This window comes from Taudactylus pleione, unplaced genomic scaffold (assembly GCF_031769625.1).
Source record: "Taudactylus pleione unplaced genomic scaffold, aTauple2 ptg000005l, whole genome shotgun sequence".
In the NCBI taxonomy this organism is placed as follows: Eukaryota; Metazoa; Chordata; class Amphibia; order Anura; family Myobatrachidae; genus Taudactylus; species Taudactylus pleione.
In genome coordinates, this window is record NW_028284408.1 from 16,974,978 (window position 1) to 17,551,693 (window position 576,716).

The 576,716-nt window shown below is 43.9% G+C and overlaps 2 protein-coding genes, 1 non-coding gene and 1 pseudogene across 3 annotated transcripts; 2 read left to right on the forward strand and 2 right to left on the reverse strand.

Annotated features, from left to right (window-relative positions):
• Positions 1 to 14,742: 14,742 nt before the first annotated feature.
• Positions 14,743 to 259,536, reverse strand: ERICH6B (glutamate rich 6B). Its single transcript, XM_088477424.1, has 17 exons — positions 259,452 to 259,536; positions 236,961 to 237,283; positions 233,171 to 233,219; positions 230,835 to 230,941; positions 211,765 to 211,833; positions 205,907 to 205,983; positions 191,388 to 191,507; positions 149,194 to 149,351; positions 147,173 to 147,271; positions 141,231 to 141,295; positions 133,634 to 133,786; positions 124,223 to 124,228; positions 85,657 to 85,664; positions 70,267 to 70,337; positions 48,678 to 48,833; positions 18,365 to 18,593; positions 14,743 to 15,859 (listed from the first exon to the last, which is right to left on the reverse strand). The coding sequence occupies exons 2-17, from the start codon at positions 237,226 to 237,228 to the stop codon at positions 15,440 to 15,442; spliced, it is 2,055 nt and encodes a 684-aa protein (XP_088333550.1). The 5' UTR covers positions 237,229 to 237,283; positions 259,452 to 259,536; the 3' UTR covers positions 14,743 to 15,439.
• On the forward strand, positions 91,737 to 91,856 carry LOC148543238 (5S ribosomal RNA; annotated as a pseudogene).
• LOC148543239 (U6 spliceosomal RNA) lies at positions 183,039 to 183,146 on the reverse strand. The gene has a single exon (XR_015869952.1). It is a non-coding gene; the product is annotated as a U6 spliceosomal RNA (small nuclear RNA).
• An 86,260-nt stretch (positions 259,537 to 345,796) lies between the features above and the next one.
• LOC148543240 (zinc finger MYM-type protein 1-like) lies at positions 345,797 to 347,587 on the forward strand. The gene has a single exon (XM_088475749.1). It carries the CDS (start codon positions 345,797 to 345,799, stop codon positions 347,585 to 347,587), a length of 1,791 nt encoding a protein of 596 aa, XP_088331875.1.
• The last annotated feature ends 229,129 nt before the right edge of the window (positions 347,588 to 576,716 follow it).

The window sequence follows — 576,716 nt, forward strand, 5'->3', positions numbered from 1 at the left end:
AATAAACTTAGAGGTTCAGAATTTCTTAAAAATGACAGGTCCATGCAAGTGATGCTGGCTGTGTTCCATAAAATTTCTGGGCATTTTTGGCATTTAGCAAGCGCCTGTAGAACATTGCAGCAGCTGCAAGAAAAGTTCCATTTGCCATGGCACCAACTGAAGCAAGAGGTTATAAGCAGGTAAAATTGATACCCTTTATATGATTCAGCGACTGGATGAACAGCAACAAGCCATCAAGATGTACACATCAAGCCATGAGATAGGGAGACAGGGGACATGTTGCCTTACTGCAGCACACTGGGGAATACTCTTGGATTTCTGCAAGCTTTGAAATGGTAACCTATGAAGTGAGTTCAGACACCAAAGTCAGGTCATTCCATTAATTAAACAACTGGAAAAGCAGCTAGAGAAGCTGTAAAAGGAGATTAAACTAAGTAATTCCGCTAAGTATGCTGGACTTGCAGATGAAATTCTTTATTTGCTTCCTCAGGACCAAAGGGTTTGCAACATCTTGTAATTGGATCACTACATTTTGGCAACCATGCTTGATCCTGGGTTTAATGTCTTTCTTACCAACAGATACAGATCTTAAGAGATGCAGTAAGGTCCTTGCAAACAAGTTATCAGCTCAAGTGGCACATGACATGTATCCTGCTCTGCTACTGCCAGGAAAACTGACCTTTTCCAGGGAACCACTGATGACGATGAGTCAAAACAGAATGAAACATTATGACATCTGGTCAAGCTTAAATGGAATGCCCACATATATTGACACCTCTACCATGACTCAATATGATACAGTAAGCATTCACAGAATGATGAAGCATTACTTAATAATGATAATGTACAAATTAACATTTCACACAGTCCGTTTGTATACTGGGAGTAAAAATGACAATGTGGAACCCCTTAAGATGCCCACCCTCCACTGTGTACTTAGAAAGAGTGTTTAGCACAGCTGGGAACCTTGTGAGTGGTCGGTGTAGGAGGTAACTTCCAAAAAATGTGGAAACATTTAATGAACTGCAAAATGAACTACAAAATGTATGAAGAATACCCTTTACAACCAATTACAAACAAATACTGTCATGGTGGATTCCATTAAAGATGAGCTAATATTGTGTGATGAATAATACTGCATGACAGGGGTTCCCAAACTCGGGCCTGGGCACAGGTGATTTAATAACAGTAGTAACTCAGTCAATATAATTTAATCAACTGTGCTCAATCAATGATATCCTTAAAACCTGGACTGTTATGCTTGGTAGACACTAAATGATGTGTACTCAGCCCAATGCCGTTTGCGGCGGGTGTCGGCATCGGCAAGTGCATACACACTTGCCAATGCCGGCAGCTCCGCCCCGCTGACAATATCACCCTTCGGACCTACATGCAGGTCTGACGGGGGATGTTGCTGACGATGCGTGGGAGAGGGAACCACTGCTGTATGAACGAAAACAGGTCCAAATTACATGATTTTAACTGTTGTTATAATTTTAAAATAAAACTGTTGAGGGTGGTTTTGACCAAAATCAAAACAGGACGGTGCTTATCACAAATACATAGAGAAAGTGCACATATTGTAGTTGCCTGAAATGTTGCTGTTTATTTCCTGATGCTTTAATAAACACCTTGGTGTTTAATCACATTGCTGAGTGCTGTTTTCACTACCTACTATATACATTGAAGTGCCAAAAGTCATGAGATAGCAGTATGTAAAGATAATGGCAGGTGGTGTCACCTGTGACATCTACATCGTACTATGGCATCTTGGAAATGACCATCGCTCGTGACCAGCGGTGTCTGGCCAGAATTGTCCGTGGTAACAGACAAGCAACACTCGTTCAAATCACATCTACATTTAATGGAGGAAGTACCAGACGCATATCCAGCAGGTCAGCACATCATTCTTTAGCTCCCATGGGATATGGGGAGCAGAAGACCCACCAGTGTCCTTGTTAACACTATGACACTGGACACAGCGCCTCACCTGGGCTTGTGACATTGCTATTTGGACCCTGGATGATTTGTAACATGTGGCATGGTCTGATGAGTCACAGTTCCAGTTGTTTCATACTGATGTTTAGGTATATAGCTGGTACGTGTCAAAACAACAGCCACATGAATACCAGGACCCAAGGTTTCCCAGCAGAACATTGCCCTGAGCATCACACTGCCTTCGCTGGCTTGCCTTCTTCCCATAGTGCATACGGGTGCTATATTCCCCAGGAAAACCATGTACACACACAGCCGTCCACATAATGTAAAACAAAACGTGAGTCATCAGACCAGGACACCTTCTTCCATTGTTCCATGGTCTAGTTCTGATGCTCACGTGCCCATTGTAGGCACTTTCGGCAGTGGACAGTAGTCAGCATGTACACTCTGATCTGTCTGTGGCTATGCAGCCCCGTAGGCAGCAAGTTGCTATGTACAGTGTGTTGCAACACCTATCTATCATAGCCAGCAGTAACTCTTTCAGCAATTTGTGCTACAGTAGCTCTTCTGTGGGAAAGGGCCAAACGGGCTAGCCTTCACTCCCCACATGCATCAATGAGCCTTGGGCACCCATGACCCTGTCGGCTGTTAACTGGTTGTCTTTCCTTGGACCACATTTGGTAAGTACTAACCACTGCATACCGGTAACACCCAACTGCCATTTTTGAGAAGCTCTGACCTAGCTGTCTAGTTATCACAGTGTGGCCCTTGTCAAAGTTGCTCTTATCCTTACACTTGCCCATTTTTCCTCTTTCCAAAGTATCTACTTCAATAACTGAGTGTTCACTTGCTGCCTAATATACCGCACCCCTTGCCAGGTGCCATTGTGATGAGATAATAAATGTAATATATATTGGAAATTATTGGTTCAGCTTTGGGTCGGATCTTTCTGCAAAGTTCAGATCTTAGAATGAGGCAAAGCATCATCTTTCACTTAAATCTAAGGGCCTGATTCATTAAAGATCGCAAATGCAACAGCTCGCAGTTGGCCAATCGTTGCGTACTGCGCATGCATCACAATGCGCATACGCAAAGGCACCACTGCATTCGCGGAGACAACACAGAGCCAACGCAGAGTGATTGGTAGGCAGTGAGCATTTGTGGGTGGTGACGAGGGGATGGTCGGAGAAACGCAGGCTTGTCTCTCTGTTTGAAATGAACGCTGTTGCATGGGCATGCATAAATTAGCCATCGCGATTACATACACAGCTTGCGTACTCACTGCGTGCAACGAGGTTAACAATTTCTAAGTAAGGTCAGGGCTGCTGTAACTCTGCGTGAGGGGCCGATGGTGCTTGATGTTACCGATGTTTATGGAGGTTTGCAAGGTATTACGGATGTGAGATAGCGGTAGTGGGAGGCAGTGGGTGTCTCTATGCTGGCAGTGCAACGGCATTGCGATTGCATTCATTAGCATATTTTCAAGGCAGACCTGTGTGCGATTACAGGGCTGCAATCGCAATAGCGATCCTTAATGAATCAGGCCTTAAGAACAGAGGGCCTGATTCAGACCCGGTCGCTAGCTAGCGGGTCGATGGTGGCCCAGAGCATGTGCGATACCAGGATAGCAACGGGCAAGCTGTCGCTCCGGGTCTCGTACCAAAGGGGGCGTACTGTCGATGTTGAGTGACAGCACGCCCCCTTTGGTGGGCAGTGCAGGGAGGTGTCTGCCCAGACGGAGACGTTCCCATGTGAACGCCTCCATTTGGGGGCGGCCCCACTGACATCACTCGTGATGTCAGTGGGAGAGATTTCGGCTCTGTTAGAGACGAAATCTCTCTTGCGCTTGCGGCAACGAGACCCTACCACAAGGGTCTTGTCGCAAGCCCGTCACGACCATCTTCCTGGCCACTCGCTATAGCTGTGGGTGGTCACCCACAGCTATGCGAGCGGCCAGGAGGCTGTTCTAAAAAAAAAAAAAAAAGACCGGCCCTGATTCAGAGCGAGCGCTCTGTCAGAGCGACCGGCTCTGAATCAGGGCCAGAGTATTTTATCATTAATAAATATTACAATTCAGAAATTAGAGACTGGCACATGTTGTCCACCACCTACAAACCCGTGTTCAACTACTTTGAAACTATTTGCTTGACAAAATGACAGCTACTATTATTATATAACAAAATAATTTATTTTGCCATCAATTTCTCTCTGTTATAAACTGACGTTTTACAAAGGCATTAATTTACCATTTATATAATGAACATAATTTTGTTACCATTCCGTGTATAAAAGGTGCTTGCAATTATTAAGATCACATGTTATGTTCAGTGCACCAACAAGTTATCACACATACACTAATTACATTTTAAAGACTGACATATACTGTTATTTAATGACAATACCTCTCACATACCGTATGGCCAGATCCAGTAGTGTGACCTGATGACTGGCCTGCTTAGTCACACGTGTGGTAGTATTTGAAGTATTGTTGTGTTGCAGGGGGCTGGGAAAATATCATTTTGAGTTAAATTGCAGTGTACAAGGAAAGGTTGGAAAGTATTTGTGTACTATGGGCCTTATTTGCAGATGTACCCATCCCCGATGGTTTGTGTGCATCTCCTATAGTGTGAGATCTGCGCACATGCAAATATCATTCTGCAAGATCGCACGCAGTGCCCCATGATTGACATGTTCTGGCCGTTTCAGAACGGGCACCGGGCGGCGACAAACAGCATTCTTGAAACGAGAGCCCTCGTTTTCAATGTCTGTATCTTCCAACTTAGCTTCCATGGCCCCCGGCTTTGTGAAAACACTGGCCATGCTGAGGGTTACTCAGATTTCTGATAGTCACGCAGGGTGATCCGATGCTGCGTCATTGCGATGCTGGCAGTTGGCGTCGTTTTACATTAGACGCCTCCTGCGGTATTAGCATGTCATTGCACAGGTGTTGCGTACAAAGCCGCTTTGGCTGAGCAATAGCGTCCATCTCTGATTCAGGCGCCACATGCAAAACAATACAGTATTTCCCTGCATGCACACAGAAATACATTTACATCCCTAACATCAGAACATGGTTTGTCCAGGTGCAAATTTGCACTCTTTTATAGGGGTGGGCAATAAGCGGGCCTCCAGCTGTTGTAGAACTATACATCCCAGCATGTCCTGCTACAGTTTTGCTATTTGGCCATGCTAAAACTGCTGCAAGGTATGCTGGTATTTGTAGTTCAACAACAGCTGGAAGGCTGCTTATTGCCCACCCTGAGCACTGGCCATGGGCAATATCAGACATAAAGCACGAGACAGTCACTAGTAGTTACTGCAGTATATTCACTTCTCATACCACAAATAGAAGAAAGCAGCTACAGGTACTGAGTACTGTGGGCCTGATTCAGCTTAGGACAGAATTGCAAAGCTGCTTTGTAATTCCATCCTTGCAACTAGGGTAATGCAGCAGGCGGCATCACACCTCCTGTATGCATTACTTATCTGAGCTGCATTGTACAACACAGCATCGGATAATCTGCAAGAACCCATGGGGTCACACAAGCTGGCTGCCGTAGATGAGAGGAAGAGGCTAGGAAATCTCCGTCAGCCAACAGAGATCCTGGCCTCTTCCCTCCCAACCAACGGCGATGACACACCTCCGTTTCGTGGAACGCAGGCCGTCGCCGCCCGCTCCCTGCCCCCTTTGGTAGCAATCACTGCCAGTCTGCGTGCTAACACGCTGGACCAGTACTGCACATGGGCAATACGGGTACTGCACCTGCGCAGATTCCCGCCCATCAGGAATCAGGCCCTGTGTTTTCTGAAAGTGTACACTGAGTGCCTGTATGTACCAGCCTGCAGTATGTTATACTTACTGAATGTAATATCACTGGGCACTATTTCCATACCAGGCTAAAAGGAAGTACATTGTACATACTGAGATATAAATATTTTAAGTATATTTGAAATTCGGTTTCCACTCTTCATTTATTTTCTGCGTTTTTCTGTCCTTTGATGCTTTTTTCTTCTTATTCTGGACACTCAGTGAGTCACATTTGAAGTTCCTACTGAGGTGAGGTTGATGCTTCTTCTTCACCACAGTGGACATATTGTCTTGTATTGCTTCCATTTTAGGCACTTTATAACAGTCTGTTAGTTTGCTGACAAGTGCATTAGTGTAGGTTAATGATTTTTGTAGCTGGCAAATATATTCTTGTATTGTCTCTATCGTGCTGTGAGAACTAGTTGAAATCCTCAGCAAATTCTTCATGCTACTTAATAGACTGTAGGTTTGATATCTTTTTGAACGCAGGTAACATTCGGTCTCATCAATCCATGACTTTAGTTGGAAGATAGTTTTTGGATCTTTTAACTACAAACATAAGTAAAAATCTCAATATCAACACAATAATTGTAATAATATTTTCAGTGTATGATTAAAGGTAAGAAGACCAGTTCCAACAGTTGAATGTAAACTAGCAGTTAAGTGAGTGTTTCCCAAACTTTTTCTTCAAGGCACCCTGATAGTCCAGGTTATAAGGATATCCATGCTTTAGCACACGTGACTTAATCAGTACCTCAGCCATTTTGATTTATCCATCATGTTGGAAGAAGTGTGCACCTGCGCTGCCTCCTCCCAGTACCCTGACAAGGTAGGAAGACTCGACGGTCACTAGGACCTACCACAGTCAGTTAGACTACCATTATACCGTTAGTGCAGTGGTTCCCAAACTTTTTTGAATCATGGCGCACTAGTGTATCAGCAGTATTTTCACGGCTCCCCTAAACGTTTTTTGTTGAGAAATTCAGAAAAAAAGTAGTGAAGTAGTAAAGTGAAGTAAATTGTGCTGACCTGTCATCCCTAGGTACAGTTATGTGGAGGGTGACAGGTTTACGCTTCTGTTTGTCCACATATGTACATTACATTGACCATAAAATATTTGATTTGGTGCTGGGTCACCAACCGGAGGCACCGTGCAAGTGTTCCGAGGCACCCCAGGGTACCACGGTGCACAGTTTGGGAACCACTGCGTTAGTGTATAGGGCATCAGTGCTGCCATCTGCGGGTGTAAATACCATAATCATTCACAACGCCTAGCTGCACCCTAGAGTCCAGGCTGCCGTTACATATATATTCTGCATACCACTGTTACACTGGTGATATCCCTGTGTCTTATGCTACTTGTTGTTCTACTTGATTCAATAAATATAAGAACTGGTTAAGCTGTACCACGTGTGGACTAACCACCATTAGCACCAACACCTGCGTTACACACAGTATTTACCATCACATGTATCTTGGCCAAAGTGCATTATACCCTGGTTTAACTTTCTATCTATCAATTTCATATTGACAGCTACATTAACCCTAACAGGTTGTATCACCTAGTACGCGATCACCGCTTACTCTGCTAATACATCTGTGCTCAAGCATGAATATCCTCCAAATCTCCACTGTTAGGGTGATTTGAGAACCTAGTTTGGGAAACACTGAGTTAAGTTACAGATTTTTATATTTGCTAGATGCACACAGAGTGCCCCTTGGCACTGTCTGTAATGTGGGGTATGTATTCCAGAGGAAGTCAACTCCATGCTGTATGTGTTTAATTATTTTGCAGAATTGAATAGTGATATGTTATAACATAGGCTCCACTTATTAATTATAACTTTATATACACAACTGAACGTTCCCATTTGTTAGGAATTCAGGGCAGCCTAGTCAGCCTGTCTGTTTGGTTATATGTCTTTGGAGCCGCTAGCCTATCAATAAACTATTACAGAATGCATCAATTGTCGGCATATCACTGACCACTTTCCATGTTTGGGGAGAGTGCCCTCCATATGCCCACATTGATAAGGGCTATGGAGAGGGCAAGGACAAGAATGGCAAAAGTAAAAGTCATTTTAAGGATTAGTCAAAAGCACTTTCTGTGCTTTACCTACAGTATGCAGTAGAGATGCCATAGGGGAAATTCTATCATCGGGAGGATGCAGAAAAGGGAGATGAGTTGTAAAATGTATGTAAATGATCTCCCTGCTTACACCACTTTAACTTCCAATAAAATAGAACATGGAGTTATTTTATTTCTATAATAAAGTGTCACCACTTTTTGCTTCCTCCAGTTCTATAAAATCCCCTCATACAGCTATGATATAGCAAAGAGCCATTGTCAGTGACATTTCTCTTATCAGTAAAATTAGCCTTAATGCCTTAATCATGAGCATAGCTATAGTGGGTGCAGGGGGTGCCATTGCTATGGGGGTCAAAGGCTTAGGGGCCCCGGTTCACCTTTAAACAAGTTATATAGTTGTCTACCAATACAAACTAGGGTACTACAATGAGGCATAATATGTATTGGGGGCACTGTGTGGAATAATGTAGCCTGGGTCAATGTGTGGCATAAGGTGAACTGGCATCACTGTGTGGAATAACGTAACCTGGGTCAATGTGTGACATAAGGTGAACTGGCATCACTGTGTGGAATAATGTAACCTGGGTCAATGTGTGGCATAAGGTGAACTGGCGCCACTGTATGGCATAATGTAACCTGGGGCACTTTGTGGCATAATGTAACCTGGAGCAATGTGTGGCATGTGAACTAGGGCACTACTAAGGGGCACAACATGAACTAGGGTACTACTATGGGGCATAAATTGAACTAGAGCACTACTAAGGGGTATAACATTAACTAGGGCATTACTATGGTCTTAAAATGAACAACAGCTGCAGAGATAAGTGTCTCTCTAAAAGCATTGATGCAGGGGCCCTTTCAAAATGTTGCTATGGGGCTCACAAGTTCTGGCTACCCCCCGGCTTTAAAAATGTTTTACCAGGACATACCAAACCCATACCTTATGAAATTGTAAAATGACTTACCATGAGTTTAGACCCAACGTTGAATGTAACTCTCGCCTTCTCTTTTGTGAATGACAGATAGATTTGATCTTGGGTTAACATTTTAACTTCAGCATAGGGATTTATCTTCAAAGTGATTGACCGAAAGGGGGGAGCATGCACGTGCTGGCTAACATCCCACCAACTCCAATGTTTCTTACACGTCCCATTCTCGTCAAAGTAAGAGCCACCGCCAGGATCCAGCACGGTCCTTATGCACAAATATTACATGTCAACAAAAGCTAGTAATGAAAATCAGAATCTTGGTAACAATAGTTTATGTTTTTGCAGTTCTAAGACTCACATTTGCACCAAACAGTCCTTCTCGGAGCGCCAGGTACCGCGCTACTTGTGTTAGCCTCTTTTTTGCATCTTTTTTCACTAGAATGTGCATCTTAATCGTAATCCAATGTGACAAAACCACTTAATGAGACTGCACTGATTATTTTCATTTTGCGGCACCTGTACCTCTGTGTGCGAATGAGACTGACTATAGCAAATGCCACGATACAGTGGCCATGGTTTTTTTCACGCCAAGTTACTTTTTGTCATTTGCAACTTTGTACTTGTTTAAAACTAATTGATGTGTGGTTAAAGTGGCAGCCCGTAATCTGGTACAGAGTAGTGGTATTTTGCTGCATCTGCGGTGCAAATAAGATGCTCATTTAAAGAAAAAATCTCTATGCTACACCGCTTGGTGCGGCTCACTTGCGCTGGGAGTCTTGCGCCACATGGCATATAGAGGCAAAGTGTGTGAGGACTCTATACTAGACAAGATAAGATTCTAAGGTTATGTATGCTATGCTATTCCATTTAAGCTGCATTCTGTTTAATTGTCGTTGGGCCCTATTGCACATTTATGCACATAGCAGCTGTGTCTTAGGATGCAGCTTCTGTGTGCATATATGCTAATGCTGCAGAAGGCATCTGAAGGCATCTGACGGAAAGACGCCTCCAGGCAGCATCAGATTTGATGCCTGTGTCCAAAGATGGAGGATAAACATTGCGATCAGAATGACCACCTACTACTCTCTTGCGAGACCAGTAAATATGTATTTTGTCAGACACTGGCCACTGCACTGCTAGAAAACGGGGTTGACACACCCCTATTTTCTGGGAATGCAGGTAGCGGCGTCCCGCCCCCAAATAGCCACAGCATGTCAATCATACTGTGGCTTAGGGGGGGCTGATCATTAACCATCAGAGTTGTAACCAAGATTTGTACAGAATCCAGCTCACACAGAGATTTAAAAAGGGATCATTGATCACTATGAGGATTGTAAGACCTGTTTGTATGACTACTTGGGGCAACACAGGATGAATGCTAGATGGAGCTTTAACATAGCTTGTAGTTTTTTTTTTTTTAATACTCATAAGGGCTCTTTATAAATGTATAAATGTATTTTAGTTATGGAGGTATTGAAGAAGTTTTGTCGCATTGCATAGTGACTAAGATGCATTTTTGGGTGAAAAAGATGCTCGGCGCAAGCTGAATCACATGGGCCCTGGCGCGCCGAGATGGCTGTTTGGCACAACTGCAGCTATAGTACATGAGGACACATCTGTAATGTTACAGAACATGTAGTAAGTATAAGGAATGACAATCATGAAGTTGAGATAAACATTTCTATTTCTCCTCTTGGATTTATAATATTGAACTGTGAGCATGCTTATTTTTGAATTAGCATTAATGAACATTACAATGTTTATCTTTATAATCGTATATATTATTTTGAGATTTAGTGCATTTACAATAGTATATAATAGTATATTTATTGTACTTACAATAGTATATAATACTATATTTCAGGATTATTAAACATGCAGCCCTCCAGCTGCTATGGGTGTACACATCCCGGCATGCCCTGCCACAGTCACTGTGGCCCGTGGGTGGAGGACAGAACCCGCAGGCTGTTTCAGCGGGGTGCCGCGCTGGAGGGCAGGGTGCTTTCTGCCCTTCAAAAATAGGGCAGGGTGCGGCGCCCCGCGGGAATGCTATATATATATATGTGTGTGTATATATATATATATATATATATATACACCCACACACACACACACATATATATATATACACACACACACATATATATATACTATATATATATATATATATATATATATATATACACACATATATACATATATATATATATATACACATATGTATAAATAAATATATATGTGTAAGATGACTGGAGCTGCCTATATGTATCATTAAAAACACGGTCAATCTTAATAAAATGTACACTCTCTGTCATGATGTCAGTTTTACTTAGTGTGGCCAAACACATAGCGATATTTTACCCTATCTGGCTGATTCTGACACATTGGAACGACAGATCATGTAAAATATGGCCAAATCCTGAGTAAATCGTGAGTCCCCACTCACGAGTCCCCGCTGGTCGCACATCGCATCGTCAGATCTGCCATGCAGTAGGGCAGATCTGATAATCTAGGACACGATGCACTGTGAAAGTCTGGATGCAGAGATCATTTGAAGATTGGACACCAAATCGTGTGCAAATCGTGTGCAGATCGTGTGCAGAGCTGCCAGGGAGAGTTTCAAGGGAGATCGTACAAATCGGCTGATCGTGTGCACATCGCCATGTGTGTGGCCAGCTTTACACTATCCTGTCTGAAATGTGAGTTGCAGCAATTGCAAACATTAATTAGCTGTGAGATTTAAAGCATCATTTTTTTTTTAAAGCAATAACTAACAAACTGATTTTGGAACCAAACAACATAAATCTTTTTTGGAATCCTTCCCGGAACATTAATATTTTCTTTTCTGTGACCTCAAGGTACATGTTTACAGCGATCTTCCACTTCTGAACGATCACATTAATTCCTAGTAGCAATGGGTTAAATACTGAGCATGCAAAAGTATTTCTAATATGCCATGGCCAAACAGTCACAGAGGTCTCCTTTATAATGGAGGAATAAGACAGGCATCCATGTCATTATCAATGCAAGGGAGGCTTCCTTATCTAGACAGGGTCAAGCTGAGATAAATATGTTTTGCAGTTTCCATTCTTGGCAGTGTTTATGCACTGATTCCTATTAGGAAATCTATTAGCAGTGCATGTATAGATAGGAATAAACCACAAAGCTGCCATATATATATTTAAATAAATGTGTTTCCAATTTAACAATTTAATTGGCTTCACTTGAAAGATTCAATTACCTTGAAATCGCCCATCCTTTTGAAAAACCTGAGAAAAATGTTATTCTTATCACACATTTAGTCCTCTCATTTAGAGGTTTACTTACTTAATTGTTTTACAAGCCTGATAAAACAAGAGTAAAAAGAGATACTTATTAAACTGGTGTGAACGAATCAAATGTAGCATCACAGTTGCCCTACCCTAGGCTCAGTTAAACCACAGGATTACTAATGATCAATACAGCAGGTATTGTGGAGAAATGATTACCATAAACCATTCAATGAAGCATGGAAATGGGATAAACAATAAATATTCTTCAGATTCTGGAAATGTGACTTTTTTGATGATGCAATCTCTTAAATTGGGAAACGGTTCCATATAGCAGTGATATTTGTTCTAGTCATCATTCATTGCAAACCCTTATTTATCTGGAATATCCCGAGTCGGCGCCGGTTAAATTCCGGGTCTGATCCGGATAGGAACTCTGTTTCAACTGCGGGTCAGACCTGGAATTTTGGTGGTAAAGGGGTATTAGTTAAGGAAAAACGTAGGAAATATGGGCAGATTATAGCGAATGCACACACACTGCTCGATGGAATACGCAAAGGCACCACTGCATTCGCGGAGACAACACAGAGCCAACGCAGAGTGATTGGTAGGCAGTGAGCATTTGTGGGTGGTGACGAGGGGATGGTCGGAGAAACGCAGGCTTGTCTCTCTGTTTGAAATGAACGCTGTTGCATGGGCATGCATAAATTAGCCATCGCGATTACATACACAGCTTGCGTACTCACTGCGTGCAACGAGGTTAACAATTTCTAAGTAAGGTCAGGGCTGCTGTAACTCTGCGTGAGGGGCCGATGGTGCTTGATGTTACCGATGTTTATGGAGGTTTGCAAGGTATTACGGATGTGAGATAGCGGTAGTGGGAGGCAGTGGGTGTCTCTATGCTGGCAGTGCAACGGCATTGCGATTGCATTCATTAGCATATTTTCAAGGCAGACCTGTGTGCGATTACAGGGCTGCAATCGCAATAGCGATCCTTAATGAATCAGGCCTTAAGAACAGAGGGCCTGATTCAGACCCGGTCGCTAGCTAGCGGGTCGATGGTGGCCCAGAGCATGTGCGATACCAGGATAGCAACGGGCAAGCTGTCGCTCCGGGTCTCGTACCAAAGGGGGCGTACTGTCGATGTTGAGTGACAGCACGCCCCCTTTGGTGGGCAGTGCAGGGAGGTGTCTGCCCAGACGGAGACGTTCCCATGTGAACGCCTCCATTTGGGGGCGGCCCCACTGACATCACTCGTGATGTCAGTGGGAGAGATTTCGGCTCTGTTAGAGACGAAATCTCTCTTGCGCTTGCGGCAACGAGACCCTACCACAAGGGTCTTGTCGCAAGCCCGTCACGACCATCTTCCTGGCCACTCGCTATAGCTGTGGGTGGTCACCCACAGCTATGCGAGCGGCCAGGAGGCTGTTCTAAAAAAAAAAAAAAAAAGACCGGCCCTGATTCAGAGCGAGCGCTCTGTCAGAGCGACCGGCTCTGAATCAGGGCCAGAGTATTTTATCATTAATAAATATTACAATTCAGAAATTAGAGACTGGCACATGTTGTCCACCACCTACAAACCCGTGTTCAACTACTTTGAAACTATTTGCTTGACAAAATGACAGCTACTATTATTATATAACAAAATAATTTATTTTGCCATCAATTTCTCTCTGTTATAAACTGACGTTTTACAAAGGCATTAATTTACCATTTATATAATGAACATAATTTTGTTACCATTCCGTGTATAAGTAAAAGGTGCTTGCAATTATTAAGATCACATGTTATGTTCAGTGCACCAACAAGTTATCACACATACACTAATTACATTTTAAAGACTGACATATACTGTTATTTAATGACAATACCTCTCACATACCGTATGGCCAGATCCAGTAGTGTGACCTGATGACTGGCCTGCTTAGTCACACGTGTGGTAGTATTTGAAGTATTGTTGTGTTGCAGGGGGCTGGGAAAATATCATTTTGAGTTAAATTGCAGTGTACAAGGAAAGGTTGGAAAGTATTTGTGTACTATGGGCCTTATTTGCAGATGTACCCATCCCCGATGGTTTGTGTGCATCTCCTATAGTGTGAGATCTGCGCACATGCAAATATCATTCTGCAAGATCGCACGCAGTGCCCCATGATTGACATGTTCTGGCCGTTTCAGAACGGGCACCGGGCGGCGACAAACAGCATTCTTGAAACGAGAGCCCTCGTTTTCAATGTCTGTATCTTCCAACTTAGCTTCCATGGCCCCCGGCTTTGTGAAAACACTGGCCATGCTGAGGGTTACTCAGATTTCTGATAGTCACGCAGGGTGATCCGATGCTGCGTCATTGCGATGCTGGCAGTTGGCGTCGTTTTACATTAGACGCCTCCTGCGGTATTAGCATGTCATTGCACAGGTGTTGCGTACAAAGCCGCTTTGGCTGAGCAATAGCGTCCATCTCTGATTCAGGCGCCACATGCAAAACAATACAGTATTTCCCTGCATGCACACAGAAATACATTTACATCCCTAACATCAGAACATGGTTTGTCCAGGTGCAAATTTGCACTCTTTTATAGGGGTGGGCAATAAGCGGGCCTCCAGCTGTTGTAGAACTATACATCCCAGCATGTCCTGCTACAGTTTTGCTATTTGGCCATGCTAAAACTGCTGCAAGGTATGCTGGTATTTGTAGTTCAACAACAGCTGGAAGGCTGCTTATTGCCCACCCTGAGCACTGGCCATGGGCAATATCAGACATAAAGCACGAGACAGTCACTAGTAGTTACTGCAGTATATTCACTTCTCATACCACAAATAGAAGAAAGCAGCTACAGGTACTGAGTACTGTGGGCCTGATTCAGCTTAGGACAGAATTGCAAAGCTGCTTTGTAATTCCATCCTTGCAACTAGGGTAATGCAGCAGGCGGCATCACACCTCCTGTATGCATTACTTATCTGAGCTGCATTGTACAACACAGCATCGGATAATCTGCAAGAACCCATGGGGTCACACAAGCTGGCTGCCGTAGATGAGAGGAAGAGGCTAGGAAATCTCCGTCAGCCAACAGAGATCCTGGCCTCTTCCCTCCCAACCAACGGCGATGACACACCTCCGTTTCGTGGAACGCAGGCCGTCGCCGCCCGCTCCCTGCCCCCTTTGGTAGCAATCACTGCCAGTCTGCGTGCTAACACGCTGGACCAGTTCTGCACATGGGCAATACGGGTACGGCACCTGCGCAGATTCCCGCCCATCAGGAATCAGGCCCTGTGTTTTCTGAAAGTGTACACTGAGTGCCTGTATGTACCAGCCTGCAGTATGTTATACTTACTGAATGTAATATCACTGGGCACTATTTCCATACCAGGCTAAAAGGAAGTACATTGTACATACTGAGATATACATATTTTAAGTATATTTGAAATTCGGTTTCCACTCTTCATTTATTTTCTGCGTTTTTCTGTCCTTTGATGCTTTTTTCTTCTTATTCTGGACACTCAGTGAGTCACATTTGAAGTTCCTACTGAGGTGAGGTTGATGCTTCTTCTTCACCACAGTGGACATATTGTCTTGTATTGCTTCCATTTTAGGCACTTTATAACAGTCTGTTAGTTTGCTGACAAGTGCATTAGTGTAGGTTAATGATTTTTGTAGCTGGCAAATATATTCTTGTATTGTCTCTATCGTGCTGTGAGAACTAGTTGAAATCCTCAGCAAATTCTTCATGCTACTTAATAGACTGTAGGTTTGATATCTTTTTGAACGCAGGTAACATTCGGTCTCATCAATCCATGACTTTAGTTGGAAGATAGTTTTTGGATCTTTTAACTACAAACATAAGTAAAAATCTCAATATCAACACAATAATTGTAATAATATTTTCAGTGTATGATTAAAGGTAAGAAGACCAGTTCCAACAGTTGAATGTAAACTAGCAGTTAAGTGAGTGTTTCCCAAACTTTTTCTTCAAGGCACCCTGATAGTCCAGGTTATAAGGATATCCATGCTTTAGCACACGTGACTTAATCAGTACCTCAGCCATTTTGATTTATCCATCATGTTGGAAGAAGTGTGCACCTGCGCTGCCTCCTCCCAGTACCCTGACAAGGTAGGAAGACTCGACGGTCACTAGGACCTACCACAGTCAGTTAGACTACCATTATACCGTTAGTGCAGTGGTTCCCAAACTTTTTTGAATCATGGCGCACTAGTGTATCAGCAGTATTTTCACGGCTCCCCTAAACGTTTTTTGTTGAGAAATTCAGAAAAAAAGTAGTGAAGTAGTAAAGTGAAGTAAATTGTGCTGACCTGTCATCCCTAGGTACAGTTATGTGGAGGGTGACAGGTTTACGCTTCTGTTTGTCCACATATGTACATTACATTGACCATAAAATATTTGATTTGGTGCTGGGTCACCAACCGGAGGCACCGTGCAAGTGTTCCGAGGCACCCCAGGGTACCACGGTGCACAGTTTGGGAACCACTGCGTTAGTGTATAGGGCATCAGTGCTGCCATCTGCGGGTGTAAATACCATAATCATTCACAACGCCTAGCTGCACCCTAGAGTCCAGGCTGCCGTTACATATATATTCTGCATACCACTGTTACACTGGTGATATCCCTGTGTCTTATGCTACTTGTTGTTCTACTTGATTCAATAAATATAAGAACTGGTTAAGCTGTACCACGTGTGGACTAACCACCATTAGCACCAACACCTGCGTTACACACAGTATTTACCATCACATGTATCTTGGCCAAAGTGCATTATACCCTGGTTTAACTTTCTATCTATCAATTTCATATTGACAGCTACATTAACCCTAACAGGTTGTATCACCTAGTACGCGATCACCGCTTACTCTGCTAATACATCTGTGCTCAAGCATGAATATCCTCCAAATCTCCACTGTTAGGGTGATTTGAGAACCTAGTTTGGGAAACACTGAGTTAAGTTACAGATTTTTATATTTGCTAGATGCACACAGAGTGCCCCTTGGCACTGTCTGTAATGTGGGGTATGTATTCCAGAGGAAGTCAACTCCATGCTGTATGTGTTTAATTATTTTGCAGAATTGAATAGTGATATGTTATAACATAGGCTCCACTTATTAATTATAACTTTATATACACAACTGAACGTTCCCATTTGTTAGGAATTCAGGGCAGCCTAGTCAGCCTGTCTGTTTGGTTATATGTCTTTGGAGCCGCTAGCCTATCAATAAACTATTACAGAATGCATCAATTGTCGGCATATCACTGACCACTTTCCATGTTTGGGGAGAGTGCCCTCCATATGCCCACATTGATAAGGGCTATGGAGAGGGCAAGGACAAGAATGGCAAAAGTAAAAGTCATTTTAAGGATTAGTCAAAAGCACTTTCTGTGCTTTACCTACAGTATGCAGTAGAGATGCCATAGGGGAAATTCTATCATCGGGAGGATGCAGAAAAGGGAGATGAGTTGTAAAATGTATGTAAATGATCTCCCTGCTTACACCACTTTAACTTCCAATAAAATAGAACATGGAGTTATTTTATTTCTATAATAAAGTGTCACCACTTTTTGCTTCCTCCAGTTCTATAAAATCCCCTCATACAGCTATGATATAGCAAAGAGCCATTGTCAGTGACATTTCTCTTATCAGTAAAATTAGCCTTAATGCCTTAATCATGAGCATAGCTATAGTGGGTGCAGGGGGTGCCATTGCTATGGGGGTCAAAGGCTTAGGGGCCCCGGTTCACCTTTAAACAAGTTATATAGTTGTCTACCAATACAAACTAGGGTACTACAATGAGGCATAATATGTATTGGGGGCACTGTGTGGAATAATGTAGCCTGGGTCAATGTGTGGCATAAGGTGAACTGGCATCACTGTGTGGAATAACGTAACCTGGGTCAATGTGTGACATAAGGTGAACTGGCATCACTGTGTGGAATAATGTAACCTGGGTCAATGTGTGGCATAAGGTGAACTGGCGCCACTGTATGGCATAATGTAACCTGGGGCACTTTGTGGCATAATGTAACCTGGAGCAATGTGTGGCATGTGAACTAGGGCACTACTAAGGGGCACAACATGAACTAGGGTACTACTATGGGGCATAAATTGAACTAGAGCACTACTAAGGGGTATAACATTAACTAGGGCATTACTATGGTCTTAAAATGAACAACAGCTGCAGAGATAAGTGTCTCTCTAAAAGCATTGATGCAGGGGCCCTTTCAAAATGTTGCTATGGGGCTCACAAGTTCTGGCTACCCCCCGGCTTTAAAAATGTTTTACCAGGACATACCAAACCCATACCTTATGAAATTGTAAAATGACTTACCATGAGTTTAGACCCAACGTTGAATGTAACTCTCGCCTTCTCTTTTGTGAATGACAGATAGATTTGATCTTGGGTTAACATTTTAACTTCAGCATAGGGATTTATCTTCAAAGTGATTGACCGAAAGGGGGGAGCATGCACGTGCTGGCTAACATCCCACCAACTCCAATGTTTCTTACACGTCCCATTCTCGTCAAAGTAAGAGCCACCGCCAGGATCCAGCACGGTCCTTATGCACAAATATTACATGTCAACAAAAGCTAGTAATGAAAATCAGAATCTTGGTAACAATAGTTTATGTTTTTGCAGTTCTAAGACTCACATTTGCACCAAACAGTCCTTCTCGGAGCGCCAGGTACCGCGCTACTTGTGTTAGCCTCTTTTTTGCATCTTTTTTCACTAGAATGTGCATCTTAATCGTAATCCAATGTGACAAAACCACTTAATGAGACTGCACTGATTATTTTCATTTTGCGGCACCTGTACCTCTGTGTGCGAATGAGACTGACTATAGCAAATGCCACGATACAGTGGCCATGGTTTTTTTCACGCCAAGTTACTTTTTGTCATTTGCAACTTTGTACTTGTTTAAAACTAATTGATGTGTGGTTAAAGTGGCAGCCCGTAATCTGGTACAGAGTAGTGGTATTTTGCTGCATCTGCGGTGCAAATAAGATGCTCATTTAAAGAAAAAATCTCTATGCTACACCGCTTGGTGCGGCTCACTTGCGCTGGGAGTCTTGCGCCACATGGCATATAGAGGCAAAGTGTGTGAGGACTCTATACTAGACAAGATAAGATTCTAAGGTTATGTATGCTATGCTGTTCCATTTAAGCTGCATTCTGTTTAATTGTCGTTGGGCCCTATTGCACATTTATGCACATAGCAGCTGTGTCTTAGGATGCAGCTTCTGTGTGCATATATGCTAATGCTGCAGAAGGCATCTGAAGGCATCTGACGGAAAGACGCCTCCAGGCAGCATCAGATTTGATGCCTGTGTCCAAAGATGGAGGATAAACATTGCGATCAGAATGACCACCTACTACTCTCTTGCGAGACCAGTAAATATGTATTTTGTCAGACACTGGCCACAGCATGTCAATCATACTGTGGCTTAGGGGGGGCTGATCATTAACCATCAGAGTTGTAACCAAGATTTGTACAGAATCCAGCTCACACAGAGATTTAAAAAGGGATCATTGATCACTATGAGGATTGTAAGACCTGTTTGTATGACTACTTGGGGCAACACAGGATGAATGCTAGATGGAGCTTTAACATAGCTTGTAGTTTTTTTTTTTTTAATACTCATAAGGGCTCTTTATAAATGTATAAATGTATTTTAGTTATGGAGGTATTGAAGAAGTTTTGTCGCATTGCATAGTGACTAAGATGCATTTTTGGGTGAAAAAGATGCTCGGCGCAAGCTGAATCACATGGGCCCTGGCGCGCCGAGATGGCTGTTTGGCACAACTGCAGCTATAGTACATGAGGACACATCTGTAATGTTACAGAACATGTAGTAAGTATAAGGAATGACAATCATGAAGTTGAGATAAACATTTCTATTTCTCCTCTTGGATTTATAATATTGAACTGTGAGCATGCTTATTTTTGAATTAGCATTAATGAACATTACAATGTTTATCTTTATAATCGTATATATTATTTTGAGATTTAGTGCATTTACAATAGTATATAATAGTATATTTATTGTACTTACAATAGTATATAATACTATATTTCAGGATTATTAAACATGCAGCCCTCCAGCTGCTATGGGTGTACACATCCCGGCATGCCCTGCCACAGTCACTTTGGCCCGTGGGTGGAGGACAGAACCCGCAGGCTGTTTCAGCGGGGTGCCGCGCTGGAGGGCAGGGTGCTTTCTGCCCTTCAAAAATAGGGCAGGGTGCGGCGCCCCGCGGGAATGCTATATATATATATGTGTGTGTATATATATATATATATATATATATACACCCACACACACACACACATATATATGTATACACACACACACATATATATATACTATATATATATATATATATATATATATACACACACATATATACATATATATATATATATACACATATGTATAAATAAATATATATGTGTAAGATGACTGGAGCTGCCTATATGTATCATTAAAAACACGGTCAATCTTAATAAAATGTACACTCTCTGTCATGATGTCAGTTTTACTTAGTGTGGCCAAACACATAGCGATATTTTACCCTATCTGGCTGATTCTGACACATTGGAACGACAGATCATGTAAAATATGGCCAAATCCTGAGTAAATCGTGAGTCCCCACTCACGAGTCCCCGCTGGTCGCACATCGCATCGTCAGATCTGCCATGCAGTAGGGCAGATCTGATAATCTAGGACACGATGCACTGTGAAAGTCTGGATGCAGAGATCATTTGAAGATTGGACACCAAATCGTGTGCAAATCGTGTGCAGATCGTGTGCAGAGCTGCCAGGGAGAGTTTCAAGGGAGATCGTACAAATCGGCTGATCGTGTGCACATCGCCATGTGTGTGGCCAGCTTTACACTATCCTGTCTGAAATGTGAGTTGCAGCAATTGCAAACATTAATTAGCTGTGAGATTTAAAGCATCATTTTTTTTTTAAAGCAATAACTAACAAACTGATTTTGGAACCAAACAACATAAATCTTTTTTGGAATCCTTCCCGGAACATTAATATTTTCTTTTCTGTGACCTCAAGGTACATGTTTACAGCGATCTTCCACTTCTGAACGATCACATTAATTCCTAGTAGCAATGGGTTAAATACTGAGCATGCAAAAGTATTTCTAATATGCCATGGCCAAACAGTCACAGAGGTCTCCTTTATAATGGAGGAATAAGACAGGCATCCATGTCATTATCAATGCAAGGGAGGCTTCCTTATCTAGACAGGGTCAAGCTGAGATAAATATGTTTTGCAGTTTCCATTCTTGGCAGTGTTTATGCACTGATTCCTATTAGGAAATCTATTAGCAGTGCATGTATAGATAGGAATAAACCACAAAGCTGCCATATATATATTTAAATAAATGTGTTTCCAATTTAACAATTTAATTGGCTTCACTTGAAAGATTCAATTACCTTGAAATCGCCCATCCTTTTGAAAAACCTGAGAAAAATGTTATTCTTATCACACATTCAGTCCTCTCATTTAGAGGTTTACTTACTTAATTGTTTTACAAGCCTGATAAAACAAGAGTAAAAAGAGATACTTATTAAACTGGTGTGAACGAATCAAATGTAGCATCACAGTTGCCCTACCCTAGGCTCAGTTAAACCACAGGATTACTAATGATCAATACAGCAGGTATTGTGGAGAAATGATTACCATAAACCATTCAATGAAGCATGGAAATGGGATAAACAATAAATATTCTTCAGATTCTGGAAATGTGACTTTTTTGATGATGCAATCTCTTAAATTGGGAAACGGTTCCATATAGCAGTGATATTTGTTCTAGTCATCATTCATTGCAAACCCTTATTTATCTGGAATATCCCGAGTCGGCGCCGGTTAAATTCCGGGTCTGATCCGGATAGGAACTCTGTTTCAACTGCGGGTCAGACCTGGAATTTTGGTGGTAAAGGGGTATTAGTTAAGGAAAAACGTAGGAAATATGGGCAGATTATAGCGAATGCACACACACTGCTCGATGGAAGATTAAGGCTGAAATTTTCTGTCTTGGCCTACTGATCGGATAATCAAATGAATGCGTTTGTGGACTTTTTTAGCCACTTTATCGGCGGAACGCCAAAATGCTCATGCCTACACACTATACAATAAATCAGGCCGATCACCCGATTGTCAAATCGTCCCAATAATTGTATAGTGTGTGTACCTAGCTTTAAAGGTTGCAGAAATGGTGCATGGTTTGACAAGTGGTGCAGTGGTGAGTAACAGGAGGAAGGAACGGAACTGGTTATAGCAGATGAAGAGACAAGCATGAGTAATGCTTGGCAGTATAATAAAAGCTGAAAATGCAGAAGTGAGGAGAGTGGACTTGTGTATGGAGTGCCATGATAAGGATAGGATCTTGCATTTTATCCTGAGGGAGCCAGTGCATGCCTCAGCAGGAAAGGGCAAAGCTAATTAACAGAGAGGCAAGATTCAATATATGACATTATAAGTGGGCAAATCAATATATTGGTTGTACCATGGGCTAAGTAAAAATTGCTTTATGAGTGATTTGGCATATGATAACTGAAGGTAAAGTATAAGCTAAATACAGTATAACACCTAGCAAGCAAGCCTGGATGTACTGATAAACTTGTTCACATTTCAGGGGTGAGAGGTCATTTTAAAAAGGAAAATAGGCCAGATTATGTATTAGAAATGTTCAGTTTTAGGCACCACTGGGGAGTCAAAGGTGAAATGTATTTTTTATATTTTTTTTTAAGAACGGATAATTGTAATAACACAATTAGTTTGCTAGATAATAGATATATCTTTTGTAACTTGCATGGACTTTGATGTCTCGTCTAACTATACATTTTCCCCTTATATCATGTTATTAGCAGTTATTGAAAAGGAATAAAACAAGTCAGCAGTCTATTTTATATATAAAACAGCACTAGCCACTGCTGGGTGGATTCAGACAGCTGTTAAGAAAGTAATACCTGGCATAGATTGTATTTATTTTATAAACAATAATTACATGAAATATTAATGTAAAACACTTTGATGTACGCTTTTCCTTAGCTGAAATTAAAAGTCAAAGGCTTGAAGCTGCACTTATGTGCTGGGTAAGTGAAATCTGGCAGAAGGACGCTACATGTAAGCCAACTGCATGGAATGTACTTATCTCATTTCCTGGAAGCTTGGTTCTCACGCAAGAGTATAACCATGTCTACAAGTATGGGATATGACACAACACTGTGAAGTGATTTTCTATGCACTAGTGAAGGTCAACCCTTCTGCAGACCTTGGTTCCTTATCTTAAATGAATCCGTAAGAAAAGGAGTTATAGACATTGATTTTAGAGCGTGTGTATTTCTGATAATGCTGCCTGGATCACAGGACTTTTTTTATGTCGTTTATTTTTATGTTACTCTTTTTATTTAAAATAGAGCTTCTTGTTGTAACTGTTGCAACTGTTGCAACAGATATATATATATATATATATATATATATATATACACAAACACAGCCGGTCATCCGATTGTGGGACGTGGTTCCGTCATTGAAATGTTGCTAAAATCACATAAAAAGCATTCAATGGTAAAGCCATGGAGATGGTTCATGCATGTGCAGTTATCTGGCGCAATACCCCCCATCACGGCTGGCTGGAGTAGGCAGAGTCATACTGTCTGTCACTGGAAGAGACAAAGTAGGACAGGGCAACACCGCCACTCCTCCATTGACTGCAGTGCTGAGACTGAGTGTGGATGGACATGCCAGTAGTGTGAGTGGAGTCATTTCTACTAGGTAACCATCAGAACACAATGAAATCATTAGAATTTGATATCGGCAAACATCTGAACGTTACCATATAATGGTAAAAACACTACATGAGCACTACTACTCACACAGTAGTAGTGCCCATAATACTCAGTATGCCACAGAGTATAGATCCTTATTAACTTTAAAGTGCAGAGCGGTAAGGGGGGTCCTACTGTGTGGTATAATGTGATTAAGGAGCTTTATGTCACACAGTAGAGAATCCCTCCCCCTTACCTTTCTGCCACTAAAGAGCGGACTGGGCTTAATGCCCCGTCACTCACCAAGGGCTCAGGCTATTGTCTGCCTACCATAGGGCATATAAAGCGACCTGGGCCTAATGCTTCTGATTGGCTGCCAGCTCTTGAGCCGAGAATGTCTTGAGACCGGCTCCAAATTTAAACTGCTGCCAGCTTTCCCACTGCCACCCGACTGCAATACCCAGACCCCGAAGAAGGTCTTTGGATGCCAGGACACGGGTTGCAAATCCGGTACTTTCCTGGGAAAACTGGGACGTATAGCAACCCTACAACATCAGCACAGCGAACAGTGATAAACTATTTGCAGACAAGTATGTTCAATTAATGATGATTGATCTCTTTAGTAAGTCATGTCTGGGGATATGAAACTAAATCCACCAGTCTGTGATGATACACAGTCACTGTGTTAGGACAGGAATAGTACCGTACTGCTGTTAGCACAGCATGGATCTTGGGAGAGGCCTCTCCTAGTTCGTCCGGCAAAGGGATCTTCAATGCCTAATGTGTATCTGTGTCTGTGTCCTCACTCGTGGAGACGCAGACAGTAGTGTAGCGTGGATGTCCACGAACTGCCGTAGCACAAGTGATGTGCTTGTTAGAAGGTTAGCAATCCCATCCTGTGGTAGTGCCAGAATCGGCTGAAATTCAGTGGGGATGCAGTAATGGTCCCGGATGCATCAACGTGTGGGGGTGAAAGAAGCTAACGCGGTTCTCAGCCTGTAATCACCAGCTGTTTCCTCAGAGGTATACCCCCTCTCTCTAGACCAGGACTTTAAATAGGAGATGGTAATTAGGTAATTGAAAGCAACTGCTTTCAATTACCTAATTACCATCTCCTATTTAAAGTCCTGGTCTAGAGAGAGGGGGTATACCTCTGAGGAAACAGCCGGTGGTTACAGGCTGAGAAACGCGTTAGTTCTATCACCCCCGCACGTTGGTGCATCCAGGACCATTACTACATCCCCACTGAATTTCAGCCGATTCTGGCACTACCACATGACGGGATTGCTTACCTTCTAACAAGCGCATCACTTGTGCTATGACAATTCATGGACATCCACGCTACACTACAGTCTGTGTCTCCACGAGTGAGGACACAGACACACGTTAGGCATTGAAGATCCCTTTGCATCTTAGTGAGTCAGTAGAACACACAGTTGTGTGTATGGCTTTGATGGGTCTCAAATGTTTCCGATGTTTTCGCAAGCCTGCGTACTGATCAAGCATAAAGTAAAGGGAGGTGAGCATCTTTTTGTGTGTCTTTTTACCTTCAAATGCGTCTTATTTGATGCAAATGATGATGCAAATAGATAGCACAAGCGTCTGCTGATTAAAATGATATGCAGCATGCCTATGTTCTCTGAGCGAGTGCGGGTGTATCTGCATATGAAATGCTACGTTATAATGTCAGTGGCTGTAACAACTGTAACGTAGCGTTTTGCATGCTGCTACAAGAAATGTTCAATTTGCCATGCAACCAACTGAAGCAAGAGGGAGCAACCAGGTGGAATTCCAGTCTTTATATGCTTAAGCAACTGGAATAACAGCAACCATCCAAATGTACATATCTATATCCTAATTCAGACTCCAGTCTAGAGTTCCACCCTGTGTGTTTGGGTTTGCCATGGATGTCCGAGCTTCTCAGCTATAGTCCATATCTGCTCCATGAGCATACCATTCATCAAGTCTCGTGACATTTTCAAACTGATCTTAAGGGTTGCAAAGAGCTCCTTGCAAACAAGCTGTCAGCTCAAATGGCACATGACACGACATCCCCTGCTTCAGATTCTCTCGCTAATGCTACTGCCAGGAAAAAAACAACCTTTTCCAAGAGACTCACTGATGATGATGATGATGAGTTATCTCAGCGTACCAGAGTGCACCATTATGGCATCTGGTCTGGCTTAAAAGAAATATCCACATATATTGACACCTCTACCATGACTCGATCTGATACAGTAAGCATCAATAGAATGGTGGAAGATTACTTTAATGATAATATACAGAGTAGCATCTCACAGAATCCCTTTGAATACTTAGAGGATAAAAAAGGCAATTTGGAGCCCCTTGTACAAACTAGCATTAGTGTACTTAAGCTGCCTATCCTCCAACTCTCGGAAGGAGAGTTTAGCACAGCCGGGAACCTTGTGAGCGATTGGCATAGAAGGCTTCTTCCAAAAAATGTGGAAAAACTGATGAATGAACCACAAATTCTACGAGGAGGAATACAGAGACTGTAACGGCGGATTCTAGGGGGAATGAGCTAGTAGTGTGATTATGATATTAACAACAGTGATGCAGGTGATGAAGAGGATGATGACATCTTAAACCTTGAGGATGATAAACACTGTTAGCCTTAAGACCATTGGTAACTTGGTTTAACCAATCCACCAAAATGTTTTCTTTTGTACCATTATAATCTCTTGAATTAAACTCTTGAGAACATCTGTGCTGATACTATTTAAATATATAATCTTTATTATCTATTGCTTGCTTATGTTGTGCCCAATATACCAACAGTGAGACACTCGTCTGTTCCACTGTAACTATTTATATGACCACAGGTGGTTAATAATTTTGTCTGCAACCAACTAAATGGCCTAAAGTATTTACAACCTATTGAAATTTATGCCTACCTACAATATTACAGATGGATATTATAAGGCAGCTTTAACCGGGTCTATATAGCAGCTATATAATTTTTAGATAGATAATTACACCTGTGTACCCATTATATGGAAGTCACTAACTCAGCATATCATTACTGTATTAGAAATTGTTTACGGACTAATAAGAGCAAGTTTACATAGATATACTAGTAATTTATTTAGAAATCTCAAGAGATATCCTTATGGGCTTAATAAACCATAAAGCATTATGATATAAGAATCTTTTGAAAAAATAAATAAATAAAATGACCATATCATTGATATCTGATCTAAGAATCTCATATTTGCAACATACAGTATATATAAAGGAACAATCTTAGAATGCACAGACTTTTATTACATATTTCTCATTCTGTATACGCTTCCTTTATCTTTCAATTTTATTATTTTATTATTTAGCTGGATTTTAATATAATTTGTCATAATGACACTTATAATTATCAATAAAAGATATGTTTTATTTGTGCACCACAACAAGACAATACCTTTCTTCTCACCTTTGTAAAGCTGGATAACCTAATTATCAGTAGGAGTCCCCCATTCATTATACAAATATAGTCTCCAGTGCTGTTGAGCCACAAATTTGCAACTTATAAACCTAGCACTGCCCGCTGCCATCATTAACATGCATTTATCACCAAAAGAGAAGCAGCTGCAATAAATAATCCTTTAAATAGGTATATCTTTCATTGTCTTCCATAAAACGTAAGGGGCTCTTAATGCGTTCTCTGTATTTGGGCTACACATGTTCCACCCTTTGCCTACCTTACTCTGCCTGTAAGCATGGAGAAGCAAAATGGACAGTATGTATGCAGACTTAGATGTAAGCACTTTTATTGGAAAAGTAGATTTGCACTTACTAATTGGACAAAAGTACAACTCTACACGAGCCCTTATGTATCTTTTCTTCTCATTATGGCTTAGAATGCACAAAGTGATTTAGTTTTATTGGCGCCTGTATCGGGGCTACCCCCATCAAGGCCACGTTATAACCATAACAAGCCTAAAAATTTAGGTATTTTGGTTCCACCAATCAGAATAGGCTGTTTAGAAAAGGGTGCCGCCAGCAAGCAAATCATGGCTTCCCGTGAGTCCAGGAACAAATGCTTGCAGCGAGCAAATCTGGGTACAGCATATCAGAGCTCCACCCCTCACATTGGCTTATATTGGCCAGTACGAGGTGGCTCAGAGCAGTTCGGTGATGGAGATGATGAAAATGGACCCAGTCCAGGACATTAGACCCGAGACGCTGGAGGACACTAGGTGCTATAATAGCCTTATTAGCCCTACTGATTAGCAAGCATTAGGCCCAAAGTGCTGGAGGGCATTAGCCCCTATAGTAACTTATTACACACTGATAGGTGGGCATTAGGCCCGTGGCACTGGAGGACATTAGGCCCTATAGTAGCCTTATTAGCCCCACTGATTATGTAGGCATTAGGCCAGAAGCTCTGGAAGCCACTAGACCAGTAATGATCTTTCACCTACTAGGGTGTAGATCCTCTTTTTCTTTTGCAATGTTCCCCGTATCAGTGTTATTTCGCTTACCTTTGTTTTCTTTCCAACAGATTTGTGCGCAGAGCTGCCAAAACAGAACCCTATCTGTGATGCAAGGGCCAGAATCCCCTGGCACGAGTGCTTGGTTACCCCAGGTGAGGTCACAAGCCCTATGTAAACATCTACACAGACAGCAGTAAAATAAAGTCAGACAAAAACTCTGTCACATGGCTGCCAATAAAACTGCTGTGGTTCCTTAGAAGACTTCATTACTTGCAGGGCAACAATGCAGTAGTAACAATGGATGACGCAGTTCTGGACCTTTTGTTTCTGTCCCAGCCATTTATATTACAAGCCATCAACAAGATTTGGAGTTATCAGTTGTTGTAATGCTATAATTTTTAAATTTTAAAGCAAATAAAAAGAGACAAAAAAGACACTAAAATACAGCTTGATTCAATATGAAAACACATTGTTACAATAATCAAACCATGACAGAGGCAAAAATACTGGAACTGTACCCACCTGTTAATACTGTAATGCTGTATTAACACCTGTCTGCTGTACCGTTACATAAAAGGTGTGATAGCATCTATGCAGTGTAGACACAGAAAATGTAGTGTGTAAAGAAAATAATCATTCCACACAAATAAATAACTTAAATTCTTAAAGATTCACAAAGCAGGAGTCCAAATAGCACTGTCAGCTATCAGCTCTTGATGGGTAAACTATATAATAACCTAATATATTAAGTTTAAAGACCTGTAAATATGGGTACTGATGAGTCACTAAAAAGGCCTCTGCAGTGTTGTGTTGAAGGTGTTTTAAGCACATGGCAAATATTTCTTTGGTGAATGATTCTGGTGTATATGCATAAGCACGGGACAGCTTATGAATAAGCAGCAATGCTGCTTTATCAGTGTCTCTTTCATACTCACACCTATCTATATGAAGCCTTAATATGCAGAAAATTGCTGCTAGAGATGAGTTCTTGATTTTAACCAAGAGATGAAATATCCCACATAGAATTTTATGTAAATAGTCTATACATATGCACATACATGAATATAAATAAATATCAATTTCAAACTAAGTAAGTTAAACAAAAACTGTTCTCTGTGCTGGTATGAAATGCTTTTGCCAGGATACTTATACTTTAATCAGTAAAATATATTCGCAGAGAAAACCAAAACGTTATTTTTTCTTTATAGAAAACCTTTTAAATTCATCTCACCAAGAGATTAAAACAGCAGGATCTCTTCCAGAAACATCTTAAAACCTAAGACACAAAGTAATTCATTGAGACACTACAGTATTAAGTGGCTATTGAATATCAAGTTTGGAAAGGAGTAGAATAAAGGGAATAATAATAATTAATAATAATAATAATAATAATAATAACAATAATAATAATTTAAAAACAAACAAAAAAAGATTAAAGGGCCTATTTATCAAGAATAAAACCAATGCAGGTACAGCTGTCTATTGATTCTTTATGTATATTTTACAGGTCAATTAAAATTTTTCTGTTTAAACAAAAAAATAAAATTTGCCCCTAGGACTGGTACACAGTGAGGTTCATAGAGCCATAGCGAAGAATGGTTTCAGGACAAGCAATATACATTATTCTTTACCATGTGTATAACACCAGCTTATAGCTATATACTGTAAGAGAGAAACACACTGAGATGTAGAAATGTTGCAAAATGAAAACTATTTTTTTTTTAATTATTAGACTAAAAGACTGGTGGCTAAGAAACCATGGCAACAGCTTAAACTCACACAGGTTAAATTAACCTTTCCTCAAATAGGGGGTCTTTATCACATGCCCAAGAGTGCAATGGCCTTAGGGGGTACAACAACATTCTCCCTTTAAACTTTACCAAATAATCATGAATGATCCATACTCATCAATCAAACAGCACACATTCAATTTAACCCTTAAGAGCCAAACCTTACTCCATGTAAATTCTAAATCAACCTTGGTGTTTAATTGCCATCAGACTTATGCTGCCTTCTGTCTCCATTTTGTTTTGCAATTTTCTGATTTGTAATCAGTAAACCTTGTGCTTGGTCAGAGCCGGCCCTAGCCAATTCGGTGCCCTAGGCAAAATTTTGTCTGATGCCCCCTAGCATGTATTAAAAAAAATAAATATATATATATATATATATATACGTAATAAAAGGCCGGCACCCCACCTTGCAGTTCCACCAGCCCCATTCCCCCAGACCTAGTGTGTGTCTCAGCCCCATTCCGTTAGATCCAGTGTGTCTCTCGGCACCATTCCCCCAGGGTGTGTCAGCATCATTCTCCCCTCCAGCATGTTTCCCAGCCCCAGTGTGTCAGCCTCTTTCCCCCCAGCCCCAGTGCGTGTCTCAGCCTCCCCCCCAGCCCCAGTGCGTGTCTCAGCCTCCCCCCCAGCCCAGTGCGTGTCTCAGCCTCCCCCCCAGCCCCAATGCGTGTCTCAGCCTCCCCCCCAGCCCCAGTGCGTGTCTCAGCCTTCCCTCTCCAGCCCCAGTGTGTCTCAGCCTTCTCCCCCCAGCCCCAGTGCATGTCTCAGCCTTCCCCCCCAGCCCCAGTGCGTGTCTCAGCCTTGCCTTCCCCCTCCAGCCCCAGTGTGTCTCAGCCTTCTCCCCCCAGCCCGTGTGTGTCTCAGCCTCCCCCCCAGCCCCAGTGTGTGTCTCAGCCCTCCCCCCCAGCCCCAGTGTGTGTTTAGCCTTCCCCCCCAGTCCCAGTGCATGTCTCAGCCTCCCCGCCCCAGAGCCGCCACTTACCTTGGCTGCTTCTTCTCTGCGGCTCCTCTCGATCCTCTCCTTCCAGCAGCCCGGCCCCTTGTTATGACGGCATGATTCGACTCCAACCATTTAAATAATGGAGACCGGGTCGGAATGAGCTTCTGTGCAGAAGCTCATTCTGACCGGTCAAAGTCACCTGACCGGCTGACAGGTGCGCTGCCAGGTCAGAGCGGAGCTCTGATCGCGGCAGCGGCGTGTGGGAGGCAGCGGCAGAGCCTTGAATGCCCCTAGGCATTCAAGTCACCCCTAGGCATTAGCTTATTATGCCTATGCCTAGGGCCGGCTCTGTGCTTGGGGTCAATTCTTTGAATAAATAGATAAAAAAATTATTTAAGAAAAATCTAACAGTGGTTTATGATTAATTGATTTCCTTTGTCTGAAAAAGAATCTTTTAGCGATCATACTTCACACATTAAACATAATTAATGTGTTGAGGGGATTATCTGAAAAGAACTACCTGCCATCTCCTTTACTTTTTATCTTCAGGCAGATATTTGTTTTGTATTATTATGTAACAGCTCATTTTAGACCACCTTTAATCCCTGCATCAAGTGTCAATCAACTTTATTTTTAAACACAGTGACGCACTGCAGATTTTCTAGGAAACTGTGAAATATATTGGAACTTTTCTAATTGTATTCATTATTTAGAGTGTTCCTACATAAGCTCATCCAAAGGATAAATTGGCTCCAAAAGTCAAAACTAATTGAATTCTAGATTATTTCATTAAAATGTAATTTGTAAGACACAGAGGCAAAGCACACAATTAGGTTATGTTGTATTGAAAATTGATTAAATCTGTTTGTTTTTTTTTCATTTGAATATGGATATCGGTAGATTAACTTTTTGTTACAAATTGATGGCATGGTGTGTTCATTATCTTGCTCATCAGAAATAAGAGTTTCAAAAAACAAATTTAATGTTATCCTTCACTTTTAGTTAAGAGTTGAAATCTATAAAAAACATTTTTGCTAATTATACACATTCTCCTAAAAGAACTAAGGATATTTAATAAATTCTTCTGTGGCACCTGTATGTAGACTCTTTAAATAAATGCTGCTGCGGAAGACCGGGGTGGGCATTTTTTAATTTGGTAAAACCACTCTTTTTTGTCATGATTTCAGGTGATTTTCAAGTAATCTGATTTATTAAAGCAAATCTACTGGGAGCTCGCCGTTTTCAAACTTGCCTGGCAGAAATTGCCATCCCGATATATTTCTTTACAGATCTAAAAACTGCCAGATAGATTAACTTGCGTTTCACAAACTGCAGGTAAAACAGCTGAAAAAAAGTCCCCAAAAAGACGTGGCAGTGATAAGTGAGATAGATGAATCTGTAGATGCCTTGCCTGCCATGCTACAGTATGCCCTGGACCTCTAAGGGGGTTCTGAACATTCATATGGACCCCCATACATTTATCAGGCCCTGGCCAATGCTAAATAGCATTGGCCCCTTCCTGGCAGGGTCGTAGCTAGGGGTGTGCCAGCAGTGCAGCTGCATAGAGCGCAAAGCTCTCATTGCCGCTCACCCACGGCTCCTGTATCTCTGCAGCAGTGCCGCCTGGAACATCCTTAGGATGCTTCAGACGGTCATACAGCTGCTCCTCTTCGTGTGACAGCATATGGAGGGGGCGTGGCCTGCGCCGCGTGCAGCAAACCTTAGTTACGGCTCTGCTACTTGGTACACTTGATGGTCAGTACTGGGGTTAAAAATAAAGAAATGCTTCCCAGTATAGTTTATTTAAATTTAAAGAGAATAACTGTGCCCCCTTAGTAAGAATAACACATATCTGTGTCCCCTTAGTAAGAATTGTTTGTGGCCCCTTACAATTATTGGAAAGTGCTCTAGAACTGTATCCATCTCCTGTTAGTGAAGCCACTAAGCATCCTTTACCAAGATGGCCACCGAAGATGCTACTGCGCATGCATAACTTCATCTTGTCACTGTGTCCAAGCATTGCAAAACTACATGACTGTGCAGTACGTAGCTCCTGAATCCATTGTTTGTACCTGTAACTGCACGACGATGGTCCTCTGCCCATTGTCGTTATACTCCACTACTGCTACCTGTTACTGTGAGTAACACTGTACTGCTAGATACTTCAATAAACATATGACTCTGATTAAGGATATCTGTGTGGCCTAAGCGTCATGATACACATTCCACTGGTGCCTTTACTAACCTTTCTGGTTCTACACCAAATAGGACACATATATCAACAGGTTAAGGACCCAGGCATCCCAGAAACCCCAGACACCTCACTATATCAGAAGCACCACATGTGAAGTTAAACAGTGAATCCTGTAGTTACTGCAGAACACAGTACAGATACAGTGGGCAAAATAAGTATTGAATACATCAACATTTTTCTCATTACATATATTTGTAATGGGGCAATTGTATGAAATCTATCAGTAATTATAAATCAATCCTGCCCCTTGTCAGTGCAAATTAATATAAACTGGTTCAGTCCCAACTGATGGCCTATAATAAGGTGTCTCATTACCAAGGTGTCACACAAGAAACATCTCATGATGGGTACAAGCAAAGAGCTCTCTCAAGACCTTCGCAACCTTTTTGTTGCAAAACATACTGATGGCATTGGTTACAGAAGGATTTCTAAACTTCTGAATGTTCCAGTGAGCACTGTTGGGGCAATAATACAGATCTGGAAAGAACATAATTTCACCATAAACTGGCCACGACCAGGTGCTCCTCGCAAGATTTCTGAAAGAGGAGTGAAAAGAATTATCAGAAGAATTGTTCAAGAGCCAAGGACCACTTGTGCAGAGCTTCAGAAAGACCTGGAATTAACAGGTACAATTGTTTCAAAGAAAACAATAAGTAATGCACTCAACCGCCATGGCCTGTATGCACACTCACCATGCAAGACTGCATTGCTAAAGAATAAGCATGTTGAAGCTTGTTTAAAGTTTGCTGCACAACATTTGGATAAGCCTGTGAAATACTGGTAGAATATAGTCTGGTCAGATGAGACCAAAATTGAACTCTTTGGATGCCAAAATACACACCATGTTTGAAGGAGAATGGTACTGCACATCACCCCAAAAACACCATACAAACAGTGAAGTTTGGAGGTGGGAACATCATGGCGTGGGGCTGTTTATCAGCATACAGTACTGGCATACTTCATATCATTGAAGAAAGGATGAATAGAAAAATGTACCGAGACATTCTTGATAAAAATCTGCTGCCATCTACCAGGATGCTGAAAATGAAACGAGAGTGGACATTTCAGCAAGACAATGATCCCAAACACACAGCCAAGGACACTCTCAATTGGTTTCAGAGAAAGAAAATAAAGCTGTTAGAATGGCCCAGCCAATCACTTGACTTGAATCCAATTGAAAATCTATGGAAAGAACTAAAGATCAGAGTTCATAGAAGAGGCCCACGGAACCTTCAAGATTATTACACATAACTTAAATTATGGACATCTATGGTTTAATTTCTTTGCATGTGTGGATTGCATGGGTTATTGCTGACATTACAATAGCCCCATTACAAATATATTTACTGAGAAAAATGTTGATGTGTTCAATACTTATTTTACCCACTGTATGTCCTCTTGCATCTTTGCTGTTTACGCAGCAAATCGCGCCATGGCATGCGCATGCGAGCGGATATGCGCACTGCATTCGCACCTGTGACCCCATAGGATTGCATGGAGTGATCACAGTGCACGCCATGGCATACCGTAGTGTATGCAGCTGCAAGTAACCGCATGGCATGATGCATGCGCACATTTGTAGCGGGATTGGCAAGGATGTAAGAGGACACATCTGTATGTAGACAGCAGCTGCATCCAACATGAGTTTCATTAGACTCAGAGGGTCAGAAAACTACACCACATGGAAGTTTGCAATAGAGATGCAACTTAAGCATAAAAGGCTATTAACCCCTTATAGGAGTCTTAGTCAATGACGAGATTGTTATGGTGATGCTACAGAACTTAACATCTGAATTTGATTTCTTAGTAGTAGCTTTGGAATCCAACATGGCTAAGCTATCAACAGAGATTGTTAGGACCAACCTGTTACAGTTCCAAGAACATATACAATTTGAATTAAATGCTGAGAATACTGCATTACGTAATAAGAGTATTAAGCCCATAAAGTTTAAGTATAAGTGCTTCATTTGTAATAAAGTTGGACACAAAGTTTCTGAATGCAAACTGAAAGATGTGAATGCTATACGGAAAAATAAGTGTAACAATATAAACAAGTCAGCTTTAATTGTCACAGTGACAGAAGAGATTGCTGATATATGGACAAGACACTTCAGTTGCAAGTAAGAATAGTACACATGGTCGACGGCAGTGAAATCGCGAAAGTGAATACCAATACTTTATGACATTATCAATAACTAAACAAGAGTGACATGTTTATTTAATCAGAGCAAAGAATGAAGTAATGAGCAAGATTGCAGATTACAAAAGATCAGTAGAAATTCAAACTGGTCACAAGATGTGATCTGATAATGGTGGAGAATATGAGACCAAAGATGTTACAACCTTCCGACAGAAGCATGGCATTGAACATTAATTGACTTTTGCATGCACACCAGAACAGAATGGTGTAAGTGAATGTGCCAAATGTGACAATTGTGGAAAAAGTATAATCTATGCTAAATTCATTCCAGCCAGAATTAATGCTTTTGGGCAGAAATAGTATATAAGGTAGTTTATCTAAAGAATCATGCACCAACACTTTCTGTGAAAGGTAAAACATCTGGCTGTGTGTACGGGCAAACATTATGCTGGCCGTAGGTGCCAGTGCCAAAGACTTTACAACTAGGTGGGCAAATTTATATACATCACTTGTGATGTCTGGCTAGGCATATCGAGTAGCCGATTGGTAAGTGTGTATGCTTACCAAATTGGTCACTCGGTAAGCAGGACGTTTAATTACCAACTGCATTTAATAATCGTAAGGCGTTTATAGTGATTTGATAATTCACTTATTTTTTTCTAAAGCAGCTCAACTGAATACTGATATCTCTCTACCGTGCTATATTCTGCTTAGTATACATTAAGGGACACCTATTGGACAATCTTATAAATGTTATAAATCCCTTGTATAGTGTAGTGTAAGTACATTTCTAAACACATGGATTTGTAGAAGTGATGCTACTATGGACATGAGCTAATAAACTGCAAGGTAGAACAAGGATTGTCTGAAGGTGGTGTACTAATAATATGAGAAAATTTATGTTATTATTTATTTCTCAAACTTTTTAGTGCACCACCCTACAGATGGGATGTATTTATGAGAATGGCGGTCACATAGCCGCCGGTATCAATCCCGACACTACAATCCCGGCAGGAGATTTATCATAGGCATTGAAATACCGACGTCTATGTTAATCCCGGCGCCAGAACCCCGACAGGATGCCGGACCAGATGTCCTGCGATGGAGGTATGTAGCGAAGTAGCCGTGGATGGGGGGGTTAGGGACCCCCCAGTGGGATTTCGGGTTAGGCACCCCCCAGGGAGGGTTAGGGTTAGGCTAGGGAAAGGGGGGGTTAGGTTTAGGCACTAGGGCGGAGGTTAGAGTTAAGGATCCCCCTGGGAGGGTTAGGTTTAGGCACTAACAGGGGGAGGTTAGGGTTAGGCACCCCTAAAGGAGGGTTAGGGGGGGAGAGGGGAGGGTTAGATTACTTACCTCCGCTGTAGGGATTTCCTCCGCGTCGGGCTAGGGCGGTCGGGATTTGAACCAGTGGCTACACAGCCGCCGGCATTTCAATCCCATTCCCCTCCACACTATCCTTGTTTTTACTTGCAAGTTGCTATATTCTGTTTACACATCTAGGGTGCTGGTGTAATGCCCCAAGTACAAGTCAAAAGTGTCTCAATGTATCACACTATAATTTACACTATAAAGATAAATATATGGTAAACAGCTACACTCATTACAAATTCAAAGTTGTATTATATATGAATATTAAAACAGCGTTCCTAACTGCACTACCTGCTTTTTTTAGTTTTTGTTTTTTTTAATAGGTCCCACTAGTGTGATAATCAAAAAGTTGCAAATCTCTCATATATTCACAATAATACAAAGTATATTGCATCAAGCAGTAATTAATCATTTATGTTAACCATGCATAATTAATGAAAACCCCAGTGCATCTTTTTAAGTTGTTTACAGTTGCACTCAATTAAGTTTGTATTTTAGAAAGTGCTTACACTTGCAATTAATAGTAAATGGCTGAAAAGTAGCCAAAATATTTTAGTTCACATAAGTCCTATGAAATCAGCATTTGATTTATAGAGTTGTTTATATTGCATTGTACTTCACAGAGATGTACACAAATGTTCAATGCATTAATTACAATAAAAATAATGTTACCACTTCCTGGGTTGAGTTATGGAGGCTCACATGCTGATTATTGCAGCACTGAATACTGGGATTTGTGTGGCCACCACAAATAGCATGATATACCGTATATACTCGAGTATAAGCCGACCCGAATATAAGCCGAGGTACCTACTTTTACCCCAAAAAACTGGGAAAACTTATTTACTCGAGTATAAGCCTAGTGTGGGAATGGCAGGAGCTGGTAGTGCCCCCAGTAGTAATTCCCCCTGGTTGTGCCCCCAGTAGTAATCCCTCCTGGTAGTGCCCCCAGTGGTAATCCCCCCTTTCAGTGCCTCCAGTAGTAATCCCCCCTTTTAGTGCCCCCTGTAGTAATCCCCCCTGTAGTAATTCCCCCCTGGTAGTGCCCCCTGTAGTAATCCCCCCCTGGTAGTTCCCCCAGTGGTAATACCCCTTTTAGTGCCCCCTGCAGTAATCGCCCCCTGGTAGTGCCCCCTGTAATCCCCACCCCCCAGTAGAGAGAGACGTGACAAGAATAAAAAAAAAAAATCACTTACCTGTAACTCCCGCTCCTGGTCCCGCCGCTGTCCGCTCCTCCGGCCGCTTTGCATGGGAGAGATGTCGTCATGAGGACGTGTCTCCCATCACCCACTGCGGGAGCCGGAAGAAGGCTCCTGCAGTGGGAGCAGCAGCAGCCGCTGAGAGTCTGAGACTCTCAGCGGCTGCTGATTACACCAAACACGCAGCTGCCGGCTCCGGCGGCTGTGTGTTTGGCAGTGTGTAGCGCTGACCGAACTCCGTCCGGTCAGCGCTACACTTGACTCGAGTATAAGCCGAGGGGGTACTTTTTCAGCACATTTTTTGTGCTGAAAAACTCGGCTTATACTCAAGTATATACGGTAGGACCATCTCTAGCTGCAACAGCAACACTTTACTCACTTTACTCACTTTTTCTCATGGACTACTAGAATTGTGATTTATTTGGAACATGATTCTCAACTCATTGTAAAAATTGAGGGCCTGTTTCAGAATTTTACGCAAATCAGCTGCAGATGCAGCCACATTGCGTGCTCAGAATTAAATGTGGATCTTTGCTTGTATTGGAAGTAGTCCGCATTTATACATCTGTTAGTAGACTTCCTCACAATTAGAGCATATTCACACTGGCTCTATCGTTGCTGCTGGACGGCTGTCTGAAATCAGAAGGAGCTCAGCGTGCGCTCACCTCTGAATAGATCGCAACACCACCTATATACCTATGACACTACTTCACCCAAGAACACTAAGCTGAAGTGTGAACCCCCACTTGCCGTGCAGTTACAAGTTAGATGTGGGTGAGATGCATACAACTCAGAAACGCCTGTATTTTTATAAAAGTTTAATTTGCTCAACTACCCGTCCGCAAAACAGACTTACATGCAACTCTGAATCAGCCCCAGAGTGTATAGCTATGGTGAAATGCGATCGGTGGGCCCCATGGCAACATTTTTGGGGGCCCTGGTGATCTGCACTAGAGACCTTCTCTCATTTCTGACAATGTTTGACATCTAGTGCATGCACCGGAACCATTTTGGACTTTCAGCTCTGGAGAATAGCTGGGGCCTATGTAGTAGATAAACTGATATCCCTAGGCCTCTATGAGAAATTAAATGAGAAGTATTATAGAGGCAAATACAAGGGTTTCATGCATAGTATACAATATGAGTTTTGCTTAATTATAACCTACAAACTCAATAACACAAAAATAATATTTCACATCTGCATTTCTTTTGTCTAACTTTTATGTTATTGTTTTTGTTTCTTCCCTGCTTTACCAACTTTATAGCTACTAAGGAAATGTTGTTCATTTGCCTCTTTTCTTCCTTCCATCTGAATAACAAGCTCACTATACCATTCATTACCCTGGACAATATTGTTGATCTCACTGGTTCTCCCCAGGACACTGAAACCCTGTGAATGAATAAAATGCTATACAGCACGGATGTCCACTCATTGAGGTTGGACGTGAACCAGCAAGCTACAGTACAAGTGCAGTCTAGCGGCATCTTTGAAGAGTGCAAATACAAGAATGCCTGGTTGGGGAATATGTGTGATAACATTATGATGATGAAAAGAGTGTGAGCCTACCTCATGGGAGGGTTGTTTGGGGTTAGTTATACACTGATGGGATATAAGGTGTGAAGTTATACTTGCCAGTTACTACTGTATGTGTAAGTACATCATTACTATGTTTCTTAAATGGAGCCAGTTGACTAGAATATGTTCCTGTTCTGCATAACAGGATGTATCACCTTGTTAGTTACTCTACTCTGTGGGCTCCAATAGAAAGTGAGAGATAGCTGAAGCAATGGTGAGATCACAAATGCAAGTAAGGATTAAATGTGGGAGGTTCACTTAATTTAGGCAGCCAAACACTTTTGTTATAGGATGGCTAATCCATTGTTTCAAGAAGAGTCCCATTTAGACTTAATGGCACCAATTCAGCAGGGGGAATGAGGACATATCTGCACATTGTAACCACCCATAAAACAACCTCTTTATACTTACTGCCCAATAATATAACTTAGGGTGTCACACTTACTTGTGAAAAAATTACAGGAGTGGATGTAGACCTGCCCAGGGTGTTTTATATTGGAAGGGACATCATCATGAAGTTTTGGCTTTTATCAAGTCCTAGTAGCACACCCTGATCTTAACTCCATCACTGTGATCTAAGGGCCTGATTCAGAGCCGGACGCTATTTGCGCTCGCTCGTCCAGAAAAAGGGGCTGGCTATTTAAATTAACCGTTCGCTCTTTGCGGTCTGTTCACGCCTCTATGTCTGAACGAGCGAACGAAACAAGCGAACGTAATTTTGAAAAAACGCCCCCTGGCTGCTCGCATCATACGTCATGTCCGCTATTTATTAGATCAATCGAGTACATCGGATGGCGTATGAACTGCTCGCTATTCTTGTGGTTGGTTTTTCCTACCACAATCATGCGAGCAGTTCTAACTATAAAACAACCAAGTGACGTGGGCAATGACGCTGCTTTGTTAATTATGCACACCCTTAAAATGCTCGTTTTGACCTTTTGGCACGCCTGCGTTCGGATCTCCACTCCCCGTTTTCAAACACCTTCCCCTGTTACCACCCACAAACGCCTCATTCTGTCACTCAAAATAGCAGGCATTCGCTATTTAGCGAGCACACGATTTTCGTCCGCACTGACTGGTTCGCGCATGCGTATTAAAATCCGTACGCATGCGCAGTTGTGCGAACATCGGTCGGAACGAACGAGCGGCCGCTTACGTGCGGCTCTGAATCAGGCCCTAAGTGTCTGGAATCGGAGTTATCCACTACACTGCTACATCTTTTGCTGCATTGGGAGAAACCTGCAAATTAGTGAGCCCAGTGTGCCTGCATAATGGGGGTGAATGGTAGCTGTTCCTTACCACGTTGTTAGATGGTACTTTGGCAAAGTGGCTGGTACAAGTACAGTATTCACAAGAATCCTTCCGACAGTGTTAAAGTCGATAACTGAACTGCTAGGTTGAGGATATTCTATGTGCATTGGTACAGTAGCATATCTAGCTATTATATATTTTACTTGTACATAGTTTTGTTACTGTGTTACACTATTCTTTTTTGTGTTGTGTAATAAAGGCATAGTTGTACCTTATTGCCCTTACCTATGTGATCTATTGACCTATAAAAGGTGCCGAGTACTCCTGCTCACGATAATCATCTGCCTTTGCCAAGGTGGGTCAGGCCAAATGGTGGACATGAACGATTATAAACCTGATATCCTGACAGCAGATACTCCAGAAAAAATCATGGTGGCAACAGTAATAAGGTCACTATTACAGTGCAATCTACTTCAGAAAAATTCCCTTCATTATTTTCTTCTGTTAATTTACATATCTCTTTAGCCTCAACCTTTATATCTCTAACCAATAATTAGAATGTACAGCCATCTGAAATGTTATGTGTTAATTTAGTGTCATTTTAGATTCTTATTACATTTATTAAATGGCACCTACCAATGTGCTTTTCTGCAATGGTGCTGATGAAAGGTGCAAATTGAGTCCTATTAATGTAATATAGGGATGAGACCTGATCTCTAACACCTCTGGTTCAATTCCTACTGCACTGAGATAAAGGCTGTGCACCTACACCTACATGCAGCCCCTTCACACCTTCATGTCAAAAAATAATTATTTCCCTTAGCTTTGGCTATGTAGTGGAATGGTATGCACACACATGCATGTGCCGTAAGATCACCTAAAATCCACTCTACTCTTCCTATCAGCGAAATCAAACTTTTATCGGGAATCTGCGAATGCGCAGGACCCATTCTGCGAGTGTGCAGAATGGGTCCTACTAACATGCACGCTAGCCCTTGAATGCCTCTGCCTGATGGACTGGCAGAAGCGTTTAAGGGGCGGTGCAGGGGCGGGGTCTGCCGGAGTTCCCGGAAATGGGCCGTGTCCGCCCCATTTCCTTGGAGTGTCCAGCCCAGAGAAAGCGTGGACGTACGCAGTCTGCTGGGCTCGCAAGCCAGCCAGCCTGAGTAAGCTGAGGCTTACTCAGCTGGCCGGCACCTTGCGCAGTCCACCATCGCGACCATCGACCACCGATGGTCCCGATGATGATCCCAGCACTGCGACCTACGTTGCAGTGCTGGGATCGCAAATGTAGCAGGGGGTGTCATACACCTCCTGCTGCATTTGTACGATTGCAAGGATCGCATTGCAAAGCTGACTGCGTGCACTACACACTACAGTATATGCCTGTGTCCAGCTTTGCAATTGCGATCCTTGCTGAACCAGGCCCTATGTACTTAGGGCCTGATTCTGAATGGGACGCATCTGCAGCTGCCTTTCCATATGGCCCTGGCAGCCTGCTTTTTATCTTATGCTAATGCAAGAACCCACCCGTGTATGCCAAATATCTACAGTATGCGTCTGCATGTGCAAGTCCATCCAGACCACTGTTGTTACATCTGCAGTCGCACCATCATCATTAGCATTGCAGCTACTCCATGCTGTGTGCAAAAGTTCGGAAATAGGTGTCCCATCTGCATCGCATGCTATGATGAACAAGCACAGAATGCAGCTTACATGCTTTCGACACTCGCATGACACTCTCAGGAGATGGATCAGTCCTTATGTCCGCATGGTTGCAGCCCGGTTACCCCCAGAAACACCCATTTCACTGAAAGACAGCTCCATAGAAGAATGGAGCAATCAGTTTGCACTTGAAAACTGCGTCTATGTGTGTATGCCTGGTCCGGCACATGCGTAGTTGACAATTTCTTTTTAAGGCACATGTGCAGTATGCAGGTATCCACAAGATGTGTCCACATTTCCACTTGGTCCGAATCAGGCCCTTAATGTCTTTGTTGTCCTCTTACTGATAATCACAATAAATGGCCTGGACGCTGTACTACATAACAGAGTGACAAGAACCAGTGACTTCTCTTCGCCATCACTAAAGCCACAATTCTCTCTGAATTCTTGTATTGTGTCACAAAATAAACCCACACTGGAAACACAAATTAGGGATACATGAGAGCAGGGCAGAACATCAACTGTGGGCTCCAACTAATCGCTACTTCACCACAATATACATCCTTCTCTAAGCCCTTACTACCAAACCCCAGCACTTCCAAAAACCTTTCAGTGATCCCAGAACCATCATCCCAACATCTTATTAGCACCTCACCTCTATTTCCATGCCTCCTTTTGTTGACACATGATGCAACCTTAAGTAATCACTAACTCCAACCTCTCCCTTCCAAACAAACTCTCACCTGATGCTCTTCTCTGCAGCACCCCATCGCCTGACTCTTTCCTCTAATCACACATACCTGCACATAAATGTTCTATTCATACATAAAAAGTAAAATAAAGATAGAGCCCCTAAAATTTGGCATCAAGGGCACATATGTCTCACCTGCCCCACCTTGGTTATCGTATATATAAAATTTATTGGTCTGTTTATTTGTCTGTCCGGTTATGCATTTGGATACCTCTGCACGAATTGGGATGAAACCAATGTGAGGTGGTCCAGCTGGATCCTGGCCAAGTTGTAGAGGGCTTAGGATCCCCTTTTGACCTCCCATTGCTGGGCAGAACTTTGACCAGGGGGGTCTGTTCTGAGCCTTCCACTGGATGGATTTGGATGAAAACTTCAAAGAGAGGTAACATTGGATCCCCAAAGACATACTAGTGGTTAGGGTCCCAGTCGGACCTCCTGATGGTGTACGCTGGACAGAACTTTGATCCGGGGAGCCTGTTCGGGGCCTTCCACCGGATTGATTTGGATGAAAACTTCACAGAGGGGTGGCAATTGGTCTGAGATACCTAATGGATTGGTTGGGGTCCCGGTCGGACCTCAAGGAGGAGTGTGTCAGGCAGAACTTTGACCCAGGGAGCCTGTTCTGGGCCTTCCACTGGATGTATTTGGATGACATCACATAGTTTGGATGAAAACTTCACAGAGTGGTAGCAATGGTTACCAGAAGACATACTAGTTGAGGACCCGGTCGGACATCCCGTTGGTGTACACTGGGCAGAACTTTGACCTGGGGAGCCTGTTCTGAGCCTTCCACTGGATGGATTTGGATGATAATAGCTTCACATAAGGGGTGGCAATTGGTCTAGGATGCCTAATAGAATGGTTGGGGTCATGGTCAGACCTCACGGCGGAGTGTGCCGGGCAGAACTTTGACCCAGGGAGCGTGTTCCGGGCCTTCCACTGGATGGATTTGGATAACATCTCATAATAAAACTTAATAACTTGAAGATTTAAACCCAGGCAACGCTGGGTACTTCAGGTAGTGCCACTATAAACTATATTATTACATACATTCATGTGCGTGTGTGGGGAGGTAGTCTCTGTTAAAAGTCACGGCCACATTTACTTTCCAAAAGTGACCTGGGAGACATGCTTAAATAAGATAAGATAAAAGAACAAACACATACTAGAATGCTTGTTACTGTTTTACCATGACTTGATTGCTTAGCAACAATTTTGTCACATTAACCATCAATTTGGACATAGTTACATAGTTACTGAGGTTAAAAAAAAGACACAAGTAGTCAATTTCAACCTTTCATAATTTCTGTATTGATCCATAGGAAGGCTAAACAAAAACACTTGTGTTACTGTTACCAATTTAGCCTGAGAGTGAACGGAATGTCTGGAACCATAGCTCATTCACTTATCTCTAGATAGAACGATTTAGGAAGTAACAAGAAAGTAATACAAAGTACACTGGTCTCAAAATCACTTTATGTGGAAGAAATTCAACTGAAAAGCACAATGGTGCATGTTGTCTAAAACCTCTGTTCAACAATACATCAAAATAATTTTGTTGGTTTTCTAACAAGGCCTCTTTTGTTCTTTGCCAGCATAGTGCCAGCATAGTACTTACAGTTTGAAATCTCTAATTTGTATTCTCTTTCCATTGTGAATGAACACTCAGGAATAGTATACGTCAGGTTAAATTTATTTTGTTAGCACCATGTGGAATTCGATTAAGTGCAATTGGCACTTTGTGCCTGTGGGACAATCTCAAGACATCGAGAAGAACTGCAGTTTCAGTTCAGAAATGACTTTCTATTCCAAGCTAGTGAGTCATATTTTCTTTATCTCATTTCACTTATTTGTTGTTATTCAGAAAACAATTCATATGCATTTGAAATTCACAGATCATAAGAAGAAATAGGTTATATTTATGGCAATGCCTACATTGGTAGTACACCCTAGAGAGAATTAACCAGGCTTTGCAAAAATCCAATTTTCACATTCTAAATAAGTAGCAGAGAAACATCCCAAAAATTCACATTGCAACCTTCTAATCTCTTAGACTATTATGAATCAGCGAGATTATTGCTGTCTATTAATGTGTCTCATCAGGTCACTGGGTTTAGGATCCAGAAATATTTAGTTGCAAATATTGTCTATTTTTAATGTATGCAAGTAAGTCGCTATATATTTAAAGTACTAGTAATAAGTACAGCGTTATATACTTTTAATTCAATGTAAAAAGGATTTAACCTTGTAGTGCACTATTTAATTAGAAAGTTTTAGTTTTAGTTTACTATTCATTTATGACTATTTCATATATGTTAGTCAGTGCTGACCCATGTTATGATCTGACCAGCCATCAGTTCCTGGCGTCTATGGACATATGTGTCATCTAAATATAATATAATAAGTACTAAAATGTGTCAAGTGACCATGGAATATAACTTACGCTCCATACACAGTGAAGCGGAAAATACAGCAATACCTCCCAGTCTTAGTAAATATTAGGAAGTATCACCTGCAGGAAGTGAGAGAAGCGAAGCTGCCCAAGGCAACCGGTCAGCTCCTGACTGTCATTTATCTAGAAGATATCAAACAATAGTTAGCGCTCACAGTATTTATCACAAAGGAGAGTATTCTAAAAATACCACTAGTTGCTGGCTCAGGGAGGTGTCCTATCCTCCTTAACATAGACATATAGGCCCCCATTTAGTAACGAGTTTTATCACCAAAACGAGTGATAAATTTCACTGTGTATGATACATGGTGCTCCAGCCAATCAGCTCCCAACTGTCATTTTTGTAACAGTTGACAGTTGGGAGCTGATTGGCTGGAGAACCATTATCATACACAGTGAAATTTATCACTCGTTTTGGTGATAAAACTCGTTAGTACATGGCGCCATAGTAACATAAAAGGGCAGAGCAAGCTCTCTGTGGTATTAGGATGTATTCTACCGTTTGTGTCTTGTTTATGCAAATCAGAGTAAATGTGCAACTTAATACAATAAATCAGGTGGGCAATAACTATAGGCAGAGTATTCCTCCATAGTACGGACCAATATTGTTCTCATTGGACATTACATGAAGACAGAATATTGGTCCGTACTACGGAGGAATACTCTGCCTACAGTTATTGCCCACCTGATTTACTGTATTAAGTTGCACATTTACTCTGATTTGCACAAACAATATGAATTAAGACATCTACAGTGATCTTTACTACATCTTTTTCACAAACAAGACACAAACGGTAGAATAAGCTAATACCACAGAGCGCTTGCTCTGCCCTTTTATGTCACTATATGTCATTTATCTAGCATAGCCTATGAAATGACAGCTATAAGTTCACTGGTTGCTTTGGGCAACTTCTCCACTTTCTCTCTCTTCAAGGCTTAATATGTTTCCACCTTATACACAATAGGCAAGTACTTAAAAACAAAGCTGGTGTCAATGAGAACTACTGTAAAGCATTTTGCCTATAATAGTATAGATATATAGCCTCTCCTTCAGGCTATTAGAAAGTAGCACAAAACTTATGCAAGGCACAGTAAAAACTTAGGACCTCATTCAGAGGCACTCTCAAAAAGTGAGCGCTCGCTCTGAATGAGGGCGACAGCTTTTTTTTTAAACTGGCCTCCTGGCCGCTCGCTAAGCTCTGGGTGATCACCCACAGCTTTTGCGAGCAGCCATGTGATGGTCGCGATTATCGCGACCATCGGGTTTGCGACAAGACCCTTGTGGTAGGGTCTCGTCTGCCGCAAGCCCCAGTGAGCTTCCTGGTCAAATAGAGTAGGAAGCTCACTACTGACATCACGAGTGATGTCAGTAGGGCCGCCCACAAACGTCAGTCTGTTTGACTAACCACCCCCCGCCCCACCTAAAAAAAGGGGAGAGCTGTCAATCAACATCAACAGCCACCCCGTTTGCAGCGAACCCCGGAGCGAGTGAATTTCTCACTCGCTTCGGGGCTCGCGCACGCAGCGTGTGCACAGTGCCCCACCATCGACCCGCTTGCGAGCGGGTCTGAATGAGGGGCTTAACGTCTTCTTTCCAATAACTTCTTGCACTATACATATTACAGCAATGGGAGAATACATTTTGGTACTGAAGTGCCTTGCCAACTATAGTTCTTTACAATAAGTTCTATTATCTGTGTGAAAGTCTGCATTCATTTTTGGATGCAGCAAAGACGATGGAGAAACAATCTTAGTATAACACTTTCCTCACACCATACCAGGTTACTTTGGTTAAACTGTAGCTCACCACTGTATCAGATTGCTCAGGGTCCAGGAGGGGCGGCAACTGGAATCTATTGGGTCCTGCTACATCTGGTGATTACTTATTATGCAGCCCACTCTCACCTACAAAATAGGAGGTAGGTGCTGTCAGTGTACTCTCAGTCAGTGTCACTGTCAGTGTACTGCTGTTCTTCTCGTCACTGGTGGCCACTTCACCTCGACAAGATATCATGACATCATGTGGATGGGGATGTGGTTGGCACAGGATGTTGTATAGCCCTGTTATGGCACTGACCATCCCCACTGGGGAGGAGAGAAGGGGGGCTCTGGAAATCTGCTACTGTCAAAGAGTCATAGTGTGAGCCCATGATTCCACCCGTTGTGGGCTCCTAATTCCCTAGGGGCCCACGTGTGGTGCACCTATTGCAACACCAGTAGTTCCACCCCTGCATCACATTACACATGCATCTTGTAGAACAGTGGTAGGCAACCATTGGCATTAGTGCCACAAGATGCCAGTCAAAGGATGCTATGAATGGCATCCGCATCCCAGGTCATCTCTTTCACAGAGGAGATCTTTTTAGAGCACTAAAACCTCTCCAAATCAAAGAACACAAGCGTGGCCTACATACCCAGAGAAGCCTGGGCCACTGTTGAGAGAATCCCAACACTGTTATTCCTGCTCACAGCCAAAATAACAGTACAAACTTCTGAAGTATGTCTACATCTCCAGACTACATATTATCAACTTATTTTGAGCAAACTAGCTTCAAGCAAGGACAATAACATTTGCAGTACCCATCTACATGTTGTAATGGTATTGGCACTCTGGAAACTGTTCTGGCTTGTAATGTTGAAGGTCTGGCACCCAAATAGAAAGTACCTACTCTTAGTGTAGGAGGTCACATACAGTCAATATTTTAAATTAAAGATAACTGAAAATGTAACAAAGATCTACTGCAGTAAATTGATGAGATTACTGAAAACTTGGAGCAAAAACTAATTACTCTTCATCTTCAGGACAATATGACACAGCCAAAGGAATGAAATCATCATGTGACATTTCAGTGCCTTTACCATGATGTGTCCTGATTACTGATACATGACAGTCATTTTAGAGGTAACACAAAGAATAATAACACAGCTATTCACCAGTCATTCCTGCTTGATATAGGACTATCATCTTTTCTCCAGTTCTGTGCTTTCAATTGTATTTTAATATACCATTCAACTTACCAAAGCATCCCGTTCCGATGGTAGCAGGCTGCATGACCATTACTCATGAAAACGGCTTGTATCTGTGGATTGTGCTCAGCATCCTCCAAGATGATAAAGGTACATTGGGTGGGTTTTGAGCAGGCAATCAAGATACCAATATTTCCTGATGGATATCTGATTTGTAGTCAAGGAAGTAAGAAGTCCTAGGCTAAATGTACCAATTACTATTAAATATAAAAATTTAGATCTGCCACAGCAACATACTGTACCAACAAGCAGCCTGATCCCATCCTTATATATATGAGGCAAGATTGAAATATAAGATTTTACTCATAATAATATATGGCATAATAAAGGTCTGTCATTCATAACAACTGTATTATATTCATTTTCTTAAAAAAGACACTAGCATGACATGTTTTTATTTCATTTAGTAAAGATAGTTCAGTGTCTGGAATCAAATTCACATAATTAAAATAATGACCAATTGTGTGTCTTTTTTAAATCTGAGATCACTAATGAAGCATTTTACAATGCTTCCCTATGCTTCTAAGTGTGTTTATTTATTACCAGTTATTTATATAGTGCACACATATTCCGCAGCGCTTTACAGAGAATATTTGGCCATTCACATCAGTCCCTGCCCCGGTGGAGCTTACAATCTATATTCCCTATACAAGGAAGGTGCAAAGAACAATACTGTTATATGGATGCACACTCTTAATCAGATCACACTTAAAATATAACTATATAGTGTAATATATATATATATATGTATATAGCAAGTTAAAAATGTAATATCTAACACTGAAATCAATGTACATTGGAGAACACTGGTAATAAAGTGGAGAAAAACCCCAGGCAAATATAAACACTATTATACTATTATCAGATAATTATGGATTTTCAATTCAACAATAATTAGTGTTTGCAAGTAAAAAGTAACAAACAATAAACTTATCAAAACATACATGTGTATGAACACACAGTGACAAATTAGTGACAATGTGGCAAAAATATATGAAAAACAAGTGTCATATAATAAAAACTCAGGGCCTGATTCAGACCTGCTCGTGAGCGCTGAGCGCTCGCAAGTGGGTCGATGGTGCCCTAGTGCGCATGCGCACGACGGAGGGAGCTCCGTCGTGCGCATGCGCGAGACCCAGATAGCGACAGCCAAGCTGTCGCTCCGGGACTCGCACCAAAGGGGGCGTGCTGTCGATGTTGAGTGACAGCATGCCCCCTTTGGTGGGCGTGCCGGGGGCGTGGCTGCCATACTAAGGCGTTCCCATGGGAGAACCGTTGTAATTCCTACACCGTTCACCTGATTTGGATGTAATTACCCTCAAATTAAATCTGAAAGTCTGCAGTTAAAGCACATCCTGTTTGTTTCATTTCAAAGCCATTGTGGTGGTGAATAGAGGCCAAAATATGAAAATTCTGTCAATGTCCCAATATTTATGCACCTCACCTGTATATATATATATATATATATATATATATCATCCAAAAACACCTCCTGAACCCTCTCAGTGCCGCCTTGCATTTTTGGATGTTATGTTGGGGGGCGCTGACCCCCGAGGAAGGCACCAGAGCCAGCTATGTGCTAGACCTGAGTAGGTAATATGAGTGCTAGGGCATGGTGATGATACACATTTATATATATATATATATATATATGCCCCTAGCAAAACGTGCATCGACCTTTCACTAAGGGGCTCCTTTGCGCTCACAAGGAATCCCTTACTACAGTACACGGAACTCATCAGGGCTTCCCCGTTGACATCACGCCTGGTCCGTCAGGGTGAGATCTTGGGGTTTCCTCTTACAGCAGATGCTGTTCCTTTTTAACTTCACTGTGCTTGTGTGACCTTGTCCAATGCTCTGGGAAACAAGGGAAACTAGATCATGGCACACTTAATTGCACAGGCACTGATTTTCCTTTGATTTACTTAAGATGAACCAACTTTAGTGACTGTACCTGATTAAAAATTCTTCATATATTGCAGCTATTGTAGTACATATGAAATATTTATATTGCTTTTATAGTAGATCATTTCAAGATATAAGAGGCTTGTGGTGCTGTTTTTTTATTTTATGTATACATCTATTTATTAATAGTTATATTTCAATTACTATCTGATTAAGAGTGTGCCCCCATATAAGAGTATTGTTCTTTGCTCCTTCCTTGCATACCTATTGCTGCTCTGGAGGTCATTTGAAGCTAATAATTGAATTAATTGGGCAATATATTCCCAATAGTATAGATTTCTATGAATTTGCATTTTTTTTATCTCAATTCATTGCTCCTATACAGCTTTTGGATTGTGTGAGGAAACCGGGGAGAATATACAAACTCAATACAGTTAGGGTCGTGGTGGGAATCGAACCCACGACCTGCTATGAGGCAGTAATGCTAACCATTACACCATCCGTGCTGCCTTTCAAGGTATACGGTTATTGCAAACATCATTCAAAAAAGCAATCTGCTAATAGATGCTCTGGAAAATGCTCAAGGTGGCAAGTATACTAATATCCAACTTTGACCCCCCCATATTATTCTCTTTAATGTTTATATGTTTACCCTAACATACTGCTCGGTTCAGTGTCATATAACTGCAACACAATGGAGATTAAAGCATATATAATAGTGGAGCACTTAGAAAAATCAGGTAGCCGTGACGTTGGCCTGAAAGCTTACGTGATCAAAATATTAACTAATTCCTCATGCTAGTGGTAACGAGCGCCGGCAACAATTGTTTTTATGTTTTGTATTTACATATTTGTTTTTACATGTGGCATTATTGCAATGCAGCAGGTACTATGCATAATCTAAGCTTTATGTTTTAGCTTCAGTTATGTCTTATAGTGATTATTACAGTAAGGGTACAGTACATCGAGATTCTCTACATGTTTCACTTTTATGTATTTAACAGTGTTATGTAGGTTGTGTCTCACCTAGAAAGCCCTTTCCTATTTTCCAATAGGGGGGTAAAATTGCCTCACATTGCCTAACATTACTAATATTTAAACCTATTCTCAGGGACGTCGAAGGTGGAAGAAAAGTCAATTTGGGGAAGAAAAAGCTGTGAACCCTCCTGCATTGCAGTAAGACTCCAAGGTTAATGATATAATGGATGATGAGGTGGGTATCATTATACCACAGTACTTAGAGTAGCAGCTAAAACAGAAAATCCTGGAAACCAGGGATAAACGAAGACTGAGCAGGAAACTGTTTTACTCACTCTTATGTATCTTGCTGCCAGCATTTTAGAAAACTATTATTTAGTATTCCCAACAGTATGTCTGCACCTGGACATAGCTACCTTGCTATTACCTAGATATTGAAAACAAAGCTACAGTACCTATTATTTTGCATCATTCCAGTAAACCATTGGAACTAAGCAAGAAGCTAAAGAGATAACGACTGCAGTTTCACTACAGTATATAAGGACATTGAATCACAAAGTTTTAGGGTAATAAAAGAGATAACAAGTATGCTATCCTTAAATCTATAGCAATATATGCAAAAACACACAAGATACGTTCACAACACCGACAAGCATTCAACTCATCACTCTCTCCAGAATCTATTTTCTGAAGAGCAAAATGGGGCAAAATCACTATTTTTTTCTTGTTTTTTACTAAATAAGACTTAGGCCCGTATTCAATTAGGGAGCGAAAAGTCCATGCTGGACTTTTCGCTCCACATCGGAGCATTTCTGGGGATAAAGTATCGGGCGCATGCCCACTTTATCCCCGTATTCAATTTAAAATGAGCGAAAACGGGACCCTGCGAATTTGGATCTACGAAAAAAAAACGTGAATTTTCGGGAAATGTGCCTGGGACCCCTCTAAAGATGTCCAGACATGGGGGATCACTATGGGTACCCCCCTTTTTTGCCTGCAGAAGAAAGTTGGGTTTTTAAATAGCCGCGGCAAGTGTTTGTTTCCCGATATTGAAGAAGTGATGCAAAAGAGCACTTAGGTCTTTTTTTTCGCTTTTTTAAGTGGTCCCATCAAATTTGGGGTACATGAAAATGGGTATTAGTATATTTTTAAGTCCCTAAAGTATTTTTTTTTAAATTCTGCAAAAATGCACCTGCCGCTAATAACCTATTCTAGAAAACACCTGCTGCATACTTACCGAATAGCCCTGAACCTATTTCCCTATTTTTACACACTGTCCCTATTTTTTTTAAAAACTTTTTTGACACAGTTTATTTTGAAATGACATTCCCAGGGATGCAGGCTAGTTTTTTTTAAGCCTGCACCCCTAAACCCCAATTCTGCACTTTTTTTCGCCATGTAAAACATGGTGAAAAGTTATCCCCATTTTTTTTCAAAGACTTTTCGAACCTGCGAAAAGTCTTTGAAATTGAATACGGTGATAATTAAAATAGGCGAAAATGCCGTCATCGGCGATAAAAAATCCGACTTTTCGCAGCCTAATTGAATACCCCCCTTAGGGGTAAATATACAATATGGGGCTTTTCTAAGCTGTCATGTCTATGGTGGTTTAATTCCCTTGATATAAAGGTGCAATAATATTAAATACAAAACATGTCTGGTTTTGTATATAATATTACTGCCCCTTTAAATCCAGTGGGTGAAATGATGAAGATGCGGTTCCCTTGAAAAGCGCTGCTTATTAAATTTACCCTTTAATAATTTATCTACTAAAAAAGAACATTTGCCTCTGCCCTGCTATTACCTACTAAATCAATGGAACATTTAGATACTGTGATGGGATGGGCTTACTATGTTATTCCACTTCACTTCACTTCAATTTCTTTTTTGGCAGCAACTAGTCCTCACCAGTGCTAAGTACCTGGATCTTCAGACACTTCTTCAGTAATGTGCGGATGCATATTGACATGAAACAGAACCTATGGGGTCTATTTACTAAGCTGTGTTAAGAGTTAAAGTGAACGGAGATAAGGTACCAGCCAATCAGCTCCTAACTGCCATGTCACAGGCTGTGTTTGAAAAATGGCAGATAGGAGCTAATTGGCTGGCACCTTATCACCATTCACTTTATCTCCTAACACAGCTTAGTAATTATAGTTGTTGATGAGTTAACTGAGAGTGGATACTATAAGCCAGAAACATTATCAGCCACCAATATTACAGAAGCCATTGGCGAATGGGATTTTCGTACAATTATAAGTTGTATGGTGTGGTGTGGTTGGAGTGAGGTGGAAACAGTTAAAGATGAACTAATCATTATAGAAATTTTAAGCCGATTAGATGCTGGCAACCACGCCTCTCCTTTATCCATCATATTAGTAAATGATAACCATATACCCCCTGCCTGCTTAGTGCACTACTAACCTTGAAGTATAAGCCACAGAATACATATGCTAGTGCCACAATCATTATGTCAACATACGTCGGAGCCTCGTTGCCGGTACTAGTACACCAACAATGTTAAAATACTTTTGAAAGCATTTTTATAGTGCCACTAATACAGCTTTAAACATGCTGTAAAAACAGCATGCTCACAGTGATACTATCCATACAGTTAAAATTGTTTTTGCAGCATTTTAACATTGTCTGCATACTGGTGCCGGCATTGTAGCCCAGCATATACAGTGTTGACATAATAATTGTCGATATGAGAACTGCATAGGCCATTGAGTAAAGCTGGCCACACATCTAAAGATTATCTGTCCAACCAGCCAACTAGTTGATTGGTTGGAATGAAAATCTGGTAAGGAATACAATCAGCAATTTGCTCCCAAACACTGGAAAATGGACCAAAACTGTTGTTAAAACAAATAGTTTAGATCAAACATTTAACAAACTTGTTTGAATGACCATTTTCATCTGTTTTCTGGCATTTAGGAGCAAATTGCTGATAATTAGTTACTCCCATACGTTACCAGATTTTCATTCCAACCAATCAACAAGTTGGCTGGTTGGATGTAAGTTGGTCTAGTGTGTGGCCAGCTTTACACTTATTTCAGTTAAGAACAGGAAACTAGAGTGGCCACAGGTTCACCAACATTGGACATATTATGGTTGGAAAAATGTTGTCTGGCCTGATGTGTTTAAAATTCTGCTGAAACATGCAAATAGTAGGGTCAGAATATGGCATAAACAATATTAATCCATGTCCATCCTGCCTTGTATCAGTGGTATAGATTGGTGATGGTGGTGTAATAGTGTGTGAAATAGGCAGTAGCGTCCCTCCCCGTGGTGTCACGCGGTGCAGGGAGGGCTGCTATTCTGACGAAAAGGGGCGTGGTATCACAGCCAGGGGGCATGGCCTATCTGTAAACCCCTGTGGTCTGACTCCCATCACCGTGCTGCTTATCACTGTATGGCAGGGGGGGTTGCCGGAGGTGTGGGCCGGCTCCCTCACCGTGTCAGGAGCCGAGTGCTGCACTTAATTACACTTAATTACACAGTGCAGCATCTGGCTCCTGTCACTGAGGGGGAAGTCTGCACCTTGGTGTCACCCCCTCGGCGGGTGACACCCGGGTGCGACCCACACCCCCCTTGTGACGCCACTGGAAATAGGCCCCTACAGATTGAGTATTAAGTGCTACCACCTGCCTGAGTATTGTTGCTGGCCATGTACATCTGTTTATAGCCATAGTCTACTCATCAATGAATACTTATAACATGCCATATTGCAGAGCACACATAGAGGCTGATTCAGAGTTTGGGAAAGAGAAAAAAAAAAAGTAGTAACTTTGCACCTTGGTAAAGTCTTGTTGTACTGTAGATGGGGCAGATAACGTGTGAAATTGATAAAATGTGTTTTAGATTTAGGTGGGGACAATTATTTGTGGACTACATGCAAAAGCAAAGTATTTACCCTGCATACAAAAAATGTAAATGTATTTGTGACCTTGCAGTGAACGTGGTTTGTCCAGATGAAAAGTTACTCCTTCCTTATGCTTTGTTCCCAACAGCCCCATAATCTAAAGAGTGTTTCATGAATATGACAATGAGTTCAGCGTACTCCAAAGGTCTCCACAGTTACCAGATTTCAATTTAACTGAGCACCGTTAGGAATGGATGTGTTGAAACTGCACATTTGCAGCATTAATGGCAAGCCGACAAACGTTCCTCAACTATGTGATGTTATCATGTCCACATGGACCAGAGGAGCTGATTCAGACCCGCTCACTAGGATGCAATCGCTCGTAGCTGGCCGATAGTTGCAATCTGCGCATGCATATGCATCGCAATGCGCGTGCGTGAACCAGTGCGAACGCTCGGGAAGCAATCGCTCACTGCGCATAGACAGCCCAGCAGAGTGAGTGACAGGAGAAGCCGTTTGTAGGTGGCAGTCCACTAGAAATGGGGGAGTGGAGGTGCGAACGCAGGCGTGCCTGAGTGTTTCAACGCTGTTTCAAAGGCGTGCATAATTAACAGACAGCGTCATAGCCCACCTCACTTGGTTGTATTTCACACTGAATTGATCGCAGTGCTTGCGGTAGTGTATAGTCAACCTCAAGCGCTGCGATCGCATCCGATGGTGCTCGATGTACCAATGTTTTCATGCACTTCCAGGAGATGAACTGCGCAAGTGGGCGTCTTATGAATGGCTAGTTGGCATCTGCATACACAAAGTGATCGCACGCCAAGACATAGTGGGCGTGCTAATGCCTTGCCGTGCGATCACCTGCATTGCTGGGAGTGTGCTGAATTTGCATACGCTGGGTGCGAGCGAATGCATCTAGCAAGCGGGTCTGAATGAGCTCCCGAGTCTAAGGAATGCTTCAATCACCTTGTTGAATCCATGCCACAAAGAATTCTGGTTATTCTTGGGAAAAAGGGGTCCTACTCAGTACTAGATGGTCTACCCAATAACATGGCCAATGAGCATTTATAAAAAATGCAATTAGAAAAAACTGTAATCAAATTCAACCTAGTTTCATGACCCATATTCAATGCAGAATATAGTTTTATCAATTGCTTAGCTACAATTAACCCCAGTCATAAAACTGAAGGCAATTACGCAGTGAGAAATAGTTTTCCGATCATATAACCAAGCTCTAGCTTGTGGCTTCCACAGTGCCACACCTTACTGCAAACAAACCCTACCTCCCTCCATCCCTGGCTATTCCTAATCCCCGAAGACCTACTGTAACTCTAACCATAAACTTATCTCCACCATGCTACCTAAACCCATGGATGGTGCTTTTGTTATAGGGCCTGCTTTCTATTCACCCAGCTCACATTGGCATCAGTGCTGAAGCACTGTAGATACATTGCTGGGAGAAAGTGACCTGAGAACATGTCAACTGGTGGCTCCTGTCTGTGTCTCTCTACAGATGCTGTAGTAATTACATCAGCACCAGTGAGGAGATGAATGGAGGAGCCACCAGCTAAAGATACACCATAGACTAAAGGCTCATACACACTTAATGATATGCTCCATGAGCGATATTGTTAAGTGTTATCCTTTGAACTCCAGGGCTCAATGTCGGGATCAACATTGAGCATACACACTGAACGATATCGTTAACGATATCGTTCAGTGATGTCACCCTGCCACATCCCCGAACTTGCAGAATCTGACGATATCGTAAGATTGTTCTGCAAGTTCAGGTGATGGCAGACATATCGTGCATACACACTGGATGATGTTGAACGTTATGAACAATAACGATATTGTTATTGTCCATATCGTTCACTTTATCGTCTAGTGTGTATGACCCTTAAGTTAAAAGTGCGGAATGGAGTGTTTGGAGATAACACGTGGAGTGGGGGGATGGAATTGCTCTTGGGTTGTACTGCTAACTCATTTCTGATTAACTGTTCCAGCTAAGAGAAACCCCATCTGACAACCAGTATACAAAGCAGGGGACAACCCTCTAGATTTTGATTGCTTAGCATGATGTAACAATGAAAATAATATATTTAATGAAGAGCTCATTTATTCCATAAATACAGCCTAATACCCAATATACAGTAGTAACATTGTTATATGTGATATCAGAGGATGTCACCTTTATCATATATGTAATAACATGATATATGGACAGAATTAGGTGAGAGGATCCTTTGGTGACTGTAATATGCAGTCCTCGCCTTATTGCCTTCTTGTGTGACTGCTGTTATGGGCTAATGAGAACCAGGAATAGCTGCCCAACCATACAATGTGTTACAGTCAGATCAGAATTGTTCTCTCTCAGAACGATAATTTGAACATCTACTGACGTCTATAGGCGTAATAGGACTTACCTGGAAATAGATAAACACACAGGCTAGTTGCAAACAGTGCAATCATGTCACTCGGCATAGCTCTTTACTGGCTGGATCTCAGCGATTTAACCTTCCGCTTGTTGCCTAATGACTTAACAGTGGGAGTTCAGTCGGCACAAACATATTTAGTTGAACAAAAAAGTAATTTACAAACCACAAAATATACAGGCATTCACAATTTAAAATGTACATTTTAGTAAATGTTCTTCATTTGCAACCTTACACATAAGCAGAAGCATGTTCAAATACTTACTAGCTTTTAGAACAATAGAGCATTCTGGAGCATTCTGGATTGAAATTTGCTTGTTGGAAACACTAGAAAGTCCAGCATACCACCACTTTAGAATGACTTCCTTCATTATTATTAACTCTTCTCCTAAATTACTGGTAGGTTTAGCCTCATTGGGCCTCATTCTGAGTCGGATACAGACACCGCTGCGTCTTTTGACGCAGTCCCATCTGTGTCTTCATGTTAATGCCCCTACGATACCCTTCCCTGGTGTACATCCCTGCTTCTGAGTGCACAAGAGATGAGCAGTTTCTCAGTCTTCATATGGCCTCTTCTGTGAGCAGTTCAGCATCTTTGTATACACGTGCTTTCAGCGACACTCCCATAAACCGCAACATCTCCACGCGTCTCTTTAGCCACCCCCGGTACCTCCCACTCACCATGCAGGAACGCCAGTTACATGTCTGATACCATCACCAGAATCTGTACTGCAACTCTGTACAAAGAAAACCGCGAAGCATGCACAGTGCAAAAAACATCGCTCCAGTGTGTCTGACATTGCCGCAGCCTATGACTCATTATGTATCAAATTAATCATAAGAATTGGAAGACATTGGACTATTTTTATTGCATTATTGTATCTTTGTGTGTCTGACTTTTTTATTGCAGAGATCAAAATACATCTAGCACAAAGTACCTCTAGAAGGTGGAAAAAGTGTCTAATTGAATATTTAGGTTGATGCCTTATTTCCATCACATCTAGAAATTTGTTTTGCATTCCCCTCTTAAACAGCTTCTGCCCTAAATGAAGTGTTCTCCGTCCCTTCCCGCAATCTCATCCTGCTAAAAATTTTTTCTCCACTGCGGATTCATAACTAGCTGCAGTCATACACGCAGTCTGCACTCAGCGATAAATGCCCCAAATAGCCCTTGTCCCATCATATGATAAAATCTGTCCCCATTAATGAACAATAGCAATTGCCTACTGCAGATCCTTTTCTGTAAAAAAAGGTTGTTCTCCTGCACCACCTGCCAGTTCTCCGCTGCTATTTGTAACTACTGCAATATATTTTTTATCAATCTCATAATTGTATGCCATAATAACTCAAGGATTTTTTATTGTCCCTCCAGTTATGGTGCTTGTAAGGAAAGGACACAGTTTGACCCTAGCTACTTAATAATTGAGCGATGTGATATACATTGTTTCATCTCCAATTGTCTCATTTGCTTGCTGCCGATACATATGTTGGAACTTTAACTACAACAGAATGCAAGCGAGGTACGAGTATTTTCAACTGTGAAAAAAAATGTGGTTTTGCCTACAGCAGCCAAAGGTTTGTTTTCAATTTCTAATCTGCAGTAGAAAATGTCAGAAATGAATTGATTTAGAAGGGTAACACTTCCCTTTCTATACAGTTACCCATGGAACAGATGTCATAAATGCCCAAACAACTATGTAAATTGTATACGTAAAACAATGTCAAATATATCATATTAAAACATGATCCATGCTGCCTTTGATTTCGGGTTGAAACTTAAATATTTTACAGTTGTTACCTCCACGACATACCACAGCGGTATCACCTAGTGCTGAAAGAACGGATACGAGATTCGGACCAGACTCTGCAAGATACTTTACGCAGACACCCGTGACCAACAATGTCACTGAGGACTGGCACAGGGGAAATAGCTGGACTGGAACAGGAGTACAAAAAGATGCGAAAAGGACACTTACAAGGAATTTGCAGAGGCAGAGATATTATTGTAGAGGAAAGTGACACAAAGGATGTGTTAGTAGCCAAACTGCTGCAATGGGAGCAAGAGCATCCAACGGGTCAATCTGAGGAGGATATGAAGGAGATGTCGGATACAGAGAACGGGCCAGGGAATGCGTCTGGGAGCAGTGCAAACTCAGACCCAAGCTGAACAGATGGAGGCTATGTTTAAAGTCCTAGGACCCAACCCTAAGGACCACAAAAGGGCCTGCATAATGGAGGCAGTACTGCATGTGCCAATGCAGCTGCTGGAGAAGACACCAGAACTGATGGAGACTGTAAACAGGACACCCCATTTGAGATATCGTGATGTGCCAACCTTTAATGAAAGTACCACAGACATTGACACACATCTGCAAGTTTTTGAAAACATTATGGTGGTCCATGGTATCTCAGAAGAAGACTGGCCATGTTATTTGGGGCCTAGCCTAACTTGGTGGGCCCTTGAAGCATATCAGACACTGAGCCCGACAGCATGCCAGCAATATGCAGATGTGCGGTGCGTATTATTGGCATGATATGCAGTTACACCAGAGACCTATAGACTAAAGTTTCAGGCACTTAGCAAAAAGGGAGATAGCTCCCATAAGGAATTTAATAGCCAGTTACGGATAACATGCACCCGATGGCTGGAAGGTAAAGGGATATCCTCCATGGAAGAGATGCAGGATTTATTTATATTGGACTAACTGCTTTCAAAATTGGCTCCAGAAATAAAGGAATGGGTGACAGATAGAAAACCCATAACCCCTGAGCAAGCTGCGGATCTGGCCGATGAGTATGTAGTTAATCGGCCATGATGGAGACCTGCTGTGCCAAAAGAACTACCCTCACCATGACCCGAAAGAGAAACATTTTTTGGACAAAGGCAAAATAGGATGCAGAGATGGGAGAATCAAGCCCAGCCGACACAACCGCAACAGCTGTGTGAAGCAATCCGATCCCATCCGTCCAAATTACAGCAGCCGAGAAAATGTTATCGCTGTGGCCACTTGGGTCACATTCAGCGGCACTGTTCTAGCAGTTGCGGCTCATCTCCTGGTCCACGGCCTGGGGCCCCTAAGGTGGCTTGTTGTGAGGAGTTTGCAAACATGGCTGAGGTAGACTACTATCCTGATGCACTAGAGGTCGAAGGAGTAGTGTATCAATTTGAGACAATTGTGAGTGTGGGGAGGATTGGTCCAGTTAATATGCATACACATCTCCAGGCTGTGTGGGTGGGAATCAAAAGTGCAAAGGATTGAGGGACTCAGGTGCATCCATTACCTTGGTTCATCCCTACTTGGTCTCGAGGTCTTGTCTACCCCCTAAGCGAAGAATTTGCATTTCTACAATTGTTGGTGACTTGAAGGACATACCTATGGCTGGAATTTGGTTGGAATGGGGACATGGTAGGGGCCAGGTGGAAGTGGGACTTATGAATGGACTCCCAGCAGAAGTTGTTTTGGGAAGCGATATATGCCATGGATTAACAAGCCACTTTGCCAATACCGTGAACCACAGTCAAGGTAGAGCTAGCCAGTTAGGTGCTAAACAGGTCTCCAGACCTGCACCGGAAGTATTGGATGTGTCATCCCCACCATAGCCACTGAATCATCACCGGTAAATATGCCTGACTCAAACCTGACATTGACACAAGGGGACTTGGGGGAAGTGGACAGAGTAGAATTTAGACATGCCCAACAGACAGACCCATCATTAGCAGGCTTACGCAGCCGAGCTGACCAAGCCCTTAATGAAGGGCAACATGCTCAGGTAGTGTGGGAGAATGATTTGTTGTAGCGGGTAGCCAAAGCACCAGCAGTAGGTAAGGCTCACAAGCAGTTAGTGGTGCCTCGAGAGTACAGATCCCAGTTAATAGCGCTTGCTTGTGACATCCCAGTAGCTGGGCATTTAGGGATTAAGAAAACCAGAGCGCGTTTATTGCGCAGCTTTTACTGGCCAGGCTTGTCACAGGATGTGCTTAAATATCACAACTCATGTGAAGTATGTCAGAGACTTGGTGGAGCTTCTAGTAAAGCTCCGTTAATGTCTATGTCCATTATCGGAGAGCCTTTTAGGAGAGTAGCCATGGACATTATAGGTCCCCTTTCAAAGCCTAGCAAATCTGATAAGCGATTTATTTTAACAGTAGTTTATTATGCAATCTGGTAACCCGAAGCAGTGGCTCTAACATCCCACTGCTGCCACCAAATGTGAGGACCGCACGTCCTAGAGAGTTCTTTTAAATCACCTAGGCAGATAGTTGTTATCAAAAAGTGGTTTATTCTATAGATGGCAATACAGACATGTGGATATATAAACACCAGACAGATGCGCTTCTGTGCAGATACAGCATACACAAGTGATGGAAGTGCAGTTCCTAATCACCAATCCATGAACACACCAATGCAGTTGGAAACATAGATAATATAGCCTTAAATATTCCCACCGTGTTGGAGCTAGTGTTGGGCAGATTAAGGGCAGTAGCTAGATTGTTATAGGTGGGAAAAATTATGTCTTAACTCTGTGTGTGTCCTTCCCTCATGGTGGCTGGTGCAGAGTGTCCTCCCTCCTTGGCAGTTGGTGACAGTTGGCTCCCTGTGGAGGAGGTGCCCAGGAGTCCAATCCAGGCACCAGCACGCAATGACTTTGCTTTAACCCATATCTGAATAAAACACGCCACCTGGCAACATTTAAGAATAACTTGTATAACTTGTAGAACAACATAAATATGCACTGCATAAAATAACATGCACAAATAGAAACAATAAATAATTATAAACTGGAAGGAATCAAAACAATGACAGTTCAGGTTACACAGAAATGGGCGCTGGACCACAAGTGCCTTCATACATTAATCGCACCTCGTGGTTTCACACCTATATGTTATGTTTGTATACAAGGAAATACTATTATTATTATTATTATCAGTTATTTATATAGCGCACACATATTCCGCAGCGCTTTACAGAGAATATTTGTCAATTCACATCAGTCCCTGCCCCAGTGGAGCTTACAATCTATGGGCCTGATTCAGAGCCGGATGCTATTTGCGCTCGCTCGTTCAGAAAAAGGGGCCGGCTATTTAAATTGAGCGCTCGCACTTTGCGGTCTGTTGACGCCTCTATGTCTGAGCGAGCGAACGAAACATGCGCTCGCTATTTTGTAAAGACGCCCCCTGGCCGCTCGCATCCTACGTCATCTCCGCTATTTATTTGATTAATAGAGTACATCGAAAGGCGTCTGAACTGCTCGCAGTGCTTGTGGTTGTTTTTTCCTACCGCAATCATGCGAACAGTTCAGGCTAAGAAACAACGAAGTGACGTGGTCGATGGCGCTGCTTTGTTAATTATGCACACCCTTAAAACGCCCGTTTTGACCGTTTGGCACGCCTGCGTTCGGATCACCACTCCCCGTTTTCAAGCACCTTCCCCTGTTACCACCCACAAATGCCTCATCCTGTCACTCAAATTAGCAGGCACTCGCTATTTTGCGAGCGCTCAATTTCCGACCGCAATGACTGGTTGGCGCATGCGCATTACGACCCATACGCATGCGCAGTTGTGCGAACATCGCTCGGAGCGAACGAGCGGCCGCTTACGGGCGGCTCTGAATCAGGCCCTATGTTCCCTATCACATGCGCACACACATACACACTAGGGTTAAAATACTACACATGTTGAACAATTCTGCTGTTTCCATTAGTGTCCCACTATGTGCCAACGTCTGTGGAAGTATGTGTGGGTTTGTACTTAATAAGAAGTCATGTTACTTTATCACATGCAAACAGTCAGGGCAATATGGAGGTGTACTGTACTAAGCACAATATGGAGATACGTTTCCACATTGGTGCATATGCACATGGTTTACCCCAGACATACTGTACCTCACATATACTCACTCACTATCAACTCCCTGTCACCTGTAAAAAAGGATTGCTGAAATTTCAGCCAGGCCCAGCAACAGGGGGTTACAAGGGGGACACCTGTACCAGGTTCCGAGGTTTCGAGTCTCAGATGGGCCCAAAACACTTAGGGGGCGCCAACCGCCTTTATTTTGCAGATAAATTAAATATAAGATTGTGCCGGCCCGCGGCTCAGTAATAAGAAAAAAATTAAAACTCAAAAGTAAACTCTCGTTTACCCTTGTGAATATAAAGTGTGTATGTGCGGGAGTAAGTAATGATGCCACGGTGCCAGTGTCATTACGTGCGGCACTAGTGCTTCTTCGTCCTGCCACTGCGGCCATCTAGAAGCAGCTGAGAGAGCAAGTACCGCTGCAACATCGGTGGGCCGCAAATGATTTGCAGCTAGCGCACTAGGCAGCACGGCAGCGGTATGTGCACACTTGTGCAGGCCAGATTCAGTGCCCATCAGAGTTACTTTGGGAGTGGCTAGTTTATTCCATTACCAGCCACACGCATCACCTTAGAAAAGTTATTAAATGAAAATCCGGCCATTATCCATACCACATACAGACATAGTGGTCATGGAGAAAATAATGATCTATAATTTGTTTGTAAAATAATCAGTTGATTTATTATTACCTGCAGTGCTAACCTTGGAGAACTGGATGCATGGATGTCGACACAACTGCAAGCTATACAGGAAGTAAGCCTATGTACACCTATCCTTTGCCCCTACTATAGAGTAGGTATAATATAAGTGTGCACTGATGATGATGACCACTAGTAAACTAAGCGTACGCATTGTGCATGTATATACCATAAGATGCATAGAACATATCTTCTGTGCCCGTAGTTCGTAAGCAACATACACCCAATTTTTGACCGGTTGCCTCGGGCCATTAAATTCTAAGATTGTTTCACATAACATAGCACATATTTCGGAGCTGGTAAAGAACATACAATCGCTCTGTGCATGCTCAGAAATCAGGTTGTGCTTTATAAGCCCATCTAGATGGGCATGGATCTGACACTTATGCCTAATTATGCCTGGAGAGGAAGAATTATGGAGGAAACGTAGTACAGTAATGGTGTGTTTGTGTAACTGCAGACAGATACAGACTGGTACAGATACGCAAATATGCCTGCCTAAGCCATATTATTGGTGGGTGCTTGAGGACAGGTAGCTATATATAATGGTGAAGATGGCAATAACCAGCACTAGAAAACAGCTTGTGATTGGCTGAATGTGAATGCACCAATGATGCTGGTAGCTTTTTTCCTTGTTGCTCTTGCACATATTATGTTTTTATATGCGTAGGGGTTTTTGATGTGTGCCTAATGTAACCCTGGCACATATGCTACCCATGCCCAAATGCAGGCATCTTGTAATAGTTACAACTATGCATATGCCTGCTATTGCAGCTGTTTTGGGGGACACTTTTTGTCACTGAAATTAGGGGTATAATTTTTGCTAAATCATTGTCATCCCCTATGTATTCTTTTTTCCTTCTTTCACTTGGGATATAACTTCTTAGAGCGACTTCACTAGGTATTACCCATGGGCATTGTACTGGGGCATAATGTACGTTGTATAGGAGGTAAACATGTATGGGCTGATTTACAGTGGAAAAATACATGCAAATAAAGTATATTTACATATGTTGAGTCAGACGCATTTCTAGAAAACAGTTGTAGCAGCAAAACTTTGCACTGCAAAGTCTGACTCTGTGCTAGTACGCCAGCGTGAACTGGTGATCACACATGCACACAAAGCCCAGGTGTCCGGCAAAGGAGTCGAACAGGGGTAATTCGGATCCCTCTTAGCAACCCGTGCAGGAACAAAAACCATCTGAAGATGGCAAAGATTCCCACGGTCAAGCTCTTGATATTTTGTATTATCGGAGCTTGATGAATTTAGGTCCCCATGCTATTGTATGGGGATAGCGGACCAGATCGGAATTGAAAAGAAAGCAGGAGATATCAGTGATATCTCCTCATTACCTTTATAATAAATGGCACTGATACTTAATTTTCACCTGCTTTTGTAGAAATTAAATGATGATGTGCATGCGCAGTTGCAGAGTGAGAAAAGTTTGTGCATGCGCAGTTGCAGAGTGAGAAAAGATTGTGCATGACCTGTTGCAGAGTGAGATAAGATTGTGCATGCGCAGTTGCAGAGTGAGATAAGATTGTGCATGCGCAGTTGCAGAGTGAGAAAAGATTGTGCATCCGAGTGAGAAGATTGTGAATGCGCTGTTGCAGAGTGAGATAAGAATGTGCATACGAGTGAGAAGATTGTGCATGCGCTGTTGCAGAGTGAGATAAGAATGTGCATGCACTGTTGCAGAGTGAGATAAGATTGTGCATGCGCTGTTGCAGAGTGAGATAAGATGGTGCATGCGCAGTTGCAGAGTGAGAAAAGATTGTGCATGCGCAGTTGCAGTGAGATAGAATTGTGCATGCACAGTTGCAGCATGAGATAAGATTGTGTATGTGCAGTTGCAGAGTGAGAAAAGATTGTGCATGCACAGTTGCAGAGTGAGAAAAGGTCATTCGTGTTCAGTTGAAAAAAAAAGGTTACGCACATGCAGTTACACTGGTGAAGCTGGGGGACAGGCCACCACCATAGCTATTTCAGAAAAGATCCTATTGATACGCCATGTCTCCAGGATCAATCCAAAAATCACAGTGTATCGGGCATGAATACATCGATCTTTCTCAAAGGTTGATCTTTGATGATCATTCCAAGCCAGAAGTGACTAGATAGTGCTGCTGATCGTCATCATCATTGTTGTGTATTGTTGTACCTGCCTTCCAGCACCCACCTAAAAATCATATTTGCATGTGTGTACACCTCTAATTGAGTAACATTCATACTCTACTTAGCCTAGGCTTGCCCTAACCATATCTCCTCCATTGCACCCGATAAGGCATAACGAGATGAAAGTCATCAGTATGCAAAAGCCTACATACAGATTCATGCCTACACATTTTTTTCCATCCAACTCCAGATGAATCCTGAGATGTGGTGGTCCCCAAACTTTTTTTTAATCACAGCGTCCTAGATAGAGTATCATCATTTTTCTTCCTGCACCCCAGGCCAAAAGTTATTGAAAAATTCAGAAAAAAATAATAAATTAAGTGAATTGTGCTAATCTGTCATCCTTAGGTTCAGTTATGTGGTGGTGGACAGGGAAGTGCTTCTGTTTGTCCACATATTTTAGAATTGTCAGCCATCATTGCTGGTTTTGTCTATCACATTCAGGGCCGCCATCACTGGAGTCCCGGGCCCGGACACTGGCAGAACGGGAGGGGGCCCACGCCAGCTCCTACCCCCAATGTGCAGCCCGCACTACCCTTGCCTCCTTCCCATGGGCTAATTCCCCTCATCCCCTCTTCACCCTTGAATGCAATGGGGTGGAGCCAATGCGACAAGCCCTGTCCCCATACACCCACTAATCACGTCATTGCAGAGGGGGCGGGGGCTGATTATACGAGGTGCCCGTCCTCATTAGCAGCCTCCTGTTGCATTTAAATGTAAGTCATAATTATGTATGTATGTGTCTGTATGTGTTAGTGTGTATGTATGTTAGTGTGTATATATGTGCATGTATGTATTAGTGTGTATATATGTGTATGTATGTGTTAGTGTGTATATATATATATATGTATGTATGTGTTAGTGTGTATATATGTGCATGTATGTGTTAGTGTGCATATATGTGTATGTATGTGTTTGTGTTAGTGTGTATATATGCGCATGTATGTGTTAGTGTGTATGTATGTGTTCGTGTGTATATGTGTTAGTGTGTGTATACTGTATATGTGTTGTTAATGTGTATATATGTGTGTTATATATAATATATACATGTTTGCTATATACTATATATTACATAAACAGTCAGGTGCATAAATATTGGGACATTGACAGAATTTTCATATTTTGGCCTCTATTCACCACCACAATGGCTTTGAAATTAAACAAACAAGATGTGCTTTTAACTGCAGACTTTCAGATTTAATTTCAGGTTAATTACATCCAAATCAGGTGAACAGTGTAGGAATTACAACGGTTTCTATATGTGCCTCCCACTTTTTAAGGGGCCAAAAGTAATGGGACTATCAACTCAAAAGCTATTTCATGAACAGGTGTGGGCTATTCCCTCGTTATTTAATTATCAATTAAGCAGGTAAAAGGTCTGGAGTTAATTCAAGGTGTGACATTTGTATTTGGAATCAGTTGCTGTCGACTCTCAATATCAGATCCAAAGAGCTGTGAAGCAAGCCATCATTAGGCTGAAAAATCAAAACAAACCCATCAGAGAGATAGCAAAAACATTAGGTGTGGCCAAATCAACTGTTTGGAACATTCTTAAAAAGACAGAACGCACCGGAGAGCTCAGCAACACCAAAAGACCCGGAAGACCACGGAAAACAACTGTGGTGGATGACAGAAGAATTATTTCCCTGGTGAAGAAAAGCCCCTTCACAACAGTTGGCCAAGTCAAGAACACTCTCCAGGAGGTAGGTGTATATGTGTCAAAGTCAACAATCAAGAGAAGACTTCACAAGAGTGAATATAGTGGGTTCACCACAAGATGTAAACCATTGGTGAGCCACAAAAACAGGAAGACCAGATTAGAGTATGCCAAACAACATCTAAAAAAGCCATTAGAGTTCTGGAACAACATCCTATGGACAGATGAGACAAAGATCAACTTGTACCAGAGTGATGGGAAGAAAAGAGTATGGAGAAGGAAAGGAACTGCTCATGATCCAAAACATACCACCTCATCAGTGAAGCATGGTGGTGGTAGTGTCATGGCGTGGGCATGTATGGCTGCCAATGGAACTGGTTCCCTTGTATTTATTGATGATGTGACTGCTGACAAAAGCAGCAGAATGAATTCTGAATGGTTTCGGGCAATATTATATGCTCATATTCAGTCAAAGGCTTCAGAACTCATTGGACGGCGCTTCACAGTGCAGATGGACAATGACCCGAAGCATACTGCAAAAGCAACCAAAGAGTTTTTTAAGGCTAAAAAGTGGAATGTTATGCAATGGCCAAGTCAATCCCCTGACCTGAATCCGATTGAGCATGCATTTCACTTGATGAAGACAAAACTGAAGGGAAAATGCCCCAAGAACAAGCAGGAACTGAAGGTATTTGCAGTAGAGGCCTGGCAGGCCTGGCAGGGATGAAACCCAGCGTCTGGTGATGTCTATGCATTCCAGACTTCAGGCTGTAATTGCCTGCAAAGGATTTGCAACAAAGTATTAAAGAGTGAAAGTTAGATTTAGGATTGTTTAGTTTGTCCCATTACTTTTGGCCCCTTAAAAAGTGGGAGGTACATATAGAAACCGTTGTAATTCCTACACTGTTTGCCTGATTTGGATGTAATTACCCTCAAATATAAATCTGAAAGTCTGCAGTTAAAGCACATCTTGTTTGTTTCATTTCAAAGCCATTGTGGTGGTGAATAGAGGCCAAAATATGAAAATTCTGTCAATGTCCCAATATTTATGCACCTGACTGTATATATGTGTGTTTATCCTGCATTTGCCCCTGCCCTTGTTCAATAATATTTTTTTTTCCCTTTGGAATCGGTGCACGTGACTTCATGCCACGCCGCTGGAAGGAGGAGGTCAGAGGAGCCGCAGCGCGTGAGGAGCAGCACCAGCCAGACCAGGAGGAGAAGATGCCAGAAGGAAGGAGCATTCTTCAAGGCGATAAGGTAAGTCATGACTCATGAGACTTATGGGGCGTACACATGGTACGATCAGTCAGCGATAACGATATAGCTGACTGATCTCCCTGCACCTTCCCGGTGTGCTGGATGATCGATATCGATCATCTAGCACACCACCAACCCACCGACGGGCCAGCTACCCACGATTAACGATCACGGATCCCTATGTAACCTGGTCGATATTGCCCAGGTTCGCTTGCATGCATGGTCGATGGACGTTATTGTTATTGTCCATACTTGCCCGCACATCGCTGGTCGTTTGGGGTTTGGAGGGCACATAAAAATTAACGATATGAATGATAACGATATGAACGATATAGTTATCCTTCATATCGTTAATTTTTATCGTACCGTGTGTACGCACCATAAGCGAGGGAAGGGGGGGGGCCCAGGGGCCCTGCCTATTTGTCAGTCCCGGGCCGACACAATTTCTAATGGCAGCCCTGATAACATTGATCATAAATAATTTGATATGGTCCTGGACCACCAACCCGTGCTACCTAGTTCGGGAACCACTGCTGTAATGTTACTTACTGTTATCATTTCTTGTTGTATGCTTATTTTACTGTATTATAGACTTTCTTTGTCTCTTGTTGTACATAAGAGGTCTGGTACCAGTGAGCACCCAGTATTTTGATACCCATGACCATAGGCTAAGTGCTCTTACATAAAAACATGAGTCTGATCTGTAAACATAAAGTACAGTACATCACATGGATTTTATTATGCTGGATACAGAACCTGCCCTGTCCCATCTGGAAAGACAATTAGGAAATTCTGTCCTGAGCTGTAACATTCATTGATAGTCTCATTGGGCATCTGTGGAAAGTGGAAACAAATAACAGAGTGTTAAACTGCACAGATCAGACATATCTAACATTTGGTTATATAAAGATTTATCAATGAATTGCATTTTCCAGTAAATTATTTACTGACACTTACATTGTAAAACTATAATACTCCTGACTGACAGGCATTAAGCATCTAATAAACTAGCTTCTGAGCACTATGTATCTGCTAAAGAGATTAAATAAATCGGGAGTATACTGCTACCGATCTGCATACATGTGAAAATATGTATATTCACCTATATGCAGATTTGTCCTCATCTTGTTGTGTGCTGGACCCTATATGTATGCTTGGATTCATACTAATCTTCATCATCAGGACACACTTGCACCTACCCTATACTAGGTACAAAAGATGTATTTGTGTGTATTTATGCTTACACCCAACTCTGCATCACCTGGTTACAACCCAGCTACTCTCTTCAGTCGTTAATTGTATATGTTATTTAAAGGAGTATAACTCTGCATCGCCTCTACTTGTCTGCGCTGTGTTCCGCAGCATGTGCAATGTGAAAATACAGAAGATATAATCTGCAAATGGGCTTATGTTCATCTCATGTTTTATTGCCTGGAAAAATATAGTTTAAAAAAATACTCATGTGATATCACTCATACATTTTCTATTATAAATGATCTGGCTGTTTCAAACATAATTCTCATTTTGTACATGTACTGTTTATGTATCAGTGCAGCCAAAACATTCCAAAGGAAAGGTCACAGATACTATCCAGTTAGATGTATTGCTTTAAAACCCAATGTCATAGGCAATCAGGGCAGCCATTTCTTAAATAATTTTCACTCATGAGTCACAGCTATGAAAACATATTTTATAGAGGAACTACGTTGCTGTATATAGTAATAACTGCTTTAGCTGGCGCTTTCATTTGATCAGAAAAGCAATGCATATATTAGGGTGGCCCAAAAAATAAAACATTCAAATTTTTTTTCTCCACAAGGTTATTTTTATTCCTTAGTACATCAATGGGTAGTACACCAAAACATTTTCAAAACAAATAATATTTAGGGGTCGCCCTATATTGAACTTATCTAGACTTAGATCTGCGTCCTCTGATAGTTGAATACGTCGAGGAAAATCAGGTAGCTGTGGACGTTTCAGATTTTATTATCGTTTTTTCTTTGGTTTTCGTAGACACTCAATTGTCAAAAAATGCTAAAGCTACCAAGTGTTCAGAATGAAACCAGAGGTGTCTGGTAAAAGCAATGTGAGCTTTCTTACCAATTGTTACATCAGGGGAGATTTTTAGGAGACTTAAGAGCTCGCTGTCATTATATAGTGTTCTAATTCCCAATGAAGCTTCATTCCAATACTTTACATACTTATAAACAAAGCCAAATTCACCATGTTCTTTGCCTCTCTAGGTGTTAACTGAAACTAATTTAGAAAGAGACATACTTTCAGAGCGTAAATACCTTTACCCATCCATCGAGCGTGGTGAGTAGGACCAGGAGCTTAAAATGTTTCTCTACTATTTCCACCACCAAGAAACATAAATGCAAAAGCTCTCAATAATCGTCTCTCGGTTGCTGTTTTTCCAGTGTATTTGGTAAATATTCTAACATTTCCTGTCATAATCTGTTTAATACAGGATCTTGGAAGAGGGCAATATCCACTGCACTATAAACGTTTTTATCAATACATCTCCATTCTTTCTGAAAGCGGTTGAAAAATCCAACTTCTGGGCCTCCAGTAGAGCCAAATATACATGACAAGACATTTGAAAGCATAATCTCCATTTGTGTCACATTCCAGAAAGTAAACATCTGGGCGATCACTAAACTACAACGTTCAAAGCTAAAATTTGGTACACAAGTTACTACATTATAATGGACAATGTAATTGTCAACGTTAAAGATGACCACCCTAATGCATATGTATGTTCTGCAGAGCAGCATGAATGAACACGTACCCTGAGAGTTGGAAGTTTTTCTATATTCCAGGAAGAAGTCCCTGTTGCCCCATTGCATTGCATAGTAATGCACACTCTCTTTCATGTGATAACTAGAGTGCTGATTTCCATAGTTATAATCACAGAACGGCAGGAGTTACATGGAAGGAGAGGAAACAAACATACTGACTGGTAACGATATACAAAGTATATAATGAAAAATGTTATACTGTACAATGAAGAGGTTACTTGCAGAACTAGGGGGAGTTGTATCACACATTCTAAAGCTGGGTACACATGGTACGGCGCGTACCCAGTTATGTGATCCATGATCCGATGGCAACATATCGGGTGATCCACACACACTGAGCGATCCAGTGCCCAACCGCCTGATATGCTGCCCCCCTCCCCTACCCCGCATAGCCAGCACTGGATCATACATCGCTTCTCCAGATCTCTTTTGCATGCAGAAAGATCTGGAGGGGCGACGGACGAGCCGACGGGAGCACGCAGCGGACGATATCATGCCCACACACGGAACGATATAGCTGCAATATCGCTCCTATCCGTCAGATCGGCCACTATATCTCTCAGTATGTGGGGGTCTTAAGAGTGGAGAAGCTGTTCATAGCAGCCAATCAGATTGTAGCCAGCATTTATCAAGTATATTCTATACAATTATAGATAGAAACTGATTGGTTGCTATTGCCAACTTCTACACCTATTTCCCTTAGTGCAGTGGGTACCGCCACTCTGGTAGGGTGACAGCAGATAATAATAGAAGAGTGTACTGTAACAAATATGCATAGCGTATCGTGCTTGGTGTCGTAGTACTCCAGATATGGAGGTAAAAACAGGTACACTTGTATTGGCCAATATGCTGATGTATAGGTTGTGTAATGCAGGTGTTGATGCTGGTCTCAGTTAGTCCACATGTGGTACAGCTTAACCAGTTCTTAGATTTATAGTAATCTGGCAGAAGAGCAAGTAACATAATACACAGGTGTATCAGTGGTAGGCAATCTGTGTAGATATAGCAGCCTGGAGCCTTAGAGTAATGCTGGGTGTTGCAGTGTGCCGGGCGTGAGCTGTGCACCAGCAGATGACAGCCCCAAAGTCCCTCTGTGTATGGTGGTGGTACAGGGTACTTGTGGTTGTTATTGGCTGTAGTGGCATGTATTCTGGTGGGAGCCTCTGAAGTTTGTCCTGTCCTCGTGGACGCTGGGAAGTAAAGACACACAGAGATACTGCGCATGCACAGTATTGAATGTCAGAGGTCGCGTTCCTCTTGACTGAGCTGCGCCAGGTCCTACTTAGCGCTGGCTCAGTTCCTCCCACAGGATGGTAGGGTGAGGCAGCGCGGGAATGTACGCCTTCCAGCAGGGTCACCTTCCTGAAGACCCCCAGATCTCAGAATAGAAGAACGGGACCACTTTTCAGCATGTGTTGAATTTCACGCATGCTTAGATGAGCAGACGGTACGTGGGATAGCTGGGCTCTGCCAACAGTTTCCCTGGGCATCCCAGCAATGCGGTATTCTGCCCTTGGAAGAGGTCATACTGGAGAAATGGAAGTACATTAAATATGCAAAATAGAATGATCTGCAACCATTTGCTAATCATTTTCCTGCTGCTTTTTATATAGGAATAAAAACGGAAACATATCAGTACTAAGAGGTAACTGTTTTGCATACGACATTATTGAAACAAAGTAAAAATACAATATATAAAAAATAAACAATAGTTGTTGCTAAATTCCAAGATCTAATGTAGCCGATAGTGAGGGGAGAATGTAGGAGATCAGACTACTGTTTTTACAAAGGTAATTGCAAGATCCCTGTTAAAATCTTCCCTCACAAGTAGATACTGTAGTTTAGAAACCGCTGAAATATATTTTATTTTCCACCATAGTCCAGTGGAAAAGTAGATAGAGTGAAATGATCAAAACAATATTTTTTTTGTTCATTTAACTTTGTAAAAATTTCTCTTAAGAGAATTGTGACTGCTCCAAAAATATATAATTAATCCATTTTAATTGTATGCATTGGTAAAGATAAATGGTCATTGAACAAAGGGAACAGTGCTGAAAAAATGTACGTTGCTAAATTTCATCAGTGATATTTGATATATCTAGGAGTTTGGTCTGACACTCGTTACTGACCTTTGAATAAAAACACTTTCTCTGAAACTATCACAGTGCTTGTGTGACAAACAACATCTATAAGTATATAAATGCTGAGCTATACATGAATGCACAAACACAAGTACACCAGCCTAAAATGTCACCTAAAAATCTCTGTTCTCCCAGCTGCTGTTTTGAGCTGCAAAATGAAAAACAGGTAATTGTGTTTTGTTTTTTCTTTGCTTTATGACATTTTTAAAATCAATTACTTTGAACTACAAGTAGATTCCTTGTGATACTACTTAGATAATGGACCCAATGCAAATAATTGACAATTTGCTGTAATACATGGAAATTAATATTTTATATATGTGAGCTGTGTTTTTAGAAAATGTATCTAAAGCTGGGTACACACGTAAAGATTTTCTGTCCAACCATCCAACTAGTTGATTGGTTGGAATGAAAATCTGGTAACGTATGGGAGTAAATGATGATAAGCAATTAGCTTTTAAATGCCAGAAGACAGATGAAAATGGTCGTCAGACAAGATTGTTAAATGTTTGATCTAAACAATTTGTTCAAACAACAGTTTTTGTCCATTTTCTGGCAATTGGGAGCAAATTGCTGATTGTCATTTGCTTTCATACCAAACCAGATTTTCATTCCAACCAATCAATTAGTTGGATGGTTGGACAAAAAATCTTTACATGTGTATGCAGCATTAGGGACAGAGTGGAATATGTCAATAGTAAGTAGATGACACACCCTTCTGAGGAAAACCCTGATTGGGAAGAAACACGTCTGGGATATCAGCGTTTTTTGGTCACCAACGTGAGACATTTATTATCCAGCACTGCCTCCATGAATCTCTATCCATCTGGTTTTTCAATAACTGCACTAAGCCTCTAACATATGAGAGAGAAAGAGTCATTCTTGTCCCACGGAGACATTTCATCTCACCAGTATACCGCTGCAGGATACTACAGGCACTACCCTGGCTTACGTGTTCGGGCCAATGCATTGTAAGGTGTCAATGCGGGACGGAGCGTGGAGAGCGGTCTCTGCACTAAGACTAGCGGAGCCTGGAGTTTGCTGCATACCGCCATAGGACATCACAGGTAATACCCAGGCTGACTCATTTAAGCCGCACATTATAGGGAGTCACGATCCAGGACTTAGTGTGAACGAGAGGTCCCTGCCGAACGGCCGATGGAACCTGGATGTTGCTGGTGAGTGACTAGAAAATATAATTATATGGGACATCAGAACCAAAGGATTAAAAACAGCTTATCTGTATATAACAGTGAGGCATTGTTTTCATACAAGCAATTTATTGTGGGGGACTACAACTAATCTCTAAACAGGATTCAGCTCAAGGATCATTACAGACTATATAAGTTTGTTCAAAATGTTTGAAAGCGAGTTTTGTTTATGGAATTTTGTGTATTTTGATTGATACTCATCAGAGCCGTAACTAGACTTTTTGGTGCCCTGTGCCAGAAAGAGCATTGGCGCCCCCCTCATTTTTCAAAGGGACATAATGCACCCAAAAAAGGACCATGGCTTCATGGGGAAGGGCCAGGGAAGAGATAGGGGAGGCCAGGAGATGCTGGGGATGAAATAAGAAGAAGCTACAAGCAAGAATGATAATAAACAGAAATTTGATAGGCCCAAACAGTGCCCCCTGACCAGTGGTGCCCTGTGCGATGGCACCGGCCGCACTACCTTAGCTACGGCCCTTAGCTAATATATATTACAGGAAGCACTATCTAAATGATCCTCCAACATATGGGATGATAAATATCAGTGTCCTAAATAATCAGCACTTAATTGTCAGCTGATACAAAGTATTGTGGTGATTCAAACAAACCAATGATTGTTGCTATAGTGTTCATCATTGCATTACTGATTGACATTGAATGGCTACTTTTTTATGCAATTTTTGTATTTTACAGTACATTGTACATTTTCATGTGTGTTTCATTGGCCAATGATGTCTATTGTATACTGAATTTTTTACTATTATTATTTTCTAGCAATTAAAAAGATTCAAATTTGTCATTTGACATAGCTGATCTATTCAATCATTTATCTCATTTTTATTCAATATCCAGTAAGGTTTCAGGTGTCCCACAGCGCTGTTATTTTCCTTCTTTTATCTAGGAGTTTGGTCTGACACTTGTTACTGATCTTTGAATAAAAACACTAAGTGCTTGTGTGACAAACTCAGCATCTACATGGCATTGTATGTGAAGGCACATACAGCATATACAGGGCCGAAACTAGGATATCTGTCACCCAGTGCAAGGCAGCAATTTTGCTCCCCCTCCCTTCCCGTACCTGGATTTTGTCCTTTCTCCTCGATAAGGCAGTGCACTTCTCAGACATCCCTGGTATAGTGACTTACATTATTCCACACATCATAATGCCCATTACACATTATGCCACACACTGCAATGCCTATTACCAAAGTGCCACTTACATATTTGCCCGACACCATTTTATGCCCCACAGTAATGCTTCTAATTACTTTAAAATTACCTGCTCGTTGCCAGGGGGTTTATGCTCGTTGCCAGGGGTTACATGCTCGTTGCCATGGGGTTTCATGCTCGTTGCCATGGGGTTTCATGCCTGTTGCCAGGGGTTACATGCTTGTTGCCAGGGGGTTTCATGCTTATTGTCAGGGTATTTATGCTTGTTACCAGGGGTTACATGCTCGTTGCCAGGAGTTTCATGCTCGTTGCCAGGAGTTACATGCTCGTTGCCATGGGGTTTATGCTCGTTGCCATGGGGTTTATGCTCGTTGCCATGGGGTTTCATGCTCGTTGCCAGGGGGTTTCATGCTTGTTGTCAGGGGATTTCATGCTTTTTACCAGGGGTTCCATGCTCGTTGCCAGGGGTTTCATGCTCGTTGCCATGGGGTTTATGCTCGTTTCCAGGGGGGTTTGAAGGGAGAAGATGCAGCTCTCGGCATCCTCTCCCTGCAGCGCCAGCGTTCCCGGCACTTCCGGGAACGCTGTGCGCATTGCGCTCTGCTAACAGACACTAGAGGTCCAGTAGGACCTCTAGCATCTGTCTCTTCTTTGGCGGCGGCCATTTGTGGATGGCCGTTTTCAGCAGAGTCCATGCGGACGGCTAGTCCGCATGGAATCTGCTGAAAACGGCCATCCAAAAATGGCCACCGCCAAGGAGGAGACAGACACTAGAGGTCCAGTAAGGACCTCTAGCATTTGTCTCCTCTTTGGCGGCGGCCATTTGCAGATGGCCGAGTCAGATTTTTCACCCCCCCGCAATACCCACCCGGTGCACGTGCACTAGTTGCGGCCCTGGCATATAAATGCTGAGCTATACATGAATGCACAAACACACGTACACCAGCCTAACATCTCTGTTCTCCCAGCTGCTGTTTTGAACTGCAAAATGAAAACCAGGTAATTGTGTTTTTGTTTACAAATTTTTTTCTTTGCTTTATGAAATTTTTAAAATAAATGACTTTGAACTACAAGTAGATTCCTTGTGATACTACCTAGATAATGGACCCAATGCAAATAATTGCCCATTTGTTGTAATACATGGAAATTAATATTTTATATATGTGAGCTGTGTTTTTAGAAAATCTATCTTAGGGACAGAGAGGAATATGTCAATAGTAAGTAGATGGTCATCAGTGGAAATGATGAAATTGTGAGAACAGTTGATCCTACATTTAACTCTCTGAGATGTGACCCTTGTGTCAGCTTCAATCATAAAAATAGATTGCTATCTTTTATCCAATTTCACAGCTCTTTTGTTCAAATGGAAAAATGTGTGAATCTAATAATATGTGAAAAGAAGACCAACGGTGGAGGCTATTGAAAAAATATATAATCTGCACCATCTTCACAAGGGGTATTATCACGAAGTGACACCTTAATGATCACAACATATGAGAAGACATCTGAAAAACATTCTTTAAAGTAACAGGTACAGTGCATCCGGAAAGTATTCACAACGCTTAATTTTTTCCACATTTTGTTATGTTACAGCCTTATTCCAAAATGGAATAAATTCATTTTTGTCCTCAAAATTCTACACACAATACCGCATAAAGTTTTTTTTGTGATTTTTGCTAATTTAATAAAAAAAACCTAAGAAATGACATGTACATAAGTATTCACAACCTTTGCTCAATACTTTGTTGACTCACATTTGGCAGCAATTACAGCCTCAAGTCCTTTTGAATATGATACCACAAGCTTGGCACACCTAACTTTGGGCAGTTTTGCCCATTCCTCTTTGCAGCACTTCTCAAGCTCCATCAAGTTGGATGGGAAGCGTTAGTGCACAGCCATTTTCAGATTTCTCCAGAGATGTTCAATTGGATTCAAGTCTGGGCTCTGGGTGGGCCACTCAAGGACATTCACAGAGTTGTCCTGAAGCCACTCCTTTGATATCTGTGTCATTGTCCTGCTGAAAGAAGGGTCATTGTCCTGCTGAAAGAAGAACCGTCGACACAGTCTGAGGTCAAGAGCGCTCTGGAGCAGGTTTCCATCCAGGATGTCTCTGTACATTTCTGCATTCATCTTTCCCTCTATCCTGACTAGTTTCCCAGTTCCTGCCACTGAAAAACATCCCCACATCATGATGCTGCTACCACCATCATGCTGCCACCACCATACTTTACTGTAGGAATGGTATTGGCCTGGTGATGAGCGGTGACTGGTTTGCTCGAAACATAATGCCTGGTATTCATGCCAGAGTTCAATCTTTGTCTCATCAGACCAGAGAGTCCTCCAGGTACATTTTGGCAAACTCCAGGTGGGCTGCCATGTGCTTTTTACTGAGGAGTGGCTTCCGTCTGGCCACTCTAATATACAGGCCTAATTGGTGGATTGCTGCAGAGATGGTTGTCCTTCTGGAAGGTTTTCTTCTCTCCGTAGAGGAATGCTGTAGCTCTGACAGAGTGACCATCGGGTTCTTGGTCACCACCCTGACTAGGGCCCTTCACCCCTGATCGCTCAGTTTAGACGGCCGGCAAACTCTAGGAAGAGTACTGGCGGTTACAAACTTCTTCCATTTACGGATGATGGAGGCCACTGTGCTCCTTGGGACCTTCAAAGCAGCAGATCATTTTCTGTACCCTTCCTCAGATTTGTGCCTCGAGACAATCCTGTCTCAGAGGTCTACAGACAATTCCTTGGACTTCATGCTTGGTTTGTGCTCTGACATGCACTGTCAAGTGTGGGACCTTATACAGACAGGTGTATGCCTTTCAAAATCATGTCCAATCAATTGAATTTACCACAGGTGGACTCCAATTAAGCTGTAGGAACATCTCAAGAATGATCAGTGGAAACAGGATGCACCTGAGCTCAATTTTGAGCTTCATGGCAAAGGCCGTGTACATGTGATTTCTTAGTGTTTTTTTTTTAATTAAATTTGCAAAAATATAAAAAAAAAATGTTTACACTTCATTATGGGCTATTGTGTGTAGAATTTTGAGGACAAAAATGTATTTATTCTATTTTGGAATAAGGCTGTAACATAAAGTGTGGAAAAAGTGAAGCGTTGTGAATACTTTGCGGATGCACTGTATATGCTTTAAAAAGGGTAATTTCTGGAACAGCATCAAATTATATAATCATATTGTTGCTATAAGAGATGCATTAATAAATACGGTCATCTAAAATCCCAATCAATTGTTTATCTTTCAGATATTGTCAGTATTATATGTTGAAATCCACTGTCTACTTCTTACCAAATGGTTGTATAATGATGGTAAATAGTTCTTCCTCTTATTAAAGGGATGCCTCTAGGCAATGGTTGGCCTGACACATTGCAAAAAATCCTGGGTATATAGCTGCAATGTTGGTATACCACTTCTCCATGAGACATTTTGCAGGATGATCTTTTGTTGTGTCAATTCTTTCTTTAGCTTAGACGTAGTGATGAAAATAATTTCTATTGACTGTCCTGGTTACCAGATCACTTTGGTTTGTGATGTATGGGCTATTTACACAACTTATCAATGACTGCTCAAATTTCCTGGTTATAATACACTACCTATCTAGGTATTACTCTCTAACTCGGGTAACTGCCACCATGTAGTGAAAAAGGCCATTACAAGCCTTTACCTTAATTACAGATTGGAGCAAGTCTGTGTCACTTAGCTAGCCAGCCAGTTAGTAGTTTTCTCACCCATAATTCATAAGGTTATTATTCTATCTCTTCTAAACAGGGAGTAATACAGCAATTAACTTATTAAATTGGAAGTGAATATTCAAAAACAAGTACAATGCTTGCAGAATGAATGAGTGGTTAACAATGTTATATGGTATGAACAATTCTCCAAACATTACAGAATTTTTACAAGACTTTTGGAAACCTTTCTTATTTCCCACTCCTAGGATGGCAGTGCGATCCATATAAGGGTATCCTTATCTCATAGGATGACCAGATTTCAGTTACCACTCTGGTAACTTCTCTTTGTCTTTAAAGAAAAAAGGTAAATGTTAATAGCTAGCACAGATTTGTGCAAGGGAGCAAGGGGTGAGTAAATGAAACCCACAGACTGATGTCTTAGTTCTATACCCCTTTGGAGGGAATACATACAAATTACCGCCGGACACAAGTCCGGCGGTTCAAATCCCGGCAGCGCAGGCCGACACAGCTGAAAATCCTGATCGTCCGCAGGTAAGTATGTTCTAACCTAACCTAACCCCCTAACCCTCCTTAGGGGTGCCTAACCCTAACCTTCCCCCCAGTGCCTAACCCTAATCCCCCCTCTAAGTGCCTAAACCTAACCTCCCCTTCCCCGCTGCCTCAACCTAAGTCCCCCGGGGGGTGCCTAACCCTAACCCGCCCTCCCCCTAGCCTAACCCTAACCCCCCCTTCCTCGCCACCTAAACCTAAGTCCCCCGGTGGGGTGCCTAACCCTAAGTCCCCTCCGGGGGTGCCTAACCCTAACCCTCCCGGGGGGGTGACTAACCCTAGTCCCCCCCGTGAGCCCTAAACCTAACCCTGCCCCCCCCCCGCGGCTGTCCGCAGCGGCGCCCGGCATCTCTTCGATTGGGATGCCGGGCGCCGGTCTCCCGGCATCGGTAAAATGACAGGCGTCTAGAATTAGACGCCTGTCATTTAACCCTCGCCGGCATAAAGCAGTCGGGAAGCCGGCTGTTGGGACACATTTGTCGGCTTCACGATTGCATAGCCTTTGGAGGTATAACTATGCTAGTACAGATTTGTGCAAGGGAGCAAGGGTTGAGTAGATGAAACCCACAGACTGATGTCTTAGTTCTATATACCCCTTTGGAGGTATAACTATGCTAGTTTCCTTCCAGATTTGTAAGGTATGTTGCCTGGGATGAAATCCTTTACAGACATATGTTAATTTTAACCCTTGCTTTGCCTGCCCAAAAAGACTACTTATTTATGGTCACTACTAATTTATCTCAGAGTAGATTACATATTACAGATCTCATTTTATGTTATATGTACAATATAGCACTGGGCTGGGCCCAGGGGCATCACTAAGGGATGCAGGGGTGCGGGCCGCACCAGCTGACACCATCCGAGGGGGTGACACCAAATATCAGAGATGGTCTTCTATTTTGGTGTCACCCCCTCGGATGGTGTCCCTGAGCAGCATGTGTGCACCATCCTCTGTGCTGGACCCAAGCACCCAGCGTGACAAGAATAGGGGAGTGACATGTAGTCACGACCCTAATGTGACATATGCATAGTAAAGCCATGCTCTCTTTCACGCGCCATCCCGAAGTGCCGCACTAGGTGTCACCACCCATAGTGACGCCACTGGCTGGGCCTCCTTCTTTACGCTGATAATATTACAATAATTTGATATTCACAACTGTTCAGAAGTTCAAAGTCATTGGAGTGACCTTGGAGAGGGGATTCTGTGCTGGGGACCAGGTAGTCATCTCTGCTGGACCCGAAAGCAAACATTCCATTGCCCCCCTCTAGTGTCATCCTTCTTCAAGAGTATTATGGAGAGTTTGAGCAGCTCAAGTACTGACAGGAACAAGTTCACTATGTTTCTGAGAAATATCCTGCGACATGATATACCAGTTTATTGGCTCTGGATGATCAAAGTCATAGGAACATCTGCCTGAAAGTAACTAGTTAATATGAATAATAACTAAGGTAACACAATATGGAGGCGTACAGCAATATAGCTGATATTTCTCACTGGTGGTATGTGGTTAAGCATTATACATTGTGCCTGGAAAAGCACCCTGCAGCCTGAAGAGTCACCCTGCATGTCCTTATGACACCCCTGGAGTTCAGCTTCCTGGTACCGGCCCCTTTTTCTTACCCTGAGTTTGTGGTCACACTGGACACATGACATATCACCCAGACGTAGGTTTTGTGCTTTAGATGCACTAAGCAGCCTTCAATCCTTCTAACCGCGCCTCAAAACACCCTTTAATGGTGAGGGAGGACATACTTCCCAAACTAAATCTGACAGCAGTGTATATGTTGCAAATGAATGAATACAAAAAATAAAGATTCTAAACACATGGCAGAGATTTATAATGCAAAGCCTTCAGGTGTATTCAGCTGACTGCACTGGGGCTCAGTAAATCTGGTTCTGTTGTGTTGTAGTCATAGATAAGACCCATCCTGGCTCAGTGACACAGAACTGAGCGTGACATCTCTTTATTACAGTGTCGGGCTGGCCATCCAAGTCATTACTCAGCTCATTCATACAGATGAGGCAGCCATCATTTCTCTCTCTAGAGGGATATATTAGTTGGAATTCACTGGTGTACTCAGTGCCAGCGCTGTCAATTAAGTGTGCAAAAGGTGTGGGGTATTATGAGAAAAGTGTCATGCTGTTACTGTAGGAGGCCATATGGTACAGTATAGAAACATATGCCCATTTAGCATTTCATTGTTTGAAATATGAATACTGGGTCTGAATTGAAATGGAAATTGAGACATAAGATTCTGCTAATTCTTCTCTGCATGCACAGAAGATGACCATGTTAAAAAATATATATACTGTGTGCATCTATATGTGTTTATAAGTTAATTTCTGTCTCACAACTGGAGCAGACTACAATAAATAAATAACAAAACAAAGAATGAAGAACAAGTAAAGCCACATTTTTAGTTTAAAATATAAGGAAACTGTGTCTTGATGAGCTAAGTAATGAACATGAAACAATTAGCATGTTTATACTAAACTAATATCTAGGACACTGTCTTTTATTATTTGGAATTAACAAACTGTTAATTTAGGCATAGTAAGATGGTCTGGGGAGGTGCTGCTCTATCTTACGTGATTATGGAATAGGGAAAAGCCAGAATGTTTCCTAGTGAATGTTTCCTAGTGTGGTACCCCTATAGTTATGGGGTTACCCCTTTATCTAGTTAGGGGATATAGTTACCCTGCTAGTCCCTGTCAGTTTTTTTATTTAGAAGTTCATACAGCACCAGTGGCTCCATAGGATAATATAGTGAACTTTTCCTGACCCTACTCCCTCGGACCATACTGAGTATGTGAAAACAAGGAGGTAGAAAGTGCCCCTTGGTCAGCGACCCATTTTTGGAGGGAAAATCCTGCCCCATTGATTGGTAGCCTGGGTGTCCAGGCCGAGATCCCTGTAGGCAGCCTGTTGCTGGGTCCCCCCTGTCCATACATAGATGCCGGACCGACAAGGAGGAGAGAAAGGGAGAGTTTATAAAATAGCAATCCCCTGGAGGGGGAAGAGATGCCCTGATGGGATGTAGCTGGGCAGTAGGAGCTGCCATGTAGCATGTAATAAAAAAAGTGTACTTGCAGAAGGGGGAGCGGCTGAGGGTACCCAATGCTGCCGCAGTGTAGTGGTATCCCGGTTGTGTTGAAGCCGATGCAAGATCCCCCTAATCTACCAGGACTGTAGCTGTTCTGGAGTTCACAGATGGGAGAGGAGCTGTTTAGTGGTGCTGCCATGTAGCATGGAAGAGCTAAATACTGTACCCGCAGGTAGAGCAGCAGAGGAATGTCACAGGCAGTGGATATGTGGAGTAGGACCTGGGGAGTCCTTGTGTGCATGGACCGTGGAGAAAGAATGCTGGTGGGTCCCTGCATGGGCCGTGGAATGGAATCCGGCCAGGGGATCTCCATGCTGGAGGACCAGGGGCTGCTGAGTCTGTACTGACAGACCTGTGGATCGGGGTGCCTAGGAGTGGGAGCTGATCCCCCCGCGCTGCATCGCGCTAGAGGAAACATAGAAACATAGAATTTGATGGCAGATAAGAACCACTTGGCACATCTAGTCTGCCCCATTTTTAAACATGTTAATACCTCAACCCTTATTGATACTTACTTCTTCTGAAGGATATCCTTATGTCTATCCCATGCATGTTTAAATTGCTCTACTGTCTTAGCCTCTACCACCTCTACTGTCTTAGCCTCTGATGGGAGGCTATTCCACTTGTCCACTACCCTTTCTGTGAAGTAATTTTTCCTCAAATTTCCCCTGAACCTACCACCCTCCAGTTTTAGAACATGTCCTCTTGTTCTAATACTTCTATTTCTTTGAAGAATGTCTCCTTCCTTTACCTTGTTAAAACCCTTTATATATTTGAACATTTCTATCATGTCCCCCCTATCCCTTCTCTGCTCCAAACTATAAATATTAAGATCTTTTAGTCTTTACTGGTACGTTTTATGGTGTAGACCTTGCACCATTTTAGTTGCCCTTCTTTGTACAGTCTCTAATGTATTAAAATCCTTCTGGAGATATGACCTCCAGAATTGAACACAGTATTCGAGATGAGGACGTACCAATGACCTATACAGTGGTATTATCACTTCTTTCTTTCTGCTACTGATTCCTCTCCCTATGCAACCAAGCATCTGACTTGCCTTCCTCATTGATTTGTTACAATGTTTGCTAGCCTTTAAGTCACCTGAAATAGTGACTCCTAGTTCCCTTTCCTCTTCAGTACTTTCCAGTATAGTGCCATTAATACTATATTTAGCCTTTGGATTTTTGAGACCAAGTGCATGATCTTGCATTTTTTGGCATTAAACTGTAGTTGCCATGTTCTTGACCATTCCTCTAGTCTACCTAGATCATCAATCATTTGTTTTACCCCTCCTGGTGTGTCTACCCTGTTGCATACCTTTGTATCATCTGCAAAAAGGCATAGTTTCCCTTCAATACCATTTGCAATGTCACAAATACAGATATTAAAAAGCACTGGTCCAAGTACAGATCCCTGAGGTACTGCACTGGTAACATTTCCCTCTTGAGACTGCACTCCGTTTACTACAACCCTCTGTTTCCTATCCTGCAGCCATGAATCTATCCATTCAACTATCTTTGTATCTAATCCCATGCTTTCCAGTTTATGTAACAGTCTGCGATGTGGAACAGTATCAAAACCCTTACTAAAGTCTAGATAAGCTATATCTATGGCCCCCCCTTTATCTATTTCTTTAGTCACCCAGTCAAAAAAAGTCAATAAGATTTGTTTGACATGATCTCCCCCCAGTAAATCCATGCTGTTTGGGATCCTGCAAATTGTTGGATTTGAGATAATCTATGACTCTTTCTTTTAAGAGTGTTTCCATCAATTTCCCTACTACTGATGTAAGGCTCACTGGTCGGTAATTGCTTGCCTCTTCCTTGCTTCCACTTTTGTGCAGTGGGACAACATTTGCTCTTTCCAGTCCTCTGGAATTACTCCAGTAGCTAGTGACTGGTTAAATAATTCTGTTAATGGTGTTACCAGAACCCCTTTAAGACCTTTTTGTATGGAATGGGCTGCTGTCTGCTAAAAGGGGTGATGGTGGCACACTTGTTGCCATCAGACCCAGAGGAAGGACTGCTGCCCGGAAGCCACTGAAGCGACAGCGATGGTGCCCGGCTGCATCTGACTGCTATCAGAAGAAGGCCTGGAGCCGCTGCATGGTGGTGAGAAACTACTTAATCCTTCACCCTCCCCCTTTAAAAGTGCATTTTATTTTATTTTAGTAGGCCCCTTTCATTGAAATATTGTGCTGCCTCTCGCAGTGGTAGAAAGGTAGTCTGGGTCACTAGGGGTTAGGTGTCTCATATGGGTTGTAGTTCTATAAATCTATTTATAGTCCCCGTTGGAAGTTGGCAAACTTGTAGTAACCTTGAGGAAACACCCTAGGGTCAGATTGGGTGCCAGTGCTGAGCTAGGTTCAGATTTATATGCAATTGTTTTTCCCTAGACATTTGTAAATTCAGTTCGGGCCCAACTATTAGCAAAATTGTCGTTGTGGGGCTTCCTGCCTGCTAAATTTATGTGATAGAAAATGTGTGTCATGTTAAATGCTGGTGTTTTGCAAATGTACTATCTGCTCACATGCTTATCTGATTAAGTATGGTTTCTAGTATAGGTAATGCTATATTCATTTGTGTTGTTAAAGATTGTCAATGCTGGTTATTGTTTTTCTTGCCATGAAATGTTTCACGGGCATTGGTGTTAATTGGTTGATAGTGACCCGCTGTGGTCCTTCATCTGTCATAGTATTCTGAAATGCTGTTTACTGCTCACTGTATTTTTCAAATGTATTAGCTGATTTAATGCTAAATCTATACCTGCTTAATCACTGCATTACCTGGCTAGTATTGTTTTCTGGCAACCCTTTCTTAACTAATGAATTGTGTTTTAAACTGTTAGCCGTTACAGCTGGAGAACTACAAGTATCAGCCTAACCTGGATGTGCATTATTGAGCTTGGGCCATTTACTCTGCATGAACTGTTAGCCATTACAGCTGGAGAACTACAAGTACCAGCCTAACCTGCATGTGCATTATTGAGCTTGGGCCATTTACTCTGCATAGACTGTTAGCCATTACAGCTGGGGAACTACAAGTACCAGCTTAACCTGCATGTGCAATATTGTGTTTGGGCCACTTACTCTGCATAGACTGTTAGCCATTACAGCTGGAGAACTACAAGTACCAACCTAACCTGCATGTGCATTATTGTGCTTGGGCCATTTACTCTGCATAGACTGTTAGCTGTTACAGCTGGAGAACTACAAGTACCAGCCTAACCTGCATGTGCATTATTGAGCTTGGGCCATTTACTCTGCATAGACTGTTAGCCATTACAGCTGGGGAACTACAAGTACCAGCTTAACCTGCATGTGCAATATTGTGTTTGGGCCACTTACTCTGCATAGACTGTTAGCCATTACAGCTGGAGAACTACAAGTACCAGCTTAACCTGCATGTGCATTATTGTGCTTGGGCCATTTACTCTGCATAGACTGTTAGCTGTTACAGCTGGAGAACTACAAGTACCAGCCTAACCTGCATGTGCAATATTGTGCTTGGGCCATTCACTCTGCATTGATTGTTAGCCATTACAGCTGGAGAACTACAAGTACCAGCCTAACCTGCATGTGCATTATTGAGCTTGGGCCATTTACTCTGCATAGACTGTTAGCCGTTATAGCTGGGGAACTGCAAGTATCAGCTTAACCTGCATGTGCAATATTGTGCTTGGGTCACTTACTCTGCATAGACTGTTAGCCATTACAGCTGGAGAACTACAAGTAACAGCCTCACCTGCATGTGCAATATTGAGCTTGGGCCATTTACTCTGCATAGACTGTTAGCCATTACAGCTGGAGAACTACAAGTACCAGCTTAACCTGCATGTGCAATATTGTGCTTGGGGCAATTACTCTACATAGACTTAGCCGTTACAGTTAGAGAACTACAAGCACCAGCCTAACCTGCATGTGCATTATTGTGCTTGGGCCATTTACTCTGCATAAACTGTTAGCCATTACAGCTGGAGAACTACAAGTACCAGCCTCACTTGCAGGTGCATTATTGTGCTTGGGCCATTTACTCTGCATCGACTGTTAGCCGTTACAGCTGGAGAACTACAAGTACCAGCCTAACCTGCATGTGCATTATTGTGCTTAGGCCATTTACTCTGCATAAACTGTTAGCCGTTACAGCTGGAGAACTACAAATACCAACCTAACCTGCATGTGCATTAGTGATGAGTAAAGGTGTTTCAAAATAGCCTTAGGTAAATTAATTATCTCTTGTTTGTGCTTATAATTATTGCTTTGCCAACTGAGGTCACCGGTAGAGGACAGGGAGGTGTTGAGTAATCGGCTTGGTGTTAAATTTTGCAGGATTGTATTCTGTTTATGATACATTTTAAATCACTGTTATTCACTTATTGGCAATAATAAAATCACATTGTACCTTCCTCACTGTGTCTGTCATTAGTGTCTGCAAAAGGGAAACACATTGCTTACCCCTCTGATCAAATTCGAACCTGGTCCCTAGTCTAACATTATGGGACATTACCATGGCCGGATTAACAATGGGGCAGGTGGAGCTTCAGCTCCAGGCCGCCCTTCAAAGTAGGCCCTTCATCAGCATGTGCTGTGCTGCTGTAAACAGGAAAAAATATTTTTCCTGCTTCAGCAGTCTGACAGTGGCAACACGAGGCCCCACCCCCCATCGACCGGCCCCACCCCCTTCACACCACAGGCATCTGTTTTTTTTACATTGGCACTATGAAGGTGCAGTGGAAGGCTTCTCTAGCCTTCCCTTCACCACTTATGCACTGTGAGTGTCCCCGTGTCTGCGCCTCCTCCGTGGCGTGTGACATCACAATGCATAGGTACACACCGCGCTGTGAAGAAGCAGGCAGCCTGTGTCAACCTGTCAGTATGAGCAGAAGATCCTGAGCTCCGTGAAGGCCAGGTGAGTGTCTGATCCACCAGAGAGACAGGCTCAGTATTCCTGGCAGCTGCTGATCAGCACAGTGTTGCTGGCTGATCACTTATGTGTAGCACTATGCAGGCACTGAAAAGATTTTGATAAATAAATATTCATGTGTGTATATATATATATATATATATATATATATATTATTTATGCATGCATATGTGAATATATGTAGTATATTTTATATATATGTGAATATATGCAGTGTATATATATATATATATATGTATGTATATGTGAATATATATATATAGTGGATATATATATATATATATATATTTATATATGGAAGAGAAGGGGTACCTTTGGTGCACTACAACTTTGAGTATTAATTGATTAGAAGAAATTTCCACCAGTTAGGGGGATTTATTGCAATATTAGCTGTTGGTCATACACAACCTTCTAGTTAGTCTTCAAATCACCATAAGTTTAGGATTTTGGATATTGTTCATAAAATAAAATCCCTATGGTAGCCCATGATTCGTATACCTGAATATTTTATTCTTGGTATATCAACAGGGGTAAAAATATAAACAATATACAATACAAATCAATACATAAATAGCATAAAACAACTTTTAGTAAACCTGCCCCAGTACAGAAGGATAAATATTATTTGCCACCTACACCTTTACAGGTGTGAACTCTTAGGTGGACTTCTTATGTGGTAGGTGCAGGTTTTTCAAAGCGATGACCCTATGCGTTTCATCCACCTATGGGACTTCATCAGGGGTAAACACAAAAATGGAACTGGTCTGAACAAACACTTGATGATATGGAACTGGTTAGAACACTCAGTGGTATAAGCTTATTTTCTGTCCCTTGATAGGGAGAAATTCCTAGAAAGGCTTTTAAAAGCCAAGTAGTTCTTATAAAGATTTTACTGGAACGATTAGATGGATGTTTCTCAACCAATAAATGTAACCAGATTCCTTAATAGCAATTTAAATATGAAGATGCATCATATACACCCAGTGTGTAAAAATGATGAGACCCAGTGCCAAGCAAGTGATAAAACTCTATTCAGTCCAATGAAGTGTATGTCTCCTTCTGTTAGCGGTAAATATATATATGTATAGAAACAAGCAAACAGCGGCACTCATGGGACTTTCAAAGGAAAAAGACTCCTGGACACAGCAGTGTAATTCAATGTTTCAGTCTTGGCAGACTACGTGTCTGATCGGGATCCTTCTACCGGAGTGTGGATGAGCCACATCTGGTCCTGTTTCCATATACCTGCAGGTGGTACAACCAATGCACTTGTAGCAGCCAGGTTCTTTGAGAGGAAATTGCTTGCCATAGGTGTTTCAATTGTGGATACATCATTATGTACAAGCCAGTCTTTTAAGCTTCTCCCTCTCCGGTATCCCATCATGATTCTAGATGTGTGCTGGGGCTTGAGACTGGAATCCGTATTCACAACCGGCCAAAATTTTTTGACAGTTGTGTTAATATGTTGACTTGCAGAATTATATTGTGTGATAAACATGGTTGGAGCCTTGTTTTTATTATTACTGAGGGATAAATTGTATGATTTGATGCTTTTGTTAATGGCTGTAGCTTTAGCTTTCAGCAAGTCTTTTAGCTTATATCCCCTATTCAAAAACTTAGTCATCATATTGTCCAATGCTTTATCAGCCTTATCAGTAGCACTTGTAATCCTAAGAACGCGAAGGAATTGAGAGTAAGGTAAACTCCTTATTAAGGACACAGGATGATGACTCCCTGCATGTAGGAGTGTAGTACAGTCCATAGGTTTGGTGTAGATATTAGTCAAAAAAAAAAGTACCATCCCAACTGATGTCCACATCCAAAAAATGTATGTTCTCAGAGCTAAAATCGTACGTAAATTTAATATGTTCATGCATTTGGTTGATATTGTCCATCGCTGAAGTAAACTGTTGTGAGGTACCCGACCATAGTACAAGAAGGATCCCGATCAGACACGTACTTAATTGTATGACTAGATTTATCTACATGATCCGCTGCCCTTGCGGCCTTGCATATATAGGGAAAACAGCAAGAATTAGGATGGCGCAACACCGTACCGCCATAAGACAGGCCCTTGAAGGCAGAGAGAATGACCAACCAGTGGCAAGACATTTCAAGGAACGAAAGCACCCCCTGGCCACATTAAGACATAAAGGCATCGACCATGTGCCAATGTCAAAAAGAGGGGGAGACAGAGATAAACGACTGATGCAACTTGAAGCCCGTTGGATACATGACATGAACACCGTGGCCCCGTTTGGTCTTAACGAAACCTTATCGTTTGCTTGTTTTCTATGAATCGTGATTCTATTACCTTATTTTACAGTCTTTTTCAGTACAGTAACTTTTCTTGTATTTCTTTGCAGTGCATGGTGCAATTCTCTTGGTGCATGGATATTATTGGTTACATAATCTGCATTTTATAGTAGCCTGTCACAGGCTATATATGTTTCTGTCTGTGGGTTCAGTTTTGGCTCACTTAAAAAAAAAATTTCTAGTCTACACAAGACCCTCAGATATTGATTTTGATCTGCTATTCAGCAATGGTCGGGTTATATCGGATTATGCTCACAAGGCTGAGGGGAAGTACTGGCATCCTACGTTCACATGGTCAGTTACAACCATACATGCACTGGATAAGCCTGATCTCGTCTGATCTTGGAAGCTAATCAGTGTTTGGCCTGGTTAGTACTTGGATGGGGGACCACCTAGGAATACCAGGTATTGTAAAACAACCAAATAAAAGGACATTCAACTTTACCCTGTGCGTGTGCATCTCCATGACAAGTCTGGCGCTGGATGATTGGTGTTGAATCATATCTTTGGTTTTGGTTTATATATTGGCTCTCTTGAATTATATCCTTGATGATTTTCGAGTATCTTTGTTACTGACGCAAGAGATCCTATTCTAGATATATATATAGATATACATTTTTCACTTTACTGTGTCTCTTATATGATCATATTCTATAGCTTACTGCCATGTATTACATTGATACTCCTGCACTATCAGATTTCTAGAGTTATTGATTTTTTAACCCATGCTTACAAAATTATGTGTCTTATATATTTGTTATATGTTGTTTATGTGTCACTATATCATATCATCTAAGTCCGTTCTTTGGACTTTGTTCTCCACATATCCAGTTATAGTGCACCATGTTTTGTATGGACATAACACAGTTGATTGCACAATGACACATCCCGATGTGGTTCCTTGTCATTGCGCTCTGGTTACCAAGGTTACCGCACACACTTTAACCGCCCACTACCTGAGGTCCATCACGTGCATGGGTGAGTCATACTTACCGCTTCACACGCTGAGCGTCATGACGTGCTGAAGTGACGCTTTGGCCGCATGCGGATGACGTCACCCACCCGGAACTGGCCAGGAGGGGTGGTCATGCACCACACTTTACACGCTATCCTATAAAGGTATGTTCACTTGTATTTGATGTTGTTCTTGATAAAAGTCTGCCAAGACTGAAACGTTGAACTACACTGCTGTGTCCAGGAGTCTTTTTCCTTTGAAAGTCCCATGAGTGCCGCTGTTTGCTTGTTTCTAGACTTTGGGTTTCCATACCTTCGGATGGCACCAAGGCAAATAACTTTATAACACTGTGGAGTGCCAGCTTATAGTCACTTTGTATTAGGGGTGAGCGGGTTCGGATTTCTGAAATCCGAACCCCCCCGAGCCCCCCCGATCCGAGTCCGATCCGAGTCAGGCTCGACTTTTCCCGCCTGACTCGGATCTGAAATCGAGGCAAAACGTCATCATCCCGCCTTCCGAGTCTCGCGGGTTTTGGATCCTATATAAGGTACCCGCGTCGGCGCCATTTTCTCACTCGGCTGTGGACAGTGAAGAGGGAGGGTGGGAGTTAGGGCTGTGTAGTGTAGTGTAGTGTAGTGTAGTGCTGCTGTTGTCCACTACTTCAAAGTCCATAGGGGCTGGCTGTGTTGTGCTGTGCTGCTGTTGTTAATAGGGGCTGTGTCCACTACTTCAAAGTCCATAGGGGCTGGCTGGACTGTGTTGTGCAGTCAGTTCTCCATAGGGGCTGTGTCCACTCCAAAGTCCTGTGCAGTGTCCCAGTCCTAAAGGGGTGCTGTAGTGTTGTCCAGGGGGTGCTCTGTCCATCAGGGGTGCTCCCCCCAAGTGCTAAAAAAATAATATATTTTCTGTGTTTGTGAATTGTGTGCGCAGTAGCCGCACGTGCATCAACAAAGTAGTGCCAAGCGTGCGCCTGTGTCATAAGTAAAGGGCCGGCTGGCTTGACCGTTAAAGGGTGCTGTAACCCCCGAAAGTACACTCCAGTCCAAACCCAAAAAAAATTATTTTCTGTGTTTGTGAATTGTGTGCGCAGTAGCCGCACGTGCATCAACAAAGTAGTGCCAAGCGTGCGCCTGTGTCATAAGTAAAGGGCCGGCTGGCTTGACCGTTAAGGGTGCTGTAACCCCCGAAAGTACACTCCAGTCCAAACCAAAAAAAAAATTATTTTCTGTGTTTGTGAATTGTGTGCGCAGTAGCCGCACGTGCATCAACAAAGTAGTGCCAAGCGTGCGCCTGTGTCATAAGTAAAGGGCCGGCTGGCTTGACCGTTAAGGGTGCTGTAACCCCCGAAAGTACACTCCAGTCCAAACCAAAAAAAAAATTATTTTCTGTGTTTGTGAATTGTGTGCGCAGTAGCCGCACGTGCATCAACAAAGTAGTGCCAAGCGTGCGCCTGTGTCATAAGTAAAGGGCCGGCTGGCTTGACCGTTAAAGGGTGCTGTAACCCCCAAAGTACACTCCAGTCCAAACCAAAAAAAAAATTATTTTCTGTGTTTGTGAATTGTGTGCGCAGTAGCCGCACGTGCATCAACAAAGTAGTGCCAAGCGTGCGCCTGTGTCATAAGTAAAGGGCCGGCTGGCTTGACCGTTAAAGGGTGCTGTAACCCCCGAAAGTACACTCCAGTCCAAACCAAAAAAAAATTATTTTCTGTGTTTGTGAATTGTGTGCGCAGTAGCCGCACGTGCATCAACAAAGTAGTGCCAAGCGTGCGCCTGTGTCATAAGTAAAGGGCCGGCTGGCTTGACCGTTAAGGGTGCTGTAACCCCCGAAAGTACATTCCAGTCCAAACCAAAAAAAAAATTATTTTCTGTGTTTGTGAATTGTGTGCGCAGTAGCCGCACGTGCATCAACAAAGTAGTGCCAAGCGTGCGCCTGTGTCATAAGTAAAGGGCCGGCTGGCTTGACCGTTAAGGGTGCTGTAACCCCCGAAAGTACACTCCAGTCCAAACCAAAAAAAAATTTATTTTCTGTGTTTGTGAATTGTGTGCGCAGTAGCCGCACGTGCATCAACAAAGTAGTGCCAAGCGTGCACCTGTGTCATAAGTAAAGGGCCGGCTGGCTTGACCGTTAAGGGTGCTGTAACCCCCGAAAGTACACTCCAGTCCAAACCAAAAAAAAAATTATTTTCTGTGTTTGTGAATTGTGTGCGCAGTAGCCGCACGTGCATCAACAAAGTAGTGCCAAGCGTGCGCCTGTGTCATAAGTAAAGGGCCGGCTGGCTTGACCGTTAAAGGGTGCTGTAACCCCCGAAAGTACACTCCAGTCCAAACCAAAAAAAAATTATTTTCTGTGTTTGTGAATTGTGTGCGCAGTAGCCGCACGTGCATCAACAAAGTAGTGCCAAGCGTGCGCCTGTGTCATAAGTAAAGGGCCGGCTGGCTTGACCGTTAAGGGTGCTGTAACCCCCGAAAGTACACTCCAGTCCAAACCAAAAAAAAAATTATTTTCTGTGTTTGTGAATTGTGTGCGCAGTAGCCGCACGTGCATCAACAAAGTAGTGCCAAGCGTGCGCCTGTGTCATAAGTAAAGGGCCAGCTGGCTTGACCGTTAAGGGTGCTGTAACCCCCGAAAGTACACTCCAGTCCAAACCAAAAAAAAAATTATTTTCTGTGTTTGTGAATTGTGTGCGCAGTAGCCGCACGTGCATCAACAAAGTAGTGCCAAGCGTGCGCCTGTGTCATAAGTAAAGGGCCGGCTGGCTTGACCGTTAAAGGGTGCTGTAACCCCCGAAAGTACACTCCAGTCCAAACCAAAAAAAAAATTATTTTCTGTGTTTGTGAATTGTGTGCGCAGTAGCCGCACGTGCATCAACAAAGTAGTGCCAAGCGTGCGCCTGTGTCATAAGTAAAGGGCCGGCTGGCTTGACCGTTAAAGGGTGCTGTAACCCCCAAAGTACACTCCAGTCCAAACCAAAAAAAAAATTATTTTCTGTGTTTGTGAATTGTGTGCGCAGTAGCCGCACGTGCATCAACAAAGTAGTGCCAAGCGTGCGCCTGTGTCATAAGTAAAGGGCCGGCTGGCTTGACCGTTAAAGGGTGCTGTAACCCCCGAAAGTACACTCCAGTCCAAACCAAAAAAAAATTATTTTCTGTGTTTGTGAATTGTGTGCGCAGTAGCCGCACGTGCATCAACAAAGTAGTGCCAAGAGTGCGCCTGTGTCATAAGGGCCGGCTGGCTTGACCGTTAAAGGGTGCTGTAACCCCCAAAGTACACTCCAGTCCAAACCAAAAAAAAAATTATTTTCTGTGTTTAGCCGCACGTATATATCAAATCGATATAACATAAATGGAGGACCAAACTTTCTCCGATAAAAATAAAATAGAGAAAGATCAAGAACCACTTCCTCCTAGTGCTGAAGCTGCTGCCACTAGTCATGACATAGACGATAACATGCCATCAACGTCGTCTGCCAAGGCCGATGCCCAATGTCATAGTAGAGGGCACATACAATCCCAAATGGCAAAGTTCAGGAAAATGACCTTGAAAAAGACATTTAAATCAGCTGAAGAGAAACGTAAACTTGCCAATATGCCATTTACGACACGGAGTGGCAAGGAACGGCTAAGGTCGATCCCTAGTATGTTCATGACTAGTGGTTCAGCTTCACATGACGATGGAAGCCCTCCTCCCACTAAAAAAATCAAAAGAGTTAAGCTGGCAAAAGCACAGCGAAGAACTGTGCTTTCTAAGAAGATATCACAAATCCCCAAGGAGAGTCCAAGTGTGGTGGTGGTTGCGATGCCTGACCTTCCCAGCACTGGACGGGAAGAGGTGGCTCTTTCCACCATTTGCACGCCCCCTGCAAGTGCTGAAAGGAGCACCCACAGTCCACTTGCTGATATGCAAATTGAAGATGTCACTGTTGAAGTACAACAGGATGAGGATACTGGTGTAGCTGGCGCTGAGGAGGAAGTTGGCGAGGAGGATTCTGATGGTGATGTGGTTTGTTTAAATCAGGCTTCGGGGGAGACAGTTGTTGTCCGTGGGATGAAAAAGCCCATCACGGTCATGCCTGGGCAGAAGACCAAACATTCCACCTCTTTGGTCTGGCAATATTTCTATCCAAATCCGGACAACAACTGTCTTGCCATATGTACCATATGTAAAGGTGAAATAAGTAGGGGTAGGGACGTCAACCACCTAGGAACATCCTCCCTTATACGGCACCTGCAGCGCGTTCATAAAAAGTTACTGTCAAGTTCAGAAACTTTGGCTAAGACCGTAAGCAGTCCAGGGACACCTAAATCCCGTTGTCCTGTTGTATCCAAGCGCCTGCAAACCACACCGTCAACTCCCTCCTCGTCAATTTCCTCCTTAGTCAGGATCGGAAGTAGTCCTGCAGGCCATGTCACTGGCATGACTGACTCTCCTATCCGGGATTCCTCTGGAGGATCCTGCATTGCTACGCCTACTGCTGCCGCTGCTGCTGTTGCTGCTGCTGGGAGTCGTTCATCATCCCAGAGAGGAAGTAGGAACACCACTACTTTTACTAAACAATTGACCCTCCAACAGTCCTTAGCGAGGAGGATGAAGTACGACAGCAGTCATCCTGAAGCAAAACGTATAACTGAGGCCTTGACTGCTATGTTGGTGTTAGACGTGCGTCCGGTATCCGCCATTAGTGCAGTGGGATTTAGACAAATGATGGAGGTAGTGTGTCCCCGGTTCCAAATCCCGTCTAGATTCCACTTCACTAGGCAGGCGATACCGAGACTGTACAGAAACGTCAGAAAAAGTGTCCTCAGTGTCCTGAAAAATGCCGTTGTACACAATGTCCACTTAACCACGGACATGTGGACAAGTGGAACAGGGCAGACTAAGGACTATATGACTGTGACAGCCCACTGGGTAGATGTATCACCTTACGCAGCAACAGCAGCAGCGTCACCAGTAGCAGCATCTCAGAAACGCCAGCTCGTTACAAGGCAGGCTACGCTGTGTATCACCGGTTTCAGTAAGAGGCACACCGCCGACAACCTCTTAGAGAAACTGAGGGAAATCATCGCCCAGTGGCTTACCCCACTTAGACTCTCCTGGGGATTTGTGATATCTGACAACGCCACCAATATTGTGCGGGCATTACATCTGGGCAAATTCCAGCACGTCCCATGTTTTGCTCACACAATAAACTTGGTGGTGCAGAATTTTCTGAAAAGCGACAGGGGCATGCAGGAGACGCTTTGGGTGGCCCGAAAAATTTCTGGCCACTTTCGCCATTCAGCGACTGCGTGCCGAAGACTGGAGCGCCAGCAAACACTCTTGAACCTGCCCCGCCATCACCTGAAGCAAGAGGTTGTGACGCGGTGGAACTCAACCCTCTATATGCTTCAGAGGATGGAGGAGCAGCAAAAGGCCATACAAGCCTATACATCCACCTATGACATAGGCAAAGGAGGGGGTATGCACCTGACTCAAGCGCAGTGGAGAATGATTTCCGTGTTGTGCAAGGTTCTCCAGCCCTTCGAACTTGCCACACGTGAAGTCAGTTCAGACACAGCCAGCTTGAGTCAGGTCATTCCCCTCATCAGGCTTTTGCAGAAGCAGCTGGAGAAAGTGAAGGAGGAGCTAAGACGGAGCGATTCCGCTCGGCATGTGGGACTTGTGGATGAAGCCCTTCATTCGCTTTGCCAGGATTCCAGGGTGGTCAATCTGTTGAAATCAGACCACTACATTTTGGCCACCGTGCTTGATCCTAGGTTTAAAGCCTATGTGGTGTCTCTCTTTCCGGCCGACACAAGCCTGCAGAGGTGCAAAGACCTGCTGGTGAACACACTGTCAGCTGAAGCGGAACGTGACACGTCAACGGCTCCTTCTTCATTTTCTCCCGCAACTGGGGCTGCCAGGAAAAAACTTAGGTATCCTAAGCAACCCACTGGCGGTGATGCAGGGCAGGCAGGACCAAGTTTGGACATCTGGTCCGGACTGAAGGACCTGGCAACAATTTCTGACATGTCTACTGTCACTGCATATGATACTGTCACCATTGACAGAATGGTGGAGGATTACATCGGTGACAGCATCCAAGTAGGCATGTCAGACAGTCCATACCTGTACTGGCAGGAAAAAGAGGCAATTTGGAGGCCCCTGTACAAGCTGGCTCTATTTTACCTGAGTTGCCCCCCCTCCAGTGTGTACTCCGAAAGAGTGTTTAGTGCAGCCGGGAACCTTGTCAGCGAAAGGCGTAGGAGGTTGCTTCCACAGAATGTGGAGAAGATGATGTTCATCAAAATGAATTATCAGCTCTTCCAGGGAGACCAGCCTCCAGAAGGTACAGAGGGACCTGTGGTGGTGGATTCAAGTGGGGACGAGTTAATACTTTGTGAGGATGAGGATGTACACACTGAAGAGGGTGAGGAATCGGTGGATGAGGAGGATGAGGATGACATCTTGCCTCCGTAGAGCCAGTTTGTGCAGGGACACATTAATTGCCAGCTTGTTTTGTGGGGGCCCAAACGAACCAATCATTTCAGCCACAGTTGTGTGGCAGACCCTGGCGCTGAAATGATTGATTTGTTAAAGTGTGCATGTCCTGTTTATACAACATAAGGGTGGGTGGGAGGGCCCAAGGACAATTCCATCTTGCACTTCTTTTTTTTCTTTGCATTATGTACAGTTTGGGGCCTAGTTTTTCTAACTGCCATCCTGTCTGCCACTGCAGTGTCACTCCTAGATGGGTCACGTGTTTGTGCCGCCCACTCGTGTCGCTTAGCATAGTCATCCAGCTACCTCGGTGCAACCTTTTGGACATGAAAACACTATTGTGAGGTGTGAGTTGTTCAGAATAGACTGGAAATGAGTGGAAATTAAGGTTATTGAGGTTAATAATAGCATAGGAGCAGAGAAACCAACAAATTCTGTGATTTTAGCTGTTTTTATGCTTTTTAAAAAAAAAATACAGATCCAAAACACAAAACCCAGAACCCAAAACACGGAAGGGTGGTTTTGGCAAAACCAATCCAGATCCAAAACACGAAGAAAGATCCAGATCCAAAACCAAAACACAAAACACGAAAAGTGGCCGGTGCACACCCCTACTTTGTATATATATATATATATATATATATATATATATATTTATGTATGTATATGTGAATATATGTAGTGTGTATATATATATATATTATATTAGCTAGGTAAAAACATGCGCACAGTTGTGGAATGTAAAAGATTTTACAAACACATAATCTGTCACGTACTCAGGGGGGCAGAGGGGGAGAGCAGGTACTAAATACATGGGCCCGGGCTTGCTAGAGGGGCCCGATGCCACCCCACTTTTCTTATCTCACAGCAGCCCAGCACACCCTGTGTGCTGGGCTGCATCAGGAGACTGCTGAGCAGCCACAGCAGTCTCCTATGCTTGTGGGTGGGGGAGCAATCACACTGATCGCGCCCCCCTGGCTTTGCGCAAGGCAGAGGGGCTCACAGCGCCCCCCTTCCCAGCACCTTTAGAGTAGCAGCTACTGTGTCTTTATGCTAATGCCGCAGCTGATGGGTGTCCTATTGAGATGGCCACCGGCTGTGGCGCGAATCACAAAGAAGCACTATTGGTGGATCATTCAGCCATTGAACCTGCCTATGGCTGGCACAGAATGTCTGTCGGTCCATGGTTGCTGGTGTCAGTGGAACTCCATGTTTAAATGAAGTCCATGACAGCGACACACCTGCTCTCTTAAGCCACTTCCCTAGTCACCGCTCTGAAACGACCATCGAAGTTCCGTGGGTATCCATGGTCAAAGGTAGACGGGTAACTATGCCCTCCATGTTGCAGCCACACCCAATAGCACAGACCACACCCCCACTGGTCACACCCCCTCATCAGTAGTCACACCCCTGCTGTGCTGGTCACACCTCCTGTGGCATCACACAATAGGCCCTTCATAAATTCAGCTCCAGGCCCATGTGGAACTTAATCTGGTACTGGACATTACACTAGGTTACAGTAATGGCCTTTATATACTGCTGCTCTCCAAAATTACACAAGAAGCAAAACTGCTTATATCCCAGCAAGCTAACTGACAAGATGTTCTGTTTTAACTTCCTATCCTATATTAAATATTTTTGGCAGCTTTCTCTAATGTGGGGAAGAGTATATCAGATGCTGCAGTGGAAGGTCAACTTAAGTAGAACAAGCAGGAACTCCAGCATCGCTAAAGTCACACTTGCCAACTCTGCCTGAATATCAGGGAGACCCCCTGTAGAGTCTAGCAATCTCCCTGATTGCTCCTTACCCCCATTATGTAGCTGTTATATACTGTACTTGGGAAAAATAAGAAATCAGAGATCAGAGCCGTAATTAGACTTTTTGGTGCCCTGTGCCAGAGAGTGCATTGGCGACCTACCACCCCATTTTTTAAATAGGGACATAAGATAGTGCACCTGAAAAAGGGCCATGACTTCATGGGGAAGGGCCAGGGAAGAGATAAGGGAGGCCAGGAGATGCTGGGGATAAAAGAAGAGGAAGGTACAAGTGAGAATGATAATAAACAGGAAAATTGACAGGCCCAAACAGCGCTCCCTGCCTTGCGTTGCCCTGTGCCATGGCACCGGCCGCACTACCCTAGTTACGGCCCCGTCAGAGATATACACATTCAAATAGGGTTATCAGTGCCATTTCCCTGCATTGGTAATAGGGAACAATGATCCCTATGGCTACGACATCTTCATATGATTTCTCTTGGCCACTTATATGGAACCCATTGAAGAACACAATACATAGCAAGCTCTAAAAACTATCAGTGTGTTTTCATCAACAAATAGATCTTACACGCCGCGCTTATAGGTGGTGCTTTCATAATATCCCTGAAATGCTTTTTCAAAAGTAGGAAAGTATGGATAAAGTGCTACAGTATTGTCCAGTGCATAGCAGTATGAATGGCTGGGATCCCAACTACTGTAGACTCTAGATCAGCATGAAATTGGTTGAAATGTAGCTCTATATACTTATATGTCTGGGACATACTTTAGCTGTCCTTGCCTGGAGTACATTTTATCAGTGTTGCAAGAGCTGACACTGGGCTCATTTACAGCCAGACATAAGTCTGTTTTTCTTGTGTAAGATATACATATACGTTTGCATTGGTGTATCTATAACGGGTGCAGGGCCCCACACCGCACACCCTGCACCTGCATTATTATATACTTACCTCTCCGGAGTCCCGGGCTGACCGGCACTGCAGACAGATATCACTGGGAAAATGGAGGGGCGGACAGAGTCTACAGTACTGCCAGAGTGGAAGGGGCCTTCCTTAAATCACCTTTGTACGTATGTCAGTATATATATTGTACTTATCATTAACATACGTCTTTTTTGCCTGGAAGGGTAGAAAGTATGCAGGTAAGTATAGGTGTATGTAAGGGTGTGTTCACATAATTGCCTACACAACTATATGTAACTGTACATGGACACATCTGTGGATAGAAAGTGCTGGAGGGCTTATGCAGCTATACACAATGATGATGAGGACTATATACAGTATTATCTAGCTACTTCTGATAGGCTGACCGCATCCTCTCCAGCTGATTATCATAAGCATCGCAGCTATATTATATGACTGTCTATTTACATTATTTTTTGACATTTCAGTTTAGAATATTATTAAAGTACAAGCAGGCTGTGCTAATAAGATTCCCATGTGACTCATTTCATTTTTATATAATTTAATTTGTATTTGTATATAGAGCTTTCAAGTATTATGTGAGAAGACTCGAGCACATGACAAGGCTGTGTTTGTATATGATTTGGGCAGCAGTCTAACCTCGGCAGCCAATGATACATGGTGTAACTGTACTGTTATGCCATGTACACACTAGATGATATGTCATCCGATCCCACGGATCTGGCCGACATATCGAGCACATCATCTCGTGTGTACCCACTATGTGCTCCCCAGCTGGCCAATATCGGGGTCAGAGCGACACAGCTACCGATGTCGGCATTTATCGTTCATCTGCACCATTAGCCGTCGCATCAGGCGGTCGGCAAGTGGGTACCCACCATTAGTCTGATATGCTATCCATTTATACACATCTGTATGACAACTGAAGCCTCACGTAAGAGATAAAAGTTTTTGTCATTTCAGAATTTTTTAAAACTCACTAGACTTGCTAGTTAGATAAATGGACGTAAGGGAAATTCTTCCCAAACTGATTAATTTTTTGTAAAATGTCATATTTTTCGACTGACTGGCAATTTACCCAGTGCCCGACTGTTTTATATATAATTAATTATATCCTTCCATGAATTTTGGACAACTGTAAACTTATATAGGTTTATGTATTTGTGAATTGCCATAAGGACACATTAAGGTTTTATAAGCTTAGGAAGAATGCCAGAGGGAAATACATTGCCAAAATCCATGAGGTTAAAAGAATCACATTTCTGCAAGGTCAACTATACTTTTAATCTTCTCCTGTGAAATCTCTTTACAATTAAGTGATTAAAATTAAATGTATGTATTAATTAGATTTGAAAGTGCTTTGAGATCTAAGTACTCTAGCCATTAATATTAAAATTATAACACTGTTTAAATATTTTTTTTTTCTCAAAGTAAATTCAATGTAAAAATACCTGAGCATTGTTGCTAGAGGAAGATCATATCATATTGAATACATTAGTGGTAAGGTCAAATCTATGAAAGAATCATAACTGTAATATTAATAGTAATGTACTTTATCAGTTGTTTGCACTAAAAGATTTTAAGGCAATATAGAATTTAGAAACCAACTAAACATGATTAAAATGGCACTATTTATTAAAGTAAATGGCAAAAGTAGAATAAGGAAAATTTGCAAATAATTCTAAAAATTAGAAATGAATTAAACACACAAACAAAGTTACACAAGTTGCATAAATATACGTCAACTATCCATGTTATATTTGGTGAGCAAGTGATGTAATGACATTTGGACTTAGTATTGTGACCTCTGGGCCTGATTCAGAGCCGCTCGTAAGCGGCCGCTCGTTCGCTCCGAACAATGTTCGCACAACTGCGCATGCGTATGGGTTGTAATACGCATGCGCGAACCAGTCATTGTGGTCGGAAATTGTGTGCTCGCAAAATAGCGAATGCCTGCTATTTTGAGTGACAGGATGAGGCGTTTGTGGGTGGTAACAGGGGAAGGTGCTTGAAAACGGGGAGTGGAGATCCGAACGCAGGCGTGCCAAGCGGTCAAAACGGGCGTTTTAAGGGTGTGCATAATTAACAAAGCAGCGTCATCGACCACGTCACTTGGTTGTCTTTTATCCTGAACTGCTCGTATGATTGCGGTAGGAAAATCCTACCACAAGCACTGCGAGCAGTTCATACGCCTTTCGATGTACTCGATTAATCTAATAAATAGCGGAGATGACGTAGGATGCGAGCGGCCAGGGGGAGTTTTTTAAAAAATACAGAGCGCATGTTTCGTTCGCTCGTTCAGACATAGAGGCGTCAACAGACTGCAAAGAGTGAGCGCTCTATTTAAATATCCGGCCCCTTTTTCTGAACGAGCGAGCGCAAATAGCGTCCGGCTCAGAATCAGGCCCACTGTAAGATTTGGTCAGCTGCATTGTCACTAGTGTCACATCATATGATGTGTCAAATTCTGCTTCAGATAAAAATTTAGGTAGCAAAAGAAAAATGTGACCCCTATTGTAAAAAAGAAAGAATAACATGAATATTATAAGAGATTGCATAGTCACTTGTATAAAACACTCAGCCTCTACTTTTGCACTTTCAATATGGGCATAGCACTGTTCTGTCGTCTCTATAGTCCCTTTTTTAATATTCACAGTAGGATATATATGATAATCAATTCACCTTGACTGGTATTACACTAGTGCAGATCCTCAAGTCCTGATATAGTTAGGGCAGCAGAGCCAAATATACTACTCACAATGAATATACTATTTTATCTCTCTATCCGTTATACCATACAGCTCTTTACTGCCACCACCCGAACCACAGGTCCTCCAACACTCCATCACAATTGCCCAGAGTCACCCCCTCTTTTTGCAATAAACAGTTATAGTGTAACCTTAGTGATCTTATGGCTTCGCAAACACTGGTTTCTGGAGCATATATGAAATATATAAATAAAGGAACACTTTATTTACAAAGGAAACTACAATGCTTAGTTACAGAAATTATATAATTAAAAGTGGTTACAGATTACTTGATAAACACAAAGAAAATGACAAGATTCTTGTCAGGTGCACTTCTTAGATCCAATAATTTCCTTCCTTCAAAATATCCTCTGGAATAATGATAAAATTTTAATCTTTATTAGTTATTCTTAAAAGATATTGTCCAAAAATTTTTTAGGTGAAATATTATATAAAATCAAACAAAGAATTTGAGATTTGTGTATTAGATCTACTAAAAAAGTGATATAGATTAAAATTGATTCTCACTGCCGTCTTACTTATTATATTATTAGTTTCTATATTCCAAATATCAAAATCAAGTGTGATTTTGAATGATAGGGGAGTATGGATTAATCCAGGATAGATGGAACACGATAATTTCAACTCCCTTATTTTATCGATATAATACCTAGATTTAGAGTATATTCAGGGAACTTTATTTGTGTCTCATTATCCAATATATAGAGTATATATCACATCAATCTGACATATTTCAGGTAAATGTCTGGTATTTACAATATTATTGATATCGGCGCTGAGATTAGATATTTCTCATTCATAGTTCAAAAGTATTACCATCATAGTATTAGTAACTTACGAATTGTTATCATACTAGGATACTGTTGCTTAGTGGCGATATCTGATTGTATCTTTGTCACTCGTACAGTTAGTATGCTTATTTTATAGATTAAAGATATATCCTCTGGCGCTTCCTGTGGGTTCCGTATGTAATTTAAATGTATTTATAGTAACAGGATAAAATTTGCAATGATAGTCAAAGTTATGTCTAAAAAAAGCAATTTTATTGCAATAATGATAAAAATTTGCACCTCCGTGCTGAATCAAAAACATATAAAACAAACTCACTCACAAACAGATAACATAAAACAGGACACTATGCAGATATATTCCAATGTAGAATGACAGACACGCTATATTAGCGTTTTACTCTGCCATCCTATGTGTAATATTCCAATTGGGTATTTTCCATAAAAGTCACGCATTCGTCCCCTGGAGATAATTCCAGTATAGGAAAGAGTCCAAATCTGAAGAAAGCTGATGCTTACCGTGTCTTCAGAGAGAAAAAATCAGTCAGGTTAGTTTGCCGGCAAACTAGGCGATAACTTACATGCTGCAGACTTGAACAAGATACCCCTCCACTGTCATCAACGCGTTTCACCTAATGATAGGCTTCTTCAGGATGGTGGATATGCTCCCTTCTGATCCTCTCTTTATACCTCCTCTGTCAATGTTCTCCGCCCAGTACCGCCCAGCCACGTGGAGCTCACTTCAGGCCAGCGGGTCACTTCCGGTCAGCAGGTCTGTGTTCTCCTTGTCACATTCCATTCATATCCCCAGGCCTCCTTACTGCTGGCATGCCAGGAAATACAATGGCCACATTTATTTAGGCCATTGTTGTAGCTTGATCATATATTCACTTGATGGTTAGTTGGAATAACAGTTTCTATTTCTCATAGTTATTAAGTAAATAATTTAATAAAAAAGTAAAAAATAGAGCTGTAAGGAATAATCCTTTTGATTCATATCAAAGACAAACATATATCAAACAACGAAAAACATAGACTCAACACAGATAAAAAAAAAAAAAAAAACCTCATTAGTCATACTTTAAGAAATGGTGCCAACTCAAAGTCAATATTCATGCCATAGGGTTGAAGGGTACCTAGCTCAAAAATTGTTTTAGTTTCCTCTTTCAAAAGGTGGTCATTAAAATTTCCACCTCTCCATGGTATGGTTATTTGTTTTAAACCTACAAAGAATAGTTTTGAGGGGTCACTTTTATGTTTTTCTTGAAAGTGTTTAGATACACTGTGGTTTCCTTTAATGTTCTTTATGTTGTTCATATGTTAATTTATGTGTAGGGACAGTTTCCGTATTGTTTTCCCTATATATTGATGTCCACATGGACAGGACAGTAGATAAATTACACGTTTTGAATGACATGATATTTTTTTGTTTAATTGTGAAATTTCTCTTTGTAGTGTGGGATATAATGTCCCGAATAGGCTTGGTGGTATGGCTTCTAGTCTTCTTACACGCACTACATCCTCCACATTTATAGAATCCCGGGGTATCTTCCTGTAGCCATGTGTTTTCTTTTCCTCTTTCCTTACGAAGATAGCTTTTGACTAAAGTATTTTTTATAGTAGGGGCTGTTCTATAGATGATCCTAGGTACTTTTGGTATAATATTGCTAAGTTCTTCATCTGCTCTTAAGATATGACAGTGTTTTCTTATGGACCTCTCTATTAAATTACTTTGTCCTAAGAAGTCTGTGATAAACATGACATTTCTTTCCTTTAAATCTTCTTGTTTCTTTTTTTGGGTATACTGTAAAAGTATTTTCCTATCTAGATGGTCAACCTCCTCTCGATCTTTTTCTAATTTTTCTACATCATAGTCTTTTTCCTTAAATTGTTCGATGAGAGTTCTTGACTGTTGTTTCCAATCTTCTTTTTTGGAACAATTTCTTCTCAATCTTTTTAATTGACCTTTAGGGATATTCGATATCCACATATAATAGTGGTTACTCTTAGCATTTAAATAGCTATTACAGTCTACTGGTTTCAAGAATGTTTTGGTCTCTATCTTATTATCTTCAATAAATATGGTAAGGTCAAGAAAATGTATCTCCATTTTATTTATTTCACTGGTAAAAACCAAGTTGTCATTATTTTGATTGATAGTCGAGATAAAATTCTCCAACATTGTTTCTTCTCCATCCCGTATGATGATAATGTCATCGATATAACATGCCCACAGAACAAGAATCCCAAGATATGTATTGTTCTTCCAAATTGTTTCTTTTTCCCATTGCGATAAAAAATAAATTTGCATAGGATGGTGCAAAAACGGTGCCCATCGCTGTTCCTCGTTTCTGTATATAAAAATTGTGATCAAACCAAAAAAAATTGTGTAAGAATAAATAAAATTCTTTCTAAAATATAGTCAGTCAATCTGTAGTTGACTCAAATCAGAGTATTCTTTTTAAAATTTTTCCAATATTCCTACATCCTTTATCGTGCTCTATACATGTATATCTGTGTTGAGTCTGTTTTTTTTATCTGTGTTGAGTCTATGCTATTTGTTGTTTGATATATGTTTGTCTTTGATATGAATCAAAAGGATTATTCTCTACAGCTCTATTTTTTACTTTTTTTATTAAATTATTTACTTAATAACTATGAGAAATAGAAACTGATATTCCAACTAACCATCAAGTGAATATATGATCAAGCTACAACAATGGCCCAAATAAATGTGGCCATTGTATTTCCTGGCATGCCAGCAGCAAGGAGGCCTGGAGATATGAATGGAAGTACACAGCGTACCACGTGACTACTACATCCGGTAATCGGGAGTCACCAGAAGTGACGAGATTCACCCGGAGATCGCGAGTCACCGGAAGTGACAAGGAGAACACAGACCTGCCGACTGGAAGTGACCCGCTGGCCGGAAGTGAGCTCCATGCGGCTGGGCAGTAGTGGGCGGAGAACATTGACAGAGAAGGTAAAAAGAGAGGATCAGAAGGGAGCATATCCACCATCCTGAAGAAGCCTATCATTAGGTGAAACGTGTTGATGACAGTGGAGGGGTATCTTGTTCATGTCTGCAGCATGTAAGTTATCCCCTAGTTTGCCGGCAAACTAACCTGACTGATTTTTTATCTCTGAAGACACGGTAAGCATCAGCTTTCTTCAGATTTGGACTCTTTCCTATACTGGAATTATCTCCAGGGGACGAATACGTGACTTTTATGGAAAATACCCAATTGGAATATAACACATAGGATGGCAGAGTAAAACGCTAATATAGCGTGTCTGTCATTCTACATTGGAATATATCTGCATAGTGTCCTGTTTTATGTTATCTGTTTGTGAGTGAGTTTGTTTTATATGTTTTTGATTCAGCACGGAGGTGCAAGTTTTTATCATTATTGCAATAAAATTGCTATTTTTTAGACATAACTTTGACTATCATTGCAAATTTTATCCTGTTACTATAAATACATTTAAATTACATACGGAACCCACAGGAAGCACCAGAGGTTATATCTTTAATCTATAAAACTCTTAGGGAAGGTGAGCCCCTGTTTTTATCCTCTTTTGGGGCAGCTACCTGTGTTCAGGTTTAGATACTAGCGCTACCTTCATTCCCCCTTATTTTCTAGTATGGTTATTTTGTTTCCTTCGTATTTCATTTGATACTAATCCCCACTTTTCACTTTTCTGCCATCAATATAGTTACACAGAACATTTGGTATGAAGCTGGTGTCAGTTCAGCGAGTACTTTTATATGATAAGGTTCTCATAGCCCATTACCAATTGTACCCCTGTATCATGTCACATTCACATTCAGTACTGGGTGCTCAAATGCATTAAAAGTATTTTTGTATCAAAGCACAGTGTTGCTTAGTCCAGCAGCAGCATGTGCCGATGTGCGTTTTGCCGAGTTGCTGCTTTTTCAGGGCAGTGCAACCCGAGTGCCCTCCGTGTTCTCCTATTATACCTTCTCCACGGACCTCATTCATCTGTTCAAATTTCGGCTATCCCGCTCATCTTCTGATAGGTTGTTGGATCCTTCCCCATTGTAAAGGTATAGTGACATCATCGTATTCGTTACCGTAATTACATCAATACACTATTGCTATTTTTGTTCTTGTTTCAATCAATTAGGGTCATTGTTTTAATATACGTTCGTTTTATGCATTTACTGTAGTTCCTTCTAAAAACATATGTGCAAATTCAAAAGATATTGTTGTCTAATCCATAAGATTATTTGCATATAAAAATTATTTATCTCTATCATGCAATAACTTAGGTGGATGTAGTGTCAATTTATTAATTAATATGTCTCATTAGTGTATATTACAATTTTTTACTGAATATAAATTATTACTATTATTAGTTTTCTTTGACAGTTTTATCGTGCTGATGTTAATAATATTTTATATATTGTTGCACATATATATTTATTCGGAATGGTCTATAAATCAATTCAGAGGATTCTATATTGATAGCACCTAGTTCTTCCAGAACCCAATCTGAGTTCTATTTAATATTTACAATGCATAAAACCCACATTTAGGATCATTCTAATGGATTAGTTATTAGCTGAAATTAGTCTACTACTTGTGATATCTATTACTATTGATATATTATTATTTGTTCTATATATTGATTTTATATATTGACTAACTATAATTTTTGTTTGTTACATGTTGGATAGATCAATTAAGGATATTATCCTAGTACTATTGATTCCTACCTCAGCCTATATTAGTATCATTATTCTTTTTATTTTTCTTATTGTTAAATGTAGTATTAATTATTCCATATAGTCTATAAATAATATGTGACCTATAAATATACAATATGAGTGAAAAATATTATTAATAGTTATACATTTGCAATAGGATATAACCATTTTTCTTGTTATCTTAGTTCTAGTATCATAAGTGAATTATTAGTATATAATGTTCTCCTTCAGTGAAAGTGAGCAACAAAAACATTTATTTAAACGGTGCTTCTAACAGTGAAAGGTGAATAAATGAACCTAAATTCCCATCAGTATATATAGGTATTTTTTAGTGTATATAAGAGAACATTTTCTGAATGCTATTATGATCCATTATCTATATGTGCATGTATCTATTGATATACATGCATATATATAATATAATAGGTTATTTAATATTAATTAGCTCATATTAGTGTTACTTTAATACCTAAGTATTATTTAAGTGAGATAAATTAGTGATAGTGTATATTATTAATCAATCGTGTATATTAAACATTATTAACTTAAATTTCCCTATTCTACTTCAAAATACCCCTAAAATTAATTTTGTCTATTATCCCTTCTCACCATTTTGTCCATTATCCCTTCTCACCATTTTGTCCTTCATATTCCCAATTGTTGATAATTTATATTAATTTTATTATTTTTTCTTTGTCATGTATTTGATTATATAAATTATATTAACATCTATATATCTTTGTTTAATTGTATTATATTTTAATTATCAAAAAAAATATTTTTTATATTGTTTTTTTATTTTCATTATTGTTCGATATCAAGGGTTATCAAAGTTGGACACTCCCTAATCATCCATCCACACTCAAGAGTATTTCCCATCCATCCACTCCATAGAGGTAAGTATTTATTCTTCTCTCTCCTAAATCCAATATATCGATGTGTCTTGTATTTCTTACAGTCCATCATAGAAAGACAAGAAGTAATGTCATACCTCACCAATCTTTATTCTATCAGAGTGGTTTCTTCTTATTTAGATGAACCTTCGATAGTATATAGAAGGACTAAGGGGGTTTCCTTTTACATCAAATAGTGTTAAATGAAGCTCCATATTGGCTGTGCTCATTCATACCAAATGAGTCCACACTATTCATCAGGAATATCACTGTAGATTCCCTTCTCAAAAATTCTTTGCTGATGTCTCCTCCCCTTATGCCTAATTGTATTTTTTCAATACCAAAAGCTTTCATGTGATCAGGATTCCCATTATGTTTTTTCAAAAAGTGTCTTGCTACATTTGTTAAGGGATTGAGGTTCTTCTTGTCCTTCTCGCATTTTACACTTCCTTTCTCGCATTTTTCACATTTCTCACATGTTCTGTGACCCTTTGTCTCAGTTACCGTTTGGTCATGCCTATATAATATAGACCACATGTGCAATAGAGACAATAACTTACTCCTAGAGTTTTACAGTTGATATAATCTTTGATTATAATATTTTATCCATATCTATCTTTCATTTCCTTCTTTTGTACTATATATTTACATGTTGTACAATTGCCATACTTGTAACAACCTGTTATTTTAATTGTCATTTGATTAGCTTATTTTTTATAATAGCTATGTATCAATATTTTTTTTAATTAACAGATTTATGCTAACTGATGTTGATTCTATCTCCCAGAACATCCTTCAATTCTCTGTCTGAGGTAAGTATTCTCCAATGTTTCTGCAGTATTCCTTTGATCTGTTTCCACTCAGTACAGAATGTACTGATGAATCTAACCTTCTAATTTTCTTCTTTCATCTTACTCTGATCGTTAGGGAAATTTAACATTTCTCTATCTCTTCTTTTCCCTTGTTTGTAGCCTGATTTGATTGTTTTTTTTACTGTATCCCCTTTTCCGCAATCTATATGTTAGTTCCACTGATCTTTCTTCAAACGTTGTCAGTTCTGTACAATTCTGTCTAGTTCTTGAAAATTCTCCTTTTCTGGATTCCTTTTATTGTGGCAGGGAAATGAGAACTATCAGTATGTACGATACTATTGGTGGCGGTTTGTGTTTGAAACATATCTGTAATGATTATTCTCTCTGTTATTTTTATTGTCAGATCTAAGAAAGTTACCATCTACTTGCTCATTTCACAGGTAAGTTTCAAATTAACATCATTTTGATTTAATGTATTGATGAAATCCAGTAGCTCTGTCTTCGTTCTCTCCCATATGATGAGTATGTCGTCGATATACCTAAACCATGTTATAACATTTTCCCTCCAGCACACTGCAGCAAAAACAAAAATACTTGAATCCTACATGATAATAGAAATTCAGAGGTATTGGTTTACATACATTTGCAAATATATGAATAAGTGCTGGGCCAAACGTCAAGGCTCCTCTATACCAGCGTCCCTAACATTATGGGGTTCACGTCCGAGACGCAGGGAACCCCAAAAGAATCCAGCCAAGGACCATCCCCAGGGCATCACACGAATAATGGAAAAAAGGGTGAAAGTGAAGTGTAAAGTATAGTTGTGTAAAGATAAATCAATAAGTGTTAATGGTAAGGGGTTAAAATGACATAAATAATAGACAAACAAATAGAAAAGTGATAAAAAAATATCTATGTGAATTAAGTGGTGATGCCCTGAAAAAAGGCCCAGCCAGAGCAACCTTGGGGGCCCCACGCCCAAACGCTCACCCCAAAATAATTGTTGCTACCTAATAGTAGCACCCACTCTGGGTCATATAATTACAAATTAATGTACTGCATAATAACAGTACATGTATAAGCTGAGAGCAGACTCACCTAGAAGGTACCCCAGAAACCTCCTAATGGCACTATTCAGACCAACACATCCTCCCAATGCTGGCTCCTTTCATGCCTCACAGAACTGCAAACAACAAGTATGTAGCTCAGTGTAAACCCCACCCTTTACGAGCACCTTTGCAATGTCATTAAGTTGATGTGAGCGACCACCATACTTTTTGTTTGCATGTTATAACATGTTTGGTATATCGGTCATTCCTCCCTAAAAATACTATCTCCTTCTCCCACCACCCAAGGTACAGGTTAACATATGTTGGTGCACATGTAGTGCCCATCGCTGTACTTCGGTTTTGTAGGTAGTATCTTTCATTGGGCGGAATTCAATTGACTCCTGCCCCCATCGCGCCCAACGGAGCTATTCAATTCTTGCTCCTGTTGGGCACGATCAGCTGCCAGCGCTACATTTCAGCTCGCAGCCCCTGGGGGATGAGAGCTGAAATGTGCAAAAAGTGACCTTTTTGGGCGCCCAAACATCACTTTTCGCGATTGCACCCAGCACTTTGGTCGGGTTTAGCCGCGTAAAGCGATCAACACGAAAATCTGGAACAATTGCATAGCGGCCCGCGATCTCCTGTCACTTTAGATGGAGATGCGGGCCGCGAAAACAATTGAATTCCGCCCATTGAAGGTAAAGTAGTTTTTCAGAAGAATAAATTCAAAAGTGGTTGAACTCATTGTTTCCTTCCATATCAAGGAAATATTTACTGCTTCTATGCCTTGCTTGTGGTTAATGCTCATATACAATGACTCCACATCACAAGTGCATAACCATGTTTCTGGAGTTACTGTTATATCATTGATTTTGCCCAAGATATCCAGGTATATGATGGTAGCTCATTAACAAATTTGCGTAGATGTTTACATATGAACATACTTGCTTTTTCTGTTAATCCATCAATACGATGGGTATTCCAGGTGGTTGTTGTAGGTTTTTATGGATCTTGGGCAAGGCATAGAAGGTTGGAATCTTGTAATATTCCACCCATAAATATTCTCATTCTTGGTAATAACACCTTGGTTGAAATTTCTTTCAATGATCCTCTTATATTCTTCAAGGAAATTAGCAGTCAGATTGAAGATCAACCTCTTGTAGCAACTAGTATCCTCTAGTTGTCTCAGAATCTCATTTACATAATCTTTTTTCCATAGGACGATTTCCCCCTTTATCAGAGGGTTTAATTTCAATATTGTCAAACTTTTCTTTTTCCAGTAATGCTTGATATTCCAATTTTGAGAGATTGAAGTTATTTTTCTTATTTTTTCCATTCATATAACTCATCAAGATCTTTTGAATCTAGTTCCATATATATTTTAACCTGAGGGCATATTTGAAAGTTTGGGAAGAAGGTAGATAATTTCTTCAAGGAACTATCTCTTGCTTTCTCCATTGGTGTGTCTTTGTTCTCATTTGACAGTTCTTGTAACATCTCTAGGGCATGCATGTCTTCCTCATTAAATAATCGATCTATCTCCATTCTATTGGGTAAATTGTCTTTTAAGTTGTCTTTGTTAATGAAGAATTTTATAAGGATGATTTTCTTGTGAATAGGTTCAAGTCCTAGTCTAGTTTGAATCTATTCATAGACTTAGTAGGAGAAAATGATATTCCTTTAGAAAGAACTTTGTGATGGTATACATTAAGTCTTCTATCTGTAAGATTCACAATTTGTAAGTTTTCATTTTCTTTTACTTCTTGGTTTCTCGTCTGTACATTTTGACCCCATTCTCCTCTCTCCCTTTTCCTTTGGCTTTTATCGTTTTCCTCCCCTCCTTGTCCTTCTGTAGGAAGCTCTAGAAGGTGTTTTGTGACCTAACCCTAAAAAACGTGTGTCTTTTACTCCTTTATAAGATGTATTCATTACTGTGCCATCCGATGTTTCTCCTTCCGATGTTTCGGCTTCTGAAGTAGAATATTTGTATATATGTCTTGAGTTTCTGCTTATTTGATTCTTTTGCCATTTAAAGATATTGTCACTAATGTAATCATTGTTATCACATTGAAATTTATGTTGTTTCTTTTCAATTATATATAACTTAAGTACAAATAACTGTACATAATTTTCCCTGTATAACTGCATGAAACTGTGTGATTACAATAATCTCTATTATTTAAGCAATCAAATGAATGTAAATATAGCATTTCTGTGAGGTGTGTTAAGTTAGATACCTAATTTTTTCCCAAACCATAAGTCCCAGGTATTCTTAAATCACACCTGACTGGCATACAGATGTAAGGTATATTTCTATGATTGTAGGAACTCATAGCTGTCATAGAGATATAAATTTTGTCAAAATAGGTATCATATGGCTTTGGTCTATGATCCTGTGTAAAGTCTAGATACCCTATTAGTCAGAGGGCTATTTGTTTAACCCCCCCACACACACTCTTTTAAGAGTCAGGTAGGCATTCTCACATTTTTTATATGCAGCCCTAGGTGAAAAACTTAGTTTACCAATGTCCTCTACAGTTAATTGCAGTTTTCTGCTGACAGAATTCCATTATTGATTTACATGCCAATGAAATAACTTCCATTGGCTCTACAGGGTACAAACGAACAAAAGACATAGAGATTACCTGCCCTCAATTACCTTACATTAACAAAACCAGTTCACCAGTTCACATATATACATTTACACACACACAGTGATTGATTAGGCAATAGTTGAATTATTGTTAATGCAAGATATATATATATATATATATAGAGAGAGAGAGAGATAAGTTTTCAATGCACTGACTGTCTATAATCTCTCCCACTCACTCTATTTCTCTCTCTCTTTATATATATATTAGCTTATGGGACCTGACTGCTGGGTCACCTCAGTCTTTGGTTGCTGCTTGTCCACACCCTCTGCTGTAGCTAGCCCACGTTATTTCTGCTGCTTCCCGCTCCCAGATCTAGTCAATTGCAGTGCAATAATGACTTCCCCGTCACACTGTCCTGACCCCTTATTACTTCACCGCACCCTCCCAGCTCCAATACTGTCGAAGCCGGATGATTGGCTGAGACCTAAACTGTAAAATTAGAATCTGCACAATGCCATTTTATGTTGCCCCTGACGACGTCATCTTGCGTCATCAGCATGAATGACAAAGTTTGGGTGGAGAACGAAAACTTAGGAAAAAGACAAATATGTCTAACTGGGCGCACTCTTATAACAGTATACAAAGAGAAATAAAAAAATAGGAATTAATTAAAACTTAACTTTTAATGAAAATCAATTACGAAGGCAAAATCTCTTCACCGTATTAGATCACACTTATTTATGGGCCTACGTATAGATACAATAATCAAAATATGTAGATGTTGAGTCAAGGTGATACACACACAATAATTGTTGTGTTTCCTGCGAGGAAAGCCTAAGCACAGAAAGCATGGGGTGATATACAATATATGAGATATGTCTATTATAATTAGTCCATGCTAAAAGGCATAATGCAGGAAAAGGATGGCGAAAATAAATGTTTAACTAAAAGGATCTCTAAAGTCCTGTTTTGTGATTAAAGTCCACAATGGACACAGGAACACCACACATAACACACATCAAATATGACTGACAGAAAATAATAAATAATGAATCAATTCTATACGAATGATATGTACAGTGTCAGTCAATATGATCGCTACTGACACCAGTTATCGTTGATTGGTAAAGTCTGCAATGGACACGGAGACACCATACACAAAAAGCATCAAACATAAAATGAATCAATGCAGTGCGTTTGATATATATGAAGTCAATCGGTAAGATCGCCACCGATGCCAATCACTGTTAAATTCTCCCAATATTAATAGATATTATAAACACGGATAATTGTAAAAATATTAATTGACAAGGTGCAAAACCAGGCTAGACCTCAAGACAAAGGGGTCTAAAACCTGGGTGTATAGGAATAATGTTGGGAGTCACATGATTGGAGAAAAACAGTAAAGTCTGAGGTGAGAGAAACGCTCTAAGTCTCTTCTGCTGTTCCCAGTCAATCAAACTGGAAATGAGAGAGTGACAATGGCGTACCCTCAGATGAAACAACAGAAAGGCACTTCTGCTTTCTGAGATGTAGCTGTGTCTGAGCCCTGATACCGCAGGGCATTGCAGGGGGAGTCACTTGCTAAGAACTCAGATGAGAGAGCGCATCTGAGCGATAGTGAAAGTACCTGTGTCAGAGGCGATTAGGCTGGAGTGTGGTGTGTGTGAGATCCAGGAGCTGAATGCTCCTGGATCTCACACACGCGCCGGGAGGTGATCAAGCCCTCCCGGTGACCAGGTGATCAAGCCCTCCCGGCGAAACGCGCGTCCTGCGGTGACAGCATTCAGCTCCTGGATCTCACACACACCACACTCCAACCTAATCACCTCTGACACAGGTACTTTCACTATCGCTCAGATGCGCTCTCTCATCTGAGTTCTTAGCAAGTGACTCCCCCTGCAATGCCCTGCGGTATCAGGGCTCAGACACAGCTACATCTCAGAAAGCAGAAGTGCCTTTCTGTTGTTTCATCTGAGGGTACGCCATTGTCACTCTCTCATTTCCAGTTTGATTGACTGGGAACAGCAGAAGAGACTTAGAGCGCTTCTCTCACCTCAGACTTTACTGTTTCTCTCCAATCATGTGACTCCCAACATTATTCCTATACACCCAGGTTTTAGACCCCTTTGTCTTGAGGTCTAGCCTGGTTTTGCACCTTGTCAATTAATATTTTTACAATTATCCGTGTTTATAATATCTATTAATATTGGGAGAATTTAACAGTGATTGGCATCGGTGGCGATCTTACCGATTGACTTCATATATATCAAACGCACTGCATTGATTCATTTTATGTTTGATGCTTTTTGTGTATGGTGTCTCCGTGTCCATTGCAGACTTTACCAATCAACGATAACTGGTGTCAGTAGCGATCATATTGACTGACACTGTACATATCATTCGTATAGAATTGATTCATTATTTATTATTTTCTGTCAGTCATATTTGATGTGTGTTATGTGTGGTGTTCCTGTGTCCATTGTGGACTTTAATCACAAAACAGGACTTTAGAGATCCTTTTAGTTAAACATTTATTTTCGCCATCCTTTTCCTGCATTATGCCTTTTAGCATGGACTAATTATAATAGACATATCTCATATATTGTATATCACCCCATGCTTTCTGTGCTTAGGCTTTCCTCGCAGGAAACACAACAATTATTGTGTGTGTATCACCTTGACTCAACATCTACATATTTTGATTATTGTATCTATACGTAGGCCCATAAATAAGTGTGATCTAATACGGTGAAGAGATTTTGCCTTCGTAATTGATTTTCATTAAAAGTTAAGTTTTAATTAATTCCTATTTTTTTATTTCTCTTTGTATATACTGTTATAAGAGTGCGCCCAGTTAGACATATTTGTCTTTTTCCTAAGTTTTCGTTCTCCACCCAAACTTTGTCATATGTGTTTTGCACAAATTTGGGGTGCACCACCAACCCAATGTCATCCAGAATTTATTTGATGTGATAGACTATTATGTTGGTATTTTCTAATTCTATTCTATTATAACAAAACAATTTAACATTACATTACTTGTGCGGACTCTCTCCCTTCTTATTTGCAGTCATCAGCATGAAACCATTATGTGCAATGCTAATATGCTATTATTAGCATCGTGCGACTACATTGCTACCGCATATTGTTTAAAGTCCCACCATACCCCATGCGCACATTAAATCATACATATAATATACAAGATGTACAGAGCACAGTTGCACTGGTTAGCAAAGCACACTACACATAAAACGCACCACGCATAGTAGCGACTGTATGATACCCCGTGTACGGCACTGTTATGATTATTAGCGTCATGAGTCTGCCACTGCCCTAGGTTAAAAGTCCTCATTATACAAATACGTACATTTATTACTACCTATAATATGAACAACCCCGCAAAGCACGTACCATGGTGTACTGCACGAACACATAGACGCACAATGCATACTAGCATCTTTTCTTAATATCCCCACACTGACACATTGCATACTTACACAAAAAGGTTCCCTAGCATTAAGGTTAATTTTAAAGGTTGTATATGTTATCAATTATGTTGTGAAATGCAGGTATTTTGATATCTAGGTTTAGTACATGATAAGCAGACCGTGTTTGGTGCTATTCTAAACTGTTTATTTGCAGATTTCCGGTTCCATCGACAAGGAGATCGCAACATGCGTCTGCGAATTATGGATCATAGAGAGCTAGGCATTGAAATGTACTCTGTGTCCTCTTCTGTGTCATGCCTGTCTGTCTGCCCTCCCCTATAGAATGTAAGCTCTCACGAGCAGGGACCTCTTCCCTCATGTGCTTCTCTTTACATTTTCTTTAACTCTTTTTTACCCATTAGGGCACCTAACACATGACTGCCAACTCCCTGCTGCTTATTGTGAGTGTCTAACAGCAATGTATATAAATTGTGTCCTTGTCCTGCACTGTAATGTACTGTAAGTTTCTTATTTCTTGTTTACTTGTTAGTTCTATGTACTATGTAAGGCACTGCGGAACACTTGTGGCACCATATAAATAAAGGATAATAATAATAATAATAATAATGTAATGTTTATTAGACAGTTTAGACTTGTTCTTCAGCGGGAAAATGCACACAAAGAGCTGTTGGAGGGCTGAACTATTACAATACAAACTGACCTATGAACTGTATCGTAATAGAAGAACCAGGAGGAAGAACCAATGGGATTATGCCAACTTGTTCTATTGTATTGCCTATCTCTGCAAGGGTACATATGCAAGCACCCTGGATCTGGTAGTTAGTCATCTTTTCTTTCTGTTGGCGGAGGTTTCGTAGTTGATGCCGGGAAATCTGGATACAGAGCACATGCGTATGTATCGACTAAACCTTGTATATTGTATAACCTTTGCGCTAATTGTAATATAGATCAAATCGTGTAACTATCTGCTTTTTATGTGAATAACTTTTGTGCTTTGGAACCACACTCAAAGTTTAGAAAGTGATAATTTCATATGCGTACGCAATGCTAAATAGCGACTTTATGGTATAGAGGTTAAATAGGAATTCATAATACCTACCACTGTGTCCGGAACTACTTGCCGAAGTCTGTCCCATCTTGCCCGCAGTGGGAGCCATTGGGGCACGCACCCATGCTTCCACTGCGCGCACATTGAGTAGACAACTCAGTAAAAAGACAGTAATGATTATTAAAAAGATGCTCCTCTTGTGAAATCCTTTCCAGCAGATGGATTTAAAATACAGACATGGAATGACAAAACAAAAAGGTACTCATAGGGCCTGATTCATTACGGATCGCAACTGTGATTACGCACGCATGTCTATTGCGAAAATATGCTAATTACTGCAATCGCAAAGATATTATAGAGATGCCCAAAGCCAGCATAGAGACGCCATCTACCGCTTTCGCACATATACATTGCAATCCTGCGTATACATCGGAAACATCGAGTAACATCGGCCCTTCATGCACAATTACAGGTCTGACCTTACTCAGAAATTGCTAACCTCATCGCACGCAGTGAGTACTCAAGCTGCATATGCCATCACAGTGGCTAATTTATGCCCGCCCCTGTAACGGTGTTCAAATGGACAGGCACGCCTGCGTTCCACCAACCACCCCCCTAATACTGACTTCCTGTCAATCACTCTGCGATTGGTCTGCGATGGGTCTGCGTGATCTCTGCAATCGCAGTGATTTCTTTGCGCACTGCGATGCATGCGTATGCACAGTACTAACAATCAGCCGTCTGCGTGCGTAATCACAATAGTGATCTGTAATGAATCAGGCCCATAGTGCGGTAAATAATACACTAAATTGTGGACATAAGGTGAGTATTGTGTGTACTATTATCCAAATATGTGTATGCTAATCTAAATATCAATCCACTCAGAATAATGGTACATTCAGATAAGGACCTTTCTTAGGGCAGTTTTCCATCCACTTTTAATAATCTCCAAATCTGAAATATAGCCCAGCACCAAACAAATGGAGAGAATTCATGGTGTAGTAATTTTAGTACTTTATAAAAATGTATATGTATGTAAACATGTACATAATAAAATCTTAACAATCAGCAAATCAAATACAATTCACCCAATCCATGGAAGGAGATGATCCGAATGCTACAGACTGTACTCAGGTAAGTGGGAGCTCCCAATTACAGTGGTCCTTCCTGGGTAAACGTGTCTTTGGAAAAAGAGCAGGAACCTCCAACTAGTTTAATTTATCACAAACTTCCTCATGGGTCTGCAACAGTTGGATCATCTACTTCCATGGTTGTTCCTGTTAGAAATGTGTGTACAGGTGGTGGTTTTACCAGATTCAAATGTACACACCAGCCGATACCAACATGACCCAAGAACCAGTCTAGTGTAGCTTAACCAGGCAGTGGTGCTTCATTATGCAAGCGGTAGTACAGCAGTACCCACTGTTACACTGATAGAGGAGGAGCATGAAACAGTGCTTGTAATGGAGAATGGTTTAGGCAGATCACCAGTTGGTGACTGTCTCAGGTATGCGGAACAGCGGTCAATGTGGGCGGTCAATGTGGGTGAAAGATCGCAGGTCGCTGGAGCTAAGGGCTAGATGTCTCCCAATATGTCACTCATACACAGTAAAAAAGATGCGCATGTGCAGTAATAGTACTGGCGACCATCTTGGTAAGGGAATGAAGCATCATCCCCGGAGGAGCTATACTGGAGGCTTCGCAGTAGCTATCTCCAGTTCGAACAGACACCCTTAGTGGACATGGCCTATTTGAACATTCATATTCTCACTTTCATGTGGGATCGATTTCTCACTTTTTTCATTTTTCTTAAATTCTGCGCGAAACTTAGAGAATATGGTAGGGACCCACTGCGTCTCACAATACCCCGAGAATTTTCAGCCACAGGCAATTGTGGCCCTGAGAACATGTGATGGAACCATTTTTAAGAGATTTTGGCCCATGTAGACATGATAGCATCACATAGTTGATGCAGATTTGTAAACTCCATATTTATACTGGAATCTCTCATTCCACAGCATGCAAAATGTGCTCTATTGGATTGAGATCTGGTGACTGTTGAAGTCATTGGAAAATACTGAACTTATTGTCATGTACATGGAACCAGCATAAGATGACGTGCCTTGTGGGACATGTTGCTATTTTGATGGAAGTAGCAATTACAAGATGGGCAGACTGTAGTCATAATGGGATTTAATTGGTCAGTAACAATACACAGGTAAGCATTGGATTGATACTCAGTTGGTATTAGGGGGCCTAATGTGTGCCAAGAGAAAACTATTAAACCACCAACATCACAAGCACACCAAACAAATGACACAAGGCAGGATGGATCCATTGTTTGTGCCAAATTGTGACCCTACTGACTGCATTTTGCAGCAGAAATCGAGATTCATCAGACCATGTGACATTTTTCCAATCTTCAACAGTCCCATTTTAATTAGCTTGTGTAGACAGCATCTCAGTTTACAGTTCTTAGCTGAGAGGACTCGAACCCAGGGCCTGATTCAGAGCCGGATGCTCTGACCAGAGCGCTCGCTCTGAATCAGGGCCCTCCTACCTAAACTTGGAGCGGCCTCCTGGCCGCTCGCATAGCTGTGGGTGACCTTGTGACCTAATGAATGATGCTAACCCTAACTCTAACCCTAACCCAAATGCTAACCCTAACCATAATGGTAATCCTATTGGTAACCCTAATGATAACCCTAACTCTAACCATAACCCAAATGCTAACCCTAATGGTAATCCTACTGGTAACTCTAACCCAAATGCTAACCCTAACAATAAAAAACTAACCATCATGCTAACACTAACGATAACTCTAACTGTAACCATAAAGCAAATGCTAACCCTAATGAAAATGCTATTGGTAACCCTAACCATAACCCAAATGCTAAGCACAGCCCAAATGCTAACCCTAAACATAATGTAATCCTACTGGTAACCCTAACCATAATGGTATTCCTATTGGTAACCCTAACTCTAACTATAACCCAAATGCTAACCCTAATGATAACCCTAACCATCATGCTAACACTAATGATAACCCTAACTGTAACCATAAAGGAAATGCTAACCCTAATGATAATCCTACTGATAACCCAAGTGCTAAACCTAAGGCTAACCCTAACCCAAATGCTAACCCTAACTCTAACCCTAACAGTAACTCTACTGGCAACCCTAACCATAATTAACCATAATGGTAATCCTAATGTTAACACTAGTGATAACCCTAACTCTAACCATAAACCAAATGCTAACCCTAATGGTAATCCTAACACTAACCAAAATGCTAACCCCACCTAACGATAACCCTAACCCTAATGGTATTCCTGACGATAACCCTAACTCTAACCATAAAGCAAATGGTAACCCTAACTAATACTTACCCAAATGCTAACCCTAATGATAACCCTAACTATAGTGATAACACTAACGATAACCCTAACTGTAACCATAAAGCAAATTCTAACCCTAACGATAATCCTAATGGTAACCCTAACACTAACTCTAACCATAACCCAAATACTAATCCTGACCATAACGGCAATCCTAATGATAACCCTGACCCTAACCATAATGCAAATTCTAACCCTAAAGATATACCTAATGGTAACTCTAATTTTAACTTAAATGCTAACCCTAACGGTAACCCTAACCATAATGTTACTCTAATGGTATTCCTGATGATAACCCTATCCATAGCCCAAATGCTAACCTTAATGGTAACCCTATTGCTAACCGTTACCCAAATGCTAACCCTAACGGTAACTGTAACCCTAACTCTAACCATAAACCAAATGCAAACCCCAACGATAATCTTAATGGTAACCGTAACATTTGCCCCACCTGCAGTTCAACATGGTTTTGCCAATGTACAAAGTTACTTGCATTTATTTGTTTTACTCCCAACTCAAAAATCAGGCTCATAGTTACTGCATACCAGCTGTGTATATTATACCAGTTGAAGATTACTACAAATAAATAGATGGTCCTAGGTCCTGTGGGCATGGTGTGTAATACAAAATGATACACATTGTTCTGCGCAAATTATTTTGTATTGTTTATTAAAAAATAAAGACATAGAATTATTTACATATTATTACTAATTGCTATGCTATGACCGCCCTTAGCTGCAATAACTTGTTTTACGAAAGTTTTGTTTATTTTTGTTGTAAGGCATTCTTCACACTTTTAGAAGTCCCTACCACACTGTTGAAGAATCAATCAGTACACTACTAGCTGCTAAGTCTCTTTGTAAATCCTGGCTTGTTTTATCTGGACCAATATCACCTTTTCAACAATTTGTCAGTTGGGATGTTGTCTTAATTTCCATCAACATTGATCCTACTGTTTCGGTGACACTGACCCGGTTTCGCTTTCAGTTTTAAGAAGCCTTGAAACACTAGGTTTACTGATTCCAACAGACTCAGCAAATTCATGTGTGATTTCCATCTAGCTTTCACATTAAAAACCACAAAACACAAAATTTTATTTTGTCCCAATTAACTCCACACCATTCTATGCTTTTAATGGAAAGTTTCTGAATTATTATTGAATGTTTGCAGATTCATGCAAGAGTTGGGGCATCATGGTTGGCATAGTGTTCAGCATTACTGCCTCACAGCCCATAAGTAATTAGTTCAATTCCCATTCATAGCCAATCTGAGTGGAGTTTGTATGTTCAGTGGCGTCACTAGGGGGATTAGAGTAGCACCGGTGACATCATCAGAGGGAGTGACACCATCATCCCCTCGGATGGTGTCACCAAACAGCGCTGCAGCACATGTGGTGATGGATGACCCGAGCATGCATTGGTAAAGTTATTGGAAGATCATCATATCATGCTCTTTTTAAGTTTGAAACAAAGTTGGACTTAGAAGTGCCTATCTTCCACAGTTAGCTAGTTAGCACAGAAGAAGAGTTGGAAAAATAATTAAAAAAAGAATCCAGCTCATCTCTTGGCATGGACCAGACAATAAAGATGGAGGAACAATCAAAACAGCTCCATTGTTCTCTATGCAATGTAGCCATCATCCTAGTTACTTTACCAGCTGTGAGATAGACTTAGACGTCACAGAAAGACATAAAAGTACTGCGTATTATTTGCCAAGACATATTTATTTTGGAAGCACTCACACCAGTAAAGGCATAAAATGAAAAGCAGAAAATGATGGGTACAAATAACAAGGGGCTCCAGCCCATTAAACATTGGTAGTTATGCAATTGTTACCATGCCCAAGATTTATTGTGGTCCCCTGGACATTAATAATATGACTAGAAGGAATGTAGATCATTGAAAATTCATGTACAGAACAGAGACTACAGCAAGACCCAAAGCTGGTTTTCACGCAACAAAATACAGTTTTCTGCTGCTGCCTTCTTGCATAATATATCACAAACACCTACAGTATTACTTTAAGGGAAACAGTTTCTACGAGGGCTGATTGAAAAGTAATGAGACCTACTCTGTTTTTCTGTCCCATAGGTAGACGTGGCAACACTATGCTGGTTATTGTGAAGCTCATGCATCAATGTGTCTGAACCTGCGGTTGGACTTCCGTAGTCTTCTTTGTTTGGTCACAGCGAGTGGAAGATCTTTGTACATTTCATTATTTATTTATTTATTTATTACCAGTTATTTATATAGCGCACACATATTCCGCAGCGCTTTACAGAGAGTATTTGCCCATTCACATCAGTCCCTGCCCCAGTGGAGCTTACAATCTATATTCCCTATCACATGCGCGCATACATACACACTAGGGTTAATTTGTGTTGGGAGCCAATTCACCTACCAGTATATTTTTGGAGTGTGGGAGGAAACCGGAGCACCCGGAGGAAACCCACGTAAGCACAGGGAGAATATACAAACTCCACACAGGTAGGGCCGTGGTGGAAATTGAACCCATGACCTCAGCGCTGTGAGGTAGTAATGCTAACCATTACACCGTTTGTGCTGCCATGACGGATGAGGAAGACGTGTCTGTGAGATTACGTCAGAGATGTGCGATTGCATTTTGTGTTAAACTTGGAAAAAGTGGGAATGAAACGAATGAAATGTTACAGCAAGCATACGGTGGAGAAACAATTAGCCGTACTGCACTATTTAGGTGGTGGACGAACCTCATGATAAGAAATCCAGGGGAACCAGATTTCAGCAAATTTGCGTGGGCACTCATGTAAATAGCATAGAGATATATTCTACATGGTAAGTGTGCCAAATTGAGTTGAATACAGCAGGAGAGGAGGGGGGTCTACCTTTTTCCAGCAATCCATGACAGCACAATTAGCTGCATTAAGAATGTGCCGAACAAGTGTTTGGGTGCGTCTATCACCATCAGGGATGGGTCGCGGTAGAAGACAATAGGAAAAGCAATGCAGAAGTGAAATATTCGTGATGGAGAGAATCAGATGATGTACCATGTCAAAAAAGCACTTAATTTTAGGGCATTGCCACCAGATATTTGCAAGGGTACCCTCTACTCCACAGCCCCTCCAGCATCTATCGGATGACTGGGGAAATAGGGCTCGAATGCGGGTAGGTACCAGATACCATCTATATGAACATATCAAAGTATTTTCCCTGATTATGATGTAAATAAAGGATTAGCAGCAAGTTCTCAAATTTTAACCCACTCCTCCGGCTCCAGAGTCTCTCCCATGTCTCTCTCCCAGGCCGCTTCTGCTGTTCTTTGATGCACACGGTATGATCCTACAGCACTGGGGTCCCCTGTAAACACATGTACGTGGAACCATGAGGAAGAAAAGACCACATTTGCTGAAGAAACATGTTGCTGCTGTTGCATTGGGAGCACTGACTGAAATTAATGGGACAGGACTATAACACCCTCCATATAGCCCGGACTTAGCGCCCTGTGGTTTCTGGACATTCCCAACCCTGAAAAATTAGCGCAGAAAGAAGTTTTCAATGGGATGTAGTTAGCATCCTGGATGGCGGGATGCCGATGGTCTGAATGCCAGGGCCGGAATCCCAACAGCAGCCGCGATCCCGACACCAGAATACTGACCATCGGCATCCTGAAGGTAAGTATCAGGGGTTAAGGGGAGGATTAGGGTGCGAGGTTTAGGGTTAGGCACTAAGTGGGGGAGGGTTTGGTTTAGGGTGCGGAGAGGGAGAGTTAGGTTCAACCACTAGGGGAGGGGGGAGGTTAGGGTTAGGTACTAGGAACGGAGGGTTAGGGTAGGGAGAGGGGGAGGGTTAGCATACCGACCAACAATTGTTGGTATGTTAACCCTGTCGATGTCCCAGTATGGGAAAGCCATACCCAACCCATTCTCAACAGATGAAGTGAAAAATGCCACAGCTGCAACACTAAAAGTGATGTCACAAAACAGACTACTGCATGTTTTTGAATCGTTGTTGAAACGCTGCAAAAAATGTATTGAATGTGAAGGAGGCTACTTTTAAAAAGAAAAATGTTCAGATCCTGTGGAGTCATCTGATTCTAAATAAAAAAATCAGTGTCTGTACTTTTAAGTCAGCCCTCGTATTCAACAATCAAGTGTTCCAGAAGTGTTCGTGATAGCCAACCAAACTCAGGAGCTCCTACAGACCCAGTTGCTAGATGCATACGTATGCAGATTTAGCGCACACCCAGCAAGGCTGGGGATCACACAGCAAGGCATAAGCATGTCTTGGCGTGCGATCACTTTGTGTATGCAGACGCCCACTTGCGCACGCCATCTCCAGGAAGTGTATGCAACCATCGCTACATCGACTTTACCCTACTGCAAGCACTGTGATCACTTCAGTGTGAAATACAACCAGGTGACGTGTACTAGGACGCTGCCTGTTAATTACGCACATCTCTGAAACGGCATTAGGACACTTAGCAAGGCCGGATTAAGGTCTGTGGGGGCCCCTGGGCAACAAACATGTGGGGCCCCCTAACAGTGATCTGAGTTTATATATATATATATACACATACACACACAGTGTGCCCCCCCCAACCCCGCAACCAGCCCACCAGCAGCACCACACTTTAAGAAAAGAAAGAAAAAAAAAACATTAATTGACTCACCCTCTGGGCTGAGGCAATAACACAACAGCAGCCAGTGACCCGAGGCAGCACCTGCAGCTCCTGTCTTCGATTCACCTCCGCGGGTTCCAGACGCAGCTGTTGATGGGATGGGCTGGCGTGGGGCTGCGCAGCGTGACCTCTGATGTCACGCCTGCATTGCTGTACAGCCCCACTGCACAGCCTGCTGGCCGGAGCAGTGCCACACCACGCTCTGAGCCCAAATGCTCAGCGAGCACTGCCCGGCTGAAGTGATGGAGGACTGCAGCGGAGACAGCTAAATGCTGCACTTCGTCGGTCTCAGTAGTACTGGCAGGGAACAGGGTGTGGGGGCCCCCTATGTGTGGGGGCCCAGGGATGACCGCCTGTCGCCCTGCCTATAATCCGGCCCTGACACTCATGCACGCCTACGTTCGCACCTCCACTCCCCCGTTTATAATGTCCAGCCTCTGTCACCACCCAGAAACGACTTCTCCTGTCACTCACTCTGCTGGGCAGTCTATGCACAGTGAGCGAACGCTTCCTGAGCTTTCGTACTGGTTTGCGTGTGCGCACTGCGATGCATATGCATGCACAGAATGCGAAAATCGGCCAGCGACAAGCGAACACTTCTTAGCATACGGGTCTGAATCAGGACCTCAGTGCTGAACAAATATCTGTTTTGTTTACTTTTTATGTTTTTAATCGAAAAATAATGAAAAGTTAGAAAACGCTTGCATCTTAATAAAAGTGCGTGGAAGTAGCTAATAAATTATGTGCCTCTAAACTGAGCCAATTAAATTTTTTTTTAAAAATATTTTCAAATGTTTTCTCTCTCTTTATGTCAATATTTCCGGTTGTAAATTGGATCATCAGGCTTAGTTTGTAAGCAATAAAGGGTTATCAATCTTTTTGTGAAATGCCAAAAACAAGACTAGACTTGTGTGGATATTTACTGTATTATACACAATTAAGGTGTATAAAGTGACTAACATATAGAATGTTGCCCATGTTATAAAGCACTGCAGAATATATTTGCGCTATACTGTACAAAGGATAACATTATTATTTTTATATACATCTGATTTGTAGGTATCATAGCTCTTTATTTAAACTAGTAAACATTGAAGACTTATACATGGTAACCAATGCACAAGAAAATTTTCTAATAACCTTCACTGATAAATATTTTATATACTGCAGCACCTCCTGTAAACCCCTCTAGGAGAAGAGCACAGACACCCTCATAAAATAAAGTGGATATACTATGCATTCATTCTTAGAGCGAGGGAGAAGGAAATAGTACTAAAAATATTATTTCCAAAGCAGTTTATTTTCCGAATTCCTGTGTTATCCAGACATTAAAAATGAAAAACTCTGGTCACAAGGGAATGAACTAGTCTAAATCTGTTATTTACGGCTTTGTGACCTCGGGGACATATAATATGTGTCACCGTGACCCAATCTGTTTGATTTACCATAAGTATGAAGGTTGTGAACAAGCAGAAGAATTCATATTTTATGTACTCTGTTAAAATATTCCTGTACCCACAGTATAGAAATCTTTTTTATTGTCTCAATCTACAGTGATACTGACACTGGGGGCTGTATTACACATCATAAAATCTGAAAAGCCAGAAAAAAACACTACCCCCAAAACAATGAGTACATCTTTCACATCTAAGTGTGGTGTGTGGCATGTGAAATAACCTTCTATAGCTCACAGAGAGACTCTTTATGACATTCTAGCCATTGATACATTGTGTCCTAGACGAAGCTGCAGGTTTAAATCTGCAAAGAGACTTTTCTGCCGGATGAACATCAAGGGAAGACATTAGTTCCAATATAAATCAACAACATGTGGCACTCAGCAAATGTTGTCAGCCAGATATGTTCTAGTCAAACCTTGGCCCTCAGCAACTAGAAATCTTCTTCATGCACCAGGTTGAGAAGTTGAGATAGATCAGTATCTCGTAATGACAGTTTAAAAGACATTTTACAAATGATGTGCCTTTTTTTTAATTTCCTTTATACATACCACTTTTTGAAAGACTCTTCAATCCTTTTACAGCTGGGACTTTTCTCACCACTGTAATTCTGGCACTTTTTTGGGCTGGTCCCATTCCATCATCATTATCAGTAATTGTATTTTGCACTATCTATACATGTTATAATAACTTATTTTATCTGAAGATTTTGACATTTCAGAAAATACTATGAGTTTGTTTTGTACAGATGTGCCACTTGTACATCTGTGTGCGAATAAGTCTGAATCTATATAAAGTGCTACAATGCAGCACCAAGTCCCATTGTGCTTCATCTGCAACTCTGTACATATGTAAACCTACAGTAACTCCTATGCGGTTAAGGTCGCAGCCCGGTGTCTCTGGTACAGATTGAGTGGTGCTTTGCTGCTACTTCTGCAGTGCGACTTTAAAGAAAATGGGCCTGATTCAGAGCCGCTAGTAAGCGGCCGCTCGTTCGTTCCGAGCGATGTTTGCCCAACTGCGCATGCGTACGGATCGTAATACGCATATGCGAACCAGTCAGTGCGGCTGAAAATCGTTTGTTCGCTAAATAGCGAATGCCTGCTAATATGAGTGACAGGATAAGGCGTATGTGGGTGGTAACAGGGGAAGGTGCTTGAAAACGGGGAGTGGAGATCAGAACGCAGGCGTGCTTAAAGGTCAAAACGGGCGTTTTATGGGTGTGCATAATTAATACAGCAGCGTCACTGACCACGTCACTGGGTTATTTTATAGCCAGAACTGCTCACAAATTTGTGGTAGGAAAAACCAACCACAAGAATAGCGAGCAGTTCATACGCTGGTCGATGTACTCGATTAATCTAATAAATAGCGGACATGACGTATGATGCGAGCGGCCAGGGGGCGTTTTTATCAAAAAAACGACCGCATGTTTTGTTCGCTCGTTCAGACATAGAGGCGGCAACAGACCGCAAAGAGAGAATGGTTCATATGAATAGCCACCCTCTTTTTCTGAACGAGCGAGCACTAATAGCGACCGGCTCTGAATCAGGCCCAAAGTCACTACATTGTAGCGCTCTGCATAGTTCACCTGCGCCAGGCGTCTCGCACCGCATTGCGTATTGAGACAGAGTGTATACTGTATGTATCTCCTCGCACGGCAAAGACAATCAACGCAAAAGGGCAAAAATAGTTTTTTTTGTAATTGAAATTGTAAGTAAGTGAACTAAAAGCAAATCTGGGTATTTCTCTCTAACTACCACCAAGAAATACTGTACATAGTGGCTCTTGCTTCAGCATAAATCTGTTTCTCCATGTATGTTAACTTAGTCAAATTTGCTGATGAAAATGGGTAGGAATAATATGGTTACCCCCAAAAAAGACATACCATTGTAAAAAGTAGACAACCTACCTCGTCATATCAGGTATCAATAAGATTCCTGAAGCCAAAAAGAGACAGATCTGGGCAATAGGATCTCCATATCTAGAGTTCCTAATTCATTGGGTGTTATTATCTGGTAATCACTGCTAAAGTGTGTAGGTGCCAGGATTAGGGAGATCAGGCATTTTTTATTTTTATCACCTCCCGCCATTCCCTGAGTTTACTAGTATTCCTGCAGTACAGGGTGATAGTGTTTGGTGTTCACATGTGATCACCAGACAATAACAAGGGTCAACCTGAGTGTGTGTGTACTAGGATTGAGGAGAGAGAATACAATTATTACATTCAGCTTTCCCCCATCACCTTGCACTTTACAAATGACAAAATGGTTGTTGCTGGGAGTGGGCAGGGCTTAATGACATCATCATGCCCTGACACAATGATTCATCAAGCCCCACCCCCACTCCATCTCCAGCAGTTGCTACCAGTAAACAACCGATTCTTGACACATATACAGGTGTCTTTTAGGTGTTTCTTTTGCATTTCAACTTCTGCTGTGCTCAGGAGAAGTGGAACTGTTGAAAACAAGTCTCACATGTCCTTAGCACAAAAGTGATTAAATAAGATCAAAACAATCAAGATGCTTAACTTCAGGACATGTGAGAAAAGATTGGGAAAAAAAACCCAAACAACTGTTTTTTTTTTTTTTAATAACATCGCCCATGTACATGTCCTCTAGACAGCCTTTTTTATGGGCAAAAATATAACAAAACACTTTATATCTCTTTAACAATACTTCATCTATATGCCTAGTAGCCCCTATATCCCCTGGCCGGTATCATTATGATATTACAACAATACTGAGAGTGTAGAGAGTATTGGGTGTTCAGGTGCCCAGGAAAGGTGAGTGCAGTATACAGGTAGTGGCTCTTTGCAGAATGGATGGTCAAATGAGCATGGCTGTTATTTAATAAGAAGCCACATATATTACAGACATAGGACCTGATTCAGATGTGGATCGTCTGCCTGTGACTTTATGCTAATGCCACTACAAAGCCCTTCCCTTGTGTACATCCATGCGTATGAATGTGCAATGACTGAGACACCCACATTGAGCATCTGTAAATGCTGTAATACTGCCTCGTGCATCTTTAAATGCCACCATTGTCCGCACCATTGAAACTTGTACCAGCCCTAGGCAGGTGCATATTTACCACCTGAGTATGACCTCTAAAGTGAATGATTGGGCGTCTGTGTAAGTAAAGAATGCAACATGCCCATTAAACTGTATAACGCATCCATAAGATGGACTATAGCTGTGCATCTTTCATCACCCACCATTCAATGCCCAGGAATGCCCAGCACTTTTCCAATACATCTCTTATACTGTGTGCCTCAATCGCAAAAGTGCTTTTGTGTGTACACTCTGTGAAATGCATTGCGTGCAGCTCTAAGTCAAGCCCATGGTGTCATCAATGGTAGTAAACAGATGTGGTACAATAATGTTGGGTGTCTTGGGAGGTAGGGGATGAATGACCCTGAGTGGTACACAGAGGATACTGTCCATTAATAGCAGAGGTTGTACACAGCACTGATAAAGTTAACATTATTACTATTATTATTATTGTCATTTATTTATATGGCGCCACAAGTGTTCCGCAGCGCCTTACAAAGTACATAGACAAATAAGTAACCATTGACTTACAATACAATACAATACAGGACATGGATAAACATTGCTATATTAGCGATCTTTACGTCCGCATAAGCAGCCAAGTGTTAGTTGCCCTAGTGGGGAGTAAGAGATAAATTAAATTACAGTAGGGAGAAGCACAAGAGGGTAGAGGGCCCTGCTCGAAAGAGCTTACATTCTTTAAGGGAGGGGAAGACACACAGGAGTGACACAGAATGGGGTAGGCGGGGAGAAAGGAAGTTCTGTATGTCCGGCTGCCATCTTGTAATATCGGCAGCCATCTTATACCATTTTGTGCTAAATGTTATTCATGAACCTATTTCACTGTCAGCTACATGACTTTCAAGAAATGTTTAGAAATGCATAGATTAGTGACTCTCACTTACTTGCTAGCTATTTCTGAGAAGCAATCTTAAGGATAGGACTGCGTGCACATTCCAATGCCAGGCTGTGCAAACCAAGAACAACCAAGAACAATTCTAAATGTACTGAAGTCTCTGCTTATCTTATTGCTAGGCAGAATATCTAGTAGGAGGGGGTTGACAGACTTTTACCAGAGTGCTATAAAAATGTAACTGAATTAATACACTGTAGAGAATATCTCAAACGACCCTTTGCTGTGTGTTTTTATTATTTCCGAGCCGGCCGTAAACAACTGATTCTTGACATATATAGAGAGCTCTCTTTAGGCCCGGTGAGGTCCAAAGAACCAGATTTGACAGCACCTTCTAAAATAACATGAAAAAATGAAAATAAACCCTACTCATAATAAAGGCTCATTTATCCATAATATACGTATACAGTATTGTGTTGTCTTTGTTATTATTATTATTTTAGGTTTACTTACTAGCTTATTGTCCAACACTGGAAAATGATTGAAGTACTCATCAATGTTGTGGACTGAATCAGAATATGGATCAGCTGCTTCTATGTTATTTATCAATCTCCCATTAGCTGATGCTAGTGAAAATGTTATTTTCTCGATCATAAAAAGAGCTGAAATACAATGGTGAAATCAGAACTATATAAGGAATAAAATGTTATTTTTTGTTATTGCATATTGTCGACATATTACTCATTAATAAAGAGTCTGAATTATTATTTTTTTGTGTGAAATAGTATAGCCTGATATCTACCCCTTACCTTTTCTTGGCTGTATTACAGTACTCATAGACTGGTAGATTACATTCATTTTCCAGCTCATTGCAAGCAGTCAGATCACTAGGAAAATCTATCCTATTGTAATCACGGATATAGGCTGAGATAGTCAGGTGCAAAAATATTAGGACATTGACAGAATTTTCATATTTTGGCCTCTATTCACCACCACAATGGCTTTGAAATGAAACAAACAAGATGTGCTTTAACTGCAGACTTTCAGATTTAATTTGAGGGTAATTACATCCAAATCAGGTGAACGGTGTAGGAATTACAACGGTTTCTATATGTGCCTCCCACTTTTTAAGGGGCCAAAAGTAATGGGACAAACTAAACAATCCTAAATCTAACTTTCACTTTTTAATACTTTGTTACAAATCCTTTGCAGGCAATTACAGCCTGAAGTCTGGAACGCATAGACAGCACCAGATGCTGGGTTTCATCCCTGGTGATGCTCTGCCAGGCCTCTACTGCAAATGTCTTCAGTTCCTGCTTGTTCTTTGGGCATTTTCCCTTGAGTTTTGTCTTCTTCAAGTGAAATTTGTTTCATTTCAAAGCCATTGTGGTGGTGAATAGAGGCCAAAATATGAAAATTCTGTCAATGTCCGAATATTTATGCACCTCACTGTAAGTTCCTATTTTGTTGGCCTGGCTAGCAAGTATTTTAAGCCTCTCTCAGGACCCAACCTAGGGGCGGATTCAATTAGAGGCAAAAAGCCACGATCGGTGAAACGTTTTCACAGATGCATGGTTTTCGCCTGTTTCTGAAGTATCGCCCTATTCAATTCCGGGATGTTTTCACCTATATGAAAACCCTATAGTCAAAAACAGGCAAAAAAGTTTCTCTACCCAAAGGCAGGAGAAAAGAAGTGCAAAATCCATATTTTGGCGTAAAAATGGGGGGACTTGGTTTAGAACCCTTTGGACATCCCCCCTAATGACTACTTAGACAAAAAAAATTAAAAGATTATCGTAATTCAGCCCCCCCAAAAAATATGTAATTTTTTTGGGTAAAAATGTAAAAAAAAGTGTTTAAAAATGGGTTTTAAGTATTGGGTCGGGTATTTTGGGGTGCTGTATGATTGGGGCAGGTGTTTTTAGGATGGCAGGTGGCTGCAGCAGGTTTATTTTTAATTTTTTTTAAATCTGCACTTTATAGACACGAAAATATACTAGCACCCATTTTAATGTACCCCCAATTTAACTACAGCAATTATTTGCCCCCCCCCAAAAAATGCTTACCATCATTTTCCACACTTATGCAAATATACATATAACAGCCCTTTGACAAAATTTAAAGTACCCTAATTACTTTTATTAGGGTTATTAATACACTTCTATATTGATTTCCCGGGTGGGTTAGGCTTTATCGGGGATACAGACTGATTTCCACCCCAAAAAATTTACCTTTTTCACCAGTTCCGCTGTTCGCTGAATTTGCCAATATGCATTTTCGCCTGTTTTACAATTGAATAGGGCGAAAAAGGGGTGCGCGCATTTTGTAAGCAGGCAAAAACTTTGCCTCAAAACACACAAATAAGATGAAAAACATCACGCTTTTTGCCGATCTCGGCTTTTTGCGGCTAATTGAATCTGCCCCATACGATGTACCTGGCAAAAGTGGGTGGTCCGGACCCACTAGTGCCTATGGCCCTGGGCTCACTCCGTTTGAAAACATGTGCATGTCCCATTCCTATCCCTCACACCCTTTGTTCTTTATTTATAAATTACTGATGGATCACCTCTTTTCTTTTCCTAAATTCATGAGGGATTGGGAGGTTGATTTGCAGGGATTAGTGGGGGATGAAGATTGGCCGGAAATTTTTAGTAACACATTCTCCAGCTCCCTCAATATGTTGGTGATAGAAACGCATTATAAAGTTTTATCTCGCTGGTATCGTTGTCCTAGTTTATTGGCTAAAATATATCCTGGGGTGCTGTAGTGCCTAATTTGTGCTGTACAGTAGATGTAATATCTAGTGGGAATGTTCATTACTACGCCCTAGTTTCTGGCTTTTGAACCTCCTACGAAGACTAATCACAAAGAGTAACCCTGGCGCTTACTGGGAACCTGTACTGGATATAACTCTGATGCTCCAGCTGCCAAAAATTGGAGATTGCCTGGCTCCAATAGAAAAATAGCTAAATCAAAGAAGTATTTACAAAAAGCGCTTAGAGCATCATAAACACTGCATGAACAGCACTTGAATTATAAATACGTTTATTAAAATAACACAAAATAAACTAGTCTATAAGCTCCCGGGAGTGGAAACAAAATATAATCACATATCAATCAGTAAAATTTATAGAGCATATAAACTATTTTTCTTGCTGATACCATAGATCATAAACTTGAATATTAGACTCAATGTTGCTGATTAAAGAGATACACAGTATAAAGTTGCTATCTCAAATGGTAACCAAGTATTCAGTCCCTTATATTAAGGCAAGGAAAGATGATTATAATGAGTCCTCCACAATTATGGGATAGTAAAAGGCACAGATTCAGCTGGAATGATTATCCTTTAGTTGTTAAAAGGATATAATTAGATAAACATGTAGGAGAAATTCCTTTGCTACTCACTGCAATATTGTCCTCTTGTTTATGCTCCAGTCTGAGATGTTTGGATAACAATTCCAGCGCTCCTGGTCTCGGTGTACGGTGCCATGCTGTAGATGGAGTATAGTAGGAGCCGATTCAGAGTGGTCATTCCAAGTATGACCACTGGTTTCCCGTGTGAATGTTGGGCCGCGCTGGACCTCCGTAAACAGAATCTCCGTCAGGCTGTATTAGCCTTGACGCGTTTCCCTATGGTACATGGCTTTTTCAAGAAGCAGGTGTCTGATCCTGGCAGTGAGGATCTTTCCTTTCCCCCTTTTTCTCTTTTCTTTCTTTTCTCTCCTTATCACGGTTGTCTCTATTTGTTTTTGTATATTTATTATGAGATGTTTATTTATAAAATGTGATCCAACATTTAGGGCCAAATGTAATAGGGTGTCTGTTTTGGTAAATTGCGAGTTTGGTGCTAAACTCGCAATTTTTCACAACTCTCCAATGTAATAGGGTGTCTGTTCACTAAAACTCGCATTTTTCAGAGTTACTAAAATTCTCCATTCTCAAACTCGCATCCAGATGTTTTCACATTGAAAACAATCAACTCGCCCAATGTAATAGGGTGTCTGTTTCAGACTCGCAAAAAAAAGATTACCAAAAGTCCCCAAATAATAGACCTGCTTCAGGCTAGCGAGTACATCCTGAGCAGGTCAGATTAACACAGAAACATGCACATATCCATGAGATATGTACATGTTTCTGTGTGTACTTATGTAAAATGTTTTTAAATAAAAAAAAATTATGTGCACCCCCTCCCCAAAAGCATAACCAGCCCCGGGCTTTATAAAGCCTGTTCTGGTTCTAAAAATCCAGGGCCAAAATGCGTAGGGGGCCCCTGTATATTAAGAACCAGCACAAGGCTTTGTTGAGCTGGTCCTGGAAAATCAGGAGACAAAACGAGTAGGGGTCCCCTGAATTTCCAGAACCAGCACCGAACTCTTTCTAGCGGGGGGATAATGCCACAGCCAGGGAAAACCTTTCACCGGTTTCCCCGGCCAAAGCATTATCCCTGAACACTAGTCAGTCCAGGCCGGGGATCCCTGGGGAGTTGGGTACCCCCCAATAAAGGGGTACCCCTCTCCAGGGCACCCCAGGCCTAGACTGATAGCCTGGGGCTATCCCTGGCACCCTATGGCCGTGGGTGCCGGGTTGATAGTGTTAGTGTAAAGTGTAAAAATGAAGTTTCCATATTGTCTTTAGTTGTAGAACCACAAGTACCAGCAAGCCTCCCCTGCATGCTGGTATTTGGAGAACCACAAATACCAGCATGCGGGGCATTACGGGCCCGCTGGCACTTGTAGTTCCACAACTAAAGAAATACGCAAATAAACAAACATACACAGTGAAAGTAAAATTTTAATTAAACATACATGCACACTCACACTCACACATACTCACCTAGTATCCGAATGAATCCATAGGGGTACCTGAAAAAAAAAATCCATACTCACCTCTCCTATGCGTCGATCACGTCCACTTGTCCAAGTAGGCAATCCAGGGGTTAAAATAAAAAACCGCAAAAAAACGATCCATGCGGACTGAGCAAAGGTATGTGTGTACACATACCTTTGCTCTGCGTAAATGACCGGGGCACACATGTGCCCCGTCATTGAAGAGGCCGCCAGCCAATCAGGGAGCATCTCCGTCGGAGCAGCTCCCTGATTAGCTGAATGCGGCCAGCCTGTGTCTCCCATAGACTTCTATGGTGTGAAATCCCCATTGAAGTCTATGGTGGGAACCGCTACATCGTAGCCGCAAGATTAATAGAAGTTAATCTTGTGGTTACATCAATGATACAATGTCGCGACATTGTATCATTGATGTAACCACAAGATTAACCTCTATTAATCTTGCGGCTACGATGTAGCGGTTCCCACCATAGACTTCAATGGGGATTTCACACCATAGAAGTCTATGGGAGACACAGGCTGGCCGTATTCAGCTAATCAGGGAGCTGCTCCGACGGAGATGCTCCCTGATTGGCTGGCGGCCTCTTCAATGACGGGGCACACGTGTGCCCCGATCATTTACGCGGAGCAAAGGTATGTGTACACACATACCTTTGCTCAGTCCGCATGGATCGTTTTTTTGCGTTTTTTATTTTAACCCCTGGATTGCCTACTTGGACAAGTGGACGTGATCGATGCATAAGAGAGGTGAATATGGATTCTTTTTTCAGGTACCCCTGTGGATTACTTCGGATACTAGGTGAGTATGTGTGAGTGTGAGTATGCATGTATGTTTAATTAAAATTTTACTTTCACTGTGTATGTTTGTTTATTTACATATTTCTTTAGTTGTGGAACTACAAGTGCCAGCGGGCCCGTAATGCCCCACATGCTGGTATTTGTGGTTCTCCAAATACCAGCATGCAGGGGAGGCTTGCTTGTACTTGTGGTTCTACAACTAAAGACAATATGGAAACTTCATTTTTACACTTTACACAAACACTATCAACCCGGCACCCACGGCCATAGGGTGCCGGGGATAGCCCCGAGTTATCAGTCTAGGCCTGGGGTGCCCTGGAGAGGGGTAACACTTTATTGGGAAACCGGTGAAAGGTTTTCCCTGGCTGTGGCATTATCCCCCCGCTAGAAAGAGTTTGGTGCTGGTTCTGGAATTTTCAGGGGACCCCTACTCGTTTTGTACCCTGATTTTCCAGAACCAGGACCAGCTCAACAAAGCCCTGTGCTGGTTCTTAATATACATGGGTCCCCTACGCATTTTGGCCCCTGTATTTTTAGAACCAGAACAGGCTTTGTAAAGCCCGGGGCTGGTTATGCTTTTGGGGAGGGGGTGCACGTTTTTTTTTTAAAACACACAGAAGCCATCACGGATCTCACTGATCTGTGATGGCTTCTCTAAAACTCGCACCTTTTAATGCTACTCGCATTAAAAGGTGTCAGTTTACATAATCCTAAACTCGCCTAAACTCGCAAATGCAGTAGCCTCGAGCTGAAAAGTTTGCAGGCTATTGAATTTGCGAGTTTCAGTACAAACTTGCACTTTTTAAAAGTGCGAGAAAGTGCGAGTTTGTACTGTTACTAAAACTAACACCCTATTACATTTGGCCCTTATTGTTGTCTGTCTAACATTATGCAAAATGTACTACGGTTTGTTTTGCTGTTTCAGTACTAGCTATGACATGTTCACTGTATTTTGTGTTGGCTGTCAATAAACATAAATTGGATAAAAAAAAAAAAAAAAAGTGGGCAGTCAAAGATGCGATTCGCACTGATTTGCATCATCATGGTCCCGCTTCCCAGTGCCAGTAATCACAGCAATGCGTAGCGGGAGGCGGGGTCATGATGACACAATCACATCCTCTCGCCCAGAAAGCCTCCCACTTTCCCACGGTACGCCCCCCTGCTGAGCCAACCTGGCTGCCCCCTCTTGCAGGGGTTCAGCCATGTAGTTGGCAAGTATGGATACATGGTAAGAAACTTATGTTTTCAGAATTGTCCTGTATGTTAGACAGACAGAATTTCAAGGACCCCAATTTGCCAATTTGGATCACTATTCAGTATAACAACCGTGTTTGTGCATTTGCTATATATTTTTAACCAGTAAATACTTGGACCTGGCATCTGCTGGGTAACCTGAGCTGCTCCAGCCCCTCCCATCCTCTCCTGTTCCTGGTTCTCCTTTGTCCCGTCACTTTGGAGTGCAAATGAACGTTATACCTAGTGTCTGATTCAGAGGTGGAAGCTGCAGCATCCGATTTTACGTCTGTTGCCGGAGCTACAGCTGTGATAATATGCAAACGCCAGTTTCAGCACCTCTGCACGCTGTAACACCGCTAATGATTCCCGACACCCCACCATCGACACACCATCACATGCACCATCAATATTGTGGAAGTATACTTTAATTCAAGTACAGCTGATATTTTTTTCCAAGTGAGGGCAGTAAAAAGTGGCTAATGTTTAATCTATGGCAGGTGCAGTTTCTCCATCTGAACTTGGCCTCTGTGGCTGTGCATCTGAGAACCCAGCCACGTTCACTGACACTCCTGTGACACTCCCATAACACACCCATAAGATGGACTCTCTTTGCATTCACTTCAGGCCACTTCCTAGTCACCACCCAGGAACCTTCCATACTGTCTGTCCCGATCACAATAGCATCTTTGTGTGTACTGTACACTATGTGAAATGCTGGCGTCGTAGGTTTTTTTAATATTTTGCGCTTGCGCAGTTGCAAATAATCGCTCAATAATGTGAACTTCGCTATTGCGTTTGAATTGCATGCACCTCTGAATCAAGCCGCTTATCTGCACAGAGCACATACTGGGAGATGGGGAAATTATATAATAATATATTTATTAAAAAAATAAGTAGTGTAATCTTTTATAATAATTTCAAAATCTGTATATTGAATTCATGGTGACCAGGCAAACGTCAAATAATACAATAAAAGCATACTTAATTTATCTAGATAATTAAGTTTTTAAAATGTAAAATGTTCCCTTATCTCGGTATTCATTTTAGACTAACAGGTTGCCCATTAAACCTGTAGTTGTCCACACCTTTGATAATGCCATACCATATGTATTACTACTGCAAATTTGGCCATAAAACTTGCCAGTGAATATTTTCTTTGATAATATGAGACAAATATACATTGTACAATGGTAAAACAACACTTCAATAGTCGTGTAGTACTTACATCCACATGTTTTAATATGATCCACTAGAGATGTAATATATTGCTTTGTATTTATTTTCTTTAACCTGGACAAAAAATTTACCAAATTATTAATAAAAGTAAAAAAAAAATCATTATAAATTAAATTCAAATAATATATATAAACATTCTAAATAGCTTTTGCATGACTTTCAGAAGTTATTATTTTACTTATTTTAATAAGAAATCATTTTCTGCATAATCTATGGCAAGATAACTTACATTTTCTTAACTTTCCCAGTATTAACTCACGATTAATCATATTCAATTCCTCATGAATTTGTGGTTCAAAGGTGTAACACAAATGCTATGTTCAGGAAAAGATCACTTTATATAACACCTTAACTAGAGATGGCATTAATAAATGTGTAATAATAATAATAATAATAATAATAATAATAAAAGGAATACTTCACCTTTATTGAAAATGGTTATTTATGCACATATGCCGATTCTGGGTTGGGAATAGAGTAAGAAAGAGTAAGTAACTGTGCATCTTGGTGCAGATTTAAAATGTGCAGTGAGATTTATACCCCTTTCACAATGCCGTCAAATAACCCGGGTTACTGCAGAGTGTAAAAGAGGCCATTTGAAATAAGCCAGGTCGAGCGACCAGGCATTTCAACTCAGGTAGTGAGCAGGGTTGAACACGAGTTCAACCCGGCTCACGGTGCGGTGTGATCGGGTAATCCAGGTTGAGGCGACCTGGGTCCTGTTCACTGCATAGGGAGAGCCGGCGCTTGGAGATGAGATCATCTCCAAGTGCCGGCTCATTAAGTGACGCCAATGGTGCCATCGACCCGGCATTAGTGCCGGGTCAGGCCGCCAGTCTGAAAAGGGTCTCAGGCCAGGAGTCGGGATTGACGTGTGCACAAATCCCGGGTACGACACACCATTAGCGATGTGAAAGGGGTATTAGATTTGAGAGGATCTAGGTCAAACTGAAATCTAAATTGCAGTGTAGAAAAAAAACTGTCCTGTGGGCTACATGTACTAGCAGCCAGTATTTATCCTGCATGCGAAAATGTTTATGTTTTTGCACGTCTTGCATTGCAACATGGTTTATACAGGTACACAGTTACTTGTTCTTTCTTGCTTTATTCCCAACTCAGAATCAAGCCCATATACACTATTATGACCAATCTAGGGTCATATACAGATGACACAATTTTTACTCTCATAGCACAAAATGGTGGTGGTGGTAGGGTGCTAGAATAGAACTTATCACGTAGCTACAGTAGCACTGCTATTCAGTTTGTAGTTAAAATTATGTTATTCAACTATAAGCAGAAACATTTATAATAATATTGGATTTTATTTTATAAATCTATACTAATATTATAAAAACTTTGTGTCTGTCTGTTTGTTCCATGTTGGCGCTTTTGGACAACTTTCATGAAAACTGCATCATTTTGTAGTGGAAACTCCTAGAAATAATCTGCACTTTGTTTCAACTTGATCAGTCAAGTTAAAGTTGAACAATAACAAAAACTAAATTTATTGATATAATCAATGCAAGAGATAGGTGTGGCACCATGCCAGCAGCCGGTAAGGGGTGAAGGTAGAGGTGCTTTGGGCCCGCGTTCACTTGAATAGGATAGGCTACATAGCAGTCTCTGCACAGGACACACACTGACATTGGTGGGAGTGGTGGGTGAAGGCGCTGCTGCCACCAGTCTGTATAGCGCTGCTGGTCACGTGGGCCACTCTCGCGACAGGGCCACTATGCAAAGCAATACAACTAGCACACCTCAAATAAAAAAAAATGTTGGCAGAAACGTTTTCATAGTCGGCGAAGCCGAGGGCAACAGCTACGGGGACGGCTCCGCCTCCAGCCCCTTCGCAGCCCGCCTCCTGGACAATCTCAGTGCATGCTGCAACAACAAGCAGCCTGCAAAGTGACAAGCACACGGGCAGTCAAACAAAGGAGGCGGTGGTGGCCTGCAAATTCTGACTGCTGGACTCGAGGCGAGCTGCAAGGGATGGGAAGAGGAGTGGCAGGTAAGTGTTGGCGGTGGCAGCGGTGGGGGGAGGGAGAATAGGAGCTGATGAGAAAGGGCTGGAATGACACAGGGGCTGGGGAATAATGCTGAGAGACACACTGGGGGCTGAGAGACACACTGGGGCTGGGGGAATGAAAACGCAAGGAGCCTGGAGAGAGACAAGGGGGCCTGGGGATGGAAAAACATAGGGGGGTCTGGAGAAACACAGAGGAGCTTGGAGAGACAGAAATTGTTTTGTCAGGGAAATTCACATTTTGCCCTGCATAAAAACCTCTGTTACTATATATTATCTGGTTAATCCTCGGTTAAGATGAGTATGGCTATATTTGCACAGGCATTTTCTAGAAAATGTGATCTCCGACATGAATAGTGAATACCGGCTGAAGACGCTGCCCAGTGAGGCTCAAATTCTTCAGTGGTTTCCCGTTGCAGAGAAACTACCATATAGGTAAGAAAAGACTTCCAAACTGACTGGCCTGTACATAGTGCAGAGGGATGGGGTGCCACCAAGATTTCTGTTGCTGGCCCTGCTCCCCTTAGTGGCTTCCAACAGCCTCACCAGGCCATAAAATGAGAGATTATCCTACCCTCCTCCACAGACCCCGCCCCTTCAACAGACCCGCCCCCTCAACAGACACACCCCTGGAGCCAATCATGGTTTGCAGCATCATAGCTCCATCCCCTCATGGCTTTTTGTATACTGCTGCAAATAAAATAAGAGCCCCTGAAAATTGAAGAAAAAAGACACTGGACAGAAGAAAGGAAGAGCCACTGGAAACAAGAAAAAAGACAGCAGAGAGAAAGAAGATACTGCAGCAAGTGGTACGGTTCCAGTGGGACACCTGTTCTTTAGAAATCCCACTAGACTACAAAGTTGTTGCCTGTTTAATTCTGAAGCATAGGCCTATGCCCCATAAAGTCAATTTGGGTGCTAAGCCCATAGACATTATAGATTTTGTCATTAAATTCTGTCGCTAGGCCCGTAAACATTAATTTTCACGTTAGAGTTGTAACAGTAATGTGGGCCTTAGATCCAAAAGCCTTGTTTACCCATCCCACCTTTGCAAAGGACACCAAGGACCTAATACTAGAGATCCCTTTTGTAGGGAATAAGTCTAGCATCTATATATTGGCTACTAGGCCATGGTATAAATCGGCCACCCCGCCTTTCCCAGCTGGTCAGTTTGCTAGTGAGTTTGCTAGTGTCTGTGTAGTAGACGCATGGTGTCACAGATGACGAGGTGTCCCAAGTATGCATGTGTAAGTGTGGGTGTGCCCATCACTATCTCTAGGGAATCTCAGCACCTTCACTACTTGTCACCCGCTAATCGTTTGCTTAAGGTCAGGCCCCTATTAAAGATAGGCCTTTAGTGTAAATCCTATTGGTTATTGTCATGCTTGTCTTTTCTTTTCAAATGTCTTTGTATTGTAGTTGATGTGTTAGATAGTTTGTAACTTGTTAAACACATGCATAACCTCATTGTGTTTGTGTTTGCACCAGGTCAGATAGTTATTGAAGGCCTGTGTGTTGCTAATAGTGAAGCTGTAACTAGGGGTTCGCCAAGATGGAACTTTCAAGGGGCACTAATTAAGGGGGGCTTAGCCTGCCAACCCCTAGGAGGCCTGTTTGCTACCCTGATGACCCATTCTAAACCATTATTATTATTCATTACAATGAGATTAATTTGCTCTCTTCAGCGGTGTCTGGATTCTTGACAATCAGAGGGAAAGAATGGAGCAACCCTTGTTATGTATCGGGTTGCAGCCTATGTATATTAGTGGGCAGGTGCGGCAGATGTACTCAGACAGCACATTGCATGGAGGTCGGGCTCTGTCAATGATGATGGACATGACATTGACACTGAAGATGTAAAAATTAGGAGCCCACATCTTGCTATCTGGGATCTTGTTTCTGCTAGAACTGTACAGTGGACACCAGGAGCTGCACTCTTTCACCACAGTGGGGATGAGCTTCCTTACTGACCTTTTTGCACTGGTATTGTTAGTATAGAGAGAGCTCATATAATTCTGACTATATACCCTGTAAAACGTTGTTCAGTTAAAGTGGCATAATATCATCTGTTTTCCTATGTGGAGGGGACGTGACCATGTCATAGAATAATGTCACTAGAACTTTAGAAGATCCCATCTCCCACCAAAGCAATACTGTGCATAGGAACTGCCTTCATGATGCTTGGAACGGATAAACTCCACAGGTATTGCCCCCTCTTTATTGATTCTGCTTCAGGTCATGCCCCCCTCTCTACACTCTAACTCAGGTCATGCCCTCCTTGCATTCTTTATAATTTGCCCCATGTTTGCATATATCCTACAAGGCTTCACATCTTGCCCTTCGGTCCTCCCCCTACTGCTCTCCCCTATCTTACTACATTTCTCCCGTTGACCCTCTTTCCCATCCTTCCTGCCCAACACCCCTACTCTCCTGCGACTGTTACTGCAGTCTCATCCTCCTCAGTTTTCTCTAAGGACCACTGTCCATTGTCCCACCTCCCCCTAATATATCTTAACCCTTTTCTTCATTTTTAGTTTTTATGGACAAGGTCTTCAAAAATATGCCCTATACAGCATGGCTGGCAAAGTTATAATCAAACATTATTATATGGATGATGGTGTGTGGATGTGTGTTGGGGGGCACCATGTGTTGAAGCTCCATGGTTGACGCTGTGTAAGGGGAAGGGTTAGTTAGAATAGCCTGTGTGGGTAGTCTGTCTTCCTCATTCCTCAAAAAAAAATGTGGTATTTATTTTCAATGTTTTGGAGAACTAATCCCCTTCGTCAGTACACACAACATAACAATGCAACAATATGCTCCTTACATACATAACATATCCTAACTAAACTCGTGAATTACATAAGCATCTAGGTGGAAATTAATTAAAAGGGTCCAATCCTGATATTGTACGGCCCTGCAAAACTCAACACCATTAGAAGGGTCATGCCCCCAATCCCATCGAATATATATATATATATGTATATATATATATATTTGTGAATGACATAAGATCTCTTATAGAAGCTAACTTGTATTTTAGGTTTAAGGGTCCTTGAAAGTGTCTATCATTAACACAAAATGATCAGATTACCAGATTTCTGAACAGACAACATATAAGTAAATGGGATGTAGTCAGGATCCCAACCATCAGAATGCCGACGGTCACAATCCCAACAGATTGCGATGGTAAGTATTAGGGTTAGAGTTAGGCACTAGGGGGAGGGTTAGGCTGTGGGAGGGGTGAGTTGAGGTTAGGCTGCAGGACAGGACTGTTAGTTTTAGCATGTGGGGGGGGGTGGGTTAGGTTTAGGCTGCGGGACAGGACAGTTAGGGTTAGGCTGTGGAGGGGTGGGTTAGGGTTAGGCTGCGGGACAGAATGGTTATGGGTCGGCTGTGGAAGCGGTGGGTTAGAGTTAGGCAGCGGGAGGAATGGGTTAGGGTAAGTGTTGAGAATTGTGTTAAAATACTTACCAAAAACCATTGGGATTGTGACCGCCTGGATGCCGCTGGCAATATTCTGACCATCAACATTCTGACTGTTGGGATCCCGTACCCAAACCAAGTAAACTAGCGCTGGTTGATTATTACATAACTGTTTTTATCATTTTGATTGGTTATTGTTGGATATAACCATATAATTGACCTGCTGCTCATAAGTGTTTAGGCGCCCAAGGTTACACTACACTTTATACAGTATACAAGTAAACATATTATTTTTGCTGTGGGCTACAGATTAATATTTTTATTTAAATACAGCTGTTTGGAAGTCTGCATGTGTCATTGTTTTATTCTTTTTTTAAAACTGGATTTTTGGTATATCACGTCTAAATTAACAATATCATAGAAATCAAAGGATGAAAATAAGCTACAATAAGCTTTTTACACTACAGTAGCAACTCAATACTTACTCTTCCCTTAGTCCATGCAGAGCTTTCATCTCCATTTCAGGTAGCTTTGTTTCACCTTCATTCTTTTCCTCAGCTATCTCTGGTGTATGTAAATCAATACTATTCATGACCAGATATGGGGGAAAAAAAAGTTGATGTTTTACCAATCAATGTAAAATTTACATTCAAAGGCTTTTTAACTACATGTGACCACTGGGGACACAAGACAAAAACATATAATATTTGCAGGTAAACCTATCACTTACACACCGAGTAGGCAGACACAGGAGTGACTAGTATCAGGTTATCATTTAAGCAGAACTGGTATGTCACTGAGGCATCAAACTGGATGGGAATTTTAAATTTTTAGATGAATGAATCCAAAATTATAATAAGTTTGTTTTGCAAATTATGCAAAATTCACCTGCCAACTGGTGGAAAATAACCTGACATTCTAATAATTCTAATGATTCTAGGGGTTATATTTACTAAAGTGCAGGTTTTTAGAAGTGGAGTTGTTGCCCATAGCAACCAATCAGATTCAATTTATCATTTATCTAGCACCTTCTACAATATAATAGCTAAAATCTGAATAGTTGCTATGGGCAACAACTCCACTTCTAAAAACCAGCACTTTAGTAAATATATTCCTAGGGGTCAAAAAAGAGACTCAACAGTCTCTTCACTGTCGAAGTTAACGTTTCATATCGGAGTTTTTTCCTGCGTTAAAGTATGGTGCGCGCTCCCGCTTATCCCCGTATTCAATATAGAATTAACGAAAATGGGAAACTCCGAAGTTGGATTTGCGTAAAGTTACGAATTTTTCCTTAAAATAATTGTAAGACCCCCCTAAAGTTGTAAAAACATGGGGGAACACTATGGGTACCCCCGTTGTAGCCTTTAATTGAAAGTCGTGGATTTAAATAGCCGCAGCAGGTGTTTTTTTCCCGACATTGAAGAAGTGATGCAGAAGAGCACTTAGGTTATTTTTTTAGTTTTTTTAAGTGGTCCCATCAAATTTGGGGTACATGAAAATGGGTACTAGCATAGCACATTTTGGTGTCCCTAAAGTAATTTTTTAAAAATTCTGCATTTGTGCACCGGCCGCTATAATTCTATTCTAGAAAACACCTGCCGCATACTTGCAGAATAGCCCTGAACCTATTTCCCTATTCTTAAACAATTTTTTCCCATTTTTTTTTTTCGCACCCCAATTTTTAAATTAATTTTTTGGGGTGTCCCTATTTTTTTTTTTACTTTTTTTTGCACAGTTCTTTTTTAAATGTCATTCTCAGGGGTGCAGGCTATTTTTTTTAAGGCTGCACCCCTAAACCCCAATTCTGCACTTTTTTTCGACACCTATTCAATGGTGAAAAGTTATCCCCGTTTTTTATCAAAGACTTGTCAAAACTGCGATAAGTCTTTGAAATTGAATAGGGTGTAAAAGTAAAACCTGCGATAATGACGTCATAATTGCGATATTAACGCAAAAACCATGTTATCGCACCCATATTGAATACCCCTGTACATTGTCTACTTTATGCTGATTTTGCTGGGTATAAGTTTTCATTCTGTAGAAAGAAAAGAGAGAAAGGGGTCTATTTACTAAGCCTTGGATGGAGATACAGTGAACGGAGATAAAGTCCCAGCCAATCAGCTCCTAACTGCCATGTCACAGGCTGTGTTTGAAAAATGACAGTTTGGAGCTGGTTGGTTGGTACTTTGTCATTGTCCACTTTATCTTCATCCAAGGCTTAGTAAATAGACCCCAAAGAGTGGTGATAGATAGATAGATACAGTAGATAGATAGATAGATAGATAGATAGATAGATAGATAGATAGATAGATAGATAGATAGATAGAAAACAATGAACCAACACTGACAAATGTTATTTTGGTTACATGCACAGAATCCTTGTCAAGACGTATTTTAAATAACAAAAAATGAATGATGTGTCTGTGTGTGTGTGTCTGTGTGTGTGCGTGTTTGTCTCTCCACTAGCTGCAGTCAATTAATTTTCAATTCTTTTTTTAATACTTACTCTTCCCTTAGTCCATGCTGAGCTTTCATCTCATTAGACATTTCAGGTAGCTGTATTTCAGCCTTGTTCTCTTCCTCAGCATCCTCTGGTGTATATAGCTCAATACTATTCATGATCAGATATTGAAAAAGTTCTTTACTTTTCACACAGCAAAATAGCTGGAGGCAAAGAAGTACAAATGTTTACATTTGTAACAACCGCATATTAAAATTTACATCATGGCAACAGTCAAAGTATAATGTGTTCCATTGTGTAAGGCAGCTGTGAGAGCTACAAGACGATTATCACATCAACAAAACTTTGCTTATGAATTAACCATTACCCTCCTGAATCATTAAATGCTTTATGTGTAAGGTATAGGTAAGGCAATAATGTGCAGTATAAATACTTAAATAGTGGGATACAAGCATTTAGATAAAATAGCATCCACAATATGTTCTGTTAATGATTAGATACATTTCCTTTGTGGAAACAGTAATGGAATGTGGAAACGATTCTGGAGGTGCTCAGCTTATTCCTCTGGTTTATATGTAAATAGACATCTCCATTACAGGTCACTCATGAGATAGCTGTTAAATCACTGTTGACATAAGCAATTACTGAAACAGAATCTCACTTACATACAGAATGATCATACTCTTTGTATGATAAATTTAAACTGATGAGCCCCAAACCGGGTGACATAACCTGTCTGTAATCTGGTTTCTGTGGTAGCCCATGCCCTAAATGCTCAGAGGACACATTATTGATCCAAAAAAGGCTATTAAGTATTTATTGTTTATAGTTCTTGGACAGGGTCTGATGTGAATCACTAAATATTCTCTGTAAAGTGCTGCATAACATGCATGTATTATATAAATATCTGGTTATAAATAAAATAATACATAGGTCCACCGTATTACACAGAACATTCCAGATAATATGAAACTATTTATATTGGTCACTGCTCCAAAGAGTGAAAACCCTAACATACAAACACACACGGCATAAATTCTGGAGACAAAAAAAAAAATCAACAAGAATGTTTTAGACTATGGGAGAAAATCCACACAATCATAAAAACATGCAAACTCAACACAAATAGTGCTCTGGTGGGAATTGAACCCATGGTTCTACTGTAGTACCGAGGCAGCAAAGCTAACTAACCGCTGTAAGTGAAGTATTGGTCAGAAGTGACAGCTACAGGAAAGGAGTTAGGACCTCATTCAGAGGAGGTCGTTAGTTGCAAGCGGTCGCACTGAATCAGGGCGGCCACTTGCATTACCGCCCACAGCTTAACGACTGACCAGGTTGATGGTCGCAATGGTGATCACCATCGCGACCATCGGGGCTTACGACCAGACCCTAAGGTTGGGTCTGGGCACTCGTAAGCCCCAGGGAGCTTTCGGCTCATATGGAGCCGGAAGCTCCCCACTGACATCAATGATGATGTCAGTGCGGCCGCCCACAAAACGGTAGGCGTTCGTAAAGGAACACCTCCATTTTGGAAACCACCCCCCGGCCCGCCTACCAAACGGGGGCAGCTGTCGATCAACATCGACAGCCACCCCTTTGGTACCGAGCTCCGAAACGATAGTTTATCTGTCGCTTCAGGGCATGTAACGCGCAGTGCGGCTGCTGCGGGTGTGCAGCCCTAACCATCGAGTCAGTTACGAGCGCATCGGCGCTCGCGACCAACTCTGAATAAGGTCCTTAGGGGGTCATTCAGTCGATGTTACCCCAATGCGCATGTGCACCTACGGAGGGAGCTCCGTCGTGCGCATGCACGAGACCCGGACAGCGACAGGGTCTCGCACCAAAGGGGGCGTGCTGTCGATGGTGACTGACAGCACGCCCCCTTTGGTGGGCGTGCCGGGGGCGTGGCTGCCAGATGCAGGCGTTCCCATGGGAACGCCTACCGTCTGGGTCCGGCCCCACTGACATCACTAGTGATGTCAGTGGGAGTGATTTTGGCTCTGATAGAGCCAAAATTACTCCAGGGCTTGCGGTCACCGAGACCCTGACGCAGGGTCTCGTCATAAGCCCGATGGTCGCGATGGTCTTGACCATCGCGACCATCTTTTTGGCCGCTCGCTTATGCTGTGGGTGGCCACCCACAGCTATGCGAGCGGCCAGGAGGGCGCTCCATTTTAAGGTAGGAGGGCACTGATTCAGAGCGAGCGCTCTGGTCAGAGCATCCGGCTCTGAATCAGGCCCTTAGTTCTTTACATAAGGAAAACAGAACTCGGCATAACCAGGGACATTTTCTCTAAATACCAGTAATCCAACTCCACAACCAAGCTCTCCACATTAATGTACCTTAATGATGCTGAAATCACACACTGAAAAGCTTGGTACCTTAGTTCTAAGGTCTACCAACTGCTGTGGGAATAACCTATGCCATACTTATCCAATCTGCCAGAATTTCAAGGTGAATCCCAAATTCGTGGAAGTTCTTTCTGCTGCTATGTGTGTGCTATTTGGCGGTGGTATGCAGAGTTACATAGTAACACTAGCAGAATTCCAGATACACTAAACAGCTCAGCTGCTTAACCAGGTGCCAGGTTATTGAAGTGTAGTAGTAGTTACTGGTACAGTCACACACTTGTTAATCTGGATGGAGCGGAGTTTGAGCAGAACATATAGAGCACCAGATAGTTATGTAAGAAGGTAGTGGTGAAGGTTTACACAGGATATGCAAGCAGGGTAATGTGGCAGGGTCTCCGGAGCTAAGTGGAACATGTCCATTTCCCACTGTGGTGCTCATACACAGTGACAAGAGCAAATGGTGGCCATCTTGGCCAGGCCCTGTTCTTGGGGTGTTTGACCGGTGCAGTTGAACAGGGGCGCCACCCCATAGAGGGTGCACCCCTTCCAACATCCTGATTTCAGCGGGACTACACTGTCTCGCTGTTCCACCCGTGGGCGAAGTATCCCGCCGGTGGTCTGGTCGGGAGGTTGGACACCCCCACCGCCGCAGTTGTGCAGCAGTGCCGGACCACGGAGAAGCTGAATGGATGCTGCACACATGCGTATGCGCGCGGCATCCATTCAGTGCCGTGAGAGGGCTGGGGAAAGCCCAGCTAGTGACAAAGTGCTGGGCTCGCCCCCAGCAAGACGTTACACGGGAGGCGTGCCATGCGGGCACGCCTCCAAATAACGCCACTTAGGGGGTATGGCCTATTGTAATTAGGCCACGCCCCCATTTTAAATCGCGTACGACTATAGGGCGCATTTTACCCATCCGGCACAGAGCGTGGCTACCCCTGGAGCCGGCCCTGATCTTGGCAAGGTAGAATGCTTCAAGTAAGGAGCATTCATGGATGTAGCGCAGTAGCACACTCCATATGTCAACACTTCCTGGGAGAGTGTGCTACCTTCCCAAATCACAACACCTCTGGACAAAGTGGGTGGGGGTGTGGTGATGTGATTCGCTATAAATTACATTATCGCAGCCCTGCCACAAGCAACATGATGCAGGGAATCACAGCAAAATATTGTCACACATTTTGCTGCTCCATGCCCCACCCTGCCCAACTGGACCCCTGACCTCACAGAGCTATTCTACAAAAAGTTGGTAAGTATGACCTATGCTACAGTACATGTTATTTCTTTAAATGGATTTTTTGTATTGTAAAACATTAAAAGCAACATCCTGATCTCATCCATGTTCAAATTCCCACCCCATGCGATTTTTAATAAAGTTACAGCCTAGTTACAATTACTCCTCCAACAGACATAACTATGTTGTGTTATTTTAAGTATTAAATATATATGAAAATCTCAGTAAAAATTTGAATTCACAGTACATTGACCACGAGACACAGGAGACTGACTGACCCACTGTAGCATCCAATAGTGAATGGCAAGTATAGTCTTTAGAGACATTTGCTGCCAGTCGGACGACTGTTAAGGTTTGTCCAATGGGCACCAAGCTTGTCACCAGGACCCAAGGGAGACACAGGTTATGAAGTTTCAAACCACAAAACAAAGTAAAGCATGATAGAGAACAATGTAATACTAAACATTTGCACATGCAAATGTAAACTACTTTTCTTTGTTTAAAGTGTATTAAGGTTTGCACACATACAGTACACAGGCGTAGCAATAGTAGATGCAGGGGGTGCCATTGCTATGGGGCCCAGAGGCTTAGAAGTCCCCGGAATCAGCTCATATAGTTATTTACCAAGTTCCTGAATTTGCCTGCTAAGTAATTGAGTCTGGCCCATTGTCCGGGGCAGAAAAGGGGGACTCGTCAGTGTAGATTTCTGTCTCTCCCACTCAGTAAAGCGAAGTGTCGGACTGGAGCATGAAGCACCCACCAGGAATGCAATGGCAGGAGCGGGACCAGCTATTAAGTAGATGTGGTCATTAACTGGAGGGGTGTGGTCATCTCAAAAAGTATACGGTATAATGTAATGCAACCTCAGGTTCACAGACACCGCAGTGGTGTGGAATGCTGGTTACACACTGTTTCAATGGGATGGACGATATATATCGCGAGCACATCTGTGGGTGTGTACCCCTAATATGTCTATGAATGACCGCCCATTCAATTTGTTGCAGGGACCCAGTGGTGAGTGATAGTTGCACTGGGCAGGCAAATTTAAATACACGCCCAGTTGTGATGTCAGGCCAGACACATCTGGCGGACGATTGGTACGTGTTTATGCACTTACAAATCGTCAAATAGGTAGACGGCTTCGACCTTGTGTGTACCCAGCTTAATATGCACTAGCGTCTGTGTACTCTGCACCACACAACAAGTGCCAATATACAGTAAATACACAGACCAAACAGTAGATTACCTTATGTTTGGTTGGTCACAATGGTGAACAATATTACCATAAGCAAGAGCTTATCGGGATATAATAAATATAAATAAACAATTAATTATATCGATATTTTACAACTGAGATAGAGCAGATTCTACTGAAAAAGATAAAAGTTTATGGTACACTAAACAATAACATAATAATTGTAAATGTAGATGAAACGCAGGTTCTTAGGGGCGTATTTATCACCAACCGCATTTTTAATGCAGTTGGGACATGATTACCGCTGTAATGAAAATTTCTATTTGCATTTATTATTGTTAGGGCACCGGGACAGAGCGACTGAAAAAGCCTTGCCCCAGCAAATGGCTAGAAGCAAAGTGATAGCTACAGTACTGCTATCACTTTGATTTTGGGTTCGGACCCAGTGGTGTATTGCACATATGCATCAAGAGTAGTCATAGGCTATTATGGGCTATGGGCCTGATTCAGAGCCGGACGCAATTAGCGCTCGCTCGTCCAGAAAATAGGGGTGGCTGTTCAAATGAACCGTTCGCTCTTTGCGGTCTGTTCACGCCTCTATGTCTGAACGAGCGAACAAAACTTGCGGTCGTTTTTTGGGAAACTACGCCCCCTGGCCGCTCGCATCCTACGTCATGTCCGCTATTTATTAGATTAATCGAGTACATCGACCAGGGTATGAACTGCTCGCTATTCTTGGGGTTGGTTTTTGCTACCACAATCTTGCGAGCAGTTCTGGCTATAAAATAACCCAGTGACGTGGTCAATGACGCTGCTGTATTAATTATGCACACCCATAAAATGCCCGTTTTGACCTTTAAGCACGCCTGCGTTCGGATCTCCACTCCCCGTTTTCAAGCACCTTCCCCTGTTACCACCCACATACGCCTCTTTCTGTCACTCAAATTATCAGGCATTCGCTATTTTGCGAGCACATGAATTTCGACCGCACTGACTGGTTCGCGCATGCGTATAACGATCCGTACGCATGCGCAGCTGGGCAAACATCGCTCGGAGCGAACGAGCGGCTGCTTACGAGCGGCTCTGAATCAGGCCCAATGTCATCTTAACTATGGTAAATATGCCCCTTAATGTATTATATATGCAGTCACATGATATATTGCAGACTAAGGGGCCGATTCATAGGCGCTCGCAAAAAGCGAGCGCTTGATCTGAATCAGGACGGCCGCTTTTTTTTTTACCCGGCCTCCTGGCGGCTCGCTAAGCTGTGGGTGACCACCCACAGCTTTTGCAAGCGCCAAGTGATGGTCGCGACCATCGGGTCAAGCCCCAGTTAGCTTCCTGCTCTAATAGAGCAGGAAGCTCACTACCGACATCACGAGTGAAGTCAGTAGGGCCGTCCTCAAACAGCAGGTGTTCCTTCAGGAACGCCTCCGTTTGACCAGCCACCCCCCCTCCCTGCCTACAAAACAGGGTGAGCTGTCGATCAACTCGACAACCGCCCCGTTTATAGCGAGCCCCGGAGCGAATGAATTTCTCACTTGCTCCGGGGCTCGCGCACACGCATTGCGCACGCCGCACGTGCGCAGTTCCCCGCCATCGACCCGCTTGCGAGCGGGTCTGAATCAGGCCCTAACTACCAAACCAGGTAATTAAAATTCAGCCCAAACCCAACTATATTTTTGTTGAGCTTTCTGAAGTGTGTGTGGCAATGTGGCAAACGACGGGATAAAGGATCATAAATCAGTACATTTGAACAATTAATATAACATTTTTGCTTAGATAGGAAAAAAAGGAAATATGACATTTTAAAAAGTTTATAAAAAGAGTACATTTAACACTTATTTTATGCGGTATTTCGATCCAGTGTAAATTCTTACATTTTCTCGGAGTGCCTCAAAACTTACATGGAGATGCCACGCTAGTCTTGAGGCATCTGGTCTTGTCTTTCCTATGTTGCCCTCATTATAGAAAAAAGGTGCATCAATTAATCTACAGCATGACGAATGTACATATCCCACAGTCTCCGGATAACAGCCGCCATTCTGGGAGGTTGAGGGCACACATAGGGATGCCCAGAATATTGCCAAGTAGCATTAACTCCCTCATGGTACCGGGGCCAATGGGTACCATGGAAAAAAAGCAAATGTGCCCATGTTAGCCTAATACATTTTATCTGTGCTACCTTTAGTTTAATAATTAACTGGTACCCATTTAGTAGAATAATAATTAGCTGTTACCCATTTAGTAGAATAATATTAATCTATGACACCTTTAGTGCAATAACAGTTATCAGTGCCCCTTTGGTCTAATAACAATCAGTGCGCCCTTTAATTTTCTAATAATAATATGTGCCCCCTATAGTAGAATAAGAGAATAGTAATGATCTGTGTCCCCTTTATTAGTACATTACTGAATTGTGCCACCTTTATTTTTTAAATATTGAGTTCAGATCAGTATAATAATATAACAACCATGTTAATAAATTATAAATATAGGGCCTGATTCAGACCCACTCGCGAGCGGCTGTCCGCTCGCAAGTGGGTCGATGTTATGGACTGAGCATGCGCACGACGGAGGGAGCTCCGTCGTGCGCATGCACCAGACGCGACGAGCGAAGGAAAGTCCTTCGCTCGTTGTGTCCGATCAAAGGGGGCGTGCTGTCAATGTTGATTGACAGCACGCCCCCTTTGGTGGGCGTGCCGGGGGCGTGCCTCCCTGACGGGGGCGTTCCCACTGGAACGCCTCCCGTCAGAAGCCGGCCCACTGACATCATTAGTGATGTCAGTGGGAGTGATTTTGGCTCTGATAGAGCCAAAATCACTCCGGAGCTTGCTGAAATGTTTGGTTTGTTTAAGTGTGCATGTCCTGTTTATACAACATAAGGGTGGGTGGGAGGACAATTCCATCTTGCACCTCTTTTTTTTCTTTGAATTATGTACTGTTTGGGGCCTAGTTTTTCAAACTGCCATCCTGTCTGCCACTGCAGTGTCACTCCTAGATGGACCACGTGTTTGTGCCGCCCACTCGTATCTCTTAGCATAGTCATCCAGCTACCTCGGTGCAACCTTTTGGATATAAAAACACTATTGCGAGGTGTGAGGTGTTCAGAATAGACTGGAAATGAGTGGAAATTAAGGTTATTGAGGTTAATAATAGCATAGGAGCAGAAAAACACACAAATTCTGTGATTTTAGCTGTTTTTATGCTTTTTAAAAAAAAAAAAATACAGATCCAAAACACAAAACCCAGAACCCAAAACACGGAAGGGTGGTTTTGGCAAAACCAATCCAGATCCAAAACACGAAGAAAGATCCAGATCCAAAACCAAAACACAAAACACGAAAAGTGGCCGGTGCACACCCCTAAAAATTACATATACAATACCGTGCAAAAGTTTTAGGCAGTTGTGGAAAAATGCTGCAAAGTAAGAATGATTGAAAAAATAGAAGTGTTACTAGTTTATTTTTATCAATTAACAAAATGCAAAGTAAACGAACAGAAGAGAATCTAATTCAAATAAATATTTGGCGTGGCCATCTTTTGCCTTCAAACAGCATCAATTCTTCTAGGTACACTTGCACAAAGGGCCTGATTCAGAGCCGTTCGTAAGCGGCCGCTCGTTCGCTCCGAGCGATGTTTGCCCAACTGCGCATGCGTACGGATTGTTATACGCATGCGCGAACCTGTCAGTGCGGTCGAAATTCATGTGCTCGCAAAATAGCGAATGCCTGATAATTTGAGTGACAGAAAGAGGCGTATGTGGGTGGTAACAGGGGAAGGTGCTTGAAAACGGGGAGTGGAGATCCGAACGCAGGCGCGCTTAAAGGTCAAAACGGGCGTTTTATGGGTGTGCATAATACAGGAGCGTAATTGACCGCGTCACTGGGTTATTTTATAGCCAGAACTGCTCGCAAGATTGTGGTAGCAAAAACCAACCACAAGAATAGCGAGCAGTTCATACGCTGGTCGATGTACTCGATTAATCTAATAAATAGTGGACATGACGTAGGATGCGAGCGGGCAGGAGGCGTATTTTTCCAAGAAACGACCGCAAGTTTTGTTCGCTCGTTCAGACCTAGAGGCGTGAACAGACCTCAAAGAGCGAACGGTTCATTTGAATAGCCACCCCTATTTTCTGGACGAGCGAGCGCTAATTGCGTCCGGCTCTGAATCAGGCCCAAAGTCAGGGATTTTGTAGGATTATAGTCAGGTGTATGATTAACCAATTATACCAAACAGGTGATAATGATCATCATTTCCATATATACTGTAGGTTGAAACACAGTCATTAACTGAAACAGAAACAGCTGTGTAGGAGAGTTAAAATTAGGTGTCTGTAGAGGTAACTGATACTATATAGAGGATTATTACAATGCATAAGCACCTCAATTGCACACTTACAACCTGCAGTACAATAAATGGATTTGATGACTAGTTCTTAAGAAACTGCAAATGATTTTCCCAACTTTACAATTACTTTAAAAGGTATATAGAAAAAAAGATATAAACCTAAAAACACAAGTACCTCCCCAATACACAATGTTTGGTATTTAGATTAACTGGGGTTAGAAAGTTATAAAGAAAGGGGAGGGAGAGTTCTTTACAGTATGTAAATATACAGTATATTATGCTATAAAAGAAAAAAGTACATCAAAAAATATTAAAGTGAATAATAACTACAAATGAGTACACATTCAAAAGAAGTCCAATCCAAAATCCAATTTCTCCATTTCTTAATTCTAATCATGTTATATAAATGTGTAAGGTAGGACCCAAAGCTGATCTAAGCTACAGCTATCTCCAGCTGCTGCCTGCATGCATTGTGATGTCACAATGCAGGTCTCATGCCCAGCTACTGGCAGCCATTTTGTGGTGACATTGTCCTACAATGATAATCTCTGAGTAGTTGCTGCTTGTTTTAAGCGACTTTGGATAAGAACTACCAAAAAGGACTTTGGATGACATCTTCCAGTAAGGTCCTGATCAACAACATCTTCAGAAATCGAATCTGAAAGAAATCTTAAGGACAATATAACAACTTTTGGCCTGTCAGCCTTACCCCTTCAGACACCTCCCTCCATTTTATTTGCAGTTTATATATTTAGAAACAATGGAAATAGCAAATGATTCATCTAATGCCATTTGGGTACACACTTGTCAAATCATCTGGGGATCTAACACTAGAACAGAGGCCCTGATTCAGAGCCGGACGCTCTGACCAGAGCGCTCGCTCTGAATCAGGGCCGTCCTAGTTAAATTTGGAGCGGCCTTGTGGACGCTCACATAGCTGTGGGTTACCACCCACAGCTTATGCGAGCGTCCATGATGATGGTCGCAATGGTCAAGACCATCGCGACCATCGGGCTTGCGACGAGACCCTGCGGTAGGGTCTCGCTGCCGCAAGCCCTGGAGTGATTTTGGCTCTATCAGAGCCAAAATCACTCCCACTGACATCACTAGTGATGTCAGTGGGGCCGGACCCTGACGGTAGGCGTTCCCATGGGAACGCCTTCGTCTGGCAGCCACGCCCCTGGCACGCCCACCAAAGGGGTCGTGTTGTCACTCAGCTCCCTCCGTCGTGCCCATGCGCATTTGGGTACCATCGACCCGCTTGCCGCTCTGTGGCAGCACTACAATGTGGTATATTGTGATCTGAGAGTGTTGCATGATATCAGTTGGTGGCACTGTGTGGTATAATGTGAACTAAGGAACTACTATGGGGCATAAAATATGTAATAAAATATGTGGCATATTGTGAACTGGGGGAATACAATGTGTTATAATATGAACTGGTGCACTGTGTGGTATAAAGTAAACTCACTTTGATGGGAAATAATGAACTAGGGCATTAATACTGTATGGTGCATGAAATGAATTAGGGCAATATTACAGGGCATACAATGAACAACCACTCTGGAGAGAGGGTCTCTCTAGAAGCATTGGGGAGGGGCCCCTTCAAAATGTTGCTATGAGGCCCACAATGTTCTGGCTATGATCCTGCTGTTGACACAATCCTACTGGAGACCTGTTCACAGATGTAACAACCAATATATGCCTACACACCTGGCTAATTTGCTGAAACAATCTGCTAAAAGGATTGTGTCACCATACAGTTAGGACTGGCTTAGAAAGGGACAGTGTGTCTACATTAAGAAGTTCTCCACTCAAAATGGATTAACTTGCATAAGGAAGTATCCCCCTCAAGTAGGGGCTGGTTGGTCTCCACCCCCTGTGTGGCATAATGTGAACTGGAAGCACTGTGTGGCTTGCACTTGTGTGCCCAGGGCAGTAGAGAGCGCCGCCGGGCTTCGGTAAAGAGGGGGCGTGGCCTAATTGCGGGAGGCGTGGTCACGTCCCCTTGAAAAAAACAAATAAAAAAATTTGTGTGAGCCCCTCAGCCCGGCGCAAAGCCAGGGGGGGCGCGATCAGTGTGATCGCTTCCCCCCCTCAGGCATAGGAGATTGCTCATGGTTGCTAAGCAGCAGCCACAGCAATCTCCCACTGCATGGGGGGGAGGAAGGGAGGGGGGGCAGCGCCGGACCCAGGCCCCCGCCGGGGCCCTCTGGAAGCCCGGGCCTGGGTAAATTGTACCCCCCCCCCCTCTCGGCGCCCCTGGGTGTGCCATCTGCCACCTGGGCCGGTATCATTTTAATGCTCTGGGCCCGGAATGCTGACTCCATAGACATTTGCAGCCTTGTCCACCCAGGTTTTTGCTGTGGCTCTGACTGCTTCTTACTGTGCTACAAAGCTCCACCCTCTTCATCTTTCACCATTCAGCAGTGTTCCCAGGAGGAAGATGCTAATTGCTAATATTGCAGCAGCCAGTGCAGTGCACTGTGCAGTGATTTAGATATACATAATATTCGGGTGCGCCAGCATGCCACTGAGGCTACATAACACAAGAATGAAGGATGACAACCTTCATTCACATGATGCTGGTGGTGGCCGTAGTCTCATCTCTAGAGTGGCCAACACAGGCAGCACTAAGATGTCGGACATGTCAGGTGCTTGCTGTCTGCTTCCCTTCCTTCCCTCGTAGCCAGGCATACAGAAGCACCTACTTCCAGATTTGATGAGCAGCTGCTGGTCTGGGATGAGAGGATGTTTTTTCTGATGTAGTATTTTTTCTTTTTTGGGGGGGGAAGGGGGGTGTTAACTGGTTTCACCACTGGCCAGGCGTCATATGGGTCTATGTAGTGAGCCTTGGAGAGAGATAACGTGGACGGAGATACGAAGGCAAAGACCATCGGAATTTTTCATTTTGTATCACTGTGATACTAACGAAAAATTCACTGTTATTTACCAATACTCACCCTCTGGCGAGGTCCCGCAAAGTCTTCTCGGTGAGGTCCTCCTAACACTGCCAGCAACGGGGCTCAGTGTAATGCACATGCACGATGGTCCGTCTGCGCATGTGCATGACACAGGGACCCGGCAGTGACTGGAAGGCTTCGCTTAAGCAGGAAGGGCACCGCCAGGTCTTCATTGCCGGCAATGGGGAACGCATTGCTCTCGCCATCTAAAAGGTGGCAAGAGCGATGCTTAGATTACCGCTGTTTGTTAAATCCAGAAACCTGGCATAACCCCTTTAGCAAGCACTAAAGGGGTTATGCAACGTTGTTAAATAGGGGCCTGTGTTTGAAAAAGTTAGGAGCTGATTGGTTGGTACTTTATCTCCATCCACTAAGTCCATCCACTTTCTCTCTCTCCGAGGCTTAGGGCCTGACTCAGACCCGCTCACAAGCGGGTCGAATGCCGGGCAGTGCGCACGCGCGAGCCCCGGAGCGAGTGGGAAATCACTCACTCCGGGGCTTGCAACAAAACAGGGCGGCTGTCTATGTTGATCGACAGCTCACCCCGTTTTGTAGGCAGGGGGGGGTGGCTGGCCAAACGGAGGCGTTCCCAAAGGACCGCCTGCCGTTTGAGGGCAGCCCTACTGACATCACATGTGATGTCAGTAGTTGAGCTTCCTGCTCTATTAGAGCAGGAAGCTCACTGGGGCTTGCGGGAACGAGACCCTACTACAAGGGTCTCGTCGCAAGCCCTATGGTCGTGACCATCGCGACCATCACCTGGCCGCTCGCAAAAGCTGTGGGTGGTCACCCCCAGCTTAGCGAGCGGCCAGGAGGCCGGCTCCAAAAAAAAAAATCCCTGATTCAGAGCATGCGCTCTGAAAGAGCGTCCGGATCTGAATCAGGGTCTTAGTACATCTACCCCATAATTGCGGCAGTGCACTTGAGCAGCACATCTTATGCTTCTCCTTCTCCTCCCAGTCCGCTCCTCCCCATATACAGACAGTGGTGCTCCTGGAGCTGGAGACCATCATGCAGAGGTGAGCAGGTTGGGGTCTACGTGTCTGGGGTGTCCTGCTTAAATAGGAGTCTACCAATATCTGTCTAGCAGTAGTGGTACTACATGCCGTACCATAGCTTGTCAGCTGTTTGTGCTGAGACTTGTAGTGCCCCTGCAGCAGTAATTATAATTGGTACCTCTTAGGCCTGTATGACTTTCTTTATGACTACAATTACTTCTCAATATCCCATATTACTGTATTTCCTTTCTGACTGCCCTCTTGCTTAATATATCTGATTATACAACACTAATTTTAGTTCTCCTTAGTGCCATGTTTATTTATTTATTTTTTGTCTTGGTATTTCGGTTAGGTATTTGTCATTTTTTATGTTTATTTGTCATAGTATCAATGATTAAATTGTACGAGTAGTTCCACATACAGGCCTGATTGAGTCGCATAGTATGCCAACATTCATGTAAAAGGACAATGGGGTAGATGTATGAAGCAGTGAAAAGAGTGGACAAGGGTACCAATGGAGAACCATTCAGCTTTGAGTTTACATTTATCAAGTACATTCTATAAAATAATAGGTAGGAGCTGATTGGTTACCATGGGTAACTTCTCCACTGGCACACTTCTCCACTCTTTTCACTGCTTCATACATCTACTCCAGTGCCTTTCTTCAGCATATACCTCTGAGCTGCACTGCGCATTTACCCCAATGGTGTCTGTATGGAGACACAATACTGATTTGGGCACACGCACAAAGAACAGTTTGGAGCGTTCCTGGCAAGCAACTGGGAGGTAAGAGAGGGGTGACTAAAATGAAACATGCTAATGTTGCTTATTATGGGACTGTAGCTGAAAGCTGTTGTGTTTAGAGACGCTCAACTGCTCGCACACAGTAGGAGGGCATACTCAGACGGAGAAACTGACCTACTATAGGGCTGGTGCAATCCTGCACCTATGGTGTGTCTAAAGGTACTGGATGGTAATGCAGCGTCTTAAGACTCAGGGGTAAATTTACTAAGATTCGTGTTGGTCCCGATTTGTCCCGTTTTTAAACACAGATAGAATCGATCAAAAACAGATGTTTTTTTCACTAATAAAATCGGTAATTTACCAAGCAACTGGTTTTCACAGGATCATGTCATTTGATGGTGTATTTGATCGATCCTGTCCATGTTGAAGCCCCGAGTTGCCTGCCAGGCTTTCCCTCCAGAAAAAGTAGCCTGCACATATCAGTGAAATATGTGCATGCTGCTTGTGTGTTTATTGTAATGCTAAGGGTTACATTTTTGAAAAAAATAACGTGGGGTCCCACACCAAAAGCATAACCAGCCTCGGGCTGCTCAGCCAGTCCTGGTTCCTAAAATTATGGGGAAAAAATGTGTAGGGTTTCCTCGTAATGTAGGAACCAGCACCTGGCTGCAGGGCCAGTCCTGGTTTTAAATATAGGGTGAAAAAATGCGTAGAGTTTGCCCCTATATTTAAAACCAGCACTGGACCCAAACCGACCAGGCTGTAATGCCACAGCCAGGGGACCCTATCACTGGGTCTCCCCAGACAAAGCATTCACACCCCAAGCCGGTCAGACCAAGCCGGGGATCTCAGGGGAGGTAGTGTCCCCCCTCTCCTGACACCCCAGGCTTAGTCTGAAGCCCGGGGCTCTTCCACCCAACCATGGGCTGTGGGTACAGGAGTAATAATGATGAAAATAGCTCAAATCCATTGTATTTTACAGTGGAACTACAGGTGCCAGCATGCCTTCCCTTTGGCACTTGTGGAACTACAAGTGCCAGCAAGTGGCCAGCACCCGTACTCCCACTGTAAAATGAATAGTTAAATAACCACAGTACACACCGTATACAGTATAACTTTAATACATACACCTATCCCACTCACACATATTTACCTGCTACCAGCTGTTCACTATAGAAAAAAAGGCGAGAAGACCACTTGTCAGACGCAAGGATTAAGCTGCCAATAGTTTTTTTAAATTATTCCTAATAAGAATATCACCACAATTCTAAACAATGACCAAAGAGAATAAAAAATAAAAACTGCGGCGCTATATAAATATATGGAAATGGTACATTCCTTTTAAATGCAGTGATGTCAAACGCTGGATGGATTCAGTGAATATCGGTTTTTCTCTGGATATAGGCCCTCATTCAGAGCCGCTCGTTAACAGCAGTACGCTCGTTGCGTTCCGATGTTGACTAACCGCGCATGCGTCGGTGTAACACTGCGCATGTGCGTACTGCAGATTGCGAGTTTTTTTGGACTCGTTCCTAAAATAGCGTACAGGAAGTGACATGTCAAATGTGATTGACAGAACAGGGCGTTTTAGGGTGTTGACGAGGGTGGAGATGGAAAAACGCAGGCGTGGCGAGGCGTTTTTGGGGCGTACATACATTAGCAGATGCGAGCGTAAAATGTGTACGGACCGACTCCTATGTCACTGGATGATCCTCTTTCCCTTCCAAATGCTCGCACAGCTTAGGGTCTGGATTACTCGACCACATTGGCGATGGCCTTCTCCTCCGTCCCGGGACTCCACGATGTTGTTGCGATTAATCGCGGGTGGGCAGAAAAGCAATTAGTGTTGGATTGAGATCCGGCTTGGTATGTGTTTTGAAATCAGTTTTTTGGGATAGCACAAAACCGTACGCAGGTGGAACTCAGAGCTGCTAATGTCAGGATGACACAATCAATTTGCGTACATTTGTGGGGGTTTATTTTGCCCGCAATTTGGTGGTTAGGGCCTATTGTAACAATAATGTCATCATGTTTTCAGTTTCGCACCATTTTATTTGTGCCTCTTGAATTTGCCTAGTTATATGAATTTTTAAACGTTCCTTAAAGAGCCCTTTTTTTTTTTTTTTTTTTGGGCGAGTTTTTGCCTTTTGGCCCAGGATTAAATGTAACCCATTTGTACAATAATTTCACAATCCAATGTCATTTTTTATTTTCCAATTTATTGCTCAAACAAAAAAACATAATTTAAAAATTTTGGGGACATATTTTTTGCCCAAAGATATGTTCCAAACTCAAACAAATTGGCCCAACATAACTGTTGACATAAACATACAACAAAAAAATAAAAACATTTCACAAGAAAGGAGAGGGAAGTTTGGCCCAGAAAGGAATATGAGCCAAGCACAGAAGGATTGTGGGAAAAGTCACCATTGCTGTCACCGTTTTTTCACCCGTTTGGATGGGGGAGGGAGGGCGCCAGACCGGGTCCGGGATGTCATCGGGCTGGCCTGTCCAGAGGCAGATGTTGTGGCCTCTGGACTAGGCACAGGGCTAGGCACATTTGGAGGATTGGCTGATGTTGCGCCAGAGGTGGAGGATCCTGATGTTCCGGCAGGAAGGGAGGTCGGCTCCACCATGTGCAGGCGAACGAGCTGCTCCAGGGCATTGGCGATGCGGATGTTGGCCCTGGTATTTTCCGCCAGGGCCTGACCAATGGTCACATTGGCCGCAGCATTTTGCTCCAGGGCCTCAGCCACCCGTAGCAGACTGGCGTCCATCCTCTGCAGAATCTCCGTATGGGAATCCGATTTGAAATTGAGTTCTGTGAGGAGGGCCACTGCCTGCGAGGGGGATTGCCCTGGACTGGCTTCTGCAGGGTCCTCAGCCGGATGTACTGGTTCCTCCCCTGCCGAGCCAGCAGAAATTCGGCGGTCAAGGCTCCCCTCTGGAGCAGACTCATCCGCCTGTGTCTCTGTTAGGAAAAAAGAGAAAAGCCTCACATTACAATCTACATATTGGCACAATAACATTTCAGAGTTGATGACATCCAAAGATTTACCTGGGACAACATGAGGAGCCGCAAAGTCTGGCATGTCCGTATCCATGTTGGACACGCCAAACACCTCCACAGGCTGCACACACCCCTGTGCCAGCTCTTCTAAATCAGTCAACTCCAATGACACAGGGGTGGGACCCCCACCTGTCCCCCTTGCATGCCTAGCCCTGTCCGCGAGTTTTTGCTTTAGGCGATATTTGAAGTCGGCCCATCTGTGGGGAAAAATGGAAGCCATTATCCTTTGGTTTAAAATGGGGTTTGTTTTTAGGGGGGGCAAGGGTTTACTTACCGCCGTTTGACATCCCGGGCTAGACGGACATAATCACCCACCCTATTGACAGCAACGGCTACCTCTTCCCACATTCTCCACTTCTGGCTTAGACTCATATTCCTGTCTGCCTGTGGCAGGATGTCCACACACTTCTGGATCAAAACCTCCATCTCCTTTCTTGTGAAATGTGGCTGCCTTTTTTTTTTGGCCGCTTTGGCCGGAATACTGGGCCCAGCAGCCTCTTCCATGTCATCCTCCTCACCTATTTTTGTAAATTTACAGAATTCACAAAATTACAACTTGCCTAATCTTATGTTTCAAATTAATCATTGATACAAAATGCATGAAAGACTTACCGCCTGACTCTTGGGCATTGTTTCCCTGGTCTGTCGCCATGTCTGAGGTCCAAACAAGAAATACCCCAGAATTTTAATGCTGTTTTCGTGACGTATTTATACATGCGTCCTTATTTTGCGGCCGCATCATTGATTGTGCGGCCCTATGATCCCTCCTTAATTTGTGCGGGAAACGAAACACTATTTATGGCTTGGTGTGTCTCAAGTCGAGGTGGCGTTTTTGGATTGTTGGAGGTTATCTTGGCTGGAGTTTATTGATTGCGTAGAAAGTAGTTGGCGGTTGGAGATTCGTTTGTTGGTTAGATTTGCATTTTTATTTTCCGTTATCTTTGTTGGTTTATATTTTTGGGACCTCGTTTCTTGATTTGGTAAGTTTTGTGAAGTCTAACTTTTGTTCAATTGTTGTTTCATTGTGTTTCTTATTTTTTGTAAATTTTGGATCCATAATTTCTTCTATTTTAGATTTTGATTTTTTTCGAACCAAAAGACCTTTTGATTTTGACTCTTATATATTTGCTCTTGGTAAGTCCATTTTATATCTTGTATTTGCAAACTAATTAGTGCATTTTTAGTAGTTACTCTTGTGACTTGTATTAGCGAACTAATTAGCGCATTTTTTGTAGTTACTCTTGTGACTTGTATTAGCGAACTAATTAGCGCATTTTTAGTAGTTACTCTTGTGACTTGTATTAGCGAACTAATTAGCGCATTTTTTGTAGTTACTCTTGTGACTTGTATTAGCGAACTAATTAGCGCATTTTTAGTAGTTACTCTTGTGACTTGTATTAGCGAACTAATTAGCGCATTTTTTGTAGTTACTCTTGTGACTTGTATTAGCGAACTAATTAGCGCATTTTTTGTAGTTACTCTTGTGACTTGTATTAGCGAACTAATTAGCGCATTTTTAGTAGTTACTCTTGTGACTTGTATTAGCGAACTAATTAGCGCATTTTTTGTAGTTACTCTTGTGACTTGTATTAGCGAACTAATTAGCGCATTTTTTGTAGTTACTCTTGTGACTTGTATTAGCGAACTAATTAGCGCATTTTTTGTAGTTACTCTTGTGACTTGTATTAGCGAACTAATTAGCGCATTTTTAACTGCTTAATAATCATTCTAATTTTTTGGTGGTTTCTCTTTCGCTTTTTGTGCCAACATTTCGACCCATTTTGATGTACTGTGTTAAATGTCGCTTTGCTGTTTTGCTAAATGGGTGTTTTGCATATTTTAACTTTGGTCTAGCACAAAATTTATAAACAAAAATGCACAGAGTGAAATGTGTCAAACAATTTTGGTGTTTATTTTCAGTTTGGACGTCTCACGACAATACCCCGGCATGTAAGCAGCAATGGATGGTATCATCAAGATAAGTTGTTTTAATATAGTTTTGGGGTGGGTCAAAAGCCTTACTTTGAAATCTTTGAATTTCAGGTTGATCTGGGGCGGATTGTTCTGGCCATGCTCCCGGAAGCCGACCAACCTCAATCTCGTCCCAGGTGTAGGCATCGTAGGCATGCAAGGCCCCAGATATTTCGAACACGTGTCACCCTCCCAAAATCATCATAGACACTCTCTCATTAATAGAAAGTGATCTTGAGCGGCAAATTGACAGTCCAACAGCAATACCACCACTTACGCAATTTATGGCGGTGTTACATTTCTGTGCCTCAGGATCGTTTCAAACAACGGTGGGAATAGTGGCGGGCATCTCCCAATCCTCCTTTTCCCGGATCCTGAGGGCAGTGATGGAGGCACTTTTCAAGCACCTCCATCATTTTATTCAAATGCCTTTGGATATGGGTGCCCTTAGTGTGGCCAAGGCCAATTTTTACCAAATAGCTGCCTTCCCACACATCATAGGGGTTGTGGATGGTACTCACATACCACTTCAGCCTCCAGCACGGCTGGAGGCCATATTTCGAAACAGGAAACACTATCACTCCCTGAATGTAATGGTGGTATGTGATGCCTCCCTCCAGATCCTGTCCCTGAATGCTAAATTACCCGGAAGTGCACATGACTCCTTCGTCATCCGGCAATCAGGGATATGGCACAAATTAACCAACCTACAAGCTGGTGATGCGTGGCTTCTGGGTAAGTGGAGACCTTTAGTACATAACAATGTTAAGCTTGATACACAGTGTTCCTGATGTTGTCTATTCTTTTCCATAGGAGACAGTGGATATCCTTGCATGTCCTGGCTGCTCACTCCTTATTTGGCTCCCACACCAGGCCCACAAAGTGCATTTAATTCCGCACTTACAGCCACCAGGCAAGTGGTGGAGCGCTGTATCGGCCTTTTAAAAGGCCGATTCCGATGCCTCCACCGCTCTGGTGGCGAGCTCATGTATTTGCCGGATATGGTGTCGAAAATTGTGGTCCTGTGTGGGATATTTCACAACATCGCCATAAGGAGTGGTGTCCCAATGCAGCCAGAGGATGCCTTACCTGAGGATGGCCCCCCCGAGGTTGGTCGGAGGTCAGTATGTGGGGGGGCCATACGCGATGATGTGGTGGCCAGATTTTTTAGGTAAGTTTTAACAAAACAACAGTGTTTATACCTAATGTGTTTGTGTTTGTTTGCAAAAATCTAATTTTGTTTTCTTTTTTTCACCATCTTCTGTTTGTTCACATAATCTTTGGCACTACAACGCTCACTACTTCATGCTACCCTTACCAAACCTGGATCTGGTCATTTTGGGAATATATTCTGGAACCCATATCGCAACGCCATGTTTGTGGAATCATTTTTCCATGGTCCTTCGTCAACCAGTTCTTGATTTGTTTATTTATTTATTTTTTTATTGGTATGTGTTGTATTTGAGATTATCACTGTGTGTTTTTTTTGTGAGTGACCACTTTGATTTCTCAGTTATGTTGTGAATAAATGTTTGGAGAGTTAAATGTTCTTCCTTTTTTTGGACGTTACCAGCAAGTTTAACCAGGTTAACACACCTTACATTTGACTAAGGGGTAATCCAGTACTGACGCCAGTTGAGCAAAAATGAAATATGTTTTCAGGTTCCCAACCCACACCAAAAGGAAGCCTGTCCAATCATTTGGCTTTGTAAGATTCGCCTAAGCAGCTTGCACACCAACTAGGAACCTGTAAAATGTAGAAATATCTAATTGACACTACACACAAAAAGGGAAATGACATTGTTACTGTTAGGTGTTTCTTGAGGGTGTTTTACATACAAATACAAAACCCAATCTAATTAAAAAAAAATGCAAAACCTTGCAGGAACAGTCTACTTATGTCAGGGTAAACTATCTTTGGTTTTGAAAAAACGAATGAGGCAGAACGTATATTAGAAATAAACAATTTATTTTGAAAAAGAAAAAAAAAAAAAACTACTGCCGAAGGATGCCAGACAGCCGGTCAAGGGCCACAAGCACCCCAATTAGATTTTGGCGCATGTGTGCCACACATTCTTCGACCTCTTGCCGACGCCTCTGTTCCTCTGTGGGTGAGAAAAGTGTGTGGATTAATAAAACAATAGGGAATCCACATTAAAAAAACAAAAACACAACGAAATCACTCCAAAACCAAAAAAAAAAAAAAAAGGGGTGCTGCAAAAATTACAAGGCCTATGTAGAAATACCCACAGGTGTGATATGTGTATGTTGAAATCAGCAGGAAGAGGTAAAGGCAAACTGCTAAATCACCAAAAATCAACCCAAAAATCACGAATAAAGGAACGACACATGATTACATACAGTTTGTGCTTCAAAAAAACGCGAAAGAAAAACATACCGGTAGCCAAAACGGCAGATCCGGAAGCCCCTCCATCTTCATCCTCGGAGGAGCCTTCATTCCCCAAAGAACGGGGCGGGGTTATCACGGACTCCGGAAGGGGGTAATTGGAAGAGGGGTGGTTGGAGGAGAGGGGGAAGGGGGACGGAAGGGAAGGAGACCCGACAGTTCCGGGAGAGGGTCTTGGAAGGCTTGGGAGGAGGGGGGAATAGGGGAATTATTTGGGGTGGAGTGTTGGCTGGGGGTTGGTGAGAGTGGGCGGGACCGCTGTCTGGCCGGACGGTGACGGCGTAGTCTTGGCTGTCCCCCTAAAAGATGTCAAACAAATTGTGGTTAGTTTCTGGCCAAATCCTGGCCAAATAACATTTTAAAATCACCCACCACCAACAAAAAACATGCAAATATGAGTAGAATGAATAAATCAGAAATAGAGGGAAAACATGGCCATGCAGTTTAGGAGAATGAATAAATAGGACAGACATGAAAACATGCACACGCAGATATGAGGAGAATGAAAAAATAGGACAGACATGAAAACATGCACACGCAGTTTGCCCCACAAAGACAAACATGAAAACCACAATACATAACACTTACTTTCCACTATCTGCATGCGAAAGCATGCCAGCAAGCGGGGCGTTCGCCGTTGCAGGTCAGACCACCTGCGCTCCAGCTGGCCGATGTTGCGGCGTGAGCCGAAGGAGCGCAGGCGGGCCCATGCCTCCGCATATGCGGAACGCTTCTGCCGGTTGGTGATGGGTGGAGGCTGGCTGGTGATACGCCGATCCATCACCTCCGTTAGCACCAGCAGCTCGCGCCTGGTGAATGCGGAGGCTCTCATGATGGCAATGGTATTTTTCATAAAAATAATTTTTGATAAAGTGTGCAAAAAATTTCTGATTGGCTAATGTATCTTGGAAATTAACAGGAGCAATTTTATTGGTTAGTGTATGAGTCATGTGTTCGACAGGGACAGAAATCTCTGGAGAGTTATGATAGGCTTGATGCAGTGACATGCGTAAGCAAATTTAAATAAAGAAATGAACCCCGGGAAATATGCGGGGATCCACAGCAATAGAACAATTGTTTCATTGTGGCTAACATGTTTTTTGAGCAATAAAAGCGAATGTTTAAGCCATACGTATTCTGCGGGTAAACACAAACACGGACAAGAGTAAAGTTTCTTGCATTGTGTTGAAAAAAAAAACAATTAAGCTAATTGATACATTGATTGGCATGATACGATTAATGGAGGTAGGCAGAATAAAGGAGCAGGTAATCGACATCTGACATGGTCACTTCCGGTTTATACTTGTGCGTGCGTTCCCTTCAAGCCATTTCGGGGATGTACGCTCGCTATTTCGCACGCTCGTTAGTTAGAGGAGGGGTCGTCTGAGTTTGGGGAGGATTTTTAGATGCGAACGAAAATACGAGCGAGCCCTTGAATTTAAATATTTTTGTACGTACGCCTAACGTACGTGCGCCCGCTTGCGAGTGGGTCTGAATCAGGCCCATAGTTCTGGATGTGGTAGTTGCTCCGTTAAAACATAAATGGAGACATCAAACAGAAAAGAAAACCAATGTGTAGTACTGTTTTAAACACCATCAAACATGAAAATGGATCGCAGAGCGTGTGCGCAATCCAGCTGCTGTGATCGGAACTGGGAGCACTCACTGCTACACCATATGCAGCCTGAGGTCTCATAGTGTGCGCTGAAGTTAGCAGTTCCTGAGTGAGGTCTGACCTGACAACTGTGCGTATGGGTCCGATGTTACTCGATGTTACTGATTATTTCACTATGTTGCCAAAGTATATAGATGTGAGTAAGGGGAAGTGGGCGTCCTTATGTTAGGCTGCGATCGCTATGCGAACGCAAACATTTGCATAGCAACTGTAACGTGTGCGTATTAGCAGAATAGCGATCCTTGCTGAATCAGGCCCTCTGTTCAATATTTAGCAAACAGCAGTAAGCTTAGCTTACCAATATTCATGACTTCATTGCTTACGCCATCTATAGCCGTACGCAATTGGGACCCATCTAAGTGTTTCCGACTTCAGCGACTCTGCAATGTGCCCGCCCTGTCGAATATTTTTTTTTGCTACTATTGCAGCTGCACGGCAGCCACTACGATGCGGCTGCTGCTGTCAGCTATCCCTGGGCTATTACGATTGATCTGCACAAGCTAGCTCGTGCAATAAAGTTTTTCTTTTAAAGACTCGGTGCACGTGATATCACGCCGCGCCACTGAAACGAGGAGCCGCCACATGTCAGCAGCAACAAGGTAAGTGTGGGGGCTGCTTGGGCTGGGTACATAGAAGGGCGGGCTGTTGGGGACACAGGAAGGGGTTGCTGGGGCTAAGTATGTAGAAGTGGGGGCTGCCGGGTGCATAGAAGGAGGAGCTGCTGGGTACATAGAAGAGGGAGTGGGGCTGCTGGGCACACAGAGAGGGGCTGTTGGGGACACAGAGAGGGGCTGCTGGGGCGAGTACATTGAAGGGGGGCTGCTGTGGCTGAGTACATAGAAGAGGGGCTGCTGGGGACACAGAGAGGTGCTGCTGGGACTGAGTACATAGAAGGGGGGTCTGCTGGGGACACAGAGAGGGGTAGCTGGGCACACAGAGGGGCTGCTGGGGCTGAGTACATAGAAGGGGGGCTACTGGGGACACAGAGAGGGGGCTGCTGGGGGTGGAGACACAGAAGGAGAGCTGCAGGGGCTGGAGACACAGAAGGAGGGCTGCTGGGACTAGAGAGACAGAAGGGGGGCTGGCTGGGGACACAGAAGGGGGACTGTCTGGAGAGACAGAAGGGGGGCTGGCTGGGGAAACAGATGGGGGGCTGGCGGGAAACCGGGGGGCGTCCTGCAATTGTTACACTTATAACACAATGAGAGCAGCAGAGTAGCTCCGCCTCCCTTAGCAACCCTCTTCCTCAGTAGTGTCAAGTCAGGGCAGGCTGCTGTGGGCGCTACTGCAGGGGCGTTAGTTTGAAGGTAAGCAGTTTGCTGGTGCTGCCTGTGGGGAGTAACACTGTGAGGTGTGTAATGGAGGAGAACTGTGATCTGGTGAATATTGAAGGGGGAGGGAACGATGTGAGGTGAATATTGAAGGAAGGGTTGGGGTGCTGTGATGTGGTGAATACTGAAGGAAGGTGGGGGATGCTGTGATATGATGAAGGGGGGGGAGAGTGCAATGAAGTGGGGGAGTGTTGTGAGAGGAGGACATTGAAGGGGGGGGAGGGATGCTGTGCCCAGACCTGCCCACAGACTCTCTCACACTCACATCTGCACCACAGGCATTAACCCTATCACCTACCAGACCTGTCCCTGCACACTCACCCTGTCACCTACCAGACCTGTCCCTGCACACTCACCCTGTCACCTACCAGACCTGTCCCTGCACACTCACACTGTCACCTACCATACCTGTCCCCGCATACTCACCCTGACATCCACCAGACCTGTTCCCAAAGACTTTCTCACCCTGCCAAACAACAGACCTGTGCTGCTACTGACAGGTCAGTTTTCTGTGAGGGGGCTGGGGTATATCATTTTTTTCCTGTGGGGGCCAGTGTGTGTGTTTTATTCCTGTGGCGCCAATTTTATTCCCTATGGGGGGAAGTGTGTTTTATTTATTCTCTGTGGTAGCCAATGTGTGTGTTTTTGAACATTAAAAATAGTAAAAGTATTAATTATGGATATAGTTGGAAGGGGGTACTCAAAAATGTCTCACACCATGGAGGGAGTGCTGTGACGTGGACATTGGATGGGCCGAGGGGGTGATGTGAGGTGGTTGTTATAGGGGCTGAGGGTTGCTGTATGGTGGACAGGGGAGGGGAGCGCTATGAGGTGGCAGTGAAGGGGGGAGTGCTGTGAGGTGGACATTGGATGGGCCGAGGGGGTGATGTGAGGTGGTTGTTATAGGGGCTGAGGGTTGCTATGTGGTGGGGAGGGGAGTGCTGTGAGGTGGCAGTGAAGGGGGGAGTGCTGTGAGGTGGACATTGCATGGGCCGAGGTGGTGATGTGAGGTGGTTGTTATAGGGGCTGAGGGTTGCTGTGTGGTGGACAGGGGAGGGGAGTGCTGTGAGGTGGTAGTGAAGGGGGAAGTGCCGTGAGGTGGACATTGGATTGGCCGAGGGGGTGCTGTGAGGTGGTTGTTAAAAGGGCTGGGGGTGCTATGTGGTGGGGAGGGGAGTGCTGTGAGGTAGCAGTGAAGGGGGGAGTGCTGTGAGGGAGTCAGTGAGTGCTCTGAGGTGGACAGTGGTGCTGTTTGAGGGAGTCGGGTCAGTGTCTGCTGCGTGGGGTTCAGTGTTATATGGAAGGAACTGGCAGTGAGAGACGGCTATGGAGGGGGCAATTAGGGATATATTATGCAGGGAGCACTAGATGAGACAGCTATGATGGGGGCAATCAGGGAGATATGCAAAGGCAATGAGACAACAATGGAGGGGGCAATCAGAGCGATATGAAGGGAGGGGGCGATGAGACAGCTATGGAGAGGGCAGTAATATAGATATTGGCAGGGAGAGGGCAATGAGAGAGATCCATGCATTCTAATGCTTTCTGTTGGGTGGCAGTTGCAGATTTAAGGGGCGGGATCTAAATTCTTTGACACTTTTAAATGCAGGTATTTATTCCCCATCTCTTTTCCAGACAGGCCTGAGACTTTCCAAGGTTTAGACTATCAACTGAACTTAGAACACCAGCTGGCAGCAGGACATACAGTAAATTATCATGGCCTTGGCTATTATATGTACTCCATGCCCTCAGCATGATGAAAATGAGGACGTGACTCGTGGGTATGGCATTTATTGTAAGGCCATGCCCCTTGCTATGAGGCCACACCCACTTCTCCATGAACTTGTGCTTCTTTGGCGCACGCAAAACACCCCCCCACCCCACACTTTCCCCTATCGTGGTGCCCCCCCTGTCATTTTGTTCTGGATCTGCCTCGGTATATTAGTCAGTAACCTGTTGCTGCCAAGCAAATAAGTTATGCTAAATGCCACTGACACAGAGGCTTGGCGTGTTGCCAGGGCGCCCGGAGCACGTGCATGCTATGGTGCCCACCACCCCCAAGTGTTCCAGGGAGGAGGTGTGTCCACCATATGGGGTTAAATTAAAGGGCTGTAAAAATAAACATTAGGGGGCCTATTCCAGATGTTAATTATCGAGGTCCTAATGGACCCCGATTATTATTACTCTGACTCGACCACAGACGCCGGAGCAATTCATCATTCCTCTGGCACTGAGACAGCAGCTAACATTAGCAGATGCTCATTGGCTGGGACCCACGTGGAGGAGCCGCTCATTGGCTAAGCCAACGTGGGTCCCAGCCAATGAGCGGCCGCTAATGTTAGCCACCGCTGATTGGCCGGCAGCCCGGGACTGAAGTCTGCTCGTTCCCACAAGAAGACAGTAGCGCAATGTAACAGCATGCAGTAACATGCTGTTACATTGTGGTTCTCCAAGTACCAGCATCTGGGGGACGCTTGCTGGGACCTGTAGTTCCACTGTAATGACAATGATGATAAATCTATTTTTTACACTACACCAAACACTATCAACCCGCCACCCACCACCCAGGGGTGGCAGGGATAGCCCCGGGCTACCAGCCTAGGCCAGGGGTGCCCTGGAGAGGGTGACCCCTTTACTGTGGGGGTCACCAACTCCCCAGGGATCCCTGGCCTCGACTGACTAACGGTCAGGGCTGATGCTGCGGCTGGGGGGCCGGGTGAAAGGGCACCCCTGGCTGTAGCATCAGTCCCCCGTTAGAATGGGTCCAGGGCTGGTTTTAAATATACGGTGGAACTCACGTCATTTTTTTTCTCCGTATATTTAAAACCAGCTCTGTCCCTGCTGCCTTGTGCTGGTTCTTACATTACAGGGGATCGCTACACATGTTTTTTCCCTGTAATGTTAAGAACCTGGATAGGCTGGCAAGTCCGGGGCTGGTTAGAGTTTTGGGGGGGGCCTCACATCATTTTTTTTTTAGACATTTTTCTAACTTCTACAAGGGGAAAACAAACAAGCAGCAAGCACATATCTCATTGATATGTGCTGACTGCTAGCTCGGGAGAGATTTGCAGAGAGAAAACACTGCAATCTCGGGTGAGTAATCTCCTGCAAAACGAGTTACTCGGGAGAGATATCTCGTTCTGCTACACCATCGGCAAACTCATTTAGCCTCAAATCGCCTATTGGTAAATTTGGTAAAAGAAAAGGGATTAAATCACCCGAATTTTGTCGAATTCAAGCGAGATAAATCACTTTGAAAATCGGGACCATCTCGAATTTTAGTAAATTTACCCCTAATACTCATTATTACACCCTCATTGGCTGCATCATATATCAGTGCTCCAGTCTCCCCCCATTGTCTATAATACTCAATACTGACTGCATTATATATCGGTGTCCCATAGTTGCCTACCTTTTCTATCTCCTCCCTGGGAGAACCCGGGGAGAATAAGCAGGTTAGTCGTGATGGGGGCGGGGCCTGACGATTGGCGTCATTAAGCCCTGCCCCCTCTGTGGCAAATTGGCGCAGATTTAAATAAGGGGTGGGGCTAAATTATACGAAACATGTAGCATCGCGTCATTAGGCCCCGCCCCTACACGGGGACCCGCGATCGCAGCGGAAGTTCTCCCCATTCTGCCCACTTCATTAGGAAGTGGGCAGAATGCGGGAGAAGTGCCTACCCTTCCGGGGTCGCGGGGGGTTATCCAAAAAAATCGTGAGCCTCCCGCGAAAATCGGGAGGGTAGGCATGTATGCAGTGTCCCCCCTCCCTCACTGATATCCTCCCATCCCCACATTTTTACACCCCTCACTCACTGACTACAATATATATCTGTGACCCGTACTCACACCCCCCTTATTGTAGCAGGCTCCATTCCCCTAAAAAACTTCTCAGCAACTGACTTATTATATGTGTCCCCTCCCACTCAGTTATTTTAGTAGGCCCCCCTACATAAATCATTTCCGACGCACCTGATAAAGTGTTCTGTGCACAACAATTATACTGATAGAGGTATATTTACTAAAGTGAGAGGTTTTAGAAATGGAGATGTTGCCTATAGCAACCAATCAGATTCTACTTAACATTTAACTAGCACCTTCTAGAAGATAATAGCTAGAATCTGGTTGCTACGGGCAACATCTCCACTTCTAAAAACTCTCACTTTAGTAAATTTAACCCTTAGTCTCAATCCATCTAAATAGCAAACAGGCGCAGCCAGCACAATGCATCTCTTTTCTTTTCTTTCTGGGCACGTCCTTTTCTTTTCTTTCTGGGCACATCCCGGCTCCTCTGTCCGAGTGTGTGACTTTATACGCTAGTGTGTGTGATGTCATGATGTCACTCGCACAATGCTGCAGAAAATGGTGTGTGTGCCTCTGGAGCTGGCACCCGGTAAGCTGCTAGCTATTAAACCAGTGACTTTTAACCTTTTTTAAACTTGAGGCACACTACATAACATATAAAAGTTGCCAAGGCACACTATCCGGCGATGCGGCTGCGTGACCTATGAAAATACATACATTGGCTCCCACAGAAAAAACACACACATACATTGGCCCCCACAGGAAAAAAAAACTAAAAACACACACAAACATTGGCCCCCACAGAAAAAACACACACATACATTGGCTGCCACAGAAAAAACACACACATATATTGGCCCCCACAGAAAAAACACACACATACATTGGCCCCCACAGGAAAAAAAAACTAAAAACACACACAAACATTGGCCCCCACAGAAAAAACACACACATACATTGGCTGCCACAGAAAAAACACACACATACATTGGCCCCCACAGAAAAAAAAACAATCAAATTGGCTGGCCCCCACAGAAAAAAATACATATTGTTCCCCACAGAAAAACATAAAATTACATTCATTGGCCCCTACCTGTTGGTAGCTGTGAAGGCTCACTGCTGTCCCTGTCCTGTCCCTCTGGCTGGGGTCGTTGCTCTTGCTTGTGCGGGCGGACTGGTGCCTGACTTGCGTGTAGGTGGGATGCCTGGGGCTGGCTGGCGGCCGTGACCTATGATGTCACGCCGCCACGACTAAAAAGGTCACGGCCAGGGCCCGCAACACAGTGGTTGAAAAGCACTGTATTAAACAGCTTAGCTGCTGGAGTCAGAGTTCAGCCAGCGGGCGCAGGGTGCGGCACCCCCTTACATTTTCGGTGCCTGGAGCATGCGCTCCACTGGAACCACCCTCCCTACACCCCTGCACTGACATATTCATATGTATCACTGTTATACTAAACTAAATATACCACCGGCAAATAGTAACTTCAATTGAGCCCTAAATTCTCTACTACTCATACACTAGTATTAACTTATCAAGTATTTTTTGGCTGGAGCACCTTGAAAAATGTCATGCAAAGTTTGGGCAAATGATTGATTGTGAAGGATGATCGCAGGTAAATGGGTGTGTGCTAAAGGGTATGTAGTGTAGTAGCGCTGGGATTCATTAGCACAGCCTGGTTTTGTTGCTGGTACGTAAACTCTGTAGTACTGGTATATTGTACCGAACAGGGCTGGCTAATTCTTGGAGCTGCTAGTATCATATGGCAGGTTAAGTATACATTGTGGGGTTTTGCTATACTTAAGTGGGCATCAGCACTAGATATTCTGTCTAACTTGTGTAAACTACACAATGAAAGTACAAACCTCAACCAGATAAGTCAAACTTCAGTACACCTGTACAACTGCGGATGGGCAGCCGTGCTTTCAACCCTACCCGTCCCCTGAAGCGCCGCTGAAGAGCTACTAGCTATGGTCTCGTGAGATGATGACATTATCATCTTGTGAGTCTTTCTCCTCCGGGCGGCGGCCAGGCACTGTGAGAGGATTGTGTGTGGTACAGTGCAGCAGTAGCAGTAAGCGAGGATCTAAACAGTGAATTACTGTCTGCCAGAAAAATATAATATGCCCATTAGTAATTAATATATTACACACCGTAAAATATATATATATATGTATATACACACACACACATACACAGTATATACAGTATATATAAAAATATATGTGTATGCATGTATATATTATATATATATATATATATGAGTATTATACTGTATATATGTATATATGGAATGTAGTTAAAATACTGGCAGTCGGGATGCCAGCGCTCAGAATGTTGGCACCGGAATCCCAGCACCAGTCAGAATCACGGCGCTGGCATCCAAACGGTAAGTAGTGGGGCTGGGTTTAGGCACTCGGGGGAGGGATAGGGTTAGGCACTTGGGGGAGAGGGTTAAGGTTAGGCACTAGGGGGGGATCGTTAGGGTTAGGCACAAGTGTCGGTATCTTAACACTGTTGGGATGCCGGAGCTTTGATTCTGACCGCCGGGATCCTGAGTGCCGGCATCCCGAACCCAACCCATATATAAATATATACTGTATATATTTTTTTCAACCAAGGTCTTATAAGATTGCCTTGTAGACGACATTAGCCATTTTCCCTCATGATTTCAACACGAAAACATTTACTTTTGTTGTGAAACGCAAAAGGGCCACAAACTTGTCCATGAGAAAAACCGTCTCCACTTAGGTCATCTCCAGCCACGTTAAGTGTCTGTCCCCTGGCTTGAGCTGACCGGCTTGGGGTTTTGCAGAACATGGCTAATTAGTATTACTGTACAGAGCACATACTGTAACAACATTATCTTGGTAGGGTGGGGAAAGATTACCAGGGTGATCTTTAAATGTCTTTTGAAATGTAAGTTCCATTTTGAAAAATCTAAATAACTACTGTGACAGATAAAACTAATCCCAGCAATATTCCCAGAATAGCACAGAATAAACTCTCACTGAATTGTATGTGGATAAAAATATAGCTACATAAGCTACATATAGGAGTCAATCCAATTAGATGCGAATTGTGAGGTACGAGTTGCTATTTTCTCTTCAATTTCAAATAGAAAATTCATTTTGCAATCCAATTAGCAACTTGCACTGAATCAGTCAGATTGAATTTGCATCTTTACATTCGCACCTCCCTGAGGGTGAGAGATGGAAAGGAAAATCTTTATTTAAGGTTAAAATGTCGGGACACTGGGCCTGATTCAGAGCCGAACGCTCTGACCAGAGCGCTCGCTCTGCATCAGCGCCCTCCTCCATGAAAATGGAGCGGCCTCCTGGCCGCTCGCATAGCTGTGGGTGACCACCCACAGCATATGCGAGCGTCCATGATGATGGTCGCGATGGTCTTGACCATCGCGGCCATCGGGCTTGCGACGGAGACTCTGCGGTAGGGTCTCGCTGTCGCAAGCCCTGGAGTGATTTTGGCTCTATCAGAGCCAAAATCACTCCCACTGATATCACTAGTGATGTCAGTGGGGCCGGCTTCAGACGGTAGGCGTTCCCATGGGAACGCCTCAGTCTCGCAGGCACGCCCCCAGCACGCCCACCAAAGGGAGCGTGCTGTCAATCAACATCGACAGCACGCCTCCTTTGGTGCGAGACCCAGAGCGATGGAGAGCCCGTCGCTCCCCAGGTCTCGCGCATGCGCACGACGGAGCTCCCTCCATCGTGCGCATGCGCAGTGGGGGAACATCGACCCGCTTGCAAGTGTCCTGCGCTCGCGAGCGGGTCTGAATGACCCCCACTGTGCTGAACCCTTTGGACACCCCCCCAATGACTAATTAGGCAATTGGAAGTTTCCAATTAGCTTAATTAGTCCAATAATTACAAGTCATTTTTTGGGGTAAAAAAAAAAGTCTTCAAATTACACCAAAATCAACTTTTTCATTAGTTTAGGCACACCTAATTTAATTACTTTTTAATTGAAAAATAATTGTTTTGTTTTTTTAATAATTTTTTAACATTTTTCAAGGTGCCCTCAAAGTACCCAAAAATCACCTTGTTTCCTACTTTTTTTTTTGCATTTTTCTTTTAATTTGTTTGAGATTAAACGAAAAAAGTTAAGTTTTTTATCATTTTCTTGCATTTTAAAACAGGATTTTGGTACTTACCGATAAATCCCTTTCTCCGATTCCACAGGGGACACTGGAGTTCAAGACAGTGGGGTATAGACGTGGTAGAGCAGAGCCTGGCACTTTAAATAATTCAGAAGTGTGACTGGCTCCTCCCCCTCTATGCCCCATCAGCCCCAGTTTAAGAACTGAGCCCGAGAGGAGACGGAGGACAATAGGAAAATGAGGAGAAGGAGATGAACACAGAACGGAACAATACCGACTGAAGGAGAACCGAGGAACCCACTGCAGGGAACACATGCAGTCACACAACCATATAAGGAACTAAAAAACACGGCAGGTACGCAGCGCTGGGCGGGCTTCCAGTGTCCCCTGTGGAATCGGAGAAAGGGATTTATCGGTAAGTACCAAAATCCTGTTTTCTCCTTCATCCACTAGGGGACACTGGAGTTCAAGACAGTGGGGACGTCCCAAAGCCAACCTCCCGGGTGGGAAGCGCGGAGAACTTGCAAACCCTTTGGCAAAACCGAAAACCAGGATCGCCAAGAACCGTAGGCCCAATGGAAAGGCAAGAGCTGAGGATCAAGTGTCGCAGAGCAGAGGAGACAATCAAAACTCCCTGCTAAACAGCCACAGAAATTCCACAACTTACAGCGTAATTCGAATGGAACAACGGCTAGCGAAAGAACACCCGCAGATGAAAACATCAAAAACAGCATAAACCCAGCTGAAAACAGACCAAGTCCGAACCATAGTCGAACATAGGAAGCTGTATAAGTCGCCGACAGCAGACCTCCAGCAGTGCTGGACAGAATACATATAGATATACGTATAAGAATACCAGTTTACAGATACAGAGCTGATCCTGTCCAGACTCCTAACAAGAGTATACAGGGAGGAAAAAGTGAAGACCGAACAGTCGCCCTGGACCATTCTCGAGGCCCAACTACTACAAGGTTGTCAACCAGCGGAAGGAAGTCTCCAACAAATAGAGATCCCATGGGGTATGAGGCAGAGGCAGTTTTGAAAGGAATTGTGGTCTCAATTCTTTCAGAGAGTCAGACAGCAGTACCACCACTCTGAAACAGAGGGATCAAACAGCAACGGAAACCCTGCAGTAATAAATCCCCATACCAGACCACTGGCAGAGTGTCTGGCAGCTCATCAGTTGCCTACCTATAGGGACGTCACTACCGCTTGGGGTGGGTCTCAAACTCGTGTATGGGGCGCCTCAGGCGGGGACTATACGGCACACGCCCTGTGCCGGCCTGAAAAGAAAACCACAGCAACGACCCCAAACAACAGACAACGTCCCTCATGATGGAAGTGCGTAGTCAGTACAAACTGCTGGCCCGAACATAGTATGAAAAACAACCCGGATACCCAGGCAGTTAAAAAACACGGATGCAAAAGCCACCCAGGGAGAGCTACCAATATATGAAAGCATCCCATACAGCAAGGCTAGAGAACTAGGACAACCATAAAGGTACCCATCAGGTACCTGTCAGTGTGATGAAAATATCCAAAGATACTGAACAGGAATCAGGCTCCCAATGCAGAACAGAATGACCGCACACTTTAATGTAAAGAAGTGCCTTAGCCCATAGAAGTGCTACAGTCCTTTATAACTCCAACAAATTCTAGTAGAATAAAGTGACAATTAAGTATGGAATGCTTCACAAAAATGCGTGTCATCCTTGCGCAGGGGCCATGCAAATCTTCTCTGTATCGTTCCAATTTTTAGAATATGTGCTGCTGAAGCGAGCACTCTCAATGTTGGAACTATGCACCCACACGCCAGGAAAGCTCTAAAGTGTAGTAGAGCCAACTGATTATGAGAGTGGATGGCTGCTAGGACTGCAGCAAGGGTGCGGACGGGAGACTTGTAATGCCAGGTTGCATGAAATAGTAGCCTCTTCCGAGGAATTAGTGAGGTACCGCTTACCTGTGAGTAACCAGAAGCCCTCTAGACGCTATGTAGAATGTCACTGACCTTTTCCCTCTCACAGCAACCCGTCACGTCAGGTATAGAGAGTAGTTCAGTGGGCTAAAAGCAATGCTCTACAGCACGGACTTCAGTCTGGCGATGTTGTCTTAGGAAATACTGTAGAAAACTAGCCAATTGTTAGTGGAGACAAGAAGGTTGTACAACAGGACTCTAAACCTGAGCTTGTTACATTAGGGATGTGTATACATATAGAGATTATACATATACCCCAAATACGGTCTGCTAGTGTATCAGTACATTCATACTTATAATGGTGAAGTGCATATTAGTTAAAAGGCGGATTTAAATAAGACCTTGTACCGGTAAAGATACACACAGAAATATTACATATTTGATGATGGATCCCCACCAGTGACCCTTCAAAGTTTTAGTGATCACAACGTGAAGGATTCAAAATTGAACCGCAGGTCCAAGGATTTACTTGATACTCACCCATCTAATCAAGCCAGGCCTGACCCCGCCTATTCGGCGGGTGGCCCTAGGCCTTCAGGCACAGGAGCAGTAACTGCAGTCTGTTGTCATTTAAACAGTTAGGTCCTGAGGATGGTGTAGAACCTGGATTCCCCATGTACTGATATGAAGTGTATCTAGGGGCCACTTTATAGCCTCATTTAATTGAGATATTGACAAAACAATAATCTTGAGTACTAGAACCTATACTGAGAAAGGCACCTGTACATAGACATAGAGTGCCTTAATTATCCCAAGTAAAGAAGGATATATCTGTAGCGATAACCCCAGTTAGGGTTAAAAAACAGGTTTTCCCAATTATTAGTAAATATTCATACAAAGAATGTGAATATATCAGTATATATACACACATACACCCAGAGAACATAGTTGCATGAGAAGGCAATCTCTTTGAAAGGAAGAGTTAGCACCAATATAGGAAACTTACACGTCAGACTCCTGCACTAGGAGATTATCATGCTATATTATTTTATATATATATATATATATATATATATATAGCTTGCATTCTTAGAGTCCTATAGATTGCTCCACAATATACATGTGTGGACATACAAGAAGGCCCCAGGACATGCATAGGGTCCATACTAGAAGCAATGCCTGAGGGAATTGTGACTATCACAATGTAAGCTGCAGAACATGACTCTAGTCTATAGAGCCACCATTTTATATATACGGTATATGGATATAGTTATTGTACCAAACTACCGCATCAGGAGAGTCCAGTCTCCAATCGCAGGATCCTTCTTTTAAAATATGCTAGGTATCAGACAAAACTGATAACAGATCCTCCACTGCCTTTACGGTAAGGATAAGAAGCGATACTATACGCGTACCTACATCAAGATCAATAGGTGACAATAATATTTAACATGAGCAACAGGTAGAGCCATGGAATGAACTGAGCCAAGACCTTGGTTGAGCCCAGGACAAACTTCACTCCAGACATATGTATATGTTCTAAAGTAGGGCTTATGTATAAAAAACAAATATATACATACATGTGGCTTACCTCCATGCAGGGAGACTGCTCATGTGCCACGTGTGGCCGTCATTCTGCTACGGCGTAGGGGCCTGGATATTTTAACAGCGTGATGTCTCAGACTGGTTTCGATCCTGGGACACTTCTGTCACTGGTGTACTCGCCTTATTGGGTGAGCCAGTTGAGCTCCAGTTGAACCCGCTTTTTCAAAGTGGGAATCAAAGAGACGACCTCAGTGCAGTATACTGATGTATACAGGCCTATTTGACACAGACATAGATCAATCGGCAGATCATGCGGAGGGCAAGTGACACGGACACAGCCTCTGTATTAGGCTGCGGCATGTTCCTCCCTGAGCTAGTGTCAGGGGCCCGGACACTCACTCTATAATAGTGGCAGCGGGTCCCATGATATGTAGAGGTGCTGCTCTTTAATATGAGTACTGATTAAAACTTAATCAAACAGACTCCTGCAGCCATTTTGAGATAGACAATCGTAAAATGGTTATAACTATCCTCTACACAGTAACATCACAATGACGTAGGGCAGCAGTTAGGATAGTTATGGGGCCGACTGTTTTGCAGTGCTCTCTCTTCTAACAATTCATTGTGGAATCTGACCACCATTCAAGTTCTATATGGACCTTGCCGCTGCGCAACACTGCGTGCGTAGGTTTGTAATTCACTCAGTATGCATCAGTATAATCAATTCCAGCAGTATACTATTATAGAGACCAAACTAGGTTCTATCTAGATTCTGCCGCTGCCCATATATGCTACTGCTATGCACAGGGGAGTTATACATATATACATTTTTTTTTTTTAACAGATTCTACACAGCACAGCGTATTCCACTGCGCCATCAATTCAGTAGACAATACTGGCAATAACAGACATTTTTATATATATATATATATATATATATATATATATATATATATATATATTAGGGATGAGCGGGTTCGGTTCCCTGAGAACCGAACCCACCCGAACTTCGGGGATCCGGGGCGATCCGAGCCCAAGCTCGGATCTCCCTGTCTGCCCCGGATCCCTCTCCCGAGGCAAAACCTCGAGATCTGCTGTCGGATCTCGAGGTTTTGCCTCGAGCGGCCATTTTAAAAAAAATGCCTTTGCCTTTAATGGGCAAAGTGCTGATTGGCTGACAGAGCCGTCTGTCACGGCTCTCAGCCAATCAGCATTATGGTGCTCATTTGCATGTAGCACGGACTCGTGAGATCCGTGCTACATGCATCTGTGTGATTGACAGTGACACAGAGCACAGATGGGTCAGTGAGACCCGTCTGTGCTGCTGTGTATTTCAATGACACAGATGCACGCACGGACCAGGAGATCCGTGCTACTTGCATCTGTGTCATTGACACAGAGCACTAACGGGTCCGTGAGACCCGTCTGTGCTGCTGTGGTAAAAAAAAAAAAAAAAAACCTGTGTAAAAAGAGAAAAAAATGGCGTGCCCCCCCCCAAAAAAAGAGCAACCAGCCCCGGGCATTAGTGACCCAGTGCTGGGTGTGCTTAAATACAGGGGACAAACGACATAGGGGTCCCCTGTACTTAAACACAACCGGCACTGGGCTAGTCAGAACCAGAGCTGGTTGCCAAAATACGGGGGACAAACGACGTAGGGGTCCCCCGTATTCTGCGCAACCAGCTCTGGGCTCTGATCCGGTCCTGGTTCTGGAAATACAGGGGAAAAAAATGAGTAGGGTTCCCCTGTATGTTCCAGAACCAGCACTGGACTTTTTCTAGCGGGGGGCTGATGCCACAGCCAGGGGAGCCCTTTCACCGGGCCCCCCAGCCGCAGCATCAGCCCTGACCGCTAGTCAGCCCAGGCCGGGGATCCCTGGAGAGCTGGGGACCCCCCCAATAAAGGGGTCACCCTCTCCAGGGCACCCCAGGCCCATGCTGATAGCCCCGGGCTATCCCCGCCACCCCTGGTGGCGGTGGGTGGCGGGTTAATTGTGTGGTGTGGTGTAAATAAAGAATATCAAACATTGTCTTTACAAGTAGAACTGCAAGTCCCAGCAAGCCTGCCCCGCATGCTGGTACTTGGAGAACCACAAGTACCAGCATGCAGGGCATTAAGGGCCCACTAGTACCTGTAGTTCACCTGTAAAATTTTAAAAAAAAAAAACACAGGACAAACACACCGTGACAGTATAAGTTTATTAAACATACATACACACACACACACACACATGTACACATACTCACCTATGTAACCTGTAGCATCGGTCCACTTGTCCGGTAAAGTATCCATAGGGGACCTGTGAAAAAAAACATACTCACCAACTCCTATGCGAGGTTCTGTCCTCTTCGTTCCAAAGTAGGCATCCCCGGACTTGGCAAAAAAAAAAACGAAAACGCGATCCACGAACTTAGTACCGTTCTATAGAACGGTACTTCCCGAATGAGAGCTTAGCGGCGGGGTATCACCATGGAAACCCCACTGCTAAGCGTTCATTGGCTGAGAGAGGTCATCTCCCGTCTCTCAGCCAATGAACGGCTCCCTCCATTGTAGTCAATGGTGGGAACCGCAGGGTAAACTTTAATAACCTTGCGGCTCCCAGCATTGACTACAATGGAGGGAGCCGTTCATTGGCTGAGAGAGACGGGAGATGGCCTCTCTCAGCCAATGAACGCTTAGCAGCGGGGTTTCCATGGTGATACCCCGCCGCTAAGCTCTCATTCGGGAAGTACCGTTCTATAGAACGGTACTAAGTTCGTGGATCGCGTTTTCGTTTTTTTTTTTGCCAAGTCCGGGGATGCCTACTTTGGAACGAAGAGGACAGAACCTCGCATAGGAGATGGTGAGTATGTTTTTTTTCACAGGTCCCCTAGGGATACTTTACCGGACAAGTGGACCGATGCTACAGGTTACATAGGTGAGTATGTGTACATGTGTGTGTGTGTGTGTATGTTTAATAAACTTATACTGTCACGGTGTGTGTGTCCTGTGTTTTTTTAAACATTTTTTTTACAGGTGAACTACAGGTACTAGTGGGCCCTTAATGCCCTGCATGCTGGTACTTGTGGTTCTCCAAGTACCAGCATGCGGGGCAGGCTAGCTGGGACTTGCAGTTCTACTTGTAAAGACAATGTTTGATATTCTTTATTTACACCACACCACACAATCAACCCGCCACCCACCACCACCAGGGGTGGCGGGGATAGCCCCGGGCTATCAGCCTGGGCCTGGGGTGCCCTGGAGAGGGTGACCCCTTTATTGGGGGGGTCCCCAGCTCTCCAGGGATCCCCGGCCTGGGCTGACTAGCGGTCAGGGTTGATGCTGCGGCTGGGGGGCCCGGTGAAAGGGCTCCCCTGGCTGTGGCATCAGCCCCCCGCTAGAAAAAGTCCAGTGCTGGTTCTGGAACATACAGGGGAACCCTACTCATTTTTTGTCCCCTATATTTCCAGAACCAGGACCGGATCAGAGCCCAGAGCTGGTTGCGCAGAATACAGGGGACCCCTACGTCGTTTGTCCCCCGTATTTTGGCAACCAGCGCTGGTTCTGACTAGCCCGGTGCTGGTTGTGCTTAAGTACAGGGGACCCCTACGTCGTTTGTCCCCTGTATTTAAGCACACCCAGCACTGGGTTACTAATGCCCGGGGCTGGTTGCTCTTTTTTGGGGGGGTGCACGCCATTTTTTTCTTTTTTTACACAGGTTTTTTTTTTTTTTTTTACCACAGCAGCGCAGACGGGTCTCACGGACCTGGCATTGCTCTGTGCCAATCACACAGATGCATGTAGCACGGATCTCCCGGGTTCGTGCTACATGCAAATGGGCACCATAACGCTGATTGGCTTCCTGTCTGCCACTGCAGTGCCACTCCTAGATGGGCCACGTGTTTGTGCCGCCCCCTTGTGTCGCTTAGCATAGTCATCCAGCTTCCTCGGTACAACCTTTTGGCCTAAAAACAATATTGTGAGGTGTGAGGTGTTCAGAATAGAGTGGAAATGAGTGGAAATTAATGTTATTGGGGTTATTAATAGCGTAGGAACAAAAAAAGGCCCATTTATGTGATTTTAGCGTTTTTTTTTATTTTTTAAGAAAAAATCCAGATCCAAAACACAAAACCCAGAACCCAAAACACGGAAGGGTGGTTTTGGCAAAACCAATCCAGATCCAAAACACGAAGAAAGATCCAGATCCAAAACCAAAACACAAAACACGAAAAGTGTCCGGTGCACACCCCTAATATATATATATATATATATATATGTGTGTATGCGTGTGTGCATGCATGCACACACACATACACACACAAATGCACACACATGCAGGAAGGCCCCGCACATACATACATGTATAAACACACACTTCCCCATGTAGGCATGTCATATTACATTAGGCATGCCTTGTACTAGCTGCAGCAGCGGAATTGGCATTTAAGGTTACAGTGGGTGTAGCCTCTGCAGGGGCCCAGACCTCTCTCTGCACTGCCAAGAGCGTAAACCTGCGCTGTACTGCGCGCCAACTAAGCGAGAGGCTTAGAAGCAATTGCGGCACCTGCTCCCCGGGAGTAGTAATGGCCGCCGGACCTAAGCCACGCCTCCGCACCGCCAGGAATAGCGCTAGCTTCGTTACAGTTCCCGCTAATGGCGGGCATTTGGCGCTACACCTCCCATCTTCATTTTGGGAGGACTACTGCGCGCCCCATGTCCTGTCAGCGCTTTATGATCAGCGGTGCAGCGTCTCCTTCTTTATAAGAGGAGGGAGAGCATGACTCTGTTTAAGCGCGCCTATAACAGCCGCGCGGGAGATTAACTTTGCGCCGGTGTTCTTTGTAAACACCGGCGCTGTGATAATTGACAGCCACTGAGCGGCTGCTAGATTACAGACAGCCGCGCTGAAGCGGTGTCTAAGTGCCCCCGTTAATGCCGTCGCCGGAGCTTCTACGGTACAAGCCCCGTTGCGGCTACAATTATTCCACACAGAGGCACCTATAGTGACTCACTGCCAGACGGTCTTCCCCTCATTAAATAGGAGGGGGAATTAGTGGCTAGTAAAGACCCGGCCGCTGACTGCAGAGTGCAGCGGCGGGTCACATAAGCAGCTCCGACACTGCCAGTTTACTGACAGGGGGAAGGAGGCTGTAATAGCCGCTTGTTCCTGAGCCCAGCGTTTTTGGCCCACCACTCCAGCTAGTCAGGAGTGGTGGGATATACTTACGGACTTCTGCGGCCGGGATGCTGGGCTGAGGGGGCGGCGAGGAACCCGGACACATGCCGGTGTCAGCAGTGGCGGGTTATTGCCCCCTCCTCAGGGTCACCGGACACAGGCTGCAGTAGCCGTGTGGTGCCCTCCCGGCGGCTCCCACGTAGCAGGCAGACTGCCACAGTAAGCAGCCTGCCTGTCCTCAATGCTTGTTAAATAAACATTAAAATTAAAAACTATGAAAAAGGCTGGAGACAGCCTGATGTGCTACCGTCTCTCTCGGGCACATTCTAAAAACTGGGGCTGATGGGGCATAGAGGGGGAGGAGCCAGTCACACTTCTGAATTATTTAAAGTGCCAGGCTCTGCTCTACCACCGTCTATACCCCACTGTCTTGAACTCCAGTGTCCCCTAGTGGATGAAGGAGAAAAAAAAAAAAACACAAATCAGCCATTTGACACCATTTAAAAACCTACAGTACCTTCCTAATGCCCACAAACAGCTTTCTATACAGTCCTGCTAATGAAATTATCCATTTTGGGGGGTCCAGGATGGTCTCCCCACTTTTTCATGCACTTCTCTCAAATGTCATTTGGCAGTCAATTCGCACCCCTCCACTGTGAGTAGTGCGAATAGGCATTTTTAATTGGATTGGAGAATTCTTGGGAGTGCGATTCGATGCGAAGTCTGTGAGTTTCAAGAAACAAACTCGCTACTCGCAATTCGCACCTAATTGGATTTACCCCATAGGCTGCTATGTATGGGCAGCAAGCAAAGATACTAAACAGTGAAATTAGATACATTACAGTAGTAATGATGGCTAGTAAATATTTATATTTTGACACAAAACGTGATCTCACACTCCAATGTGCCATATAGCTGTCACTAATTACACAACATATTATCCGCTCCCCAGAGCTGATGCACCTGGTTCTGGTTGCAAGAATGCACTCAATTATTTTGCTGCAAGATCTATGTCAGCCATGCAACAATCACCATCAGGATTCTTGAGATCAAAAGCTGTTTCAAACTGCAGAAATAATGCCTCCCCACCACACGCACACACACACACACGCCATTGCTCCGGGAACAAATCAGCATTTTTCGTGGAGTACTTTTCTGTAATCACAATAAGTGCCGGCGTCTAGTGGCACTTCGGGGCTAATTGGATAGCCCCACGATGATCCATTAGCAGTGCTAATTGGATACCCCCACAGTATCCTGCTCACCTGCCCGCTTTCCTGCCCTTCAAACCAATGTGTTTTGGGATCTGCAATTCATGTAATCTTTAATACAGTAGTTATTTTTCAGTTATACAAGTGATAGTGATTCAAATGTGTAGCTGCTTGAACCTATACAATTCTGCTCATTTACCGTATCACTGGGCTCCGAAACAATATGTTCTACTGATGGAAAGGGTTTTTTAGGCATGTCACAGAATTCACAAAAAGTTTCAGCTTGCAGAAGAGGATCATCTTCAAAATTTGAAGGATTCTAAGAGCAAAGTGAAAATAGAAAAGAGGGTGTGATTTTCATGCCTTCATGCAGAAAGCCATTAAACTGCTGCCTAAATAAAGTGATAGATAAAACAATACACACACCTTGGGGCAGAGCCGGATTTAGACCTCATGGGGCCCTAGGCAAGATACCTGTTTGGGGCCCCCCTTCCCTGTGCATATATTATAGTAGACTTTGCTGGAGCAAGATACACACACATCATAATAAATATATATATATAAACAGTACTATGATGCGTGTGTATTGCTCCAGTGACACCTACTGTAATATATGCAAAATTATTACAGAAGGTGTTACTAGACTACATTCTGTAATGTATATATTTACATATACATGGGACAGGAACAAACAGAGGGAGACAGGAGGAAAGGGGAAAAATAGGGCGAGATGAGAGGAAAGGGGGACGGACAGAAGGACTCCCGAAAAAAAATAAAAAATAAAATATGTTTATATATATACATATATATATATATAAAATAAAGTCTGTACATATACACACATACAGTAAGTATTACACAGGTACAGTAAACTTACCCAGAAAGCCTCTTTCTGTCTGTGCTGGGTCATGTCTTCATAGGCAGAAGGTGAAATCAGTTGGAGGAGTGGAAGTATCCTGCATTGGAGGCTGGCTCACTCTGCACTGGGGGAGGGGGGACACTCACTATGACTGCGTGGGGGGCTGAGAGCAGGGTAGCCTGCGGGGGGGGGGATGAGCGCAGGGTAGGCTGCAGGGGGGCTGGGTACACTCCATGAGTGAGGGCTGCAATCGAGGAGGAGGCTGGCTGCGGTGCAGTCATTGTGACTGCGTGTGGAGGGAGCGGCGTGCTGGCTGGCTACAGCAGCACAGGCTATGGAGGAGCTTGAGTTGGTTGGAGGAGCTGGGCTAGATCAGCGCACGCTGCGGGGAGGGGAACTGGCTACACTGCGGGAGGGGGGCTGAGAGCAGGGTAGCCTGCTAGGGGGATGAGCGCAGGGTAGGCTGCGGGGGGGCTGGGTACACTCCAAGGGAGAGGGCTGCAATCGAGGAGGAGGCTGGCTGCGGTGCAGTCATTGTGACTGCGGGTGAAGGGAGCGGCGTGCTGGCTGGCTACAGCAGCACAGGCTATGGAGGAGCTTCAGTTGGTTGGAGGAGCTGGGCTAGATCAGAGCACGCTGCGGGGAGGGGAACTGGCTACACTGCAGGAGGTGGGCTGGCCGCTTGCTACACTGCGGGGAGAGGAGCTGGCCGCTGGCTACACTGTGGGGAGAGGACCTGGCCGCAGGCTACACTGCGGCGAGAGGAGCTGGCCACTGGCAACACTGCAGAGAGAGGAGCTGGCCGCTGGCTACACTGCAGAGAGGATAGGACACGGGAGAGGAGACTGGCTGCGCTGCACTCGCTGTTAATGTAGTGACACATCACGTGATGGGGTGGAGCTGATTGAGACGAGGAGCAGGCAGGAAATGGAGCCGTGCTGCTGCTATACTGCCTATATGTCAAGTCGCAGTTGTTCAAATACAGTGTAGAAAATTCTCTCCAGGGCCGGATATCGTGGAAGGGGGGGCCCGGCCACGAGCCCCTTGGGACCAGATAGGCCCTAGGCGGCCGCCTAGGTTCCCTAATGGTAAATCCGGCCCTGCCTTGGGGAAAACTGTAAAAGTGCATAGTGTGTCCCCAGATGAAAACTTAACACCCACCTGTAATGTTTTTTTATTAATACAATGCATACTGTACTTGCCAACTCTCCCTGATTATGAGGAGTGGCTCTAGACTGTACACCCCAATTATTATTATTATCCTTTATTTATATGGCGCCACAAGGGTTCCGCAGCACCTTACAAAGTACAGAAACAAATGAGTACACAAGACAACAGTTATTAACAGTACAGACAATGCAGGACAAGTACATGATTTATAAACAATGCTGCATAACACCTAAATAAGCAGCAGGGTGTCAGTAACCAAGTTTTAGGTGCCATTGTAAATGAAAGTAAAAGTAAGGCAAGAAGAAGCACATGAGGGAAGAGGGCCCTGTTCGCGAGAGCTTACATTCTAAGGGATGAAATGCTATCAGATGCGATTATGAAGTACTCCCAGGTAAGCTGGCTCTCAATTTGGATGTATTTCTGTATGTGCCTTTATCATGAGGTCTTACAATAGATAATTACATGGCCCAGAGTGGGCACTATTATCATGTAGTGTAGGAACTGCTGGTATCAGAGAAGCCGTGAAGTGGCCTGGCAGCTTACCATGTACTATATTACCATATAGTTCTCATTATTGTTGCAGGTACAATTTAGTGTGCTGGAGGATATTTAGGGGATACTCCCCTTTCTGTTTTTCTGTTTAGTATATCCCCTCCTTTTCATGCACCTGAAGAGTATTGCCAAATTGATTTGAGCAGCTTCCATTTTATGTTTGAGGTTATGAAGTACTATGCACAGAAAAGGAAATTACTGATGCACTATGCGATCATTACTTTTCAAATTTAAATATATTTTGTAATTAAATATAATTTCAGAGGTAGTTTGCATATCAATGGCCAATGATATGGGCCTGCCTGTGTATTAAGTGGTGATACCCTGAAGAGACCCAGCCAGAGCAGCTCAGGGGGCCCCACGCCCAAACGCTCACCCCAAATAAACTGTACTCATACTCTATGTCATGTGTATCTATACACACATCTGAAGTCTGAGATTACTTCAGTCTAGATTGGCACCCCTACCCCACCTCCCTCTATATGTTTTTAAGCAGGGAAACAAGCAGCTGACTGCATTTTGTAACAGGCATACAGTAATTCACAGTAAGTCCTATCTATATGTATGTAGAGTAGGGGTGTGCACCGGCCACTTTTCGTGTTTTGTGTTTTGGTTTTGGATCTGGATCTTTCTTCGTGTTTTGGATCTGGATTGGTTTTGCCAAAACCACCCTTCCGTGTTTTGGGTTCTGGGTTTTGTGTTTTGGATCTGTATTTTTTTTTAAAAAAGCATAAAAACAGCTAAAATCACAGAATTTGTAGGTTTTTCTGCTCCTATGCTATTATTAACCTCAATAACCTTAATTTCCACTCATTTCCAGTCTATTCTGAACACCTCACACCTCACAATAGTGTTTTTATGTCCAAAACGTTGCACCGAGGTAGCTGGATGACTATGCTAAGCGACACGAGTGGGCGGCACAAACACGTGACCTATCTAGGTGTGAAACTGCAGTGGCAGACAGGATGGCAGTTTGAAAAACTAGGCCCCAAACTGTACATAATGCAAAGAAAAAAAAGAGGTGCAAGATGGAATTGTCCTTGGGCCCTCCCACCCACCCTTATGTTGTATAAACAGGACATGCACACTTTAACAAACCAATCATTTCAGCGCCAGGGTCTGCCACACAACTGTGGCTGAAATGATTGGTTCGTTTGGGCCCCCACAAAACAAGCTGGCAATTAATGTGTCCCTGCACAAACTGGCTCTATGGAGGCAAGATGTCATCCTCATCCTCCTCATCCACCGATTCCTCACCCTCTTCAGTGTGTACATCCTCATCCTCACAAAGTATTAACTCGTCCCCACTTGAATCCACCACCACAGGTCCCTCTGTACCTTCTGGAGGCTGGTCTCCCTGGAAGAGCTGATAATTCATTTTGATGAACATCATCTTCTCCACATTCTGTGGAAGCAACCTCCTACGCCTTTCGCTGACAAGGTTCCCGGCTGCACTAAACACTCTTTCGGAGTACACACTGGAGGGGGGGCAACTCAGGTAAAATAGAGCCAGTTTGTACAGGGGCCTCCAAATTGCCACTTTTTCCTGCCAGTACAGGTATGGACTGTCTGCCATGCCTACTTGGATGCTGTCACCGATGTAATCCTCCACCATTCTGTCAATGGTGACAGTATCATATGCAGTGACAGTAGACATGTCAGAAATTGTTGCCAGGTCCTTCAGTCCGGACCAGATGTCCAAACTTGGTCCTGCCTGCCCTGCATCACCGCCAACGGGTTGCTTAGGATACCTAAGTTTTTTCCTGGCAGCCCCAGTTGCAGGAGAAAATGAAGAAGGAGCCGTTGACGTGTCACGTTCCGCTTCAGCTGACAGTGTGTTCACCAGCAGGTCTTTGCACCTCTGCAGGCTTGTGTCGGCCGGAAAGAGAGACACCACATAGGCTTTAAACCTAGGATCGAGCACGGTGGCCAAAACGTAGTGGTCTGATTTCAACAGATTGACCACCCTGGAATCCTGGCAAAGCGAATGAAGGGCTTCATCCACAAGTCCCACATGCCGAGCGGAATCGCTCCGTCTTAGCTCCTCCTTCACTTTCTCCAGCTGCTTCTGCAAAAGCCTGATGAGGGGAATGACCTGACTCAAGCTGGCAGTGTCTGAACTGACTTCACGTGTGGCAAGTTCGAAGGGCTGGAGAACCTTGCACAACACGGAAATCATTCTCCACTGCGCTTGAGTCAGGTGCATACCCCCTCCTTTGCCTATGTCATAGGTGGATGTATAGGCTTGTATGGCCTTTTGCTGCTCCTCCATCCTCTGAAGCATATAGAGGGTTGAGTTCCACCGCGTCACAACCTCTTGCTTCAGGTGATGGCGGGGCAGGTTCAAGAGTGTTTGCTGGCGCTCCAGTCTTCGGCACGCAGTCGCTGAATGGCGAAAGTGGCCAGAAATTTTTCGGGCCACCCAAAGCGTCTCCTGCACGCCCCTGTCGCTTTTCAGAAAATTCTGCACCACCAAGTTTATTGTGTGAGCAAAACATGGGACGTGCTGGAATTTGCCCAGATGTAATGCCCGCACAATATTGGTGGCGTTGTCAGATATCACAAATCCCCAGGAGAGTCTAAGTGGGGTAAGCCACTGGGCGATGATTTCCCTCAGTTTCTCTAAGAGGTTGTCGGCGGTGTGCCTCTTACTGAAACCGGTGATACACAGCGTAGCCTGCCTTGTAACGAGCTGGCATTTCTGAGATGCTGCTACTGGTGACGCTGCTGCTGTTGCTGCGTAAGGTGATACATCTACCCAGTGGGCTGTCACAGTCATATAGTCCTTAGTCTGCCCTGTTCCACTTGTCCACATGTCCGTGGTTAAGTGGACATTGTGTACAACGGCATTTTTCAGGACACTGAGGACACTTTTTCTGACGTTTCTGTACAGTCTCGGTATCGCCTGCCTAGTGAAGTGGAATCTAGACGGGATTTGGAACCGGGGACACACTACCTCCATCAATTGTCTAAATCCCACTGCACTAATGGCGGATACCGGACGCACGTCTAACACCAACATAGCAGTCAAGGCCTCAGTTATACGTTTTGCTTCAGGATGACTGCTGTCGTACTTCATCCTCCTCGCTAAGGACTGTTGGAGGGTCAATTGTTTAGTAAAAGTAGTGGTGTTCCTACTTCCTCTCTGGGATGATGAACGACTCCCAGCAGCAGCAACAGCAGCAGCGGCAGCAGTAGGCGTAGCAATGCAGGATCCTCCGGAGGAATCCCGGATAGGAGAGTCAGTCATGCCAGTGACATGGCCTGCAGGACTACTTCCGATCCTAACTAAGGAGGAAATTGACGAGGAGGGAGTTGACGGTGTGGTTTGCAGGCGCTTGGATACAACAGGACAACGGGATTTAGGTGTCCCTGGACTGCTTACGGTCTTAGCCAAAGTTTCTGAACTTGACAGTAACTTTTTATGAACGCGCTGCAGGTGCCGTATAAGGGAGGATGTTCCTAGGTGGTTGACGTCCCTACCCCTACTTATTTCACCTTTACATATGGTACATATGGCAAGACAGTTGTTGTCCGGATTTGGATAGAAATATTGCCAGACCAAAGAGGTGAAATGTTTGGTCTTCTGCCCAGGCATGACCGTGATGGGCTTTTTCATCCCACGGACAACAACTGTCTCCCCCGGAGCCTGATTTAAACAAACCACATCACCATCAGAATCCTCCTCGCCAACTTCCTCCTCAGCGCCAGCTACACCAGTATCCTCATCCTGTTGTACTTCAACAGTGACATCTTCAATTTGCATATCAGCAAGTGGACTGTGGGTGCTCCTTTCAGCACTTGCAGGGGGCGTGCAAATGGTGGAAAGAGCCACCTCTTCCCGTCCAGTGCTGGGAAGGTCAGGCATCGCAACCACCACCACACTTGGACTCTCCTTGGGGATTTGTGATATCTTCTTAGAAAGCACAGTTCTTCGCTGTGCTTTTGCCAGCTTAACTCTTTTGATTTTTTTAGTGGGAGGAGGGCTTTCATCGTCATGTGAAGCTGAACCACTAGTCATGAACATACTAGGGATCGACCTTAGCCGTTCCTTGCCACTCCGTGTCGTAAATGGCATATTGGCAAGTTTACGTTTCTCTTCAGCTGATTTAAATGTCTTTTTCAAGGTCATTTTCCTGAACTTTGCCATTTGGGATTGTATGTGCCCTCTACTATGACATTGGGCATCGGCCTTGGCAGACGACGTTGATGGCATGTTATCGTCTATGTCATGACTAGTGGCAGCAGCTTCAGCACTAGGAGGAAGTGGTTCTTGATCTTTCTCTATTTTATTTTTATCGGAGAAAGTTTGGTCCTCCATTTATGTTATATCGATTTGATATATACGTGCGGCTAAACACAGAAAATAATTTTTTTTTGGGTTTGGACTGGAGTGTACTTTGTGGGTTACAGCACCCTTTAACGGTCAAGCCAGCCGGCCCTTTACTTATGACACAGGCGCACGCTTGGCACTACTTTGTTGATGCACGTGCGGCTACTGCGCACACAATTCACAAACACAGAAAATATATTATTTTTTTGGTTTGGACTGGAGTGTACTTTCGGGGGTTACAGCACCCTTAACGGTCAAGCCAGTCGGCCCTTTACTTATGACACAGGCGCACGCTTGGCACTACTTTGTTGATGCACGTGCGGCTACTGCGCACACAATTCACAAACACAGAAAATAATTTTTTTTTTGGTTTGGACTGGAGTGTACTTTCGGGGGTTACAGCACCCTTAACGGTCAAGCCAGCCGGCCCTTTACTTATGACACAGGCGCACGCTTGGCACTACTTTGTTGATGCACGTGCGGCTACTGCGCACACAATTCACAAACACAGAAAATATATTATTTTTTTAGCACTTGGGGGGAGCACCCCTGATGGACAGAGCACCCCCTGGACAACACTACAGCACTCCTTTAGGACTGGGACACTGCACAGGACTTTGGAGTGGACACAGCCCCTATGGAGAACTGACTGCACAACACAGTCCAGCCAGCCCCTATGGACTTTGAAGTAGTGGACACAGCCCCTATTAACAACAGCAGCACAGCACAACACAGCCAGCCCCTATGGACTTTGAAGTAGTGGACAACAGCAGCACTACACTACACTACACTACACTACACTACACTACACAGCCCTAACTCCCACCCTCCCTCTTCACTGTCCACAGCCGAGTGAGAAAATGGCGCCGACGCGGGTACCTTATATAGGATCCAAAACCCGCGAGACTCGGAAGGCGGGATGATGACGTTTTGCCTCGATTTCAGATCCGAGTCAGGCGGGAAAAGTCGAGCCTGACTCGGATCGGACTCGGATCGGGGGGGCTCGGGGGGGTTCGGATTTCAGAAATCCGAACCCGCTCACCCCTAATGTAGAGTCAGTTTATTTTGGGTGAGCATTTGGGCGTGGTGCCCCCTGAGCTGCTCTGGCTGGGCCTCTTCAGGGCATCACCACTTAATACACATAGTCACTTTTTATATCCCTTTTTAAGTTTGTTTATTTTTGAACCCCAGAGTGTTAGAGACTTGCTGGATGAGGTGACCTGGATGCTGGTGGGCAGGCCCGTATCATTGGCCACTGATATCCTAACTACCTCTGAAATTATATTTAATTACAAAATATATTTAAATTTGAAAAGTAATGATCACGTAGTACATCAACAATTTCCTTTTCTGTGCAACTTTCCTTGATTGTCGGGGAGTAATGGGTATGTAATGCTGGCTGTTGGGATGCTTCCTGTCAGAATACCAACAGCGACATCTCGATGGTTGGTATCCCGACAGGGGTTGGGTAAGTACACTTCCCTCCCCCCTTCCCCTCCCTTCTTGTAGCCTAACCCTAGCCCTCCCCACCCTGTATCCTAGCCCTCCCCATTTGTGCCTAAACCTAACCCTCCCCCTTTATGTCTATACCTAACTCTCCCCCCTTAGTGCCTAACCCTATCCCCCCCCCCAGTGGTGCCTAACCTTAACCCCCCCCCCCCTAGGGGTGCCTAAACCTAACCTCCCCTCCCAAACCAAAACCTAACCCTGCTATGCTCCCTAAACTTAACCTCCTCCTTCTGCGGCTAACACTAAGGGTGTCTCGTTCGGGCTGGCGTCCTTCGGCGTTTCGGCATCGGGATTAAGATAGGCATAGGTTAGATGTCAATAATTAATTACCATGAAATCAGATCTCTCACAGGGCTGTGTGCTCCTGAGATTGTCCGGACAATAAACAACCCTTTGCTTTATGTAGACTTATGGTTTTTAATTAAATTATTTCTTGTAAGATAATCATTTCTATAACATTCTAACCAATCAGAGTAGCTTTTCTCATACTTTGACCAATCAGACTGAAGCTACTCGGTAAACAAAGAAGCTGACATTCGCATTTTGGCTCTTCATGGAGCAAGGCTAGAGAGTTGCAAGTGGTTTTTTATGTGTCACGAAACTAGGATTGATAATCGTAGCCATGGAGTTAGAAGGTGAGGGGTTAGGATAAGGTAGGTATCAGAGGCGAAGAACCTGTATATACATCTTCTTCATCCACTAGCACCAGACGTTGACAAGACTGGTCAAAGGCACGGAGTCTAACCTATCAGGAGGTGTTCACCAGTGACCCCTCCAATCAGTATATGGGTTTTAGCTGCACCCGATAGGCAGGTTGTGGTCCTTTGGTCAGGTGTCTGATGCTACTGGGGACAAATGGAAGAATGTATATACACAAGCTAGAGGACACAGGTGGACGTGCTGGTAATTGTAACGTGATCCATGAAGAGAGCTGAGAACACTATGGGAATGAATGAGAGAATTCACTAGTACTGGTATTAGACGCAGAAGACTGAAATAAATACTGGAATCCTGGTAACATGGAATGCTAATAAAAGCTAGTATCCGGAAGCATGAGATAATAATAGGATTTCACTGGCACTAGTATCCAAATGTAGGAGATGGTAATAAATACTGTGGACTAATCATATACGGAAATAATAATACTAGTAACTAGATGCTTATGGAGAAAATTGTCCAGAGCACTGGTATCTGCAGTGGAGCCTGGAGCTAAACACAGTAGGATACTGAGTAAGATACACTCATTTCTATAGAGAAGCAGAGAGCTGTAAATGCAGACATGTACTAGGAATGCTAGAGGTCCAGCTGAGAGTTAATTAGTAATTAAAATGAAAGCTGACACCACAGCAACACAGGGAAAAAGTCAGGGAACTGAATAGCTCACTATAAACAACTGAAGACTGAAGAGTAAAGGAATAAACCATACTGAGGACTGAAGACAGCCCAGTAAATACTGGGTACAATGGTGTGTACTGCTCTGGAAGTCCAGTGATAGCTCACAGGTGATCCTCACTGATAACTGGAGACAGCCTGGGAAACACAGTGTACACTGGTGAAGCCAGGAAGCTGACACAGTAGTAATCACTAGAGAATGAAGTTGTGCAGGCAACTACCTACTGCAGGAGACAGACTTATACCCCTTTTACACCAAAATCCCGGGTCCGACCCTGGAATTTGAACACTGGTCAATCCCGGGTCGAACTCGGCTTCAGACCCCGTTTACACTGCAATTCGACCCGGGTTATTCCCGGGTTTGCCCCGTTCACACTGAACCCGGGTAATCCCTGCTTTTCCCTATAGATGTCATTAAAAATTGACTTTTTTAAGGGCTGACAAAGATGAGGTCACAAAAGGCAACAAAAGAGAGGGGTGGGGACTGATTACAGCATTGCTACAGGTTGCTGTTCTGGCTGTGGCAGGCTGTGTGCCTGCCTGCTTTTGTGGCTGCTGGTCAGGCTGCTGTGATGTAGGAGGTTAGGCAGGCAAGCGATGGCTTCATGTGCGTCTCTCTCTGCAGGGCACTGACAAATTACATCACCTGTCTGTGCCCCTGAAGCTCTAATCAGCATCTTTCAGAGCTAGCCGGGTCAAATAAGCAGGGTAAAACCCGTTCACACTGCCTCATGACCTGGGAACAACCCATGTTCAACCCTGCTCTCAACCCCAGTAAGATTCCCGGGTAAATCAACCCGGGAATTTTTTCTGGGAGCCGTTCACACAGAGCATCGACCCGGGTCGACCCGGCAATAACCCGGGTTATTCGGTTGGTGTAAAAGGGGTATTAAATACCCCTAGGCAGTTGGTCATTGGGTTGTGAGATCAGCTGACAGACTGCAGGACTGCCATTGGGAGAGACTAGTCAGATGACTCAGACTAACATGACTGCACCCATGTCCTCCACCGCTGGAACCAGGACGCTTGCATAAAAGCCTTAGCAGTCCCTGGGGAGAATACTCAGCCCACCACTCACCTCCACATCTGGCGTCTGGACGCCTAAGAGCCCGAGGATGCTGGCACAGTGGTGAGTAGCGACCGATCCCATGCCGCATTCCTGACAGTATGCCAAGACGCAGAAAATGTGTGGGTTTAAAACCCACCACACAGCTTGGCTTCACAGTGTCCAAATTGCTGGCTATTACAGCTGAGGATTTGGAGACTAAACTCAAGAGAAAACTGATGCAATTTGCAGTGACTTATAAGTTGCTGCAAATCCGGTACCTATTAAATCCCATCCTCTGTCACATCTCCAGATGACATAGGAGACAGCAGACTACGTGTTTGAAAGAGGACCTTCTTTTCTTTGTAAAAGACCAATATTTTTTATTTGCTTAGAAATAGCATAAATTGTACCGGTGATATGCAAACAATGTTTTGCCTTGTATAGCTCTTGAGAAAATGTAATACTTTTCTGATACAGTTATAAGTCACCTTCGAGTCCACCCCAATGTGAACTTTTCCAAGAGTCCACTAATGTCTAATCATGGGCTTCTTTTTATGGAGCTCAAGCTAATATCCCGTATAGAATAATTAATGTCTTTACAAGGTGCTCTTTTTATTGAGTTCAGACTAATATCCCATATAGAATAATTAATGTCATTAACTCTGGCTCTGGAAGAGATGTAAACCTTTCTAATTATCATTGACAGTTTCACGCTTATTCGCCTTTCATTTGAGAGCATTTGCATTTTATATTATTATTTTATGTAATAATTGGCACCATATTCTTCAGTACATTACACACAATTATATATCAAATACGATGTCTGTGCCATTTATTAAAGGTCACCATGCAAAGTGATGTTTGTGAAGCTTTCTATTAAATGTGTCAGTGTTTACGTAGATCAATGTGAGTTCACATTAAAGGGGATATCCTACTAGCCACGATAAAGCAATAACTTTAATTATTGCTGGTTTTACCTGTGATAAGTATAGGTGAAACTGTGAAAAAGGCAAACTGATATAGGACAACAGTATAGAAGTGCATTAGTGACATAATAAAAGTATTTGGGGTTTTAAAATTGTGTCAATTGGCTATTATATGCATTTTTCTAAAATGGTCAAATAATGGTAGAAAGCAAGTGTTTTTTGCAAAATAACTGTACTTAACTTGGGGGTGCATAAAAATGCATATAAGTATATATTTGTGTCATTTAAAGTCACTTAAAAAAACCCTTCAAAATACACCTCTAACACCTGTCCCATTCATATAGCACCCCATATACCTGTCCCACATCAATTAACCCATTTTCCTACACTTTGCACTTTTTCATCCCAAAAATTACATGTCATTATTGGCCAAATTAATCTAATTAAAAAATGCTGTTTGCCTAATTAATCATTAAGGAGGGTGTGTCAGTGGTCCTGAACCTGGACCCAACATTTTTACCTTAAAACAGTGATTTTCCCAACTATTTATTTATTATTTACTCCCAGTTACTTATATAGCACACACATATTCTGTCGCACTTCACAGAATATTTGTCCATTCACATCAATCCCTGCCCCAGTGGATCTTACAATCTACATTCCCTACCACATGCGCACACACACATACACACCAAGGTTAATTTTGTTGGGAGCCAATTAAACTACCAGTGTGGGAAGAAACCGGAGTACCCGAGGAAAACCCACGCAAGCACAGGGAGAATATACAAACTCCACACAGTTAGGGCCGTAGTGGGAATCGAACCCACGACCTCAGTGCTGTGAGGCAGTAATGCTGACCATTACATCTGTGTTACCTAGTCATCTGGTCAGAAGGTGATGTAAACTAATTTGCGAAAAATTCTACGGAGAATTTGCAAGTTTAAATTCCGTGGCCAGTGGCGTCACAAGGGGGGTGCGGCCGCACCCGGGTGTCACCTGCCGAGGGGTGACACCAAGGTGCAGATTCCCCCTCAGTGACAGGAGCCGGGTACTACACTGTAGCATTAAGTGCAGAACTCGGCTCCTGACACAGGGCCCCATTTATAAACAAATGAAAATACCAGCGGCAATTTTCGTTTAGTATCACTGTGATACAAACAAAAATGCCAATAGTATTTATTAATACTTACCCCTCCGGTGAGGTCCTGCAAAGTCCTCGGCGAGGTCCTCCGCTGGGCTGCTAACGCTGCCAGCAATGGGGCTCCAGTGTCATGCGTATGTGCGACGGTCCGTCTGCACATGTGCATGACACGGGGACCCGGCAGTGCCTGGAAGGCCTCGCTGAAGCCGGAAAGGCAATGCCGGGTTTCCATTGCCAGCAATGGGGACTGCATCGCTCTCGCCATCTAAAAGATGGCGAGAGGGATGCTGTGAAAACAGCGGTAATCTTATATTACCGCTGTTTATTAAATGCAGATAGGTGGCATAACCCCTTTAGTGAGCGCTAAAGGGGGTATGTTTCGTTAGTAAATGGAGCCCACTGTGAGGGAGTCGGCACTGCACAAAGGGCAGTCCACACCTCCGGCACCCCTCCCCCAGTAATAATCACGGGACCACGGGTGTTTGGGGCGCGATAAATGCCCCTTGCCTGTGAGGCCATGCCCCCTTTTCGGTGGTGCACAGCTTTGCCACGTGCACAGCATCCCTGCCCACACTGGGTGACACCACAGGGAGGGACGCCACTGTCCGTGGCTAATAGGATTGTGTGATAAGTATTTAGTCGCAAGATAAGGCGGTTTTTCATGAAAAAGCAGCTTATTGCGGCTAACAGGATATCCCCCTAAATAGTAAAATAATAGCATTAATTATTGGACATGGGTATAAAAGTGGTTTACTGTGCCACCTAATGTGGCAGTTCTAGGTCACTTAACCTCCAACTGTGTGTTTGTTTCCTATTCAGAGTCTATGGGGGAAGTATGTTCTAAGGTGAATCTAAGATGAAAATATTGTAATGCATTTAATATCTTTATTTTAATTAGATATATGATTTATTCTCAGTCAATTCCTCAACTTGTATATATCAAAGTACATCTGTAATAGAATATTGATTTTCTATATGACTTGTCTTTTAGTGAATAGATTCATTTAATTGGCACTCATAGCTTTCAAAAATATTGCTATTGCCATTTGTAAACAGCTATACATATCTGGCTATACCTCATTCTTTCATATTACCAAGGACAATATTTGAAAGTTTGTTTTTCTGACAATAACACTGGCTAGTAATAATATGGACCAACTGCACAGTGTCACTTCACTTAAATATATGGTGGTCCATAAGTGTGGAAACACACTTATAAAAAGGAAATGAGAAAGGAAATATTGGGGGGGAAACTTTTTATGGTATGTCCATCTTGAAATCGGCCATCTTGGATGCAACTTAAATTTTTTAATTGGGAAGGTAGTCATGTGACATATCAAACAGATACAGCATTTCATAAGAAAAACAATGGTGTATTTACTGAAGCTTGCCTGCCAAATAAGAGCCTTATTCTGAGTTGGACACAACATTTCCATAAGCCAGTCATCACTAGAACTACCCTATTGTAGTGCCCATTTGATGGATGGAGAGAATAGGCAAAGAATCACTCAGTGATGTGCAGAGATACATATGTGAATGTATGCTACCATGCATGCACAGCCTGCAAACAAATCACTAGATACAGCCGCAGGGGAAATTGTGTGTGACTTCAAATCAGGACCTAACAGTCCACAGTCCACTGTCTCACATATAATGTACAGTATACTGAATTTGTTTTACAGTAACTTATTTACACTTTTTTTTCCCATCATATACAGTATATCTAAAATGGTCTGTGCATTCCAGTTGGTATATAGTAGTCTTGCAAGCAATGTGTTGGTACTGTACCTCGGAATGTCCAGGGGCCGCACCAGTTGCTGAATCTGAAGACTTGCTGACCATTGTGTTTTCACTAATGATTGAACCTAGAGGAAATAATGGTAACAATTATGTGTCTGGAAGTTGTCTCATGATATACAACACATAAACAAATTAGAGCCTTTGTCATTTTAGTTCATTTAGCCTAATTGGTCTAATAACTTACAAGGGCCTTTAAAAATAAAAGGTTTAGAATGCTTTTTAGCATGGCCTCTGTTGGGCACGTCCACATGAGTGCCTTCTCCAGCATTTCAAACAAAAGATAACTTGAGAAAACTGCAGGGAAAATGGCATGACATCCATTGCTCTATCCAACGCCGTCTGTGCTGTCCACATGGGACTTGGAGAAGGCCGCAAGAAAATGATGCTGACATTTAAAATCATTATTCTATTAAACTGTTGTCTGCTTGTCTGTTTGAGTTGAGTTCAGTTTGGAAAACTACTCAAGAAAACACTTGTAAGATGTACACTTATAGTATTAGCTTTAGCTTTACTATAGAGCAAATAAAACTCCACAGTAATGATTTGATCAGTTTGCGGATATGAATTAAAAGATAAACTATTCAGTTCTCTTATTCACATGAGTCCATATCGCATTGTTTATTGGTCACATCTGCGCCAATGCACCCATATTGTACTGTGGGTAGGCTTACACGCCTCCTCCCCCCGATATGCCTCTTTAATTGTAAGAAGCTGCAAGTGGTTGTTAGTGCAAGATGTTACCAACTGCTCATATGGCTTTACTAGTATGTATACGCAGAAGCAAAATATACTCAGTAACGTGCACTTTATGGTCAACTCAACATAAACCCCTCATGCTAGAGTTGCAAGCACAGGGTCTGAGTCAGACGGGCACAAATGGTGAATCCAGAGATAGCAGTGTACTGGGCCCTTAGACTTCTGTTGCCGGCCCTGACTACATGTCTGAGACCCTGAGGATCAGTTTTCATGTAAAGGAGGGGCTGGAGAGGAAGACACACAGGGGGCAATTCAAATGTTTTTTTGGGCGTGATAATTAATGAGCGCCCAGTTTGATATTCAGTTTTTCTGGGCGCTCATTAATTATCGCCCTCTTTGCCGCCTAAAAGATGAGGTTTAGCCATCTAAAACGGCTGAACACGTCTAATTTCTGTTAGGGCGCGCTATCTGCGCTATCTGCGCGCCTATCCAGGGTGTTTCAGACACATTTCTGCTCGCACCCTCCGGAGTGCGTGCAGAAATGCCGGCGCTGGTGGCTGTCGCGCCCTGACAGAGCACCAATTGAATTACTCTGTCGGGCGTCATTAAAGAAAAGCCACCGGCAGAACAATTGAATTCCCCCCACAGAGGCTGTCAGGGACAGGAAGACTGTGTGTGTAGCTCGGAGAGCAGAGATAGGAGGGAGGAGAGAGAACAAAGGAGTTGAGAGGGAGAAGTTGGAAAGCAGCAGATATCTTTGGGGAGAGACAGAACTGGGAAGCACTAATGTAGCTCTTGTGCTCCCCCGGAAGGGGGAGCATGGCGGGGCCATGGCGGCTGCCACAATGCCCATCTAACACCCAAGGTGAGAGAGGCTACATAGATAAAGTCTGTGAGAGACCACAGAGAACGAGGTGGAAGCCTGCAGTGTGAGCAGCCCAGTGAAGTTTTCAGCACCCATGAGAGGGGTAAGACATGTGAGTATATGTGTTGGAGAGATGGGGAAGAGGAGTTTTCCAGGAGCTTTACTGTTAAGGGACAGGAGGAATCCCTTATGCAGAAAAGCCCCCCCCCCCCAGCAGCCATTAAAGGGGGGTCACTGTGGTAGCAGTATGGCTATAGGAGTTATTCCTGTAGGATAGGGATGTGCTGCAACCGAGAGTGTAATAGCTGCAATGGAAAAGTCTGTATACTGCTGTCCCATGTGAAAGAGAAGGGGAGCAGAGAGAGGCAGCTTGGGTGTGGGACTCTCTGTATATTGTCTTAGAAGAGACAGAGAACAGACAGAGAGCAAAATAATTTATATGAGATGTGTGTGAAGCTGTAGAACTAGCGGCACCAGCCTGTATAGGGCCAGGTGGACCTGCATGTAAGAGGTAGAGAACTACAGGCACCAGCCAGCATAGGGCCAGGTGGAGCTGCATGTATGAGGTGTAGCACTACAGGCACCAGCCAGCATAGAGCCAGGTGGACCTGCATGTATGAGGTGGAGAACTACGGACACAAGCCAGCATAGGGCCAGGTGGACCTGCATGTATGAGGTGGAGAACTACGGACACAAGACAGCATAGAGCCAGGTGGACCTGCATGTATGAGGTGGGAGAACTACAGGCACCAGCCTGCATAGGGAGAGGTGGACCTGCATGTATGAGATGGGAGAACTACAGACACCAGCCAGCGTAGGGCCAGGTGGACCTGTATGTGTAAAGTGCAAAGCATCTACTGTAACTATGGTTAAAGACTGTGCTGGTGAAGAAGAGTGAGATGTAATGTAACCATATCCATAATATTGTTGTCATACACCATCTGACATGCCAAGTATATGAGCTGGAGGAAGAGGAGAAGCTGCTGTAACCATATTTGTGTTCTTTAAAGTCATGTGCAGGAGGAGAGAAATAAAGTGGTATATTTTTATAAAAGAAGGTCTGGAGCCCAAGTTATTCAACAAGAACTGTGGCTGCATATGTCTATACCTGTATCTATATGTGTGACTGTTATAAAACGTGATGGGCAGGGACTAATAGGAGGTGTATCACTCCAAATGCACCTTGCACCACACTGCACACTGAAGGGAGGGTTACACATGTTTGCATATCTCCATTCTATTCTGAGTCAGATGGAACTCGGACACATCTGTTTTTTCATGAAATTGGACATTTCGTTGTGGCAGTTGGGTGGCAACAATGAGAGCACATGGAAGCACCCTGTCTTGTGGGATTACCATGGGAGTGTCATGGGCGTGCATCAACGGGATGCAGTTATGAAACCGGCAGCCGGATTGGCCACCGGTCTCAATCCCGACAGCGTAATCCCAGCAAGGGATTTAACATAGGTGTCGAAATGCAGACGCCTATGTTGATCCCGACGCCGGAACGCCAAGGACGCTGGACCGATCGTCCTCTCTGCCGGGTAAGTATACACTTAGCCCAGGGATGGGGGGGTTAGGTTTAGGGACTCCTGATGGTAGGCAGGGTTAGACACCCCCCCGGGGAAGTTTAAGGTTAAGCTAGGGAAGGGGGGGCTAGGGTTAGGCACTAGGGGAGGAGGTTAGGGTTAGGCACTCCCCCCAGGAGGGTTAGGTTTAGGGTGCAGGGAGGGGGGGTTAGGTTTATGCACCCATGGAGGGAGGTTAGAGTAAGGCACCCCTAAGGGAGGGTTAGGGTTAGGGGGGGACAGTCAGCATACTTACCACCGGGCATCGGGATCTTCACCTGTCAGCCTGTCACTGTCGGGATTTGAACCCATTCCATTTCAACAGCTCTGTGTGATTCTGAAAGGTGCATACGAGTGAGGGAAGCCCAATTCTGAAAGATCTCATGCTCCTAACATGGGGCTGGTCTAAAGTCCAGATACTAATGATAACTGTATTGGGAGAGCAAAATAGCTACTGACATCCATTTTCATTCATGGTTCTTATGTGTGTATCAGACATGAAGTGGTACAGGAATGTGGAAACTAGACAAGCCATAAATCCTTTAGGCATTGTCTTTTGCGATGTACGCCTGCGTTAAGTTTTTAGAAAACTTCTTATCAGTAGTTAACCAATAGAGTAGTTTGAAGTAGGTTTATGCCCATATTAGTAAAAGTTAGTTGGGTATGACAAGTAGGATACTATATAAACAGAGACAAAGGAGATTTCAGCAGCCTGCCCTATGCCTGGATCAGTCTGCAGCTGGTGGCCAGGAAATTGTTCGTTCCAGTTCTATTCTGAGAGACCGAGGCTCCTAGATCGTGTAACCATTTTATATTCCAAAGCTAAGTAACTATTATTCTTTTATATCTTGTTATTGTTGTAATAAATTAACCTTTTGTATCCAAGAACCTTATTTCGTTCCACCAGGAGCAATAACGCTTGCGACGATTACCATAAAATGAATGGGCGGCACGGGTTTCCTCTGGCAGATGCAGGCACATTAGGTATGGATTCCTCTATTAAAGTAGTAAATCAGGCTTCTGCTGATGACCACAACTGCAGTCATTTTGCGACTAACTTAATAAGCCCCATAGTGAGCTAATTGTATATAGGTCAAAATCAAGTCATGAAACAAGTGATCAGTCTGTACATATAGTATCTTGATATGTTTTTAATAACAAGGGCCCTGATTCAGACCCACTCGTGAGCGGCTGTCCGCTCGCAAGTGGGTCGATGTTCTGCACTGAGCATGCGCACGACGGAGGGAGCTCCGTCGTGCGCATGCGCCAGACGCGACGAGCGAAGGACTTTCCTTCGCTCGTTGTTTCTGATCAAAGGGGGCGTGCTGTCGATGTTGATTGACAGCACGCCCCCTTTGGTGGGCGTGCCGGGGGCGTGCCTCCCTGACGGGGGCGTTCCTAAGGGAACGCCTCCCGTCAGAAGCCGGCCCACTGACATCACTAGTGATGTCAGTGGGAGTGATTTTGGCTCTGATAGAGCCAAAATCACTCCGGGCCTTGTGGTTGAAAACCTCAACCGCAGGCTCCGGCTCGCAGTTTCGATGGTCGCGATGGTCAAGACCATCGCGGCCATCAAACTGCACGCTTGTATAGGCTGTGGGTGGTGACCCACAGCTATACGAGCGTCCAGGAGGACGCTCCATAGTTATGGAGGCCGGCCCTCATTCAGAGCGTGCGCTCTGCTCAGAGCGTACGGCTCTGAATGAGGGCCAAGGTGTATTGCAATATAAGATAACAAAATGAGGTTGTAGGAAATTAATGGAATAAAAAATTATGCAAAATGGCAGAATGCAAGCTTTGTACGATCAAATCATACACATACACATGTCCAAATCAGATATAAACTCCCTGATCTCGCTGTAAATCAAAAAGAATCTAAACACTATTTTGCATATAGAAATGAATAAGCAGGGGCCTATGTGAGAAAACCTTATTTGTTATTAGCTCATGGAAGAAGTAACTCTGGCCCTGATTCAGAGCCGGACGCTCTGACAGAGCGCTCGCTCTGAATCAGGGCCGTCCCTCTTACTTTTTGGAGTGGCCTCCTGGCCGCTCGCATTGCTGTGGGTGACCACCCACAGCTATAGCGAGCGGCCAAAACGATGGTCGCGATGGTCAAGACCATCACGACCATCGGGCCAGCGACGAGACCCTTGCGGTAGGGTCTCGTTACCGCAAGCCCTGGAGTGCTTTTGGCTTTTGGCTCTACGCCCCCTTAGTAGCGAGGCCCGGAGCGATGGCTTGGACGTCGCTATCCGGGTCTCGCGCATGCGCACGACGGAGCCGGATCCCTTATGCGCATGCGCACTGGGCCAACATCAACCCGCTTACGAGCGCTCAGCGCTCGCGAGCGGGTCTGAATCAGGCCCACTGTCCCACAGACAAATCACTGGGAATTCTGCAATCATATTACATTAGCTGAATCTTGGTGCAAACATTAAAAATTTGTCTTAATCTTATTTTTTTTTCTTTAGAGAATATGACTGTTCTTACCCAGACAACCCTGTGCATTATAGTGCTTCCAAAATAAACTGTTTCATTATTATGTTTCCGTCACTTATCTACTGGCAGGACATAGGCATGAAAACACATAGTTACAGCTTCATAGGAAGACATAGCAAATCCTTCTGGATGTGGATGCAATGACACATTTAACTAAATATTAACTTTACATTAACCCACACAATCCTAAGCAACAGTACAGTATGGTCACTTACATTGTTCAGTTGCCTTTGAACTTGAAGTAGACATTTCTGTATCTATATCATCTGGCTCAGGAGTCACTGCTAGTATGACAAAACAATTCATGATAATTCAGTTTTCCTATATCTTAGAACTTTTAATATATCATTAATGGCAAAGGTAAGTAAGACATTTAAAAGGCCATCAGGAGCAGGATACTTCATCAAGCAGACTGAAATTTGTGTCAGAATTCCTTATGCACTGCAGCATGAGCAGATACAGCAACAAAAGCGATAATGTAAAGATATTCAGGACACAACAATTATTGAATATATATATAATGCATGATCCATGATAAATTAAGTTATTTCCAAGATAAAGTGGATGATGGTATTAGAGTATACAAGAGAAATTCAAATCTAACTGTGCTAGCCATTAATTAATCATGGGCGAGATCAGCATTAAATGCGGTATGATAAACAGGATTACAGGCCTTATGAGTGACCCAAAAAGCTATGCCTCTTATTCTCTACAGAGAACAATGTTTTCAGGGTCATAACTACTGGATGACAAGGGGTCGAGTGGAGGCAGGAGACTTTGCCATCCACAATTTTGAACCCCGGGGGAGCATCTGCCTCCCACAAATTATAACCCCTGGGAGCCTCAGCTGCCCGTCACCAGAGGAAGCACTCTGCAAATTACTCAAACCCTGCTTTTGGTCTGATCCCTCTATCACGGAGCCTCCATGATGTTGCAACCTAGAAGTGTAGTGCTCGCGACATTGCGATGTTGAACATTTGCAAGCATAGGGACTGGGCCTGATTCAGCAGAGGACGGAATTGCAAAGGAGAACACAAGTGGCTTTGCAATTCTGTCCTGCTTAAATGCAAATGCAGCAGGAGGTGTCTGATACCTACTTACTACATCTGCGATCCCAGCCCAGATGCAGCAAGCGTACAACTCTGAATCAGGCCCAATGCGTTTGATTTGCATGTGCTCTAGTTCCTCATTCTCTTTCTCCTCTTCTGGTGTATCTGATACTGGAGTGTATACAGTATATATCAAGGGGTGCGGGAGACCTGACCACTTTTCTGGGTGGCTCGGAGCGCCACCCGATTTTCGGGAGCCTCCCAGCTATTCCGGGAGAGTAGGCCAGTATGGGCTACTTCTCCTAAGGCTCATACATACTAGACGATGTGTGTATGAGCCGACCTCATCAGCGACAGACCCGGAGGGGGTGCCGGCATGTGCATACACACTTACCGATGCCAACATCGATGAACGATGGCTGGTGGGTGTGTGGCCATGCTGCATTCGGCGCCGACGTGGGACTCTGGAGAGGTAAGTAACCGTATGGGTACAGGGTGTGCAGTGTGGGGCCCCCCTGGACCCATTAGATACGCCCCTGGGTCCACAGGTACACAAGGTCGACATAGACAAATGGTTCACACATATGGTCGATACAAAAAAAATGTGTGAACCATTTTTGTATTTTAAGCCTAATCCTAACCATCCCCCTATTGCCTAACCATGTCTAACCCTCCCCAAAGTGCCTAACCCTAACTGTAGTCTAACCCTAACCCCCCTAGTGCCTAACATTAACCGTCCCCTACGGCAGCCTAACCCTAACCCTCCCCCAAGTGCGCCCAAGACGGCTGCCTCATTTGGTACCTTTTGTGGTACCAAATGAGAAGTTAATTCCCAAAATGTCTGCACCAACCCTGCAATATGCTTATTGTGTTCTCTAGTTTTCAGTTGATTTTAATTATCTCGGTGTGGTTTTGCGCTATAAAAATAAAATTATTATTATTAACACTAACCGGAACCCTAACCTTATAAATATTGAAGAATAAAAAAATTCACATCATCAACCAATTTTTTGCATCGACCATTGGCGTGTCGACCATTTGTCCCTGTTGACCATTTGTACACATCAACATATTGCTCTGTCGACCTTTTGTAACTGTCAACCTTTTGTCCATGTCGACCTACTGCATGTTGACCATTTGGTGTCGACCTATTCATTGTCGACCTGTCTTCCAGATAATGGGGCAGATGTATGAAGCTGTGGAAAGTGATAAAGTGCAGAGTGATAAATGACCAACCAATCCGTTCCCACCTCTCATTTTTCAAACACAGCCTGTAACATGACAGTTGTGAGCTGATTGGTTGGTCGTTTACCACTCTGCACTTTATCACTTTCCAGAGCTTCATACATCTGCCCCATTGTGCTGGAGCATAACAGGAAATAAGGGTATAGTTAGCTGAGGAATGTTATATGGATAAGGATGAGAGAAGAACAAAATGTTAAGAGGAAAGTATCACTATTAAACCAGACATAGTATGTTATGATTGTGCTCCTGTTTTTGGTTCAAGTGGGATCATTACATTTACTGACAACACTACCATTGTTGGTTTAATTAGTACGCAATCATATAGAGATGGCTGTGAAAGGTTGGGTCAGTGAAGCAAATACATTTGTCTTGTTCTAAACATGAAAAGAACTCATTATTGGTTTTATTACTCTCAGGAGTTTGAACTTGCAACTACTACACATAAATGGAATACAGGTTGGGAGGGTAAAAAGGCCCTGATATTCAAACTTGCTGGCCTTCCATTGACAGGATATTATTCTGTTGGAAACCTAGGGAGGCAATGAGTGAGGTGGTGTAGAAGCAGTAGTGTTCCTCCAGGATCATCATGATTTGTTGAGGGGATCTAGCAAAAAGCATGATGTGCTTCAGTAATCAATGGAAAGCACCATTTGTATTTGTGTACATGCTGTCTTAAGCTGGGTACACACTAAACGATGTGTGCCCAGCGCAATATCGCGGGCGGCGGGACCCGGCGGGGGTGCCGGCATCGGCAAGTGCATGCACACTTGCTGATGCCGGCAGCGACGGAACGATAGCGGGTCCATGATGCCTTCAGCAGCCTGGCCCCGCTGGCGATATCGCCCTGTGGACCTGCATACAGGTCCGACGGACAATGTCACTCATGACGCGCGAGAGGGAGCATCATCAGCGACATAGTGGGTACACACTGGCCAATGTGACTTATATGTCGTCCGATACTCACTGGTATTAAGTCGTTGTACAGCTGGTCCTTTATGTTACTCTATGCTAGAATATCTTATAGAGGAAATATTTATTGTTCATTGCATAATATTTTGCTTTATAGGATAATAATTCCTTATAAGAATAATTTATGTGGGTGCTTGGCAAGGCACCACTCTGAGGTCTAAAGCTGGGTACACACCTAACAGATACATCAATTGTCATCTGGCCCCAGGTCCCGCTGGTCGGGGGGCATGCAGCAAGTGTACGGGCGGTCGGCTGACCGCCCATACACACAGCATGATGCCCCAATATATCTGAAGATATATTAGGCATCAGCTGGGCAGCACAGCCGACGTGATATGTCAGTGAATGACGTCGTTCACACAGACATATCACTGGTACACACTGGCCGACGTACACAAGATATATTGGCCGATCAATTGATCGGTCAATATATTTGCTGGTGTGTACCCAGCATTAGGGCTCTGTTGGCCTGATCAATAAGCACTTTAAACAGCAATATGTGTCAATTGCCTCCATAAGAATATGGAGATACTGTAGATAGATAGATAACATGGAAGAGCTTAAGCATCCATGGCTTCTGAAACATTTTTCATTCTGATATGGTACCATCTGTCCCTATACCAAAGAGGTCCTGATGGGGGCTTAGTGTCTGCAGTGCTCATCTGTCTTAGTTTCCAGAGCTCCTTTTCTGTTATGTAATTTGCTAATTTCAGATTGGAATTTACTAATAGTTTTTGAGCTCCTTCTGGAAGTAGGAGAGTAGCAAGAATTTAAGTATTGAGTTGTTGGGGAAGGGTTGGGTATGGGATCCTGGCAGTTGGGATGCCGCTGGTCAGAATCCCTACCAGGTAAGTTTCCTAACACTAACCCTTACCCTTAATCCTAACCCTCCCTCCCCGGTGCCTAAACCTAACCACCCCCCTAGTGCCTAAACTTAACCTCCCCCTCCCCACACTCTAAACCTAACCATCCCCCCTTAGTGTCAAACCCTAACCCTCCCTCTAGCGCCTAACCCTAAACCTAACCCCCGATACTTACCTTCGGGATGCTGGTGGTCGGGATACTGGAGCTGGGATCCCAACGCTGTCAGGATTCTGGAGCCAGTATTTTGACCGTCGGCTGACTACATCCCGTTGGGGAGAAACCTTTCAACTTTTTTGCCCTTAGAGTTGTCTTGTTATAGGCCGTCAATGAGTGCGTGAGAACAGAGATCAGAAACTACTTGGCTGGGTATGGCCATGTTTAACTTAGTGGGTCCGTATCGGCTTGATGAACAATTTTTCTGAAAATTAAAGAAAATCATGCTTGAAATTGTCTTAACTTTTGAAGGCCATATAATACCAACTATAGTGAGAAGATGCAGATGCCTCCATATCATATTTCTACAGCATTAGGTCATAGCAGCCTGTCCATTAAGGTGAATGGGCCATTTATACTTGCTGAAACAGTGGTTTCCGCATATTTATGAGCCCATTCAATATTGGAGTCCCGATATGGCCGCCGGCCATACATCAAGCTCCGATAACTGAGTTTTCGGAGGGTTTTGAAGCCATCTTCAGACGGCATTACCACCCACAGTCCTGCTCTTTCCTATTGGAAGGAGAACCGGAGTGCAAAGAGGGATTCATTTGGAAGCCTCTGCCCCTCAGGCCCTCTCCATGCATATGTGTGAACTATGTTAACGGATGCAAAGTTACACTGGTGTTCAGTGTAAACTTTCACCGTTACTAACTAGTAGAGATGAGCGGGTTCGGATTTACTCGGTTCTTTTCGCCTCTTTACCGCAAGTTTGGATTTATTTTATTGGCTATCCAAAACACGTGATAGCCGATAGCCAATTAAATGCCGTTTTGAGATCCGAATAAATCTGAGTGAATCCGAACCCGCTCATCTCTACTAACTAGTGATGACAATGGCAGTGTTAGGGATTGCAGAACAGCTAACTGCTTTTTCAGCAACACTGAAAAGCTCAGCTGCAGCCACTGAAAATTGTGTTGAGATTAAAACATAATTTCTGTGGGGCACAACATTTTATATTCATTATTTCATAATGAATAGGTTCCATAGTCATGTAGAAGCAGAGGAAAGATAGCATTCAATATAGCGCTCATATTATTATATAGAAGGAATATACAGGAGTATGCTAGCAACTGTAGCTATTGTTCTTTAAACTGGAGGGAGAAGCAAATAACCAATAGAAGAAGTGCATCCATGTTACATTGGCAACTACTGTACATACATACCATACCACACACTGTTTTGTTTACAGTACATCATTTGATCAGTGTATTTGATTTGTATGCAAAATACTGTTGTCTGAAACAGATTTCCTTTAAAATGTGCAGCTTATTAAACATGGATATGGACTGTTGTACTGAAATAGCGCTTTCACCATTCATTTACTGTACATTGTTTGGTCAGGACACTGTTCTGAATCTCAGTGAAAAGCTACAGCTGTAAATTAGGTTTTTGCATCCTCACTGGATATTGGTTCTGCAAGCTGTATGCATCTGGGATGTAATTATTGAAAGAGCAAATCAGCCACTGGGAAAGAACCAGACATAAGTAATCTAGATCAAGAAAATATCTTCAGGTTACTTGGGTCAACTGAATAAGCTTTCAGACTGCAGTGGAACACACGGGAATCCAGGCATAGGTTAAGCCATGTGCCAATGTCAGGATTCAGCAGACGAGCTTATCATCATTCCTACACTACACTGCTGAGGTCAGGAAGCATTTCACTCATGTTTCTGCAGGCAAAATTCTATCAACTTAAAAAAGGGACTATCATTTTATGAGACATTGTAGAAAACTTGCTGTTTTGCTCTACTTAGAGATAAGAGGGGAAATGACTTTGTTCTGTTTTTCCGGAGAAAAAATATTTTCTTCAAAGTCAAAATGTAAATGTGCAAATGTATTATTCAATATTGCATATTAAAAACAAATAATCCACTTCTTTTAAGGTCTGTTATCCAATGGGAGTTTTCAGCTCAGAGTGATTGAGAAAAATCATTGGACTAGAAAAGGAAAAAATATATTGATCTGACTGAGCGGTGTGTGATGCTTATAATGTCATACTGGGGGGGTAAGCTGTACTGCAGACCCCAGGGAAGCCCTTTATGTACTGTTGCACACATTGTACATGACAGAAGAGTGATGTTATAACTGCTGATATATGTAAAATATTACATACTATATGTAGAGTTGCATACTATACAAAGTAAAATAGAGGGGGAAGGCGGTATCTGGACTATAGATAGACAGTTAAAAGGTTAACAATGTCTAGATAGACACCAGATGTTAGACAGACATTAGGTCGACAGGGACAAAAAGTCTACAGGGACAAAAGGTCGACCCACTATTGGTCGACAGGGAAGAAGGTCGACAGGTACAAATGGTCGCCCAGTTCAAAAGGTTGCCACAAAAATGGTCAACACAAAAATGGTCGACCAATGATTTTTTCTGGGGGGAGTTATCGTTAGATCTAGGGTAAGGCACTTGCTAGAGGGTTAGGCACACACCCCAATGGTTAGGGTCAGGTGCTTTCCCCGACAGTTAGGGTTAGGCACCAGGAGGGAGGGTTAGGCACTTACTGGAGGGTTAGGGTTAAGCACTAGAAGGGACGATAAGGGTCAGGCACCAGGAGGGAGGGTTAGGGTTAAGCACCAAGGGGAGAGTTAGGGTGAAGATTAGGGTTAGAAAAAAAATTAAAAAAATGTGTCGACCATTTTTGTGTCGACCTTTTGACCCTGTCAACCATTTGTACATGTTGACCTACTGCCTGTCTAACATTTGGTGTCTACCTAGACACTGTCGACCTTTTAACTGTCTATCTTTTATACCACACTTGGAAAAGACCCCAAAACATACAAAGGCAATACCCATGATTTTTTAAGAGCAAAAAAGCTCTAACATGGGGCGGATTGGCCGTATATTTTACCGGGACAGTTCCCACTGGGCCGAGGGGACTATGGGGCCGGTCTGACTGTTGCATGGCCCCACCCCCAGTAGCGCATCACCTGTATGACAAGCGGCCGGCCAGCACGTCAGAGGTCCGGCTCGGCCGACCGCTCCGCACCTGCAGTCTCCAGTCCCAGATCACGTAACACAGAAGCAGCAGCAGCAGCAGTGGCCGTGGCTAGCTCGGAGCAGCGATGGAGGCTGAGGAGCTGCTCAGGAGGCTACGGTGGTTATGCTGGGCCAGACATGTTGTCGACTCGAACAGGAACAAGTCAAGGTAAGTGCTCCCATCCCCCCAAGCCCAGTGATCCCTTCTCTTCCAGCCCAGTGTATCCCACTTCTCCAGCCTTGTGTCCCACACAATCTCACTGACCCCTCCATCTCAGTGTCTCCCACACAACCAGCTCAGTGTCTCCCCTTCTCTCCCTAACCAGCCCATTGCCCCCCACATAGGACCACCCAGCCAGCCTAGGCACAGTGTCCCCCAGTTCAGCCCAGGATCCCTCCTTCTACAGCCCACCGTTCCCCCTCTCAACCCCATCTCATTAACCTCCTTCCCATCCAGCCATCTGCCCCATTGCACTTTCCTCCCATTCAGCCCAGTGTTCCTCTCATATATCACCACCCCCCTCCCCTCCGGCTTTCCCACCTCATTCAGCATTCAGTCCAGTGTCCACCTTTCCACGTCACTGCATCCTTAACTGTGAACAATGCAGCCACCACTTAACACCCCACATCATCATTAGGGTAGCCCCCTCCACTGATACCCTGGGGTGGGCATAGAGGAGAAGTAGATGGGGTCACAGAGGAGATGGCGTTGGGGGACACAAGGAAGATGGCACTGGAGAGACACACAGGGAGTCTGTTGCTGGAGACTAACAGGGGGATGGTGCTGGAGAGACACAGGTAGGACCACTGGTAGGATTAGAGGAAAAGGGGGGGCAGTAATCTACAGTAAAAGACACAAATTAAGAAAAATAATATATATATATATATATATATATATATAACTGATATAAAAGAATCAAATTAGCAAATATATGTTATGAATATAAAATTGTTTGATCAGGGAAACTCCCATTTTGCCCTGCACTAAAACTCATGTTACTATGTATTATTTGATTTAACCTGTGTTTCAGGTTGATGACATTGGCTTTATTCCTGCGCAAACAGTCAGCTTCCAGACCATGTGATCTCCTTCATGAATAATGAATATCGACTCAAGATGCTGCCTGTCCAGGAAAGATCAGAGGTTCTTCAGAGGTTCCCCAGTGCAGAGAAATCATATAGGTAAGAAAATACCCATTCACATGTGTATATTCATTGGAGAGGGAGACTGAAGTCATGGCTATCAGCATGACGAGAATGAGGGGTAGTGGTTTGCGGACATGACATTTGACACGAGGTCCCGCCCCTTGCAACAAGACCACACCCACTTTTCAGGCGCGCCCCTGCGGCACGCGCACATAGGGCCACTTTTGTGATTTTTTTTCCAGGGCCGCTTTAAATTCCCAATCCGCCCCTGCACCATTCCTGATGTTCACAGTGCTTAATTAGGCTGTGCTCTCTAAGCAAGGGTGGCTCAAGGTGTTGAGTGTCCTTCTCGCTTCAACAAATGTCCAGGCTCTTATGTCGGAGATTACAGTTGGAGTTGTTAGGTGTATATGAGGGCTCTTGGAAAGGTTTGTAGTTGCAGCTGATTACTGTCTTCAGTGGAAAGCTTTTTGGTACACCAATAGAACGGTTAAGAGCTGCAACTCTATGTACTGGTCCTCACAAAATAGCTTTATTTCACAAAGAAATATTAAGTGTAACATATTGGAGGGGAAATGTAAAACCTATAGTTGAAGGTAAAATCACCAGGACTTTCATTTTCTCCATTCCACGCTGCTGTGTCACTCACTGTTGTTCTGTCAATCAAGGGGCAGGGCCTGCAGTACATAAAGGGCTGCTGCTGTATTGTCCATAAAGGGGCTTGGGCTGCAGTACATAAAGGGGGCTGCTGTATTGTCCATAAAGGGGCTTGGGCTGCAGTACATAAAGGGGTGCTGCTGTGTTGTCCTGTCCATCTTATTTTTATTTTGTGTGTGTGTGTGCTAGCCAGGTAGTTACTAGGTAGTAACTAGTTACGCTACGCTATTATTGTTCGGTGACACTGCCGACCAGACCGCAGTTTATCATCCGTGTATTTGTGACTCTACAGGTGGTCTGTCTGCACTCCGCTGCTCCACAGGGGTACTTTGTTGTCCATAAAGGGGTGCTGAGTTGATCATCAAAGGGTTTCTGCCTCGTCCAGGGGTGTTTTTCCCAAGTGTAAAAAAAATTAAAGTGATATATAAAATTAGCAAAAAATAAAAAATATTTTTTCTTTTGTGTGCGTATGTTAGCAACTTAGCTGCACTATTATTGTTCGGTGACACTGCCGGCCAGACCACAGTTTATCATCCACATATTGTGACACTGTAAGTGGTAGCTCAGTGTGGTATTCTTTTCTTATTCATAAAAAATATTGTGACACTAAGTGGTAGAGCAGTGTGTTATTCTTTTATTATTCATAAAAAATCTTGTGATACTAAGTGGTAGCATAATGTTTTACTCATAAAAAATCTTGTGACACTGTAAGTGGCAGGGCAATGTGTTATTCTTTTCTTATTCATAAAAAATATTATGACACTAAGTGGTAGCGCAGTGTGTTATTCTTTTCTTATTCATAAAAAATATTATGACACTAAGTGGTAGCACAGTTTTACTTTTAAAAAATCTTGTGACACTAAGTGGTAGCGCAGTGTGTTATTCTTTTCTTATTCTTAAAATATCTTATTACACTGTAAGTCGTAGCACAGTGTTTTACTCATAAAAAACTTGTGACACTGTAAGTGGTAGCGTAGTGTTATTATTTTCTTATTCCAAAAAAATATTGTAACACTGTAGGTCATTGATACCGCAGTGTAATATTTAAAATTGGTACAAATTGACATGTGTGCTGTAACCCACTTCATTTGTGTTTGCTGATATGGAGAATGATCAGATGAGAGCAGGAACCACATACTAGCACTGCCAGTGCCACTAGTCATGACGATACTAGTCTATCTATGTCATCTACTAAAGCCGATGCCCAAGGGCATACAGGGCTTAAGTCAGGGCATCTATAATCAAAGAACCAATCATTTACATTGGTAAAGAAAAAAACATCAAAGGGAAAGTTAGCTGCAGAAAGACATAAAATTGGCAATATGCCTTTCACCACACGAAGTAGCAAGGAAAGGCTAACCTTGGCCTTTATTTATGACTGGTGGTTCTGCCTTTTATGATTATGTAAGCCCTTCTCCCTGTAGATGTTTCAAAAACATTTAAATCGTTAAGGCACAGGAACCAACTGTGCTCTCAAAAATGTCACAAATCCCTGAGGAGAGTCTAATTGTGTCGGTGGGTGCCATGTGTGAGCCTGGCCTTTCCAAAACTGTACTAGAAGAGGAGCCTCCTTCCACAACTTGTGCGTCCTCTGCAAATGGGGGGGATGAGCAAGCACAAGTCAACATGCTGACATAAAATTGGGGATGCTTCTGTGGAAGTGCACCAGGATGAGGAGGATATTGTGTAGCTGATGCTAATAAGGATGTTGATGATGAGGATGCTGATTATGGAGGATATTGTTGATGAGGATGTTGTTTGTGTAAATCAGGCCCCAGTGGAAACAGTTGTTGCCCATGATAAGGAAAAGTCCATTGTCATTTCTGGGCATAAAACAAAAAAATCCAGTATTTATATGTGGAATCATTTCTATCTAAATCCAGACAACAATTGTCAAGCCCTCTATACCCGTTGTCATGCCAGAGTAAGAAGAGGTAGGGACCCTAACCATGTAAGAACCTCCTCCCTGTTACATCATCTACAGCACATCCATCAACACCTGCAACAACAATATCCTCAATCATGATCGGAAGTAGTTCTACATCCAATTTGATAAGGCTAACTCAGTCCTCCCCTATCCAGGATTTCTCAGAAGAATCCGTGAACGCTATGCCTGCTGCTGCTGGGAGTGTATCTTCATCCCAGAAGGGGACCAGGAAGACTACTAGTAGTAGTTCTAAAAAACAATTGACTGTTAAACAATCCTTTGCAACAGGGAGCAAGTATGACAGCAGTCACACAGTTGCACAGCGGATCACTGACGCCATAACATCTGTGCTGGTATTAGATGTGCATCTGATATCCGCCATCAGTGCAGTGGGTTTTAGACATTAATTGAGGTCCTGTGTCCCCCGTTACCAAATCCTATCTAAGTTCCACTTCACTAAAAAAGCAAATCCCAGCCTGGGCAGGGACGTTAAAAAAAACTAAATTAGTGTCCTCCAAAATGCCGTTGTATCCACTGTCAGGACAAACGCAATATTACATGACTGTAACAGCCCACTGGGTGGGTGTATTGCCTTCAGCGCCACCAACAGCAGCAGCATCTAAGAAACAGCAGCTCATTCAAAGGCAGGTTACTCTGTGTATCACCGGTTTCACTAAGAGGCATACCGCTGACAACCTCTTAGAAAAACTCAGGGAAGTCATTGCAAAATGGCTTACCTCACTTGGACTCTACTCGGGATTTGTGATTTCTGACAACGTCACCAATATTGTGAGAGCATTACAGCAGGGGGAATTCCAACACATCCCATGTTTTGCTCACACAATCAACTTGGTGGTGCAATTTTTTTTTTTTTTAAATGACAGGGCCGTGCAGGAGATGCTCTTTGTGACCTGCAAAATTTCTGGACATTTTCGCCATTCAGCAGGTGCATGTAGAAGATTGCAGCACCTGCAAGAAATGTTGAATTTGCCCTGTCACCAGCTGAAGCAAGAGGTAGTTACAAGGTGGAACTCCACCCTTTACATGCTTCAGAGGATGTAGGAACAGCAAAAAGCAATCCAAAGCTACACAACAAACTATGACAAAGAAAGAGGAGGGGGGATGTACCTTACTCAAGCTCAGTGGAAAATATTTTCTGAATTGTGCAAAGTGCTGAAACCCTTCGAAGTAGTCACCTGTGAAGTGAGTTCAGACACTGCCAGCTTGAGTCAGGTAATTCACCTCATTAGACTGTTGGAAAAGCAGCTTGATAAACTGAAGGAGGAGCTGAAACAAAGCGATTCCGCCAAGCATGTCGAACTTGTAGATCAAGTCCTTTATTCCCTTCGCCAGGATCCAAGGGTTGTTAGGATCTTACAATCGGATCAATACATTTTGGCGACCATGCTGGATTCTAGGTTTAAGTCATACGTCGTGTCTTTCTTCTTAATGAACACATCTGAAGAGATGCAAAGAGCTGTCAGGAAATTGTCAGCTCAAGCGGCACATAATGCAGTGATGGCTCCTCCTTCACTTTCTCCAGCAAGTGCGGCTGCCAGGAAAAAACTAAACTTTCTCAAAAAAAAGAGCCACTGGTGATGCAGATGAGTCAACACAAACAAGTTTTGACATCTGGTTGCGTCTAAAAGAATTGCCTACAAGTAATGAGACCTCTACCGTGTCTCCATCTGATAAGGTCACCATTCAAAGAATGGTTGAGGACTATTTTAATGATAGCATCCAAATAGGCATGTTAGACAGTCCGTTTCACTACTGGCAGGAAAAAAAGGCAATTTTGAGGCCCTAGCACAAACTGGCTTCGCTTTACTTGAGCTGCCCACCCTCCAGTGTGTAGTCAGAAAGAGTTGTCAGCAATCGGCGTATGAGGCTACTTCCTCAAAATGTGGAAAAGATGATGTTCATCAAAATGAACTACAAATTTCATGAGGAAGACCTTTACTGCCAATTACATCCAAAAATTACAGAGGCACCTGAGACTGTAATGGTGGATTCCAGCAGGGACAAATTCATATTGTGTGAAGATGATGTACACACTGATGAGGGTGAGGAATCGGATGATGATGGCGACAACATCTTGCCTCTTTAAAGCCACTTTGTGCATGTAGAGATCATTGCCAGCAATGTCTGCTGCCCATTGGTAGCTTGTTTTATGGGAGCCCAAACAAACCAATCACTTTAGCCACAATTTGCAGTCCCTGTCGCTGAAGTGATTGGTTTGTTAAACTGTGCATGTCCTGTTTACTATATACAACATAGGGTGGGTGGAAGGGCCCAAGGACAATTCAATCTTGAACCTCTTTTCTTTGCATTATGTGCTGTTTGGGGCATTGCTGCCTGACATTTTTAATTTCTTATTTTATTAAACTTCCAACCTGTTTGACACTGCTGTGTGGCAAATGTTTCATAGATGTCCTATATTTTTTAAACTGCCGTGCTTTTGTGCCACTGCTCTGATACTTCCTTTTTCTTTTTTAGTTTCATACTGTATTTATTTCAACTAAAATCACAAATAGGTATACTTGCAAAATACTCTTATGCCATTTTCAACCTTGATTTTTAGATACCAACCTATTGTGGCCTTGGATTTCCTTGATCATAACAGCCATGTTTGGTCAGATGCAACTCAAACATCAAATGGAGAGGCTATTTTGTGATGGTATCTGCAGATGTTCTCCTTCCTCCCCTCCCAGCCTTCCCATACATAATCCCAGAAGCACAATGATAAGAGAGTTTCCATTTTGCGTGCCACAACAGACATCATCTCCTGCATGCCCCTTTGATTCTTTTAAAACAATTCGGAACCACCAAGAAGCTCCACTGGGGCAAGGACTGATGTCCTTCTCCCCCATAAATTTGCTTTGGAATAAAAAAAATAAATTAAATTTACTACTAATCAACCCTTCCTTCCTTGCCTTAAACTACATATATACTCCAACTCCCTCAGGCCTCTTAAATTAAAAAAACCCATTTGTTTCTTGATGTTCCATGTTGGAAGTTGAACTGCCACAGCTGCTGCATTATGTTTCCTTATGTGCCATGTTGGGGGTTGAACTGCCATGTGTCTTTGCCACCCACTGCCAGCTAGTCAGCCAGCTAGCTTGGTGCAACTTTTGGGCCTAAACTGGATGAAACAATATTGTGAGCTGTGAGGTGGTCAAAATTCACTGTAAATGAGTGGAAATTAATGTTATTGAATTTAATAATACTGTAAAAACAGAAAAAGCCCAAATTATGTGATTTTAGCAGTTTTTATGAATTTTTTAAAGAATATACAGATCCAAAACCAAAACACGCAAGGGTGGTTTTGCAAAACCAAATCCAGATCCAAAACCTTGAAGGAGATACAGGTCCAAAACCAAAACACAGGGGTCAGCACACATCCCTACTATACATACAAATATGATACACATGCATAACACCATATTAGTCTATAATAAATATAGTTAGTATGGTGGTATGATCATCCAGTGGTCGGAAGAGGTACTACTTTCTTCTTGTATCATGATTCTTTTGGATAATATTTATTGGTTTGAAGGGAAGGCGTTGAATTCAAGAGTATTGCTCCCAGCAAGTAGGTTTTATCATTCTGCCCCCAACCACATCAATCTCGGGCCAGTAAGGCATCTCATCTGAGTCCATTCCAGACTAAGGCCCTCATTTATCAAAGAGTTTTATCACACGCAACAAGTGATAAAACTCGTTGCATATGATAATGATGCTCCAGCCAATCAGCTTTTAACTGTCGTCTTTTTGAAAAATTACAGTTGGGAGCTGATTGGCTGGAGCACCATTTATCATACGAATGAGTTTTATCGAGTTTTATCATACACAACGAGTGATAAATGAGGCTGGCTCATTTTATTTATTTATTTAACCAGACTGTTCAGCTTCAGCAGCTGAATAGCATTTTTTCACTGGGAGACTTTATTCAAGCTTTCCATAGCAACCACCCTTCCTTAGTATTGATCACAGCTCATAGCTAATACTGTGAGGGTAACAGTTGTCTCTGATCACTGTATCACTGTTGGCAGGGCCAATATTGTTATTAAACTAGTCTTGCAATATGTATTGATCATTGGTTAGATATAATAGTAGGTGTAGCCAACTCTTTATTGAAAGGATAGCTAAGATGGATGGCACAATAGGAACGACTTCACCTCGTCTTAAAAAAGTTTATATACTACTGTATATACTGTATATGTGTTTTCAGGGATAGCGAGTACACCAAAGTAAATAAATATGTATAATGTATAGGTCAATAGCACGCATTGTGTTTTTACCAGAAATTGTGCTTATAGCAGAAATATTACCCCATGTACCAATAATTTCCAAGAAACTTACTAACCACAGCTACACCCAATCCACCAATTTGTCTTTTACTGGAAACATTAAGAAAGTACCTGACATAAAGCCATGAGAACCCATTACATGTATGTTTCTCATATTGCACATGGGGGCATATTCAATTAGGGTCCGTATTCAATTAGACGCGAAAAGTGGAGATCCGCGGAAAAGTATCGCTGATCTCGGCTTTTCGAGTGGGGGAAACTTATCTCCGTATTAAATTCCAGCTGCTTTTCATGTACGCGGAAAGTCAATGCAATGTAATAGGCGAAAAAGATTAGCCTCTGAATAGCAGGTGAAAAGAAGTGCAACATTTTTATTTTGGGGTGCAAAGGTGGGGAAACCTCTCAGAACCCTTGGGACAGCCCCCAAAGGACAACTGTGTCAAACAAATCTTGGAAAAAAACTTAAGATCTCCCCAAAAAAGTACTTTCATTTTGGGGGCGAAAAAGTAAAAGGTGGGGGGACAGCATAAAAACGAGCGAAATAGACTTTTTGGGGGTCTGCAAGGACTTTTTGGGGAACTTGCTGCCAATTAAATATATATTATCACCAAAAATACTGCTTAATACCATTCTTCATCATTTTTATAAGGACGCTTAAAGCAAGCAATTGTCAAAACTTAAGTACCCAAAATAGCTTTATTAGGGCTATTAGTACACATCTATATTGATCCCCAATGTTAGTGCATATTTTTTTGGGGGGGTCCAGGCTGATTTCCCCACTTCTGACAGCACTTTCCGCCTGTTTCACATTCGCTGGGTCCCGTTCTCGCGTGGTTTGGAATTGAATTGGACAAATAGCGGGGGTGCGCACAATAAGTTTCCGCGTCCAAAACATGCGATGTCGGCGGAAAGTCCGGCACTTGCACTTGCTTATTTTTTTACGCAGGTGTGAGATTTTTATTATTCAATTGGGTGCAGCGAGGGATTTTTTTTCGCAGCCCAAGAGCACGACCAGTTTTTCCTAAAATCCATATCTTTAGGAAAAATGGTCGGGAATTGCTCTGGAACCCCTGCGGCAGCTAATGACTAATTAAGCAATTGGAAGTTTCCAAAGAGCATATTTAATCCTTAATTACTCACCTTCCACAGTGATGCCTCCTTCTCTAGAATCTCTTCTCCAGCATCGGAGACAGCTTCCAGGTACCGTCCGGGCACAGGACAGGTACGTACTACCTCTGCACCCCCTCCATGCACAGTACACTACCTCTCAACCTGCATCCCCAACCTGCCCACACTACACTACCGCGGCTACCCTGCGCCCCCTCCCCGCACACACTACACTACCACCGCTACCCTGCGCCCCCTCCCCGCACACACTACACTACCACCGCTACCCTGCACCCCCCTCCCCGCACACACTACACAACACTACCGCCGTTACCCTGCACTTCCCTCCCTGCACACACTACACTACCACCGCTACCCTGCACCCCCCTCCCCGCACACACTACACAACACCACCGCCGTTACCCTGCACTTCCCTCCCTGCACACACTACACTACCACCGCTACCCTGCACCCCCCTCCCCGCACACACTACACTTCCACCGCTACCCTGCGCCCCCTCCCACACACACTACACTACCACCGCTACCCTGCACTCCCCTCCCTGCACACACTACACAGCACTACCACCATTACCCTGCATCCAGGGGCGCCGAGAGGGGGGGAGCGGGTACAGATTACCCGGGCCCGGGCTTCCTGTGCTGAGCTGCTGTGGGAGACTGCTCGTGGCTGTCACAGCAGTCTCCTATGCCTGTGGGGGGGGGAAATCACCCTGATCGTGCCACCCCTGGCTTTGAGTCGGGCTGAGGAGACTCAGAGCGCCCCCTCCCCGCGCGCAGCGCCGCAAAGCTGAAAAACTCTTTTTTTTTCTTTTTTCGTGAAGGGGGCGTGGCTACGCCTACTGCAATTAGGCCATGCCCCCTGTTACCTGGGCCTGCCGCGGCTTTTGGCAGGCCTGCCTGCCTGCATCCTCCTGCCTGCACTCACTACACTACTGCTGCTACTCTGCACACACTACACTATACTACCGCTGCGACCCTGCATCCCCCTTCCCGCACGCACTATGCTCCACTACACTTATCTTCTCTGGCCGGCTTCCTTCTTCATGCATGGGAGTGTCTGGAGAAGGTGAGTTCTTCTATTTTTTTCTTACACTGCAGGGTATTCAACGCAGAAACCGTGCATACCTGTGGTAATGCAAAATTGGTTGCGAGGTCTGGAAAATCTTGCTGCCAATTGAATATGCCCCATGATGTTGAAAATATTTACATGTGATATGCATACGTCATTTGTGGTATAAAAGCTTGTTTGTGTGACAATCTTAGGGTGTGTTTGAGTCAATATCGAACTGCCATCCTTCCAAGCATTGTGGGCCTCATTCAGAGGCGGTCGGAGGATGCAAGCGGTCGCTCAGAAACTGGGCAGCCGCTTGCATCCTGACCGGCCGCCTCTATTTCGGTTGTTAGGCTGTGGGTTTACACCCACAGCTCTAACGACCGCTCGGGCGATGGTCGAGATGGTCAGAGACCATCGCGACCATCGGGGCTTACGACGAGACCCTAGGGTAGGGTCTCACTTGTCGTAAGCCCCGGAGAGCTTCTGGCTCTGTCAGAGCCGGAAGCTCTCCACTGACACTAGTGATGACAGCTCTCCACTGACACTAGTGATGACAGTGGGGCCTCCCACAAACGGCAGGCGTTCCCATGGGAACGCCTCCGTTTGGGCTGCCACCCCCCGTGCCCGCCTTCCAAATGGGGCGAGCTGTCAATCAACATCGACAGCTCGCCCCCTTTGGAAAGAGACCCGCTACGACCAGCGCTGCCGGTCGTAGCGGGTCTCACTCATGCGCACGAAGGAGCCGGCTCCCTCGTGCACATGCGCACTTGACAAACAGCCCTGTATCTGCAAAACATCTAAATAAAAAACGTAACTTTTGAACTTCAACAATATACTTGTGGACATATATAATTGGATCAAAAGAAATTTCCATATCATTCTCTTTACTGTATATCTGTCACTAGAATGCTCTCTGCACTATATATTGAGATGCGCTCAGTATTGTATGTCGGTCACTAAGGTAATTTGTGGAGTGTACTGTATATGGGCTTTAAGGATTGTCTCTGTATTGACCACTAAGATGATCTCTGTATTGTAAATATATATATATATATATATATATATATCTCAATATGATGATCTCTGTATTGTATATCTGTCACTATGATTATCTCTATATTGTTTATTACTTTGATAATCTATATATTCTATAACAGTCACTAAAATAGGTTATTAGATAGGGCTGTGCTGTGTCGGATAATAATTAAAGGAAAATCATGACAGTATTATTATTATTATTATTATTATTATTATTATTATTATTATTATTATTATTATATGTAATTTATATGATGCCAAAAGGGTTTTATAATGCTGTTCATAGTTGGAAGAACAAACAACAAATTACAACTATTACAGATGAGTTTACAGTCTACATATATTCATAATTACAGAATTACAGACTGTTGTTTACATAATTATATGGAGTAAATAAAGGAGAGATGGCCTAGCTTGTTAGACCTTACATTTCAGAGTTTACAAGGCTAATTTTCTACTGCAGATCATTGCTAGAATTGTTATCACCCCCTCTCCCCACTGCCTCTATAGGTTGGAATTAATAATATATTGTTAATTAATAATAATATGTGGGGCCATCCATTTGCTAGTAGAACAACCATGTTAATGGAAAAAAACAATAAATGAAAAGAAACAAAATGTAGTTTATTTAACAGTTGAAATGTGCAGTAATAACCTGGCTGGTTCCTCTAACAATAATATGGATTTGTACTCACCGCTGTTACTAATGGCTGGTGATAGGTCTTCTGTCTGAGTCTGGGTGTTTTTACAATGACATTTTGTTACTTTCCCTGGCTTCTTGGACTGTGAAGACAGTACCTTGCTGCAAGCAACACCGGAAACACAATGTAAGCATTATTAGGTCTGTGCCACTGGATATTATAATTATCACCGGGAGCATAGCGAGGGTGGTTCCAGTGGAGCACATGCTCGAGGCGCCCGCTCCGGCCAGGGCGCCGGAGATCAACCATTCGTGAAAGGGCAGAGCAGAACTCCCCCAGTCGAATAGCTGATCTCCGATGCCCTGCAACAGTAAGGAGGGGGGTGGGGGGGGGGGGTGGGGAGGAGATCTGAGTAAGATGGAATATCTGTGTGTGTGAAATGGGGGATATGAGGGAGGAGAAGATCAGAGTGAGGGGTAAGCGCTGTGTGTGTGAGGGGAGGCTGAGTGAGGGGGAAGGGCTGTGTGTGAGGGGAGGCTGAGTGAGGGGGGAGAGCTGTGTAAGGGGAAGTAAGCTATGTAAGGGGGAGAGCTGTGGAGAGGTCTGAATGATGGGGGATCATTGTGTGTATTTGAGGGGAGGAGATATGTGTGAGAAGGGGGAAGATCTGAGTGAGTGGGGAAAGCTGTGTCAGAAATGTATACACTGTATGTATTTATATAAACATTATTATGTAGCCCTGAGGCAGTATTTAGCGTAGGAACCTTAATCCGGCTGTGAGGCTGAACGGAAGGAAGGAAAAGTAGAGTCACGGGCAATAACAAAGAGGGAGGAAGCGGTCCCCTCCCATCATGACTCCCGCTTTCTCCTCTTTTCCACCTCTGAGGTGGGTCCTATCTACCTCCTTGGCCCTGATGTCAGGTGGCCCAGTTTGCACAGAGGAGAGAACATGGCAGCTGTGTCCCGAGCTGGGTTCTGTTGCTGAGAGCCTGGGTTGCTGCACCCGTGACTGGGAGAAACCTTAGAGGTGAGTCTGGTGAGGTCACGTCTGACTGCTGTGACGCCAAATGCCAATAAGAGCCACTACTGTGGCATAAGGTAAATAAGGGGCACTATTATTAGGCATAATGTGAATAAGGGGCACTACTGTGGCATAATGTGAACTATGGACATTACTGTGGCGTAATACGAACTGTGGGGACTACTGTGTAGCATACTGTAATGTAAAAAAATAGTCACAACTGTGGCATAACGCAAATGAATGGGCATTAATGTGGTATAATCTGCATTGAGGGCATTACTGTGTAGCATAATGTGAATAAGAGGCACTACTGTGGTGTAATGGTGCATACACACGGTCAGATTTGTCAGATTTGTTAGATATGTCAGATGAACGATTGAACGATTTTACCGATTTGAACGATTGAACAATTTTTGACTGCATTAAAATGAATGGATTCGTCCAAGTCTGACTGCAAACACATCAGATGTCAGATATCGTTATCTGACCATCGGGAACGCACATCGTTCATCGTTCAGGCATGTCAGATATGACAGATTTTCCTTCAGATATGAACGATTGCACGATTTTTTAAATTGTTATCATTCAGATCTGAAGAAAACTCTGACCGTGTGTATGCACCATAACATGAATAAAATACACTACTGTGTGGCGTAATGGAATTAAGGGGGCACTATTGTGTGGCATAACATGAATTGTGGGCACTACTGTGTGGCTAATTTTTAATTGGTGGAATTACTTTAGTGGGTTGGAATTTAACTAGCTCTCCATGTTTCAGTTTGATACTGCCCCATATTTATATATTGATTTCCCTTTAATTAGCACCTACATGCTTGACACGCCCCTTACCTTGCACACTTGGGAGGTGGGGGCACAGTAGCACACACATGTTCCAGGCGCCATGGCTACATGCTATACCCCTGATTATCACAAACTACCCCCTCTCATACTGTTATTCACAATGTATGTGGATTGCCCCTTCTGTTCCATGGATTAGAGGGAAAGTGTACAAACTTCATGCAGTGAATATACTGCATATCCAGGTGACCGGGGTATAACTAAATAAGGAAAACAAAGGCAGCAGTCTCTGGCATCAGGATTTAGGGGGCCGCAAAAAAAAGAAGGATCTTCACTTACAAAACACAAATAGTGAAAGTGGCAAAGTGTAAACGAGTGGTTTCTTATTGTTAGATCTCAGCGTGATCTGAGAGAGATGTTAGTTGTATGACGGATGAGGAAAGATGTACAGTAGCTCTTTGGCAGACTGAGGACCACAGGCAGAAGATAAATGCAACTCCTAAATACTCCTATTTGTAGAAAACTACTTACTGAGACAAATGTTAAAACATATTCAATGCACTATACATACCTATTTTTGTGTGTTACAGAATCACTTGATGTCAACTCTTTGTTGTTACCTGTATGAAAAAAAATATAAACTTGTTACATTCCAAAAAAAGTATTACTCAGTATTTTGGTTGTGAATTTAAATGTTGGTAAATAATGCAAGTGTAGCTTGGGTTTTTGTTTGTCATATGATCTATTGTAGATTAGTGCATGAAGAGCGAGCATGGACAAATCTGATATAGCTCCCAAACTCCAGTAGAGACGATATACAATTTGCAACTCTCCGTTTGAATAATAATTTAGCAATAGATGTGATCTACCATATAAAAATGGATGATCAGTCCCTGATGAGTGCGCACACACACGCACACGTGCACACTCTGCCATCCCCCTGCTGCTTCCCCTGGATCTGCCCTTGGCTGAAGGGCACTCGGTGCATATGTTTTATTTTCTCTTGTTGGGTATGTGGCCAATATTTGGTCATGCTCCCTCCAGTATCCATGTCCACCTCCACTCTCTACGGCCATAAGATTACCAGAACTGAAATTGAGGTATCAGTAAGTTTTAAGCCATTTTTCATGTTTATCATGTTTTATGGCTTGTCAGTATTGGTGATATTTGCCATCTCGGGCAGTAACATTGCTGTGTTTCTGTTCAGTCTTAAGAAGTTGTTACTAATACAGTAAAAGTTTGTTGACTGTTAGAAGCAAGATTTGGAAGATTCAGAGCCTGTGTAAGAACCCATGAGTTGTGCCAAGATATATGCAAGAGGACTCTTCTCCCCACCGTTTATAATATATATATAAATATTCTAGCGACTTGCCCTGGCTTCACACGGGAGCAATCTCGCCACAGCCCCCTGCGCCTTATAAAACCTACACCATGTCACCACAGTACCCTGCAGTGGTGGCTCCAGAGGTGGGGCTGCAGCACAGTCCAATATTCAAATAGGGGAGTCACACTAACTGCCCTTTCAAATGCTGCCAAACATCGCTGGCTGGGACTCACTGGCAGTTGGTGTAGCTTCCCTAGTTGAATTTTGGACTGCACTGCAGCCCCACCTCTGGAGCCGGGGGTGTGACTGCGCGATCGCTCCATCGCGGCCCAACGTCCCTACACAATGTCAAGATTACCGAAATTGTGCAGCAGGGGGCGGAGCATCATCGGCTCCCCCTGGACCGCCTACTTATTTTGTATAGGTGGGTGGCTGCGAAGAGAAAGTGAACACCGGCGGGTAGGTGCGGGGTGGGTGCGGGTGGGCACGTGGGGGTCAAGGTCAGCTGGGATCGCCATCCAATTTTCAGGAGACTCCCAGCCATTCCGGGAGAGTAGGCAAGTAAGTATCGATTGGAAATGAACACACAAAATGGTGGTTGCTCAAATCCTCTTTTAAGCCCACTGCAGGTGTGTGTAAGGCAGGGATTTGCATCCTATATAATAATAGTAATTGCAGCAACCTATTGGAAATTGTGTGTTTGTTTTGTGTGTGTGTGTGTCTAAAAATGACATAATCCAGACCCCTCCAAGCCCAGACAGGAAACTAGGCAGGAAACTAGGTTGCCTAATGGATAGTCCAGCTGTGGGCAGATTCAGTTGAGTGAGGAGTATAGCAGTAGTGTGACTTATCCATATTATCCCTATTTCTGATTCCGGCTGGTGTCACATAGACATTTTAGAACACAACTGAACATGGGTAACTAACAATATGTCACTTAGGGGTCTATTCATGTGATAACAGGGCTTTTCACTGCTTCACCTCATTCATAGAAGGGGTTACCGTGGAGAAATCTCAGATTTCCCCAGTGATGCCTCATATTGTAGACAATTTCGCTTCCTATACATTAGTTTAGGGAGAGAAGCTCAGCTTTCTGCTTCACTTCAAAAGAACAATTTGGCATCTTAGGATATTGTAAGGATCCTCTTGACGGGACTGCTGTCTTCCTGCCTTTTTCCTGTTCTACCTGTTCCCTTCACTGGCAGCATCCAATCAGAGGAGCCCAGGGTATATGCATATGCCTAGTCATCTCCTCCACCTCCTCCTTACTGTACGATGCCCCAGTGCCGCCTCGCTCTGCCCCTACCCCTGCTACCATTAGTAGGGTTACCCGACATATGCATATGCCAGGTCACCACCTCTTAACTTTCCGCTCCCCCTTCGAACTGCCCCACACCCGCTACAGCACTGACATGAGATGACCTGGCAGAAGGGGAGAGTCTTACTGAATCCAGAGAACTGCAGGAGAAGACTGAATCGCTGGAGCCTTGGTTACTGGATCGCATCACAGGAAAGGTAAATATAGATGAATTTAAACTAAACAAAGCTATATATTGCATCAAAGTGATGAGACATATAGTGAAAAGTTAACATGTTTTTACATGAATAGACCTTTTAGGAGCCTATTTATCAAAGTCCTCTTTATTAAGGTCTTAACCAGTGAGGGACTGGGGCCACGAAAAGGGGGCATTGTCATGTCTCATTAGGGACTTGGGGCCTGATTCAGAGCCGGACGCAATTAGCGCTCGCTCGTCCAGAAAATAGGGGTGGCTATTCAAATGAACCGTTCGCTCTTTGCGGTCTGTTCATGCCTCTAGGTCTGAACGAGCGAACAAAACTTGCGGTCGTTTTTTGGGAAACTACGCCCCCTGGCTGCTCGCATCCTACGTCATGTCCGCTATTTATTAGATTAATCGAGTACATCGACCAGGGTATGAGCTGCTCGCTATTCTTGTGGTTGGTTTTTGCCACCACAATTTTGCGAGCAGTTCTGGCTATAAAATAACCCACTGACGTGGTCAATGACGCTGCTGTTTTAATTATGCACACCCATAAAACGCCCGTTTTGACCTTTAAGCACGCCTGCGATCGGATCTCCACTCCCCGTTTTCAAGCACCTTCCCCTGTTACCACCCGCATACGCCTCTTTCTGTCACTCAAATTATCAGGCATTCGCTATTTTGCGAGCACATGAATTTCGACCGCACTGACTGGTTCGCGCATGCGTATAACGATCCGTACGCATGCGCAGTTGGGCAAACATCGCTCGGAGCGAACCAGCGGCCACTTACGAGCGGCTCTGAATCAGGCCCTTGGTCACTCCTCAAAGGGCATGCTGCAAGACACTGGGGCTCACTTATTCATAAACAAAATGGCATATGAAAAACTAAAGGCATATCCTACCAACTAAACTTCCTTTAAAGGAAAGAAAGAAAGAAACAAACAAACAAAGAATACATTATTTTTCACTAAAATTACTGAAATCATATTGTTTTTCTGATATAGGGGGTGATTCAGTACTGGACGGAATTGCAAAGCTGCATGCAGGCAGCTTTGCAATTCCATCCTTGCAAACATGCAAATGCAGCAGGAGGTGTAGGACACCCCCTGTTGCATTTGAGATCCCAGCATTGCGACCTAGGTCGCAGGCTGGGATAACCATAGCGACCATCGGTCGCAATGGTGGACGGTGCTGGACTGCCGACCAGCTGAGCAAGCCTCAGCATACTCAGGCTGGCTGGCTTGCGAGGCCAGGAAACTATGTCCGTGGACGCAGCCCCTGGCCTTGACACTCCTTGAAAATGGGGTTGACACTGCCCCCACACCCCCCCTTAAATGTCTCTGCCTGCCAATCAGGCAGAGGCATAAAAGGAGCTGCGTGTGATCATGCAGGATTCGTTCTGCACATTCGCAGAATGGGTCCTGCGCACGTGTAGATTCTCCATGATGAAGAATCTGCGTTCAGTGCTGAATTAGTCCCATAGTTACAAAACAGATCCTCAATAAAATGAAACATAAATATCAAAATACAACATACCATTTTCTGTTGTGTTTATCCTGCTCTTCATCAAATGTTGTGAATCGTGTTCTTGCACTGTGGGAAGTGAGGACTCTGTGCTCCTTTGTAGTTCTCCTGACTGCTGGGTCTTCTGGATATATTTCTCCACTTTCTGCCTCTCTTGGAGAAGCCCATTAATACCTTCATACTGCTGCTCTAATTTTGTCACATTCTCTACTGTTAGAGAACTGAGGCGCGATAGATGCTCATCGGATTTGTTTGCCATTTGTTCTTGTTTAGACTGCATATGGTCAGTGTGTTTGTGGTTCAACTAACTTTTGCATTGATCACATTCTGTAACACTAAAAACAAACAGATATTTAATAACATTTAAAATATTCATGGATGCATAAAATACAAAAGTGCAGATACATTATGAAAGTGTAGCTGGCACATACAAACAGTGGAGGTAAGCATCATGTTGGGTAAACCAATATTAATGAGATCATTTAATTAGAAAACATGTAGGCAACCTTTTCAGCATCTCCTAATAGCAAGGCCATCAAGAGCTCCAAGAGGGGGCATGTCCAAAACTGGGAATGGTGCTCACATCCCTCCCCAAAAATCTCCTCATGGGGTGGAGGGGCGATCTAGGGGCCCACCTGTAATAATTCTTCTCTCTGCCAACTACCAATGTGGCAGAGAGACGATTTGTTACAGTACAGTGGCACATTGGGCAGTGAGAGAGAGGAGACTGCTTTGGCTCAGCAGCAACAGTCTCCCTTCTTTCACTGCTCAATGTGACACTGAGGCTGCACTGCTATACAGACACAACCGCACCGCCAGTGGGCAGAGAGGATAATGTTTTCAGGTGGGGGTAGTTGCTGACTCGGGCCTCTTCAACCACCCCGGGCAAGTAGTACCCACTCCCCCCCTCTCAGCGCCCCTGCCTGATAGATATTAATAGTAATACCATTTTTTTTCGGTGTTTATCAATATTAATCACTCCTATATTTTATGCATTTTTCCCTAAAATTCTTCTTGGTTTAGCCTCACTTATGACTTACATTAACATGAGCGAGAGGGAACAGTGGGACTTATTTATCATATGTGCCATTTTCATACCTCCCTGCATTTGGCAGTTTTGGACATGGCCACACCTCTAAATGGGTGGGAAGCAGTGTCAATTTAGGGGCATGACCACACCTACACAGGTGTAGTACACTCAGGGGGCCTACAGTAATTCAGAGGTGGACGCTAAGTCGGTGCCGCACGCATAGGTGTGCGCAGAAGCCATCACAGAGGGTGTTGCAGCTGGATCGCTACCTCCGCCGGGTCATGGACTACCCCACCCTCCCTCTGGCACATAAACTACTCATCAGGCCATTCACGCAAGCAAACAATGTTTTCAGTCTGCGCTTACATTCGTGCTACATTGCGCATACGCCCCGATGGTTACCGCCAAAAAACAGCAGAACGAATATAGAGGCAGAGAGAGGCAATTTCAGTGGACGATCCTGGATGGTAACCGCTAGCCAGACGCTGGCGTTACACGGTCAGCAACTGTGGCTTTTGCCCAGGTGCACTGATTTTAGCGGCCATGGTCAGATGGACATTCAGCACCTCCATAGGGCTTGCATAATGCACAATGGTGCAACTGATAGTGCGACTTAATAAGCAATGCGGGCACATTAGTGCCTCAGCCGGTGGGCATCTCTGTATGAATCTCATTGGCTGTGGCATTAGCAGAAAGACACAGTCGTGCTCTGGGAAGACACGCTGCACTAGCATGCCGCGCATTCTAAATCAGACTCAGGGTGAGTATTTAGTACTTTTGAAGCATAAACTGTCCGTAACCCCCTTCCTAAAAAGGTAAAAACACAATTGAATTGCTTCATGCATCAAAGGCAAGTGGTGTTAGGACTATAACTGGAAGGTGACTCTAACCGCACCCTAACCCTATCATGTACATTGTACTTGTCGTCGTCACAATTTCGAAATTACAAGTACCGGTATGTCAATGTCGATATTGTGAAAGTCAACATTTTGACAGTTGACGTAACACCCATGTCGACAATCTGAATGTCGACATTCAGACCATGTCAATATTATGGTGTTAACATTTTAGCTACATACCCTTTTGGTACATGGTCTGTGACAGAGCAAGGAATGTCCCTACAAATGTATACTCAATGCCCTTTTATTGAATTTCAAAAATATTGCTTTGTTCCAAAATCTGGCTCAGACCTTGCTCTACTCAATATTTCCATTGCCAAGTGGAAATGCCACCATATTGGCCTGCAAATGCATGAGCCTTGGCAGAAAACTAAGTGCACCTGTGCAAATTGAGTCCCGCAATGCCAGCAATTGTACACTTCATCTCCACAATAATCAGAATCATTTCTCTGTCATGAGCTGACATTACTCAATTTCAAATTACTCTATACTAATAATACAAACTGATGGGATCTTTTTACTTTACTATTTGACTTTGGGGCCAAGATCTATTTTCAAACATATTTTTGCCTTGCAAGGAAAACTGTCAAACAATTCTATTGTATCCAGCCAGCAGATATTTTTGGTATATATATTTTGTGTTAGAACAGAGGTAGTGTTATTAAAAACCCATTAAGATAACATGTCACTTTCCAATGTCAACACTGCATGGGTTTTTAAAATGCATTGTAAAAAAAGTCACTTCCCTTTCTAAAACTGGGGCAAGTTGTGATGTCAGGGGGGAACTCAACTCCTTCCTGTAACCCTGAGGCTATGGAATCAATTTGAGTGGACAAGAACGTGTGAAAACCTACATGATAAAGCATTTTATGTGAGAAAAAAACATTGATTGCTTTTTTACAAAGAGCAGCTAAAGCCACTTCTGATTACAAGCTTAGAAAAGATGTTGACAACCACACTTCATTGTGTCACATGCTATACATAAAAGTAAATGGTTCTGATATGACTATTTAGTAATTGTGGATAGATGGATGATCAGATGAGTACAATAGTACCGTATGTCAATGAAAGGGAAACTAGGGAGGCTCTTATTGTAGCTAAACATCCACAATAAATGCTATTGATAGGTGGACCTCTCCTATGTAAGATCAATTTAACTGTCCTTTTATAGAAGGCACCATATTGTTGTTGATGTAAAAAAAAAATATATTTATTGTAACAGGGTCGGGGAACTGGTACCATCTCCTGGGGTAGATGGCAGTGCGCAGCAGCTGAGAGACCACACAAAGGACCTTATTCAGAGGCGGCCATACGGTCTACGACCGCACGGCCGCCTCGATGTTTGGCCAGTGCGCATGCGCACGAGGGAGCCGGCTCCCTCGTGCGCATGCGTGAGACCCGCTACAACCGACAGTGTCGGTCGTAGCGGATCTCTTTCCAAAGGGGGCGAGCTGTCGATGTTGATTGACAGCTCGCCCCGTTTGGAAGGCGGGCCGGGGGGGTGGCAGCCCAAACGGAGGCGTTCCCATGGGAACGCCTACCGTTTGGGGGAGACCCCACTGACATCACTAGTGATGTCAGTGGAGAGCTTCCGGCTCTGACAGAGCCAGAAGCCCTCCGGGGCTTACGACAAGTGAGACCCTACCTGGGGGCTCGTCGTAAGCCCCGATGTCGCGATGGTCTCTGACCATCGCGACAATCACCCGAGTGGTCGTTAGAGCTGTGGGTGTAAACCCACAGCCTAACAACCGAAACAGAGGCGGGCGGTCAGGATGCAAGCGACCGCCCAGTTTCTGAGCGACCGCTTGCATCCTCCGACCGCCTCTGAATGAGGGCCAAAGTCCTTTGGTCTGGTGCAACTGGCCTCAGACAGTTTTATTATGCAGCAAAACGAAAATAAACACCTTGCCATCTGGCACTAACTAAACACAAAAGTGATCCTAGCTCACTAATAAAACAAGGTACAAGAAGTTTTACCAGACGTAGTTTACCTGGTCTCAGCAACCGGTTTCTCTCAGAGAGACATGAAAACACTCTCTTTTCCCCAGGCAGTGTCTCTCTATACTGACCAGCCTGGCAGCCTTAAAACACAGCCACACAGCTGAGAGCCCTAATTAGCCTCCTGTGAAGCTAACAGCCCGAAAGCTCCTAACACAAACATCTTCCTGAGGTTTCAAAACACATAGATCAGGAATCTAGGGCAAATATACCTGCTTTGCACTATGATGCCAGTGACCTTGTCACATATCCCCCTCCCTAGTTTCGACCCAGTGGCGGAACACTTGCAGCCCCCAAACAAAAGATGTGGGACAACGCATCTGCACTAGCCAGTTGGGACCCAGGCTTATGTTCCACAGTGAACGTAAATTCCTGCAAGGCTAAAAACCATCTTGTTACCCTGGCATTATGGCCTTGCTTTGCTGACATCCATTTTAATGGGGCATGATCCATTATGAGCTTAAACCGTCTGCCCAAGAGGTATTACCTCAAAGTGTCCAATGCCCACTTAATGGCCAACGCCTCTTTTTCAACAATAGCATACCTTTTTCATTGTCATTGAGTTTTTCTAGTCAGATAAACAATGAGGTGCTCCTCCCCATCCCTACTTTGGGACAACACTGCTCCTACGCCTACCTCTGAGGCATCCGTCTGAACCTCAAATTCTTTAGAAAAGTCTGGTGTTATCAACACCAGCTGTGTACACAAAGCCACTTTCAATGCCTGAAACGCTTCTTCAGCCTCAGGACCCCATTTCAATAGGTTAGACTCTCTCCCTTTTGTAAGGTCTGTTAGAGGCACCACTGTGCTGGCAAAATTTGGGATAAACCGTCTGTAGTACCCAGTGATCCCTAAACAGGCTTTAACTTGTTTACAGGACAGGGCCAGTTTTATATAGCTTAAATTTTGTTTATCTGGGGCTTAATCAGGCCTCTCCCTATGGTATACTCCAAGTATTGAACCCCTTCCATTGCTAGGCAACATTTCTTAGGGTTGGCCGTTAGGCCGGCCTTCCTAACTGAGTCCAGTACCGCCTGTACTCTGACTAAGTGAGATTCTCAGTGTGGACTGTGGATTACCACATCGTCCAGATAGCCCACTGCATATTGTTTGTGGGGTTTCAAAATTCTATCCATTGTACGCTGAAAGGTTGCTGAGGCCCCATGCAACATCTTATACTGGAATAGCCCTTCTGGAACAGAAAAAACTATTTTTTCTTTCGCCCTATCAGTTAATGGTATTTGCCAATAACCCTTTGTCAGGTCCAGTGTGGTGAGATATCTGACTGTACCTACCCTCTCTATCAACTTATCCACACGGGGCATGGGATATGCATCAAATTTGGTAACTGCATTTAATTTATGAAAATTGTTACAGAAGCGTAGGCTGCCATCAGGCCTCGAAATCAGAACTATGGGACTGGACCACTCACTATTAGACTCCTCGATGAAACCAAGCTCTAGCATATTCTTAACCTCTTTAGAAACAGCCTCACATTGTGCTTCAGGAATTCTATATGACTTTAGATTGACCTTAACTCCTGGTTCTGTAATGATATCATGGGCGTCTGAGGCCAGTTGCACCAGACCAAAGGACTTTGGGCCTGATTCAGAGCCGCTCACTATATGCGGCCGCTCGCTCCCAGCGTATGCAAATTCAGCGCACGCCCATCAAGGCAGGCAATCGCATGGCAAGGCATTAGCACGCCCACTATGTCTTGGTGTGCAATCTTGGAGAACCGGACCTGCTCAACTCTAATTTATATAGACATGTAAGCTATGAAAAGTTTTGTTTGATTAAATCAACAAATGTATACCTTAAAACTTATGGGTCACTCCAATTAGGAGCGATGTTCTTGCCCCCGCAAGTAAGTGCAGCTGTATGCGGTACCTCCAAACTTGCACATTTTTGTTCGCAACCCCATCAGGCTTTGAGCAAAAATGTGCAAGTCCAGTGTGAGATTGGGCCGTGAGGGGGGGCTAATTACGATACCGTTCCCTGCATTTCTATGCTGTTGCAACAGCAATTTGCGCACTTTGCTCCTATTTGGATTGACCACTTACTGTATGTATACCTTGAACTTAATATATTGCATAAAACACAGTCGGCTTGCTATGGACTGCCTGATAGCCACATGTTGCCTGCCCCTGACATGGAATACTGGAGTAATAAAGGCAGATTGGGAGCAATAATAGTCCTGCTTAGTGCTTAATAAGAACACAATATTTTCTGACTCCCACACCGAGCTGGTGAGAACTAGATGACAAGTTGATTTGAAATATAAAGCCAATTTATCATTTGAACTCAATTACTTCTCACTTCCAGGGTTGGTTCAGATGAAGGGGCTGACTGCCCTGTAGCTGTTGTAATACTGAAACAACATCAGACATTATCAACCTGCTTCTTTCTGCTGACATAAATGTCTGAGGCCAGATGTGTTGTTTAGCACTGTAAAAAATGGTACACGCTGAAAATGGCTATTTGTTTTTCTCCCAGGCAAGTTGTTCTGGCTTTCTTCTTTAATTAAAGAGAAGTACTATTAGCTTGTACTGTAATGAGCGATTTATTCATTTCAAATATGTACTGGTTCAGTTTTGCATTAAAATTATTATTAGCTAATTCTCGTTTGATTTTTGGTTTAATAAAAAACATTTTCATTTCTTTTCACAAATTCCATTACAAATTTCCATTTTGGAAACAAATACATTATTATTATTATTACCAGTTATTTATATAGCGCACACATATTCCAAAGCACTTTACAGAGAGAATATTTGGCCATTCACATCAGTCCCTGCCCCAGTGGAGCTTACAATCCAATCTATATTCCCTACCACATGCACACAAACACAGGTTAATTTTTTTTGGGGGGGGTTTGGACCAATTAACCTACCAGTATATTTTTGGTGTGGGAGGAAACCAGAGTACCCGGAGGACACCCACACAAGCACAGGGAGAATATACAAACTCCACACAGTTAGGGCCATGGTGGGAATTGAACCCATGACATCATTGCTGTGAGGCAATAACGCTAACCATTACACAGTCTGTGCTGCCCTACATGATCATTATCACATATACTGTGCAGTAGAGAGCTGGAGGGAGGCCTCATCCCCTCCTTCACTTACAGCTATTGTAATACACTGCATGCTGCTTGGTGGCACGAGCGATGATGGACAGTTGCCACGTCTAGCCTCTGAGACTACATCTCCCATAATTCAGAGGGCAGCCATTTCAGCGCCTGCGCAGTGGAGAGAAGAGGACGCTACAGAAGGCGGACAGTAGTGATCACTATCAACAGCTCTGCCATTGATGGTCGATTGTTTTCCACCATCAGCAATTAACCAACTCTATTCAAATGTATGGTTGCAAACAAAGAAAAGCCAATTACTACACTAAAAACTCCACCTGCTTGGATAATTTAAAAAAATTTTGGATGACGATTAGGGGTCTTCTGACAGCCCAAATTGGGGGCCTTCTGATTGCCCAAATTGGGGGCCGTCTGACAGCCCCATCAGATGGGGGTCTTTTGCTAGCCCATCAGACTAAGATATGGAGGCCTTCTGTCAGCCAATCAGACTAAAGGCCGCTGTACACTAGACCATGTCCAGTGTGTATGGCATTGGCAAGTGCGTACATACTTGGTGATGTTGGGAGCGATGGAGTGACAGCAGGGGCCATGCTGCATTTGGCGGCATGGCCCCCGCTAATGATATCGTGGACCTGCACGTCGCTGATAACACGCGGTAGTGCGCATTTTCAGCTACATTGCAGGTACACACTAGAAGATATGCCAGATATGTCGTTCCAATCTGCTGGATCGGACCACATATCGTCTAGTGTGTACCCAGCATAAGAAATGGAGGCCTTCTGCCAGCCCATCAGAGTAAGAAATGGAGGCCTTCTGCCAGCCCATTTGAACCTCAAATCTCGCAAATATCCATATTTCCTTCTACCGACCACCATGAAAGGCCCATGCGGACAGATGGTGCTCCTGGCCCTAGCAGGGTATAATCTGCCTAAATAGAGCATAAGAAGGGAGTGCCCTCTAGGTCTAATAGAGCAAGGTGGGCATACTACTGACAACCGTTCTTTCCCACCCATAAGCCAACATGAAATGACAGGGAGGGAGGGATTTCCAGAAGAAAGAGGATGATTAACTATACTTGCTAACAACCCTCCCCCTAAAGCCCTAAGCCACCTGATAGGTACACTAACTGTCTATAAAAATCTGACCCAACCTCCTATTCCTGATGCTGTTGTCACGGGCCGGCGAAGCCCGCACCCTGTGCCAGGGGGTATCATTATTCTTCTAACATGAAAATACAGGCTTATTTGATGTCACTTCTGGTGTTGATTCTGGCAGAAGGGAATAACCCAAGAGCCAACAAAGACGTGGCCAACTTTTAATATTGGGGACCCAAAGCTGAAAACACTCTGAAGAAAAATGATGGTGTACTGTAGTATGATAAAATAAAATCTTTAAGTGGAATATAAAAACATACCAAATTAAAATGCAGTCACAATGAATTTGGATAATCAGCCAAGCAAGTGGTTGCCAAGCATGTGTAATGGTTAACAACAGTACAGGAGACAAATCATGTATAGCATTGTAGTAGTGGACAACTGATGTTTGCTTTTTCCTTCTTGTAATGTGGTTGTGGAAGACATCACCCAAGTGACCACCACTATGTGATAGTGTCCAACCTGATTATAACTGCATTTTAATTGATTTTGTATGCTTCTATATCCACATGATTAAGAGGGATATCATACTACACCACTAGTTTTATCCATGTTGTCAGATTGATTTCAGTATTGTGTCTCCGGTACTAACAGTAAACCATCTCTGCTTTGTCCTTGGACTACTCCCCTCTGCCAAAATGAACAAAAGAAGTGTTATTGTAAAAGCCTGCATTACAGAAAGAATCACCAACACACATATATACTGTAGATTCCTGGTTTTGCTGAAAACATGAAAGAAATGATACCGTACTCATCGGATATATTCATTCCAATTTAACATGTAAAGGAAACAGTGGCTCTGAATATGCTTATAATTGCTATGGTTCTCATGAGATGTCTTTTTCCAGGTTTGGCTGCTTAAAAATGGAGTGTGATAAATTATACTGATTGATGAATAAATGCCAATAAAAAAAAAAATCCTATGAGAGATTTTTAATTGAGAGCGCGGAAATATGATGGATCCCCTGAAGACGTTACAAGGCAGATCGAAGGCGGCTATGGAAATGAGTTCGATAAAATACATTCCAAATGATCTTTCAGGCTTCTTGTTTAAATAGTATCCAAATAAGTGAATGCAATCCAGTACTTAATGATTAAAAACTAAGGATACACTTAACAGATTGTATTCCTTTAAAGGTTGCTCAATATTTTACTCATGAGTGTGTTTCTTCTTGCATCAGTAACCCCCTTTAATTCTCTGTGGCAATCAAAGCTGACATGTCTCCTGGAGTCAGCAGAACTACCTTAATTTATCAAAATGCAGGTTACATTTAGGGCAGGCTTCTTGAAACGAAAAATTATTCTGGCATTTTCTGAAGACTGTGCTGGTGTTTTACTGCTATAAATGAAAAAGGGGATTTCCTTCATCAAACTCCTTGTTGTTTACTTCAATAACTTTACTATGAAATAAAGATTGAAAATATGAATTTAATTGGAAATATTGCTGTGTGCACATTAAGGCGATAGCATTACTATTAAAAAGTCTGTTTTCCCTGACAATGTCTCTCCATCTAGAAAAAAACGGATTTTCCCTGCACGTCTAATAAGCCCATGTCTCTTCTTCTAATAAACTAAAAAGAAATAGTTTAGGGTAAATTAGAATGGGAGTCACTAGCCAATGCTGAGAGAGAAATCTACTCTATTTTCTAGAATGTTTGGTTATTGTGGCCTGACATATGCTAAAGCCATAAATTCCCCACACTTCCATTCAGGTCCCAGTTATGATTAAAAAAAAAAAAATTGTTTTGTAACCTATATGTACTAGATCTGTTAACTACCAGGAACATTTATATAAGTAACACATACAAAATATATAACAAAATATAGCTGCATTATTACTCCATCTACCAACATGGCAGAAACCATTTAACTATTGCAGCAAATAAAGTAGCATTTTTGAATGAAGTGACGGTCAAATAATACAAGGAACATCCCAGTGACCACCATATAATGCAGGCGCAGTGACTGCCAGATAATGCAGGGAACATTGCAGTGACCGCCAGATAATACAGGGAACATCCCAGTGACCACCATGTCATGCAGGGAACATCGCAGTGACCACCAGATAAAGTAGACGCCAGATAAAGCATAGAGCTTAACAGTGACTGCCAAATAATGCTTAGAGCTATAACAGTGACTGCCAAATAATGCATAGGGCATAACAGTGACTGCCAAGTAATGCATAGGGCGTAACAGTGACTGTCAAATAATGCATAGGGCGTAACAGTGACTGCAAAATATTGCAGAGCGTAACCGTAACCGCCAAATAATGCATAGAGCGTAACAGTTATTGCCAAATAATGCATAGAGCGTAACAGTGACCGCCAAATAATGCATAGTGCGTAACAGTGAGTACCAAATGCTTAGAGCGTAACAGGGAGTACCAAATAATGCTTAGAGCATAACAGTGACCGCCAAATAATGCTTAGAGCATAACAGTGACCGCCAAATAATGCTTAGAGCGTAACAGTGACCGCCAAATAATGCTTAGAGCGTAACAGTGACCGCCAAATAATGCTTAGAGCGTAACAGTGACCGCCAAATAATGCATAGAGCGTAACAGTGACCGCCAAATAATGCATAGAGCGTAACAGTGACCGCCAAATAATGCATAGAGCGTAACAGTGACTGCCACATAATGCATAGAGTGCAACAGTGACCGCCAAATAATGCTTAGAGCGTAACAGTGACAGCCAGATAATGCATAGAGCGTAACAGTGACTGCCACATAATGCATAGAGTGTAACAGTGACCGCCAAATAATGCTTAGAGCGTAACAGTGACAGCCAGATAATGCATAGAGCGTAACAGTGACCGCCAAATAATACATAGAGCGTAACAGTGACAGCCAGATAATGCATAGAGTGTAACAGTGACCGCCAAATAATGCTTAGAGCGTAACAGTGACAGCCAGATAATGCATAGAGCGTAACAGTGACCACCAAATAATGCATAGAGCGTAACAGTGACCGCCAAATAATGCTTAGAGCGTAACAGTGACCACCAAATAATGCATAGAGCGTAACAGTGACCGCCAAATAATGCATAGAGTGTAACAGTGACCGCCAAATAATGCATAGAGCGTAACAGTGACTGCCAGATAATGCACAAGGTCAGGAGTCACGCTGGCAACAAGCAGGGACAAGGTACAAACTACATGCCACTATTCAAGTGTAATCAACAGTGTTTGAGTACACTTATAAACTGGCAAATGTTTTGCAGCCTGTCCCTGCTTGTTCCCAGCCGATCCTTCAGGTAGGGAGAGTCCTGACTCACTGATGAGAGGAGGAGCAGAAGCTCAGCTGCCAACCACCCCGGCGGCTTCATTTCAGACTGATCGTCTTGTTAATCAGCCCCCTGGCTCTAGCGCTCGCCTCCCCCCCATGGATGGAACAATATGAAGAGCTCAGTAGCAGCCTTCTCAACAGTAGGCTGTTGCTGCCTGTCTGAGTGTGACAGGCGCAGCGGCAGCCAGCAGAAGCAAGAATTGTCCCAGTAGCTGCTGCAGGGAGAGCGACTCTCCAGCCTGGCACCTCCCTGCAGTGCAGGACTCGCTGAGCGGGTTGCGCCAGCCCTGCGTGCAGTCGTTTCACAGTCTGCAAGTGGATACACTCCTTAACACCTATGAGGGCGGCTTGTACTGCTACATCTGAGAGGTGTATCATAAACTTGATTTACATGCAAATGTAAATGAGCCCCAATATCTACTTGTTGATGAAAACACACTAATACTGTTCAGAAAATACATGTAGCCATAGGGATCATTATGCCTTATAACCAATGCAGGGAAATGATACTAATGATCCCATTTAAATGTATATATTTTAGATATGTGCCCCGACCCCCAGTGTTTTGGTTTGGGTTTTGGATCTGTATCTCCTCTGGTTTTGGATCTGAATTGGTTTTGCCAAAACCACCCTTCTGTGTTTTGTTTTGGGGTTTTGGATCTGGATTTAAAAAACAATAAAAAATAAATCATAAAAACAGCTAAAATCACATAAAATAGGCCTGTTTTTGTTCCTACAGTATTATTAACCTCAAAAACATTTATTTCCACTTGTTTCCAGTCAATTTTGACCACTTCACAGCACACAATATTGATTTTTTTCCATCTAGTTAAGGGTCAAAAGGTTGCATCCAGCTAGCTGGTTAACTAAGCTAAGCGGCAGCAGTGGGCGGCACTAACATGTGGCAGTTCAGCTTCCAACATGGCACAGAGTGGCATTGCAGTGGTAGACAGGATGGCAGTTTGATAAACTATACGACCCCTAGGAATTTTAAAAACCAAGAATGTTTTCCTTAACTAGGTCAGAGGCCCGACAGAGTTGGAATGTTTATGGACTGAAGACAGGGAAAGGACGGTAGGATTGATTCGTTTTTAATTTATTTAATTTAATATTTTGATTCTTAAAAAAAAATTATGAGGTAAGATCAATCTAGGATCAGGTTCTTCAGTTCCTAAAAGATATCTTTGATCTGGAGGAGGTTTTTTAATGGTTTATACATCATGATCTAATAAAAAAATGAGGTGGCCTTCCTTGTGGAGTTGCTGCTAAAACATACTGTACACAGATGTTTACTAGTTTGTACTCAATTTGAGCCACCAAATTGATGGAGTAGTGCTCCGCCCACTCCATCAATTTGGTGGCTCAAAATTTTCTTTAAAACAAATGAAAGGGGCATACAGGAGATGCTGTCTGTGGCCATTACAATTTCTAGACATTCATAAACCATAAAATTAAAAATATCAGGCGCAATGCCCCAAACAGCACATTATGCAAAGAAAGGAGGTGCAAGATGGAATTGTCCTTGGGCCCTCCCACCCACCCTTATGTTGTATATATGAAACAGGACATTCACATTCACAAACCAATCACTTCAGCGACAGGGACTGCCACTTGTGGCTGAAATTATTGGTTTGTTTGGACCCACCACAAGACAAGCTGCCAATGCACAGTGGACATTGGTGGCAATGATCCCATACACAAACTGGCCTTACAACATAGGTAAGATCAGATGTCATCATTGTCATCCCCATCAGTGTGTACATCCTCTTCTTCACACAATATTAATTTGTCCCCGCTGGAATCCACCATTACAGATGCTTCTGTATTTTGTTTACTTAATTGCTGGTAAAGGTCTTCCTCGTGGAATTTGTAATTCATTTTGATGAACATCATCTTTTCCACATTTTGGGGAAGTAATCTCCTATGCCCATCACAGACAAGGGTCCCGGTTGCGCTGAAAACTCTTTCAGAGTACACACTGGAAAGTGGGCAACTTAAGTAAAGCGAAGCCAGTTTGTGTAAGGGACTCCAAATTGCCTCTTTTTCCTGCCAGTAGTGAAACGGACTGTGTGACATGACAATTTGGATGCTATCCCTAAAATAATCATCCACCATTCTCTGAATGGTGACCGTATCAGACAAAGTCACAGTAGACATGTCACTCATTGTAGGCAGTTCTTTCAGACCCAACCAGATGTCATTAGTTTTTGCTGACTGATCTGCATCACTACCAGCAGTGGGTCTCTTAGGAAAATTTATTTTTTTCCTGCCAGCCGCAGAAACTGGAGGAGGAGATGCTGCCGTGTCATATGCCGCTTGAGCTAACAATTTTTTCACCAACAGCTCTTTGCATCTTTTTAGATTTATGTCCGTCAGAAAGAAAGACACAAGGTATGACTTAAATCTAAAATCAAGTATGGTCACCAAAATATAGTGATCTGATTTCAAGAGATTGACAACCCTTGGATCCTGGCAAAGCGAATGAAGGGCTTGATCTACAAGTCCAACATACTTAGCGGAATCACTCCGTTTCAGCTCCTCCTTCAGTTTCTCCAGCTTATTTTGCAAAAGTCTGATTAGGGGAATGACCTGACTCAAGCTGGAGGTGTCTGAACTAACTTCACATGTGGCAAGTTCAAAGGGTTTGAGAACCTTGCACAACAGGGAAATTATTCTCCACTGCGCTTGACTAAGATGCATTCCCGCTCCTCTCCCTATGTCATAGGCAGTAGTGTAGCCTTGGATGGCCTTTTGCTGCTCCTCCATCTGCTGAAGCATATAGAGGGTAGAATTCCACTTAGTTACTACCTCTTGCTTCAGCTGATGGCAGGGCAAATTCAACAGTTCTTGCTGGTTCTGCAATCTTCGACACGCAGTTGCTGAAATGTCGAAAATGTCCAGAAATCTTTCGAGCCACTGAGAGCATCTCCTGCACGCCCCTGTCATTTTTTTAAAATATTGCACCACCAAATTAATTGTGTGAGAAAAACATGGGATGTGTTCGAATTCGCCCACATGTATGGCTCGCACAATATTGCTGGCATTGTCAGAAATAACAAATCCTGAGGAAAGTCCAAGTGGGGTAAGCCATTTTGCAATGATTTCCCTGAATTTTTCTAAAAGGTTCTCAGCGGTATGCCTCTTAGTGAAACCGGTGATACACAGAGTAGCCTGCCTCTGAATGAGCTGGCATTTGTTAGATGCTGCTGCTGTTTGCACTGTTGGAGGCAATACACCTACCCGGTGGGCTGTCACAGTCATGTCATCTTTAGTTTGCCCTGTCCCACTTGTCCACATATCTGTGGTTAAGTGAACAGTGGGCACAACGGCATTTTGGAGGACATTAATAAGGTTTCTTTAATGTCCTTGTACAGAATGGGAATTGCTATTCTAGAGAAGTGGAATCTAGAAGAAAATCCACTGCATTAATTGCGGATACTGGACACACATCTTTTACCAGCTTAGCTGTTATGGTGTCAGTAATCTGCTGTGCAACTGGGTGTCTGCTGTCACCATTGTTCACCATTGCAAAATGATTGTTTGACAGTCAATTGTTTGGTTAAACTAAAAAGTAGTCTTCTTCCTGGTCCACTTTTGGAATGAGGACCCACTCACAGCAGCAGCAACAGGCGTAACACTCAAGGATCCTTCTGAGAAACCATGGATAGGAGAGGAGTCAGTCATTCTTATGAAATTGGATGCAGGACTAGTTCCGATCATGATTGACGATGTTGATGATGATGCATGTGTTGGTGGTGGAGATTGCAGGCACTTGGATCCAGATAGAAGGGAGCAGCTATGTGACACTGGACTGATTGTTGTTACGTTTGTTTTAGCCAAAGTTTCTGAATTTGAAAAACCCTTTTCAATTTGATGAATGTGATGCAAGTGACGTAACAGGGAGGAGGTTGCCAGATGGTTAAGGTCCTTACCTCTACTCACTTAGCAACTGCTACAAATGGCTTGGCAAAGGTTGTCCGGATTTGGGTGGAAATAATTAAAAACACATGAGAAGTGGATTTTTTCCTCCTTTGCCCAGGCATGACAACAATGGGATTTTTCCCCCCATGGGCAACAACTGTTGCCTGATTTACAGTTTTTATACAATCATCATCATCAACATCCTCATCACCCTTGTTGTTATCGGCAACTACATAACTATCCTCATCCTCCTGATGCAATTCCACAGAAGCATCCTCGATTTCTACATCAGCATGTTGACTTGTGCTGCTCATTTTTAGAGGGCACACAAATGGTGGAAGGAGGATCCTCTTCAAGTACAGTATTAGAAAGGTCAGGCTCACACATGGCAACCACGGACACACTTGGACTCTCCTCGGGGATCTGTGACTTTTCGGAGCACACAGTTGGTGTCTTATTCGTCTTAACAATTTTAATTTTTTTTATACCTCTACTACAAGCAGAATGGCTTAAATCATCACAACTAGAATCTCCAATCATTCATAAAGGCCTAGGCCTTATCCTTTCCTTGGCACTTCGTGTAGTGAATGGCATATTGCCAATTTTTTGTTTTTCTAAAGCTAACTTAGCTTTAGATATTTTTTTCTTTAACAGGGTAAAAGTTGATTTTACATTGCCTTACTTAAGCCCTGGGGCATGGACCTTCATAGATTACGTTGACGGCCATGCATCGTCATCATGACTGCTGCTGGTAGCTACAAGACTGGTATGTGGTTCCTGCTCTCCTGCCATGTGACTGTTCTCCATACTCACTGTGGTCTTGCAGCAGTGTCATCAAGCAATTATAGCACGGCTAACGCATACACAACCACCCCCCAAAAAAAATATTTTTAAAACTGGGGAAGAGCACTCCTGAATGAGGCAGCAGCCCCTTGATAAACAACACAGGCAGCACCCCTGCGCAGCTACGTTGCTGATAAGTGTGGCTAACACACACACACAGAAAAAAACACTTATTAATTTTTTTTTTACACTGGTGTGGAGAGCACCCCTGAACGAGGCACCAGCCCCTTGATAAATGACACAGGCATCACCCCTGCATAGCTACGTTGCTGATAAGTGTGACTAACGCACACATACAGAAAAAAAAACACTTTTATTAATTTTTTTTCACACTGGGGGAAAGCACCCCTGAACGAGGCAGCACCCCTTGATTAATGACACAGGCAGCACGCTTGGCACAGCTACGTTGTTGATAAGTGCGGCTAACGCGCACACACACTGAAAACCCCCCCTTTTTTTTTTTCACACTGGGGGTGAAGAGCACCTCCGATGGACAGAGCACCCCCTGGACAACACAGCAGCACCCCTTTATGGACTGCAGTGACACAGGAGCCACTGAAGCCTCCCTTTTCTGTCTGCAGCGCAGCTCCTATAGACAACAACACAGCCCTTATGGACAACAGCACAGCCCAGCTAGCCCCTATGGACAACAACAGCCAGCCCCTATGGACAACAACCATCCCCTACAGACAACAGCAGCCAGCCCCTATGCACAATAACAGCACAGCCACTATGGTCAACAACAGCACAGCCCCTCCCTAGCTTCCTCTTCACAGCCAGAATGAAAATGGCGGTGAGTGCAGGAAACTTTATAGGATCCAAAAACCTGCGAGAATCCGACAGCAGGAGGATGACTTTTTGCCTCACTTTGAGATACAAGTCAGGCGGGCAAACCCGAGCTGGACTCGGATCTCACCTCGGATCTGCATGTTCGGGTGGGCTCGGTTCTCTGAGAACCGGACCCGCTCATCTCTAATACATTTGTTTTTTTCTTTATATAACAGCTACATAACGAGTAAGGTGCAATCAGGGAGATTGCTATACTCTTCAGGGAGACAAGGAGATTGCTACTATTTCAGGGAGTCTCCCTGACAATAAGGGAGAGTTGGCACAGAAACAGACAAATATCAGGTGCACAACTCCAAATTATTAATAATATATAAATGCAATAAAATTTGGCAATCAATAAAGGTTTTTAGTATAATCATGGCCAAGGTTATGGGCCTACCCACCATATCCAGGTAACCTCTTTATGGTAAGTCCCTAACATACTAGGGTTCAAATCCAGAGCGCAGGACCCCCCAAAACTGGCCCAGCCAAGCTGCCCCATAGTAAGAAAAGTGCAGTGTAAAGAGATAGTTACGAGCAGCTGCATATAAAGAATGAAAATAAAAAAGTGAAGTACATATATATTAAACACACAGTGAAGGGTTAAAATGTGTTATAAAGGAAAATGTGTTATAATGCGGTGCCTTGAAACAGATCAACCAATGCAATCCAGGGGGACCCACGCCCCAAAAATGAACCAAAGTTGCACTACAGTATATAACTTGTAGGACTAACCTAGAATTGTGCCTAATACCAGTGTGCATATACATTACCAGAGTCCATGCTTTTAAACCTATAAGGAAGGGTGCTAATCCAGACTGAGGGCGTCTCCTTTCCCTCAGAAGTGCAATAAAGCACATTAAATGGAGTATATGGGAATGAGGGAGAGTTGGCAAGTATAGAGTAAAGCCATACTTGTCTACTCTCCTGGGAATCGCGGGAGGATCCCGATTTTTTGAGTTACCCCCCGCACCCCTGAAAGAGTACACAGATCTCCTGCATTTTCCGAGAAATTTGCTTGTCCGTGAATCATGGGGCTTTCTTGTAAAGGGGCGAACCCTAATGATGGCTATAGTCTGGCCCCACCCCCCGAAGCTTAGAGCAGTAGCTCCTCTCTGGCTGCTCCCGGAAAGTATTCCTGAAAAGTCGGTAAGTATGAATAAAGCAAAAAAGAGCAAGTAACTTTGCACCCGGACATAGCATGCTGCACTGCAAGGGATGACATTTTTTTTTTTTTTTTTTGGATGCAGGGTAATTATTGGCTGCCTTTGCATTTAGCCCACATATGCTGGACAGGTTTATTTTAACACTGCAGTCAGGGGTATTTTAAGAGAGAGGGGGCCCGTGTGCAGTGTCCATTTGGGCCCCCTCCTCTCTGTCAGCGCACTGAACGCAGTACATTCTGGCTTCATGCCAGAATCTACTGCGTATGCGCAGGTCTCCAGAAAAATGGTGGTAGTGCCTTTTTCCAGGGGACATCTTTTCTGCTTATGCGCACAAAGCCCCGACGTCCAGTGGAAGGAGTCGGACAGGGATGGAGGGTTCCAAAAGGGAGGGAGCGGGGTGTGCACCGCCAGTTAATGCTCCCGCAGTCAAGCTCCGAAAGTATTGTATTTTCAGAGCTTGATGCATTTCTGTCCCCATACTAGTGTATGTGATATCTCCTGCTTTACCTTTTTGATAATTGGCCCGGACACTTAATTTCTACAAAAGCAGGTGAAAATGTTCATTTTCACCTGCTTTTGTAGAAATTAAGTGATAATGAATAGACCCCTAAGAGAGATCCCTCATTTGACATGTTGTTACAGGCTACATTCTTAATGTATTTGCAGATAACAAAGATCTCTGTATTTCTATTACCATGTAGTAATTAAATTCATGATCCTGCCAGTCATAATACCGATGCTGGCATCCTGACAGGGTTAGAATACCGACACTTTGTCGAGCGGTATGCTAACCCTCCCCCTCTCCCTACCCTAACCATTCCTCTTCGGTGCCTAACTCTAACCCCCCCCCTAGTGACTAAACCTAACCTCCTCTTTCCAGCACCCGAAACCTAACTCTCCCCCCCAGTGCCTAACCCTACCCCTCCCCTTAGTGCCTAACCCTCCTCCTAACTCTGCTACTTACCATCAGGATACTGATGGTCGGGATTCCGACACCGGCATTCTGACCTCCAGAATCCCCTCCGTCGGTATTTTAACCGTATCCCAGGACAACAACAGATTAACTTAGCGTTTAGTTGAAAACATACACAGCTTCATAAGGGTGACAACCATTTCCTTTATAATGTTATGGATGGGACATCGATAGCTTTTATATTGATGCTACTATTGGTACATGACCATACATGTCCCAAAAAAATAAATCACACACAAATATAGGCACTACTTACTGATGTTTTTGACCTTAAGCCACCAAAGTTAATTTTTGCTGTTGTTTTGGGACAGTGAAGGTTTGTCTGGGGATGGGAAGGTGGGGTGAAGAGGGCATTGGTGAAAAATATTGATGACATTGATAGCAGTAAAACATCTCACCATCATTGGGTAATCCTTGAACATACACCTCAAAATATTGTTGTTTGCAAAAGCATTAATGTTTATTCCTTGTCCCTATAATGTGTTTAAAGCTTTCAAAATGTTCCTCAATACCCAATGATATCACAAGGAACGACTCCAAGTACACAATAATATAAACAATAAACACATCCATTTGACTGAGTATCACATATTCTCAAATGACTCATTTATTTATTGCCAAGAAAACAGGTTTTTGTATAAAATTTGCAAATAAAGAGAACTGGCACCACACCTGTACACTATTGATTTCCCTTAAGACTTGAATCGTTATATAATATTCAGAATTTACTGTATTGCAACATTTTATAATCAATTTCTTTACTTTATACCCAACATAAATTAAGGCTTTGCAAGGTACTGAAGCATCTGTTGAGCAAATTATCTATTAATTACACACTTTGAAAACCACAGGTGCACCTGTCTGTTTACTAAGCTAAAAACACTTCATATCAAATTCTGCATGTCTACTTGGTGTTCATTAAAAATATGCAGATAGAAATCAGTGTGTGTCCTTAATTTTATATGTATGGCTGTTACTTGGTAATAATGGGAGTTTTTGGCACTCCAAATGTTATCTTAATGTAAAAAAAAAGCCTTGGAAAAAGTCCATTGGAAGAGCAAGTTACATATCAATAGCAGCTTTCAGGACATCCCAGCTTCTGTGTGAGTAGATAATCTACATTTATCTCTATCCCACCACTGATGTACACACACTAGGAATCAAAGTCAGCTTACTGCAGTGTAAGTAAGGAGCGCACATAGGGCCTAATTCAGAGCCGCTCGCTAGATGTGATCGCTCGCACGATGTGTATTGTGGTGCTACCACACCGCAGTGCTACCACAGGCAGTGCTACCACACCGCAAAGCATTAGCACGCCCAATATTTCTTAGAGCACGATCACATAGTGTATGCAGACACCCACCAGCCTGTTTTAAGACGCCCACTTGTGCACGTCATGTCCAGGAAGTGTATGCAACCATCGGTACATCGGATGCTATCGCAGCACTTGAGGTTGACCATACCCTGCCGCGAGCACTTCAGTGTAAAAACAAGCCAGGTGACTGTACTATGATGCTGTCTTAAAATTATGCACACCTCTAATACCCCTTTTCCACCTAAATTCCGGGTCTGACCCGGAGTTGGAACAAAGTTCCTATCCGGATCAGACCCGGAATTTTGCCGGCGCTGACTCGGGATATTCCCGAGTCAGCGCCGCTCACACCGCAGTCGGGTCTGCATAGACCCGGCTTTTGCGGAGTGAAAGTGGTCGCTTGGAGATGACGTCATCTCCAAGCGCCACTGAAGCCGGACCAATCAGCCGGCTAGCAGCGCACTCCAGGTCATCGTGACCCGGAGTGCGCTGTTCCCATAGCAGGGTTTCACGGGATACGCCCGTGTTAAACCCTGCTAGTTACCTGGGTTGGATTGCCGGGTCACTCGACCCGACGATCCAACTCTCTGCCCTTTTACACCAGGGAGCTGCCCGGGTTAACCCTTCAAAAACCCGGGTTTTAGCTCCGGTGTAAAAGGGGTATAAAACACTGTTGAGATGGTCAGGCAAGCCTGCGTTTGCAGCTCCATTCCCCCGTTTTTAATGGCCAGTCCCTGTTACCACCTACAAACGGCTTCCCCTGTCACTCACTCTGCTGGGCTGTCTATGTGCAGCAGCTGAATGCATTGTAAACTTTCGCTAAGGTATGCACATGCGCACACTGCACACACTGCATACCATCAGAAGCAGCAAGAGTATACATCTTATACCTCTTTTCCACCAAAAACCCAGGTCCGACCTGGGTGTTTGGACATGGTTCCAACCCTGGTCAGACCCAGGTCAGACCCATTTACACTGCACCTTTGATCTGGGTTACTCCCAGGTCAGCCCTGTTCACACTGAACTCAGGTCTGCCCTGCTAAACCTGTGAGGTCATAAAAAGTGGGAGGTGAATGCTCCACAACCACCAATCCGGTCATTTTAGGCATGATCCAGATCAGATAACCTGGGTTGCACCGTTTACACTGCACCATTACCTGGGTCCATCCTGGGTCCAACCCTGGTAGCTACCTGGGTTGGATTGCTGGGTCACTTGACACAGGTTATTTTTCAGGTATCCTTTTACACTGAGCTGCAACCTGGGTAGACCCTGCAAAAACCCAGGTTTTTGCTTTGGTGTAAAAGGGGTATTAGCGAGCGGGTCTGAATCAGGCCCATTGCTCAACTGAAAACACTGAAGGGTAGATTTACTAAAGCTTTCAATCAGATTCTAGGGGGTATATTATTATAAGTCATTTAAAATCGATCAAAATCGATCAACATCAGTGTTGTGTTTCTGGGGCTAAATCACACATTTACTAACAGACAATTTTTGATTTTTTTTTCTTTTTTAAGTATTAGTAAATGTGTGATTTAGCCCCTAGAAACACAACAACGATCTTGATTGATTTTGATCAGTTTTAAATCGATCAAAATCTATTAAAATTGATTTAAAATTTATTTACTAAATATACCCATACTGTAGCTATCATTCATTTCTCAATTGCATCCCATATAGAATAGACATAAATCTGATTAGTTGCTATGGGCAACACCTTTTAGATGCTTTAGTTGATCTACTCCTAAATCTGCTCTTGTGTATACTGTTACTTGAAGTAGCAGGATTGTTTTAAGTAGAGTCTTAATACCATTGTAAATAAATAAACACTCTTCACTGATTTAATTAGCCACAGCAGCACTGTAGTGTTTCAGCAGTAACAAGGCAGTGTTATAACATCAGTTTAGCTGTATTGTAACATGGTAGTATAACAACATAACAGGATTACAGCAAAGTAGTATATCAACATAACAGTATAACAACATAACAGGATTACAGCATACCACATAGAGGTTCACAGTTACAGTTCCTTCCACGTCACAGAGCAAGCACAATTCTTCACTACCAGGTCCTAAAATAGGCTTTGATTTAACCAGACTTGAGGGAGGGATGGAGTTACAACCTAAATCCTGGGAGATTAACCCCTTCCTCATATGGGGCAGTCTATCACTCTGCCAAATCCACTCCCCCTAGTCCTACTGGCTTCATCATAATACAAAACACACTTATATGGGATAGATTGTGACAACATTAACATAGGCATATGTATAAAGGGTGCAGCATGTGCTGTGCACATGGCCCCAGTGGGGTCCTGCACCACACACCTTGAGCATACCTACCTGGTGCCAGAAAGTGGGTCGCAAGTGGGTCCCCCTTCCCACATGATCCCATCTTCCTAGTGACATCTTCAGAAAGGTATGCCGCGGGATGTAGTTTGGAAGCCGACGGTCTAAATCCCGATCGCCGGCTTCCAGATGTTCTAATCCCGGCGTGGTACTAATGACAGGGAGACATCTAAATCTAGACGCCTGTCATTAACCAGATGCCGGAAGACCGACGCCTGGCATCCCGATCGAAGTGATGCAGGGTGCCGGGAGCGGACAGCCGCGGTGGGGAGGGTTAGGGGGGGAATTAGGTTAGTGATACTTACCTTAGGGACGATCAGGATTTTCACCCTTGCCGGGCAGCCGCTGTCGGGATTTGAACAGCCGGACGATACCTACTACACCCTACGCCGCACAGTGAAAGCAAAGACTCTGGCACTATGCTAGAGCATTAGCTATTTTGCTATCTTGCGACTATTCACCATCTTCCTGAATATCACTGGGAAGATGGCGCCACAGAGGAGGGTGGACACGCTTTCTGGAACCAAGTAAGATGCGGAGGGATGGGGTGAGGGGCTGCTGCTTAGAGGAGGAGCTGCACAAGGACCCCTTTGGGCATTAATACACCCAGTGCCCTAACAGAACTTTAATGCGCCCTGTGCCATCCCTGCCCCCTTTGATCATTACATCATTACATTGCGCATATGACCATCCAGCACCCGGAAGCGTACACAGTGCAGCTTTATAAATGGCATAGTACATGCCTGTAGCATCCAAAGGACGCTACGGATGGCACTGCCACAAATTACTGTCTGCTGGGTGCCATTCCACCCTGCTAGCCAGAAGCAAGGGCTATGGGGCAGCGATGGTGCCTCCCATAAAGCCCTGCACTCTGGGCCTGATTCAGACCCGCTCGCTAGCATGCTATCGCTCGTAGCTCGCCGATATTTGCAATCTGCGCATGCATATGTATCCCAATGTGCACTGCGAAAAGATCGGGAAGCGCTCGCTCACTCAGCATTGACAGCCCAGTTGAATGAGTGACAGGAGAGGCCGTTTGTGAGTGGTAACAGGGGGAGCGAGTGAGTGCATCTAGCGAGCGTGTCTGAATGAGCTTCTCTGTGCAGTGACATTGGTCGCACACCCCTAATTACAGCCCTGAATACACCCCTGAACTTTATATTATTATTTTTAGAATTATATTTATTAGGCTATAGTAAATATTATGGGAATGCCTCCAATGGCTCTGGAACTTCTGTTAGTATGTTACTAATAAACCACCTGCTGCAAATTTAATTTTTTTGACAAAAGTCACAGCATAGAGATAGCTAAATAAGACCTGCACTGGTAGGTGTCACGGCTCAAGGTATTGGAAGTGGTGGACCCGAACTGGGTTGTGGTACAGAGACACCAGGACCAGGAGAGAGTTGGAATTTAGATGGTTTAATATAATTCCGTTGCATACAGTTAAATGAGAACTAATCAGAGATGGTAAATATAGTCCTTAGTGCAGGGATGCACAACTGTAGACACTGTAAAACAAAAGGTAAAAAGTCTCTGAGGTTCAGGGGGTACTGCGGAGAAGAACTGTAAGGTTGAATGCTGTAGAACTTGAAGATACGTTGAATACTGGAGGGTAATTGAATATGACTCCTGGATGGAGTTTGCAGGACTGGAAAATTAACTTGAGTCAGACTCCGGGATGGAGTATACTGGATTGGGTTAAGCACTTAAAACAGGACTTCGGGATGGAGTGTGCTGGATTGGGTGAAGCACTTTGAATAGGACTCCGGGATGGAGTGTGCTGGATTGGGTGAGCAGTTTGAATAGGACTCCGGGATGGAGTAAGCTGGACTGGAAGCAGGAGTTTACAGGAACTTGAGGCAGGCAAACTGGAAAGGAAACCAGCGGAGCTCAGGAACAAAGGTTTTGCTGTAGCAAAGAGTACTATTGTACTGGCAATGAGACAGAGATAGGGAAGGGCTTTTATACCTCTGGTCGGATGATGATTGGCTGGAGCAACTGGAGAGTGCTGCTGACTGGATGGATCTGTACCACCTGACTTGATCTTAGATGGCCGCGCCCATGGTCCTGAGGTCTGACACACTGAAGTGCAGGAAGTACATGGGAGTGTGGCTGGGACACCTAGGCAACAGCGGGGATGCAGGAAACCAGGCATAGGCCCCACTCTGGATTCCACTGACAGGAGTGACCGGCGACTCAGCAAGGCGCGATGACATAAGCGCATGGGGAGATGCAGGGGTCTCAGCCAGAGGTCTCTAGCATGGTTTGTGACAGCAGGTCTACTATAGTTAATTCTGTTAAGAAACTTGCATCATGTGAATAAAATAAAGACTTCTCAAATGAAAACATTAAATATATTTAATAAACAAGATTAATACTAAAACACCCAATGTTGAAATCAGTACTTATTTAGGGGCCTATTTATCAAACTTTATTTTCATAAAATGATGTAGAAACTGCAGTTTTTGCATACTTTGGTGATGGGATGTTGCTATGTACTAACAAACATTATTATTATAAGGAGTGCAATTTTCATTAATTCATTATTATTATTAATGAGGAGTGCAATTTTCATCAATGCATTATTATCAATGAGGATTGAATCCTACCGCTATGAATCAAACTCAGAAAAGTGAAGCTTTCCGGAGTTTGGCCCCAGTAGTTTAAACCATCTTCAGATGTGTAAACTGCTTTAATCCTATGAGGAGAGAGATCTGATTCTTCTCCCACAGCCTTCGTCCTGCAGCTGATATTGTGCGCTGTGCACATGCGCAGTGTCATATTCCCACAGAAGAGTCTGTGGAAGACTCCAACAAAATGTCAGGGATGTTACTCGCAGGTAGAGGTTTATCGCAACCACTGTCCCTGGGAGTTTCATTTAATATATAGACTTATTTTCATTAAAGATAAAAATATCTGTCATGAAAGCATTACTTAAGCTGGGCATACACGGCCAGATAAAATGTCTGTCAGACCGACAGACATTTTATCTGGCAGCCTGCCAGCCACTGATGTTGCCGCATACACTGTGAGATTTCTCTCACAGTGTATTAGCCCGACATCCGCGCTCCGCCCCCGGGGGAGGAGACATTTCCCTGTTCCTCGTAGGAAGGAACACAGGAAATGTCTGTCTGTCGGCGGCGGCTGGGCATAGACTGCCCGATGCGGCCGACAGTTTACTGGTAAATATCGCATCGGACGGGCATGCTGGACAATCCAGCATGCCTGACCGAGCAATATTTAACCCTCGGTCACCCACACACACGCTGCAATTATCGGGGCGATCCGCCGATATCAGGCGAATCGCCCCGATAATTGTAGCATGTATGGCCAGCATTAATAATCTTGACAGTTCTGCAATTAATAATACATAGACCCCTTAGTGATGTTGTTACTGAAAATATATATCAAAAAAGTATAGGCAGGTAATGGTAATCACTCCCAAGTATAATGGCCCATGTAAATACATTTAGTATAATGGATTAGGGGGATAAGGGATAACTCCTCCACTGGTATGTCTGTATAATATGGTATAGCAGACTTGAATCTATAAACAGTGTGGATTACAACCCCCTCAGGAGTGAAGCGCCGCAGCTGTAAACCAATGTGGGGGTGTATAAGTCAGGACATCACCCCTCATCCATATGGGAGTGCTAAGGAAAGTGAAATAAATAAAGTTCAGTTGTCGTCCCAATGTACCAATCAATAGTTGCTGGTATGATGTGGGAAGGATGGTATAGTACCACTAGTGATGTTAATGAAAAAAATATTTATAAAACAGTATGTTCAAAGAAAAATAAATGTATGAGTACTAGCATCCAAATAGGTATTGCATATTATCGCCTATAGCCATGGTTTACCGGCGGTCTGGCTCCCCCCATCCCAGATCTGTGCCTCATGAGTAGGTAGGGAGGCTGGGAGCTTTGGCCATAGATATTGATACAGGCCACTGTACCACCATGCTGGGTCAGATTGGCACTAGGTGGAATCTGGAGTGGGGTCCAGCATAAGAGGCTGACAGTCCGGAAAAACAGACCGGCTCCTAATTCCAATATAACTGCGGACTTTGCAGATGCGTCGAGCTGGCAAGGGGCTCTGCTGATCACTGCAATCAGGGTTATCTACTGCAGGTGTAATGCGTTATCCAACAAAATGATTTGTGCTCCAGTGAATGTGGCAATTAGCAACGAGGATTGAAGCAATGATAGATCCCCATGGACACCAGGGTGGACTTTTAACGCATTTCATTCATTCCTCGATGATTTCATCAGTCACAAATAGTTACCTAACTAAGGCATGTTTAATAATAAATGAAAAGCCTAAACCCTTGCAAAATGGCTATTTATGAAAGGTTTAATGTTAGAGAAACACTGATTTGCTAACGTCAACCGAGTTTTGTGGATTATTTCTGTCCCCATAGAGATCTATAGGGACAATGCAAAATGCAAATTTAACAGACAGTAAAAATATCTTAACCTCTTGCCATTTGGATTGTTTTTTAGTGAAACTTTAATGAAAACTGCTGAAGGTATTAACTTAGTACCAACATGCACCTTGGAGTGGAGAATCATAAGTACGCAGCACATTTTACACAGTGGAGGCTGTCAGGAAGATAGAACTTTTGCCCAGTAAAGTTTTTTCTGGGTTAAAAAATGTTCCCTGGCTCTGTCCTGGGGAAGTAAGTGTCTTAAATTCATGTAGTCCGTAAAGTACATTATTTGTATGAGCAATAAGTGGTGTAAAAAAGATGATTTCTTTTTGTCACCAGAAATGGGGTCTCAATGATACATAGATCTGTAAGTCTTCCTGCCAAAAGTTTCCACATATATTGTTTGTGTGTATTGTTTGTCCATGTTCCTGTTCTTACAGTATTTTGTTATTTTGTGTCCATTTTAATTCTAGAGGATTTGTAAACCAAATTGCTTGCTGTGATTACCCATTAATCAGGCATATGGTTTTACTCAATAGAACAAGCAGGGCCGGATTAAGACTTGTGGGTGCCCCGGGGCAACTAAGGAGTGGCGGCCCCATCAATAAAGATGCCATGGGGGAGAGAGAGAGATGGAGAGAGAGAGAAGAGGGATGGAGAGAGAAAGAGAGGGAGGGAAAGGGAGATAGAGAGAGAGAGTGAGATATATAGGGGCCTATTCATCATCACTTAATTTTTACAAAAGCAGGACAATGATCATTTTCACCTACAATTGTAGAAATTAAGTTATCGGGCCATTCATCAAGAAGGTAAAGCAGGAGATATCACAGATATCGCCGCTTACCTTCCTCTTGCGGAATGGCGCACTGTCCTCATACACTAGTATGGGGACAGAATTCATCAAGCTAAAAAAAAAACAATATTTTCGGAGCTTGAGTGCGGGAGCATTCGCCATCTTCAGATGGCCATTGCTCCTGCTTGGGGCTCGCAACCCACTCCTTCTCTATGAGAGGAGTCCTGGGTTGCGAAGAGGCCTCTGTCCAGCTCCTTCCGCCGGACGTCGAAGCTCTTGTGCACATGCGTGACCCGTAGATCATGCATGCGCACTTGTCGCACTGCTCCGAAAGGAGCAGTGAAAAGATTCACTGCTCTGAAAGCAGCAGTGAAACACTTTGGGGAAACAGCTGATTTTTGGATCAGCTGTCTCTGCGCTGGAGCAATGACGAATTGCTTCGGCGCTCACGTAGAGTTAGAATGTTAATTATCGGGGTCCATTCAGACTCCGATCATTAACATTATGAATAGACCCCTAAGAGAGGGAGAAAGGGAAAGGGGGGAGGGAGAAAGTTACAGGGAGGGGGAGAGAGAGAGAGGGAGGAAGGGACAGGGAGGGAGAGAGAGGGGGCAGAGAGTGAGAGAGATGGAGAGGGAGGGGGACAGAGAGAGAAGTGAAGGGAGTGAGGAAGAGAGAGAGATTGAGAGGGAGGAAAGGAGTGCGTTCACACTCTCTCAGTAGACCACTTACCTGTTATAGTACCAGCTTTTCTAAAGGGGCAAGCACTTTGCGACATTAGGCTCCGCCCCCTACTCACCCGCGAATCGCGGCATTATTTCATCAAAGGGGGCGGGGCTTCCACAGTCAGCCACGGTCATGATGTCCATCAGTTAGGGTGCTGCTGCACTGCTGTGCTGTATGATGCTGCTGGGAGACGGGATGCGGGAGCCAGCCAGGGAGATTCTAGAGTGGCCAGGTTCCGGCCGATGTTTGCGGCATTGTGGGGGCCCCTGGACGACCGCCCTGCCTATAATGCAGCCCTGAGAACAAGCTCTATGTAGTGTTTTCTTGTAAAGAAAGTTATCATTTTCTTTGTGCTACTTAGAACACGTGCCTTTACCACATGCAGGGGGAACACCACACTGTGCAAGTGTTGAGCTAGGTATACACTATGCAAGTTTTTGATCAAACCGATAATTGGTATGATTTTTCAGTAAAAATCATGGTCTGTGCTACACATTATACAATTTAAATTAAATACATGGTAAATTTCACAGCAAATTTGCATATGTACACCCAGAAGGATAATGAGATAATCAGGAAAAACCATAGGAAATATGGGCAGATTATCGAGAATGCACACACACTGCTCGATATCAGGAAATTGAGGCAGAGATTTTCAATCTTGACCGACAGATTGGATAATCAAAGTAATGTGTTTGTTGATGTTTTCTAACTGTTTTGTCGGTGAAACGCTGAAACGATCGTTCATACACACTATACAATAAATGAGGCCGGTCACCCAATTAGTGGCAAATTGGTCCAATAAATGTATAGTGTGTAGCTAGCTTAACTTGTAAGACTGCTTTGTTTAACACCATGGGCTGTATCCAAGTAGATGCGAAAAGCCATGGTTTTGCGAAAAGTTTTCACCGATGCAAACTTTTTGCACAAAATGCCTATCATGCAATCCTATTGCCAGAGAATCTCAGAGCAGGTGAAAAGTTGTGCAAAACCCCTATTTTGGGTAAAAATGTGGGGACTTGGTTCAGAACCCCTTGGACACTCACCCTCCTAATGACAAAATTTGGCCAATAATTACATGGTTAGGAGGATAGGGTTAGGCACCCCACCGGGAGGAGGTTAGGGTTATGCACCCCCCAGGGAGGTTAGAGTTAGGCACCACCAAGGTGACGATTAGGATTAAGGGGGGGGGGGAGAGGGGAGGGATAGGGTACTTACCAGCCTCCGTCATGATCTTCATCTGTCGGGCTTCCGGGGTCTGTATTTCCTACAGGCCCGGCGACAAGGGGTTACAAAGGGTACCCCTGTCCCGGGCTCCGATGTGCAGAGGGGCCCGTGCGGCCGCTGCTAAACACCAACACATACAGCAGATGCTGTGCCGTTCGTCCGAGCAGGCACAACGCAACTGGACCAATAAACAAAGAAGCCGCCAGGGTAATCTCCCGAGTCCCTGGTGACCCCTTCCCCGGCAGGTGAGCGCCTCTTCTCCTTAAGCACAATTCAGCTCCAAGGTAGATATGTAAATATAAAAGAGAGAGCCTCCAGATCGTGTGATACGTTTTTTAACACACACAATATTTAATTACAAATACAATAAAGACTCGTACAATTTAAATATTAAAAATAGGCTTATCTGTCCAAAGTGTTGTGGAGGTAATTTACAGGTGGTCTAATCTCCCACTCAACGCATTTCGTCCCGCTTGTAGTCTCTGGGGACTTCTTCAGGAGTAGATTTGACACTTCAATTTTCTCTGACACTATTTCTATTTTGGCATAATTCTGTGTAATTAGCAAAGTCTTATGGGGGGCATCCACTACAAGATCTGATAACGACTGCACGATTACGACATTGTAATCGTGCAGTCGTTTGTCAGTCGTGTGATGTGCCTGCACTGAACGAGCAGACGTTCAGTGCAGGGTCAACCATCATCTGGAAACATTCTGAGCCTGACGATATCATCAGGTTGACCAGCATGTTTGCACGATGATAGATGTCTAAAAGACCAAAGTTTCAAACGATTTTCAAACGATGTTCGAACGATTATCGAACGATTTTATCATTATCGTTCAACTTTATTGTCTAGTGGACACCCCCCTTTACATCCTATATTATATTAAGATTTTTATCAGGTTACACTGTTTTATTCTCTTTTTTCGAGATCCACACCTGGGACATTATACACGGAGATCCCGTCAGGATAAAGACCATATGGACTCTATATGAACAAGAGTTGTTGTTAAATACCTAAAAAGAACTAGTACACTGAAGGCGCCGTTCCTTCACCATTTCTCTCTCTCTCTCTCTCTCTCTCTCTATACAGACACACATATATGCAGACAGCTGACACAGGTTAATATAAACGAGTTTGCACATGGGGTGCATGAGAAAGCTATGATCACAAAAGGTTAATAAAAATTAACCGCATAAACAAAGTCAGAAATCCACTGCACTCGCCACTCCTAGATTTGGGGTGCAGACCTGCACTCGCCATTCCCAGGACTGGGGTGCAAGTGGCCTGTGACCACATTGCTTAAATAAATAAAAACAGAACACCCAGCACTCACCATGTTTAAACACTCACAATAATGTATAAATAAGTAAATAAATAATGGGGATTTAGTGCAAACTCGTTTATATTAACCTGTGTCAGCTGTCTTTTTGGTAGTGTGATAGAAGCTATGTCAGGTGACTGCCTTACCTTTAAAAGCCATTAGCTTGCAGGTGAGCTTTAAACCAGGTAACATTTTTTCAGTCTAAACTATGTGATAGCAGCTAACAGGTTTCCATCACAGATAGTGTAGGACCTGCAGAAAGTGGGGTCCCGTGATGTGGGCTGCGGGCTTAAATGCATTGATCAATCCATGAACTAAATCCCCATTATTTATTTACTTATTTATACATTATTGTGAGTGTTTAAACATGGTGAGTGCTGGGTGTTCTGTTTTTATTTATTTAAGCAATGTGGTCACAGGCCACTTGCACCCCAGTCCTGGGAATGGCGAGTGCAGGTCTGCACCCCAAATCTAGGAGTGGCGAGTGCAGTGGATTTCTGACTTTATATACTCGTATGTGTGTGTGTATGTATGTATATAGATCACCAAAGTTCAGCAAGGTGTATTTATTAGTTAGACTCACATAAACTGTGATAATAGTCGACGTTTTGGTCCATACTTATGTCTATGTCAAGACGTTTCAAAACAAAGCAGGATACATCAACTTGAAATGTATGTCTATCTAATAAATACACCTTGTGGTGTGGGGGTTCATGGTTTTTAGGCCACGGTGGATGGTGTTGGGGTAGTGGGGGTTTCATGGGGGGCCCCCAAAGACATCAGTGTACCCGGCCCCAAGATTTCTGTTGCCAGCCCTGATTTCATACCCAACCCATATGGAATATAACATGCTCTACAGTTGCATTGCTCTCAATTTCTACACATGCAACATATGTATTCCATGTTTGGTGAGTATAAAACAGCATGGAAGCACTCCATGTGCATGCATTAGCAATACAAGTTAGAATAATCAGGATTACAAAACGCTTTTATTTTATTTTCCAACAGTAGAGAAACTCCTGGAAACTCTGCATTTATGAATAGAAATCTCCCTATAAACAGGCCAAAAATTGCCATAAACTTGATGTATTATTAATAATACATTGCAGTACATTATAATATACCACCTGCCACACATCACTGAATTGCAATTTTCATAAACCAAACTGTAAACAAAACAATCTCTTAGTGTGTTAGCAGGCATTATCATCAGTAATCCATAACTATTTATACATTTGCTTAACCCTAAGGGGGGTATTTATCAAAGCTGGGAGAGAGAGAAAATTGTAACAAAATAAATTGCCAACCAATCAGCTCCTATCATTTTTTTAAACACAGCCTATAAAATGTAAACTGGAAGCTGATTGGTTAGTACTTTTTCTCTCACAATTTTATCTCTCTCCCTGCTTTGATAAATACCCCCTTAATCTTTTAAATTATTCTCAAAGCACGACATGGGAAAATAGAGAGGCTGTCTGAGCTAGTCAAGTTATTGATTCCATCATTAACAACAAATCACACTTTTAATAGCATAATAATGGTAACTACGTTCACCTGATCTGATTCTTTCTTGGACTCCCCACCTTTTCTCTGCCTCCTAAACGTTGCCTTTGGGCTAATTATCCTGGTGCATTGTCACCTCCTGGCTTATGTTGTGTGTTCTGTCTCCATGGCAACAAACGATTGCAGAGTCACTTGTTCTGCCTGTTTTGCAGTAACCTCAGCAAATGCTTTCATTCTGCTCCTAGCTTGAGAGAATATACACGGATTTAAAGGAGTCTCCAGCTATTTTTGTTTTTATTTTTTATTTGCAATCTTTTTAGTGTCAAATAAGTGAACAGCCATTATTGTTTTTTTTCTATTTATTATAAATACTTTTCTATTATATTTTAAGGTTACCGTAACCAGACAAATATTAACTACAATAGCTTCACTGCAGTTAATTGAGATTCATCATGCAGCATGCGTGTAAATTAATTGTAGTGCAGCCATGCAGTCTGTGTAATTTATTCCTGTCCAGATTCTATGGCCAATCTGGTGTCCTTATTATCAGAGGAAAATCTACACTATCCAGGACTGTAAAAACTTAGCTAATCATACAGCCTGACTAAAGCTGGGTACACATAATGCCAATCACTTGACAGATCAGATAATGGTCTTATCCTCAGAGCAATTATCCAATCAGTGTGTACCCCATACTCGCTGAGTTCTAGCTCAGTGTGCACGTTCATCGATGGATCGGGAGGTCAGACATCTTACTGTAAATATTAAACTGCACATAATATGCGACCTCCCCATCCGATCGTTTGCAGGAGTGTTTTAATCCGTTTTTCAGCCAATGCTCGTGTATCCACATCTATTCTATACAATCATCGGGCCGAACAGGCAATATCGTGTGATTGGCCCAATGATTGTATAGGTGTGTACCCAGCTTTAGGCTACTACTATAGGTATGTACCCAGCTTTAGGCTACTACTAAATGTGGCGGCAAAGTGATGGGCTTTCCTGGGTGGTAACTGGGAGGTGGTTAGTACTGCGCACAATGATGGTCCACTCAGTGTTATGGGAGTGTTGCTGGCGTGTCATTGCGTTTCCAGACACACACCCATGGTCAGATAAAGAAACTGCACCTGTCATAGGGCTGGTGCAAGTTTCATTGGTGCGACCAATAGTGGAGTATAAGGATGCACCAATCGGTATTACATGTATGCTAATAGTGGGCATTTCAGTCCACGCACATTTGGGAGGGAATCGGTATGATATCCCGGGTGCCGCATGGCCGGGAGTTCGAATCTCGGCAGTGGCAGCCCGACAAAACAGTAGAGCCCAGCAGCAGAAGCCTGACAGCGCTGGAAATCCCGATCGTTGTAAGGTAAGTATTGTCTAATCTAACCTAACCCTCCTTAGGGGTGCCTAACCCTAACCTCCCCCCTGTGCCTAACCCTAATCCCCCCTCTAAGTGCCTAACCCTAACCCCCCTTCCCCGCGGCCTAAACCTAAGTCCCCCGGGGGGTGCCTAACCCTAAGTCCCCCCCGGGGGTGCCTAACCCTCCCTCCCCCCCTAGCCTAACCCTAACCCTCCTGGGGGGGTGCCTAACCCTAAGTCCCCCCCGGCTGCCCTAAACCTCCCCCCCGCGGCTGTCCGCTCGCGGCTCCCGGCATCCCTTCGATCGGGATGCCGGTCTCCCGGCGTCGGGGAAATGACAGGTCATTTATCCCACGCCGGGATAAAGCAGTCGGGAAGCCGGCTGCCGGGATTCCAGCAGCCGGCTTCCCGATTGTATACCTTTGGGAGAATGGATATACAGATGTGTCCTCTTGTATCTTTGTGGCTGATGCGGCAAATCGCGCCACCTATGGCATGAGTCTCGTATCCGCGACCGGGTACGTTCGCTGCATTCGCACCCGTAATCCTTAGGATTGCATGGTGCGAGCACTGCTGTGACTTGATGTACCATGGCACATGCGTGCATGGCAAGTCGCATGGCACGATGTGTGCGCATGTTTGCCGTCAAAGCGGCAAAGATGGAAGACAACACATCTGTACACAAGAGAAGGAGTTTGTAATGACATATGCATAAAGTCGCAGTCAGGCAACCTCCAAAAGACACTGCTGTGTGTGACTCAGAATCAGGCTTCATATGTTTACTAACTTCCCTTAGGAATGAATTGCTAAAAAGATGTGTAGCATAGCTCTATGTGTTATACCCTGTATTGTACTGTAGCGTTTTGTATATTGTATGTGTGCAAACTATGCTGCCATCATTTCCATACATACTCAAATGTGAGAAAACAAAGGCACATGTAATTGTCCTATAACTAAAACAATAGCGGAGATGGAGTTGGAAGGGAGGAGTGACCGCATCATAATGGGTATGGACATGCCCACAATGGGCATAGCCACTACCTCCAGAGTTAACACAAAACATAAAAAATCAAACTTTAACCACTTAAATGGTGACTATATTTCACAAATCGTCAATCATTTTAAAGGAATTTATTAGGTGAATAATATTTATTCAAAAGCTTATTTAACACTATTTTAGTAAAAAAAAAAATGATATGCATAGTGGGTATTTATTACTGCACAAGAGCTTGTTTAGGAGACTCCTGTAGCTGCTAATGTGACCGTAAATTACTTATTTGCCGCACACTATGGCGGCATCTGCAAATCCTGATCACAGGATGGTTGATCACTGATCAACAGCAGCACCAGTCACCTCTGGCTGTCGGGGTTGAGGGGATATATTATTGATCACCTCCCCTGGATTTGTCCCTGGCTGAAGGGCACACGGCGTCCTCCCTGTGGAGCGCGCAAAACAAATACTATTTTTTCTATATGTTTTTTGTAAGGCCCCTGAGAGTACCAGGGCCCAACACAGCTCTCTATGGCCCTGGCTGCAGCCGTTTAGAGGCAGGATCGGGGAAGAGCGTTTAAAATACAGACGTGTTGCCAGTTTTTTAGGGGCGTGCCAAAGCCAGCAACGCAGATTCACTGGCGTCTGAATCCTACTTGTGGTAGACATTCTCTGAATAAGCTAAGGGTTACTCAGATGTCCAATGTTTGCCACGATGTTTCAGATGGTGAAGCGATGTTGGGTCTTTGGAAGCAGGCAGCAGATCTGAGAAGGCACAGGTGGGTGTCTCAATTCAAAAGATGGCACCTGCATCATTTACATACCTTCTCAGATCCCCTGCGTAGCCAGGAATGTGTTCATCAAAATAGTAGCCTATGGCAGTAATAAGGGGCAAGGCCCCTACTATTCATTATAAATAGGCTGGAAGAGGAGCCATTTTCCACTCTTCCAGTTTTGGAACCTGTCCAGGCTGAGAATCACTGTTTAAAATTCATCTTACTTTCCCCTGCTCCGCTGCACTTTGACAGCTATTGCTTATGAATCCCACTTTCAGCCTAGCCTAACCCCTTCCTGTATCCTTCCACCCTGTGCATCTAATGAAGCGGGCACTTTCAGCCAACACCCCCCCTCATGCTTTCACCCCGGTGTTCCCATCCCCACCATGCCCTCCCCCGCTGTTTGGCCCCCCACCGCTCCATTGCCACTTACCGCATCAGCCGCGTCTTCTACTGGGCTCATCACCAGCCATCCAGCAGGCTGCGAGGACGCGCCTTCCTCCCTTCCCGGCGTACCATGGCTGTTTCAACAACTGGGCTATTTAAACAACCTGCCCCGCCCCACCCTACAGCGTTATAAACAGGCATTTAGGCTGCCCCACAGCAGCTAAAATCCCCCATTATTATTTAGGCCCGGGGTGTCAGACACTGTTTTTTCTCCTATGGGTTTTTTTTCCCTAGGGTGCTTAGTGTGCTGCCTGGGTCCAATACCCAGCCCCCTCTCCCCTCACCTGCAGCATATCACCCCCAGCAAGCACAATGGCCGCAGCACGGCCCCTTACACGTGCACGCAGGCAATCCCAAGCCTTACCAGTGTACTCACACTGGTTTGTCACCGTATCCCACAGCAGCCGTGCATCATCAGCCCCCCCCTTTACTTGCCCCCCTTCCGGCGCCAGGATTTTCCCTGACTGCCCCCATTTCACATTTAGCCTCTGGTTCTACCAGCAATTATAGCCACTCTGCATGCCAGCGCAGCTATGTACTGCCCCAACCACTCACTACTCCTGGGCCCGCCACCACCGTTTCACAATCCTGATCAGCTGAAAGAGGTCGTGTCCCATGCTTCCTTCTCACGTGTTTATTTCAAGTCCTCAGGTTGCCATCTCAGAGTCTTCCCGGGTTCCACAGGAAGTGTCTTCGGCTGTCCAGGATGTTCAGAAGGCGACTCAAGTCATGGTGGGCACACCGCGCAGCGAGGGACAAGAGTTAGCGGGCAGTCGGTCAGGACGGGACCTTCTTCCATTGGCTTCACGTGAGCATTTTGTTCTCTTTTTGTGTAGCCTTTTTACTTTTCTTTGCAGTCTACAGCGATTCTTTCAAATACACCATAGGCCCTCTTAAGCTCAGAGGGTGTTAGCGCAAACGATTAAGGGTAAGCGTAAAAGCCCAAAGAGATGTAATATTATATTAGCAGCCAGGGTCCCGGTTCCAGCGGGGGACGGGGTCCATTGTGCAAACGCAGCTCTACTTAGGAGAGTGGAGGTTAAAGTTATGGCAGCACAGAGGGTGTAGGGGCTACCGTTACTGCCTCTCAGTGCAGACTTTGAGGGTTCATTTCCATCATTGGCCCCAAGTGTGTGGAGTTTGTTTATGCTCCCATGTACTCTGGTTTCAGGGAGCGGATTAGGAAAGGCAAGTTTGGGGGCATGTTTGCCGGTACTGCGAATGCTAAAAGGCTTACAGCAGGCGAAGGCCTGGTTGGCATTTTGTGGTTGGTTACCGTCGTTCATACCTGATTTGGTTAACTGGCTTGTTCGTATTCGCGGTGCTGAAGTACATGCAGTTTTCAAGTAGAAACAGGAAGGTTAGGCAGTGTTTCAGTTGGTGATTCAGGGTCGTGGAGTTTTTTGGTTGAAGGTTACCCGGCAGTCCGGCATACCTATGGGTTCCGTGATAGACTGTCCAGCCAGTCCGAGTACCTCAAGTGCTGGGCACAGTGAACGCTATGCGTTCAATAATGCCCAGTGCCACAGGGAGTCGGGCATAGGTGCATTGAATATCTGCATGCTGTGGGGTGATGGCCATCGGCCAGTAATATAGCCGTATTGGCAGGGCAGGAGAGGGTCGAGGGGATAACGAAACGAGTGGCGAGGGGGTGTTAGAGGGTTTTTAAATTGGGTTTTCGTTTGCTCTTAACGCACAATATATACGTCGTATTCCAAACGGAACCTTCAGTTCATGTGCAATCACCCGGAAGTCGTTAGGAGTAAATTGCTAGGGGAGGTTAGAGGGGCGCATGTGTGGCCTCTTTTGTTGTCTTTCCCTGGGATAGGATTTTGCACCTCACCTTTGGGGTTTGTACCTAAGAGGGTGACAGGCAAGCTTAGATTTATCCAGCATCTTTCCTACCCGGAACGGTGATCTGTCAACGATGCGTTTAGATTCGGCAGTTTGCCGAGAACTGTACCAAGCCTTCGAGCAGGCACTGGAGAGGGTGTGAAGTTTTGGCGAGTGAGCTCCCCTGGATAAAGCGGATATCGAATACATTTTAGTTTAATGCCGCTTTCACTCTGTATCTTTTCTGTTTACGGGAATTTGTGTCGCTGGAACTTATTCTGTAGATAAGCTCTTTTCAACTGGTTGTTATGTTTACTTTTCCTTTGTCAACTGTTGCAGCTCACATTTGCAATAGTATGTGCAAGCACGTACACGTCAAGGGGGGGTGGCCCAAATTTTTGGTTGCTTTAACGGTAATGGGGCCAATTTGGTGGTTTTAGCTTGCAAGGAGTTAATATTTCTTTACATGCGTTTTTTATAGATTCTAGGCGCACCGGTTTCTCGCGACTAAAGTGAGGTCTCTGTTACACGTTTGTCCTATCTGATAGATATAGGCACTTTGCTAAGTCTTTGCCGATTGCCTTTAGATAAAGTTAGTGAATTGGGGAATTATTGGGGTAGGGGCACTAAAGTAATTCCAATCGCTTATAGGTCGTGAATTTTGATTTGTAGAATAGTACCCAGTTGTCATCGCTTGGATCAATCCATAGCCTAGATTCAAAATCTCGCCATTTTCGCTTCTCTCGGGACTGGTGGGAGGATCTGCAAGTTTGTTTGGTAATGTTTTCCAGAGTTCAACGGAGTTAGAATCGGCTACCTGCTCAGGTGGAGAATTACAGGTTTCAGTTGTTTAGGGATGCGTCTAGTTCCGTAGTTGTAGAATAGTTATTGGAGAGTGGCTGTACGCGGGAACTTGGCCAGATTCATGGATGCGGCGAGATCTAACTGCCAGGATGCTATTTTTGAAGTTTTTTCTCCAATCATGGTTGCAGCCGAAAGCTGGGCTATCAGACTCGGCAGCAGGAAGATTATGTTATGCAGTGATATTTTAGGTGTAGTCCTTGCTATCAATATTTGTGGGGCGGGGTCCCCTTTGGTTTTGAATTGGTTTAGGCGTTTTCTCCTCTTTGTGTGTTTGCGCAGGAGCATGGACTTTAGGGCACGTCACGTTCTGGGAGCGGAGTACGGTATAGCAGATGTCCTTGTCTCGTTGTCCATGGATTGGGTTTCGGGGGCTGGCCCCCCCTTTTTTTGCTGAGGTTCACGGCTTACCCTGGTTCTGTTAGTATGGACTGGTTGTCACGCCGGAATTTAACTAGTCTGTTTTGATGTCATGGTCTCAGCGTACGCTGAGGATTTAGTTGATGGCTGTAATGCTTAGCAAAGTTTTCTTGGCTTACGAAGGCAAGGGAGGTTCGCCATTCCGTGCATACCTGTTAGAATCGTTTGGAAATGGCATGAGCATACTAGTTCCGGAGCGTCCACGTCGGCAGCTCGGTCTAGTGGTTTTCTTATTTCACAAAGTTTCCTGGTCTGCCGGTCGCGAACTGATGGTTTTTTAGCTTAGGTAGAGAGAGGTCAGGGGTGGAACGTCTCATTCTAAGTGGTTTCGTGAAGACATATTGAGCTATCAATTTTAAAGGAGCCGATAGTTACAGGGTCAGGGATTACATTGGTTAATTAAGAGGCACAACTCTTTCATTTGGTATTTGGGTTAACTTATTTAGGGATGTTTATAATTGCGGGTTGTTATAAAATAAGATGAGTTAGACATCATCGGGTTGTTGTTTGAGAATTAAGTTTTCAGTATAACCTATAATTGTGTCGTTTTCAAAGATTAACAAACTGATCAGCTTGCTAAAAGGCGATGGACCTTTATCCCAGCTCAAGCACACCCTTTCACCAATCCTAGTCGGCTTGGCCATACGTTTAATAATTTACGGCTCCCAGGCAGCGCATGCTGGCTCCTTTCACGCCACTCAGACAACATTATTTAGGTTTTACATTACACAGATCTTTCACAACTGTTTGATTGCTTTAGATTTGCCGCTAGATCAGTTTGGCACGCAATTTTCAGGATTGGGGTGGCAATCTGCATGACGGCTGCAGGTGCTTCCGTTGACGACTTAAAACATTTAGGTCAATGGTAGTCGTCAGCCTACAAGAATTAGTTGCTTGCCAATAAGTTGCATAGTTGCGAGTTTGTTGGGAAACCCAGGGGCCTTATGCCTACTGCCACTATGAAGTTTGAAGGGATTTTCAGATTTGCCCTCAAAGAGGTTTGCTGTTTTTCACCTTCAGACGTGTCTCCCAACCATTGTTTGCCTTCCTTTGGCTAGGCTGTCTTTCTATAAATTGTATTAGCCTATCCGGGCGTGATTAACCACTTTTTGCAGGTTTATTAGGAATGCTAACTGTCAGGTGTGGTTCGGGGGACATTCATGTTATCTACTGGGCTAATGAGCATCCTTTAGCATGTTCAGGCCCCGCATTTATTAGGTACTAATAAGAATCAGTGGTTCGGGTTTTAGGGGCATGCCCTGGGGTGGCCTTTATTAGATGTTTATGGACAGCGGAAGCCAGATTTAGGACCTGATTGGTGGTACATTTGGGGGGCAATGATCCGGGTACTTGCGATTGCATTGCACTTATCCTTGCTATTAGGAAGGACCTGCAAATAGTCTAGTTGGTCATTCCCCTTAAGGGGGAACCGGGCCATCATCTTAGGGAGGGGTCAAGGGCTATGCCAGTTTAGGGAGAATGGTTCTACCTCAGGCCAGTTTGCTCCGGGTGGGTATCTGCCTCTTATTTATTTAGTCAAATATATTTGCCGGGCTGTGGCCTTGGAGCACTGCTTTTTTACTGCCACCATCTTTCTAATTATAAATCAATCAATAAATTTCAGCTGTGTCCTCTTTTTTAATTCCACATAGGTGTCTGTGTGGTTATTTCTAGTTAGTAGTTAAGTGAGTGAAGTAGCATAATGTAAGATTCAAACAATGGGTGACTTATTGCTTTGAGTCAACTGCTGTGCTGCCTGCTGCATTCTAAAGTGTTTATGCTGATAAAAATATAATAGAGTTTCAAACTAAATGAGCTTTCATATAAAACTCTATTATATCTATTATATTGACCCCTATTTACTACAATCCGCATTTCAAATGTGGTTGTAATGTGATATTTTCACCTAAATTCCAACTTTAGAAACATCAAAAGAATATATTAGATTCTCAAGCAGGGACAGAGCTTGCGAGAAAGCTTCCTGCTGGCTAGAACTACCCCACCCCCTCTGCACTTACCTGCCTGGTGATCGGTGAGCTCTTTCCTCCGGTCAGCAAGTCTCTGGGCTACTGGTCTGTGACTCCGGTCAGCTGATGTGTGCTGTAACCTGAGATGCCAGTTTACAGCACAGCTGACCGGGTCCACAGTGCAGGAGTATTGCGACCAGCTGACCAGAGGAGAGAGCTCACCGATCATCAATTGGCATTGTTATACTAGGGCTCCCACCTGGTATTTATTCACAATTCCCCTTAGTATATTTCAAGCAGATCGCATTTCACATTACAAGTATGAGAGATGCGATCTGCTTAATAAACAAATGTGAATTAAAGGGCTCGGAGTATTTCTTTCTTTATTTTTATTTTTATACTGCTCCAAAAGCCCTTTAATGTAGTGAAACTAAAATAATGTGAAAAGGGTTTGAAAACACCCGTTTTCAAATTATTTTAGTAAAACAAAATTGATAGAGCCGATAACGTCCTACAGCGTGTATCTAGCTGCAGGGAGGCCCTGACCTCTCCCTCCCCTCAAAACTTTGACTGCATGGCAGACTTCCAGACACACTTCTGTCTTATGTTCTCTAGCATCTGCTGTTTGTCAGCAACCCCTCCCTCTGCGGACCCTGCACCCAGCTCTTATGCTAAACAAAAATCGCACCTAGAGCTGCCCGGACGGACTGTCAGACAGTGAGCAGGTTTATATCCAATTTGGTCACATATATTTTTACAACAATCAATAACATATTGTAGCAATACAAAGGTTATCGATGACTGGGTTGCTTCAGGTGCATTGGTTGTTTAATTTGTGGTTACTGAATGACAGAGGATTATTTTAATCATGTGTATTCTGGTAAATGGTTTCAAATTCTGCTCACACCTGTGTGAAAGCTTCAAAAGTATCCTTTTACCCTAACAGTCTGAGTAAGGGCTCTATTTATCAACATTATTTTTACTAAAATAATGTGAAAAGGGTGTTTTCACACCCTTTTCACATTATTTTAGTATCACTTATAGTTATTACAGGGCAATTGGAGTAGAATTCGTATAATTCGACTCCAACCCCTAATTATCACTTATTTTTAGTAAAGCAGATCGCATTTCCCATAACTGTAATGGGAAATGTGATCTGACCATAGTTACTAAAAATAAATGTGAAAAAAATACCGGGGAAAGCCCTGTGATAATAACGCCACCTGGAGGTGGCGTTATCCAGGGTCTCCCCCGGTTACCGGCCTCCTGCCCTGCTCTAACGGGGAGAGCAGAGCCGGGAGTCGGTCCCTGTAATCAGCTGTGTGGTCTAAACAGACGGCAAGCTGATTACTATAAAAAAAAAATAGTAAAAAAAAAAATTACTTACCTGACTCCAGGGACCGGTGATCGGGCCTCCGGTGATGACTCCCCTCCGGTCAGCTGGTCTCCCACAGTGCACTGCTGCCCGGTCATCAGGTGATCGGGCCCCAGTGCAGTATGGGAGATCACCTGACTGGAGGAATGGAAGACATCACCGGAGGCCTGGAGCATGCAGGTAAGTGTAAGTAAGGGAGGGGGGGTCGCGGGGAGTCCGCGATCACGGGGGGCGGGGCTTAGCACCGGGGGCGGGGCTTAGCGCCGGAGGGGGGGTAGATGCGGCAAAGGGTCGGCGCATGCGCGGGCACTTCATCACGGTATTTTTTGTGAAAATACCGTTATAAGGCTCCGAAGGGGATTAGCAGGGACAGAGCTTTATCGCAAGCTCTGTCCCTGCAAGGGATTTGTAGTAAATCCCTGTGATATTGCCTGAATTCGCAATGCGAATTCACTCGGTAATATCACACTACAATCTGCATTACCAATGCGGATTGTAGTAAATAGAGCCCTAAGTGTCAAACTTTATGACTCATGCAAATTCAAACTTAATCCAGAGTTAGTCCTTTTTAAAGTGATCATATATATACTGTGTTTGCATGCAAGGGCATAACTAGAACTTTGGGGGCCACATAGCAAGATCTTAAAAAGGCCCTCCCAGAGGTAAAAACACCACATATACTTGCCCCCACACAGAACCCATTCATGTTATGCCACCCCTTATACACATTATGCCACGTAGTAGTAGTGCCTCTTAAACATTATGCCACACAATAATGCCCTTTACACTCTGTACCACACAGTAATGCCCTTTACAGATTAGCCACATAGTAGTAGTGCCCCATATAACACATTATTCCACACAATAGTAGTGCCACTTACACATTATGCCACACATAATGCCCCCCCCCAGCAACTCACCTCCCCATGCTTCTCCAGCAGCTTTTCGCCTCCCCTTGTGTACCAGCAGCAGTCAGCAGGTGTGCATTTCAGGCCGGGTCGCCTGCTTATTACAGCTTTCGCACCACCAGGCAGCTGCAGACATGGACAGACAGCGCCTGCGCAATTTGAATCTGGCCTCGGTCGTGAGGAAATTGCAGCTCTTGGATCGGCAGCCAATCAGGAGCCACCTCTGCTGATTGGCTGCCAGTCAGCGAGCTTTGATTGTCTCTGTCTCTTCATGTCTGCCTGCCGGTGCACCAGATGTAATCAGCTGGCGGGCTGGCACCAAATCACCACCGCTGTCACCCGGGCCCCCCTCGATGACCCTGACTGGACCGGCTCACCTACCTGGCTGCAGGGGTAGCTGCGGGCCACAGAGGCAGTTTGGGACATCATAGCATCTGCACTCCTTGCACCCACGTTAGCTACGCCACTGTTTGCATGCATGTTAGCAAACAGCAGGGTCCTTTTCAGGATCACTGGAATGGGGTTATAGGCAAGGACAATGTAAACACATAAAGGCTGCAGGTGTACTTCAGGGTCCAGTCTTCAACCTGGGAAACGCTGGATATCCCAGCTAGTCTACTAATAAACTTTTATTAAAACATCTTGGTAAAGTTCAGACAAAAAAATGAGAATAACAACAATGTAAATCGTTGGGTGTTTTGCTTCATTAGTGATGTTTCCCCTATATACAGCTGTATAATTGTATTGCTAACATTTTTATGATACATTTTTGTTATATTAGTTTACCTTTTTAATATTTTTTTTTTTACATTTTTTAATTTTCTATGTAGGACCTTTATAAGAAACAGCACCATCTATAAAGCGCTTGATAATTCACTTCTCTATATTTATTCAGCCCTACTTAGTACCCAGTGTGATATTTTCTCTTTTCTTTTTGTTAGTCTCCAGTTTATACAGCATTAATAATGACAACAGATACGAACCATTAATTCAGGAAAATACTGCAAAAAAGTACCATTTCTTTGTATGTGTTCTCAATAGGAATCCTGATTGCAATTACATTAGTGGTGCATTCAGCAGATAAACACAGTTTTATTCCTTTGAAAACTAACTTTTTCTTTAATAAAAATTAAATGTTTTTCATCCGTTTGGTTTTGCATTAAAATGTTGAGTTTCTTGGTAAACTAATGTGCTTTAGACCAGAAAATCAAATCAGATATAACTTTTAATATATCATATGCAGTGATAAAAGGAAGCGATAAGTGCATGTTTATGTGCGTATGTCTGCATGTGTATGTAGAAGTTTGGTTGAAAAGGAAATAGGCAGCTGTGTGCATTCTGAATTAGAGATAAGTTGGATAAGAATTTATCCATTCCTGGGTCAGGCATTTTTTTTAATGTATATTAAAGCTCATATCATTGTCAACTGAATACCAGTGAGCAAAAATTTATTTCAATAGGAACAAATGGACATCATGGCTGTTTAACAACAGTGGCGTATCTATAATGAGCGCATGGTGTGAAAGGGGACCCTGTGCCACACCTTGCACCAAAAACAGTCATACCAAAGCGTTGGCAGTATGCAGTAGATGCCATGTGTACAAAGCCCCCCCCTTCCCTACTTACTGTATGTGGCTGCTAGCAACGCCATCTTAGAATGTTTTCGGAAAGACTGCTCAGGCACAAGAGATAGCAAGAACTTTTTTCTATTTTTTTGCTCATGCGCCATTTTTTGAAGACATCATTGGAAAGGTGGCACTGTTGGCAGTAAGTGGGGTGGGGAGTTCTACACACAGGGGGCCCACTGCACATGGTCCTCCCTTTGGTTAAAATACTTCTGGACTATGTTGTGTTTATGGACAGCAGAATTACTTTTAGTGTACTCATTTGCCAGTACTGTATATAGCAAAAAATCTCAAAATCAGGAACAATAATGAGAAACAGTTAAAGCTTAGCACTGTCAATGAATAGTTTAATAGTTTAACAATGCCATGTTAGTGTGACTTAAAAGATCATTCATGGGTGAGTAGACTAACCGTCATACTGTGTGATTGCATCTCATTGTGGTTCCCAAGACCGTGCCTGTACCTCTTTATTGCTGCTTAGACACTTGTCTTCATGGCTGTATGTTTGGTTGTACTTTGAGAATTGAGCTCCTCTCTCTCTGGTCCTGCATCAGCCCAGGTCACACTTGGGGGATACATTCAGCTGAACACCATAGTGAACCCACCTATACTCTACCTGCATTTTCCCTAAATCTTACTCTTCAGATATCACCCTCCAATGGCTGTATTCTTTCTCACAGTAGTTCTCTGATTCCACATGCACCGACAGTAGCTGTGCCTCATAGTCTTGTAGACCACTAGACCAATCCATCAGTGGGAAGGATAAAAGGTTCAGTGAAGTATACAAAACAAAAATCAGAAACTCTACTTCTAAGTCTGCTCTGCTTTAGTGTTTCACTAATAATAATGCATCTTCCTCTGAACATCAGGCCTCCCTCACCACCAGCTGACCAGCGTAGTTTAACAGGCTCATTTTCATCTTGCTCCTTTTCGGGCTTCTTTCAGGTTCCCATCATGGATGGAGAATTTAGTGAAATACTTGTTACGGATCCCAAGGCTGCTCCGTGTAAACCCCCTAGAACTCAGGCTAAAGAGGTCTTCTGCCACTAACAGCCACCCGCTGTTCCCTTAGAACTACCTGTAGAAGCGTTCACCGGTACTTAAGTGGCCGTTTGGTCTTACAACTTGAAGTAGTAGTGGTTTACATGGATTACCTCTGGGAACCAGAGAATTGGGTGAGATACTGGATAGAGTAAAAAGTCAGTGGAGCGGCCTGAGAGCCGCTGGTGCGGCTTTGCAGCCGGTAGTGCAACTTGGAGAATAGATGGAGAAACCAGAGAGTCAGCGGTGTGGCTTTGAGAGCCAAAAGTGTGGCTTAGAGCTGAAGGTGCGGCTTTGAGCAGGGAGGAGATTTATAAAGTCAGCAAATATGGTCTGAATTAGGCCCAATATCAGCTCTTTACTGGCTCATTGTGGTGGGATGTTGGATTTTCCTGTTTTTCTCTGTTCTAGAAAACCACTCCCTTTAGTATCTGATGTGAACCTCAATTTCTGCATTGTAAAGCTGACAATATGCTAAAAGATTTTGCATGGGATCCAACCAATGGTACAACGGTCTAGACAATTTTACACTAACCAATTTATAGTCACTGTTTTAAGTACACAGTATGGTATGTATTCAACTGCTCTCTTATTCACTCACATATATTCTTCTGTCCAATTACAGATGGCAAGTCCCTCAAGATGTGACAGATCAGTGAATGACCACTTGATGTGTCCACTATTGTATGATAATCCTAGCAGTGTACACAGTAATAAAATTGTAGGTTTTAAAGCCTTGCTAGTCTCTAAGCAAAGTGACTTGCCATGAGTATTTTGTTCTCCACAAAATGTAAAATATCTGGAATAGAAAACTCTTATCATCCTAGCTGCAGATATTTTAGCGCCATGCTACAGGAGGTCCATTACCCAGTGAAACCAGCAGTTTACTAATCTAACTGAAAGTTTAAATGGTGAGACAAATTCTGTTAATTGATTTTCTAATACGGCTTTCTGACTTGAACATAGGGCAAAATTATTGTTGTCAAGTTTATAAAAGGCATCAGTGTAACAATTCTAATCTGTTAATGATAGTTAAAGTTATTTTTTTATTACTTTTTTAATATATTATTTCTGTATGTTTTTGCATATGTATGATATATATCGTATCCAGGTGTAATTATAAGTGATAAGTGATATAGTGAATCTAAAATAAAAGATTGAGTGCTAGTAGTAGAAGTAGGAAGTCACCAATTCCAGAAGTCAGATCATCCCAATCGGTAATCACGTGGTGTAAGACAAGGGAATTACAAATGAATAAGAGTAAATATTTTTGATAGATCTATAGCATACTTATAATATGAACAAAAGTATGGTATACATTAACTCTGCCCTATTTTATGTAGACATGAGTGGTACGGTTTGGATCGGATCTGTGCCGATATGTCCATGATAGATACCGTTTTGATTCATTCTGAGATCTGATCTTGGCGGGAAGATCTGACCAATACCAAACTGCTCATCTCTAATTTTAGTTGACAAACTGCACTGTACAATACTTATATAGATTTAATAGAAGGTCTTTGCATCAGCCCTTTGTGGAACTGAAGTTGGTACACATGTACAGTACTGTACAAAAGTTTTAGGCAGGTGTGGAAAAAATGCTGCAAAGTAAGAATGCTTTAAAAATAGAAATGTTAATCGTTTGTTTTTATCAATTATCTAAATCAAATCAATATTTAGTGTGACCGACCTTTGTCTTCAAAACAGCATCAATTCCTCTAGGTACACTTGCACACAGTTTTTGAAGGAACTCGGCAAGGAGGTTGTCCCAATCTTGGAGAACTAACTACAGATCTTCTGTGGATGTAGGCTTGCTCAAATCCTTCTGTATCTTCATGTAATCCCAGACAGACTCGATGATGTTGAAATCCGGGCTCTGTGGGGGCCATATAATCACTTCCAGGAGTCCTTGTTCTTCTTTACACTGAAGATAGTTCTTAATGACATTGGCTGTATGTTTGGGGTCGTTGTCCTGCTGCAGAATAAATTTGGAGCCAATCAGACACCTCCCTGATTGTATTGTATGATGGATAAGTACCTGTCTGTATTTCTCAGCATTGAGGACACCATTAACCCTGACCAAATCCCCAACTCCATTTGCTGAAATGCAGCCCCAAACTTGCAAGGAACCACCACCATGCCTTCTGTTACAGCCAAATATTTCACATTTTCACTCATCAGTCCAGAGTACCTGCTGCCAATTTCCTGCACCCCAGTTCCTATGTTTTCATGCACAGTTGAGTAGCTTAGCCTTGTTTCAGCATCGAAGGTATAGATTTTTAAGCACAATTCTTCCTTGAAGACCACTTAATCTGGACAGACTTCTCCAAACAGTAGATGGGTGTACCTGGGTCCCACGGGTTTCTGCTAGTTCTGAGTTGATGGCACAGCTGGACATCTTCAGATTTTGAAGGGAAGTAAGCATGATGTGTCTTTCATCTGATGCACTAAGTTTCCTTGGCTGACCACTGCGTCTACGGTCCCCAACATTGTCTGTTTCTTTGTGCTTCTTCAAAAGAGCTTGAACAGTACATCTTGAAACCCCAGTCTACTTTGAAATCTTTTCCTGGGAAAGACATTGCTGATGCAGTATAACTACATTATGTCTTGTTGCTGTGCTTAGTCTTCTCATGGTGTATGACCTGTGACATGAAACGGTCTTCCACAACCTCACCTTTGTAGCAGAGTTTTGCTGTTCCTCACCCAGTTTTAAGCCTCCTACACAGCTGTTTTTATTTTGCTTAATGACTGTGTTTCAAGTAGGGATGTGCAGGCTCGGTTTTACTCAGATTTACTCGGTTCTTATCGCCACTTTACCGCAAATTCGGATTTATTATATTGGCTATCCAAAACACATGATAGGCGATAGCCAATAAAATGCCGTTTAAAGATCCGAGTAAATCCGAGTAAAACCGAACCCGCTCACCCCTAGTTTCAACCTACATATGAAAATTATGATCATTATAACCTGTTTGGCATGATTGGTTAATCATACACCTGACTATAATGCTACAAAATCCCTGAATTTGTGCAAGTGAACCTAGAAGAATTGATACTGGTTTGAAGTTCTGTTCATTCACTTTGCATTTTGTTAATTGATAAAAATAAACCAGTAACACTTCTATTTTTGAAAGCATTCTTACTTTGCAGCATTTTTCCCCACCTGCCAAAAACTTTTGTACTGTATATAGAGTTTATATATACTGTTTATATATACAGACCCTTTAATGCCAACCATATCCTCCACATATGAAGATGGGCGGTAGAACTGCGCTCTCGTTGACCAGGGGGTGGTGTGTTGTGGTTTCGGGGTGCTGCACCTTTGTGTGGGAGTACCTTTCCCGCACTGAAAACGTATGGGGGTAGGGGGGGTAAGGTGCGCTCTTCCTGCTAGTAATGGTGATGAGTGTAGTTTGGAGTAATTCCCCTTTTCACATTACTCCAAACTACACTCCATACCCAATCACACCCTCCTCACTCCCAAAACATCACCACCACCAGAAGAAACATTCTAATTAACACCACTCACAAACACACACAAGTCATCACCATTACTAGCAGGAAGAGCGCACCTTACCCCCCCTACCCCCATATCCTCCACATGCCTTCAGACCTCCTCACATGGCTTTCCAGGATATTCCTTTTTAGACATGACTCTGCATACAACTACATACAGTAGATACATTTATGTATAGTATGAAACTTACAGATAATAATAATAATAATTATAATAATAATAATACTTGGCGAGTAGACTTGATTTGGAATTCGGTTCTACTCAGAACCCCAAAGTGATCAGAGCTGGGACTCAGTTCTACTCAGGACCCCAAAGTTCGTGTGCGTTCCGAAACACTCATCTCTGAGTCCCAGCTCTGATCACTTTGGGGTTCTGAGTAGAACCGAATCCCAAATCGACTCTACTCGCCAGGTTCGGAACTCGGATCTAAAAAATGGATCTTGCGTGTTTTGGATTTTGTTTAAGTCCCTCTCTTGTAATTTCAGGTGCTCGGAGGTGGTCAAAATTGACTGGAAATGAATGTTATCGATGTTAGTAATATTATAGTAACAAAAACAGGTCCAAGTTACATGATTGTAGCTGTTTTTACCACTGATATCTGTCTGTCTGTCTATCTATATATAACATTATTTTCATATTACATTTGAGTTAATGTAAGTTTAACTTATACTGTGAGAAGTCATATTAGCAGTTACAGCTAACTAACATCATATACCAAAGATGAGTGATATTACAAAATACAGTTTATGATTTTAGCCAGTAACACAATGAACTACCAATGATAATAAATCACAACCTACCCACATTTCACTACTGAAATCTATCTTTATATAAAATTATTTTCAAATAAAATGTTTTTCATTTTGCTTACTTTACACTGTAAGATGTCACATTAGTATATACATCTGATAAGTGCATCTCTTTACCAAACAGTGACTTACATCACAAAGGTATTTTATGATGTAAGACTGGTCACATTATAAGCCTTCTGAGGTGATTTATTGTGAACTGTCTGCATTTCAACGCTAATATGTATATGTCTGTCTGTCTATCTATCTATCTATCTATCTATCTATCTATCTATCTATCTATCTATCTATCTATCTATCTATCTATCTATCTATCTATCATCTATCTGTCCACTTTATCTCTCTCCAAGGCTCAGTACATCGACACCAGTATCCTTAACTCCTGTGAAATCACCAAGTGCCAAACTACTGCATAACACTGACCTGGAAGAACAGCACCCAGTAGCTTCATAACCAGTGTATGGAAATGCTGTGGGTACCATAAAAACATTGACATTGTTTTAAGAAACTACTAACCATTGATCCTAGGTTAATGCCCAGGGTCGCCTATGATAGTGCCAGCCCTGTGTAAGGTATCTTCAAGACCATTCTTAGGTGCAACTTAAGATGTCCCACTTTTGTGCTGGATAATAAATGCACACTGTGTCACCCTAACCACGCTCCTCTTCTCTCTGCGCCACCTTTAACTCACCCCTCTGCTACTTGTGACTTTCTTTAACCCAACCCTCTCCACCTAGAGCACACTGCTGTGTGTCACCCAGGGTCCACCTTTACTCACTAGTTTCCGCTCAGGTTGGAGGGCACACTGGTCAATATTAGCTGCCCTGCCCCAGGGTACCCCTGCATCAGATGAGCAGCTCCGACAAGCCCCATCTCCAGCAGTTCACACACAGCACACTCAGCCGACTAGTCTCTGGCTCACAAACACTATTATAAGTGTGTGTCACTCAAAAGTCGTGCAGCTCGAGTTGTGGTGCCTGCATCATTGCAGGATGTTTTGTGCAACTTTTGAGTGACACACCCTTTTGCTTCTCTGTGCCTCCATCTGTGCCCCCTAATGCCTCTGTGCCTTTATTTGTATTACCTTTTCTTTATTTCATCAACACTTTGTTCTCTGCTCAACATGTCGCCTTTCCCTTAACTTTACTGTGCTTACCTGTAGTAGTACAGCAGCAGCCTCTGCCTCTTCAGTGTCTCTCCCCTGGTCTGTGGTGCACTCCCACTGGTCACTACCTCACTCCTCCTCTGCGCAGTCTGGGTCAGCTTGTATCTCAGACACCAGCACCACCACGGAAGAGATTCCACTCACTACCCATGCCACGGACCTACAGCCAGCTGTCTCCTACACCCTGATGCTATTGTCACCCGCAGCTCTAACTCCACCCACATCCTCACACTACCCCTCCTTCTAAAGTAGTGGTCAACTGCATGTCACAAGTCACAACACAGTGCACCCACTGAATGTGAGCCTGGTAAAGTCTAGCGTCCGCCTTGGGCAGTGGCGGTCTGGCCCAGGGGCAGGGTGCCATATGCCCCCTGGGTCGGTACACTTATCCTTCAGTGAGGGCCGGTGTCACATACTGCACATGCAGGGCTGACGGCCGGGTGACAGGCAGAAAGTGCTCTGCAGTTGCTCCGACAATAGAACCATCAGAGCAGCTGGGCAGCATTCTCTGCCTGTTACCCAGCTGTCTGTCACATCCATGCAGCTTGTATTCCTTCCGAGTCCGCTCCGCAGCAGGGGCTGTGCACTTTGCTCTGGTACACTACTACATGCTTCCTCTCTGATACGAGTGTCAGTCCCTCCCTGCTTGAGACTCCTGAGTCTCTACCTCCCTGCTATCCCCTGTCTGTCACTACTCTGACTTCACACTCTACTCCCTCCAGTGTCACAGGCAAGACCCCGCCCCCTCCTCTACCCTCTGTTTTAAACTCGTTCCTGTCCCCTACTAAGGTCCCGCCCCCTCACCAGGGGCCCCGCCCCCTCTCCTGACCTATGTGACTAATTTAATTCAGCTCCACCTGTCCTTGCCCATTGCCCAAGACCCTGCCCCCTCACCCTGAGTCCCCACCCCCCCTCAAGTCTATCTTTTATCTCTTCCTGTACCTGGAGCTCCGCACTCCGCAGGGACCAGACTGATCTTTCCAGACAGGCAAGTGACTGTCAGTAGACATGTGAAATGTTTAAATGATATTTATGGGGGAGCGGGTGGAACACTTATGTAATGGGGAGAGGTGTAGCTGCTTTTTTTCTTGTTTTCTGTGGAGGAGGGGATGTGTTTTAATACAGTCTGTGCTGGGGGTGGTGTAATAATGAGTGTTTATAGGGGAGTATTATTATTGTGTGTTAAGGGATATTCATAATATCTGTGTTATACGTGGGTCTCTGTTGGTCTTTGTATTATCTGGCGATTATTGCGATGCTTTGCATAATCTGGCATCCACTGCAATGCCCCCTGTTCTAGCGGCTACTGCGAACCCCTCTGTATTATGTGTCAGGTACTGCGATGCTCCCTGATCTTGCGGCTACTGCAAACCCCTCTGTATTATGTGTCAGATACTGCGATGCTCCCTGATCTAGCGGCTACTGCGAACCCCTCTGTATTATGTGTCAGGTACTGCGATGCTCCCTGATCTAGCGGCTACTGCGAACCCCTCTGTATAATGTGGCAGGTACTGCGATGCTCCCTGATCTGACGGTCACTGCGTACCCCTCTGTATAATGTGGCAGGTACTGCGATGCTCCCTGACCTGGTGGTCACTGCGAATCTCTCTGCATTATACGGCACATCACTGTGACGCTCCCTGATCTGTTGGTCACTGCGAACCTCTCTGCATTATACGGCACATCACTGTGACGCTCCCTGATCTGGAAGTGACTGAGAACCTCTCTGCATTATACGGCACATCACTGTGACGCTTCCAGATCTGGCAGTCACTAGGAAACTCTCTGCATTATACGGCACATCACTGTGACGCTCCCTGATCTGGAAGTGACTGAGAACCTCTCTGCATTATACGGCACATCACTGTGATGCTCCCAGATCTGGCAGTCACTAGGAAACTCTCTGCATTATACGGCACATCACTGTGATGCTCCCTGATCTGGCGGTGACTGAGAACCTCTCTGCATTATATAACACATCACTGATCTGGCGGTGACTGCGAACCTCTCTGCATTATACGGCACATCACTGCGACACTCCCAGATCTGGCAGTGACTGAGAACCTCTTTGCATTATACGGCACATCACTGCGATGCTCCCTGATCTGTCGGTCACTACGCACCTCTCTGCATTATACGGCATATCACTGTGACGCTCCCTGATCTGGCAGTGACTGAGAACCTCTCTGCATTATACGGCACATCACTGTGACGCTCCCTGATCTGGAAGTGACTGAGAACCTCTCTGCATTATACGGCACATCACTGCGATGCTCCCTGATCTGTCGGTCACTACACACCTCTCTGCATTATACGGCATATCACTGTGACGCTCCCTGATCTGGCAGTGACTGAGAACCTCTCTGCATTATACGGCACATCACTGCGATGCTCCCTGATCTGTCGGTCACTACGCACCTCTCTGCATTATACGGCATATCACTGTGACGCTCCCTGATCTGGCAGTGACTGAGAACCTCTCTGCATTATACGGCACATCACTGTGACGCTCCATGACCTGGTGGTCACTGCGAACCTCTGCATTATACGGCACATCACTGTGATTCTCCCTGATCTGACGGTCAATGCAAACCTCTCTGCATTATACGGCACATCACTGTGACGCTCCCAGATCTGGCAGTGACTGAGAACCTCTCTGCATTATACGGCACATCACTGCGACACTCCCAGATCTGGCAGTGACTGAGAAGCTCTCTGCATTATACGGCACATCACTGCGATGCTCCCTGATCTGTCGGTCACTGCGCACCTCTCTGCATTATACGGCACATCACTGTGACGCTCCCTGATCTGGCGGTCACTGCGAACCTCTCTGCATTGTCTGGCAGAGTGTCAGTGGAGATGTGAAATGTTTAAATCATATTTGAGTGGGGGGTGGTGGAATACTTATGCAATGGAGAGAGGTGTAGTTGCTTTTTTTCTTGTTTTCTGTTGGGGAGGGGAGGTGTTTTAATACAGTCTGTGCTGGGGGGTGTAATAATGAGTGTTTATAGAGTGTATTATTATTGTGTGTTAGGGGATATTCATAATATCTGTGTTATACGTGGATCTGTTAGTCTCTGCATTATCTAGCAATTTCTGCGTTATCTGGCGATTACAGCACATCACTGTGATTCTCCCTGATCTGGCGGTGACAGAGAACCTCTCTGCATTATACGGCACATCACTGTGATTCTCCCTGATCTGTCGGTCACTACGAACCTCTCTGCATTATACGGCACATCACTGCGACGCTCCATGATCTGGTGGTCACTGCGAACCTCTGCATTATACGGCACATCACTGTGACAATGGAGGAGGTGCCCCTTCAGAGCTGGAGCCCGGCGGCAGGCGCCTCCATTGTCTCCCATAGTTCTGCCCCTGCAAAGCACATAGCTCTGTTAAAGAGCCAGACCCAATTCCAGGATCATAGGGAGCCTGCTTATATTTACATTTTTGTGCTAAACTATTTTCTAACTAGTCAGTGAATGAGTAAAAACATGTATTTCACACTTTCACTGCTGCTGCCATTGTTAGATGTGCTGAACTCTTGCTTGACTGTGGCCTATAAGTTCCCATATGAGGTTTTTAATAAATAGATAGTTGCCGTTCCATCGCCTTAAATGGTCTCTGCATTCTATACCAGTCACTAGACTGTCCCCTATATTATATATCAGTGCCTAGAATGGTCCCTGCATTTTATATTGGTCACTAGAATTGTCCCTACATTGTATATTGGTCACTAGAAAGCTCCTTTTATTATATATCTGTCACGAGAATTGTACCTGTATTGTATATTGGTAAGTAGAATGGGTCCTGCATTGTATATAGAGTGCGGTGAGCATTTGGTAGGGGTCACTAGAATGGTTTCTGGTTTGGGACAGGGCTCTTTGACACAACAATTTTTTATATATTTCATTGGTTATTTAAAGGGAATGGGATTGAAATGGTGCTTAATACTAACCTCCCCCACCAAAACCTAACACTAACCCCGCTAACAGCCCTACACATAACAAACCCATCTCCGTGGCTAAAAGGACGGGCGGCCCGTACTTAACTCATTCGGGCATGCTTCCTCCTTTGCCGGCATTCAACAGTCGATATTGTGACCGGCGGCCGCAACTACATCCCATTTAAAGTACGCCCACATTAGAGAGCTTCACCTAGAGAGGCTATTATCATGTGTCTTTCCCCATTTCAATGCACTGGTGGAACAACCACTTGTTTGTGCCTGCCCCCCAGGCTAAAAGTTGCCAGCCAGCCCCTGGCCTTGGGTATAATATGACCCTGCTAAATGGCGCCCTCCACCCCCACTGGCGCCTGGAGCACTCCATTTGTTCTGCCCTCCCTACACCCCTGAGTCCCAGCTCAGGTCTGCTGTAAGTTTAGAACTCGGATTTAAAAACCAAATCTCGGTTTTGGATGGCATGTAAACAGGTCCAAATTACATGGTTTTAGCTGTTTTTATCAATCCGAACCATAACACTTGAGGGTGATTTTCTCAAAACCATAACATATGGGTCTGTGCACATCTATGGTCACAATATACCTTCTCTTAGCAAGCATGCTGTATGTATCAGGAAGTGGGGATATTGAGCAACAAACAAAATATTCAAGCATTGCAAGAATTGGTCTAAAGTTCCTGAGTTATCAAGCCCCAATAAAACTCTGCTGCCACTCACAGGACCCAAAGCACAAAAGATCCCTCCCAAAAAGAACTGCAAAGAACAGAGCAGTACTGAGTATCAGTGGTGTTGGATATTGGAGTGTTGAAACAACCAATATATATCACCACAGCATAACATACAATATCAATTTAATAAAAATAAAAGAGAGATAAATAAAATATTAAGCATTGATACAAATAATCACATACAGAAAATGTTCCCTAAAAATTACAGCATATAATAGTAGATCTGGGAAGAACCTCTTGTGCAGATGCAGAAGTTTGTAGTCTGTTGATGGCTTTTAACACTGAGAAAGGTATTGAACATATTTTTAAAGTTATAGCCACAGTTACAAAGAACAAACCAAAAAACAAACAAATAGATTTCAATGTTCAGCATGATGATCATCCACAGCAAAATGAACTGGAATTGCATTTATTTACAATGTCATGTCTATAATCTGCTTACTGAATTTCACCTTATAGAGTAAGGTATTTCTAAAATCCTGTTATTAACTTTATTAAGATATTTGAATGTTCATGTACATCAAACTTTTGATACAAGTGTATTTGTGTCAGGAATGTCTTAGTGGATCTGAAAGTTTGCATACAGATTATATTGGATTTTTAGGGTGTGGTTACAAACGGAATGGGTATGAAATGCGGCCGGCGGTTCGATTCCCGTCAGCGGCAGCCCGACAAAAGCAGAGTTATAAGCAGCGGAAGCCCGACAGCGCTGGAAACCCGATCGTGGATAGGTGAGTATATACTAACCCAACCTAACCCTAACCCTCCTTAGGGGTGCCTAACCCTAACTTCCCCCCCAAGTGCCTAACCCTAATCCCCCCTCTAAGTTCCTAACCCTAACCACCCCCTTCCCCGCTGCCTAAACCTAAGTCCCCCGGGGGGGTGCCTAACCCTAAGTCCCCCCCGGGGGTGCCTAACCCTAACCCTCCCTCCCCCTAGCCTAACCCTAACCCTCCCGGGGGGGTGCCTAACCCTAAGTCCCCCCCGGGAGCCCTAAACCTAACCCTCCCCCCCGCGGCTGTCCGCTCGCGGCGCCCGGCATCACTACGATCGGGATGCCGGGCGCCGGTCTCCCGGCGTCGGGGAAATGCGGGCGTCTACATCTAGACGCCCGGCATTTCACCCTTGCCGGGAAATGACAGTCGGGAAGCCCGCTGCCGGTATTTAGGCAGTCGGCTTCCCGATTGCTTCCCTTACAAACTAACACATCTTCTAGTAAGACTTCACCTAACAGTATGGTTACAGCTAGATCCCCTTCCATAGATTGACCCTGACGTCATCAGTTACTGTCCAACATCATTCCCTACCATTCACATGGGCATAGAGGAGGAATATAATCTTGTGGCGAGCGTAGCAAGCCACTGAGCCCGAAGCATGGCGAGCCTGCGAGTAGACAGCTTTCTTCTTTTGGTGGACAGTATGGGCAGAAAAGTGCACTTCCGCCCTCACTTACGTCACTTCTAGGTACAGAATCTGAAGGGGAAATATACCTTACCCTAGCAGTATAGCCCACAAACCCTCTGCAAATGACTATGGCTTCTGACCTTGGCTATAACTTTTATGATTCTTCTGCCTGCTCCCTCTTTGTGATTACCATGTACCGATCTGTCCTGTCTTATGACACAGCTCCATAATACTGACAAACTGGGTGGGTTGTGGTGTCTCTGTGTCCAGTGGGTGGCGGGGCTGTAGTGGCCATCTGTTGGGTCCCAATGGTACGTCTCTGGGGGTTGGTTATGGCTTACTCCTCATCTTCACAGCAGCAGTGGTTCCTGGCTGTCTTTCTCCAGATGACTGGAGATGTGTCTGGTGGTTTGAGCACCCTCTGGTGGGCAGAGTGTGGCACTGCAGCCATTTTATGCCTTTTTATGCACCAGCTGACCTGTTATGTATGTTTGGTGCCCATTTCAAAAAGCCATGCCTATTTAAACTCACTGTATTCATCATACTTGTATCTGGTCTCCTGCTTGTGCTCCAGTGTTAATTCGGTGCTAGTCTGTTTGAATCCTGTATACCGACCTGGCTTGTATCTCTGTTCTGCACCTGTCTGTGAACCCGACTTTAGCTAATTTCCTTGTTCTGCACTCTTCCAATACCTGAACCTCGGCATGTACTTTCATTATGCACCTTCGCTAATGACCCTGGGGGGAATGGGAATGTCTGGGCGGTGACCAATAGGATACCCTTACTCCTTAAGCCTAAGGAGAGAAAATAATTCCCTTCCAACGCTATAGATTAGCAGGAAAAAAGAGAAATCTCTTCGGCACTGGATGGTATAGCAACAATCTTGGCTATAACCTGATAAAATGTGTCTGTGACACAATGCTGTGACTAGACTGTCCCTAATGCTGGGTACAAACTATATAATTTCTCAGATGATATGCCGGGTCAAACTGACATATCATCCAGATCGTCTAGTGTGTATGCACTAAGCATGCTCTTGCATGCCGTCATCAGAGTTGTTCCGTCGGCCGTGCATGCACAGCCGATGGAGCAACCCAGCTGCCAAAGCCAGGAAGGTGCATGGTGCAGGTGAACAATATATCGGATGGTCGTTCACCGTATCGTGCAGTGTGTTCCGACCACCCGATATATCGTTCAGTCATACTGTCAAAGTCAGATATATATTAAATACAAAAATAATGCCTCATATCCCAAATCCTATGCAATAACTGGCATAGTCTAACAGATTCCAAATGCAATAGATAATTATAAGTTAGCCAGTAACCTCCAAGGAGATGAAATCATGTTTGCTGGCCCAGGTTGAATAGGTCTACTCAAACAAGCATGGTGTCATAAAATGTAGAATTTCTATTCACCAACATTTCCTTGTGTTTGATGTACAAACAAGCATGTGATGCCTGAGGTCTCTTGGTACCAATATATATATATATATATATATATATATATATACATGACTCCCTATCTGACCCTCACTGGACAATGGATGAACTGGTTTAATGACCTCCCCAGGTTTGCTGCACTGAGATTTGATCTTAATTATACATATCGCCTACACACACCTGTGCACACGAGTGCTCAGCCCATTGTTTTAGGACATAAGCTGGAAAACTTGTTCAAACTGCCTCCCTAACAAACTAATATATTATTACATGTATACACACAAACACATGAACTTCTTGCTACGAAATATATATATATTTGGTGAAAACCACTTTTAATCATTATGGTATATTAATTTTAATCCTTTTAATCCTAGTGTTATTCAAGTATATTTAGTTTTGCAATTGATTGCTAGCTACAGTAAATATGCTCCCCCTTGTGGCCGTGAGAGATTGGTTTGATTACACATTAATCTTCTTTGAGACATTTCTCCAAACCAAATTTAACTTTATCTTACTCTTTAGTAATTTCAGTATATACAGTATGTATATAGGAAGAATTAGACATTATATTACATGTCCAATGTATTATATATATCACAGCATTCGGGGCTCACATAATACATATAGTCCAGGAACGGGATCACATATTAATATCGTGTTTAGGATCATATTGTGCAGAATTGTGTTAGCAGTAATCCGGTGATTGCGAATAGATTGTCGCACATTGTGGCAAGCAGATATTAGCAATGTCTGATTTATGTTTAATAATAGCTTATAACAATGGTAGATCTTGAGTTAATTTTTGGAGGGAAGCCAGAGGAAAGTTCATGAAACTGCAACCTGAAGCTTAGGCATCGCCCACTGTTTGAGCCAGCCAATGACCCCCAGTGAACTGGAGACATCCTGCCCGTGGACCAATGGAAAGAGATACAACTTGCCATTATGCACACCCATAATTTAACTGTATAAGAATGGCGTCCCCTGATCCAGAGACCAGTAGCTGTATTCTACCAGTCATCTGGTGATGACTGCACTCTCTGGATCCAGGGACGCGCATGCGAACGTATGTATACTGGTTTGTAACTCTGACCTTTTTCTTGAACTGTATTTTACCACTGTATTACTTGTAATAATAATGTCATATATTCTTTCAATACAATAATTACTTTTGTGCATTGGACCACAGAAACTGTGTGTGTGTTCACTTGCTTTCACATAAGGTTATTATGCTGTGCTATATATTGCACTGTAATTCACATTGTATTTTGATATGAAGATTAGCAATTATTATGCATACTGTTAGTGTTACAGTATAGGAAGGTATTGCGTATGCATCACACGTTGCATACACTGTTCATCTCCATTTGCGTATCACCATACGCCAGGTGCGTCCACTTGGTGCCAACAGCAGTGGAAAAATGCAAAATAGGATTTCACAATACCATTGGGTGTCGCATTGACAGGTCGCCTAGTGTGTACCCAGCCTTACTCTCCTAAAATTAGTGTTCTGGGACTGTCCTGATAATTATCTCAGCTTCAACCAATATAATGATCAACCTTTTGCTCACACAGTGAGCTGTATTATAAAGCAGGAATGACCAAAAGAGTGACCAAGTATAAATGTAAATAAATAGTATTTTTTATTTAATAATGGCATAAAAACATACAATTACATAACATTTTCTCTAGTGCAGACAATAATTCATGAAAAACTTACAAAAAAAATATTTAAAATAAAATGTTAAACCAGATACTGTAAATTTAAAACTATTACATGTTAAAATAGAACATTATAATTGATATACTGTTAAATCGTCAGTAAACCTTTTACTATAATCCTTCCTATAAACCTCTAAGATTCACCTGCCTATAAACCTCTAAGACAAAACCTGCTTATAAACCTCTAAACACAACGCTAATTGCGTACGCAGTATGACCGCAAATAAAGACAGGAGTGGAAATCTGTGGTTCCAACGCACAAGTATTATTCAGGTAAAACTACAGTCAGTTACACGCAATCTATACATACCCAAGTTAGGCGTAAAAAGGAAATAATACAGACCAAGTTCGGTTATACATACGCTGCGCCTCTGGACCCAGAGATAGACTTCTGACTAGATATCCTCAGTTCACCCAAAATTCAGCATGAACTGGCAAACCAGTGTTTGGACACATGTATTTATTCCCCCCAGACTGAAACAGGACAAAGGGGAAACTTCCTGCTGATCTCATTGGTTCCCAGAGGAGGAGCATATGTAACGACACATTTAACAGGTTGTTTCAAATAGACTTTCCCTGCCTCTAACAGCCGGGGTCTTTCTGGTAACGCCTCCTGTAACATTCCATCAACTAAAACATTTTGTTGCTTATAAGTTCTGCGATCTGTAACTTGAGTTTGCATGATGCGATCTCTCCACCGATAACACCGGGATTCTGTAAAAAGCGTACGCATCAGAACGAGACCAAACATACCTTGCTTATCATGTATAATACCTTAGATATCAAAAACCTCTATTTCTTAGCATTTAAACTAACTTAACCAACTTGAATCATACATTTTGATGCTTATGGAACCTTATGTGCGAATATGTAGTGTGTGGGTATTCGGGGTTTGATATAAGGACGCTAGTTATTAATGGGTGAGATTTAAGTGCATAATCTCTCATACACGAAGTGAACATCCAGCAGTGTGGATGGCTGAGGGTTGTAATTCTACATGCCCTCTGTCAGCAGGCCCCCACCTGCTGTGTTCAAAGGAAAACAAAACCTCTTTTGTTCTCACAGACTCTTGTGTGAAGTGCAAATGTATTATCACCTCAAACTGTGGGATTTGGAGCCATCTTGTCTAGGATTCAAGCAAATCCAATTGTGTAGATATTATATTACAATTGCCACAACTATACTTTATCTGCATCCAGGGATTCCCAATTTGTATGTAAAAATACCCATTGTCTCTTCTTATTTACTTCTACTTAGAAAGCTGGTTTTTCCCGTTGCCCTTGGTAGGTTAACAAAAACATTGCCATCTGATCTTAGCTCCTGGGTTATAACTTGAATTAATGCTGACCACACAAAATGGTGTCTTGCGATCTCATTCGCAAGATGGCGTCACTGCGATTAAATTTTAAACTGAACTTGTCTCACTCAATTATTCAACTTTGACAGTCCACCCTTTGATAGCAAACAACATGCTATCACAATCTGCTATAAAAATTTATTTTGGGCTTACATTCATTATTATTTAGTGTCATCATGGGATGGCACAAGGTGGTTCTTAATCCATCAACAATGTGTCTCTAGGCGGGGGCATAAAACTACTATTATATGCACACCGCGGATCTTGGGAGATCATGTGACAGGTGTGGGAATGCACCAGTCTTATAACAGTAGTTTTGAAGGGGAATTTGAGACTTTACATTGGGTGTTTTATAAATAACATTTCAATATGCATGTCTAAATATTATACATTTAAATGATGGTACTTCCTAGCTCAGGATTGTAGTGCAGTTCTGTATCTACCTCGGTATACATATTATCATTTCTGACCACCATCATAGTTTTATCCCTTCGTTTCACTCTGTTTTCACATTTTCCACACTTCAACACAATAGGAACACACCAGACGCATATGCCAATTACTATGATGACAATCAGTATAAGGATCAAGACTTTGCCTACGCTGGTGACCACTTCCTGGACCCACTCTCCTAGACCCGAGAACCATTTCACTGGGTTCAGCCATGACACCCATCCTTCTATCTTTTCCCCTGCTTCAGCCACTGATGCGTTATGGTTCTAACGAAATTCCCACTTTAGCTGCAGAATCTCATCCATCTTCTGGTCTATCACCTCCTTAGGGTCGCTGGTATCATTGGTGACATAAGTGCAACACTTTACTCCAAATTGGGTGGCTAACGTTACGCAATACCCTCCAGTAACAGCAGTTAAATAGTTCAACACTAGCCTGTGTTGCACTAATTCTTTCTTGTAAGCTTGCAATTCTCTCCCTGTGTACCTGAATGTGTCATCGTACATCTCGGTGATATTATCTATTAATTTAGCAAGTTCCTGGATATATCTAAAATTTAATGTACCCCTAGCAATTTTGGTGGGATCCAGGGCGACTAAAACTTGGAAGCCAGTTGTCTCACTGATTAACTGAGCGGCTTTATGCATATCACCAAGTATCATATTTCTCTTGCCTCTGTGCTCATATTGTGTGTGAAGATATGGTGACGGCATGTTTTTATGTATTCCCAACATTTCAACATGTGTGAGGGTCATAACTTCTGGGACTACTCTTCTCAGATAACACAAACCTTCGGAACTCGGGGAGAGCCATTTATACGCTTTTCTTCCACATATAAAATATACATTATCAGGGAGAATATAAGGAATGGTATGCATCATTATCATTAAACACATTTCTCTTGCAAACAATCCTATCTCAGGTTCTTCCATCTGGTGTATGCAAGTTTCTGGTTGTATTATTTTAGCACAATAACCATCTGGTACTTTACCAATCATTTCTTTGGTGGAACTCAATGTATACCGGTACCTAAAATATTTCCCACTTGATTTAATTGTGCGTAACAGATCATAGTTTATGGACTCATTATCAGCTCTTTGTGAGAAGGTCATCGTCTGATTATTCCCTGTCACTTCCCAACCTCCGGGTTTATTGGGGTTGGTTATGTTTAGACACAAAAGTGATTTATCTACTTGAAATTGATAGAGTTTGAAATGAGGTGGTTTGGATGAGAGGAATTTTCCATCCACTGTTTTCCCTTTTTGTAATTCTAAAATTTCCGTGATATTCAGCGGAAATGGCACCAACCCTACATTATGCTGTCCCTGTGGCACATGTGAACACACCCAGCAATCGCTTTGATTTAACACTTTGCCTACCATGCTGTGGTAATCCTCCAAAGGATACCCTCCCCAGTACGAATTATATTTAGGTTGGCACTGTTGAATACAGTTTTCATCAACTAGGGACCCACAAAACTCACAAATACAGGAATCTTCAGATGATAACCCTCCACACCTTCCCCGAGTATCCGGAATGACAGCTCTCTTAACAATAACAGTACTAAGATTGGTCAGACACTCCCCTGATTGGCATTGCACTCCTCCTCTCTCCACTCCATCAGCACTGCCATCAGTTCCCATTTCCTCAATTGGTCCCCCATCACAGAAACTGGATATTCCTGACCCGACCAGGATGGTGAACACTCTGAAAGAGAATATGAAAATGAACACAGCAGGCCCGTCCATTGTCACAACAAGACCTGCAAATTTCTCTCAGTTCAGGTATCTCACTACGACCTTTTCAATCCTCCCGGAACAAGCTTGCGAGCGACAGATCCACACTATCAGCTTTGTCTCTGACTTGTTTCTCCACCGGTTGATTGACCTTTTTTCAGTGAGTGGAATGGACCCAGGTATCTTTCTCCGCCACCTTCAAAGATGTAGTACTTGTCAGCAGCACCTGGTATGGACCTTCCCACCGATCAGTCAAACAACCTGAACGTAAGAAATTTCGGATCATTACATATTCTCCTGGTTCAACATCATGGCACTTCATTTCAGGCATATCATGGGACAACAATTTCAGTTTCTGCTGTTGTTGCTTTAACTGCTTACTCATTGATATAAGGTACTTCACAGTTACCTCATTGTTACCTTTTAGATCTTCCTGTGGACTTATAATCAAATGAGGTTGTCTACCAAATAATATTTCAAATGGGGACAGATTCAGAGGAAATCTAGGAGTGGTCCTTATACTATGTAGGACCAAAGGTAAAGCTTCTGGCCATCCTAGTCCAGTCTCCGCCATGACTTTTAATAGTCCCGTTCATCCTCTCTACCTTGGCACTGGCTTGCGGTCGGTAGGGGGTGTGAAGTCGGCTATTAATACCCATCAGCTTACACATATTTTGGAAAACATCACCTGTGAAATGGGTACCCCTATCACTTTCGATGATTCTAGGGATACCGTACCTGCATACAAATTCCTGATCTATTTTCTTGGCAGTAAACGCAGCAGTATTAGTGGCTGCTGGGTAGGCCTCAACCCAGTTAGAGAATACGTCTGTGCACACTAATACATACTTAAGGTTCCTGCAGGGTGGTAATTGGATGAAATCAATTTGTATCACCTGGAAAGGTCCATCAGTCGGTGGAATGTGGGACGGTTCGGTAGGGATCGCTTTCCATATGTTCTTTCTCAAGCAGGTCAGACAGGACATTGCTATCTTCTCTGCTTGTGAAGAAAACCCTGGTGCGCACCAGTATGCCCTCACCAACTTGCACATGCCCTGTTTACCCAGGTGAGTCAGACCGTGTGCTGCTTCAGCCAGGCTGGGGTAATATGCCTTGGGGGCTACTGGCTTACCATGTCCGTCCCTCCAGAGCCCGGAGGACTCTTGCCCACACCCCTTGGACTTCCATATGGATTTTTCCTGAATTGAACACAAATTTTGCATCTCAATTAATTTCAGCATATCAATGGTTTGGAATGACATAATTGTTTCAATTGGGGAAGGCATCTTTAACTCCGCTGCCCATTTTGCAGCTTCGTCAGCTCTGTTGTTGCCCAGTGACACTGGGTCATCCTCACATGTGTGGGCTTTGCATTTAATTACTGCCACTGCTTTGGGCAGTTGGATTGCTTCTAAGAGATGTTTTATGTGTCGGGAGTGTGCAACTGGTGTGCCTGCTGCTGTCATAAAATTTCTCAGATGCCATAGAGCCCCAAAATCGTGTACCACCCTGAACGCGTACCTCGAGTCAGTGTAAATGTTAGCAGATTTGCCTGCTGCCAGTTCACATGCTCTAGTCAGTGCTACTAACTCTGCCACCTGGGCTGAGTGAGGAGGACCGAGAGGTTTAGTTTCCATGATGTCTGTGTCATTTACAACAGCATAACCTGTACATAATTCACCTGTGTCTGTTTGTCTATGACAACTCCCATCCGTATAGAAAGTCACATCCACATTCTCTAAAGGTGTGTCATGTATGTCAGGTCTAGCAGTAAAGGTCGGATTCAGATATGTCATACAATCGTGGGTGTCATCATGTCTGCTGAACTCACCTCCCGCCAGCAACTCCTCTCCTTCCACCCTTTGTACATCATGTTGTACATATGGTAGGTATGTTGCTGGATTCAGCGTACTGCAATGTTTAACTGTAATATTTGCAGGGGCGATTAGGGCTAGTTCCCATTTGGTGAACCTAGCTGAGGAGACATGTCTGGTTTGAGCTGAGTTCAACAGAGCAGATATAGCATGGGGAGTGTAGACAATCATATCATGGCCCAATACTACGTCCTCACTTTTACTCACCAATAAAGCAGTAGCTGCTACACTTCTCAAACAGGTGGGGAGTGATCTTGCTACCGTGTCCAATTGGGCACTGTAGTATGCTACGGGCCTACTGGCATCACCATGTTTTTGTGTAAGGACACCTGCAGCACAACCATCGACTTCCGTACAATATAAATCAAAAGGTTTTTCATAATCGGGTATTCCCAATGCAGGAGCTTTTGTCAGGCTAGCCTTAAGATCAAGAAAAGCCTGTTCTGATTCCTCAGTGTGTGAGGAAGAGACTAGTTCCTGTAAAGGCAAGGCCAAAATAGAAAAACCTGGGATCCACATTCGACAATATCCACACATTCCCAAGAAGGTACGAATTTGCTGTTGATTCTGCGGCAGTGTCATGTTTTGTATGGCCTGGATTCTATCATTTGTGAGATGTCGTAACCCCTGGGTTAGGCAATGTCCCAAATATTTTACTCTGGGCTGGCACGGCTGTAACTTGTTCTTAGCCACTTTGTGTCCTGTTTGCGATAGATGAAGTAACAAAAGTTTAGTATCATTCACACATGACATAAATGAGTCAGAACATGGCAATAAGTCGTCCACATATTGAATTAGAACTGATCCATTGGCAGGTTGAAAAGCTTGTAAACAGTCATGCAATACCTGGGAGAAAATACTGGGGCTGTCTATGAAACCTTGGGGCAATCGTGTGCATGTATATTGCACACCCCTGTATGTGAATGCGAATAGGTACTGACAGTCAGGATGGAGAGGCACAGAGAAGAAAGCAGAACAGAAGTCAATGACAGTGAAATGGGTTGCATTTGGTGGGATCTGCATCAGGATGACAGCTGGATTTGGCACTACAGTGAATTGGCTCTCTACTACCTTATTAACTAACACCTCTAAGGTCTTGCACCAGCCTATAACCCCTCCCACCACTCTTCTTTACTGGGAAGATGGGACTGTTGGCTACACTAGCTGTGCGAACTAAAATTCCTTGTTGCAATAATCGCTCGATTATTGGAAACACCCTGGTTCTACTTCCTGTTTTAGTGGGTACTGGGGAATTTTTGGAGCTTGCCTACCGCTTTTTATGTTTACCATTACCGGGCTTACGTTTGCCATTAATCCAGTGTCCTGTCCATCTTTTGTCCAAAGGGAATCTGGAATTTGGGACAACATTTCATCTACTTGTGATGGATTTTCTTTTAAAACTGTAGAGTGGTACATTATCCTTTGAGGGGTGTCTAACATATCCCGCACCTCGTATACCATTCTCTGTGGGATATCTAAATATACACCATCAGGGGTGCAATATATGACACATCCCATTTTACATAACAAGTCTCTGCCCAGCAGGTTAGTAGGAGCCGCGGCAGCCAGAAGAAAAGAATGTCTGGTATGCAACGGCCCAATACTAACCTCTGCGGGTCTGGTTAAAGGATAACGTTCCACTTTACCTGTCACACCCATTGTTGGTATTGTCTCGTTGGTCACCTGTAAATTAACGGGAGATTTCATCACTGACTTGGTCGCCCCTGTGTCTACAAGAAAAGGATATTCAGTACCAGCTACATCAACCATCAAGACCGGTTCTTCCCTAGTACTTCCCGTTAACCTGACTATCTGTAGACTACAGGTATGACCTGACCCCTAGCGTTGGCTACCATTCTCCAATAAAGCATTTACGGCTACAATTGAAGCTGGTGTTTGCTGAGCATTTGCTGGTCTCTGTGCATATCCCTTATGGGGATGTCCAGGTTTCCCTTGGTGTGGGGTCCATACTCTTTTAACTGTGCAGTTTCTACTTAAGTGTCCTGTTTGTTTGCAATTAAAACATGTCCGTGATTCAGGTGAAAGCATGTGTTGTTGTGGAGTTTGAGCAGAGGGCAAAGGTGGTGGATATGGGTAAGGATAGGGAGGGTAAGGGTATTGTGGGGGAAAAGAAGTGGGTGGATATCCTGGGACCAGTGGTTGCATTTGGTTAGTGGGATAGAGTTGTGTTTGTTGTTGAGTGGGGTTAGTGAGAGCAACTTGTTCTGACATGAGTGTGTGTGCAAGTGCAAGCGTGTCTGTTGGCTGTGATGTTAACGTCATTCTCTCCAGAGCTTGTATACTGACAGCCATTAATTTTTCGCTCTGGGTCTCCCTCTTTTTTGAGATGTTTTTGTCATGTTCTATGGCAGACTCTATGAGGTTATCTATTGTAAGTCCCCACCAGCCAGGCTGTGAGGTCTGAATCCGAGTTTTTAAATTCTCTTTTAAACCATCCATTAATATCGTGACTATCATTCTCCTGTGGTGAATGCTATCTTTAATCTCTTCTATCCCAGTGTACTGGGTGATAGCCTGCAGAGCCCGGTCGCAATATTCTTCTGCAGTTTCACTTTCCTTTTGTTTGATTGTGAAGATTTTGTTCCAGTTAACTACTACTGGAAAATATACACCCAATTGAGTAACAATGCGGGAAATGTTACCTTGGTGTACTTGGTCTGTTAAGGGAACGTCGCCATCCAATACACAGTCCGTGATAAATTTTGTCACGTCGGTATTGTGTGGCAGGCAGGCCCTTAACACCACACGCCAATCTTTATTAGTGGGCTCATGAGAACTACCCAAATTTTTCAAAAATCTTTGACATTTGGCTAGTTCCTTTTTGGGATTGGGGAAATCATTTATGATGGAATTTAGTTCTGCCCTTGTCCATGGACAATGCATTACTACTTCCCTCGTGGGCACTACACTGTTTGCATCCGCATTTCCATTCGGAACAGTTATTTTCCGAATGGGATGCAGACCGGCAGCGTTGCCACTTCTGACCTGGTTACCTGGCTGGGTGTTTAATCTGCTGCTGCTACTTATGGTATTAACAACTTCCTCAATGGGTGCAGAGTGTATTAACACTTCCCTTGCTGTTACCGATGGAGATGGCGGCACCACCCGTGATTGTGGTGATGCAGCATCTATCATTTGCACAGCATGGGAAATGGCAGACATTACAATAGGCTCATCTTCTACATCATAAGCATTTTCTTTATGGTTACTTAAGAGGGGGTACAAATTACTTGTTACATTTTTATTGGTATTTTTGGTAACCGTACTTGCACCTCCATCCACATAAGGTGGGGGAGGTGAGCGTGAACTGCTGGCAATACTCTCCATGATGCTACTTTGCCGCCCGTGCGCGCCAATTTGCGGCTCGCCCGTATTGCAACTCAGCGTCGCGGATGTATTTTCTGGCACTGCGTTTGCAACGCTAGTTTGCGTCGTTTGCACATTTTTAAGCCAAGCATCCCCTTCATGCTGCCATATTTTTAAACATTCAAAATATTTAATCTTTTTCTCTCGGGATCTCACCATACTGATGTGATCCTGGACATTATCTAACACATTTTTATCAAAACTACCAATTCTGGGGAACGGACTAACACTCTTTCTCGTCATATTAAACCATATATCACAATACCTTATTGCATAAGTACCGTACTTAGTATGCATAATACGACGGGCTGATCCAATTGGAGCCTCCATTAGCAGCACATCATTGCCTAACATTTCTACTGTTTGCGTGGCTCCCATTCTGAGACAACTCCTACGCTTTTCAATAAAAATTTAAGCTGGTGAAAGACAATCAAGATACTTTCACTTACCTGTGAACGATTTAAGTCGGCGGTGCCCACACACCTGGATAAGATTTCGTAAGGCAACTTCCACACCTAGATAAGATTTGAAACAGGCAACTTCCACACCCGGATAAGCTTTAGTAAGGTAACTTCCAAACCTATGAGGGTTTGTATGTCGGCCACTCTCACGCACCTCTATACGACAAAGACAACATGTACACCTGCTACTGTGTTTAGAACGGTAAAGCTGCTTACCGAGTGACTAGGCTAACCCTTGCACCTAGCCCTTAAGGATCATACGGTACCCTTAACTTTAGGGAATAAATTACCCCTATCAACAATACACACACTGTTACACACTTTTTCTCTGCGCAGAATATAAACGTTTAACCCAGATATTGGTAGATAGAAAAAAAATGTAAACCTCAATGGCTTTGTTCAAACACGTGGCAGCAGAACCGGAAGTGCGTATACGCTATTTGTGCGATCGCCCGCATACACAATTATGCGACTACCACACACGCGTATAATTACTTTTTTTTGTTTTACTGCGTATGCAAAAATGCATTTTAGCTGCGTACGCAAATACTGCAGCACCCCTCTAAACACAAGGTTCTATCAACAGAGGAAAAACAAACTTTTTCCTCTCTTGTTCCTGGATTCTAATCAGCGCTTCCTCTACACAATAACCGGCAGTACACTCTCAGCAACACTGTGGTAATGAAAGACTAATGCGTCTCTCAAAAGGCGCCTCCACCCTTTTGCTGAGAGAGGAATGACCGAGTGTTATCGTGTATCAGATAGTGTGATAAACCGATGAGCCTCCACTGTTAAATCGTCAGTAAACCTTTTACTGTAATCCTTCCTATAAACCTCTAAGATTCACCTGCCTATAAACCTCTAAGACAAAACCTGCTTATAAACCTCTAAACACAACGCTAATTGCGTACGCAGTATGACCGCAAATAAAGACAGGAGTGGAAATCTGTGGTTCCAATGCACAAGTATTATTCAGGTAAAAGTACAGTCAGTTACACGCAATCTATACATACACAAGTTAGGCGTAAAAAGGAAATAATACAGACCAAGTTCGGTTATACATACGCTGCGCCTCTGGACCCAGAGATAGACTTCTGACTAGATATCCTCAGTTCACCCAAAATTCAGCATGAACTGGCAAACCAGTGTTTGGACACATGTATTTATTGCCCCCTAGACTGAAACAGGACAAAGGGGAAACTTCCTGCTGATCTCATTGGTTCCCAGAGGAGGAGCATATGTAACGACACATTTAACAGGTTGTTTCAAATAGACTTTCCCTGCCTCTAACAGCCGGGGTCTTTCTGGTAATGCCTCCTGTAACATTCCATCAACTAAAACATTTTGTTGCTTATAAGTTCTGCGATCCGTAACTTGAGTTTGCATGATGCGATCTCTCCACCGATAACACCGGGATGCTGTAAAAAGCGTACGCATCAGAACGAGACCAAACATACCTTGCTTATCATGTATAATACCTTAGATATCAAAAACCTCTATTTCTTAGCATTTAAACTAACTTAACCAACTTGAATCATACATTTTGATGCTTATGGAACCTTATGTGCGAATATGTAGTGTGTGGGTATTCAGGGTTTGATATAAGGATGCTAGTTATTAATGGGTGAGATTTAAGTGCATAATCTCTCATACACGAAGTGAACATCCAGCAGTGTGGATGGCTGAGGGTTGTAATTCTACATGCCCTCTGTCAGCAGGCCCCCACCTGCTGTGTTCAAAGGAAAACAAAACCTCTTTTGTTCTCACAGACTCTTGTGTGAAGTGCAAATGTATTATCACCTCAAACTGTGGGATTTGGAGCCATCTTGTCTAGGATTCAAGCAAATCCAATTGTGTAGATATTATATTACAATTGCCACAACTATACTTTATCTGCATCCAGGGATTCCCAATTTGTATGTAAAAATACCCATTGTCTCTTCTTATTTACTTCTACTTAGAAAGCTGGTTTTTCCCGTTGCCCTTGGTAGGTTAACAAAAACATTGCCATCTGTTCTTAGCTCCTGGGTTATAACTTGAATTAATGCTGACCACACAAAATGGTGTCTTGCGATCTCATTCGCAAGATGGCGTCGCTGCGATTAAATTTTAAACTGAACTTGTCTCACTCAATTATTCAACTTTGACAATACATAAAAATAAAGCATAAAACATCTAGAATATACAGGCAATACATGTTTATGGATAACAGACTGAGGAAAAATGAACAAAAATATATAATAAAAAGTATAAAGGAAAATAACAAAAAAACGTGACATAAATGTCAATATAAAAAAGTATAGGCATAAGGGTGAAATATATGTTATGAAAATAAGTAATATCTAAAAAGCAGAAGATCCAAACTATAATCAACCATGTAAGCATCAGAGAAGTGGATCATTTGAAAAGGGATCTTAATCAAAGGCATGATTCATTTTCTATATTGAGACCGCATCTATAAGGAGCGTCGGTCCAGCAGTAAGAGTGATTAATAAAAAGTGAAGGGTGAGCCATGGCACGGAGCTGAGTTGGTTGTCACAGAGATGGCTGGAGAGTTAAATAGAAGCGCCGGCCTTGGTTGGTAGAAGAATGGTTACCATAGTGTTGGTAACTATAGTAAAATGGGAATATCAGCCTTGTAAATTAGTAAGTGAATTGGAGGAGCTTTATAGTGGTTATCTTAATGCCGGTAACCATAACAGAATTGGCGGGGATGTGTGTAATGAGTAGGAGGAAAAGGAACTTGGAGATGAAAGGGAATGGCAGCCATGCAGGTTATATTGAAAAGGAGAATAGGACCATAAGATAAGGGCAAGTGAGATGAATGAATAATTCTGAAAGGGATACATATGTACAAGTGATTGGAAATATTAATGTGAATAGGAAATTCATATATATGAAAAAATGTCAATGAGAAACAAAATTGTTAAAGAGTCTATAGATAAATAGGTAAAAAGCTGATGTGTGTGAATAATAATGAATAGGTAATAAGTGACAGTGTGAACGTACAGTAGTATAAATGTAATGACATGTAATAAGTTAAAGTGTGAAGGTAGTGTGAATGTTTGGATAGGTAATAAGCAGTGTAGATGTAAACGAAAGGTATAATGAAATATATAAAATCAGACAGATAATCCCAAATTTTAGAGGAAAATATGGGAATGATGTAAATAGATGAATAAATCAAATAAAGTCAATAACATCCAAACAATAAATGGAAATATGTGAAAATATACTCATAAAAAAGAAAAATATGGAAACAGGTGATAAATAAGATAGTTATTGGAATTATAAAAAGGTAGATATTTTATAAACCAATGATATAGAAAAAGGGAATGATATGTAAATAAAAATGCATAAGGTATTCAATTATTAGAATTATAAAAATGCAGATAAATGACATGTAAATAACATACAATAGGTATTAACTGATTAGAATTATAAAAAGGCAGATAAATCTATATCAATATTCAGTTCATTTGGTGTGTTTTCAAATGGTAGAGCCAAAAGGTTTCCTTTCTGGCCAGTTTGATCTGTCTATCACTGCCTTTTGGATCAATACCCTGAAATGTTACTCTGGTGTACTTTTGAACTACGTGTGAGCAAACCTTTATTATATTCAGGGGATTTTGTCGTATGCAGGTCTTAAGGGGCCTGGATGTTTTCCCTACATACTGGAGCCTACAAGTACATTCTAATAAGTAAATATATTAATTTACACAGGCGATGTTCTCTTTAGTCTAGTATCTTTTATGGTCAATGATAGAATTTAAAATCTTTACTATTTCACTCCGATTTACAGTCCTTGCATCTGGCACATAAAAAAAACCTTTGGAATTCAAGTTGAGCCAAGTGTCCTGTTTTGTATTACTATTTTTTGGGGCTGTCAACACCAAACTTTGCTTTAAGTTGGGTGCTCTCTTGAAAATCACAGTTAAAATTGGTTGCAGGATGGAATCTTGTAACAGAATATGCCAATGTGTGTTGTCGACTTTCTTCATTTCTTTTGATGGATCACAATAGTGAGTAATAAATGGGACCAAAGGTTTAGTAGAACCTTTATGATTATGCACCTTTAGTAGATCATTTTTGTTTGATCTTCTCATAACTTTGTCTGCATTTATCCAATAGATATTCCTGGTACCCTTTTTCTGTCAATTTTTTTGTGAGGAAGAGGACTCGTGACTTGTAAACATCATTATCTGTGCAGTTTTTTCTTAATCTGCGACACTGTCCCTTTAGGACTTTCCAGATCCATTCTGGATTGTGACAACAAGAGGGTAATACGTAGTTGTTTCAATTTTGAAATCAGTCCTTGAATTAATATTTCCCTCATTGGCATAAATTTCCAAAGCTAGAAAGACAATCGTGTACTTACTGAAACAGGATTCAAATTTAAGATTCAGATTATTATCATTGATGTACAATAAAAATTAATTCAGACAGTTTAGGTCTCCCTTATAGATAAATTATATTATCTATGTATCTTTTTCAGATAAAAACCTTGTCTAAAAATGGGTTATTGTGCCATATAAAATTGTCTTCCCAGTGGCCCATAATAGGTTTGCATAGCTTGTCACAAATTGTGTGCCCATGGCTATGCCCTGAATTTGTAAATAAAAACATTCCTTCATCTTAAAATAATTTTGCTTTAAGGTTAGATTGATGATATTTAAAATGAACTAAATTTGGGGTTCTTCCAAATGCAAATAGTGCTTAACTGCTTGAAGACCTTGTTAGTGGTGGATAGAGGTATACAATGAGGTCAAATCTGTGGTGCAAAACCAATTTGGAAAGTGAAAATGTCAATGAGTCTAAACTGATTGGACAACCAGGGCGATTTTTTTAGATTTTTGGAATTTGGGGAGATGAATAGCATTTAGGTATTTCAATTCTATCTTCAAAAGAATCTTTCTGTCCAAAGCTGTTTTTAAATGTGAAAACAGGCAGCATTGATAATAGTTAATCGGATCAATGTCCAGGATATTATATGCATTTTTATCCTGTAGTAATCTTTTCAATTATTTATCATAGCTATCTTTATTAAGGACAACCATTCCTCCACCTTTGTCCACTGGATTTATGACAATTTGAGAATCCTGGCTAGGCGCTTTCATGGATTTCCATTCATTCAAGCAGAGAGTCTTCATCTTCAGATTGGTGGGCTTTAATAAATCAAGATCTCTCTGGATCAAACTGTGAAATGTCTCTAGATAACTACTTTTTTCAAATGTTGGGTTAAAGGTTGATTGTTTTTTTCAGATTAGTAATAGTGAAAGTTTGTGATGAAAAGTATTCCTAATTGTGATATCATTCTTCAGGAAGTATCTATTCAAAGTTAGATTCCTAATATATTTGTTGGCGTCTATGTAAGTTTTATATTGGTTCAAGCTGTATGAAGGCAAAACATTGGCTCAGAAGAGACTTGTGTGTTTTATTTAATTCAAGGTCACTTAAATTAAATATTCCTGATTTTGTAATGTCTATCACTGGTACATTATCATTCTTTATTTGGATGGATTTACTTCTCCTTCCTCCTCTAGTTCTTCTCTGTTTTCCACACTCCTGTTGTTTCTCAATGAAGAGGCTAGATCCACACTTTCTCTTAGTGAGAAAAATCTCTTCCTTTGTGGTAAGCCAATGTGTCTGTCTTCATTGAAAAAAGCATCAGGTGACCTCACCTTGCCTGACCATTCTTCTGTCCAGTGCTTGCACTCCCAATCTTCTCTGGGGTCAGTGAGAGGGCAATAACCTTCAGATCCCCAGCAATGAAGTCCATCCCACCTTGCAGTGGTTCTTGGTGAAAGACACTGCACCTTGACTCTGCCAGTGCTAGCCCTGGGCTGACTGCACCTTATATCTGCTTAGTGTGAATTTAGTCCTTTTGTCTGCCGCATTACAAACCATTGTACACTGAATACTGGCAATGGATATTGGGTTACACTTATGTCTGACCCCTGGTTGTTATATATGATCTTCTGTGCATTTAACCAATGTTTGCTTTCTGTATCACATTTGCTACTAACCATGCTGCTTTCTCTACCAAAGGCTCATTTGATCCCTAGTAGTGAAGTGAATAAATGATACAGGTAGTGTTTAAAAGACACCTTCACAATTGCTCCCATCAACAGGAGCAGGTCCAAGTGGGTTTAGGGTCATTGGACCAAGAGGTTACATTCCCATACCTATTTATATGCTTTACTTCTGTTTTAAAATATTAAATGCATGTTTCTTACACTACTAAGTATGGTAGAGGTGTTGAGATAGTATTAATATTTAGGTGCAGATGGTAAATAATCTGCTACAATGTGATTTACAGAACAAATAATGGAAGTAACTTTTTCCAGAAACAAAATGGCAACTCAGTTGTAATTTATCGCTGCCATAGAGCAAACTGTAGGTTACTCTGGCTAGTTGTACTTACTATTTCAGTATGAGTGTTTTTCATTGCACTTGCATCCTGCATTTATAGCAATATCTTAAGTACACCATGACTTGTATTTATCTCTAACTTCGAACTTAGTAGTGAAAGTTTGTGTTTCACTGTACTGTAAGACAAATCAATATAAACATTTTTATTGCCCCTCTGTATTTTAAACATGCTACTTGGCAACTTTCATCAAAGTTCATCAATCATCAAATAAAAAAGTTGTTCCATATATGTAACAAACAAGCTAAAATACAGATTTCATTACTTAAATCCCTAATAGTTCTACATATATAATATTTATTTAATTCCCCCTACAGTCACAGTGCAAGAACTGGGCAGCATGCAGGGTATAATATAGAAACATCATTTTTCATTCCACAGCGTACGTGGTTATAGGAGAAATATACTATAGAGCTGCTTAGCCCAATTCATCAAGGATCTTACTACTTACAGGTATAGAGAAACTGTTGTATCTGTCCTTAGGGATAACAAAGAGTTCAATGGGGCAACTTTGTGTACACAGCAAAACTTTCAGAATTTCATACCATATACCTCAGGGACTATACTCCCTACATGGCACATTTCAGTGGTATTGACTTATAGAATGATATAGTAACAATAACATTTTAGTGCTCTTCAGTTTCCTAAAGTAGATCTTTGTCACCGTTTTAGTATAGCTGTGCAAGTAAAAAAAAAAATGTTTTTACAGCAACATGTATTTCTATGTCACCTTTTTGTTTGAAACGCTGACAGTTTAATGCGATGCGGGCTTGCTAAAAGCAGTACAATTCTTGCTGTCTGACATAGGTGCTTGGAAGAATCGTGTGATGTTTTATACTCTAAAGCTTGCTTTGCATTCTGGTTGATATTTTAATTTCTTTAAAAGCTTTTTTTTCATGTCTTCTCAATATGTGTAGTCATCGTCTTTGCTGCTGAATCAATCTAACTCAATTAGCACTGAACTCCTGAGATATCACTGCCCGCATAAATCGAGTATACTAGGAAAGAATTTTAATTCAATGGGAGTGGAGTTCAAAAGGGTTCCCAATCTAAACTGTTGAGCGGTAATTGAATGAAATGTTTAATTCTAAAAAAAAAAAAAAAAGGCATAGAATGTTAATATTACTAGCTAAAATAACCTTCAAACTTGGACCATTTTATTCCTCTCCGGTCTTGTGTTTGTGCTAAGCCCAGGAAATTAGATTCTGAAGCTATTTCTTTACATTTTCTTGAAGTATAACCATTTTGCCTTCAAAGGTAATAAAATGTTCAAATTATAGCCAGTGAAGGTCTTACGTTATTTTCATGGTTGCAATAACCTGTGTTAGTGAATATGTACTAAGTGTACCAGGTTTTCAAGTATAATAAAACTGAATAATTCATTGTGGTATCTCTAAAGAATCTCTATGCTTTTATGGTGCAGGATTGAGATTGTAACAAAAAGACATATATATTTGAACAGAGCCGAGGTTAAGAATTCTATGTTACTCTGTGTAAACTAATTTGTAAGCTATATTTTTGCAAATGTCTTGACCTGTCCTGAGATTACCCTAACCAAGCTTTCTTCTACATAAGGTATATGAAGGTCGATAGTTATATGGAAAGATATGAATAGTTATATAACAGAATAATGGAAGTTTTTATATACTGTATTACAGTAATTTGCTAGACCAATATTGTTCTGGCTATAAGTGGCAAATTGTATCAGAATTTAGGCATATTGAGTTTCGCCATAAAAGAAGCCAGTAGGTACGAAGTTCTAGTAATACAATGTTTAACCGAATCGTATTCTGTGCAGAATTTCTGAATTTGCTTTTAATGTAATTTTTAGTTTATGAATAGTGCACAACAGCATTCAATGTATTGTGCTCTGTGATGATTTTTCTGAATTGTTCCTATGTACTTAAAGCACAATGCAGGATATTACACAGAAATCTCTGTCAAAGTACTAATAATGCTGCAGATCACAGTCCTCATTATTATCAATGGGGAATACTATCTTACCCCTATGTACTAAACTCTAAAAAGCAAAGCTGTTTGGAGTTTTGCCCCGGTAGGTTACACCATCTGAAGATGGTGTAAACTGCTTTGAGCTTATGGGGGCTCTAGGGGCCCCTGGCCGGCTCCAGAAGCTGACACTGTGCGCATGCGCAGTGTAAGCTTCCTCCGGGGGAAGACATTCACTTCTGTGAAAGACTTCCACAATTTGCCAGGGATATAACTTGCAGGGACAGCGTTTTCCGCAACCGCTGTCACTGCGAGTCCACTTTTGTACATAGCGGGGATATTTTCATTAAAAATGAAAATATCCCCTGGGAGTTGGACCGATAATAATCGTGGCAGTACTGCTATTATTGATACATAGGGCCTGATTTAGCAAGGATCACAACTGCAATTACGCACGCAATTGGCCAATTGTTGCGTGCGCGAACACTCCTACTGCGATCACAGTGGCTACACAGACCCATCGCAGAGTGATTGACAGGAAGTATTGTTTGGGGTGGTGACGGGGGGGTGGTCGGTGAAACGTAGGCAAGCCAGTGCGTTTGAATGCCATTACAGGGACGTGCATCCACTGAGATGCCATACGCAGCTTGTGTACTCACTGCATGCGACAAGGTCAGACCTTGTGCAAGTGTGCGTGAGGCTGCGATTATACTCAATGATAGCAAGTCTGCGAAACCATTGGTAAGTATTACGGATGTGTGTAAGGTAAAGTGGGTGTCCTTATGTTGTGCTGCGATGGTATAGAGATCGCAGAGGATGAGCATATCTTTGCAGTGAGACTGTGTGCGTAATCGCTATTGCAATCGCAGTTGCGATCTTTACTGAATCAAGCCCATAGACCCCTAAGTCTGATCTGGTGGAGGAGAAATCAGACTCCAGGAGGAATCGGTGCTATTGAGGTTCCGGAGATCGGCGATCTGGTGAATACTTGTACTTGGAAACTTGGATGTACAGTACATGTTTACTACTAATAAAGTTGTGTTTTAATACATTATTTTACCATTGTACAACCCCTTTACTCCACTACTAAAGAATATATATTGCTAATGCACCTGTTCCCTTTGCATGTAGTAATTATCTTTTGCCACATATGCAAATTATTATTTTTTTATTATATGCTGCATTATTTTAAAAGTGTTGTTGGTTTTCTACTATTTACTTTTCTTTTGTATTTAATGCAAAGTTTGATTTATAGTAAAATAAAACTTTGAGATTTTTGGGGATTGACAGTGAACTTTCAATGCTGTATATTTTTCACAATTCAGTTGTGGGACTTTTTAATTAATTTGTTCAATGAGGGCAAATAAAAACTATATTTTACAATCTTAACAGTTTAATTTCTTATTGAGAAATTCTGCAATAATTGTTCAATCAAGTAAATTGTGCTTACTCTATATGTTATACTTAGCTTCAGTTATGTGGTGGGGTTATGCTTCTATTTGTCTACACCAGGGGTCTTCAACCCGTGTCTGCGGAGCCATTTCCTGTGGCCCACCGATGGATACTGTAGTGCAGACCGCAGTAAGTGCAGTCTGCACTACACACAGAAACAAACACACTGCCGCCAGCGCCGGCAGCAGTGTGTTTGTTTTGACAGCCAGCCAATGAGAGTCAGACAGACTCTCATTGGCTGCTGCGCCCACTGCAGAAGCTGGGCTAGAGCTCACTCATGAGCTCCATCTTCCAGCTCCCGCAGTGGGTGATGGCGTCTCTCTCATAATTCAGAGCGATCCAGCCCGGGAGGAGGGGATGGCGGCGGGAGCAGGAGCGGGGATTCAGTTAAGTGTTTTGTTTTCTTTTATTGAACGTGTGTGTCTTTGTCTGCACTGCATGGGGGTGACCACTACTGGTGGCACTGCATGGGGGGGGACTACTAATTGGGGCACTACTGGGGGGAGGACTACTACTGGGGGTACTGCATCGGGGGACCACTACTTGGGGCACTGCATCGGGGGACCACTACTGGGGGCACTGCATCAGGGAGATCACTACTGGGGGCACTACTGGGTGGAACCACTACTGGGGGCACTGTATAGGGGGGAAACTACTACTGGGGGCACTGTATAGGGGGGAAACTACTACTGGGGGCACTGCATAGGGGGGACTACTTCTGGGAGCACAATATAAGGGGCACTGCATAGGGAGAACCACTACAGGGGCACTGTATAAGAAGCACTGCATAGGGGGCATCACTATGGGGGGCCTGCATAGGGGGGCACTGTATAAGGGGCACTGCATAGGGGGCATCACTACTGGGGGCCTGCATAAGGGGGACCACTACTGGGGGCACTGTATAAGGGGCACTACTGGGGTCCTGCATAAGGGGTACCACTACAGGGGGCACTGTATAAGGGGCACTGCATAGGTGGCATCACTACTGGGATCACTGCATAGGGGGGACTACTACTGGGGGCATTATATAAGGGGCCCTGCATAGGGGGGACTACTACTGGGGGCACTGTATAATGGGAACCACCTTTGGGGCCACTGCATAGGGGGGACCACTACTGGGGGTACTGTATAAGGGGCACTACTGAAGGCACTGCAGAGGGGGGCAGTTATGGGACATAATTAAAATTGTAGGAGGGGCAGTTATGGGTCATAATTGTGTGAAGAGGGGGTAGAGTTTAAATACTGCAGTATAGCTTAGTGGCCCTCGGCTTCATTTAATTTTTTAATGTGGCCCACACTGCCTTAAAGGTTGAAGACCCGTGGTCTACACATTGTATGATTGGCAGCCATCAGCACTGGCTTTACCTATCGCATTGACCATAAATAATTTGATTTGGTTCAGGACCACCAACCCGATTCACCATTGCATGCAGGGGCGGATCTAGACTCTTGCTTTAGGGGGGAGCGGTGTGTGTGTATATATACAGTGGTGGCCGAAATTGCGGACACTATTTGAAATTTGAATGCTTTTCAACTTCGAATGCTTCTAAAAACTGTTACACTTCATGCAGTGCAATGATTCATATATCAAATGAAAGGAAATGTAATGCTTAATTCAACACAATAAACCAAGGTAAAATATTTGCATTACAAGGGAAGTTATGCAGTAAAAATAACACTTAAGGTGAAAATCCCTGTGTACTTATGATGTTACTGTCCTATCAGTATTTCTTTGGGTATCCTTTATTTTTCAAGACAGAAGCCCAGCAACGTGGCATTGAGCCAGCCAATGTTTGAAGCTCTTCCTTCTTTATTATGTGGTGCCATGAGACAATTATAGCCTCAATTAATTGTCTTTTTTTGGATGGACCCCTCAGATGTGCCTGTTTTTTTGAACGGAACCACAAATGTTCTATGGGGTCCAGGTCTGGGCTGTTTCCTGGCCATCCCAGTACCTGTATGTCATTTTCCGTGAACCACTGATTGCATATCCATGCACTGTGGCAGGGAGCTGAATCCTGCTGGAAAAAAAACGGGGCATTATCTGGAAAAAGAAGGTAGAAGTTTTGATTGTAGGATGGCGTCTGCTGTTCAGTGTGCCATCTATGACATAAAGGTGGCCTACAGCATCTGCTGTCATACATGCCCAGATCATAACACTTGTAAGATTCTTTGTTGTTGCTTGATTGCAATCTGGATGTACCTCTTCCCTGATGCGATGTCTCACATACAGTCAGGTGCATAAATATTGGGACATTGACAGAATTTTCATATTTTGGCCTCTATTCACCACCACAATGGCTTTGAAATGAGATAAACAAGATGTGTTTTAACTGTAGACTTTCAGATTTAATTTGAGAGTAATTACATCCAAATCAGGTGAACGGTGTAGGAATTACAACGGTTTCTATATGTGCCTCCCACTTCTTAAGGGGCCAAAAGTAATGGGACAAACTAAACAATCTTAAATCTATCTTTCACTTTTTAATACTTTTGTTGAAAATCCTTTGCAGGCAATTACAGCCTGAAGTCTGGAATGGATAGACATCACCAGACACTGGGTTTCATACCTGGTGATGCTCTGCCAGGCCTCTACTGCAAATGTCTTCAGTTCCTGCTTGTTCTTGGGGCATTTTCCCTTCAGTTTTGTCTTCATCAAGTGAAATGCATGCTCAATCGGATTCAGGTCAGGGGATTGACTTGGCCATTGCATAACATTCCACTTTTTAGCCTTAAAAAACTCTTTGGTTGCTTTTGCAGTATGCTTCGGGTCATTGTCCATCTGCACTGTGAAGCGCCGTCCAATGAGTTCTGAAGCATTTGACTGAATATGAGCATATAATATTGCCCGAAACACTTCAGAATTCATTCTGCTGCTTTTGTCAGCAGTCACATCATCAATAAATACAAGGAAACCAGTTCCATTGGCAGCCATACATGCCCATGCCATGACACTACCACCACCATGCTTCACTGATGAGGTGGTATGTTTTGGATCATGAGCAGTTCCTTTCCTTCTCCATACTCTTCTCTTCCCATCACTGTGGTACAAGTTGATCTTTGTCTCATCTGTCCATAGGATGTTATTCCAGAACTGTAATGGCTTTTTTAGATGTTGTTTGGCAAACTCTAATCTGGTCTTCCTGTTTTTGAGGCTCACCAATGGTTTACATCTTGTGGTGAACCCTCTATATTCACTCTTGTGAAGTCTTCTCTTGATTGTTGACTTTGACACATATACACCTACCTCGTGGAGAGTGTTCTTGATTTGGCCAACTGTTGTGAAGGGGTTTTTCTTCACCAAGGAAATAATTCATCTGTCATCCACCACAGTTGTTTTCCGTGGTCTTCTGGGTCTTTTGGTGTTGCTGAGCTCTCCGGTGCATTCTTTCTTTTTAAGAATGTTCCAAACAGTTGATTTGGCCACACCTAATTTTTTGCTTTCTCTCTGATGGGTTTGTTTTGATTTTTCAGCCTAATGATGGCTTGCTTCACTGATAGTGACAGCTCTTTTGGATCTCATATTGAGGGTCGACAGCAACTGATTCCAAATGCAAATGTCACACCTAGAATCAACTCCAGACCTTTTACCTGCTTAATTGATAATGAAATAAGGAGGGAATAGCTCACACCTGTCCATGAAATAGCTTTTGAGTTGATAGTCCCATTACTTTTGGCCCCTTAAAAAGTGGGAGGCACATATAGAAACCGTTGTAATTCCTACACCGTTCACCTGATTTGGATGTAATTACACTCAAATTAAATCTGAAAGTCTGCAGTTAAAGCACATCTTGTTTGTTTCATTTCAAAGCCATTGTGGTGGTGAATAGAGGCCAAAATATGAAAATGCTGTCAATGTCCCTATATTTATGCACCTGACTGTATTTTCTCCCATCACTACCAAATATCGATATCTTAGTTTCGTCACTCCATATCACTTGTTTCCACTGGCCTTTTGTCCATGCAATGTGTTCTTTTGCCCACTGTATTAGTTTCTGCACCTGCTTTTTATTCTGCAAAGGCTTTTTTGGGGGAATCCTACCTTTTAGGCCAACCTCCATTAGTCTTCTACGTACCGCTCTTGCACTGACAAACACACCAGTTGCACTCAGTTCACTGCTAATGGCCTCAGATAACATCCATCTGTCCCTGACACAAATTCGTTTTATTCTCCTATCATCAACAGCTGTTGTACACTTTTTCCGGCCTTTTCCATCTTTGTTTTGTATAGATTGTGTTTCCTGATAGCATAAACAAAACTTTTGTACTCCTGATGTTGTCAGATTCCCACCAACTTCTCTCGCAATTGCTGCATACGAAAGACCATTTTCACGTAACACCACAATCCTGGATCTCTTCCTGGGTGACCAGTCACCACTTTGCCTGGACGACATTGTTGTATTTATTTTTTAAACCGTCGTTAGCACTAAACAATACACACAAACATCCAACCATAATTGCACTTCAGTAACCAACTTTATTCTGCAAAATGAAACAGCCAAACTGACCTTTCCCACCTTTGAAAATGACCTCGCACCTGCTCATAAACGACAGCTGATTGGTCCTCAGAACGACGATTCCGATTGGCTGATAGTAGCTGTTACTACAATCCACTTCTTGAATCTCACGCATCTTTGCTTCTTTGTCTGACTGAAAGTAGCATAACTTCCCTTGTAATGCAAATATTTGACCTCTGTTTATTGTGTTGAATTTGATATATGAATCATTGCACTGCATGAAGTGAAACAGTTTTATAAGTATTTAAAGTTGAAAAACATTCAAATCTAAAAATGTGTCTGCAATATTGGCCACCAGTATATATATATATATATATATATATATATATATATACATAAAAACACAGTCTCTAGCGCAAATATTCCTTGTAGTTTCCTTTTTCAATAATAGTGTCCAGCCAATGTTTTAATCAAACAGATAATGTTGATCCGTGCAGCTCACCTCCTTTGGCTCACCTCCTGAGCCATATGTCTATATGGAAACAAAAAATAGGGAGCGCACCATCGTGAAACACATTGAAACATATAATTTATTAAAAGTCACTGAGAACACTTACAATGTATTCAATTTTCATGAGCGTATCAAATAAAGCTCTCACAGAGCCGCAAAGTTGTACAGCATCAGCTCAGATCAAGCGTTGCGGCTGACAAAACGGGAACTTCTCCCTCTCCTTCACACCGGCTGGACATGCAGAAAATCACAGGTATTGCTTCTCCAAATCACCAAACGCGTTTCGTCACGTCAATGGACTTCGTCAGTGGGCGTGTCTGGACCCCACGGTCCAGTGGATTATATAGCACACACAATCAGGCTTATTAACCCTTTCCATACTTCACAACCAGATTAGCTTGGCTCAATCAGTAAATGACTAGCATACATCGCATATATAGTGTGCTTTTCATATAAATTAACCATTTCATTAAAACATAAACTTATACAGATACTTTAATACATTAATTTTATATAAAAAATAATAAAACGATAATCAATGCCTATCATAATTACATCTGAACATTTACATTATAGATACATTGCAAATATAACAATGATCATAATCCATCGATATCAATAATATATCATAACAAAAATGAATATTAAATAAATATATAAAACATATACAAATCTATGACATTACATTGTGATTAAAATTCGTATGTTAGAACATATGAGAAATGTTTTAAATAGAATTAAAAACCACAGTATCCCTAGACACTTTGCAGAGTGTCAAAATGCTACTGTAAAAAATGTATCCTTTAAAGCAATAGAGCACATTTTTCCTGATGAGAGGGGGGGGCGATGTATTAAGGAAGCTAGCTAAAAGAGAAACATTTTGGATCCATAAGCTAAACACCTTTACTCCTTTTGGTCTGAATGAAGGTTGTGATTTAATTCCTTTTCTAATCGATTGATTTTAGGGTAGAAATAGTGGTGAAGCATGACCGATCTGTTGTTGGATCCTCGGATTCCTTTTCAGTCATGTTATAACATTTTTATGATTCTGTAATGTCATAGATTTGTATATGTTTTATATATTTATTTAATATTCATTTTTGTTATGATATATTATTGATATCGATGGTTTATGATCATTGTTATATTTGCAATGTATCTATAATGTAAATGTTCAGATGTAATGATGATAGGCATTGATTATCGTTTTATTATTTTTTATATAAAATTAATGTATTAAAGTATCTGTATAAGTTTATGTTTTAATGAAATGGTTAATTTATATGAAAAGCATACTATATATGCGATGTATGCTAGTCATTTACTGATTGAGCCAAGCTAATCAGGTTGTGAAGTATGGAAAGGGTTAATAAGCCTGATTGTGTGTGCTATATAATCCACTGGACCGTGGGGTCCAGACACGCCCACTGACGAAGTCCATTGACGTGACGAAACGCGTTTGGCGATTTGGAGAAGCAATACCTGTGATTTTCTGCATGTCCAGCCGGTGTGAAGGAGAGGGAGAAGTTCCCGTTTTGTCAGCCGCAAAGCTTGATCTGAGCTGATGCTGTACAACTTTGCGGCTCTGTGAGAGCTTTATTTGATACGCTCATGAAAATTGAATACATTGTAAGTGTTCTCAGTGACTTTTAATAAATTATATGTTTCAATGTGATTCACGATGGTGCGCTCCCTATTTTCTGTTTCCATATATATATATATATATATATATATATATATCTATATCCATCCACACATGATGACAGAATGCTCCTGTACTGCAGCAGTCATCTATCCCAGCTCTCCTTCCACACACATACCCCCCAGCAACCTACTTGTCCTTGTAACCAGGTCCTTGGAGAGCCAGCGTGGGCCGATTGGAAGGGGCGTGGCCTAATCATGGGAGGCGTGGCCACGCCCCCTCCGGTGTAAAAAAACCACACTTTCTTGCAGCATGGTGTGGGCAGCATGTCCCCGATTCCCCGGGCTCCAAGCGGCATGCATGGAGGCAACCTGAGCAGATCACTCAGCTCAGGCTGCCAGTACTGTGCACAGTGACTGTGTGTTACGGGGGCGATCACCCTGATCGCCCCCCTTCCCCACCTCGGAGCCACCACTGATTGCATGTACCCCACAACACCCAGTTTGTGAACCACTGGTTTAGGCAAATTTTTTTATTTATTTTTTGCTCAGTTTATACTACTATTAAAAGCATATTTTAGGCATGGCTTTAGATTATCACTCCATACAGGCTGTGACCAAATACAGGGGTGTTTACTGATTAACTGATTTAGCCATTATCAGTTTCACTGTACCAGTTGTGTGTACTTACAAGTGCATGACTTAGTAGGATTGACCATCAACCAATGCTGGTAAGAAACCATCGATTCTCTGATAATGATGGTGAGTGTATTCACCATCGATGGGAGGTTGATCCTCGATGGTGAGTGCCAGACCCACTACAGTATGTGCATGCATGGGTGCCATCTGTGCCCATTGATAGTTTCCCCCCATTGGTAAGAAACCATCGATTATCGAAGGTAGAACCATTGATGATCATCTCTACGGCTTAGTCTTTGAGACAAGCATATGCTGCTGGACAGCTCAACCAGAAGTGTTTGTCTCCCATTTGTATGTTGATATTTTCCAATAATCTAGTCCTGGCATATACTATTACGTAACACTATGCCATATACCCAAGATATTGTGTTGGTGGAGAATAATTATTACATATAAGATTGATAGGAGAGCCTTTGAAGTAGAGAAGGGAATTTTGCGGCAAATACATAAATAAAGGTTCTCTGCTTAAAGAATACAATTTACATGGTCAATGGTTTACCAATTGGACATTTTGAAAACAGCACAAGCAAATCCTGAGACAAAATTCAATTACATCTACAATATTTTCCCTGAGTAGCTTAATGAGCATAGGTTAGAGGCATAATTAGCGGAATCGGTATGATTTACCGCCGGACTCCTGCCCAGCGGTTGGAATCCCGACAGCGGCATCCCGGCAGAGGAGGAAATCCCGATCATCGAAGGTAAGTGTTCACTAACCTATTTCTAACCCCCTAACCCTAACCCTCCCTTAGGGGTGCCTAACCCTAACCTCACCCAAAAGTGCCTAACCCTAATCCCCCCTCTAAATGCCTAAACCTAATCCCCCCTTCCCCGCCGCCGAAACCTAAGTCCCCCGATGGGGTGCCTAACCCTAAGTCCCCCCCGGGAGCCCTAAACCTAACCCCCCCCTTCCCCGGGCATCACTTCGATCGGGATGTCTAGATTTAGACGCCTGTCATTTAACCCTCGCTGGGATAAAGCAGTCGGGAAGTCGGCTGTCGGGATTAGGTCCGCTGGCTTCCCGACTGCATACCATAGTTAGCATATGAAGAATTATATTATTCTCGCTGGCTGATTATATACTGTATCTTATTTAGATTGCATAGAGTATATTATCAGTATAGTTACCTTGTCCCCAAGTGAAATGCATCAGTTATACAAAAAAAAATCTTTATTTAATCAAAACTTGCAGCAAGTGTCATTAACTGCTTTTTTCCCTCTGCATTTTTGGCTCAGCTGTGATTTACATTATAATATTTCAATGAAAAGCAGTGTGGTGAATATTGGTGACATAGTCATGATATAGCAGGCAACCAAGAATTTCAACTCTCTCATAGGAGGAGATGTGCTAAGCCTTGGAGACAGGGGCCTGTTAAGAAAGGAGGGAGCTCATGTTCACTCACCATCCGGGGGCCCCTTCCTCTCTTTCCGGCAGCCGCGGCACACTGATAGGTTCAGTAGACTCCGGGCACTAGTCTGTGCCCAGTGTCTACTGCGCATGCACCATTTTCCTGGCGATTTCCCTACTGCGCATGCACAGAACGCCGGGGAAATGGCAGCGGCGGCCATATTCCAGGCGATTTGTGTAGTGCCTCTCCAACCGACGTGGGACTTCGGAGAGGTAACTATTAGAAAGTATGGGTGCAAGGTGTGCGGTGTGGGCCCCCCTGGGACCCAGGCGCCCGTGTACACAGCACACTCTGCACCCATTATAGATACGCCCCTGCTTGGAGAGTGATAAAGTGGAGAGAGTGATAAAGCAGTGTAGTAAATATTGGTGACATAGGGCTCTATTTACTACAATCCGCATCAGTGCTCAAAGTGTGCCGGTATGTTATTGTATTGTATTGTATTGTATTTATTGTTGTCATCAGCAAAACAAGTTTGACAGACGAAATTACATTGCACTTTTTTAAAACAGTGAATAGCAATCCATGGTAAAGGTTATCACAAACAATTTCACAAAAATTTTATGGTATGACATACCGGCACTTCAAGCACTAACCTTTTTTTTTGTTTGTTACTTTTCTGGATGCAGGAGTAGGGAACCCGCTGGGACCTCCCTGACAATCGGATCATCATTGATGATGCGCAGCACTGACAGCTGTCAGCGCTGCCACCTCTCTGGGATTGCCTCGGACAGTGCAAACTGTCAGTAGCAATCCCACTGTCATCTGCACTGTCAGCCGCTGCATGACGCCGCTGGGGAGGTGAGTTGGCAAGTGCTGCCGGCGGGAGGAGGGGACCAGTGGCCAGTCTCTCTACCACCGGCCAGACTGCAGGTCAGTGGTGTCGCCGCATCACAAGGGGGGTGCGGACCCACCAGGGTGTCACCCACCGAGGGGTCACACCAAGGTGCAGCCTCCCTCTCAGTGACAAGAGCCGAGTGCTGCACTGTAGTATTAAGTGCAGCATTCGGCTCCTGACACTGTGAGGGAGCGGCACACTACACATCCCGCACCTCCTTGCTCCTGCATCCCCGGTAGTAAACATTTGAGCATGGTTTTCGGGCCGCGAGGCCACGCCCCACCTGCGTGGCCACACCCCTTACAGCGTTCCTTCCCTCACCGGTTGACACGGCGGGGAGGGACGTCACTGCTGCAGGTGTACCTGTCCTGCACTGTTATCGGCCGCTGCCTCCTCCATCCGGTGTCACAGGCATACGCAGCCACAGGAATCAAACATGCATCAGCTGCACAGTACACACAGACAGACGCTGCTGCCTAGGCTCTGCCCCACAGCACTGCTGACCTTCTACACTGTACCTAGGTAAGTGCAAATGGTGTCAGTATTACTGCCTTGTTCTGTCACTTATCACCTTCCTTATACTGGTCCTATGTATGTCAATCTGCGCCCTATAATTACTACCCACAGACCTTCACCCTCTGCCTCTATCTGTCCCCCTCTGTCTTGCACTCTTTGCCGCTCCGTCACCCTCTGCCCATCACTCTTTGCCTCTCCCTGTCACTCTCACCCTCTGCCCATCACTCTTAGCCTCTCCCTGTCCCCCTCTGCCTCACAGTCACCCTCTCTCTGTCACCCTCTGCCCATCACTCTTTGCCTCTCCCTGATACCCTCTGCCTCACCCTCAGCCTCTCTGTCACCCTCTGCCCATCACTCTTTGCCTCTCCATCACCCTCTGCTTCTCCCTGTCACCCTCTGCCCTTCACTCTCAGCCTCTCCCTGTCACCCTCTGCCCATCACTCTTTGCCTCTCCATCACCCTCTGCTTCTCCCTGTCACCCTCTGCCCTTCACTCTTTGCCTCTCCCTGTCACCCTCTGCCCATCACTCTTTGCCTCTCCCTGACACCCTCTGCCTCTTCCGTTCACTCTCTCCATGTCAATCACTGCCTTACACACCTCTTGTGATGCGTGACCATGCTCATTTTTTTCTGCACGCCCTCGACTCATATCACTGCTGACGCGTTGTTTCTGATTACACCACTGCCACAACTTCTACATTTGCCATACCCCCTCTTCAAAATTTCCACTTCGACCACTGATCCGCATTGGTAATGCAGATTGTAGTGTGATATTACCGAGTGAATTCGTATTGCAAATTCAGGCAATATCAGAGGGATTTACTACAAATCCCTTGCAGGGACAGAGCTTGCAAGAAAACTCTGTCCCTGCGAATCCCTTCAGCACACCAGTCACGGTATTTTTGCAAAAAAATACTGTGACAAAGTGCCGACGCATGCGCCGACCGGCAGCCGCTGCTACCCCCCAGCGCTAAGTCCCACCCCCAGTGCTAAGCCCCGCCCCCATGATCGCGGACCCCCCGCGACCCCCCCCTCCCTCATTAGCACTTACCAGCAGTCATCGGTGCTCCGGTGATGTCTTCCATGCCTCCGGTCAGCAGACATCCCACACTGCACTGGGACACGGTCACCTGATGACCGGGCCGCAGTGCACCATGGGAGACCAGCTGACCGGAGGGAGAATATCACCGGAGCCCCGATCACCGGTCCCTGGAGTCAGGTAAGTAAATTTTTTTTTTAGCTTTTTTTTTAGCAGAGATCAGCTTGCGGTCTGTTTACTGGGACCGGCTCCGGGCTCTGCTCTGCCCGTTACAGCAGAGTAGGAGCCCGGTAACCGGGGGAGGACCCTGGATAACGCCACCTCCAAGTGGCGTTATTATCACAGGGCCTCCCTAGGTATTTTTTTCACTATTTATTTTTAGTAACTCGCAGACAGATCACATTTCCCATTACAATTATGAGAAATGTGATCTGATTACTAAAAATAAGTGATACTTAGCGGTTGGAGTAGAATTTTACGATTTCTTCTCCAATTGCCCTGTAATAACTATAGGTGATACTAAAATAATGTGACAAGGGTGTGAAAACACCCTTTTTCACTTTATTTTAGTAAAAATAATGATAATAAATAGAGCACATAGAAGATGTACTAAGCCTTGGAGAGTGATAAAGTGGAGAGAGATAAAGTGCCAACCAAGGTATTTTAGCACTTTATCATTCTCCAAGGCTAAGTACATCTCCCCCTTAGGGAGAAACTTTACGAATGATATATATCAAGATATAAAATGTAGAACTGAGAACTGTCCAGTCGCCTATGGTGGTTTATGTATTGTCTGTATTAGTTCATTTAATCTTATCATGATCTAGAGAGAAATGTCACATGAGGTAATGGATGGGCTTTGCTTCATTAGAGAATGTAGACGTCAGGATAGCAGAGTGTTGAATTAATGGTAACAATCAGGATTACTCTAAGTTCACAGATAAAGTATAGCTAGGGTATCTTGCTCACCTATATTTCTATTGAAATCGATGTCCATGAAAGCATTTGTAAAATAAAGATCACACGAACGATACTGTGCTGCTAGTCAGTAGAAAATAAGAAATAATAATTTGGTCAATGTGATGCATTTAATTGCAGGATTAATCTTAGCTCCATTATACATTTATGGTATAAGTTCACCTATGCAGACATCTCTCCCAAAAGTGTAGAGTGTAATAGAATCTGTGGCAGGGATTTTGTAAAAATGGTATGTTTCCAGCAATTTTCCTGCTAACTGCCACAAAATTGCCACAAATCTGGCAATATGAAAAAAACTTTGTTCTTTTACTATAAATTACACAGTATATAAAATACTTGTCTTGGCCCTCGTCAGTTCCTATAACAGACAATGACTAATTTAATAAAACTAACTATATAATTTAAACTAGGCTGTTGGTGCTAAAAAGTCAGATAATAATTACAAACACTTAAAAGTGTGAATTACTGTAATAAAAATAAAACATAAACTAAGTAAAACAGAATGAGTCTCACTTACTTGGAATTTTGCTAAATGTTTCACGGCTTACCGTTTCCTCAGACATACAAGGCATACATGCACTATAAACTCATTTTACTAATCATCCACCACTGGAGAGTAGGAAGGAGGATTAAGGGCCTGATTCAGAGCCGTTCGTTAACAGCAGTACGCTCGTTGCGTTCCGATGTTGAGAAAGCGCGCAACTTTTTGGTTGGCTCGTGACGTATTTATACATGCGTCCTTATTTTTTGGCCGCATCATTGATTGTGCGTTCCTATGATCCCTCCTTAATTTGTGCGGGAAACTAAACACTATTTATGGCTTGGGGCGTCTCGAGTCGAGGTGGCGTTTGTTGATTGTTGGAGGTTACGTTGGTTGGAGTTGATTGTTGGCTGGTTTTGGAGTTGGCGTTGGTGGGAGTTGTTTTTATTTGCTATTTTTTTTTTTTTTCCGTTCGCTTTTTTTCTGGTGGTTTCTTTTTTGGCGTTTATTTATTTGGTAAGTTTTTGGCAGTCTAACTTTTGATCAATTTGTGTCTCCTTCTTTTCCTGAATTTTTGACCGTTAATTTTTCTAAATTTCATCTTTGTTAAGTTTTTTTTGGCTCTGCCCCAACGACCTTTTGATCCGGAGACTTATATATTATCTATTGGTAAGTTTATTTTTTCACTTGGTTATTAAATGTTCATGTTTGTATTTACGCAACTTTGTTTGACCTTACACTTGTAACCTTTGTTTTTATTAGTCAGAAATGTTTCAAATAATTCTTGTTTTTCTATCTGCGTATTTTTGTACTTGTATTTGCGAACTAATTAGCGCATTTTTAACTGTTTCTATTGTGACTTCTATTTGCAAACTAATTAGCGCATTTTTAACTGTTTCTATTGTGACTGGTATTTGCGAACTAATTAGCGCATTTTTAACTGTTTCTATTGTGACTTCTATTTGCGAACTAATTAGCGCATTTTTAACTGTTTCTATTGTGACTGGTATTTGCGAACTAATTAGCGCATTTTTAACTGTTTCTATTGTGACTGGTATTTGCGAACTAATTAGCGCATTTTTAACTGTTTCTATTGTGACTGGTATTTGCGAACTAATTAGAGCATTTTTAACTGTTTCTATTGTGACTGGTATTTGCGAACTAATTAGCGCATTTTTAACTGTTTCTATTGTGACTGGTATTTGCGAACTAATTAGCGCATTTTTAACTGTTTCTATTGTGACTGGTATTTGCGAACTAATTAGCGCATTTTTAACTGTTTCTATTGTGACTTGTATTTGCGAACTAATTAGCGCATTTTTAACTGTTTCTATTGTGACTGGTATTTGCAAACTAATTAGCGCATTTTTAACTGTTTCTATTGTGACTGGTATTTGCGAACTAATTAGCGCATTTTTAACTGTTTCTATTGTGACTGGTATTTGCGAACTAATTAGCGCATTTTTAACTGCTTATTTAGACCCGTTAAATTGGTTGTGTTTTCCCTTTAGCATTTGTGGATCACATTTGGGCCCAATTTGAGGTAGTCTGCACAATGTCGTTATGCTCTTTGGGCAAATGTGTGTTTCTCCCCTTTTATGTTTTGTCTTGCACCCAATTTTGAATCATAAATGCCCAGCATAAATTGTTGCATTTTTATATTGTGATTATTTACAGTTTGGCCCAATCATGACAATACCCCGGCATGTAAGCATCAATGGATTGTATCATCAAGCTAAGTAAAAATCTTTTTTTTTTGGGTGGAAAAAAGCCTTACATTCCAATCTTGCCATTTCAGGTTGATCTGGGTCGGATTGTTCTGGCCATGCTCCCGGAAGCCGACCAACCTCAATCTCGTCCCAGGCGTAGGCATCGTAGGCGTGCAAGGCCCCAGATATTTCGAACACGTATCACCCTTTTTGGAATGCCCGATGATGAGGTTTTAAGACGCTACCATCTTCCTCCCAAAATCATCATAGACACTCTCTCATTAATAGAGTGATCTTGAGCGGCAAATTGACAGTCCTACAGCAATACCACCACTTACGCAATTTATGGCGGTGTTACATTTCTGTGCCTCAGGATCGTTTCAAACAATGGTGGAAATAGTGGCGGGCATCTCCCAATCCTCCTTTTCCAGGATCCTGAGGGCAGTGATGGAGGCACTTTTCAAGCACCTCCATCATTTTATTCAAATGCCTTTGGATATGATTGCCCTTAGTGTGGCCAAGGCCAATTTTTACCAAATAGCAGGCTTCCCACACATCATAGGGGTTGTGGATGGTACTCACATACCACTTCAGCCTCCAGCACGTCTGGAGGCCATATTTCGCAACCGTAAACACTATCACTCCCTGAATGTAATGGTGGCATGTGATGCCTCCCTCCAGATCCTGTCCCTGAATGCAAAATTACCTGGAAGTGCACATGACTCATTCGTCATCCGGCAATCAGGGATATGGCACAAATTAAACAACCTACAAGCTGGTGATGCGTGGCTTCTGGGTAAGTGGAGACCTTTAGTACATAACAATGTTAAGCTTGATACACAGTGAGCCTGATGTTGTCACTTCTTTTTCACAGGAGACAGTGGCTACCCTTGCACGCCCTGGCTGCTCACTCCTTATTTGGCTCCCACACCAGGGCCACAAAGTAATTTTAATGCCGCACTTACAGCCACCAGGCAAGTGGTGGAGCGCTGTATCGGCCTTTTAAAAGGCCGATTCAGATGCCTCCACCGCTCTGGTGGCGAGCTCATGTATTTGCCAGATATGGTTTCGAAAATTGTGGTCCTGTGTGGGATATTTCACAACATCGCCATAAGGAGTGGTGTCCCAATGCAGCCAGAGGATGCCTTACCTGAGGATGGCCCCCCCGAGGTTGGTCGGAGATCAGTATGTGGGGGGGCCATACGCGATGATGTGGTGGCCAGATATTTTAGGTAATTATTGGCAACACAACAGTGTTTAGACACAATGTAGTAAGGATTGTTTGAGAACATCTAATTATTTTGTGTTTATTTCTCCATCTTCTGTTTGTTTTCATAATCTTTGGGACTCCAACGATGACTACTTCCTGCTACCCTAAAAAAACCTTCATGTGGAAACTTTGGGAATATATTATGAAACCCATATTGCAACGCCACATTTGTGGAATCATGTTGGCATGGTCCTTCGTCAACCAGTTCTTGATTTTTTGTTTGTATTTTAAAAGATTGTTGTATGTGTTGTATTTATGATTATCACTGTGTGTTTTGTTTGTGAGTGAACACTTTGTTATTTTAGTTATGTTGTGAATAAATGTTTTGAGAGTGTAATTTTGTACCTTTTTTTGCCCATTACAAGCAAGTGTAACCAGGTTCACACACGTTACATTTGCCTAAGGGGTAAGCCTGTAATGACGGAAGTTGAGCTAAAATGTAAGATGTTTTCTGGGTCCAAACCAACACCCAAAGGAATCCTGTACAATCAGTTGGCTTCGTAATATCGGCCTAAGCAGCTTGCCCCCCAAACAGGAACATGTAAAATGTAGTAATATATAATTTGTACAACACCAAAAAAGGGCAATCAGATTGTTACTGTTAGGTGTTTCTTGTGCCTGTTTTCCTAAAAAATACAACACACAATCTTAGTGACAATAATTGCAAATCCTTGCTGGAAGAGTCTACTTATGTCAGTGTAAACAATCTCTGATTTGGAAACAAGGAATGAGACAAAACGTTAAGTTTAAATTTTTAATTTATTTAACTTTTGTACAAAAAAAACCTAAAACTGGTTCCTAAGGAGGACCGACATATGGTCAAGGACCACCAACAGCCCGATGACGTGGTCCCGCATACGCCCCACACATCCGGCTAATTCAGCAATACGCCTCTGTTCCTCTGTGGGTTAGAAAAGTGTGGGGATTAATACATCAATAATGAAACCACATTAAAAAACAAGCCAAACCAAGCTACCCAAAAATGTCAATATTGTGGCCCAAAGCAGAATTACACCGAAAAAACAACGCCCCCCAAAATGGTCGACCCCAAAATTACAAGTCAAAAAATCTGATTCAGACAGGTGTGATATGTGTATGGTGAAATCAGCAGTAACAGGTAAAGACAAACCGAAAACTCCCAAAAATTCGTCCACAAAACACAAAAAAAGGGACCGACACATGATTACATACAAACAGTTTTTGCCAAAAAAACCAAAAAAAAAACCCCATACCGTTCAAAATAACGGCCGCTCCAGAAGCCACTCCCTCGTCCTCCTCGGAGGTGCCTCCATTCCCCAACGAGCTTGGCGGGGTGATTTGGGATTCAGGGGAGGGGGTAGTTAGAAGAGGGGTGGTTGGAGGAGAGGGGGAATTGGGATGGAGGGGAAGGAGCCCAGAAACATCCTCCACAGGGTCTGGGCAGGCTGGGGAGGAGGGGGAAATAGGGGAATTTGGGGGTGTGGAGGGTTGGCTTGGGGTTGGGGAGAGTGGGCGAGAGTGCCATCTTGGTTGGCGATGACGCCGTAGTCTTCGCTGTGCCCCTAAAAGATGTAAAACAAATTGTGGTTAGTTTCAACCAAAACCGAGTTAAACACTAATTTATGACAAAACAAATATGAAAACATGGCCATGCAGATATGAGTGCAATGAATAAATAGGACATACATTAAAACATGGCCATGCAGATATGAGTACAATGAATAATAAGGACATACATGAAAACATGGCCATGCAGATATGAGTACAATGAATAATTAGGACATACATGAAAACATGGCCATGCAGATATGAGTACAATGAATAAATAGGACATACATGAAAACATGGCCATGCAGATGAGTACAATGAATAATTAGGACATACATGAAAACATGCACACGCAGTTAGGGCCACAAAGATAAACATGAAAACCACAGTCCAAAAAACTTACTTTCCGCGATCTGCATGCGAAAGCATGCCAGCAAGTGGGGCGTCCGCCGTTGCAGGTCCGACCACCTGCGCTCCAGCTGGGCGATCTGGCGGCGTGAGCCGAAGGAACGCAGGCGGCCACGTACCTCCGCATATGCGGAACGCTTCTCGCGATTTGTGATGGGTGGAGGCTGGCTGGTGATCCGCCTATCCATCACCTCGGTTAATACCAGCAGCTCGCGCCTGGTGAATGCCGAGGCTCTCATGATGGCAATGGTGTATTTGTTAAAAGTCATTTTTAATAAAGACCCGAAAATAAATTTGATTGGCTAATGTATTTGGGTAATTAACAGGACCAATTCTATTGGTTAGTGTATGAGTCAGGTGTTCGACAGGGCCAGAAATCTCTTGCGAGTTATGATAGGCTTGATGCAGTGACATGCGTAAGCAAATTTAAATAAAGAAATGAACCCAGGAAAATATGCGTGGTTAAAAACAAATAAAACAATTGTTTAATTGGCTCTAACATGTATTTTGACAAATAAAAGCGAATGTTTAAGTCGTACGTATTCTGCGGGTAAACACAAACACGGACAAGATTAAAGTTTATTGCATTGTCCAAAAAAAAAAAAAAAACAATTAAGCTAATTGATATATTGATTGGCATGATACGATTGAGGGAGGTAGGCAGAAAAATGGAGCAGGTAATCGGAATCTGACAGTCCCACTTCCGGTTTGTACTTGTGCGTGCGTTCCCTTCAAGCCACGTTGGGGATGTACGCTCGCTATTTGGCACGCTCGTTAGTTAGAGGAGGGGTCGGTAGAGTTTGGGGAGGATGCTTAGCTGCGTTCGAAAATACGAGCGAGTGCTTGAATTTACATTTTTTTTACGTACGCCGAACGTACGAACGGCCACTTGCGTCCGGGTCTGAATGAGGGCCTAAGATCAATTTCTCCAGACACATCCCAACTCCTTGGACAAACAGAAGGCTATGGTAATAATTTAACAAAATAAAAATAAAAATCTCACAAGAAACAAATAAATCAACACAAATAAAAATTTAAAAATAGTAAAACAATAAACTGAGACATACATTACATTTCTTCTGTAAATTGTTTGTGTTTATAATTTTAAATTGTTCTGTATCTCAGCCCCTCTGCGTGTTACATTGTGAGCTCCATTGTAAACTAACAATGGAGCTAAAATACAATTAAGAAGCAATTAGAACCTAGGAGAAAGTCTGAGAGCTAGCTACCCCCTACTTGTGTAATTTACTTGCAGGAATATGTAAGGAATATATAACTATGCAGGAATATATAAACACTCTCCAATATACAACATACACACTCAGAGGCTAATGCTGGCCATACACGCTACAATTATCGGGGCAATCCGCCTGATATCGGCGGATCGCCCCGATAATTGTAGCGTGTAGGGGGGGGGGCGACCGAGGGTTAAATATTGCTTGGTCGGGCATGCCGGATTGTCCAGCATGCCCGTCCGATGCGATATTTACCAATAAACTGTCGGCCGCATCGGGCAGTGTATGCCCAGCCGCAGCCGACAGACAGACATTTCCTGTGTTCCTTCCTACGGAAGGAACAGGAAAATGTCTCCTCCCCCGGGGGCGGAGCGCAGATGTCTGCCGAATACACTGTGAGAGAAATCTCACAGTGTATGCCAGCGACATCTGTGGCTGGCAGCCATCCAGATAAAATGTCTGTCGGTCTGACAAGCATTTTATCTGGCCGTGTATGCCCAGCATTAGAATGATGTTAAAGATCTTATAGATTTTTCTACAAAAAGAGACAAAAAGTAGTTTGTTCTAGAAGCTGGAATGCGAAAATAGCAAATACTGCAATTACCTGTGATAAAAATAGCTTCTCTGAGCACTATATAGGCAGTTTTATAACTTATTCACAAGAACTAGGCTAAAAATATCATTTACAGGATATTTTACCTAAAGCAAAAATTTTAAAATTAGTAAAAAGAAAGCGATTGTCTGTCACTAGCATCCCATTAATACTCATAAACTGTAACTATGAGTGATGTCATTCTAAAATATATTTGAAACATTGACGTGTAAAAAAAATGTATTCTGTACTGATCTGACACTTAAAATAAATGACACATTCACCTATTTCTCCTGCTCTCAGCCTCATGTATTTTTGCAATCAGGTATTTTACTTACCCATCATAGGTGAGCTATTTTATGGATCACGAATCCTGTAGCCAAGATACAAATCAGAATTTATGCCTCATATGCATCTAGCTAAAATTGATTCACAGAGTAAGAAATGCTTTTGCTATGCACCACAGATTAACCAATCTAAAAGTATGTATAATTTATTTCACTTCAACATGGCATTTGCTTTTGTACTATTAACATTACAGTCTGTAACAATACCATATCTGAAAAATAGAATTTGACTGATATTAAATAATACTCAGGAACAACAATAAAAAGAACAGCAAGGTATCTATGATCTTAATGTTCATCACCTCAACAAAATAACACACTAAGACAGAGGTTCCCAAACTCCACAATTGCAGTCCAGGTTTTAAGAATATCCATGCTTGAGCCCAGATGGTTAAATACAATCGACTGAGGTGCTAATTAAGTAACCTGTGTTCAAGCATGGATATTCTTAAAATTCGGACTGTAATGGAGGAGTTTGGGACCCTCTGCACTTAGTGATGATGTAGAGTTGGGCATACATCTGTTTATTTTGCATAAGATTTCCATACTGCGAATACATACAAAGAAATTATGCATACATCCATATCCAGAACTTCCCCATTTACAAATCCTTACAACAAGAGAGGTGGAATGAATTTGGGGAGGGAAAGTGAGGGCAAGCTTAGGAAGAGCACAGAAAATGTGTGTTCCCGTAACTATGATACATACTATAACTTAAATAACATCTGTTAGGAGGGCTCGTGCAACAAAACGCAATGGCGATTTTAACCACCAGCAGCACTACCTAGCTGTTTCTGATTGTCAGATTTCTGCTGGTGTATTGCATATATGTATGTTAAAGTGGACTGTAACGGGGCGGGTTCTGTTTGGAGATGCAACCAGTTCCACCTCCTCTGGCCCACCTAACCCAACCTGGCAGTCCGGCCCCGCAGGGAGCTGCCGGGCGCCCGCTGAGATTTTGTCTGTCTCCTTCCCTACAGCGGCAGCTGGAGGCACGAGTTCGCTCCTGAGCTCCGACTTCCGGCTCCCCCCAGAGGCACTGTGGGAGAGACGTTTTGACATTTCTCCCATAGTTCCGAGAAGCCGCCAGTCGGAAAGCAGTGGACACAGGAGCGGGGCTTAAGGTAAGTATTGTGTTTTTTTGTGTAAGGGGCACTGCTAATGGGGCACTACTACAGGTGGCACTGCCAATGGGGGCACTACCACTGGGTGCATTACTGCTGGGGTCACTACCACTGAGAACATTATTACTGGGGGCATTACTACAGGAGGCATTACCTCTGGGGGCCCTACTACAGGGGGGGGGAGTGAGATCCACCACTTCTCTAGGAACACTTAAGCACTGTATATATATATATATATATATATATATATACACACAGTATATATATATAGTGTATATATACTCAACATACATACTCAAGTGGGCGGAAGACCTCTGTCACACCATTCGTTCATCAGAACTCTGCGGAAAACGGTGCATTATCCTGCTGTAATATTTCATCATTGTGGGGATACATGAAGGGCTGCAAATAGTCATCAAGAAATGCAACACAGCAGTTACCGGTCAATGACGTGTTCAGGCGGACCAGTGGACCCAACCTTTGCTATGTGAACACACCCAACACTATTATGGAACCACCACCAGCCTGCCTGATGCCTTGTTGACAACTGGGGTCCATGGCCTCATGGGATTTGCGTCACACCTGAACCCTTCCATCAGCCAGAAACAAATGGAACCATTACTCATCACACCACACCACATGTTGCCAGTCCCCAATGGTCCAACTAGTGATGTCACAAGCCCAGGTGAGGCGCTGTGTCCTGTGTCATAGTGTTAAAAGGGGCACTCTTGCGGGACTTCTGTTCACATATCCCATGGAAGCTAAAGATAGTTGTCCTGCTGGATATGCATCTGGTACTTCCTGCATTGAATGTGGATGTAATTTAAGCTGGTGTTGCTAGTCTGCTACCACGGAAAATTCTGATCAGACGCCGCTGGTCATGATCATTAAGCACCCGTGGTTGGCCATTGCACTGTCCACGGTGGGTGGCAATTCCTTTCATTAAGTATTCCTGGTACACACATGACACAGTAGATCGAGGAATAATGAATGTCCAGACAACTTCAGAAATGGAATGTCCCATCCGTTGGGTGCTCACTATCATGCTCCATTCGAACTCTCATAATTCACGTTATCATGCCATGAGCAGCCTAGCCAGTGTTCAAACTAACTCAAAAGATGTCAGATTACAACTGATGCAGGTCTGGGCATTTCCAAGATGTCACCGTACGGTTACCCCATCTACCTATTACCTTTACATACTGCTATCCCATGACTTCTATAATGCAATAAGACAGTGTTATGTCAACTTTTTGTAATAAACACTTGTTGACTTTTATTTTCTGTTATTTTTTCAAAACAGACATTATGCACACACAACTGAATTTGAAGCGATAACCATATGTTTTTTACACTGTGACCATACTGTATGCTGGCAACTTGTGACCACCAAACTGCAGATTTGTCCTTGCACCCGACAGAAGTGCCCAAGAAAATCTGTGATGTCTGGCTATGGGATGCAGTCATTATGTCAACATTAACAATGTTGACATCCATAATGTCAACATCACAATGGCAACAATTATGATGTCGACAATGTTAAAATGTCACTTAGAAAACATTCTTTACTCAAGTTTGTTGCTGATGACCTGGACATACTTCATGTTTGTGCATTTTTTACTTCTTTATATAGTTAAACAAAACCTATTATTTCATTGAAGCTGTAGTTCAGAGTTTGTTAATCTCTGTCATGATATTGTATGTCAGGGCCGCCATCAGGGGGGGACTGCTGGGACTGGAGTCCCGGGCCCGGCCTCTGTCTGAACGGGGGGAGGGCCCGCCCCCGCCCCGCCCGCCCGCTGCCTACTACTATGAGTCTCTCTGTCTGACCATCCACATTTGCAGAGCCTGCAGCATGAAGTACACAATGAAAGGGGGCCCGGCCGCCGCTGCTACCGCCCGCCGCCCCCTCGACCCGCTCCCTTAGTTAATGGAGCTGGAGGAGGCTGCGCGGCCCGCTCGGGCCGCTCCTCCACCAGCTTACAGTGGGAGACAGACTCCAAAACAAGCTTTCAATAAAGCTTGTTTTGGAGTCAGCGCGCGTGACGTCATGACGTCACGGCGCGACTCCTCTGAAGGGCGAGGTCGACATCGGCGGAGCAGCGGATCAAGAGGAGCTGTGGACCGTGGAGGAAGGAGCCGCCGCCAGATTCTTCTTCTTGTAAAGGTAAGTTGGGCAGGAGCCGGCCCGGGGGAGAAGGCAGAGGCATTTAACAAAGCGGGGGGGGGGGAGGAGAGGCACGTACAGATACAGGCAGTGGCTGCATTTAACAATGGGGGGGGAGGAGAGGCACAGACTGGCAGTGGCTGCATTTAACAATGGGGGGGAGGAGAGGCACAGACTGGCAGTGGCTGCATTTAACAATGGGGGGGGGAGAGGCACAGACTGGCAGTGCCTGTATTTAACAATGGGGGGGAGGAGAGGCACAGGCTGGCAGTGGCTGCATTTAACAAGGGGGGGAGGAGAGGCACAGACTGGCAGTGGCTGCATTTAACAAGGGGGGGAGGAGAGGCATAGACTGGCAGTGGCTGCATTTAACAATGGGGGGGAGGAGAGGCACAGACTGGCAGTGGCTGCATTTAACAATGGGGGGGGAGGAGAGGCACAGACTGGCAGTGGCTGCATTTAACAATGGGGGGGGGAGAGGCACAGACTGGCAGTGGCTGTATTTAACAATGGGGGGGAGGAGAGGCACAGACTGGCAGTGGCTGCATTTAACAAGGGGGGAGGAGAGGCACAGACTGGCAGTGGCTGCATTTAACAAGGGGGGGAGGAGAGGCACAGACTGGCAGTGGCTGCATTTAACAATGGGGGGGAGGAGAGGCACAGACTGGCAGTGGCTGCATTTAACAATGGGGGGGAGGAGAGGCACAGACTGGCAGTGGCTGCATTTAACAATGGGGGGGTGGAGAGGCACAGACTGGCAGTGGCTGCATTTAACAACAGGGGGGGAAGGAGGGGCACAGACTGCATTCAATAAGGGGGGGTGGGAGTGAGGTGTTTAAAAAAAAAAAGGAAGGGCTCACAGACTGCATTCAATAACGTGGGTGAATGAGGAGATAAAAAAAAATAAAAAGGCTACGCAGACACTGGAATTAATAACTGGGGGGAGGGGGCAGTGAGGTGGATAAAAAAAATTCTGCCCAGCAGGGTGCATTACTGTATTTAATAACTGGGGGAGTGAGGTGATGGGAAACAAAAGGCTGGCAGTGGGCAGCAGGGTGCAAGCAAGAGTGGATTTAATAATTGGGGGAGTGAGATGATGGAATAAACAAAGGCTGGGCAGCAGGCCCAGGGTGCAAGACTGGAATAAATAACTGAGGGAGTGAGGTGGTGAAAAAAAGGCTGGCAGCAGGGTGTATGTGCTATTAACTTAAAGGGGCCTATCCATTTATAGACTTGAAGGTCTGAACATCTAGCGTTCAGACCTTCAAGTCGCCGGGTGCTGAGCAGCACTGTAAGACGTTCACTGAACATCTTTTCAGTGCTGCCACTGCTGCACGTCCAGCTTCCTATCTCCTAACATGCCAAACCTGACGACTGTTGTCAGGTTGATCGGCATGTTGGAGAGATAGTCGGGATCGGCAAGGATCCAGCGTGCACGCGCATCGCTGGTCCTTGCCGGCTATCCACTAGCAGACTTCTGCACGTTCCTACCAAAACCTCCTGGTTTGGGTCGCATCGTGCAGAAAGTCGGCAAATGGATAGGCCCCTTAAGAGTGCATATTGTCAGCATCTTAGGCTCATTATTATTTTGATCTATGATCTGTAGTACATAACCCTCTATGTTATGCCTGTTTGTTTGAGGTTTGCCCTCTTGAGACCTCCATAGCATATTTTACAATATATCAATATATGTTAAGTTATACTCATAAACACTACTATACATAACTTTGTTAAGTCATGAGACTTGTAATTTATGGGATGATTTGTTTCAGCATTTGATGTACATGTTATTATATTTCTCCTAAACAACTTAGGACTAATGCACTAATGCACTAATCACTTAAACACCATTGAGGCAGCGTTTCTTAGTGTAGCTTGGCAGACAGTAACATTACTGAGCCACATACTGTCTCGCTTGCTTTTTCATGTTTGAAAAAGCTTCATTCCCGTGTCTGTTCACAAAATGGCTATACTCGCCTATACTCAGAGTCAGAGAGATAGTTACTTACTCCTGGAATGGGAAGAGACTGTCCGTGTGTTCTCTATATATCATACTTGCCTACTTTTTAAAAAGCATTTCAGGGAGATTGTGAAAGCAACACCTAAGAATGCAGTGGGCATGTACAGCTACATCTGTGTGTCATATAATAGACTTACATCCAAATGTAAACGAGGCCCCAAAGACATTTCATAGTTTAGTGCAGCGTTTTTCAATCACTGTGCCGTAGCACACTAGTGTGCCGCAAGCCGTTGTCAAGTGTGCCGCGGCGGTCAGCTCAGCGCACTAGTACTGTAGTCTGTTTTATTCCTGAAAAGGCCAATGTAAATCTGTTTTATTCCTGAGGAGACCAATATAGTGTGTTTTATTCCTGAGGAGGCCAATGTAGTGTGTTTTATTCCTGTGTAAGCCAATGTAATGTGTTTTGTTCCTGAGGAGGCCAATGTAGTGTGTTTTATTCCTGTGGAGGACAATGTAGTGTGTTTTATTCCTGTGGAGGACAATGTAGTGTGTTTTATTCCTGTGGAAGCCAATGTAATGTGTTTTATTCCTGAGGAGGCCAATGTAGTGTGTTTTATTCCTGTGTAAGCCAATGTAATGTGTTTTATTCCTGAGGAGGCCAATGTAGTGTGTTTTATTCCTGTGGAGGACAATGTAGTGTGTTTTATTCCTGTGGAGGACAATGTAGTGTGTTTTATTCCTGTGGAAGCCAATGTAGTGTGTTTTATTCCTGTGGAGGCCAATGTAATGTGTTTTATTCCTGAGGAGGCCAATGTAGTGTGTTTTATTCCTGTGGAGGACAATGTAGTGTGTTTTATTCCTGTGGAAGCCAATGTAGTGTGTTTTATTCCTGTGGAGGCCAATATGTGTGTATAATTTTATGAGGGAGCCAATGTTTTTGTTTTTTCATTGGTCACGCACACCGTATAGCCGGATGGTGTGCCTTGGCAATTTTAAAATCTTGTGTAGTGTGCATCGAGTTGAAAAGGTTGAAAATCACTGGCTTAGTGCATATAAGTTACATAGTTTGCCGCATATTAATGGGCATTATAAACCTTATTTGAAAATGCATGTAGTCATAGGGATCATTGTACCTTATAACCAATGCATGGATATTGCACTGATTATACCATTTGAATGTATATCTATATATCTTATTTAATTTTTTCTTAGTATATAACAGCTTTATAATGGGGCAATCAGGGAGATTGCTAGACTCCTCAGGTAGTCAGGGAGATTACTTCTATTTCAGGGAATCTCCCTTACAATCAGGCAAGTATGCCATACTGTAGCTATAATGGAGAAGTAGTTTTTTTGGCTTTGTGGCTCTGTTTTAAATTGTATTCCATGACACATAAATCATTTTGTTCATATTGAATTGAGAGCTGTTTATTGATACTGAGTATTACCCTTCCTAAGGAGAATGTACAGCTAATCTTATTCACATTATTTTCTGATGCTGAGTATCACCTTCCCCAAAGAGAATACACAGTCAAGCGGAGAGTACTCAGTTGGTTATTTGGGGCTGAACAGACACCGCAGGGCTGGAGAGGCAGAAAGGAGCTGGCTTTCAAATTAAATATTTGCTACTACTAGTTATTCTAATACTGTATGTTTATAAATATGTCTCCAGCTTGTGTGGATCTAAAGACTGAAGAATCATCACTGCAAAAGATTTCTGAATTGGGCAGTCAGGCAACGGTAAGTAGTTCAGTTTTTATTTGCAGTGTAAGGAACTCAGGGAGTGCTTTCTAAGATTGGGTACACACCAGAACAATATATTGATGTTTTTCCATATTGGAATATCAAATCATCAAAATCATCTGGTGTGTACGCAAGATTGAGTGCTCCCAAGGGTCGCATGCGATATCTTTTGGTTGGTCGCGTTGCGCGGCCAATCGGACTATATCGCATGCGGTGCTATACAGTGTAACGAAGGACGAAAAAGGTATTGTTCTGTATTTCATCACATCGCTCAGTGTGTACTGGTAATCTTCAGCTGGTCCGGGGCAAAGGGTAATTTCCTCATCCATCGGCACGATAGCCAGTCATTTATATGTGTTCACGGCTTAAGCCTCAATCCACTTTGTCTAGAAAAGGTATTTTTGCATGGACCAATATCTTGCCTTTTATAGATAATCAGCATACCTAAGTTGCCTCTCCAATGTTTTGCAATCATGCATTATTTTTCTAGTGCCTTCATCTCTGAGGATAAGCAGGCTCGGCTGCCGCACAGGTCCTTGTGTGTTGAAACAGCCTAGAGCCCCCTGTAGAAGACTGCAAGCAAGAAACTGTAAGTAATTTTTTGGATGTTTTACTTTCATAGTTTTTCCTTTAAACTGTATGTAGTTCAAATTTGCTATAAATTGCAGCATAACACTAAATAGTACTTTGGCTCTTGATTTAAATTGTTTCACTTTTTATGTTTGTATTCTGTACATTTGTTTTACTTTGCTGAATTATAATTTTGGTATTGCACAGCTGTACTCTTGATGTTGTTGTTTGTGACACTTTAGACAGTAGCATTTCAAGGTTACAATTATTTCATATTTCAGTTATTTGTACTTGTGCTTGCATAAGAACATCAATGATAGTGCACAATGTACCAACATAAGTTTGGATCATTGAAACGGAAGGAAAGGAAAGAATGCCAAGAAGAAGAGAAAAAGCTTAAAAAGAAGAGTTCAATATTACAGTTTTTCAAAAAGCCTCCCTCTAAACAGCAAGACGTTCAAGAACAGAATGTATTCACTGAAGCAAATGTGCAAGAACTTAGTGAGGTTGCCGAAGAGGAGAGTCCTTGCTGCAGCAGAGGTCTTTCTACACAGGCTGCCGAAGATGTGTCCGAGGTCGAAGATGTGCCCGTGGCTGAAGATGTGCCCGTGGCTGAAGATGTGCCTGTGGCTGAAGATGTGCTCATGGCCGAAGATGTGTCCAAGGCCGAAGATGTGCCCGTGGCTGAAGATGTGCCCGTGGCTGAAGATGTGCCCGTGGCTGAAGATGTGCTCATGGCCGAAGATGTGTCCGAGGCCGAAGATGTGTCCGAGGCCAAAGATGTGTCCAAGGCCGCTGAGGCCGAAGATATCACAGAGACTGAAGAACAGGCTACAATCCTACAGAATGTTTCTGATGATGTAAACTGGAAAGACCCAGCACTGTGGCCAGATATAGTGAAGGAAAAAGACAGAGAAACCATTGCACTCAGTGGCTTAAGTAATGAAGCGGAATTAAAGGAAATGATTGAATATTTGCCTAAAGATTGTGACGGCCGTTCTTTTTCTAATTTCCTAGTATATTCAAAATCGCCTAATGGGCGTGAGACGCTTATAAGAGACTGGCTCAGATGGAGCAATGTAAAACGATCATTATATTGCATCACTTGCTTTGCATTTACTTCGGACCATGGCAAGTCTTCTAGTCTTCTCTGCAGGAAAGAAGGATTTGACCCATCAAAGATCAGCTGGTCGTAAATTATACAGCAGGCTGCCGGAACATGAAAAAAGCATGCAGCACAAGCAACATTATTTGAGCTTTAGAACACTGCAGATGTCTCTTAGAGGGCATGGAGTGGACTGTAGCATTCAAAGAAATCTAGACATGGAAACTAAAAAGTTTGATTCTCTACTGCAAAGACTACTGGATGTGACTTTGTTTTTGGCATCAAGGAATATGGCATTCCGAGGAAGTTCTCAACGGATTGGAGACCTAAACAATGGGAATTTTCTTGGTACACTGGAACTGATATCCCATTACGATCCACTTCTGCGTGAGCAGTTACAAACTGTGAAAGACAGCCAGCAAAAGGGTAAAAAAATGCATGCGCATTATCTATCCTGGGCCACACAAAACAAATTTATTAATCTATATGGAAAACATGTTCTGGGCACCATATTAAAAGAAAGGGAAAAATCCATCTATTTTTCAGTGATATGTGATGCCACACCAGATGTTTCACATACTGAACAGAATGTTATTATTATCCGTTATGTTGTTAATGATTCATTGACAGAAGTCTGGGCCATTCAAGAGAGGTTCATTGAGTTTTTTGATTTTTACAACAAAACAGGAGAAGAGATAGCTGAAATGTTATTATCACGACTAAATGAACATGACATCAATGCTAACGACTGCAGAGGCCAAGGGTATGATAATGGAGCAAATATGTCTGGAAAAATCAAAGGAGTACGTGCCCGTATAGAGGAGAAGTATCCTGCAGCTATATTTTGCCCTTGTGCTGCCCATTCCTTAAATCTTGTTGATGTACATGCAGCATCGTGCTGTCCAGATGTGTTTACATTTTTTGGATGTGTAAATCGCTTATATGTCCTATTTAGTTCAAGCCCTGAAAGATGGCACATTTTGAAAGAACAAATTGAAGGTTCCTTGCATGGCTTAAGCGACACCAGATGGAGCGCCAGAATTGAAGCAGTTCGGCCAATAACTCAAAAGCGTCCTGGTGTTATTGAGGCATTAAAGAAAATTATTTCATCTAGAAAACTTTCCAGTGAGGCTCATTCTGAGGCAGAAAGTCTAAGAGATTACTTCTTGTCTTTCAAATCCATACTGCTTTCCACATTCTGGATTAAGATCCTGCAAAGTTTTGAAGAAAGGAATAAAATTCTTCAAGCGAGATCAGTTTCCATGGATATAGGAGCAGCCAACATTAAGGCTCTTTTGGCAGAAATGCAGTCACTTAGGGCTAAGTGGCCTGTTTTGCTTTCAGAGGCAAAACTTGTTGCTGACAGTATGCAAATTACAAAGGAGCTGAACCCACGTCATTGTAGGATTCCAAGCAGACGCAGTGGGGAATCCCTGTGTCATGATCAAGATGCTGAGACATCTTTCAAGGTGAATGTGTTTCTTGTAGCATTGGATTCCATAATTTGTGAATTGAATCAGCGTTTTGAATCAATGCAAAATATTTGCAATTTGTTTTCTCCTATTTTAAAATTAACAGTTATGAATGATGATGAATTGGTGACATCTGCTGAAGTTCTGGTCTCCAAATATCCAAAAGATCTTACACCAGATTTAGTAGGTGAACTTCAACATCTTCAAAAAGTATATGATGCTACATTTAGGAGCCATTCAACACCACTGGACTTGCTTAATGCTATATACAGCGTACAGCTTCAAGGAATATTTAGAGAGGTTTGCATTGCTATCAGAATTTTCACCAGCCTCCCACTTTCTGTGGCAGAAGGCGAGAGAGCATTTAGCAAACTGGCCTTGATTAAGAATTACCTCCGCTCAACAATGAGTGAACAACGTTTGAATAGCCTTGCACTTCTGTCTATTGAAAACAAACTTGCACAACAACTGGATTTTAAAGACCTAATAAAGGAATTTGCATCTAGTAAAGTGAGATGGTCAACTCGTCGTTCTTAGAAGACTCTTGAAGGTGTAACCACTAAAGCACTTTTTTTTGTATATACAAAAAGCATATATTATTTATTTTGATTCTATTTAATTTTTTAAAAGTTATTCTAGGTTAAGTTATTACTTAGGTTGGATGTTTTTGGCCAAAATATTAGACTAAAGGACTCTTGTTTACTTCATAACATCAGCATCCTGCTGTTAGGATCTGATACTTGTTTGGCCAAACTTTTTTTCATAGTTAGTTACCAAGAACATTTTTGGTTTAAAGGGTTAATTTAATGAGGGTGGTTAGGGACCTGCCTAAAGAGTCTACCTTGACGTGGTGGCAGGCTTAATAATTTTTGGCCAAAATATTTGACAATTTTTTTTCTTGTGTGTATGAATAAGGTAGGGGGGGGGGGGCCCTGCCTGTTCTGTCAGTCCCGGGCCCCACAATTTCTGATGGCAGCCCTGTGTATAAGCAGGTGACGAAAACCTGTTTCTCTGCATGTGCAGTGGACTACAAGTCACAGCATGCCCTGACAGCCATGCTGAGAATTATAGCAGGAAAACAACTGCATAGGAAAACAGAGTATAGAAGCGAGAGAGGGCGCTCTATGTATATGGGACAGGAATGTGTAGGCAAGGGATGAAGGACAGAACAGTGTTGGATAGCTCAGGCCCAGCCGCTAGCCCCTCGTATTGGCTGCCACTTGCCTTGCGACAGTGTCATCAGCAGTGTCAGTGTGTACCGATAATGTGAAAGTCGATCTAAATTGATTCCAATCTGTAACGCACACTTAGAACTCCAGTCTGATTTCAGTAACGCCCACAGCTGGAAGGAAGAGTCCAGAAGAGATGGACCATATGTATAAGCAGGAAAAAGGCCGACCATGATGTCATGTGATCATTTAGAGGTAAATGTATCAAGCAGTATAAAGAGTGGAGAAGTGGACCAGTGGAGAAGTAACCTATAGCAACCCGTAGCAACCAATCAGCTTTGAGATAGCATTTACCAAATACATTCTATAAAATTGTAATACTCAGGTAAATAGCGAGTATCACAGAAGTTAGTATCATTTCTCCGGATCTCCGGTAAGTATGGAAAACTTGTGTTTGTCAGGTAAGTATGGGAGAGTAGTTTATTATCACAAGTGTTACAATCACTTTTTATAGTGCATAGCGCAGATCATTTCATACATACAGAGAATTACAGTTTCACATCAATAACTGATGACGCTTTACTACAATAAAATACTTATTTACCTGGAACTCAGCTTGACGGTCTGATCCAGCTAAAACAAATCTCGGTGACAGCAGAAATAATTATAGCTTACAAGCACCGAGCAATAAAAAGTAGACACGTTCACTAAACTAAACACAGGTAATTTCAAAATAGAACTAAACTCCTTAAGTCCTAGAACAGTTTAGTTGTTACTCGACTAATACAACTTAAACACTATATTATATAGAACTGTGCATTAAGATAACAATAACTGCACTTCTGGGGCCTCATACAATGTTAAACAGTTCCCGTTGGAGTACTCAATTAAGATTGCTATAGCATCTTAGCTAGTCATCTCAGTTTTGTTAGTTCAGAGTACAGATGCACCCACTTATATTGTTGCTGATCACGCCACAAACGTGCGCACTCATCGTGCCATGCAATTCCCCGCACCTGCATACGCTACAGTACGCTATGGCGTGCACTGCGATCGTACCATGCATTCCTATGGAGGCGTATCTGCTGCCAGCGCTTGTCTCGTGTCATGCATGGCGCAAATTGCCACGCCTGCGGCAAGGATGTCGCTCGTCATATCTGTACTATGCCAAATAGATGGTTTGCAGGTCTAGGCTAATTGTAATCCAAAGATCAACGTTGTCTTTGCCTTGCTTTAAAATATGTCCCTGGTCTCAGTTTGCAATCAAGCAGAGTTGTTACTTGCTAGCACTCTCCAACTTGTTTCTGCAACCAAAGTATCCCTTTATTTTGTTTTTAGCAGATACTCTTCTCTTCTTGTCTTACAATCGGGGGACGTTGAGGAATTGTGGAAATCCTGCTGCTCAATACATATAATAAATGACTATAACAGGTAATGTAGTAGTCTCGCTTTCCCTGAGCGTTACCTGTCTCTCTCTCTCTCTCTCTCTCTCTCACTACTTTATTTTCAGTAGCCTTTAATCAGTTTTTCTCCCTGTGTCCCTTTCACTATTACTGCCTTTGATAGAGGTTATTTGATATACAGTAATGAGATGTCTCTGCCCCTATATAAAGGTGCTCTTTTTGCCTGATTAACAATGTATGGCTTTTTTGCACTGAGTAACTGGTGTGATGCAGTTAAGCTTATTGTGTATTATAGAATCAAACCACTTTTACTCACTGGAGTTGTGAATAGGTGCTGCCTCTAGTAACGCCCCCAATGTGGGAAAGGAGTTGTGTCATCACTCCCGGATGATTTACAAGGTGTTATATGGCCTCCAATCTGTCCCCGTCAGACCAGGTGTCGCTTTCTCTCAGTGTCAGCCATGTAAAATCCGGGACTCCCGATTAAGTAGCACTGAGGTAAGATACACTGCTTCTCCCTGTCCTTCCATTAAAACAGAACAGTTGGTCCCTCAACGGCTGAGCTACCAACTGCCCATTCCAACGTGCCTCTAGCCAGCACGACCCTACTCTCAGGGTCCCAGCTTCACAAGCTGTGTTTAAGTCAGGTGCAGCTGACCAATGAGATGAACTCATCTGCCGGAGTGAGGGAGTGAAAAGTTGACCCCTCTGGTGATCCCTGTCTGAGCACTAGGCTGATGCGCTTTGTCTCACTTCCTGGCTGGCTCCACTGGGCATGCATGGGATCTTTCACACAAAAGGAAGGGGAGATTCCGCACAGAACCAAAGTATGAATAATTATATTTATACATTTGTTGTTACATTAAGGTAAACCAACCATCCTATATTTCTTCAAATCTCATAATTCACGGTGTTGGTGGTGCTCCCAAAGTCTCTAACTTGACATACAATAACACACATAAAAAAAGAAAGGCTCTTTGCTGGGGATAAAGATTAATATAAAGACAATGTTAAAATTTAACTTTTATTATGTTTACAAAAAATTGTAAGGTACCCTTATACTTAAATCCGTATGGTCAATTTGAATATTGACCATATTATGAAAATAACAATATTATATTAATGATACAAAAACTCGAGTGTGAACATATAACACCCAAGCTATACGGCAAAAGTATCACAAAAATTCTTCTCCATTCCACTTGACACACATGGAATAGGTATCATATTATCTCCAGTTCATAGGATACTGGTATATTGATTTGTATAACTCGTTGATTATACAATTACTGTCCCATGTGCTGTTCCAATCATCCTCCAATATAAGTTAACCTACGGCACCTTGTATTCCTAGGTAGTCTCCCATCCAAGTACTGACCAGGCCTTTTGCTGTATTGCTTCCAAGATCAGACGAGATTGGGCAGATCCAGTAAAGTGTTGCTGTAGGTGTTCAATTAGCGGAGGTAAATATTCCCTTGCACATGGTCTTCACAGAATTGTAAAAAATGTAGGACTGCCACATATAGGAAAGTCCAATTTTTTTTATAAGAAACAGAGTTTGAAAAAAGTTGTGCATAAACATACTTTATTCATGGGGCATAACCATACTGAATTCAATTTTGCTATTTACATATCAGATTAGGATAATGTATATTACCGTTGTATCCACCAAAGTGATCCTTGTGATGCAAGGTGTGAAATCATCACAAAGTTCAATGTTATTAAAGATAGTATACCAACCAAATATTTCTAAATTATGTCATAGTCTTTCCACTATTATATCACCAACAGCCAGAAGTTATGTCATAGCCTACTCCATTATTAGTAAATAGGCCGTAGCACACTATTTTACCTCTGCTCCTATATATCCATATATATCATGGGATCATAGAGAGTAGGCCCAAATGACAGAAAACAGCCACAATAATTGCATGCAGGAGAGTAAATGAAACAGTATTCAAAATGAATCCTTGGTTATTTTGTAACATATTGTATGAGCTTAATAATGAAAACAGAGTATATACAGATTATATTTCTTCACTTAAAGCATGTCATTTTATCTCTGCTCCTATCAGCATGGAGTAATAAAGTATATGCAAAAAATGACAAAAAAAGGGGAAGCATACAGTGATTACATATAAAGAAACTAGAGCAATTTAGAACACTTATAATCCCTAATAGGTGCATAACACTTTGTATAAAGCTTCATAACAGGGACACAGTATGTACAGATTGAGAAATTGCATTAGGGCTCTTAACACTAAGCAAAATATAATGAACCATCAGCTGATATCTCAAATGTCCATTTCTCAAATAGCCCAACAAAGCAGTATATCCTGCGCTATCTAAAAAATAAGTGTCAAGCAAAATATATTGATCTGTATCATGTGTTGTCCCTAATAATGTTGTCACGATCCAGTGCAAGAATTCCTCTGTGGAGGACGGTGAGCCGAGGGGTTCGGGTGACTAGGGGAGTGACTAGACTAGGTCTCCTAGTTGCGGCCAAACCCAGGTTTGGCTAGACCTGCCCGGAGGCGCGGAGTCTAACTCACTTGGTGGTTTTCTCCAGTGACCCCTCCAATTGGGATTTGGTTTTCAGCTGCACCAAGTGAGCAGGTCACCTGGACAGGTACCTGGGAATGGCAGAAGACCGGAAACTATAATGAATGAAGGCACTGGAGGTGAATGGAATGAATGAACTCTGGAAATGGAACTGAATGCTATAACACAGGCATGGACTGGAAACAGTTAAATATGCAGAAAAACACAGACATATACTGGGGATTGCAAAGGCAAGAGCAGAGTGGACTCAGGGAATATATGGGAATGCTAGAAATGATTGGAGCTGATTACCAGAGACAAGACACTGGGCAAAGAACACAGACATATACTGGAGATTGCACAGACAAGAGCAGAGTGGACTCAGGGAATATATGGGAATGCTGGAAATGATTTGAGCTGATTACCAGAGACAAGACACTGAGCAAAGAACACAGACATATACTGGAGATTGCACAGACAAGAGCAGAGTGGACTCAGGGAATATATGGGAATGCTGGAAATGATTGGCAGAGACAAGACTCTGAGCAAAGAACACAGACATATACTGGGGTACTATAAATGTAGGTGCTGGCTGCACAGACAAGACGCAAAGAGAAGTCAGGCATACACTAGGAGAGTGCAAAATGCAAGTGCAGATTTGCACTGACAAGACACAGGGCAGATTGACACAGACATGTGCTGGGAGGTCCAGCTGTGAGCTAATTAATACCAGCAAGTAATCTGACACCTCAGTGACACAAGGAAGCTGCAATACTAGCAGCACATATACAAAGACACACAGACATAGAAAACAAAACAGTCTGGATACTGGGAGAGAACTACTCTCAGACTATGAATAGCTTGGAAGCTAATACTGGAATCTGGAGAACTGTGAACAGGCTGAAGTAACTCTCTGAAAGATTAGCACAGAGCAACACTGGTATCACTGGAACAGAGAAGAAGTTGAACAGCAACTTCCTGGAGTTCTGGAGGTGGATTTATACCCAGGGGTAGCAGATTACTGGAGCACAGCATCAGCTGACTGAAATCATGCTACCATAGGTTAGGAGTACTGTCACATGAGAGGAACTGTCATGGCGGCGCCCATGATGGGAACTCCGATCCCCAGCACACACAGCCGACCATGGAAGCTCGCAAAAAGCACCTAAGGCAGAATACTCAGCCCCACATCCATCACTGCACCAGACATCTGACCACAAGGAAGTCAGGGGAAGCCGGCAAGGAGGTGAGAGAGGCCGATCCTAGGCTGAACCCTGACAAATGTCCTATGAGCATCCTGACAAAAGGAGAATTTATTTATCAGTCATTGTGCGTGCATTAGTATCAAAAGGCTGATGCCCTTGGTACATATATATATAAGTATGAATAAACTCCTCTATATGTTATAGGGGCTTTCCAAAGAGACAAGATCGATGCTGGCTGAAAGATAGGTTGGTAACTTTAGACACTGAATAGGCACTAAGTCTATCAGCAGTGATACAATAACAGACTGAAAGATTAGGTAGAAACTATAAATGCTGAACAGACACTAAGTCTGCCAGGAGCAGTACGATACCAGTGTGTCAGTGGTGTGGAGTCCGGTCTGTGCACTAATCCTCCAACAAAGTTTGGCAGATAAAGTAAAAAGGATGTGCATTTTGCCCCGGTTCAGGCTTGTTCACCTCACCATGATATCTTCTAAATCTGTGTCCATTGGGAAGACGAAGCAATGTCTTCATCCCTTCAGGAATGAAAATCCACTCCCAGCAGCAGACTTAACGCTCAAGAATTCTCACGAAAGACACAATGCAAAGCTTAAACCTTAAATCTGAAATGTTGCATTTGCTGCTCTGTTCCGCTTGTCTACATATCTGCTCTGGTTAAGTGGAAAGTGGGTACAATGGCAGTTTGAGGGCCACTAACTAACTAATTATGTTTTTTTTATAATGTCCCTGTACAAGGACTGATGTGAATGAGTCAAATATTTTTTTGTAAATGCCTCCCCTCCTCCCCCTCCCCTTCTCTTTCATAAATTTACTTCCGAATCAAAAAAGTGAATTACATTTACTACCAATCAACCATTCCTGTCCTCTGTCTTCAACTACATGCATACTCCAACTCCCTCAGGCCTCTCTTGAATAATAACAACATTTGTTTCCTGATGTGCCATGTTGCAAGTTGAACTGCCACGTGTTGTGCCACACACTGCTGCCTCTTAGCTTAGTCAACCAGCTAGCTTGGTGCAAATTTTGGACCTAAACAGGATGAAAACAATATAGTGAGCTGTGAGGTGGTCAAAATTGACTGGAAACGAGTGGAAATAAATATATGTATATAAAAAAAGAGAAATAGACAAGATTCTCTGGCCGGTGCACTAATAGGTCTCTATAATTCTAGTAATATAATTTTCTCAGAGAAATATATAAAATATAACTTTTATTAAATTATTTAAAACATATAGTGTAGTCAGATGTAAGGCTAAATATAAAATAAGTGAAGAAAAAACATGTGAAAATGTAATAAAGAAATTTTAGTGATTTAAAACACCTCCGGTTGCTGCCAGTTATTTAAATCCTATTATTATAGTCTGTTACAGCAGTATCTGTATCTGTGTTTTAAAGCACTAAAATTTCTTGTCTCTTTCTTTTTTCTTTTTTTATATATATATATGCTGTAGGTACAGATTATGGTCTGGAGGCACCTCCAGAAATGCATCTACTTGCCTATTAGAGGAACAATATAGGTCTATTAATATACACTACATATATATATATATATATATATATATATACTGTCCTCAGGATTGAGAATTAATTAACAATACCAGTGCGGGACCACAACAGTTTTTGAGTAGAGATAAATATTATTGAGGTTAATAATACTGTAGGAACAAAAACAGGCCCAAATTATGTGATTTTAGCTGTTTTTATGATTTTTTTTTGGAAAAAATACAGATCCAAAAACAAAACCCCAAAACAAAACACGGAAAGTTGGTTTTGGCAAAACCAATCCGGATCTAAAAAACCAGGGGAGATACAGATCCAAAACCAAAACATGGGGGTCGGCACACATCTCTAATTATATAACAGTCACTAGGTTGCTTTCTGTATTATATGACAGTCACTGGGATGTCTCTGTATTATATGGCAGTCACTGGGATGCTCACTGTATTATATGACAGTCACTGGGTTGCTCTCTGTATTATATCGCAATCACTCAGATGCATAACTTGTGTTTTCCAATATAATGGTTTTTAGTGTTTAGACGAAAACAAGATTACAATATTGTCAGAATGACAATTACAACATCTAATACCTAGAGCAAAAGACAGGCCACCCTTCCTGTGAGCAGTGTTTGGTAATAGGATGGTGACAAAAAATGGTAAAGTAATGGTCACCCCTGTTTTGGAAGCTGCCTGACTTGGAGGTAACCACCCTCTTATCAGATAGAAAACAAAGATGTATTTCCCAAGTGCTAATCTGAAATTAAGGAAAAATAGGTGCTGGCTAATTACAATGGTTGTAGAAAAATTAAATGGTAATGTGTTACCAATGAGATTTATTTAAATACAATTAAAATTAATATGACTTTTAGATACAGTGTAGATCAGGTCTAGCCAACCCTGGTCCACTAGAGCTACCACAGTGCATGTGTTCTAGGTCTACTCACAGAATCATAAGTGAATAAATTTGCTCCCCCTGTGGATTTTTCAAATGTGTTAGTGAGTAATGAATACACCTGTGCACCAGGTAGATGGTCTGGAAAACGTGAACTGTTAGTAGTTCTTGAGGACCGAGGTTGGCTACTCTTGGTGTAAATGATATGATGCATTTGGCAATGGTTATAAATAATATAATAGTACAAATCAAGGTTCTATATTGTATAATCTTAAATGGTGGGCAACAGTAATGAATTATATATATACTTGTTACATGCAAAGTGTATCTTTGCTAAAAGAGAATCAGATCACGGCCAGGAAGTCAGATCACGGCCAGGAAGTGAAGGACAGTGTAAACATGTTACAAACTGTTTGGTAGTTGTATGAACGGCCCATGGAGTGCCTTTTCCTTTTGCTCTAATTTTTGTTAATCTCATTTGCACCCCGTTAATGGCGTGCTGGTGCAATCCGACAGCAGAGCCAAGGACAGCAGGTCCTATATTCACAGCACTTATCCCCTCACACATTTGGCTACACCACCAATAATCCCACCTATTCCTGTAATTTTTTTGTGAATCCGTCACTGTGTAGTGTCATGAGTGTCTGCTGTAATATTTAGCTTACAGAAGCCACTTGCCAAAGGGTTCCTCGCCTATAACAGCCCCCTTTCCTGGAACTAACATTGTACACTGGTGCTCGGTGGTCGCCAGGACTTCAACTCTAAGTAGTGCAAGCGCATTAGTGAGTTGTTGCAGCCCTACCATTGGGAGGTAATGGATCATCCTCCCTACAGCCCTGATCTGACACCAAGTGATTTTCATGTCTTTGGACCATTGAAGACATTTTGTGGTGACATTTTCTCCTACATTGATACTCTTTGAGTAGTTCCTGATTTATTTAAGCGACTTTGGATAAAGACTACTGATAAGGACTTTGGATTACATCTTCCAATAATGTTCTAAACAGCAACATCTTCAATAAAAAGAATCTGAAAACCATCTTCAGGTAAGGACAATATAGAAACTTTTGGCATGTCATCTTTACCCCTTTAGACACCTCTCCCCATTTTATCTGCAGTTTTTAATTTAGAATACGATGGATAAAGCAGATTATTTATCTGATGTGACACTGCATCAGTTGAGGATACAACTCCAATCCTACTGAAAACATGGTCGCAGATACGTTACACTCCTGGCCAGTTTTGCAGCAGATCTCAAATCTATATCTGCTGAAACAATTTGCTGAAAGAATTGTGTCACTGTACAGACTCATCCAATCTTTGACAGACCAGCTGCCACTCACAGGGATGAATTGGGAGAAAAATAGATAACACCAGAGTGATCCTCTATGAAATAAAAATCATCTGCTCTCTGTTAATCATTGAATCAAAGAAAATAAAATACATATAAAGGGGGGTATAGGCATAGAAAATCAGGCCCAAAGGAAAAATACATATATTAGGAGGAAAGGGTATAGAGGTATAGACACAAATAAATAAATATATTAAGGGGGTTAAGGTTTAGCGAGATAGTTCCAGGCCCAAATGAAATAATTATATAGGGATGGTAGCCAGATAGGACCAAGCCCAAAGAAAGAATAATATATAGCATTATGAGGGGGGAAATGACAAAACGTGTAATGTGGCAAATTATACAATATATATACATATATAATACATATATAATAGTATTTGGAGAAAACTGTGTGTGTGTTTTTTGTTTTTGAAAGGGTATGTAAAGGTAATTGGTAACACGTAGAGAATTATTACAGAGAAAAAGTTAAATGATACAAACATAGTAACACAAATACCTCCCCATACACCATATTATGTATTTAGAGGGGCTGGGGTTAGAAGGTTAGAAAGAAAGGGGGAGGGGGTTCTTTACAGTATATAAATATATATTATGATATAAAAAAATAACAAGATCTGAAAATATTACAGTGAATGAGTAATAACTACATATGAGTGCACATTCAACAAAGAAAAGATCAGAACCAATAATTTCTCCTTTTCTCAATTCTATCTAGGTGACAAAATACATATATTCCCAGTGTATAATGAGTTGGCCTATATAAGGATGTTTCCATTCATGAGGCCAGTTAACTCTCGCTGGCAGCAGTCTGGAGGGCTCCCGCAGCTTTTTAGTTAGCGCTCTCCACAGCCCTTAACCTGGCCCTGAGCATAGGTCTTGCTAACAGGCTACATAGTCAATTATACCACATCAGAGTCCCTACCTTTATTAATCAGATACACAAACCTTAATCAGGAGTTTATATTATTATCTTTTATTTATTACATACTGACATAATACACAGCGCGGCACACTGAAGGGATTATGACATAAACAAATGACACACAATGACATGATACAATAGGTAAATCTGCCCCTGCCCCAAAGTGCTTACAATCTAAGAGGTTTTAGGAACAATTGATACAGGGCCTGATACAGCAAGGATCGCAGTTGCTAATACGCATGCAATCGGCTGATTGTTGCATTCAGCGCATGCGTATGCAATGCAGTGCACATGCGCGAATCAGCCACTGCGATCGGGACTGTGATCGCAGTGACCACACAGACCCATCGCAGAGTGATTGACATGAAGTGCCGTTTGTGGGAGATGACGGGGGGTTGGTCAGTGGAATGCAGGTGTGCCAGTGCGTTTTAACGCCGTTTCAGGGGCGTGCATAAATTAGCCACTGCGATGCCCTACGCAGCCTGAGGTCTCATAGCGTGCGATGAAGTTAACAATTTCTGAGTAAGTTCTGACCTTGTGCAAGTGTGAGTGAGGCTCCGGTGGTACTCGATTGTACCGATGGTTTCGCAGTCTTGCTAAACATTACGGATATGTGTAAGGTAAAGTGGGAGTCCTTATGTAGTGCTGTGATGGCATAGCGGTCGCAATGGATTAGCATACTATCGCAGTTGAACTGCGTGCATAATCGCAGCTTGCGATTGCAATAGCAATACGTAGTGAATCAGGTCCACATAACGTAGGGAATTATTATTATTATTATTGTTTATTTATAACAAGGGTAGAGTAGCAGATGGACATGAAAGTGTGTTGTTATTATAAGGCAGTAGTTTTATCCTTGGTGAATGTCTTATATGTGCTGGTCCCAATGGTGCGACATGGGTGACACAATGGGCATTATTCAATTTGAAGTGAAAACTCGTTATCATTTTTGTCATTTTCGCCTGTTTCAATTATCCCCGTATTCAATATTTCAAAGACTTTTCGCTGGTGTCTTTGTTAAAAAATGGTTATAACTTTTCACCATGTTTTACATGGCGAAAAAAAATTGCAGAATTGGGTTTAGGGGTGCAGGCTTAAAAAAATAGCCTGCACCCCTGGGAGTGTCCTTTAAAAGTTATCTGTATCCAAAAAAAATAAAAAAAAATGTCAGGACACCCCAAAAAATGTACCTTAAGTTTGGGGGTGAAAAAAATGTTGGTGGACAAACTTCTAATCTAGCGCAATTTATTCCTGAGGGGTCCCCATGTATGCGGCAGGTGTTTTCTTCATTGCAGGTGGTAGCAGCAGGTGCATTTTTTAAGAATTTTTTAAATCATCTAAGGGACTTAAAAATATGCTTACATCCATTTTCATGTACCCCAAATTTGATGGAAGTAGTTTTTTTTTGCAAAAAAGCTAAGTGCTATTCTGCACACCTTCTTCACAGGCGCATTTATGCACCTGCTACAGCTATTTAAAACCCCTGATTACCATCAGCAGGCATAGTGATCCCCCATGTCTGGACATCTTTAGGGGGGTCCAAGGAACATTTCCCGAAAATTCCCTGATTTATTTCGATAATTACCTTTCCGCCGGGTCCCATTTTCACACAATCCTAATTGAATACGGGAATAAAGCGCCCAATACTTTATCCCCGATAAACCTGTGATGATGGCAAAAAGTCCAACCTCAATACAAGAACCAGGCCTAATAGAAACCTTACAACAGTTATGACTGTCCTCTGCATTTATAATAACTAGAGTTGGGCGATTCGGTTTCCTTGGAAACCGAACACACCTGAACTTAGGGGATCCAAGTGTTTCCTAGTCCCGGCTCAGGTCTCCCTGCCATGTTCAGATCCCAAAACAAGGCAAAACATCATCTTCCCGGTGTCAAATCTCGTGTGTTTTGGATTGTATTTAAAAGTCCCTCCCTTGCAAGGGCATTTTAAGAGGAGAGGGCCAGTGCGCAGATTACATGTGGGTCCTCTCTCCTCTCTGGCAGTGTAGTAGATTCTACTGCACATGCGTGAGTCTCTGGGAAAATGCGGCTGTGCCTTATTCCCAGGGACATCTCTACTGCACATGTGCAAGTCACAGGGAAAATGGCCACTCTGCAGTGCAGGGACGTAGACTGCGGAAAAGTATATATGGGTACAGGGTGTGCAGTGTGGGCCCCCCTAGACCCAGGGACACCCGGAACCCATTATAGACACACCTTTGCTCCCTAATGATCAGGCACCATTTCACACAGAAGAGCAGAGGGAGAGGGTTTGGGAATGTGGGCTGGAGCACTGTGTTGAAAAGAAATGCCATTATGATGCCATCAGGGTGCCATTAGACTAGAAGAATTAAGTAAGAGTGCAAATAGTTTTTTAGCTGGAGTAGGTGCGAGGTGGAAGAGTGACTGCAGACATCCTCATTGTCAGTTACTCTTTCCAATCATTGTAGTGTGTACCCAACCTAAGACTCTCTTCAGGATTTGTTATTTCCGATAACGCAAGTAACATTATGCAAGTATTACAACTGAGTGGATTTGAACATGTACCATGTTTTGCACACACAATAAACTTGGGGGTTCAGAATTAAAAAAAAAATAACAGGAACGTGCAGGGCATGCTATCTGTGGCCTGTACAATTTCTGGGCATTTTTGGCATTCATCAACCAAATGTAAAAGATTGAAATAGCTGCAAGAACACTTCAATTTGCCATTCAACCTACTGAAGCAAGAGGTAGTAACCAGGTGGAATTCTAGATTTTATATGCTTCAGGGGCTGGAGAAACAGCAAAAAAAACATCCAAACCTACACAACAAGCCATGACATAGGGAGAGGGAGTGAATGTACCTTACTCTAGCACAATGGAGAATACTTTCCGTTTTATGCAAGATCCTGAAACCATTTGCAATAGTAACCAATTAAGTGAGTTCTGACACTGCCAGCCTGAGTAAGGTGATTCCTTTAGTTAAACTACTAGAAAAGTAGCTACAGCAGAGGTTCCCAAATGCGGTCCTCAATGCTCCCCAACAGTTCAGGTTTTAGAGATATCCATAGTTGAGCACAAGTGGTTATATTAAATTGACTGATGTACTAATTAAGCCACCTGTGGTCAGGCATGGATACCTCTAAAACCTGAACTGTTGAGGACCGCTTTTGGGAACCTCTGAGCTAGAGAAACTGAAGGAGGAGATTAAACTAAACGATTCCGCTAAGTATGTTGGACTTGTGCATCAAATTCTTAAATCCTTTCACCTGGACCAAAGTGTTTGCAACATCTTGCAATTGGATAACAACATTGTAAGTTCTATTTAAATGTCTTTCTTTCCAACTGACACAGACTTTAAGAAATGACTTACAAGCACCATGTCAGCTCAGGTGGCACATGACACGATTATTTCACCTGCTTTAGGTGCTCCTACAAATGCTGCTGTCAGGAAAAAAACTGACCTTTCCCAAGAGACCTTCTGGTTATGAGGATGTCAACTCAGCGCACAAGAGTGAAGCAACATTGTGACATCTGGTCAGTCTTAAAATAATTGCCAACATTATTGTCACTTCTACCAAGACTCAATCTGATACAATAGGCAGCAATAGATTGATGGAGAATTATTTTAATGACAATGTACAAATTAGCATGTCACACAGTCCCTTTGAATACTGGGAGGAAAATCTGGAATTTGGAGCCCCTTGTACAAACTAGTTTTAAGGTACCCACCCTCCAATGTGTCCAGAGCATGGGAAACCTTATGCTCATAAAAATACACTACACATTCTATGAGAAAGACCTTTGCTGCCATTTACAACAAAGTACAGAGACTTTTGTAATGGTGGATTCCAGCTAATATTGTGTGATGATATTAACACTGATGAGTATGTGGGAGGATGAGGATGGTAATGACATCTTCCAACTGTAGACATGATTAACCACACTGTTAGCCACCTTAAGCCCATTGGTAGCTTGTTTTGTGGGCATCCAAACAAACCAAGCACTTCAGCCACAAAAGTGGCAGTGCCTGTAGTTTGGTTTGTTAAACTGTGCATGTCCTTTTTAATATACAATATAAGGGTGGGTAGGTCTTAGGGCCCAATGACATTTCTATGATGCACAACTTTTCATCACAGGATTTGTCAAGCTTGTGTGTGTTTGAGAGACAGTTTATAGTACTGTACTATTATAGCACATTCATGTTCTTTTGTATCTTGTAATGCCATCCATCACCTGTTTCTCATCCAGGCATATAGGACTTGCATCCTGCAGCTTCTCAGGAGATACAGACTAGTATCATCAAATCATATGATTAATAATTAATTATTAAATTTGACTAGGCTGTTACTCCTGAGGAATCAATATCATTTGGATTTGGATGCTTGTTCTTTAATAGTATTTTCCATTTCCCTGATTTTTTTAATAGTTAAATTATTACCACTAATCAATCAATTAATCAGCCAATCAATAAATTAATCTCATTAGGATTTTGAATTCTTGTTTTTTAATAGTTTGTACCATTTATAATTTTTTTCTTTATAGTTATTTTCTGTAATCAATCAATCAATCAATCAATCAATCAATTAATCAATCAATTAGTCAGTCAGTCAGTCAGTCAATCAATCAATCAATCAATCCGTTATCTGGCTTCCACTAATACTACAGACTCCATTTGTCTTTGCTGGCCTCGGGCCTCTGATCTAGTGCTTGATTAATGAAAACATTCTCCAGTAATATATAGTTTATATGAAACTGCCATATTGTCAACCACTGCAGTGCCACTGTGTTTCCTAGATGTGCTATATTTTTAAACTGTCATGTGTTTGTGTCGCTGCTGTGTCTGGCACATAAATGAGTGGCCAGTCAGCTCACTGCAGCCTTTAGCCAATACAAGTTTCAGCAATATTGTGAGCTGTGTGGTGGTCAAAATTGACTGGAAATTACTGAAACCTAATGTTATTGAGTTTGATAATACTATAGGGACAAAAACAGGCCCAAATTACATGATTGTAGCTGTTTTTATCAATTTAAAAAAAAATCCAGATCCAGAACCAAAAAACTTGAGGGAGGTTTTGGCAAAATCAAAAACTTTGAGGGTGGTATAATATTGTGAGGGGTTGGGTACGGGATGCCGGCACTCGGGATCCTGGCAGTCAGAATCCTGATTCCGGCACCCCGACAGGATTAGGATACTGACACCTCACGGTAGGTATCCTAACCCTCCGTCTGCGCTACCTAAACCTAACCCTGCCCGCTAAGTGCCTAAACCTAACCTCTCCCCGCAGCTTAAAACTAACCCTCCCTCCTAGTGCCTAACCCTAACACTTCCCCTTTAGTGCCTAACCCTGACCCCTGATACTTACCCTCCCCCTAACCCCACTACTTACCGCTGAGATGCTGGTGGTTGGATACAGGCGCCAGGATTCTGACAGGTGTCGGAATTCCATAGCTGGCATTCTAAACGCCACCATCCCGACTGTCGGTACTATAACTACATCCCATTGTGTGTGTTTGTGTGTAAAGTTGGGGTGCTCCACAAAGCAAATAACCCTGATCCCTTCCGGTTACTGCAGTCCACACAATTATATCTCAAAATAAGTGCACTAACCAATTTTCAACAATAAAAGCGTTACAAATATACAAATAGAAAAATAAATGTGCTTTATGACTTTTACTTTATAAAAATATATTTTAAATGCTTACTTTTATTATTTTTAATAAAAGTTTTCCTACACTGACAGCTCCACATGCAGCTCTGTACAGGCTTTAAGCTCTTTATCACTTGTAGAAGGGGCAGGGCTTGACTGCTTGACTGACTGGCAAGGCAAGGAAGTGGGGATGGTGCTGCTGCCTAACGTACTGTTCTTCCAGCACCAGCACTTTCAGTCACAATGTATCACTGTCTTAGAATACTATAACTGCCAACCGTAGTGAAAGTAAGGGGCAGTTGCAACGGCCTTATACAACATCCATTGAGATTGCCAAGTCGCAGGGGACCTGATGTGCTGAGAAGGACTGGGGTCTTTCCTGGCTAGAAAAAGAACAAGATCACTGTGATATCATCCAAGCAGTGGTGAAGCCATGGAGGGTGCATTGCCTATGCTGGTCCTAGTTGGATGTCACTGGGTCTGGATGATGCCATTAGGGTCATAGTTAGTGGAGTGTGTGCTCCTGGTGCTGGAGAAGACAGGGTGCACTGCCAGGGTTGGGATTGCTTACCCAGTCCCTGGTTGCAGAACAGCACTAAGATAACAATGGCACCAATGGAAGCGCCACTCCTGTGCACAGCCACTTGCGGACACTGTATGTGCCTTCCTGTGTCACTTACTGCAACCACTTGACATCTGCTCTGCCCCCTCCACTAAATATCATCATCATCATCATCATCATCATCATCAAATCCTGTCCTCTGCTCTTCCTCTCTTCTGAGTATCATCATAATGAAATCCTGTCCTCTGCTCCTACCAGTTCCCTTACATCACATGCATTCTCCCCCTCCAAAAAAATTGTCTTCTCTTTCAGCTATTCCTCCTGCTATTTTTTACATTTGCCCACATCACCTACTGTTCCTGTTTCCCTGCACCACTGTCAACGATTATTCTCCAATGCTGCTCTCTTTACACTTTTTTCATCTTCTGGAAAGCCAATTGCCATCCATCGATGTTCTCCGATCGGGGAATCACTGAAATTCTTCATGTTAAAAATCCCCGATTTGCTAATTATGATCATATTTTGGTCAGGATCGGCAAATCAGGGAAATCCAAAATGTTGGATTTCATCGATACCCCGACCCCGGCATCCGGAATTGTGATAATTTGTCACTGGTGTATGGGGGCCTTAAGGGTACAAACTACAATAACCAGGCAAGAGAAAAAGTAACCTGCTGAATATAAATAGTCTAGGGTTTCATCTGCTTGGCCACTGATTAGGAGGGGGCAAAGCTCATTAAGTACTTAGAAATCCTTGGGAATAGCCTAAAATTGTGCTTTAATGTATAGCGGTCAGAGTGAAAGACAGATAGACATACTGTAGAAACAGACCAGCAGCACAAAAAAAAAATTGTGGGGTATATTTACTGAAGGTCGATGTTAATTGACTTTGATCAATTTAAAAATCGATCAAAATCAGTTAATATCAATATTGTGTTTGTGGGAGTAAATCACACATTTACTTATGCTTAAAAAAACAAATAAAAAATGTCTGTTAGTAAATGTGCAATTTAACCCCAGAAACACAACAACACTATCGATTTTAAATAGATCAATATCGATTAAAATCAAACTTTAATAAATATACCCCTTTAAATCCCTGACAGGTTCAGCTCCTGCCAGGTACATATTTTATTAAATTATTTCTGGCAAAAATAGTTGACATTCTTTAGGATACTTTGAAGCTCTTATTTTGGGTTAACAAATGCTGTGTGTTACATACTGTAGCATTTAAAAAATGTAGATTCTGCTCTCTCCTAGGTTTTCGCTAACTGCACCCAGGTTCGTAGAGAGCTGGCCTGGGCGACGGAACGTTAGGGGTGTGAGGCCTAATTGCGAGAACAGCGTGGCCACACCCCCCTTAGAAAAAAATTGGAAAATGTATTTGTTGCGCCGCTCCCTGCTGAGGAGGCCCGGATCATGCTGCATGCGGCCTGATTGTCCGGCTTCAGTGGCGCTTGGAGATGACATCATTTCTAAGTGTCCACTGCAACGCCGGAAGAGCCAGGTCACTGCAGACCCAGCTCCGGTGTGAATGGTGCCGACTCGGGAATATCGTGAGTCAGCACCACAGTGTGAACGGGGTAAGTTCCGGGTCTGATCTGGATTGGAACTCAGGGCCTGATTCAGACCCGCTCGCGAGCACTATGCGCTCGCAAGCGGGTCGATGGTGGTCCAGTGCGCATGTGCATGACGGAGCCGGCTCCTTCGTGCGCATGCGCGAAACCCGGATAGCTCTGGGTCTCGTACCAAAGGGGGCGTGCTGTCGATGTTGAGTGACAGCAGGCCCCCTTTGGTGGGCGGGCCGGGAGCGTGGCTGCCGAGACAGAGGCGTTCCCATGGGAATGCCTACCGTCTGGGGCCGGCCCCACTGACATCACAAGTGATGTCAGTGGGAGTGTTTTTTTCGGCTCTGTTTGAGCCGAAAGCACTCTTGGGCTTGCGGCAACGAGACCCTACCACAAGGGTCTCGTTGCAAGCCCGATGGTCGCGATGGTCAAGACCATCGCGACCATCATTAGAACAGCTCGCCATAGCCGTTTGTGGTCACCCATAGCTATGCGAGTGGCCAGGAGGCCGTTCTGCAAAACCAGAGGACCGGCACTGATTCAGAGCGAGCGCTCTGTCAGAGCGTCCGGCTCTGAATCTGGCCCTCTGTTCCACCCCCCCCAGGTCAGACCCGGAACTTTAGTCTAAAAGCAAATAAATCAACCACATCTTCCTCTCTATTAGTTTTGCCATTATGTGGAGACAGATATACTGTAAAAGTGTGTGAATACAATTAGAAAAAAGAATTTAGAAAGTGTATTATACTGGCAAAGCCTTTAACTACTAATTGGTTTTCTAATTATTTTAAAATGCAGATAAACATTTTGTAAATTTCAGAAAATATAAAATAAAAATGTCTTGTCCCTCTTGTTGCTCATGGTTCATTTACCTCAGCAAAAATTAAGTGCGGTGGGGCCTGGAATAAATTCAGCCAGAGGGTACAATTTTGCACTAAATTAGATGGATTTAAAATAGAGATGTGCGGCTTGGTTAACCAGAAATCCGATTATGATTTCCTGAGTAGATCCGGAGAGATCCAGGTCGCTGTTATGATTTTTCCGCAGTTTGGAATTCGGGTTTTGGATTGCAAAAATTACATGATTTTAGCTGTTTTTAAAAACTTTTCATAATTGTTTTTTATCCAAAACCAAAACACTTAAGGGTGGTTTTGCAAAATCGAACATTCACGAAGATGAATCCAGATCCAAAACCAAAACATGGGGGTCAGCACACACCTATAATTTAAAATGAGCAGACAGTTTTACAATTGGAAAGGTGATGCTTTCTAGCTCAACTGTAAAGGTGCCCATACACGGTGCAATAAAGCAGCCGATCCGACGGATTGGTATGATTTGACTGCTGACCGTGCAACCCCAGATCTTACTGCAGGTTCAGTCGATCTGGGGATGCGATGTGCGATCCTATGCAGCACTATGCGGGTGGGGAGGGGGGAGCTGGCATATCGGTGGTTGGCCATCTGATCACACCATATGTGGGGACCGCCCGATATGTTGGACGATATGTCGGACGTCGGATCCCCCGTCGCGTTGCATGGTGCATTTCGCACCGTGTATGGCCAGCTTAAGTCGCAGGGCAAATATTAAGCTTACCAATATTTGGGTCTGATACAGAGCTGGTCACAAAATTAGCAGATTTTGCTAAAACAAAAGTGCATCCAATATAGTGTGTTTCCACCCATATGTAGAGCTGAGCATATCTTGAAGGCAGCATATACATCTGATTTACACTAAGTAATCATCATCAGCATGTACAGTATTTGCATGTGACCTGTAGTAGGTACAAATGATACACCTCCTAATAGGCATATACGAATGTTTCTGCAGGTCTACATGAGCCGTAATTGCGTGAACATGCCTTTACTGTACTTGGCGTGCCTTTGTATGCTACCTCTCTCTCCAGTCATAAGACATGGCTAGCATCAGATAAGGGCATGTCTGCATTGGCTCATATGTGTTCATTCTCTTTGAGGGAATTAGCAGTGTTAATTTGTACAAGTTACCCTATGCTTTGCAAACTTTCCCACTTATGTCTCACACATAAAAACTGGCATACAAAAAACAAATTTGCACCCCCGTGACTTGCAACATGGTTTGTCTCCTTGCAACTTTGTCCCCTGTGGGCCTCAATTTCTGTTGAACAAATTTACGACCAAATACTGTGTATGCAGAAAAAGGTGTATGCAAACTAGGGGTGAGCGGGTTCGGATTTCTGAAATCCGAACCCCCCCGAGCCCCCCCGATCCGAGTCCGATCCGAGTCAGGCTCGACTTTTCCCGCCTGACTCGGATCTGAAATCGAGGCAAAACGTCATCATCCCGCCTTCCGAGTCTCGCGGGTTTTGGATCCTATATAAGGTACCCGCGTCGGCGCCATTTTCTCACTCGGCTGTGGACAGTGAAGAGGGAGGGTGGGAGTTAGGGCTGTGTAGTGTAGTGTAGTGCTGCTGTTGTCCACTACTTCAAAGTCCATAGGGGCTGGCTGTGTTGTGCTGTGCTGCTGTTGTTAATAGGGGCTGTGTCCACTACTTCAAAGTCCATAGGGGCTGGCTGGACTGTGTTGTGCAGTCAGTTCTCCATAGGGCTGTGTCCACTCCAAAGTCCTGTGCAGGGTCCCAGTCCTAAAGGGGTGCTGTAGTGTTGTCCAGGGGGTGCTCTGTCAATCAGGGGTGCTCCCCCCAAGTGCTAAAAAAATAATATATTTTCTGTGTTTGTGAATTGTGTGCGCAGTAGCCGCACGTGCATCAACAAAGTAGTGCCAAGCGTGCGCCTGTGTCATAAGTAAAGGGCCGGCAGGCTTGACCGTTAAGGGTGCTGTAACCCCCGAAAGTACACTCCAGTCCAAACCAAAAAAAAAATTATTTTCTGTGTTTGTGAATTGTGTGCGCAGTAGCCGCACGTGCATCAACAAAGTAGTGCCAAGCGTGCGCCTGTGTCATAAGTAAAGGGCCGGCTGGCTTGACCGTTAAAGGGTGCTGTAACCCCCAAAGTACACTCCAGTCCAAACCAAAAAAAAAATTATTTTCTGTGTTTGTGAATTGTGTGCGCAGTAGCCGCACGTGCATCAACAAAGTAGTGCCAAGCGTGCGCCTGTGTCATAAGTAAAGGGCCGGCTGGCTTGACCCTTAAGGGTGCTGTAACCCCCGAAAGTACACTCCAGTCCAAACCAAAAAAAAAAAAATTTTCTGTGTTTGTGAATTGTGTGCGCAGTAGCCGCACGTGCATCAACAAAGTAGTGCCAAGCGTGCGCCTGTGTCATAAGTAAAGGGCCGGCTGGCTTGACCGTTAAAGGGTGCAGTAACCCCCAAAGTACACTCCAGTCCAAACCAAAAAAAAAATTATTTTCTGTGTTTGTGAATTGTGTGCGCAGTAGCCGCACGTGCATCAACAAAGTAGTGCCAAGCGTGCGCCTGTGTCATAAGTAAAGGGCCGGCTGGCTTGACTGTTAAGGGTGCTGTAACCCCCGAAAGTACACTCCAGTCCAAACCAAAAAAATAATTATTTTCTGTGTTTGTGAATTGTGTGCGCAGTAGCCGCACGTGCATCAACAAAGTAGTGCCAAGCGTGCGCCTGTGTCATAAGTAAAGGGCCGGCTGGCTTGACCGTTAAAGGGTGCTGTAACCCCCGAAAGTACACTCCAGTCCAAACCAAAAAAAAAATTATTTTCTGTGTTTGTGAATTGTGTGCGCAGTAGCCGCACGTGCATCAACAAAGTAGTGCCAAGCGTGCGCCTGTGTCATAAGTAAAGGGCCGGCTGGCTTGACCGTTAAAGGGTGCTGTAACCCCCAAAGTACACTCCAGTCCAAACCAAAAAAAAAATTATTTTCTGTGTTTGTGAATTGTGTGCGCAGTAGCCGCACGTGCATCAACAAAGTAGTGCCAAGCGTGCGTCTGTGTCATAAGTAAAGGGCCGGCTGGCTTGACCGTTAAAGGGTGCTGTAACCCCCAAAGTACACTCCAGTCCAAACCAAAAAAAAAATTATTTTCTGTGTTTACCCGCACGTATATATCAAATCGATATAACATAAATGGAGGACCAAACTTTCTCCGATAAAAATAAAATAGAGAAAGATCAAGAACCACTTCCTCCTAGTGCTGAAGCTGCTGCCACTAGTCATGACATAGACGATAACATGCCATCAACGTCGTCTGCCAAGGCCGATGCCCAATGTCATAGTAGAGGGCACATACAATCCCAAATGGCAAAGTTCAGGAAAATGACCTTGAAAAAGACATTTAAATCAGCTGAAGAGAAACGTAAACTTGCCAATATGCCATTTACGACACGGAGTGGCAAGGAACGGCTAAGGTCGATCCCTAGTATGTTCATGACTAGTGGTTCAGCTTCACATGACGATGGAAGCCCTCCTCCCACTAAAAAAATCAAAAGAGTTAAGGTGGCAAAAGCACAGCGAAGAACTGTGCTTTCTAAGAAGATATCACAAATCCCCAAGGAGAGTCCAAGTGTGGTGGTGGTTGCGATGCCTGACCTTCCCAGCACTGGACGGGAAGAGGTGGCTCTTTCCACCATTTGCACGCCCCCTGCAAGTGCTGAAAGGAGCACCCACAGTCCACTTGCTGATATGCAAATTGAAGATGTCACTGTTGAAGTACAACAGGATGAGGATACTGGTGTAGCTGGCGCTGAGGAGGAAGTTGGCGAGGAGGATTCTGATGGTGATGTGGTTTGTTTAAATCAGGCTCCGGGGGAGACAGTTGTTGTCCGTGGGATGAAAAAGCCCATCACAGTCATGCCTGGGCAGAAGACCAAACATTCCACCTCTTTGGTCTGGCAATATTTCTATCCAAATCCGGACAACAACTGTCTTGCCATATGTACCATATGTAAAGGTGAAATAAGTAGGGGTAGGGACGTCAACCACCTAGGAACATCCTCCCTTATACGGCACCTGCAGCGCGTTCATAAAAAGTTACTGTCAAGTTCAGAAACTTTGGCTAAGACCGTAAGCAGCCCAGGGACACCTAAATCCCATTGTCCTGTTGTATCCAAGCGCCTGCAAACCACACCGTCAACTCCCTCCTCGTCAATTTCCTCCTTAGTCAGGATCGGAAGTAGTCCTGCAGGCCATGTCACTGGCATGACTGACTCTCCTATCCGGGATTCCTCCGGAGGATCCTGCATTGCTACGCCTACTGCTGCCGCTGCTGCTGTTGCTGCTGCTGGGAGTCGTTCATCATCCCAGAGAGGAAGTAGGAACACCACTACTTTTACTAAACAATTGACCCTCCAACAGTCCTTAGCGAGGAGGATGAAGTACGACAGCAGTCATCCTGAAGCAAAATGTATAACTGAGGCCTTGACTGCTATGTTGGTGTTAGACGTGCGTCCGGTATCTGCCATTAGTGCAGTGGGATTTAGACAATTGATGGAGGTAGTGTGTCCCCGGTTCCAAATCCCGTCTAGATTCCACTTCACTAGGCAGGCGATACCGAGACTGTACAGAAACGTCAGAAAAAGTGTCCTCAGTGTCCTGAAAAATGCCGTTGTACACAATGTCCACTTAACCACGGACATGTGGACAAGTGGAACAGGGCAGACTAAGGACTATATGACTGTGACAGCCCACTGGGTAGATGTATCACCTTACGCAGCAACAGCAGCAGCGTCACCAGTAGCAGCATCTCAGAAACGCCAGCTCGTTACAAGGCAGGCTACGCTGTGTATCACCGGTTTCAGTAAGAGGCACACCGCCGACAACCTCTTAGAGAAACTGAGGGAAATCATCGCCCAGTGGCTTACCCCACTTAGACTCTCCTGGGGATTTGTGATATCTGACAACGCCACCAATATTGTGCGGGCATTACATCTGGGCAAATTCCAGCACGTCCCATGTTTTGCTCACACAATAAACTTGGTGGTGCAGAATTTTCTGAAAAGCGACAGGGGCATGCAGGAGACGCTTTGGGTGGCCCGAAAAATTTCTGGCCACTTTCGCCATTCAGCGACTGCGTGCCGAAGACTGGAGCGCCAGCAAGCACTCTTGAACCTGCCCCGCCATCACCTGAAGCAAGAGGTTGTGACGCGGTGGAACTCAACCCTCTATATGCTTCAGAGGATGGAGGAGCAGCAACAGGCCATACAAGCCTATACATCCACCTATGACATAAGCAAAGGAGGGGGTATACACCTGACTCAAGCGCAGTGGAGAATGATTTCCGTGTTGTGCAAGGTTCTCCAGCCCTTCGAACTTGCCACACGTGAAGTCAGTTCAGACACTGCCAGCTTGAGTCAGGTCATTCCCCTCATCAGGCTTTTGCAGAAGCAGCTGGAGAAAGTGAAGGAGGAGCTAAGACGGAGCGATTCCGCTCGGCATGTGGGACTTGTGGATGAAGCCCTTCATTCGCTTTGCCAGGATTCCAGGGTGGTCAATCTGTTGAAATCAGACCACTACATTTTGGCCACCGTGCTCGATCCTAGGTTTAAAGCCTATGTGGTGTCTCTCTTTCCGGCCGACACAAGCCTGCAGAGGTGCAAAGACCTGCTGGTGAACACACTGTCAGCTGAAGCGGAACGTGACACGTCAACGGCTCCTTCTTCATTTTCTCCCGCAACTGGGGCTGCCAGGAAAAAACTTAGGTATCCTAAGCAACCCGCTGGCGGTGATGCAGGGCAGGCAGGACCAAGTTTGGACATCTGGTCCGGACTGAAGGACCTGGCAACAATTTCTGACATGTCTACTGTCACTGCATATGATACTGTCACCATTGACAGAATGGTGGAGGATTACATCGGTGACAGCATCCAAGTAGGCATGTCAGACAGTCCATACCTGTACTGGCAGGAAAAAGAGGCAATTTGGAGGCCCCTGTACAAACTGGCTCTATTTTACCTGAGTTGCCCCCCCTCCAGTGTGTACTCCGAAAGAGTGTTTAGTGCAGCCGGGAACCTTGTCAGCGAAAGGCGTAGGAGGTTGCTTCCACAGAATGTGGAGAAGATGATGTTCATCAAAATGAATTATCAGCTCTTCCAGGGAGACCAGCCTCCAGAAGGTACAGAGGGACCTGTGGTGGTGGATTCAAGTGGAGACGAGTTAATACTTTGTGAGGATGAGGATGTACACACTGAAGAGGGTGAGGAATCGGTGGATGAGGAGGATGAGGATGACATCTTGCCTCCGTAGAGCCAGTTTGTGCAGGGACACATTAATTGCCAGCTTGTTTTGTGGGGGCCCAAACGAACCAATCATTTCAGCCACAGTTGTCTGGCAGACCCTGGCACTGAAATGATTGATTTGTTAAAGTGTGCATGTCCTGTTTATACAACATAAGAGTGGGTGGGAGGGCCCAAGGACAATTCCATCTTGCACTTCTTTTTTTTCTTTGCATTATGTACAGTTTGGGGCCTAGTTTTTCTAACTGCCATCCTGTCTGCCACTGCAGTGTCACTCCTAGATGGGTCACGTGTTTGTGCCGCCCACTCGTGTCGCTTAGCATAGTCATCCAGCTACCTCGGTGCAACCTTTTGGACATAAAAACACTATTGTGAGGTGTGAGGTGTTCAGAATAGACTGGAAATGAGTGGAAATTAAGGTTATTGAGGTTAATAATAGCATAGGAGCAGAAAAACCTACAAATTCTGTGATTTTAGCTGTTTTTATGCTTTTTTTCAAAAAAATACAGATCCAAAACACAAAACCCAGAACCCAAAAACACGGAAGGGTGGTTTTGGCAAAACTAATCCAGATCCAAAACACGAAGAAAGATCCAGATCCAAAACCAAAACACAAAACACGAAAAGTGGCCGGTGCACACCCCTAATGCAAACACTGCTTACTTACATGGGTACACTGCGTCACACATATCTCACAATACATCCGAGTCAGAAATAGGCATATTAGTGTGCACGATAACCTAGTGATGAGGCTTCACAGTGTTGATGTTAAAGTCACATCACCCTATTTTTAACAATTTAATAATGAAATGAAAAGACATACACAGAAGAGAGAATATTATCTTGACAGTGTTATTAATACATATGAAAGTCATGTATTCCATGTAAAATGTAACTAAATATAACTATCTCCATTTCCATTGTTTTACACTTTTTTTCCAAAGTAGTTCAACTGAGAATAACAAATGAGTAATGCCAAAAGACAGCCGCAGGTTGACATAATATACTGTAGCTGCAATGCTAATTAATTAAATAGTAATTGTATTAGTTCATCTGGAGGAGTCAATATGCCAGTAGCCAATCTACAATAGCTAGTTAGTGCTGCTGATGGCAGATTTTACCTAGGAGCTGCAGCCCCACCCCCCACCCCCTTAGTAAAATCCACCAACACCAGTGAGACAGTAATGCTGGGTACGCACTGGCCAATATATTGGCTGATCAATTGATCGGCCAATATATCGTGCCCCCATCGGCCAGTGTGTACAGACGATATGTCTGTGAACTACGTCGTTCACAGACATATCACATTGGCTGTGCTGCACTGCCAATGAACAGATATATCTGCAGACATATCTGTCCATCGGCAAGTGTGTACAGGTGATCATCCGATCGCCTGTACACAGGGGCGCCGAGAGGAGGGGGGGGCGCGAATGGGTACTACTTACCTGGGTCCGGCACAGCTCCCCATCCACAGCAGCCCAGCTGCTACTGTGTGCTGGGCTGCACTGGGATACTGTCCGAGGCTGCTAAAGCAGCAGCCCCAGCAGTCTCCTATGCCAAAGTGAGGGAGCGATCATGCTGATCACGCCCCCCTTTGGCTTTGCGCCGGGCTGAGGGGCACACAGCACCCCACTCCCCAGCATGCAGTACCGCGTCGGAAATGTTTCCCCCCCCGTGATTAGGCCACACCCCTACCCGCCCCCAGTCTGACTCGACCCGCTGCAGCAGCAGATGATGGTCGTTCAGTGTGTATGAACGACCATCATCTGTAGATATATCTGCAGATCACTCGATCTGCAGATATATCTGTCAGGTGTGCACCCACCTTAAGACTTCTGCCCCAGTGGAAGCCACTACCTGCTGTTCCATCAGCCTTTCCCGACTTCTAGGGGCTGCAAATGATGACATTAGCAGGTAGGAGCTGCATCTGGTTAAAATTATCATTACCTATCTCTGCACCAGCCCTTCTGAACCATAAACTAATTACTTTGCACTTATGTGAACTTGACTTAAGGGGCCCATACATCAGCAATCAATTGGGGCAATTCTGCATTTTGCAGATGATTGTATAAACAAATCGACAATGAACTTTATGGAGTTCACCCATTGCTGATTCCGACCAAATAAATCAGGTTGCCCAACACATGGAATTCACCAACCAATCGGGGCTGTAGATTGCCAGTGTATGATACCGTTTTGCAGACTGTTACTAGTAAAATAAAATAATGAGCTATTTGCAATTGGCAGATCCGTTCTTTGGTGAAAATGATCTGCGAATCTTTGGTACATATCAACAATATATGGGTGCATATTGGTGGATTGGAGAATCATGTACTTGGGAGAAAAATGTAGAATTGCTGACCAGCAGCGGCTCCTGTCCTCTTGCCTGAGGGGTCTGCCGCTGCTGCTGGCCTGGGTCCGGGGCTTGCTCAATGAATCTGTCAGGCGTCGGGACCTGTGCATGCGCATGAGTAGCGGATAGCGCCGCGTATGTGCAATCCTAACACCAGCTTCTTGGGGCTGCATTGGTTGCAGTACCGAAAAGCCCCATAAGGCTGCTGATTGCAGCTTGGACTAGCAGTCCCAAGGGGAGGAGACCCCTCCCCCTGGCTTCCTGTCTTCAGTGTGACTGGCAGGTGGTACTTCCAATAGGAAGCCACCTCCAGTCACAGGGAAGCCAGTGCAGTCACGGACTGCACTGACTCACTGAACATTGGAGGATTTTATTGGGGAGGCTGCAGCCTCGCAGCCCTTAGGTAAGATCCGCCACTGTTGGTGAGTCTTTTTTTGTGATTGCTGATGTACTGTATGAGCCCTGATAGATAATGATCACTGGTCTTGCTCTCTAGTCTTAAAGGGAAGTAAGTCTACCATATACTAAACTCTACCTACAGTTTTCAAGGGGAGCCAATTTATTTATTTGCCCTGTTTGCCATCAAACCTAGTTACTCCATTGACACCTGTTAATATGGCCACAAAGCAATGCAATAGTCATGGAGATTTGATACTGTGAAGGGCAAATACTCATGTCAGACATTCAAGCTTTCATTTTCTGTCTACTGTATACTGTCTACATCATATAGTCTCATAGTAGGGAAATCATATGTGGGTCACTGCATCAAACAAAGATATACAGTACAATATGTTGTGGTAGCCGGTACCCAAATCTAGAATGAGATTATATATTTTCCATTGGGAGTTAATGGGAAACAGAGAAAACAATATAGCAGCTCATTGTGCCATCAAATTGGTACCTCTCTCTGGGGCAAATTAAATGTCAATAAATAAATAAATCTAATGGTGGTCACTTGAAAACTTGCAACAATTGAAGAACATATCAATGTACTTACTTCAGTCCCTGAGCACAGATGAGTATTTTTATTTGCCAGTTTTTTTTTTTTTGCATTATTCTTTTATAGGAATACATTTTCCTGTAAAATATTCATAGTGGCATGATTATCTATATTGGATTCTATTTCAGTATAGCCTAGTTACCATTAGTTACTAATACATATTAATGTGTGAGTGGGTATGCATGTAATTACCATTAAAAGATAAACAGCTCAGTGAGCAAACCACTCTGGTGCCCCATGTTCTTCATCTTTCATTCAGAGATGTGACCCTGAATAAATGTGAAACATTAGTTATTTTTCCAGTTCAAAATAATAAAAGCTTATTAGCCAATGATTGCTATTAGAGGGATTAAAATACCATAAATATGTTTCAATGTGTTCAGCTAATCTTAAATATCCATGATTTTAATGGGAAAATAGGACATTCAATAATTACCTGACTGTGTGAATAAATGGAAATACAATATAAAATAATTTTGCTTGTAAATTAAATAATTGTACAAAAGTTTACTGACATTTATGCATATATGATTTTCCATTCAATAAATAATTCAAAGCATTTGTGTCACACCTGGTCCCAAATCTTGTTTATAAATACCAGACTAGTATGTTCATGAATAGCTGCCCATATTTACCTTAACGATTAGTATTCTTACTGGCTCTTGGCTGTTCTTATCCTTGTGCACTAGTCAGGGATGTTTAGAAATTGGGAGGAAAGGGAACCAAACCATAAAGCAACAGTTCCCAAACTAGGTGTAGTGACACCCTATTATGTCACAAAGCATGGGTTGGTGGTTTTGTCCCAAATCAAAAGATTTGGGCTCGCATCTTTGTAGGCCATGGCACACCTGTTAGCTTACAGAGAAAGTACGCGGACATTTACACATGCTGCATACTAAAGCTGAGCACACACTTAGCGATATTTTGAATGATTTGTCCGATTCCGAGGGATTGGAAACACAAATCGTTCAAGTCATTAAGTGTGTATGCACTATGTTGGGCAGTGCGCGCTCCCGCGGGGTCATCAGGAGTATTGTCAAGTCCGCCCTAAATGCAGCGCAACCTGACAATACGACTGATGACCCCATGCAACGGGATGTGACATTGGCCAACATATCGGGTGGTCGGGCACTGGATTGTCTAATGTGTACCACCCGCACAATATGTCGGCCAGTTGGTGGGGGGGTCACCCATTGGATCGGGTGACCCAGCTTAAGTGTGCTCCTGAATCCCCATACTTTCCTCTACTCTTCCTCCACATGGCTTTCTACACACAGAGTCACTGTTAGAAGAGCCTGCAGGGCCACAGCAACCTCTCTTCAGCCCCCTCCTGCCAGCCGGGCTTTAGAAGGGTGGCGATAGTGGCTGCAGGAATACACAGTCTTCCTGTAGCGAAGGGTCAGGGGATCAGGGAAGCTGCAGCAGTTTCTTTTTAGACTTGTATTAGATTGGAATATATTAATTATATATAAACATCTTATTAGCGCCAGGATTAAGGTTGCTCAGGTGATCACTCTATACAATTTTTGTCTCACCGCTGTCATCAATGACTCATTTACATAGAAACTTACCTTGAGCACAGCATACAATATTAGTAACATAGAAACACAGAATTTGACGGCAGATAAGAACCACTTGGCCCATCTAGTCTGCCCGTTTTTACCTTTTGGTAACCTCAGTCCTAGGTGATCCTCAGTTCTTTGTAAGGATATTATTATGCCTATCCCAAGCATGTTTAAATTGTTCTACTGTCATGCCCCCTCTTTCCCTTCTCTGTTCCAGACTATACATATTGAGATCTCTTAGTCTTTCCTGATAAGTTTTGTGCTGTAGGCCATGCACCATTTTAGTTGCCCTTCTTTGTACAGTCTCTAATGTATTTATATATTTCTGGAGATGTGGCCTCCAGAACTGAACACAGTATTCTAATTCTAGATGAGGCCATACCAATGATCTATACAGTGTTATTATTACTTCTTTCTTCCTGCTACTGATTCCTCTCCTTATGCAACCAAGCATCTGACTTGCCATTCTCATTGCTTTGTTAGATGTACTATATAAGGCGCTGTGGAACACTTGTGGCGCCATATAAATAAAGGATAATAATAATAATAATAATAATACATGCTTACCTGCCTTTAAATCACCTGAAATAGTGACTCCTAGATCCCATTCCTAATCTATAATTTCCATTAGAGTACCCTCAATACTATATCTAGCTTTTGGGTTCTTGAGACCCAAGTGCATAATTTAGCATTTTTTAGCATTAAATTGTAGTTGCCATGTTCTTGACCAGTGGCGGTTCCAGGGGTGGCGCTGCAGCGCACTCCAAAATTCAAATAGGGGAGCCACACCAACTGCCAGTGAGTCCCAGCCATCTATGTTTAGCAGCATTTGAAATGGCAGTTGGTGTGGCTCCCCTATTTGAATTCTGGGCTGCGCTGCAGCACCACTTCTGGAGCCGCCACTGGTCTTGACCTTTCCTCTAGTCTAGCTAGATCCTTCATTATTTGTCTTACTCCTCCAGGTGTGTCTACCCTGTTGCATATTTTTGTGTCATCTGCAAAAAGGCATACTTTCCCTTTAATACAATTTGCAATGTCACCAACAAATATATTAAAAAGCACTGGTCCAAGTACAGAACCTTGGGGTACACCACTTGTCACTGTTCCTTCCTGAGACTGCACTCCATTTCCTACAACTCTCTGTTAGCTATTCTGCAACCAAGTTCTTATCCATTTAACCATCTTAGAATCTAGTCCCAAGTTTTCAAGTTTATTTATCAGTGTGCGATGTAGTACACCAGCTTGTACTACTAACACAATATTTCACAGTAGCTATAAGCCCTTACTCAGGGGAATATGAACATGAACAAACCATCAGAACAGGGGCGCATCTATAATGGGTGCAGGGTGTGCGGGCACACGGGCCGCCGGGTCCAGTGGGGCCCCACACTGCACACCCTGCACCCATATTAATTAAAACTCACCTGTCTGTGGTCCCGCGTCGGGTGTCAGCGCTGCAGAGAACACTGGAAAATGACCGGCGTGTACCCAGTAGACTCTGGGTACACTCTAGTGCCTGTACGGGGAATGCACACACCCCTGCATCAGAAGCACACTCTAACATGGAAAGTCCTTCTAGTTTTCAGGCACAGGTATTTATAAGTTGTCCACTTATCAGAGGTATGAATGGAAATGAGCGGACAAAAGGTCCCTCTAAATGGCAGACATTGGGCTTAAGTCACAATTTTATGCAAATCCAAAGGTTTGCGTATAACTACAATGGTGGGAGGACTGAGGGCCTGATTCAGACCCGGTCGCAAGCGCTGAGCGCTCGCAACCGGGTCGATGGTGGCTCAGAGCGCATGCGCACGACGGAGCTGGCTCCATCGTGCGCATGCACGAGACCCGGATAGCGACGGGCAAGCCGTCGCTTCGGGTCCCGCACCAAAGAGGGTGTGCTGTCGATGTTGAGTGACAGCACGCCCTCTTGGGTGGGAGGGCCGGGGGGGTGGCTGCCCAGATGGAGGCGTTCCCATGAGAACGCCTACCGTCTGGGGCCAGCCCCACTGACATCACAAGTGATGTCAGTGGGAGAGCTTTCGGCTCTGTTAGAGCCGAAAGCTCTCTGGGGCTTGCGGCAGACGAGACCCTACCACAAGGGTCTCGTCGCAAGCCCAATGGTCACGATGGTCTTGACCATCGCGACCATCTTCCTGGCCGCTTGCTGTAGCTGTGGGTGGTCGGTCACCCACAGCTATGTGAGCGGTCAGGAAGTCGTTCTAAAAAAAAAAAAGACCGGCCCTGATTCAGAGCGAGCGCTCTGTCAGAGCGTCCGACTCTGAATCAGGGCCAGAGTGTACATAGGATATGTTCTGCACTTCCTGTACTCAGGACATGTTATATAAATGTGCAGAATGAGTCCTGTGTCATTGCATGCAATGCCCCCTAAGTCGCAGCCTGATTTACTGGCTGCGGACATTTGGGTGCGGGTAGGAGTTTCCACAGGTTCCTTTTTACAAGGAGATGTGTAGCAGCCAGGGTCTGTGGTCTTCGGAGGTAGATTTCCTGGTTCCGACTGCCATTCTGACTCTGAATCACTCCCACTGTTCCAGTGGGAAAAAAAACCTTTAGACTGGTTTACTTTTTGCAACAACACTTGCTCCTTGTACTTGTAAAGATGCAGTGACACTGGCAGCCATAGACCCACAGACATACTGTGTCTGCCGTAGGCATGTGCAATGTCCTATGGTGCAGTCCATGGATCTGATGATAGTGCATCTTTCTATGCACATCTGTGACTTTGCACCCCAGACAGTGGGCATCTCAATAGAGCGCCCATCGACCACATGAATAGTGCACAGTAGCGCACTACACTACTGTATCCACCTCTGAAACGGGCCCTCAGTCTCTTTTAGCTCTGGCTTAGGGGCTTGAAGGGATTTTCACACTGAGCTACTCTGACTAGATGCAGCCTCTCCCTCACAGCTGCACAGACACTTCTTTATCTCTCTGCTTTCAAGTGCTGTATCATTCCCTACTCCTACAGTCTTCTGAATGACTGTAGCTCCTCCCCAAGATCATTCTGTGGGGAGACCATCTGAGTGGAATCTCTCTGAGGTTAGTCTCTCACTGGTGTGATTGTCCCTCTTAGCTCCGCACTCATGCTGTCCCCATTTCCATGGCTCCCTTTTGGCTCCACCCCTTACTGTCCCTTCTCTCCTTGGTCCAGGCCAGTAACTCCTTCCCGGGGCTGACCTGTGATTGGTCCACAGTTAGAGGGCACTTTGTCTATTTGCTCGATGTTCACGGGTGGATGTTTCAGCTGCAGAGGCGCGATGCATGCCCGGACTTTTAGTCTCAAGTCGGTGCACCTGCATCCTATGAGCAGCACTGGCTCTTCTATCTTCTCTTCTTTCCTGCAATTTCCTGCACAACAGCTCCAGTTTTACAACCTCCTGGCGGCAGCTGATGCTAGAAGCAGCATCGAGGTTACATAGGGATGTGCCAGCGTGTGCACCGGGGCAGCACTGTTGGTGCAATGGTTAGGCTTATTGCCTCAGAACAGAGGTCTTGGGTTAAATTCCCACCATGGCCGTTACTGTGTGGAGTTTGTATAGTCTCAGCATGCTTGAATGGGTTTCCTCTGGGTAGTCTGGTTCCCTTCCACACTCCGAAAATACACTGTTAGATTACTAAACTCCCAACAAAAATATTAAGCCTAGTGTACATGTTGTAGGGAACACTGGGCCTGATTCAGAGGTGGACGGAATTGCACAGCCGCACACAAGCAGCTGTGCAATTCCATCCATTTAAAATGCAAATGCAGAAGGAGGTGTCACACACCTCCTTGCTGAATTTGCGTGATCCCAGCGCTGCAACCCAGGTCGCAGTCTAGGGTCACCATCGGTCACGATTGTTGTTGATGTTCCATTGGCCAGGCTGCGGGAGATAAAGCTTCCTGCAGCCTGGCCGGGTCCTGGCAGCTTGCGAGGCCAGGAAGTCTGCATGCTCTCAAACAGACCCTGGCCTCTTCCTCCCGGAAAATGGGGGCAAAACGACCCCGTTTCTGGGAACGCTGCCAGGAAACACCCCCGCTCCACCTCCCAAACGTTGCAGCCTGTCAATCACCTGGGCTCGCAGTTGGACGGCTGCCCATGCACAGTACACTTGCTGCACGTGCACAGTCCTCCAAACATCGGAGATGTGCGCTAACCATCGGGTTAGCGTACAACTCTGAATCAGGACCACAGATTGTAACTCCACTGAGACAGGGACTGATATGAATGACTAAATATAGTGCTGCAGAATTTGTGTGCGCTGTATAAATAACTGGTAATAAATAAATAAATGTGCCTCTGATTAAGTAAACCGATGAGAATGTCACAGGCAGCAGCAAAATAAATGGAATGAATGACAAAATGTTCTTGTTAAAAAGTAGTAGATTGGAGGTTTCTTCCTTGTTGGGAAATCTACTAATGAATTACAATATCTATATTTATAGTACAAATGGTTTGTCAGCTTGTGCTCACTAACCAGACTGACCAGACTCAGGGCCTTATTCAGAGATGTATACTAACCTGATGGTTAGCCATACTTACCTACTTTGCTGGGCAGCTTTCCGGGAGCAGCAGGAGGGGACCTGCTGCTCTCCTCTTCGGGGGGCGGGGCCAGACGATAGACGGCATTAGGCCCCGCCCCCTTACAGAAACCCCCGTGATTCGCGGGTCCGTGAGGAGGGGGCGGGGCTAAATGACGCGATTTGCTTAATTTAGCCCCGCCCTTCCCGACGGACCCGATAATTTCAGGTAGGCATGTATGTGGTTAGCGCACATCTCTGATGGTGGGAGGACTGCGCATGCGCAAGGTGTGTGCTGTCCTCCATCTGAGAGTTCGCTTGCAGAGCTTCCCAGCCGCAACCTGATCGCGTTGCTCCCATTTTACGTGAGGGACGAGGCCAGGGTTTGCGTCAGTGGACACAGGCCCTTATTCAGACCCGCTCGCCGGAGGCAGCTTGCAGGGTCTGATGGGCGTGTTTTTTTTTCTCTGGCCGCTCGCTAAGCTGTGGGAGACCTCCCACAGCTTGTGCGAGTGGCCAGGAGGCCATCGCGATTATCGCGACCATAGGCCTTGCGACGAGACTCTGTGGTGGGGTCTCGGGTCCCGCAAGGCAGAGTGGACTTCCTGCTGTTATGATGTCCTAAGGGAACACCTGCGTTTGTGCAGCCACGGCCCTCCCCGCCTACAAAACGGGGCGATCTGTCACCATCGACAGCCACCCTCTCTTGTAGCGAGCCCCGCAGCGACTGAAGTTCAGTCGCTCGACGGGGCTCGCGCATGCGCAGGGAGGAAATATCGAGCTGCTTGCGAGCACTGTGTGCTCGCGAATGGCTCAGACTCAGGCTCACAGACTTCCTGGCCTTGCAAGCTGCCAGGACCCGGTCAGGCTACGGTAAGCTACAGCCACCGCAGCCTGGTCAAAGCGACAACAATCGTGACAGAGAGCCGTATTCAATTTGATTCGCACCCGCAATACTTTTTCGCCTCCCGGACTTTCCGCCTACTTCGCCTGTTTTGGAGGCGGAAAAGTATCGTTCGCGTGCCCGCGTATCCCCGTATTCTATTTGAAAGTACAAGAAAACGGGACCCGGTGAAACTGAAACAAGCGGAAAGTCATGTCAGATTTGGGGAAATCAGCCTGAGACCCCCCAAAAGATGCTCTGACATGGGGTTCCCTATGGTACCCCCCGATTTTATTTGCAGAAAATAACTTATCCCAGCAAATCTGGGGTACTTGAAAATGGGGGACAGCATATTTAAAAGTTGGTAAAGTTTAAAAAAATCAACCTGCCGCAAGCACCTGCAATGGAAAAAACACCTGGGGCACGTGGGACCCCCCTGGAGTCTAGTTCGCTAGTTTTTAACTTGGTCCCCCAACTTTTTTTATTTTCGCCCCCAAAATGAAAGTGATTTTTTGGGGTGTTCTTACGTGTTTTTTTTTTTGACACATTTTACCTTTGGGGGACTGTCTGAAGGCTGCACAGAGGTTCCCGCAACGTTGCGTCCCAAAACCCCAATTCTGCACTTTTTTCCGCCTGCTATTCATAGGCGAAACTTTTTTGCCTATTACATTGCATTGGCTTTCCGCCTAGGCGGAAAGTCTTTCAAATTTAATACGGCGATACTTTTCCGCCTGGCGAAATGACGTGATTCATACTTTTCGCTCCAAATTGAATATGGGCCAGAGGATTGATTTTTCTGATGGTGACATCGGTCGCAGTGCTGCGATCATGCAGATGCAGCAAGGAGGTGTCTGACACCTCCTTCTGCATCTGCATTTTAAATGGACAGATTTGGACAGCCGCTTGTATGGGGCTCTGCAATTCCATCCATCTCTGAATTAGGCCATCAGACATGATCAGAACACGGGCGTAACAATAGCCAAAGCAGACCATGAGATTGCTTAGAATCCCAGTATCTTTTTCTGTGCACTGTGTATATAATTAAATATTAGGGAATTACTGTATAAAAAAATCTTTATATATTTTCTATAAAAAATACCTTTAAAAGATTTATGATTGGAGACTAATTGGGACAATTGAAAATCTACAATAATTTCTATATTATTTGTATTGTATAATACTATTAGCAGGACTTTGATGTGACATTTCCATTGTATCCAACGAGGTGTGAAAGTCATACTAATGCTGGGTACACACTAGGCGATGTGTGCCCAGCCCGACATCAGCAGCGACAGGACCAGGCAGGGGAACCGGAATTGGCAAGTGCATACACACGATGTGGGCAGTGACGGAGTGACGGCGGGAGCCATGCTGTATTCGGCAGCATGGCCCTCGCTAACGACATCCTCCATCAGCCCTGCATGTAGGGCCAACAGAGAATGTGGCTGGCGACCTGTGGGAGCGCACATTATCAGTGACATAGTGTCCCCAATATGATGGTCCGATCTGCCGGATCAGAACATTTCGTCTAGTGTGTACTGTGTACCCTACTTTACCTACTCTCCCTGATTGTCAGCGAGACTCCCTGAAGTAGTAGCAATCTCCCCGACTCCCTGAAGAGTCCAGCAATCTCCCTGATTGCACCTTACCCCCATTATGAAGCTTTTAGATATATCAAATGGAATCATCAGTGCGATTTTCCTACATTGATCCCTATGGCTACATGCATTTTCATATAAAGTTTACTAACTGCTTTGGGGCTCATTACATTTGGATGTAAGTACATTTTATGGCACACCTCTCAGATGTAGCAGTATACGCCCTGTTTAAAGCCATGCTCATAAGTGTTGCTTTCACAACCTCCCTGAAATGCTTTTTTCAAAACTATGGTGCAAGTGCTAGATGGACAACTAGGGGCATTTGAGCATAAAGGGCCTGATTCAGAGGTGCACACTATTGCAGCCACAACTGCATCTTTTGCCACAGAGTGACTGCGTCTTTATGCTAATGCCTCAGCCAATGTGATCCATACAGAGATGCCCAACTGCGTTAATCCGCCGATGTGCGTATTAAGATGCACCATCGGCCGCATTGCACCTGCCCTATGGCAAGTGCAATTTCTATGTCTGAACATGGCATCCGGGGTCAGAGCAACTGTGTCTTAAGACGCAGTCGCTGACCGCAACATGCACGCCTACATCTGGCTAGCCCCCTCTTGTTACCTCCCAGCACGGCCGGATTGGGACTAAAAATAGACCCTGGCATTTAAAGAGCAAACAGGCCCACCTCGCGTCATCACCTGGCTCCTGGCATAGACTCCTCCCCTTACTATTCCTGGCCTCTCCTACTTAGTCTATGCTCTTTCAATTATAATTAATATTAGAACATACAAGTATACATGATTATTAAAATACATACAACAGAGCACATCCTGCAAGGGATTCAAACATTTGCCATAGTCAAACATTTGGTATTGTGTTGGCTCTGTTGGTAAAGCTGGCACTTCACTGGTGTAAGTCACACACAAAGAAAAGGGAAGGCATTTTCCCAATTGACAAAGCCCTAGTTTAGCACTTGTAGAAGATTAAATAGTGTTCACTGTAGGAATTTTTTAGGGCAGAGGTGCTGAACGCAGAGAACACATCTGTGCACACCAAAGCAGAGCCATAACTACACATTTTGAAAAAAGAGTGTTTGTGCAGCCATCCACAGGTGAAGTAGGGAGAGTGCCTGTCGCAGGCACGCACAAAAAAGTCCCGGTGTAGTCTTGCTGGGAAAGGGCATAACCACATAATAGTACCCTCAATTCAAATGATTCAATTCAATTCTTAGTCACATTATTATTATCCTCTATTTACATGCTGCCACAAGTGTTACGCAGCTCCTTACAAAGTACATAAAAAAACAAGTGAACAAGAAACCAGTGACTTACAGTACAATACAATCCAGGACAAGAGTATGCTGCATTAGCTATCATAATGCTCAAAATAAGTAGCAGGAAGAAAGCAATCAAGTGTTAGATGCCCTTATGAGTAAGAAGTAGAAGAAAGTATAAAGTATAATGAGAAGCACATGAGGGAAGAGGGCCAGTGAGAGCTTACAATCTAAAGAAATTACACTGCACAGTAGTGCCCCTTCATCACATTACACCGCACAGTAGTGTCCCTTATTCAAATTCCGTTACACAGTAGTGCAACTTTTTCACATTCCATCACACAGTAGTGTCCCTAGTTCACGTTAAGTCACACAGTAGTGCCCCATAGTCACGTTATGTCACACAGTAGTGTCCCTTTTTCACGTTACATCACACGGTAGTGTCCCTTATTCACATTACACCACACAGTAGAGCCCATTCACATTATGCCACCCAGAGCCCATTCACGTTATGCCACACAGTAGTAATGCCCCTTATACATTTGACAGGCATAATAATGCCCCTTATAACACATTTATGCCACTCACCATAATACCCTGGCATCTGTAGATGGCATCTGTCAGCAGATCATGAGATGGTGCCCAGTCCATCTGGTCAGCATCTTGTCTGCCCCTGCTGCACTTTTCATCCATCACAGTGGCCGCACATGGCACTCCAGTGACTCCATCATATCCTCAGCATGGTGTCCTGGGCAGTCCTGCAGGCATCTCACAGTCCTGCAGGCATCTCACAGTCCTGCAGGCATCTCACAGTCCTGCAGGCACTGAAAATGCTGTCCATCTATTCCTCCCAGATTACTCCAGGCCCCAGCCCCACCCCCACTGTGCAACCCTGCACGATGCAAGCTCAAAGGAGCTATCTAAATAGTGCCCGGCTGCCCGCCCTGATTCTCAATGCCCCCATCGCCATGGGGCATGGCCACCCGCTGTGTCATGACGCAACTGCATCATGACATCATTACTCAATGATGCGCCCACGCATTTCAGTAGTAAACTTGCTGAGCATAGCACTGCCCAGGAGGTTGTTCTCCCGGTTAAGCCTGCACTTAGCCAAACCAGCCCATGTGGCCATCGGCCCTTCTGGCATTTGCCAGAAGTGCCCGATGGCCATCCGGCCCTGCCTCCCCACTAAAATTGAATTTCTCTGCTCTTAAATTTGTTCAGCGGCTGAAATGATCAGCCACTTGTGTGCTCGGCAGGGTCGGCACCGCAGAATCAGGCCCAAAGTGTGTTACACTGCACATTCACATTTATGCACTTTTGGAAATTACATTTAACGTACTGTAGTTGCAGCTTTCCTGACATTTGTAGTCAAAAAGTACATTGTTCGTCTTCATTTATTTACATAGAATTTTATTTATACAAAGTACAGTACATCCTGGGCATTACTGCTGTTTATTGTCATTGGTATTCTTGTCCCTCTGCAAATGCAGTATAGCAGATTAGTTTATTCTTTTACAGTTTATACTAGAGATGTGCGCCGGACCATTTTTGACTGTTTTAGTTCTGGTTCTAATTCATCGTCCAGTTTTGTTTTTGCCAAAATGCTGTGTCTGGTTTCGGTTTTGGATTTTTTCCAAAAATTTACAAATAAATCTAAAATCACATAATTTCAGCCTTATTTGTTCCTAGAGTATTATTAACCTCAATAACATTAATGTCCACTCATTTCCAGCCAATTTTGACCACCTCACAGATCACAATATTGTTTTCATTCAGTTTAGGCCAAAAGGTTACACCAAGCTAGCTGGCTGACTAAGCTAAGCGACAGCAGTGGGTGGTACAAACACATGGCAGTTCAACTTCCAACATGGCACATCAGGAAACAAATTTTTCATTAATCAAGAAGCCTGAGGGAGATGGAGTATGTATGTAGTTGAAGGCAGGGAAAGGAAGGGTTGATTTGTAAAAAAAATTATTTAATTTTGGATTCCAAAGCAATTTCCTGCGTGGGCTGGAGTCACAGGGCTTATATATGCACATGAACAAAGTGCACCAAACAGTACAAACAATACAATGATTTAATTTATTTTTTTGATGGTGCAGCTCTATTCCTGCATGGACTGGAGCCACAGGGCATGTCCTTGTTGCATGTGATCAAAGCACACCAAAAAGTACAAACAATACAATTATTATTACTATTTTTCTTTTATGTCACAGCTCTATTCCTGCATGGACTAGAGCCACAGGGCTTGCCTTTGTTGCACGTGAATAAAGCGCAATGAACAGTACAAACAATACAATTATTATTACTATATTTTTTTATGTCAAAGCTCTATTCTTGCGTGGACTGGAGCTACAGGGCTTATGTATGCATGTGTACAAAGCGCACGAAACAGTACAAACAATACAATTATTAATTTTTTTTATGTCGCAGCTCTATTCCTCCGTGGATTGGAGCCACAGGGCTTATAGATGCACATGAACTAAGTGCACCAAACAGTACAAACAATACAATTATTTAATTTTTTTTTTTGATGTCGCAGGCGCAGCTCTATACAAACTGTGTGGAGTCGCAGGGCTTATATATGCATGTGAATGTCTTACTGATGGACACAGCACAGCCAATACATCAGAGTACAGCACAGCATACAGCAGCATGCACCCCTATACACATTGACTAAGGAGCACAGCCGCTTGTGACTTGTGAGTCTGGGCACAGCCTATACAGCAGAGTATGGCACAGCATACAGCAGCGTGAATCCCCTATACACATTGACTAAGCAGCACAGCCACTTGTGACTTGTGTGTGTGGACACAGCCTATACAGTAGAGTGCAGCACAGCATACAGAAGCGTGCTTAACTAAGCAGCACAGACACTTGTGAGTCTGGACCCAGCACAGCCTGTACAGCAGAGTTAAGTGCAGCATACAGTGGCGTGCATGATAAAGAAATGGCGCCGAGCCTGTCTGCGGCGCCTTATATAGAATCCAAAACTTGTGAGAATCCGAAGTCACGAGGATGGCGTTTTACCTCGACGTGGAATCCGAGTCAGACGGGAAGACCCGAGCCACCACTCAGATTGACTCGGATTCCTTATGTTCAGGTGGGTTCGGATTCCTTGGAATCCGAACCACTCCTCTCTTGTTTATACATAACCTGACAGTGCAAACAGCACAAAAAGAACGAAATCAGTAAGGGATAAGCACTGTCTCAGAGTGAACTGTGGCCCTGATTCAGAGCCGGAAGCTCTGACAGAGCGCTCGCTCTGAATCAGGGCCAGCCTTTTGTTTTTTAGAGCAGCATCCTGGCCGCTCGCATAGCTGTGGGTGACCACCCACAGCTATAGTGAGAGGCCAGGAAGATGGTCGCGATGGTCAAGACCATCACGACCATCGGGCTTGCGACGAGACCCTTGTGGTAGGGTCTTGTTGCCGCAAGTCCCAGAGAGATTTCGGCTCTCACAGAGCCGAAATCTCCCCCACTGACATCACTCATGATGTCAGTGGGGCCGCCCCCAAATGGAGGTGTTCACATGGGAACGCCTCCATTTGGGCAGCCACTCCCCCGGCCTGCCCACCAAAGGGGGAGTGCTGTTACTCAACCGACAGCTCACCCCCTTTGGTATGAGACCCGGAGCAACGGTTTGCCTGTCGCTATCCGGGTCTCGCGCATGCGCACGACGGAGCCGGCTCCGTCGTGTGCATGCGCACTGGGTCACCATCGACCCACTTGCGAGCGCATAGTGCTCGCGAGCGGGTCTGAATCAGGCCCTGTGTGTACTTTAATAGCATGTGCTGTGGTCACTGCTTGTGTGTGTTCAGGTGTAGGTACTCACACAATATAATGTTATCAGTGACACTAGTTAAGTATTATTTATCATAGATTCATAGATATATTAATAATGAAATCATGACTCATAGAACAGTGCTTGAGATTTGGGGGACTGGCGCTTAGTTTCATGGTATAGCAGCTGCATATGAAATGCAAATACTATGTCAAGTTCCTCCAAATGTGTTAGTGATGGAGACATTTACATAGTAATTGTTAATATATTTATTAGCTCTTTTATATCTTTACAATATCCAGCAAGGATACTATTGGCACATACTGTAACTACAAGTCAGATCCGTGCAGGCTTGTGGGAGTGTAAAAAATAAGATACAAAATAAAAATAAAAAAGGCATGCCCCCCATCCCCCAAAGCACCGGGTTTTTTTGAGCATGGTAGTGAAAAGTGTAGGGGTCCAACCCATCTCCGTGCTCTTGAGCTGGTCTTGGTTGTGAAAATACGAGGGGAAAAATGACAGAGGGGTCCCCTATATTTATACAACCAGCACCGGGCTCTTTCTAGTGAGCACACTCATAGTAATTACTTACCTTTTCTTCTCGTAGCCATTCTGTCATCTTGTCCAGTAGCATCCACGATCACTGAAAAAAAAAAATCCATACTCACCTACCTTTAGTGTCATATCCTCTTTGGTCCATGTAGGCGTCCTTGGTGTTGTTAACATAAAATAAAAATGAAATGCACAATCCCACTAGACAGAGTAGTAACCTAGAAGGTCAATACTACCTGAATGAATGCTAACCGGGAGAATCTCCTATTGAAAGCATTGGGGAGAGCGTTCATTAGCTGAGAGAGGCGAGCCCCCCAGCTCTCTCAGGCAATAAACGCTTCCTCCGTTCACTTCAGTGGTGATAACAGCTAATAACGTAGCAGTTCTCAAAACCAGTTTGCATATATCTTGGTATTTTCTTAATTGAAGGTTTTATATATGTACCTGTACATTATGTATATGCACACTTACCTACTCACCTGAAAAGGCTGGGAGGCTCCCGAAAATCAGGTGGTACTTCCGGCTACCCAGAAAAGTGGGCAAGTCTCCCGCACATCTCTCCATTTTCTGGCAATTTGAAAAAAATAAAAACTTAGACTATTTAGAGTAAAGAAAATTACAAATTACAAGCAACAAGATACTTGATTTTTCTAGAAACAAGTGCTAGTAGTAGGAGCATTGTGTTACCTCCAAATGGGTGTGGATTAAAAACGCTACACTATTTAGATAGACAGTCAAAAGATCGACACCAACTGGTAGACAGGCAATAGGTCGACAGGTGCAAAAGGTTGACATGGTCAAAAGATCGACACGTAAAAGGTCGACATGAATGATGATCGACAGGAACAAAATGTCAATATGGTGAAAGGGCCAAATGTAATAGGGTCAGAGTTTGTAAAATGTGTGAGTATAGAGCTATACTCACACATATTTACAACTCACCCTTTGTAATAGGGTGCTCGAAGATGCAAACTCACATGTTTCTCACACCCCCGCAACCCACAATGGCAAAACACACATCCAGTTATTTTGCTATTGTGAGGATACAAGTCGGGCATTGTAATAAAGTACGAGTGTTTAACTTGCACATTATTACTAACTGAAAACTCACCAATAAACAGACCTGCTTCAGGATGGCGAGTCTAGCCTGAGCAGGACCCAGTTACACAGAAACATGCACAGATCCATTATGAGATCCATGCATCTTTCTGTTTGTATAAAGATAGTAAGATGTAAAAAAAATTGGAAAAAAAAAGATGTGGGATTCTCCCCTAAAAGCATAACCAGTGTGGGGCTCTGTCCTGGTTATTAAAATAAAGGGGAAAAATGCATAGGTTTCCCCTTTATTTTAAGAACCAGCACTGGGCTCTGTTGAGCCTGTCCTCATTTTTAAAATACAGTGGAAAAAATGTGAAGGGTTTCCCTGTATTTTATAAACCAGCATCAAGCTCTGTTGAGCTGGTCCTGGTTGTGGAAATACAGGGAACAAAATGAGTAGGAGTCCCCTATATTCTCCATAACAGCACAGGACTCTTTCTAGCAGGGGCTGTAAATCCACAGCCGGGGAACTCCCCTAGTCAAAGCATTATACATGACCGCTAGTCAGCACAGGCCTGGGATACTTGTGGAGGTGCCCCCTTCCCAATAAAAGGGTTACCCCTCTCCAGGGCACCCCAGGCCTTGGTTGATAGCCGGGGCTATCCCTGGGTCCCTTGGGCAGTGGGTTCAATGTTGATTGTGTAAATGTGTGAAAACAATAAAATAAAAAATATTGTCGTTTACTGGAGGAGGTCCCAGCAAGCCCCCCGCACATGCTGGTACTTGGAGAACCACAAGTACCAGCATGCATGGCATTAAGGGCCCGCTGGTACCTCTAGTTCACCTGCAAAACAAATATTAAATAACCACAAGACACACACACCATGACAGTTAACTTTTATGTGAACATGCATGCACACTCACATTCACCCTCACACTCACGTATACTCACCTATAATCCCTGTAGCCAATGATGTCCACTTGTCCTGTAGCATCCACGTAACCTGAAAAAAAATAATACTCACCTACCCCTTGTTCCGATCCTCTTCTGTCCCTGCAGGCATCTATGTCTATGGAAAATAAAAAAACACAATTACCCGAGCCCATGGACAGGTACCTTTCTCTAATAATGGTACCTTGCGAATGACGGGCTCTGTCACTGCATTTCCTACAGTATATCAATGCATTGGTTGAGCATTCATCAGGGACATGTGGTCAGGGTAGGTAGGGGAGACAGAGCCTCCCCTGTCAAACTCCATCCCCTATCATACTCCCTGTCAAGCTCCAGAGTTTGGGTATAAAAACTGTGCTTTTATTAGCGATGAGTGTGTCCAGTTCTCCGAGACCCACCCGAACATTGCTATTCCGTGCCGGATCTGAGTCAGGCATCGGAATCCAAAATGAGGCAGAACGTCATCCTCCAGCTGTCGGATTCTCATGGGTTTTGGAACGTATATAAGTCCCTCCCTGCTGTGCTCGGCGCCATTTACTTTCTGAGTCCCAGGCTGTGCGGTGGTGTGGTGCTATGCTCCTTTGAGGGAGGGCTGTGTTGTCCAATCCAGACAGGTTGTGCTGTGCTCTGTCCAGGGGGCTGTTTTGCCCATCAAGGGGTTTGCTAAGCTGGGCGGTGTTGTCCAATCCAGGCAGGGTGTGCTTTGCTCTGTCCAGGGGGTTGTGTTATCATTGCTCCTCAAGGGGTTTGCTCTGCTGTCCATCAAGGGGTGTGCTGTCCCAGGTTGTGCTTTCCATCCAGTGTGCTGTCCATCCAGTGTCTGTCCATCCACGGGCTGAAAAAAAAAGTAACTAAAAGTTAATTATTTTTTTTAAATAATAACTTAAAAAAGTTACAAATATTTTTTTGTGCTGTACCCCACACTGTTAGGCTGTATGCCATACCCCACCCCATCCCCAATGTATCCAAAGCACTGTGATGCTGCTAGCCATATTGTGAGTGACGCAGTAGGTTCATCAAACTGCAATGTAAAATTCATAATGTAGTGCTGTCCATCAAGGGGTGTGCTGTTCAGGGTTGTACTGTCCCCCCAGTGTGCTTTCCATCCATGGGCTGTCATAAAAAAAAGTAACTAAAAGTAAAAAAAAAGTTACAAATATTTTTTTTGTGCTATACCCCACACTGTGACGCTGTATGCCATACCCCTCCCCCAGTGTATCCAAAGCACTGTGATGCTACTAGCCATATTGTGTATGATGCTGTAGGTTCATCATACTGCAGTGTAAAATTATTCATACAAGTATTGTGACGCTGTTGGTCAGTAATACCGTAGTGTAATATATTCATACACGTATTGTGACAGTGTTGGTCAGTAATACCGCAGTGTGATATTTATACACGTAATATGACACTTTAAGTGGTAGCAAAGTGTAATATTCATACATGTATTGTGACACTGTAAGTGATAGTGCAGTATAATATTCATAAAAAATATTGTGAAACTAGTGACACTGTAAGTAGAACCGGAGTATAATAGTCATAATAAATATTGTGACACTGTAAGTGAAACCACAGTGTAATATTCATAAAAATATTGTGACACTGTAAGTGGAACTGCAGTGTAATATTCATACATGTATTGTGACACGATAAGTGGTAGCATAGTGTAATATTCATACATGTATTGTGACACTGTAAGTGGTAGTACAGTGTAATATTCATACACGTATTGTGACACTGTAAGTGGTAGCGCAGTGTAATATTCATAAAAATATTGTGACACTAAGTGGTAGCGCAGTGTAATATTCATAAAAAATATTGTGACACTAAGTGGAACTGCAGTGTAATATTCCTACATGTATTGTGACATGGTAAGTGGTAGCGCAGTGTAATATTCATACACGTATTGTGACACTATAAGTGGTAGCATAGTGTAATATTCATACATGTATTGTGACACTGTAAGTGGTAGTGCAGTGTAATATTCATACATGTATTGTGACACTGTAAGTGGCAGTGCAGTGTAATACTCATAAAAATATTGTGACACTGTAAGTAAAACCACAGTATAATATTCATAAAAAATATTGTGACACTGTAAGTGGAACTGCAGTGTAATATTCATACACGTACTGTGACACGGTAAGTGATAGCGCAGTGTAATATTTATACACGTATTGTGACACTGTAAGTGGTAGCGCAGTTTAATATTCAGAAAAAATATTGTGACACTGGAAGTGGAGCCGTATTGTATTATTCATATACGTATTGTGACACTAAGTGGTAGCATAGGGTAATATTCATACATGTATTGTTACACTGTAAGTGGAACCGCAGTGTAATATTCATAAAAAATATTGTGACACTAAGTGGAACTGCAGTGTAATATTCATACATTTATTATGACACTGTTAGTGGAACTGCAGTGTAAAATTCATAAAAAATATTGTGACACTGTAAGTGGTAGCACAATGTAATATTCACATACATATTGTGGCACTGTAAGTGGTAGCGCATTGTAATTTTCATAAAAAATATTGTGACACTGTAAGTAGAACTGCAGTGTAATATTCATACACGTATTGTGACACTAAGTGGTAGCATAGTGTAATATTCATACAAGTATTGTGACACTGTAAGAAAAAACTAAACTTTCCCCCAAATAGACCCAAGTTTTGACATCTAAAAAAATTGGCTACAATTAATGTGACCTCTGCCATGACTCCATCTGATACGGTCACCATTCAAAGAATGGTTGAGGACTATTTTAATGATAGCATCCAAATGGGCAAGCCAGACAGTCGCTTTGACTACTGGCAGGAAGAAAAGGCAATTTGAAGGCCTTTGCACAAACTGGCTATGCTTTACTTGAGCTGCCCACCCTCCACTGTGTACTCAGAAAGAGTTTTCAGCACAGCCGGGAAACTTGTCAGCAATTGGCGTAGAAGGCTACTTCCTCAAAATGTGGAAAAGATGATGTTCATCAAAATGAACTACAAATTCCACAAGGAAACCTTCGCCGCCAATTATGTCAAACAATTACAGGCAACTGTAATGGGAGATTCCAATGGGGATAAATTCATATTTTTCACAAGGAAGACCTTTACTGCCAATTACGTCCAAAAACTACAAAAGCACCTGAGGCATCTGTAATAGTGCATTCCAGCGGGGATGTATTAATATTGTGTGAAGATGATGTACACACTGATGAGGGTGAAGAATCTGATGATGATGGCGACAACATCTTGCCTCTGTAAAGCCAGTTTGCGCATGGAGAGATCATTGCCAGCTATGTCAGCTGCCCATTGGTAGCTTGTTTTGTGGGGGGCCTAAACAAACCAATCGCTTCAGCCACAATTAGCAGTGATTAATTTGTTAAACTGTGCATTTCCTGTTTAATATATACAACACTAGCTGGAGTACCCGGCGTTGCCCGGGATTTTAAGAATGTTTGTTTACACATCATCCTCCCACAAACCTCTCCTTAGGCAGGCCACATGAAAAGTGTGACAAACTTCCCCATCCACAGGCCTAAGGTCTTCGAAGGAAGTAGGACCTGTAACGAACGGTGTAAAGCAAACTTCTGAAATAGAAGCATTCAAATTTGTCGGATGTAGTGTAAACACGGCCAAGAGCTTCTGTTGCTCTGATACCAGGATGACTTTGTACTTCCTGGTTGCTGGATCGCACTATGAAATGCACAGCAACTACTTCCAGTTCCTTGTGCAGCTGTTTCCGGCATTCAGGGTCACCACGGTGTATAAGATTCATCCAATTGGTTTTACCCTTCAGGGTCTGACAAAGGAATGAACCAGAAGTAGCCTCTGTGCGTTCCACAGTATGGTCCAGCAACCAAACAGGTAGACAAAAAAGTTTGGTCGCCACTATTGACACCATCTAGTTGTGTAAGCTCATGCATGAGCAAGTATAAATAAAAATTTGTGCTGCAGAACTGCGTTTTTGCATCCCAGTATAGTTGCCATCTTTATGGGCCTGATTCTAAACCAGATGGATCTCTCCTCATGGATGCAGATGGCAATTTTTACCATATTCAGACTCATAATAAGCCTGGCTTAATATCAATACATAGAGATGTGCGCCGACCCTCGTGTTTTGGTTTTGGATCTGAATCTCCCCTGGTTTTGGATCTGAATCTGGTTTTGGATATATTTCCTTGGTGTTTTGTTTTTCGGTTTTGGTTTTGGATCTGGATTTTTTCTTAAAATATCATAAAAACAGCTAAAATCACATAAATGGGCCTGTTTTTGTTCCTACAGTATTATTATCCTCAATAACATTTATTTCCAGTCATTTCCAATCAATTTTGACCACCTCACAATATTATTTTTTTCATCTAGTTAAGGCCAAAAGGTTGCATCCAGCTAGCTGACTAAGCTAAGCGACACAGTGGGCGGCACTAACATGTGGCAGTTCAGCTTCCACGTTCCAACACAGATACAGTGTGTTACACAGTGTGGGTTGGATACACCAAAAGTGCACTTACTGTGACAGCAGTGTCTGCAGTGCGGGGTTGCTGGCGGTGTCCTCAATGCGAGAGTGCCAGTGGTGTCATCAAGGCGGAAGTGCTGTCAGTGTTGGCAGTGTGGCGGTGTTGGCAGAGTGGGGGCCCTGGCAGTGTCCTGAGTGCATAGTGCCGGCAGTGTCGGCAGAGTGGGGTGCCAGCGGTGTCCTCAGTGCAGGAGTGATGACAGTGTCGTCTGTGCAGGGATGCCCTTGGTGTGGGAGTAGCGGCAGTGCGGGGTCGCTGACGGAGTCTTCAATACGTGGGGCAGTAGGGTGTGCTGGCAGTGTCCTTAGTGCAGGGTGTCGGCAAAGCAGGTGTACCAGCGGTGTCCTCAGTACATGTGTGCTGACAGTGTCAGCAGTGCAGGGGTGCCGGTGGTGTCCTCAGTGTGGGAGTGTTGCTGACGGTGTCCTCAGTACTTGAGATGGCAGTGCTGCGGTGCTGGCAGTGTCCTCAGTGAAGGGTACCGGTGATGTCGGCAGTGCGGGTGTGCCAGCGGTGTCTTTAGTGAAGGTTTGCTGGCTGTGTCGGCAGTGCAGGGGTTGCTGGCGGTGTCCTCAGTATGTGGAATGGCAGTGCTGCAGTGCTGGCATTGTCCTTAGTGAAGGGTACCGGCAATGTTGGCAGCGCGGGGGTGCCAGCATTGTCCTCAGTGCAGGTTTGCTGACTGTGTCAGCAGTGCAGGAGTGTTCTCAATGCAGGGTGCTGGTGTGTCGGCAGAGCGGGGGTGCCGGCAGTGTCCTCAGTGCATGTGTGCTGACAGTGTCAGCAGTGTAGGGCTGCTGGTGGTGTCTTCAGTGTGGGAGTGCTGGCAGTGTCGGCGGTGTGGGGGTCACTGATGGTGTCCTCAGTACATGGGGCGGCAGTGTCGGCAGCGGTGGTGTCGGCAGTGGGGGATGCTGCCAGTGGGGGTGCTGGCGGTGCTGGCGGTGTTAGCAGCGGGGGGTGCCGGTGGTGTCAGGCAGCGGGGGATGGCGGGCACCATCTTCTTTTGCTTCCTGTGTGCATATTAAATGGCCTTAACGCTGATTGGCTGAGAGCCGTGACAGACGGCTCTCTCAGCCAATCAGCGTTAAGGTCGCGTTAAGGTCGCTCAATACAAAACCTCGCGACCCGTCAACGGGATCACAAGGTTTTGCCTCGGGTGAGGGATCCGGGACAGGCAGGGAGATCCGAGCTTGGCTCGGATCACCCCGGATCCCCGAAATTCGGGTGGGTTCAGTTCCCTAATCAATAGTGGTTATAAATTCATACAGCATTTAAAAGGTACTGTAAACTCCATGCGAGAGCCATAGTAAATGATGTTCAGAGACTTAGATTATATGCTACAGAATAAAATTCCATGTAGCAAAATGCATGTTATAAAATCAAATTATGAAATTAAACAAAAATAACATTTTAATATTTTTATTATTAACCTTGCAGATGGCCCAAGAAGAATGGTGTCCAAATCTGCATCTAGCAATAAACCAAACAGGACAATGCTTTTATTCTTCTTTGGTGTTTTAGGTGTAGAACCATGAGAGATCTTGGCTTGCAAACTGTGGCTTGTAAACTGTGGATTTGTATAGAAAGACAGAAGGAAAGATTTTCGCTTTTATATAGTAGATAGTAGAGATAGAAAAGAAAAAATAGCAGATAAGCTAAATCCTTTTCTAATTCTGTAGCTGACCTGTAGATGGCAAATGCTATGCAAAAATTGTGTTTTTTAATTAATTAAAAATGAACAGTAATTAAATTCGATTTAAACATTTTTTAGTTGCCACCGGCGTGTTTTAATACGCTCCTATGTAAAATTTCACGATCTTGGCTTGTAAACTGTGATTTGTATACAAAGACAGAAGGACAGAATGACAGAAGGACACATTTTTGATTTTATATAGTAGATAAGGGTAGGTTGGAGGGCCCAAGGATTCCACCTACCACCTCTTTTCTTCACATTATGTGCTGTTTGGGGCATTGCTGCCTGACATTTTTAATTTTATAGTTTATTAAACTGCCATCCTGTCTGCCACTGTTGTGTGGCAAATGTTTCATAGATGCCGCTTACCTTTTTTTTTTATTTATTAGTTTCATACTGTATTTATTTAAACTAAAATCACAAATACCATAGGTATACTTGCAAAATACTCTTATTCCATTTCTCAAACTTGATTTTTAGATACCAACCTGGTGGGCTCAGTTTTCCCTGATCATAACAGCCATGTTTGTTCAGATGCAACTCAAACACCAAATGGAAAGGCTATTTTGTGATGGTATCTGGAGATGTTCTCTTTCCTCCCCTTCCAGCCTTCCCATACATAATCTCAGAAGCACAATGATAAGATATGTTTAGTACCAGACTTTTAAATCCCTCTGCCCCCTTCCTGTTTAGAGCTTCCATTTTCGGTGGTCGATGGTCGCGATGGTGGCCGGCGCCGGGTGGCCGGACAGTGCTGGCCGGCTTGCGAGCCCAGAAGACAGCGTACATCCTTCTCCCTCATAATTTGCTTTGGAATCCAAAACTTAAATGATATTTACTACGAATCAACCCTTCCTTGTCCTGCCTACAACTGTATACATACTCCATCTCCCTCAGGCCTCTCCTGATTAAGGAAAACATTTGTTTCCTTATGTGCCATGTTAGAAGTTGCACTGCCACAGCAGCTGAAATCTTCTACATGCGGTTGACGCATCCCAAAAATGTCCAGAAATTGTTATTGCCACAGACACCATCTCCTTTATGCCCCTTTCATTTCTTTTTAAAACATTCTGAACCACCAAGTTAATGGGGTGATAAAACATGTTATTTTCAAGTTTACCCAGTTTTTTTAATTGCAACCCCAACTGGTTGCCCCAGGACCCTGGTGAATTGATAGGTTGTTATAAATAATGGTTCAGCTCAATAAACACCTGCCTCCTTTTGTATGTAGGTGACTTTAAGCAGAATAACTGGATATTGTAGATGGTGGGTGTCATGCGAAAGACCAGAAATATGAACAGCAGCAGAGAGCATCTTCCTGCCAAAATGTGTGCAATAAAGTGCAAATACATTTAATACAAAAATTTGTTGTGTATATTGGTCACATTACATACATATTTACATATTACATACAGTGCGTAAAGCAGATTGAGGTACCCTGAAGCATGCCACCCATTGATGACAAACAACTTCGAGTAAGCCCGGCAAACAGCACGGATGCTGGGAGTTGTAGTTCAGCTGTAGAGATACAGGCTGCTTTCCTCTGTAAACAATCTAAATGAGCAAATATTAAATGTCTGTTTACAGTGTATACAATTTAGCAGCACCTCCACAAGCAAGGTCACCACATTTCTATTAGATGTATAAAAAACCTCCTCCAGATCAAAGATGTTTTTCAGGAACTGAAGAACTTGATCCTACATTGATCCTCACTCATAAATTTTCTTAAAATCAAAAATTAAAAACTAATCAATCCTTCAGTACTTTCCTTGTCTTCAGTCCATAACATATTCCAACACCCTCAGGCCTCTGACCTAGTTCTTGATTAATGAAAACATTCTTGGTTTTTAAGCTTCCTATGGGGTTGTATAGTTTATTAAACTGCCATTCTGTCTAGCACTGCAGTGCCACTCTATGCTATGTTGGAGGCTGTACTGCTACATGTTTGTGACGCTCACTGCTGACGCTCAGATTAGTCAACCAGCTAGCTCGATGCAACCTTTTGGCCTAAACTGGATGAAATCAATATTGTGAGCTGGGAGGTGGTCAAAATTGACTCGAAATGACTGGAAATAAATGTTATCGAGATTAATAATACTGTAAGAACAAAAACAGGCCCAATTTATGTAATATTAGCTGTTTTTATGATTTTTTGTCAAAACCTAATCCAGATCCAAAACACGAAGGATACAGATCCAAAACCAAAACACAGGGTCAATGCACATCCCTAGTTTTTATACATGTGTGCCTCCCCAGCCATTGATCTTACCGTACGTCACTGGCGTTCATTGGGTGAGAGAGGCAGGCCCGGTCACTCTCACCCAATGAGCGGTTCCTACCATTGACTTCAATTGTGAGAACTGCTAGGTAACCTTTAGTAACCTAGCGATTCTCACCATTGAAGTCAATGATGGGAACCGCTCATTGGCTGAGAGAGACAGAGGCCCGTCTCTCTCAGCCAATGAATGCACAGCCAAAGCATTTATATAAGAAATGCAGGGTTATTAGAGGACAGTACCTGTCCATGGGCTCGGGTAATTGAGTTTTTTATTTTCCGAAGACATAGATGCCTACAGGGACAGAAGAGGGCTGGAGCAAGGGCAAGGGGTAGGTGAGTATGGATATTTTTTTTACAGGTTACTTGGATGCTACAGGACAAGTGGACATGATTGGCTACAGGGGTTACAGGTGAGTCTGCGTGAGTGTGAGTGTGCATATATGTTCAAATAAAAATGTAACTTTCACGTTGTGTGTGTCTTGTGGTTATTTTAATATTTCTTTTGAAGGTAATCTACCAGTGGGCCCTTAATTCTCCAGATGCTGGTACATGTGGTTCTCCAAGTTCCAGCATGCAGGGGAGGCTTGCTGGGACCTCTAGTTCTCCAGTGAATGACAAGATCATTCATTTTTATTTACACAATCAAACTGGCACCTGCCGCGGAAGGGTACCAGGGATACATCTGGGCTATTAGCCCAGGCCTGAGGTGCCCTGCAGAGGGTGAACTCCTTTATTGGGGGTGTCCCCACCTTTCCAGGGTGAAAGGGTTCCCTGACTGTGGTATTACACCCCTGCTATAAAAAGTCTGTCGCTGGAAAATAAGGGGACCTCTGCTAATTTTTGTCCCCTGTATTTCCACAACCAGGACCGTCTCAACAGTGCCTGGTGCTGGTTCATAAAATACAGGGGAACCCTACACATTATTTTCTCTATATTTAAAGAATCAGGACAGGCTTAACAGAGCCTGGTGCTGGTTCTTAAAATACATGGGAACCTACGTATTTTCCCTCCTGTGTTTTAATAACCAGGACAGGCTCAACAAAGCCCGGGGCTGGTTATGCTTTTAGAACGCCATGTTTTTTTTTTTAATTGTTACATCTTACTATTTTTATATACACAGAAACATGCTCAGATCTCATCATGGGTCTGTGTTTTTAATGAGTTTTCAGTCAGTAATAGTGTGCGAGTTAAACACTCACACTCTATTACATTGTCCGACTTGTATCCTCACAATGGCAAAACATCTGGATGCGTGTTTTGCCATTGCGAGTTGCGGGAGTTTGCATGTTCTCACACTCTATTACATAGGGCGAGTTGTAAAAATGTGCAAGTATAGCGCTCTTACATTTGGCCTTTTCACCATGTTGACATTTTGTACCTGTCGATCATCATCCATGTCGACCTTTGCGTTTTGATCTTTTGACCATGTCAACCTTTTGTACCTGTCAATCTACTGCCTGTCTGTCAGTTGGTGTCGATATTTTGACTGTCCATCTAAATAGTGTAGATCTTTTAATCCACACCTGAGTGGAGGTAACACAATCCTCCTACTACAAGTACTTGTTCCTAGAATTTTTTTTTACTCTAAATATTCTAACTAAAGTTTTATTTGTTTTCAAATTGCCAGAAAATGGAGAGATGTGCGGGAAACTTGCACTCTATTACATTGCTGACTTGTATCCTCACAATGTCAAAATATCTGGATGCGTGTTTTGCCTTTGCGAGTTGCGGGGGTGTGGGAAATATGCGAGTTTGCATGTTTTCATGCGCCAAAAAGTGGGCATGGTCACATGTCACAAGGGGCATGCCAACTGGAAAATAGGGGCAAGGCAACATGACACACCACCGTTTCTCGTCACTCTGGGAACATTCATTTCCATTCCATATGCACCTTAATGCCCCAAGTAGTAGTGCCCCTCTTGCAATGCTCACTGTAGTAGTGCCCCTTATGCAATGTCCCCAGTAGCAGTGCCCCTTATGGAGTGCTCCCTGTAGTAGTACCCATATACAGTGCCCCAGTAGTGCTCCTTATACAGTGCTCTCAGTAGTGCACCCTTAAACACTGTCCCTTATGCAGTGCCCCCAGGAGTGCCACTTATACAGTGTCCCTAGTAATGCCCCTTATACAGTGCCGCTAATAGTGGTCCCCCTATGCAGTACCCCCAGTTGTGGTCCCCGCAATGCAGTGCCCCTTATACAGTGCCCCAGAAGTAGTCCCCCTATGCAGTGCCCCCCAGTAGTGGTCCCCTTGATGCAGTGCTCCTAGTAGTGCCCCTTATATAGTGCCCCCAGTAGTAATTATTATTATTATTATTATTATTATCCTTTATTTATATGGCGCCACAAGGGTTCCGCAGCGCCTTACAAAGTACAGAAACAAATGAGCACACAAGACAACAGTTATTAACAGTACAGACAATGCAGGACAAGTACATGATTTATAAACAATGCTGCATAACACCTAAATAAGCAGCAGGGTGTCAGTAAGCAGTTTTAGGCACCATTGTAAATGAAAGTAAAAGTAAGGCAATAAGAAGCACGTGAGGAAAGAGAGCCCTGCTCGTGAGAGCTTACATTCTGAGGGGAGGGTCGGACAAACAGGGGTGACACAGATGGGCTAGATAGTGAGGAAGGAGCATAGAGTAGTGGGTTAGGATGAGCGCTGGATAGCATTGAGGAAGGAATGGGTCTTGAGGGTCCAGTTGAAGATTAAAAGCCAGGAAGCCAAGTGATGGAGGAATTTTGCAGGAGCAGTGGTGTCAGAGGGGTAAATTCAGGGTTTGGTGATGGCAAGGAGAATCAAGGCATTGCAGATGAAGTGCTCATGAACAGGGACCAGTTTATTATAGACAAAACTGGCTTTCCAGAGGGAACAGGAGAGAGGGACAGAGTTAAGAGGCGAGAGGAGAATGAGATTATTAGGGTTGATGTAGTGTGGAGGTGATAATGATCTAGAGAAGGGGGATAAGGAGTGTGGGGTTATGTGGCTGGCTTCTGAATGAGGAATGGTGACAGCAGGTGATGGGTAAGGTGGAGGTTTAGTGTGGTGTGGAGGGGGAGAAGGATAGGTATCTATCCCCCAGTATTAGCCTCCCCCAGCAATGCCAGACAAAGACACAGATGAAAAAAAACCAAAAAACATTTACCTGAATCCGCTCTCCTGTGCCCTCCACCATCCACTCCTCCGTCCTCCTGGGACGGCCCGCTCTACATTATGGGAAAGACGTCATGACGTCTCTCCAATCATCCACTGCGGGAGGCAGAAGATGGAGATCATGAGTGAGCTCCAGCCCGGCTCCGGCAGTGGGCGCAACAGCCAATGAGAGTCTGCCTGACTCTCATTGGCTGCTAAAACAAACACACCGCCGCCGGGTAGTACGAGTGTACTGGTCGGTGGCGCTGTTTGTTACTGTGTAGTGCAGACCGCACGGTCCGCACAACACTGACCAGTGTCCTGGACAGCGGACCTGCTCGAACCCCTTAGTTACGCCACTGACTACTATTACTACTATTAATGATGATGATAATAATAATATTTATAGAACAATGGTATAGACTACCGCCAGTTTGTGGTTGGGACTCATACAGTAAAATTATTCAAAAAGTGTAAGACAAGCATATGGCTATTGCTAAGTCTTAGCTGTAAAACGTAAAATTACCTTTATTATATCATTCCATCTAGTGTGCTCCACAAGCGAAAGAGCACACTAGAAGAACCTGTATGTTCTTTGCTGCCATTAAATTCTGTTTCTTTCTACATGATGAAGAACTGGCAGCAATACCACATTTGCATTAAGCTGTTATTTTCTATTACTGTCTATAATTATATGTTTTCCCTCAGTGTTGATTTTTGGCTGCTTACGGTAATCAGTAGTGCAGGTGTTAGATGTTTTTTATAGAAAAAATTGTTTCTGAACTGCGATCGCACTGCGTACATGCAGAGCAGGGTAAAACATCGCACACTGAATGACAGAGAGCATTTGGGGATGATGACAGGGGTGTGGACGGTGAAACGCAGCCATGTCAGTGCGTTTGGATGCCGTTGCATGGGCGTGCATAAATTAGCCATTGCGATAGGATACGCAGCTTGAGCTCCCACTGCGTGCAATGAAGTTAGCAGTTTCTAAGTAAGGTCATGGCTGCTGTAATTCTGCGTGAGGTGCCGATGGTACCGATGGTTTTGATATTTAGGTAAGTATTACAAATGTGTGTAAGGGGATGTGGGTGTCCTTATGTTAGGCTGCAACAGCATTGCAATTGCAATCATTAGCATATTTTCACAGTGGATCTGCATGCGATTACGGATCTGCAATCACAATAGTGATCCTTACTGAATCAGGCCAACAATGACTAACAAGGTATTTTTTCAAAATAACCACTTTGCTGTCATACTGGCAATCAGGGGGCATAACTAGGGTTACTTGATATTGGTAATGGTCCATTATCCAGATGGAAATGTAAGAGTGTGTTTTGTTTTCCCTTTTGCACCAGTCCTTCTATAGACACCGACATTGATACTATGGGCTTCATTCAGAGGCGGCCGTACGGTCTACGACCGCACGGCCGCCTCGATGTTTGTCCAGTGCGCATGTGCACGAGGGAGCCGGCTCCTTCGTGCGCATGTGTAAGACCCGCTACGACCGACAGTGCCGGTCGTAGCGGGTCTCTTTCCAAAGAGGGCGAGATGTCGATGTTGATTGACAGCTCGCCCCGTTTGGAAGGCGGGCCGGGGGGGTGGCAGCCCAAACGGAGGCTGCCGTTTGAGGGAGGCCCACTGACATCACTAGTGATGTCAGTGGAGAGCTTCTGGCTCTGACAGAGCCAGAAGCTCTCCGGGGCTTACGACAAGTGAGACCCTACCCTAGGGTCTCGTCGTAAGCCCCGATGGTCGCGATGGTCTATGACCATCGCGACCATCACCCACAGTCTAACGACCGAAACAGAGGCGGCCGGTCAGGATGCAAGCGACCGCCCAGTTTCTGAGCGACCGCTTGCATCCTCCGACCGCCTCTGAATGAGGCCCATGTACCTGCCTCCTGTCACCTGAATCCTGTTTCTAGCTTATACATCAGCTCTGCTTAAAACCTCTCTTCTTAGCATCTAGTCTGGGAGTGCCCTCTGATCAGGGCCGGTTCTATGCATACGCATGGTACGCAGCTGAGTAGGGCGCCACATAGTGGAGGGTGCCTCAGCTGCGATCATGCGGGCCATGGACAGACTGTGGGCCTGATTCAGACCCGGACGCTATGCTGCACTCGCTCGCATTGAGCGATTTTTCGCAATCTGCGCATGGGTGTGCATAATTAGCAAAGTAACGTCATTACACACGTGACTAGGTTGTATTTTAGCCTGAACTGCTCTCAATGTTGTGGTGGGAAAATTGCTACCACAAGCACTGCGAGCAGCTCTGATGGCTCTCGATGTTCCCGATTAATCCTACAACTGCCTGCGGCTGTGTGTTTGATTTAATTAGCAGCCAACGTCTCTCCCATATTGCAGAGCGGGCCGGCCTGGGAGAATGGACGGAGGAGCAGATGGCGGCTCTGGGAGCAGGAGCTGGAGCGGGGATTCAGGTAAGTGTTTTTTTTTATTACGTAAATGAATAGTTTAACCTGGCGCTGATCTTATTACCAATATATGCTGAAACTGCAGCTCTCTATATAGACAGTCTACTCAAACTGCCCTTCAGACATAAGAATGAAAATTATATATAAAAAAGAAAGCGCTGAATCAGCTATAGATTAAATATGTTTTAATATATCCCTATTAGTAAGATAAAAATATATATAATGGTATTGAACCATATACCAGATATAAGCCGACAATTATATAGAAATTATTCCAACATACATCACAAATAATGGGCCCACAACACATACATTTTAAAATAAGTGAAATCTTAATCTAACCTGTATTACGTGGCAATATGCACATATCATTTAAAACTATCTAACATATAAACCATGGGTACTCATTTAGTAGAGAGACCTCCGCTTTGTGTAGTTATACAGTTATAGCTGTAGCAATCATACATTGGAATCCAAATTGATACACAGCATGTAGCTTCAGAGGTATGCACTTTTGTGTAGTAATACAGATACAACTGTATCAATCATGCATTAGAATCCAAATTACACAGCATATAACTTCGCTAGCAGGATCTATTTCTGAGTAATGTGCTATTTCAAACTCCCAACAGTCCTGGTTCAGGTATATTCCTTAGATGTAAAAAAGAAACATCATATTTGGGCAGTTTGTTTGTTCCTTTAAGCGATATTATCCCCTGCTGTTATAGGTACATTTAGTTCACATTCCTTCAGAGGCTTTAGCTTAGTTCCAAGCTATGAGATTCCTCTCAGCAAATTAATGCAGTTCATGGCCATGTAAAAAAAAAAAAAAAAAAATGTAACATAAAAATATATAAAGAATATATTCTTTTTACTGGGATGTACGTCTGCCGCATCTGGAGACCTTCAGATCAGACAGCTTACTGCGGCTACACACCTCTATTGATTGTGCTGTTGCACCTGTGTATTATCAAGGTGGCCACGGCTGTATTCCCACGGAATCCTCCGGGTATTATGCTTCCTGCGGCTTCCTCTGTAAAAGTAATTAGTCTCTGCGGGTACCCTTACAGATTGCACTCAGCATGTAAACGAATGTGGATCCGTATTGCCGGCATCTCTGGAAGATACAGTCAGTGTACACTGACTGAGGAAGCCGCTGAAAAAATAGGCAAAACGCGTTTTGTATTTTTATTTTTACATGGCCATGTTGGACATAAGATCTGAACTGCATTCATTTGCTGAGAAGAATCTCATAGCTTGGAACTAAGCTAAAGCCTCTGAAGGAATGTGAACTAAATGTACCTATAACAGCAGGGGATACTGGGGGTCATTCAGACCCGGTCGTGCGCATGGGTGAGACCCGCTACGACCAACAGCGCCGATCGTAGTGGGTCTCGATCCAAAGGGGGCGAGCTGTCGATGTTGATTGACAGCTCACCCCATTTGGAAGGCGGGCCGGGGGAGTGGCAGCCCAAACGGAGGCGTTCCCAAAGGAACGCCTATTGTTTGGGGGCGGCCCTACTGACATCACTAGTGATGTCAGTGGAGAGCTTCCGGCTCAGACAGAGCCAGAAGCTCTCCGGGGCTTATGACAAGGGAGACCCTACCCTAGGGTCTCGTCGTAAGCCCCGATGGTTGCGATGGTCTCTGACCATCACGACCATCACCGGAGCAGTCGTTAGAGCTGTGGGTGTTAACCCACAGCCTAACGACCGCAACGGGGGCGGGCGGTCAGTATGCAAGTGGCCGCCCAGTTTCTGAATGAGGCCCAATATCCCTTAAAGGAACAAACAAACTGCCCAAATATGATGTTTTTTTTTTACATCTAAGGATTATACCTGAACCAGGACTGTTGGGAGTTTGAAATAGCACATTACTCAGAAATAGATCCTGCTAGCGAAGTTATATGCTGTGTAATTTGGATTCTAATGCATGATTGATACAGTTGTATCTGTATTACTACACAAAAGTGCATACCTCTGAAGCTACATGCTGTGTATCAATTTGGATTCCAATGTATGATTGCTACAGCTATAACTGTATAACTACACAAAGCGGAGGTCTCTCTACTAAATGAGTACCCATGGTTTATATGTTAGATAGTTTTAAATGATATGTGCATATTGCCATGTAATACAGGTTAGATTAAGATTTAACTTATATTAAAATGTATGTGTTGTGGGCCCATTATTTGTGATGTATGTTGGAATAATTTCTATATAATTGTCGGCTTATATCTGGTATATGGTTCAATACCATTATATATATTTTTATCTTACTAATAGGGATATATTAAAACATATTTAATCTATAGCTGATTCAGCGCTTTCTTTTTTATATATATTTTTTTATATATAATTTTTAATTATGTGTGTGTCTACTGGAGGAGGGGGGCTACTACTGGGGGCACTGCATTGGGGGACCACTACTGGGGGCACTGCATAGGGGGGGACCTTCACTTCGGGCACTACAAGGGGGGGACTACTACTAGGGGAATGACAAGGGGGGACTACTAGTAGGGGCACTACAAGGGGGGACTACTACTAGGGTCACTACAAAGGGGGGACTACTACTGGGGACTGCACCGGGGGACCACTACTGAGGGCACTTCATGGGGGGGATCTCCACTGGGGGCACTACAAGGGGGGGACTACTATTAGGGCCACTACAAGGGGATGACCACCACTGGGGGCACTGCATCGGGGGACCACTACTGGGTGCACTATATAAAGGGCAATACTGGGGGTACTGCATAGGGGGGACTACAACTGGGGCCACTATTTAAAGGGCACTGCATAAGGGGTACCACTACTGGGGGCACTGCATAGGGGAGACTACTACTGGGGGTACTATATAAAGGGCTTACTACTGGGGGCACTGCACAGGAGGGACAACTACTGGAGGCACTGTATAAGGGGCACTGCATAATTGGGATCACTACTGGGGGCACTACTGGAGGCCTGCATAAGGGGGACCTCTCCTGGGGCACAAGGGGCACTGCATAGGGGGGACCACTACAGGGTGCAGTGTATAAGGGGCACTGCATAGGGGGGACCACTACTGGGGGTGCTGTATAAGGGTGTCCACTACTGGGACCAATGTATAAGGGGCACTACTTGAGGCCTGCATAAGAGGGACCACTACTGGGGGCATTGCATACTGGGGGTACTGTATAAGGGGCACTACTGGGGGGACTGCATTAAGGTGCATATGGAATGGAAAGGACTGTTCCCAGAGTGATGAGAAAGGGGTGTGTGTCATGGTTATGGCTTTTTCCATGAGACCACAGACTCTTAGTTTGTTTGGGCACGCGCAACAATATACCTGGGGGCACCAAAAAATATACTCGCTTACCAAAAAATTTGGGCTAGGGCCGGCCCTGCCTCTGATCCACACCTTTTGGGACTTATGAGAAATTACATTAGGAGAATAGAAGTCTCAGTTCTACTAAGCCCCGCCCTGTGTCTGTATGTTTCGTCCATTATAGATTTCATATGCCCTGTTCCCCAAGAAATAGGGCCTGATTTAGCAGTGCAGGCATTGTGGAGGAAGTGTCAGCCAGCGTTCCCGGAAACAGGGATGTGTCCGCCCCATTTTCCAGGAGTGCAAGCCCGGGGACTGCGTTGACCAATGCAGTGTCCTGGGCTCGTAAGCCAGTCAGCCTGAGTAAGCTGATGGTCACGATGGTGATCCCAGCCTGCGACCTCTGTCGCATTGCTGGGATCGCAAATGCAGCAGGGTGTGTCATACACCTCCTGCTACATTTACAGCTTTGTAATTGCGATCCTTGCTGAATCACCCTCAGAGTTCTTATCTATAGTCTTTTGTTTGTATCTGCTTTGTTTGTCTCTTTGGTTACTGTTATAGGAATCATCATTTATTTATTTAGTTACTGTTATAGGAATCGTCATTTATTTATAATATTTAGACACAGTTAATTTCACAATAATATCACAGCTATCTCCAATACAGACACTGGCCCTCATTCAGAGGCGGTCGCAAGAAGCAAGCGCACGCTCTGAATGAGGGCGGCCACTTGAATTTTCTAGTGCGGCCTCCTGGTCGCTAGCTAAGCTGTGGGTTACCACCCACAGCTTTAGCGACCGACCAGGTTGATGGTCGCGATGGTCAAGACCATCGCGACCATCGGGGCTTGAAATGAGAGCCTCAGGTTGGGTCTCGGCAACTGCAAGCCCCAGGGAGCTTCCTGCTCTGATCGAGCAGCAAGCTCCTCACTGACATCATTGCTGATGTCAGTGCGGCCGCCCACAAAGAAGCGGAAACATCGACGCACATCGAGTGCCCATCTTTCCTTTACGGCAGGTCTGACCTGCCACAGCCTTGGCAGCTCTCCTGTCATGCAGAACTGTGTAGGAGCTCACAAGGACTAATTTATGCACACCCATGTAATGGCGTCCATCTCTGAATCAGGACCTTAGGGCCTGATTCAGACCCGCTCGCGAGCGCATAGTGCTCACAAGCGGGTCGATGGCCGGGCTGTGCGTGCGCGAGCCCCGTAGCGAGTAATTTTCACTCGCTGCGGGACTCACTACAAGACGGGGTGGCTGTTGATTGTGATTGACAGCTCGCCCCATTTTGTAGGCGTGCAGGGGGGGTGGTGGCTGGACAAACGGTTTGTGTGCGGCCCTACTGGCATCACCAGTGATGTCAGTAGTGAACTTCCTGCTCTATTAGAGCAGGAAGTTCACTGGGTCTTGCGGTGGACGAGACCCCATCACAAGGGTCTCGTTGATGGTTGCGATAATTGCGACCATCGCCAGGCCACCTGCTAAAGCTGTGGACGGTCACCCACAGCTTAGCAAGCGGCCTGGATGCCGGTGAAAAAACAAACCGGCTCACAAATAGCGAGCGTCTCTGAATCAGGGCGCCTTTTTTTTTTTTGAGAGACGGCCTCCTGGCTGCTCGCTAAGCTGTGGGTGACCACCCATAGTTTTTGAGAGCGGCCAGGTGATGGTTGCGATGGTCACGACCATCACGACCATCAGGCTTGCAATGGGACCCTTGTGGTAGGGTCTCATCCATCGCAAGCCCCAGTGACCTTCGGCTCTAATAGAGCCGAAAGCTCTCTACTGAAGCCGCCCCCAAACGGCAGGCGTTCCTTCGGGAATGCCTCCGTTTGGCCAGCCACCCCTCCTGCCAGTCTCAAAAACGGGGCGAACTGTCAATCACAATCGACAGCCGCCCCGTTTTGGTGTGAGACCCATAGCGAAGGAGCGCCCGCCGCTGGCCGGGTCTCGCGCATGTGCACACCGGAGCCAGCTCCGGCGTGCACATGCGCAGTGGGGGACCATCGACCCACTTGCGAGCGCTGTGCGCTCGCGAGCGGGTCTGAATCAGGCCCTTAGTCCATTAGCATATGAATAAACATGACCATCTCACATATATAAGAAAAAATAGACAGAGGCCATATTAACAGCTGTTCACTCCCACAGAGGTGAGGTCACAGCCAGTATATAGGAGCTTACCAGGGCCGGACTGGCCATCGGGCACTTCTGGCAAATGCCAGAAGGGCCGATGGCCAAATGGGCCGCTTTGGCTGAGCCAGGCTTTCCCGGCAGTACACCCTCCCGGGCGGCGCCTTGCTCAGCAAGTAGACGTCACAAATGCGTGGCCGCGCCGTGATGCAGCACGTCACGACGTGGCTGCGACCAACCACCACGGTAATGGGGGCAGTGGGAATCTGGGCCCCCGCTATGGAGACAATCTGCTGCATGGGAGGCGGAGCTGCAAGAGGAGCTGAGGCACAGTACACGGCATTCAGAGGAGGCGCACTTCCGGATTCCATGCTGCTAATGAAACCCGGGCATCAGCTACACAGTGCAGCAGGGCGCTGCATCACAGGGGACTGCATATGGTGACTCTGCACACTCCAGAAGTATCTCTCTCTGCCATCTCCGCCATTAATTTCCTTCGGTCTCTGATCTCACCTTATTCCTCCTCTCTCTTCAATCTCCCCTGATTTTTCTCTCTCTTTTCTGTTTCCCCCTATTCCCCTCTTATCCCCTCCTATGTCTCTCCCGGCTTCCCTTATTCCTCCTCTCTCTCCCCCTCTTTTTCCTATTGGCTCGATTCAATGCAACGCATATTGAATAGCGCTGGGAATGAGCTCCCAGAGCTATTAAATTCTGCGCGTTGTTAGGTTGGATAATGCCCTTCTCTCACCCCTTGCGCCTTAAACAGGGTGTTTAGTCATGAGAACGGGCATTCTCCAAATAAACTTTCCGGCGCAATGCTGTTTTCGCTGTGCTAAGGGCAGAAAACAGCATTGCGCCTGGACTTTTGTTGGATTTTTGCTTAGCAGCGTTCTGAATTGAATAGCTCGGGAGCTCATTACTGGCGCTATTCAATTTGCGTTGAATTGAATCGAGCCCAATATCTCTCTTGGCTTGCCCTATTCCATCTCTCTCTCTCCCAGCTTCCCCTCTTTCTCATATGACTCTCCTGTCTCCCCCTCTCTCTCCCAGCTTCCCCTCTTTCTCCTATGTCTTTCCCATCTCCCCCTATTTCTCCTCTCTCCCCCATCTCCTCCTATTCCTGCTCTCTTTCCCAGGTTCCCCTCTTTCTCCTATGACTCTCCCATCTCCCCCTATTCCTCCTCTCTCTCAAAGCTTCCCCTCTTTCTCCTATGTCTCTCCCTTCTCCCCCTATTCCTCCTCTCTCTCCCAGCTTCCCCTCTTTCTCATATGTCTCTCCTGGCTTCCACTCTTGCTTCTCTCTCTCTCCCAGCTTCCCCTCTTTCTCCTATGACTCTCCCAGCTTCCCCTATCCCCCCTCTCTCTCTCTCAGCTTCCCCTCTTTCCCCTATGTCTCTCCCATCTCCCCCTGTTCCTCCTCTCTCTCCCAGCTTCCCGTCTTTCTTCTATGTCTCTCCCTTCTCCCCCTATTCCTCCTCTCTCTCTCTCAGCTTCCTCTCTTTCCCCTATGTCTCTCCCATCTCCCCCTATTCCTCTTCTCTCTCCCAGCTTCCCCTCTTTCACCTATGTCTCTCCCATCTCCCCCTATTCCTCCTCTATCTCCCAGCTTCCCCTCTTTCTCCTATGTCTCTCCCGGCTTCCCTTATTCCTCCTCTCTCTCCCCCTCTTTCTCCTATTGGCTCGATTCAATGCAACGCATATTGAATAGCGCTTGGAATGAGCTCCCAGAGCTATTAAATTCTGCGCGTTGTTAGGTCGGATAATGCCCTTCTCTCACCCCTTGCACCTTAAACAGGGTGTTTAGTCGTGAGAATGGGCATTCTCCAAATAAACTTCCCGGCGCAATGCTGTTTTCGCCATGCTAAAGGCAGAAAACAGCATTGCGCCTGGACTTTTGTCTGATTTTTGCTTGCATCCCAGGAGAGATGCGAGAAGAAATCCTTAGTCGGGCTTAGCAGCGTTCTGAATTGAATAGCTTGGGAGCTCATTACTGGCGCTATTCAATTTGCGTTGAATTGAATTGAGCCCAATATCTCTCTCGGTTTGCCCTATTCCTTCTCTCTCTCTCTCTCTCTCTCCCAGCTTCCCATCTTTCTCCTATGACTCTCCTCTCTCCCAGCTTCCCCTCTTTCTCCTATGTCTTTCCCATCTCCCCCTATTTCTCCTCTCTCTCCCATCTCCCCCTATTCCTTCTCTCTTTCCTAGGTTCCCCTCTTTCTCCTATGACTCTCCCATCTCCCCCTATTCCTCCTCTCTCTCCCAGCTTCCCCTATTCCTTCTCTCTTTCCTAGGTTCCCCTCTTTCTCCTATGACTCTCCCATCTCCCCCTATTCCTCCTCTCTCTCCCAGCTTCCCCTCTTTCTCCTATGACTCTCCTCTCTCCCAGCTTCCCCTCTTTCTCCTATGTCTTTCCCATCTCCCCCTATTTCTCCTCTCTCTCCCATCTCCCCCTATTCCTTCTCTCTTTCCTAGGTTCCCCTCTTTCTCCTATGACTCTCCCATCTCCCCCTATTCCTCCTCTCTCTCCCAGCTTCCCCTCTTTCTCCTATGACTCTCCCATCTCCCCCTATTCCTCCTCTCTCTCCCAGCTTCCCCTTTTTCTCCTATGTCTCTCCCGTCTCCCCCTAATCCTATCCTCTATCTCCCAGCTTCCTTTTTTTCTCATATATCTCTCCTGGCTTCCACTCTTGCTTCTCTCTCTCTCCCAGCTTCCCCTCTTTCTCCTATGTCTCTTCCGGCTTCCCCTATTCCTCCTCTCTCTCTCTCTCAGCTTCCCCTCTTTCCCCTATGTCTCTCCCATCTCCCTCTATTCCTCCTCTCTCTCCCAGCTTCCCCTCTTTCCCCTATGTCTCTCCCATCTCCCCCTATTCCTCCTCTCTCTCCCAGCTTCCCCTCTTTCTCCTATGTCTTTCCCATCTCCCTCTATTCCTCCTCTCTCTCCCAGCTTCCCCTCTTTCTCCTATGTCTCTCCCGTCTCCCTCTATTCCTCCTCTCTCTCCCAGCTTCCCCTCTTTCTCCTATGGCTCTCCTGTCTCCCCCTATTCCTCTTCTCTCTCCCAGCTTCCCCTCTTTCTCCTATGTCTCTCCCATCTCCCCCTATTCCTCTTCTCTCTCCCAGCTTCCCCTCTTTCTCCTATGTCTATCCCGTCTCCCCCTATTCCTCTTCTCTCCCCCAGCTTCCCCTCTTTCTCCTATGTCTCTCCCATCTCCCCCTATTCCTCTTCTCTCCCCCAGCTTCCCCTCTTTCTCCTATGTCTCTCCCGGCTTCCCCTCTTCCACTTCTCTCTCCCAGCTTCCCCTCTTTCTCCTATGTCTCTCCTAGCTTCCCCTATTCCTCTTCTCTCTCAGCTTCCCCTTTTTCTCCTATGTCTCTCCCATCTCCTGCTATTCCTCCTCTCTCTCCCAGCTTCCCCTCTTTCTCCTATGTCTCTCCCATCTCCCCCTATTCCTCCTCTCTCTTCCAGCTTCCCCTCTTTCTCCTATGTCTCTCCCATCTCCCCCTATTCCTCCTCTCTATCCCAGCTTCCCCTATTCCTTCTATCTTTTTCCCAGGTTCCTCTCTTTCTCCTATGTCTCTCTTGGCTTCCCCTATTCCTCCTCTCTCTATTCTTTCCCAATTCCTTCCTACTCTCTCCCAGCTCCCTTCTCCTATGTCTTTCCCAGCCTCCCCAATTCCTTCTCTCTCTCCCGAATTCCCCTATTCCTTCTTTCTCTCCCTGCTCACCCTATTTCTCCTATGCCTCTCTAGATTCCACAATTCCTCCTCTCTTTCTCTTGGCGCAACCTGTTTCTTCACTTTCTCGTGACTCTCCCTATTTCTGCTCTCTCCCGGTTCAACCTAAACCTTCTCTTTCTCTCCTGGCTCTCCCTATTTCTTCTCTCTCTCTTCCCACTCCCCATATTTCTTCTATGTCTCTCCTGACTCCCCATGTTCTCTCTCTACCCCTGTTCCTCCTATTCCTCCTGTCTCTCTCCTGGCTATCCCTAATTCTCCTATGTTTGGTCCCCTCTTTCCTTCTCTCTCCCCAGCTGCCCAAATTCCTCCTCTCTTTTTTTTCTCCTGGCTCCCCCTTTCCTCCTTTTTTCTGTCTCCCTCTATTCCTTTTTAGTATGCTGCTATTTCAAACCTGCAGATCCATGTAGTATTAATATTGTATACAATATATTGTTTATAATATTTCTATCTTATAATATTTGTTATGGGCAAATATTCATGTTTGTGTATGTAAATAATGGACACTATTGTGTGTCGTAACTAAGGATACTGCCTTTAAACCTCTATATACCCCTGCCTATACCTTCTAATATCCTTCGTATAAACGTCTAAGGATGACGCTAATTTGCATACGCAGTCATCCAGTAAATAAAGACTCCAGACCTAGAACATGTGGTTCCAAAGCACAAAGTATTATTCAAGTAACAGTACAGCAGTTACACGCTATGATCCTCATATAATCTTAGCGCAAAGAGATTATACAGACCCAAGTACAGTATACATACGCAGCGCTCTGGACCAGATGTAGGCATCAGCAAGAAACCCCTCATCAATCAGCATTCAGTACAAAGACTAGAAACCCAGGGTCAGAGCACACATATTTATACCCCCCAGAAATAGACAACACAATAGAGAAGTTTGTTGCTAATACCATTGGTCCTAAAGGAGAGGGCATATGTTACAAGGCATCTAACAAGTTGGTTCAAATAGACACAGTCCAGCCTCTAACAACTGGTGGTCTCTGATTTCCTGTCTCATGCAAATCCTAACAGTTGGTCATATAATGTACATTTTGTTGCTTGAAGTCTCTGCGGTCCATAAGTTGAGAATGCCTGTTGTGATCTCTACATTGATGTTACCGAAATACTGTTGAAAGAGTACGCCTCAGTACAATACCAATCACGGCTTACTTATCATGTATAAATCCTTAGTTACCAAATAATCTTTATTTCACAGAATGAACAAACTTAAATCTTATACTTTAAAACTTATTAAACCTTTTATGTGAATATGTAATGTGTAAGTATACGGGGTGTGATGTAAAGACGCTAGTTAACTTGGGGCAGATGCGTGTGCATGAAGCTAATAAACAGCGTTTTCATACAGGATCTTATGCATTCGCTAAAATGCGATTAGTTTAACAGCGCAATTGTGCGTATTAATGTGTGTATGAGAAATGGTGCACTTAAATCTCACTTAAACTAAGTGAACACCTAGCAGTGTGGAATGCTGAGCCTTATAGTTCCATTACTTGCTCATGCCCCAGCAGCCCCCACCCTTTTCAGGCTCCAAAATACTGGTCTTTGTTCTCCCAGGGCCTGTGTGGATGCAAATTAGCACAGCTACAAGACCCAAACCTCAGATAACACTCTTGGCTTTGAAGGTATTTTATTGTAGGAAGCCTGCTAATGTAAGGTGCTACAAACGACCCTCTTGCTGTATTCGAGCAGGGCCACCTGGAGTGAGAGCAGACGTTATGTCCATGAAGCTTGTCTACACAGGCTAGTTGTCATGTGGCCATTTGCTCTGTTTAGCTAATGCAATCCAATTTTGACATACTGTACAGCCATTTCTGAAATATATCCTTTAGGGAAATTATAATAATATACACTTTATCCAGAGCACCCAAACTACGTAAAGTCATGAAATGGGCTTTTGATGAATCGCCGTAACCTTTAGGGGAATTATAATAATATACACTTTATCCAGAGCACCCAAACTACGTAAAGTCATGAAATGGGCATTTGATGAATCGCCGTAACTTATGGCGATGGTCACAGATTCGCAAAATGGAGTCTTGCGATCTCATTTCCAAGATGGCGTCTCTGCGATTCAATTTTAAACTGATCTTGTCTCAGCCAATAATCCAGCTTCGACAGTCCACCCTTTGATAGCGAACAACATGCTATCACAATCTGATTTTAAAATATAATTTAGGCTTACATTTATATACTATTTAGTGTTATTATGAGATGGCACAAGGTGGTTCTTAATCCATCAATAATGTGTCTCTGAGTGGGTACATACACACACTGCGGATCTTGGAAGATCATGTGAAAGGTGTGGGGATACACCAGTCCTATAAAGGCAGTCTTGGAGGGGAATTGAGACTTTACATTATCTGAGGTGTTTAAAACATAACATTTCAATAATACATTCTATGCATGTCTAAATATAATACATTAAATTATGGTATTTCCTAGTTCAGGGTTGTAATGCAGTTCTGTATTTACCTCGGTAGTCATACTGACCACCATCATAATTTCGTTCTTTCATTTTACTCTATTTTTACATTTTCCACACTTCAACACAAAAGGAACACACCAGACACATATGCCAATTATTATGATATCAATCAGTATAAGGATTAAGAATTTGCCTATACTGGCGATCATTTCCTGGACCCATTCCCCTAGACCTGAGAACCATTTCACTGGGTTCAGCCATGAAACCCATCCTTCTATCTTCTCCCTTCAGCCACTGAAGCGTTATGGTTCTTACGATACTCCCACTTTAGCTGCAGAATTTCATCCATCTTCCGGTCTATCACCTCCTTGGGGTCGCTGGTATCATTGGTGACATGGGTGCAACATTTTACTCCAAATTGGGTGGCCAATGTTACGCAATACCCTCCAGTAACAGCAATTAAATAATTTAACACTAGCCTGTGTTGCACCAGTTCTTTCTTGTACGCTTGCAATTCTCTCCCTGTATACCTGAATGTGTCATCGTACATCTCGGTGATATTATCTATCAATTTAGCAAGTTCCTGAATATATCTAAAGTTTAATGTACCCCGAGCGATCCTGGTGGGATCCAATGTGACTAAAACTTGAAAGCCAGTTGTCTCACTAATTAACTGAGTGGCTTTGTGCACATCACCAGGTATCATATTTCTTTTGCCTCTTTGTTCATATTGTGTGTGAAGATATGGTGACGGTGTGTTTTTATGTATACCAAGCATTTCAACATGTGTGAGGGTCATAACTTCTGGGACTACTCTTCCCAGGTAACACAAACCTTCGGAACTCGGGGAGAGCCACTTATATGCTTATCTTCCACATATAAAATATACATTATCAGGGAGAACATAAGGAATGGTATGCATCATTATCATTAAGCATATTTCCCTTGCAAACAATCCTATTTCTGGGTCTTCCATCTGGTACATTCAAGTTTCTGGCTGTATTATTTTAGCACAATAGCCATCTGGCACCTTACCAATAATTTCTTTGGTGGAACTCAATGTATACCGATACCTAAAATGTTTCCCACTAGATTTAATTGAGCGTAACAGATCATGGTTTATGGACTCATTATCAGCTCTTTGTGAGAAGGTCATCGTCTGATTATTCCCCGTCACTTCCCAACTCCCGGGTTTATTGGGGTTGGTTATGTTTAAACACAAAAGTGATCTATCTACTTGGAATTGATATAGTTTGAAATGAGGTGGTTTGGATGAGAGAAATTTTCCATCCAATGTTTTCCCTTTTTGTAATTCTAAAATTTCCATGATATTCAGCGGAAATGGCACCAACCCTACATTATGCTGTCCCTGGGGCACATGTGAACACACCCAGCAATCAGTTTGATTTAACACTTTGCCTACCATGCTATGATAATCCTCTAAAGGATACGCACCCCAGTACGGGTTATATTTAGGTTGGCACCATTGGATACAGTTCTCATCAACTAGGGACCCACAAAGCTCACAAACACAGGAATCTTCAGACGATAAACCTCCACACCGTCCCCGAGTATCCAGAATGACAGCTCTCTTAACAATAACAGTACTAAGATTGGTCAGACACTCCCCTGATTGGCATTGCACTCCTCCTGACTCCACTCCATCAGCACTGCCATCAGCTCCCATTTCCTCAATCGGTCTCCCATCACAGAAACTGGATATTCCCGAACTGACCAGGATGGTGAACACTATAAAAGAGAATATGAAAATGAACACAGCAGGCCTGTCCATTGTCACAACAAGACCTGCAAATTTCTCTTAGTTTAGGTATCTCACTACGACCTTTTCAATTCTCCCGGAACAAGCTCGCGAGCGACAGGTCCATGCTATCAGCCTTGTCTCCGACTTGTTTCTCCACCGGTTGATTGACCTTTTTGCAGTGAGTGGAATGAACCCAGGTATCTCTCTCAGCCACCTTCAAAGATGTAGTACTTGTCAGCAGCACCTGGTACGGACCTTCCCACCGATCAGTTAAACTACCTGAACGCAAGAAATTTCTGATCATAACATATTCTCCTGGTTCAACATCATGACAGTTAGTTTCAGGCATATCATGGGACAACAATTTCAGTTTCTGCTGCTGTTGCTTTAACTGCTTACTCATTGATACTTTACAGTTACCTCGTTGTTACCCTTCAAGTCTTCCTGTGGACTTATAATCAAATGAGGTTGTCTACTGAACAGTATTTCAAATGGGGACAGATTTAGAAGGGGTCTAGGAGTGGTCCTTATGCTATGTAGGACCAAAGGTAATGCTTCTGACCATCCTAGTCCAGTCTCTGCCATGATTTTACTTAACTTATTTTTAATAGTACCTTTCATCCTCTCTACCTTGGCACTGGCTTGCGGTCGGTAGGGGGTGTGAAGTCAGCTATTAATACCCATCAGCTTACACATTTTGAAAAACATCACCTGTGAAATGAGTACCCCTGTCACTCTCAATGATTTTAGGGATACCGTACCTGCATACAAATTCCTGAACTATTTTCTTGGACGTAAACACAGCAGTATTAGTGGCTGCTGGGTAGGCCTCAACCCAATTAGAAAATACATCAGTGCACACTAATACATACTTAAGATTCCTGCAGGGTGGTAATTGGATGAAATCAATTTGTATCACCTGGAAAGGTCCATCAGTCGGTGGAATGTGGGACGGTTCAGTAGGGATCGCTTTCCCTATGTCCTTCCTCAAGCAGGTCAGACAGGACATTGCTATGTTTTCTGCTTGTGAAGAAAAACCTGGTGCGCACCAGTATGCTCTCACCAATTTGCACATACCTTGTTTTTCCAGATGAGTCAGACCGTGTGCTGCCTCAGCCAGGCTGGGATAATATGCCTTGGGGGCTACTGGTTTACCTTATCCGTCCCTCCAGAGCCCAGAGGACTCTTGCCCACATCCCTTGGACTTCCAAATGGACTTTTCCTGAATTGAACACAAATTTTGCATCTCAATTAATTTCAGCATATCAATTGTTTGGAAAGACATAATTTTTTCAGTGGGAGAAAACATTATTAATCCTGCTGCCCATTTTGCAGCTTCATCGGATCTGTTGTTGCCCAGTGACACCGGATCATCCTCACATGTATGGGCTTTACATTTAATTACTGCCACCGCTTTGGGCAGTTGGATTGCTTCTAAAAGATGTTTTATGTGTCGGGAATGTGCAACTGGTGTGTCTGCTGCTGTCATAAAATTTCTCAGATGCCATAGAGCCCCAAAATCGTGCACCACCCCAAACACGTACCTCGAGTTAGTGTAAATGTTAGCAGATTTGCCTGCTGCCAGTTCACACACTCTACTTAGTGCTACTAACTCTGCCACCTGGGCTGAGTGAGGAGGACCAAGAGGTATAGCTTCTATGATGTCTGTGTCATTTACAACAGCATAACCTGTACATAATTCACCTGTGTCTGTTTGTCTATGACAACTCCCATCCGTATAAAAAGTCACATCCACATTCTCTAAAGGTGTGTCATGTATGTCAGGTCTAGCAGTAAAGGTCTGATTGAGATATTCCATTCAATCGTGCGTATCATTATGTCCGCTGAACTCACCTCCCGCCAGCAACTCGCCTCCTTCCACCCTTTGTACATCATGTTGTACATATGGTAAATACGTTGCTGGATTCAGCGTGCTGCAATGTTTAACAGTGATGTTTGCGGGTTCGATTAGAGCTAGTTCCCATTTGGTAAACCTAGCCGAAGAGACGTGTCTGGTTTGAGCTGAGTTCAACAGAGCAGATACAGCATGGGGAGTGTAGACAATCATATCATGACCCAATACTACGTCCTCTCTTTTACTCACCAATAAAGTGGTAGCTACTACACTTCTCAAACAAGTGGGGAGTGATCTTGCCACAGTGACCAATTGGGCACTGTAGTATGCTACGGGCCTACTGGCATCACCATGTTTTTGTGTAAGGACACCTGCAGCACAACCATCGGCTTCCGTACAATACAAATCAAAAGGTTTTTCATAATCAGGTATTCCCAATGCAGGAGCTTTTGTCAGACTATCCTTAAGATTAAGAAAAGCCTACTCTGTTTCCTCTGTGTGTATGACACGATCGGGCTTTGAGGAAGAGACTAATTCCTGTAAAGGCAAGGCCAAAATAGAAAAACCTGGGATCCACATTCTACAGTATCCACACATTCCCAAGAAGGTACGAATTTGCTGTTGATTCTGCGGCAGTGTCATGTTCTGTATGGCCTGGATTCTATCATTTGTAAAATGTCGTAACCTCTGGGTTAGGCAGTGTCCCAAATATTTTACTCTGGATTGGCACGGCTGTAGTTTGTCCTTAGCCACCTTGTGTCCTGTATGCGAGAGATGAAGCAACAAAAGTTTAGTATCATTCAAACATGACATAAACGAGTCAGAACATAGCAATAAATCGTCCACATATTGAATTAGAACAGATCCATTGGCAGGTTGAAAAGATTGTAAACAGTCGTGCAATGCCTGGGAGAAGATACTGGGGCTGTCTATGAAACCTTGGGGTAACCGTGTCCATGTGTATTGTACACCTCTGTATGTAAATGCGAATAGATACTGACAGTCAGGGTGGAGAGGCACAGAGAAGAAAGCAGAACAGAGGTCAATGACAGTGAAATGGGTTGCATTTGGTGGGATCTGCATCAGGATGATAGCTGGATTTGGTACTACAGGGAATTGGCTCTCTACTACCTTATTAACACCTCTAAGGTCTTGTACCAGCCTATAACCCCTCCCACCACTCTTCACTGGGAAGATGGGACTGTTGGCTACACTAGCTGTACGAACTATAATTCCCTGTTGCAATAATCGCTCAATTATTGGAAAAACCCCTAATTCTACCTCCTGTTTTAGTGGGTACTGGGGAATTTTTGGAGCTTGCCTTCCGCTTTTTAAATTTACCATTACAGGGCTTACGTTTGCCATTAATCCGGTGTCCTATCCATCCTTAGTCCAAAGGGAATCTGGAATTTGGGACCTGAGATGGATTTTCATTTAAAATTGTAGAGTGATACATTATCCTTTGGGGAGTGTCCAACATATCCCGCACCTCGTGTGCTACTCTCTCTGGGATATCTAAAAATACACCATCAGGGGTGCAATATACTGTATAACACATCCCATCTTACATAACAAGTCTCTACCCAGCAGGTTAGTAGGAGTTGCAGCAGCCCGAAGGAAAGAATGCCTGGTATGCAACGGCCCAATAGTAACCTCTGTGGACTTTGTTAAAGGATAATGTTCCACTTTACCTGTTACACCCATTGTTGGTACTGTCTCGTTGGTCACCTGTAAATTAACGGGAGATTTTAGCACTGACCTGGTCGCCCCTGTGTCTACAAGAAAAGGATATTCAGTACCAGCTACATCAACCATCATGACCAGTTCTTCCCTAGTACTTCCCGTTAACCTGACTATCTGTGGACTACAGGTATGACCTGACCCCAAGCGTTGGCCACCATTCTCCAATAAAGCATTTATGGCCACAATTGGAGCTGGTGCCTGCTGGACATTTGCTGGTCTCTGTGCATATCCCTTATGGGGATGTCCAGGTCTTCCCTGATTTGGGGTTCCTACTCTTTTTACTGTACAGTTTCTACAAAAGCGTCCTGTTTGTTTACAATTAAAACATGTTCGTGGATCGGGTGAAGACACGTGTTGTTGTGAGGTTTGAGCAGAGGGTAAATGTGGTGGATATGGTTAAGGATAGGGAGGGTAAGGGTATTGTGGGGGATATGAGGTTTGTGAGTAGTATGGGACCTGTGGTTGTATAGGGTTTGTGGAATAGAGCTGTGTTTGTTGTTGCTTGCGGTTAGTGAGGGCATATAACTGTTCAGGTGTAAGTGTGTGTGCAGATGCGAGTGTGTCTGTTGGCTGTGATGTTAACGTCATTCCCTCCAGAGCTTGTATACTGACAGCCATTAGTTTTTCGCTCTGGGTCTCTCACTTCTTTGAGATGTTTTTATCATGTTCTATGGCAGATTCTATGAGGGTATCTATTGTGACTCCCCTCCAGCCAGGTTGTGAGGTCTGAACCCGAGTCTTTAAATTCTCTTTCAGACCGTCCATGAGTACCGTGACTATCATTCCCCTGTGGTGAGTGCTATCTTTAATATCTTCTAACCCAGTGTACTGGGTGATAGCCTGCAGAGCCCGGTCGCAATAATCTTCTGCAGATTCACTCTCCTTTTGCTTAATGGTGCAAATTTTGTTCCAGTTAACTACTACCAGAAAATATATACCCAATTGAGTTACAATGCGGGAAATGTTACCTTGGTTTACTTGGTCTGTTAAGGGAACGTCACCATCCAATACACAATCCGTGATAAATTTTGTCACATCGGTATTGCGTGGTAGACAGGCCCTTAACACCACACGCCAATCTCTATTAGTTGGCTCATGAGAACTACCCAAATTTCTCAAAAATCTTTGACATTTGGCTAGTTCTTTTTTGGGATCGAGGAAATCATTTATGATGGAATTTAGTTCTGCTCTTGTCCAGGGAAAATGCATTACTACTTCCCTTGTGGGCACTACACCGTTCACATCTGCATTTCCATTTGGAACAGTTATTGTCCAAATGGGATGCAGACCGGCAGCGCTGCTACCTTTGACCTTGTTACCTGGCTGGGAGTTTAATGTGTTGCTGCTACGTATGGTATTACCAACTTCCTCTATGGGTGCAGAGGGTGTTAGCACTTCCCTTACTGTTACTGATGGAGATGACGGCACCACTCGTAATTGTTGTGATGCAGCATCTATCATCTGTACAGCATGGGAAATGGCAGACATTACAATAGGCTCATCATCCACATCATGAACATTTTCTTTATAGTTGCTTAAGAGAGGGTACAAATTGCTTGTTAAATTTTTATGGGTATTTTTGGTAACCGTACTTGCACCTCCATCCACATAAGGTGGGGGTGGTGAGCGTGAACTGCGGGCAATACTCTCCACAACACTACCTTGCTACACATGCGCGCCATTTTGCGGCTCGCCCGTATTGCAATTCAGCGTCGCGGATGTATTCTCTGCCAATGCGCTCGCAACGCTAGTTTGCGCTGCTTGCGCATTTTTAAGCCATGCATCCCCTTCATGCTGCCACAACTTTAAACATTCATAATATTTGACCTTTTTCTCTCGGGAGCGCATCAGACTGATGTGATCCCGGACATTATCTAGTACATTTTTATCAAAACTACCAATTCTGGGAAACGGTCTAACACTCTTCATCGTCATTTTAAACCATACATCACAGTACTGTACTTAGTATGCATAATACGATGGGCCGATCCAAACGGCGCTTCCATTGTCTAACATCTCTATTGTTTGTATGGCCCCCATTCTGAGACAACTCCTATGCTTTTCAATAAAGATTTAAACTGGTGAAAGACAATCAAGATACTTTCACTTACCTGTGGATGATTTAAACGGCAGCGCCCACACACCTGGATAAGATTTGAAAAAGGCAACTTCCACACCAGGATAAGATTTAGTAAGGCAACTTCAACACCTATGGAAGTTTAAGTCGGCTACTTCCATGCACCTCTCTACAACAAAGACAACATGTACATCTGCTACTGTGTATAGAATGGTAAGCTGCTTACCGAGCGACTAGCACTTAGCACTTAAAGGTCATACGGTACCTCTAACTGTAGGAAACAAGTTACCCCTACCAACAAATGCTCACTGTTACACACTTTTTCCTGTGCAGAAAAATACACGTTAACCCAGATATTGATAACAATTGAAAAATGTAAACCTCAACGGTTTTATTTAAACATGTGGCAGCACAACCGGAAGTACGTATACGCTATTGTGCAACCAGTCACATACACAAAATGTGACTACCACACAACCGTATGACAACTTTTTAGCTGCGTACGCAAAAGTGCATCTTTACTGTCCGCAAAACTGCGACTCAGCCGTGTGCTCAATACTGCGGCACCCCTTATAGTTCCATTACTTGCTCATGCCCCAGCAGCCCCCACCCTTTTCAGGCTCCAAAATACTGGTCTTTGTTCTCCCAGGGCCTGTGTGGATGCAAATTAGCACAGCTACAAGACCCAAACCTCAGATAACACTCTTGGCTTTGAAGGTATTTTATTGTAGGAAGCCTGCTAATGTAAGGTGCTACAAACGACCCTCTCACTGTATTCGAGCAGGGCCACCTGGAGTGAGAGCAGACGTTATGTCCATGAAGCTTGTCTACACAGGCTAGTTGTCACGTGGCCATTTGCTCTGTTTAGCTAATGCAATCCAATTTTGACATACTGTACAGCCATTTCTGAAATATATCCTTTAGGGGAATTATAATAATATACACTTTATCCAAAGCACCCAAACTACGTAAAGTCATGAAATGGGCTTTTGATGAATCGCCATAACTTATGGCGATGGTCACAGATGCAATCGCATGATGCTAATAGTAATATCACCACATCTACTAAAGTGTGAGTTTATCTAAAATGGCGCTTAGGCGGCCATTCGCAAAATGGCGTCTTGCGATCTCATTTCCAAGATGGCGTCTCTGCGATTCAATTTTAAACTGACCTTGTCTCAGCCAATAATCCAGCTTCGACATAACATGAAAAAGGGACACTGCTGTCTGACAAAAGGTGAGAAAGGGCACTACTGTGCAGTGTAGTATGATGAAAGGATACTACCATGTGGTGTAATGTGACTAAGGGACACTACTGTGTGATGTAACGTGACTATGGGGCACTACCATGTGATGTAATGTGAAAAAGGGACACTACTGTGTGACGGAATGTGAAAGAGACACTACTGTGTGGCGTACCGTGAAAAATTAGGTGGCTACGCCCCTTCCCAGCAAGACCATACCTGAATTTTTCTCCGTGCTGCCCCTATGGATGGCGGCACACATGCTCTTTTCCCAAAATGTGTAGTTACGGCTCTGCTTTGGTGTGCACAGATGTGTCCTCTGCATTCAGCACCCCTTCCCTAAAAAGTCATACAGTGACCACTATCTAATTTTCTACAGCTGCTAAACTAGGGTTTGGGGAAAATGCCCTCCCCTTTCTTTTGTATATGACCTACACCAGTGAAGTGCCAGCTTTATCTATAGATATCTGTCCAATCTGTCTGGTGGGAAAGATAATCTGGTTCATTTTCCAGCATCTGGGAGCAAATTTCTATTGTTATTTTCTACCATACATACCCAGATTTTCTGTCCCACCACACGAATTGGGCAGATATATCTATAGGTGTACACAGAAAAAAAGAGATTTGCCCCCCCAGCACACTGCAGCAAAAACAATACTTAAATCCTACATGATAATAGCAATTCAGAGGTATTAGTTACATACATGTGCAAATATATGAATAAGCGCCAGGCCAATCTGGGTCATATAATTACAATTGGTGTACTGCATGATAACAGTAAATATATAAGCTGAGAGCTAACTTACCTTGGAGGTACCCCAAAAAACCTCCACATGGCACTACAAGGATCAGCACATCCTCCTAATGCTGACTCCCTTCATGCCTCTCCAAACTGCCAAAAAATAATATGGTAGCTGCTCAAATCAGCTTAATTGCATAAAACAGGTGCTTGTAAAGGGCGGGGTTTATTTTTTTGGGGTGCCTTGCTTCTCGGACGTGACCCCCTTAATGTTAGGGACGCCAGTATAGAGGAGCCTTGACGATTGGCCTGGCGCTTATTCATATATTTGCAAATGTATATAACTAATACCTCTGAATCGCTATTATCATGTAGGATTTAAGTATTGTTTTTGCTGCAGTGTGCTGGGGGGCAAGTCTCTTTTTTTCTGTGTTCTGTGTAAACCCCGCCCTTTACAACCACCTGTTTTATGCAATTAAGCTGATTTGAGCAGCTACCATATTATTTTTTTGCATATCTAACAGAACCAACACAATACCAAATGTTTGACTCCCCTGCAGGACGTGCTCTGTTGTATGTATTTTAATAAAGAATGAGGTGTACTTGTCTTTTGTTCTGATATTAATTATATATGTAAGAGCATAGACTAAGAAGTGGGAGGGGTCAGGAATAGTAAGGGGAGGAGTCTATGCCAGGAGCCAGATGCTGACGCAAGGTGGGTCTGTGTGCTCTTTAAATACCTATTTTTAGTCCCAGTCCGGCCCTGGAGCTTACACAGACATAATGCACTCTTTCTTCCCACTGGAGTTTAGCCACTTAACTGACAATTCTCCCCCCCTTCCAAAACCAGATGGAAATTGTTTTTTTAAAATAAACTTTAGAAAGTATTTTTAAAAATATATATAAAAAGAGGGTAACTCGCACCTCCTCGTGATCATAGGCCCCAATTTTAAAGTTACCTCACACTCCCCCATTGGCAATAGGTCTCCAAGTGGCCATATATCCTATTAACAGTACCTCCCCACTTAGTAGTAAGAGGCACTGTTATATAACTCCTCCGCCCCCGCATGAAAAGCCCCTGTTTTTGCAACCCCCTCCTTCTCCTTCTCCTTCTCCTCCTCCTGTAACCAGTGTAATTTTTTAAATTATTATTCAACACAGAAATAAATTCTACAATACGCAGTGTTAAAAGGTATTTCTAAATAATTTCTCACACTACAATCGATTCAAGGATACATTTTTACAATAACATTTTATATATACAGTTTTACACACTAATAAAATTAACTTTTATTGTAAAAAGTATTGGTCTATTTCCTATTTCTATTGCTGCAACCTAATAACCATTACAATCTAACACTTAAGACAAATATTACAATAAGTCACTGAAGGGAGCTTACACTCTTTGGCAAAGTCCCCTTTCGTTGGTGCACATATGTTTTATCTAGGGATGTGCGCTGGACCATTTTTGGCAGATTTGGATTTGGTTCTAATTCGTCGTCAAGCTTTGGATTTGGATTTGCCAAACTGCGGTGACTGGCTTTGGATTTGGATTTGGATTTTTTATAAAAATTGACACAAAAAGCTAAAATCACATAAATTGTTTTTTTATCTTCCTAGAGTATTATTAACCTCAATAACATTAATTTCCAGTCAATTTAGACCACCTCACAGCTTATAGCATTGTTTTCACCATTAGTGGCCAAAGGTTGTAGTGAGCTGACTGGATACCAAGCGACAAAGCAGCGGCACAGACACCACAGTTTAAAGTACATCTATGACACATTGCCACACAGCAGTGGCAGAAATGAAAAGTAGTGCACCCACCCAGTGGGGTACGGCCAGCAGAATCACAGTGCTTGTTTACAAAGTGGGCTACGGCCCTAGGAGTTACAGTGCACAATCTTATTTACATTACACCGCACATAGGGCCTAATTCAGACCCGCTCGCGAGCGCTGAGCGCTCGCAAATGGGTCGATGTTGCCCAAGTGCGCATGCACACGACAGAGGCAACTCCGTCGTGCGCATGCGCGAGTCCCGAATAACAACGGCCAAGCCGTCGTTATGGGTCTCGCACCAAAGGGGGCGTGTTGTCGATGGTGATTGACAGCACGCCCCCTTTGGTGGGCGTGCCGGGGGCGTGGCTGCCCAGACGGAGGCGTTCCCATGGGAACGCCTACCATCTGGGGCCGGCCCCACCGACATCACTAGTGATGTCAGTGGGAGTGCTTTTGGCTCTGATAGAGCCAAAAGCACTCCAGGGTTTGCGGCAGCGAGACCCTATCGCAAGGGTCTCGGTGCAAGCCCGATGGTAGCGATGGTCTTGACCATCGCGACCATCATTTTGGCTGCTCGCTATAGCTGTGGGTGGTCACCCACAGCTATGTGAGCGGCCAGGAGGCTGCTCCAAAAAGGAGGAGGGACGGCCCTCATTCAGAGCGAGCATTCTGTCAGAGCGTCCGGCTCTGAATCAGGGCCATAGTGTCCCTGATTCACATTACACCATAAAGTAGTGTCTCTTATTTATGTTACGACACACAGTAGTGCCCCTTTTATACAATGCCCACAGTAGTGACCCTTTTACACAATGCCCAAAGTAGTGACCCTTTTACACAATGCCCACAGTAGTGACCCTTATACACAAAGCCCACAGTAGTAATGCCCCTTATACAATGCCCACAGTAATAGTGCCACTTATACAATGCCCACAGCAAAAGTGTCCCTTACACAATCCCCCCAGCAGTGGTGTCCCTTACACAATGTCCCCAGTAGTGGTGTCCCTTATGCAGTCCCCTTAATAGTAGGGCCCCCTATGCAGTGCCCCCAGTAGTAGTGCCCCCAGTAGTATGCCCCCAATAGCAGTGCCCCAGTAGCTGTGCCCCCATTAGCTTTATGCCCCCCCAGTAGTATGCCCCCATTAGTAGTGCCCCTAGTATGCCCTAAGGAAACTATATTTGAACCTCTATACACTCCTGCCTATACCTTCTAATGTCCTGCCTATACCTTTTAATATCCTGCCTATAAACCTCTAAGGATGACGCTAATTTTGTGTACGCAATCATACAGTAAATAAAGACTCCAGACCTAGAACCTGGGGTTCCAAAGCACAAAGTATTATTCAAGTAAAAGTACAGTCAATTACATGCTATGATCTAAGTACAATGTAACGCAAAGAAATTATACAGACCCAAGTACAGTATACATACGCAGCGCTCTGGACCAGATGTAGGCATCAGCAAGAAACCCCTCGTCAATCAGCATTCAGCACGAAGACTAGAAACCCAGGGTGAGAGCACACATATTTATATCCCCCAGAAATAGACAACACAATAGAGAAGTTTGTTGTTAATACCATTGGTCCTAAGGGAGAGGGCATATGTTACAAGGCATCTAACAACTTGGTTCAAATAGACACAGTCCAGCCTCTAACAACTGGTGGTCTCTGGTTTCCTGCCTCATGCAAATCATAACAGTTGGTCATATAATGTACATTTTGTTGCTTGAAGTCTCTGTGGTCCATAAGTTGAGAATGCCTGTTGCGATCTCTACATCGATGTTACCGGAATACTGTTGAGAGAGTATGCATCAGTACAATACCAAACATGGCTTACTTATCACGTATAAAACCTTAGTTACAAAATAATCTTTATTTCATAGCAATTATAGTAAATGTGCATACTTGAATCTTATACCTTAAAGCTTATGGAACCTTGCATGTGAATATGTAATGTGTGAGTATGTGGGGTTTGATGTAAAGACGCTAGTTAACTTGGGGCAGATGCGTGTGCGTGACCTAGGCATTCGCTAATATGCGACTAGTTAACAGCGCAATTGTGCGTATTAATGTGTGTATGAGAATTGGTGAAAGATGCAATCGCATGATGCTAATAGTAATATCGCCAAATGTACTAAATTGTGAGTTTATCTAAAATGGCGCTTGGGCGGCCATTCTCAAAATGGCGTCTTGCGATCTAATTTCTAAGATGGCGTCTTGTGGCCAGTCGCAAAATGGCATTGCTGCAATTCAATTTTAAACTGATCTAGTCTCACCCAATAATCCAGCTTTGACAGTCCACCCTTTGATAGCGAACAACATGCTATCACCATCTGATTTTAAAATATATTCTTTAGGCTTACATTTATATACTATTTAGTGTTATTATGGGATGGCACAAGGTGGTCCTTAATCCATCAATAATGTGTCTCTGAGTGGGGACATAAAACTACTATTATACGCACACCGCAGATCTTGGAAGATCATGTGAAAGGTGTGGGGATACACTAGTCCTATAAAGGCAGTCTTGAAGGGGAATTTGAGACTTTACATTATCTGAGGTGTTTAAAAAATAACATTTCAATAATACATTCTATGCAGGTCTAAATATAATACATTAAATGATGGTATTTCCTAGTTCAGGGTTGTAATGCAGTTCTATATTTGCCTCAGTATTCTTACTGACCACCATCATGATTTCGTTCTTTCGTTTTACTCTATTTTTAAATTTTCCACACTTCAACACAATAGGAACACACCAGACACATATGCCAATTATCATGATGACAATCAGTATAAGGATTAAGAATTTGCCTATGCTGGCGATTACTTCCTGGACCCATTCCCCTAGACCTGAGAACCATTTCACTGGGTTCAGCCATGAAACCCATCCTTCTATCTTCTCCGCTACTTCAGCCACTGAAGCATTATGGTTCTTACGATACTCCCACTTTAGCTGCAGAATTTCATCCATCTTCCGGTCTATCACCTCCTTGGGGTCGCTGGTATCATTGGTGACATAGGTGCAACATTTTACTCCAAATTGGGTGGCCAACGTTACGCAATACCCTTCAGTAACAGCAGTTAAATAATTCAACACTAGCTTGTGTTGCACCAGTTCTTTCTTGAACACTTGCAATTCTCTCCCTGTATACCTGAATGTGTCATCGTACATCTCAGTGATATTATCTATCAATTTATCAAGTTCCTGAATATATCTAAAATTTAATGTTCCCCGAGTGATCCTGGTGGGATCCAGTGCGACTAAAACTTGAAAGCCAGTTGTCTCACTAATTAACTGAGTGGCTATATGCACGTCACCAGGTATCATATTTCGTTTGCCTCTTTGTTCATATTGCGTGTGAAGGTATGGTGATGGTGTGTTTTTATGTATACCAAGCATTTCAACATGTGTGAGGGTCATAACTTCTGGGACTACTCTTCCCAGGTAACACAAACCTTCGGAACTCGGGAAGAGCCACTTATACGCTTTTCTTCCACATATATTATCAGGGAGAACATAAGGAATGGTATGCATCATTATCATTAAGCACATTTCCCTTGCAAACAATCCTATTTCTGGGTCTTCCATCTGGTACATTCAAGTCTCTGGCTGTATTATTTTAGCACAATAATCATCTGGCACCTTACCAATAATTTCTTTGGTGGAACTCAATGCATACCGGTACCTAAAATGTCTCCCACTAGATTTAATTGAGCGTAACAGATTATGGTTTATGGACTCATTATCAGCTCTTTCTGAGAAGGTCATCGTCTGATTATTCCCTGTCACTTCCCAACTCCCGGGTTTATTGGGGTTGGTTATGTTTAAACACAAAAGTGATCTATCTACTTGGAATTGATAGAGTTTGAAATTAGGTGGTTTGGATGAGAGGAATTTTCCATCCAATGTTTTCCCTTTTTGTAATTCTAAAATTTCCGTGATATTCAGCAGAAATGGCATCAACCCTACATTATGCTGTCCCTGTGGCACATGTGAACACACCCAGCAATCAGTTTGATTTAACACTTTACCTACCATGCTATGATAATCCTCTAAAGGATACGCACCCCAGTACGGGTTATATTTAGGTTGGCACCGTTGGATACAGTTCTCATCAACTAGGGATCCACAAAGCTCACAAATACAGGAATCTTTAGACGACAAACTTTCACACCGTCCCCGAGTATCCGGAATAACAGCTCTCTTAACAATAACAGTACTAAGATTGGTCAGACACTCCCCTGATTGGCATTGCACTCCTTCTGACTCAACTCCATCAGCGCTGCCATCAGCTTCCATCTCCTCTATTGGTCCTCCATCACAGAAACTGGGTATCCCTGAACAGATCATCACGACAGAAACTCTGGAAGAAAGAACTAGGATGACCACAGCAGACCACTCCATTGCTGGAAGCACTGGTCTACACATTTCTTTAGCTCAGGTATCTCACCGTCACCTTTATAATCCTTCTGGCACAAGCTCACAATCGACAGGTCCATGTTGTCGGCCTCGTCTCCGCCTTGTATCTCCTCCGGTTGGTTAGCCTCCCTATAGTGAGTGGAATGGACCCACGTATCTTCCCCGGCCACCCTTTGAGGATGTGGTACTTTGTCAACAATCATCAGATACGGACCTTTCCACCGATCAGTCAAACAACCTGAGCTAAAAAAATTTGGATCATAACAAATTCTCCAGGTTTGACATCATGACAGTTTGCATTAGACATGTTAGTTAATAACACTTTCAATTTCTGTTATTCTTATTCATCTTCATGGGACCTTGCACAATAACCTCATTATCATTTTTTTTTCACATGAGGCTGTCTGTTTAAACAGTATCTCAAAGGGGGGACAGATAAAAGAAATGACAGTCTGGAATGATCTTGGTTTTATTACCCATCACCTTACACATGTTCTGGGAAACGTCACCTGTAAAATGAGTCCCCCTATCACTTTTAATAATTCTAGGGATATAGTATCTGCATACAGGTTCCTGCAATTAAATCTTGTTATTAATAGCTACTGCTCTAAATAATACCTGGGCCCCTGCATTGGATAGTATTCAGAGTATTTGACCTTAGCCTGGCATGGCTGCCGTTTATCCTTAGCAACCTTGTGTCCTGTGTGTGAGAGATAAAGCACAACAGTTTAATATCATTTAAACATGACCTAAATACAACAATAAATCATCCACATTTTGCATTAGAACAGATCCATTGGCAGGTTGAAAAGATTGTAAACAGTCATATAAGGCCTGGGAGAAGATACTGGGGTTGCCTATGAACCCATGGGAAACTGTGTTCATGTGTGGTGTTTGTTAAATCGTAAATAAACCTTTTAATATATTCCTTCCTATAAACCTCTAAGATTCACCTGCCTAGAACCTCTAAGACAAAACCCTGCCTAAAAACCTCTAAGACAACGCTAATTGCGTACGCAGTTTAACCGCAAATAAAGACAGGAGTGGAATCTGTGTTTCCAACGCACAAGTATTATTCAGGTAAAAGTACAGTCAGTTACACGCAATCTGTACATACACAAGTTAGGCGTAAAAGGAAATAATACAGACCAGGTACGGTTATACATACGCTGCGCCTCTGGATCCAGAGATAGACTTCTGACTAGATATCCTCAGCTCACCCAAAATTCAGCATGAACTACCAAACCAGTGTTTGGACACATGTATTTATTCCCCCCCCAGACTGAAACAGGACAAAGGGGAAACTTCCTGCTGATCTCATTGGTTCCCAGAGGAGGAGCATATGTAACGACACATTTAACAGGTTGTTTCAAATAGACTTTTCCTGCCTCTAACAGCCGGGGTCTTTCTGGTAACGCCTCCTGTAACATTCCATCAACTAAAACATTTTGTAGCTTATAAGTTCTGCGATCCATAACTTGAGTTTGCATGATGCGATCTCTCCACCGATAACACCGGGATTCTGTAAAAAGCGTAGGCATCAGAACGAGATCAAACATACCTTGCTTATCATATATAATACCTTAGATATCAAAAACCTCTATTTCTTAGCATTTAAACTAACTTAACCAACTTGAATCATACATTTTGATGCTTATGGCACCTTATGTGCGAATATGTAGTGTGTGGGTAATTGGGGTTTGATATAAGGATGCTAGTTATTAATGGGTGAGATTTAAGTGCATAATCTCTCATACACGAAGTGAACCTCCAGCAGTGTGGATGGCTGAGGGTTGTAATTCGACATGCCCTCTGTCAGCAGGCCCCCACCTGCTGTGTTCAAAGGAAAACAAAACCTCTTTTGTTCTCACAGACACTTGTGTGAAGTGCAAATGTATTATCACCTCAAAATATGGGATTAGGAGACATCTTGTCTAGTATTCAGACAAATCCAATTGTGTAGATATTATATTACAATTGCCACAACTATACTTTATCTGCATCCCGGGATTCCCAATTTGTATGTAAAAATACCCATTGTCTCTCCTTATCTACTTAGAAAGCTGGTTTTTCCCGTTGCCCTTGGTGTTAACAAAAACATTGCCATCTGTTCTTAGTTAATGGGTTATAACTTGAATTAATGCTGACCACACAAAATGGTGTCTTGTAATCTCATTTCCAAAATGGCGTCGCTGCGATTAAATTTTAAACTGAACTTGTCTCACTCAATTATTCAGCTTTGACATGTTCTTCACTTTGCAGTACTTACTTATGTGTCCCACTTGGTGACAGTTAAAACATCTTTTTGAACGGGGTGGATGAAAGGATTGTTGTGGGAGTTGAGCAAGAGGGAAAGATGGTGGGTATGGGTAGGAATATGGAGGTGGGAGGTATGAAGTTTGTGGGTAGCATAGGACCTGTGGTTGTGTATGATATGTGGGGTAAGGATGTGTTTGCTGTTGTGTGGGATTGGTGAAGACGTGTAACTGTTCAGGTGCAAGTGTGTGTATAGGTGCAGGTGTGTCTACTGGCTGTGATGTTACAGTCATTCCTTCCAGAGCTTGGATACTGACAGCTATTAGTATTTTGCTCTGGGTCTCTCTCTTCTTTGAGATGTTTTTATCATGTTCTATGGCAGATTCTATGAGGGCATCTATTGTGACTCCACTCCAGCCAGGCTGTGAGGTCTGAACCCAGGTCTTTAAGTCTTCTTTAAGGCCATCCATGAGTATGGTGACAATCATTCCCCTGTGATGAGTGCTATCTTTAATATCTTCTAACCCAGTGTACTGGGAGATAGTCTGCAGAGTCCGGTCGCAATAATCTTCTGCAGATTCACTCTCCTTTTGCTTTATGGTCAAAATTTTGTTCCAGTTAACTACTACTGGAAAATGTATACCGAATTGAGTTATGATGCGGGAAATATTATCTTGGTTTACTTGGTCTGTTAAGGGAACGTCACCATCCAATACACAATCCGTGATAAATTTTGTCACATCGATATTGTGTGGTAGACAGGCCCTTAACATCACACGCCAATCTTTACTAGTTGGCTCATGAGAACTACCCAAATTCCTCAAAAATCTTTGACATTTGGCTAGTTCCTTTTTGGGATCGGGGAAATCATTTAAGATGGAATTTAGTTCTGCTCTTGTCCAAGGACAATGCATTACCACTTCCCTCGTGGGCACTACACCATTCGCATCTGCATTTCCATTCGGGACAGTTATAGTCCGAATGGGATGCAGACCGGCAGCGCTGCTACCTTTGACCTTGTTACCTGGCTGGGGGTTTAGTCTGCTGTTGCTACGTATGATATTAACAACTTCCTCTACGGGTGCAGAGGGGGCTAGCACTTCCCTTACTGTTACTGATGGAGATGATGGCACCACTTGTGATTGTTGTGCTGCAGCATCTATCATCTGTACAGCATGGGAAATGGCAGACATTACAATAGGCTCATCATCCACATCATGAACATTTTCTTTATGGTTGCTTAAGAGAGGGTACAAATTGCTTGTTACATTTTTATGGGTATTTTTGATAACTGTACTTGCACCTCCATCCACATAAGGTGGAGGTGGTGTGCGTGAATTGCGGGCAATACCTTCTACAATGCTACCTTGCCGCACGTGCACGCCATTTTGCGGCTCGCTCGTATTGCAATTTAGCGTCGTGGATGCATTCTCTGGCAATGCGCTCACAACGCTAGTTTGCGTCGCTTACGTATTTTTAAGCCACGCATCCCCTTCATGCTGCCACAACTTTAAACATTCATAATATTTTACCTTTTTACCTCGAGAGCGCATCAGACTGATGTGGTCTCGGACATTATTCAATACATCTTTATCAAAATTACCAATTCTAGGAAATGGTTTAACACTGTTCCTCGTCATATTAAACCATAAATCATAATACCTGGTTGCATTGGCACCGTACTTAATATGCATAATATGCCGCGCCGACCAAAGTGGCGCTTCCAACAGCAGCAAATCATTTAACATCTCTACCGATCGCTTGGCCCTCATCCTGGTAGAACCCTAAGTTTTTCAATAAAGATTTAAATTGGTGAAAGACAGTCTAGATACTCTCACTTACCTACAGAAGAAATATCCAGATGCCCCCGCTCACCTACGGAAGAAATTTCTAGATGCCCCCGCTCACCTACGGAAGAAATTTCTAGATGCCCCTGCTCACCTACGGAAGAAATTTCTAGATGCCCCCGCTCACCTACGGAAGAAATTTCATGATGCCCCCGCTCACCTATTATCTCTCAGCTCACAATCACAAGTTTTCTAGTGTGGCTCAACTACAATGCTCAAATAACCCAACCTAATTATTGAACACTGCAATCACACTGAGAGCCAGTCCCTACAACAAAGACAACATGTACACCTGCTGATGTGTATAGAATGGTAAGCTACTTACCGAGCTACTAGGCCAACTCCTGCGTCTAGTACTTAAGGGTCATACAATACCCTTAACCTTTAGGTCCCGTGTTACACCCTAAACAAATACTCACAATCACACACTCTTTTCCTGTGCAGAAAACTACACGTTAACCCAATTATTGGCAACAATTGAAAATAATGTAAACCTCAATGGCTTTGTTTAAACACGTGGCAGCACAACCGGAAGTACGTATACGTTATTGTGCAACCAGTCGCATACACAATAATGCGACTACCACACAACCGTATAACAACCTTTAGCTGCATACACAAAAGTGCATCTTTACTGTGCGCAAAACTGCGACTCAGCCGCGTGTTCAATACTGCGGCACCCCTTTAAACGTTAGGTTCTATCAACAAAGGAAAACAAACTTTTTCCTCTCTTGTCCCTGGATTCTAGTCAGCGTCCTTGGCTCACACGAAAATGGGTAGCGATCTCTCAGCACCGAGCGGTTGCAGGTAAACCCTGCATGTGGCCACTCCACCCTTTGGTGAGATATCGATAACCGTATGTGCCGTGTGAGTAGGTAAGTGACTTCACTACGAGCCCCCAACTAAGGAAACTATATTTGAACCTCTATACACTCCTGCCTATACCTTCTAATGTCCTGCCTATACCTTCTAATATCCTGCCTATAAACCTCTAAGGATGACGCTAATTTTGCGTAAGCAGTCATACAGTAAATAAAGACTCCAGACCTAGAACCTGGGGTTCCAAAGCACAAGGTATTATTCAAGTAAAAGTACAGTCAGTTACATGCTATGATCTAAGTACAATGTAACGCAAAGAAATTATACAGACCCAAGTACAGTATACATACGCAGCGCTCTGGACCAGATGTAGGCATCAGCAAGAAGCCCCTCATCAATCAGCATTCAGCACGAAGACTAGAAACCCAGGGTCAGAGCACACATATTTATACCCCCCAGAAATAGACAACACAATAGAGAAGTTTGTTGCTAATACCATTGGTCCTAAAGGAGACGGCATATGTTACAAGGCATCTAACAACTTGGTTCAAATAGACACAGTCCAGCCTCTAACAACTGGTGGTCTCTGGTTTCCTGCCTCATGCAAATCATAACAGTTGGTCATATAATGTACATTTTGTTGCTTGAAGTCTCTGCGGTCCATCAGTTGAGAATGCCTGTTGCGATCTCTACATTGATGTTACCAGATACTGTTGAGAGAGTACACATCAGTACAATACCAAACATGGCTTACTTATCATGTATAAAACCTTAGTTACAAAATAAACTTTATTTCATAGCAATTATAGTAAATGTGCATACTTGAATCTTATACCTTAAAGCTTATGGAACCTTGTATGTTAATATGTAATGTGTAAGTATGTGAGGTTTGATGTTAAGGCGCTAGTTAACTTGGGGCAGATGCATGTGCATGACCCAGGCATTCGCTAATATGCGACTAGTTAACAGCGCAATTGTGCGTATTAATGTGTGTATGAGAAATGGTGAAAGATGCAATCGCATGATGCTAATAGTATTATCGCCACATGTACTAAAGTGTGAGTTTATCTAAAATGGCGCTTGGGCGGCCATTCACAAAATGGTATCTTGCGATCTCATTTCCAAGATGGCGTCTTGCAGCCAGTCGCGAGATGACATCGCTGCGATTCAATTTTAAACTGATCTTGTCTCAGCCAATAATCCAGCTTCGACAGCCCCATTATCAGTGACCCAGTTGTATGCCCCCATTATCAGTGCCCCCATTAGAAGTATGCCCCCCAGTAGTATGCCCCCAGTAGCAGTGCCCCCATTAGTAGTGCCAACAGTAGTATGCCCCCATTAGCAGTGCCCCCATTAGCAGTGCCCCCATTAGCAGGCCCCCAGTAGTAGTGCCCGCAGTAGTAGTGTTCCTTCGGGAACGCCTTCATTTGTGAAGCCACCCCGCTGCCCGCCTCCAAAATGGGGCAAGCTGTCAATCAAAATCGACAGCTGCCCCGCTTTGGTGCGAGACCCGTAGCGACAGAGCACCCCTCACTAGCCAGGTCTCTCGCATGTGCACGTCGGAGCCGGCTCGAGCCGGCTCCGGCGTGCGCATGCGCAGTGGCCAAACATCGGCCCGCGAGCGAGCGCATAGCGCTTGCGAGCGGGTCTGAATCAGGCCTAGGGTTCGGGTGGACTCGGATCCCCAATGTTCATAGCGGTTCGGATTCCACAGAATCCGAACCGCTCATCTCTAGTTTTGTCCCTTTGCTGAACACTCTAACTGGCCCCAGCAGTCTAATAAATTGGGGACAGTATTTATAGCTGTTGGTAAAGGCAATGGGTAATTCATTGTCAATATTTAGCACAATAACTGCTGTCACTTAGCGGAGGTAAAATGGAGGCAGGCTGTTAGCATGATGCTTGGTGAAAGCGTATACTTTAATGGTGCAAACCCGGGTCTGATAGTAGCTTGCTTTCAGGACATCCTTGTGCATTGAATAGGTGAAGAATATGACCTTTCCAATCTACTTGTAGCAATGACACAGAGGTTTAGGCAATTTTTAAATACACTCGACTACATTATTAAATAAGCTTCAAAGAGAGGCAGATTAAAAGAAGATCAGTCACTTGCAGCTGTAGATCTGAACTACCGTATATACTCGAGTATAAGTCGACCCGAATATAAGCCGAGGTACCTAATTTTACCACAAAAAACTGGGAAAACTTATTTGAAAATTGCTCCCAGTAGTAGCCCCCAGTAGTAACCCCCCTTGTAGTGCTCCCAGTAGTAATCCCCCCCTGGTAGTGCCCCCAGTAGTAATATCTCCCCTGGTAGTGCCCCCAGTAGTAATATCCACCCCTGGTAGTGACCCCAGTAGTAATCCCCCCTGGTAGTGTCCCCCGTAGTAATATCCCCCCTGGTAGTGCCCCCAGTAGTAATATCCCCCCCTGCTAGTGCCACCAGTAGTAATCTCCCCCTGGTAGTGCCCCCAGTAGTAATCCCCCCCTGGTAGTGCCCCCAGTAGTAATATCCCCCCTGTTAGTGCCCCCAGTAGTAATCCCCCCTGGTAGTGCCCCCAGTAGTAATCTCCCCTTGGTTGTGCCCCCAGTAGTTATCCCCCCTGGTACTGCCCCCAGTAGTAGCCCCCCGCAGTAGAGAGATGTAATAATAATAATAAAAAAAAACACTTATCTGAAACCCCGCTCCTGGTCCCGACGCTGCTACCGGCTCCTCCGGCCGCTTTGCATTATGGGAGGGACATCATGACATCATGACGTCTCTCCCATTACCCACTGCGGGAGCCGGAAGATGGCTCCCGCAGTGGGAGCAGCAGCATCCGATGAGAGTCTGACAGACTAATTACAACAAACACACAGCTGCCGGCGGCGGCTGTGTGTTTGGCACTGTGTAGTGCTGACCGAACTCCGTTCGGTCAGCGCTACAAGAGCGGTGCCGCTGTGTCACAGAGACACAGTCTGCACCGCGCCCCGCATGGTATGCAGCTGAGTGAGGCGCCCTCCAATATGTGGCTCCCTACTCAGCTGCGTAATGGGAGAACCGGCCCTGGTCACTCGAGTATAAGCCACGGGGGGGCTTTTTCAGCACCAAAAAATGTGCTGAAAAACTCGGCTTATACTCGAGTATATACGGTAATCAGAATTATCTCTTAGTCCTCTCAGTCTGACTTGGGGAGAGTTAGTGTACATACAACCTTGTCTCTTTCTGTTGGTGCAGGTATCACTAACCTCACACTGGCCCTCATTCAGAGGCGGTCGCGGCCTGCTGGTCGCTAGTTAAGCTGTGGGTTACCACCCACAGCTTAGTGACTGACCAGGTTGATGGTCGCAATGGTGAACACCATCGCGACCATCGGGGCTTGCGACGAGACCCTAAGGTTGGGTCTGAGCAACCGCAAGCCCCAGGGAGCTTTCTGCTCTGATCGAGCAGGAAGCTCCCCACTGACATCACTGATTATGTCAGTGCGGCTGTCCACAAAACGGTAGGCCTCCATTTTTTAAACCAACTCCCCAGCCCGTCTACAAAACGGGGCGAGCTGTCGATCAACATCGACAGCCGCCCCTTTTGAAGAGAGCTCCGGAGCGAGAGAGTTTCTCTCTCACTCCGGGGCTTCCACACACGCAGTGCAGCCGCTGCGCGTGCGCAGGGCTACCCATCGACCCGGTTGCAAGAGCATCGGCGCTTGCGACGGGTCTGAATGAGACCCACTGTCCTTCTGTGCTGCCCCACGGACAGCTCCTGTTTATTCACCCCCTGACGTGACACCAGCCTCCCAGATGCTGCAATCGGCTGCAGCAGCTGTCAGTAGTTCAGGGGGACGGCAGATCTCCTTTCACTGCTCCTGCTTTGTAGACACTCTGGATGCTGCAGTCCTGGAGCTCTGCCACTCTTGCGAAACCCTATGCCTGGAGGTTCGTCCTGCGCCTCACAGCTCCTCTCCCATGCACTGGGGGCTCCCGCTCTGACTGTCACCTCCGGGGAAAAAACCTCTGTAACTGTCGTAACAGTCCACCTAAGCCACCTGCCGCAGCTTCCAGTCATGTGACCTCATGCTGACTCACCACATACCCAGTGTACATTGTATTTACATGTTATATATTTTATATAGGACCCAACATGAGTGAGTACATCCAGGTCTGGGATACCACACATGTGCAGAATGAATGTAATCTTTAAAAGGCAAGGGATGCAGCGGGGAGTTGTGGTCGCATGGGATGTGACCATGTCAGTTGAAGCACGGCTGGCTGCGGTTACATCCCATGTGACCATGCCAGTTAAGTGATTCACTTAAGTGATTAATATTGTGAAAAACCCACCTGTTGCTAGCACCTGCATTAAAAAAAACACCTCACCCCTACTTGTAGACCACCCAAAAGTCTATTTTGCTACTTTTTATGTTTTTACCCCAACTTTGTACTTTTTTGCCCCCATATTCAAAGTAATTTTTTTGGGTGTTCCTCACTTTTTTTAGGGATTTTTTGATGCAGTTATCCATTGGGGGGCTGTCCCAAGGGTGCACAGTGGTTTCTTGACGTTTGCACCTCAAAACCCAAATTCGCCACTTTTTTCTGCCTGCTTTCAAAGGTGAATCTTTTCCGTCTATTACATTGCATTGACTTTCCGCGTACGTGAAAAGTCTTTGGAATTGAATATGGAGATAAGTTTCCGCCTGGCGAAATGACATCATCCGTGATACTTTTTCGCGGAAATCAGCTTTTGCATCTAATTGAATACGGCCCATAATTGGCTAAAAAGAAACGTAACATTGCTGATCTTTTCCGACTACAACTGTCTAGAGTTTCCTTGTCATTTTTCATCCATGTTGAGAATGGAGACAAACTACAAATAAATCAATTGTCATTGCTGCTGTTCTGTGTGTTATGATTGCATACAAGGTGAAACAGAACTGGGAGATTGGTAGCATCAATGATTAAGACAACATTTAGTACAACACTTGGATCTCCATTTTCTATGTGAACTGAAAACTCTGATGAAACTGTAGACAGCTGTACTAGTGAAAGCCCAAACAACTCAGGAGTAGTGATTACATTCTGCTTGCACCATAAATTAAGATGCCAGACAAGACATTGGGGCATATGTATCAAAGCTTGATGTGAGATAAAATTGTGTAATATATATCACCAACCAATTAGCTCCAAACTATCTATTCTTAAACACAGCCTGCAAAATGATAGTTAGAAGCTGATTGGTTGGTGATATATATCTCACAATTTTATCTCACATCAAGCTTTGATACATATGCCCCATTGTGTTTTACATCACAAAGCTCTTCACATATTATTTCTGTATGTCCTGTGCTTCCTGCAATGGCCCCCTTGTTCTGCCAGATTTGAACCCAATATCTGCATTTCAATAGATTTATGGGTACATATCAACAATGACCATGTCAATCCCAGAAGGCACCCTCATTAATGAGTTCAAAGGAGAGAGTAAGTAAGTTATTTTATTCTTCATATGCTAAAAATGAAGCAATTTGGGCCCAATTCTGAGTTGGACGCTATTCCGATATTCATGCAAACGGCTGATGCATACATCTGAGTTGCTCTGCGCATGTATCCCAATTTTGTACGTACAGTCGCCTGTACAGATTTGGGCGCGCAGTAGCAGATATGTAAGGGGCGATCATAGATCGTGACTAGGAAGTAACAGTTAGTGGCTAATAAGATGCACACAGATGTTGCATCGTATGGGAGTGTCGCAGGCGTGCTGCTGATAGCGGTTACCTAGGTGCAAGTTCCGATGTTGCGTCCAACAACATCGGAACTTTTTATGTTTAAAATCAGAGATGCCAGATGGAGACCCTTCTTTTTGGCACCCTAAGCCCTGTCCCACTAACCAAACTACCTAAGTGTAATTCCTCTTATATTATAATAGCTAAATTTGCCAGCAAGTGTTAAATCACAAGTTTTAAGTGGACATGTATTAAGCTAGCCCGTATTTTTAAAGTGCCAACCTTAGTTTTCATTTCAGATATCTATTTATATTATATATGTATATTATTATTATTATCATTTATCTATATGGCGCCAGAAGTGTTCCGCAGCGCCTTACAAAGTACATAGACAAAAAAGTAACCATTGATTTACAATACAATACAGAACATGGATAAACATTGTTTATTAGCGACCTTAACGTCCGCATAAGCAGCCAAGTGTTAGTTGCCCTAGTAAGGAGTAAGAGATAAATTAAATTACAGTATGGAGAAGTACAAGAGGGTAGAGAGCCCTGATCAAAAGAGCTTACATTCTTTAAGGGAGGGGAAGACAAACAGGAGTGACACAGAATGGGGTGGGCGGGGAGAAAGGAAGATGTAGGAGCAAGTTAGGATGAGAGCTGGAAGGCTATAATGAAGTAGTGGGCAGGGGCTGGCTGGCAACTTTTAGCCTGGGGGGCAAATGCATGCAGGCGGCCCTGGCAGAGGAGTAGCGTGTAGCCAGTGTGACCGAAGAACGTACGTGCTACGGCGCCGCCCCCCCTCAAGTGTTTCAGGGAGGAGGCGGGTCCATATGGGATTAATGTAAGGTAAAAATAAAGATTAGGGGCAGCCCCCTCTCATAGTGCCCATATGCAGTGCCCCCGTGTGCCACAGGAGATAACACCCTTATGCAGGCCTCCAGTAGTGCCCCCAGTAGTGATCCCCCCCTATGCAGTGCCCCTTGTGCCCCCAGTAGTAAGCCCCTTATATAGTGCCCCCAGTAGTGGTCCCCCCTGTTCCGTGCCCCTTGTGCCCCTTATATAGTGCCCCCAATAGTGGTACCCCCTATGCAGTGCCCCCAGTAGCAGTCCACCCCCCATGCAGTGCCCCCAATAGTGGTAACCCTTATGCAATGTCCCTTAAATAGTGGCCCCAGTTGTAGTCTCCCCCCTATGCAGTACCCCCAGTATTGCCCTTTATATAGAGCCCCCAGCAGTGGTCCCTCGCAGTGCCCCCAGTGGTAGTCCCCTCCCCCTATGTAGTGCCCCTAGTAGTAGTCCCCTCCCCCCTATGCAGTGCCCCAAGTAGTAGTCCCCTCCCCTTGTAGTGCCCCCAGTAGTAGCCCCCCCTTGTAGTGCCCCCAGTAGTAGTAGTCCCCCCTTGTAGTGCCCCCAGTAGTAGTAGTCCCCCCCTTGTAGTGCCCCCAGTAGTAATCCACTCCCTGGTAGTGCCCCCAGTAGTAATCCCCCCCTGGTAGTTCCCCCATAGAAATCCCCCCCCTGGCAGTGCCCCCATAGTAATCCCCCCCCTGGTAGTGCCCCCAGTAGTCCCCCCCAGTAGAGAGAGACTTAATAAAAAAAACAAAAAAACCCACTTACCTGAAACTCCCGCTCCTGGTCCCGATGCTTCCACCGGCTCCTCTGGCCGATTTGCATTATGGGAGAGACGTCGTCAGGACGACGGCTCTCCCATTACCCACTGCGGGATCCAGAAGATGGCTCCCGCAGTGGGAGCAGCGGCAGCCGGCTGCTGATTACAGCAAACACACAGACTGCCGGCGGCCCGCATGACGCTGCGGCCCTGGGGGCACATGGCACCCTGCCCCCCAGCCCAGCCCGCCACTGGTAGTGGGTCTTAAGAGCAAGTTTGAAAGATTGTAGAGAGGTGCAGAGTCTGATAGGGAGAGGGTGGGAGTTCTAAAGGTGAGGAGCAGCACGGGCAAAATCTTGGAGGCGGGAGTGGGAGGAAGTAATCAATTGGCATGAAAGGCGGTGTTTATTAAGTGAATGAAGAGGGCGGACAGAAGAGTGAAGGGAGATGAGATCAGAGATGTAAATGGGAGAGGAATGGGTGAGGGCTTTGTAAGTGAGTGTGAGAGCCTGGAATTGGGTTCTAAAAGGGAATGGGAGCCAGTGGAGGGCTTGCAAAAGAGGGGAGGCAGATGTAGAGCATTTGGAGAGGAAGATGAGCCGAGCAGCAGCATTGAGGACAGACTGGAGAGGAGAGAGATGGAGGAGTATACTGTATATACTTTTGTCTCTCTGAACACGTCACCATGTTGTTTAAACAAATGCATAACAATACTTTAAACAATGCCTTAAGGTGCGTACACACATAACGATTTTTTGAACGATTTAACTATAACGACGTCATTATCGTTAGATCGTTTATATAATCATTCATTTTTTTAAGGTGAACGATGAATCGTTCATCCGCGCTCCCGTTTGTAGTTTTGTAGTTCATCATCCATTCTGACTGTCCAACAAATGATTTTCGTTCAGAAAATTGTTCATGTTGTACAGAATGAACGATGAACGACGTCCATTCACTGTATGCATGATTTTAAAAATCGTTCATCATTCATGAAAATCGTTCATTAATTTAGTAATCAATGATTTTTGTAAACGTTCACTTTTTCAAGGGAAAATCTGAACGAAAATCGTTAACGAAAATCGTTGGTTACTGACATCGTTATGTGTGTACGCAGCTTTACACAGCTTTAAGCGTGGTTACACAAATGTAACATACAGCAATGTTATACTGTACAATATGTTATTTTGCACTAAAAATCTAACTAGCACTTAGCACATAAACGAGAGACTGAGGGCCTCATTCAGAGGCGGTCGGAGGATGCAAGCGGTCGCTCAGAAACTGGGCGGCCGCTTGCATCCTGACCGCCCGCCTCTGTTTCGGTCATTAGGCTGTTTACACCCACAGCTCTAATGACCGCTCGGGTGATGGTCGCGATGATCAGAGACCATCGCGACCATCGGGGCTTACGACGAGACCCTAGGGTAGGATCTCACTTGTCGTAAGCCCCGGAGAGCTTCTGGCTCTGTCAGAGCCGGAAGCTCTCCACTGACATCACTAGTGATGTCAGTGGGGCCTCCCCCAAACGGTAGGCGTTCCCATGGGAACGCCTCCGTTTGGGCTGCCACCCCCCCGGCCCGCCTTCCAAACGGGGCGAGCTGTCAATCAACATCGACAGCTTGCCCCCTTTGGAAAGAGACCCGCTATGACCGGCTAGACATGTGCACAGACCCTCATTCTCCTCTGGGCATGTGCTGGGCCTGGTGCATGCATGTAACTAGAGACATGTGCACAGACCACCATTCTCCTCTGGGCATGTGCTGGTCCTGGTGCATGCATGTAACTAGAGACATGTGCACAGACCACCATTCTCCTCTGGGCATGTGCTGGTCCTGGTGCATGCATGTAACTAGAGACATGTGCACAGACCCTCATTCTCCTCTGGGCGTGTGCTGGGCCTGGTGCACACCTGTAACTGGAAGTCAGATTTTTTTTTTTAAATGTAAATGATAAAAGTATGTGGTAGATATAACTTATGTTATATTGGGGTCTTACTAAGCAGTGTTAGGAGACAGAGTGAAAAGTGATATGAAAGTGATAAGGTGCCAGCCAATCAACTCCCAACTGTCATTTTTCAAACACAGCCTGTGAGATGACAGTTGGGAGCTGATTGGCTGGCACCTTATCACTCTCTTATCACTTTTCACTCTGTCTCCTTACACTGCTTAGTAAATAGACCCCATTATATTATATCTAACACTTCTATTTTTTTTCTGGGGGCGATATAGTGACCTCATTCTTTTTATAAAGGTCCAGCCAGAAATAAACATTTGCTGTAATAATTATATATTTCAGGCTGTACTTCCTGTTACTGCCATCCTAAGATAGCGCTAATAGAAAAGGCATCATGTTGGAATGTTGGTAAATGAGACCAGGTCTCTCTACCCTATGATAAATATACCCTCTGTCTCTGCCACACCACAGTCTATATATAGAGTATCTTTGTATGTAACAAAACAGGAGCTGTGAAAGTCATGTGTAGGTCCTCTTTAATAATGATACAAAGAAGATGTTATGTAAAGTTGGTGACTATAGTACACAAACCTGACTCCTCATGGTCTGTTTCTGTAGGTATCTTGCAAACCAGATGGAGGAAGATGACATGATCTTCCGCCGTTTGGAACGCCAGATTGTCCGCTATATACCACTCGTGAAGTTCTGCAAGGTGAAGAACGCCCTGTGGCACAGAATGGAGTACAGAACATTTGTGACTAAGGAAGAACTGGACAAGGTATGTATACATGGTACATTGAGTGTTGGAGATATGTGTGTACAGGTGCGGTAGTATGTCAGAGTTATGTACACATCAGCTCACTTATCAACAGGGCTGGATTAAGGGGGGGACGACAGGGGCGGTCGTCCCTGGGCCCCCACACATTGAGGGGCCCCCACGCAGGGTCGGTGTGACCCTGCCGGGAACAGGTGTCCAGTGGAACCTATTCCCGGATTGAGGCTCACTCCCGCGATCCGCTGTTACCTTACGCAGCGGCACAGTCAGTGCCGCTGCATACAGCTCAGAGCGGCTCCCGAGTCTTCTCACCGGTCGCCACGTGACATCGGCGACGCCGATGAGAAGACCAGGAAGCAGCTCTGCCGGGAGGTCACGCCGTCACTCAGGTAAGTCTACGGCAGAGCAGTAGGAGGGCAGTAGGCTTAGGGGGAAGGGGGGGCTCCGTGTGGCTTGAAGGGGGGCCCCCTTCAAGCCACACGGAGCCCCCCCTTCCCCCTACAATTTAGTTGCCCTGGGGCCCCCACCAGCCTTAATCCGGCCCTGCTTATCAACAATGATCATTACAATGATTCATGTATCTGAGCGAAAACATTTCATTCCAGTGTAACAAAATGAAGTTCTGGAGCATTTGGGAATAAAATATTTATTGTGCTTTGTGCAAGTTATAGATTATCTGCATCAGTTGCAACAGCATTGAAACATTAAACATCATGTTTTCAGTCTTTTTAGTCCCTGCTAGTTACAGTATGCTAATACCCAAATTCATCTGAGGATGAATTGTTTCTGGGAAAGCCGCTCAAGAGCTGAGACAGAATCCCACTTACAGGCTGTGCTTCCTTGTTTTATACTAATCATTGTAAGTTGGGGGATTCTCTGCATGTGAACCAGGCAACACGGTGTCACAGTTGGTTAGCACTGTTGTGTCACACCGCTGGGGATATGAGTTTGATTCCTGACCAGCCCTGTATCTGTGCAGAGTTTGAATGTTCTTCAGTTGCTTACATGGTTTCCCTCCTGGTACTCGTGTTATCTCTTACACTCCAAAAAAGTACTGGTAGTGTAATTGGCTGCCAACTCTGTAAGCGCCGATGGGACACGGATGATGTGAATGACAAATACGCTCTGTAAAGCGCTGTGTATTTGGTGGCGCGATATAAATAAATGATGATTATAACTATTAAGAAGACAAAGTCAGTAAAACAATGAACCTCTACCCAACATTGAGGAACGTTAAACAAAACAAAGCTGTCCCTCTGTAGACGGGGATTTCTCCTAGGGGCCCATTTATTAAATATCTGGTTTTAATTCTAATTTCTTATCATGGCAATAAGAAATTATGTACCGGGATGCATTAAATACACATGCAGAGACATGGGCTCTGGTAGGGTTCTGTTCCTATGATGTGTAAAAGTAAAGTGATTGCAAATGGAACCTTCTGATAACTTTTTCTGAAAATATATATATTTTATTTCCGGGGTATATTCCGCAAATATTGTTTGATAAATGATTATTATTTGTGGTCACTGGGGAGACAGTAGGTGGCAGGGGTGGCTGTGTGTGACAGGGAGAGGCAGTGGGGACAGAGAGAGGTACAGTAGCAGGTGGCAAGGAGAGGGTCACAGGGAGAGGCAGTGGGTGACAGGGAGAAGAGGGTTGCTGGGAGAGTCAGAGAATGGCAAGGAGATGTAGAGAATGACAGGGATAGGCAGTGGGTGGCAGGGAGAGGATGACAGGAAATGTCAATGGGTGACAGGGAGAAGAAAAGGGTGACAGGAAGAGACATAAAGTGTAAAGGAGAGGCAGTGGGTGGTAGGGAGAGGTAGGATGAAAGGGAGAGGCAGTGGGTGGTAGGGAGAGGTAGAGGATGACAGGGAGAGGTAGAGGTTGACAGGGAGAGGTAGAGGGTGACAGGGAGAGGCAGTGGGTGTTAGGGAGAGGTAGAGGATTACAGGGAGAGGTAGATGATGACAGGGAGAGGTAGAGGGTGACAGGGAGAGGCAGTGGGTGGTAGGGATAGGTAGAGGATGACAGGGAGAGGCAGTGGGTGGTAGGGATAGGTAGAGGATGACACGGAGAGGTAGAGGATGACAGGGAGAGGCAGTGGGTGGTAGGGATAGGTAGAGGATGACAGGGAGAGGTAGAGGATGACAGGGAGAGGTAGAGGGTGACAGGGAGAGGCAGTGGGTGGTAGGGAGAGGTAGGATGACAGGGAGAAGAGGGTGGCTGGGAGAGTCAGAGAATGGCAAGGAGATGTAGAGAATGACAGGGATAGGCAGTGGGTGGCAGGGAGAGGATGACAGGAAATGTCAATGGGTGACAGGGAGAAGAAAAGGGTGACAGAAAGAGACATAAAGTGTAAAGGAGAGGCAGTGGGTGGTAGGGAGAGGTAGGATGAAAGGGAGAGGCAGTGGGTGGTAGGGAGAGGTAGCGGATGACAGGGAGAGGTAGAGGATGACAGGGAGAGGTAGAGGGTGACAGGGAGAGGCAGTGGGTGTTAGGGATAGGTAGAGGATGACAGGGAGAGGTAGAGGATGACAGGGAAAGGTAGAGGGTGACAGGGAGAGGCAGTGGGTGGTAGGGATAGGTAGAGGATGACAGGGAGAGGTAGAGGATGACAGGGAGAGGTAGAGGGTGACAGGGAGAGGCAGTGGGTGGTAGGGAGAGGTAGGATGACAGGGAGAGGCAGTGGGTGGTAGGGAGAGGTAGAGGATGACAGGGAGAGGTAGAGGATGACAGGGAGAGGTAGAGGGTGACAGGGAGAGGCAGTGGGTGGTAGGGATAGGTAGAGGATGACAGGGAGAGGTAGAGGATGACAGGGAGAGGTAGAGGGTGACAGGGAGAGGCAGTGGGTGGTAGGGATAGGTAGAGGATGACAGGGAGAGGTAGAGGATGACAGGGAGAAGCCGTGAGTGGAAGGAGGAAGTAGTCAGTGATTACTATATACTATATACACTGACGGACTTCAGACAGAGAGCTGGCTTTGAATCAGGGCTGGGTTTTTTTTTTTTAGAACGGCCTCCTGACTGCTCGCATAGCTGTGGGTGGTCAAGACCATCGCGACCATCGGGCTTGCGACAAGACCCTTGTGGCCGAAAGCCCCAGAGAGCATTTGGCTCTAACAGAGCCGGAAGCTCTCCACTGACATCACTTGTGATGTCAGTGGGGCCGCCCCCAAATGACAGGCGTTCTCATGGGAACGCCTCCGTTTGGGCAGCCACCCCCCCCGGCCCGCCCACCAAAGGGGGCGAGCTGTCACTCAACATCGACAGCTCGCCCCCTTTGTTGAGAGACCCGGAGCGATGGAGTGCCCGTCGCTATCCGGGTCTCGCGCATGCGCACAACGGAGCCGGCTCCTTTGTGCGCATGCGCACTGGCCCACCATCGACCTGGTTGCGAGCGCACAGCGCTTGCGACCGGGTCTGAATCAGGCCCTTAATTCGGCTAACTGGTAATAATATTTATAATTCTTATGTCCCTTAGTAGGTTTTTGGTTTTACCTCCAGCCGAATTTACTTGTGCTATCCGTGCTTTTCTCTCATACCCACTCCTCCCCCACTCTGCTACTCTTTTCTCTTCCCAAATTATTCCTAGATTACCCTTATGTGTCTTTATGTTGCTTCTAATTGGCACTGAAGCTTGTCTTGATTGGGGTTGGCATTTATTTTGGCAAAATATATATCTTTTTGGCAGATCCTCCTTTTAATTAAGTTTCAATTTCAAAATTATTTAGGCCCCTATTTATTACAATCCGCATTTAAAATGCGGTTGTAGTGTGATAGTTTCTACTAAATTCGTATTGTGAATTTTTAAAATATCACATAGATGTACTAACATCCGCATGCAGGGACAAAGGTTGTGACAAAGCTCCGTCCCTGCGAATCCCGTCCGCACACTTCTCCCTGTATTAATTCAGAGAAAATACAGGAAGAATGTGTCTGCACATGTGCCACCTCCGGATACCGCAACACTCTCCCCTTGACCACCCCCCCTTAACCCTCCCCTGCAGAAATAACTAAATAAATAATAATAATAAATAACTATTTATTCTGCCAAATTTATGTCTCCTAGTCTTTATTTATATTATGGATTACTTTTCAATGCTTTATAATTATATTTTGTAAGCACAGGAAACCCCTCAGACGATTGAAGGTTTATAAGAACTCAGGTGGTAAAACAGAATGTCATGTGAGAGGACATGACCCTTGTCTGTTCATAGTGGGGTCTCGGGAACAATGCAGAATAACTGCTAATGTGTAATGTTAATGACAGATCCCAATCATAGCTGTTTTGGGCAGAGAGATTTTCCAATCAAGCACCGAATAATTTTGCTTTGGAAAATGTGTTTTATAGGCATAGATTGGATGTAGAATATGTCACCAGGTCTGCAGTAAGATTGTATAAACAGTGTGATCTGGAGTCTCATCTCCTGAGGGTTGGACACGTGTGTACCCAGCTTTAGAAGCTGTCAGTAACACTTCATTACACCACTCTGGTTATCTCGCTATAATGCAGAATGGCCAACCCTGATATTTTTAATACCATGATATTAATGCAGCTCATGTGCAGTTGCAATCAAAACCAGGTCAAAGGGCCATAGCTGCTGCTCTGAGATTCTCTGAGAGGCTGAGAGATCCTGTCAGAAGAAGTTCTTTTGGTAGGCTTTCTCAGGGGCCTATTCATCATAACTAAAGTTTCCCAGAAAGTAATTAGGTTTAGAACTCGCATGGAGTTCTACCTAATTACCGGAGGAATTCTTCATTCCTCCTCCCTATAACTATCTATTCCGAAAAGCTGTAATTTTTGCGATGACAGCTTTTCAGGAAATAGATAGTTATCCCTGTCTACACTAACTTACCGCAGCTGGAAACAGGGCTGCGCATGAGCTGTTACACCTGTAAACCAGCGCATTCGCAGCACTGCCTACACATGCGGTAAGTTTGTGTCCCCTCCCTCCGCACCTGCCCCCCCTCCCCCCCTCTCACTCCCCCCCCTGTTCAGCACTTAACTGCCCGCGCAGCAGGATCCGGCTCCGTCTGCTATGCTGTCATGTGGTCTCCCAGCAGCACACAGTACTGTTTAGAAAAAAAAAAAACTTTTTTTTTTCTAAACTTTATTGTGCTCTGCTGGGAGACCACATGACAGCATAGCAGACGGAGATAGAGGAGAGACCAGAGTGCCGGAGGGAGACGCGGGGGGACCTGCACATGCTGACACAGGTAAGTGTTACCTGCTATTCGCCACCTCACAGTGGTGAATAGTAACTCCATCAAATTCCGAAAATACATCATTTTCGGAAGTTGATGAATACCATAATTTCCATATCCCCATACTAATGTATGGGGAGTGTGGAAATTAACGCAGGGGGACTTAGCAAGGAGATATTAGTGTTATCTCCTGTGCTAAGTATCTTCATGAATACTAAAATAACGTTATTTAAGGAAAATGTCTTTAAAAACGTTATGTTAGTGTTCATTATCTCAGAGAAGCTCAGAACAGAGTAATACAGATAGGAAAGAGAGCCCAGATGGGAAAAGCAGGTGGGTGGATGAGAAAAATAGATCCCTGCTGCAGAATCTATCCATGCGATATATTATGTGTGAGTTATATAAACTACATTATCGCAGTATAACGGGTCAAAATATCGATAAGTGTAAAATATCGCCTAATGATGCTCATCCCTACTAAAATGAAGATTGTATATCATAGTCCTTTCTTAGTGGGTAATTCAATTCACCATGATACTGTATGTGCAGAATGCCTCCGAAACAGTCAGGTGAAGGTACTCTGCAACTGTTATGTTTGGTCATTGCTCCTTGCACCCTATATAAATGCACAAGAAATGAGTAAGGATTGCCTTCTATAGTAAGATGCAATATGCACAGCCAGACATTGCAGTGATGTCTGGGCCTGATTCAGAGCCGCTTGTAAGCGGCCGCTCGTTCGCTCTGAGCCATGTTCGCACAACTGCGCATGCATACGGGTTGTAATGCTCATGCGCCAACCAGTCATTGCGGTCGGAAATCGTGCGCTCGCAAAACAGCGAGGGGCTGCTAATTTCATTGACAGAATGTACCGTTTGTGGGTGGTAACAGGGGAAGGTGCTTGAAAACGGAGGAGTGGAGATCCGAACGCAGGCGTGCCAAACGGTCAAAAGTGCGTTTAATGGGAGAGCATAATTAGTAAAGGAGCGTCATCGACCACGTCACTTGGTTGTCTTTTAGCCTGAACTGCTCGCAGTGATAGCGCTAAGCAAAAGCTACCACAAGTACTGCGAGCAGTTTAGATGCCTTTCGATGTACCCGATTAATCTAATAAATACTGGAGATGACGTGTGATGCGAACGGCAAAGGGGCGTCTTTACAAAATAGCGAGCACATTTTTCTTTCGCTCGCTCAGACATAGAGGCGTCAACAAACCACAAAGAGCGAGTGCTCAATTTAAATAGACGGCCCCTTTTTTGGAACGACCGTCCGCAAATAGCGTCCAGGTCTGAATCAGGCCCTCTGTCAGCACATAGCACTGAATGGAATTACCCACTTATTACCAGCATAGCCTAGTAGCAGAGGTGTAGCATGTGTCCAGGGCACCCGGAGCATGTGCATGCTAAGGAGCCTCCCCCCCGAAGTGTGCCAGGGAGGAATGTGTCCAGTGTGTGGGGATAAATTAAAGGGAAATACAAATAAACAGGGACTGCATCAAACTGGGAAACTGGGGCATAGAGGGCTATTTATATATTCCAACCCACTAAGTAATTCCACTAATAAAATCCAGTTTTGTGTGTACTCAATAAAAATACACCTTACCTATATGGTGGTTTCTCTGCTATGAAATTGATCCTCCCAGGGCAGACAGTGTCTTCAGTCGGTATTCACTATTTATGTCCGGGTGATGCCTGTTTGTGTAGGAATGGTAACCAATGTCATCATCATACAACAGCCCCCTGTCACACCAGGGTTGTGTATAGATCACTTTCAGTTAATGTACCTGGATGTGACGTGGAGTAAGGGGCGAAAGTGCGGAGCCCATAAAGCGATGTTATTTTAGAAACTTGTACCCTCGCAGACTTGCTTCGTTGCCACGTTTCGGGCATGGGCAGGTTACTATTCCCGATCAATGTCCACATGGGTAGTAACAGATGGTATCCGGGTACATTTACTGAGGGGCTCTATCCCCAGCTGTCTCACTAGTCCCCTGACACTCCAGCCAAACCCCTCCCCTGCATATATATATATATATATATATATATTTACACACACTAGCAGCTATATAATATAACCGCTATATAATATATATATATATATATATATATATTATATATATATATATATATATATATATACACACTAGCAGCCATATAAGTAACCGCTATATACTGTGATGACGAAAGGATTTGGGTCATGCCGTCTACGAAGATTTCCATTTTGAAAAATACTTTTCGCTTTCTCAAGGCAAATATTGAGGTTTTTGTCATCGTATCCCCTTTCGATAAATCTCTCATACATTTCTCTCAACTGTATCTCTGTTGTTAATGAGTCTGAATTATTCCGAAGTACCCGTAAGAACTGGGATATTGGTAAATTTCGTTTAAGAGAACCCGGATGATGACTATCGTATGAAAAGAGGGTGTTACGGTCAGTTGGCTTTCTATATAGTCTATGACCATAACCAGAATCAGTGGCATATATCAAATATCATAGTAAACCTAATGGGCGAATCTAATTGATTCAGGAAAGTTAACATATTAAGCAAAGCCTCCTCAGAGTCCCTCCAAATCAGAAACACATCGTCAATATAGCGACAATAAAAAGCAATACTGTCTCCAAACAACGGGCCGATGTTTGTACTTTCATACGCATCCATATATAAATTTGCATACGATGGCGCGATGTTACAGCCCATCACATTACCACTATGTGAACAGGGTATCCTAGTCACCATGGACGTCTCGTCTCTGTATACTGTGATCCCACATGCAGAGGGGATTGAGGCAGTGACAAAAGCTTTGCTGGAGATACACAGTGGTCCCCCACCGGTAGAATTCTTGATTGAGCTAATCAAGCTGACTTTAACCTGCAACTATTTTAAATATGGCGATCAATACTGGCTCCAGACAGCGGGTACTGCAATGGGCAGTAACATCGCGCCATCATATGCAAATTTATATATGGATGCGTTTGGAGACAGTATTGCTTTTTATACTTGCTATATTGACGATGTGTTTCTGATTTGGAGGGACTCTGAGGAGGCTTTTCTTAATGTGTTAACTTTCCTGAATCAATTAGATTCGCCCATTAGGTTTACTATGATATATGATCGGATTCAGATTAATTTTTTGGACATCACCATTTATGCCACTGATTCTGGTTATGGTCATAGACTATATAGAAAGCCAACTGACCATAACACCCTCTTGTCATACGATAGTCATCATCCGGGTTCTCTTAAATGAAATTTACCAATATCCCAGTTCTTACGGGTACTTCGGAATAATTCAGACTCATTAACAACAGAGATACAGTTGAGAGAAATGTATGAGAGATTTATCGAAAGGGGATATGACAAAAACATCAATATTTGCCTTGAGAAAGATAAGAGTATTTTTCAAAATGGAAATCTTCGTAGACGGCATGACCCAATTCCTTTCATCATCACGACGATGTTCGACACTGCAGGACCGGTGGTACGTAGTGCGATACAGAAACATTGGCATGTGGTCGCCTCAGATCCAGGACTAAGAGAACGACTACCCAAGAAACCGCTAATAAGTTATAAATGGAGTCGAAACCTGAAGGATATATTGATGAGACCAGATCTGGATAGTAGGCAAAATGCCCAGGGTTGGCTACAACAACCAAAATTAGGTTGTTTTTGTTGTATTAATTGCACAACTTGCAGGAGTATGTCTGTGGGACAATTTTTTCATCATCCCCATACTGGGCGTAAGATCTTCATTAAACATCGACTGACCTGCACTTCTGACCATGTGGTATACCTGCTGATATGCCCCTGTTCTTTATACTATGTGGGCAAGATGATAAGGCCATTCCGTGAGAGGATGGCGAACCACAGATCGACTATTAGAGCAGCCTTATCCAATGGAGTCTCTGACAAACCTGTGGCCAGACATTTCTTTGAGGCACACCATCCCCTGGCAGCTCTTAAATGTATGCTGATTGATCGTGTACCCCCGTTGAGAAGGGGTGGCGATAGGGCAAAAATATTGCTGCAGAAAGAAGCTATGTGGACACACAAATTGGGTACAATATCTCCTCGTGGACTAAATGATGCCATACACTATGGAGTTTTCCTTAATTGAATATACAATGGGGTGCACCATCAGAAATAATTTCATCATGGTTATGGATTTTTTTCTTTTTCTTTTTTTTCTTTTTTACATTTTTGTAGTTTTTTAAATTTTTTGGCTCTGTCTATTAGTCTATGACCATATAATTAGTTTTATTTTTAATTGTCTCTGTGTTTATATGTTGTTTGTCTGTATGTATATTTCATGATGTTATGACCCGCTAATTGCCTTTATGAATCTACCTATCTAGATATGCATTGACAAGACACTGACTATATGGACTAGTTTTCTCACACTCGGGTTTGGATATGTATATTTCCCTAGCTTTGTTACGAACTAGGCTGTGAGAGTGGTAGCCAATGGGGAATGAGTTAGTTAACACACTCCATTATGTTAAGTGCGCAGGAGATAGCTGTGTTTACGGACGTGTATGTAGGAAGTAGTCATTGGTTGCCAAGGGGATGAGAAGCTGTGCGTTTCACAGACAGGATGTTTAGGGTGGTGGAGCGCACGCTACCACCATGTCTCAGTAACACTCGGAGGACAGTGTCAGACGCTAGGGGGTCTTTTGCATTATAAAGGTAGGAATTGCCAGAGTTATGCCCTATACTGCTGTTCACTTATGTGCACTTTGATATTTGTTGCATCTTGATAGGTGAAGCATAGGTGATTCATTAAGGTAATTAGAGGGTGGGTCTTAAGATGAGGGTGGGTATATAATAGGGTGCTTGTTACTTTGAAATGTATCTTGACAAAGGTCCAAACATGGGACCGAAACGTTGATGCTGCTATGTGTTTTTGTGGACGTAATAAATATTTTTCTGTATGAAGACTGGTGAGTGCACCCCTGGATTTATTTGCTATATATATATATATATATACACATGCAGGCAGGGTCAAACATACATACAAACATACATGTAAACATACAGGCAGGGTCACACATACATACAGGCATGGTCACACACACATACAGGCAGCAGGGTCACACATGTATACATACATACAGGGTCACACATACATAAATATATATATTTATATATATATATACTGGCAGGGTCACACAAACATACAGACAGGGTCATACATACATACATACACACACTCATTCAGGCCGGGTCCCACATACATACAGAGGGGTCACATATACATACACACATTCAGATAGGGTCACACACACATACATATATATATACACATACAGGCAGGGTCACACATACAGGCAGGAAGGGTCACGCATACACGCATACAGGCAGGGAGGGTGATAGACATAACCAGACAGACATAACTGGGGTTCCCTATGCCCCTGCCTAGTAGATTTACAATGAATATCTATTTCAGATTACAAAATGGCTCTCTGACAATTCATCAGTTGAAGCAGCCATTTCCTTTACATCTACTTGCCGTAGTGTCAGCATGTCAGACCAAGTCTCAGCAACAGTATAAATGATTTTCTAATCAAGCACCTAATAATTATATTATATTTTTTTATTATGTTACCTCAGCAATCGTTTTATTCCAAACAGTTAATTTGACGATCCTTAGAGATTCACTAGTGATTCTTGTTGTGTGAGCCTCCATTTATAATGTTGGCTCAGTAATACATTTTCATGGCACATCCCCAGACATATTATGATGAGTGGAAGTGATCTTGACAAGGAACGGAAGATAGTCTTTCTCCTCACAGAAGTCCCCCGAGTGTTCATTCCATGCAACCTCCTCAGGGCTTGGCTGCGGTCAGTACCAGATTAAGGTCCACATGGGCCTGGAGCTGACCTTTATGAAGGACCTATTGTGTGCTTCCGCAGGAAGTGTTACCAGCGCGGTGGGTGTGTGACTACTGATGTGTGGGTGTGGTCTATAAAAGGGGTGTGGTCTGTGCAGTGGCTTAGCACCATGGACGTCTACCTTCAACCACCTCAATATCTTTCCCCTCTTTGCTTATATGAAGCAAACACCACCTATAATATTATTGACCACTGAATATGTGCAAAAAACCCCACAAACTATGAATTATTAACAAAATGCAACTATTTTTATTTATAAAGTGCTTTAATTCTATTTTGTTACAGTTATGAAAATTGGCAGTCTGGGTATGTGGGGACCACCAGGATAATTTAATTGTAGTGGGACACTGTGGCACAATGTTATGGGAAATATACACAGTGGCAGAATAAGACCACATGGGGCCCCAGCATCCATTCACCAGCGGTGACCACTGCACCGCTATTTTTCTCACCTGCGGGACACTTCTGCTCACTGGTGAGGATGGCACCTGGCTGGCTGTTTTAGTGGGGTGCAGCCAAAAGGGACAGAACGTATTCTGCCCTTTTGAAATCTGGCAGGGCGCGGTGCCCTGCTAAAACAGCCTGGCGGGAACGCTGTATAAACATGGAGCCACACACTTAGATTTTGGAAAGTGAACCAGAAAACACACCACCCATGAAAGAATAAACACACACATATACGTATATATATATATATATATACACATACACATATATAATGTGTGCAATTCAAATAGAAAATCCAATAGGTATGTCGACGTTTTGGTCTTCACTGTGACCATTTTCGAAACTTACAATCATCTAGTACAAACGCTCCCAACAGAATCATACTTCATGATGTATGATTCTGTTGGGAGTGGTTGTACAAGATGGCTGGTAGTCTTAAAAATGGTCACAGTGATGACCAAAATGTCGCCTTACCTATTGGATTTTCTATTTGAATTGCACTGATGTGCTATGGATGTATACCGCAATCTGGTTTCAGTGTATATGCTGTTATGGGTGGTAAATAAATGAACCTCTATTTTTTTAACTTTAAAAGGAGAGTGTTTATATTCTATGTGCATATGGTTGAAGTCACAGCTCTGGAATACAGTTTGTGATTTTCTTATGGGCCCCATACATCAGCGACGGATTGTGCGATCCCGCGATGCTGCAACCCAGCATCGCAGGATTGCAGAAATCCAAGATGTTGGATTTTTCCAATTTGACGATCGCGATCAAAAAATGATCGCGATCGTCAAATCGGGGACATTTAACATGTCAAATGTCAGCGATCCGGCGACGGATCACTGAACATTGATGATGAGCGATCGGAAATTTCGTATCGCTTCCCTGTATCGCGATGATCCGTCGCAGATGTATGGGTATCACCACCTCGGATGTTAGGGGGAATCCAATCTATCATTTTACACCGTAACGTGGATAAACCATGTTTGAAGTCCCTTAAATTGTTTACCCACGGGCTGATCAACTTCTTTGCCCTCTTTAAGGCAGTTCTGATACTCGAACGGTGTAGAGCCATGCATTCCTTGAGTTGCCTGGTGGTCTTGCCGATATAAAGAAGACCACATGGGCAACGTATGTAGTACACTACGAAGCGACTGGTACACGTTAGGACATACCTAATGTGTAGTTTACGACCAGAGTGAGGGTGGACAAAGGTATTGCCTGTTTCTAAATGACTGCAAGTAATGCAGCCAGTGCATTTATAATTTCCTGGCTTTTTGGTGAGAAAATGGACAGGGATTTGCGGTTTATGTTGGGAGATGTCGTTGTGCTCAATCCAATCTTTGATGTTACGGCCCCTTTTAAACGCAGGGGTTATCCCAGTACCTTGGAGCATCTTCAGGGAGGGATCCGTCGTGAGGATGGGCCATACTGATTTGGCAGTGTGTATCAGATCACGCGATTTGATGGAAAAATCCTGTACCCATAGTATTTTGGATTCCTTTGAAGTTTTTTTTGTGTTGTTGAGAGCTGCCATTCTAGAAATTTGCAGAGCTTTGGTTTTCGCTGCTTTGAGTAGTTGAGAACTATATCCTCTGGACAAGAATTTGAGTAGCATGTTATCAATCTGTTGTCTGGCATCTATTGGGTCACTACAGATCCGGATGATACGGAGAAACTGTGAGAATGGCAATCCTTTTTTGAGAGCTGGTGGGTGGAAACTGCCGCTTGTAGAAACGTATTTCTGTCTGTTGCTTTGAAATAGATCGTAGTACCGATTTCTAATTTCTCATTGACTGACACAGCTACATCAAGGAAGTGTATTGATTCAAAATTGCTGTCAAAAGTGAATTTGATAGGAGAGTCTGCAGCATTGATGTCATCCATAGTGTGAGAGAACGACTCTTTGGTGCCTGTCCATAGGATGAAAATATCGCCGATGTATCGTAAGTATGTTGAAATGCATCCTCGAATCTCAGATGATGAAAAAAACAGATCCCTTTCAACTTCGCACATATATAGGTTAGCGAAGCTCGGAGCCACGCATGACCCCATGGCACAGCCGGATTTTTGTAAAAAGAACTTGTTGTCGAATAGGAAATAATTTCTGGTTAAAGTTAGTTCTAGTAAAGTAAGAAAGAACATCATGTCTGGACCAGAGTAAGAAGCATTGTTCGTAAGGATCTGACGGACCGCCTCAATCCCCTTCTGATGGGGTATAGAAGTGTACAGGCTCGTGATGTCTACTGTGCACATAAGGTGTTTAGTGGTTAATGGTGAAAGCTCCTGAAGTTTGAGAATAAAGGACATTGGGCCTCATTCAGACCCACTCGCAAGCGGCTGTCCGCTCGCAAGTGGGTCGATGGTGTGCACTGAGCATGCGCACGACGGAGGGAGCTCCGTCGTGCGCATGCGCCAGACGCAACGAGCGAAGGACTTTCCTTCGCTCGTTGTGTCTGATCAAAGGGGGCGTGCTGTCGATGTTGATTGACAGCACGCCCCCTTTGGTGGGCATGCCGGGGGCGTGCCTGCCAGACGGAGGCGTTCCCTAAGGATCGCATACCGTCAGAAGCCGGCCCCACTGACATCACTAGTGATGTCAGTGGGAGTGATTTTGGCTCTGATAGAGCCAAAATCACTCCAGGGCTTGTGGTCGAAAAACCCGACCACAGGCTTCTGGTCGCACTGGCGATGGTCACGATGGTCAAGACCATCGCGACCATCATCCTGCACGCTCGTATGTGCTGTGGGTGGTGACCCACAGCTATACGAGCATCCAGGAGGACGCTCCATTTTTATGGAGGACGGCCCTCATTCAGAGCGAGCGCTCTGCTCAGAGCGTCCAACTCTGAATGAGGGCCATTGTGTCCTTTAGAATGGTCGCTTCTGCTTGTACCACAGGTTGAAGTAGGTAATCCAAATACTGTGATACAATATAGTACAATGAGTCCCTGGCAGCAATTATCGGTCTGCCAGGAGGGTTGGTGGCATTTTTATGTAATTTAGGAATACTGTATAGTACAGGTACCTTGGGCCAATCCTGAATTAGACTCTCAAAGGTTTTCTTTGTGATGATCTGATTCTGCAATGCAACGGACAATATGTTATCCAATTCTTTTTTAAACATTTGTGTGGGGTCACCTGTTAACTGTTGGTATACCTCTTTATCTGATAGTTGGTTATATAGTTCTGACTTATACATTTCCAGATCTTGCACAACGATTCCCCCACCCTTGTCCGCGGGACAGATCACAATGTCTTTATACTTGCTAAGGTTTTTAAGTGCTGTTCTTTCGGCATTGGATCAATTGGATATGCGAGAGGCCGCTTGTGTTGGATTTTTATCAGACACGGTGTCAATATATGTTTCCATTCTATTATGGAAGTATTTGATGGCTGGATTAATCGATACTGGATCAAATTTGGATTTTTTAATATACGAGGGAGGTAAATGACCCTGATCGTGGTTGGCCCCATAACACTCCTTGAGTTTAATAAACCAGTGGCTCACCAATGGTTTACATCTTGTGGTAAACCCTCTATATTCATTCTTGTGAAGTCTTCTCTTGATTGTTGACACATATACACCTACCTCCTGGAGAGTGTTCTTTATTTGGCCAACTGTTGTGAAGGGGTTTTACTTCACCAGGGAAATAATTCTTCTGTCATCCACCACAGTTGTTTTCCGTGGTCTTCCAGGTCTTTTGGTGTTGCTGAGCTCTCCGGTGCGTTCTTTCTTTTTAAGAATGTTCCAAACAGTTGATTTGGCCACACCTAATGTTTTTGCTATCTCTCTGATGGGTTTGTTTTGATTTTTCAGCCTAATGATGGCTTGCTTCACTGATAGTGACAGCTCTTTGGATCTCATATTGAGAGTCAACAGCAACTGATTCCAAATGCAAATGTCACACCTAGAATCAACTCCAGACCTTTTACCTGCTTAATTGATAATGAAATAACGAGGGAATAGCCCACACCTGTCCATGAAATAGCTTTTGAGTTGATAGTCCCATTACTTTTGGGCCCTTAAAAAGTGGGAGGCACATATAGAAACCGTTGTAATTCCTACACCGTTCACCTGATTTGGATGTAATTACCCTCAAATTAAATCTGAAAGTCTGCAGTTAAAGCACATCTTGTTTGTTTAATTTCAAAGCCATTGTGGTGGTGAATAGAGGCCAAAATATGAAAGTTCTGTCAATGTCCCAATATTTATGCACCTGACTGTATATATATATATATATATATATATATATATGTATATATATATATATATATCTATATATATATTGTTTTTTTTATATTTTTTTCTATGGACTTGTTTTTATATTTTACTAAAATGTGTTCACATGCCAAAATAATGATAAAGTCTAGTACAGTATATCACACTCATTAATTTGTCACTTATAAATGCAATGTAGTTATATCTAAGTGATGGTAAATTTTTAGTGGCCTGTTCAGGGGCGTATCTATAATGGGTCCATGGGGGGCTCCACACCACAGATATTATCTAAAACTTACTTCTCCACGGTCCTGCATAGGGTGCCTCAGCGTTGCTCAAAACGATGGAAAATGGCTGCCGTGGCCATTTTTCTGGCGTTTTAAGCATGTTCAGTAAGGAAATTGCCAGGAAAATGGCTGCCTTGCCATTTCCCCGGTGATCTGCGCATGCTCTGCAGACTCTGATCACACTCTAGCGCCCAGAGTCTACTGATGCTGCGGTGGCTGGCCAGCGGCGACAGTCAACTGCCGGCCGCCGGGGAGAGAGGAGGGGGCCCCGGATGGGGAATGCATACGGGCCACCTCCTCTCTGAAGATGCTCCTGGGCCTGTTATTGTTTGTTACTGACAGATGGACATTTTGCAGCATTTTTTAATGACTATCAGTAAATTTAGTGATAGCTGGTCACCATGCCAGTAATACACAATACTGAATGCACCTGGGGTAGCTAGACACTGCCTAAACTTCAAACGCTGCTCATATACTTGGTTTTCAGAGGTGCAGCTTTGTCATGTTTCCTGTCTGCAAGGACTACAATACCAGACCAGAAAACAGTTGCTTTAGTACAGAGCCGGCCCTAGCCAATTCGGTGCCCTAGGCAAAATTTTGGCTGATGCCCCCTAGCATTTATATATATATATATATACACATACACACACGTAATAAAAGGCCGGCACCCCACCTTGCAGTTCCACCAGCCTCATTCCCCCAGACCTAGTGATTGTCTCAGCCCCATTCCCCCAGACCTAGTGTGTGTCTCAGCCCCATTCCCCCAGACCTAGTGTGTGTCTCGGCCCCATTACCTTAGACCCAGTGTCTCTCTCTGCACCATTCCCCCACTGTGTCAGCCTCATTCTCCCCTCAGCCCCAGGGTGTGTCAGCATCATTCTACCCTCTTAGCATGTTTCCCAGCCCCAGTGTGTCAGCCTCTTTCCCCCCACACCCAGCGTCTGCCTCTTTCTCCCCCCAAGCCCCAGAGTGTGTCTCAGCCTTGCCTTCCCCCTCCAGCCCCAGTGTATCTCAGCCTACTCCCCCCAGCCACAGTGCGTGTCTCAGCCCCCCCATCCCCAGTGCGTGTCTCAGCCAAGCCCCAGTACATGTCTCAGCCTCCCCCCCAGCCCCAGTGCATGTCTCAGCCTCCCCCCCAGCCCCAGTGCGTGTCTCAGCCTCCCCCCCATCCCCAGTGCGTGTCTCAGCCTCCCCCCCAGCTCCAGTGCATATCTCAGCCTTCCCCTCCCCCAGCCCCAGTGCATGTCTCAGTTTCCCCCCCCCAGCCCCAGTGCATGTCTCAGCCAAGTCCCAGTACATGTCTCAGCCTCCCCCCCCAGCCCCAGTGCATGTCTCAGCCTCCCCCCCAACCCCAGTGCGTGTCTCAGCCTCCCCCCCATCCCCAGTGCGTGTCTCAGCCTCCCCCCCAGCTCCAGTGCATATCTCAGCCTTCCCCTCCCCCAACCCCAGTGCATGTCTCAGTTTCCCCCCCCCAGCCCCAGTGCATGTCTCAGCCCCCCCCATCCTCAGTGCATGTCTCAGCCTTCCCCCCCCAGCCTCAGTGCATGTCTCAGCCTTTCCCCCCCCAGCCCCAGTGCATGTCTCAGCCATCCCCCCCAGCCCCAGTGCATGTCTCAGCCTCCCCCCCAGCCCCAGTGCATGTCTCAGCCTCCCCCTCATCCCCAGTGTGTGTCTCAGCCTTCTCCCCCCAGCCCAAGTGCATGTCTCAGCCTTCCCCCTCCCAGCCCCAGTGCATCTCAGCCTCCCCGCCCCAGAGCCGCCACTTACCTTGGCTGCTTCTTTTCCGCGGCTCCTCTCAATCCTCTCCTTCCAGCAGCCCGGCCCCTTGTTATGACGTCATGCGCGCCGTGTCATAACAAGGGGCCGGGCCACGGCGGGGGGTGGCTGTTATGTTGGTGGAGCCGGAGCGGCCAAAGCGGGTCCGCTCCGACTTCAACTATTTAAATAATGGGGACCGGGTCGGAATGAGCTTCTGTGCAGAAGCTCATTCTGACCGGCTGACAGGTACGCTGCCAGGTCGGAGTGGAGCTCCGATCGCGGCAGCGGCAGAGCCTTGCGACCATCGGGCTTGCGACGAGATCCTGCGGTAGGGTATCGCTGCCGCAAGCCCAGGAGTGCTTTTGGCTCTATCAGAGCCAAAAGCACTCCCACTGACATCACTAGTGATGTCAGTGGGGCCGGACCCAGACGGTAGGCGTTCCCATGGGAACACCTCCGTCTGGGCAGCCATGCCCCCAGCACGCCCACCAAAGGGGGCGTGCTGTCAATCACCATCGACAGCACGCCCCCTTTGGTGCGAGACCCTTAACGACAGCTTGGCCGTCGTTATTTGGGTCTCGCGCATGTGCACGACCGGAGGCGCCTCCGTCGTGCGCATGCGCACTTGGGCACCATCAACCCGCTTGCGAGCGCTCAGTGCTCGCGAGCGGGTCTGAATCAGGCCCAGAGGCCCTGATTCAAAGCTGGTCGCTCTGACAGAGGGCTCACTCTAAATCAGGGCCGGGCTTTTTTTTTTCTAGAACGGCCTCCTGGCCGCTCGCATAGCTGTGGGTGACCACCCACAGCTATAGCGAGCGGCCAGGAAGATGGTTGCGATGGTCAAGACCATCGCAACTATCGGGCTTGCGACGAGACCCTTGTGGTAGGGTCTCGTTGCCGCAAGCCCCAGAGAGATTTCGGCTCTAACAGTGATGTCAGTGGGGCCGCCCCCAAACGGAGGCGTTCACATGGGAATGCCTCCATTTGGTCAGCCACCCAACATCGACAGCACACCCCCTTTGGTACGAGACCTGTAGCGACGGATTGCCCATCGCTATCCGGGTCTCGCGCATGCGCACAACGGAGCCGACTCCGTCGTGTGCATGCGCTCTGGGCCACCATCGACGCTGAGCGCTCGCAACCGGGTCTGAATCAGGCCCAGAGTGTAAAAGTGATAAGGTGCCAGCCAATCAGCCCCTAACTGCCATCTCACAGGCTGTGTTTGAAAAATGACAGTTGGGAGCGGATTGGCTGGCACCTTATCACTTTTCACTCTGTCTCCTAACACTGCTTAGTAAATAGACCCCTAAGTGATTATGAATAGGCCCCTTAGTTTTCTTTTCCAAATTAGGAAATTTCTCCATGATAGTGAGGAAACTGTATATCCTAAACCTATGAGATGTGACAGCTATGTGACAGCTATGCCTCCTCTCTTTGCATAGCTTCTCTCCTCTCTCAAAATCCTATGGTTACTAACCATCAATGGCCCTCATTCAGACCCACTCGCAAGTAGGCGTACGCACGTTCGCCGTACGTAAAAAAATATTTAAATTCAAGCACTCGCTCGTTTTTTCCTACGCAGCTAAAAATCCGCCCCAAACTCAGGCGACCCCTCCTCTGACTAACGAGCGTGCCAAATAGCGAGCGTACATCCCCGAAATGGCTTGAAGGGAACGCACGCACAAGTACAAACCGGAAGTTGGACTGTCAGATTCCGATTACCTGCTCGTTTTTTCGGCCTACCTCCCTCAATCGTATCATGCCAATCAATGTATCAATTAGCTTAATTTATTTATTTTTTTCAACACAATGCAATAAACTTTAATCTTGTCCGTGTTTGTATTTGCTCGCAGAATACGTACGGCTGAAACCTTCGCTTTTATTGTTCCAAAGACATGTTAGCCCCAATTAAACAATTGTTCTATTTGTTTGTCTCCCCACAATTTTTCTGTGGTTCATTTCTTTATTTAAATTAGCTTACGCATGTCACTGCATCAAGCCTATCATAACTCTCAAGAGATTTCTGGCCCTGTCCAACACATGACTCATACACTAACCAATAGAATTGGTCCTGTTAATTTCCCAAATACATTAGCCAATCAAATTTTTTTTGGGTGCTTTATTAAAAATATTTTGTCAAAAAAACACCATTGCCATCATGAGATCCGCTGCATTCAACAGGCGCGAACTGCTGGTGCTGACGGAGGTGATGGACAGGAGGATCACCAGTCAGCCTCCACTCATCTCCAATAGGCGCAAGCGTTCTGCATATGCGGAGGTACGTCGACGCCTGTGCTCCTTCGGCTCATGCCGACATATTGGCCAGCTGGAGCGCAGGTGGTCGGACCTGCACCGGCGGACGCCCCGCTTGCTGGCATGCTTTCGCATGCAGATTGCGGAAAGTAAGTGTTCTGGACTGTGGTTTTCAAGTTTATCTTGTGGGCCCTAACTGCGTGTGCATGTTTTCATGTCTGTCCTATTGAGTCATTGTAGTCATATCTGCATGTGCATGTTTTCATGTGTGTCCTATTGAGTCATTGTAGTCATATCTGCATGTGCATGTTTTCATGTCTGTCCTATTGAGTCATTGTAGTCATATCTGCATGTGCATGTTTTCATGTCTGTCCTATTGAGTCATTGTAGTCATATCTGCATGTGCATGTTTTCATGTCTGTCCTATTGTTTTTTTTTTTTTTGGTTTCCTGTTGAAACTAACAACAATTTTTTGGTCATTTTTTAGGGGCACAGCAAACACTACGGCGGCATCGCCACACAAGACGCCGGTCCCGGCCCCTCTCTCCAACCCCCAATTCCTCTATTCCCCCCTCCTCCCCAGACCCTGTGGCCGATATTTCTGGCCTACTTCCCCTCCAGCCCAATTCCTCCTCTCCTCCTTCCGTCCCTCCTCCAAATACCCCCTCCCAGGATCAAGAAAACACCTTGCCCCTCGGGTTGGGGAATGTAGCCACCTCCGAGGTGGTCCAGGGAGTGGCTTCTGGCTCTCTCGTTTTGGAGAACGGTATGTTTTTAAAGTTTATTTTGGACACCACAAACTGTTTGTATGTAATCATGTGTCGTCCCCATTTTTTTTGTCTTTTTTTCGCCTTAGGGTATTTTTGGGGGTTGTCTTTACCTGTTCCTGCTGATGTCACCATACACATATCACACCTGTGTGCCTTTTTTTAGGGCCCTTGTATTTTTGGCATACGACATTTTGGGGTTCTGGGTTTTATCCGTGTAATTTTTTTTTGGCCCACAAGCTTGTAAGTTTGTGTTTGCTTGTTTTTTGTTTTTTTACAATGTTGCTTCATTATCGATTTATTAATCCCCAAACTTTTGTCACCCACAGAGGAACAGAGGCGTCGGGAAGAGATTGTGAAATGTGTGGGCCGTATGCGGGAGCAGGTCACCGGGCTAATGCAGGGCCTTGACCATCTGTTGGTCCTCCTTAGGAATTAGTTTTTTTTTTTTTTTTTTACAAATTGTTTCTTAATAAATCTGTTTAAAATCAAGCTCTGTCTCATGCGTTTGGAGTAAATCCAAGATTCTTTACACTGACATAAGTAGACTCTTCAAGCAAGGTTTGCCCCAGAAACTCACTACAGATTGTGTGTTGTATTTTGAATGCAAACAGGCACAAGAAACACCTCCCAGTACCAATGTCATTTTCCTTTTTTGTGGTGGTCAACATGATAGTTTACACCATTTTTCAGGTTCCTATTTGGTGGCCAAACTGCTTAGGACAATCTTACGAAGGCAACTGATTGTACACGATTCCTTGTTGTGTTGGTTACTACCCCGAAAACATATTACATTTTAGCTCCACTTGCTTCATTACTGGGTTACCCCTTAGGTAAAATTAATGTTTGGGAGTTTGTTTACACTTGCTTCTAACGTGCCCAAAAAGGAAACAAATTACACTCTCCAAATATTTATTCACAACAGAAATCAAAATACAAAGTGGTCACTCACAAACAAAACACACAGTGATAATCAGAAAAACTCCACATACCAAAAAAACTAAACAAACACACAACAAATCAAGAACTGGTTGACGAAGGTCCATGCCCACATGATTTCAAAAATATGGCGTTGCAATATTGGTGTCAGAATATATTCCCGAAGTTTCCACAGAAAGGTTTTGGAAGGGTAGCAGGAAGTAGTCATCGTGGGAGTGCCAAAGATTATGCAAACAAACAGAAGATGGTGCAAGAATTAATATAAAAAAAGATGAACGTTAAAAAAACGGAACACATTGGGTATACACACTGTTGTTTGATCAATAATTACCTAAAATATCGGGCCACCACATCATCGCGTATGGCCCCCCCACATACTGACCTCCGACCAACCTCGGGGGGGGCCATCCTCAGGTAAGGCATCCTCTGGCTGCATTGGAACACCACTCCTTATGGCGATGTTGTGAAATATCCCACACAGGACCACAATTTTCGAAACCATATCCGGCAAATACATGAGCTCGCCACCAGAGCGGTGGAGGCATCTGAATCGGCCTTTTAAAAGGCCGATACAGTGCTCCACCACTTGCCTGGTGGCTGTAAGTGCGGTATTAAACTCACTTTGTGGACCTGGTGTGGGAGCCAAGTAAGGAGTGAGCAGCCAGGGCATGCAAGGGTATCCACTGTCTCCTGTGAAAAAGAATAGACAACATCAGGATCACTGTGTATCAAGCTTAACATTGTTATGTACTAAAGGTCTCCACTTACCCAGAAGCCATGCATCACCAGCTTGTAGGTTGTTTAATTTGTGCCATATCCCTGATTGCTGGATGACGAAGGAGTCATGTGCACTTCCTGGTAATTTTGCATTCAGGGACAGGATCTGGAGGGAGGCATCACATACCACCATTACATTCAGGGAGTGATAATGTTTCCTGTTTCGAAATATGGCCTCCAGCCATGCTGGAGGCTGAAGTGGTATGTGAGTACCATCCACAACCCCTATGATGTGTGGGAAGCCAGCTATTTGGTAAAAATTGGCCTTGGCCACACTAAGGGCACCCATATCCAAAGGCATTTGAATAAAATGATGGAGGTGCTTGAAAAGTGCCTCCATCACTGCCCTCAGGATCCGGGAAAAGGAGGATCGTGAGATGCCCGCCACTATTCCCACCGTTGTTTGAAACGATCCTGAGGCACAGAAATGTAACACCGCCATAAATTGCGTAAGTGGTGGTATTGCTGTAGGACTGTCAATTTGCCGCTCAAGATCACTCTCTATTAATGAGAGAGTGTCTATGATGATTTTGGGAGGAAGACGGTAGCATCTTAAAACCTCATCATCGGGCATTCCAAAAAGGGTGACACGTGTTCGAAATATCTGGGGCCTTGCACGCCTACGATGCCTACGCCTGGGACAAGATTGAGGTTGGTCGGCTTCCGGGAGCATGGCCAGAACAATCCGCCCTAGATCAACCTGAAATGGCAAGATTGGAATGTAAGGCTTTGGACCCACCCCAAAAGAAAATTCAAAACAACTTAGCTTGATGATACCATCCATTGCTGCTTACATGCCGGGGTATTGTCATGATACGTCCAAACTGAAATTAATCACAAAAATTATTTGACAAATTTCACTTGCATTTTTGTTTCTAAATTTTGTGCTAGACCAAACTTAAAATATGCGAAACACACATTTGGCAAAAGAGCAAAACGACATTGCACACAGTACATCAAAATGGGTTGAAATGTTTGCACAAAAAGCAAAAGGGCAACCTCAAAAATATTAAAATTATTAATAAGCATTTTAAAAAGCGCAAATTAGTTCGCAAATACAAGTCACAATAGTAAGTAGTAAAAATGCGCTAATTAGTTCGCAAATACAAGTCACAATAGTAAGTAGTAAAAATGCGCTAATTAGTTCGCAAATACAAGTCACAATAGTAAGTAGTAAAAATGCGCTAATTAGTTCGCAAATACAAGTCACAATAGTAAGTAGTAAAAATGCGCTAATTAGTTCGCAAATACAAGTCACAATAGTAAGTAGTAAAAATGCGCTAATTAGTTTACAAATACAAGTCACAATAGTAAGTAGTAAAAATGCGCTAATTAGTTCGCAAATACAAGCCACAATAGTAAGTAGTAAAAATGCGCAAATTAGTTCGCAAATACAAGTCACAATAGTAAGTAGTAAAAATGCGCTAATTAGTTCGCAAATACAAGATAAAAAATGGACTTACCAAGAGCAAATATATAAGAGTCCAAATCAAAAGGTCTTTGGGTCCGAAATTAATCAAAAGCTAAAATAGATGAAATTATGGATCCAAAATTTACAAAAAAGAAGAAACACAATGAAACAACAATTGATCAAAAGTTAGACTTCACAAAACTTACCAAATCAAGAAACGAGGTCCAAAAAATAAAAAACAAAAAAGAGAACGGAAAATAAAAACGCAAATCTACCAAACAAAATAATCTCCAACCGCCAACTCCTTTATACGCAAACAATAAACTCCAGCCAAGGTAACCTCCAACAATCCAAAAACGCCACCTCGACTCGAGACACACCAAGCCATAAATAGTGTTTCGTTTCCCGCACAAATTAAGGAGGGATCATAGGAACGCACAATCAATGATGCGGCCGCAAAATAAGGACGCATGTATAAATACGTCACGAAAACACATTAAAATTCTGGTGTATTTCTTGTTTGGACCTCAGACATGGCGACAGACCAGGGAAACAATGCCCAAGAGTCAGGCGGTAAGTCTTTCATGCATTTTGTATCAATGATTAATTTGAAACATAAGATTGGGCAAGTTGTGATTTTGTGAAATCTGAATATTTACACAAATAGGTGAGGAGGATGACATGGAAGAGGCTGCCAAAGCTGCCAAAAAAAAAGGCAGCCACATTTCACAAGAAAGGAGATGGAGGTTTTGATACAGAAGTGTGTGGACATCCTGCCACAGGCAGACAGGAATATGAGTCTAAGCCAGAAGGGGAGAATGTGGGAAGAGGTAGCCGTTGCTGTCAATAGGGTGGGTGATTATGTCCGTCTAGCCCGGGATGTCAAACGGCGGTAAGTAAACACTTGCCCCCCCTAAAAACAAACACCATTTTAAACAAAAGGATAATGGCTTCCATTTTTTCCCACAGATGGGGCGACTTCAAATATCGCCTAAAGCAAAAACTTGCGGACAGGGCTAGGCATGCAAGGGGGACAGGTGGGGGTCCCACCCCTGTGTCATTGGAGTTGACGGATTTAGAAGAGCTGGCACAGGGGTGTGTGCAGCCTGTGGAGGTGTTTGGCGTGTCCAACATGGATACGGACATGCCAGACTTTGCGGCTCCTCATGTTGTCCCAGGTAAATCTTTTGATGTCATCAACTCTGAAATGTTATTGTGCCAATATGTAGATTCTAATGTGAGGCTTTTCTCTTTTTTCCTAACAGAGACACAGGCGGATGAGTCTGCTCCAGAGGGGAGCCTTGGCCGCCGAATTTCTGCTGGCTCGGCAGGGGAGGAACCAGTACATCCGGCTGAGGACTCTGCAGAAGCCAGTCCAGGGCAATCCCCCTCGCAGGCAGTGTCCCTCCTCACAGAACTCAATTTCAAATAGGATTTCCATACGGAGATTCTGCTGCTGTGTGCTGGGCTGTAGTAGGGCCAGGGAAACTGCTGCTGTTGATCAGCTGTCTGTGCGGGGGTGGGGGGCAGTGATCACACTGATTGCGCTCCTCCCATTGATTGCCTCTGGCTGAGGGGCTTACAGTGCCCCCATGCCACCCCAAATTATGTCACTCCTCCCAAAAAGTAACTGGACTCGGCCCAGCTCTCTACAGGCCTGATGGTCAGCAGGATAAGCATTTTGTGTCAACACATCCTTACTGTACTCTGGGCCTGATTCAGAGCCGGACGCTATTTGCGCTAGCTCGTTCAGAAAAAGAGGCCGGCTATTTAAATTGAGCGCTCGCTCTTTGCGGTCTGTTGATGCCTCTATGTCTGAGTGAGCGAACAAAACATGCGCTCGCTATTTTGTAAAGATGCCCCCTGGCCGCTCGCATCATACGTCATCTCCGCTATTTATTATATTAATCGAGTACATCGAAAGGCGTCTGAACTGCTCGCAGTGCTTGTGGTTGGATTTTCCTACCGCAATCATGCGAACAGTTCAGCCTAAGAAACAACCAATATATAAGTATTTACCAGGTGCTGCGCACAGCCTCTATACTAAATTGTGTATAATATTGAATGTAAATGAATATGAGTAGGCAGAATAGTGTTATAGAAATGGTATTTATTGAAAAACTGCAATTGTTCATTGTTAAAATGATAGAATAGAAGTGTACTAGTGTGTCTTGTACACATACGTGAAAAAGTACTGGTGTACCCACACTATCAACTTATCCCCTTCTGGAATATTAAATTGTTCAATTTTTCAGCATAAAAAACTGCTGCCAAACTTGTATGGATTGCCAATGTCAATAACGATGAATGGAAAAAATCCAAGGAATAGAAAAAGAGAAAAATAATGGGTTTTGTACAAACCGAATAAATGAGCATATCTCCCAGAGGAAGACCGAACAGGTCAAAACGCGTTGGAGACGGACACCCTGAGAACCCTTCACCTCTGTGTCGAATCAACCACCGGCAAGAAAGAAAAGACCGTCACAAGCTCGCAACGGAGTAGGAAGACGGACAGTCAGCTGAGCCCATCCGGGTAAGTATCCTCTGCCTAGGGCAGCGTCCACGGCCCCCGGCCCGACCAGAGCCAGGACCGTCGGCACCTCCCTCGCTTGCTGGTGCACTCGAGCGCGTCCCCGGCCCTGTCCCTGGAAACAGGGGCAGTGTCCGTGCTCATGCATTACAGTGCGCCGCAGCTCAGAGTGATCCCCACTGCCGGCTCAAGCTAGCTGTCCCCGGATTGCGAGAAGACTCACCCCGGGTAAAGGTACATCTTGCTTAGAACATTATTCAAGGTACTGTAATTGAGATTAGCGGGACGCCGCTGTATATCTCTCACACCCAGACTTTTGTCATTTATATAGACTCACATGTGAGTTGACACTTGTGGTTATACGGCACATGTGACTTATTCATTTATTCAGTTTGTACAAAACCCATTATTTTTCTCTTTTTCTTTTCCTTGGATTTTTTCCATTCATCGTTATTGACATTGGCAATCCATGCAAGTTTGGCAGCAGTTTTTTATGCTGAAAAAATTGAACAATTTAATATTCCAGAAGGGGATAAGTTGATAGTGTGGGTACACCAGTACTTTTTCACGTATGTGTACAAGACACACTAGTACACTTCTATTCTATCATTTTAACAATGAACAATTGCAGTTTTTCAATAAATACCATTTCTATAACACTATTCTGCCTACTCATATTCATTTACATTCAATATTATACACAATTTAGTATAGAGGTTGTGCGCATCACCTGGTAAATACTTATATATTGTCTCTTACTGGATGAGGTCAGGCATCCTCCAGAGCAGCAGCAAACCATCTTTTAAAGTTCCTACCACTTACGTAAGTTGCGCTAGACCATCAATCTATATTCTAAGAAACAACCAAGTGACGTGGTCGATGACGCTGCTTTGTTAATTATGCACACCCTTAAAACGCCCGTTTTGACCGTTTGGCACGTCTGCGTTCGGATCTCCACTCCCCGTTTTCAAGCACCTTCCCCTGTTACCACCCACAAACGCCTCATCCTGTCACTCAAATTAGCAGGCACTCACAATTTTGCGAACACACGATTTCCGACCACACTGACTGGTTGGCGCATGCGCATTACGACCCATACGCATGCGCAGATGTGCGAACAACGCTCGGAGCGAACGAGCTCCCGCTTATGAGCGGCTCTGAATCAGGCCCACTGTCCCTGCTTACACTCTTCTTCGAATCCATCCTTGCTCCTTGTTGCAAGGAGTCTTATGTGTGAGATGTGTATCAGTTGGTATGGCTAAGGGATGGGTAAGAATTTCTAGTGCCCATGCGCAGTAAAAAAAAGTACAAGGTGAGGCCGACTTGGTAACAAATTCCAAGTTTTATATTCTGGTTTCATTGTATTCCTAATTATCTTAAGTACATTTAATATGCTTAGCAGCCAAGGGCGTATTTATAATGGATGCAAGGCGTGCAGTGCACCCAGGCCCCTGGATCCAGGGTGGCTCACACACCGCACACTCTGAACCCAATTAAATATGCTCACCTCTCCGTCAGCCTGGTGCTGGCTGCAGAAATCACCAGGAAAATGGTCACCACTGCCATTTCCCCGTTGATTCGCTCATGCACAGTAGAGATGTCCCGGGAACGCTGCACGGGCGACATGTTCCCGGAGCACAATGCCAGAGTGTACTACACCACCAAAGAGGAGGAGGCCCGATCGGAGACAAAACACGGGCCCCTCCTCTCTTAAAGCACCTCTGTTAGCAGCTTATTAATATTGTGTATGCTGTCATTTTGGCACATATTATTTTTTATTATTATTTTGTAAACACCACTTACAAGAGTTCCAGGCTATGTGATCTGCATAGTAATATGTGGTTCTTTAAATTTGTTATATTAAATATTACTGATACACAATATTGTTGTATTGAGATCATTTTTAATTTCCTTCTTGTCGCTCTTATGTAAACTCTGTCAGTCACGTTTTTGATAAGACGTTAATCATACTATTAGTGAACATCTTTGCCTTTCGCAAAGAAGATCAGACCTCATTAAATGGACATTTCTATGCATGATCAGCCAAGCCAATAAAATACATTGTTCCAAATGTACAGTGAAGGTTATTTGTTGCAAAGGAGGAAATTATTTCTCTTGGTTGCTGGAAAAATTCATCTGATCAGATGAATCATTCGGGTTTGACTCTAAAACCCCTTGCATACTAATGCTTAATTGTATTTTAATAATTTGAATAATGCATTTTGTTTTTCTATTATACATATGGTATTGTATAACCTTAGTGTTTATTGCTCTTTCAGAGCATGTTTCAACTTCGCTTTGCTTAAATCCTATTCTGGGTAGAGAAAACCATAACCACAATTATACTTGTCACATTCTACAGTACATTCTTGTTTCATGGTAATTCATACTAAAAGTTCTTATATACAGTACATATACAAATGTAGATTTATATATGATGTTTACAGGAATGGGATCTAATTTCAGGAAACTGGTATTCAGAATATTCAAAGGCACATACACATAATAAAATAAATAATATACAAAATAATTTCTAAAGTTCTTAAGTCTTATATTTGAAAAAATAGGCAAAATTAGGAGGGAAGAGGCTTATTCCTCAATTTGTCATTTTAACTTTTAAATATTTAGGATGATGCCACTCAGGGCTACAAATAGCAAATTTGCTGCTGTACCTCTCCTTTACTATCTACATAAAGCCATAACACACTCATGTGAAGAAATACAAGATGATAATGGAAGGAGAATGCAGTGATTATAAAATGACATTTCCCTAATGCTGGGCATACACTGCCAGATAAAATGCCTGTCAGACAGGCATTTTATCTGGCAGTGTATGCCCAGCAGTGTATGCGGTCGCACCCCCTGCACCCTCCATCTGCCGGGCACCCGCTGAGTGTGTTACCAGCGGGTGCCCGGCTCCTATTCAAACCCCCGGCGGCAGCCGGAGGACGGAGCTCCCTCCGTCTTCCGGGTCCCAAAGGGCACTATGGGAGTGACGTAATGACGTCACTCCCATAGTGCCGAGGAGCGGACGCCGGGGACGGAGCTCAGGAGTGAGCAGCGTCTTCCGGGTCCCGCAGAGCACTATGGGAGCGACGTAATGACGTCACTCCCATAGTGCCGAGGAGCGGACGCCGGGGTATGGACGGCAGCAGCACTGGAGCGGGGATAAAGGTGTTTTTTTCTTTTGTGTGTGTGTGTTTGTTTGTGTGCGCGCGGAGGGGGGGAGCAACTACAGGCGGCTAACTACAGGTGGCTAACTACAGGCGGCTAACTACAGGGGGATAACTACAGGCGGCTAACTACAGGGGGCTAACTACTAGAGGGGGCACTACAGGAGGCTAACTACAGGCGGCTAACTACAGGAGGCTAACTACAGGGGGCTAACTACAGGGGGCTAACTACAGGGGGCTAACTTCAGGGGGCTAACTACAGGCGGCTAACTACAGGCAGCTAACTACTAGAAGGGGCACTACAGGGGGCCCTGCATAATGGGCACTACTACAGGGGGCACTACTTTAATGGGCACTACTATAGGGGGTCCTGCATAATGGGCACTACTACAGGGGGCCCTGCATAATGGGCACTACTACAGGGGGGCATTGCATAAGGGGCACTACTACAGGGGGCATTGCATAAGGGGCACTACTACAGGGGGCATTGCATAATGGGCACTACTACAGGGGACATTGCATAATGGGCACTACTACAGGGGACATTGCAAAAGGGGCACTACTACAGGGGGCATTGCATAATGGGCACTACTACAGGGGACATTGCAAAAGGGGCACTACTACAGGGGGCATTGCATAAGGGGCACTACTACAGGGGGCATTGCATAAGGGGCATTAGTATAGGGGGCATTGCCTTTTGGGGCACAACTACAGGGGGCACTGTATAAGGGGCACTAATTTGATACACAGTTTACAGGTTATAAACTATGTTCCCAATAATCTGGTTCTACACGGACATAAAAACTGCACAACCTGTCTTGAGCTGAGGTGACGGACTGGCAGGAGCAGAAAGGAGGGTTGGTGAAGTAGATATGTCAGGGTGGGATGTAATGGGCATTACTGTTTGGCATAATGTGTATTTGGCATTACTGTGTGCACAATGTGCTCTTAGGGGCATTACTGTGTGGCATAATGTGTAAGGGGCATTACTGTGTGGCATAATGTGTTGTATGTGGCATTACAGGGTGGCATAATGTGAAATAGGGGCATTACAGCACGGCATAAATTTGTTATAAGCGCTTTACTGTATGTCATTATGTGTTATATGTGGCATTATTGTGTGGGATGTGTAAGGGGCATTGCTGTGTGGCATAATGTGTTGTAAGGGGCACTCCGGTGTGGCATAATGTGTTGTAAGGGGCATTCCGGTGTGGCACACTGTGTTATAAGTGGCATTACTTAGTGTGTCATAATGTGTAAGGCACGTTGCTGTATCATGTACCCACACACCTTAAACGTAGTCTTTGGGTGTGTTTGATCTTTGGGGGGGGGGGGGGCGCCTGAAACTTTTTTGGCATGGGGGAGCAAAATTTATAGTGACGCCACTAGTCTGTCGGCCGTGGCTGGACATACACTGCCTGACATGTCGGCCGACATTTTAACTCACAAATATCGCATTGCACGGGCATGCTGGTTGCTCTGGCATGCCTGGCCGAGAGATATTTAACCCTCGGTTGCTCGCACACACGCTACAATTATCAGGGCGATCTGCGGATATTGGGCGGATCGCCCCGATAATTTTAGCATGTAAGCCCAGCTTCACTCCAACATGCTGATGCTTATAGCCCTGTGGGACATTATCCTAAGTGCAAGACTAATGATTTGCCCAAAATGTAACCAGCTGCAGTAGATATCCCAAGCACAATAACGCCTAATGTACGAGGGCTGATTGAAAAGTAAAGAGACAGATTTTTTTTATTTAGAATCAGATGATTCCACAGGATCTAAACATTTTTCTTTTTTCAAAGTAGCGTCCTTCACATTCAATATATTTTTTGTAGCATTTCAACAATGATTCAAAGACGTGCAGTAGCCTGGTTTGTGACATCACTTTTAGTGTTGCAGCTGTGGCATTTTTCACTTCATCATCTGTTGAGAACTTCTTTCTGAGCAGTTGTTTTTCCAGGGTTTGTAATGCCCAGAAATCACAGGGCGCTATATGGAGGGTGTTCCAGTGCTTTCCCATTAATTTCAGTGCCAGATTAAGGTCCACATGGGCCTGGAGCTGAAATTGATGATGGCCTATTGTTTTGATACCACAAGGGGTGTGACCAGTGCCGCAGGGGTGTGACTAGTGATACAAGGAATGTGACCAGTGCTGTTGGGGTGTGGTGCGCACAGGTGTTGTGTCTTGTGCCGTAGTTTATGGCTAGCACCATGGAGGGCATAGCTTGTACATTGCTAATTGTCCCGTTCTCCTGACGATTAGGAATGTGTAAGGAAACTGATTAAGGAATCAATAACGTTCCTTTTGGCTGGTGGATAGCCAAAAGCAATGATAAAGTAGGTATTAAGTGATATATAAAAAAAAGTTTACCCCCAGCATATTGCAAAAAAAACAGCAGAAAGACTTGAATACTACATGATAATAGAAATCCAGAGATCTTTGTTGCATATATTTGCAAATACATGGTTAAGCGCTTAAACATGTATTTGCAAATATATGTGACAAAGACCTCTGGATTTATATTATCATGTAGTATTCAAGTCTTTCTGCTGTTTTTTTTTAAGTGTGCTGGGGGAAAACCTTTTTTTTCTCTGTAGTGCAGAGTAAACCACCTCCCTTTACAAGCAACTGTGAAAAACCATTATGCTGATATGAGCAACCGCTATTTTCTATTGCTGTAGTAAGTGATATGCCAGCAATTTGTTTTGATGATGTACATTGCTGTGAGGGTACTTTATGACCTAGCAAATGTATTCTATGTGCGTCCTTCTGTCCTTGATTTGACAAAATAATGAAGTTAATAATCATAATGTTATTACAACAGTATGAAATATGGCATAATAATTATAGAGGGTCTCACTATACCATATTTCGTACTGTGGGCCTGATTCAGATGTGGACGGTATTGCACAGCTGCAAGGAACCGTCCAACTAATATGCTAATGCAAGAGGAGATGTCTGTAAGATCCGAGTGCAGCATCCGTAGACGCCTCGGACCACCATCGCAATCATCCGCCCCCTCCCAACCCCCAAACAGCCGCAGCCTGTTAATCAAGCTGCGGTTCAAGGGAAACTGTGACCGTGATCACAGGACCCGTTCTGCACATGTACAGAATGCATCTTGCTCAGAAGCCCCACCATCGGATATGCATGTACATATTTGAATCAGGCCCTGTGGCCATATACTGTGTTTGTTTGTGTGTGTATATATATATATATATATATATATATATATACCCTACCATTAAAAAGTTTGGGGTGACCCAGACAATTTCGTGTTTTACATGAAAACTTACTTTTATTTATCAAATGAGTTGCAAAATGAATAGAACATTTAGTCAAGACATTGGCCAGGTTAGAAATAATGATTTTTATTTGAAATAATAATTTTGTCCTTCAAACTTTGATTTTGTCAAAGAATGTTCTTTTTGCAGCAATTACAGCATTGCAGACCTTTGGCATTCTAGCTGTTAATTTGTTGAGGTAATCTGAAGAAATTTCACCCCATGCTTCCTGAAGCACCTCCCACAAGTTGGATTGACTTGATGGGCACTTCTTGCGTAGCCTACGCTCAAGCTGCTCCCACAACAGCTCAATGGGGTTGAGATCTGGTGACTGCGCTGGCCACTCCATTACAGACAGAATACCATACAAATCTCCCACTTTACCAGCACCAAAGCAGCCCCAGACAGTACTTGACAGATGATGTCAGGCACTCTTCCAGCATCTTTTCACTTGTTCTGCGTCTCACAAATGTTCTTCTGTGTGATCCAAACACCTCAAACTTCGATTTGTCTGTCCATAACACTTTTTTCCAATCTTCCTCTGTCCAGTGTACTGTATGTGTTCTTTTGCCCACCACTTCTCTTTCTACTCTGGTTGGAGCCTGTTTGTGCTGTTTTCAGAAGGGAGTAGTACACAACGTTGTAGGAAATGTTCAGTTTCTTGGCAATTTCTCGCATGGAATAGCCTTCATTTCTAAGAACAAGAATAGACTGTCGAGTTTCACATGAAAGTTCTCTTTTTCTGGCCATTTGGAGAGTATAATCGAACCCACAAATTTGATGCTCCAAATACGCAACTAGCTCAAAGGAAGGCCAGTTTTATAGCTTCTCTAACGAGCAAACCCATTTTCAGCTGTGCTAACATAATTGCACAAAGGTTTTCAAGGGTTTTCTAATCATCCATAAGTCTTCTAACACGCTTAGCAAACACAATGTTCCATTAGAACACTGGAGTGATGGTTGCTGGAAATGGGCCTCTATACACCTATGTAGATATTCCTTTAGAAAACAGACGTTTGCAGCTAGTATAGTCATTTATCAAATTAACAATGTATAGAGTGTATTTCTGATTAATTTAATGTTATCTTCATTGAAAAAAACAGAGAGACTACAGCGCCAAATGGGGTGAGAGCCCTTCCTCACAATTTAAACCAAACAATATTTTGGAATTGTATAGAGGAAATATGTGATAAATATGAAGTTACATATATGTTTAAATACAGAAAAGCACTCCCCAGTAATATGGGTGCAGCCCCATGGTAAATAATTAATAAAAATAAATTCATTGGTGCAGCCCCTGGCAGTAAAATTATTAATAAATTAATGAAAAAACAATTAATTGGGTGCAGCCCCTCCCTGAATATTTCATAAAAAGAAATTCTTTGGTGCAGCCCCTGGCTGTAAAATTGATAATAAATTAATTAAAAAACAATTAATTGGTGCAGCCCTGGGCTGAATAATTAATAATAATTTAATAAAAAAAGTAAAAAACAATTCATTGGGTGCAGCCCCTGGCTGAATAATTAATAAAAAGAAATTCATTGGTGCAGCTCCTGGCTGTAAAATTGATAATAAATTAATTTAAAAACAAATCATTGGTTCCTAAACCAACCGTAACATTAATTTAAAATGTCAGGCAGTAATGCCCCAACCAGCACATAATGGAAAGGAAAAATGTGCAAGATGGAATAGTCTATGGGCCCTCCCACCCATCCTTATGTTGTATACAAAACAGGACATTCACAGTTCAACAAACCAATCATTTCAGCGACAAGGACTGCCAATTGTGGCTGAAATGATTGGTTTGTTTGGACCCCCATAAAACAAGCTGCCAATGTGATATGGACATGGAAATTAAAATTATCCCATACACAAACTGGCTTTACATTACTAGTTGTCATTGTCCTCATCCTCCCCATCAGTGTGTGCATCCTCTTCTTCACACAATATTAATTCGTCCCCACTGGAATCCACCATAGGCGCCTCTGTAATTTTTTCATGTAATTGTTGGTAGAGGTCTTCCTCGTGGAATTTTTAATTCATTTTAATGAACATCATCTTTTCCACATTTTGAGGAAGTAACCTCCTATGCTGATCACTGACAAGGTTGCCAGCTGCACTCTGTCAGAGTACACACTGGATGGTGGGTAACTTAAGTAATGCAAAGCCAGTTTGCGTATGGGCCTCCAAATTGCCTCTTTTTTCTGCCAGTACTGAAAGGGACTGTCTGACATGCCTATTAGGATGTTATCTCTGTAATAGTCCTCCACCATTATGTGAATGGAGACCGTATCACACATAGTCACGGTAGAAGACATGTCGCTAGTAGGCAGTTCTCTCAGGCCCGACCAGATGTAATTTTTTGGTGAACGATCAGCATGACCAGCAGGCATTCTGTAAGGAAAATTGAGTATTTTCCTGGCAGCTGTAGAAATTGAAGGAGGAGATGATGGTGTTTCACTTGCGGCTGCAGCTGACAATTTTTTACCAACATCTCTTTTCACAGTTTTATATTTCGGTCTGTTGGAAAAAAACTCACAAGGTAGGACTTAAACCTAGGATCCAGAATGGTCGCCAAAATATATTTTTAAGATTTCAATAGATTGACGACTCTTGGATCCTGGTGAAGTGAATCAAGGGCTTGATCCCCCAGTCCGACATACTTTGCGCAATCTCTCCATTTCACCTCCTCCTTCAGTTTCTCCAACTGTTTTTGCAAAAGTCTGATGAGGGGAATGACCTAACTCAAGCTGGCAGTGTCTGAACTAACTTCACATGTGGCAAGTTCAAAGGGTTTGAGAACCTTGCACAACACAGAAATTATTCTCCACTGCGCTTGAGTAAGGTGCATTCCCCCTCCACGGCCTATGTCATAGTCCATTTTATAGCCCTGGATAGCCTTTTGCTGTTCCTCCATCTGCTGAAGCATATAGAGGGTAGAATTCCACCGTGTTACTACCACTTGCTTCAGCTGATAGCAGGGCAAATTTAACAGTACCTGCTGGTCATGCAATCTTCGACAAGCATTTCCCAAATGTCTAAAATGTCTGGATATTTTGCGGGCCACGGAGAGCATCTCCTGCACACCCCTGTCATTTCTAAAAAATGTTGCACCACCAAATTAATTGTGTGAGCAAAACATGGGACGTGTTGGAATTTGCCCAGATGTAATGCTCTCACAATATTGGTTGGATTGTACAAAATCACAAATCCCGAGGAGAGTCCAAGTGGGGTAAGCCATTTAGCAATGATTTCCCTGAGTTTTTCTAAGAGGTTCTCAGTGGTATGCCTCTTAGTGAAACCAGCTATACAAAGAGTAGCCTGCCTATACAATCACCTACCCAGTGGGCTGTCACAGTCATGTAATCTTTAGTTTGCCCTGTCCCACTAGTCCACATATCATTGGTCAAGTGGACAGTGGGCACAATGGCATTTCTGGGGACATTAAGAAGGTTTTTTTTAATGTCCTTGTACAGATTTGGAATTGCTGTTCTAGCGAAGTGGAATCTAGAAGGGAGCTGGTAGCGAGGACACATGACCTCAATTAACTGTTGAAACCCCACTGCCGTAATGGCGGATACTGGATGCACATCTAATACCAGCATAGCTGTTATGGCGTCAGTAAGCCGCTGTGCAACTGGGTGATTGCTGTCATACTTGTTTGACCTTGCAAACGATTGTTTGACAGTTAATTGTTTTTTGGAGGATACACTACAAGTAGTCTTCCTCCTGGTCCCCTTCTGGGATGAAGATCCACTCACAGCAACAGCAAGAGGCGTAGTCATCAAGGATCCTTCTGAGGAATCACGGATAGGAGAGGAGTCAATCATGCTTCCAATAACAACATTGGATGCAGCAGGACTACTCCCGATGAGGAATGAGGATGTTGATGATGCAGGTGTTGGTGTTGGAGATCGAAGGCGTTTGGATCCCACAGAGAGGGAGCAGGTAGGTGACACTGGACTTGTTACATTTTGAGTTTTGGAACTTGGCGACATACACTTTGATATTTGATGAATGCGCTCCAAGTGATGTAACAAGGAAGAAGTTCCAAGGTGGGTTAGGTCCCTCCCTCTACTCACTCTTGCTAGGCAATGGTTACATATGGCTTGACAACAGTTGTCCGGATTGGGGTGTAAATAATTCCATACGTGAGAAGTGGATTTTTTTGTCTTTTGCCCCGGCATGACAACAATGGGCTTTGGCTTTTTCAATCCATGGGCAACAGCTGTTGCCTTACTTACGCAAAGGACATCCCTCAGCATCAACATCCTCATCACCAACATCTTCATCATCAACATCCTCATCATCCTTAGTACCTTCAGCTACCAAAATATCCTCCTCCTCCATGTACAATTCCACAGAAGCATCCTCAATGACTACGTCTGCAAGATGTTGACTGCCCTTCCCCACATTTACTGAGGGCACACAAATGTTGGAACTTGGAGGATCCTCCAGTACACTAGTATTTAGGTCAGGCTCACACATGGCAACCGCGGACACACTTTGGGGATTTGGGGTCTCTTTGGGGATTTGTGATTTTGATTTCTCAGGGCACACAGTTGGTTTTTCCGGAGCTGTCTTAACCACTTTCAAATTTTTAATTGGACCACCACCATTACTATTACAAGCAGAAGGGTTATCAGAATCAGCGGTCTTCATAAAGAAAGGCCAAGGCCTTATCCTTTCCTTGCCACTTTGTGTAGTGAATGGCATATTGCCAATTTTTTGTTTATCTAAAGGCAAATTTCCTTTCAATTTTTTTTTCTTAACTTCAGTAAAACTTGCTTTAAACTTGCTTCAGTAAAACTTGCTTTAAGTCACTCGATGGCGTGACTTAAGCCCTGGGGCATGGGCCTTCATAGAGGATGAGTAAGTTGATGGCCTTGCACTGCTGGCGACAGCTACAACATGTTGTTCTTGAACTGGCTCTCCTGTCATGTGACAGCCCTCCATATTTTCTGCGGTCTTGAAGCAGTGTCACAAGCACCAATAGTGTAGCCAAGGTGTGGTTACAAAATTCACACACGTGCAGTCGTGCGCACACAAAGATAAAAAAAAAGACAATTTTTTTCTTTTTTTCAGCTCCAGAACTGGGGCCCAGAGTACCGATTGATGACGACTGGAGTCGGGCAGCACTAGGTTGCAACTTGCGTTGCTGGCTGGATCTGGTACAGTTAAGCCTAACACGCACACACAGACAAAGACAAAGATAAAAAAAAAGACAATTTATTATAAAAAAATTTCAGCTCCAGAACTTGGGCCCAGAGCACTGATTGATAATGACTGGAGTTGGGCAGCACTAGATTGCAACTTGTGTTGCTGGCTGGATCTTTTGCGGTTAAGCTTAACACGCACACACATACACAGAAAAATATTACACAAAAAATACACTTTTAGTATTTTTTTTTACAGGTCCAGACCTTGGGCCCAGATCACCGATTAATGACGACTAGAGTCGGGCAGCACTAGGTTGCAATTTGCGTTTCTGCTGGATCTTGTACGGTTAAGCCTAACACGCACACACAGACAAAGATAAAAAAATATATATTTTAAATTTTTTTCAGCTCCAGAACTAGGGCCCAGAGCACCGATTGATGATGACTGGAGTCGGGCAGCATTAGGTTGCAACTTGCGTTGCTGGCTGGATCTTGTGCGGTTAAGCCTAACACGCACACACACAGAAAAATATTACGCAAAAGAATACACTTTTAGTATTTTTTTTTACAGGTCCAGACCTTGGGCCCAGAGCACCGATTGATGACGACTGGAGTCGGGCAGCACTAGGTTGCAACTTGCGTTGCTGGCTGGATCTTGCGCGGTTAAGCCTACATGCGCACACACACAGAAAAATATTACACAAAAAGACACTTTTATTGTCTTTTTTCTGACAGTATATACATATACTTTACTATATATTTTTTTTGAGTCCAGAACTTGTGCCCAGATGGACGCAGCACCAGTCCAGATGTACACAGCAGACAGCACAGCACCAGACCAGAATAGATCAGCAGCACCAGCCCAGGACACAGCAGACAGCACAGCACACGAGCAGGAGTGCCAGCACCTCTTCCAGCCTTACACTACCCACCCTCCCTGTTCACTCTCCACAGCCGGAGTGAAATGGCATCCGCTGCGTGGTCCCTATATACTACTGTACATTGATCATAGAGACGTAAGCTTGCGAACCGCGAGAATTCCAACTCTATGGTATTGCTTCGGTTTTGAGATCCGAGTCAGGTGGGAAACCCTAAGCCTGCTTGGATCTGACTCGGATCTGCTAAATTCGGGTGGGTTCGGATCTCTGACATCTCTAGTTTTTAGGAAGTTTGCATAGGGGAACCCAATGCTGTAGGATCATACTGTGTGCATCAAAGAACAGCAGAACTTTACACGCCGAAGGAATCACACAGAATTGTTTGGACGGAGGCGAATTCGAATACACTGGACTGTTATTTGGATTCCGGATCATAATGATGAATCCATGAGTCGTCACAATCGATGTCAGGAAATCTCATTACTTTTCAATCAGCCCTCGAATGTATGTCTATAGATATGTGTATACTGTATGTGCATATATATATATATATATATATATATATATATAAGGAAGTGGGGGTAGCACTTACCAGTCTTCTTAAAAGCATATCTTTATTACATCTTCAGCAAAAATGTCACAACATTTGAAAGTCCGACGTTTCGGTCCTGTGCATGGACCTTTGCCAAGGTTAAAAATCAAGTGATGTACAGCACAAATATATACCCATGTAGCTAATTAAAGAACTCCTCCCCAATCCCTAAATATTTTACTTGTTGAAAACAGCAAATAGATCTAACTACATAATCAAAGCAGCCAAATATACTGCCTATATATATATATATATATATATAAATATATATATATACACATATAACTATATTTAATATTATTTATATATATCTATATACTTGCATGCATGTGTGTGTGTGTGTGTGGTGTGTGTTAAGGACTGGTGGAGATGTGCTCCTGGCAGTCTTCATTGATCATAATAACTTGGATACTACCTTCAAATCTATTCTGAATTACAGTCTGTATATGATAAATTGATGTTACTGAACCATAATTGTTTTCCCACAAAGGTGTATAGAAAGAGCACTGATAGGTACACAGTGTTAAAAGCAGAATGATTTCCCCCTTATCCTCGCAAATAGGGACTGCCCTTTTGCCAATTATTATGGGTCATGCGCATCACCTCAGACCCATCACATGTACCAGCAGCACTCCAAGATATGGGCAACAGATTAATTGAAAATGGGTATGATCCATCTGGAATTCAACAGGCTATTGTATGGATTTAAATTGAGATGAGCTGCTGAATGTCAATATTAAAACGGACAAGGACGATCGTTTTACATTTGTTACCACTTATTCAGTGGCTTCTGAACAGAATCAAATATGCAGTCATGCAGCAATTGTACATCATTGATTCAGATCCAGGCTTGGGTCAAAACAACCGCCACACTTTTGTTACATGTGAAGTGCAAATTTGAAAGATCTTTTAGTCAAAAATTACATTATTGGTCTGACTAATAAAACCTGGCTGACACTGAAGACTGGTGTATTTAAAACCAGTGGATTCATCAATTGTCTGTTTTTACTGACTAGATGTTCCATCAACACACCCAGGTCTAAAGAAATTATTAACATATAAGAACGGATGGCATGTGAGAGTTGCTATGTAGTCTGTGTTATTCTGTGTCTTTGTTCCAAAGACCATGAAATCATTGATTAAAAAGGCCCAAACTCTGATTGATGGAAATATGCCCCCTGTGGCGAAACATTTTGAGGAAGCAGGACATTTAAAAGGTTTCATCAAGTGACACCTACGCGGAGGAGTGGTGATAGGGGCAGTCCCAGTACCACTTGAACGCGTCCCATCAGGAATTAAATTAGGAATTTATTCTATCATGTTAAAATACATATTTTCTATACATATTTTTACTATAGATGTTTTTTTTTTGTTGATCTGTTATCTGCCCTCAATCACCCTTTAGATGTTGATAAATGTTATTTCTGTGATACCTATTGGGGCACTGAAACAGCTGTTAGGATTACTTATCCACATGGGGTGTTTCATTTTATTATACACATTTACTTTTACTTCAATTTATGGTGATTTAAAGTAAAAAAAACACCTTTTCTGGCCATCTGCTTACATTTTATTTGACGAAGGAGCAAAAAATCTACTGGTATTTTCTAAACATGCTGAATTTTCGGGAAAATATACATTTTGCGATTACTTCATAAAATATGAATAATAATATTGGAATGTGAAATGGAGTGAAAAAACACCTTGTAACACCTGATCACCTCGACTTCTCTCCGGATATGGGAGATAGGGTAACCCTATGCTAAACTAATGTCTTTTCCTGGATGACTATCTTCTTCTTTCCAGTGTATGGGGAAGGAGGTTCTCCAAAGGTCAGCATATGTATACCCCTTTAACCTATAGTGTAGATGTGGCAATCTCAATTCACACCCTCACCCACAAGGACACTGATTAGAAAAATAAATGACACAAAAAGGAAGCAATTTTATTAAAAATTAATAGAAAGGATGAGACTTTCAATAAATAACAAAGTTAATACAACTACCACATAATTCCTAGCCCTTCTAAATCAATTTCCCTTACATTTCCCTTAAAAATATATGTAAAGTTTAAATTCACTTCCCCAAATAATGTACTCTACTCTGTAAATATTTCCCCCTTAATGGTATATTCTGATCCAAATATATGAAAACCCTCACTCCCACAATACAATGTCACAAATTCGCAATTTGTAGCAATTTCCCACCAATTACCCTTAATCCAAAACTACAAAACCATTAACTAATGCCAGAACAAACTATTACATTCTTACCCCATATACAACTCCCAAAAAGTGTAGCAAATTATTTCTATACTAAACCCTAGCATCCTGTCTGCCACTACAGTGCCACTCTGTTTCCTAGTTGTGCCATGTTGGAAGTTGAACTGCCACGTGTTTGTGCTGCCCACTGCTTAGTCAGCCAGCTAGCTCAGTGCAACCTTTTGGCATAAACTGGATAAAAACAGTATTGTGAGCCGAGAGGTGGTCAAAATTTTACTGGAAATGACTGAAAATTAATGTTATTGAGGTTAATAATACTATAGGGATAAAAACAGGTGCATATTCTGAGATTTAGCTGTTTTTAACATTAAAAAAAAAAAATACAGATCCAAAACCAAAACCTGACAACAAATTAGAACCAAAATATGGGGGTCGGCGCATATCTCTAATTCCTATAAATAGCCAATAACACTTTGGGGTCTATTTACTAAGCCTTGGATGGAGATAAGGCGGATCAAGATAAGGTACCAGCCAACCAGCTCCTAGCTGTCATTTATCAAACACAGCCTGTAACATGGCAGTTAGAAGCTGATTGGATGGTACTCTATCTCCGTTCACTTTATCTCCATCCAAGGCTTCGTACATAGGCCCTCATTCAGAGCCGTACGCTCTGAGCAGAGCGCACGCTCTGAATGAGGGCCGCCCTCCATAATTATGGAGCGTCCTCCTGGACGCTCGTATAGCTGTGGGTCACCACCCACAGCCTATACGAGCGTGCAGTTTGATGGACGCGATGGTCTTGACCATCGCGATCATCGCCACTGCGAGCCGGAGCCTGCGGTTGAGTTTTTCAACCGCAAGGCCCGGAGTGATTTTGGCTCTATCAGAGCCAAAATCACTCCCACTGACATCACTAGTGATGTCAGTGGGCCGGCTTCTGACGGTAGGCGTTCCCTTGGGAACGCCCCCGTCAGGGAGGCACGCCCCCGGCACGCCCACCAAAGGGGGCGTGCTGTCAATCAACATCGACAGCACGCCCCCTTTGATCAGACACAACGAGCGAAGGAAAGTCCTTCGCTCGTCGCGTCTGGCGCATGCGCACGACGGAGCTCCCGCCGTCGTGCGCATGCGCAGTGCACAACATCAACCCACTTGCGAGCGGACAGCCGCTTGCGAGTGGGTCTGAATCAGGCCCATAGACCCCTTGGTTCTCAATCATATCACTGACTAACGGCTATTACTATGTTGGTGTATTTTCTAGAATTGTTGGACCCGGATCTCTCTATTCTTGATAATAAATAACAGTATCTTCCTTGGTATTATTTTTGTTTTTAATGAGAAGTTCAATGCTCCTAGGCTAATGTTCTCAGATAGGTGTAAATAATATATACAATATACTTATTCCTGTCAGCTTGTTTTTTATCCTCAGCCCTGTAACACTTGGATTGGTTTACACATCATTTAAGGTTTCTTGTATCTGTCAGAGAGCTGCATGCACTATAAACTTGTTACACTAATTTGCATCTGTGGCTGCAGAACAGCGGCTTCTGCTCCTCTGCTGCAGAACTGTAGCACACATGATCCTCCATACTAACCCTGCTGGCTCTGGGCCTGATTGAGTACGGATCTCAATAGCGATTACGCACACAGTCTCACTGCGAAGATATGCTAATGATTGCAATCGCAATGCCATATGCAGCCTAATATAAGGACCTAGCATCGAGTACCATCGCAGCCTCACGGACACTTGCACAAGTTCTGACCTCACTCAGGAATTGCTAACCTCATCGCACGCAGTGCAAACCCAAGCTGCATATGGCATCGTAGTGGCTAATTTATGCACTCCCATGCCAAGGCATTCAAACATACTGTAACTCCAGCATTTTGCTAACGCCCCCCCCGTCACTACTCCCAAATGGTACTTCCTGTCAATCACTCTGCGATTGGTGTGCGTAGTCACTGCAATCACAATCCTGCTCGCAGTGAAGTGTTCAAGCACGCGCACTGCAATGCATACTCATGCGCAGAACGAAACAATCGGACAATTGCATGCATAACCGCAGTTGTGATCACTGCTGAAACAGGTCCTGTGTCCGGGAGTAATTGGTGGAACTTCTGACCACAGTGATATCTTTCCGCTGGGACTTGCAGCTCTGACTGAATAACACAAACTGACTGGCAGGACCTTTAATAGTCAAGGTGTGAAGATCACATGTGTATGAGTCTGAAGATTCATGATGAGAATGTATAAAAACTGGGTCTAAAGTCCTAATAGTAAGTAGGATCTTTTGACACCATTAAAACAACCTCACAAAATTGGAGCAAGTTCATATCACTTGCATCTGATAAGTAAGATCAAACTGTAGTGTTACTTTATCATAATGTATATCTTGAAATTAGGGGTGTGCACCGGCCACTTTTCGTGTTTTGGTTTTGGATCTGGATCTTTCTTCGTGTTTTGGATCTGGATTGGTTTTGCCAAAACCACCCTTCCGTGTTTTGGGTTCTGGGTTTTGTGTTTTGGATCTGTATTTTTTTGAAAAAAAGCATAAAAACAGCTAAAATCACAGAATTTGTAGGTTTTTCTGCTCCTATGCTATTATTAACCTCAATAACCTTAATTTCCACTCATTTCCAGTCTATTCTGAACACCTCACACCTCACAATAGTGTTTTTATGTCCAAAAGGTTGCACCGAGGTAGCTGGATGACTATGCTAAGCGACACGAGTGGGCGGCACAAACACGTGACCCATCTAGGAGTGACACTGCAGTGGCAGACAGGATGGCAGTTAGAAAAACTAGGCCCCAAACTGTACATAATGCAAAGAAAAAAAAGAGGTGCAAGATGGAATTGTCCTTGGGCCCTCCCACCCACCCTTATGTTGTATAAACAGGACATGCACACTTTAACAAATCAATCATTTCAGCGCCAGGGTCTGCCACACAACTGTGGCTGAAATGATTGGTTCGTTTGGGCCCCCACAAAACAAGCTGGCAATTAATGTGTCCCTGCACAAACTGGCTCTACGGAGGCAAGATGTCATCCTCATCCTCCTCATCCACCGATTCCTCACCCTCTTCAGTGTGTACATCCTCATCCTCACAAAGTATTAACTCGTCCCCACTTGAATCCACCACCACAGGTCCCTCTGTACCTTCTGGAGGCTGGTCTCCCTGGAAGAGCTGATAATTCATTTTGATGAACATCATCTTCTCCACATTCTGTGGAAGCAACCTCCTACGCCCTTCGCTGACAAGGTTCCCGGCTAAACTAAACACTCTTTCGGAGTACACACTGGAGGGGGGGCAACTCAGGTAAAATAGAGCCAGTTTGTACAGGGGCCTCCAAATTGCCTCTTTTTCCTGCCAGTACAGGTATGGACTGTCTGACATGCCTACTTGGATGCTGTCACCGATGTAATCCTCCACCATTCTGTCAATGGTGACAGTATCATATGCAGTGACAGTAGACATGTCAGAAATTGTTGCCAGGTCCTTCAGTCCGGACCAGATGTCCAAACTTGGTCCTGCCTGCCCTGCATCACCGCCAGCGGGTTGCTTAGGATACCTAAGTTTTTTCCTGGCAGCCCCAGTTGCGGGAGAAAATGAAGAAGGAGCCGTTGACGTGTCACGTTCCGCTTCAGCTGACAGTGTGTTCACCAGCAGGTCTTTGCACCTCTGCAGGCTTGTGTCGGCCGGAAAGAGAGACACCACATAGGCTTTAAACCTAGGATCGAGCACGGTGGCCAAAATGTAGTGGTCTGATTTCAACAGATTGACCACCCTGGAATCCTGGCAAAGCGAATGAAGGGCTTCATCCACAAGTCCCACATGCCGAGCGGAATCGCTCCATCTTAGCTCCTCCTTCACTTTCTCCAGCTGCTTCTGCAAAAGCCTGATGAGGGGAATGACCTGACTCAAGCTGGCAGTGTCTGAACTGACTTCACGTGTGGCAAGTTCGAAGGGCTGGAGAACCTTGCACAACACGGAAATCATTCTCCACTGCGCTTGAGTCAGGTGCATACCCCCTCCTTTGCCTATGTCATAGGTGGATGTATAGGCTTGTATGGCCTTTTGCTGCTCCTCCATCCTCTGAAGCATATAGAGGGTTGAGTTCCACTGCGTCACAACCTCTTGCTTCAGGAGATGGTGGGGCAGGTTCAAGAGTGTTTGCTGGCGCTCCAGTCTTCGGCACGCAGTCGCTGAATGGCGAAAGTGGCCAGAAATTTTTCGGGCCACCCAAAGCGTCTCCTGCACGCCCCTGTCGCTTTTCAGAAAATTCTGCACCACCAAGTTTATTGTGTGAGCAAAACATGGGACGTGCTGGAATTTGCCCAGATGTAATGCCCGCACAATATTGGTGGCGTTGTCAGATATCACAAATCCCCAGGAGAGTCTAAGTGGGGTAAGCCACTGGGCGATGATTTCCCTCAGTTTCTCTAAGAGGTTGTCGGCGGTGTGCCTCTTACTGAAACTGGTGATACACAGCGTAGCCTGCCTTGTAACGAGCTGGCGTTTCTGAGATGCTGCTACTGGTGACGCTGCTGCTGTTGCTGCGTAAGGTGATACATCTACCCAGTGGGCTGTCACAGTCATATAGTCCTTAGTCTGCCCTGTTCCACTTGTCCACATGTCCGTGGTTAAGTGGACATTGTGTACAACGGCATTTTTCAGGACACTGAGGACACTTTTTCTGACGTTTCTGTACAGTCTCGGTATCGCCTGCCTAGTGAAGTGGAATCTAGACGGGATTTGGAACCGGGGACACACTACCTCCATCAATTGTCTAAATCCCACTGCACTAATGGCGGATACCGGACGCACGTCTAACACCAACATAGCAGTCAAGGCCTCAGTTATACGTTTTGCTTCAGAATGACTGCTGTCGTACTTCATCCTCCTCGCTAAGGACTGTTGGAGGGTCAATTGTTTAGTAAAAGTAGTGGTGTTCCTACTTCCTCTCTGGGATGATGAACGACTCCCAGCAGCAGCAACAGCAGCAGCGGCAGCAGTAGGCGTAGCAATGCAGGATCCTCCGGAGGAATCCCGGATAGGAGAGTCAGTCATGCCAGTGACATGGCCTGCAGGACTACTTCCGATCCTGACTAAGGAGGAAATTGACGAGGAGGGAGTTGACGGTGTGGTTTGCAGGCGCTTGGATACAACAGGACAACGGGATTTAGGTGTCCCTGGACTGCTTATGGTCTTAGCCAAAGTTTCTGAACTTGACAGTAACTTTTTATGAACGCGCTGCAGGTGCCGTATAAGGGAGGATGTTCCTAGGTGGTTGACGTCCCTACCCCTACTTATTTCACCTTTACATATGGTACATATGGCAAGACAGTTGTTGTCCGGATTTGGATAGAAATATTGCCAGACCAAAGAGGTGGAATGTTTGGTCTTCTGCCCAGGCATGACTGTGATGGGCTTTTTCATCCCACGGACAACAACTGTCTCCCCCGGAGCCTGATTTAAACAAACCACATCACCATCAGAATCCTCCTCGCCAACTTCCTCCTCAGCGCCAGCTACACCAGTATCCTCATCCTGTTGTACTTCAACAGTGACATCTTCAATTTGCATATCAGCAAGTGGACTGTGGGTGCTCCTTTCAGCACTTGCAGGGGGCGTGCAAATGGTGGAAAGAGCCACCTCTTCCCGTCCAGTGCTGGGAAGGTCAGGCATCGCAACCACCACCACACTTGGACTCTCCTTGGGGATTTGTGATATCTTCTTAGAAAGCACAGTTCTTCGCTGTGCTTTTGCCAGCTTAACTCTTTTGATTTTTTTAGTGGGAGGAGGGCTTCCATCGTCATGTGAAGCTGAACCACTAGTGATGAACATACTAGGGATTGACCTTAGCCGTTCCTTGCCACTCCGTGTCGTAAATGGCATATTGGCAAGTTTACGTTTCTCTTCAGCTGATTTAAATGTCTTTTTCAAGGTCATTTTCCTGAACTTTGCCATTTGGGATTGTATGTGCCCTCTACTATGACATTGGGCATCGGCCTTGGCAGACGACGTTGATGGCATGTTATTGTCTATGTCATGACTAGTGGCAGCAGCTTCAGCACTAGGAGGAAGTGGTTCTTGATCTTTCTCGATTTTATTTTTATCGGAGAAAGTTTGGTCCTCCATTTATGTTATATCAATTTGATATATACGTGCGGCTAAACACAGAAAATAATTTTTTTTTTGGTTTGGACTGGAGTGTACTTTCGGGGGTTACAGCACCCTTGATGGTCAAGCCAGCCGGCCCTTTACTTATGACACAGGCGCACGCTTGGCACTACTTTGTTGATGCACGTGCGGCTACTGCGCACACAATTCACAAACACAGAAAATAATTTTTTTTTTGGTTTGGACTGGAGTGTACTTTCGGGGGTTACAGCACCCTTTAACGGTCAAGCCAGCTGGCCCTTTACTTATGACACAGGCGCACGCTTGGCACTACTTGGTTGATGCACGTGCGGCTACTGCGCACACAATTCACAAACACAGAAAATAATTATTTTTTTGGTTTGGACTGGAGTGTACTTTGGGGGTTACAGCACCCTTTAACGGTCAAGCCAGCCGGCCCTTTACTTATGACACAGGCGCACGCTTGTCACTACTTTGTTGATGCACGTGCGGCTACTGCACACACAATTCACAAACACAGAAAATATATTATTTTTTTAGCACTTGGGGGGAGCACCCCTGATGGACAGTGCACCCCCTGGACAACACTACAGCACCCCTTTAGGACTGGGACACTGCACAGGACTTTGGAGTGGACACAGCCCCTATGGAGAACTGACTGCACAACACAGTCCAGCCAGCCCCTATGGACTTTGAAGTAGTGGACACAGCCCCTATTAACAACAGCAGCACAGCACAACACAGCCAGCCCCTATGGACTTTGAAGTAGTGGACAACAGCAGCACTACACTACACTACACTACACAGCCCTAACTCCCACCCTCCCTCTTCACTGTCCACAGCCGAGTGAGAAAATGGCGCCGACACGGGTACCTTATATAGGATCCAAAACCCGCGAGACTCGGAAGGCGGCATGATGACGTTTTGCCTCGATTTCAGATCTGAGTCAGGCGGGAAAAGTCGAGCCTGACTCGGATCGGACTCGGATCGGGGGGGCTCGGGGGGGTTCGGATTTCAGAAATCCGAACCCGCTCACCCCTACTTGAAATAAAGACAGGTTTTTCTTCTGAATGCACCTTGATGGGACTGGTCTCCAGAGTTTAACACTGTACATTTTACTGCATATCATCCACGTCCTGATGCTGAAAGTTAGACACGGGACTTAAGATAGTCGTCGAAATACAAACGCCTATCTTGATACCGATGCTGGAACACAGACAGACTCCAGACCGAACCAGGTAAGTCCGGGGCGTCTTAGATGTTAGCCGTGGGTGGGGGGGGGGGTTAGGTTTAGGTAGCATAGCGGGGTAACAATTAGGTTTTGCGGGGAGGTTAGGGATAGGCACCCCTAGGGGGGGTTTAGGGTTAGGCACCACTGGGGGGGGGGGTTAGGGTTAGGCACTAAGCTAGGAGAGTTAGGTTTAGGTACAAAGGGGGGAGACTTAGGTTTAGGCACTAACGGGTAGGGTTAGGTGTAGGTTAAAAGAAGGGTGGGTTAAGGGGAAAACGGGGGAGTGTAAGTATACTTACCAGCTGTCTGTATTTTGACAGGAGGTATCCCGACTGCCGACATTACATACCGATTCCCATCAACACCACTATGCAATTATATTAATCACCTACAGTCAGGTGCATAAATATTGGGACATTTACAGAATTTTCATATTTTGGCCTCTATTCACCACCACGATGGCTTTGAAATGAAACAAACAAGATGTGCTTTAACTGCAGACTTTCAGATTTAATTTGAAGGTAATTACATCCAAATCGGGTGAACGGTGTAGGAATTACAACGGTTTCTATATGTGCCTACAGCTTTTTAAGGGTCCAAAAGTAATGGGACTATCAACTCAAAAGCTATTTCATGGACAGGTGTGGGCTATTCCCTCGTTATTTCATTATCAATTAAGCAGGTAAAAGGTCTGGAGTTGATTCTAGGTGTGACATTTGCATTTGGAATCAGTTGCTGTCGACTCTCAATATGAGATCCAAAGAGCTGTCACTATCAGTGAAGCAAGCCATCATTAGGCTGAAAAATCAAAACAAACCAATCAGAGAGATAGTAAAAACATTAGGTGTGGCCAAATCAACTGTTTGGAACATTCTTAAAAAGAAAGAACGCACCGGAGAGCTCAGCAACACCAAAAGACCCGGAAGACCATGGAAAACAACTGTGGCGGATGACAGAAGAATTTCATTTCAAAGCCATTGTGGTGGTGAATAGAGGACAAAATATGAAAATTCTGTCAATATGCCAATATTTATGCACCTGACTGTATATTTATACCAACATGCTTGCTCCTCATATATCAATAAAAAGGGCAAATTATTTTCCAAATTTTTCTCTGGTCAGTTGTTCTATCTGATGCTACACCCATCACAAGACCAATAAAAAAATTGGACTAATTTGCAGATATACAGCATGTAACAAACTTAGAGCTGGAGCTGTAACAAATATAAACTGAGTAACAGGTATAACCTACTAAAGAAAGCTAAAATAATGCATTTTACCATGTGCTGTTACGTTTTTTTTTTTTTTTAAACTAACAGCTTTGATGCTGAGTACCATGACTATCAGTATATACATATTTAAAGAAAGTTATTTAAGTGGCTAAAACTTGCATACTACCAGCACAAAGTACTGTGCTCTTATTCCTTTCTTATGCTGACTAAATGGCTTTGATCATATACTTCTATTTAAAGGAATTACATCACACTAGCTGTGTAATGGCTGATTAAAGATTGGCATCAAGAAACTTGGAAACTGCTTAATTTCCTCACAATGTATTTGATGCAGCTGTGACTAAAGTGTACCAATTGGAAGCAAAAAAAAAAAAAGCTCATCAACTCAGAACAAAGCTAATTATGCAAATTGTACTTCAAAATGCAGTTCTGAATTAATTTTATATTGTAAATAAATATTCCACTAATATCCATCTGCTAAAAGTCAGGTAAAACAAAAACGTTATTATTGTGGCAGATGTTAGCGGTACACAGATAGTATAAATTATAAAGTTTGAAGGGTGTCAAAAACCATATATGGAAATGCAAATTGTGCATTGAAAATGGTTTTGAACCATTTGCAGTTTTGAAAGGATGAGACTATTTATTACCCTGCTTTTGCCAAGTCATACAAAGCTTCCTCTGATTGCTGCCTGACAGAGATCAATAATAATTATAGCGCATAGAACATTTGCTTGATGAGGAGGTCGACTTCAAATCAGTTTAAATTCTTTTTTTCCTCTGCTGTTCTTTCTATTTCATTGGCATACAGCGTTAGATGCGGCATGTGCAGGGGCTCATTCTCTTATGAATAGTACCACTGAAACCATTATACAATAGAACCCAGACTTGAACAAATAACTTTATTGTCTGAATACATTTCTATTGATAACACTGGATCAAATCTGTACATTCTACAAATAGGTGGTTGTTATTCATACTTGCCTACACTCCCAGAATGTACTCCCATATGTCAGCAAGCTCTTCCAAGAAAGCCTCATCCCCTAGCAAAATGGTGGTCCGTGAAGTTGATAGAGTGATTTGCACTGATTTGTGTCAGAGTGCCCCCAACCCCCATGGCCTGATGCTGCAAGTTACAGAATTCCATTACGAGGGATGGTGCCGTGATGATGGTGATGATGCTATTATTCGTCATGTGCCAGGACCGCCAACCTCTACTTCCCCCATCCACATCTCCAAGAGAGAACATTACAAAAGGAGATACAGTATTATTGTGTTTTACTTTTTCTACATAGACAGTTATATACAGTGAGTGATGCCTGTCTTATACCAGCCTTACACAGGAGGAATCAGTCAATATGGTGACCTACCAAGACTGTGTGCTAAATTGCTAAGGGTAAGTAGCGAACAGGAAGATGAAATGCATATGCTTGAAAATGTTACCTTTGTTGTTAAAGAAACTCAGCATTGTTAATTTGCAGGAAAAACATATCATGTGAATGCAGTCACTCTCTGCCAGGTAACTATGATCAGGTCTCTGCAGAAGCAGAGGTGATAGCTGCTGAGATCTTGGTGTTGAATATTCAAGAGAGTGCTGTAAGAGTGCATTGCCTGTGCTCTGCGCTGTTTTCCTATGGACCAGTAAAGACTACAACTAAACCGGTCACAGTGAGGGGGCGGGACAGCCTGCACCTGGAAGAGGAACATTGCCCAAGGAACCTCTTAACACGATCTGGGCTGCTCTAAAGGGTGCAGGATACATGCCCAGAGTGTTCAACCAGGTTGCTTTTGCCTTACTAAATAATGTCACTTTACATTTGTGTTAACTCCCCAAAATCCAGCACTCAATTACATTTGGCCCTAGGTGGCTGACACAGCATGAGCACTCTGTCAGTCTGTGTAGCCTTAAACCACTTTGAATATTCTCAGAAAACAGACACACACATACTGTATATGAATCTATGCATGGTTCCCCAATGTGGAAGTGTGTGAAGGGGTGGTGTGGTTATAGGTCAGCAGTACCTTAATGTGAGGTAGTTATTATGTGTTCCGTTCTGGAACTCTTCTAGCTTTTGCCCCCAGCAGAGAGGTGAGGACTTTACTGTGTTTTAATCTGCAACCTAATAACGTAGAATAGGGCATGGTTTTCGGACAGAAATCAATTAATTTAATTTCAACATTTATATAATCATGAATGCTTTCAAACGTTAAGTTCAGTAGGTAAATAAAGATAATTTAGTATCAGCTTATTTCTATATAATTCTCTATCTCACTATTCCTAACTCTATTCAGACAAGAAGTAATCTTTATCCTGAATAGTGTCCAGGAGTCAATGCCAAAGTCCCTTACTTTGATAGTCAGGCTTGTGGCTAGGTCTTTAACCTCTGCAGCACCGAGAGGGGGGGTACTCTTTTCTGGGCCCGGGCAAGTTGGAGAGGACCGGCGAGGGCCTGGGTCAGCTTTGCAGTAGTGTTTTTTTATTTTTTTTTCAAAGGGGGTGTGGTCACACTTCCTTGATTTGGCCACGCTCCATAGTATCCGGGCCCCGTTCCACTCTCAGTGGCCCTGTGTAGCCTATGTTACTAAAAGGGGCCTTTATGTGCACGTTGAAGCCCAATTAACTTGTTGGCAAATAAATTATTCAGGAGGTCTCATTTCAGTGCAATGACCCTTTCAGCACTGTGCGTTACAGATGGTTATGCTAAATGGGCTAAAGTAGCAGAGCTAGGAAGAAGCTGAGTGCCTGCAGCATCCTAAGGATGCTCCGGGCAGCTCTCTAGGCTGCAGAGTGCCATTCTAGGTACCCTGCAAGCCAATTGCAGGTGTACGGTGCAGCGATGATGCCAGCCCCTATTCGCCCACCCCTAGTCACAACCTTGTAATGTTGTGTTCTAGCATGTCCCCTGACTGCCCAGGGGTTGCCAGTCAGGAATATGAATAGTGTCCAGAACAATAGGAGATGTGTATAATAAATGGTGTAGAGGCCAGGGTATTTTACCCGTTGTAGCAAGCCAAGTTGCTGCACCTTTAAATGTGTACTCTCTCTCAATGTGGCCATGGATCAAACAGGGTGGACATCCCTGATTTAGCACATAACAAGACGTACACCTACAATACAATTATGGGAACTGCATCCTTACGATAGGATAGTAGATGGTTGCACAATGGCATATTTCCCACAATCTGCACCCTTTCGCATATTAAGAAATTACCTTTAGTATGTACTCTATATGTATATTCAGTTACTTTTTTCTATTATTGAGCAAAGTCTAATTATTCAACAGATTTTTGTTCTGGCTGCTAGAGTAAGGATACAGTGGTGCGTTCCAGTAACTTACACCTCTTCGGAAGTCACAGTGACACATTCTCCTAACAGAATGATCTCTAGAAGTGTGACAGTAATGTGTTGGGAATTTGCCTGTCAGTTAGGATGTCCGTTAATTTGAGGTGAATTCTACAGAAATATATTTTCCTGCTATCTACTTATTTCTGTCTCACCCAGGATACATGTGTGCTTACAGTAGTAATTTATGTGAATGTTACATGAACATTTTTACTTCATCTTCTTAGCTAGATACAGATGAGGCTTGGCAGGTTCTCTCTCTCTAACCACCCAGACCTGCATGAAGATGATAAGATGTTGTTTTTGCTCCATGTAATGGATAATGCTGCAAGAAGCATGGCTGTGTTTTCATTACACTATTAACTTTGCTTGGTGGCACAAACACACATTGCTATAACTTCATTGATGAACCTTAAAATAATATTTCTCATTTATTAGACAGTATAAGGCTTCATTAACTAAAAAAACAACAATTTATTAGTCAACATAAAATTATATTACAGCACACTCAAGGCAGTCTGAACAGTATTGTAGGCCCTGGGCACAGCAATGAACTAGGGTCTCTACCCACCATTCATGGGAATAAAAATGTAACCGGTCAATAAAATTAAACTTTTAGATTTATTGGTACTTTCAACAAAATCAATGTTTAAACATGAAAAAAAACATGATGTAAAGTGAGGATTAATCAACAGAAACATTTCAACATTATAAGCCTTGAAAAACTGAAACATTTCAACATATAAATGATAAATACAGCCCACACATATACACATAGATACAGTTACTGTTAAGACTGATTAAAGTATGGGGTGCTCCATGAGAGAGGGGAGGCCTGACGGGACGAGTGCCCTTCCCTAATCTGGCTTTGTGACTGCAGGCTTGGAGGTGGGTTACGAATGCTGTCTGGCCGATTTGATTGTTTTATTCACAATAAGAACTGCTGTGGAGCGTCTTTCTCAATGCACAGAGCGAGCAGCCGCACACTCCATGTAGATGCCCCCCGGCCAAGCCCGCCACTGCTCGAAGCCCCCTAGAGTTGTTGGGCCCTGGGCAGCTGCCCAGTGTGCCCATATGTTAAAATGGCCCCACACTGCTGTAATATGTAGTGTGTCATAAGATGTAATAAAGACATCTTCTGTAAGAGTATGCAAGTTCCTTATCTATCTGGGTGAGCCAGAGGACGGATTTTTCTGTTACGTATTTGTTTCTCTTTTGTTTATTGCAACCTCGCAAGGGTAATAGTGCTTAAACTGTTCAGCCAGCATTGAGAAAAGAAATTTAAGGTTAAGTATGAAACCTTTTATGCAAGAAATTACCCTTCTTAAAATGATTTTTCCTGTGTTTGCAGTTTTTCCCTACAGTTTGTAATGAATGTAATTAGTAAGCATAGTTGCTTAGACAGCGAACAATAATTAGGAAAAAAGGGGATTACGTAAATTTCCAATTATATTAGCAGTAGAAAAGTACAATTTAAACACACTATTGAAAATGAGGGTATCATTTGAATGGAGCCATGTTTTTGTTTTGCTAAATGTTATATATTTCTAACTCTCTTGTCTGATTAAGTTGAAACTCCCACTGCTGGAAATGAATTAATTTTTACAAACAATATCAATGGTTTCTGGAATTATTTCATTAAAAGTAATTAGTACAAAATGCCATGTCTTTGGAGGATACAGTATTTATGAAAAATTGTTGCTAAGACAGTGGCTCTGAAAAGAGCCCATCCTGGTGGGTTTGGACCACAAACCTCCTCCGTCTGTGGGGTCATCGAACATCGTATGTTCAAGCAAAGACTGGAGTGGAGGTGGAAAAAAGATCCCTATTGAGTGTAAATGTACACTACTGCCATCGAAAGATAGTGTTAGCTATCAAGGGCAAGCTCGGAAAAGCTATGATTAGTAGACTACTGAAGTTTCCTGTCCTCTTAGAAAATGATGGGTACAGCTGAGTGGTCATTTGGTTAAAATAGGAGATAAAGCAAATATTGACTAGAAAATAGACCATTGAACAGGGGTGCGAGAGGGGGGATTGTACATATAGGAGCCCGGCCCCACCACCCGAAGTGGCCAGCTGAGTCTCCTCTCCGGGAAGGAGATATTAAAAGTCAGCAAGTTTGAGTCTACCTAGACTCTCTCAAACCTTCAATAATTGAATAGCTCTTTCAAAACCCACATCTTTACTGTAGTCTATTCTACCCGATCTGATACTCCTCTCTGCAAATTCTATTGGTTCCAGTCCCATGCCCACTCCTGTCCTACTAGCTCCTATTGTCTCAGCATTGCCCTCTAGACTATAAACTCTCATGAGCAGGACCCAATCTACTCTTTGGGCCATATTTATGAATTATCAGCTTCTAGATCAGATAATTATAATTTGTTATCGCTACTAATCGCAGCAATAATATATTTCAGTTTCGGGACTGCGGTAGTCTCTCCAGGTACTTTTTGTAATGGCTAACACTATCTGTAGATGGCATTAGGTGGCGGAGCCAAGGAAGCATTTCGGAGATTGGTTAATCTAACACCATAGCAACCCCCATAGAAATCTATGGGGTTGTTTTACGGAAAAAATTGGTGGAACACGGGCAGACATTGGAGATATCTTTTGCGGTCCCTCCATGTTAAATCCTGGGAATCCTTAATATTTGCTAGTGTCCCACAAAAACAACTATTTTTGGAAGATATCCCGCAAATAGTTTACTAAATATTCCCCTTTGTCACCTGTCTGCTCCTCCTTGTCGTCTATATCTGCATTTTTTCTGTTTTTATGTGCAATAGTATTTTGTATGATTTGTAACTTTGACTGTTGGGTGCTGCATGATAAATGATAAAGAAAGCAGCATCAGAGATGTTATGTAACAAACTTAACTTGAATTTTGTTTCTTGATTTTTATTTGTCTTGGAAGACAAAGTTAAAAATCTAATTTAGTTCAGTATATAAAAAAACATTTAGCCTGAGAATATTAAAAACAAAAAAGAAAAAACAACAAGCAGAGGTTTGGAGGAACAGAGAAAAAACTGTCAACTATGTCCTGCAGGGCAGAATTAAACGAAAAAGTAACACAACTCTCTAAGGAAATAATAATAATACTAATGAATAAAAGAAGATAACAAGGGGAGCTGCAGGACACGATGAAAACACTGTTAGTGGGAAAAGAGCAAGGGCAAACTCCAGAGATGTTAAATTGCTGTTGAAGATTTGCAGCTAATGGAAATACAGTAGCATCAACCCACTGCACATGTACAGAGGACTATTAGATGCCATGCACATTGCCCTACATATAAGTTTTAAGCATTGCCATTGCAATAGTAAATAAAAAGTCTGGAGGGAGATTTGCTTAGGGGTGGCTCTTCCTATCTGCATGGTTTTTGGGGCGGTGATGTGCAGTTTGTAAACTATTAAAGGCCAAATCAAACATCAAAACGCATGGTATAAAAATTAAAACCCACAATTTCAAATTTAATACACAGAATGCATACAAATACAAACCTTCCCATGTGTTTAGCAGAGGTCTGCCACCCCAGTCACACAACAATGACCTTCTCTCCTCTATCATAAATGTTAAAGTCCCCTAGATCAGTGGTTCCCAGACTTGGTCAACAAGGCACCCTAACAGTGCAGATTTGAAGGCTATCCACGCTCAAACACAGGTGACTAAATTAGTACCTCAGTCAGTTTGATTATACCATCAGTGCACACAAATGGATATCCTTGGCGTAACTAGGGGTGGGTGGACAGGTCACGTGCACTGGGCGTGGCTTGGACCGGCGGCCGAGGGGTCCACGTCAGGTGTTTCAGTATATATAGTGCGGACCACACAGACTGCGGTCCGCACTACACAGTAAAACAAACACACCACCACCAGCACCGGGTAGCACACTCACTGACAGTGTGTTTGTTTTAGCAGACAGACTCTCATTGGCTGCTGCACCTAGGGCCAGAGCCAGGCTGGAGCTCACTCATGAGCTCAGCCTTCTGGCTCCCGCAGTGGGTGAAGGGAGAGATGTCATGATGTCTCTCCCATAGTGCTTTGTGGGAGGATGAAGGAGTGGACAGCGGCGGGCGCAGAAGCGGGGATTCAGGTACTGTAATTTTGTTTCGTGTTTGTCTTCAAGTTATATATATAAGGGGAACTACTCAGGCACTGTATAATGGGCACACCTGCCCGGGGCACTGTATAAGGGGCACTACTGGCCAGGGGCACTGTTTAAGGGGCACTACTGGCTGGGGGCACTGCATAGGGGGGACCACTAGTCAGGGGTGTATCTTGGGGTCCAAGCGCCCCCCTCCAATGACTGCTTCTACTTGAAAAAATAAAATAACACACACTGGGGGTTGTTTAATTCAGACATCTGTAGAAATAGGGAGAATATTTTTTTTCTTCTCTTTTTAACATATATATCTTTTACAGAACTTACTCTATTGCAAACCACTATTTACTAATAATGATGGGTTAGAACTGCGCTCTGCTGTATGGGCAGATGGGATGTGAGATGTATTGTTTGTGTCGGGGTGCTGCACCTTCCTAAAAGCAGGAGTACCGGGTCCTGTGTAACGATATAATGGGGTAGAGGGTGCGGAGGGTGTGCTCGCCCTATGGGTGTAATGCTGGAGTAATAGTGTGTTGTGGTCTTTTGTGTTCGATGTTGTTTGTGGAGTGATGGGGTGTAGGGAGGGAAGGGGGTCTAATGGACTGGAGGTGGTGGGTGAGGAAATGAAGACAGAGGCAGAAATGGGGGCCAAAGGGTTTATTGGAAAAAAACAGTACTAATCCTGTTTGGTCCCAGGCACCCAGGTGGGGTGAGTGATCCACTTGGGGGTGTGTGTGGGTGGAGACTGGGGAGGTGAGTGGACCCTTTTAGGGGGCTCCTTTCCGTGCAGTTCAATAGACCGGCACGTTACCCCTGCAGGACCTTTGGTCAACAGTCTTAGGATGTCTCGGGGGGAGGGGAGTGGTGGGTTGGCAGCGGGTCTGGTGGTTGTGTATGTACACCCTGGCAGCGTCCCGCGCAGGGGTATAAGTCTCGGAGTCACTTACCTACCGGTAGGATTTGTTGGTGCAAAAGGCTTGGGCTGCTGGTAGCTGGTGTTAGTTTCCTTTTGCAGATGCGGTGTTGGATGGCTGTTGCGGTGTCAGCGGTTGGAGGAAGCTCTGTGTGTGGTAGTGGCTTGCTGGTGCACTGTGGGGCTTGGTGCACCGCGTTGCTGGCGTTCTGTTCCCGCTGCTTGGTGGGTGCCTGCTGGTGTGGATCGCTTAGGGATTGCTGCTGGACCAGCTCCACTCACAGCTGTTCGTCCAGCAGCAATCCCTAAGCGATCCACACCAACCGCCAGACCCGCTGCCAACCCACCACTCCCCTCCCCCCGAGACATCCTAAGACTGTTGACCAAAGGTCCAGCAGGGGTAACGTGCCGGTCTATTGAACTGCACGGAAAGGAGCCCCCTAAAAGGGTCCACTCACCTCCCCAGTCTCCACCCACACACACCCCCAAGTGGATCGCTCACCCCACCTGGGTGCCTGGGACCAAATAGGATTAGTACTGTTTTTTTCCAATAAACCCTTTGGCCCCCATTTCTGCCTCTGTCTTCATTTCCTCACCCACCACCTCCAGTCCATTAGACCCCCTTCCCTCCCTACACCCCATCACTCCACAAACAACATCGAACACAAAAGACCACAACACATGATTACTCCAGCATGACACCCATAGGGCGAGCGCACCCTCCGCACCCTCTACCCCACTATTTACTAATGCCAAAATACACAGGGAAAGCTTGAAAACATAGCATCAAAAACAAACATGCATTATGGGTAAAATAATTTACATATATTCAAATTGGACTGTACAGTGCAATATGCTTTTTTAACTCTGCCATATAATTCACTGGTAAAACCGCCCACATGGGTCCATTTCTGTCTCACACACAATAATAAAAACAGCCCATAAGAATTATATCTTAATCCTGACACCTGAGTATCCACAATCTATAAAGATCATAGTCAATTCCCCATACTGTGGAAAAGATAAATTTATTAGTACTTACACTGGGGGTAGTTCAACTTACACGCCTGTAGAAATAGGGAGAAAATATATATACTTTTTTTTAATATATATATTTTTTTATTTTTTCAGTTATAACACTTACTACATGCAAGCACTGTATTAATTTCTTATGTCAACAACACAGGAAAAGAGGGCATCAATAACAAACAAGGTGCATTGTGGGCAAGATAATTTGCATATATGCAAATTATCTTGCGAATAGAGCATTGTGGTTGATGTGGTGCTTACACTCTTTTCCTGCAAGGTTGACATATGGGAATTAGTGAGTGGTGATTGGTATGTGGTGGGTATTGTGGGAGAAGAGATATATTATAAAAAAAAATAAAAAAAAATTAGTCTCTCTAATTTTAAATGTTTCTGATATAAAGGGACATATAAGAAGCCTGATACACATTAACAATCAGTGGAGGGCACTGATAAGAGCAGAGGAGACAGAAGGAAACCAGGGATCATTTACTAATGACAGCTGTCTGTGCACACTGCGCAGAGCAAACAGGAGCAATGGCACCCCCCTTGGCCGGTGCCCCTGGCGAGGGCCATCCACGCCAATAGGAAGGTACTCCCCTGCCACTAGTGGCGGCACTGTATAAAGGGCACTACTGGAGGAACTGCATAAGGAGCACTGCATAAGGGACGCAACAGGTCTCAAAGAATTAAGAAAAAGGTGGTAGAATAGAGATATAAGACATACAGTATAGTGTGCACTTTGAAGCAAGAAAAGGAAAGGAAGGGAGATGGCTAGGGAGGGAAGTAGTGAAGTAGGGAGGAGAGGGTGATAGTGATCATATATGAGCGAGTGGACATTTTATGAATACATAGTGGAGATGTGGGTGGAGATACATAGCTTGGAATGAGGCAATGAATAACAATGGCAGTTAAGGTCAATAGTGATTAATATTGATGAGAGACATCATAAATAAACTAATCTGTACTATATAAATAAAAAGATATTGGACAAGTACTTTCCATAATCCTTAAGCACTTGCCTGGCACGGTCGCATCAGATGTGACCATACCAGGCTGGGCTTTCCATGACATGGTCGCATCTGATGCGACCAGTCAGAAATGCCCACTAGGTGGCTGTGGGATGCTAATCTGCTGGTCCCTCTACACCCCCGGGGGTCCCCTGTTTGTATGTCCCGATCACTGCAGGCCACAGTGATCGGACACACGGTGGCACCCCCTCCCGATGCACTTCCATTGAAGCAGCAGCCGCGGATCAGGTAGCCGCGGCTGATGCTATGTACCTGGGCTGCCAGCGGGACACCCTCCCGCTGTGGCTCCGGAGCAACAGTGATCACACTAGTGATTACTGACTACTAGAAGCAGGAGCCATGGCTCTGGTAGCCGTGGCTGCTGCTATGTAACTGGGCAGCCTAGCGGTGCCCCCGTCCACTCTTTCCAGCCTCAGCTCTGTCTCCCCATGTGTACCGATCACTGCTGGCCACAGTGATCGGGCAGCGTATTTATAAGGTGCCGCAGTTTGCTTTACCATATATATATGGACCAGTAGCATTTCGGGTATGGAATTTTTTCCAGTATTTAGAATACCTGGGGGTCCTGTGATGTAGGCGGGGGTGCGTGGGGGTCCAGCTTGCACTGCAGGGGTTCAGCAATGTCCAGGCTGTGACATCCATGGCGGGTGCGAAGGGGTCCAGCGGTGGGGTGTGGGGGGTCCAGCAAGGGTGCGGGAGGCTCCAGAGGTGTCCGTAGGGGGTTCTGGAACTGTGGAAGAGAAGTAGCTGGTGAGAGAATGGCTGCAAAGCCACTCCCATGTCGGCAGTCATTGGACAGTGACACAGTGACGTCATGATAACAGGTCACGTCATGATGTCACGGCACATTCAAAATATTCTGGTTTTGTTCATTTTTAACATTGATGTTATATGTCATTTTATTTTTATTACGACGGTCTTGTACGATCAAGACTCAATACGGAACCGATTAGGGATGGTATACTATACAGTATACTAGGGATGGCCACCATCCATCGATGGTTTGCAAACCGATGTTAAGGAAACATCAGTGGCTGTGGCCTCAAACAATCGATGGTTTCTATTGATGGTTGAACCCACCGGCCATTATTACAGTATACCATAAAAATTGCTATTTTTATGGTATACGGTGTTTAAACATTTTTTTTTCTTAGAAAATTGTGTTGGATACATTTTAAAAAGATGTTCTCAACCTAATTCAGTCATAAAAAAAAAAACCTACAATTTCTGAGCAGTTTTTGGAAAAAAAAATATGTCAGTGAAGTGGTTAAACAAGGGCATAGAGCATAGAGTTGAGGAAGTGGTCAGCTTTTTGAGAACCTCATAGGAATTGGCATCTTTACTGGACTAGGAGCAGCAGGAGGCCAGGTGATGGGATGGGTTACTGGTGTAAGTAGGTCAGTGCTGGGGCTAGCCTACATTTGGGCAATTCCGGTGGCCAGCAGGTTGCTTCTCCTAACAATTTGGGTGAAGTGAACAGAAGTCTACTGAAGTAGTGTTGCTGGAGGTCAGAGGTAGTTGATAGGATGCATATAGGTAGGCAAGGGCCTTGATTACTGGCTCATTATCAGGAGTTTCTAATTGCATTTTGAGATCTGGGAATGCAGGAGGGCAGATCATCAAAATGGATTGATAGAGCTGAGAAGTCAGTGGCTTAATAAATGGAGACTCAACTGTATTACCAAGTAGTGGCTGTCAGGGTATGCTCAGTGGCAGGACTCTGATGTTAACTTTACAGGTTAGGCTGAGTTGAAATCACAATGCTTGAGTAGACCGCAGATGTAGGAGGTAAGGAAATATTCCCTTAATAGGCAAATCAAAAGTCTTCTGCTGGCTCATGCAATGGCAGTAGAAAAATTCCAGAGGCTTATATAGAAAATGATCTTAAATGGTAGTAGGTTTAGCTAGGATTAGCTAAGGTTGTTCAGGAGCTCAGACAAAATCCATCTAGCTCCCTTGATTCCTAGCCAGGAAAGCATAACTGACAACACAAGACATTTCATACTGTATATCCTATGGCTGCTTTTCTCACTTTCCCTCCAATTTAAATAACAAGGATAGATAAAGAAATGTATGTAAGTCGTATTGTAACACCAAGCTACAGTGCCATAAAGGTGACTGGTTAGAAGCTGATGTATGTAAATGTTTCCTGGAATTGGAATGCATTGTTTTCAATGTCAGAATGCATATTTTCATGCGCTGTTTTAGCTTTGCTCTGTGTTGCAGTTTTCTGAATGGTCCGCGCTCCACCTCATTACCTCTGAACGCAAGTAGAATATTCTGGTTAACAACTGCATATCCAACGACAGTGGCCTGATACCAGGCTTAATAGTACTAAGTACTGTATTTGCTGTTCGATGAAACAATATACAGCAAAGTTTTCATTATCTCAGTCATGCCAAAATAAATCTGTATTTCGGAATATTCCATATTTTGGAATATTTGGATATGGGAGACTCAACCTATAATACATTGCTTTAATGCAGTTATTCTCAAACTCAGGGCCTGATTCAGAGATGGGAATGGAGAGAGATAGATAGCACTTAACTGTGTACCTGGGCAAACCATATTGCAATGCAAGGGGTGTAAATACATACATTTTTTTACATGTAGTGTAAATACTGGCTGCTTTTGCATGTAGCTCACAAATACTGCACAGCTTTATTATTACACTGCACTTTAGTTGTCAGTTTGGACACCTCCCTCCCAAATCTAAATCTCTCTGCACATTTTAAATCTGCCCCACCTGCAGTGCAGCATGGTTTCACCAAGATGATCAGTTGAGAGAGAGTGATCTCTCTCTATTCCCAACTAGAATCAGACCCTCAGTCCCCAAGGCATCCTAACCATCCAGGTTTTAAGGATATCCATGCTTAAGCACAGGTGACTTACTCAGTACCTTAATCAATTTGATTATACCATTTTAGCACAAGCATGTACAAGTTGAGTCTCCCATATCCAAAATGCTTGGGACCAGGGGCATTTTGGATAACGGAATATTCCGTATTTTGGAATATTTGCATATCATAATGAAATACCTTGGGAATGGGGCCCCAATATACACAAAGAATGTATTTATGTGTTATATACACCTTATACACACAGTCTGCAGTTAATTCTTTACAATATTTTCAATAATTTTGTGGCTCAAACAAAGTTTGTGTACAGAAATGAAATTCATTTATGTTTCATATACACCTTATACACACAGCCTGAAGGTAACTTTATACAATATGTTTAATAATTTGTGCCTTAGACAAAGTTTGTGTACTTTGAACCATTAAAAATCAAAGGTTTCATTATCTCAGTCATGCCAAAATTATTCCGTATTTCGGAATATTCCGTATTTCGGAATATTTGGATATGGGAGACTCAACCTGTATATCCTTAAAAACCTGGACTGTTAGGGTGCCTTGAGGACTGAGTTTGGGAAACCATGTTTTTATCAAATCCTCAATGAAACTTAACAGTACATGTTTTCAATCTCTCCTCAAGAATCACAAATCAAATAATTAGTACCACCTATGGATCTTTTAAAATGTGTTAGTCAATAATCAATAGATCTGTACTCCATCTAGATGATATGGAAAACATGCACTGTAACGAGGACCGGATTTGAGAAACCCTGCTTTAACAGACTGGACAACAGAAGTTATATTTTTGTTAGAGATGAGCAGTTCGGTTTTACTTGGTATCAATTGTATCTGTTCGGATCTCAAAAACAGCATCATATTGGCTATCTGGCTCTCAAGTGTTTTGGATAGCCAATAAAATAAATCCGAACAAATCCGAACCTGTGCTAATTTGGCGAAAATAACCGAGTAAAACCGGACCCGCACATCTCTAATTTTTATGAATCATTTTTGTTGAAATGAGACACAACATATATGAATAATTAGATATGAAGTCGCAGCTGTTAAAATGTTCTGCCACTGAATTGAAACTTGGACTTCAAGTATCAGAGTAGCTAAACACATGTGCATCCTTATAAAATAGCAAATTCAATAACCCGCAAAGCAGTATGTACATCAAAATTTAATCTGCCATCCGTCCTTTCCTATCACTTAGCATCAGCTGTCAAAATAACTGTCATCTGTGACATACAAGTGACATTGACTTTCCTTACAGCCGTCATATTTCTCACTAGCGGAGGATTAGTGAGTCTTTGACATCAGCCATCACCCTTAACCCATTAATGCTGCTTATGAAGTCTCTTCTTTAATACCGAGATTTACCAAATGTGGCTGTGGCAGATATGTGGAGAATTTTATTTAATTTAACCCTTTTATTAATAGCAGGTACCTTTTACCTAATTTTCCAGGGAAAGATCCGCTTTATGCAGACTAATTTAGTTCCCTGATTTTCAATCTCAAGCTACTTTGAACAGCATTTTAATAAGCCTTCTCTTGAACACCAGGTGCCTAGCTTTTAATGGTAATTTATTAATATGCACATTTACTTAAATTACTAACTTGAATAAAATACACTGTGCTTCAAGGCTGCAATTCTTTTGGTTCATTACAGATATAAAAGAGCATAATGTGCAGAATTGCTTAAGTGCACAGAGTGAATGCTATCAACATATTCTATTTTATTTATTTAAAAGGCAAATTACCAAGCCATTATTATTCCCGACACAAATCTTTTCTGAACAAGATCCCAATTTCAACAAAATATTTAGCACACTTTCATCTAAAACTCATAGGGCGGGATGCACTAAACGGAAAATGCGGTAAAAACCCTGTTTACCGCATTTTCCTTATGCATTATTCTCCTGGATGCCGGGCTCCGATTCGGAGGGTAATGCCAGCTTTTGCTGGCGTTACCCTATAGAGGCCTAAGGGCTTCTACCGCATCGCGCTGCTCTGAGGGATCCCAGCAGCCGCTGCCCCGCGGCCGCTTCGTCACTAAGTGCATTCGCAGATGGACTCACGGGTCATAAGCCCGGAAGTCCACGGCGCAGGGCAGATCACAAAGGACAGCTCTTATCGGAAGAGCTGTCCTTTGCTGTACTGATCGCATATGTTAGTGCATATGCGATCAGTACAAATGTGAAGCATGATGGTAAGTGTCGCACTATGTTAGTGCATCCCGCCCATATTGTTACGCTAGCCATACAGCAGACCAACTTTCCTCCAACCATCCAACTAGTTGGTTAGTTGGAATGAAAATCCGGTAACATTTGTGGTAACAAAAAACCATGAATCCAGCTGCACCATAAGTGCGGCATATAGCTGCACTTACTCGCACACACAAGTAATTTGCGGGTAATTGGGTTGACCCTTACAGAGCCGTAACTAGACATTCTGGTACCCTTTGCGAAAAAGAGCATTGGTGCCCCCCCATTTCCTCCTTGACCCTCTCGACCAGATGCAACACTCACCCGGCCAATAAATTAAAATTATCCTTACCGTGCCAAGGATAAGGAACTAATGTTGCAGGTGACCAAATAAACAATAATGTCTGCCATCATCTTATTTAAATGAAGACACAGGATGATCCTGCGGTTTTTTTAAATAAGATTTTGGCAAACAAGAAGACATTATTTTATATTGTTCGCCTGCTACATCATTACCTTATACTTGGAACAGTAAGAATGATTTTAATATTTTTATATTGTCATCAGCTGCCATCAGCTGCTGTGGATGTTCAGTTTAGTGCATATCAAAAGATTATTTTAAATTATAGTGTAAAAGTTGTTTAAAATCTGTTATTAAAAAGTTATAATATAAATATGAATGGTCTTGGGCCTTGTCTGTCGGGTGCCTTTGGTGTTAGAGTTTACTTACAGGAGTAAAAACCATATATTGACATTGCAGAGGAGAAGACCATTTAGACTGGGAGCAGATCATATAGGGGTCTATGTGCTAAGCCTTGCAGAGAGAAAAAGTGGACGGAGATAAAGTACCAACTATCACTTTACAGGCTGTGTTTTGAAAAATTACAGTTAGGAGCTGATTGCTTGGTACTTTATCTCTGTTAACTTTATCTTTCTCCAAGGCTTAGTACATATACCCCAAAGTCACTACCTTAGGTGGTTCGTAGGAAGTCCCAAACGAGGAAGAAAAATTAGAGATAAGAAATAGCACAAATGTAGGTTTAACATATTTAGAATTTGCAACTGTGGCAAATGCAGGACCCAATACACCATAAGTTCCCTCTATGAGTTTCTGTTCGTGTGTTTGTGATATATCTATTTGAGGTACTGAGCTCAAATTTCAGGGCATAAACATAAAAAATGAGGATTTGGGAGTAATCTAAAGTAAACTATAACATTTTTCTGATATTTTCAATTAGGACCACTTTTCTTCTGTAGTCTATGGGTTTTTTTGGGAAGTCATACCTCAGGGTAGGGGGTGAATTTAGACTTGGGGTTTGTTTTATTAGGTAGCTATTGTGCCAGGGTAGGGCCTTTTGGGGTTCAGGTAAGTTAGAAAGTTACAGTTTTAAACTATTACCTCAAGAATGTGCCATTGAATAGATAGGACTTTTTAGCAGCCGCAGTAGGAGCCTCCAGCAGGTGTATTCACTGTGGCTTCACTTGGGTGTACCAAGATGGCCGTAGTTTGTGGGCGGTAGCGGAGGCCGGGTTCGGGGGGAAGGAAGCCCTGCGGCGGGATGTGGGGGAGAGGGGGCAGGGGTTAATGGGCGTTAGCTGTGGCCAGGAACTGGGGATGGTAACGTGCGTTAGCGGCGGTGCTGTGGCGGCAGTGTGGGCGGTGGTGAGGCAGGCATTAAGACCCAGGGGAGGTAGCAGTACACAGATGCAGGCTCGGATCTGGAATATCCATAATACCTGCATCTGTGTTTAAAAAAAACAAACACAGAAGCAGGGACGAGTCAGTGAGACCCGTCTGTGCTTCTGTGTTTAATTAAATAAAAAACCTGTGTAAAAAAAAAGGCATGGCCCTCTCCCCAAAAACAACAACCAGCACCGGGCTTTGGAAAGCCAATACTGGTTGTGCCAAATACAGGGGACAAATGACATAGGGGACCCCAGTATGAAGCACAACCAGCACCAGGCTTTTGAGAACCAGTCCTGGTTGCCAAAATATGGGGGACAAATGACGTAGGGGTCCCCCGTATTCAGCGCAACCAGCACTGGGCTCTGAGCCAGCCCTGGTTCTGGAAATACAGGGGGAAAAACGTGAAGGTTCCCCCTATATTTACCAGAACCAGCACAAGACTCTTTCTAGCGGGGGGTGATGCCACAGCCAGGGGAGCACTTTCACCTGGCCTCCCAGCCAAGGGCTATCCCCAGTACCCCGGGCGGTGGGTGTCGGGTTGATTGTGTAGTGTTGTGCAAGTAAAGTTAAAATATTGGGGGTCATTCAGACCCACTCGCGAGCGGCAGTATGCTCGCAAGTGGGTCGATGTTCCCCACTGCGCATGCGCACGATGGAGGGAGCTCCGTCGTGCGCATGCGCGAGACCCGGCGAGCGAAGGACTTTCCATCGCTCCGGGTCTCGCACCAAAGGGGGCGTTCTGTCGATGTTGATTGACAGCACGCCCCCTTTGGTGGGCATGCTGGGGGCGTGCCTGCCAGATGGAGGCGTTCCCATGGGAACGCCTACCGTCTGAAGCCGGCCCCACTGACATCACTAGTGATAGAGCCAAAATCACTCCAGGGCTTGCGGTTGAGAAACCCGACCACAGGGTTTCACTCGCAAGTCCGATGGTCGCGATGGTCAAGACCATCGCGACCATCTTGTTGGACGCTCGTATATGCTGTGGGTGGTGACCCACAGCTATACGAGCGTCCAGGAGGATGCTCCATTTTAATGGAGGTGGGCCCTGATTCAGAGCGAGCGCTCTGGTCAGAGCGTCCGGCTCTGAATCAGGGCCATTGTCTTTTGCTGTGGAACTACAGTTCCCAGCAAGCCTCCCCCACATACTGGTACCTGGAGAACCACAAATATCAGCATGCGGGGCACTACAAGCCTGCTGGAAACTGTAGTTCCACAGCAAAAGCAATATTAAAAAAACACACAACACACACACCATAGAAAAGTACAATTTTATTAAAACATACATGCACACACACATGTACTCACACATGCATACACACTATCTCACATACTCACCTATGTATCCCTGAAGACAATCTGTCCTCTTCTCCAGTAGTTTTTTTTAAACACAGATGCAGGTATTATGGATAATTCAGATCCGAGCCTGCATCTGTGTTCTGCTACCTCCCCCGGATCCTAATGCCTGCTACACTGCCACCTCTAATGCCCGCTACCATCCCCAGTTCCTGGCCGCAGCTAACACCTGCTAACCCCTATTCCCTCTCCCCCGCATACCGGCCACATCACACTTTACACAATCAACCCGGCACCCACCACCCAGGGGTGCTGGGGATAGCCCCGGGCTATCATCCTGGGCCTGGGGTGCACTGGAGAGGGGGACCCCTTAATTGGGGGGGTCCCCAGCTCCTCTGGGCTGACTCGTGGTCAGAAGTGATGCTGCGGCTGGGGGGCCCGGTGAAAGGGTTCCCCTGGCTCTGGCATCACCCCCCTCTAGAAAGAGTCCAGTGCTGGTTCTGGTAAAATACAGGGGGACCCTACGCATTTTTCTTCCTGTATTTCCATAACCAGGGCCGGCTCACAGCCCAGTTCTGGTTGCGCTGAATACGGGGGAATCCTACGTCATTTGTCCCCCATATTTTGGCAACCAGAGCTGGTTCTGACTATCCCAGTGCTGGTTGTGCTTAAGTACAGCGGACCCCTACGTCATTTTTCCCCTGTGTTTAAACACAACCAGGACTGACTGTTAAAAGCCTGGTGCTGGTTGTGCTGGGGGGAGGCACCTTTTTTTATTTTACACATTTAATTTTTAACATAGATGCATAGATGGATATCACTGCTGCGTTCCTGCATCTGTGACTTATTGATTTTATTTTCTCAGTTGCATGCGCTCTACCAGTGAGCCCTCTGTCACCCGCTGATTCCCCCTTTCCACTGCACCGCTGCCATTGCTCTGCACCACCGCTGCTGCCGCTACCCCGCATGCCTACAGCCTGCCCCTGCAGCCGTCTTGCACTCTGCACCTCCCAAACCACCTCCTGTGTGCTGGCTCCTCTTCCACCTGCATTACTGTACCATTTTGTTTCTCTTCTCCCCTGCAGGTGGCCCGGGTTGCTCATCCAAACCCTGATAGTTAATACATTTTAAAAAAACTATGAAATTCCGTAGACATAAAAACCTTATAGTTTCACATGTTCCATTAAGGCTGCTTAGACATGATCTGAAAATTCACAAAACCTATTGAATTTACGAAATGACGCCTTAATGGACTTGTTCCTTGCGTAATACAGATATGCCATGATATGCCATGACACCATATGGTTAACTGCAGATTCAGCATTCTCACAGAGTGAGATTGCTGTCACTCAGGGCAGGATTATAGGGGGGCAACATGGGCGGCTGTCTGCGCTCTGGTTCTCTTCAGCGGTGGCTCAGCTGTTCCATATACAGCAGCCACCACGGAGCTCACTACCCTGTTGTGATTTCGCGAGACTATTAACCTCATTCAGAGTCGGTCGTTGTGGCCGCACAGTCGTACGCCACCGATGCTCGCTTATCTGCACATGCGTAAAGTTCGCAATGCGCGTGCGCAAACTAGCTGCTACGATCAGAAATTTCTCTCTCCTTGAACACAGCCAGGTCGGTAGTTTGAGTGACAGAATGAGGCGTTTGTGGGTGGTAACAGGGGAAGGTGCTTGAAAACGGGGGAGTGGAGATCCGAACGCAGGCGTGCCTAATTATGGGAGTGCATAATTAACAAAGTAGTGTCATGGCACACGTGACATGGGTGGTTTGTACACTGACCTGATCGTAGTGCTTAAGAGAGGGTATGGTCAACCTTAAGCTCTACGACCAGTTCCGATGGTTACCGATGGTCTCGATTAATCCTTATATGGCCGGAGATGATGTGTAATACGCACGAGAAGGGGGCGTATTTTTTGTCTTACGGCCGCATCCTCCCCTTGGTCGGCCAGCTAACGATCCGATCTTAAGGACGCAACTTGCGAGTGCATCATTTGCATATCCGGCCCCTTTTCCCTTACGATCGTGCGGCCGCAACGACCGACTCTGAATGAGGTCCTATGTGTGTGTGTGTGTGTGTCAGAGACTGTCACGGTACTTGAGACCTGACAGTCTCATAGAGATGCTGATCAGTCCCTCAGCAGCATATAGGACATAGCCGGGTGTGCACTCCCCATCTCCTCCTCCCTCCTCTCCCTGCCTCCCGCCCCGTCTTTGTCCGGCATTGTCACTGTGCATAGATGCAGCTGCCATTGTGTCTCACTGCAGAGGAGTGGAGCAGCCGGTGTGCTGTAGCGTCTGCTCACCCGCTGAAGGCATCCCCGGCCGGCTGCTCCCTGCCGGTGCCCAGGATCTGACAGCAGCCCCTGGTTATGCCGCCAATTGCCTGCATTCTCCACCCCACTGCCCCTCGCAGCTAGAGCGCACCTTCCAGGGGAGCTGAGAAGTTGCCTCCTACTCCTCCGGCAGGGATACAATGAAGGAGATGACAGAAGGTCTGCTGCAAGTCACCACCCTCTTGAGACTGGTCGGGGTAAGGGTGGATTCCGACTCTTATCTGCCTCCTATCCGGGAGATCATCCTGGGGAGCAGCTCTATTAAAAGGGGCCCCCACAAGTTTGTTGCCCAGGGGCCCCCACAAACCTTGTTGCCCAGGGGCCCCCACGGCCCTGCTGTCACTCACAAAATGGTGGAGCTGCTAATTCACAGAATTGTGTGCTCATTGGAATACACACATGCACTCTATGCAACTGAGGTCTGTGCAGAACATACAGCTGCGCAGATGGGATAAGAGTATGGTGGATGGGGAAACAGGGACAGAACTATGGGAGACAATGGAGGCGCCTGCTGTCGGGTGTCAGCACTGAAGGGGCACCTCCTCTATTGCCCATAATATATTCACCCCGCTTAAGTCTAATTTAATTAGTTTTTGTGCATATGTAATACTAAGATAGATAGATAGATAGATAGATAGATAGATAGATAGAGGGGGCACCAAATTAAAACTTGCCTTCGGGCGTCTGGGATGAAGTTATGCCACTGTGGGGGAAGGAGACATAGCAGTGTGGATGGGGCAGACAGAATGGCGTGTAAAGGGGAAGATTAGGCAGTACAGATGGGGGCGAGCCAAAGTGATGCAGATTGGTAGAAAATGGTGCACCTGGGGGGGAGACAGAGTGGCACAGTTTGGAAGGACAGAGCTACATGAATAGGGGGTACAGAGTGGCATGGATGTGCGAAGACAGAGCAGCGCAGATGGGTAAAGTCAGATTAGTGTGGATGACAAAAGTAGGGATTGGGGAAGACAGATTGGTGCAAATGGGTGGGAAGACAGAGTGGAATGGGTGGGAGGGGAAAGACAGAGTGGCACGGTTGGGAGGGACAGAGTGGTGCAGATGGAGGAATAAAGAGTGGCAGAAATAAGGGGAAGACAGAGTGACGTGGCTGGGGGCAAGGCAGTGGTGCAGATGGAAGGAAACACAGTGGCACGGATGCAAGAAGACAGGGCGGTGCACATGGGGAAAGACAAATTGGTGTGGATCAGGGCTTGCAGACTAGCACAGTTGGGAGAACACACAGCTGTAGGGATTGGGGAAGTTATAGCAGCATGGAGGTGAAGTTAGTGTACATGTATAGACAGAGTATGATAGTTTTAGCAATTGGTAAAGCTAAATGTGTATAATGAATGAGATGGATGTATGGAGTGAGAGGATGTTGGAACTCGGTGAAATTGTTGTGGTGACTAAATGGGAAGATTGTGGGCACTGAGTGGGATGTGGGAGCCACATAACTGCACAGACCTCAGTTGCATATTCTGCATGTGAGCACACAATTCTGTGAATTAGCAGCTCCACCACTTTGTGAGTGACAGCAATCTCACTCTGTGAGAGTGCTGAATCTGCGGTTATTGGTGTCATGGCATACCATATCTGTATTGCGCAAGGAACACGTCCATTAAGGCGTCAGCCTTAATGATCGTAATTTCATTGCTTTTTGGAGTTTGAATGGCAGAAATTCAAGGTTTTGTGAATTTTCAGATCATGTCTAAGCAGCCTTAATGGGACATGTGAAACCATAAGTTTTTTGTCTATGGAATATATATATATACAGTATATATATATATATATATATATAGTTATATTTATATATACACACATTAAAGTGTTATACAATTTGATTTTACATAACCCTTTTTTTCTTACGCTACTCCTGAATTTATTTAGCTGCCTTTTTATTATATACTGTATGTTGCAGTATTGAGTGCATGTACTTTAATTATATTATATTTATAGATATTTATAGAGATATGTTTGTCCATGAAGTGCATCAACAACATTGAAACTTCTTTTTTTTCTATTTATTTCTATTTATTGTTAATTGTTCACATGAATAGTCTGCAAAACTAGTAGACCGTGAACAAGGCCAACATGGAATTACTTGGAAATTACTCAGAATGTATTCACCTATAAGATCACAAACTGCAATACTGTTTATTTTCCTGTGCCTTTATGGTTAAAAAATGATCATATAAAGATGGACCAAATTTATTTCAGACATGTTGTGAAAATGCACAATCCTATTAGCACCAGAGACTCAATATAGTGTCTAAGTGGATGTGAAGCACCAGAATAGGTGCAATGCGTTTGTTTCAGATTTGTCTCCAGTATAACCAGTGTGCTAGAGAAAAGCTCGACCATGTGCAGCAAGCCAGAAACATATTTCATAAAATATAATCTAATAGTTGGAAACCATAACTGAAATAATAAAATATCACATTTCCACATCTTGGCATATGGTCTTAGACGTACCTGGCATGATTAAGAGTTTCATACAAGTCCGATTTACCACTGGATCTTGCGATTTTTAGTAACTGTGCATATGTTGGAGCCTGCATTGCCTTTGTTTAATAGCTGCATGCATCTCAGCTGCAGGTACATTTGTGCCTGAGTAAGTGGCAGCAATAGGGCAGTCACCCATGGCCAAACTGGCTACCTAGCAATTCTGGCAATAGCCAGAAGGGCTGATGGGCCAGTCTGGCCGCTTGGAGGCCAGGTTGAGCAGCTCCGCCTCCCGGCACTCTGTTACTCACGGCTTGCCCCCATGACATGTAGCAATGTCCCTGTGATGCCTATTTTTCACTTATAGCAAGCCCCAGTCCATCCTTGCATTTACCAATATACTAATGGGCATGACATCTATCTGTTTCAGACAGGCAGTGTCTTATCTTCCTGGTATCACAAAACCAAGCTGTGAAGATATTTATAATATTTAGATTTTTTGCCCTTTCCAGACAACTGGACCGTCAAACCTTACAAATGTGTCACTCATGCCCTCTCCAGTGTTTCAACATGGTTTAAATACTGTAAATCACCTACTGTAGGTACATAACATTCTTTTAGTTTTAAGGTGTACAACATAAAAATCTTACAAATTTGCAAACAAATACTATGGGGGTCCACCACAATGCAAATTACACACTATTATACTTCACCAGCATCTTCGTCTCAGTGACTTCAATTCCAGCTGCCATTCTCTGCAATCCCTTAGTTATTGTACAGTATGTGGTAGGACCTGAACTTGAGATCTTCTCACTTTAGTGTAAGTGTGTACACATAATAGTATAAAAGTCTGCTTGGACTTCACAATCCACTTGCAGCAGAATCTTCACCCTACTATTACCACTCCAATTAAAGCCATAACCCCACGTCAATACTGTCCAGGAGAGAGAGATTCCTCTGTCCTGCATCTAAATTTTTTTACCACTTGCCCAGTGTGGTCGCATCGTTTACAACCATGCCAGGCTATGCGTTACCTCACATGGTCACAAACAATAACCAGCTCCAGGCTGAACCAGCCGGGTGGGGGGGGGGATAACGATAAAGCAGGGAGACTGCCTGAGGTCCCCCTTCTATAATGTTAAATAGCCCCAAATGGTTAGCCCAGGGCTGGAATCCCTCAAAAAGTTGGGTCCCTCCCAAAAATGGGATTCCCCCTCCCGAGGGACAACCGGCCTTGCGCTGAAAGGCTGAGTGTGGACACTTCCATTCCCATGTCTTTGCCCTCAGCTTCCCCATTCATTTCTATGGAGTGAACGGGAGTAGCCTGGTCACACTACTCTTTGGGTCTGCTGCACACTGTGTAGCATTCCAGTCCATTTGGGATTTATTTCTTTTCCCATGTGTCGGAATGCTACATAGAATGAAAAGGATGTGATCCCTGTGTTTTTTAAGTATTAAATTGATGAAAGATGGTGTGTGTGGGAGAAATTTTAAAAATAAATGTCTATAATATGAGTGTGTGTCTTGTGTTTTTTTTTTTACAGGTGAACTACAAACACCAGCCTCAGTGGTCCAAGGATGGCTATGGATTTTGAGAGGACTCCATGCATATTTATTCAAATTAACAATTTCTTCTATTTTCAACGCATAATGAAGTCTGCACAGATCATACAGATCATCTCTACGTAACATATATACATCCATCCATACATACATACATACATGATTAACACTACACAATACAATACAATACATCAATGTTAAACACAATGTAGATGAGAAGGGATGTCCAGCAGGTTACATCCCTATTTCCAACATCCTGACGACCCATGTCACCACAAAAGCTCTTGTCATTGCAGCTACCATTAGACAGTGGCCACTCTGTAGGTGACAGAGGCTCATCTGTAACTGTTGGATGTGTTCCATGAACCAGGCTCCCTAAAAATGTAATTTAATATTTTCTTTCTTCCCCCTTTATCTTATGTAAGAACTAGCTCTAATCCAACAGTATATATTTTGAAATAAATGGTTCTTTTAGTAGGAAATCTATGAATGTGGTTTGGTAAAAATATACTAATTACTAATGCTCCACAAACTTTCATTTACCCTATTATTTTGTGTCAACATACTGTATCAAATGAACCTTGCTTGTAAGCATTAGGAACAGGTTTAATAAGAAATGCTCAGCACAGCTTGGCAATATTAGAGGACAGCTTGACGTTACAGATTTTCACTTCATTGTGTTGCTTTTTAGCTTTCTGTTTCAAGCCCATTTCCTTAGCAATATACAGAACATGTAATTAATGGGTAAATGTGCACTCATGTATAAATCTCAGTAAGAAGCCGTTAATTACAGTCTTATAAGAACCAGTGTCAGTTTAGATAAATGGTGAGTTATTTTAAAAAGACCGAAACAGCAGTCAAGTGTCTTCTGCCATCTAGAAACCTCTGCATGTGTATTATGCTATGTCCACCCTTGAATCAGCTTTCCCAGGGTGCTATTTCCCACTTGCGGCCGACCCTGGAACTTGCAGAATACTACTCAGGCATTCAGAGAGGCAGACAGAGTGCAAATGCTGGATGCCAGGTACAGAACAGCAGCAAGCAGTAGTCAATCAACTAACAGAGGCATAAACAAGCTGTGGGCAGTAAGAGGTGTTCAGTCATAGAATAGTCAGAGGCAGGATTAAAGAACTAAGGTACAATAATCTGGAAGCAACTAAATGCTAGAACCTGCATAATATATACCCGAGTAATTTTAGGGTGTCTCTGCAGATGTATGTACAGTAGCTATTTGTTGCATTGACTTCTGTATTCAGGCTGCCCAAGGTGTCAGTTCAGATGCAGCTATTCAGTGCAGTGCCTTCTGTACTCAGCCTGCCCAAGGTGTTAGTGTACTTTCAGCATTTGTTCTTGGCATGTTCATGATGTTTGAGGGATTTCTCTAGGATACTAAGAACAGGCACAGATAGATGCTGTTAAATTTAAATTGACAGATTACTCACTCCATTGTTTTTATCTGTCTTTCCCAAGTGATAGCTTAATCTGCAGAGATTTTATGGTTTTCCTTTCTGCTATAGGGGTCTATTTACTAAGCAGTGTTAGGAGACAGAGTGAAAAGTGATAAGAAAGTGATAAGGTGCCAGCCAATCAGCTCCCAACTGTCATTTTTCAAACACAGCCTGTGAGATGACACTTGGGAGCTGATTGGCTGGCACCTTATCACTTTCTTATCGATTTTCACTCTCCTAACACGGCTTAGTAAATAGACCCCTTAGTAAGGTTATTAAAATACAGCCTTTAAACATATTAGCTTCTCTTCTAATCTGAATCTTGTTGTAAATAAGTCATCCAGAAGCCCTGGCTGCAGGGAAGAGACGTCAGAGCCCAAACTGCTACTTACGGATCTTACCAATTACTTAGTTGACCCATTACCATGTTAGTAGGACTAACATGGGAGTAGCTATAGTGGGTACAGGGGGTGCCATTACTATGGGGCCCAGAGGCTTAGGAGGCCCTGATCCAGCTCATACAGTTTTCTATCAAGTTTCCTGAAATTGCCTGCTAAGTATTTGAGTCGGGCCTATTGTCCGGGCTTGAAAAGGGGGACTTGTCAGTGGTCCCACTCAATAGAGCTCCACACTGGTATGATCCATCTCCCACACTCCTTTCTCACACTCACAGACACAACTGAGCTAATCAGTAAGCCCAGCACTATCGTAGAGTAGCCTTCACCTTTTTGACAGCATTTGTGAAGCTGGGGGATGGGGATTGAGCTTTGAGGTTTGGACTGCCCCAGAAAGGGACAGTGTGTCTACATTAAGAAGCTCTCAACTCAGGAATCGGTATGTAACACCGCCCGAACCTAAGCCCGGTGGATGAAATCCTGACGCCCGAAGGCCGGCAGATGAATATCCTGACACGGGGTGGTAAGTAGGCTATCCCTACCCCTCTCACCCCCTAACCCTCCCTTAGTGGTGCCTAACCCTAACCTCTCCCCCTAGTGCCTAACCCTAACCTCCCCCCAGGGGTGCCTATACTTAACCCCCCCTCCCCGCAGCCTAAACCTAACCCTCCTGGGGGTGTGTCTTTCCCTAACCTCCCCCGGTGGTGCCTAATCCCCCTTTCCCCTAGCCAAACCCTCGCGGGGAGGTGCCTAACCCTAAGTATCCCCAGGAGTCCCCAAACCTAACCTCTTCCCCCCCCACGCGGCTAAGAGCTCCCGACGCCCGGCATACCGAATGTAGGTGTCAGGATTAGGTGTGGGGCTAATGATAGGTGTTGGTATTTAGATGCCTATCCTTAGTCCCATGCCGGGCTTTCACTCTTGGGATGCTGGCGCTCAGCAGCTAGTTAGTCTCCACCCCCTGTGTGGCATAATGTGAATTAAAAGCACTGTGTGGCATAATGTGTACTGGCAGAACTAAAATGTGGCATATTGTGAACTAAGGGTAATACAATGTTGCATAATATGAATTAGTGACACTGTATAAAGTGAACTAGGGCACTTTGATGGGGCATAAAATGAACTAGAGCACTATTAACTTGTACGGCAATATTACGGGGCATAACTTGTACGGCAATATTACGGGGCATAAAATGAACAACCACTCTGGAGAGAGGGGCCTCTCTAGAAGCATTGGGGATGGGCCCCTTCAAAATGTTGCTATGGGGCCCACAAAGTTCTGGCTATGCCCCTGCAGTTGACACAATCCGACAAGATATCTGGTCACTGATTCAGCACTCAATATATGCCTACACACCTGTTTAATTGTGCAGCAGATATTAGATATACATTTGCTGGTACAATCTGCTAAAAGGATTGTTTCACAGTCAGGACTGTAACTAGGGTGGTGCGCCCGGTGTGCCCGCACAGAGCGCACATGCACTGTGGGCAGAACCAGTCACCTCCACCTGTGATCACCCACTGTAGCTTGCCTCTCTCTCATCTACTGCGGGTGCTCACTGCCATGTATAATAGTGAGGGATAGAATGATTGCTGGACGAAGCAGTGGTGATGACGGACCCACCGCCCCTTGGATAGCGCTGCCAGGACAGAGCAGAGTTCAGTGTCTGATTACCCCACTTTGGACACCACTGCCCTTGATGTGAGGACTCCGGAGGTGGATAATTGCCCCTTGAGTTACCTGCCGGTGGTCCTGCTACTGGTGGAAAAGAGCTGATATTCTGTGGGAGGGAGCTCCGCTGCCGGGAGGTGCTGACGCCCTGCTGCTGATGCTGCAGACGGTGAAGACTGAAGAGACTGCTGCCACAGAAAAGCCTGCCCGCCGTGGCCTGAGCCCTGGTGAGGCCCCTATGGTGCCTGCTGACTGCCAGAGAGTGTAGAGGACCTGAGACCCTGCCAAAGCCAGGAGCACCTGCTGCTGCCGGAGAAGAGGATCTTGCCACCTGCGACTGACCGGGGACGGGACCAGTGCAGAAAGGACCAGAGGACTCAATTGCTGGATACCTGTCTACCAGGACAAACCGATTGCCCGCCGAAGAACCCCTGAAGCCGTAGGGCACCTTCTGGAAAAGAGGTCCTCGTAGCTTTGCCTTGGTAGTGGCACCGAGCACCGAACCTCATGGAGATTTATCACATTCGTGGACCCACTGTGCACAGCCTGGTGCATCCCGAGCTGTGCTGGATGTCGTGAGGGGGCAGAAGCACCACAGCAAGGCAGTGAGAAACACTGGTTTAAGTCTCTCCTTATTACAGTTACCTAGGTGTTACCTTCTATTTGAGGCTAGTCCCACCAGTAGCTTGGGTGTATTCGTTAAAAAGGGCACAGAAGGGATTTGTAGTTCCTCTTGGGAGCCTCTAACCTGAGTTAGGGGTATATGTCATTTGTTGTGCAGCTTATGTGCTTAAATGTTCTACTGGCACACTTCAGGAAATTCCACCCAAATTGTGCACCCTCTTCCCTCATATCAACCACACTGTGCTCCCCCTTCCCACATATCACCCACACTGTGCTCCCCCTTCCCAAATGTCACCCACACTGTGCACCCTCTTTCCTCATATCACCCACACTGTGCTCCCCCTGCCCACATGTCACCCAAGCTATGCACCCTCTTCCCACATATCACCAGCACTGTGCTCCCCCTTCCCTCAGCTCACACACACTGAGCTCCCCCTTCCCACATGTCACCCACACTTTGCACCCTCTTCCCTAATCTCACCCACACTGTGCACCCTCTTCTCACATGTCACCTACACTGTGCTGCCCCTTCCCATATGTCACCCACATAGTGCACCCCTTCCGACATGTCACCCACACTGTGCACCCTCTTCACTCAACTCACCGACACTGTGCTCCCTCTTCCAACATGTCACCCACACTTTGCACCCTCTTCCCTCATCTCACCCACACTGTACACCCTCTTCCCACATGTCACCCATACTGTGCTCCCCCTTCCCACATGTCACCCACACTGTGCTCCCCCTTTCCACATGTCACCCACACTTTGCACCCTCTTCCCTCATCTCACCCACACTGTGCACCCTCTTCCCACATGTCACCCACACTGTGCTCCCCCTTCCCACATGCCACCCACACTGTGCACCCTCTTCCCTCATCTCACCCACACTGTGCACCCTCTTCCCTCATTTCACGAACACTGTACACCCTCTTCCCTAATGTCACCCACACTGTGAACCCTGTTCCCTCATCTCACCGACACTGTGCTCCCCATTCCCACATGTCACCCACACTGTGCACCCTCTTCCCTCATTTCACTGACACTGTGCACCCTCTTCCCACATGTCACCCACACTGTGCACCCTCTTCCCTCATCTCACCGACACTGTGCTCCCCCTTCCCACATGTCACCCACGCTGTGCTCCCCCCTTCCTCATCTCACCCACACTGTACTCCCCCTTCCCACAGGTCAATCACACTGTGCACCCTCTTCCCTCATCTCACCTACACTGTGCTCTCACTTCCCACATGTCACCCACACTGTGCTCCCCCTTCCCACATGTCACCCACACTGTGCTCCCCCGTCCCACATGTCCCCCACACTGTGCATCCACTTCCCTCATATCACCCACACTGTGCACCCTCTTCCCGCGTGTCACCTACACTGTGCTTCCCCTTCCCACATGTCACCCACACTGTGCACCCTCTTCCCACATGTCACCCACACTGTGCACCCTCTTCCCTCATCTCACCCATACTGTGCTCCCCCTTTCCACATGTCACCTACACTGTGCACCCTCTTCCCTCATCTCACCGACACTGTGCTCCTCCTTCCCTCATCTCACAAACACTGTGCTCCCCTTCCCACATGTCACAAACACTGTGCACCCTCTTCCTGCGTGTCACCGACACTGTGCTCCCCCTTCCCACATGTCCCCCACACTGTGCATCCTCTTCCCTCATCTCACCCACACTGTGCACCCTCTTGCCGCGTGTCACCTACCCTGTGCTTCACCTTCCCACATGTCACCCACACTGTGCACCCTCTTCCCACATGTCACCCACACTGTGCACCCTCTTCCCTCATCTCACCTTTACTGTGCTCCCCCTTTCCACATGTCACCTACACTGTGCACCCTCTTCCATCATCTCACCGACACAGTGCTCCCCCTTCCCTCATCTCACCCACACTGTGCTCCCCTTCCCACATGTCACGCACACTGTGCTCCCCCTTCCCACATGTCACCCACACTGTGCTCCCCCTTTCCACATGTCACCCACACTTTGCACCCTCTTCCCTCATCTCACCCACACTGTGCACCCTCTTCTCACATGTCACCTACACTGTGCTGTCCCTTCCCACATGTCACCCACATTGTGCACCCCTTCCCACATGTCACCCACACTGTGCACCCTCTTCACTCAACTCACCGACACTGTGCTCCCTCTTCCAACATGTCACCCACACTTTGCACCCTCTTCCCTCATCTCACCCACACTGTGCACCCTCTTCTCACATGTCACCTACACTGTGCTGTCCCTTCCCACATGTCACCCACATTGTGCACCCCTTCCCACATGTCACCCACACTGTGCACCCTCTTCACTCAACTCACCGACACTGTGCTCCCTCTTCCAACATGTCACCCACACTTTGCACCCTCTTCCCTCATCTCACCCACACTGTGCACCCTCTTCCCACATGTCACCCATACTGTGCTCTCCCTTCCCACATGTCACCCACACTGTGCTCCCCCTTTCCACATGTCACCCACACTTTGCACCCTCTTCCCTCATCTCACCCACACTGTGCACCCTCTTCCCACATGTCACCCACACTGTGCTCCCCCTTCCCACATGCCACCCACACTGTGCACCCTCTTCCCTCATCTCACCCACACTGTGCACCCTCTTCCCTCATCTCACCCACACTGTGCTCCCCTTCCCACATGTCACACACACTGCACCCTCTTCCCGCGTGTCACCGACACTGTGCTCCCCATTCCCACATGTCACCCACACTGTGCACCCTCTTCCAACACTGTACACCCTCTTCCCTCATCTCACCGACACTGTGCTCCCCCTTCCCACATGTCACCCACACTCTGCACCCTCTTCCCTCATCTCACACACACACTGTGCACCCTCTTCCCTCATCTCACCCACACTGTGCTCCCCCTTCCGACATGTCACCCACACCGTGCACCCTCTTCCCACATGTAACCCACACTGTGCACCCTCTTCCCTCATCTCACCCATACTGTGCTCCAACTTTCCACATGTCACCTACACTGTGCACCCTCTTCCCTCATCTCACCGACACTGTGCTCCCCCTTCCCTCATCTCACCCACACTGTGCTCCCCTTCCCACATGTCACAAACACTGTGCACCCTCTTCCCGCGTATCACCCACACTGTGCTCCCCCTTCCCACATGTCACCCACACCGTGCACCCTCTTCCCACTTGTAACCCACACTGTGCACCCTCTTCCCTCATCTCACCGACACTGTGCACCCTCTTCCCACATGTCACTCACACTGTGCACCCTCTTCCCTCATCTCACCCACACTGTGCTCCCCCTTCCGACATGTCACCCACACTGTGCACCCTCCTCCCACTTGTAACCCACACTGTGCACCCTCTTCCCACATGTCACCCACACTGTGCACCCTCTTCCCGCATGTCACCCACACTGTGCACCCTCTTCCCGCATGTCAACCACACTGTGCACCCTCTTCCCTCATCTCACCGACACTGTGCACCCTCTTCCCACATGTCACTCACACTGTGCACCCTCATCTCACCCACACTGTGCTCCCCCTTCCGACATATCACCCACACTGTGCACCCTCTTCCCACATGTCACCCACACTGTGCACCCTCTTCCCACATGTCACCCACACTGTGCACCCTCTTCCCACATGTCACCCACACTGTGCACCCTCTTCCCTCATCTCACCGACACTGTGCTCCCCCTTCCCACATGTCACTCACACTGTGCTCCCCCCTCCCTCATCTCACCCACACTGTGCTCCCCCTTCCCACATGTCACCCACACTGTGCATCCTCTTCCCTCATCTCACCCACACTGTGCACCTTCTTCTCACATGTCACCTACACTGTGCTGCCCCTTCCCACATGTCACCCACATTGTGCACCCCTTCCCACATGTCACCCACACTGTGCACCCTCTTCACTCAACTCACCGACACTGTGCTCCCTCTTCCCTCATGTCACCCACACTTTGCACCCTCTTCCCTCATCTCACCCACACTTTGCACCCTCTTCCCTCATCTCACCCACACTGTGCACCCTCTTCCCACATGTCACCCACACTGTGCTCCCCCTTCCCACATGCCACCCACACTGTGCACCCTCTTCCCTCATCTCACCCACACTGTGCACCCTCTTCCCTCATTTCACCAACACTGTACACCCTCTTCCCTAATGTCACCGACACTGTGCTCCCTCTTCCAACATGTCACCCACACTTTGCACCCTCTTCCCTCATCTCACCCACACTGTGCACCCTCTTCCCACATGTCACCCACACTGTGCTCCCCCTTCCCAAATGTCACCCACACTGTGCTCCCCCTATCCACATGTCACCCACACTTTGCACCCTCTTCCCTCATCTCACCCACACTGTGCACCCTCTTCCCACATGTCACCCACACTGTGCTCCCCTTTCCCACATGCCACCCACACTGTGCACCCTCTTCCCTCATCTCACCCACACTGTGCACCCTCTTCCCTCATTTCACCAAAACTGTACACCCTCTTCCCTAATGTCACCCACACTGTGAACCCTCTTCCCTCATCTCACCGACACTGTGCTCCCCATTCCCACATGTCACCCACACTGTGCACCCTCTTCCCTCATCTCACCCACACTGTGCACCCTCTTCCCACATGTCACCCACACTGTGCACCCTCTTCCCTCATCTCACCGACACTGTGCTCCCCCTTCCCACATGTCACCCACGCTGTGCTCCCCCCTTCCTCATCTCACGCACACTGTACTCCCCCTTCCCACATGTCAATCACACTGTGCACCCTCTTCCCTCATCTCACCTACACTGTGCTCTCACTTCCCACATGTCACCCACACTGTGCTCCCCCTTCCCGCATGTCACCCACACTGTGCTCCCCCTTCCCACATGTCCCCCACACTGTGCTTCCTCTTCCCTTATCTCACCCACACTGTGCACCCTCTTGCCGCGTGTCACCTACCCTGTGCTTCACCATCCCACATGTCACCCACACTGTGCACCCTCTTCCACATGTCACCCACACTGTGCACCCTCCTCCCTCATCTCACCTTTACTGTGCTCCCCCTTTCCACATGTCACCCACACTGTGCGCCCTCTTCCCTCATTTCACCAACACTGTGCACCCTCTTCCCTCATCTCACTGGCACTGTGCACCCTCTTCCCACATGTCACCCACACTGTGCACCCTCTTCCCTCATTTCACCGACACTGTGCACCCTCTTCCCACATGTCACCCACACTGTGCACCCTCTTCTCTCATCTCACTGACACTGTGCTCCCCCTTCCCACATGTCACCGACACTGTGCTCCCCCCTTCCTCATCTCACCCACACTGTGCTCCCCCTTCCCACATGTCACCCACACTGTGCTCCACCCTCCAACACTTACCTGTATCAACGCTGAAAGGAAAAGTCACACAAGGGCCATCTTCATTTTTCTGCTTCTTGCACCTGATGCTGGCTGCCTGGGTCCCTGGAGAAGCTGAACACCGCACTGACTGGGTTGGGGCGGAGCTTCCTGATGACTCATCGGTTCTCTCAGCCAGTGATCAAAGGAGACTGAAGCAGACAGCTCAGCTCACTTCAGACTCCTCAGATCACTGGATTAAAAATCCAAGGAGTCATCAGGCAGCCGGGCTCTGCCCCCACCCCAGTGCTGCTATGCTCAGCTTTTCCAGGGCAGACGGCAGCAGAAGATACTGATGCTACTCTATCCGGATTGCTTTTACACAGGGCCGGGTCCTGCATGTGTGCAGCATGCGGCTGTGGGTAGGAGTGGGTGGGCCTGATAAAATTATCGTGCGGGCCGTATACAGCCCGCGGGCCAGGGGTTCCCCTTCCCTGATGTAGAGGATTATTGCAAAGCAAAAGCACCTGAATTGCACATTTCCACCCTGCAGTACAATAGATGGAGTTGATAACTAGTTGTTAAGAAACTGCAATTAATTACTCAATTTTATATTTACTTTAAAAGGCAAATATAAACAATACAAAAATAGAAACACAAATACCTCCCTCATAAGAATCACATAATCCTCCCCAATACACAGTGTTTTGTATTTAGATGAGCTGGGGTTAGAAGCTTGGAAAGAAAAAGGGATGGGGGGTCTTTACAGTATACAAATATATATTATGCTATTAAAAATGTAACTGAATCTAAAAATATTAATGTGAATAAGTAATACCCACAAATGAGTGCACATTCAAAAGAAGAAGAAAAAGATCAAAACCAATAATTTCTCAATTGTAATTATGTTATATAAATGTGACAGGTAGGGCCCAGAGCTGATCTAAGCTACAGCCATCTCCAGCTGCTGCCTGCATGCATTGTGATGTCACAATGCAGGTCACAGCCCTACATAAAGGATGCCCAGCTACTGGCAGCCATTTTGTGGTGACATTTTGGTCTACAGTACTACTCTCTGAGTAGTTGCTGCTTGTTTTAAGCAACTTTGGATAATAGCTACCCAAAAGGATTTTGGATTACATCTTCCAATAAGGTCCTGAACAACATCATCTTGCTAGAAATCAAATTTGAATAACATTTAAAGGTAAGGACTATATAACACATTTTGGCCTGTCATCCTTACCCCTTCAGACACCTCCCTGTGCAGGTTTTATATTTATAAACAATGGATAAGGCAATTTATTCATTTAATGTGACGCTACATGACTAAAGATGGGTACACACTTGTCTAATCCTCTGGAAATCCATCTCCTGAAAAGACTGTTGACACAATCCTACTGGAGACCTGGTCACAGATTCAACACATAATATATGCTTACACACCTGGCTAATTTAGCAGTAGGACTCAGATGTATGTCTGATGAAACAATCTGCTAAAATTATTGTATCACTGCACACACTCTTCCAATGTTTGGCAGACCAGCTGCCGCTCACAAGGATGAATTGGGAGAAAATTGATAACGCCACGTTAATCCTCTATGAATTGAACTCCTTTGCTCTCTGTTTATAACATTAAATCAAAGCATAGAAAATATAAATAAAAATTGGGGGTAAAAGAAAACCAGGCCCAATCGAGGGGTACAGACACAAATTCATAAACATATTAGGGCAATGAAGGAGATAGGGAGAGGGGATGCAGTCATTAAGCCGGCGGTCGAGATGCCGATCGATGGCTTCCCGACTCTCAAATCCCGGCAGGGGACTAATGACAGTCGTCGAAATCCCAACACCTGTCATTACACCTACGCCAGGAGGCCGACGCCCGGCATACTTAACGAAGGTAAGCCGGGTGCCAGGTGCGGACAGCCGCGGGGGGGAGGGTTAGGTTAGGGGCTCCTGGGGGGGACTTAGGGTTAGGCACCCCCCCTGGGATGGCTAGGGTTAGGCTAGGGGAAGGGGGGTTAGGGTTAGGCACCCCCAGGGGGAAGTTAGGGTGAGGCACCCCCCCGGGAGACTTAGGTTTAGACTGCAGGAACAGGGGGGGTTAGGTTTAGGCACTTAGAGGGGGGCTTAGGGTTAGGCACTATGGGGGGAGGTTAGGGTTAAGCACCCCTAAGGGAGGGTTAGGGGAGGGAAATGGTTAGTGATAGCAAAAAAACTTACTTTGTCAGGTTCCCCTGGACTCTCGTCCGCCGGTATTTAATACCGATTCCAGGGAGAGTACCAGGCCCAAATTAGATAATTATATAGAGAAGGTAGGCAGATAGGACATGGGACCAAGGCACTGATTCAGAGCCGGATGCTCTGACCAGAGCGCCCGCTCTGAATCAGGGCCCACCTCCATAAATATGGAGCGTCCTCCTGGACGCTCGTATAGCTGTGGGTCACCACCCACAGCCTATACGAGCGTGCAGGATGATGGTCGCGATGGTCTTGACCATCGCGACCATCGCCAGTGCGAGCAGAAGCCTGCGGTTGAGTTTCTCAACCGCAAGGCCAGGAGTGATTTTGGCTCTATCAGAGCCAAAACCACTCCCACTGACATCACTAGTGATGTCAGTGGGGCCGGCTTCTGACGGTAGGCGTTCCCTTGGGTACGCCTCCGTCTGGCAGGCACGCCCCCGGCACGCCCACCAAAGGGGGCGTGCTGTCAATCAACATCGACAGCACGCCCCCTTTGATCAGACAAAATGAGCGAAGGAAAGTCCTTCGCTCATCGCGTCTTGCGCATGCGCACGCATGCGCAGTGCATACCATCGACCCACTTGCGAGCGGACAGCCACTCGCGAGTGGGTCTGAATAAGGCCCCAAGCCAGCATAAAACAATAATGTAAAGAATAATGGAGTAAGGGGATGACAAAAAGTGCAAGGTGGCAAATTAAATATATGATTACATATATAACAATAGAATTTTGGAGAAAACCATGGTGGGGGGGAGGGGGTTTGTATAGGTAACTGGTAAAATGTAGAGGATTATTACTGAGCAAAAGCACCTGAATTACACATTTCCTCCATGTGGTACAATAGATGAATTTAATGACTAGTTGTTAAGAAACGGCAATGAATTCCCCAATTTTATATTTATTTAAAAGGCAAATATAAATGATACAAACATAGAAACACAAATACCTCCACCATAAGAAACACATAATCCTCCCCCATACACAGTGTTTTATATTTAGATGAGCTGGGGTTAGACGTTTAGAAAAAAAGGGGGGGGGGGGCTTTACAGTATACAAATATATATTATGCTATTAAAAAATTAACTTAATCTAAAAATGTTACAGTGAGTAAGTAATACCCACAAATGAGTGCACATTCATAAGAAGAAGAAAAAGATCAAAACCAATAATTTCTCAATTTCTCAATACTAATCATGTTATATAAATGTGTCAGGTAGAGCCCAGAGCTGATCTAAGCTACAGCCATCTCCAGCTGCTGCCTGCATGTATTGTGATGTCACAATGCAGGTCACAGTCCTACTGGCAGCCATGTTGTGGTGATATTCTGTCCTACATTGATACTCTCTGAGTAGTTGCTGCTTGTTTTAAGCAACTTTGGATAAGAATTACCAAAAAGGATTTTGGATTACATCTTCCAGTAAGGTCCTGAACAACATCATCTGTAGAAATAGAATCTGAATAACATCTAAAGGTAAGGACTATATAATAACTTTTGGCTTCTCAATCTTACCCCTTCAGTTTTTATATTTAGAAACAATGGATAAGGCAATTAAATTAAGATGGGTACACACTTGTTCAATTTTCGGGGATCCAACCCAGAAAAGACTGTTGACATAATCCTTTTGGAGATCTGGTCACAACTTTGCAACATTTCTCAGATGTACTGTATGTCTGATGAAACAATCTGCTAAAAGGATTGTATCACTGCACACACTCTTCCAATGTTTGAGGGATGAATCGGGAGAAAAATTGATAACACCAAGCTAGTCCTCCATGAACATGAACTCCTTTGCTCTCTGTTGAGATTAATGAATCAAAAAGAAGAAAATATACATAAAAGTGGTTGTGGGTGGAAAAGAAAACCAGGCCCAAATGAAATAATACATACTGGGTAGAGAGGTACAGACACAAATATATAAACATATTAGGGGAATGAGAGATATAGGGAGAGTACAAGCCCAAATGAAATATCTATATAGGGATGAGTGATAGGACCAAGCCAAAATAAAACAAAAATATAAGGCATTATAGAGTAAGGGGATGACAAAAAGTGCAAGGTGGCAAATTAAAGATAGATAGATAGATAGATAGATAGATAGACAGATAGATGATAGATAGATAGATAGATAGATAGATAGATAATAGCAATTTGGAGAAAACCATGGGGGGGGGGGAGGGAGGGTCTGTAGAGGTAACTGGTAACATGTAAATGATAAATACAGAGCAAAAGCATATTGATTGCACATTTGCACAGCTGAGCTGATCAGTAAGCCCAGCACGTCAGAGAGTAGACTTCACCTTTCTACAGCATTTGTGAAGTTGGGAGATGGGTATTGAGCTTTGAGGTTAGGATTGTCCTAGAAAGGTCAAACAAAAATCTGCGCTGTCACTAATGTATCACGGACATCCTTACTAAAGATCCGTCAGTTCCTCTCCTGTGCTTCGGACCCAGCGGCTTCACCTCTGTCGGCGGCACTTGATTTGGCTGTGCATACGAGCACCATTGCCGTTGCCGGTGTCAGCTGACACACTCATTACGGACGCTCCCACTGAGGATTCAACAGCCGCATCTGATGGTCTGGGACCTAGCGGCTTCACCGTCAATTGAGAAGCAGCATTCATTCTGGTTGTGCGCATATTATCCACTCCTCTAATCAGGACCCGGTGGTAAGAATATTTATACCAGTTTAGGGGGGGCCCCCAAGTCTGCTGGTTCCACGGACTGTGAGTACTATCTAATACCACGGTTCTTCATGCCGTGAAGCGCTTACAAGTAATCATTTTGCAGTGACTTGGTTTAAACTTCATCTGTATAGAGGCTGTGCACGGTGTAATCATATTAGTGATCATTGTTCTTTTCTCAGACCAACTTTGATTTGAATATGAGAGCTACCTCCAAGTATATTCTATATCGATAACGATCATCTATACAGGACTATATATTGAGCCTTCCAGGACTATATTACATGCGTGGCAGACAGTCTGAGACTGAATATACTAATAGGTCACTGTTTATTTCTAAATAGCCAGTGAATACTTAAGCCATATCACAGGAGTGTGACTATAGCATAATAAGGAGTAGTAACAGATTGTACACTCCATTTATTGTGTCTATAGGTTTTTATGCAACTTGTGTATCAATATTGCTTTTTAGTGACACTGTCACTTTTATTTGCAAGGAAAATTATCCTGTCTATATTACTGTGTCTATTGTATGTATTAATGTGTGTTTATTATTTTAGTTTGTTTGATTAAAATATTTATAATTTACTACTTTATTCACTATTGACCTTATTTGTCATATATAGTGACAGCGCATATTTTTGTCTTTGTATGATCTTCTCAAATTCAAAGACACACAGAGTTTGATATCTGCTGCAGCCTTATATAATGTCTTTTATATACGTATTTGTTTAATAGTGTTCAATGCCAGAATTGACCTTATCGTTTCTATTGTCCTAGAAAGGGACAGTGGGGGTCATTCAGACCCGCTCGCGAGCAAAGGACGCTCGCAAGCAGGTCGATGTTGCCCCACTGCGCATGCGCACGACGGAGGGTGCTCCATCGTGCGCATGTGCGAGACCCGGATAGCGACGGGCTCTCTGTCGCTCCGGGCCTCGCACCAAAGGGGGCGTGCTGTCGATGTTGATTGACAGCACGCCCCCTTTGGTGGGCATGCTGGGGGCGTGGCTGCCAGACGGAGGCATTCTCATGGGAACGCCTACCGTCTGAAGCCGGCCCCACTGACATCACTAGTGATGTCAGTGGGAGTGATTTTGGCTCTGATAGAGCCAAAATCACTCCTGGGCTAGCGGCAGCGAGACCCTACCGCAGGGTCTCGTCGCAAGCCCGATGGTCGCGATGGTCAAAGACCATCGCGACCATTTTTTTGGCCGCTCGCATATGGTGTGGGTGGTCACCCACAGCTATGCGAGCGGCCAGGAGGCCGCTCCATTTTCAGGTAGGAGGGCCCTGATTCAGAGCGAGCGCTCTGGTCAGAGCGTTCAGCTCTGAATCAGGCCCAGTGTGTCTACATGTAGTGCCCCAGAGCTTGATATATGTTTATGGGTCCCTTTAAAAGATCGTGCAAGTTCAGGAAGCACTGTACACAAGAGTTTTCCTGCCCCTGCTGCTCACTGGTTCATGTAGCTGTCAGTCAAGGACAGGCTCAGAGAGACTTGTGAATAAAGGTGCCCATACATGGTTCGATAAAGCAACTGATACAAGGGATTGGTCCAATTTGGCTGCTATATCATACCATGTATGGGCATGATATCGACCAGTGCACACACCCGTGGGATCGTACAACGTGCCCCCAGATCTTACTGCAAGTTCAGTCGATCTGGGGAAGCGATGTGTGATCCCATGCAGCGCTATGCAGGTGGGAGGAGGGGTAGCTGGCATATCAGGTGGTCAGGTACCCGATCGCTCCATGTGTAGGGACCACCCGCCCGATATGTCGGACATCGGAACCCCTGTCGTGTCGCATGGTGCATATTGCACCATGTATGGGCGGCTAAAGGCAGAAACTGAGGTGTTAGCTGCACAAAGGCACTGGTGGTGAGTCTATTTACTATATCATAGAAGTTGTCTGCGCCTATGCAGCAGTGTGGCACTACAAGCCCCTACCAGCATCAGGACATAAAAGCACAGGTGATTGAAGTGTGTAGCACCAATATGAAGATATCCTTTCCAAGAAACTGTAATTAAGGCTGCACCAGACAAAGGGGGTGTTGTTGTTAACCCCAGCCATTTGGAGGCAGTGATGGCAAGATCAAGGATCAGCCATTTTGTTTGATGCAGATACTAACTGTCAGAACTTTACTGTGATTTGAGGAATAGCAGAACTCAGACTGTATTAAAGTGCCATTTCACTATGAAGCGGTAACAGTGTGCAGAAGCAGTGTTAAATAGCAGAACTCAGACTATATCAACTTAGGTGCCATTTAACTATAAAGCAGTAATAGTATGCAGAAGCAGTATATAACCTTCATCCTGCAAACCAAAGAGAGTCCAGCATGTATATTATGCTTCCTACTCAAGTAGTAAGTCAGTTAAGGAAACTTTGTGTCTCTTAAATACTGTCAATTCTGTGGAACCACAGATCCCATACCGCCCGGAATGTCATTTGTATTAACACTAGAGTATTTAAACCACAACACTATTGCTATCACATAGAGAGTGTTAGTCAGTGCAACTATTTTGTCGATATAGGAATGTCATTTTTAGGAACAATAAGCTTTCTGCGGGATCTGCTGTATTTCACCTGTTTGTTAAAGGAACTATTGTCTGTCGCCAGTTAACCTTAACCTCAAGTGAGAGACTGAGATATTGTGTGGAACTTTATTTCTACTATGGGAAAGGATACACCACATTGACTTAATCTCTTTAGAGGGTATTGAACCTCTGCGATACAAGACTGTTTACACACCAGGATAGGCTTGACCAAGTCGCTATTGTGTTCAGGGTTTTAACTAAGCCACATCTGGGGTAGAAAGCAATCCTGGAACCTTATTGAGATACCATTGTGAGTTATCTAAAGGGAATGTCACTATCTATCTAATTTAATTGCTAGGTTAGTCATTTATTGGAGTGTCTATGTATTTGTGTGTTGAAATGTAATATTTCCTCATCCATTGGAGTATCTATTTAATTGCCAACAAACAAGTTATTGAATTGTCCAAAGAAATTTAGTTGTCCATCAATGTGTTATTGAACGTGTTATTTCCAGGTTGTCTTTACCCATCTTGACCTCTTTGACCCAGAAAATAATAGGTTAAAGGATCTCAATGTCGGTTATTGAGTTGGGAGCGAGTAAGCTTTGCCAATACTATTGCCCTTCTGCTACTCTTATTCATTCTCATATCAGCTGAATCTACATTGGAAGAAGGAGGAAGAGCTGCCTTGAAAAACAGAAGTAAGTCTTGGCACTGTAGTCACTCCCTTCGTCCAGAGTGTTACATACATTAAGAAGCTCTCCACTCAAAATGGAATGTCCTGCATTAGGAAGTATCCACTTCAAATTAGGGGTGTGCACCGGTCACTTTTCGTGTTTTGTGTTTTGGTTTTGGATCTGGATCTTTCTTCGTGTTTTGGATCTGGATTGGTTTTGCCAAAACCACCCTTCTGTGTTTTGGGTTCTGGGTTTTGTGTTTTGGATCTGTATTTTTTTGAAAAAAAGCATAAAAACAGCTAAAATCACAGAATTTGTGGGTTTTTCTGCTCCTATGCTATTATTAACCTCAATAACCTTAATTTCCACTCATTTCCAGTCTATTCTGAACACCTCACACCTCACAATAGTGTTTTTATGTCCAAAAGGTTGCACTGAGGTAGCTGGATGACTATGCTACGCGACACGAGTGGGCGGCACAAACACGTGGCCCATCTAAGAGTGACACTGCAGTGGCAGACAGGATGGCAGTTTGAAAAACTAGGCCCCAAACAGTACATAATGCAAAGAAAAAAAAGAGGTGCAAGATGGAATTGTCCTTGGGCCCTCCCACCCACCCTTATGTTGTATAAACAGGACATGCACACTTTAACAAACCAATCATTTCAGCGCCAGGGTCTGCCACACAACTGTGGCTGAAATGATTGGTTCATTTGGGCCCCCACAAAACAAGCTGGCAATTAATCTGTCCCTGCACAAACTGGCTCTACGGAGGCAAGATGTCGTCCTCATCCTCCTCATTCACCGATTCCTCACCCTCTTCAGTGTTGTGTACATCCTCATCCTCACAGAGTATTAATTCGTCCCCGCTGGAATCCACCACCACAGGTCCCTCTGTACGTTATGAAGGCTGGTCTCCCTGGAAGAGTTGATAATTCATTTTTATGAACATTATCTTCTCCACATTTTGTGGAAGCAACCTCTTACGCCTTTCGCTGACAAGGTTCCCGGCTGCACTAAACACTCTTTCGGAGTACACACTGGAGGGGGGCAACTCAGGTAAAATAGAGCCAGTTTGTACAGGGGCCTCCAAATTGCCTCTTTTTCCTGCCAGTACATGTACGGACTGTCTGACATGCCTACTTGGATGCTGTCACCGATGTAATCCTTTAACAGACAGACGCACGCTTGTCGCTGCTGCTTTGAGGATGCACGTGCGGCTACAGCCCACACAATTCACAAAGACAGAAAAAAAAGAAGAATTTTTTATTTTTTGTGGAGCGCACTTTGAGGGTTACACCACCCTTTAACAGACAGACGCACGCTTGTCGCTGCTGCTTTGAGGATGCAGGTGCGGCTACTGCGCATACATTTCACCCACAAACACAGAAAAAAAGATTATTTTATTTTGGTTGGAGCGCACTTTGGGGGTTACACCACTCTTTAACAGACAGACGCATGCTTGTCGCTGCTGCTTTGAGGATGCGGGTGCGGCTACAGCCCACACATATCACAAAGACAGGAAAAAAAAGAAGAATGTTTTATTTTTTGTGGAGCGCACTTTGGGGGTTACACCACCCTTTAACAGACAGACGCACGCTTGTCGCTGCTGCTTTGAGGATGCAGGTGCGGATTCAGCCCACACAATTCACAAAGACAGAAAAAAAAGATTTTTTTATTGTTTGTGGAGCGCACTTTGAGGGTTACACCACCCTTTAATAGACAGACGCACGCTTGTCGCTGCTGCTTTGAGGATGCAGATGGAATCTAGACGGGAATTGGAACCGGGGACACACTACCTCCATCAATTGTCTAAATCCCACTGCACTAATGGCGGATACCAGACGCACGTCTAACACCAACATAGCGGTCAAGGCCTCAGTTATATGTTTTGCTTCAGGATGACTGCTGTTGTACTTCATCCTCCTCGCTAAGGACTGTTGGAGGGTCAATTGTTTAGTAAAAGTAGTGGTGTTCCTACTTCCTCTCTGGGATGATGAACAACTCCCAGCAACAGCACTAGGATGAAATGGTTCTTGATCTTTCCCTATTTTATTTTTATCAGAGAAAGTTTGGTCCTCCATTTATGTTATATTGATATATACGTGCGGCTAAGGCGCACACAAACACAGAAAATATTTTTTTATTTTTGTTGGAGACTAGTGCACTTTGTGGGTTACACCACCCTTTAAGAAATGAGCCAGCCGGCCCTTTACTTATGGGACACAGGTGCACGCTTGGCGCTGCTCCTTTGTTGATGCACGTGCAGCCACAGTGCACACAATTCACAAACACAGAAAATATTTTTTTATTTTGTTTGGAGTGCCCTTTGGGGGTTACAGCACCCTTTAATGGACAAGCCAGCCGGCCTTTACTTATGGGACACAGGCGCACGCTTGGCGCTGCTCCTTTGTTGATGCACGTGCAGCCACAGTGCACACAATTCACAAACACAGAAAATATTTTTTTATTTTGTTTGGAGTGCACTTTGGGGGTTACAGCACCCTTTAATGGTCAAGCCAGCTGGCCCTTTACCTATGACACAGGCGCACGCTTGGCGCTACTTTGTTGATGCACGTGCGGCTACTGCGCACACGATTCAAAAACACAAAGAAAATATTTTTTTTTATTTTGTTTGGAGTGCCCTTTGGGGGTTACAGCACCCTTTAACGGACAAGCCAGCCGGCCCTTTACTTATGGGACACCGGCGCACGCTTGGCGCTACTCCTTTGCTGATGCACGTGCAGCCACAGTGCACACAATTCACAAACAAAGAAAATATTTTTTTATTTTGTTTGGAGTGCCCTTTGGGGGTTACAGCACCCTTTAACGGACAAGCCAGCCGGCCCTTTACTTATGGGACACAGGTGCATGCTTGGCGCTGCTCCTTTGTTGATGCACGTGCAACCTCAGTGCACACAATTCACAAACACAGAAAATATTTTTTTATTTTGTTTGGAGTGCACTTTGGGGGTTACAGCACCCTTTATCGGTCAAGCCAGCTGGCCTTTTACCTATGACACAGGCGCACGCTTGGCGCTACTTTGTTGATGCACGTGCGGCTACTGCGCACACAATTCACAAACACAAAAAAATATATTTTTATATTTTGTTTGGAGTGCTCTTTGGGGGTTACAGCACCCTTTAACGGACAAGCCAGCTGGCCCTTTACTTATGGGACACATCCGCATGCTTGGCGCTGCTCCTTTGTTGATACACGGGCAGCCACAGTGCACACAATTCACAAACACAGAAAACATTTTTTTTTTTTTTGCACTTGGGGGGAGCACCCCTGATGGACAGAGCACCCCCTGGACAACAATACAGCACCCCTTTAGGACTGGGACACTGCACAGGACTTTGGAGTGGACACAGCCCCTATGGACAACTGACTGCACAACACAGTCCAGCCAGCCCCTATGGACTTTGGAGGAGTGGACACAGCCCCTATGGACAACAGCAGCACAGCACAACACAGCCAGCCCCTATGGACTTTGGAGGAGTGGACACAGCCCCTATGACAACAGCAGCACAGCACAACACAGCCAGCCCCTGTGGACTTTGGAGGAGTGGACACAGCCTCTATGGACAACAGCAGCACAGCACAACACTACACTACATAGCCCAGCCAGCCCTAACTCCCACCCTCCCTCTTCACTGTCCACAGCCGAGTGAGAAAATGGTGCCGACGCGGGTACCTTATATAGAATCCAAAACGGCGAGACCCGGAAGGCGGGATCATGACGTTTTGCCTCGATTTCAGATCCGAGTCAGGTTGGAAAAGTCGAGCCTGACTCGAATCGGCCTCGGATCGGGGGGGCTCAGGGGGTTCGGATTTCAGAAATCCGAACCCGCTCACCCCTACTTCAAATAGGAGCTGGTTGGTCTCCACCCCCTGTGTGGCATAATGTGACAGCTCCAAAGGTGGGGCTGCAGTGCAATACAAAACTCAAATAGGGGAGCTACACCAACTGTCCTTCCAAACACTGCCAAACATTGCTGCTGGGACTTACTGACAGTTGGTGTGGTTCCCCTACTTCAATTTTGAACTGCACTGCAGCTCCACCTCTGGAGTGCCTACTGATAGACAGCTTCGCTTTTGACTCACAGGCACGCACAGCACAGTGGTCAGATGATCATTGGTGTGGCGTAGTGGCTAGATTACAATTTAGCTGCTAGATCTTATAAACTAGGCATAAGGCTGAGCAAAATGCCCTTTGTCCGGGATCCGGGACAATGTGTTCAAATCCGGGACAATCCAGGTGAAAACTGGATGGGTGGTAACCCTCAGAGGTGTAGCGTGTAGCCAGGGTGCCCGGAGCATATGCATGCTATGGCGCCCCCCCCCTCAATTGTTCCAGGGAGGAGGTGGGTCCATATGGGATTAAAGTAAAGAGAAGTAAAAATAAAAATTAGGGGCAGCATCAAAGTGGGGCATGGAGGGAAAAATATACTCTGCCTTCTTCCACCTGTCTCTCCATCCTCCTGCCCTTGCTTTCCAGCCTCCTTCTGTATCACTCCAGTCATCAGCTCCTGTAGTGGTACCCCTTATACAGGGCCCTCTGTAGTGTCCATATGCAGTGCCCCCTCTAGCTGTGTCCATGTGCCATGCCCCCCATAGCTGTGCCCATATGCAGTGCCCCCTGTAGTGGTTCCCATTTGTAGTGCCCCCTGTAGTTGAGCCCATATGCATAGCCCCTTGTAGTGGTGCCCAAATGCAGTGCCCCCTGTAGTGGTGTCCATATGCAATGCCCCTGTAGTGGTGCCCACATGCAGTGCCCCCTGTATGGGTGCCCATATGCAGTGCCCCCTGTATAGGTGCCCCTAAAAGTAGTACAGCTGTAGTCCCGCTCCCCCCATCCCAGTACTTACCTGATCCATCGCGGCCATCGTCCGGGCCATTGTCCCTGCTGCCGCGCTGACTGGATCTAACTAAATCCAGCAGGCACGGCTGCACAGACCCCTCAGTGCGCGGGTGACATCATGACATCACCTGTGCACTGCATCACTGGGAACGCTGGCCTCTGAAGTGATCGAAGGCTTCCTTGTCTTTGCTCACTTCAGAGACCAGCGTTCACATTGTAGTGGGGAAGCAACGGACCCAGCGCCTCCAGACATCTTCGGCACCTGGAGCTTGCGCTCCACTGAAACCGCCCTCCCTATGACCCTGGTAACCCTAGCCCATTCCTACACAAAGGGCCTCATTCAGAGGCGGTCGGAGGATGCAAGCGGTCGCTCAGAAACTGGGCGGCCACTTGCATCCTGACCGCCCGCCTCTGTTGCGGTCGTTAGGCTGTGGGTTAACACCCACAGCTCTAACGACCGCTCCGGTGATGGTCGCAATGGTCAGAGACCATCGCGACCATCGGGGCTTATGACGAGACCCTAGGGTAGGGTCTCCCTTGTCGTAAGCCCCGGAGAGCTTCTGGTTCTGTCTGAGCCGGAAGCTCTCTCCCCCAAACGGTAGGCGTTCCCATGGGAACGCCTCCGTTTGGGCTGCCACCCCCCCGGCCCGCCTTCCAAACGGGGCGAGCTGTCAATCAACATCGACAGCTCGCCCCCTTTGGATCGAGACCCACTACGACCGGCGCTGTCGGTCGTAGCGGGTCTCACGCACTCGTGCGCATGCTCTGTGGGGGGCCACGATCCGGTCTGAGCGCATCGGCGCTAACGACCGGGTCTGAATGACCCCCAAAGTGCTATATGTACTGTATGCAATGAACTTTAATTCACCCTTTTGCAACTAAAACTACCAAAAATCCAGCATAGTACATGCTCTGTTGTCTATCATTAAGTAACAATAGAAGATACAAAAGAGCAATATGCTCTGAAGGAAAGTAAGAGAACTATATTAAAGGTAAAAACCATATCCCCCAATGTGGGTCACACCCTGATTAAGACAGTGAGACACTTTTCAGCCCTCTGTAGCTTTGAACATTATCTTGTCACTGGCAGAAAATAGGATTTCTCACCTACAGATGGTCAATTGTCAGACTGATAGCTGTGAACATTAGGTTGAAATTGCTTGTCAAGATTGATCATTTCAAACACAAACAAAGTTCCTTTAGCAGAAAAGGCCATATTATTGTCTGCAAATATCCTTAAAGGGTCTATTATAGTGTGATTGTAGTATAGTATGCCAACGTGCCATGCTTTCACAGAACAATCCCCTTTTTCCATTCAAAGAGCAAATTTTACTAAGCGGCGGGTTCTATGCCCCGGCAGTTTGGTGGCGGTTTGATGGCGGGTTTGGCCTTAGTAAATCTGCGGATAGCAAATGTCGGATTGTAGTGAGAGCGTCACTACAACGTCAGGGCTCCTCTAGTGTAGGGCAGACCGCTGTGATAGCGATCTGCCCTACACAGACACAAACACACAGCCGCCAGCGGCAGCTGTGTGTTTGTAATAGCAGCCAATGAGAGTCAGGCAGACTCTCTTTGGCTGCTGCACCGAGGGAGCCGGTTGGAGCTCACTCATGAGCTCCATCTTCCGGCTCCCTCCTCGCGCATAATACAGCAGAGCGGACGGCAGCAGGAGCGGGCATTCAGGTAAGTTTTTCATTTCTTTTTTTTATTTGTGTGTGTGTAAGGGGGCGCTACTGGGGGCATGCTAATGGGGGCACTGCTACTGGGGGGCATACTACTACTGGGGGCCTGCTAATGGGGGCACTACTACTGGGGGCCTGCTAATGGGGGCACTACTACTGGGGGGGCATACTACTACTGGTGGCATGCTAATGGGGCATACTACTACTGGGGGGCATACTACTACTGGGGGCACTACTACTGGGGGCATACTACTAGGGGGCATACTACTGGGGGCATGCTAATGGGGCACTGCTACTGGGGGGCATACTACTACTGGGGGCCTGCTAATGGGGGCACTACTACTGGGGGGCATACTACTACTGGGGGCACTACTACTGGGGGCACTGCTACTGGGGCACTGCTACTGGTGAGCATACTACTACTGGGGGCATGCTAATGGGGGCACTACTACTGGGGGCCTGCTACTGGGGGCATACTACTACTGGGGGCATGCTAATGGGGCACTACTACTGGGGGGCATACTACTACCGGGGGCATACTACTGGGGGTCTGCTAATGGGGGCACTACTACTGGGGGACATACTACTACTGGGGGGCATACTACTGGGGGCACTACTACTGGGGGCCTGCTACTGGGGGCCTACTACTGGGGGCATGCTAATGGGGGCACTACTACTGGGGGCCTGCTAATGGGGGCACTACTACTGGGGGACATACTACTACTGGGGGCATGCTAATGGGAGAACTACTACTGGGGGCACTGCTACTGGGGGGCATACTACTACTGGGGGCATGCTAATGGGGGCACTACTACTGGGGGCATACTACTACTGGGGGCATGCTAATGGGGGCACTACTACTGGGGGGCATACTACTACCGGGGGCCTGCTACTGGGGGCCTGCTAATGGGGGCACTACTACTGGTGGACATACTACTACTGGGGGGCATACTACTGGGGGCACTACAACTGGGGGCAATACTACTGGGGGCCTGCTACTGGGGACCTACTACTGGGGGCCTACTACTGGGGGCATGCTAATGGGGGCACTACTACTGGGGGCCTGCTAATGAGGGCCTGCTAATGGGGGCACTGCTACTGGGGGCATACTACTGGGGGGCATACTACTACTGGGGGCACTGCATAGGGGGCCCTACTAAGGGGACTGCATAGGGGGCACCACTACTGGGGGCATTGTGTAAGGGATACCACAGCTGGGGGCATTGTATAAGTGGCACTACTACTGTGGGCATTGTATAAGGGACATTACTACTGTGGGCATTGTGTAAAAGGGTCACTACTGTGGGTATTGTGTAAAAGGGTCAATACTGTGGGAATTGAGTAAAAGGGTCACTACTGTGTGTCGTAACATAAATAAGAGACACTACTTTATGGTGTAATGTGAATCAGGGGCACTATGTGTGGTGTAATGTGAATAAGATTGTACACTGTGACTCCTAGGGCCGTAGCCCACTTTGTAAACAAGTACTGTGATTCAGCTGGCCATACCCCACTGGGTGGGTGCACTACTTTTCATTTCTACCACTGCTGTGTGGAAATGTGTCATAGATGTGCTTTAAACGGTGGTGTCTGTGACGCTGCGCTGCTGCTTTGTCGCTTAGTAACCACTCAGCTCACTGAAACCTTTGGCCAATAATGATGAAAACAATATTATAAGCTGTGAGGTGGTCTAAATTGACAGTACATGACTGGAAATTAATGTTATTGAGGTTAATAATACTCTAGGAAGAAAAAAAAGACCAATTTATGTGATTTTAGCTTTTTTTGTCAATTTTTGTAAAAAAATCCAAATCCAAATCCAAAAACCAGTCACCACAGTTTGGCAAATCCAAATCCAAAGCCAGACGACGAATTAGAACCAAATCCAAATCTGGCAAAAATGGTCCGGCGCACATCCCTACAATAAACTGTGACAGTTATATGCATACACATATATCAGTGCATCTTTCAGGGACCTCAATCACCGACTGCTGTGTTAATTCATTATTCATGCTTTGTGTACACCAAATATGCCTAGAGGCCAGCCTTGAGGACGTCGAGATGGGGGTACACACTTGCCCAATCCTCAGGAGATCTGACTATTTATACAATCCTTCTGCAGACCTGGTTGCAAATTCTACATCCAATCTATACGTACACACTTTTTCAGCAGACTTCCAATCTGCATCTGCTAAAACAGTCTGCTGAAAGGATTGAATCACCAATCTTTTGCAGACAGGCTGCCACTCACTGGGATGAATTGGGAGAATAATTGGACAAACCAGTCTCAGGAGTGTACACACTACTAAATTGGTCTGATGATTGGCGATCTGGTCTCCTTACTTTTCAGCAAGTTTAAAAATCTTTTTACAAGACCAGAAGACCAAGATTGTATGAAACCAGAGGTCTTGTGAGCGTACACACTCTACCAATGTCTGACAAACCAGTTGGTCTGAAGTTGGATTAGATGAGAATTGGACAAGTGTGTACCTTACAGGTCGCCCAGAGCATACAGTTCAAGAATCTTAAAGTAAAGAATATTATCATCATCAACCAACGTATCACAAGATCAACTGATACGCTGCTTGCATTGGACTTGACCTATTCACCACAATACTACTCTTTGGATCCTATGGATGTGCAATGTGTGAACTGTGGTGCCCTACACTTCTTGGTAGAGGAGATGAATGTCCATTTTTCAGACTGCTGTCACAATGTGGTCTTTCCACCATATTAAGCAGTACTCTTTAGGAAAAATACCCTAAAATTACAGTCTCATTGGGCCAAATGTAATAGGGTGAGAGTTTAGAAAATGAGAGAGTTTAGCAGTAAACTCTCACATTGGTTGAGTTTTATCTTCAAAATGGGAAAACATCTGAATGAGATTTTAAATCGTGAGAGTTTTTTAAGTCTAAAAAACATGCAAGTTCGCTCTGTTACTTTGTTTTTGAACTCTATTACATTGGAAAAGTTTAAAAAGTGTCAGAAACTCTCACTTTTCTAAACTCTCACCCTATTACATTTGGCCCATTATCTCCATAATATCCCCAGTAACTAATATCCATAATATCCTCCATAACTAAGGTGGTTACCGCTGGGATTTTCTAGTAAGACATAGAATCAGCAGAATGTACCAGGCAGCATGACATTGTACTCTGTGTATCTCTCAGACTGTAGATTAATGCTGGCAGACCTGTGTTGCTCAGTGTCTAATGGATGACTGATCTTTACGAGGGAACATTAAGGTAGGTCCATTTTTTGAGCTAAGAAAGCTTCAGGTTACACTTGTGTGTCATACTTATTATTTTATCTTTACAATGTTATTTAAGTATGATTATATACAGTATAACAAAAGTTAGACATGATATGTCTGATTCCAATCTCAATGTTCATGGAGTTGAGCAATTTTTTTGCTACTGCGTGAAAAATCCTAAAAACATTATGCAAATGGCCACAGATGTGATTGAGAAGCGCAAATTCAGAAATGTATTGAGGAGGTGCTGGGTGTCCCTGGGCAGGCACTGGGAGGTAGCTATGCAGACACACAGAGATGGTTATTGGAGTGTTGCTGGAATGTCACTGTAGTGTTTGCATACATAGGACGCACAATCGCTACCATTGTAGGCCATACTCAGACAGAAAATCTGCTCCTATCATAGGACTGGTGCAAGTTTTGATGGTATTATAGCATCTACATACACAAAAAGGAGTATCTCAGTCCTTGCCTACTCATACGCACGGATGTAAACCAGGGAAGAGCTTTGTAGCAGCATTTACATAAAGTCGCAGACGTGCGTCTGATTCAGAGTCAGACCAGATGATTGTATTTAGCAAAATATTAAGTCGCATTAAAGGTCATACACTGAACCTATGGTCCATATTCAAGGGATAAGCAGTTGGGATGTTCAGCTTTGCGTATCTCAGAGAATGACAGTAAAGTAATATGGAAGATTCACCTGCGCACTTCTATAGGGTGTGAGGAAAAATCTACTATGTTGATGGCTGCCAGAGAAAAAGTAGGAACCCTGAGCATTTGAAAACTTACACTATGCTTAAAAGTGAATAGCAAGGAACTAATCTAATTGCCATAATTGTTGTTGAGAGGAGAGGATACAGAGTCCAAGTTGCAAGGGATCGGTGTGCTGTGTACAACCAAAGAAAGACTGTTATTGCTGCAGCAACCTTGTACCATCAACTATATACCCTAGACACTGTGGTGTGCCGTGCAATGGTCCATTATGAATAATCAGTGGAACTGTGGCACAGGAGGTTAGGTCACCTAGGCTATGACAATGTACAGAAGCTTCAACATGGCATGGTGACTGGGATGTCAATGGACAATCCTGCAAGATCAGCATGTGAAAGCTGTGTGAAAGGCAAGCAAAGCCATTGCACCTTTCCTAAGTTCACATCCAGAGCACAAGTGCCATCCAAGTTAGTGCATAATAATATTTGTGGACCAATGGAGGTTGAATCCATGAGTGGGAAACATTACTACATGACACTCATTGATGTGCTACAAGTATGAAACATGTTTATTTTATGAAGAACAAAACTGAAGTAATAAGTGAGATCAAAGTGTAATAAGTAAGATCAAAGTGAATCTCATTGAAAACCAGACAGGTCTGAAACTGAAAGTACTAAGATCTGTTAATGGTGGAGAAAACGAGAATAAAGAACTATCCAACTACCTGAAACAAAGTGGCAATCAGCGTCAGCTAACTATCGCCTATAGAACAGAATGGCTTAAGTGAAAGAGCTAGCAGAACAATAGTAGAAAAACTCAAGCTATGCTTGATAATTCAAGTTTTGTGAGATTGGACTGATGCAGTACAAATGGCTGTTTACCTCAAAATTCGATCACCAATAGTGGCAATCCAAGATAATACACCCATTGAAGCATGGACTGGTAAGAAACCGAACATCAGTCATCTACATGTATTTGGAAGTAGAGCTTACACTCACATACCTAAGGAAAGGAGACACAGACTTGATCCTAAATCCATTAAGTGCATCATGCTAGGATACTGTAAGTAGAGCAAAGGTTACCGTCTATGGGACCCTAACAACAGGAAGCTAATTCTATCACGGAACGTTGTGTTTCATGAGACTACTTCAGTTAGTATCAACAAGAGTATTGTACAGCCATAGAGATCTTTGTCATTGAATATGCCAGCAACTGAAAGTGTGTCAGAAAGTGAAACAACAATTGTAAACAACCATTCAAGGAACAGTAGTTCCATGAGGAGCAACAATGAGAAACCTCTGAAAAAGTATAGTGAAGAGTTTGCTGGACTTGTTTACTGTGTACCTCAGACACTTAATGATCCTATACAACTGGCAAAAGTGGAAGTCTACTATAGGTTCTGAAATCCAGAATAAGTGTCCAATAGGTGTGAGAGCATCAAGAGCTGTGTACCCAACTGCAAAGATAACAGGAAAGAAAAAATTTGCAGTTGCCTTGACTAATGTTGGGACTAAATGTTATTTGAATGTTTCTAGTTTAGGAAGAACTAGCAATATTACTGCAAATCACCTCAGATCTCATACAGAATGATTTAGACAGTGTAATATGTGTATCCAGTGAGATGCTGACCACAGGTCTGATTTCCTATGCTTAGAATTCTTTTCTTGCCTGAATGTGAACTAGAATATATTTGATTTGTTGATATTTTTACTGAATATATTTTCATAACTCTCCTTGGCTTCTCATTGCTGGAGAGACAGCAAAATGTGTATTGTAATGAGAGACAGTGAGTGAGTGAGAGTGGTGTTGGATGAGGTGCATTCTGGCACTGCCTTACTCCATAGGCAAACAGACAGGCTGATCCGGCAGTCTCCAGGACCTGCCTAACCACTGATATATGCTACTTCGCATGTCAGGCATCTCCACGCATCTTTCTACCTGGCGTCCATACCAAGTAGAGCCCTGAGACTCCTGCAGTTACTAGCAGTATTAGCTTCCTAGGCTGTTGCAAGTACACATACCTACCACCACTGTATTAGAGGGCATAAACACTACCACCCCAGACACCTGACACACTACAACACCAAGCAATACCCCAAAGGGCATCAGGCTGCTTCTGTACCTGTTATATCCCTGTGTTACTTGCTACCTGCTGTTTCTTTTTGCAAGAAAAAAAGGTATGAGACTGATTGGTGCACTCTGTGAGTACTACTAGTTATATTTAATGGGTTGGGTATGGGTTGCTGGCAGTTGGGATCCCGGGGGTCAGAATCCCGACGCCGGAATCCTGACAGGGTTAACATACTGACATTTGTTGGTTGGTATGCTAACCCTCCCTCTCTCCCTAGCCTAACTCTAACCCTCCCTTCCTGATGATCAGGGGTTAAAGTGGGCCAGAACGGGGCGGAACTGCATTCCATCACTTCTATTTGGAGACGGAACCAGTCCCACCTCCACCGGCCTACCTAACCCTGGCTCTGCAGGGAGACTCCATTTGTCGGGCACCCACTGAGATTTTGTTACCAGCGAGCGCCCGGATCCTTCCCTGCAGTGACAGCAGCCAGAGGCTGGAGCTTGCTCCTGAGCTCCGGCTTCTGGCTCCCCTCACAAGCACTATGGGATAGACATTATGATGTCTCTCCCATAGTTCAGAGGAGCAGCCAGGAAGACTGCAGCGATGCCGGAGGCTGGAGCTCACTGCTGATCTACTTCTGGGGGCATTACTCAGGGCACTTCTATTTGGGGCATTACTTTTGGGGGCATTGCTAATGGGGGCATTACTCGGGGACACTACTATTGGGGCACTACTATTGGGGGCATTACTCAGGGGGCACTACTACTGGGGGCACTACTCAGGGGGCATTACTATTGGGGGCATTACTTGGGAGGCACTACTACTGGGGGTATTACTTAGGGGAGATTACTACTGGGGGCATTACTCAGGGGGCACTACTACTGGGGAGTACTACTACTAGGGGCACTACTATTGGGGACACTATTACAGGAGGATTGCTAATGGGGGCATTGCATAAGCGGCACCACTCCTGGGTCACTGCATAAGGGGGGGCTCTGCATAAGAGGCACCACTACTGTGGGCTCTGCATAAAGAGCACCACCACTGTGGGCACTGAATAAGGGGTACTACCACTATTGGGGCACTGCTAAGGGGGGCTCTGCATAAGGGGCATCACTACTGTGTGGGTTCTGCATAAGGGGCACTGCCACTGTGGGCACTGCATAAGGGACACTACCACTACTGGGGGCACTGCATAAGGGGCACTACCACTACTGTGGGCTCTGCACAAAGGGCACTACCACTCTGGGCACTGCAGGGGCACTACCACTACTAGGACACTGCATAAGGGCCACTACTATTGGGGGCACTATTACAAGGGGATTACTAATGGGGGCATAGCATAGGGGGCACTGCATAAGGGGCACCACTCCTGGGGGCACTGCATAAGGAGCACCACTGCTGAGGGCACTTCATGAGGGGCACTTCCACTGTGGGAACTGCATAAGGGACACTACCACTACTGGGGGCACTGCATAAGGGGCACCACTGCTGTGGGCATTGTATAAGGGGCACTACTGCTGTGGGCATTGTGTATAAGGGGCACAAATTAGGGCATTGTGTATGCTATGTGTCATACTTGAATAAGAGAGGTGTAATGTGAATCAAGATTGTGCTACTGTGTGGCGTAATTTGAATTGGAAATACTATTGTGTGACCATGCCCCTTTTGTGACCACACCCCTTTATTTTGTGTCCACGCCCCCACAGAGGGGGGGCGATGAGTTCCACCACTTCTCTAGGACCACTTTAAGCACTGCTGGTGACCTACTCTAACCTCCCCCTTAGTGCCTGAACCCCCCTCCCCACACCCTAAACCTAACCCTCCCCCCTTAATGCCTAACCCTATCCCTCCCCCTAGTGCCTAACCCCGCACCCTAGCCCTCCCCTGATACTTACCTTAGGGATGGAGCCGTGATCCCGACTGCTGTCAGGATGTCGGCACCGGTATTTAGACTGTCGGTATCCCATCAGCCGGGATGCTGACTACATCCCATATTAAACAATTAGATATATGATTAAAAACTTAAAACATAACTTGTAAACATCCACTGTTAATTGAAAAGGTGAAAATATTTTAACATTTAATAGAGAAATACTTAAAGTAAGAAATTAAGTGAATTAAAATCCTGTCTGCTGTGTATGTGTCGGCTGTTTGTTTCTCACTGTATCACCAGTTGTACTAAAAGATACAGTTTCTAAATAATCTTCCACTAGAGTACAGAATTGTTATATTTGTAGCCAAAGCTGTATATTTTTCTTGTACTGAAAGCACGGGTTGGGAATGAAATCCCGGCTGTCGGAATGCTACTGGTCAGAATACTGACAGCGGCATCCCAAAAGTCAAAATACAGACAACAATAAGGAAATAAAATAAGCCTAACCCTTACCCCTAACCCTCCCTCCCCGGGGCCAAACCCTAACCTTCCCCCGTGCCAAAACCTAACCTCCCTTTCCCCGCACAGTAAACCTAACCTCCCCCCAGTGCCTAAACCTGACCTCCCCCTCTCCGCACCCTAAACCTAATTTGTCATGACTAGCCAGATGATTCTCCAGATACCTCAATCTGAGAATCACCACCAGTGACTTTTGGTTACCTCAGCACGTGCGGCTAGTCTAACCCGGTACTGCCACCACCAACAAAGTTCACGGAAGTCGTTAGGTTCTCCCCTCAAATCTCAATATTGCACACTCACTTACATATAGGTACGTAGCTTTGACCTCACAGGCTCGTGAATTCGACAAGAATACGGAAAATACACTGGATTAAGAATATTTAATCCGAAAAGTATTTCCAAGGTTATTGATTACACACAAAAGGTAGTACAAATATGGACAATACAAATATATCACAATAAGTTTCAGAAAATGAAAGGAATTAAAATGATAGAAAACCCTATAGAGTCTTTACACTTCTTACACCCTATTGTGAAGGAGACACATGAAGCATCGGGTCCAGGCCAGTCGTCAGGACTCTCCTTAGGCACAAGAACACTTATCATTGAGGGAGAAGCACAGTTATACTCTCACAGCTGAACTAGCCCCCACCTTTGGGTTTTTAACTCTTTCTTTACTGGACACTGGGCATTAAGAAATCGGTCACACCCTTCCATATTGTCTATAGGAAGTAGGGGGTCTTGAAACAGGGTGGATGGGGTTTTAGAAACCAGTAAGCTCCTAAAGGATTTTATATCCCATGACCTGAGTTGACCAGGTCTGACCATCTGCATTAAGGATGTATCTCTCCCCAAACTTTATGGCCTGTAGAGTCAAGAGATGGTTATCTGGATGTCTGGTTCCAGGGAGACAAATCTCCCCCAAGCCTTGTATTCCTACAGGTCAAATACAGGACACCGCCTAGAAACCATTTTGATACGCACATATATATATATATATATATATATATTTACATTCACATGACATCATTCCTGGCAGTTATTCTTGAGAAAATGCCACACTAACCCTCCCCCCTAGTGCCTAACCCTCCCCCTAATAGCTAACCCTAACCCCACACCTTAACCCTCCCCCTAACACCCGATACTTACCTTCGGTATACCGATGGTTGGGATTCTGGTGCTGGGATCCCAACGCTGTCATGATTTCGTCCGTCGGCATCCCGCACAGCGGGATGCTGACTACATCCCGAAAACACATATGATATTACATATCAAAGGATTACTACTTCATGCTTAGTATTTACAACTTATTTATGCTTATATATCATTTAGCTAATTGTTTGTTGTACATGTAATGGTTTGAACTTTGACTATGTTATAGTAAAGAGTAGTCTCATGTGCTGGGTTTATTTTACTTCTGTTTATTATAATAATATTTGTATTATAGCCCAGTCTCTTATCCTCCAAGCTCACTTTATTAATTATCCCGTTCTAGTGCATCATATTATTTTAATTAGCTACGTGCTCAATGTGTTTATCTATATATTATCCTTCACCTTATAGCATACTGTCATTGCTATTGTATATTTGCTGTTTTATATGTTAGCTGTTGTTTAATCTGCTGTGGACCTATGTATCTTTATATACACTTCAATTAGCTTTCTTCTATTTGTACCTTTAACACAGGCTTTAATCTAACACATATTCTAGTGTTGTTCTGCTGCTGGTAGTTATTTTTATATCTCTGTTACTGCTACTATACTATTTGCTGATCACATATTTACTAGTAATGATAATATGACCGCTTGTTGATCCTTTGGTCAAGCTAACGCTTAATTTCTTATGGAATTAGTGTGCGTTTTTTTCTTATTAGAAAGAAGATTCACTTTCAGTGTCCGTGTTTTGACTTATAAGAAATTACAGCTATTTCAGTGTGTAATTATCTGTGGTATGCTTTATTAGTGAATCATTTCATTGCCCTAAGCAGACAAGCGATTCTTCTGACAACTTGTTCCGCTCTCCGTGTCTGTGAAAATGTATTCACTTTGACTCATAAAGCTGCTTGTGGTATTCCTATTTAGCAGCTGGGTTTAGTGATGGCGTGGCCGCTTACACGTCCATGGTCCAACAGACGTTTAGTTATATTCTACACATGGAATACTGCGCACTACAAATTATGTCATTCACATTCGATGATCACATATTGTCATATACATATAGTAGACAAAGCCAAACACCGGGGAAATGCGCACCGGTTTTGTCCGCTGTGTTGATATGTGTTGTGTCTATTATATGTACAGTATATGACAATATGTGATCATTGAATATGAATGACATAATTTGTAGTGAGCCACACTCCCATTGTAGAATATTAACTAAACGGCTGTTGGACCGTGGAGGAATAAGCGGCAACACTATCACTGAACCCAGTTGTGAAAGGGAGAGAATATGAGCAGCTTCAGGGGCAGAACTATGGGAGACAATGGAGGCGCCTGCCGCCGGGCTCCAGCTCTGAAGGGCACCTCCTCCATTGTCCACAACATATTCACCACACTTAGGGATGTAACTATGTACCCGGAGTGTACCGTCACAGCCGCCCAATACATGACACCCATTCCCGGTACCTGAGAAGCTGAGCTCCATGTCAGACCATCAGCTGTCCAACCATCTATAGCCTGTCTGCATGCAAATTTCTACATTACAGTGTCAGCGGCTGTGATGGGGGGATGGGGGCACCAAATTATAACTTGCCTCTGGGCATCTGGGATGAATTTACGCCGCTAAGCAGCTTCCTAGCCAGAGTGGGCACATTGTCATAGATATAGATATTTGAACAAGTTGCTGGAAGTACCACTTGCTTACGGAAAAAAAGAACTGCCGGTAATGTCAGAACATATCACAGATATAACTAAAGGGCGGTCAGACCGTGGCAGTGTAAGCGGCTACGCCATCACTAAACGCAGCTGCTAAATAAGAATACCACAAGCAGCTTTATGAGCCAAAGTGAATACATTGTCAGAAGAATCGCTTGTCTGCTTAGGGCAATGAAAGAATTTGTGACAGTGATAAAGCATACCATATATGCCAACACACTTTCTTACTAATAAGAAAAAAACGCACCCTAAACTCATAAGAAATTAAGCATTAGCTTGACCGAAGGATCAACAAGCGGTCATATTATCATTACTATTTAATACGTGTTCAGCAAACAGTATAGTAGCTGTAACAGAGATATAAAATTAACTAAAAACTGCGCTGGTAAACCCAGTTAATAATCAGCCAATGTGTTAAAAAGCAACATGTATATTTATAAAAACAACGTATTCATTGTACATATATATGTTTGATAAAGTATCAAACATGTGACGGTATAATGGTTACTGCCTTACAGCACTGAGGTCGTGGGTTCGATACCCACTACGACCCTAACTGTGTGGAGTTTGTAGGGTGCTCCGGTTTCCTCCTACACTCCAAAAATATATTGGTAGGTTAATTGGCTCCTAACAAAATTACCCTGTGTGTGTGGTAAGGAATATAGGGCCTGATTCAGAGCCGGACGCTATATGCGGACGGTCGTTCCAAAAAAGGGGCCTGCTATTTAAATTGAGCCCTCGCTCTTTGCGGTTTGTTGACGCCTCTATGTCTGAGCGAGCGAACGAAAAATGCGCTCGCTATTTTGTAATGACGTCCCTTTGCTGTTCGCATCACACGTCATCTCCAGTATTTATTAGATTAATCGGGTACATCTAAAGGCATCTGAACTGCTCGCAGTGGTTGTGGTAGGTTTTTCTTACCGCTATCACTGCAAGCAGTTCAGGCTAAAAGGCAACCAAGTGATGTGGTCGATGACGCTCCTTTACTAATTATGCACTCCCATTAAACGCCCTTTTGGACTGTTAGGCACGCCTGCGTTCGGATCTCCATTCCCCCTTTTTCAAACACCTTCCCCTGTTACCACCCACAAACGGTACATTCTGTCAATCAAATTAGCAGCCCCTCGCTGTTTTGCGAGCGCACAATTTCCGACCGCAATGACTGGTTTGCGCATGCACATTACGACCCATATGCATGGGAAGTTGTGCGAACATCGCTCAGAGCGAACGAGCGGCCGCTTACGAGCGGCTCTGAATCAGGCCCATAGAATGTAAGCTCCACTGGGGCAGGGACGGATGTGAAAGGCCAAATATTCTCTGGAAAGCGCTGTGGCGTATGTGTGCACTATATAAATAACTGGGAATAAATAAATAATGTTAAAACTCCAAAGCTTTGAACATAGGACCCACAATTGCGATGAGTGGTTATAGTATTCGATACATAGATCAGTCTAAAACGCATTGTACCGTAAAATTATAAAAGATGAGTAAAAATGTTCAGCATGTAATAACGACCACTGAAATATTCAGACAGGTCTGTTGTAACATTTACTTTGGCCAAGTGTATCACCACCCTGGTTTACCAAGATATCTGGAAGAAATAATTATCCAGCATTGTCTGTTGCACACTCTGCTACGCATTACATCACAATGCTACTCTACTAACACACTCTGCTATGCATTACATCACAATGCTACTCTACTAACACACTCTGCTAATAGGTTATAGGTCCAGTGCCCAGATCCCCAGCATTCTGTTAATTCTATACTCTGCTAATTAATGGCGGGTCTGGGGGGCATGACGACGCAATTTTGTCATTGTAGCCCTGGCCCCTCTATGCAATATTGAGATTACAGGCATTGTGGAGTAGGGGATGGAGCCACGATTACGTGATTCAAAGCGAATGGAGTTATAGGCCGCCTGTGCTGTTCAGTTCACCGGGTGGCCTCAATATCGAGTCACTTGCCCACCTTTCTGAGTGGCCAGGAGCCTCCCCGCCATTCCAGGAGGGTATGCAAGTATGCTTTAACCTTGCCTATTAGCAATGTCTCCAGGTATCGTGATATACTGATCCCGGCTACTTTGTTGGTTCTGCCTACAGTTGCTTTGGTGCCGCCCACATGAGCTCACTTCTAGAAATTGTTCCAGGTCCACTTTTAGTTCCCAATCCACCCTGGCTGGAAGTACTATATATTACTGTATACAAACAAAAGGCATGTTTACACAATTCTAGCAGTGTGTGCAGCAACACCTGGCAACAATAAAGAATCGTTCAATGGACAGAAAATACATGCATACAGGGGTTAACACACTATTGTATAATACAAGCAAAGTTAAATACAGTTTGGATGAGAAGGGGTGTCCAGCAGGCTAAATCCCTATTTTCAAGGCCATGACACTCATCTTATTGCAGAAAAGTTTGTTACTCTAGCTAAGGTTGTGTATCACTTGTGCAGCTTTATCTCTATGGTGAGTTTGGGGAACACATGTACCACACGTCTATTCAATCCTAGTTTTAAGTAGAGATGTGTGCCGACCCCTGTGTTTTGGTTTTGGATCTGGATCTCCCCTGGTTTTGGATCTGGATTGGTTTTGCCAAAACCTCACCTCCGTGTTTTGTTTTCGTGTTTTGGATCTGGATTTTTTCTTTAAAAATAAAAAAAACAGCTAAAATCGCCTAAAATTGGCCTTTTTTTGTTCCTACACTATTAATAACCTCAATAACATTTATTTCCACTCATTTCCAGTCAATTTTGACCAACTCACAGCTCACAATTTTGATTTGTTCAGCTGCAGCAGTGGGTGGCACAAACACATGGCAGTTCAACTTCAAACATTGCACATCAGAAAACACTTTTATTATTCAAGAGAGGCCTGAGGGAGTGGGAGTATGTATGTAGTTGAAGGTAGGGCAGGGACAGGAAGGGTTGATTGGTAGTAAATTTTATTTTGTTTTTTGATTCAAAAGAAAATGTATGAGGGAGAAGGGGAGGAGGCATTTACAAATAAAGGTGATACAGTACATTTACATCAGTCCTTGCCAGAGAAGAATCCTTAAGTATGGCTGCTGGTGCTGGGAGTTGATTTTCTCATCCCAGAAGGGGACGAGGAAGAGTGCTTTCCAAAAAAAACAAAAAACAATTGACTTAAATAATGCTTTGCAAAACTTCTATAAAGGCATTTCCCAACCTGTACAGGGCTATAAAAAAAACATAGTTAGTTAGTGGCCTCAACGTGCCACTTAACCAGCACAGATATGTGGACAAGTTATAAGATCTATGATTTTAGGGCAGGGGTAGCCAACCCTGGTCCTTGAGAGCTACCAACAGTGCATGTTTTACAGGTTTCCTAACTGCAAGCAAAAAATAGGGTAGTTGCTCTATCAGCTTAATATACTACAGGTGCTTGTAAAGGGCGGGGTTTACACTGAACACAGAAAAAAGAAAATTGCCCTCCAGCACACTGCAGATAAATCAAAAATACTTGAATCCTACATGATAATAGAAATTCAGAGGTATTGGTTTACATACATTTGCAAATATATGAATAAGCACTGGGCCGTCGTCAAGGCTCCTCTATACCAGCGTCCCTAAAATTAAGGGGTTCACGTCCGAGAAGAAAGGCCCCCCAAAAAATTCCAGCCAAGGACCACCCCCATGGCATCACACGAAAAGGGGAAAAAAGGTGATAGTGAAGTGTTGAATGATAGGTGTGTAAAGATAAATCAATAAGTGTTAATGAGATGTAAAAGAATTAAAATGACATAAATAATACACAAACGCATAGAAAAGTGAAAAAATATTCTATGTGAATTAAGTGGTGATGCCATGAGCAAGGTCCAGCCAGAACAATCCCTGGGGCCCCACTCCCAAATGCTCACCCCAAAATAATTATTGCTACATAATAGTAGCACCCACTCTGGGTCATATAATAAGCACCTGTAGTATATTAAGCTGATTGAGCAACTACCATATTTTTTGCTTGCAGTTTGGAGGCATGAAAGGAGTCAGCATTCGGAGGAGGTGCTGATCCTTATAGTGCCATGTGGAGGTTTTTTGGGGTACCTCCAAGGTAAGTTAGCTCTCAGCTCATACATGTACTGTTATCATGCAGTACATCAATTTGTTATTATATGACCCAGAGTGGGTGCTACTATTATGTAGCAATAATTATTTTGAGGTGAGCATTTGGGAGTGGGGCCCCCGGGATTGTTCTGGCTGGACCTTGCTCATGGCATCACCACTTAATTCACATAGAATATTTTTTCACTTTTCTATGCGTTTGTGTATTATTTATGTCATTTTAAATCTTTTACATCTCATTAGCACTTATTGATTTATCTTTACACACCTATCCTTCAACACTTCACTATCACCTTTTTTCCCCTTTTCGTGTGATGCCGTGGGGTTGGTCCTTGGCTGGAATTTTTTGGGGTGCCTTGCTTCTCGGACGTGAACCCCTTAATTTTAGGGACGCTGGTATAGAGGAGCCTTGACGATGGCCCAGCGCTTATTCATATATTTGCAAATGTATGTAAACCAATACCTCTGAATTTCTATTATCATGTAGGATTCAAGTATTTTTGATTTATCTGCAGTGTGCTGGAGGGCAATTTTCTTTTTTCTGTGTTCAGTGTAAACCCCGCCCTTTACAAGCACCTGTAGTATATTAAGCTGATTGAGCAACTACCATATTTTTTGCTTGCAGTTTGGAGGCATGAAAGGAGTCAGCATTAGGAGGAGGTGCTGATCCTTATAGTGTCATGTGGAGGTTTTTTGGGGTACATCCAAGGTAAGTTAGCTCTCAGCTCATACATGTACTGTTATCATGCAGTACATCAATTTGTTATTATATGACCCAGAGTGGGTGCTACTATTATGTAGCAATAATTATTTTGGGGTGAGCGTTTGGGAGTGGGGCCCCCGGGATTGTTCTGGCTGGACCTTGCTCATGGCATCACCACTTAATTCACATAGAATATTTTTTCACTTTTCTATGCGTTTGTGTATTATTTATGTCATTTTAATTCTTTTACATCAGTTTGCGATTCAGGTAGGAATAAAGTCAGCTACAGAACACAGTGACAGAATCATTGGATGTCTTAGTGCATTCAGGCCAAATATGATCCATGAATTCCCAGACAGATTCCGGACAGATGAATCCTTTGCTTTGGTAATTCCTGGCAAAGGTGGGTGTTATAGCCAGACACTTTGAAGGCTGTAACTCTGAACTGCTTTATAGAAAACATGTGAATGAAACCTTTCCACACTGCAGAACATGATGGAGAAATCCCTTGAAGTTCAGCACCTAGAGCATCTTTTTTCATGTTCTCTGAGGCCTCTCCTGACTTTTGTTTACGTTTTTGAATAGAATAGTTTTAGAATTTGTCTACTTTGTATAGGTTTGTAAATAAATATAGGCTTTAGTTTTTTAGAGCATATAACTTTATAAGCTGTTAGGATAACATTTCTGCTATGTTTAAGATAAAAAAAAAACTTTTTGTAACCCAATAACTTCAAAAAAAGTTTTCATTGCAATATTCATGCAGCCCCTTGACAGACTGCGGAACAACGCCCCCCACCGCAGCTATGCTGATGACAGGTGTGGCTAACATGCACACAATAAAAATTGTTTATTTATTGTTTTGGGCAGCAGCCCCTCGACAGACAGGAGCGCAGCACCCCTGCGCACCTACGCCGATGACAGTGACAGCCAGGTGTGGCTGACATGCACACAATAAAAAAATTTATTTATTATTTTGGGCAGCAGCCCCTCGACAGACAGGTGCACAGCACCCCTGCACACCTACGCCGATGACAGTGACAGCCAGGTGTGGCTGACATGCACACAAAAAAATTTGACAAAAAAAAGACAATATATTTTTATTTTTTTATGCTCCAGAATTTGGGCCCAGAGCAGCGATTGATCACTACTGGAGTGGGGCAGCACTAGGTTGCAACTTGCATTGCTGGCTGGATCTCGTGTGGTTTAGCCTAACATGCACACACACAGACAGTTAAAGATAAAAAAAAAGACAATTTATTTTTATTTTTTTTATGCTCCAGAACTTGGGCCCAGGGCAGCGATTGATCAGGACTGGAGTCGGGCAGCACTAGGTTGCAACTTGTGTTGCTGGCTGGATCTTGTGTGGTTAAGCCTAACACACACACACGCACACAGAAATATATTACACTAAAAGACACTTTTTTTTTTATACAATATATATATATATTTTTTTTTTGGGGAGTCCAGAACTTGGGCCCAGATGGATGCAGCACCAGCCCAGATGTATTTTGTAACAGCCCAGATGGACACAGCAGACAGCACAGCACCAGCCCAGAATGGATGAGCACTGCAGAACCCCAGGACACAGCAGGCAGCAGAGCACCAGCCCAGAATGGATCAGCACGCAGCAGCACCAGCCCGGAATAGATCAGCAGTGCACCAGCCCAGGACACAGGACACAGCAGCACTCTCCCAGCCCTACACTACCCACCCTCCCTGTTCAGTCTCCACAGCCGGTGAAATGGAGTCCGCCGCGTGGTCCCTACATACTACATCGATCATAGAGACGTAAGCTCGCGAACCGCGAGATTTCCAACTCTATGGTTTTGCCTCGGTTTCAAGATCCGAGTCAGGCGGGAAACTCCGAGCCTGCTTGGATCCGACTCGGATCTGCAAAATTCGGGTGGGTTCGGTTCTCTGAGAACTGAACCTGCTCATCTCTAGTTTTAAGTCACACTCCTGACCTATTATTGTATGGGCTCATACCTACTGCCACTAATAATATGCGCTTTTAGTATCGCTTTTAACAGCACTGAAAACCTCTAACACAACACCTAACATACATGGACAAACATTTTCATACTCACAATTTATGGTAGGTCTTTTGTTGGCAAATCATAGCACATTGACGTGTTTATTATGTTGTATTAATGGTTTATGATGTTTGTATTGAGCTATTAAATTATTTTCATTGCATTATAACTGTTTTACAATATACGCTTGTTATACAAAGATTTTAAGAGAAAGAAAACAATTCCCAACATCAGTATCTCAACAGTCCCCTCAATTAACCTTAACAAATATTAACCGAAATCAGAATTAAGATATTTTATAAATTTTGACAGTTTTAATAGTATTTGAGCATAACACAGTATAGCTAATACTAAAGTATGTATATAGGGAACACTTTGATTTCAGAAACCAACTAAGCTTCTGTGTAAAACATCACTAAATAAAATTATTTGATAGCAGAAACATCAATTTAAACCCTAGAGATGGTCTCTAATGTCAGTTTCTCTCTATATTCGATAACATTGTGTAATGGGGATGTAGTCAGCATCCCGGTGTGTGGGATGCCGATGGTCGAAATAACGGCACCTGTATCCCGACTGCCAGTATCCCGAAGGTAAGTATTGGGGGTTAGGTGGAAGGTTAGGTTTAGGCACCTGGGAGGGGAAGGTTAGGGTTAGGTACTAACGGGGGAGAGTAGGGTTAGGCACTAAGGGGAGAGGGTTAGGGTTAGGCACTAAGAGGAGAGGGTTAGGGTTAGAGACCGGGGAGGGAGGGGTAGGGGTTAGGGTTAGTGTTAGCTGTCGGTATTCTGACCAGCGGCATCCCGACCGCCGAGATCCCATATAGAACCCATGTAATGTTATAATTACAATACGCACCACAATACGCTACAGTTTACAAAATTATATAAATGTCAATATTTATTAACAGAATTCTCATAAACAGTAAATGTATATAATTCATAATCCAGTTACCTGTGCACCTAGCAGCAAGGTTCAGAAGAGGCAGTGATTGAAAGGATTAGAACCAAACAGAAGAGTAGTCTTTTATTCTGTAACTGTGGTGCTTTATATCAATATACATGAAAATAATAATCACATTTGAAAAACAAACTGCAGTACAAAGTTTTAGGTTGTATAAAAGGCTAGGTAGATGACATATTGCCAGCATGTGTCACTAACTGACAAGAACCAGTGTACCAGTGTAAACAGAGCATGATGAACTCTGCCCAGTGGTGCAGAGGCCCTTAGATCAAACCTTCAGCAGGATCTGATGCCTGTGCTGTCATTTTTCATAAATATATATATCCAATCCCCATGATATGGACTAAACACAGTAGAAAAAAAGCAATCAAGCAATGCCCATTGCAATCCAGTTTTATTGGGTTATGTTATTACTTATAAATATGCCTAATGACTAGAGATGTGCGCAGACCCCAGTGTTTTGGTTCTAAATCATCATCATGTTTTGGTTTTGGCAAAAACCACCCTCAACTGTTTTGGTTTGGTTTGGTTTTGGATTTCTTTAAAAATTGATAAAAACACAATAACAAGCCTCAGAAATGTGTCCAACTAAATGGAGACATTAATAACACAATGCATCGCTGGTTGCACTTATATGATATTCTACTTAATAAAAACACATGAATAGAATATCACAAATATGAAACAATAAAACATGCATATATACATGTATATGTCTAAAATAATTGGATTATCTCAATTGCTAATATGAAAACCACATCATATATTACAATAGTAAATGATCCTGTGAATCCATATAAATAATGAACTATTGATGTTCTGTGTCCCTAAATCTGATTTGGTTGTAACACAGGTATAAAATCACGGATATTTATTGCCACAGCACCTGTGATATAGGGGTCTATTTACTAAGCTTTGTTAGGAGATAAAGTGAACGGTGATAAGGTGCCAGCCAATCTCGCTCCTAACTGTAATTTTTCAAACACAGCCTGTGTCATGGCAGTTAGGAGCTGATTGGCTGGTACCTTATCACCGTTCACTTCATCTCCTAACACAGCTTAGTAAATAGACCCCATAATGTCTGTCATACAGAGAGAAACGGCCTCGATAGCAGTATCTCCATTAGATCAGTGGTCGAAGTGGGGCGGTATACGGCGGTATGACATACCGCCACTTCCCGACCCCACTTAATTTTAGCCACAGAAAAGAATGCACCAGCGCTGGGATGCAGTAAGGCATCCCAGCGCTGGAACAGCGGCGGAAATGTGTAGAGATGTGTCCCGCAGGGGACACATCTCGATCGGCGGCAGCGGACATGCTGGCATGTAGCCGGGACAAAGCATCCGGTCCCGGCTACAGTCAGCACACGCTGGCCACCAGCCAATCGCAAGGCTCGCGGCTGCAAGCCAATCACGGGGCTCGCAGCCACCAGCCAATCACAGGGCTCGCGGCAGCCAGCCAATCACAGGGCTTGTGGCTGCCAGCCAATGAGAAGCTGCCAAGTGGCAGCTTCTCATTGGCTCGCACAACTGCACCAGCAACGTGGGACCTGGTGCTCCTGAGTCCTGGCAGCTCCGTTCCAGCAGCGCACTGAGCGCAGGACAGAGGTAAGTAGTGAGAGGGAATAGAGAGAAGGGAGGATGTGAGAGGGAATAGAGAGAGGGGCAGACAGATGGAGGCAGGCAGTTAGTATTGTAGGGGGTGACAGAGAGGGAATTATTGAGAAGGGCAGGGTGTGAGAGAGGGGAGCAGGCAGGGAGAGTGGGGGGGGGGGTGAGATTTACAATGGGGTGTTATGGAAGCAGGGGCCCAAGGAGAAGGGGGGGAAGAGATTCATTCGCCATACCCCCACCTCTAAATTCCCACTTCGAGCACTGCGCTAGATATAAAATATTTATTTTGCACAGCCTTCCCATGCTTAGCATGTGAGCCGTTAAAGCTAGCCCGTCATAGTTCAGACTGCACTTAGCCGTGTAGATCAGGGGCGTCCCCCCGGCCAGCTGAGTTCAGTGTCTAGAAGCTGTGTCCAGGGGAATAGTGCTCTCTCCACAGCGGCTATATCATCAGTTGCACTAGGCAATGCTTGAGTGCGGTATGAGCACAGTTCTCCGTACCAATTTAAATAAAGTCACACTCTCCATAGGGTGCCTATTAACACCGGAGCTGACCAATGTACAGCACCAGCGGCACTTGTCCCCCCTGTTCAATTCAACACAACTGCAGCATCAGCGGCTGGTGTGTCGGTGCAGAAAAGGTTTTTCTTGTCTGGGTGTACAGTTAAATGAGTGTCCGGGCAAAACCACTAGATCCACGGTGATCATAGACAGGGACAGCGACACGTTTTGTTTACACTGTAGACTTTTTCTAGCTAGCTAAAATCATGGAACTTGGGCCAGTAAAATTTAATCACCTCACAGCACTCAAATTTATGGGAGAGGGACTTAAATGCCAAATTCCAAACATGAGCTATCCATTTTTTAGAGTTCTGAACTTGGCGAGAAGACCCTAGTCAGGACTTGGTTAGACTCGGAACCCCAAAGTTTGGGTGTGTTCGGTTTTCAGCAAAAGTAATTTGCAAGGAAGGAGCTCCATAATAATTTTCTTTAAAATGGGAGAGCTGAGTTGACCTAGCTTAAGGTCATTAATTTATAGCCCTGGCTATTTACATTGTTCTAATATCCTGTATTAGGGATGGAGGGGGGGGGGGGGGTTAGTTTCTTAGGTAGCTTTTGCAGATTTGGGGGTTGGGATGTTTTGGGGATCCAACTGTGCCTGGGTTTGGGTTAGGTCATACAGGGTGGGGGGTAATTGGGTGGCTTGTTTTGGGTTTATCATTTATTTTGGTAGATGGGGTTTATTTCTCTTTTTATATATTTTGTATAATATAGTGTGTGGTTATTTTCCATGTCCCACTTTTTTTTACACTGGTTCAAGTTGCAGGTATCCGGATGGCGCCTTCGGGTACCTGTTCTATTCAATTATTTGTTGGAGATTGTATTTATATCCTGTTTGCTCATATATATTGTTCAACATGTTGTTTACGATATATACTATTATCAGTGCTGCATATGTGTATTTTTTCATTTCTCATTGTCTACCACCTTTTTGGGGGGTATTTTTGTTATGTTTGTTTCTATTTTCTTAAAATCAATAAAAAATACTGATTTTTTTTTAAAAAGCATACCACTCCTCTTTCCTAGTAATGATAACTAATACCCCTTTTACACCGACTTCAAATTCACAGGTTTTTGCACATGAATGTGCATCAACCCAGGATTTTTGTCAGTGTAAACGGATCCACTCGGGTCCAGGGACCTGGGGATCCAACTCGTGTAGTTTGCAGGGTTGGCCACGGGTCATTCCCATGTCACCCTGCAGTGTAAACAGCGTGAAAGGTGCCGACTCGGGCATACTCCTGGTCGGTGCCACAGTCGGTAAGTATCTGTCCAAGGTCTGATACCGGTTTGGAAACATGTTCCAAATCCCGGTTCAGCCCTAGGTCTTCGGTGTAAATGAGGTATAACTTACAAACGCAGGTGCGTGGCATTGTCTACATTTTTAAATACAGTAGTCTGAAGAGTCACTCTGCAGCTGAGCAGGTGCATCTAAACCCGTCACACATGATTCTGTCTTGGCAGACATTGAAGCACTATAATATTGATAATTTCATGTTTATTAACTTATTTATAAGCACTTTTTGGCATTTGAAATGTTTTTCTTAAATAAATATTACTCATATGGCCAAGAGAATGCAAGTCTATGATAGGAATAGCAGGTAATATGAAGAAAAAGGGAATTTATAATGCAGTTGTTCAAAATTGAAAAATAGGGACTTTTCCAGGGACAATTTAAAGCTGTAAATTAGGGACATTTTGAAATTATCGATAATGCCCTACTGCATGTATATAATTGTCCATTAAGCTAGTATATTGCTTAAGTTATCATTTATTATATACATTGAAATAAAAACAGCATAATAGTATATTATCATAATACATGTGGAACTAGTTTTGCAGTTGGTATCTTATTAGTTGCTTTTCATTTTCACATATGTATTTCTTATTTCTATGTATTGCTTATCTGGCACATTGTAACCTATGTAATGTGCCCAGGATGGCTGCCTCGCCTGGTGGTCTTGTGTGTAGAATAAACAATGCCTGGTTCTGCTGATTTAGTACGTGTCATGTATCTTGTCTGGCATCTTACATCTCTTTCATTGGGCGGGATGTACTAACATTGCGCGGTACATCCCGCCAGACCAGGGCCGGCTCTAGGGGTGTTCGACCAGTGCGGTCGAACAGGGGTGCCACCCATAGAGGGCGCACCCCTCCCCAACATCTCGATTTCAGCGGGACAGTACTGTCCCGCTGTTCCACCCGTAAGAAGTAGTGGCCCGCGGGTGATCAAATCGGGAGATTGGGGACCCCCACTGCCGCAACCCCGGAGTGTGAATGCACATGCACGCGGCATCCATTCAGTGACGGGAAAGGGCTGGGGGAAGCCCAGCCAGTGACGGAGGGCTGGGCTTTACCCCCAGCCTGACGTTATTTGGAGGCATGTCATGCGGGCACGCCTCCAAATAACATGATGGTGGGGGGCGTGGCTTATGGTAATGATGTCACGCCCCCAATTTTGGTCGCGCACGGCTCCGCCACAATTGCAGGGCGCTACTTACTGGGCCGGCACAGGGTGCTCAGACTCCTGGAGCCATCCCTGCGCCAGACATCGCATTGTTCCTGATCGCATATGCACTACATATGTGATCAGTACTGCAAAGGACAGCTCTTCCGATAAGAGCTGTCCTCTGCGATCAGCGATGCGCCATGGACTTCTGGCTTTATAACCCGGGAGTCCATCTGCGCATGCGCAGAGTGACACGGTGGCAACAATACCAGCGCGATGTGGTAGAAGCCCATAGGCTTCTATAGGGTAACGCCAGCAAAAGCTGGCATTACCCTCCGCATCGGAGCCCCGGCGGCCAGCCAATAATACATATGGAAAATGCGAAGAAAAAAGGGAAAGCTACTCTCTTTTTGTGGGGCAGTCAACCTACTGCAGTATATAAAACTCAACTTTTAATTTATATGTTGTAAAAATGATAAGACAAACATCTATACGTAAACACTGAAAAAACAAACCAAACAAAAAATATTATCTGGGCCACAGTAGGTCCAGTAATGGGTGACTTATAAGAGATAGGAAAAGAGATATATATCCGATCTCTAAATCCCAATCTGGGTCAGACACATTAATTATGACAGTGTGGTCAAAATAAAGGCGAAAATATATATGTATATTGAAGGGGATTTATATAAAAAGATATGAGAAATATCTGACCTTCAATGTCATAGTCGGTGACTACCTAGCTGACTCCCTGTTGATAAGGGCAGTTCCAAAATTGCTATCTAAATTGAGAAAATCCTTACATGAAGCTTCATCATATGGGAACAAATGTATAATACCACAGTAAATGAAATATCGAAATAATATACGAGCAGAGAAATAAATAAATAAACCACATAAATCATAGTTGTTCTCCAAATTGCTATCTAGATTGATAAGTTGCATACGTGGAGCATCATCATATGGGAACAAATATATAATATCACAATAAATGAAATATTACAATAATGTGCAAGCAGAGAAGTAAATAGACCACATGAATTATAGTTGTTCTCATTGACAGAGTGTGTGTGTATACGCATGCAAACATACATACACATATGTTCACATGTATATATAGGTTGTACTTCTTGATTTTTAATGTCTGTGATCTTTTAGAAAATTTCAATCAGGGTGTGATAGAAAACAGGATAGATTAAAGGAGGGAAGGCTCTCCACTGTTGTATGGGAGAAATGGCTGCTGCAGAGTGTCTTGTGTGAGCATAGGACACTGGCCCTCATTCAGAGGCGCTCGTAAGAAGCGAGCGCTCGTTCTGAATGAGGGCGGCCGCTTCTATTTTTAAGTGCGGCCTCCTGGTCGCTAGCTAAGCTGTGGGTTACCACCCACAGCTTTAGCGACCGACCAGGGTGATGGTCGCGATGGTCAAGACCATTGCGACCATCGGGGCTTGCGACGAGACCTTAAGGTTGGGTCTCAGCAGTCGCAAGCCCCAGGGAGCTTCCTGCTCTGATCGAGCAGGAAGCTCCCCACTGACATCACTGCTGAAGTCAGTGCGGCCACCCACAAAACGACAAGCGTTCCGTCAGGAACGCCTCCTTTTGTGTAGCCACCCCCTTGCCCCGCCTACAAAACGGGGCGAGCTGTCGATCAACATCGACAGCCGCCCCTTTTGTAGTGAGCTCCTCGCTCCGGGGCTTGCGCACGTGCAGTGCGGCCGCTGCGCGTGCGCAGGGCCTTAACATGGACCCGGTTGCGAACGCTCATCGCTTATGACCGGGTCTGAATGAGACCCACTGTGTGAGCGGATTCCTCCCTATACATGGGGATGGTAATAATAGGACACAGGCATCTGCTGTTGGACAAGGCTTAAAAAAGGGCGGATCTGATGAATATACAGTGCAGATTCGCTCTCCTGCGCCCCGCACAATGAGAGTACCTATAGCAGATATCAATATGAGGAATAGGACACAATTGTGTGAAAGAATGAAAATAAGAAAAAAGTGGGAGAAGGGTTAATATTCCTCAGAGTACTGCTTCCTATGGTGTGGGTGTGATGCACAGTGAACCATAGGTGAGTGGTTCTGGCCATTCCCTAGTCATCAGGAAGAGTGCAGGGGAGAGGGACATCCGCGCAGAGAACTTGCCCTGCTATGCCCTGATGTTGTAAACAGTGCAGGGCAAGAGACAGGGTGCGCTCAGCCAGTGACGGAGGGCTGGGCTTTACCCCCAGCCTGACGTTATTTGGAGGCATGCCATGCGGGCACGCCTCCAAATAACATGACGGTGGGGGGCGTGGCCTATGGTAATGACGCAATGCCCCCAATTTTGGTCGCGTGCTGCTCCACCGCGATTGCAGGGCGCTGCTTACTGAGCCTGCACAGGGTGCTCAGACCCCTGAAGCCGGCCCTGCGCCAGACATCGCATTGTTCCTGATCGCATATGCACTAACATATGTGATCAGTACTGCAAAGGACAGCTCTTCCGATAAGAGCTGTCCTCTGCGATCAGCGATGCGCCATGGACTTCTGGCTTTATAACCCAGGAGTCCATCTGCGCATGCGCAGAGTGACACGGCGGCAACAATACCAGCGCGATGTGGTAGAAGCCCATAGGCTTCTATAGGGTAACGCCAGCAAAAGCTGGCATTACCCTCCTCATCGGAGCTCCGGCGGCCAGCCAATAATACATATGGAAAATGCGGGTAGATATACAGGGATACGGGATACAGGGTTTTTACCATATTTACCATTTAGTACATCCCGGCCATTATGTGTCATCCATTCTTAACGGCTTTTAGAATCTCGTCTCTGGAAGGAAGCCCAGAGAGGAGATGCAGGTGACAGCTGGTGGGGGTGGGCCCTGACTACTTGTGTCATTTGGCCCCACCTCTCATGGCAAATACTGTGATTCTAAGAGGAGGAGGCAGTGCTAAATTACATTATAATAATATAATTCAGGATGGACACCCATTATTCTGGGAGCCTGGAGTACCCAAAAAATTGTGGAGTCTCCCAGACGTGTAAGTATGGTGTAATCTCTTCCAGACATTACCTATTTTGCCCAGTGTAATCCTATGTAGTGCACCTAAAATTGTTACCTCACCTGGAACCATAGCGGGCATGATGAATAATCCTTGGAATAGATGATACAAAATGGCTGCCTCGCCTCTGTATTGTGTTCAATGGAAATAAAAAAAACCTCTTTACATAATTTCTGAAATCACCTTGTGTGCTGTTGGTGAAAAACGCTATAATAAGTTGTTATTATTATTATTATTATTATTATTATTGTCCAGTGTCAGTCAAAGGGGTGTAGCAGGGTTATAATCTGCCCTGTGCTGGCCCTACTCCCTGAATATGTGACGTCATGATGTCACGACAAGGGGGCAGGGCCACTTTGACCAGGAAGAAGCTGAGCTCACCAGTGCATACTAAGGATGCTCATGGCAGTTCTCAGGCTGCAGGGTGCTGTTACAGGAAACCTTAAAGTCAAATGTAAATGCTGTGGGGCAGTGACAAAGGCTGCCCACTAGACCCTGCACCCTAGGAGGAAACACCATTCACCCACCCCATTTTATGGCAGTTTTCAGTCACAATATATGCAGGGGCATAGAGAGCCATGCGGGGCCCCGGTAAAGAGGGGGCGTGGCCTAATCGCGAGAGACATGGCCACGCCCCTTGAAAAACCAAAAACAAAAACCATTGTTTTGCAGTGCCACGAAGTGGCGCTGCATGCCCGGGGGGGTGTGCTGTGAGCCCCTCAGCCAAGCGCAAAGCCAGAGGGGGGCACGATCAGTGTGATCACTTCCCCCTTCAGGCAAAGGAGATTACTGTGGCTGCTGCTTAGCGGCCGCAAGCAATCCCCCACTGCAGCCCAGCACACGCTGCAGAGGGAGGGAGGGAGGAAGTGAGGGGGGGTGGTGCCGGGCCCCTCTGGAAGCTCGAGCCCGGGTAAACTGTACCCGCCCCCCCCCTCTCAGCACTCCTGAATATATGTACCAAGTATATGGTCAGAAAATTAGCTAAAGGAAGGCAAAAGGAACTTCAAAGGGGGATTACATTGCCATTTAATAAATCCAATCCAACCAAATTGTTTAGCTTTATTACATTTTTTTTTTAGAGATCATCTTGCTGGACTAAATAAAAGTAGATTGTTGGAGTAAGCTTATTGAGTTAGGTAAAACAAAGTGTAGAATACCATGAAAAGGTTACTGTGTAGATACAATCCTGTTTGTCTATCCTTCTGCATCTTTGTTTTGCAGTACAATGTTTTTGCCTAAAGCTGGGTGCGATGTAATGATACATTGCTTGTGGGGGGCCCCAGGGCAACTAAGTTGTTCCCCATTCAAGCCACATGGAGCATAACCCCCCCCCTGCCACATGGAGCCCACCAACCCCCCCTCCCCACTCCACTGCCAAAGCCACAAGGAGCCCTACTGCCTCCATCCCCACCCCTGTTTACTCACCTGTCACTTCCCGATCCCGGCAGAGCCTCTCTGTAGTCCCCTAATCTGCGTCACTGACATGTCACTATGCGCTATATGCAGTAGCACTGACTGTACAACACAGCAGCAACAGCTAAGCCCCCATCTGAGAACAGATGCCACTGGGCACCTGTTCTCGGCAGGGTCACACTGACCCTTTTTTCGGGCTCATCTGTGTTTGAGGGCCCCCGGGGCTGCCGCCCCTGTCACCCCCTCCTTAATCTGGCACTGATTGTGCACGCCATACACATCACATGATCCGGTGTGCGACGGCGTGATGTGTTGTTACATGCTGCAGGTAACAGCACTGCGTCGTTCATTGCATCATCCATCTGCCGTGCAGTATAGCGGATGGAACGATGCGATGAACTTCCGCTGTGAATGATGGATGGGGCCTATACACTATACGATGATCCATCGTTGAAAAATGTTGAAACTTCA

Bases quoted from the DNA above. Each gene is read 5' to 3' on its own strand.
- ERICH6B (XM_088477424.1), bottom strand. From the start codon at position 237,228: ATGCAGTCTAAACAAGAACAAATGGCAAACAAATCCGATGAGCATCTA. The intron at 233,220-236,960 runs GTATGTTGTATT...TTTTTCATACAG, and splicing joins GATAAACACAACAGAAAATG to GTAACAACAAAGAGTTGACA. The intron at 141,296-147,172 runs GTAAGTATTGAG...TTTTTTGTCCAG, and splicing joins CTGCATGGACTAAGGGAAGA to GTTAAAGAAAATAAATACAA.
- LOC148543240 (XM_088475749.1), top strand. From the start codon at position 345,797: ATGGAAACTAAAAAGTTTGATTCTCTACTGCAAAGACTACTGGATGTG.